This window comes from Pseudophryne corroboree, chromosome 6, assembly GCF_028390025.1.
Source record: "Pseudophryne corroboree isolate aPseCor3 chromosome 6, aPseCor3.hap2, whole genome shotgun sequence".
In the NCBI taxonomy this organism is placed as follows: domain Eukaryota; kingdom Metazoa; phylum Chordata; class Amphibia; order Anura; family Myobatrachidae; genus Pseudophryne; species Pseudophryne corroboree.
The window spans coordinates 149,596,345-150,136,026 of record NC_086449.1 but is presented as its reverse complement, the minus strand read 5'-3'; the positions used below and the strand labels follow the sequence as shown (position 1 = coordinate 150,136,026).

Sequence of the window (539,682 nt, the reverse complement as noted above, 5' to 3'; positions counted from 1 at the left end):
TCAGTAATACTACTTATTTAAAATCCTAAATGAGACACGAGAATAGAGTATAACTATGCTACCTGGCAGTGGTAGCTATATGTCACGATCCTGACTGTAGTTCTCATATTGGGTGACTTACCTCTGCCATCTGTCCTGGATCCTGCGTCTTTTCTGCTCACTGGGATAAACAGCTTGCCAGTACCATGAGTTTCCTGAGTGCTGAGTTCTCTGCCTGGAAGGTAAGAGTTAACGAGCTCTACCTGTGGTGATTAACCTTCTGTGTGAATCTGAATTCAGCAATCTGAAGTTTAGGCCTAAAAGTCAGCATCCTCTGTTTATTTGTAGAAGTTCAGGCTTCAGTGTTCTTTCGGCTTGCTAGGCCTCACTCCACATCAGAGCCTAATCTGGAGTACTGACGTGACAGTGTCTGATCACCTGACCTGGAGCTGTCCAATCCTGTGCCAGCCTGAGACTCTCTGAATCACCTGACTCTGCTCACCAATCACCAAGGACCAGGAAGTATACGTCAGGAGACTTGTGTTACCGAATCTGCCAGTTCCTTGTGTCACACAGCTCTGTGTGAGCGTTGCAGCTGAGCTCCCTAAAAAGTAACACTTTACTTTGGTTTTACTGTAAAACTCTGCCCTTTCGCTACCCAGTCTGGATTACAGTTGTGTTACCAGTTATATCAAGTATTCTTCAGTCTCGTCTTAAAGCCACAGCCGCAGTATTGTTCAGTCTCGTCTTAAAGCCACAGCCGCAGTATTGTTCAGTCTCGTCTTAAAGCCACAGCCGCAGTATTGTTCACTCTCGTCTTAAAGACACAGCCGCAGTATTTTTCTGTCCCATCTTAAAGATACAGTCTTCAGTTCTTCAGCCTCGTCTTAAATACACAGCTACAGTCATTGTTCTACTTACAGTTGCGTTTCCAGTTATATCTGGTACCAGCCCAGATTACAGTTGTGTTCCAGTATCCCGGTACACTGTGCGGTTCTCATTCTCACCGGTAACCAGTCCGGTTCAACGTCTTCAGCTCTCCTCCCAGTTCTGTGCAACTCCAAAGAACCTATTTCATAGTAACCTTGAGTACACTAACACCTACTCCTGTGACAGTATATGCAGTTCATTCTCACCAATACATTCACCATCCTGCTATCAACATCAAGTCCCTGGTGATCCAGTGGTCAGGATACGGTTCCCTCTGCCGAGGCCCGGGTTCGATCCCCGGTCAGGGATTGCTCCTTACTACTTCTTCTCACTAATTCCTGCAGACCAGCCAAATATACACAGTCCTCCAGTCGCCCGCACAGACTAAACTAACACGCCGGGTTCACAAAAACCACAGTCATGACACTATATTATAAACTACCTAGAACACGTGAGTGTTATGGATACTGGATAATTCAGTCTATAACACAAGAACGTGTGTCTGCAGTAGCAGCTATAGAAATTGTAACAGTCAATGGTAGCAGCTCCGTATACGGGATGTAGTTGGGATCCCAGTGGTTGGAATGCCGACGGTCAAAATACCGACGCCGGAATCCCGTCCGCGCTGCCACAGCTATCCCCACTCCTGGGTGTCCACGACACCCATGGAGTGGGAATAGAACCTGTGGCGAGTGAAGGCTCGCCTGCAGCGAGCCCGCAAAGGTTTTTGTTCTGCTTGCCCCCCTGCTGGCATTCTGATGGAATTCCGGCGTCAGTATTTTGACCGCTGGGCTTCCGACTGCTGGGATCCCATACACAGATAACAGGTAGTGCAAGAGGCTGTGTATAGCAGACTATAGTGGATGTAGTTGAAGGCACAGGTATACTGCATGTAGCAGCCAGCATGCTGGTGTAAGACGAGTGCTGTTTAAAACAGGGAGAGCAAATGGTTATTCCTTGCTGCAGAATGGAGAGTGCTGAACACAGGCTGAATCAGGCAGTAGAATAGAAACACTCTAAGGGGGTAATTTCAAGTTGATCGCAGCAGGAATTTTTTTAGCAGTTGGGCAAAACCATGTGCAGTGCAGGGGGGGGCAGATATAACATTTGCAGAGAGAATTAGATGAAGTTGCTGTTAAGAAAGCCCTCCTCAAAGCCAGAGGTTTCTCCGCCACTGCAGTAGATACGATGCTGTTTGCAGGAAACCTATTTTCTCTAGGGTGCGTTGATAGATTTGGCAAGTGTACTTTTCTTGATGTGCCATTAGGAAGTTGGATCCTGTTGTCTTACATCTTTCTAGGATTCTGTCCTTCCTACAGGATGGGGCTGGACATGAACCTTTGTCTATCTTTACTTATGGTATAGGTCTCCACCCTAGATTTCCAGAGAAATGTTGGGGTCATTTATGTGGTGCAGCCCTTCGTCCAAGGAGTACTCCACATCCAGCCCTCCTTGGGGCCCCTTGAACCTGCTTCTGGTCCTACATGCTATTTAGTGACATTACTTGTAATCATTGGACTCAGTGGACGTTAGATAGCTTACATGGCAAACTGTTCCTCTTGGCTATCTCTTCCACCTTCAGTGCTGTCATGTGGACCTAATTGATTTTCCTTCTAATTAGGGTTGGCTGGTTTAAACCACCTTTTTTTTATAAAAACCACTTTAGTTTTTTTTTATTGTGCTGTTAGTACAGGTACGGTGCCATGACTACTATACTATAAAAAAAAAAAAGGGTCTTTATTCAAAATGTTTAATGCCAGTGACATTCCCAGTGATAATGCTTAACTCCTCGTGTGTGTGTGTGGTTTCTCTGAAAAGTGCTTTTGCATTTTCCATTTTGTATTACTAGTCAGATTTATTTAATTATAGTAAGACTAATGCTTAATATTATCTTGGTCTTGTTTTCAATTTCATCTATCTATGCGTGTACTTTATTAATATGTTTAGTCTATAAACATATATTCAGATGTAATAGGAATAATAAGGGGATGCAGTTGTTCTGCCGGCTGTCAGGATCACGGCGGTCAGGATACCAACACCGGCATCCCGACAACCGTAAATACCAACAGCCGTAATCCCGGTGACAGGGGCTAGTCCCACTCGTGGGTGTCCACGACACCCGTAGAGTGAGAATGGAACCTGTGACGAGCACAGCGAGACACCGAGCCCGCAAGGGGACTCTTTGCGCTCGCCCCACTGCCGGCATTCTGGTGGGTGGGATGCCGCTCTCAGGATATTGACAGCTGGCATCTCGTCCGTCAGGAATACGTATGTTTCTCTGACGTCCTAGTGGATGCTGGGACTCCGTAAGGACCATGGGGAATAGCGGCTCCGCAGGAGACAGGGCACAAGAATAAAAGCTTTAGGATCAGGTGGTGTGCACTGGCTCCTCCCCCTATGACCCTCCTCCAAGCCTCAGTTAGATTTTTGTGCCCGAACGAGAAGGGTGCAGGCTAGGTGGCTCTCCTGAGCTGCTTAGAATAAAAGTTTAATTTAGGTTTTTTTATTTTCAGTGAGTCCTGCTGGCAACAGGCTCACTGCATCGTGGGACTAAGGGGAGAAGAAGCGAACTCACCTGCGTGCAGAGTGGATTGGGCTTCTTAGGCTACTGGACATTAGCTCCAGAGGGACGATCACAGGTACAGCCTGGATGGGTCACCGGAGCCGCGCCGCCGTCCCCCTTACAGAGCCAGAAGAGACGAAGAGGTCCGGTGAAATCGGCGGCAGAAGACAATCCTGTCTTCAGACTAAGGTAGCGCACAGCACCGCAGCTGTGCGCCATTGCTCTCAGCACACTTCACACTCCGGTCACTGAGGGTGCAGGGCGCTTGGGGGGGAGCGCCCTGAGACGCAATATAAATGATAATACCTTAGGTGGCAAAAGAATACATCACATATAGCTCCTGGGCTATATGGATGTATTTTAACCCCTGCCATTTCTCTAACGTCCTAAGTGGATGCTGGGGACTCCGTCAGGACCATGGGGAATAGCGGCTCCGCAGGAGACAGGGCACAAAAATAAAGCTTTAGGATTAGGTGGTGTGTACTGGCTCCTCCCCCTATGACCCTCCTCCAAGCCTCAGTTAGGTTTTTGTGCCCGTCCGAGCAGGGTGCAATCTAGGTGGCTCTCCTAAAGAGCTGCTTAGAAAAAGTTTTTTAGGTTTTTTATTTTCAGTGAGTCCTGCTGGCAACAGGCTCACTGCATCGAGGGACTTAGGGGAGAGAATTTCAACTCACCTGCGTGCAGGATGGATTGGATTCTTAGGCTACTGGACACCATTAGCTCCAGAGGGAGTCGGAACACAGGTCTCACCCTGGGGTTCGTCCCGGAGCCGCGCCGCCGACCCCCCTTACAGATGCTGAAGATTGAAGGTCCGGAAACAGGCGGCAGAAGGCTCTTCAGTCTTCATGAAGGTAGCGCACAGCACTGCAGCTGTGCGCCATTGTTGTCACACACTTCACACCAAGCGGTCACGGAGGGTGCAGGGCGCTGCTGGGGGCGCCCTGGGCAGCAATATTTTAATACCTTATGGCAAAAGAATACATCACATATAGCCATTGAGGCTATATGTATGTATTTAACCCATGCCAGTTATCTAAAACTACGGGAGGAAAGCCCGCCGAAATAGGGGGCGGGGCTTATTCTCCTCAGCACACAGCGCCATTTTCCTGCTCAGCTCCGCTGTGAGGAAGGCTCCCAGGACTCTCCCCTGCACTGCACTACAGAAACAGGGTAAAACAGAGAGGGGGGGCATTTTTTGGCGATATATATTGGATATATTTAAGCTGCTATAAGGAACAACACTTATATAAGGTTGTTCCCATATATATTACAGCGCTTGGGTGTGTGCTGGCAAACTCTCCCTCTGTCTCCCCAAAGGGCTAGTGGGGTCCTGTCTTCGATAAGAGCATTCCCTGTGTGTCTGCTGTGTGTCGGTACGTGTGTGTCGACATGTATGAGGACGATGTTGGTGTGGAGGCAGAGCAATTGCCGATAATGGTGATGTCACCCCCCAGGGAGTCGACACCGGAATGGATGGCTTTGTTTATGGAATTACGTGATAATGTCAGCACATTACAAAAATCAGTTGACGACATGAGACGGCCGGCAAACCAGTTAGTACCTGCCCAGGCGTCTCAGACACCGTCAGGGGCTGTAAAGCGCCCTTTACCTCAGTCGGTCGACACAGACACCGACACTGAATCTAGTGTCGACGGTGATGAAACAAACGTATTTTCAAGTAGGGCCACACGTTATATGATCACGGCAATGAAGGAGGCTTTGCATATCTCTGATACTGCAAGTACCACAAAAAGGGGTATTATGTGGGGGGTGAAAAAACTACCTGTAGTTTTTCCTGAATCAGAGGAATTGAATGATGTATGTGATGAAGCGTGGGTTAACCCAGATAGAAAAATGCTAATTTCAAAAAAGTTATTAGCATTATACCCTTTCCCGCCAGAGGTTAGGGCGCGCTGGGAAACACCCCCTAGGGTGGATAAGGCGCTCACACGCTTATCAAAACAAGTGGCGTTACCGTCTCCTGATACGGCCGCCCTCAGGGATCCAGCGGATAGGAGACTGGAAACTACCCTAAAAAGTATATACACACATACTGGTGTTATACTGCGACCAGCCATCGCCTCAGCCTGGATGTGCAGTGCTGGGGTCGTCTGGTTGGATTCCCTGACTGAAAATATTGATACCCTGGATAGGGACAGTATTTTATTGACTATAGAGCAATTAAAGGATGCTTTCCTTTATATGCGAGATGCGCAGAGAGATATTTGCACTCTGGCATCGAGAGTAAATGCGATGTCCATATCTGCCAGAAGGAGTTTATGGACGCGACAGTGGTCAGGTGATGCGGATTCCAAACGACATATGGAAGTATTGCCGTATAAAGGGGAGGAATTATTTGGCGTCGGTCTATCGGATCTGGTGGCCACGGCAACTGCCGGAAAATCCACTTTTTTACCTCAGACCCCCTCCCAACAGAAAAAGACACCGTCTTTTCAGCCGCAGTCCTTTCGGTCCTATAAGAACAAGCGGACAAAAGGACAGTCATATCTGCCTCGGGGCAGAGGAAGGGGTAAGAGAGGGCAGCAAGCAGCCCCTGCCCAGGAATAGAAGCCCTCCCAGGGTTCTGCAAAGCCCTCAGCATGACGCTGGGGCCTTACAAGCGGACTCAGGAGCGGTCGGGGGTCGACTCAAGAATTTCAGCGCACAGTGGGCTTGCTCACAGGTGGACCCCTGGATTCTGCAGGTAGTATCTCAGGGTTACAGGTTGGAATTCGAGAAGTCTCCCCCTCGCCGGTTCCTAAAGTCTGCTTTGCCAACGTCTCCCTCAGACAGGGCGACGGTATTGGAAGCCATTCACAAGCTGTTTTCTCAGCAGGTGATAGTCAAGGTACCCCTCCTACAACAGGGAAAGGGGTATTACTCCACGCTATTTGTGGTACCGAAGCCGGACGGCTCGGTAAGACCTATTCTAAATCTGAAATCTTTGAACCTGTACATACAAAAATTCAAGTTCAAGATGGAATCACTCAGAGCAGTGATAGCGAATCTGGAAGAAGGGGACTTTATGGTGTCCCTGGACATAAAGGATGCTTACCTGCATGTCCCAATTTGCCCTTCACATCAAGGTTACCTCAGGTTCGTGGTGCAAAACTGTCATTATCAGTTTCAGACGCTGCCGTTTGGATTGTCCACGGCACCTCGGGTCTTTACCAAGGTAATGGCCGAAATGATGATTCTTCTGCGAAGAAGAGGCGTATTAATTATCCCTTACTTGGACGATCTCCTGATAAGGGCAAGGTCCAGAGAACAGCTGGAGGACGGAGTAGCACTAACCCAACTAGTGCTGCAACAACACGGGTGGATTCTGAATTTTCCAAAATCTCAGTTGACCCCGACGACACGTCTGCTGTTCCTGGGAATGATTCTGGACACGGTTCAGAAAAAGGTGTTTCTTCCGGAGGAGAAAGCCAGGGAGTTATCCGAACTTGTCAGGAACCTCCTAAAACCAGGGACAGTGTCTGTGCATCAATGCACAAGAGTCCTGGGAAAGATGGTGGCTTCTTACGAAGCGATTCCATTCGGCAGATTCCACGCACGAACTTTTCAGTGGGATCTGCTGGACAAATGGTCCGGATCGCATCTGCAGATGCATCAGCGGATAACCTTATCGCCACGGACAAGGGTGTCTCTTCTGTGGTGGTTGCAGAGTGCTCATCTGTTAGAGGGCCGCAGATTCGGCATACAGGACTGGGTCCTGGTGACCACGGATGCCAGTCTGAGAGGCTGGGGAGCGGTCACACAGGGAAGAAACTTCCAGGGAGTATGGTCAAGCCTGGAGATGTCTCTTCACATAAATATACTGGAGCTAAGAGCGATTTACAATGCTCTAAGCCTGGCAAAACCCCTGCTTCAGGGTCAGCCGGTGTTGATTCAGTCGGACAACATCACGGCAGTCGCCCACGTAAACAGACAGGGCGGCACAAGAAGCAGGACAGCAATGGCAGAAGCTGCAAGGATTCTTCGCTGGGCGGAAGATCATGTGATAGCACTGTCAGCAGTATTCATTCCGGGAGTGGACAACTGGGAAGCAGACTTCCTCAGCAGACACGATCTACACCCGGGAGAGTGGGGACTTCATCCAGAAGTCTTCCACATGATTGTGAACCGTTGGGAAAAACCAATGGTGGATATGATGGCGTCCCGCCTCAACAAAAAACTGGACAGGTATTGCGCCAGGTCAAGAGACCCTCAGGCAATAGCTGTGGACGCTCTGGTAACACCGTGGGTGTTCCAGTCAGTGTATGTGTTCCCTCCTCTGCCTCTCATACCAAAAGTACTGAGAATTATACGGCAAAAGGGAGTAAGAACGATACTAGTGGCTCCGGATTGGCCAAGAAGAACTTGGTACCCGGAACTTCAAGAGATGCTCACGGAGGATCCGTGGCCTCTACCTCTAAGACGGGACCTGCTTCAGCAGGGACCGTGTCTATTCCAAGACTTACCGCGGCTGCGTTTGACGGCATGGCGGTTGAACGCCGAATTCTAAGGGAAAAAGGCATTCCGGAAGAGGTCATTCCTACACTGGTAAAAGCCAGGAAGGAGGTGACTGCACAACATTATCACCGCATTTGGAGAAAATATGTTGCGTGGTGTGAGGCCAGGAAGGCCCCCACGGAGGAATTTCAACTGGGTCGATTCCTACATTTCCTGCAAACAGGATTGTCTATGGGCCTCATCAATTGTCTATGGGGTCCATTAAGGTTCAAATTTCGGCCCTGTCGATTTTCTTCCAGAAAGAATTGGCTTCAGTTCCTGAAGTCCAGACTTTTGTAAAAGGAGTACTACACATACAGCCCCCGGTTGTGCCCCCAGTGGCACCGTGGGATCTTAATGTAGTCTTGGATTTTCTCAAATCCCATTGGTTTGAGCCGCTCAAATCGGTGGAGTTGAAGTATCTTACATGGAAAGTAACCATGCTACTGGCCCTGGCTTCAGCCAGGAGAGTATCAGAATTGGCGGCTTTATCATATAAGAGCCCATATCTGATTTTCCATACGGACAGGGCAGAACTGCGGACGCGTCCTCATTTTCTGCCTAAGGTGGTGTCAGCGTTTCACCTGAACCAGCCTATTGTGGTGCCTGCGGCTACTAACGATTTGGAGGATTCCAAGTTGTTGGACGTGGTCCGGGCATTGAAAATATATATTTCAAGAACGGCGGGAGTCAGAAAGTCTGACTCACTGTTTATATTGTATGCACCCAACAAGATGGGTGCTCCTGCTTCTAAGCAGACGATTGCTCGTTGGATTTGTAGCACAATTCAACTTGCACATTCTGTGGCAGGCTTGCCACAACCTAAATCTGTCAAGGCCCATTCCACAAGGAAAGTGGGCTCATCCTGGGCGGCTGTCCGGGGGGTCTCGGCATTACAACTCTGCCGAGCTGCTACTTGGTCAGGGGCAAACACGTTTGCAAAATTCTACAAATTTGATACCCTGGCTGAGGAGGACCTTGAGTTCTCTCATTCGGTGCTGCAGAGTCATCCGCACTCTCCCGCCCGTTTGGGAGCTTTGGTATAATCCCCATGGTCCTGACGGAGTCCCCAGGATCCACTTAGGACGTTAGAGAAAATAAGAATTTACTTACCGATAATTCTATTTCTCGTAGTCCGTAGTGGATGCTGGGCGCCCATCCCAAGTGCGGATTGTCTGCAATACTTGTACATAGTTATTGTTACAAACAAATTCGGGTTGTTATTGTTGTGAGCCGTCTGTTCAGAGGCTCCTACGTTTGTCATACTGTTAACTGGGTTCAGATCACAAGTTATACGGTGTGATTGGTGTGGCTGGTATGAGTCTTACCCGGGATTCAATATCCTTCCTTATTGTGTACGCTCGTCCGGGCACAGTATCCTAACTGAGGCTTGGAGGAGGGTCATAGGGGGAGGAGCCAGTACACACCACCTAATCCTAAAGCTTTATTTTTGTGCCCTGTCTCCTGCGGAGCCGCTATTCCCCATGGTCCTGACGGAGTCCCCAGCATCCGCTACGGACTACGAGAAATAGAATTATCGGTAAGTAAATTCTTATTTTTTACACAAAAAAGCGGGAGATAAGGACGTCGTGAAGGGGCGGAGCCTATCTCCTCAGCACACAAGCGCCATTTTCCCTCACAGTTCCGCTGGAAGGACGGCTCCCTGACTCTCCCCTGCAATCCTGCTTCAGAATCAGGGTAAAAAAGAGAAGGGGGGCACTATTGGCAGCAAATGACAATATAAACAGCAGCTATAAGGGAATAACACTTATATAAGGTTATCCCTGTATATATATATAGCGCTGGGTGTGTGCTGGCAGACTCTCCCTCTGTCTCTCCAAAGGGCTCGTGGGGTCCTGTCCTCTATCAGAGCATTCCCGGTGTGTGTGCTGTGTGTCGGTACGTGTGTGTCGACATGTATGAGGAGGAAAATGATGTGGAGGCGGAGCAATTGCCTGCTTTAGTGATGTCACCCCCTAGGGAGTCGACACCTGACTGGATGATCGTGTTCAAACAATTAAGTGATAATGTCAACACTTTGCAAAAAACTGTTGACGACATGAGACAGCCGGCAAATCAATTAGTGCCTGTCCAGGCGTCTCAGACACCGTCAGGGGCCCTAAAACGCCCGTTACCTCAGTGGGTCGACACAGACCCAGACACAGATACGGAGTCTAGTGTCGACGGTGATGAGTCGAACGTAATGTCCAGTAGGGCCACACGTTACATGATCACGGCAATGAAGGAAGCATTGCACATTTCTGACACTACAAATACCACTAAGAAGGGTATTATGTGGGGGGTGAAAAAACTACCAATAGTTTTTCCTGAGTCAGATGAATTGAATGAGGTATGTGATAAAGCGTGGGTTTCTCCCGACAAAAAACTGCTAATTTCTAATAAATTATTGGCACTATATCCTTTCCCATCAGAGGTTAGGACACGTTGGGAAACACCCCCTAGGGTAGATAAGGCGCTCACACATTTATCTAAACAAGTAGCGTTACCGTCTCCTGATACGGCCACCCTCAAAGAACCAGCTGATAGAAGGCTGTAAAATATCCTAAAAAGTATATACACACATACTGGTGTTATACTGCGACCAGCAATCGCTTCAGCCTGGATGTGCAGTGCTGGAGTCGCGTGGTCGGATTCCCTGACTGAAAATATTGATACCCTGGATAGGGACAATATATTGTTAACTATAGAGCATTTGAAGGATGCATTACTATATATGCGTGATGCACAGAGGGATATTTGCACCCTGGCATCAAGAGTAAGTGCTATGTCCATCTCTGCCAGAAGAACGTTATGGACGCGTCAGTGGTCAGGGGATGCGGATTCCAAACGACATATGGAAGTATTGCCGTATAAAGGGGAGGAGTTATTTGGGGCTGGTCTTTCGGACCTGGTGGCCACGGCAACGGCTGGAAAGTCCACCTTCTTACCCCAGGTCACTTCACATCAACAGAAAAAGACACCGTCTTTTCAAACTCAGTCCTTTCGTTCCCATAAATACAAGCGAGCAAAAGGCCATTCCTTTCTGCCCCGGGGCAGAGGAAGGGGAAAAAGACTGCACCATGCAGCCGCTTCCCAGGATCAGAAGCCTTCCCCTGCTTCTGCCAAGTCTTCAGCATGACGCTGGGGCTTTACAAGCAGACTCAGGCTTGGTGGGGGCCCGTCTCAAGAATTTCAACGCGCAGTGGGCTCACTCGCAAGTGGATCCCTGGATTCTACAGGTAGTATCGCAGGGGTACAAACTGGAATTCGAGGCGTTTCCCCCTCGCCGGTTCCTGAAGTCTGCTCTGCCAAAGTCTCCCTCCGACAGGGAGGCAGTTCTGGAAGCCATTCACAAGCTGTATTCCCAGCAGGTGATAATCAAGGTACCCCTCCTACAACAAGGAAAGGGGTATTATTCCACGCTGTTTGTGGTACCGAAGCCGGACGGCTCGGTGAGACCAATTTTAAATCTGAAATCCTTGAACACTTACATAAAAAGGTTCAAATTCAAGATGGAATCACTCAGAGCGGTGATAGCGAACCTGGAAGAAGGGGACTATATGGTGTCTCTGGACATCAAAGATGCTTATCTCCACGTCCCAATCTACCCTTCTCACCAAGGGTATCTCAGGTTTGTAGTACAAGACTGTCATTATCAGTTTCAGACGCTGCCGTTTGGGTTGTCCACGGCACCTCGGGTCTTTACCAAGGTAATGGCCGAAATGATGATTCTTCTTCGAAGAAAAGGCGTATTAATTATCCCTTACTTGGACGATCTCCTGATAAGGGCAAGGTCCAGGGAACAGTTAGAAGTCGGAGTAGCACTATCTCAGATAGTGTTACGTCAGCACGGGTGGATCCTAAATATTCCAAAATCGCAGCTGATTCCAACGACACGTCTTCTGTTCCTAGGAATGATTCTGGACACAGTCCAGAAGAAGGTTTTTCTCCCGGAGGAGAAGGCCAAGGAGTTATCCGAGCTAGTCAGGAACCTCCTAAAACCAGCATAGGTGTCAGTGCATCAGTGCACGAGGGTCCTGGGAAAAATGGTGGCTTCTTACGAAGCAATTCCATTCGGAAGATTCCATGCAAGAACGTTTCAGTGGGATCTACTGGACAAATGGTCCGGTTCGCATCTTCAGATGCAGCAGCGGATAACCCTGTCACCAAAGACAAGGGTGTCTCTCCTGTGGTGGTTGCAGAGTGCTCATCTTCTAGAGGGCCACAGATTCGGCATTCAGGATTGGATCCTGGTGACCACGGATGCAAGCCTGAGAGGCTGTGGAGCAGTCACACAGGGAAAAAACTTCCAGGGCTTGTGGTCAAGCATGGAAACATCTCTTCATATAAACATTCTGGAACTACGGGCCATTTACAATGCCCTAAGTCAAGCGAAACCCCTGCTTCAGGGTCAGGCGGTATTGATCCAATCGGACAACATCACGTCAGTCGCCCACGTAAACAGACAGGGCGGCACGAGAAGCAGGAGGGCAATGGCAGAGGCTGCAAGGATTCTTCGCTGGGCGGAAAATCATGTGATAGCTCTGTCAGCAGTGTTCATTCCGGGAGTGGACAACTGGGAAGCAGACTTCCTCAGCAGACACGACCTTCACCCGGGAGAGTGGGGACTTCACCCAGAAGTCTTCCACCTGATTGTAAACCGTTGGGAAAAACCAAAGGTGGACATGATGGCGTCACGTCTAAACAAAAAATTAGACAGATATTGCGCCAGGTCAAGGGACCCTCAGGCAATAGCGGTGGACGCTCTGGTGACACCGTGGGTGTACCAGTCAGTGTAGGTGTTCCCTCCTCTGCCTCTCATACCAAAAGTACTGAGAATCATAAGAAGGAGAGGAGTAAGAACGATACTCGTGGTTCCGGATTGGCCAAGAAGGACTTGGTACCCGGAACTTCAGGAGATGCTCACGGAAGACCCGTGGCCTCTACCTCTAAGAAAGGACCTGCTCCAGCAGGGGCCTTGTCTGTTCCAAGACTTACCGCGGCTGCGTTTGACGGCATGGCGGTTGAACTCCGGATCCTGAAGGAAAAAGGCATTCCGGATGAAGTCATCCCTACCCTGATCAAAGCCAGGAAGGATGTAACCGCAAAACATTATCACCGCATTTGGCGAAAATATGTTGCGTGGTGTGAGGCCAAGAAGGCCCCTACAGAGGAATTTCAACTGGGTCGTTTCCTCCATTTCCTGCAAACAGGACTGTCTATGGGCCTAAAATTAGGGTCCATTAAGGTTCAAATTTCGGCCCTGTCGATTTTCTTCCAGAAAGAACTGGCTTCAGTACCTGAAGTTCAGACATTTGTAAAAGGGGTACTGCATATACAACCTCCTTTTGTGCCTCCAGTGGCACCTTGGGATCTCAATGTTGTTTTGAGGTTCCTTAAGTCACATTGGTTTGAACCACTCACCACTGTGGACTTAAAATATCTCACATGGAAGGTGACGATGCTGTTAGCCCTGGCTTCAGCCAGGCGTGTGTCAGAATTGGCGGCTTTATCATATAAAAGCCCTTACTTAATTTTTCATTCTGACAGGGCAGAATTGAGGACTCGTCCTCAATTTCTCCCTAAGGTGGTTTCTGCTTTTCACATGAACCAACCTATTGTGGTGCCTGCGGCTACTAGGGACTTGGAGGACTCCAAGTTACTTGACGTTGTCAGGGCCCTGAAAATATGTTTCCAGGACGGCTGGAGTCAGAAAGTCTGACTCGCTGTTTATCCTGTATGCACCCAACAAGCTGGGTGCTCCTGCTTCTAAGCAGACTATTGCTCGTTGGATTTGTATTACAATTCAACTTGCACATTCTGTGGCAGGCCTGCCACAGCCTAAATCGGTAAAAGCCCATTCCACAAGGAAAGTGGGCTCATCTTGGGCGGCTGCCCGAGGGGTCTCGGCTTTACAACTTTGCCGAGCAGCTACTTGGTCAGGGGCAAACACGTTTGCTAAATTCTACAAATTTGATACCCTGGCTGAGGAGGACCTGGAGTTCTCTCATTCGGTGCTGCAGAGTCATCCGCACTCTCCCGCCCGTTTGGGAGCTTTGGTATAATCCCCATGGTCCTTACGGAGTCCCAGCATCCACTAGGACGTCAGAGAAAATAAGATTTTACTTACCGATAAATCTATTTCTCATAGTCCGTAGTGGATGCTGGGCGCCCATCCCAAGTGCGGATTGTCTGCAATACTTGTACATAGTTATTGTTAACAAAATCGGGTTATTGTTGTTGTGAGCCATCTTTTCAGAGGCTCCTTCGTTGTTATCATACTGTTAACTGGGTTCAGATCACGAGTTGTACGGTGTGATTGGTGTGGCTGGTATGAGTCTTACCCGGGATTCAATATCCTTCCTTATTATGTACGCTCGTCCGGGCACAGTATCCTAACTGAGGCTTGGAGGAGGGTCATAGGGGGAGGAGCCAGTGCACACCACCTGATCCTAAAGCTTTTATTCTTGTGCCCTGTCTCCTGCGGAGCCGCTATTCCCCATGGTCCTTACGGAGTCCCAGCATCCACTACGGACTATGAGAAATAGATTTATCGGTAAGTAAAATCTTATTATTCCATAATAAGCTGTAAAAAAAATGGTTTTATTCATATAGTCCCAGAAAACACAATTTCTAGCATACGCACACGGCAGTCATTTGAACAATGACATGATATAGTGTGTTCAGGGATTGTATCCAATTATGCATTAAGACATTAATGCAAAAAATATATATGCCACACGCCATAGGCGGCGTTCACCGTGCTTACCCCTGCGTGCTTGCTGGTCTGTGTTGCGGCCTCCGCCTTCGTCTGGCTGGCGCGGTTCCCCGGGGCAGGGGCGCCGCCATGACACCCGGCATCACATGAGCGGGGAGCAGGTGACGTCATCAGACTGTTCCGCCAATCCAGCGGAGGCGCGAGATTCAAAGTCAGACGCTGGGCAGAGCCTCGGCGCCTGAGTATCGTCTTTTCCCCTGACGTGGATGCCAGTGCTCCTGTTCCTGGCGGATCTCTCTGCAGTCGTACCCCAGTGTCTCCGGCACTTCCAGGTGCCAGTTGCTGCACAGTTCAGCGTATACTGCGGCTGGTGTGTTCCTCTGCAATCCAGTCACCAGTGCTTCTTGGAGTCAGCGTGTGCTGCGGGCTAAACGCCGCTCTCAAGTTCTACAAGTCACCAGTGTCTTTAACCACCGCTCCCAAGTTTTGCAAGTTGCCAGTGTCTTTAACCACCGCTCTCAAGTTCTACACATCATCAGTGTCTTTAATCACCGCTCTCAAGTCATACAAATCATCAGTGTCTTTAACCACCGTTCTCAAGTTCTACAAGTCATCAGTGTCTTTAATCACCGCTCTCAAGTCATACAAATCATCAGTGTCTTTAATCACCGCTCTCAAGTTATACAAATCATCAGTGTCTTTAACCACCGTTCTCAAGATATACAAATCATCAGTGTCTTTAACCACCGCTCACAAGTGTTCCAAACCATCAGAGTCTTTAATCACCGTTCACCAGCTCTTCAAATCACCAGTATCTTTAAAAACATCACTTACAAGTTCTTCAGTCATTATTATCTTGTACCAACACTCACAAGTACTTCTTTTCCTGGAATCCTTAGCATTGCTTACAAGTTCTCCTATAGGCCTGGACATTTCCCCATACGTTCCTTCTCTGCTATGTGACATTGTGTTGCCCTCTTCCTGCAATAAAGTTCTTTAATATTTTCACCAAGCTTTACTGTCCCTGTATGAGGAAGACCTATATTAAGCCATCCCTGTTCCGACCCAACTGTGGTTCCTCTCCCCTACCATCGGGAGAACCCCCGAGTTCACAACACCCCCAGCCTACTAGGTCGGTGACAATATATTTCTCTGACGTCCTAAGTGGATGCTGGGACTCCGTAAGGACCATGGGGAATAGCGGCTCCGCAGGAGACTGGGCACAACTATAAAGAAAGCTTTAGGTCTAACTGGTGTGCACTGGCTCCTCCCACTATGACCCTCCTCCAGACTTCAGTTAGAATCTTGTGCCCGGCTGAGCTGGATGCACACTAGGGGCTCTCCTGAGCTCCTAGAAAGAAAGTATATTTAGGTTTTTTATTTTACAGTGAGATCTGCTGGCAACAGACTCACTGCAGCGAGGGACTAAGGTAGGTTCGCTTCTTCTCCCCTAACAGGTGGTAGTTTGGGCTTCTTAGGCTACTGGACACCATTAGCTCCAGAGGGATCGACCGCAGGACCCGACCTTGGTGTTCGTTCCCGGAGCCGCGCCGCCGTCCCCCTTACAGAGCCAGAAGCAACGAAGAGGTCCGGAAAATCGGCGGCAGAAGACTTCGGTCTTCACCAAGGTAGCGCACAGCACTGCAGCTGTGCGCCATTGCTCCTCATGTACACCTCACACTCCGGTCACTGATGGGTGCAGGGCGCTGGGGGGGGCGCCCTGAGGGCAATATATGACACCTTGGCTGGCAAATCTACATCATATATAGTCCTAGAGGCTATATAGATGTAAAATTACCCCTGCCAGTATTCCAGAAAAAGCGGGAGAAAGTCTGCCGAAAAAGGGGCGGGGCTTCTCCCTCAGCACACTGGCGCCATTTTTCCCTCACAGCTCCGCTGGAAGGAAGCTCCCTGGCTCTCCCCTGCAGTCTGAACACTACAGAAGGGTAAAAAAGAGAGGGGGGGCACTATATTTAGGCGCAGTATAGATATATATATATATGATATATAAAAAAGCAGCTATAAGGGAAAACACTAATTTATAGATCCCTGTGTTATATAGCGCTCTGGTGTGTGCTGGCATACTCTCTCTCTGTCTCCCCAAAGGGCTTTGTGGGGTCCTGTCCTCTGTCAGAGCATTCCCTGTGTGTTTGCGGTGTGTCGGTACGGCTGTGTCGACATGTTTGATGAGGAGGCTTATGTGGAGGCGGAGCAAATGCCTGTAAACGTGATGTCACCCCCTGCGGGGTCGACACCTGAGTGGATGGTGCTGTGGAAGGAATTACGCAACAGTGTCGACTCCTTGCATAAAAGGTTTGACGACATACCTAATGTGGGACAGCCGGCTTCTCAGCCTGTGCCTGCCCAGGCGTCTCAAAAGTCATCAGGGGCTCTAAAACGCCCGCTACCTCAGATGACCGACACAGATGTCGACACGGATACTGGCCCTCATTCCGAGTTGATCGCTCGCAATGCGATTTTAGCAGAGTTACACACGCTAAGCCGCCGCCTACTGGGAGTGAATCTTAGCTTCTTAAAATTGCGAACGATGTATTCGCAATATTGCGATTACAAACTACTTAGCAGTTTCAGAGTAGCTTCAGACTTACTCGGCATCTGCGATCAGTTCAGTGCTTGTCGTTCCTGGTTTGACGTCACAAACACACCCAGCGTTCGCCCAGACACTCCCCCGTTTCTCCGGCCACTCCTGCGTTTTTTCCGGAAACGGTAGCGTTTTTATCCACACGCTCATAAAACGCCGTGTTTCCGCCCAGTAACACCCATTTCCTGTCAATCACACTACGATCGCCGGAGCGAAGAAAAAGCCGTGAGTAAAAATACTATCTTCATTGTTAAATTACTTGGCGCAGTCGCAGTGCGAATATTGCGCATGCGTACTAAGCGGAATTTCACTGCGATGCGATGAAAATTACCGAGCGAACGACTCGGAATGAGGGCCACTGACTCCAGTGTCGACGACGATGAGACTAATGTAACTTCCAGTAGGGCCACAGGTTACATGATTGAGGCAATGAAAAATGTGTTGCACATTTCTGATGTTACCCCCGGTACCACAAAAAAGGGTATTATGTTTGGAGAGAAAAAACTACCAGTAGCTTTTCCTCCATCTGAAGAGTTAAATGAAGTGTGTGAAGAAGCGTGGGCTTCCCCTGATAAAAAGCTGGTAATTTCTAAGAGATTACTAATGGCGTACCCTTTCCCGCCAGAGGATAGGTCACGCTGGGAAACATCCCCTAGGGTGGATAAAGCGCTCACACACTTGTCAAAGAAGGTGGCACTACCGTCTCCAGGTACGGCCGCCCTAAAGGAATCTGCTGATAGAAAGCAGAGGCTATCCTGAAATCTATATACACACACACAGGTGTTATACTGAGACCGGCTATTGCTTCAGCCTGGATGTGCAGTGCTGCTGCTGCGTGGTCAGATTCCCTGTCAGAAAATATAGATACCCTAGACAGGGACACTATATTGCTAAACGTAGAGCATATAAAAGACGCACTTTTATACATGAGGGATGCACAGAGGGATATTTGCCGGCTGGCATCCAAAATTAGTGCAATGTCCATTTCTGCCAGGAGAGGGTTATGGACTCGGCAGTGGACAGGAGATGCAGATTCCAAACGACACATGGAAGTTCTGCCTTATAAGGGTGAGGAGTTCTTCGGGGATGGTCTCTCGGACCTCGTTTCCACAGCAACAGCTGGGAAGTCTACATTTTTACCCCATGTTCCCTCACAACCAAAGAAAGCACCGTATTATCAGGTACAGTCCTTTCGGCCCAATAGGGGCAAGTGGGTTAAAGGCGCAACCTTTCTGCCCAGAGGCAGAGGTAGGGGAAAGAAGCTGCAGCATACAGCCAGTTCCCAGGAGCAAAAGTCCTCCCCCGCTTCCTCTAAGTCCACAGCATGACGCTGGGGCTTCACAGGCGGAGCCAGGTACGGTGGGGGCCCGTCTCAAATATTTCAGCAATCAGTGGGCTCGCTCACGGGTGGATCCCTGGATCCTTCAAGTAGTATCTCAGGGGTACAAGCTGGAATTCGAGACGTCTCCCCCCCCCGCCGTTTCCTCAAATCTGCCTTGCCAACAACTCCCTCAGGCAGGGAGGCAGTGTTACAGGCAATTCACAAGCTGTATTCACAACAAGTGATAGTAAAGGTGCCCCTACTTCAACAAGGATGGGGTTACTATTCCACAATGTTTGTGGTACCGAAACCGGACGGTTCGGTGAGACCCATTTTAAATTTGAAATCCTTGAACACATATATAAAAAAATTCAAGTTCAAGATGGAATCGCTCAGGGCGGTTATTGCAAGCCTGGACGAGGGGGATTACATGGTATCACTGGACATCAAGGATGCTTACCTGCATGTCCCCATTTACCATCCTCACCAGGAGTACCTCAGATTTGTGGTACAGGATTGTCATTACCAATTCCAGACGTTGCCGTTCGGTCTATCCACGGCTCCGAGGGTCTTTACCAAGGTAATGGCCGAAATGATGATACACCTTCGAAAGAAGGGAGTTTTAATTATCCCGTACTTGGACGATCTCCTGATAAAGGCGAGGTCCAGAGAGCAGTTGTTGGTCGGGGTAGCACTATCTCGGGAAGTGCTACAACAGCACGGCTGGATTCTAAACATTCCAAAGTCACAGCTGGTCCCTACGACATGTCTACTGTTCCTGGGGATGGTTCTGGACACAGAACAGAGAAAAGTGTTTCTCCCGGAGGAGAAGGCCAAGGAGCTGTCATCTCTAGTCAGAGGCCTCCTAAAACCAAAACAGGTGTCGGTGCATCACTGCACGCGGATCCTGGGGAAAAATGGTAGCTTCCTACGAAGCGATTCCATTCGGCAGGTTTCATGCAAGAACCTTTCAGTGGGACCTGTTGGACAAGTGGTCCGGATCGCATCTTCAGATGCATCGGCTGATAACCCTGTCTCCAAGGACAAGGGTGTCTCTGCTGTGGTGGCTGCAGAGTGCTCATCTTCAAGAGGGCCGCAGATTCGGCATACAGGACTGGGTCCTGGTGACCACGGATGCCAGCCTTCGAGGCTGGGGGGCAGTCACACAGGGAAGAAACTTCCAAGGACTATGGTCATGTCAGGAGACTTCCCTGCACATAAATATTCTGGAACTAAGAGCAATTTACAATGCCCTAAGTCAGGCAAAACCCCTGCTTCAAAACCAGCCGGTACTGATCCAGTCAGACAACATCACGGCGGTCGCCCATGTAAACCGACAGGGCGGCATGAGAAGCAGGACGGCGATGGCAGAAGCCACAAGGATTCTCCGATGGGCGGAAAATCACGTGTTAGCACTGTCAGCAGTGTTCATTCCGGGAGTGTACAACTGGGAAGCAGACTTCCTCAGCAGGCACGACCTCCACCCGGGAGAGTGGGGACTTCATCTAGAAGTCTTCCAAATGATTGTAAACCGTTGGGAAAGGCCACAGGTGGACATGATGGCGTCCCGCCTAAACAAAAAGCTAGAAAAGTATTGCGCCAGGTCAAGAGACCCGCAGGCGATAGCTGTGGACGCTCTAGTGACACCGTTGGTGTACCGGTCGGTTTATGTGTTCCCTCCTCTTCCTCTCATACCAAAGGTACTGAGGATAATACGGAGAAGAGGAGTAAGAACTATACTCATTGTTCCGGATTGGCCAAGAAGAGCTTGGTACCCGGAACTTCAAGAAATGATCACAGAGGACCCATGGCCTCTGCCGCTCAGACAGGACCTGCTGCAGCAGGGGCCCTGTCTGTTCCAAGACTTACCGCGGCTGCGTTTGACGGCATGGCGGTTGAACACCGGATCCTGAAGGAAAAGGGCATTCCGGAGGAAGTCATTCCTACGCTAATTAAAGCTAGGAAAGAAGTAACCGCAAACCATTATCACCGCATATGGCGAAAATATGTTGCATGGTGTGAGGCCAGGAAGGCCCCAATGGAAGAATTTCAGCTGGGCCGTTTCCTGCACTTTCTACAGTCGGGTGACTATGGGCCTAAAATTGGGTTCCATTAAGGTCCAGATCTCGGCTCTATCGATTTTCTTTCAGAGAGAACTGGCTTCACTACCTGAAGTTCAAACTTTTGTTAAGGGAGTGCTGCATATTCAGCCCCCTTTTGTGCCTCCAGTGGCACCTTGGGATCTCAACGTGGTGTTGGATTTCCTAAAGTCACATTGGTTTGAGCCACTTAAAACCGTGGATTTGAAATATCTCCCGTGGAAAGTGGTCATGTTGTTGGCCTTGGCTTCGGCCAGGCGTGTATCAGAATTGGCGGCTTTGTCATGTAAAAGCCCTTATCTGATTTTCCATATGGATAGGGCAGAATTGAGGACTCGTCCCCAGTTTCTCCCTAAAGTGGTATCAGCGTTTCATCTGAACCACCCTATCGTGGTGCCTGTGGCTACAAAAGACTTGGAGGCTTCCAAGTTGTTGGACGTAGTCAGGGCCCTGAAAATATATGTTTCCAGGACAGCTGGAGTCAGAAAGACTGACTCGCTATTTATCCTGTATGCGCCCAACAAGTTGGGTGCACCTGCTTCAAAGCAGACTATTGCTCGCTGGATCTGTAGCACGATTCAGCTTGCACATTCTGCGGCTGGACTGCCGCATCCTAAATCGGTGAAAGCCCATTCCACGAGGAAGGTGGGCTCTTCTTGGGCGGCTGCCCGAGGGGTCTCTGCTCTACAACTTTGCCGAGCAGCTACTTGGTCGGGGTCAAACACATTTGCAAAATTCTACAAGTTTGACACCCTGGCTGAGGAGGACCTAGAGTTTGCCCATTCGGTGCTGCAGAGTCATCCGCACTCTCCCGCCCGTTTGGGAGCTTTGGTATAATCCCCATGGTCCTTACGGAGTCCCAGCATCCACTTAGGACGTCAGAGAAAATAAGAATTTACTCACCGGTAATTCTATTTCTCGTAGTCCGTAGTGGATGCTGGGCGCCCATCCCAAGTGCGGATTGTCTGCAATACTTGTACATAGTTATTGCTTAACTAAAGGGTTATTGTTGAGCCATCTGTTGAGAGGCTCAGTTGTTATCATACTGTTAACTGGGTATTGTATCACGAGTTATACGGTGTGATTGGTGTGGCTGGTATGAGTCTTACCCGGGATTCAAAATCCTTCCTTATTGTGTCAGCTCTTCCGGGCACAGTATCCCAACTGAAGTCTGGAGGAGGGTCATAGTGGGAGGAGCCAGTGCACAACAGTTAGACCTAAAGCTTTCTTTATAGTTGTGCCCAGTCTCCTGCGGAGCCGCTATTCCCCATGGTCCTTATGGAGTCCCAGCATCCACTACGGACTACGAGAAATAGAATTACCGGTGAGTAAATTCTTATTTTTGTTTAAACCCCTCAAAAAACTGTTTAAACAAAAAATAAAGAAAGTATTTTTTGTTTTTTTAAACTGATTTTTCCCCCCCGCCCAACCCTGCTATTAAGGTTATTTTCTGGTTTCAGATCAACCTGGGAATGGTGGTCCCTGCTCTTCATGTGGAGGATCAACTGGATTTTCTGATCTTTGGAGGTCATTCCGAGTTGTTAGCTCGGTAAATTTTTTCGCATCGCAGCGATTTTCCGCTTAGTGCGCATGCGCAATGTCCGCACTGCGACTGCGCCAAGTAAATTTGCTATGCAGTTAGGAATTTTACTCACGGCTTTTTCATCGTTCTGTTGATCGTAATGTGATTGACAGGAAGTGGGTGTTTCTGGGCGGAAACAGGCCGTTTTATGGGTGTGTGGGAAAAAACGCTACCGTTTCTGGGAAAAACTCGGGAGTGGCTGGAGAAACGGAGGAGTGTCTGGGCGAACGCTGGGTGTGTTTGTGACGTCAAACCAGGAACGACAAGCACTGAACTGATCGCAGATGCAGAGTAAGTCTCGAGCTACTCAGAAACTGCACAGAGATGTATTTTCGCAATAATGCGAATCTTTCGTTAGCAATTTTAAGAAGCTAAGATTCACTCCCAGTAGGCGGCGGCTTAGCGTGTGCAATGCTGCTAAAAGCAGCTTGCGAGCGAACAACTCGGAATGACCCCCTTTGTACATAGGGCCTAATTCAGACCTGATCGCTTGCTAGCTATTTTTTGCAGCGCTGCGATCAGATAGACGCCGCCTATAGGGGAGTGTATTTTTGCTTTGCAAGTGTGCGATCACGTGCAGCCGAGCACTACAAAAAAGTTTTGTGCAGTTTCTGAGTTGCTCAGAACTTACTCAGCCGCTGCGATCACTTCAGCCTGTCAGATCCCGGAATTGACGTCGGACACCCGCCCTGCAAACGCTGTCAGTTGACAGCCACAAACGCCTTCTTCCTGTCAATCTCCTTGCGATCGGCTGTGCGAATGGATTCTTCGTAAAATCCATCTCACAGCAACGATCCGCTTTGCACCCGTACAACGCGCCTGCGCATTGCAGTGCATGCGCAGTTCTGACCTGATCGCAGTGCAGCGAAAAAATCTAGCGTGCAATCGGGTCTGAATGACCCCCCTGGTGCGGTTGCTATGCATTTACATTGACAGGAAGTTTTAGTTGACATCGACTTGTTTGTGCTTCATTACATGAACAAATGGGGGTTTCCAGCCCCCAAGTAGACAATTGCTCGTTGGATTAAGGTCCTATTTTGGTGAGCATGCCTGTTCCGCACTCGATGATTGACTAAGCAACCTGGCTTGGGACATTGGTGAAACTGCTTTGCAGGACTGATACATGGTCTTCAGAGCATACTTTTCTAAGATTCTACCTTGCCTGAAGCTAGTTTCTGGCAAAACATCCCAGATTTCCAGTGTCCCCCATGGAAGAAAGAGAAAACAAGAGTTATGTTAGACTTACCTTTGTTAACTCTTCCTACGAGGTTCATAGGGTCCACAGGGAGAACATCGGGATTGTAGGTGGTGTATGAGAGTCCAGGCACCAAACAGTTAAGCTTTCCAGCTTCCCGGAATGCTCGTCTCCTCTCCCCTATAACCCCGCTTCCATGCTCAGGCAGGTCAGTTTTGTTAACAAGCACAAAGCAGGAAGCTTATAGAAGAGAAGATATTCTACACATAAAAACACATTCCCGAAGACAGGAGAAAGGAACAAGTGACTAATGATACAAAAACCCAGAGAGACCAGGTGCGTCAGGGTGGGCGCCCTGTGGACCCTATGAACTTCGGAGAAAGAGCTAACAAAGGTACAGATGGAGCCACGCTAATCATGGCTCAGTCTGTGCTTGGGCGCGACCATCGCCATGTCCAGGGCACTCGCACTTCCGTGATGCACACACGCCCCATTCACTTGAATCGGAGTGTCTCTGTGCTCTCCCGGTATGACTATGCGGACAGATTGCCTGGTCACGCCGTGAACGCTCGTGTGCGATGGAGACGCAGTAGATGAGTGCAGCTTCATCTGTAAGTCTACCATAACTCTCCTTTCTTTTTCATCCACTAGGGGTCACTGGAGTACTCTTGGGATATGGACGGCTTCCGTAGGAAACAGCACTGAATATTTAAATTTAGCACACTCCACCCCTCCATATCCCCGAGTACCTCAGTGTTTTTTCTGTGCTCGACGTAGTAACAGCTCTGTGGCTGAGCCACAATTACTTTGAATTTTTTCTTTTTTTTAGGATATTTTTTATTTTTTATTTTATACACATCCCTTTCCCCCTTCCAAAAGGCAGGGTCAGGGATAGTGCAAGCTGCTGATAGCAGCAGTGGCGTGTCGGTCCTCACTGAATGAGCACCCTCACAGCCACACACAGATCTCCTGCACACTGGCTGGCCGGCGCTTACTGAGAAGCCCCGTCGGAGCCTTACCAAAAGCAGCAGGAGTGCAGGTATGTGAAACGGGGCGGTCAGCTCCCGCTGCCGCCCCGCTGTGTGGGGACATTGTTTTTATGCTGACGCCGGGAACCTCTACAGCCCACCGCCGCTACTCCGGCCATCGCCAGTCCCCACCGCTGCTCCGGCCGTCACCGCTGCTCCGGTCGTCGCCAGCCCCCACAGCTGCTCCGGCCGTTGCCGGCCCTCACCGCTGATCCGGCGCTGCTCAGAGCGCTGCAATACGCGCTCCCTGCTGTCGGTCCCTGCGTCCCAATACCCGGCTCCCGCTGGCGGCCCCACACGCTGCCGCCCGCACTGCACGGAGTACAGGGGGGGGGGGCATTACGGTGATATACTATAAGGGGCATGAGGGGGGATACCCTGCAGCAACAGCAGTATACTAGGCTGCAGGGTTAATTACACAGGATAAATGTCACTTTAAGGTGGTAACCTGTATTGTGGATATAACTTTAAGCATGGCAGCCATTTTAACCATGCTTCCTATGTCTTCCTCTGTGATTCCAGAACGTTCCAGTACTACATCTCTACTCCACCGGAGGCGCAGGGGTGTTAGTGGGAATTTGGGATCACATTTCATAGTACTGGCCACGTGTACTGCACTTGGCCAGATATATATATATATATATATATATATATATATAGAGACACCTTACTACTATTTTACTGAGTCGTGCAAGTGTCTGTTTTTTGTGTATTGTGTTGTCTGTCGCCATAATGAGTAAGGCACCAGCAAAAACTAAAAAGCATAATTGCAAAGTCTGTAGCAGTGTGTTACCGGATGGATCTACCACATGTACAGTATGTTTTGTGGATTCGGTTCAGAATACAATTTCTGCTCCGGTTTTAAAGCCGATTTCCTCACCGAACCCTCCTTGGGAAATGCTAGCCAATGTACTGGCTGGGTTGCAATCAGAATTGACCGCCGCTCGACAGGAGCGGGAAACGGCAAGAGCTGAGTCTAGAATGAGACCGCCAGAACTACCGGAGGCCTCTCAGCCTTGCGAAAGGTCCAAATCCATTTTGGGTAGAGGGGATAAATTTCATATGTCTTATGATTTACCAGTTTCTGCTATGTTGCATTCTGACGATTCCATGCCAGACCTAACGGCACAAGATGAGGGTGAGGAGGGCGAAGTGGAGTCAGATAGTGAGGATTTTAACAGCTCCGGCATTGATAATCTCATCAGAGCGGTGCGTCAGTCTCTGAAGTTTACAGAAACTGAAGAGCCTCTCACAAATGATCAGGTCGTATTTACTAAACGACAAAGAACTCCAATAAGTTTTCCTGTGTCGGAATCTCTTAATCAGATGTTAGTAGAAACACGACAGACTCCAGATAAACGGTTTTCTATACCTCGCAGATTTAAGTCTAGTTACCCGTTTCCAGACTCTGTGACCTGTACATGGGAGAATCCACCAATAGTTGATTCGTCAGTGTCGAAGCTTACAAAGAAATTAACCATACCAGTGCCAGCGGCTACTACGCTTAAAGACCCTTCAGACTGCAAAATAGAAAATATGCTAAAGTCCATGTATGTAGCAGCAGGAGTGCTGCTGAGACCTGGCTTGGTTGGTATCTGGGTCACTAAGGCGCTCATAGTATGGATAACAGAACTTAAGTCTGCCTTACATGACGAACACCTTATACTTCTTGCTGATCAAATGTGTGAGGCTGCAGAGTATCTCTGTACAGCTTCTACTGACGTCTGTCAGCTCACTTCTCGTATTTCATCGTCGCTAGTTACAGCACGACGAGCACTCTGGCTGCGTGCTTGGCAAGCGGAGGCATAGGTCAAACGAGGTATAGAGGCATTACCTTACGATGGCAAGAAGTTGTTTGGTCCTGAATTGGACACATGGATTGCTGAGGCTACGGGAGGTAAGTCTGTTTTCTTACCATTGCCTCCACCGGTATCAAGAAGGAGGTACGCTGGACCTTCGTTCAAATCCTTTAGACCTCAGTCCTTTCGAGGACGTAGCAGAGGAACAGCCACGCCTGCTAGACGTGGTCGTGGACGTGGTTTCCAACAAACCAGCACAAGTCGCCAGGACGCTAAGGTTACCGACAAACCAGTGGCATGACGGGCTACCAGCCCATCTCGGTTCTCCGATTTGTGGGAGCACGCCTTCAGACGTTCCATTTGGCGTGGTTCCACACATCCGCGGATGGGTGGATCCGCAATTTAGTGTTAAAAGGTTACAAAATAGAGTTCGACTGTCTTCCGCCTCTGCGGTTTTTCAAGACAGGATTGCCTCTGTCGGACGACAAGAGGGCGGTTCTGCAAATTGCCATTCAGTCCCTACTGGATTCAGCAGTTTTGATTCCGGTCCCTGTACATCAGCAGGGTCAGGGTTATTAGTCCAGTCTGTTTGTGGTACCGAAGCCGGATGGCTCAGTCAGACCAATATTGAACTTAAAGGGTCTCAATCAGTACGTAACTTACTACAGATTCAAGATGGAGTCTCTGCGTTCGGTGATTGCGGGTTTAGAGCCAAAGGAATTTATGATTGCGCTAGATCTCAAGGATGCGTACTTACACATTCCAATTTGGCAGCCTCATCAGAAATTCTTACGGTTTGCAATACGCCAGAACCATTACCAGTTTCAGGCTCTACCATTTGGCCTGTCGTCAGCGCCTCGGGTATTCACCAAAGTGATGTCTGTGATGATAGCTCATCTCAGATCCCTGGGAGTGACAATAGTTCCGTATTTAGACGATCTGCTCATCAAAGCTCCGTCTCAACAGATGCTTCTCCAACATGCGCTGCTAACGTACGATGTACTGGTTCACCACGGTTGGATTGTCAATTTCAAGAAATCACATCTAATTCCGTCTCAACGCCTTCAATTCCTAGGTATGATTCTCGATACGGTCAATCAAAGAATTTACCTACCACAACAGAAAGTACAAGTTCTACGCCATCTAGTACAGTTAGTGCTCAAGCCACGCACAGTGTCTGTACACTTGTGCATTCGCCTCTTAGGCACAATGGTGGCAGCTTTCGAAGCGCTTCAGTTCGGAAGATTTCACTCGCGTCCATTTCAACTGAATGTGCTCGCCCAGTGGTCGGGCTTGCATCTGCAGATTCACCACAGGGTGAGGTTGTCGCCAAGGGCAAGAGTGTCTCTGCTCTGGTGGCTCAAGGAACACAATTTAACCGCAGGAAGACGGTTCGGAGGCTGGAATTGGATAATTCTAACTACGGACGCCAGTCTCAGAGGTTGGGGAGCGGTAATTCAAAATTGTCAGCTCCAGGGTCTCTGGGCGGATCACGAAAGATTGCTGTCTATAAATGTCCTGGAACTCCGCGCAGTTTACAATGCGCTACGACAAGCAGTGCACATGCTTCGCTCTCAGCCTGTCCAAGTGCAGTCAGACAATGCCACGGCGGTCGCATACATCAACAAACAAGGAGGAACGAGAAGCCGCATGGCAATGCGGGAAGTAGCTCGAATCCTCAATTGGGCGGAATACCACCAGGTGATATTGTCGGCCGTGTTCATTCCGGGAGTGGACAACTGGGAAGCGGATTATCTCAGTCGTCGGGATTTTCATCCAGGCGAATGGGCATTAAATCCAGAAGTGTTTCACATGTTGGTTCAGCGATGGGGTTATCCTCAGGTGGACCTGATGGCGTCTCGACACAATCACCAAACGTTCCAGTATGTGTCCAGAACAAGAGATCCAAAGGCAGTGGCGGTGGGTGCTCTTACTGTCGCGTGGCCGTACAGTCTTGTGTATCTGTTTCCACCGTTTCCGTTGCTCCCTCTGGTGCTAAAACGGATCAAAAGAGAGTCTGTCACAGTCATACTAGTGGCGCCTCATTGGCCTCGGAGAGCTTGGTTCTCGGATCTCCAAGGACTACTCGCAGACGATCCTTGGCCGCTCCCACTACGTCCAGACCTGTTACAACAGGGTCCGTTCCTTTACCCCGATTTAGCACGGCTGCGTTTGACGGGGTGGCTGTTGAGACCGCCCTCTTAAGAAGAGAGGGCATCCCAGAATCGGTTATACCAACCATGTTACGAGCTAGGAAGCCGGTTACGGCAGCTCATTATTACAGAATATGGCGTACCTATATAGGTTGGTGTGAAGCTCGGAAGTTTCCGACATCATCTTTCAAGTTATCCCGCCTTTTGTTATTTCTACAGACTGGTTTAGATGGAGGACTGCGTTTATCTACACTAAAGGTGCAGGTATCTGCTTTGTCAATTTACTTTCAAAGACGATTGGCTCTATTGCCGTCTATACACACTTTTTTCCAAGGTGTCCTCAGAGTTCAGCCTCCATTCATTCCACCTACAGCGCCATGGGACTTGAATCTGGTTTTAGATTTCTTACAGTCTTCATATTTTGAACCCTTACAGCAAGTGGATATAAAGTTTCTCACTTGGAAAAAATTTTTCTTCTAGCCTTAGCTTCGGCAAGGCGTGTTTCAGATTTGGGTGCCTTGTCATGCAAGCCACCGTATTTGGTGTTTCATGATGACAGAGCGGAACTTCGGACGAATCCCGCTTTCTTACCAAAGGTAGTGTCATCTTTTCACATCAATCAACCAATAGTAGTTCCTGTGTTGACAGCACATTCTGGAACTCTGGATGTGGTACGCGCATTACGCGTTTATGTATCCCGAACGTCTTCAGTTCGTAAAACGGATACGTTGTTTGTACTCTATGATGCTGCCAAGATGGGTTGGCCAGCGTCTAAACAAACCTTATCCAGATGGATAAAACTGACCATACGTCAGGCTTACCTTCATGCTAGGTTACAGCCGCCTACATCAGTAACCGCTCATTCCACACGTTCTGTGGGAACTTCATGGGCAGCTGGTCGGGGAGCTTCTACGACTCAGCTTTGCCGTGCGGCTACATGGTCTTCAGTGCACACGTTTGTGCGCTTTTACAAGTTTGATACGTTTGCGGCATCAGCATCTAGCTTTGGCCGCCTAGTGTTACAGGTGCCAAACAGCTCTCCCGCCCACGGGGGAAGCTTTGGTACGTCCCAAGAGTACTCCAGTGACCCCTAGTGGATGAAAAAGAAAATAGGATTTTGGTACTTACCAGGTAAATCCTTTTCTTTGAATCCATAGGGGGCACTGGACGCCCACCCAGAGCAGTTTTACCTGGTTTGTGGTAAGTTCTGAGGATCTTATGGTAACACACTCTCACCGACTGGTTCAAATTATCAAGTGCTGGTTATGGTGTCAACTGTTTAGTTGTCAGTAACGTTATGTGTCAACTCCGTTGTTGTCCGTTATGTTATATGTAATACTCCATTGTCAACCTCTCTATAGTTCCTGTTCGGCTCCGTAAAAAACACTGAGGTACTCGGGGATATGGAGGGGTGGAGTGTGCTAAATTTAAATATTCAGTGCTGTTTCCTACGGAAGCCGTCCATATCCCAAGAGTACTCCAGTGCCCCCTATGGATTCAAAGAAAAGGATTTACCTGGTAAGTACCAAAATCCTATTTTTCATCTTCGGGATTCATAGGGCTCCACAGGGTGAATATCGGGGATGTCCTAAAGCAGTATTTTCAAGGGAGGCGACGCACCTGAGAGGATAACAGAATCCTAAGTCCAAAGAAAGCATCCTGGGATGCAAAGGTATCAAATGAGTTGAATTTTTGAAACGTGTGAATGGGAGATCACGTAGCAGTCTTACATAATTGCTCAGGAGACGCACCATGGCGTGCCACCCATGAGGGAACTGCATACCTAGTAGAATGGGCAGAAATTTAAGTGGGACAGGCAAATTACCTTGATTGTATGCTTGTGCATTAACCATTCTAATCCATCTGGCCAGCGTCTGTTTGTTAGCTGGCCAGCCACACTTGTGAAATCCATAAAGTATGAAAAGAGTCGGATTTTCTGATAGAACTGGTTCGGTCTGTGTAGATACGTAGGGCACTGTGGCCGGAGAGATCCCCAGCCCACGTGGACAATGGTGGCGCGGCACTGAAGGGGTTAACCCTCAGTGACCGGCGCCATATTCAAGGACAATGGGCGCTTGGTGCCACCTTTAAACTGTGCACTGGTGCTAAGCGCAATCTTTAAATGTAGTGTGGGTGCTAGGCACTGGGTATTTAAAAATATATTTAATACTGTGTTTTCACCAATGTTTTATTCAATGCAATAGGCACAGTTGTAGGATTGCACATTTACATTGCATGCAAATGCCAGCACTTAGAAGGAATGTGTAAGCTGTGTTGGTTTTAAAATGCATTTACGTTTGTGGACAAATGGCTTGGAAGCTTCTCACCTAGGAATTGAGATGCTGATGACCCTGGCACCTGGAAAGGGGTGTATGGACAAGCCATTTCTTTGAGATTGAGATGTGTCTCTGTGTAACTTTATAGAAACATGCAGGTGAAAGGATTTGTTTGCTGTCTTCTCTGAATATTGTGTGAACTGGGTTTGCATGGAGATGTTAGAGAAGACAGGAACATGTTAATCAGATTGTGTTTTACAAATGCAAACTAGTGGGTTTCATTCAACAACAGTTTGATGTAACATTTCTTAGGCTGCATTATGTGTGATGCAGATTATGTTTAATTTACAGTATAAGAACGTTGTCTATGTGTGAGAGGGTGAATGCAATTGAAATGCAAGTTACATTTACATTTGTGAAAGAGACAGGAACATGATAATCAGATTGTGTTTGGGAAAGCACACTGGTTTGGTTATATATGAAGAGGAGCAGGAATGTGCTTTATCTAATTCTTAACTTTTGAAATGTAACTTGTATTTATTTATATTTTCTGCGATAACCTGATTGGTTGGAGAAGACAGGGAGGGCTCACCACCCTGTGGTACTGTGTGTAGAACTGAGATAAAAAGAGGATGCCTGTGAGCCTCCAGGTTGTAATTGTACCATCCTTATTCTGCTGGAACATCTTGCTGTATGCTGTTGCCCCTAGCAATAGGGAAGGGTCTTTTTAAAGGCTATTACTGAGCAAATAAACATCATCTGCCTCAAGAAGATTGCTTCATCTTGTAACCTACAGGGTTATGCCAAACATAGCCCCGTCCTCCGGCTGTCCAGGGAAGCACCTAACGTCTCCAAGTTCCGTCTTCCGCCAGCTACCGGTAGAGGCCTAGCAAGTGGCTTGTGGGGATTCGTCAACACCACACAGGTGTGGTAAGGCAGTGCGTCGGCACATACAGAGCAGAACCGTGGTTCCAAACGCCACGGCAGGTTAGGAGTTTGGTGGTGGCAGCATAAACCCGCCCACAGCGCAGTGGGTGGAGTCAGTAACAGGCGGTTACTGACGGTAAGCGGGAATCCCCTATGTGGTCAGGCCTCGTGTGTCCTGACCCTCCAATCTATGCGCAGGAGACGGGACGCGAAAGTGGCGAGTGCTTTCGTACGGGACCATCCTGTCACAGGCACATACTACCATTCTTTTGCTGAAAGATCTGGTGAGACAAATGCCGGGACTTTAATTTTCTGATCAAGGTGAAACCTAGAGACCACTTTAGGAAGGTACCCAGGCCTAGTCCGTAGAACAGTCCGGTCATGATGAAAAATCAGGAAAGGTATATGATAGGAGAGAGCTCCTAAGTCCTCCTGGCAGAAGCAATAGCCAGCAAAAATATTGTCTTAGCCGTCAACCATTTGAGGTCCACTGACTCTAAGGGTTCAAAAGGGAGCTCTTGAAGTGCCTCTAATACTACAGAGCGATACCATGGAGCCACTAGGGGTACATATGGAGGTTGTACACGTATGACCTCTTGAAAAAAAAGTACGTACATCTGGTAGTGTAGCAATTTTTCTCAGAAACCATACTGATAGGGCAGAAATGTGTACTTTCAGAGAAGCAATCCTCTGAAGAAAAGCCAGTATTCTTGATACTTCAAATATAGTTGTATCATAGCCCTTAGAAGCACACCATGTGAAATAAGTATGCCATATTCTATAATATGTGCTGAAGCATGCTTGCGTACCTTAAGCATTGTTTGAATTACAGGGGTTGAAAATCCTTTTGCTCTTAAAAACGGATGATTCAAGAGCTACGCCGTCAAAGACAAATGGTTCAGGTCTGGATGTAGACATGGCCGTTGAAATAGAAGGTCCTATCGCTGACAAAGTTGAAGGGGTTGCCTGAAAGGCTCTGTAGGTTGGAGAACTAGTGCCATCTGGGCCACGCTGGGGCTATCAGAATGAGCTGTCCTTCTTCTTATTTGAATTTCCTTATTACCCTTGGCAGAAGGGATATTGGGGGAAATATATATGGTAGGTCCATTGTACTGCTAGAGCATCCTCAAATGCTTGCGGATCCAGTGACCTGTATCCATGTACTAATACCTTGTGGTTGTGACATGATGCCATTAGATCCACATCTGGCCGGCCACACCTGTCCACTAGTAATTGGAACACTTCTGGGTGGAGAGCTCATTCGCCCTTGTGCACATCCTGACAACTGAGGAAGTCTGCTTCCCAGTTGAGGAGGCCTGGTATGAACACTGCTGATATTGCCAGAAGATGACGTTCGTCCCACATTTAGTATTTTGGCTACCTCTTTCATTGCCCTTTTGCTGCGAGTGCTGCCTTGCTGATTGATATATGCCACTGTTGTGGCGTTGTTGGATTGCACAGGCCTGCCTTGGAGAACGCTGCATGCCAGTTTCAATGCTTTGTATACTGCCCTCAGTTCCAGTACATTGATTGGTAACTGAGACACTGCCAAGCTCCATCTCCCTTGAAATGAGTGTTACTCGGTTACAGCTCCCCAACCGCGAAGGCTGGCGTCTGTAGTGAGAAGCACCCAATTCAGAATCCAGAAGGGGCGACCCCTGTCTAGGTGATTGCTGTGGAGCCACCAAGTTAATAATAGGCGAAACTCCGGAGTCGGAGTTATCTGCCCTTTGAGCTGATGAGGCTGGCCATTCCATTTGGCTATAATCAACCTTGGTAAAGGGTGAGAGTGAAATTGGGCAAATTCTACCATGTCGAATGTAGATACTACCAGGCCGAGGACTTGCATAGCCAAGTGAATTGACACCTGAAGATGGCGAAGGAACCACTGTATTTTGTCCCTTAGTTTTGATATTTTGTTCATTGGTGGAAACAGTCGTTGATTTTGAGAGCCTAGCAGGGCTCCTAGATGTACCATCCTTTGGGACAGTATGAGTGAGGACTTTTTCCAGTTGATAAGCCGTGACTTTGTAGGAAGGCTATCGTTGTTTGTAATTTGCTGTGCAATACTTCCTGTGAACTGGCCAGGAGCAGTATGAGCAGTACAGATGTAGCCATGCTCCTCTTTGCTGCGATGGAGCATGCTGCAACACGGCTTGCCAGGCTCCGAATATCTGCAGCCGGCGATCGCTCCATTAATTTAGTATGGCATTAACCGAGTGATCACCAGCTGCGAATAGTCAGTCTGGCATACCATGCAGCATCGCAGTAAGATAAGCATGGCTACATCTACAATTTTTTCTAATGTCTCATCTTGCCACCTAGTCCTGAGACTTTCTGGAGTTCTATATCAGTCTTGCAACCACTAGAAACTCTCAATTTATTAACGGAGTACCTCTAGTTGCACATCTCTCACATGCCAACTTGCCCATGGGAGACAAGGTATTTCATCATCCGGTTAATTCATATTGTTCTGGATGATGCACTTTACAAACGTTTGTAAGGGTACAGTCTATGCATAACACTTCTTTGCAATCATTAGGTAAATACTTTTCTCTGACGTCCTAGTGGATGCTGGGGACTCCGTCAGGACCATGGGGATTAGCGGCTCCGCAGGAGACAGGGCACAAAAATAAAGCTTTAGGATCAGGTGGTGTGCACTGGCTTCTCCCCCTATGACCCTCCTCCAAGCCTCAGTTAGGTTTTTGTGCCCGTCCGAGCAGGGTGCAATCTAGGTGGCTCTCCTAAAGAGCTGCTTAGAAAAAGTTTTTAGGTTTTTTATTTTAAAGTGAGTCCTGCTGGCAACAGGCTCACTGCAACGAGGGACTTAGGGGAGAAGAAGTGAACTCGCCTGCGTGCAGGATGGATTGGCTTCTTAGGCTACTGGACACCATTAGCTCCAGAGGGATCGAACACAGGCCCAGCCATGGAGTCCGGTCCCGGAGCCGCGCCGCCGACCCCCTTGCAGATGCCGAAAAGTGAAGAGGTCCAGAAACCGGCGGCAGAAGACTTTTCAGTCTTCATGAGGTAGCGCACAGCACTGCAGCTGTGCGCCATTGTTGTCACACACTTCACACCAGCGGTCACGGAGGGTGCAGGGCGCTGCAGGGGGCGCCCTGGGCAGCAATGAGAATACCTTGTTCTGGCTAAAAAATACATCACATATAGCCCCTGGGGCTATATGGATGTATTTAACCCCTGCCAGGTCTCAGAAAAACGGGAGAAGAAGCCCGCCGAAAAGGGGGCGGGGCCTATTCTCCTCAGCACACAGCGCCATTTTCCCTCACAGAAATGCTGGTGGGAAGGCTCCCAGGCTCTCCCCTGCACTGCACTACAGAAACAGGGTTAAAACAGAGAGGGGGGGCACTTATTTGGCGATATGATTATATATATTAAGATGCTATAAGGGAAAAACACTTATATAAAGGTTGTCCCTGTATAATTATAGCGTTTTGGTGTGTGCTGGCAAACTCTCCCTCTGTCTCTCCAAAGGGCTAGTGGGGTCCTGTCCTCTATCAGAGCATTCCCTGTGTGTGTGCTGTGTGTCGGTACGTGTGTGTCGACATGTATGAGGACGATGTTGGTGAGGAGGCGGAGCAATTGCCTGTAATGGTGATGTCACTCTCTAGGGAGTCGACACCGGAATGGATGGCTTATTTAAGGAATTACGTGATAATGTCAACACGCTGCAAGGTCGGTTGACGACATGAGACGGCCGGCAAACCAATTAGTACCTGTCCAGGCGTCTCAAACACCGTCAGGGGCGTTAAAACGTCCTTTTACCTCAGTCGGTCGACACAGACACGGACACTGACTCCAGTGTCGACGGTGAAGAAACAAACATATTTTCCTTTAGGGCCACACGTTACTTGTTAAGGGCAATGAAGGAGGTGTTACATATTTCTGATACTACAAGTACCACAAAAAAGGGTATTATGTGGAGTGTGAAAAAACTAGTTTTTCCTGAATCAGATAAATTAAATGAAGTGTGTGATGATGCGTGGGTTTCCCCCGATAGAAAATTATTGGCGGTATACCCTTTCCCGCCAGAAGTTAGGCGCGTTGGGAAACACCCCTTAGGGTGGATAAGGCGCTCACACGCTTATCAAAACAAGTGGCGGTACCGTCTCCAGATAGGGCCGCCCTCAAGGAGCCAGCTGATAGGAGGCTGGAAAATATCCTAAAAAGTATATACACACATACTGGTACTGCGACCAGCGATCGCCTCAGCCTGGATGTGCAGCGCTGGGGTGGCTTGGTCGGATTCCCTGACTGAAAATATTGATACCCTTGACAGGGACAGTATTTTATTGACTATAGAGCATTTAAAGGATGCATTTCTATATATGCGAGATGCACAGAGGGATATTTGCACTCTGGCATCAAGAGTAAGTGCGATGTCCATATCTGCCAGAAGTTGTTTATGGACACGACAGTGGTCAGGTGATGCAGATTCCAAACGGCACATGGAAGTATTGCCGTATAAAGGAGAAAAAGACAACGTCTTTTCAGCCTCAGTCCTTTCGTCCCCATAAGGGCAAGCGGGCAAAAGGCCAGTCATATCTGCCATGGGATAGAGGAAAGGGAAGAAGACTGCAGCAGGCAGCCCATTCCCAGGAACAGAAGCCCTCCACCGCTTCTGCCAAGTCCTCAGCATGACGCTGGGGCCGTACAAGCGGACTCAGGTGCGGTGGGGGGGTCGTCTCAAGAGTTTCAGCACGCAGTGGGCTCACTCGCAAGTGGACCCCTGGATCCTACAAGTAGTATCCCAGGGGTACAGATTGGAAATTCGAGACGTCTCCCCCTCGCAGGTTCCTGAAGTCTGCTTTACCAACGTCTCCCTCCGACAGGGAGGCAGTAGTGGAAACAATTCACAAGCTGTATTCCCAGCAGGTGATAATCAAAGTACCCCTCCTACAACAAGGAAAGGGGTATTATTCCACACTATATTGTGGTACTGAAGCCAGACGGCTCGGTGAGACCTATTCTAAATCTGAAATATTTGAACACTTACATACAAAGGTTCAAATCAAGATGGAGTCACTCAGAGCAGTGATAGCGAACCAGGAAGAAGGGGACTATATGGTGTCCCGGGACATCAGGGATGCTTACCTCCATGTCCCAATTTGCCCTTATCACCAAGGGTACCTCAGGTTCGTGGTACAGAACTGTCACTATCAGTTTCAGACGCTGCCGGTTGGATTGTCCACGGCACCCCGGGTCCTTACCAAGGTAATGGCCGAAATGATGATTCTTCTTCAAAGAAAATGGACGATCTCCTGATAAGGGCAAGGTCCAGAGAACAGTTGGAGGTCGGAGTAGCACTATCTCAAGTAGTTCTACGACAGCACGGGTGGATTCTAAATATTCCAAAACCGCAGCTGTTTCCGACGACACGTCTGCTGTTCCTAGGGATGATTCTGGACACAGTCCAGAAAAAGGTGTTTCTCCCGGAGAAGAAAGCCAGGGAGTTATCCGAGCTAGTCAGGAACCTCCTAAAACCAGGAAAAGTGTCAGTGCATCATTGCACAAGGGTCCTGGGAAAAATGGTGGCTTCTTACGAAGCGATTCCATTCGGCAGATTTCACGCAAGAACTTTTCAGTGGGATCTGCTGGAAAAATGGTCCGGATCGCATCTTCAGATGCATCAGCGGATAACCCTGTCTCCAAGGACAAGGGTGTTTCTTCTGCGGTGGCTGCAGAGTGCTCATCTACTAAAAGGCCGCAGATTCGGCATTCAGGACTGGGTCCTGGTGACCACGGATGCCAGCCTGAGAGGCTGGGGAGCAGTCACACAGGGAAAAAATTTCCAGGGAGTGTGATCAAGTCTGGAGACTTCTCTCCACATAAATATACTGGAGCTAAGGGCAATTTACAATGTTCTAAGCTTAGCAAGACCTCTGCTTCAAGGTCAGCCGGTATTGATCCAGTGGGACAACATCACGGCAGTCGCCCACGTAAACAGACAGGGCGGCACAAGAAGCAGGAGGGCAATGGCAGAAACTGCAAGGATTCTTCGCTGGGCGAAAAATCATGTGATAGCACTGTCAGCAGTGTTCATTCCGGGAGTGGACAACTGGGAAGCAGACTTCCTCAGCAGGCACGACCTCCACCCGGGAGAGTGGGGACTTCATCGGGAAGTATTCCACATGATTGTGAACCGTTGGGAAAGACCAAAGGTGGACATGATGGCGTCCCGCCTGAACAAAAAACTGGACAGGTATTGCGCCAGGTCAAGAGACCCTCAAGCAATAGCTGTGGACGTTCTGGTAACACCGTGGGTGTACCAGTCGGTGTATGTGTTCCCTCCTCTGCTTCTCATACCCAAGGTACTGAGAATTATAAGACGTAGAGGAGTAAGAACTATACTCGTGGCTCCGGATTGGCCAAGAAGGACGTGGCACCCGGAACTTCAAGAAATGCTCACAGAGGACTCATGGCCTCTGCCGCTAAGAAGGGACTTGCTTCAGCAAGTACCAGGTCTGTTCCAAGACTTACCGCGGCTGCGTTTGACGGCATGGCGGTGGAACGCCAGATCCTAAGGGAAAAAGGCATTCCGGAAGAGGTCATTCCTACCCTGGTCAAAGCCAGGAAGGAGGTGACCGCACAACATTATCACCACATGTGGCGAAAATATGTTGCGTGGTGTGAGGCCAGGAAGGCCCCACGAAGAAATTTCAACTCGGTCGATTCCTGCATTTCCTGCAAACAGGAGTGTCTATGGGCCTCAAATTGGGGTCCATTAAGGTTCAAATTTCGGCCCTGTCAATTTTCTTCCAGAAAGAATTGGCTTCAGTTCCTGAAGTCCAGAAGTTTGTCAAGGGAGTATTGCATATACAACCCCCTTTTTGTGCCTCCAGTGGCACTGTGGGATCTCAACGTAGTTCTGGGATTCCTCAAATCACATTTTAAACCGCTCAAATCTGTGGATTTGAAATATCTCACATGAAAAGTGACCATGCTGTTGGCCCTGGCCTCGGCCAGGCGAGTGTCAGAATTGGCGGCTTTGTCTCACAAAAGCCATATCTGATTGTCCATTCGGACAGGGCAGAGCTGCGGACTCGTCCCCAGTTTCTTCCTAAGGTGGTGTCAGCGTTTCACCTGAACCAGCTTATTGTGGTACCTGCGGCTACTAGGGACTTGGAGGACTCCAAGTTGCTAGATGTTGTCAGGGCCCTGAAAATATAGGTTTCCAGGACGGCTGGAGTCAGGAAAACTGACTTGCTGTTATCCTGTATGCACCCAACAAACTGGGTGCTCTTGCTTCTAAGCAGACGATTGCTCGTTGGATTTGTAGCACTTTTCTAAATCTGTCAAGGCCCATTCCACAAGGAAGGTGGGCTCATCCTGGGCGGCTGCCCGAGGGGTCTCGGCATTACAACTCTGCCGAGCAGCTACGTGGTCGGGGGAGAACACGTTTGTAAAATTCTACAAATTTGATACCCTGGCTAAAGAGGACCTGGAGTTCTCTCATTCGGTGCTGCAGAGTCATCCGCACTCTCCCGCCCGTTTGGGAGCTTTGGTATAATCCCCATGGTCCTGACGGAGTCCCCAGCATCCACTAGGACGTCAGAGAAAATAAGATTTTACTTACCGATAAATCTATTTCTCGTAGTCCGTAGTGGATGCTGGGCGCCCATCCCAAGTGCGGATTGTCTGCAATACTTGTACATAGTTATTGTTACAAAAAAATCGGGTTGTTATTGTTGTGAGCCGTCTGTTCAGAGGCTCCTACGTTTGTCATACTGTTAACTGGGTTCAGATCACAAGTTGTACGGTGTGATTGGTGTGGCTGGTATGAGTCTTACCCGGGATTCAAAATCCTTCCTTATTGTGTACGCTCGTCCGGGCACAGTATCCTAACTGAGGCTTGGAGGAGGGTCATAGGGGGAGGAGCCAGTGCACACCACCTGATCCTAAAGCTTTATTTTTGTGCCCTGTCTCCTGCGGAGCCGCTAATCCCCATGGTCCTGACGGAGTCCCCAGCATCCACTACGGACTACGAGAAATAGATTTATCGGTAAGTAAAATCTTATTTTCTCTGACGTCCTAAGTGGATGTGGAAGTGGTATGCTGGGACTCCGTAAGGACCATGGGGAATAGCGGCTCCGCAGGAGACTGGGCACAACTAAAGAAAGCTTTAGGACTACCTGGTGTGCACTGGCTCCTCCCACTATGACCCTCCTCCAGACCTCAGTTAGAATCTTGTGCCCGGCTGAGCTGGATGCACACTAGGGGCTCTCCTGAGCTCCTAGAAAGAAAGTATATTTTAGGTTTTTTATTTTACAGTGAGATCTGCTGGCAACAGACTCACTGCAGCGAGGGACTAAGGGGAGAAGAAGCGAACCTACCTAACTGGTGGTAGGTTGGGATTCTTAGGCTACTGGACACCATTAGCTCCAGAGGGATCGACCACAGGACCCGACCTCGATGTTCGGTCCCGGAGCCGCGCCGCCGGCCCCCTTACAGAGCCAGAAGCAAGAAGTGTTCCGGAAAATCGGCGGCAGAAGACTTCTGTCTTCAACAAGGTAGCGCACAGCACTGCAGCTGTGCGCCATTGCTCCTCATGCACACCTCACACTCCGGTCACTGATGGGTGCAGGGCGCTGGGGGGGGGCAATATAATACACCTTGGCTGGCAAATCATCACAATATATAGTCCCAGGGCTATATATGTGATAAATTACCCCTGCCAGAATCCATGAAAAAAGCGGGAGAAAAGTCAGCCGAAAAAGGGGCGGGGCTATCTCCCTCAGCACACTGGCGCCATTTTTTCTTCACAGTGCAGCTGGAAGACAGCTCCCCAGGCTCTCCCCTGTAGTTTTCAGGCTCAAAGGGTTAAAAAGAGAGGGGGGGCACTAAATTTAGGCGCAATATGTGTATACAAGCAGCTATTGGGGAAAAATCACTCAGTTATAGTGTTAATCCCTGCATTATATAGCGCTCTGGTGTGTGCTGGCATACTCTCTCTCGGTCTCCCCAAAGGACTTTGTGGGGTCCTGTCCTCAGTCAGAGCATTCCCTGTGTGTGCGGTGTGTCGGTACGGCTGTGTCGACATGTTGGATGAGGAAGGTTACGTGGAGGCGGAGCAGAGGCCGATAAATGGGATGTCGCCCCCTGTGGGGCCGACACCAGAGTGGATGGATAGGTGGAAGGTATTAACCGACAATGTCAACTCCTTACATAAAAGGCTGGATGACGTGACAGCTGTGGGACAGCCGGCTTCTCAGCCCGCGCTTGCCCAGGCGTCTCAAAGGCCATCAGGGGCTCAAAAAACGCCCGTTACCTCAGATGGCAGACACAGATGTCGGCACGGAGTCTGACTCCAGTGTCGACGAGGTTGAGACATATACACAATCAACTAGGAACATCCGTTGCATGATCTCGGCAATGAAAAATGTGTTACACATTTCTGACATGAACCCAAGTACCACATAAAAGGGGTTTTATGTTTGGGGAGAAAAAGCAGCCAGTGTTTTGTTCCCCCATCAGATGAGTGAATGAAGTGTGTAAAGAGCGTGGGTTCCCCCGATAAAAAGTTGCTGCTGGCGTACCCTTTCCCGCCAGAGGATAGGTCACGTTGGGAGATATCCCCTAGGGTGGATAAGACGCTCACACGTTTGTCAAAAAAGGTGGCACTGCCGTCTGGGGATACGGCCACTTTGAAGGAGCCTGCTGATAAAAAGCAGGAGGCTATCCTGAAGTCTGTATATACACACTCCGGTACTATACTGAGACCTGCATTTGCCTCAGCATAAATAGTGCTGCTGCAGCGTGGTCTGATACCCTGTCAGATAATATTAATACCCTAGACAGGGATAATATTTTGCTAACATAGAGCATATTAAAGACGTCGTCTTATATATGAAGGATGCACAGAGGGATATTTGCCGGCTGGCATCCAGAATTAATGCAATGTCCATTCTGCCAGGAGGGTATTAGAGACCCGGCAGTGGACAGGTGATGCTGCCTTTAAAAGGCACATGGAGATTCTGCCTTATAAGGGTGAGGAATTGTTTGGGGATGGTCTCTGGGACCTCGTATCCACAGCAACAGCTGGGAAGAAAAATTTTTACCTCAGGTTTCCTCACAGCCTAAGAAAGCACCGTATTTTCAGGTACAGTCCTTTCGGCTTCAGAAAAGCAAGCGGGTCAAAGGCGCTTCCTTTCTGCACAGAGACAAGGGAAGAAGGAAAAAGCTGCACCAGACAGCCAGTTCCCAGGATCAAAAATCTTCCCCCGCTTCCTCTGAGTCCACCGCATGACGCTGGGGCTCCACAGGTGGAGAAAGGTGCGGTGGGGGCGCATCTCGGGAACTTCAGGGACCAGTGGGCTTGCCCACAGGTGAATCCCTAGGTTCTGCAAGTAGTATCACAGGGATACAGGCTGGAGTTCGAGGCGACTCCCCCTCGCCGTTACCTCACATCAGCCTTGCCTGCTGCCCTCGGCGAAAGGGAGGTAGTACTGGCGGCAATTCACAAGCTGTACTTCCAGCAGGTGAAATCAAGGTACCCCTCCTTCAACAAGGCCGGGGTTACTATTCCAGAATGTTGTGGTACCGAAACCAGACGGTTCGGTGAGACCCATTCTAAAATTGAAATCCTTGAACACTTATATACGAAGGTTCAAGTTCAAAATGGAATCGCTCAGGGCGATTATTGCAAGCCTGGAGATTTTTATGGTATCACTGGACATCAAGGATGCTTACCTGCATGTCCCTATTTACCCTCTTCACCAGGAGTACCTCAAAATTGTGGTACAGGATTGTCATTACCAATTCCAGACGTTGCCGTTGGTCTGTCCCCGGCACCGAGGGTATTTACCAAGGTAATGGCCGAAATAATTATCCCGTACCTGGACGATCTCCTTATAAAGGCGAGGTCCAGGGAGCAGTTGTTCGTCGGAGTAGCACTATCTCGGGAAGTGCTACAACAGCACGGCTGGATTCTGAATATTCCAAAATCGCAGCTGGTTCCTACGACGCGTCTACTGTTCCTGGGTATGGTTCTGGACACAGAACAGGATAAAAACGATTTCTTCCGGAGGAGAAGTCCAAGGAGTTGTCGTCTCTAGACAGAGACCTCCTAATACAAATACAGGTGTCGGTGCATCAATGCACACGAGCCCTGGGAAAGATGGTAGCTTCTTACGAAGAAATTCCATTCGCCAGGTCCCATGCAAGGATCTTCCAGTGGGATCTGTTGGACAAGTGGTCCGGGTCGCATCTTCAGATGCATCGGCGGATAACCCTGTCTCCAAGGGCCAGGGTGTCGCTGTTGTGGTGGCTGCAGAGTGCTCATCTTCTAGGGGGCCGCAGATTCGGCATACAGGACTGGGTCCTGGTGACCACGGATGCCAGCCTTCGAGGCTGGGGGGCAGTCACACAGGGAAGAAACTTCCAAGGACTATGGAAAAGTCTGGAGACTTCCCTACACATAAATATTCTGGAACTAAGGGCCATTTACAATGCCCTAAGTCAAGCTAGACCCCTGCTTCAACACAACATCACAAAGGTCGCTCATGTGAACCGACAGGGCGGCACAAGCAGCAGGATGGCAATGGCAGAAGCCACAAGGATTCTCCGATGGGCGGAAAATCATGTGTTAGCACTGTCAGCAGTGTTCATTCCCGGAGTGGACAACTGGGAAGCAGACTTTCTCAGCAGACACGACCTCCACCCGGGAGAGTGGGGACTTCATCCAGAAGTCTTCCAAATGATTGTACACCATTGGGAAAGGCCACAGATGGACATGATGGCGTCCCGCCTCAACAAAAAGCTACAAAGATATTGCGCCAGGTCAAGGGACCCTCAGGCGATAGCTGTGGACGCTCTGGTAACACCGTGGGTGTACCAGTCGGTGTATGTGTTCCCTTCTCTGCCTCTCTTACCCAGGGTAATGAGAATAATAAGAAGGAGAGGAGTAAGAACTATACTCATTGTTCCGGATTGGCCAAGAAGAGCTTGGTACCCAGAACTCCAAGAAATGATCTCAGAGGACCCATGGCCTCTGCCGCTCAGACAGGACCTGCTGCAGCAGGGGGCCTGTCTGTTCCAAGACGTACCGCGGCTGCGTTTGACGGCATGGCGGCTGTACGCCGGATCCTGAAGGAGGGCATTCCGGAGGAAGTTATCCCTACGCTAATTAAAGCTAGGAAAGAAGTGAACGCAAACCATTATCACCGCATATGGCGGAAATATGTTGCGTGCTGTGAGGCCAGGAAGGCCCCAAAGGAGGAATTTCAGCTAGGTCGATATCTGCACTTCCTACAGTCAGGGGTGACTATGGGCCTAACATTGGGTTCCATTAAGGTCCAGATTTCGGCTCTATCGATTTTCTTCCATAATAGAACTGGCTTCACTGCCTGAAGTTCAGACTTTTGTTAAGGGAGTGCTGCATAGTCAGCCCCCGTTTGTGCCTCCAGTGGCACTGTGGGATCTCAACGTGGTGTTGGATTTCCTGAAGTCGCATTGGGTTGAGCCACTTAAATCCGTGGAGCTACAATACCTCACGTGGAAAGTGGTCATGCTGTTGGCCTTGGCGTCGGCCAGGCGTGTATCAGAATTGGCGGCTTTGTCATGCAAAAGCCCTTATCTGATTTTTTATATGGATAAGGCGGAATTGAGGACTCGTTCCCAATTCCTTCCTAAGTTGGTATCAGTTTTTCATGTGAACCAACCTATTGTGGTGCCTGCGGCTACTTGGGACTTGGAGGATTCCAAGTTACTAGACGTAGTCAGGGCCCTGAACAGTATATGTTTTCAGGACGGCTGGAGTCAGGAAAACTGACTCGCTATTTATCCTGTATGCACCCAACAAGCTGGGTGCTCCTGCTTCTAAGCAGACTATTGCTCGCTGGATCTGTAGCACGATTCAACTTGCACATTCTGCGGCTGGACTGCCGCACCCTAAATCTGTAAAAGCCCATTCCACGAGGAAAGTGGGCTCTTCTTGGGCGGCTGCCCGAGGGGTCTCGGCTTTACAAATTTGCCGAGCTGTTACTTGGTCGGGTTTAAACATTTTTGCAAGAGTCTACAAGTTTGATACCCTGGCTGAGGAGGACCTAGAGTTTGCTCATTCGGTGCTGCAGAGTCATCCGCACTCTCCCGCCCGTTTGGGAGCTTTGGTATAATCCCCATGGTCCTTACGGAGTCCCAGCATCCACTTAGGATGTCAGAGAAAATAAGATTTTACTCACCGGTAAATCTATTTCTCGTAGTCCGTAGTGGATGCTGGGCGCCCATCCCAAGTGCGGATTGTCTGCAATACTTGTTTATAGTTATTGCCTAACTAAAGGGTTATTGTTGAGCCATCTGTTGAGAGGCTCAGTTATATTTCATACTGTTAACTGGGTATAGTATCACGAGTTATACGGTGTGATTGGTGTGGCTGGTATGAGTCTTACCCGGGACTCATAATCCTTCCTTATTGTGTCAGCTCTTCCGGGCACAGTATCCTAACTGAGGTCTGGAGGAGGGTCATAGTGGGAGGAGCCAGTGCACACCAGGTAGTCCTAAAGCTTTCTTTAGTTGTGCCCAGTCTCCTGCGGAGCCGCTATTCCCCATGGTCCTTACGGAGTCCCAGCATCCACTACGGACTACGAGAAATAGATTTACCGGTGAGTAAAATCTTATTTTGACAAGCTCCACAAACATGGGAAATGGGCCTTGCATTTTTTTCTTTAATCTACAGCAGGCTTTTTCAACCAGTGTGCCGTGGCACACTAGTGTGCCGCGACCAGTTGCAAGGTGTGCCGCGGAGCCAGAGCCGTTTCCTGCACCTTCAGAGTGAACTGTTGGCCCGGGCTTTTCTTAGAGGATCAGTTGTGCTCCGGCCATGACCTATGCCTTGAAGATGCGGCTGTGTGATATCATAGGTCACGGCAACAGTGTCTCACCAGCCAGCCCACCCGCCTGCATACACATCTTCCAGTTCCCGCCTGCATCCACAGATTTTCTTGCCCACCCACATACACACCTGCCTGACTGCCCCCTGCTCAGTATTCGCAGCACTCCACTATGAACAACCCCCGCCACTGAGGGAAAGGGAGAAGGACAGCTGACCGGTAGGGGCTAATATTTGTTATTTTATTTCTTCTGTGGGGAGCAATAGGATTTATGTGGGGAGAAATGTGATTGATTGATTTATGTGTGAGCAACATGATTTATGTGGGGAGCAATGGGATTGATTTATGTGGGGATCAATAGGATTTATGTAGGGAGCAACATGATTTATGTGGGGAGCAATGAGATTGGCCTACACAGAAAAAAACAATGTATGTGTGGATTTTTTTTTTTACTGTGAGGGCCAATGTGTGTTTTCTGTTTTTTTCTGTGGGGAACTGATGGTGTGCCTTGGCAATTTTAAAATATTGTTCCGTGTGCCGCGAGTAAAAAAAGGTTGAAAATCACTGATCTACAGCTTCAGTAAAAATACTAAAGAATGGCAGCTGTATTTGATGGCCGTAGCCTTGCAGCTTACTTCATGCTATATTGCTGTTGTAGTGCTCAGTGAAGCAGCAGGTCTAAAGTTTTCAGGTGACTTAACTGTATGATGTTGTCAACTGTATGTTCTGTGCCACCATATGAGCGAACCACAATTACAAAAGTCCTACTAACAATGCCTTTGCTAATTTCTGCAGCTTGCAATACTAACGTGAAACATCTTGAATGCTTACAGGAATTTGAAATAGAAGGAGGTGAATCAGAATATATAAACAGGAACAGAAATATTGTCCATACCATTGACATCTGTTACAATGTTTGGTCAAATGCAGTGCAGTGGATGTAATGCATTTGTTTTGCGGGAGGCGTTCAGCTACTGTCCAATTTGTAAGCAATTTTCTTTGTTGCTAGAGAAGATAGCTAAACTGCGTACTGAGATATGTACCTACCACAGCCCACAGAAGACATTCTGCCTTGACTACTGTGGGCACTGAAAGCCAGACATACCCATCCCACAAGCCGTGCCACTGCAAAACTCATGTGTTGCTCTTGCAGTGCTGAAATGTACAACCAATATAGGGGGTCATTCAGAGTTGATCGCTCGCTAGCTATTTTTAGTAGCCGTGCAAACGCATAGTCGCCGCCCACGGGGGAGTGTATTTTCGCTTTGCAAGTGTGCGAACACCTGTGCAGCCGAGTGGTACAAAAACATTTTGTGCAAAACAGCGACAAAGGTCCCGGAATTTACATCAGATACCCGCCCTGCAAACGCCTGGACACGCCTGCGTTTTCCCAAATACTCCCAGAAAACGGTCAGTTATCACCCATAAACGCCCTCTTCCTGTCAATCTCCTTGCGATCGGCTGTGCGAATGGAATCTTCGCTAGATCCAGTGCACAGCAGCAATGCTCTTTGTGCCCGTACGACACGCGTGCGCATTGTGGTGCATGCGCAGTATTGCCTTTTTTTTACCTGATCGCTGCGAGAATCGGCAGCGAGCAATCAACTCGGAATGACCCCCATAGGTAATACAGAAAAGGTGGGTATGGGGTCTTCTACTAACTATAGGAACATTAAAATTACATTTCCAAACAGGACTGCACTTCTCTTGGGAGATTCCATTATTAGAGGAGTACATCTGGGAAAAGCCACTAAAGTAGAGAAACAAGTAAGGTGCTTACCTGTAGCCGCAGCTCCAAAAGATAAAAAAAAAAAAGCACATGTTAAAAACCGTGAAGAAACAAGAAACTATGGGGAGGTGGATGTCATTGTCCACCTAGGGACAAATGACCTGACTAACTCTGAAGTCATGGCTGTAAAAGATCTATTTAGGAAGTTAGCATCTGCTCTAAAGCAGGTGGCAACCACTGTAACTTTTTAAGAAGTATTGTCAGTACATAGAACTCAATCGCATCAGAAAATAGGATTTTGGTACTTACCAGGTAAATCCTTTTCTTTGAATCCATAGGGGGCACTGGAGTACTCTTGGGTTATGGACTGGGCGTAGCCGGAAATGGCACATATTTAAATATTTAAATTAGTAACTGGCCATCCCCTCCATAATCCCATAGAGCCTTCAGTATTTTTACTGGGCCGAACAGGAGTGATAGAGAGGATGAACCATAGAGAATTACATATAACATTATATGAACCTATAACATTATAATATAATGGTCAACCCTAAAGTTGACACATAACGGAACTGATAAAAATCAGTTGATACCATAACATCGAATGCATTGGTGATAAAGTGTTACCATAAGATCCACAGACCTTACCACAAGACAGGTAAACTGCTCTGGGTGGGCGTCCAGTGCCCCCTATGGATTCAAAGAAAAGGATTTACCTGGTATGTACCAAAATCCTATTTTCTTTTTCATCCACTAGGGGTCACTGGAGTACTCTTGGGACGTACCAAAGTTTCCCCCTTGGGCGGGAGAGCAGTTTGGCATCTGTAACACTAGACGGCCAAAGCTAAATGCTGATGCCGCAAACGTAGCCAACCTGTAAAAGCGCACCAACATGCGCACTGATGGTCATGCACTGATGACCATGTAGCAGCTCGTCTACGCTGTTTCATAGAAACTCCACGACCTGCTGCTCCCGACGTTCCCAAAGAACGTATGGAATGGTCTGACATTGATGTAGGCGGTTGAAGCCCGCTTATGACGTTCACTAGAACGTTTGGAATGGTCTGACCCTGATGTAGGCGTTGTAGCCTATTATGAAGCTAAGCCTGACGTATGACATAAGGACTGCTTGGAAGCCTGTAAAGCCATCTTCACTACATTATAGAGAACAATGTGTCTGTTCTACGTACAATTCTTTGGGTTACATAAACGCGTAGTGCGTGTACCACATTCAAAGTAACTTAAGTTCTCGAACATATTGATAACCGAGGAACTACATTAGTTAAGTGATGCGTGACATTATACGATCTTTGACTGGAACCCGGAATTTGTGCGAAGTTCCGCCCTATGACCATAAAACACCAGATTTGGGGCCTTGTCATGCAAGCCACCCTATGTTAAAACACGCCTTGCTGAGATGCTAAGGCTAAGAGAAAAGCGTTTACCAATTGATAAACGTAACATCCACTTGTTGTAAGAATTCAACAAATGAAGACTGTAAATAAAAAACCTAAAACCAGAGCACGTCCCATGGCGCTGTAGGTGGTAAAACCAGATCACGTCCCATGGCGCTGTAGGTGGTATAAATGGAGGTCGTCTGAGGACACCGTGCCGGAAAGTGTGTACAATCGGCAAAGGAGCCAAACACCTTTGCAGGTAAATTGACATGCAGAGACCTACACCTTGAGTGTAGAATATAATCCTTCACCAAACCCAGTCTGTAAAAATATTAAAAGACGGGATAATTTGAAAATGATGTTGGAAACTTCTGAGCGTCACACCAACCTATAGAGGCACGCTAAACCTTGTGATAATGAGCTGCCGTACTGACTTCCCAGCCCCTAACATGGTTTGTATACCAGACTCTGGAATGCCATCCGTTCTTGAGAGCGCTTTGAACAGCCACCCCGTCAAACGCTGCCGCGCTAAATCGGGGTAAAAGAACTGACCCTAGTGGGACAGGTCCGGACGTGGCGAGAGCAGTGAAGGATCGGCTGCGAGTAGTTCGCGGAGATCCAAGAATCATGGCGTCCGAGGCCAATGTGGCGCCACTAGTATGACTGTCATGGAGTCTTGTATGATCTATTTTAGTACCCGAGGAAGCAGCGTAACCGTTGTAACAGATTCACAACGCTGTACAGCCACGCGATCGTGAGAGCATCAGAGCATCTACAGCTGCTGCCTTCGGAGCCCTTGTACTGGACACCTGGGATGGACACATACTTGGATGTTTTTTTTTTTAATTTGTTTTCTCTGACGTCCTAGTGGATGCTGGGACTCCGTCAGGACCATGGGGAATAGCGGCTCCGCAGGAGACAGGGCACAAAATTTAAAAGTTTGACCACTAGGTGGTGTGTACTGGCTCCTCCCCCTATGACCCTCCTCCAAGCCTCAGTTAGGTTTTTGTGCCCGTCCGAGCAGGGTGCAATCTAGGTGGCTCTCCTAAAGAGCTGCTTAGAAAAAGTTTGTTAGGTTTTTTATTTTCAGTGAGTCCTGCTGGCAACAGGCTCACTGCAACGAGGGACTTAGGGGAGAAGAAGTGAACTCACCTGCGTGCAGGATGGATTTGCTTCTTAGGCTACTGGACACTAGCTCCAGAGGGATGATCACAGGTACAGCCTGGATGGGTCACCGGAGCCGCGCCGCCGACCCCCTTGCAGATGCCGAATAGAGAAGAGGTCCAGAAACCGGCGGCAGAAGACGTCTCAGTCTTCATGAGGTAGCGCACAGCACTGCAGCTGTGCGCCATTGCTCTCCGCACACTTCACACCAGCGGTCACCGAGGGTGCAGGGCGCTGGGGGGGGCGCCCTGGGCAGCAATGTAATATACCTATTCTGGCTAAAATATATCACATATAGCCCCTGGGGCTATATGGATGTATTTAACCCCTGCCAGGTTCCAAAAAAACCGGGAGAAGAAGCCCGCCGAAAAGGGGGCGGGGCCTATTCTCCTCAGCACACAGCGCCATTTTCCTGCCCAGCTCCGTTGCGAGGAAGGCTCCCAGGACTCTCCCCTGCACTGCACTACAGAAACAGGGTAAAAACAGAGAGGGGGGGCACTTATTGGCGATATTTATAATATTTGAGCTGCTATAAAGGGAACACACTTATTAAGGTTGTCCCTATATATATTTATAGCGCTTGGGTGTGTGCTGGCAAACTCTCCCTCTGTCTCCCCAAAGGGCTAGTGGGGTCCTGTCTTCTATCAGAGCATTCCCTGTGTGTCTGCTGTGTGTCGGTACGTGTGTGTCGACATGTATGAGGACGATGTTGGCGTGGAGGCGGAGCAATTGCCTGTAATGGTGATGTCACCCCCTAGGGAGTCGACACCAGAATGGATGGCTTTGTTTATGGAATTACGGGATAGTGTCAGCACGCTACAAAAGTCGGTTAACGACATGAGACAGCCGGCAAACCAGTTAGTACCTGTCCAGGCGTCTCAGACACCGTCAGGGGCTGTAAAACGCCCTTTACCTCAGTCGGTCGACACAGACCCAGACACTGACACTGAATCCAGTGTCGACGGTGAAGAAACAAACGTATTTTCCAGTAGGGCCACACGTTATATGATCACGGCAATGAAGGAGGCTTTGCATATCTCTGATACTGCAAGTACCACAAAAAGGGGTATTATGTGGGGTGTGAAAAAACTACCGATAGTTTTTCCTGAATCAGAGGAACTGAATGAAGTGTGTGATGAAGCGTGGGTTACCCCAGATAGAAAACTGCTAATTTCGGTTACCCCAGATAGAAAACTGCTAATTTCAAAGAAGTTATTGGCATTATACCCTTTCCCGCCAGAGGTTAGGGCGCGCTGGGAAACACCTCCTAGGGTGGATAAGGCGCTCACACGCTTATCAAAGCAAGTGGCGTTACCGTCTCCTGATACGGCCGCCCTCAAGGATCCAGCTGATAGGAGGCTGGAGAATACATTAAAAAGTATATACACACATACGGGTGTTATACTGAGACCAGCAATCGCCTCAGCCTGGATGTGCAGTGCTGGCGTGGCTTGGTCGGAGTCACTGTCTGAAAATATTGATACCCTGGATAGGGACAGTATTTTACTGACTATAGAGCAGTTAAAGGATGCATTTCTTTATATGCGAGATGCACAGAGAGATATTTGCACTCTGGCATCAAGAGTAAGTGCGATGTCCATATCTGCCAGAAGAAGTTTATGGACGCGCCAGTGGTCAGGTGATGCGGATTCCAAACGACATATGGAAGTATTGCCGTATAAGGGGGAGGAATTATTTGGGGTCGGTCTATCGGATCTGGTGGCCACGGCAACGGCCGGAAAATCCACCTTTTTACCCCAGGTCACCTCCCAGCAGAAAAAGCCGCAGGCTTTTCAGCCGCAGTCCTTTCGTTCCTATAAGAAAGGGACAGGGGTATTACTCCACGCTATTTGTGGTACCGAAGCCGGACGGCTCGGTAAGACCGATTCTAAATCTAAAATCTCTGAACCTGTACATACAAAAATTCAAGTTCAAGATGGAGTCACTCAGAGCAGTGATAGCGAATCTGGAAGAAGGGGATTTTATGGTGTCCTTGGACATCAAGGATGCTTACCTTCATGTTCCAATTTGTCCTTCACACCAAGGGTACCTCAGGTTCGTGGTCCAAAACTGTCATTATCAGTTTCAGACGCTGCCGTTTGGATTGTCCACGGCACCCCGGGTCTTTACCAAGGTAATGGCCGAAATGATGATCCTTCTTCGAAGAGAAGGCGTCTTAATTATCCCTTACTTGGATGATCTCCTGATAAGGGCAAGATCCAGAGAACAGCTGGAGGTCGGAGTAGCACTAACCCAAGTAGTGCTCCAACAACACGGGTGGATTCTGAATTTTCCAAAATCCCAACTGATCCCGACGACACGTCTGTTGTTCCTAGGGATGATTCTGGACACTGTCCAGAAAAAGGTATTTCTTCCGGAGGAGAAAGCCAGGGAGTTATCCGATCTAGTCAGGAACCTCCTAAGACCAGGAAAAGTATCTGTGCATCAATGCACAAGAGTCCTGGGAAAAATGGTAGCTTCTTACGAAGCGATTCCATTCGGCAGATTCCATGCACGAACTTTTCAGTGGGATCTGCTGGACAAATGGTCCGGATCGCATCTGCAGATGCATCAGCGGATAAAATTGTCCACAAGGACAAGAGTGTCTCTGCTATGGTGGTTGCAGAGTGCTCATCTGTTAGAGGGCCGCAGATTCGGCATACAGAACTGGGTCCTAGTGACCACGGATGCCAGCCTGAGAGGCTGGGGAGCGGTCACACAGGGAAGAAACTTCCAGGGCGTGTGGTCAAGCCTGGAGACGTCTCTTCACATAAATATACTGGAGCTAAGAGCAATCTACAATGCTCTAAGCCTGGCAAAACCTCTGCTTCAGGGTCAGCCGATGTTGATTCAGTCGGACAACATCACGGCAGTCGCCCACGTAAACAGACAGGGCGGCACAAGAAGCAGGAGGGCAATGGCAGAAGCTGCAAGGATTCTCCGCTGGGCAGAAAATCATGTGTTAGCACTGCCAGCTGTGTTCATCCCGGGAGTGGACAACTGTGGGAAGCAGACTTCCTCAGCAGACACGATCTGCACCCGGGAGAGTGGGGACTTCATCCAGAAGTCTTCCACATGATTGTGGTCCATTGGGAAAGACCAATGGTGGACATGATGGCGTCCCGCCTCAACAAAAAACTGGACAGGTATTGCGCCAGGTCAAGAGACCCTCAGGCAATAGCTGTAGACGCTCTGGTAACACCATGGGTGTACCAGTCAGTGTATGTGTTTCCTCCTCTGCCTCTCATACCAAAAGTACTGAGAATTATACGGCAAAGGGGAGTAAGAACGATACTCGTGGCTCCGGATTGGCCAAGAAGAACTTGGTACCCGGAACTTCAGGAGATGCTCACGGAAGATCCGTGGCCTCTACCTCTAAGACGGGACCTGCTTCAGCAGGGACCGTGTCTATTCCAAGACTTACCGCGGCTGCGTTTGACGGCATGGCGGTTGAACGCCGGATCCTAAGGGAAAAAGGCATTCCCGGAAGAGGTCATCCCTACCCTGGTAAAAGCCAGGAAGGAGGTGACTGCACAACATTATCACCGCATTTGGAGAAAATATGTTGCGTGGTGTGAGGCCAGGAAGGCCCCGACGGAGGAATTTCAACTGGGTCGATTCCTACATTTCCTGCAAACAGGATTGTCTATGGGCCTCAAATTAGGGTCCATTAAGGTTCAAATTTCGGCCCTGTCGATTTTCTTCCAGAAAGAATTGGCTTCAGTTCCTGAAGTCCAGACTTTTGTAAAAGGAGTACTACATATACAGCCCCCGGTTGTGCCCCCAGTGGCACCGTGGGATCTTAATGTAGTTTTGGATTTCCTCAAATCCCATTGGTTTGAGCCACTCAAATCGGTGGATTTGAAATATCTTACATGGAAAGTAACCATGCTACTGGCCCTGGCTTCAGCCAGGAGAGTGTCAGAATTGGCGGCTTTATCGTATAAAAGCCCATATCTGATTTTCCATTCGGACAGGGCAGAACTGCGGACGCGTCCTCACTTTCTGCCTAAGGTGGTTTCAGCGTTTCACCTGAACCAGCCTATTGTGGTGCCTGCGGCTACTAGCGATTTGGAGGATTCCAAGTTGCTGGACGTTGTCAGAGCATTGAAAATATATATTTCAAGGACGGCTGGAGTCAGAAAATCTGACTCGCTGTTTATACTGTATGCACCCAACAAGCTGGGTGCTCCTGCTTCTAAGCAGACGATTGCTCGTTGGATTTGTAGCACAATTCAACTTGCACATTCTGTGGCAGGCCTGCCACAGCCTAAATCTGTCAAGGCCCATTCCACAAGGAAGGTGGGCTCATCTTGGGCGGCTGCCCGGGGGGTCTCGGCATTACAACTCTGCCGAGCAGCTACGTGGTCAGGGGAGAACACGTTTGTAAAATTCTACAAATTTGATACCCTGGCTAAGGAGGACCTGGAGTTCTCTCATTCGGTGCTGCAGAGTCATCCGCACTCTCCCGCCCGTTTGGGAGCTTTGGTATAATCCCCATGGTCCTGACGGAGTCCCAGCATCCACTAGGACGTCAGAGAAAATAAGATTTTACTTACCGATAAATCTATTTCTCGTAGTCCGTAGTGGATGCTGGGCGCCCATCCCAAGTGCGGATTGTCTGCAATACTTGTACATAGTTATTGTTACAAAAAAATCGGGTTGTTATTGTTGTGAGCCGTCTGTTCAGAGGCTCCTACGTTTGTCATACTGTTAACTGGGTTCAGATCACAAGTTGTACGGTGTGATTGGTGTGGCTGGTATGAGTCTTACCCGGGATTCAAAATCCTTCCTTATTGTGTACGCTCGTCCGGGCACAGTATCCTAACTGAGGCTTGGAGGAGGGTCATAGGGGGAGGAGCCAGTACACACCACCTAGTGGTCAAACTTTTAAATTTTGTGCCCTGTCTCCTGCGGAGCCGCTATTCCCCATGGTCCTGACGGAGTCCCAGCATCCACTACGGACTACGAGAAATAGATTTATCGGTAAGTAAAATCTTATTTTTGCGAGATGCCAATAGATACCCCTGTGGGTAACTCCACCGCTGAACCAACATCTGGAACACTTAAGAATTCAATGCTTCAATGAGCTGTTCACTCCCAGAATGAACATGGAGCAACTTGCCGCATGGTCATGCGACTTCGATTCCGTCCTTGATCGGTGATGTATGCGATCGCCGTTGTGTTGTCTGACCGCACTTGGACAGTCTGAGAACGGAGCATGTGGCCCGCTTGCCGCAGCGCGTTTGACCGAAATCTCCGTGATTTGTGAAGTTAATCATTTGGGACCCCAGGTCCCCAACCTCTGAGACTCGCGTTCATATTTAGAATTATCCAATTCCAGACGCCGAACATTGTCCCTGCGGTAAAATTATGTACTTGGAGCCACTAGAGTAGTGAAACTCTGGCCCTTAGAGACAACCGTACTATTTGATGAACTTGTAGGAGCGTGCAAGAACTTCCAGGTGAAAATGACCTGAGTGACTCCTTGCGAAGTAGAGTGCGTCGAAAGACGTCACTCTCCTTACCAATAGGCAAAAGGCTGTCCGTGGCTTGCGTACGAACTGTACGTGATGACTAACAGTTTGTGTGGTATGTTCAGGCAGGTAAATCCGTGCAATCACGGAATTATCCCTATGCATGAGTCCGTTGTTACGGAATGAGGCTTGATATCTCTAGGTTAACAATCTAACCGTGCTGAACGACACCCTTGTACGTTAGTAAGGGCCGTTGCATGACGAAGTTTTGAGACGGAGCTTTAATGAGCAGATCTGCAAAACACTGAACTGTTATCACTTCCAGGGATGAGCTATCACGATAGCCATTACTTGTGACAACCCTAGGCGCCATACGAAGCCAAAACGGTAGCGCTTGAAAGCGAGAATGGTTTTTACTGCCAACTTAAGTAGGCCTGATGCGTCTAAGTACCTATTCTTGTTGAAATCCAGAATCACTGTGATTTTCAACCTGTAGTCACCAACTGCAGGTATTCATGAATGTGTAGTATAAGCGACGCCCTGATTGACCTGAAGGGTCAGTATCGGACTGACAGATTCAGCCAGCTTTGGAACTACCCCAAACTGGAATAATGTTGTTGACTGCAGTCAAAGTGCTCAATCTACTAGAGCTTGTATGGCGGTGTGCAGAACCGCATCTTATGACCCAGGCAGACCCGTCTTGCAAATTGCAATGGTGGAAAACAAGCAACCTTTGTCTGGTAAACTGCGAACCCAAAAATTGCGGATCCCCCAACTGTGGATGCCCACAACTGACGATCGGCGATGGCCTGGAAACTCATTCTAGCCCTGGCTTTTCAGTGGCTTAGCTGTAAACGCCACTGAACCCTGGTTAAAGATGCGTGGAAGTAGGTGGCAGCACTTTAACCGTATATTGACAACAATCAGACAGGTAGAGGTTATAGAAAACCACGTTCACTACCACCTGACCCGCCTGTGGCTGTTTCTGTAGCACGGGCCCGAAAGGACCGAGATGTAACGACTATATCCTGAATCTATTTATTCAGGAATTTGTCCAAGACAGGATGAAACATGTGGGCAGCGTAAGGTAATGTTTCTATTCTCGTTTAGAAACGGACACCGTCCTGTTAAGCACGTAGCGAAAAAGCACGTCGTGCTGCACTAGTGAAACTGAAAAGCGAGAACTAAACTGGCTGACGTCCACAGAAACTGTACCTAGATAATATATTGAGCAGATTCACAAGTGTGATCAGCGAGAAGCGTAAGGTGTGCTTCTTGTAGGGCAAACGTGAACTGTATTGCCATGCAACCACTGCCCTGTTAAGCGAAACCGGGCCCAAACCAGGTTAAACAACACCCCTACTGCTGTATACTGTAGGACACACTGCGACGGGTATTGAAACCGTCAAATTATAAAACAATAATAACAATTGTTCACAGTCAGTATATACGCCAGCCTCCCCCAACGAGGAACGGCAATAGTGCGTATGTGCAGTCTTATTTGTCCGACGGACTCTGCAGCGAAGCTGCTATGTCTTAGACTTACTCCTTATGTACACGGACAAGCAAGTACAGAAGGATAGACTAGTACCGTGACTTAGTACCACGTAAATAAAGTGTGTATAAATCTACATTACAGCACACGTGTTCATCTTGTGCTTGTACAAAACCAAGAAAAAATTCCTAACAACACCCCGGCTCCTCTAGAGGCCGAGTGTTGTAGGGCAGCAACTTCCTGGGAAGAACCAGGAAGTAATGTTAAAATGGTGTCCGGCCATGTGCTTGCTTATTGCAAGATTGCTGATACACCAAGTTCCATATATATATATATATATATAATAAACAGCTGCTCCGGCACTCCATATAGTCCAATACTGGACTAATCTTGCTCTGGTGCCCTCCCCGACCGGGAACCGGTGGCATACAAGGAAAGAATTGAGGCGGCACTCAGAGACTTGTAACAGCATTCATGTATTAGTGCAAATAGTGCAAATCATATCAACGTTTCGGGGACATGTTCCCCTTCTTCAGGATAACAAAAAGTGCCAAACAAAGATGTTTAAATAGACAGTACAAACACTTACCCTCTGTCCCCATCCAACCTGCAGCTGTAGCGTGTCCGTCCGGCCGCCCCATCGTGACTTCCGCCCGGCTGCTCGCGTCCCCGCGGATCCGGAAGTGATGTCACAAGTGAAAGACGCGTAACCTTGGTTACCGCTCGAGGCTTTACTCACTGCCCGAGTGTCATGCCAAGGCTGCGTCATTTGCACTGCCTCTCACGTGTCACATCGATCCCGCGAGACCTCGAGTCCTGGCACAGAAAACAGTGGCGTTACCATGGAACCGCTTGTCAACTGTATAAACCAAACAAACAAAAGTGACATAATAAGATGACTTCTAAAACAGTCAATGCTGTGGAAAAAATTCTATTTAAAAAAAATGTTAGTGTAGATTCTATTAAGCATACATTTAAAAACATCTGAAAGTGTAAAACAATTCTATGTGCACCCGTAGGTCTCCTTGTTGTTCACTACGTTGGGAACCTATTAAAAAATATTTTTCTCCAAAACGGACAACTTCTGTGTGGCAGCTGGGTTTTCGTAATACTGCTTTATCTTTTGGGGATACCCTATGAGTAATCCTGACACAGAGTTCACCGGGGCTGTGATGTCTTGTACATGGGATCATCAGTCAGGGGCTCAGCCATTTTCACAAAAAATTTATTAATCCCAAATTATCATTGAGCCCCCCAGGTTTTAAAGTGTTGAGCCTATGGATCCACATGGATTCCAACTGTAATAGTTTCCGTCCCCGATCACCCCCCCGTATTGATTCGGGGACGTGATCTATGATGCGGTGTTTGAATGTGGCCATGGAATGTCTGAATGTCACGAAATGCTTGGCCACGGGCTGTTCACCGCTGCCAGATGCCAACGCATTCCTAATGGCGAGTCTATGCTGTGCCATTCTGATTTTAAATTGGCATTCAGTTTTGCCGATGTAATATCGCCCACATGGGCAAATAATGGCGTAGATGACAAACTTCGTACTGCATGTCAGGGGCCATTTAATTTTATACGACTTTCCAGAAAAAGGGTGAGCTATAGTGGTTCCTGTTGACATGTGGGAACAGGTAGTGCATCCAGTGCATTTAAAGCAACCGTTGCGTCTCGTAAGGAAATGTGTGGGATGTGCTTTCAATTTCGCCATGTCAGTTTTGACTAATATGTCCCTAATACTTCTTCCTTTTTTGTAACTGGGCATAACGCGTTTGTCATGTAGCATCTTTAATTCTGGGTCTGATGTTACAATGGGCCACAACTGGTTTAATTGGCGTTGCCTTTCACTACTTGTGACATCATATTCACACACCCAAGGGATGATTTTGGACATATCTTTGGCGTGTTTGGATTTCTTTGAGGCATCCCCCTGGGTGGTCTCTGCCCTTGCGCGGGCCGATCGTATTAACGCCCGGGGATATCCTCTGGCCAGGAATCTGTCTTCCATTTCATTCAACTGGTCCATCTTGATTGAATCACTGTTATTGGCCCTACACACCCTTAAAAACTGAGAGTATGGAAGACCTCTGACAGTAGACCGGGGGTGAAAACTGTCAAAACGCAAGATAGTGTTGCGGTCAGTTGGCTTTCTATAAAGGCAAGTCAGGATTTGATTCTCCTGGAGTTTGATTAGAATGTCCAGGAAGCAAATTTCAACTGGGCGATATTACATCGGCAAAACTGAATGCCAATTTAAAATCAGAATGGCACAGCATAGACTCGCCATTAGGAATGCGTTGGCATCTGGCAGCGGTGAACAGCCCGTGGCCAAGCATTTCGTGACATTCAGACATTCCATGGCCACATTCAAACACCGCATCATAGATCACGTCCCCGAATCAATACGGGGGGGTGATCGGGGACGGAAACTATTACAGTTGGAATCCATGTGGATCCATAGGCTCAACACTTTAAAACCTGGGGGGCTCAATGATAATTTGGGATTAATTAATTTTTTGTGAAAATGGCTGAGCCCCTGACTGATGATCCCATGTACAAGACATCACAGCCCCGGTGAACTCTGTGTCAGGATTACTCATAGGGTATCTCCAAAAGATAAAGCAGTATTACGAAAACCCAGCTGCCACACAGAAGTTGTCCGTTTTGGAGAAAAATATTTTTTAATAGGTTCCCAACGTAGTGAACAACAAGGAGACCTACGGGTGCACATAGAATTGTTTTACACTTTCAGATGTTTTTAAATGTATGCTTAATAGAATCTACACTAACATTTTTTTTTAAATAGAATTTTTTCCACAGCATTGACTGTTTTAGAAGTCATCTTATTATGTCACTTTTGTTTGTTTGGTTTATACAGTTGACAAGCGGTTCCATGGTAACGCCACTGTTTTCTGTGCCAGGACTCGAGGTCTCGCGGGATCGATGTGACACGTGAGAGGCAGTGCAAATGACGCAGCCTTGGCATGACACTCGGGCAGTAAGTAAAGCCTCGAGCGGTAACCAAGGTTACGCGTCTTTCACTTGTGACATCACTTCCGGATCCGCGGGGACGCGAGCAGCCGGGCGGAAGTCACGATGGGGCGGCCGGACGGACACGCTACAGCTGCAGGTTGGATGGGGACAGAGGGTAAGTGTTTGTACTGTCTATTTAAACATCTTTGTTTGGCACTTTTTGTTATCCTGAAGAAGGGGAACATGTCCCCGAAACGTTGATATGATTTGCACTATTTGCACTAATACACGAATGCTGTTACAAGTCTCTGAGTGCCGCCTCAATTCTTTCCTTATATATATATATATATATATATATTTAACCATAAACATATATATATTAATACATGTATATGCATATACACCGACACACCTATCTGTATACAATCAGTGTGTAAACACACAAATACATATACATCACACATATATATATATATATATATATATATATATCATATATATACATACACAGATACACACCCACAGGTATATTGTATAAGTAACAGAGACTCTGATATTGGCCACAGGCTTAAAAGCCTGATTATTGGGGCCTCCCTGCGGGTTTCCTCCCCCCCTCTCTCTCCTGCAGAAGAGTATTATTTGCAGGTGCAGCCTTTATTCTGGCTGCCGACTTCCCCCACTTTCTTCTTTTACTGCTCCCCCCCCCCCTTGTTCAGCAGACGGGAGACGGGGAGTGCGAGTCTTACCGAGGCCGTGAAGGACTGCACGCCGGAGATTGGTGAGCGGCCGCCAGAGCGGGCCGCAGCAGCAGCTGAGGTCATCTCGGCCGCTCACCCCACCAGAGCCGTAGGGCGGAGGACGGATTGCGCGGACGCCGGAGAGACGGGGAGCGGCGAGCGTTCCGGCGGTAGTGGCGGGAACTGCTCGCTAGTTTACTGCAAGCGCCCCGCGGCGCCGGGTGCTGTTAATGAAAGGATCCGGGGAAGGTCGAGCGGCCCTGCGGCAGTGCCGGGGTTCGCTCGCTGGCTCCGTCTGCAAATGCATTATAGTGGCAGCAAGGTGTATCTAGTGGCAGGTAGCAGGGGAACATTTACAGTATCTAAACCCATACAGTCCCCCCATAATGGGCGGCAGCGTGAGCTGACCGCCCGCAATAGAAAAGTAAGTAAGTGAGCGGCGGCAGTGAGAGCTGCCTACCGCTCAGTACCTGCACCACCTGCGGAGGCCATGACGGGACTTTTCTGTAAGCGCCGTCCTGCGTCCTTGTGCAGCCCGTGGCTGCAATCAGCTGCGCTGATTTTGATCAATGGCGGGGCCCTTTGTATGAGCGCCGGCAGACCATCTGCTGCTAATGCAGCACCAATGATTCCTAACCAGAACTTCTGTGATAAGTTGGGAAGGGATCAGGTAGAAAAACCAAAAATAATCTTGCTTGAAGAATCGCAGGACATTCAGTCCTCAGTACCTTCCACTAGAGGCACAGAAAAATACTGAAGGCTCTATGGGATTATGGAGGGGATGGCCAGTTACTAATTTAAATATTTAAATATGTGCCATTTCCGGCTACGCCCAGTCCATAACCCAAGAGTACTCCAGTGACCCCTAGTGGATTGAAGGGTTAAACATGCTATATGAATTGTTATGTGTTTGAATAGACACGTACGCACTCTCTACAAGATGCCTTTGTCTGTTCATATAATATAAGGCTTGTGTGTGTCTTATCTTCAAGGACAATTACATACTAGATCAAAACTGTTACTTCTGTGTGTTACTAAAATATCCTGCATGTAATGTCGTATGCTACTTCTATTTATCCAATCATATGCTTGCACATATTGTATACACCCATGTTTCTTTTCTATATAGTACGCTGTAATTTATTAAATAAACAGAGTGATTCTTAACTACATGGTGTCGTGTATTATCTGTAACGTTAAGGATTGCTCTCACTGACGTCAGTGGCCATCACATCGAGGGGTAAAAGAAGAGGCTGGATTCCTTTCAAAGTGGGGGCTCAGTCCTGGATTCAGTTGATCGCCCCCGGACCGGTAAGATAGAGAATTTATTGTCTGTCTTTGCCGTAAGGGATTGCGTTCAAACACTGAATTTGAACTCGCTCCGTGTTCCGGGAACACGTGACAAGGTAATATTTAAGTCCGGGACTTAATATTACGTAGTTTTATGTAAAGGCATAAAACAGGTATCAGGGATACCATAGAATCTTTAATGTCTGGGACTTAAAGATACGTCTGAGAAAGGACCAGGCGTCCAAGCGCAATTCTCCAAAGACGTTAGTATCTGGGATACTTAAAAAAAAAAAAAAAATACGTAACGTAGAGAATACCCCGATTTGATCGCCTATATATTCTTGTATGTTTGTAGTGAGATAAGTTCTTATATTTGGTCCAGACGGCTGGTAAGTTTTCGTCTGCCAGATATCTTTACTCAAACTCTTTTCTTGCTTCCTGTTTAAAACGCTGTATTTTTTCTGACATCTTGTACGACTGGTAAGTATCGTACCCGTCAAAAGATTTCATGTTCTCATTATACAGATAATATTGTGATATTGTCAATGACTAATTAACTGGTGTTAGCTAATGCATGCATAGAAAGTTTTTGTAAATTGCATTTTTTGTTGTGAAATTGCATAGAAAGTATTTTTGTTGTGAAATTGCATAGAAGGTTTTTTTGTAAACTGCATTTTTGTTGTGATATTGCATAGACAGTTGTTGTAAGTTGTTGTAGAAATTGCGTAGAAAGCTGGTGTAGATTGTATTCTTTACTATGGGAGGGGGTCAGAGTAAGACAGTCATTTATCCTCCACCTTTACCAGGAGAGACATGTAAGGAGTATGTTGCCCGTAACTCCACCACAGATTATTATTTAGTTAACCCTTGGGTAGATAACTTAGCGGGGTGGACAGAGAAAGTTGGCAGCCCCAGCCCATTCCCCCGTGATGGTATTAATTATCCATTTTATATGGACATGATCAAAGGGCTTTGTCTGGGAGACAAGGAAGCCTGGCCGTGGTATGATCATGACCCACAATGGGACATGACATATATGCGTGCTGGAGGAGAGCAATGGCTCACGATAGCACCTCATTGGTATGACAAAAATATCAAGCAGAAACAGCGTAGAATAAAATCTGTAACTTCCCGACTACACAAAGCTGAGGAATTTAGAAGCAACAAGTTTCTAAAAAACTCTTCTCCTCCGCCCTACAGTCCCCTATACCCCTCCTTAAAAGACACAGATCTTTTAGCTGCAGTTGCTTTGTCACGAATGCCGATGCAAAGGGGAGGGGGAGGAGGGGAAGGGGAAGGAGAAGGAGGCTCAGGAGGAATAGCCCCCCCTGACAGTACCCTCCACATAGACGTAACCACCCCCGCCCCTAGTGCCCCTACTCCTAACAGACAAACCGCCTCCCGCCGCAACGCTGACTTAACTATTGCTACTGACAACCCTCTCACCCCCTCCACAACGCGATCCGGCACTGGTTTCCTCGGTGTCGCCACCCACCTGCCCTTCATGACAGTAGGGGATCAATTGTTAAAGAAACCCATTGAGATAGAGGATTTAGACAGAATTGTTAAGAACTGTCCCAAACCCACTGTTGCACCCGATGGTTGCATAGCCTACTTGAAAAAGGCTTGCACGGGGCGCAGCTATACTCAAGAGGATATGAGGTTAATTGTAGACGGGGTTATAGACCACTACAACGGGTGGGATTGGAAAAAGATTCCCTCTATCAACACTCCTGCAGTCCTAAACAATGCCACTAATTACCCCCTCAATACCGAGGAAGGTGTAAAGCAAATGTGGAAGGAAATTGGAGAACACATGAAAGAAATCTTTAAGACCCGTGCCTCCCTTCCCATTGCTGTAGCATGCAAGCAAAAACCTACTGAAACTGTCACTGAGTTTTGGAAGAGGTTTAAAAAGTGCTGGTCTGAAGATGCAGGTCTCACCCTTGTAGAAACAGACCATTTACTTATTTCCACCTTTGTAAATAACTTGTTGCAGTCTATCATGGTCCCTGTCAAACAGAGTGTCTCATCTTGGACCTCTGACGACATTAAGGAGTTTGAAAAACATTTATATGAAAAAGAAGCTGCAGGATGCTTTGATGTAAAGAAACCCTCACAAAATGTCCCAACCCATAGTTTCCAAAATCAGAGAGGTCGGGGAGATAGACGCCAGCAGCACTCCACTGGCCCACCCCGTAATCCAGCCCGATATCAAAACCCACAAGCCAAGCCACCCCACCCCCCTGACTCTGCCAGCAGGAAACAAACCTCCTGCTTCAACTGTGGAAGGGACGATCACTGGGCAAGGGATTGCCCTTGTCCCTCACAAAACCACCGACAGCCCCAAGCTCCGGCTCCCTCCCGGGATCATCCCCGACAATCACACAACAACCCCTTTCGGGATCATGTCCGATTCCGGGTTGATTGGCAGGACCCCTCCCACTGACGGGGCCCGGAGGAGGGTATCCCAGCCTTTGCCCAACTCACCAGACACTGGAAGGACCCACCGCTACTAACCTTGATTATAGGAAAGAGAGCAATCCCTTTCCTGGTGGATAGCGGGGCAACTACTAGTGTTTTGTGTGCTGACCTGTACGACGGTCACTTGGAAAAGACTGCTCCTTCAATGGGAATTAATGGGATACCCACAGATGCTTACCTGACAGATGCCCTTAGTGTCAGAACCACGGGAGGCACATATATGGGTAAACACAATTTCACTGTAATACCTGAATGTCCAATTAATCTTCTGGGAAGGGATCTTCTTAGCAGGCTCGAAATCTCCATTCTCCCTTCACCCACTGGCAGTGGCCTGGAGGTTGAGTCCCCACACCTACCGGTGTGGGAAGCAACAGACATTACACCTGATTTTGACAAAGTAAACCCTGCTCTATGGTCAGAGGGTCCCTATGACACTGGCCTCATTCCTTGTACACCATATAGAGCAACCCTGAAACCTGACACACAACCTGTCTATCAAAAGCAATACCCCTTGTCACAAGAGAAGGTTGAAGGTCTTAGACCAATGATACAACAGTTTCTCCAACAAGGCATTCTCAGACACGTAATTTCACCTTACTGCACACCAGTCAACCCAGTTGCTAAGTCAGATGGCAGTGTAAGGTTTGTACAAGACCTTAGGGCAATTAACCAACTCATTGTGCCTATAGCACCCATTGTACCTGACATTAACTCACTCATTTCAGCTATCCCTGCAGATGCTGCATTCTTTTCGGTAATTGATTTAAAAAATGCATTTTTTAGCATACCTGTGGATGCACAGACACAGCTACTTTTTGCCTTTTCTTTTGAGGGCAAGCAACTCACCTGGTGTCGTTTACCCCAGGGCTACATTGACGCACCTGTTGTGTATAGCATTGTACTCCAGGCCACATTGGGGCCCTGGCAACCTCACCATGGTTCAGTCCTGCTACAGTATGCAGATGATTTGCTGCTCTGTAGTCAAACTGAGGAGGCCTGCCGGGAGGATGGTATATCACTGTTAAACTGGCTTTGTGAATGTGGACACAAGGTGTCCAAAACAAAAATGCAATGGTGTAAGAAGCATGTGGATTACTTAGGTTTTGTGCTCACTCAGGGGGAAAGGAAAGTCAGTCCTCAGCGCATTCAGTCTGTATTGGGCCTGGTCACCCCAACTACCCAGAAGGAACTGCTGTCTTTTCTGGGTATGGTAAATTACTGCAGACAGTGGATATCTGATTGTTCCTATTATGATAACATTTTGAGACAAGCCACACTGAAAGACAAACCTAATATTGTACAATGGTCACAAGAAATGTTAACTGCATATGAAAGCTTAAAGTGTATGTTAATGAAAAGTCCGGCACTTGGCCTCCCCAACTATGTACTACCTTTTCATTTGTTTGCAAGGGACAATTGTAAAACCATGGCGGGGGTGCTCACACAGTTTCATGGAGGAAAGTTGCGCCCAGTGGCATTTTTTTCCAAAGTAATGCCTGTCACAGTGCAAGGTATGCCTGCTTGCCTCAGGGCACTTGCAGCCTGTGCAATGGTAACTGAAATGGCCACCACACTCACCCTAGGCCACACAACAATACTTCACACCACTCATGATGTTCTAACCATTTTAAAAGGGTTACACACACAACACATGTCAGCTCAGCGCCTCAGTGGATATGAGGTTCTCCTTTTGAACAACCCCTCACTCACCATTAAGTATGCCACCAACTCTTCAGGTCCTGCACCCATTCTCAACGCTCTACTGGGGCTCAAAGGTCCTGAAGACCACCCTCCTGAACCCCATGACTGCTCAGCTTCCATTGAGTCAGAAACATCCCCCAGACTGGACATGTCCCCTGTCCCTGTCCCCGACGCGGATGTCATTTTTGTAGATGGTTCCTGTAGCAGACCCAATGACACCACGTACCAAGCGGGTTATGCTATTGTCACTCTCCCTGACATTATTCTGGAAGCACAGCCCATTCCTTACCAGTCAGCACAGGCTGCAGAGCTCATTGCTCTCACAAGGGCTTGTCACCTTTACCAGAATAAACCAGTCACCATCTACACTGACTCCAAATACGCGCACGGCGTCGTGCATGACCATGGGGTCATTTGGCGACGCCGTGGTTTCCTTGGAGCTGATGGAAAAGGCATATCACATGCCCAACTCATCTCTGACCTTCTGCATGCCATAACCCTGCCCTCTGACATTGCAATCCTCCATTGCAGGGCACACACGGGGGGGAAGGATGCAATCTCCCTTGGAAATGCTCTTGCTGACTCTGCTGCCAAACATGCGGCCTCACAGCCCATCACTCAGGCCCACATGTCCATCATGACCCCCCCAGCTCTCGACAACCATTACCTGATCACCCAGTTACAGGCCTCAGCCTCCCATGCCGACCTAGCTGACTGGACTTACCCAGTTTTGCAGAAGAATCCTAAAACAGGATTAATCTGCAAAGAGGGGAAACCTTGTATACCCCAGTCCAGTGCACCCTTGTTTATTGCCCACTACCATGGCATAGGACACCACAGTAAGGCAACAACTACCTTACTCTTACGTAATGATTTCTATGTCACGGATGCCAAGTCATTAGTAGATCAGTATGTCAGTAGATGCATCACTTGTCTGCGAAACAACCCCAACAACCCTGACAAGGCAAAACATCAGCATCTTGAATACCCCACCACACCCTTTACACACCTGCAAATTGACTTCACCCATATCCCAGGTACTGGTAAACAGGAGTATGCCCTGGTCATTGTAGACATGTTCTCTCGATGGCCAGAGGTATTCCCCACTAAATCTGAGGATGCAAAGACAGTTGCTAGGATCCTAACTCAGGAAATCATCCCCAGATGGGGGTGCCCATTGCAAATCAATAGTGATAAAGGCTCCGCCTTTACAGCAAAAATTACACAGGCTCTGGTAAAGACCCTACAGGTGGAATGGAAGTTCCACATCCCGTACCATCCGCAGAGTTCAGGGGTCGTAGAACGCATGAATAGGACCCTCAAAGACAAGCTTAGGAAGGCCACAGGGGGTACCTTCCATAAATGGAAGAAGGTCCTTCCTATTATCCTAGCAGAGATCAGAATGACCCCACAAAAGACTCTGGGTTACTCCCCATTTGAAATACTAATGGGTAGGCCTTTTCCTACACCCTGGGCTAAGAAACCACTAGTAATACAGGAAGGAGATCTAGAACTCATCAGAGAAGAGTATGTCAGGTCCCTGATAACAAAACTGAATGAAATTGAACATGAGGTTGTTTGTAAAAACCCTTTGAATCCACAGGAACCTACACACCCCTTTAAAGTCGGAGACAGAGTCGTGGTGAAGGTGCTCCCCAGGAACAAGAGCCCAGGAGACTTCACCTATGGTCCAGAGACAGAGGTCGTAGCAGCTACCCGAACAGCAGTCCTGACAGAGGAAAGTCCTACCTGGATCCATGCATCCCGAGTAAAAAAGGTTCCTAGACCAGACCTAGAGAGGGAAGCAAGTGATTCCAGTGAGGTACGAACCGGGGCAGACAGCCCTGACCTCCCACCTAGCGAAGACAGAAGAACAGAAAACGATGAAGAACCTGCCCCCTATCTCTATCCTGGGGACTATCTCGATAGCCCTACTGGCCCTCATTCACCTCACAATATGTGAAGTCAGCATCACACAAACAGATGGGGTCCCCACCTTGTGGTACAATTCCTCTAACACACACGTAGCCACATATATCCTTGACTATTTTATGTTCCCCAAAATTGCTGATGACAAATATTATATACAACAAAGGAGGAAATCAGGAATGTCTGAGACAATGTACATTTGTGTCACTGATGAATGGTGGATGGAAATATCCTATCATGGATCCAACTGTGATTACTGGGAATCTGTGGGGTGGAATACAGGAGCAGATTGGAAATATGGCCCATCATTTGCAAAAAATAGATGGAGCAAATATGGAGTACCCCTACTTTCTAGACTATCCATTCATAAGATGGATGAAGGCCCAAATTCATACAGGTTTAGACTAAACATAGTGAACCCTAGCAGAAGCGACAATGAGACTTATGTACTTGGTATATGGTGGCAAGCAGGGTACTATAGTGCAAGACAAAGGTTTTATTTATGGGATATGTACAAAAACCCAAAATACCAGCCTAAAATTGCTCCCCAAAACAAACCTTTAAAGCCCCATATTGCCACTTCTAAAGATATGGTGGCTATTACTAACCCTACCTTTGAAGACACCCTAGCTATTGAAACTGGTTTCTCTGACATTAATTTTTGGTTGGAATGGATGAAGTATAGTGCTAACAAACACAATAAAAGCAACTGTTATGTCTGTGGCAAATCTAGGCCCCACCTAGGTACAGTGCCCCTTAATATACCCCTAGAACAGGAAAATTGTTTTTTCAGCCTTTTTAATGACACCAAAACAAATGACAGTCAGTGCGAAATGTGGAAAAGGGAATATCCCATATTGTCAAAAAATCCCAACCCAGGAAGCACCATAACCATATATCCTGGAAACTATACCTGTTATACATCTAACATCACCCCAGGGAGAAATTTAAAAACCTTCCCACCAGGGTATTGTGCAAATAAAAGAACAACTGTTTTAGTTAACCAAACTAGATCACTAGGCGACATTTATTATATATGTGGGGATATGAAGCTTAGAACTAAATTAGACACACCATGGTATGGTGAGTGTGCCCTGGCCAAAGTCATAATGCCACTCCTAATGATCACCGATGACCCCAATCCTCCCTCTAATACTCCTGCTAATCGAAAGAAAAGAGCACTCCCAGGAGGTAGCTTTGACCCCCACGTATACATTGATGCTATAGGGGTCCCAAGAGGTGTTCCAAATGAGTTCAAAGCTAGAGATGAAGTGGCTGCGGGTTTTGAATCATTGTTTCCTATAGTAACTGTAAATAAAAACGTAGCCTGGATTAATTATATATATTATAATCAACAAAGATTTGTTAATGATACCAAAGATGCTCTTAAAGGTATAGCTGAACAGCTAGAAGCCACTTCCCAAATGACATTTCAAAATAGAATGGCCCTTGACATGATTCTAGCAGAAAAAGGCGGTACATGTGTTTACATTAGTAAGGTGGAAGGCTGTTGTACATATATTCCTGACAACACTGGTCCCAATGGTAAGGTTACTTTAGCCATAAACAAGTTAGAAACCTTATCCATAGAACTCAAGAAAAATTCAGGTATTGATAACCCATGGAGCCAATATTTTGGGTGGTTTGAAAATTGGAAACAGGCTCTTGTGCAAATAAGCATATTCATACTTGTAACTTTAATTCTTTTAGGCATTATAGTTTATTGTGTAATTCCCTGTGGAAAGAAACTTACCTCCAAAGGCATTGATAAGGCCCTGATGTACTATGATATAACCACCAGTCCTGTCACCTCCTCTGATAGTAAGGGACCCGACGATTATGTCCAATATCTCAAGAACTGGAGGAACAAGAAAGGAGCCTCACTTAAGAATCATGTCATATAACAATCATGATTCTAAGAGGGGATTGAAGGGTTAAACATGCTATATGAATTGTTATGTGTTTGAATAGACACGTACGCACTCTCTACAAGATGCCTTTGTCTGTTCATATAATATAAGGCTTGTGTGTGTCTTATCTTCAAGGACAATTACATACTAGATCAAAACTGTTACTTCTGTGTGTTACTAAAATATCCTGCATGTAATGTCGTATGCTACTTCTATTTATCCAATCATATGCTTGCACATATTGTATACACCCATGTTTCTTTTCTATATAGTACGCTGTAATTTATTAAATAAACAGAGTGATTCTTAACTACATGGTGTCGTGTATTATCTGTAACGTTAAGGATTGCTCTCACTGACGTCAGTGGCCATCACATCGAGGGGTAAAAGAAGAGGCTGGATTCCTTTCATGGATGAAAAAGAAACTTCAATGTGTGGCTAAAGAAGTGGCGTAATGAGGAGTGGTTTGGATTAATAGACCATAGTAATGCCACCTGGAAAGATAGGGGCTTATACAAAAGTGATGGCCTACACCCATCTTCAAGGGGATCCAGAAAGTGAGCAGTTTGAAAACTTCATCAGGAACTATTTAAACTAGCAGAGGATTGCAGTAAACTAAATAGGAATAAAGCAATCTGCTCCCCAAACCAAGAGGCATAGTTTCTGGAGGCAAGTCCACAGCAACAGAAGTCTTTGCAGATCAAAACCAAATAAACATATGCAGAGAGATGAACATAGCTAGGAATAAGAGGAGCATAACTATTAGAACTATGGGGGTAATTCCAAGTTGATCGCAGCAGGACATTTTTTAGCAGTTGGGCAAAACCATGTGCACTGCAGGGGAGGCAGATATAACATGTGCAGAGAGAGTTAGATTTGGGTGTGGTGTGTTCAATCTGCAATCTAAATTGCAGTGTAAAAATAAAGCAGCTAGTATTTACCCTGCCCAGAAATAAAATAACCCACCCAAATCTAACTCTCTCTGCACATGTTATATCTGCCTCCCCTGCAGTGCACATGGTTTTGCCCAACTGCTAAAAAATTTCCTGCTGCGATCACTCTTGGAATTACCCCCTATGTGTACAGATGCTAGGAGCTTAGAAAAAAATAATTCCAGACGTAATTGTAGTAAATACATGGGATGATTTGGATATTGTGCCAATTATGGAGGCATGGTGCAACATAAATCGTGACCGAGACATAGCTATACTTTATTTAGGAAGGACAGAGTGGGATGAGTGAGATTAGTGGTAGCAATACATGTGAAAAAAAATACGTAGTTATGGTAGACTTACCGTCGATAACTCTATTTCTCCTAAGTCTAAAGTATCCACAGGATAAACATTAGGATATGAGGTAGCATCTGCGGATTGGCACCAACGATCAAAAGCTTTCGGCCTCCCAGAATGCATCGGGCCAGTCCCCTATATCCCTGGCTCAGGCAATTCAGTTGTTTTCCAAAGCTCAAGGCAGGAGCATCATAGAGAGCCCTAATCAGATGAGAAGAACACACATGCACACACTTCCGTACAAGAAGAAAGAGGTTAGTAGGTGTAAGGATCCTCAAATCAGTTGCGTCAGCGTGGGATTCCTTTGGATACTGTGGACTTAGGAGAAATGGGGTTATCGACGGTAAGTCTACCATAACTACGTATTTCTCCTGCAGGGTCCACAGATTATCCATAGGATAAACATTGGGGTGTCCCAAAGCAATTTTAGTGGAGGTGACGCTCCTGATTGGACAGGAGAATCCTTCGCCCAAGTACAATGTCCTGAGAGGCAAAGGTATCAAAGGAATAATGTCTAATGAATGTGTTAATGGAAGACTATGTGGCTGCCTTACATATCTGTTCAGCTGAAGCATCACGTTGTGCTGCCCATGAAGGACCTACCTTACGAGTAGAGTGAGCAGAGACATTAGCTGGAATAGGAAGATCAGCTTGAGAATATGCTTCTGAAATTGTCGTCCGAAGCCACCTCGCCAGTGACTGCTTGTCAGCAGGGCATCCTTACTTGTGAAATCCGTACCTAACACAGAGTGTCTGTCTTTCTGATGGCACTGGTACGATCCACGTAGATCCTTAACGCACGGACTACATCCAATGATGCATCTCCCGCAGAAAGGTCCAGTCCCTGGAAAGCCGGGACTACAATATCTTTGTTAGGTGGAATTTAGACACCACCTTAGGAAGATAACCAGATTTGGTTCTGAGAACCGCTCTATCTGGATGAAATATCAGAAAAGGAGGGTGACATAACAATGCCACTAAGTCTGAAACTCTTCTAGCTGAAGCAATAGCCAGTAGAAAGAGAACTTTGGCTGTTAACCATTTAAGATCCACTTGCTTCAGCGGTTCAAATGGGGCAACTTGAAGAGCCTTTAGGACGAAACTTAGATCCAAAGGAGCTGTAGGAGGAACAAAGGAGGTTGGATGGGAAGCATTCCTTGGAAAAAAAATGGGAACAGCCTGCCCTTTTGAAACCATACAGTCAATGCTGGCACCTTAACTCTCAAGGAAGCCACCCGTAGACCTTTGTCCATTCCTGCCTGAAGGTATGCAAGGACTCTGGAAACTCTGAAAAGACCTAGGGTCAAATTTCCTGTCACTGCAGCAATGAATATAGGCCTGCCATATTCGGTAATTAATGTGAGCTGAGGATGGTTTCCTTGCTCTAAGTATTGTTTGAATTACCTGTTGTAAGAATCCTCTTGCTTTCAGGATGGACATCTCAAGAGTCACGCCGTCAAAGACAGCTGATCCAGGTGCTTGGAATAGCAAGGACCCTGAGACAGTAGCTCAGGACGTTAAGGAAATAGGAACAGAGTATCCACCAACAGACTCTGCAGATCTGTGTACCAATGTCTTCTGGGCCAAGCCGGAGCTATTAGCATCACGGCGCCCTTTCCCTGTTTTACCTTTCGCATCACCCTGGGCAACAGGGCAATCGGTGGAAACACATAGGCCAGACGAAAGTCCCATCGTACTGACAGGGCATCCACAAAGGTCGCTTTGGGATCTTTATCCTTGACCCGTATGCGGGAACTTTGTTGTTCTGACAGGAAACCATGAAATCTATCTCCAGTAACCCCCACTTGTCTACCAGAGTCTGGAAGACCTCAGGGTGTAAAACCCATTCGTTTGCATGAATGGCGTGTCGACTGAGAAAATCCGCTTCTCAGTTTAGGACTCCTGGAATGAACACTGCAGACAAGGCTGGATGATGATGTTCTGCCCACCTTAACGTGCGGCTTACCTCCTTCATTGCTTTTTGGCTGCGAGTTCCTCCCTGATGATTGAGGTACGCTACTGCCGTTGCATTGTCCGTGCGAATTTGAACTGGTTTCTCCAAAGTTCCAATATATGTATTGGCAGGCAAATTTCTTCCTTGGTCCACTGTCCTTGGAAGCAACTTCTTTCTGACACTGTTCCCCAGCCCTGAAGACTGGCATCCATTGTCAGAACCTCCCAATCTGAGATCCAAAAGGGTCTCCTTTTGTCCAGACAGATGGCTGTAGCCACCAGGCTGATGACCTCCCTACTTCCAGAAGAAGGACCATAGTCTGAGTTTTTATTGTCTGATGTAACCCATTCCATTTGGAAAGGATCAGACGTTGTAGAGGCCTCGAGTGGAATTGAGCATACTCCACCATGTCGAATGTCGACAACATAGATCCCATCAAACGCATCGCTGCGTGAATGGATACCCTTTGACTGTGTAGCAGCTCGTGAATCCTCAACTGTATTGTTGATATTTTGTTCAGAGGTAAAATTACTCTCTGAAGACCCGAATCCAATACAGCCCCCAAGTGCATCATCCGTTGTGACGGAACCAGGGACGACTTTGCCCAATTTATGAGCCAAGCGTGTCTCTGCAAACAAGCTATTGTCTTTTGCAGATGACACTGAAGCAAGTCCTGAGATTGTGCCAGGATTAATAAATCGTTGAGGTATGGAAAAATCCGTATCCCCTGTCGATGGAGATAAGCCGCCATTACCACCATAATTTTGGTGAACACTCTTGGAGCTGTGGCCAGATAGCCCTAATCAGGCGCTAAGAACACACATGCACACCCTTCCATACAAGAAGGAAGAGGTTCGTGAGTAAAAAGATCCTCAAATCAGGTGTGTCAGGGTGGGATCCCTGTGGATCCTGTGGACTTAGGAAAAATGCCGTTGTCAGCACAGTAAGTTCTTACCATAACGTATATTTCTCCGGCAGGGTCCACAGATTATCTACAGGATAACAATGGGATTTCCCAAAGCAAATTAGTTGTTGGGACGCTCCTGATTGGACAGGAGAATCCTTCGCCCGAATTCAGCATCATGAGAGGCAAAGGTATCCATGGCATAATGTCTATTTAATGTGTTAATGGAAGACCATGTGGCTGCCTTGCATATCTGTTCTGCTGAAGCACCACGTTGTGCTGCCCATGATGGACCTACCTTACGAGTAGAGTGAGCAGAGACATTAGCCGGAACAGGGAGATCAGCTTGAGAATATGCTTCTGAAATCGTCATCCAAAGCCATCTTGCCAGTGTCTGCTTATCAGCAGGCCATCCTCTCTTGTGAAATCCGTAGAGAATGAAAAGAGAATCTGTCTTTCTGATGGCACTGGTACGATCCACGTAGATCCTTAATGCATGGACCACGTCCAGCGATGCATCTCCCGCAGAAAGGCCCGGTACATGGAAAGCCGGGACTACAATTTCTTCATTAAGGTGGAATTTAGACACCACCTTCGGAAGATACCCAGATCTAGTTCTGAGAACTGCTTTATCTGGAAAAAAAAAAAAAAAATCAGAAATGGGGAACAACATGATAATGCCCCTAAATCTGATACTCTTCTAGCTGATGCCATAGCCAGTAGAAAGAGAACTTTAGCTGTTAACCATTTAAGATCCACTTTATTAAGTGGTTCAAATGGGGCAACTTGAAGGGCTTTCAGGACTAGACTTAAGTCCCAAGGCACTGTAGGAGGATCAAAAGGAGGTTGAATGCGCAGCATTACCTGGAAAAAAGTACGCACATCCGGTAAGTTGGCAATTTTCTTTTGGAGCCATACAGTCAATGCTGACACTTGCACTCTCAAGGAAGCCACCTTCAAAGCTTTATCCATTCCTGCCTGAAGGAATGCAAAGACCCTGGAAACTCTAAAAGACTTCGGGTCCATTTTCCGTTCACTGCACTGGTGAATATAGGTTTGCCATATTCGGTGATAAATGCGAGCTGAGGAAGGTTTCCTTGCTCTGAGCATAGTTTGAAATACCTGTTGTGAGAATCCTCTTGACTTCAGGATAGAGGTTTCAAGAGCCACGCCGTCAAAGACAGTCGATCCAGATGTCTGTGATAACAAGGACCCTGCATCAGTCGATCTGGATGTTGAGGGAGCAGAAGTGGAGCATCTTTCAACATTCTCTGCAGATCTGTGTACCAATGCCTTCTGGGCCAAGCCGGAGCTATTAGTATCACGGCACCTTTCCCTTGCTTTATCTTTCTCACCACCCGGGTGATTGGAGGAAACACATAAGCCAGATGAAAGTCCCATCTCACCGACAGGGCGTCCACAAAGATCGCTCTGGGATCCTTTGTTCTTGACCCGTATGCGAGAACTTTGTTGTTCAGACGGGACGCCATGAGATCTAACTCTGGCAACCCCCACTTGTCTACTAGAGTCTGGAAGACCTCTGGTTGTAGAACCCATTCGCTTGCCTGAATGGCGTGTCGACTAATAAAGTCCACTTCCCAGTTTAGGACTCCCGGAACGAATACTGCGGACTAGGCTGGATGCTGAAGTTGTCCACTTTAGTATGCGACTTACCTCCTTCATTGCTTTTCGGCTGCGAGTTCCTCCCTGATGGTTAAGGTATGCATTGTTCGAGCGGATATGGACTGGTTTTCCCAGAAAAATGTCTTTTGTCTGAACCAGTGCCATGTATATGGCCCGAAGTTCCAATATATTTACTGGCAGGCCACCTTTTTCCTTGATCCATTTCCACTGGAAACACAACCTGGAGACTGGCATCTCCCAATCTGATATCCAAAAGGGTCTCCCCTTGTCCAGATGTTATGTCTGTAGTCACCAGGCTAATGACCTTCTTCTGTCGTAAGAACCATAGTCTGTGTTTTTATTTGGCAAGAATCAGACTCTGCAGAGGCCTCGAGTGGAATTGTGCATACTCCACCATGTCGAATGTTGACACCATCAAACTCCTTGCTGCGTGAATGGATACCTTTTGACTGTGTAGCAAGCCCTGAATCCTTGACTGAACCTTGGATATATTGGTCAGAGGTAACATTGCTCTTTGAAGACTTGAATCCAGTACAGCCCTAAGTGAGTCATCCGCTGTGACAGAACCAGACGATTTTGCCCAATTTATGAGCCACCCGTGGTTCTGCAGACACGTTATTGTCTGTTGCAGATGTCAGAGGAGCAATTCCTGCGACTGTTCCAGGATTAAAAGATAGTCAAGGTATGGAAATATTCGTATCCCCTGCTGGCGGAGATAAGCTGCCATTACCACCATAATCTTGGTAAATACTCTGGGAGCTGTTGCTAACCCAAAAGGTAGGGCCTGGAACTGAAAATGCTGTTGGAGGATAGCGAACCTGAGATAGCACTGATGGGACAGTGCTATAGGAACATGTAGGTAAGAATTCTGTATATCCATGGCCCTAATGATGGAATGTAACGTCTCCATGTGAAACCTAGATACCCAAATGTATCTGTTCAGTACTTTGAGATTGAGAAATGAACATTGCTCACATATGAGTGACCCTGCTGAAGATGGGGTAGAATTACATGCAGCACACATAACCATGTCCACAGACATTATACAGGAAACTATAGCGCAGCCCACTGAACAACACCCCACACAGACTCTAGAGAGCCCCTGGATAGACACAGGAGCGGGAACCAGCACACAGAATACAGCAGCACAATGTGTTGAAATATGTGTATGTGAGAAGTGCAGCGGCGCTACCGATGACGTACTCCCCTTGCGCCTTCCCAACGCTGGTCCTGCTCCGGGAAGCTCCACCCCTTGCAATAGTGCGGTCCCTCACAGGGATTATACTGGCCTCAGTAGTGAAAATTTATTATACAGTCCACACAAAGCCTTAGAGATAGTGAGCACTGCGGGGCAGCAGCCCCAAGCCAGTTTGTCAGCGGCAGGCAACGGAGCTCCATGCCAGTCGCGTGACCTGCTGCCAAACTGCACTGGGGACCCGCTAACACTCAACGCACCTGGGTCTTCAGCATCTGTTAGAGGGTGGCAGCTAGCTGCTGGCGTGGGCACACATACTGACGATGTGTGATCAGCACCTCAGGAGCTCAGTGTCCTGTCAACTGGGATTACGAACCATTAACCCTCAGGAGGTTGACTCGGTCCCCCCTTTAAGTCCCCCGAAGCAGATAGCCTGGTTGCCAACCAGAGCTACCTGAAAATAATAAACTAAAATAACAATGAAGAAAACAATCTCTGGAGCTCCAGGCAAGTGCACCCGGCCCCTTGGGCACATTTTTCTAAACTGAATCTGGTAGGAGGGGCATAGAGGGGAGGAGCCAGCACACACAAAGTTCTAAAGTGCCAGGCTCCAGTGGACCCGATCTATACCCCATGTGAAGTACAAAACCCAAGTATCCACTAGGACGTAAGAGACATCTAAATTGCAGTGTAAAAATTAAGCAGCCAGTATTTACCCTGCACACAAACAAAATAACCCACCCAAATCTAAATTTCTCTGCACATGTTATATCTACCCTACCCCCCCCCCCCCCTGCAGTGCACATGGTTTTGCCCAATAGAGAATAATTTTGCTGCTGCAATCAGGTCTAAATTAGGCCCATTGCTCCTTAACAGGATTCAAACCCCATGTGATGGCTATGTAAAGCATTCACCTTAACCACTAGCCCACACAGGCCAGCCACTGGAATAGCTGGCGCAATGACCTAACCAGCGGCTAAAGGAGCCCACAACAGTCTACGTCTACGCCATCCAGTGAATGGGAGGCTGAAGGACCAGACAGCAGCTTCTCAATAAACTATGTTGTGTCCCCGGAGACAAGCTTTTCAATAAGCTGTAAAGGGTTCCCCTGGAGGCTTTCCCTGTTGCAGACTGCAGCAGCATACAGCCTGCCTGTTGAAGTCTTCAGTGAAGATCAAGAAAAGAAATATAAAATATAAACTGGGCTGGAGACAGCCCTTCTTGCACCTGGCAGCTTGAGGCATTAATCTAAACTGGGCTTGGAGGGATAGAGGGGGAGGAGCTATCTACAGGTCCTGAAAAAAATAAAGAACCAGGCTCCAATTATCCATCCGTCTATACCCCATTGTTTAAACTACATTGTGAAACTACATATCCCAGCATGCCCTGACAGGTTTGCTGTCAGAATGCTAAAGCTGTGTCAGGGCATGCTGGGATGTGTAGTTTCTCAACAGCTGGAGGGCCGCAGTTTGGACATGCCTGTCCTAGAGAATGCTGGGGTCCACTTTAGTACCATGGGGTATAGACGGGTCCACCAGGAGCCATTGGCACTTTAAGAGTTTGAAAGTGTGGGCTGGCTCCTCCCTCTATGCCCCTCCTACCAGACCCAGTTTAGAAAATGTGCCCGGAGGAGCCGGTCACAGCTAGGGGCCGGTCACAGCTAGGGGAGCTCTACAGAGCTTCTTTAGTAAAAGTTTATTTTAGAGTTTATTATTTTACAGGGAGGCTGCTGGCAACAGCCTCCCTGCTTCGAGGGACTAAGGGGGGGAGTAGTATCCGCCCTGCGGGCTCTGAGCCACTATCTCCGCTGGCTCCTCCCTCTATGCCCCTCCTACCAGACTCAGTTTAGAAAATGTGCCCGGAGGAGCTTTTCTAGTTTTTTTTTTTAGGCACAGGGAGGCTGCTGGCAACAGCCTCCCTGCTTCGAGGGACTTAGGGGGGAGTAGTGTCCGCCCTGAGGGGTCCGAGCCACTTTCTCCGCTGACAGGACACTGAGCTCCTAAGGTGCTGATCGTTAGCCGCCCTAGGCGACCGCTCCCACAGCATGCCGCCACCCCCTAACAGAGCCAGAAGGTGGTGAGATATGGCGGCACAAGGGTACTAGCGCAGCTCTGAACGCTTTGCTCCGTGGAAGACTCAGCGGCACACAGCGTCTACCCTAAACTGGTCACAGACGCGAACCGGAGACTGAATCCCCAGGCTAGCAACAGAATCCTAGGTACACAAATGCTAACCGGGGACTGAATCCCCCAGCTAGCGACGCAACCCTCAGGCCAGTATAAAGAATTTGTGCGGGAAGACGTGCCATCTTCAGGGGGCGGAGCTTCTACTCAGAGCAGACCCAGCAGCGTTCAGCGACATTTTCCTGCCTGCAGTTCCTGTACACAGGGGAAACGGTCCCTCAAAACCACTCCAGCTATCCTCTGCAGTACCAGGGGGTTGTAGAAGGGGGAGGGAGACTGTGTAAATACTGTGTAGTCTATTAAGGTACACCGTAAGCGCTAGGTAGTTGTATTATATCTATCTCAGGAAGCGCTGTGTGTGGGTTGGCTCCAATCTCTGTGGCATACTTGGGGGGGAAACTGTCCACAATTCCCTGTGTGTGTGGGGGGGGTGTTTATTATCTCCCATAGCCATGTCTAGGGACTCATATGCTGCAGAGGATGTTTTTTCTCAGGAAGAATCCATTCCATGCACACAGAAATGTACTGTCTTGTCTCAGATCCCTATGACTGAGCCTGAGTGGTTGACCTCCATTAAAGGAATGATCTCTCAGATGTCTACTAGGGTAGCACACTCAGACAAAAACTTAGGGGTTAAAGAATTCTATGGCAGTTTGGTCAGGTTCTGTTCCTATTCCGGCAAGACCCCCTAGCATGTTCCCACAGAAATGTGCAATTGCCCAGATTATGCAAGATGACACGGATACAGACTCTGATACAGCAGACGGTGATGGGGATGTGCTAAGGGGGGCAGCATCCCTTGCAAAGGGGGTGCAGCTCATGACTGAGGCCATTAGAGATGTATTAAACATTACTGGCACGCCACCTGAGCAGGTTGAGGAGGCTTACTTTAAGGACAATAAAACAGCCTTGGTAACCTTCCCTGCGTCTAAAGAATTAAACGCTATATTTGAAAAATCCTGGGAAAATCCGGAGAAAAAAATTCCAGATCCCCAAAAGGGTTCTGGTTGCCTTTCCCTTCCCTGAGGAGGATCGAAAAAATTGGGAAAACCCACCCATAGTTGACGCATCTGTCTCCAGACTGTCTAAAATGAAGGTTCTACCTGTCCCTGGATCTACCGTGTTAAAAGAACCGGCCGATCGTAAGATTGACACTACGCTCAAATCCATATACACTGCTTCAGGGGTGGCGCTGAGGCCTACTATTGCATGTGCATTGATTTGTAAAGCCATAGTAAAGTGGTCAGGCACATTACTAGAGGATTTAGATACAATGGATAGAAGTGACATTGAATTGTTTTTACGTAACATACAGGATTCTGCGGGGTTCATGGTGGAATCCATGAAGGACCTGGGTACGCTGACTGCACGGATATCTGCCATGTCGGTCTCGGCTCGAGGGGACGCTGGCTACGCCAATGGTCTGCAGACGTGGAATCCAGGAGAAGTGTGGAGACCCTACACTACACAGGTCAGGCTCTATTTGGTGAAGCATTGAATGCGTGGATTTCCACGGCAACCGTGGGTAAGTCACCTTTCCTTCCCTCTGCTGCACCTTCTATGAGGAAATATTTTTCCCCAACTGCATCGCAGTCCTTTCAGACCACTAGAACAAAAAGGTCCAAGCCTCATACCACCTTCTTTAGGGGTGGTCGTGCAAAATCCAAGAAGCCTACACCCGCAGGCTCCCAGGACCAGAAACCTGCTTCTGGTTCCTCAAAATCCCCAGCATGACGGTGGACCGCACAGCCTGGAGGACAGGCTGGTGGGTGCGAGACTCAAACGTTTCAGCAACGTCTGGGTGTCATCCGGCCTGGATCCCTAGGTGCAGGATATTGTGTCCCAGGGGTACAGACTGGAGTTTCAAGAACTCCCACCTCACCGATTCTTCAATTCAGGCTTGCCAGCGTTCCTGACAGACAGGGCAATCCTACAGGACGCCATCCGAAAATTGGAAATGTCACAGGTCATTGTCCCAGTTCCACCGCATATGAAAAACAAGGTTTACTATTCGAACCTTATCATGGTACCGAAACCGGATAGTTCGGTCAGACCTATTTTGAACTTGAAGTCACTAAACCCTTACCTGAGGGAATTAAAATTCAAAATGGAGTCTCCGAGAGCGGTGATCTCAGGCCAGGAGGAGGAAGAGTTTCTGGTATCCCTGGATATCAACTTTGCGTATCTCCACATTCCGATCTGGCCGCCACACTAGGCTTATCTCAGATTTGCATCGTTAGACAGTCACTATCAATTTCAGGCACTGCCGTTCGGACTCTCCACAGAGCCAAGGGTGTTCACCAAGGTGATGGCAGAGATGATGGTTCTCCTCCGCAGACAGGGGGTGAACATAATCCCATATATGGACGATCTACTGATAAAGGCGTTGTTGCAGTCCACTGCTCTCACGACTCATCTGCTCAGGAAACAGGGTTGGATCCTGAACCTTCCAAAGTCACATTTGGAGCAGACAAGGGTCTTTTCTGGGAATGATCCTCGACACGGAAGTGCAGAGGGTGTTTCTGCCGGAGGAGAAAGCGTTGGTGATTCAAACAATGGTCTGGGATGTCCTGAAGCCAGCCAGGGTATCGGTTCATCAGTGCATTTATCTTCTGGGGAAGATGGTTGCCTCCTACGAGGCTCTACAGTATGGAAGGTTTCATGCTCGATCCTTCCAGCTGGATCTCCTGGACAAGTGGTCGGAATCTCACCTACGTATGCACCTGAGGAAACGTCTATCGCCGAAAGCCAGAATTTCACTCCTCTGGTGGCTGCAAATGTCTTACCTTCAGCAGGGCCGCAGGTTCGGGATTCAGGACTGGATCCTTTTAACCATGGATGCAAGCCTCTAGGGCTGGGGCGCAGTCACTCAGGAAGAAGCCTCCCAAGAAGATGGTCAAACCTGGAATCCAGTCTTCCGATAAACAGTCTGGAACTGATACAGGCTAGGAAAGGAGTAACGTCTAAACATTACCATCGCATTTGTAAAAAGTATGTATCTTGGTGTGAATCCAAGAAACATACGGTGGAGTTTCAACTGGGACGGTTTCTCCTACTCCTGCAAGCAGGTGTGGATATGGGCCTGCAGTTGGGATCCGTAAAGGTCCAGATTTCAGCCCTATCCATTTTCTTCCAGAAACAGTTGGCTTCCCTCCCTAAGGTTCAGACTTTTTTGAAAGGGGTTCTGCACATCCAGCCTCCCTTTGTGCCGCCTGGGATCTTAATGTGGTGTTGCAGTTCCTCCAATCGGATTGGTTCGAGCCTCTACAGGAGGTTGAGGTTAAGTTTCTCACGTGGAAGGTTGTCACTTTGTTGGCCTTAGCTTCTGCTAGACGTGTGTCGGAGTTAGGGGCTTTGTCTTGTAAAGGCCCCTACTTAATCTTCCATGAAGATAGAGCTGAGCTCCGGTCACGTCAGCAGTTCTCACCGAAGGTTGTGTCGGCATTTCATATCAACCAACCTATTGTGGTGCCAGTTGCTACTGACTCCTCAATTTCATCAAAGTCCTTGGATGTTGTAAGGGTTCTGAAAATCTATGTGAAGAGGACTGCTCATCACAGAAAATCAGACTCTGGGTGTCCTGTTTCTAAGCAAACTATCTCTCGCCGGATCAGGTTCACTGTCCAGCATGCGTATTCTACGGCAGGATTGCCGTGGCCTACATCTGTTAAGGCCCACTCTACTCGTAAGGTGGGTTCTTCCTGGGCGGCTGCTCGGTTTTGCCAAGCGGCTACTTGGTCTGGGTCAAACGTTTGCTAAATTCTACAAGTTCGATACTTTGGCCAATGAGGACCTAAAGTTTGGTCAATCAGTTCTGCAGGAGCCTCCGCGCTCTCCCTCCCATTTTGGGAGCTTTGGTACATCCCCATGGTACTAACGTGTACCCCAGCATCCTCTAGGACGTAAGAGAAATATATGTTATGGTAAGAACTTACCGTTGATAATGGTATTTCTCATAAGTACGCAGGTTAACAATGGGATATGATGGAGCAACAGCGGATTCTCACCAAACGATCACAAGCTTTCAGTCCTCCCAGGATGCAACAGGCCCGTCCATATATCCCTGCCCACTGGCTCAGGCAAATCAGTTGTATTCCAAAGCATTTAGGCAGGAGCATCTTGTGGAGCCCTAATCAGGCGAGAAGAACACACATGCACACCCTTCCGTACAAGAAGGAAGAGGTTTAGTGAGTAGAAAGATCCTCAAATCAGGTGACTCAGGGTGGGATCCCGGTGGATTTAGGAAAAAATAAGATTTTACTTACCGATAAATCTATTTCTCGTAGTCCGTAGTGGATGCTGGGACTCCGTAAGGACCATGGGGATATAGCGGCTCCGCAGGAGACAGGGCACAAAATAAAAGCTTAAGGATCAGGTGGTGTGCACTGGCTCCTCCCCCTATGACCCTCCTCCAAGCCTCAGTTAGGATACTGTGCCCGGACGAGCGTACATAATAAGGAAGGATATTGAATCCCAGATAAGACTCATACCAGCCACACCAATCACACCATACAACTTGTGATCTGAACCCAGTTAACAGTATGATAAACGCAAAGGAGCCTCTGAAAAGATGGCTCACAACAATAATAACCCGAATTTTTGTAACAATAACTATATACAAGTATTGCAGACAATCCGCACTAGGGATGGGCGCCCAGCATCCACTACGGACTACGAGAAATAGATTTATCGGTAAGTAAAATCTTATTTTCTCTGACGTCCTAGTGGATGCTGGGACTCCGTAAGGACCATGGGGATTATACCAAAGCTCCCAAACGGGCGGGAGAGTGCGGATGACTCTGCAGCACCGAATGAGAGAACTCCAGGTCCTCCTCAGCCAGGGTATCAAATTTGTAGAATTTAGCAAACGTGTTTGCCCCTGACCAAGTAGCTGCTCGGCAAAGTTGTAAAGCCGAGACCCCTCGGGCAGCCGCCCAAGATGAGCCCACCTTCCTTGTGGAATGGGCTTTTACTGATTTTGGCTGTGGCAATCCTGCCACAGAATGTGCAAGCTGAATTGTACTACAAATCCAACGAGCAATCGTCTGCTTAGAAGCAGGAGCACCCAGCTTGTTGGGTGCATACAGGATAAACAGCGAGTCAGATTTTCTGACTCCAGCCGTCCTGGAAACATATATTTTCAAGGCCCTGACAACGTCAAGCAACTTAGAGTCCTCTAAGTCCCTGGTAGCCGCAGGTACCACAATAGGTTGGTTCATGTGAAATGCAGAAACCACCTTAGGTAGAAATTGAGGACGAGTCCTCAATTCCGCCCTGTCAGAATGAAATATCAAGTAAGGGCTTTTATATGATAAAGCCGCCAATTCTGACACACGCCTGGCTGAAGCCAAGGCTAACAGCATCGACACCTTCCATGTGAGATATTTTAAGTCCACAGTGGAAAGTGGTTCAAACCAATGTGACTTTAGAAAACTCAACACCACATTGAGATCCCAAGGTGCCACTGGAGGCACAAAAGGAGGCTGTATGTGCAGCACCCCTTTTACAAATGTCTGAACTTCAGGTACTGAAGCCAGTTCTTTCTGGAAGAAAATCGACAGGGCCGAAATTTGAACCTTAATGGACCCTAATTTTAGGCCCATAGACAGTCCTGTTTGCAGGAAATGAAGGAAACGACCCAGTTGAAATTCCTCTGTAGGGGCCTTCTTGGCCTCACACCACGCAACATATTTTCGCCAAATGCGGTGATAATGTTTTGCGGTTACGTCCTTCCTGGCTTTGACCAGAGTAGGGATGACTTCTTCTGGAATGCCTTTTTCCCTCAGGATCCGGCGTTCAACCGCCATGCCGTCAAACGCAGCCGCGGTAAGTCTTGGAACAGACAAGGCCCCTGCAGTAGCAGGTCCTTTCTTAGAGGTAGAGGCCACGGTTCGTCCGTGAGCATCTCTTGAAGTTCCGGGTACCAAGTCCGTCTTGGCCAATCCGGAACCACGAGTATAGTTCTTACTCCTCTCCTTCTTATGATTCTCAGTACTTTTGGTATGAGAGGCAGAGGAGGGAACACATACACTGACTGGTACACCCACGGCGTTACCAGAGCGTCCACTGCTATTGCCTGAGGGTCCCTTGACCTGGCGCAATATCTGTCCAGTTTTTTGTTTAGACGTGACGCCATCATGTCCACCTTTGGTTTTTCCCAACGGTTTACAATCAGGTGGAAGACTTCTGGGTGAAGTCCCCACTCTCCCGGGTGAAGGTCGTGTCTGCTGAGGAAGTCTGCTTCCCAGTTGTCCACTCCCGGAATGAATACTGCTGACAGTGCTATCACATGATTTTCCGCCCAGCGAAGAATCCTTGCAGCTTCTGCCATTGCCCTCCTGCTTCTCGTGCCGCCCTGTCTGTTTACGTGGGCGACTGACGTGATGTTGTCCGATTGGATCAACACCGCCTGACCCTGAAGCAGAGGTTTTGCTTGACTTAGGGCATTGTAAATGGCCCTTAGTTCCAGAATGTTTATATGAAGAGACGTTTCCAAGCTTGACCACAGGCCCTGGAAATTCCTTCCCTGTGTGACTGCTCCCCAGCCTCTCAGGCTGGCATCCGTGGTTACCAGGATCCAATCCTGAATGCCAAATCTGCGGCCCTCTAGTAGATGAGCACTCTGCAGCCACCACAGGAGAGACACCCTTGTCCTTGGCGACAGGGTTATCCGCTGATGCATCTGCAGATGCGATCCGGACCATTTGTCCAGTAGATCCCACTGAAATGTTCTTGCATGGAATCTTCCGAATGGAATCGCTTCGTAAGAAGCCACCATTTTCCCCAGGACCCTCGTGCACTGATGCACTGAGACCTGTCCTGGTTTTAGGAGGTTCCTGACTAGCTCGGATAACTCCCTGGCCTTCTCCTCCGGGAGAAACACCTTCTTCTGGACTGTGTCCAGAATCATTCCTAGGAACAGTAGACGTGTCGTTGGAATCAGCTGCGATTTTGGAATATTTAGAATCCACCCGTGCTGACGTAACACTACCTGAGATAGTGCTACTCCGACTTCTAACTGTTCCCTGGATCTTGCCCTTATCGGGAGATCCTCCAAGTAAGGGATAATTGAAATGCCTTTTCTTCGTAGAAGAATCATCATTTCGGCCATTACCTTGGTAAAGACCCGAGGTGCCGTGGACAATCCAAACGGCAGCGTCTGAAACTGATAATGACAGTTTAGTACTACAAACCTGAGGTACCCTTGGTGAGAAGGGTATATCGGGACGTGGAGATAAGCATCTTTGATGTCCAGAGACACCATATAGTCCCCTTCTTCCAGGTTCGCTATCACTGCTCTGAGTGACTCCATCTTGAATTTGAACCTTTTTATGTAAGTGTTCAAGGATTTCAGATTTAAAATTGGTCTCACCGAGCCGTCCGGCTTCGGTACCACAAACAGCGTGGAATAATACCCCTTTCCTTGTTGCAGGAGGGGTACCTTGATTATCACCTGCTGGGAATACAGCTTGTGAATGGCTTCTAGAACTGCCTCCCTGTCGGAGGGAGACTTTGGTAAAGCAGACTTCAGGAAACGATGAGGGGGAAACGCCTCGAATTCCAGTTTGTACCCCTGCGATACTACCTGTAGAATCCAGGGATCCACTTGCGAGTGAGCCCACTGCGCGTTGAAATTTTTGAGACGGGCCCCCACCATATCTGAGTCTGCTTGTAAAGCCCCAGCGTCATGCTGAAGACTTGGCAGAAGCAGGGGAGGGCTTCTGCTCTTGGGAAGCGGCTGCATGGTGCAGTCTTTTTCCTCTTCCTCTGCCCCGGGGCAGAAAGGAGTGGCCTTTTGCTCGCTTGTACTTATGGGAACGAAAGGACTGAGATTGAAAAGACGGTGTCTTTTTCTGCTGATGTGGAGTGACCTGGGGTAAAAAGGTGGATTTTCCAGCCGTTGCCGTGGCCACCAGGTCCGATAGACCAGCCCCAAATAACTCCTCCCCTTTATACGGCAATACTTCCATGTGCCGTTTGGAATCCGCATCCCCTGACCACTGTCGCGTCCACAACGCTTTTCTGGCAGAGATGGACATAGCACTTACTCTTGATGCCAGGGTGCAAATATCCCTCTGTGCATCACGCATATATAATAATGCATCCTTTAAATGTTCTATAGTTAACAAAATATTGTCCCTATCCAGGGTATCAATATTCTCAGTCAGGGAATCCGACCATGCGACTCCAGCACTGCACATCCAGGCTGAGGCGATTGCTGGTCGCAGTATAACACCAGTATGTGTGTATATACTTTTTAGGATATTTTCCAGCCTTCTATCAGCTGGTTCTTTGAGGGTAGCCGTATCAGGAGACGGTAACGCTACTTGTTTAGATAAACGTGTGAGCGCCTTATCTACCCTAGGGGGTGTTTCCCAACGCGCCCTAACCTCTGGCGGGAAAGGATATAATGCTAATAATTTTTTAGAAATTAGCTGTTTTTTATCGGGAGAAACCCACGCTTTTTCACACACCTCATTTATTTCCTCTGACTCAGGAAAAAATATTGGTAGTTTTTTCTCACCCCACATAATACCCTTCTTTGTGGTACTTGTAGTGTCAGAAAGGTTCAATGCCTCTTTCATTGCCGTGATCATGTAACGTGTGGCCCTACTGGACATTACGTTTGTCTCGTCACCGTCGACACTAGACTCAGTATCTGTGTCAGGGTCTGTGTCGACCCACTGAGGTAACGGGCGTTTTAGCGCCCTTGACGGTGTCTGAGACGCCTGGACAGGCACTAACTGATTTGCCGGCTGTCTCATGTCGTCAACAGTTTTTTGCAAATTGCTGACATTATCACTTAATTGTTTAAATACAATCATCCAGTCAGGTGTCGACTCCCTAGGGGGTGACATCACCAATGCAGGCAACTGCTCCGCCTCCACATAATTTTCCTCCTCATACATGTCGACACACGCGTACCGACACACAGCACACACACACCGGGAATGCTCTGATAGAGGACAGGACCCCACTTAGCCCTTTGGAGAGACAGAGGGAGAGTCTGCCAGCACACACCCAGCGCTATATATATATATATACAGGGATAACCTTATATAAGTGTTATTCCCTTATAGCTGCTGTTAATTATTGTTATTTGCTGCCAACAATGCCCCCCCTTCTCTTTTTTACCCTGATTCTGAAGCAGGACTGCAGGGGAGAGTCAGGGAGCCGTCCTTCCAGCGGAGCTGTGAGGGAAAATGGCGCTTGTGTGCTGAGGAGATAGGCTCCGCCCCTTCACGACGTCCTTATCTCCCGCTTTTTTGTGTAAAATGGCAGGGGATTAAAATACATCCATATAGCCCAGGAGCTATATGTGATGTATTCTGTTTTGCCACCTAAGGTATTCTGTTATATTGCGTCTCAGGGCGCTCCCCCCCCAGCGCCCTGCACCCTCAGTGACCGGAGTGTGAAGTGTGCTGAGAGCAATGGCGCACAGCTGCGGTGCTGTGCGCTACCTTAGTCTGAAGACAGGATGTCTTCTGCCGCCGATTTCACCGGACCTCTTCGTCTCTTCTGGCTCTGTAAGGGGGACGGCGGCGCGGCTCCGGTGACCCATCCAGGCTGAACCTGTGATCGTCCCTCTGGAGCTAGTGTCCAGTAGCCTAAGAAACCCGATCCACTCTGCACTCAGGTGAGTCCGTTTCTTCTCCCCTTAGTCCCACGATGCAGTGAGCCTGTTGCCAGCAGGACTCACTGAAAATAAAAAAACCTAACTAAACTTTTATTCTAAGCAGCTCAGGAGAGCCACCTAGATTGCACCCTTCTCGGCCGGGCACAAAAATCTAACTGAGGCTTGGAGGAGGGTCATAGGGGGAGGCGCCAGTGCACACCACCTGATCCTTAAGCTTTTATTTTGTGCCCTGTCTCCTGCGGAGCCGCTATATCCCCATGGTCCTTACGGAGTCCCAGCATCCACTAGGACGTCAGAGAAATACCGTTATCAACGGTAAGTTCTTACCATAACGTATATTTCTCCGGCAGGATCCGCAGGTTATCCACAGGATAACAATGGGATTTCCCAAAGCAATTTAGTAGTGGGGACGCTCCTGATTGGACAGGAGAATCTTTCACCCGAATCCAGCGTCATGAGAGGCAAAAGTATCCAAAGAATAATGTCTAATGAATGTGATAATGGAAGACCATGTGGCTGCCTTACATATCCCATGAAGGACCTACCTTACGAGTAGAGTGAGCAGAGACATTATCCGGAACAGGGAGATCAGCTCGAGAATATGCTTCTGAAATAGTCATTCGAAGCCATCTTGCCAACGTCTGTTTAGTAGCAGGCCATCCTCTCCTGTGAAATCCGTAGAGAATAAAGAGATAATCTGTCTTTCTGATGGTGCTGGTATGATCCATGTAGATATTTAATGCCCGGACTACGTCCAGCGACGCATCTCCCGCAGAAAGTCCCGATACATGTAAAAGCCGGGACTACAATTTCTTCATTAAGGTGGAATTTAGACACCACCTTCGGAAGATACCCAGACCTAGTTCTGAGAACTGCTTTATCGGGATAAAAAGTCAGAAAAGGAACGACAAGACAGCGCTCCTAAATCTGATACTCTTCTAGCTGATGCCACAGTCAGTAGAAAGAGAACTTTAGCCGTCAACCATTTGAGATCCACTTTGAGTGGTTCAAATGGAGCAACTTGAAGCGCTTTCAGGACTAAATTTAAGTCCCAAGGAACTGTAGGAGGAACAAAGGGAGCTTGAATGCGCAGCATACCCTGGAAGAAAATACGCACATCCTGTAAATTTGCAATTTTCTTTTGGAACCATACAGTCAATTCTGATACTTGTACTCTCAAGGAAGCCACCTTCAAACCTTTATCCAATCCTGCATGAAGGAAATCTAAGACCCTAGAAATTTGGAAAGATTTCGGGTCCATATATCTTTCACTGCACCAATGAATATAGGCTTGCCATATTCGGTGATAAATGCGAGCTGAAGAGGGTTTCCTTGCTCTGAGCATTGTTTGAATTACCTGTTGTGAGAATCCTCTTGACTTCAGGATAGAGGTTTCAAGTGCCACGCCATCGATAGTCGATCCAGATGCCTGTGGTAACAAGGACCCTGCATTAGTAGATCTGGACGCAGAGGGAGCAGAAGTGGAGCATCCATCGACATTCTCTGCAGATGTGTACCAATGCCTTCTGGGCCAAGCCGAAGCTATTAGAATCACAGCACCCTTTGCTTTTATTTTCCTCACCACCCTGGGTAGCCGGATGATCGGAGGATACATATGCCAGATGAAATTCCCATACTGGTACTTTGTTGTTCAGACGGACGCCATGAGATCTCTCTCTGGAAAACCCCACTTGTCTACTACAATCTGAAAGACCTCCGGGTAAAGAGCCCATTCGCTTACTTGAATGGCGTGTCGACTGAGAAAGTCTGCTTCCCAGTTTAGGACTCCCGGAACGAATACTGCGGACAATGCTGGAAGATGGACTACTGCCCATTTTAGTATGTGACTTACCTCCTCCATTGCTGTTTGACTGTGCGTTCCTCCCTGATGGTTGTGGTATGCTACTGCCGTTACATTGTCTGAGCGGATCTGGAATGGTCTTCCTTGAAGAGTGTCCTTTGCCTGAATCAGTGCCATGTATGTATATGGCCCGAAGTTCTAACAAATTTATTGGGCGGCGACTTTCTTCTGTGGTCCATTGTCCCTGGAACCATAATCTTCCGGACACTGCACCCCAGCCCTGAAGACTGGCATATGTTGTCAGGATCTCCCAATCTGATATCCAAAAGGGTCTCCCCTTGTCTAGATGGGATGTTTGTAGCCACCAGGCTAATGACTTTCTTACCTTGTGTGAAAGTACCATAGTCTGTTTCTTTATTGTCCGATGTATTCCATTCCATCTGGCCAGAATCAGACGCTGCATAGGTCTTTAGTGGAATTGTGCATACTCCACCATGTCGAATGTTGACACCATCAAAGCCATCAGTCGCATTGCTGCGTGGATTGATATTGTTGGACTGTGTAACAACTCCTGAGTTCTTGACCGTACCTTGGCTATCTTGTCCTGAGGTAAACATATTTTCTGCAGACTTGAATCAAATAAAGCCCCCAAGTGAGTCATCCGTTGTGACGGAACTAGAGACGATTTTGCCCAATTTATGAGCCATCCGTGCCTCTGCAGACATTTTGTTGTCTGTTGGAGATGGTCCAGGAGCATTTCTCCTGTGATTATGCTAGGATTAACAGATCATCGAGGTATGGAAAAATTCTTATCCCCTGCTTGCGAAGATAAGCTGACATAACCACCATAATCTTGGTAAATACTCTGGGTGCCGTGGCTAACCCAAAAGGTAATGCCTGGAACTGAAAATGCTGCTAGAGGATAGTGAACCTGAAATAGCACTGATGGGACAGTGCTATAGGAACCTGTAGGTAAGCATCCTGAATATCCAGGGATACCATATAATCCCCTGGTTCCATGGCCAAAACTATGGAGCGCAACGTCTCCATGTGAAAGAGGTACCCAAATGTATTTGTTCAGCATTTTGAGATTGAGAATTGGCCGGAATTACCCATTTGGCTTCTGAACCAAAGACAGGTTGGAGTAAAACTCCTGTCCCCGTTGTGCTGGGGGTACTGGAATAATTACTCCTGACTGAAGAAATTTCTGAACTGCTTCTTGCAAAGTCCTGGCCTTCGTTTCTACCAGAGATGGACTGGTTCAAAAGAACCTTCGAGGAGGATGCTTCTAGAAGGGAAAAACATATCCCAGAGACACTACTTCTTGCACCCAGGCATCTGTTGTAGACTGCTGCCAGATCTGTGCAAACTGAAGAAGTCGGCCCCCTAGCATGGGGTCCCCCAGGAGGAGGCCCGCACCATCAAACCGATTGCTTATTCTCTGGTTTTGAGGCTGGCGTTCTGGTAGCCCATTGCTTTTTCGCTTTACCAAATGTATTATATTGTGGCTGCTTCCGATCACTATCTCCTTTTCCTTGTGACCCAAAGGGCCGAAAAGCGGGACCCCTACGTTTGGGGTTACATGTGGAAGGAAATTTTACCTTTTTGGAGTCTGGTTCTGACATAAGAATATCTGTCAATTCTTTGCCTTTTACTGGAAGCATTCTGTTTGGTAAAGATTCCAGAACCTTCTTAGATTCTGAATCAGCTTTCCATGTACGTAACCAAAGTGCTCTGCGAGCAGCTATTGTTGAAGCTGATGCCCTGGAGGCAATAGAGCCCATATCTATTGCTGCCTCTTTCAAGAATATTGCAGCCTGTTTAATGTGAGCTATATAAGATTCTTGCTCCCTTGAAGGTGCTGAAAAACCATCTTCCAGTACCTCTATCCAGGCAGCAACTGCTTTTGCCATCCAAGCTGAAGCCATGGCTGGCCTTATGACTGCCCCAGACAGAGAAAATATGGTTTTCAGAAAACCATCCACTCTCCTATCCGTGACATCATCCAATGACGTTGATGGCAAAGGCAATATAGATTTTCGCACTAATCGAATGACATGCGTATCTAATTTGAGAGCAATTTCCCATTTTAAACAGTCCCCAGCTGGAAAAGGATAATTGGAATCCCATTTTTTGGGAATTCTATTTTTTTTTTTTTTACTGGGTGTAGCCCAAGCCTCTTCCATGATTTCCATTAGCTGGTCTCACCCTGGAAACTCAGTCTTACCTGCTTTGGGCCGTTTAAATACAGGGTGCCTTGTTTTTAACACAGGCTCTGCTGAATCCTGTAAGGATAGAATGGCCTTTATTGCTCTAATTAGCTCAGCTATATCCACTGAGCTGAGACCTTCTACTTGTTCCTCGTATGCCGAAGTAGAGTATATAGAGCTTTCATCATCCGATGAATCATCCTGTGTAGCCTGTGAAGTTGACTGTTTACTCACACTAGGTTTATCAGCTTGTCTCTTTGGAGAAGCTGGTGAGGGAAGATATACTGTAAGTAGGAAGCTGCATGTATGGGTTATTAGTGTACCCCATTCCTGGTAGTGAAGCTGTAGGAATTACCCGTTCAGCTATACTGGACAAGGTCTGTGCAAACATCGCCCAAGGTGGATCTATCTGTACCTGATGTTGAACAGGGTTTTGCCTTGTAATCTGCTGAAACACAAGCAATTTGCACATAAACCATCATGTACCAGATCCTGAGAGGATAATACAGTTTTGCAAGACAAACATGATATGAGTGTTGGTGTTGCTGTGAGTGTACCCTCGTCACTTTTGCCGCTCTTGGACATGATAAATAATCAGCACTTTCACAGTGTACTACACAATTTGTGACTGTAATCACTTTAACTTTCTAAAGTGATATCAATCTGACCCTACGCATGCACCAGCATTGAGGACCATAAGAAACAACTAACAAACATATATTAAAGTCAGCAATCACACTAGCAGTCAGTCACATGTTATATATTAGTCATATGAGCATATAATCAACTACAAAACACATCTGAAAGTATGTAGGAGTACATATTACTGAATTCTGTTTTACACAGATCTTAAAGTATTCAGACGCATTGCGAAGAAAACCACAATAATGTACACAGACTCGTATGCAAAAGGCACTAAAATTTAACTATTCATTCTGACAAAAGTAGATAGTAATTTAGCGCTGTATAACCCATACTCAGAGTGGGATACAGGGAGATTCACCTCACTTCCAAGATCGATCAATACGCTAGCGAACGCAGAGTGGATCCAGACACTACTAGTGTACACTGCCGCTCCGGGAGCTCTTAGGTGGACACAGACGCACTGTGCATACAGACGCCTGTACTGCGACCGGGTCTCCTCGCAGTAGCGCTTAGTGAACACAGACGCAGCGGCCTATGCTGCGACCGAGACCCCTGGTGGTAGCATCTGAGATGGAAGCGAGGCAACAGTTCATGGTGGGAGACTCGGGGAAACTGGTCATGAACTGGGGGGAGGGGCGACCAGGAGAGCATCTAACTCCCCACCACTGACATCAACCCTAGGGATCGCAGCCTCATACTAATCCTGGTGCCTAGCGCTGGAGCACCCATGGTGGCGGTGCGTCAGCTACTGTTTGGTAGTCTCCTCCCAATACAGTGCGGCTGTGTCCGAATTCCCGGTCTACGTGGAACCGATGCCTTACCTTCTCCCCGTGCTCCGGCCACAGCCTGGTAACGTCTGCTGTACCTGCTAGTATATCCGACACAGACGCCCATCGAGACAGCACTGTACACGAGTAAGCGTTGTTGCGACCCGGCGGAGAGTTGTTGGAGAGACTCTTTCTAAACATGCGTATAAGACGCTGTTAGGAAAGATCGCTCAAAAACATAGTAAGACTATAAAAATAAAACAAGAAAGCTTAGGGCTCCGACCATGGTCCGGCTCCTGCCGCACCAAACAAAATACTGATTTGCCGGAGCCAGTGGGCGGGGATATATGGATGGGCCCGTTGCATCCTGGGAAGACTGAAAGCTTGTGATCGTTTGGTGCCAATCCGCTGTCGCTCCATCATATCCCATTGTTATCCTGTGGACACTGCCGGAGAAAATAGGATTTTAATTACCTACCGGTAAATCCTTTTCTCATAGTCCCTAGAGGATGCTGGTCGCCCGCACAGCGCTTTCGTTATCCTGCAGTAGTTACTTGATTCAGTACGACTTTGTTCTTAGTTAAGTACTGCATTGTTACTTGGTTAAGCAATATTGGTTCAGCTATTGCTGAGTTTCTAGCTAGTTAGCTTGGTTTGCCTTGTTTGTGTGAGCTGGTATGAATCTCGCCACTGTGTATTTCCTTCTCTCGAACTATGTCCGTCTCCTCGGGCACAGTTTCTAGACGGAGTCTGGTAGGAGGGGCATAGAGGGAGGAGCCAGCCCACACAAACTCTTAAAGTGCCAATTGCTCCTGGTGGACCAGTCTATACCCCATGGTACTAATGTGGACCCCAGCATCCTCTACAGACTACGAGAAAATGATTTACCGGTAGGTAATTAAAATCCTATTTATTCCTTCCAGTGGTCAGGGGTGCTACCTGGTTTATTTAGCAGCTGCCAAAGGGAATACAGGTGAATTGTTAATTGAGAAGTGACTGATTGCTAGGGCTACTCTATCCCTTGTTGCAGTGATTTTCAACCTTTTTTTACTCGCGGCACACCAAACAATATTTTAAAATTGCCAAGGCACACCATCAGTTCACCCGGGTGTAGTATGGCTGACCAGTGGTCAGGAGACCGCCGGTCAGCATACCGACGCCGGGATCCCGGCGGGGAGGGGCGAGTGCAGCAAGCCCCTTGCGGGCTCGGTGGCGACGGTCGCCACAGGTTCTATTCCCACTCTATGGGTGTCATGGACACCCACGAGTGGAAACCGTCCCTGTTGGTCGGCATGCCAACCATCGGGATAGTGAGGGGTCGGGATGCTGGAGGAGGTCATGTGACCGTCGGTCTTCCGACCGCCGGTCACATGAATACCACCCGTTCACCCACAGAATAAAAACAAAAAACACACATCGGCCTACACAGAAAAAACAATCGCATTGCTCCCCACATAAATCCTATTACTTCCCACATGAATTATTCACATTGTTCCCCCCATAAATCCTATTGTTCCTCACAGGAGAAAAAAATAACAAATATTAGCCCCTACTGGTCAGCTGTCCTCCTCCCTGTCCCTCAGTGGCGGGGGTTGTTCATAGTGGAGTGCTGCGAATACTGAGCAGCGGGCAGTCGGGCAGGTGTGGATGTGAGTGGGCAAGGAAAGCTGTGTATGCAGGCGGGAACTGGAAGATGTGTAGGCTGGCTGAGTGGTGAGACGCGGCGGCCGTGACTTATGATATCACACCGCCGCGTCACCAAGGCATAGGTCATGGCCGGACCATGACTGATCCTCTAAGAAGAGCCCGGGCCAACAGTTCACTCTGAAGGTGCAAGAAGCTGCTCTGGCTCCGCGGCACACCTTGCAACTGGTCGCGGCACACTACACACTGGTTGAAAAAGCCTGCCTTATTGGGTTTCCTTTATTGTTATTCACCTGGTTAACACAGTAAACATCATGAGAATAGTTTAGTAAACACACTTTGGACAACTTATAAAAAAGAAAATGTTTATTTTAGAATCTAGCAAAGACATGGAAAAGACTTTCAAACTTTTCACAAATTATCACAGTTCTTAACAGTTGTAGCTTCCACTCTGATATTCATTACATATCCAAAGGTGTCACACTTCAGTCTAATATATAAGATATTTACAGTATCATTGTGTACTGCGAGCTGTGCTTGGTATTTTAATGGCCTGTATCTCTCCATCGTCTTTATCACACAGCAGATGTCTGCATCCTTGGATTCAGGAAAGGGCTGACCTAATCAGAATCACTGTCGCTTTCGGCCTCCTTTACATCCACACTGAATTTGTACTCCTGATCACAACCCATGTAAGCGTCGCTCATAAAATAAAGGGTGTAATTGTGCGCCCCTGTGGCTGGAGCTACGAAATCCAACTTAACCTGTAGGGAGAAATAAGGCACACTGTAAATAGAGTGGCTACTGGCAGACTGTCCCTGTTATTATACAAAGTAGTTCATAGCTTTTTCCTTTTATTAAACTTTCCAGCTTTAGTATCTTGATATTCTGCGTAGTATCCTTTGAAGACAACCACTCAGAAGATGCGTCCTGTCAATTCACTAGGAAACCGTAATACATGGGGGTCTGGCGTTCTACTTCCTAGTTATCCAACACACTGCACTTCATCTATACTGGGTTATCTTACAAACCTGCCTCCTTTGCAGTGTGTAGGCTAACTAAAGCTGCAGTAGAACCTAGTAAGAAGAAAGAAAAAGAAAAAAAAGGAGGCTGCTACACGACTGTTTCCTCATTATTAGTAGTAGCAGAAGAAAAGGGTTGGAAACGAACCCAAACAGTTGCTCCTCGATTAGCTGGGGCTATAAAAGGAATAGAGGCGCCCCTGGACAAATGGATGTGTGCAGCAGTGTGGGTGTAGGGAACAAAAAGGTCTCCACAATATTCTTGGTGCAAGCAACGAGCTGAGGACAGGTCTAGCTCATGAGTAACACCTCACCAGGGGAAGGTATACCCAGAGTATAAAGCCTGTGCCACCCATGGATGAGAGGATAAAAGGTAAAACGAAAACAAATACAAATTTAAGTATCTAGTTCTTATTAACTGCATCACAGACACCTTGTTTGAAGATACTGACAAACAAATGAAGCGCTCCAGTGCCCCGCCCTTACCTTGGCTTTCTGCTGTAGGGTCAGCCTCTTGATGGAGATCAGACTATTTGATTTAGCATCTCCAATGACAACCCACCAGCCTTCTTCACGTTTCTGTAAAGAGAGAGTGTCAGCAAATGTTACCTAACAGAAGCCAAATGGGAGCGTGAAAGGAATATTGGGCAGTCTACATAAGTAATTGCTACAATATTTCTAGCAACTGTTAACTCTCAAAGCAATCCTAGGTAGTAGTACAGGAAACAATGACAACAGAAAATAAACCAAAAAACATTGCCACTAGCGCAAGCAATTAGAAGGGGAAAACATGAGGATTAGTAAAAATTCTTTAACTCAATGAATCGCAGAAAGCATCAGTAAGTATAAACATACCTGCGGGAAGAGGGGAGCGATGACGGGTCCTGTAACTTCCTCCTCTCGTTCCAGCTGCACAAGCACCACAACAGCTCCGCCACTGGAAAGACAACATCATTACACACAGCAGACCACAAGATGTATACATGACACAAAGCACACTGATAGCCGGAACCATTCACATGGGGACTGTGACATCTGCTGCATTTAGCTCCAGACCACGATACACTTGAGCATCACGTAGCAGCTATTCCCATATGCTGAAGACTAGAAAATAGGATTTTGGTACTTACCAGGTAAATCCTTTTCTTTGAATCCATAGGGGGCACTGGAGTACTCTTGGGATATGGACGGGCGTAGCCGAACAAGGGCACTGAATATTTAAATTTAGGACCCTCCCCCCCCTCCATATCCCCGAGTACCTCAGTGTACGACCTCAGTGTTTTTTACTGAGCGAACAGGAACGATATAGAGAGGTTGACAATGGAGAATACCTATAACATAACGGACAACAACAATGTTGACCCATAACCTTACTGTCAACTAAACAGGTGACACCATAACCGATAGAACTTTATAAATTTGAACCAATCGGTGAAAATGTGTTACCATAAGCTCCTCTGAGCTTAATATCAATGAAGTAAAACTTGTTACCCTAAGCTCCCTTGAGCTTAAAACAACCCAGGTAAAACTGCTCTGGGTGGGCGTCCAGTGCCCCCTATGGATTCAAAGAAAAGGATTTACCTGGTAAGTACCAAAATCCTATTTTCTTTATCATCCACTAGGGGTCACTGGAGTACTCTTGGGACGTACCAAAGCTTCCCTCGTGGGCGGGAGAGCTGTTTGATACTTGTAACAGTAGGCAGCCGAAAGCTAGATGCTGATGGCGCCACCATTTATAACGTGTAAACGTGCACCAACATGGTGCACATGAAGGCTATATAGCCGCGTTTTAGACACTCCACGACCCACTGGGTCTGACATTCCCACAGAACCTGTGGGATGAGCTATTACTGACGTAGGCGATTGTAACTTAGCCTTAAAGTAAACCTGACTTGTAGTCATTATTATTACCCAACTGGATAATGTCTGCTAAGAAACTGGCTAACCCCAGTTGGCAGTATCATAGAGAACAAACAACGTATGCATATCACGTACTGTTGACGTTCGGGACATATATAAACGCGTAATGCGTGTACCACATTCAGAATTCTAGAATGTGCTGTCCACACAGGAACCCCTATTGGTATATTGATGTGAAGAATACGAAAGCGTGATTCGTCCGAAGATCTGCTTTGTCATGAGAAAACTCAAATACGGTGGCTTGGAATACAAGGCACCCAAATATGAAAACAAAACCCTTGCTGAAGCCAAGGCTATAAGAAAATTGTTTTCCAAAGTGAGAAACTTAATTCCCATTTGTTGAAAGGGTTCAAAATATGAAAACTGTAAGAAATCTGAACCCAACTTCAAGTCGCCTGGCGCTGTAGGTGGGATAAATAGAGTGTGAACTTTGATGACACCTTGTATAAAGATGTGTACAGACGCCAATAGAGGCAAACGTCTTTGAAATTAAGTTTACCACACAGATACCTGCACTCTTCGTGCAGATCAACGCAGTTTTCCATCCCACCCTGTTTAACAGAATACGGGTTACTTGAAGGATGATGTTGGAAACTTCCGAGGTTTACACCCTATGTAAGCACACGAAATTTTGTAAAAATTAGCTGCCTTAAACGGCTTACTATTTCGTAACCTGGTTATACTGTAATGCTCAATTTCTTAAGAGGGCGGTCTGCACCCTCCTCCCGTCAACCGCAGCTGCGGTACATAGATAATAGGTACATAGGTAACTATGGGTAAACTAACGTTCCCTGATGTAACAGGTTGGACGTATTATGAGCGGGTCAAGATCGTGTGCAAGTATTCCTTGAACATTCGAGAAGCAACTTCTCCGAAACCCATGAGCTACCACCAGTATGACTGTGACAAACTGTCTTATGAGCCGTTTTGACAACGGAGAGAGCAGCTGAAACTGGTGGAGCCAGATACACGATGCTGAATGACCACATGAATGTGAGAGACTCCACCGCCACTGCCCTTGTGATCTGTTTTGTACACATACTGAGCTTTTGTAATTGTGGCGAGATGCCATCATGTATACTTGAGGGTAACCCCCTTCTGTGGACTCCCATATGAAACACCTCTGGATTTAATGTCCAGTTTTCAGGATCCAAATCCTGACGGGTGAGATCCTCTGTCTAACAGATGTCCACTCACGTAATGATCTCTTGACATTTTCACATAATGGTGTTCTAAGCCATTGAGGATTTGAGTCACATGCTGCATTACCATGCGGCTTCTTGGTTCTTACTGGTTGTTGTGTATGCAACTGCCGTTGCCTTGTTTGACTGCTTAAGCCCAGCGTGAGGCAGGCATCAAAAAATTACATGAAACTCACGGTTATTCCTCTCTACAGAAATATTTAGTAAAAGGCGAAAGATTTATTCGTTCTTAAGAGAAACCAGAGTATATACCTGGTCAGCATTGTAAAATGCACAGAGTTCTAGGACCTTTATCGACAGCAATCTGTCGTGTTTTAGAACCTTTGTTGCTGATTTTAACTACAAATCCTGACCCTCTGCGACTGTCGTCCAGAGTATATGCACCCTTTTCCCTCTGTGGGAAACGCGAGTGAAGGGTGGCGAACTAAATTGAAAACACATCTTTATTCTTAATAGGTGAATACACCAATGTACCGCTAGTGTGCGTGTTTTGCACTAATTACTAGACGTACATTTGTTATTGCTGGTGTAGTAGGTAAAAGTCTTGCCGTATTTATCATCTTACCTAAGCATTGACATCGTTTAGACGGAATTAGATGTGATTGTTTTCGAACTTGATCTGCTACCGCAGTATACCTTAGTAGCGCAAGTTAAAGGAACTTTGTTGAGACAGAGTTCTTATGTGAGATGAGTTATCATCCCAACCTCCCTTTGGTAAATACCCAAAGCGATAAACAACGGTAGACATGAAATGGTTAATGGTTGTGGCGATCTGCAACCGCTAGAACCTGTGAAGAACAAACCGGACTGGGTAAATACGCATTCAAATGCAATTCTGCAATTGTGTGGCTCCAATAAGCCAATACTAACCGCAGAAAATCCATTTTCTAACTGTAGTAAATGACTTGCTGATTGATATTGCAACGGAGCTGTTTGGTTTTGCTCAAACAGAGGGGAATAAGTAACTCTGACTCTGTTGGCGTACTACTGCCTGGTTTATAAACCAGCAAAGACTAAATGACAACCTGCCAACCGTTTGACAGAGGCAGTTTTGTCCTTTAAGCTGTAAATAGCTGAGACCTGTATGAGTTGAAGTCCTGAAACCTCGCAAATGTAACATGTAAAGACGCGCTTCCACAATTGTAAAAGAAGTCATCAAACCACTGGCTTGCTGACTGTAACGTCCTGTCGTTACAAGGCGTGACTGTTCCTTATAAAGGGATAAAACGCCGTTACAAATATACTCAAATTTATGAGCAACCAGGCTCTGGCCTTGTCGCGCTTAACTAGCGACAATGAAAATAACCGGCGTTAGCAGAAGCTTTACAGATATACTCTGCGGCTTCTTTTACCAGTGATCGTCATTGTTTGATACATAGATTCTAGTGACCCAAATGTATCCTGGGTTTTTGACAGAAAATCATCTAGCAATGGCGGGTCGCGTCCTTTTGGAAACGATTATGTATGGTTGTTAACAACCCCCCCGCACTATCTGAGTGCTGGTCTAATGTACCCTTTTCACTCGTAGTTATAATTTGACATAGAATCGAGTTAAATAAACACTCTGGTACCCAAAGGAAAATTGGCCCTTTGGAAGACTGTCTTTTGTTAGGGCTGGCGGAGTCATTCCGAGACTCCGATGTTACCGCTCTTTTAATTTGAATTGCCAATGTTAACATAGGATTTTTAAAATTATTTCTAGTCTGCACTATAGCCTTACTCGCTATGTAGACAGACACCATAAAATAATAGGCAATAGACAGACACTTGCACGACTTAATGAAGTTATTATGTGTCATATATATATATATGTTATCAAGCTTGTTTCTCTCTACGGAAATCTTTAGCAACAAACGAAAGATTTATTAGATATGAAGAGAAATCAAAACATTTTCTTTTATGTGAAAAGCAGTTCACATGGGCATATGAAACCCGAACCAAATTCCTACTAACTTCCCTGCGCCTCTGGTGGCTGAGAGATGTAGGGCAGGAATGTTCTAGAATTAATTAGAAATACAGATTACATGGCTAACTTATGTGAAAACCTGACCCAAAAATTCCTACTAACACCCCTGCGCCTCCTTGTGGAGTATAGGTGTATGGGTCTGGAATTATAACCTGGAAGAACAGCAATGATTAAAATGACCTCATGCCATGCTTCCACTGAAAATCACAGGACAGGTTACCTGCTGCAGCGTTAATATATAGGCTTAATAGCCTATTATACCTTAAATATAGGCTCAATAGCCTATTCTACAGTTACAGGTCTATTATACAGTAAACTCCGTGCAGTTTACAATACATTATGCAGCCTTATACTTTAGTTAGCCTTCCAGTTATTTTCATTAACTGTTTAAACACTAAGCAGTCTTACCCCATGCAGCCTTCTGCTGCTATGGCTTTTCTCAACACTGCCTGCAGTGAATTATCCAACATATCTTATTCCCAAGCAGCCTTTGCTGCTGCTATGGGTAAATAACTTGTTTAAAAACTGTCTTATTTAGAACTGAGCAGTGTCTTATTTAGAACTGAGCAGTGTATTAACCCATGCAGCCTTTGCTGCTGCTATGGCCTTTACTCACCGTCACCCCCCCCGCAGCCGCGCTGCTTGTGATGTAGCTTCTCCCTGTGCAGCGCCGGAAGCGAGTGCAGGGAGCTTGGGGAAACCCGGGGAGCGCTGCTATATTGCGCCGGGGAGCCCTAGGAACGGGCGGCGCCTCATACAGCAGTGGCCGGGTGCAGCGCTGGAAGAGCGGCCGGCGTCTTTAGTGACGTACGGCCGCTCGGAGCTTTAGACCCGGGTACGCAGAGTGGCTGCTTGAGCGGCGCTCGCGTACAGTGGCTGGGAGAGCGGCCGGCGTCTGAGTGACGTGCGGCCGCTCGGTTACCGTGCTGGGAGAGCGGCCGGCGTCTGAGTGACGTGCGGCCGCTCGGTTACCGTGCTGGGAGAGCGGCCGGCGTCTGAGTGACGTGCGGCCGCTCGGTTATCACCCCCCTGCTGGGAGAGCGGCCGGCGTCTGAGTGACGTGCGGCCGCTCGGTTATCACCCCTGCTGGAAGAGCGGCCGGCGTCTGAGTGACGTGCGGCCGCTCGTTACAGTGCAGAGTACTGGTACATTGGCTGGGCGAGCGGCCGGCGTCTGTGAGTGACGTGCGGCCGCTCTCTCGTTCAGCGGGGTCTCTGTAAGCGGCGGGCAAAGCAGCGGTAAAAATAAATGCTTTCCCACACAGCAGGGCGGCAGCGTGAGCTGACCGCCCTGACCCCCCCCCACCATACCTTAGTGTCGCACTTCTGTAAGCTCCGTCCAGATTGTGACGGGGCTTCCATCCTGGCTGTGACGGGGCTTCTTACTGTAAGCACCGTCCAGTTTTCAGCTCTCCTCCTGGCTGTGACGGGGCTTGTAATCTCCGTCCAGTTGCAGTAGGAGACAGTCTGCCTGTGGCTGTGAGGGTGCTCTTTGTGAGGACCGACACGCCATGCGCTGTCTTGTAGCGCCTGTGGCTGTGAGGGTGCTCTTTGTGAGGACCGACACGCCATTCGCTGCCCGTGCAGCGGCACTATCCCGGACCCATGTTTTTCCAGAAACTGGGAAGGGATGTGCTAAGTGTAAAAATAAAAATTAAAAATAAAAATTTAAAAATAAAAATCCAAGTGTGGATATACCACAAGCCTTGTTCGTGCTGTGAGCACCGAAAAAACACTGAGGTCGTACACTGAGGTACTCGGGGATATGGAGGGGGGGGAGGGTCCTAAATTTAAATATTCAGTGCCCTTGTTCGGCTACGCCCGTCCATATCCCAAGAGTACTCCAGTGACCCCTAGTGGATGATAAAGAAATATACTAAGTCTTACTTGCACAACTATGCATACTCTCACCTCCTAATGGAGTCCTTGTCTGCCACCTCATAGGACAGTTCAATGTTGGGATACCGGTTACAGAACCTGGCTACATCTGCCATCTGGCCATCGGAGAGCTGCAGGAGTTCTGTACGATCCTCATCCTCCATCTCCATAATATCGAATACACTTTCCACTCCCTGCGTTACACATGAGAGACAATTTAGAGTGTTCCACATAAGCTGGTGTATGTGCAGTGGACACTACTACTATCAGCAAGCTATATTACATGTCTTACAGCGCTATATGTTGTTACCTTGTCTGTGCATCGCTTGATGTGCTCAATGGTAAAGTGCGGCAACTGTTTGAGATAGGAGTCCTTGGACCACATGGCTTGGGTGACCATTTGTGCCAGTTCCATAGCAGCGAGGGCTGGGCTGAGCCAGCCATTACTGGAGAGCACATCCACACACGCCTGGATGAGGCGGATTGCCTGGTGACGTGGAGAGACAGATGACAGGTAACATTAGTTTTGAGTGCGACTAAATGCAGATTTGCAGCACGTTTGGTTGTGCTCGTTTCTCACCTTGCTAAGGATCTCCTCTGTATCTGACTGAAGCTCAGCACTCAGCTGCATGCGGGAGAGATGAGCCTGAAGCAGCAGGTTGGTCTTGACATGAGGGTCATTGAATCTGGGGTTGGTAAGTTTATGGGGGACTTTCTGCGCCAGCTGAAGAACGAGAGGTTAAATGAGACAATGTAAATCACTGCAGAAAATGCCATATCACTCTAAAACATTTCTGGAGTTTTTCTGCATTACTTTAAGGTTCCCCGCATGTATCTACAGGGTCCACAGTGGATATCGGAAGTATGTGCCGATGCCACACGGTGAGTTACACTGGAGAGGTGACCGGATGCAGATACCTCCATAAAAAGCACCTTTACAACTTATTTATGCAGTTTAAGCAAACTTCCTTCACAATTCAATTAAAACAAATAAATAGTGAGAATAAAAAAACCTGCCCATTACAATTGGTCCATTGTTTTACCACTTCTACATCATTATTACACTCAATGCTGCAGCAAGTCCATGCTACAGCAGCGCCAACTCTCACCTGACGCAAGAGGTTGTCCTCGCGGTGGCGGATAGGTATGCCCTCATACTCCGCAGCATTGGAGATAATTTCAATCAATCCACGTACTTTGGTTTTAGCATTCAGGGACATGCTGAAAAGTTCTGAGAAGGGAGTGGGGGAAAAAAAAAAAAAGTCAGATGGGCGAACATTAAGGTATATAATAGGGAAGGGTGCAGCAAATTAGCTTTGTTCACCTATTGTGGTGTAGTTGATGTAATAATAAGCCGCTATCATGCCCAGATTAAGAGGCGCAACATCCATTTCATCTTCAACGCTGATACACTTAGACTGTTCCAAGTCACTAAGCGTCTGTTCTACCAGTTCCGACAAGTGGTCTGAGAGATGTCTGTGAGACACACCTGAGACAGAATCAAGAGAACAAAACCGCAGAGATGTCATTCACACATTTACATTAAAACACACAAGGAAAACATGAACAAAGTAATTACAGAACAGACAGGCCGGCAGAGCGAAGACAATAGTATACTGGAAGAAAGGAATCTGACAAACGAATTTAAAAGCGAAGAAAATTTAAAGAGTGGGAGAGAAGGAAGCACAAAAGGTCTGACATGAATAAGTTGTCAACCAGAGATGGTGATATTATAAGCAAGCGAGACAGAATGAGGGTAGATGTGATGGTTGCAAAGTCAAAGTATAGCAAGAGATCTCCTGTGCGCACCCTGCAAGTTGTAGTAGTTGGGATTCTGTGTCATACGCCTGTACAGGAACGTCCAGGTCAGGTAGTCCACTGCATCCTGTTTGTTCTCTATGGTTTTGGTGACAATCTCAGCATTGAAATGGTCGTGTAAGCAGTGATCCAGGTGAGATTCCACTGGGAGAGGCTCGTACAGGAACTTTTTAAAGAAATCCTAGGAAGGAGTATAAAAAGAAATGTTGGAGAAATGACAAGCAACAAAGACACACAAAGATGATAATAATAGAAGATATATAAAAATCATAATGGAGCAGACAAGTAGGTAACAGAAACATGTAATGAAAAGAGAAAACTAAAGTGCACAAAACACAAAAAAAGCAATATAAGAAATACAAAACTTCAGGTTAGATGATCTGAATGTCTAGGTTTAATGTGAAATATAACGTTATGCATAGTTAAAGTAGAAAGTGCTCGCTCAACCCCCACCTTCTTTGATCCTTGACACATAATGACGCACCGCCCTTCGTCATCCTGCAAAGGTCGGTTTGCATATCCCACCATCTGGAGAACGTCATAGATGGGATAATCCACATAGCTAGATGGAAGAAAGGACAGCAATAAGAGGAGAACAGAAAAATAAGAACCCCTCACCTTTCACAAAACTCAGCTATACGTACGCGTGAATCTTTCCATTGTAGTACTGAGTGTCCATGATGATGACCAGGTGAGCAGCAATGTTAAGACCCCAACAAAGACTGCGAGAAGCTACAATCACCTGCACTGCACCTGCCGTGGTCAGACAAAACAGTGTCAGCCAAATAAGGAGGAGGAGGTTTCTAAAGTACAGGATAGTGAAATGCATCGGGGAGTTAGGGAAACTTGAGTATGGTGGAGTGCAGAGGGGGAGGAGCGAACTACAATTTAAAAGAACTTTAAGTGTAAGGCTCTACTCATCCACCCATCTATACACCAGTGTATACTCCAGTGTTCCCTAGTAGATGGAGAAAAGAAGGCTACAACGAAAGCAGCTGGGCCTGTTTCTAAAGATGCGAAGGTGGAGTCTAAAAGAAGAAAACAGAGGAGAAGACAGCAAAGACAAGGGAGGGTCAGACATAAAAAAAACATTCACTGTAACACAGATTGTTCATTTCTACCAGAGTCGAAGAGTTGTTCAACGATGCGTCGCTCCAAGGAGGAGAGCCCCTCGTGCAGATAGCCTACGCCATTCAGCAGTGTCTCTTTCAAAGTGCCGTCGCTGAGCTTATCCAGGTATGGCGCCAGATCCTTTTCTGTGCAGTGTAGAAACCTTAGGGAAAAGACCAGCACCATCATTGGGCAGTACGGATGGTGTAATGGTTAGCATTACTGACTCACAGCACTGAGGTCATGGGTTCCATTCCCACCATGGCCCTAACTCTGCAGAGTTTGTATATTCTCCCCGTGCTTGCGTGGGTTTCCTCCGGGTACTCCAGTTTCCTCCCACAATCCAAAAAGAGGATTTTGGTACTTACCGATATATCCATTTCTCTGAATCCTCTAGGGGACACTGGAGTCATATACAATAGGGGTGTGAAGCTTGCAACCGGAGGTGTGGCACAATCTAAAAATTAGCATTGTCTGCACAGCCGGCTCCTCCCCCTTCACATCCCTCAGTTTGGAAAATTTGACCGAGAGAGAGCAGGACATGAAACTAGAGCACATGGCGAGGAACCGAACCGTACCACATATCAAACATCAAACAGCTTCCGAGTAATTCTTAACAGAAAAACCAATGCTGTTTGCACAAAATGTTTGAACAAGAACCTTGAACACAGCAGGTTGACAGCACCGAGGCGGGCGTCCAGTGTCCCCTAGAGGATTCAGAGAAATGGATTTATCGGTAAGTACCAAAATCCTCTTTTCTCTTTCATCCACTAGGGGACACTGGAGTCATATACAATAGGGGACGTCCCAAAGTTATCCCCCAGGGAGGGTGTGCTGTCAGTGGTCTGCAAAACTAAACGTCCGAACTTAGAGTGTCCGGACGCAAAGGCATCAAACTTGTAAAATTTCGCGAACGTGTGGGTTGAGGACCACGTCGCCGCTCTGCAAAGTTGAGTAGTGAAACCACCTCTGACGGCCCTCCACAAGGCACCCATTGATCTGGTAGGAGCACCCGTATGAGCCGGAACCCGTTTGCCAAATGGCAAGTCGAATCCATGGAGACAAAAGCAGCTTAGATGCTGGCCAACCCTCAAAGAACAAACAATGGTCCGACAGTTTGAAGGCCGACGTAACTTGTACGTATACCCGGAAAGCTTGGATAACAGCCAAAGAAACATCCCCATCTGTGAGACTCTGAAAAGATGGAACCACAATTGGCTGGTTTACGTGAAACCCCGAAACCACCTTAGGAAGGAACCTGTTCTTGTACGGAGTTCTGCTCTAACCCCATGCGACATTCAAAGGACTCCTACGATAGGGCTCCCAACATAGAAACCCGCCTGGCCGAAACCAAGGCAAGCAATAACGTGACCCTGTCAAAGGTATAGTTCAGCTCTGTTATTGCTAACGACTCAAATGTTGGAGATCTGAAAAATTCCAGCCCACATTATAGTCCCATGGCGCATTCGTAGGGCGAAAAGGGGGTTGTATCCTCAGAACCCCCCGTAAAAAAAGCCCGAACCTCTGGCAAGAATGCCAAACGCTTGTTGACATAGGATGGAGAGAGCCGAAACCTGAACGTTCAGAGAGCCCAGCCTCAGTCCCACATCCAGACCGTCCGAAGGAACAGCAAAAGTCTGGATAAGTGGAAGTTCGTCGAATTCCACCCACGTTATTGACACCAGTCCATGTACCTCTTCCAAATCCTGTAGTAGTGTATGGCTGTGACCAGCTTCCTAGCGGTAATTATCGTAGGAACGGTCGTTCTTGGTATCCCTCTGTGTGTTAAGATCCGGGTTACATTAGTCCCGCCGTTAAATCTTGGAACAGTCACTGAGATAGCAGGTCCTCCCTTTGAGGTAATCGCCAACGATCTTCCACCAGTAACCCTCGCCGGATTGAGTACCAACTCCTGTGGGGCCAATCTGGTGCCATTAGAATTGCCCGTACTCATTCTCGGTTCCACCGTTACAGAACCCTGGGTATGAGGGGGAAAGGTGGAGAAATAAAAACCCTCTTGTGACACCAAGGAAGTGTTACTGCGGTCACTCCTGCTGCTGCTGGATATCTTGTCCTGGACACAGATCTGGGCAGCTGATGGTCTCGCCGAGACGCCATTAGATCGACTAGAGGTAGACCCCATCTCCTCACCACCCTGTCGAAAATCTGTGGACGTAGGCACCACATTCCCGGATGCATGTCCTGGCAGTTGAGATCATCTGTTTTCCAGTTTCCCACACCTGGAATGAACACTGCTGAGAGGATGATGTTTCGCCTTTCTGCCCACAACAAGATCTTTGTGGCTTTCATTAACGCCATCCTGCTCTTTGTTCCCCCTTGATGGTTTATGCAAGCAGTCGTCGTGACATTGTCCGACTGTATCTTTAAGTGTTGACCCATGACTAGGTCTGCGGCTAAGAGAAGCGCACCGCCAACTGCTCTCAGTTCGAGAATGTATTTGGGCAGGCTGCCCTTCATGATCTAAGCCGGCAATAACTGACTGGATTTATTCCATCTGGAATCTGCAAACCGTTAGGACTTTGTACCACTAGAGCGGCATCCCAACCTCTGAGATTGGCGTTCGTTTTCAGGATCCTCCAATCCCAAATGCCGAATCTCTTGCATGCTGCGAGATTCTTGTGCAACGACCACTAAATCAGTAGGTTCGTATGTGTGGAGGAAGTTGGATTCTTTGATGTAGAAGCCATTGCGAATCTGCTCCCTGAGCAATGAGTTTCATCTGGAATGTTCGGGAATGAAGTCTGCTGTACCGGAGAGCTGTGAATGACGCCACCCTCTTCTCGAGAAGTAGCACACAGAGGTGTAGAGAAACAGTCTGTGTCCTTAGTACCTGAGCCAGTAACCTTTGTGGGTCCTTGATCTAGTGCTCTGGTAGGAATACTCTCAATTTTATAGTGTCCAATATGAGACAGAGGAATTGAGTCCGTTGATTTAGCATGAGGTTGGATTACTTTGATGAGATGCTGAGCATCCTCTATCAGCTGTTTCTGAGATGAGGTCTATATCAGTAGATCATCTTGAGAAGGTATGATCGTGACCCTCAACTGTCTCAATGCTGTCACCACTATTGTTATGATCTTTATAAAGATTCTTGGGGCTGATGATAGACCGAATGGCAGGGCCCTGATTCGGTAGTAATTCCACACTGGCGCAAATCTTAAGTAAGCTTGGTGAGGGGTCCCAATCGGAATATGAAGGTATTTTGCATTACCAAAAGTTTTGAATAAAATCCCGTTCCTCATTGAGGGTCAGGGACTGGCCACTTAAGCCTTTGTATCTAGGAGTCTTTGAATTTGCCTTCTGTAACGCTCGTGCTCGCAATGGGCACCTTAGGCCCTCGCACTGCTAATAAACAGCCTGAGTGTACACTCCTGTAACTCTATCCTGTAACCCTGGGAAATATCTGCTGACCCAGACGTCTGGTGATGTCTTGGCCCAGACGTCCCCAAAGTGGACCCTAGGTGAGCAGGGAGACCCTCATGCTTTTCTGGTGTCGACTGTCTTCTGGCTTGGTACGACAGCGATCGAATGAACTTAAACACTGGTCCCGAGCAACCTCCTCTAACGTGTGAAGTGGTGCTTGAGTAAGAAATAGGTAGAACGGTAGATTTCACTGTAGGTACCTGTAAAATCTACTTGTCGAACTCATCATATAACATCTAAACCCCAAAATGGAATAGCCTCTACTCCGGGAATCGGAGACCACTAGCCATTCTCTGAGCCAGAAAATTCAAAATTCTTCTAGTGGAAATGTCCGAAATCGAGATACGGGACGCTATTCTACTAGCAACCCTTGAAGTCTGACACATATAAATCGCTGATTTTCGAATATGCTCCGATAACTGAGAAATTTCCTCTAGGCGACTTTCTTACGCCCAGCCCATGCGACAAATGTGCTGTTATAAAATGATTTTAATGCAGTGTGCACCCTGCGACATGACGTATCCTTTAAGGCGGTCACTTTAGGTATAGGTGACATTTGTCAACGAGGAGAGGGATACGAATAAATTGAAAACTCTCTGGTTCCTGAACTCCTTACGTCAGGAAGCGTAGCATCTACATAACCGCTTTTATAAGGGAATCTAAGCTCCTGATCCAAGGCAGACTCAATTATCTCGCCCTTTCATCTATAATAAGACCCTCATCCTCCTTTGTGTAAGATGGGGAGGGTTCTCCAAAATGCCCTGCTCACATTGCATAATGCCTGTGCAGGAGGGATTAAGTTAAATCAGAATACCTCCATGGTCTTTGATAATCCCTCAGCCCCTTTGACTGCTGTTTGCGGAATTTTGACATTGCTTTTGAAAGCTTTGTCAGAGCTTGACCGCGGCGGAAACCTTGCTCCCATGTTGAGCGCCTTTAAATAAACAGGAAACGCATACCCAGGAGTCACCCAAACTAGCGCTGATCTTATTACCGTTTGTGCACACAAACTAAGCTCTTGGTAAGTGCTTTTAACATTTGAAGCCGTACTCCAGAGAGCGCTGCTCGGTGCTTTCCACCTTTATAATAGGAACAGAAAGACCGTAACGGGTGTTTTTTTTTTTGATAGGTATCTTGAGATGCCTGTTAGGGCTTGCTCCCATGACCTTGGCGGAGCCTTCCTCCCGTGCCGGGCGCCCTTAACTAGACAGGCCACGCATAGCCGGGAGCTGCTCACCCTGTTACTAAATTTTGTGCAAACATAATCAGTGTTGGTGGTACGTGATTCTTTTAAAGACCGTACCCCATAGAGCGCTCCTCAGTGCTTTCCCCCCCTTTTATTAGGGACAGAAAGACGGGAACGGGTGGCGGGAGTAAAGGTATACTGGATTCATCTGGCTGGATCTTACTAACCAGTACATACAAAACACAAAAATAAAATAAAAATTAAGAATAATATCAATAATAAGATTTTACTTACCGATAAATCTATTTCTCGTAGTCCGTAGTGGATGCTGGGGACTCCGTCAGGACCATGGGGATTAGCGGCTCCGCAGGAGACAGGGCACAAAAATAAAGCTTTAGGATCAGGTGGTGTGCACTGGCTCCTCCCCCTATGACCCTCCTCCAAGCCTCAGTTAGGATACTGTGCCCGGACGAGCGTACACAATAAGGAAGGATTTTGAATCCCGGGTAAGACTCATACCAGCCACACCAATCACACCGTACAACTTGTGATCTGAACCCAGTTAACAGTATGACAAACGTAGGAGCCTCTGAACAGACGGCTCACAACAATAACAACCCGATATTTTTTGTAACAATAACTATGTACAAGTATTAAATATGGTTGAAGGCTGCGCTCACATTGGGGGATGGTGGCTGAGTGTGCAGCTGACCTGGAGGTGTCCCACCTCCTGTTACAATTGCGTATTTCGTGGTGGTCAGCGCGCTCTAAAGGGTGTGCGAGGGATTGGATTGATTGGAGAGGTGGATGGTGGTGTGTGAAGTGATGTGTTCTCTGTGTATCTATTTGTAGGGGATGTGGTAATGATCACTCGATGTAAATGAAATATAGGATTTTATTTGGATGTAATAGGATTAATATTCCATAGTCAATAATGAATGTCCCAGGTTGGTTCACCACTTATCAGGTGTGTCTTGCAGACTACCCTTTCTCTGAGTATACCCTCCTATTGGTATACTGATGGAGCTACAGCTCAGGTAAATGTTAGGTATGCCCTAGGGGCCACCTTTACCATAGGTGTGGATGGTCCTATGTATCCTCTGATGCTGTGTCTATTGTTAGGTTTGTGGTTAAGTTTATGGTGTGACTAGTGCGGCGTCCCGCCTGTCAGACCCTTCCGTGTGTGGCAACGAGTGGCGTGGTCATATACTGTGTAATGAAACTTACCGCCGGGGGCAGGTGCTACCTGCCGCCGGTGACCAGTTCTTAGCCGTCCTCAAGCCTGTGTTCCTCGATGTATCCTCTCTGGGTGTCCTCCGTGTCTCAGAAGCCGCGCACCTTGTCTGTAAATGCCGGTCTCCTAAACTCCCGTCCCGTCCTCTGACTTCCTGGTTCGCGCGTCACGTGCCGGGTCACGTGAGCGCGATGTGTGCGGAAGCGTCTCCTTCTCCAGCCGGAGAGAGGAGAATGTATGTGGCAATGTCGGTAGTAAAGTCTGTGGGTCCCAACGCGTTTCAGCACTGATGCCTTTTTCTAGGGTTACCCATATGGTGTTCAGTGGCTTATTTATGCTGTGATCGCTTTCCTGATTGGTCCTTCCTCGGTGTCCCAATCTCTATTCTGATTGGGAGGCGGACATGTCAATCATCCAGATTAGGTGTCAGTGATTGGATGTGTGACTGTTTTGATTGTGTACATGAATTGGGTGTTAATCGGATATCCTTTACATAGGAAACCTTGTATTTATGTTGATGTGTGTTAACCTGCATGGTGGAAGAAGGTTGTGTACCAAAAAATGTACTGTTGGAGGGGAGATACTGAATGTTTTTTGTTGTGATATAAAGAAATTGTCACCGTTAGTGATACTGTGAATATTTTCTATATTGTGATAGAAGGAATTGTCACAGTTAATGGTACTGTGAACATGAATGGATATTTGTTAATATAATGCATGTGTGTTGTTATTGTGTGGTCGTAATTGTCACAGTTAATGGTACTGTGAACATGGTTGGATATTTGTTAATATATTGCATGTGTGTTGTTATTGTGTGGCCGTATATGTCCTTTACTGATGATTGCGGACCAGGGTGATATGGTGGTATGTGTCGATGACTGGCCCATATTGGGGAGGGAAGTGGTGCAGAAGGTCTCAAATGGGGGGATGTGGGATCAGCTTGTACTAAATGGCTGTTGCTGATTCTAGTAAATTGTTCTGGTGCGTGTATTGTATGCTGCACCAAAAGTGTCAGCAGTACCTAGCTAGATTTTGTTAATATGAACATTGAGGATGAGCGAGTGTGGGGGGGGGGATGAAAGGGCAGGTGGGGATAGGATTGCAGGTACATTATTTTTGCTGTAGCTGTGATTTACATGGCAGTGGTCGTGTTGTACTCTATATTAAGGCCTCGTGGTGCGAGTGTCTTTAGATTGAAGATCCACCTGAGTTCTTCTCTATTGATTTTTTTCACATAATCCCCCCCTCGCCAGTTGTTAGTAACCTGTTGTATTGCTATGAATTGTATTTTGGATGGGTCCTGCATGTGTGTCTCCTTGAAATGTTGTGAGACGCTGTGTTGTTCATAGCCTTTCTTTATGTTGTGGATGTGTTCAGAGATCCTGATCTTAAGTGTTCTAATGGTACGCCCGACATATTGTAGTCCGCACGGGCATGTGATCAGATATATAACCCCTTTTGTGTGGCAGGAGATTTCTTCCCTAATGGTGTATTTCTGACCTGTGGTGTTCGATGTGAACTCAGTGGTTCCTTTAGTTGATCTTGAGTTGGATGTTCTACAACCTAGACATGATCCACAATAATGGAATCCCTGCCTCTTCCCTGTGCCGTGTAATTTTGTCTGTTGTGGTCTGGTTGGTGGAATGTGGTTGTGTACAAGTTTGTCCTTGAGATCTGGGGCTTTCTTGTATACTATTTTGGGTTGTGAGGGTAGTATTCTTGCTAGGGTTTCATCTTGCATAAGGATCGTCCAGTGTTTTAATATACTCTGTTTTATTTGACCTGCTCCAGTGTTGTATTGTGTAACAAAATAGATGTCCTTATTGTTTTGTTTTTCGTCCCTTTCTTTGTATTTAAGAAGATCTTTCCTGTCTGTGTTTTCCAATTTTTTGTAAGCTTTGTGTACAATTTCTTTATCATAATTTTTGTCTATAAATTTTTGTTTGAGGTCTAGTCCCTGTGTACGGTAGTCTTCTATTTGTGTGCAGTTTCTTCTTAGTCGTGTAAATTGTCCTGTCGGGATGCTTTGGAGCCAATTCGGGTGGTGGCCACTTGTGGATAAAATGTAGCTGTTGACGTCCACCTGTTTGTGATGTGTGCGGGTGTGGATCTGATTGTCCTTGATGTAAATGTCTAAGTCAAGGAAAACTGCTTGTGTCTTGCTGTGCTTAGTGGTGAATTGTAAATTTCTATCGTTGTTGCTGATGTATAGTGGGAATGTATTTAGGTCATGTTCTGTCCCTTTCCATACAAGTATGATATCGTCAATGTATCTGCGCCAGAGGACCAGGTTCGCCCCAAAGTCATGCCCCTTCCAGATGTGATCCTCCTCCCACTTGCTCATGAAAAGATTCGCATAACTTGGTGCGAACCTGGTCCCCATGGCGGTCCCTGTCTGTTGTTTGTAATATTCGTCCTCAAACCATGTATAGTTATGCTCCAATATGAATTGTATTGCCCTGATTATGAAGTCAGTCTGTGCCAATGGTATTGTGGCATCTTGTGACAGAAAGTGTTTGGAACTGTCAGTCCCTTGGTCATGTTTTATGATGGTATAGAGGGATGTTACGTCACTGGTCACTAGTATCAAGTATTGCAGACAATCCGCACTTGGGATGGGCGCCCAGCATCCACTATGGACTACGAGAAATAGATTTATCGGTAAGTAAAATCTTATTTTCTCCGACGTCCTAGTGGATGCTGGGGACTCCGTCAGGACCATGGGGATTATACCAAAGCTCCCAAACGGGCGGGAGAGTGCGGATGACTCTGCAGCACCGAATGAGAGAACTCCAGGTCCTCTTTAGCCAGGGTATCAAATTTGTAGAATTTTACAAACGTGTTCTCCCCCGACCACATAGCTGCTCGGCAGAGTTGTAATGCCGAGACCCCTCGGGCAGCCGCCCAGGATGAGCCCACCTTCCTTGTGGAATGGGCCTTGACAGATTTAGGCTGTGGCAGGCCTGCCACAGAATGTGCAAATTGAATTGTGCTACAAATCCAACGAGCAATCGTCTGCTTAGAAGCAGGAACACCCAACTTGTTGGGTGCATACAGTATAAACAGCGAGTCAGATTTTCTGACTCCAGCCGTCCTTGAAATATATATTTTCAATGCCCTGACAACGTCCAGCAACTTGGAATCCTCCAAATCGCTAGTAGCCGCAGGCACCACAATAGGCTGGTTCAGGTGAAACGCTGACACCACCTTAGGCAGAAAATGAGGACGCGTCCGCAGTTCTGCCCTGTCCGAATGGAAAATCAGATATGGGCTTTTATACGATAAAGCCGCCAATTCTGACACTCTCCTGGCTGAAGCCAGGGCCAGTAGCATGGTTACTTTCCATGTAAGATATTTCAAATCCACCGATTTGAGTGGCTCAAACCAATGGGATTTGAGAAAATCCAAAACTACATTAAGGTCCCACGGAGCCACTGGGGGCACAACCGGGGGCTGTATATGTAGTACTCCTTTTACAAAAGTCTGGACTTCAGGAACTGAAGCCAATTCTTTCTGGAAGAAAATCGACAGGGCCGAAATTTGAACCTTAATGGACCCCAATTTGAGGCCCATAGACAATCCTGTTTGCAGGAAATGTAGGAATCGACCCAATTGAAATTCCTCCGTGGGGGCCTTCCTGGCCTCACACCACGCAACATATTTTCTCCAAATGCGGTGATAATGTTGTGCAGTCACCTCCTTCCTGGCTTTTACCAGTGTAGGAATGACCTCTTCCGGAATGCCTTTTTCCCTTAGAATTCGGCGTTCAACCGCCATGCCGTCAAACGCAGCCGCGGTAAGTCTTGGAATAGACACGGTCCCTGCTGAAGCAGGTCCCGTCTTAGAGGCAGAGGCCACGGATCTTCCGTGAGCATCTCCTGAAGTTCCGGGTACCAAGTTCTTCTTGGCCAATCCGGAGCCACGAGTATCGTTCTTACTCCCCTTTGCCGTATAATTCTCAGTACTTTTGGTATGAGAGGCAGAGGAGGAAACACATACACTGACTGGAACACCCACGGTGTTACCAGAGCGTCCACAGCTATTGCCTGAGGGTCTCTTGACCTGGCGCAATACCTGTCCAGTTTTTTGTTGAGGCGAGACGCCATCATATCCACCTTTGGTTTTTCCCAACGGTTCACAATCATGTGGAAGACTTCTGGATGAAGTCCCCACTCTCCCGGGTGTAGATCGTGTCTGCTGATGAAGTCTGCTTCCCAGTTGTCCACTCCCGGAATGAACACTGCTGACAGTGCTATCACATGATCTTCCGCCCAGCGAAGAATCCTTGCAGCTTCTGCCATTGCTCTCCTGCTTCTTGTGCCGCCCTGTCTGTTTACGTGGGCAACTACCGTGATGTTGTCCGACTGGATCAACACCGGCTGACCCTGAAGCAGGGGTTTTGCCAGGCTTAGAGCATTGTAAATCGCTCTTAGCTCCAGTATATTTATGTGAAGAGACATCTCCAGGCTTGACCATACTCCCTGGAAGTTTCTTCCCTGTGTGACCGCTCCCCAGCCTCTCAGACTGGCATCCGTGGTCACCAGGACCCAGTCCTGTATGCCGAATCTGCGGCCCTCTAACAGATGAGCACTCTGCAACCACCACAGAAGAGACACCCTTGTCCGTGGCGATAAGGTTATCCGCTGATGCATCTGCAGATGCGATCCGGACCATTTGTCCAGCAGATCCCACTGAAAAGTTCGTGCGTGGAATCTGCCGAATGGAATCGCTTCGTAAGAAGCCACCATCTTTCCCAGGACTCTTGTGCATTGATGCACAGACACTTTCCCTGGTTTTAGGAGGTTCCTGACAAGTTCGGATAACTCCCTGGCTTTCTCCTCCGGAAGAAACACCTTTTTCTGAACCGTGTCCAGAATCATTCCCAGGAACAGCAGACGTGTCGTCGGGGTCAATTGAGATTTTGGAAAATTCAGAATCCACCCGTGCTGTTGCAGCACTACTTGGGTTAGTGCTACTACGTCCCCCAGCTGTTCCCTGGACCTTGCCCTTATCAGGAGATCGTCCAAGTAAGGGATAATTAATACGCCTTTTCTTCGCAGAAGAAACATCATTTCGGCCATTACCTTGGTAAAGACCCGAGGTGCCGTGGACAATCCAAACGGCAGCGTCTGAAACTGATAATGACAGTTTTGCACCACGAACCTGAGGTACCCTTGATGTGAAGGGCAAATTGGGACATGCAGGTAAGCATCCTTGATGTCCAGGGACACCATAAAGTCCCCTTCTTCCAGATTCGCTATCACTGCTCTGAGTGACTCCATCTTGAACTTGAATTTTTGTATGTACAGGTTCAAAGATTTCAGATTTAGAATAGGTCTTACCGAGCCGTCCGGCTTCGGTACCACAAATAGTGTGGAATAATACCCCTTTCCCTGTTGTAGGAGGGGTACCTTGACTATGGGAGATTTTTTTGCTGCGCCAATGTGTCTCAATTATCTTAATAAAATTTTTTACAAAGCTGATAGCTTAGAAATAAGATCCCAGGTGTCAGAAGTGTGTGCGCCTCTATAAGGAGTAGTGTGTTACTCCTAGACTGATGAACTAGAGAGGAAAAAAAAAATAGAAGCGCTCAACACTAACTGACCCTGTGATCCAAAATTAAATCACAACCAAAGTGTCCAAAGGGATTTTTGATATAGTAAAATATATTTATTACAATACAATAAAATTAGCACAATAAACCAGATATATATCTGACATAAAAACCCTTATCCTCACTGAAATTATGTTATCAACAGATATTCTACATTCATATCAGTTACAAGTGTCAGCTAGATGACTAGTAGCAATATAGTTGTAACAATTGTTGCAATAGAGTAACCAAGCTGTTTATTTGGCACTATTGAATATATACTCAGACACAATTGTTAAATGTAGAATTAATTATAGATATGGAATACACTCATAGGCTCTATATACCAGAGCTGTATTCTGACACGTCTCTAAAGTTCCAGGAGCCGATGGCAGGTGATAATGAATAATTAAATTACCTCTCCGGTAAGGCTGGCTGGTCCCGAGCGTCCTCGGGTGAGTCCAGAAAGCCTAGATTGAACTGCAGAGTTAAAAGCACTAACCGTGCTAGCCGGGGTCCCGCTGTTGAGTCTGCTATCCCTGGGCGTGCACCGCCCGTTGCAGTTTGTAGGGAAAAGACAGGTAGATGACGGCTATATTGGAGAGCCCGCTGCAGGAAAATGCACCTTAGTGGAACTCCTCGATCTCCCTGGACTGGCACCGTCCGTTGGAGATGTAGGGGAGAGAGGCTGCTGGTTAACCACTGGTGCTGTGCGGAGTTGGAAGTACGGCTTTATCCTGTCCTGGCTGACGCACTGTTTGCTCCCGTGAAAGAATTACCGGAGCCGTGCGGAGAGTATCAGATACAACAATCGGTCAGTGAGGCGTAAGGGGGAGGAGTCCTGACGCGTTTCGTCACGTGACCCGTGACTTTTTCAAAGATGACTCCAATAGCTGTGTGCACTCTATTTAAGGTATTCATAACAAATTACCCACAGGTTTATTCAATTCAATCAGCACAATCAGTAATTTACCTGTTACAAAATAATCCCTTCAGGACACCTTTGGTTGTTTTAAAACTAATTAAAAAACTATTTATAACGACGGTTAGGTGGAGGCTCTCTCTCTCCACAACAACTGTTTGTTAGTACCTATTGCAAGGCACCACATAGAACAGTGTAAGACAATGGCGGAGTTAATTTATACATAAAAGCAAATAGATATAAAAAAATATATATAAAGAAATATATATATATATATATAATATTATATTAACACAATAAAAATAATAAAGAATGAAATAAAGAGATATAATTGCTTTAATAATCATTCAAATTATTCAATTTATTATTATTTTATATTACTATTTTTAATTTATTATCTACATTCCATATTTTACTTTTTATCTTATTTTTTATATATATCTTTAATCATTACTCTGGCAGCTGTCAACGGAAATCACAACGTAGATTAAATGTGAAATATATTAGATAAAAATACGTTAGCATAATAAAAATAAAAATAAAGATATAAAGATATTAAAAAATATATTTATATAAAGAATATAAATATAAATAAAAATGAAAATCAAAAATAGAAAATAGAAAAAGGTCACCAATTAAAACTAGAGAAATGAGCGTATAAACTAAGGAGACAGTATGTGCTGGGCCCAATAGTTCTATGGTACTAGTCCTGTTTAAGTACCCATAATTGTGATAAAGTCAATAATCATGGGTAACACAGGCGTAACATTCTAAAGGGCTTTCTTAAACATGGGCTCTCAAGGCATTTTTTTCAATCCCATAATTAGGACCCTAAAGGTCTAGTAATTGTGGGTATTGAAACCATCAGTACTACAATCAGAGGGGGAGACAGGTTTGGCAGATTATGCCGCAGGGAGAATTTCTGGATACACCGGTTGCGGACCCTCAGCCCTGAGGGCCTCAACGAATATATCGAAATTGATCCATAATATAGCGTATAGAACTTCGACCTCCCCGTCCACTCCTCCTCCTTTTCTTTTCTTCTCTTCACTTTTAGTCAACTTCACATCTATTACTTCGCCATTGTCCTCTCTGATTTCCCTTATATTATAGGGAAACCTTGGGTCTCTCCCTATTCTTGAAGCTGCTCCCTATGCAGATCATATCGTATTGGACCGTTAGAGCATTATTAATGATTATTGATCTCTCCACCCATGGAAAAGGTGTGGAAGTTGGAACAACTATCTATAGCCCTCTCTTTTAAAATGGGTTTACCCATGATTATTGACTTTATCACAATTATGGGTACTTAAACAGGACTAGTACCATAGAACTATTGGGCCCAGCACATACTGTCTCCTTAGTTTATACGCTCATTTCTCTAGTTTTAATTGGTGACCTTTTTCTATTTTCTATTTTTGATTTTCATTTTTATTTATATTTATATTCTTTATATAAATATATTTTTTTATATCTTTATATCTTTATTTTTATTTTTATTATGCTAACGTATTTTTATCTAATATATTTCACATTTAATCTACGTTGTGATTTCCGTTGACAGCTGCCAGAGTAATGATTAAAGATATATATAAAAAATAAGAAAAAGTAAAATATGGAATGTAGATAATAAATTAAAAATAGTAATATAAAATAATAATAAATTGAATAATTTGAATGATTATTAAAGCAATTATATCTCTTTTTATTTCATTCTTTATTATTTTTATTGTTAATATAATATTATATATATATATATATATATATATATATTTCTTTATATATATTTTTTTATATCTATTTGCTTTTATGTATAAATTAACTCCGCCATTGTCTTACACTGTTCTATGTGGTGCCTTGCAATAGGTACTAACAAACAGTTGTTGTGGAGAGAGAGAGAGCCTCCACCTAACCGTCGTTATAAATAGTTTTTTAATTAGTTTTAAAACAACCAAAGGTGTCCTGAAGGGATTATTTTGTAACAGGTAAATTACTGATTGTGCTGATTGAATTGAATAAACCTGTGGGTAATTTGTTATGAATACCTTAAATAGAGTAGAGTGCACACAGCTATTGGAGTCATCTTTGAAAAAGTCACGGGTCACGTGACGAAACGCGTCAGGACTCCTCCCCCTTACGCCTCACTGACCGATTGTTGTATCTGATACTCTCCGCACGGCTCCGGTAATTCTTTCACGGGAGCAAACAGTGCGTCAGCCAGGACAGGATAAAGCCGTACTTCCATCTCCGCACAGCACCAGTGGTTAACCAGCAGCCTCTCTCCCCTACATCTCCAACGGACGGTGCCAGTCCAGGGAGATCGAGGAGTTCCACTAAGGTGCATTTTCCTGCAGCAGGCTCTCCAATATAGCCGTCATCTACCTGTCTTTTCCCTACAAACTGCAACGGGCGGTGCACGCCCAGGGATAGCAGACTCAACAGCGGGACCCCGGCTAGCACGGTTAGTGCTTTTAACTCTGCAGTTCAATCTAGGCTTTCTGGACTCACCCGAGGACGCTCGGGACCAGCCAGCCTTACCGGAGAGGTAATTTAATTATTCATTATCACCTGCCATCGGCTCCTGGAACTTTAGAGACGTGTCAGAATACAGCTCTGGTATATAGAGCCTATGAGTGTATTCCATATCTATAATTAATTCTACATTTAACAATTGTGTCTGAGTATATATTCAATAGTGCCAAATAAACAGCTTGGTTACTCTATTGCAACAATTGTTACAACTATATTGCTACTAGTCATCTAGCGGACACTTGTAACTGATATGAATGTAGAATATCTGTTGATAACATAATTTCAGTAAGGATAAGGGTTTTTATGTCAGATATATATCTGGTTTATTGTGCTAATTTTATTGTATTGTAATAAATATATTTTACTATATCAAAAATCCCTTTGGACACTTTGGTTGTGATTTAATTTTGGATCACAGGGTCAGTTAGTGTTGAGCGCTTCTATTTTTTTTCCTCTCTAGTACCTTGACTATCACCTGCTGAGAATACAGCTTGTGAATGGCTTCCAATACCGTCGCCCTGTCTGAGGGAGACGTTGGCAGAGCAGACTTTAGGAACCGGCGAGGGGGAGACTTCTCGAATTCCAACCTGTAACCCTGAGATACTATCTGCAGGATCCAGGGGTCCACCTGTGAGTGAGCCCACTGTGCGCTGAAATTCTTGAGTCGACCCCCCACCGCCCCTGAGTCCGCTTGTAAAGCCCCAACGTCATGCTGAGGGCTTTGCAGAAGCCGGGGGGGGGCTTCTGCTCCTGGGAAGAAGCTGCTTGGTGCACTCTCTTACCCTTTCCTTTGCCTCGGGGCAAATATGACTGTCCTTTCGCCCGCTTGTTCCTATAGGAACGAAAGGACTGCGGCTGAAAAGACGGTGTCTTTTTCTGTTGGGAGGGGACCTGAGGTAAAAAGGTGGATTTCCCGGCTGTTGCCGTGGTCACCAAATCCGATAGACCGACCCCAAATAATTCCTCCCCCTTATACGGCAATACTTCCATATGCCGTTTGGAATCCGCATCACCTGACCATTGTCGCGTCCATAAACTTCTTCTGGCAGATATGGACATCGCACTTACTCTCGATGCCAGAGTGCAAATATCCCTCTGAGCATCTCGCATATAAAGAAAAGCATCCTTTAATTGCTCTAAAGTCAATAAAATACTGTCCCTATCTAGGGTATCAATATTTTCAGTCAGGGAATCCGACCAAACCACCCCAGCACTGCACATCCATGCAGAGGCGATGGCTGGTCGCAGTATAACACCAGTATGAGTGTATATACTTTTCAGGGTAGTTTCCAGCCTCCTATCCGCTGGATCCTTGAGGGCGGCCGTTTCAGGAGACGGTAACGCCACTTGTTTTGATAAGCGTGTGAGCGCCTTATCCACCCTAGGGGGTGTTTCCCAGCGCGCCCTAACCTCTGGCGGGAAAGGATATAATGCCAATAACTTCTTTGAAATTAGCAGTTTTCTATCGGGGTTAACCCACACTTCATTCAATTCGTCTGATTCAGGAAAAACTACAGGTAGTTTTTTCAGACCCCACATAATACCCCTTTTTGTGGTACATGCAGTATCAGAGATATGCAAAGCCTCCTTCATTGCCGTGATCATATAACGTGTGGCCCTACTGGAAAATACGTTTGTTTCTTCACCGTCGATACTAGATTCGGTGTCCGTGTCTGGGTCTGTGTCGACCGACTGAGGTAAAGGGCGTTTTACAGCCCCTGACGGTGTCTGAGACGCCTGTACAGGTACTAACTGGTTTGCCGGCCGTCTCATGTCGTCAACTGATTTTTGTAATGTGCTGACATTATCACGTAATTCCATAAACAAAGCCATCCATTCCGGTGTCGACTCCCTAGGGGGTGACATCACCATTACCGGCAATTGCTCCGCCTCCACACCAACATCGTCCTCATACATGTCGACACATACGTACCGACACACAGCAGACACACAGGGAATGCTCTTATCGAAGACAGGACCCCACTAGCCCTTTGGGGAGACAGAGGGAGAGTTTGCCAGCACACACCCAAGCGCTATAAATATATAGGAACAACCCTATAGAAGTGTTGTCTCCCTTATAGCAGCTTAATATATCAAAAATCGCCAAAAAAGTGCCCCCCCCTCTCTGTTTTACCCTGTTTCTGTAGTGCAGTGCAGGGGAGAGTCCTGGGAGCCTTCCTCGCAGCGGAGCTGAGCAGGAAAATGGCGCTGTGTGCTGAGGAGATAGGCCCCGCCCCCTATTTCGGCGGGCTCTTCTCCGGTGTCTGTGAGGCCTGGCAGGGGTTAAATACATCCATATAGCCCCAGGGGCTATATGTGATGTATTTTTTAGCCAGAACAAGGTATTCTCATTGCTGCCCAGGGCGCCCCCTGCAGCGCCCTGCACCCTCCGTGACCGCTGGTGTGAAGTGTGTGACAACAATGGCGCACAGCTGCAGTGCTGTGCGCTACCTCATGAAGACTGAAAAGTCTTCTGCCGCCGGTCTCTGGACCTCTTCACTTTTCGGCATCTGCAAGGGGGTCGGCGGCGCGGCTCCGGGACCGGACTCCATGGCTGGGCCTGTGTTCGATCCCTCTGGAGCTATGGTGTCCAGTAGCCTAAGAAGCCAATCCATCCTGCACGCAGGTGAGTTCACTTCTTCTCCCCTAAGTCCCTCGTTGCAGTGAGCCTGTTGCCAGCAGGACTCACTGTAAAATAAAAAAACCTAAAAACTTTTTCTAAGCAGCTCTTTAGGAGAGCCACCTAGATTGCACCCTGCTCGGACGGGCACAAAAACCTAACTGAGGCTTGGAGGAGGGTCATAGGGGGAGGAGCCAGTGCACACCACCTGATCCTAAAGCTTTATTTTTGTGCCCTGTCTCCTGCGGAGCCGCTAATCCCCATGGTCCTGACGGAGTCCCCAGCATCCACTAGGACGTCAGAGAAAATAATAATAATAATAATAATAATAATATCACCAGCCACGTTGCAACCCTTACACCCTCAACTGTATTTCAGTTCTGAGGTCGGGGTTGTGATCCAGTCGTTCCCATCATTTCATCGGGATCTTTAGTTTAGAAGTCCCTTGAAAATCTAAAGCATAAAAATGCCTGTCATCATACATGAAAAAATCCTTTGCAGCAGAGTCCTATTGCTCCAGCAGAGGGCGCTGTAACTGGCCAGGAAGTCTACCTATTTTAAAGTTAAAAACGCCTGAGGATCCATTTGGCGCCTCTATTCTTTATTAATGGCCACCATTATTTATTAATTATATATATATATATATATATATATATATATATATATATATATATATATATATATATATATATATATATATATATGAGATTACTGAGTGCTTAATTAACCCGTTGTCATCCCCCTCAGCCCTCCGCTGGCGGCGGGAAGGGACGAGGAACCATCTGAGCGGGCGGCTGGACGTACTTCTTTAAGCGCCCCGTTAACTGACAGGCGCGTCCGTCTTCCTCTGACTGCCGGTGGGAGAGAGAAGAGTGAGATGTGTGCGGCGGGAGGACAACGCGCGCGTCCCCGCTGTATGCGAGGGTGCCTCCGCTGACAGCCGCGATTAGCCTCCCCCAGCCCTCCTATATTAATGTGCGGCAGGAAGTCAGTGCGCTTCCTCGCTGTAGAGGAAGGGGAGGCGCAGGGGAGCTGACTATTGGGAGCCGATGCCAGGGAGGGCTGGCGGCGGTATTTGAGCCCGCGATGTGAGGAGGGGGGAGGGGGGGGGGGGAGGGATGAGGCGGCGGGGGAGCTGTGCTGCTAGTGTGCCAGGACCTAAGTTACAGGGAGCCTGGATGCAGCAGCGTGTACCCTAATAGAAGAAATCCATAAAATCACCAGTACTCACTGCCCTTGTAAATGCTGACTCTGTGCTCTGGATTTTCCATAGAGAGATGCAGATTCCTTTATCTGGGATCCTTGTCTCTCCATTCTGATAGCCTTTATCCCCCTTTTATTAGGTTGACATAGCTTAAAATATTTAGGTAAAGCCTGCACCCTCCTTTGATGTAGGTGGGATTGGGCATTGTTTTACCTCTTGTAAAGCCTGCACCCTCCTTTTAGTTAGGAGGGATTGGGCCAGTCATTAAAAGACAAAAGAAATAAAAATAAAATAAATTAAGATAAAAAAATTATTCACGGAGCTAGGAGCTCCCTTCAGTGCCTGTTACCTCTTAGGCACAATTTTTCAAACTGAGGGATGAGGGATGTGAAGGGGGAGGAGCCGGCTGTGCAGACAATGCTAATTTTTAGATTGTGCCACACCTCCGGTTGCAAGCTTCACACCCCTATTGTATATGACTCCAGTGTCCCCTAGTGGATGAAAGAGAAAATATACTGGTAGGTTAATTGGCTCCCAACAAAAATTAACCCTAGCGTGAATGTGTGTGCGTGTACAAATGGTAGGGAATATAGATTGTAAGCTCGACTGGGGCAGGGACTGATGTGAATGGCCAAATATTCTCTGTAAAACGCAGCGGAATATGTGTGCGCTACATAAATAACCGGTAATAGACAATAAAAAAAAATCAGTAACCGCTGCATCTTCCCAGTAATCCCTTCTCTCCATGCACCATACCTTTGTCGCTGTACGTCAGAGGCGCATGTGGTGAGTATATCAATCGCTGTGAGCCGGGTCTGCTTCCGTGATGGGACAAAGACTATAATGGGCTTCTTGGGCGAATGCTTGACAATGGAGTGGTAAACTGGCTTGGCCATGGAAAGAAGTCTGGTTTGTGTGTGACTGATGTTAAAGCCCTAGAGGATTGAGAGAACAACTTAAAAAAAAAAAAAAAAGAACTCCACCCAAAACAGAGATTAATAAGTGAAATACAAAATATTAAACAGACCATGCAGCTTGTACAAAGCTTTATTAGTGACATACAGTATAGGGGAGCTTTACAAAACAATAAGATGCCATGGTGGTATAAAATTATGCTCCGAACTTTCTTTGATAGGACCCCATTAGTCTCAAGTTACCATCAATTAGAAATGGAAGAAAAACAACAAACCAGAGCGTACCCCATACAAATGTCAGAGCTGAGCAGCTCCTCTAACTCAAAAGCCAAAGGACTGATATAAGACTTTGATATGAAAAAGTTACAAAAAAAAGAGAAATGTCTTCACTTAAAATATTGTCTACCAGTGTTAGTTTCAACCCAACCTATAACTAAGTACTGCTCATCTGACTAGGTTGTAGAGATCCCACAAGAACAGAATAGAACTTCCTTTCCCATCCCATTAGAAATCCTACAGTTCCCCCGCATCCCCTATACAGGATAGCACACACTGACAATGCTGAACTGTACTCCAAATCATCAATATCAATTTATGAATCGAAAAACCAGAAGACAGGAATAAAGCAGAGTAAAAGTACATTAATACTCATTAACATTATTATACGGACCTGTATGTGTAGCTCCAGGGGTACTGGTCTCACATTGGGATGGAAGTTAAACGTTGACGTGGCACTGCACCCTAACCAATGTGCCACATCTTTGGCATTGGAGAGAGAGGAGCTGAGGGCCACAATGCGGATAGGCCTCTCGATCTGGGAGGATATGTAGCGCATACGGGAGCAGATGACTTCCAGCACAGGCTATGGGGATACATAGAGAAGCCACATAAATGAACTAGCATACAACTAAATCTTGACAGAGACCCCTATAGGTAACAATGATCTGTATCAAACAAAGATGTAGGAAGAATGCGGTTCATATAACTAAAAAGCTTCTCTGGCACTGGATCAATGCTGAGATTTACTCACCCCGTTGCCTCCACCAATGAGATGAGTCTCATCCACGACGAACAAGCTAACGTTCTGCACATTTTTACGCTGCTTCCAACGTCGGGACAAGATGTCCCACTTCTCTGGTGTGCTGATGATAATATTCCCTTTTCCCAGCAGTTTCAGGTCAGTGCTGGTTTCACCAGTCAGCAGGACAACCTTCTTATACAACCTGTCCTGGAACTTCTCAAACCAGTCCATAAATACCTACATCAGCAAAACAGGGTAAGAAGAGCCCATTAGAAGGCACTAGTCCCATTGTTAACTCTCCAATATGCACAGCTCTCAGCATCTCACAACTACTATACCAACTACACGCCACTATCATAAAACAAGAGGCAAATACTCCTCCTCCCCAAAAGTAAAAAGCCCAACATGCTTCCACCAGAGCTTTTATAAAAACATTGGCTTTATAAAGTTGAAATCATTAATAGCCAAAATGATCCCATGGTCATTGTTAATTAACATGTTTCCACAGGCACAAATGAACCTAGAACTAAGGCAGCAGAGCAATTAATACCATGCCCAATTCATAGCAACATAAAAGTGTATTCATGACCAAAGAAACCACATTTCATTATGTAAACCCTATTTACAGTGACAATTATTATTTAAGCCAACATAAATACTTTGTGCCCTTTTAGCATCTTTAATATTGGCATCTTAATATGGATATGGGTCATTGGATAGACACAACTTAGGTCGACAATCATTAGGTCGACCATGGAAGGTCGACATGCATTAGGCAGACAAGGACATTAGGTCGACATGTGTTTTGGACTGTTTTTGGTGTAGTTTTCTTCGTAAAGTGACGGAGAACCCGACTTAATGCACTGTGTCCCCTCGCATGGCTCGCTTCACTTGCCATGCTTCGGGCACGGTGCATCGCTCCGTTACCGCTTTGCTCGGCACAGGTTACCATTCCAATCGTAGTCCACGTGGATCATTAAAGATGAAAAAAATCCCCAAAATTAAGAAAAAAGTGAAAAACTCATGTCGACCTTTTGACCTGTCGACCTAATGGCCATGTCGACCTTTTGACCTGTCGACCTAATGGCCATGTCGACCTTTTGACCTGTCGACATAATGGCCATGTCGACCTATTGACCACGTCGACCTAATGCATGTCGACATTCAGTGGTCGACCTAATGACTGTCGACCTAACGACCGTATCCCCTTAATATAATTAATATTGGTCTATTCTGCCCACTAATATATTCATAAAATAATATTGCCCCCATAAGATTGGAACTTCAGAGAATACCCCACAAATCAAATGATTGAGAGGACTGAATTTTTTTTTCTCCAATTCCTTTGGCAGACTCTGCAGATCAATTTTTTGTTAGGAAGACTGTTTTACAGGTACAGCTCGTCTTTCCCGTCCTGTAGGACTCCTAAAAAGTAAACTGAAGCTCCCTGTAAAGGGCATGTAGGAGGGGGAGGTGTTCTTGTTTTATTAAAAAGTGCCAAACTCCTGGTCTCAGTCCTCCATACACCAGGGTCTATGGTGTCCCTCAATGGATCAAGACAAAAGGATTTGACGTAAACACACAAATCAATCCAAGTTTTTGGGGCACAACTTCCTTAAGGACAATAGAGGAAAGCATATTATTCTTTTAAAACTGAAATTAGAAGGATTTTCGCCCATAGTGCACGGATGATTAATAATGACAGAAGTCTGTAAATGCTCAGACATGAAAATGGTGTTTGACATTAGCCAAAAAGTAACCCAAGATTACAGATGTGTTCTTTTACATTGATGCCGCAAAGCGTACGTGCGCATCGTGGTAACACTATGCCGCACCAGGGTAAGAGCAATTGCACCCACAGCTTTATAATGCTGTGCCTAGCTTTCGCTAGTGCGAGCGTTCAAACGCACCTGCTGTACCACAATGCGGCTAAGATGTATAAAGGACACATCTGTATGTAACCAAACCAAAAGATGTACGGCCCTCTATTTGTAAGCATGCTTTTGTATACACGAGCTAACAGCTCTGTGGGAGTGAAGATGTGCTATTAGCATACATTTCCATAAATGAATCAGATTTAACAGCTGACAATTACAGCTAACGAAGGCACAAAAAGGACTAATGGAATAATATAGCAGTTTGCGAGTGGGTGGAGGAAGCACTAAATGTGTACAGCATTTCCAGGACCATCTTTAACACAACTCAGGAAACTAATTTCTGCAAGAAACAAAGTTAGATTTTCGCAGTTGGCAGGGAGATCGCACAAATCCAGAAACTGAAGAGACGACTAGAAAGATTAACATATCGGAGATAAACACGCCCGCTGTAAGGGAGACAAGTGAGAGACAAGTTTCCTACAGAACGTGCCAAGAATTACCAAACGTGTTTACAAAACGCAACAATCAGGCAATCAGACAACCAGAACACGACCTGTCACAGAGAAAAGAGCAGATGAAACATTTCAGATACATTTAAAGAGGGCGCATTTCACAGAGAAGTCTTAATACAAAGGCCATGACATAGTCACGATGAAGACTTGCAGCTTTGAGGGGAGACGAGAATAAAAAAAAAAAAAAAAAGGCGGAATATAAAAAGGAAGGGTGTGTGGGACGCTTACAGGCCAGTGACCGCAATTGTTATGGGATGTAAATATCATACCTGTTCAGCTAGAGCCTCCATGGGAGTTATATAAACACAGCGCCCCTCTGAGTTCTGCAGGAGCATACGAAGAATTGCAAACTCTGCACAAATAGTCTTCCCACTGCCGGTGGGAGCCCCAACAAATACGTTGTCATCACTGTTATACACTGTATTGAAGACTGGATGGGGAAAAAAAAAAAAAAGAAGGACGGGAAGCATTAAAATAGGCTTCATGAACATTTGGTGCTCTACAACTTATACAGGTATAAAAAGGTGCCGAAAAATGAGCCACCAACAGAATGAGGGGTTCGCCAGGCTTTGCAGCTTACAGTTATAGGTACTCCGTCTAGTTAGGCTTCTTCATCAGTTACAGAGATGAAGCCATCCCGAGTGCTACAACGCTGCCAGCAGAATTTAAAATTTGTTGGTCTTAAAACTTAGATGTTCATCAAAACTATTAGTTGTCAGAGAACATTCTAACAAGCTCTCAGCTCCAAAAGTTAAGGTCACACTGCATAAAAACATTCACATTAAAGTCATTAAAATGTTTAAAATTACTCAAGAGCAACATGCTCAAAAACATTCCAAGAACTGCCAGGTGGTTTTTAACAGCTCCAAGAAACTAATTGAGTTGGTATAAAAGCATCAAGAGAATCATCTTAAAAGCTTTAGTCTAAGTAAAGACATTTTACATTTCATTTGTAACTTTAATAAACAGCATCACATAAATCTGCAACTTATTCCATTAAATCAAAAATTGCTTTTTTTTTTAATAAAAACCACCCACGATTACAGCTAAATATCTCCTTAACATAAAAGAACAGGTAATAGTAAACAATAGTGAAAACATTTGAGGTTTAGTCTGGGAACTGAAAATTGAGAATATTAATCAGTTCGCTGACAAAATTCAATTTAACAGGATAGCAGGGTCCACGAAACATCACAATTCTCTTCACCTTGGGTCTGGATAGGGTTGAAGAAAGGAAACTTGTCCTGGTAGAGGCTCTCAAATGCGCTGTTTCTTAGAGCAGAGACAGGCAGTGGCTGCAGATCCAGAAGTTCGGTGGGTGGGGGGTATTTCTCAGGCAGGATTAGGTGGCGGAAGGAGACGGGTAGCTGTGTCTCGCAGGCTGCAAAATACAAGGCAAAGAGTTAATACTGTGGTTCTGTTTAAAGTAAAACTAAGCACATTGCCAGTGTCCACAAGCAGGATTATAGAAAAACATTTTGAAGAAAATGTGGGGTTTAAATAAGTAAACCAACCACTGCCGCAGAATACTCACATAGCCAGCGGTCAGAGACCACCCGAATGAAGTACTGTGGGGGAAGGGGCTCAAACACCGGCACAAAGAACGTGACCAGATGCTCATCCTGAGCATATTTGGCTTTGAGAAGGAAATATTCATGGTGCAAAATCACTTCACTGTCCACATCTTCCACAAGGATCCAGAAAGCCTCAGAAGAGCCATGAACCTAAAGCATAATAGAAACCATTTAAGATCCATAATGAAATGACATCTAAACAGCACAAACATAAAATGTACTACGTTACAGACATACTGTTAAATACAGAACACAAAACACCAACACAACTACTATAAAGTACAAATAACATTTTATTTCAAAGATAAAACCTGGGTACAAATTTTTCCCTATAGTAGTCAACTAGACTCGAGAGGTTACCCGAATGTGTGAACTAAGCAGTGTTTTCATTAGAAACAAACAGAACAATGGACAGCGTCATCTCCTGCCAAGTCTACTGAACAGAACAATATGAAAAGGGGTATTTGTCTTATCTTTTTTCTGAGTCCATGGGAGAAACTGGAAACCATTGGTATAAAGTGGAGCTCAGGACTCTGTAACACACAGACACACACACACACTGCCATGGAACGGGGAGCCAGAAGGAAAAATCCCTTAGCCAGACAGGGGCATTAGGGTTGGACGCCCAGTGTCCCCCATGGAGTCAGAAAAAGGAATTTACAAGCAAGACAAAATTCCCCTTCTTTTGACAATGGGGGACACTCGAAACCATGGGACGATCCAAAGCTGTCCTTTGCTGCATTGAGGACTCTACATCCAAAGACCGCAATTGATGTCAAAACTGTAGAATTTAAAAAGAGTGTGGGGGCAGGGGACCATATGGCCACCTTATGTAGCTGCTCCACAGAGGAACCTCGGCATGCCACCAGCAAAGTCCCCACAGACCATGTGGAGTGAGTCCTGACCGGCATAAGGAATGGCTGATTAGCAAAAAGGTAAGCCTGAAGAATGGTAAAGACGCAACCAGTGGGCCACAGTTCATTTTGAAACTGGCCAGCCATGCATTTGGAAATCATAAAGCACAAACAAAGTGAGCTTCACCATAAGTACGGATAGCCCTGACCACATCAAGGGTAAGTAAAGAAGAACACGAATATCAGGAGAGAGAAGGTACCACAATTTTCTGGTTGATGTGGAAACTGGAGATAACTTTAGGAAGATAATCCAAACATTTATCTTAAGGGCCAGACACCCCATTAAAGCTAGATGAGCTAGGTTGGGGTGAAAACAAGGGCCCTGTGAGTAGATCAGGCCTGAGAGGTAGCCACCATGGGGAGCTGGGGGGTGGGGTGTAGTCTGTGTACCAGGCCCTCCGTGGCCAGTCTCAATTTCATCTTGCAAAGTACCCATGGAAAAAGAGGAATTGGGGGCAAGAGGTATACCAGGTGAAAGGCTCACAGAACTGTGAGAGCATCCACCAAAAAGATACCCAGATCCCTGGTGTGGGAATTGTAGTGGGGAAGCTTGTTGTGTATTGAGGTCACCAAGTAAATTTTTGGACTGCCCCAGTGACGAACCAACATTTGGAACAGCCCTGGATGAAGGGACCACTCTCCTGAGTGTACGTCTTGTCTGCTGGGAAAGTCCGCCTACCGGTTCTGGACACCTGGAATGTAAAAAGCTAACAGGGTGGGATGGAAGCATTCCAGCAATGGCGGATACGGCTGACCTACCACATGGTTCTCTGTCTTTTGGTACCTTCCCTGATGGTTTATGTAGGCTACTGTGGCTGAATTGTCCAATTGTACTCTCACCGGTTTGTGCTGAACCTGACAAAGTTCCAGGAGATGTTGATTGACAGGCATGCTTCCCAATCTGACCACCAATCTTAGAAGATGTGACTTCCAGTTACTGCTCCGGAGCCCCGGAGACCAGGGTCTGTTGTGGAGAAACCAATACTGAATCAGGAAGCGCACCTCTTGACGAGGTGAGAGGACTGGAGCCACCACAGTAGAGAAATCTGTGTCTCCCGTGACAGGACAATCCTGGGAGATTTGAAAGACAGAGAAGAACGGTTCCATTGATGCAAGTGCAGGACTTGGGAATGGAATTGCGCCGCATTCCACCATGTCCAAGGGGGTGATTAGTTTTCCCAGACCCTGCATACAGCAGTGAATCGAGACCCTGCGTTGGTGGAGAAATGATTGGATTAGGGACTGGAGAGAGTCCCATTTGTCCCTGGAGGAAAGACTGGGTTTTGGAGTCCAGAAGAGCTCCTAGGCATTTCATGAGGTGGAGCAAGGGTGGACTTACATCAATTGAGTAGCCAACCAAGGGCCGGATGTAATGACGCCTGAGATCGCCGGAGGTGTGAGATACCTGCCTACCTCTGAAGTTTTTTTTAAAGAGGCAATCACTTACAAGGCATGATTTTTAAAAACCATCCGAGATCGGCCAGCAATCTCGGGCATCATTACAACCGGCCCCAGGCATCAGTGAAAAGCAGGAGATGGCCATCCACCTCGGAAGTTCCCGGGGGAAGACACGTCCTGTCATACTACATGTTGGTTTGTCGGTAGGCTTGACTAAGCCTGGAATCCTAGGGACTGTGTTTGTGAACGAGGAGCTAAAATCTGGAGGAAGGCTGACTTTTTGCTCTACCCTGTGGATGAAAGGAGCATCGCTTGAACTTTGGAGCTGCAGTGGGAAAGGACGCGGTCTTAGATGGCAACGATTTTGTCCAACTCCTGTCCGAAGAGGATCTCGCAAGACAACGGTGGTGCCTCCACATTTTTTTCGGATTCATTATCCGCATGCCAGAGTGCTCATCTGGCTGCTACAGGTGAAGGCGATAACAGGGAGGAGAGGACACCAGAATCAATAGCAGCCTCACCCATGTAAGTGTCCGCTTCCTGAATATGATTAACTATGGAAAGAAGATCGGATATGCAAGTGCCAGAGCGAAGTCCATCATCCAAGGAGTTAGCCCATTGGCATATGGCTTTAGCTACCCAATCCGAAAACCAAGGCTGGATGAAAGGCCACATCTGAATTAATGAAGACTGACAACAGGAAATTTAGCAATTTCCTGTTTGTGGGGTCCCTGAGGGAGGCCACATTAGGAATGGAAAACATGGTGGAATCACTGGAGAGTGTGATTCCCACTGTTTCCAGTCCAATTGTGTGATAGGATAAAAGGATGAGAGTCAGTCATACAGTATTTTTATTTTTTTTATTAATTTGGTGAGTAAAGGCCTGCGCCAGGAGATCCTCCAGCTGAGCCAAGGGAGGGAACACCATTGGCTCGGTTTTCTTCCGTTTGAAGAGGGGCGCCTCTGATATTTGATGAGTAAAGCCAAGCAAACTGCTTGGACTATTGAAGCCACATTGACCTGGCCTAAGCAATCTTCTGGAGCAGAGTCAAAGGCCCTCCAAAGTTTACGATACCTCATCCTCAAGGTCAGAGAAGTTGTCGGACTGAGAATCATAGCGCGAGATGAGGGGAGTGCTCCCTCCAGGAGAACCTCCATCATTAAGAAGGCTCAAGTTTACACTGTAGAGAGATAGAACCTTGAATCAGACCCTGCACAGACTGAAAAAAAACTTGAACCCAGCTCGGTTCCAAAAGAGAAAGTTGAGGGTCTACGATAGAGGGCCGTGCAATGGTAGGCTGGTGTTCACCCCGTGGCTAATTGTGGAGGAGGGCGAGAGAGACTGCCAACTGAGTTGCCAGCTCCAGTGATAGTCCTGTAAAGAAACCTCCTCAGAGAAGGACTCGTCACGTGCCGTTCCAGAAAGTTTAATCGGCAGGCCGGCTTCCAGACCTGACCACCTTCCTTGGAAGGTTTCCCCTTGAGTGACTGCGCCCCAGCCCCGGAGACTTGCATCCGTGGTTAGAAGGACCCAGTACTGAATCCCAAACCTGCGGACCTCCAGAAGGGGAGGTAACTGCAGCCACCAGAGGAGTGAAATCCTGGCCTTTGGCGACAGACGTATTCTCTGGTATATGTGTAGATGGGATCCTGACCACTTGTCCAGGAGATCCAGTTGGAAAGAGAGCGTGACACCTCCCATACTGCAGAGCCTCATAATATATATACTCCCGTTATATAAATCACTAGTGAGGCCACACCTTGAATACTGTGTACAATTGTGGTCACCATATTACAAAAAGGATATCCTGGAGCTTGAAAAGGTTCTGAGGCGGGCGACCAAACTAATTAAGGACATGGAGACGCTGGAATACAAGGAAAGGCTTGCAAGACTAGGCATGTTTACACTGGAAAAGAGGAGACAGAGGGGACATGATCAACATCTACAAGTATATAAGGGGACAATACACAGACACCCGGGCTGGCTTCAGGACATCCCGGACCATTGATTTTATCACCAACGCTTTTCCTCTGGAAGAAACACCCTCTGCACCTCCGTGTCGAGGATCATTCCCAGAAAGGACAACCTCCTGGTTGGTTCCAAATGTGATTTTGGGATATTCAGGATCCAACTATGGTGGTCATTCAGAGTTGTTCGCTCGTTGCCGATTTTCGCTATATTGCGATTAGTCGCTTAATGCGCAAGGTTCGCAGAGCGCATGCGCTTAGTTATTTTACACAAAAGTTAGGTATTTTACTCACGGCATAACAAGGAATTTTCATCGTTCTGGTGATCGTACTGTGATTGACAGGAAGTGGGTGTTTCTGGGCGGAAACTGGCCGTTTTTTGGGAGTGTGTGAAAAAACGCTGGCGTGTCTGGAGAAACGGGGGAGTCCCGTCTGGAGAAACGGGGGAGTCCCGTCTGGAGAAACGGGGGAGTGTCTGGGCGAACGCTGGGTGTGTTTGGGAAGTCAAACCAGGAACGAAACTGACTGAACTGATCGCAATGGCTGAGTAAGTCTGGAGCTACTCAGAAACTGCTAAGAAATTTCTATTCGCAATTGTGCTAATCTTTCGTTCGCAATTCTGCTAAGCTAAGATACACTCCCAGAGGGCGGCGGCTTAGCGTGTGCAATGCTGCTAAAAGCAGCTACCGAGCGAACAACTCGGAATGAGGGCCCATGTTCCTTGAGAAGCTGGGTCGTGAGAGCTATTGACTGAAACAATTTCTCCTTGGACGATGGCTTTATCAGCAGATTGTCCAGATACAGTATTATGTTACCCCCCTGTCTGCAGAGGAGAACCATCATCTCCGCCATCACCTTGGTGAAAACCCTTGGTGCTGTGGAGAGGCCGAATGGTAGGACCTGGAACTGAAAATGACAGTCCAACAGAGCAAATCGGAGATAAGCCTGATGCGGCAGCCAAATCGGAATGTGGAGGTACGCATACTTGATATCCAGGGATACCAGGAATTCCCCCTCTTCCAGACCTGATATCACTGCCCTTAGAGGCACCATTTTGAACTTGAACTCCCTCAGAAAGGGTTTAGTGATTTTAAGTTCAGAATGGGCCTGACCAAACCATCCAGTTTCGGTACCACGAAAAGGTTCGGACCTGTGTTCCGCATTTGAGGAGGGACTGGTACAATGTACCAGTAGGGTAGGGTAGCCCTGTCTGCCAGCAAAGCCGGCAAGCCCGATGTGAAGAACCGATGAGGAGGAAGATCTTGAAATTCCAGCCGGTACGCCTGGGACACAATATCTTGCACCCAGGGCTCCATGCCGGATGACACCCAGACGTGACTGAAATGTCTGAGTCTCGCCCCCACCGGCCCTACCTCCAGGATGCGCTGTCCACCGCCATGCGGAGGACTTTGGCGCACCGGAAGCAGGCTTCTGTTCTTGGGAACCTGCCCCAGCAGGTTTCTTGGATTTTGGTCGGCCCCCTCTAAAGAAGGTGTTGGCCGGCTTGGTCTTTCTTGGTTTAGAAACCCGAAAGGACTGAGATGCCGGTAAAGAAAAAGGTTTCTTCGTAGCCGGAGCTGCTGAGGGAAGAAAAGGGGACTTACCCGCTGTAGCCGTGGAGATCCACGCATATAATGCTTCCCCAAAGAGAGCCTGACCTGTGTAGGGTAGGGTAGGGTCTCCACACCTCTCCTGGATTCTGTGTCGGCAGACCACTGGCGCAGTCACAGTCCTCGACGAGCCGAGACGGACATGGAAGAAATTCCTGCAGCCATTGAACCCAGGTCTTTCATGGATTCCACCATAAAACCTGCAGAATCCTGAATGTTACGGAGAAACAATTCAATGTCACTCTTATCTAACGTATCCAAATCCTCAAGTAACGTGCCTGACCACTTTACTATAGCTTTGGAAATCCATGCACAGGTAGGATGGAGTATCGCCCCTGAAGCCGTGTACATGGATTTGAGCGTAGTATCAATCTTGCGATCAGCCGGCTCCTTTAAGGCGGTTGAACCTGGGACAGGTAAAACCACCCTTTTTTGAGAGTCTTGATACAGACGCGTCAACTATGGGTGGGGTTTCCCATTTTTTTCTATCCTCCTCAGGGAAGGTGAAAGCAAACAGAACCCCCCTAGGGATCTGGAATTTTTTCTCTGGATTTTCCCATGCTTTTTCAAATATAGCATTTAATTCTTTGGACGCAGGGAAGCTTAGCGAGGCTTTCTCATTGTCAGTGAAGTAAGCCTCCTCAACCTGTTCAGGTGTTGTGTCAGTAATATTCAACACATCTCTACTAGCCTCTATCATCAATTGCACCCCTTTTGCCGTGTCAGAGTCATCTTGCATGATCTGGGCAAGAGCACGTTTGTGGGAACTGAGGTAAGGTGTTGTGTCAGTAATATTCAGTTGTTCAGGTGTTGTGTTAGTTCACCTGTTCAGGTGTTGTGTCAGTAATATTCAACACATCTCTACTAGCCTCTATCATAAATTGCACCCCTTTTGCAGTGTCCGAGTCATCTTGTATGATCTGGGCAAGAGCACGTTTGTGGGAACCCACAGAGGGGGGGCCTGAGGTAACAGAACCAGACCACATCACCATAGATTTCTGTAAAACCTGAGTCGCAGATTCAGTCTGAGCAACCCTAGCAGAAATCTGAGAAAACAGAATTTTAATACCTACCGGTAAATCCTTTTCTCCTAGTCCGTAGAGAATGCTGGGGTCCACTTCAGTACCATGGGGTATAGACTGTTCCGCAGGAGCCATGGGCACTTTAAGACTTTTTCAGAGTGTGAACTGGCTCCTCCCTCTATGCCCCTCCTCCAGACCTCAGTATAGGAACTGTGCCCAGGGAGACGGACATTTCGAGGAAAGGATTTACTTTTAATTTAACGGTGAGATTCATACCAGCTCACACATCAACCATGCCGCACAACAATTGCCACAACATGTTGAACTTGTGTAACTACAAAACTAACCACTGCAGGTAAAGTACGCACTGGGTCGGGTGCCCAGCATCCTCCACGGACTAGGAGAAAAGGATTTATCGGTAGGTATTAAAATCCTGTTTTCTCATACGTCCTAGAGGATGCTGGGGTCCACTTCAGTACCATGGGGTTATACCAAAGCTCCAGTACGGGAGGGAGAGTGCGTATGACCCTGCAGCACCGATTGACCAAACTTGAGGTCCTCATCGGCCAAGGTGTCAAACTTGTAAAACTTTGCAAACGTGTTTGCCCCTGACCAAGTAGCTGCTCGGCAAAGTTGTAATGCCGAGACCCCCCGGGCAGCCGCCCAGGATGAGCCCACCTTTCTAGTAGATATACCACAATAGAACTGCGCCCAACCCCTAAGGTGTGTGTGTTTAGCTAACGAATGCACATCAGATGGAATAAAGGATAATGTATGAACAGACCCAAATTTGAGTTTGCACTTGGATATAGAAAATCACAAAAATAACAATATGATGCGAATTAATTGTTGTGAGCCACTGTATTTATTGTATACAGGCCAATCTAAAGGTGTGCGGTTAATGCCCAGGGTGGGCGATATTGTCTCTTATAAAGTTCATGCAGGTTATAATACAGACTGCGGCGTCCCACACATCTGCTGTTGAAAAGTCTTTAGGAAAAAATAATAATAATAACAAATGCTGGTGTAGGTAAAAAATCTTTAAAACCTTCACGATGCCCTGAGCTTACGGTGGTGGCATAAGTGGGGTAAAAAATGGGGTCTCCGGACTGGTTTCCTCTCTCTGCCTGTGCTGCGTCCTTGTTCAGACGCCCCCCGGGTGCAGGTCGGTCAGAGAGGTGGACCTGTCTAGCGGCGGGGAAAGGATTCAGATGCCGCTCTGCAGAGCGGCTAGCTGCGCCTCTCCCACCACTTACAGAGAACTCACCTGTCGCCCGCTCCAGCCGCATGCCGCACTCCGTCACCGGCTTCCTCCGCTGTCTGGTATCCTAGCAGCGCTGCTGGCTTCCGGGTTGGTCCGGTCACGTGACCGGGTCTTTTCGATGTGGGAAAGAGTCTTCCTGATGAAGTCTTTGAATCTGTAGTGGTTCTTTCTTTGTAGTTCTTCCAACGCGTTTCAACCTTTCGGTCTTCCTCTGGGAGTGCTTGAAGTGTCTAGATTGACATGATTTATATGTTTCTGAGGGGGCCATACCAGTTCTGATTGGATGAAGGATTGTATCACTGATTGGGCCTCTGACCGGTCTATCAAACCATACCTGTTCTGATTTGTATGTTTCTGAGGGGGCCATACCAGTTCTGATTGGATGAAGGATTGTATCACTGATTGGGCCTCTGACCTGTCTATCAAACCAGACCTGTTCTGATTAGATGAAGGATTGTGTCACTGATTTGGCCTCTGACCTGTCTATCAAAGTCAGTGTGTTATTTCTCTAAAGTGGTAGGGTCCGATTTCCAAAATTAGAGTATGATGTGACATAGCTGATCTAGTATAATGTTTAGGAGAGATATACAAATAATACAGATATCTTATTTATGTATTTGTTAAATCCATGTTTGTAATGCCTCTGCATCATTATATATTAGAAATAAGTACCCTATATTAATATTTGTAGTTCTCCTGCTGATGGTGTCTAAAATGAGGAAAAGAGGTGTGTACAGTATTCGGATGATGTTGTGCTACTGTCATAGTATCTGACCTTATTGTCTTTAAGATTATTTGCAGATGACCGACCTGATCTCATTGTCAATATTGAGACCCCTAGGGGCTAGGGTCCCCATATTGACAATCATGCTCAATTCTTCTTTGTTGATTTTGTGAATAAAGTCCCCTCCTCTCCAGTTTCTTTTCACCTCTTTTAGCCCCGTGAATTTGAGTAATGCGAGATCTGAATGATGGTAGTCCCTAAAGTGTAAAGATAATGGGTGTTCTTCCGTCCCCTTCCTGATGTTCCGTACATGCTCGGCTATTCTTGCTTTTAACGGTCTTATCGTCCTTCCTATATAGTGTTTTACGCACGGGCACTGTAATATGTATATGATGCCCTGGGTGTGGCATGTTAGCCTGTCCCTAATCCTAAATTCATAGTCATTGCTCACAGATCTCATGTTGCATGTGGGTGCAGTGCTTTTTGCGCCCGTGGTTTTGCATCCTATACAAGTCCCACAGTGGAAGAAACCTCCTTTCTTGTGCGTCCCATCTATTGTGGTTTGTGTTTTGTTGGTTGGTGGTATGCAGCTGTGTACTCATTTTGGTTTTATATCGGGGGCTTTTCTGTATACCAACTTTGGCTTTGGTGGTAAGATTTTGGCTAAGGTGTCGTCTTGTAGTAATATGGGCCAGTGTTTCTCAAGAATCTTCTTCACCTTGTTCGCTTGTTGTGAGAACTGTGTAATGAATAGAGGTTCTTCAGTGCTTGTTGCCTGTTCTGGTTTCTTGTATTCTAGAAGTGGTGCTCTATCATTTTCTCTCACTGTGGTGAAAGCCTTTTGAACTAACTCTGGGTGGTATTTCTTTTCTCTGAATCTATTGCTAAGTGTGGTCCCTTGTGTGTCATAGTCACTGATTCTGGAGCAGTTCCTCTTTAATCTCTTGAACTAGCCCATTGGTATACCTTTGAGCCAGGTGGGATGGTACCCACTGGATGCCAAGATAAAGCTGTTGACATCCACAGTCTTATTGAATGTGTTGGTGTGTATGGCACCTTCATGTATAAATATATTGAGGTCTAAGAATTCTACTGTCTTGTTGCTATAGTTGGTGGTGAATTTCAAATGCCGATCATTCTGGTTGAGGTTGGAAATTAAGTTTCTGAGTGATTCCTCACTTCCCTGCCAAATGAATAATATATCGTCTATGTACCTGGTCCATAGGACGAGACTTGCGCCAAGCTCCGGGTCTGACCAGATGGTATCGTCTTCCCATTTGCTCATAAAGAGATTTGCTTAACTTGGCGCAAATCTCGTCCCCATTGCGGTCCCCGTGGTTTGGAGATAGAATTGGTTGTCAAACCATGCATAGTTGTGTGTCAATATGTATTTGATGCCCTCCAAGATGAAATCTTTGTTCTATAGTCATATCTGGATTGGTTTCTAAAAAATGTTTTGTGCTGCAGATTCCTTGTGAGTGGTCTATTATGGAATATAGAGAGGTGACGTCGCTGGTGACTAGCCAACAGTCGTCACTCCATGTAATGGATTGCAATTTCTGTAGAATGTCTGTAGTGTATTTGAGATGCGATTTCTGTGATTTAACATATGACTGTAAGAAAATGTCAATGTACTGGGATAAGTTTGAACTTATGGAACCTATGCCTGATATAATGGGCCTCCCTGGGGGCTTCGTCGGATGTTTGTGTATTTTGGGTAAGTAGTAAAATACAGGTATTATAGGGTGTAGTGTATTGAGATATGTGTGTTCTTGGATTGATAGGATACCTGTGTCCACACCTGTTTTCAGAAGGGTCTGTAGTTGTTTTTGAAAGGACTTGGTGGGGTCTCCTTTCATTTTCTGATATGTTGTAGTATCGTTCAGGATTCTGTTGGCCTCTGCCATGTAGTCGTGTTTGTTGAGTAACACTATCCCCCCTCCCTTATCAGCTGGCTTGATGATCAGGTCAGTGTTCTTGCATAGAACATTAAGGGCTTTTCTTTCATTGTTAGTGAGATTGAGTGATTTGGATTTGGTGATGGTATTGTTCAATTTCATAATGTCTTTTTCTACCATATTGGTAAAGGTGGCTATGTTATTGCCCATCATGTAACTGGGGTAAAACTGTGATTGAGGTTTCAAGTCGGTGTGTAAAAATGGATCCTTGCTACTGGGTTTGTGTTGTGGTATCGGTGTTTTATGGAAGTATTTCTTGAGGGTTAGTTTTCTGGTGAATTTTTGAATGTCCATGTATGTCTCGAATTTATTCATAGGTGCAGTTGGGGCGAATTTCAATCCTTTGTCTAGGGCACTGATCTGGTGAGTATCTAGTGTAAGGTTGCTCAGGTTAAATATGCCCTGTCCTTTCTTGTCCATGTTGTTCATGGTCCATGTTTTACTTTTTTGTCCTCCCCTGAATCCTCGTCTGGTTCGGATAGTTTCCTCTTTGTGGATTGATGAGGTGTTTTGACAGACTCTACCTGAGGGTGGTGGCCTGTCACTAGCCCTAAAAAATTTTGTTCTCCACATAGTGAATGTTTATCTGTTGTGGTTGGTTCTCTAGTGGATGCAGTTGTGGCAATGTTTGCACTAAGGTCTGTAATTGGTGAAGTTGCTGTATTCAATGCTCTTAATTCGGTATCCAGCCACCCTTGTTCTAAGGATTGTCTTGCTACCTCTAGTGACGGATCTTCTTCTATATCATAGATGGAGAAGGAAGTGTCGTAATCTGTACTGGTTGTAGAGTCGAGTGATGTGTTTTAATGTCCAGCTCTGAAACAGTAGAAGCTATTTTTGGGGGTTGTGTGTGAAGTTTTTTCATATATTGTTGATAGGTTAGTTTTAACCTCTTGTATACGGGTGAATAAGAGCATTGAATACAGCAACTTCACCAATTACAGACCTTAGTGCAAACATTGCCACAACTACATCCACTAGAGAACCAACCACAACAGATAAACATTCACTATGTGGAGAACAACATTATTTAGGGATAGTGACAGGCAACCACCCTCAGGAAGAGTCTGTAAAAACACCTCATCAATCCACAAAGAGGAAACTATCCGAACCAGACGAGGATGCAGGGGAGGACAAAAAAGTAAAACATGGACCATGAACAACATGGACAAGAAAGGACAGGGCATATTTAACCTGAGCAACCTTACACTAGATACTCACCAGATCAGTGCCCTAGACAAAGGATTGAAATTCGCCCCAACTCCACCTATGAATAAATTCGAGACATACATGGACATTCAAAAATTCACCAGAAAACTAACCCTCAAGAAATACTTCCATAAAACACCGATACCACAACACAAACCCAGTAACAAGGATCCATTTTTACACACCGACTTGAAACCTCAATCACAGTTTTACCCCAGTTACATGATGGGCAATAACATAGCCACCTTTACCAATATGGTAGAAAAAGACATTATGAAATTGGACAATACCATCACCAAATCCAAATCACTCAATCTCACTAACAATGAAAGAAAAGCCCTTAATGTTCTATGCAAGAACACTGACCTGATCATCAAGCCAGCTGATAAGGGAGGGGGGATAGTGTTAAGGGGGGTACACACGGAGAGATCCGTGCTTAAAATCTAAGCAATCTTGCTAGATTGCTTAGATTTTAAGCACGGATCTGCCGTGTGTATGCCCTCCAGCGATAGCGATGCGTGGCCCCGCACATCGCTATCGCCGATGCTAGATTGAGCCTGCATGCAGGCTCAATCTAGCGAGTCGCTCACTTCACCGTTGTGTGAAGTGAGCGGCCCCCCGTCGGCTTTCCCCCTCGCTCAGCACATCGCGCTGTGCTGAGCGGGGTGAGAGATGTGTGCTGAGCGGTCTGTGTTAAGATCGTTCAGCACACATCTCTCCCGTGAGTACCCCCCTTTACTCAACAAACACGACTACATGGCAGAGGCCAACAGAATCCTGAACGATACTACAACATATCAGAAAATGAAAGGAGACCACACCAAGTCTTTTCAACAACAACTACAGACCCTTCTGAAAACAGGTCTGGACACAGGTATCCTATCAATCCAAGAACACACATATCTCAATACACTACACCCTATAATACCTGTATTTTACTACTTACCCAAAATACACAAACATCCGACGAAGCCCCCAGAGAGGCCCATTATATCAGGCATAGGTTCCATAAGTTCAAACTTATCCCAGTACATTGACATTTTCTTACAGCCATATGTTAAATCACAGAAATCGCATCTCAAATACACTACAGACATTCTACAGAAATTACAATCCATTATATGGAGTGACGACTGTTGGCTAGTCACCAGCGACGTCACCTCTCTATATTCCATAATAGACCACTCACAAGAAGTCTGCAGCACAAAAAATTTTTTAGAAACCGATTCAGATATGACTATAGAACAAAGATTTCATCTTGGAGGGCATCAAATACATATTGACACACAACTATGCATGGTTTGACAACCAATTCTATCTCCAAACCACGGGGACCGCAATGGGGAAGAGATTTGCGCCAAGTTACGCAAATCTCTTTATGAGCAAATGGGAAGACGATACCATCTGGTCAGACCGGAGCTTGGCGCAAGTCTCGTCCTATGGACCAGGTACATAGACTATATATTCTTCATTTGGCAGGGAAGTGAGGAATCACTCAGAAACTTAATTTCCAACCTCAACCAGAATGATCGGCATTTGAAATTCACCACCAACTATAGCAACAAGACAGTAGAATTCTTAGACCTCAATATATTTATACATGAAGGTGCCATACACACCAACACATTCAATAAGACTGTGGATGTCAACAGCTTTATCTTGGCATCCAGTGGGTACCATCCCACCTGGCTCAAAGGTATACCAATGGGCCAGTTCAAGAGATTAAGGAGGAACTGCTCCAGAATCAGCGACTATGACACACAAGGGACCACACTTAGCAATAGATTCAGAGAAAAGAAATACCACCCAGAGTTAGTTCAAAAGGCTTTCACCACAGTGAGAGAAAATGATAGAGCACCACTTCTAGAATACAAGAAACCAGAACAGGCAACAAGCACTGAAGAACCTCTATTCATTACACAGTTCTCACAACAAGCGAACAAGGTGAAGAAGATTCTTGAGAAACACTGGCCCATATTACTACAAGACGACACCTTAGCCAAAATCTTACCACCAAAGCCAAAGGTGGTATACAGAAAAGCCCCCGATATAAAACAAAAATGAGTACACAGCTGCATACCACCAACAAACAAAACACAAACCACAATAGATGGGACGCACAAGAAAGGAGGTTTCTTCCACTGTGGGACTTGTATAGGATGCAAAACCACGGGCGCAAAAAGCACTGCACCCACATGCAACATGAGATCTGTGAGCAATGACTATTAATTTAGGATTAGGGACAGGCTAACATGCCACACCCAGGGCATCATATACATATTACAGTGCCCGTGCGTAAAACACTATATAGGAAGGACGATAAGACCGTTAAAAGCAAGAATAGCCGAGCATGTACGGAACATCAGGAAGGGGACGGAAGAACACCCATTATCTTTACACTTTAGGGACTACCATCATTCAGATCCCGCATTACTCAAATTCACGGGGCTAAAAGAGGTGAAAAGAAACTGGAGAGGAGGGGACTTTATTCACAAAATCAACAAAGAAGAATTGAGCATGATTGTCAATATGGGGACCCTAGCCCCTAGGGGTCTCAATATTGACAATGAGATCAGGTCGGTCATTTGCAAATAATCTTAAAGACAATAAGGTCAGATACTACAACAGTAGCACAACATCATCCGAATACTGTACACACCTCTTTTCCTCATTTTAGACACCATCAGCAGGAGAACTACAAATATTAATATAGGGTACTTATTTCTAATATATAATGATGCAGAGGCATTACAAACATGGATTTAACAAATACATAAATAAGATAACTATTATTTGTATATCTCTCCTAAACATTATACTAGATCAGCTATGTCACATCATACTCTAATTTTGGAAATAGGACCCTACCACTTTAGAGAAATAACACACTGACTTTGATAGACAGGTCAGAGGCCAAATCAGTGACACAATCCTTCATCCAATCAAAACAGGTCTGGTTTGATAGACAGGTCAGAGGCCCAATCAGTGATACAATCCTTCATCCAATCAGAACTGGTATGGCCCACTCAGAAACATACAAATCAGAACAGGTCTAGTTTGATAGACAGGTCAGAGGCCCAGTCAGTGATACAATCCTTCATCCAATCAGAACTGGTATGGCCCCCTCAGAAACATATAAATCATGTCAATCTAGACACTTCAAGCACTCCCAGAGGAAGACCGAAAGGTTGAAACGCGTTGGAGGAACTACAAAGAAAGAACCACTACAGATTCAAAGACTTCATCAGGAAGACTCTTTCCCACATCGAAAAGACCCGGTCACGTGACCGGACCAACCTGGAAGCCAGCAGCGCTGCTAGGATACCAGACAGCGGAGGAAGCCGGTGACGGAGTGCGGCTGGAGCGGTCGACAGGTGAGTTCTCTGTAAGCGGTGGGAGAGGCGCAGCTAGCCGCTCTGCAGAGCGGCATCTGAATCCTTTCCCCGCCGCTAGACAGGTCCACCTCTCTGACCGACCTGCACCCGGGGGGCGTCTGAACAAGGACGCACCACGGGCAGCAGGGGCAGAGAGAGGAAACCAGTCCGGAGACCCCCTTTTTTACCCCACTTATGCCACCACCGTAAGCTCAGGGCATCGTGAGGGTTTTAAAGATTTTTTTACCAACACCAGCATTTGTTATTATTATTTTTTCCTAAAGACTTTTCAACAGCAGATGTGTGGGACGCCGCAGTCTGTATTATAACCTGCATGAACTTTATAAGAGACAATATCGCCCACCTGCATGAACTTTATAAGAGACAATATCGCCCACCCTGGGCATTAACCGCACACCTTTAGATTGGCCAGTATACAATAAATACAGTGGCTCACAATAATTAATTCGCATCATATTGTTATTTTTGTGATTTCTATATCCAAGTGCAAACTCAAATTTGGGTCTGTTCATACATTATCCTTTATTACATCTGATGTGCATTCATTAGCTAAACACACACACCTTAGGGGTTGAGCGCAGTTCTATTGTGGTATATCCACTAAGCTTCTCCATTTACATATAGGTGGGTTGGAACACCCATCAGAACGAGCAGCACACCCCGGCTAGCTATAGAATAAAGACACTCAGTGCGCAGAACCCTCCAATTTATAGTGTTGCACCTTTCTAGTAGTATGGGCATTTACCGAATTCGGTATCTGCAATCCTGCTGTGGAATGAGCGTGCTGAATCCAGCTCTGATCCAGCGCTCAATGGTCTGCTTAGAAGCAGGACACCCAATCTTGTTGGGAGCATACAGGACGTTCTTAACTCTGCCCTATCTTCATGGAAGATCAGGTAAGGGCTCTTGTGAGACAAGACCCCCAACTCAGACACCTGCCTTGCGGATGCCAAGGCCAACAGCATGATCACTTTCCAAGTGAGAAACTTCAATTCTATCTCCTGTAGAGGTTCAAACCAATCCGATTGAAGGAACTGCAACACCACATTAAGGTCCCATGGTGCCACCGGAGGCACAAATGGAGGTAGGATGTGCAGCACCCCTTTCACGAACTTCTGGAAGGAAGGCCAATTGTTTTTGAAAGAAAACTGATAAGGCCGAAATCTGGACCTTGATTGAACCCAATTTTAGGCTCGCATCCAAACCCACCTGCAGAAAATGGAGAAAACGTTCCAACTGTAACTCTTCCGTAGGAGCCTTCTTGGATTCACACCTAGACACATACTTTCTCCAAATACAATGGTAATGTCTAGACGTTACTCCTTTCCTGGCCTGAATAAGAGTGGGGATGACTTCTTTGGGAATACCCTTTCGGGCTAGGATCCTGCGCTCAACAGCCATGCCGTCAAACGTAGCCGCGGTAAGTCTTGATACATGCACGGCCCCTGCTGCAGCAGGTCCTCGCGAAGAGGAAGAGGCAGAGGACCTTCTATGAGCAACTCCTGAAGATCTGGATACCAAGCCCTCCTTGGCCAGTCTGGGACAATGAGGATAGCTCGAACCCTTGTTCTTCTTATGAGCTTGTGAACTTTTGGTATTAGTGGAAGTGGAGGGAAGACATACACCGACCGAAACACCCACTGTGACACCAGTGCATCCACTGCTATTGCTTGAGGGTCTCTCGACCTGGAACAATATCTCTGAAGCTTCTTGTTGAGACGAGAAGCCATCATGTCTACTTGAGACACTCCCCAAAGACTTGCCACCCCTGCGAAGACTTCTTGGTGGAGGCCCCACTGGATGGAGATCGTGTCTGCTGAGGAAGTCTGCTTCACAGTTGTCCACTCCCGGAATTAAATTTTGCCGACAGAGCTTTTGCATGTCTTTCTGCCCAGAGGATCTTTGTCACCTCTGCCATCGCCGCTCTGCTTTTCGTTCCGTCCTGGCGGTTTATGTACGCAACTGCTGTTACATTCTCCGACTGGATCTGCACGGGTTGATTTTAAAGATGTACCACTTGTAGAAGGCCGCTGTAAATGGCTCTCAATTCCAGGACGTTTATGTGAAGACAGGTTTCCTGACTTGACCATTTTCCTTGGAAGCTTTTTTCCTGTGTGACTGCTCCCCAGCCTCAGAGACTTGCATCCGTGGTTACTAGGACTCAGTCCTGAATCCCGAACCTGCGTCCCTCTAGTAGGTGAGAACTGTGTAGCCACCACAGGAGCGAAATCCTGGCTCTGGAAGACAGGATTATCTTCTGGTGCATGTGTAGGTGGGATCCGGACCACTTGTCCAACAGGTCCCACTGGAATACTCTGGCATGGAATCGGCCAAACTGTATGGCCTCGTAGGCCGCTACCATCTTTCCCAACACCCGAATGCATTGATGGATCGACACTCTTGTTGGTTTGAAAATTTGTTTGACCATTCTCTGGATTTCCAGAGCGTTTTCTACTGGTAGAAATACCCTCTGTACTTCTGTGTCCAGTATCATCGCCAGAAAGGACAATCTTGTCGTCTGTTCCAACTGCAACTTTGGAAAATTCATGATCCAACCGTGTTGTTGGAGTATGGACAGGGAGAGTGCAATGTTCTGCACCAACCGTTCCCTGGATCTCGTTTTTATCAGGAGATCGTCCAGGTAAGGGATTATATTGACTCCTTTCTGTCAAAGGAGGACCATCATCTCTGCCATCACCTTGGTGAATACTCTCGGTGCTTTAGAGAGTCCGAACGGCAACGTCTGGAACTGGTAATGGCAATCCTGTACTGCGAATCTCAGATAAGCTTGAGGAGGAGGATAAATGGGGACATGTAAGTAGGCATCTTTTATGTCCACTGACACCATGAAGTCCCCTTCCTCCAGACTGGAAATCACTGCCCTCAGAGATTCCAACTTGAACCTTTTCAGGTAGAGATTCAGAGATTTCAGGTTTAAAATTGGTCTGGCTGAGCCGTCCGGCTTCGGAACTACGAAGAGGCTTGAATAAAACCCTTCTCCCTGTTGTGACAAGGGCACCAGGACAATGACTTGATCCGGACACAATTTTTGAATTGCAGCTGTTACTACTTCTCTGTCCGTGGGAGAAGCTGGCAAGGTCGATTTGAAAAAATCGGCATGGGGGGACGTCTTGAAACTCCAGTTTGTATCCATGGGACACTATTTGCAAGACCCATGGGTCCAGGCCAGATTGAACCCAAAGCTGACTGAAAAGTTTCAGACGTGCTCCCACCAGAGCGGACTCCCGTAAGGGAGCCCCAGCGTCATGCTGCAGTTTTGGCAGAAGCAGGGGTTGATTTCTGCTCCTGTGATCCTGGGGATGCTGTGGACTTTTTCCTCTTTCCCTCCCTCTACCTGCAAAGAAAGAGGAACCTTTACCCTTTTTGTATCTGTTGGGCCGAAAGGACTGCATCTGAGAGTGATCTGTCTTTTTCGTCGGCGCAGGAGCATAAGGCAAGAATGTCGACTTACCAGCGGTAGCCGCAGACTAAAGCATCCAGCCCATCTCCAAACAAGGCCTCACCTTTATACAGGAGAGCCTCCATATTTCTTTTGGAATCTGCGTCAGCATTCCATTGGCGAATCCACAACGCCCTCCGAGCTGAGACTGCCATGGTAGCGGCTTTTGAACCTAAGAGCCCAATATCTTTCATGGCTTCTAGCATGTATGCAGCAGCGTCTTTGATATGACCTAACGTTAGGAGTATCTTGTCCATTTTTCGATAGCACTACTCACCCACGCACAAGCAATGGTGGGTCTGAGTAGCGTACCACTGGCCACATAAATAGATTTTAACGTAGTCTCCAACTTGCGGTCTGCCGTCTCCTTTAGTGAAGTCGTCCCAGGCGCAGGGAGAATCACCTTTTTAGTTAATCGTGACAGGGCACTGTCTAAAACTGGGGTGACTCCCACCTTGTCCTGTCCTCTGCCGGAAAAGGATAAGCAACCTGAATCCTTTTAGGAATCTGAAATTTCTTTTCAGGGTTTGCCCAAACTCCCTCAAAGAGCGTATTTAGTTCGTGAGGAGGGAAAGTTACGTTAAATTTTCTTTTCCTTCTAAAAATAAGCCTTCTCCTGAGGTAAAGGAGGGGCTTCCGTAACTTCTAAGACCTCCTTTATAGCAACAATCATATATTGAATGCCAATTTAGGATCTATTCCCCTGGAATCACTAGTGTCGACACAGGAATCAGAGTCCGTGTCGGTATCAGTTTGTACTATTTGTGCACGGCGGGGGATTCCGTCCCCTGTTGAGCATCTGTGTACGGAGGATTGTGACGCTAGCCTTGGGATCCAGTCTCCGGTTAGTGTCTGTGACCAGTGTAGTGTATTAAGACGCTGGCTCAGGACGCCCCTCAAAGCGCCAGCACTGTGTGCCGCTGAGCATTCCTGGAGCGCAGCCCTCAGAGCTGCGCTCCTAACCTTGTGCCGCCATATCTCGCCTCTTCTGATCTTCTGGCTCTGTAAGGGGGTGGCGGCATGCTGCCGGGGTGAGCGATACCCTGTGGCGGGGAACGTTCGATCCCCTCAGGAGCTCAGTGTCCTGGCAGCGGAGATAGTGGCTCAGACCCCGCAGGGCGGACACTACTCCCCCCCTTAGTCCCTCGAAGCAGGGAGGCTGTTGCCAGCAGCCTCCCTGTAAAATAATAAATTCTAAAATAAACTTTTACTAAAGAAGCTCTGTAGAGCTCCCCTAGCTGTGACCGGCTCCTCCAGGCACATTTTCTAAACTGAGTCTGGTAGGAGGGGCATAGAGGGAGGAGCCAGCCCACACTCTCAAACTCTTAAAGTGCCAATGGCTCCTAGTGGATCCGTCTATACCCCATGGTACTAATGTGGACCCCAGCATCCTCAAGGACATAACAAAAAAAAGATTTTCAACTATTGCAGACTTCTCAGGAGTATAAAATAAGTGCCAATAACGCATTTTAGGCTTCCATAGTCAGGAGGTACATTGCATCAACTTTGTATGAGAAGAACCGAGTTTCTGGTAAAAAAAAAAAACAACGCTGCTTATTAACAATACTAACCTACTTTCATATATTACATGCAAGTCAAATTTCCTGGCCAGGACGGATTACTAATCAATGAAGTGAACTAACTCACATTGAGCTTGCTTTACAGACAATTGATTGTTGCTATGCTGTTTCACTTCCTAAGAATATAACTACTAACTCCTACACAATCATTTTTAGGGTAAAATTAATGTTTGAATTTTGATATATTTTTAGTAGGTGAATATGTAGTGTTAATGTCTGGTGCAATAATTGTTTTATATAAAGGTATTATCTTTTAATGACAAATTATCTAGAGTATTAAACATGGATCACTAGTGCTTTCTTTATTATTTGGTTTAGGTTTTTTAATGCGAATTGAGTAATCCTTATATTAAAAAGCAAATAATCAAGTTGCACTAATTGCTAATTGACTCCAGATTTTCACTCTGGTTTTTGGAAGAGAAGGTGAGCCTTTGGCGGGCTGCCTACGACAGGGTAAGTTGACAAAGGATGTGGGAAAAGAGAACATGGAAGGCTCCTCCCATCTGGCCGACCCCAGGGACCTGCCGCTCTGTAATGGCTCCACTGTTGCAGTCCATTCCCCTGATAGTGTAGTAGTAGCGCAGAGAAGATCAGGCACCTGGCTCCCCACAGCGCAAGGAGCAGCTTACTTGTTCCTGGCTGCTCCTAGTGCCAGAGGAGGTGTTCAGTAACACTGGCCAAGACACCAGTGCACCGTCCGCCAGAAAAGGGGATGGAGCGGTCAGCAGAAGCACATATAAACGCTTACTGCTGATTACTAAAAGTGAAAAATAAAATAAAGAAAAAGATAAACAGGCTGTTTTAGGCAGGCCCAAAAAAAACAAACCCAGCTCCTGGGGCACCTAAGAAAAAAACTGCCATTCCAGGGCTGGGGGTGGGGTATGGAGGAGGAGAAGCCTGTGCTACATCAAAACAGAAGTTTAACTCTTTGGTGTCTGCTCCTGAGCTCCACTTTACCCATGGTTTCCAGTGTTCCCCACTGAAGAAAGAAAAAAGTTCTACAAAAGTAGCCTATGCATACACCTTAAATCCTTCATTCATATACTGCATCCACACCCATACTGACGATACACCATTAACCGCCAAAACTTCACTATATTTACTTTAGCTGGGCGTAAAGAGAAGAGGTCCTATTTCTGCAGTTATATAATAAAAGGACTTGACACTAGATGGCGGTGTTGCTCACCTTCTCATCCCACTGGAAGTCAGGTGTGATGGTCAGTTCCACTTTTAATGTGGAGCGAGTGATGGGCTGCAAGTGCACAGACAGGTGCAGTTTAGGGAATAAGTGCACATATTTATGGATGGTTTTCCCCATCTTGGGCATGCGGATCAGCTCACCTGAAAAAGAATAATCAATGCAAGTGGTAAACCGTTAAAAAATAAAAAAAAGGAACAGTAGCACTAGGACAAGAAAAGAGTAAAATGGATAGAAAAGCACAGGTCAATAATGGGATTTTGGTACTTACTGATAAATCCCTTTCTCGAAATCCACAGGGGACACTGGAGGCTGAAGACACTGGGGATAGACTGGTTGGCTATCAGGAGCTGGCACATTACAACTTGTTGAAAGATTATGCAGACTCCTCCCCCTATATCCCCCACAAGCTCCAGTTTTAAGACTGAGCTGAGAGGAACAACAACAATTCTTGAACCTGAACCACAACGCAGGCAGGTAACAGTGCTGGGTGGGCGTCCAGTGTCCCCTGTGGATTTCTAGAAAGGGATTTAACGGTAAGTACCAAAATCCCATTTTCTCTAGCATCCACTAGGGGACAGTGGAAATGAAGACAGTGGGGACATCCCAAAGCTGTCCCTGTGGGCGGGAGAGCACTGAGCAATCTGCAGAACAAGCCGACCAAACTGCGAAGATTAGGCGGCAAACGTATCAAATTTATAAAATCTGACAAAAGTATGAGCCATAGACCAGGTAGCAGCATGGCAAAGCTGAGACAAAGAAGCACCTCGGCTGGCAGCCAATGATGGAGCCATGGACAGAGTTGAGTGTGCTGAAATAACCGCCGGAGGTTGGCGGGCAGAGTTTAAGTAGGCCTGGCGAATGGCCAACCTAATCCATCTTGCTAAAGTTTGCTTTGAGGCCAGCCAACTCCGCTTGACCTCATCATACAGCACAAACAAAGCATCTGTTTTCTGTAACAATGCCATTTTAGCTACATAAATACGAACATCCAAGGAAGATGGGCCCCCGAGTCATCAGAGAGTAGGAACCCCGATTGGTTGGTTAATGTGAAATGCAGAAACCACTTTTGGCAGAAAACCGGAGTGCGTCCGAAGTTTCGCCCGATCGTCATGAAAGATAAGGCGGTTTACACGATAATGCACTCAAATCAGACACCCTGGGAGCTGATGCTAAGGCCAAGAGAAGAACAGTCTTCCAAGTAAGGAAATTCAAGTCCACCTCTGTCAAAGGTTCAAAAACCGAGGACTGTAAAAACCTAAGGACCAAATTTAGGTCCCACAGCGCAGTGGGCGGGATAAATGGCAGTTGCATTCGCAACACACCTTGCAAAAAGGTTTGCAGTTACGCCATCATAGCCAATTTTTGCTGGAAAAAAAAAATTGACAAGGCAGACACCTGAACCTTGAGTGATCCGAGACGAAGCCCACCGTCCAAGCCCGATTGCAAAAATAACAAGAGACGGGCCAGTTTAAAACACCACATGTCAAAACCTTTATCCGCGCACCAAGACATATAAGCTTGCCAAATACAGTGGTAATGGGCAGCTGTCACACGTTTACAAGCCCTGAGCATGGTAGGAATGCATTTACCCCTTAAGATAGAGGCTTCAAGAGTTAAACTTAGTCGCGTCAAATCTGGGTGAAGTAACAGGCCTTGTTGTAACAAGTCTGGACGAAGAGGCAACTGCCACGGATCGTCTGCCAGGAGTTGGAGGAGGGCCAAGTACCAGGCACTCCGAGGCCAATTTGGGGCCACTAGAATGACCCACGTTGAGTCCCTCTTGATCCGTTTGAGTACTCAAGGTAAAAAGAGTATTTTGGTACTTACCGATAAATCCATTTCTCTGAATGCACTCGGGGACACTGGAACAGCATTATACAGCAGGGGTGTGAAGCTTGCAATCGGGGGTGTGGCACAACCTAAAAATTAACATTTTCTGCACAGCCGGCTCCTCCCCCTTCACGCCCCTCAACCCTCAGTTTGGAAAATTTGACGGAGAGTAAAGGACGAGACCACAATGCCATGGCGAGGAACCCAACCGCACAACAAATCAAACAGCATCCAAGAACTCTTAACAGAAACCCTACGCTGTTTGCACGAACAGTGTAACAAGAACTTTGAACACAGCAGGTTGACAGCACCGAGGCGGGCGTCCAGTGTCCCCGAGTGGATTCAGAGAAATGGATTTATCATAAGTACCAAAATCCTCTTTTCTCTTTCATCCACTAGGGGACACTGGAACAGCATTATACAGCAGGGGAACGTCCCAAAGTTACTCCCAAGGGTGGGAGTGCTGTCAGTGGCCAGCAAAACTAAACGTCCAAACTTAGAATCACTGGATGCAAATGTATCAAACTTGTAAAATCTTGTGAACGTGTGTGCTGATGACCACGTTGCCACTCTGCAAAGTTGAGTAATAGAGGCACCTCTGGCAGCCGCCCATGAGGCACCCACAGATCTGGTAGTATGAGCACCAATCTGAACCGGAGCTTGTTTACCACAGGATACATAAGCTTGCCTAATGGTAAGCCTGATCCATCTAGCCAACCCTTCTTTGGACCGTCATAGAGAACAAACAAATGATCCGACTTTCGGATGGACGATGTAACCTGTACGTGTATCCATAGAGCTCTGACAACGTCCAAGGACACGTCCCCATCTGCAACTCCCTGAAAAGATGGGACTACAATTGGCTGATTCACATGAAATCCCAAAACAACCTTAGGAAGGAACTCTGCCCTTGTACGGAGTTACGCCCTATCTTCATGGAAAATTAAAAAGGGACTCGTACTTGATAAGGCTCCCAACTCAGACTCTTCTGGCCGAAGCCAAGGCAACTAACAACGTGACCTTCCAAAAAAGATATTTCAGCTCTGCTCTTTCCAACGGCTCAAAAGTTGGTGAACTTAAAAATTCCAACGCTAAGTTTAGGTCCCACGGCGCATTAGGAGGACGAAAAGGAGGTTGTATCCGCAGAACCCCTTGCAAGAAAGTCTGAATTTCCTGTAAGGATGCTAAACGCTGTTGAAATAGGATGGGGAGCGCTGAAACCTGAACCTTCAAAAGAACCTAATCGTAGTCCTCCCTCCAAACCGGCTTGGAGGAAACATAGAAGTCGTGACAAGTGGAATTCCGTGGAATCCCACCCCTGTTCCTGACACCAGTCCATGTATTTCTTACATATTCTGTAGTAGTGCAGAGCCGTGACCGGCTTCCGAGTGGCTATCCTCATAGGAATGGCCGCTTTTGGTATCCCTTTGTTTCTTAAGATCCGGGTCTCAAGAGCCACGCCGTTAAACGCAGCCTGTTCAGGTCTGGGTGGAGGAACGGCCCCTGAGAGAGCAAGTCGTCTGAGGCAACCTCCAAGGATCTTCCGCTAGTAGTCCCTGCAAGTCCGAGTACCAAGTCCTGCGGGGCCAATCTGATGCTATCAGAATTACCCACACTCGTTCCCGTTTCGCCTTCTTTAGGACCCTAGGTATTAGCGGGAATGGCGGAAATACGTAAACCTTTCGGTAAACACCAAGGAAGTGTCAATGCATCCACTCCTTCCGCCGCTGGATCTCTTGTTCTGGTTACACACCTGGGCAGCTGATGGTTGTTTCAAGATGTCATTAGGTCTACCTGAGGTAGGCCCCATATACTCACCACCATGTCGAAGACCTGTGGGTGTAGACACCACTCTCCTGGATGCATGTCCTGGCGACTGAGATAATCCGCAACAAGATCCTTGTGGTCTCCTTTAATGCCATCTTGCTCTTTGTTCCTCCTTGACTGTTTATGAATGCTGTCGTTGTGACATTGTCCGACTGTATCTTCAAGTGTTGACCCACAACTAGGTCTTCGGATAAGAGAAGCTCATTGTAAACTGCTCGTAGTTTGAGAATGTTTATAGGCAGCCTGCTCTCCTGTGACGTCCATCTGCCCTGAAACTGATGGTCCTCTAGGACAGCACCCCAACCTGTGAGACTGGCATCCGTTGGGAGGATCCTCCAATCCCAAATGCCAAATTTCTTTCCTGCTGCGAGATTTCTGTGTAACGACCACCAAATTAAGGAGGTTCTTACTTGTGGTGAAAGACGGATTCTGTGATGTAGAAGCCAGTGCGACCCTGCTCCCTGAGCAATGAGGTTCATCTGGAATGGCCGGGAGTGAAGTCTGCCGTACTGTAGAGCCTCGAAAGACGCCACCATCTTCCCGAGCAGCTGTACACAGAGGTGTAGGAACACAGTCTGTGCCTTTAGTACCTGAGCCACTTGCCTCTGTATGTCCTGGATCTTGTTCTCTGGTAAGAATACCCTCAATTGTATTGTGTCCAGGATGAGACCTAGGAATTGAATCCGTTGAGTTGGAAGGAGGTTGGATTTCTAGAAGTTTACAATCGACCCATGTTAAATGAGAAATTGATGAGATGTCTGAGCATCCTTCATCAGCTGTTCCTAAGAGGTGGCCTTGATCAGGAGATCGTCTAGATAAGGTATGATTGTGACCACTAAGAGTCTGAATCATGCAACCATTATTGCAATGATCTTTGTAAAGATTCGTGGGGCTGATAGGCCGAAGGGCAAGGCCCTGAACTGGTAGTGATCCCTCACCAGTGCGAATCTTAAGTATGCTTGGTGAGGAGTGCAAATCGGGATATACCATGAACTCTGCATGTTCTAAACCCGCAATGACCGACTGGATTGATTCCATCATGAATTTGTAGACTGTTAGAAACTGGTTTAAAGCTTTTAAATTGAGTATCGGTCTGACCATCCAGTCTGCTTTTGGCACGACAAAAAGATTTGAATAGAATCCCGTTCCTCTTTGAGAGTCGGGGACTGGAATAATGACCTCTGTGCGTCTCAATTTCTGAATTGCCGTCAGTAGTGCCCTCGTTTTCTGAGGACACCGAGGTAACCCTGTTGTAAAAAATAGGATTTTGGTACTTACCAGGTAAATCCTTTTCTTTGAATCCATAGGGGGCACTGGAGTACTCTTGGGATATGGACGGCTTTAGCAGAACCAGGGCACAGAATATTTAAATTTAGTAACTCTCCTCCCCTCCATATTCCCAGAGTACCTCAGTGTTTTTTACTGAGCCGAACAGGAGCGATAGAGAGGTTGACAATCGAGAATTACATATAACGTAACGGACAACAATAAAGTTGACACATAACCGATAGAACTTGATCATTTAAACCAGTCGGTGAGAGTGTGTTACCATAAGATCCCCTGAACTTACCACAAACCAGGTAAACTGCTCTGGGTGGGCGTCCAGTGCCCCCTATGGATTCAAAGAAAAGGATTTACCTGGTAAGTACCAAAATCCTATTTTCTTTTTCATCCACTAGGGGTCACTGGAGTACTCTTGGGACGTACCAAAGCTTCCCCCGTGGGCGGGAGAGCTGTTTGGCACCTGTAACACTAGGCGGCCAAAGCTAGAAGCTGATGCCGCAAACTTATCAAACTTGTAAAAGCGCACAAACGTGTGCACTGATGACCATGTAGCCACACGGCAAAGCTGCGTCGTAGAAGCTCCACGACCAGCTGCCCCTGAAGTTCCCACAGAACGTGTGGAATGAGCTGTTACTGATGTAGGCGGCTGTAACCTAGCATGAAGGTAAGCCTGACGTATAGTCAGTTTTATCCATCTGGATAAGGTCTGCTTAGAAGCTAGCCAACCCATCCTGGCAGCATCATAGAGAACAAACAACGTATCTGTCTTACGAACTGTAGATGTTCGGGATACATAAACGCGTAATGCGCGTACCACATCCAGAGTTCCTGACTGTCCTGTTAACACAGGAACTACTATTGGTTGATTGATGTGAAAAGATGACACTACCTTTGGAAAGAAAGCAGGATTCGTCCGAAATTCCGCTCTGTCATCATGAAAAACCAAATACGGTGGCTTGCATGACAAGGCACCCAAATCTGAAACACGCCTTGCCGAAGCAAAGGCTAGGAGAAAAACTGTTATCCAAGTAAGAAACTTAATTTCCACTTGTTGTAAGGGTTCAAAATACGAAGACTGTAAGAAATCTAAAACCAGATTCAAGTCCCATGGCACTGTAGGTGGAATGAATGGAGGCTGTACTCTGAGGACACCTTGCAGAAAGGTGTGTACAGACGGCAATAGAACCAAACGTCTTTGAAAGTAAATTGACAAAGCAGAGACCTGCACCTTTAGTGTAGATAAACGCAGTCCTCCATCTAACCCCGTCTGTAGAAATAACAAAAAAGACGGGATAACTTGAAAGATGATGTCGGAAACTTCCGAGCTTCACATCAACCTATATAGGCACGCCAAATTCTGTAATAATGAGCTGCCGTAACTGGCTTCCTAGCACGTAACATGGTTGGTATAACCGATTCTGGAATGCCCTCTCTTCTTAAGAGGGCGGTCTCCACAGCCACCCCGTCAAACGCAGCCGCGCTAAATCGGGGTAAAGGAACGGACCCTGTTGTAACAATTCCGGACGTAGCGGGAGCGGTCAAGGATAGTCTGCGAGTAGTCCGCGGAGATCCGAGAACCCTGCTCTCCGAGGCCAATGAGGTGCCACTAGTATGACTGTGGCGGACTCTCTTTTGATCCGTTTTAGCAACAGAGGGAGCAGCGGAAACGGTGGAAACAGATACACGAGGCTGTACGGCCACGCGATTGTGAGAGCATCCACCGCCACTGCCTTTGGATCTCTTGTTCCGAACACATACTGGGGCGTTTGGTGATTGTGGCGAGATGCCATCATGTCCACTTGAGGGTAACCCCACCTTTGGACCAACATGTGAAACCCTTCTGGATTTAATGCCCATTTTCCTGGATGAAAATCCCGACGACTGAGATAATCCGCCTCCCAGTTGTCCACTCCCGGAATGAACACTGCCGATAATATCACTTGGTGATGCTCGGGCCAAACGAGGATTCGAGCTACTTCCCGCATTGCCATGTGGCTTCTCGTTCCTCTTTGTTTGTTAATGTACGCGACCGCCGTCGCGTTGTCTGACTGCACCTGGACAGTCTGAGACCGGAGCATGTGCACTACTTGTCGTAGCCCATTGTAAATTACCTGGAGTTCCAGGACATTTAGAAACAGCAATCTTTCGTGATCTGCCCAGAGACCCTGGAGCTGACAATTTTGAACCACAGCTCCCCAACCTCTGAGACTCGCGTCCGTCGTTAGAATTATCCAATTCCAGGCGTCGAACTGTTTCCCTGCGGTTAGATTGTGTACTTTGAGCCACCAGAGTAGAGATACTCTGGTCCGTGGCGACAACCTCACCCTGTGGTGAATCTGCAGATGCGAGCCCGACCACTGTGCGAGCACATCCAGTTGAAAAGGACGCGAGTGAAATCTTCCGACCTGAAGCGCTTCGAAAGCCACCACCATTGTGCCTAAGAGGCGAATGCACAAATGTACAGAGACTGTGCGTGGCTTGAGCACTAATTGTACCAGATGACGAATAATCTGTACTTTCTGTTCTGGTAGGTAAATTCTTTGATTTACTGTATCGAGAATCATACCTAGGAATTGAAGTAGTTGAGACGGAATTAGATGTGATTTCTTGAAGTTGACAATCCAACCGTGCTGACCTAGTACATTGTACGTTAACAACGCATGTTGGAGGAGCATCTGTTGAGACAGAGCTTTGATGAGCAGATCGTCCAAGTACGGAACTATTATCACTCCTAAGGATCTGAGATGAGCTATCATCACAGACATCCCTTTGGTGAATACCCGAGTCACTGACGAGAGGCCAAACGGTAGAGCCTGAAACTGGTAATGGTTCTGCCATATCGCAAAACGCAAGAACCTCTGATGAGGTGGCTAAATCGGAATGTGTAAGTACGCATCCTTGAGATCCAGCGCAATCCTGAATTCCTGTGGCTCTAAACCTGCAATTACTGACCGCAGAGATTCCAACTTGAATCTGTAGTAAGTGACGTACTTAATGAGACCCTGTAAGTTCAATATTGGCCTGACCGAGCCATCCGGCTTTGGTGCCACAAACAGACTGGAATAATAACCCTGATCTTGTTGGTGTACAGGGACCGGAATCAAAACTGCGGAATCCAGCAGAGACTGAATGGCAATTTGCAGAACCGCCCTCTTGTCGTCCGACACAGGCAGTACTGTCTTGAAAAACCGCAGTGGCGGGAGACAGTCGAACTGTATTTTGTAACCTTTTTACATTAAACTGCGGATCCACCCATCTGTGGATGTCTGGAACCACGCCAAATGGAACGTCTGAAGTCATGCCCCCACAACTGGAGATCAGAGATGGGCTGGCAGCCCGTCATGCCACTGGCTTGTTGATGGTCTTAGCGTCCTGACGACGGTTAGTGGTTTGTTGAAACCACGTCCTCTACCACGTCTACCATGTGTGGTTGTTCCTGTATCATGGCCTTGATAGGGCTGAGGTCTAAAGGATTGGAACGCTGGTTCAGAGTATTACTGTCTAGGTACCTCAGAAATCAATATGTCCACTTCAGGACCAAACAATTTCTCGCCAGCGTAAGGTAACGCTTCTATACCTCGTTTAACCTCTGCCTCCGTCTGCCAAGAACGCAGCCAGAGGGCACGTCGTGCCGCATGATCAGTGAGAATTATAATGTGGTCTTTCTGTGGGCTGACCTGAGCTGTGTTCCACGCTACAGCCTTATTCTCCCAAATTCCCCCTAAAGTAGCCTAAGCAACACCCCGGCTGCTGTATACATTGACTTTAGTATAGCATCTAGCTTACACTCTGATGGGTCTTTAAGCGTAGTAGCAGTTGGAATGGGTAACTGTGAAAGTTTTGACACCAGCGAATCCACAGCCGGTGGATTTTCCCATTCATAGACTCTGGTTTATTAAGAGAATCTGAATAAGGAAAACACACTGGAGATCTCTGTTGTTTAGCAAATAACACTTCATTTGAAATAGGTTCTTCAGTCTGTACAATCTAGAACCTGACGTACTGCCCTGATGAGATCATCACTGGCGGGGCTAATAGTACCCTCACTATCTGACTACTGGCACACCTCACCCTCCTGATATTCTTCTTGCGATATGAGGTATGGCATTGAATAGTCATAACTATTTTTCGGAATAGAGCTAGACTTTTGTGCAAAGTGCTGGACGACTCCTGAGCCCCTACTGGTATCTCAGGAGGCATTGTCCTAGCCTCAGATATCACCGACTCACGTTCCTTACCTGCCGTGGCCATTTTTGATTGTAAACCCGACATAACATCCTCCAGCCTTGGTATGGAGGCTGAGGGGAAAGGAACGTATTTGTTGTATTTACAAACATATTGTGTCACACACGCACAGACGTTGCAGTTAAGCTGCCTTTGAGTTAGCATTAGCCTTACACATTATCTTTGTCTATTTGACTGTACATAAACAAGTCCCACGACTCAGTAAATGTTACTAAAGTGTATATAAGCCTGAAGTGCAGTGCACATGGGCTACACTACATGAAACCTGATCTGTGCAAAATTCCTAGTAACACCCATGCTCCATCCGATGGCCGACTGTAGTAGGACAGCAACTTCCTGAAAAAAGAAGCAGGAAGAAGCAGGGCTCGAAAGAAATGTGATCTAAATGAATTCAAAACTGGTCCCGAATAACCTCTCCCGACTTGTGGAGCGGTTCTCGTATAAGGAGTAGGAAGAAATTGGGATTTTTGTTTACTTACCGTAAAATCTCTTTCTCTGAGTCCATCTGGGGGACGCTGCGCCGTTACTTGTGGGTTAGAGGTGTGTGGTAGTGGAGTTTGGCACAGAATCTAAAGCTGACTCCTCCCCCCTCTAACCCCTCCCATCTCCTTCCTGCTCAGCCATATTCAGTTAACGTTTAGCCAAGCCAAAGGAGATAGACCAGAATAAAAAAATTAACCAATTAAACCAGACAAACTATGGGAGGGATCGCAGCGTCCCCCAGATGGACTCAGAGAAAGAGATTTTACGGTAAGTAAACAAAAATCCCAATTTCTCTGTCCTCCATCTGGGGGACGCTGCGCCGTTACTTGTGGGATTTCCCAAAGCAAGCTAATGAGAGGAGGGAGACGGTGACGGCATAGCCGTCTTCAATATACGACGCCCAACAGAGGCAGTCTCCAAACCAAAAGTATGAAAACGATAAAACTTTGTGAAAGTATGAACTGACGACCAGGTCGCTGCTCTGCACAGTTGCTCAACAGATGCACCACCGCGAACAGCCCAAGAGGCTCCAACAGCTCTAGTCGAATGAGCCCTAATTGAGTCAGGAACCGAAACATGAGAAGACAGGTAAGCCTGTCTTATGGCCGAAGTTATCCAACGGGCCACAGTATTTTTGGAGGCCGGCCAACCTCGTTTTGGAACATCAATTAAAACCAGTAAGTTATCCGTGCGACGGAATGACTCTGTGCGAGACAAATAGATACGCAAGGCTCGAACCACATCCAGAAGAGCCAAATGAGAGTCCTCACCAGAAGAAGATGTCGGAGTAAAGGCAGGAAGTACAATGTCCTGATTTAAATGGAATGCTGAAACAACCTTTGGGAGGAAAGAAGGTTTAGTCCGTAGAACCACCCGGTTCTCATGAAACACTAACAAGGGGGGTCTGCAAGAAAGGGCCGCCAACTCAGATACTCGTCTAGCTGAGGCAATAGCCAACAGAAAAACAACTTTCTGTGTCAGATAACGGAGCTCAACTGATTCTAAAGGTTCAAATGGAGAGGTCTGAAGAGCCGTAAGGACCAAGTTTAAATCCCAGGGAGGAACCGGAGGGACAAAAGGTGGTTGAATCCGAAGTACTCCCTGCAGGAATGTTTGAACCTCTGGAATATTTGCTAGTTTCTTCTGAAAAAGAACCGATAAAGCTGAAACCTGACCCTTTAGTGAAGAAAGCTTTAGGCCCTTGTCGAGACCCTCCTGAAGGAAAGAGAGTAGGCGAGGTAGTCTAAACAAATGCGGAGTCAGTCTCCGTTTTTCGCACCATGCAATGTAAATACGCCATATTCTATGGTAAATGCCTGAGGTCACCGGTTTCCTAGCTCGAATCATCGTCTGGACAACCGATCGAGAAAGACCTTTTGCCTTCAAAATCTACATTAAGGATAGAGTGGGACCTAATCCAGGATGACTGAGTGCAAGTCAGAGACTCTCCTTATTAGGTTAATCCCTAGGTGGATTCCAATATGGCCTGTAATCCCCCCTTTGATCAGCCCCCTCTATACTTGCGATTATGTTAAAATTCTCCCCCTGGCAGGCTCCGTGTGTGAAGCGCACAGCGTCCCCCTGTCTCCGTGCAGAAGAAGATGGCGTCAGGCAGATTGGCGCGCGCGCGGGCAGAGCAGGGCGGGAAGCCGTCCCTGCACTGCTGACGTCACCCCGCGCTGAAACCGGAAGTTCGGGCCGCCGCGCGCCGCTACTCACAGCGTCCGCGGCGGCTTCTAGCTGGTCCCCGGGAGTCAGAAGATTCTCCCGGACCAGTCTGCCATCTGTCCCCACAACCCTCCAGGTCTCTCACTGCGGTTGTAGGGGAGAAATCTCCGGCGCCGCTCCCGCTGGTGGCGGGGGGGGGGGGGGGGGGCTCGGCTGGCGTGCATGTTTATGAAATAAATGAGTGAAATAAATAGGGACAGCCCAATACTGTCGGTGACAGATTGTGGCTGTCCGTTACCTTTCTTCTGTCGTCGTTAATGTACAAAGGCCCCAGTGACCCAGGTATGGTGGCCTTTCTAGACAGCATCCTCGAGTGGAATATTAGTCCACTCCATCAATACCTGTCACCCGTAAACAGGGACTAGGCATCCTGTAAACAACAAACAAAAAAAAAACAAAAACAAAAAAATCTAGGAGAAATAAAAACTGTGTCTGTACTCCACAGGCACAAAATAAAAACTGAATATGGCTGAGCAGGAAGGAGATGGGAGGGGTTAGAGGGGGGAGGAGTCAGCTTTAGATTCTGTGCCAAACTCCACTACCACACACCTCTAACCCACAAGTAACGGCGCAGCGTCCCCCAGATGGAGGACAGAGAAAGGTGGATTTTCCGGCCGTAGCTTGTGAAATCCACTTGTCCAACTCTGGGCCGAATAACATCTCTCCGCCAAAGGGGATGGCTTCTACCACCTTCTTGGAGTCAGTCTCCCTGCCATTCTCTGAGCCACAAAATCCTTCTGGCCGATATGGCCGATGCCGAGATGCGTGATGCTATCTTGCCAATATCCTTTGAGGCTTGACACAAATATGAGGCAGATTCTCGAATGTGCTCCGCCAGTTGGGTAATCTCTTCCAAGCTATTTTCCTCCTCAATAGCCTGTACAATACGACCAGACCATGCTCCCATGGCCATGTTAACACGAGCACAGATCGTAAGTCACTGTGCTGCACCTGCTGCTACAAAAATTGACTTTAAAGCTGTGTCAACATTACGATCTGAAGCATCTTTCAAGGTCGTCACATTAGGTATTGGTAAGATCGTCTTCTTTGATAACCTTCCTAAGGAAGCATCCACCACTGGTGGGGTCTCCCATTTCGCCATTACACCTTTCAATAAATGGTAATTTACTTGAAACCTCTTTGGAAATTGAAAGCGTTTATCAGGCTGCTTTCAAGCTTCCTCCATCTGAGTTTGGAGAGATGTAGGAATGGGAAACACTGCTGAGAGTGTTTTTTGGGATTCGAATAATTCAGAATCCTCTGGCTCCTTAACTTATTCCACTTTAAAGTTTAGGCTCTCCTTTACAGCTTCAATAAGGGAATCTAGACCAGTGACTGCCGTGTCCTCTTCCGGAGAATCGGCATCTAGGGCAGTTTCAATCAACTAACCTTCCTCCGTATCCATAAGAAGACCATCCTCCTCCTCTGATCCTTCTGGTAAGATGGGGAGAGATCTCTTAACTGCCTTGCGCACAGTGCAAGCGGCGTTAACCTGATCAGAAATTCTTCCATCGTCTTTGAGAAACCCGCAGCCAATTCTGCTTGCGGGACTCCGCCATCTCCTTAGAGATCTTATCTGTCAGGCTATCTACCCATGACCTAGACGGAGCACTGCTCGCGAGTGGAGCGTCCTTGTCTGCGCAGGAATCGCACACCCCGGAGCTGCCAACCCTGGTGCTCTTCTTGTTACACTTCGTGCAAACATAATAGGTCTTAGAGGTCTTGGTTGGTGCTTTAGACATGTTGACTAAACCCCATCCTAGACCGCTTCGCAGTACTTTCACCCTTTAAACTTGGAAGAGAAAGCCCGTGATGGCTGATGGAAGTAAAGGTATATTGGATTCACCTGGCTGGACCTAATTTATGTAAAAAAATTTTTTTTTTAAAAAGCCGTCTTGCAACCCTCACACACCCAACTGTAACTCAGCTACGATGTTAGGGTTGACATACACTTGGTTCCTTGTATTTTCGTCAGGATCTTTACAATAGAATTCCCTTGAAAATATAAACAGTAAAATGGAGTTAAACAGGAGATCCTCTCAGTATATAAATAAAATATATCAAGTCTAAGCAGGGGGAGCTATCTATGTAAGAAAATCCACCCCCTATGTCACTTGCCGTCTTCCCAGAGGGGGAGGGCACATCCATCCCCTCAGTCTGGCGCCTTAAATAATATTAAAAATGGCCGCCACTGAAATTTCTTGGGCACATCATGACATTGTACCCCTGTCCTATAGCATGACCCCTGTATGTTATTATATAAAGGGAGCTCTGGCATCTGTCGATATGTGCCGCTCGTACTCCCGACGCACGCGGCTGAGAAATCCTCCTCAGCCACGCGGCGCTGTAACACTGACCTCTCCCCCTCCCGCTGTCTGGTGCACGCCGGGACCGTCTATTACAAGGTTCCGTAGCGGCGCCTCCGCGCTGCTGCTCTCAGCTCTGTTGCGTGTAGGCTCTGCTGTCTCTCCCTGCACTGCACACAGGGGAGACATGCTGAGCCTAACTCCTTACCTTGCTCTCGCTGCGTGCGCGCCGGCTCCCTGTGGCAGCCTATGAAAGATATTCAACTAGTACTCACTCTGCTATGTAAGAGAAAGGATCTCCTGAAGAGAGATGCAGGTCCCTTCAAAAGGGATCTTTGTCTCTCAGATGTCAGTTTTGCCTTGTCCCCCTTTTCGTTAGATTGACGCAGCAATATAGATTTTTTTTCTAAACAGGAGCTTAAGCGCCCACGTGCTGCACCTCCAGCACAATTTTTCAAACTGGGGGTTGAGGGGCACGAAGGGGGAGGAGCCGGCTGTGCAGACAATGTTACATTTTTAGATTGTGACACCTCCGGTTGCAAGCTTCACACCCCTACTGTATAATGCTGTTCCAGTGGCCCCGAGTGGATGAAAGCAAAAGTGGAAACGGAGGAAATGGGTAAACCAGGTCGTATGGCCAAGGAGCCGTGAGAGCGTCCACGTCTTCTGCTCCGGGATCCAGAGTTCTGGAGATGTAGCGCGGTAGCTGATGATTCAGGCGGGAAGCCATGAGATCCACCTGTGGATGACCCCATCGACAAACATACTGTTGAAATACCTGAGGGTAGAGTGCCCACTCTCCCGGGTGAAAGTCCTGACGACTGAGATAATCGGCTTCCCAGTTGTCCACTCCCGGAATAAAGACGGCCGAGAGCAGAACCTCGTGAAGTTCGGCCTACCGCAGAATTCGAGCCACTTCCCGCATGGCCTTACGGCTTCGTGTTCTGCCCTGGCGATTGATATAAACTGCGGTCGCATTGTCTGATTGCACTCTCACTGCTCTTGACCAAAGTAGGTGAACCGCTTCCAGAAGCGTATTGAAGATCGCTCGAAGTTCCAATACATTTATGGGCTGTAACCATCGCTGTACTGACCATTTCCCCTGGAAGTGACACTCCTGTATTACCGCTCCCCAGCCCCAGAGACTGGCATCGGTAGTGACCAGGATCCAATCCCATATAGCGAATCTCCTCCCCACCGTGAGGTTGGGTAGATGAAGCCACCAGAGAAGGGATATTAGAGTACGTGGGGCACGTTGCACCGTCCCATGAAGATGTAGATGTGACCATGACCACTGAGTTAAGAGGTCCAGTTGAAAAGCCCGCAAATAAAACCAACCGAACTGTAACGTCTCAAAAGCAGCAACGATCTTTCCTAAGAGACTAATGCAAAGGTGTAACTACACCTTCTTAGGTCTGAGGACCTTCTGTACCATCAGTCGAATACTCTGAGCCTTGTCCTCCGGCAAGAATACCTTCTGTAGCTTGGTATCCATGATCAGACACAGAAACTGGATGCGCTGGGATGGCAAGAGACTGGATTTCATGAAATTGAGTATCCAACTGTTTCGCAGGAGAACCTCGTGAGTGATCAAAGCATGCTCCCAAAGTATCACCTCCGATGGAGCTTTTAGTAGAAGATCGCCCAGGTATGGTACAACAGTCACTCCGAGCGACCAAAGGTGAGCTACCATGATGGTCATGACCTTGGTAAACACCCTCGAAGCCGAAGAAAGTCCGAAAGGAAGGGCTCTGATCTGATAATGGTCTTGCAGAATTGCGAATCTCAAGAACTCTGGATGAGGCTCCCAAAAGGGGATGTGTAGGTACGCATCCTTTATGTCCAGGGAAATCATGAACTCTTCTGGTTCTAGAACCGCTATCATGGAGCCAATGGACTCCATCTTGAATCGGTGGTATGTGAGATATTGATTCAATGATTCCAAATTCGGGATGGGTCGTACTGAGCCGTCCGGCTTCGGAACCCTTCAACCGCTGAGGGCCTGGGACAGGCATTAACACTACTGCATCCAAAAGGGTCTGAATCGCTCCCTGAAGAGCACTCTGTCTTCTGAAGCTGGAAATACGGTGGTAAAGAAGTGTGGCGGAGGTGAAACTTTGAAAAAAAAAATTGTAACCCCTGGACACGTGTGTATCCACGCCTCCTGGAATGTGCGGAGACGTGTACCCACCATGGGAGAACCCAGGTGGGAAGAGAGCCAGTCATGCCACTGTCTTCTCAGCAGGTTTGGGCTCTTGACGACGAGTGGTAGCCGGTTGTTGACTTCGGCCACCCTTGGGTTGACCTACCGAGGTTCTGGATCTAGGCCGAAAGGAAGTTGAGGTCTGAATGGAACGAAAGGAAGGGTCAGAATAAGTTTGTTTAGGTGGAGGTGTTACAGACGGTAGGAAAGTGGACTTTTCACCCGTAGCCTGAGAGATTAGTTTGCCCAGATCTTCTCCAAAGAGAACCTTTCCTGAATATGGTAAGGCTTCTGCCGTTCGTTTGGATTATGCGTCAGCTTGCCAAGAACGCAGCCACAGTGCCCTACGGCCCACTATCACGGAAGCTGAGATCCATACCCCACTTGTCCAATACTCTTAAAATGCAGCAGATTCTTTTATATGTTCCGCCAAAATGATTAACTCATCAGTCAGAACACCAGCGTCCAATCCAGTAATCAGTTGGGCAGCCCAATGTTCTACTGCTTTGTTCACCCAAGATCCTACTAATGCTGGTCTCAGCAAAGCACCAGCGGCCGTATAAATAGACTTCAGGGACGTTTCCATCTTACGATCCGAAGGATCCTTTAAGGCTGTCGCACCCGGGACTGGCACGGCAGTCTTCTTTAATAACCTTGAGAGCGATGCGTCCACAGGAGGAGGTTGTTCCCACTTTTCTGCCATAGTACAGTAGGTGGAAAGGGATACAAGGAAAGGAACCATTTTGGAACCTGGAATCTCTTTATCCAGGTGTTTCCAAGCCTCAGATAAAAGTTCATCCATTTTTGCAGAGAAGGGAAAGGTGACGGAAGGCTTGTGCTTATTACCAATGAAGGAAGAAGCCGGGGATTCCGGGGAGAGCAGTGTCCGTGATGTTTAACACCTGACGGACTGCCCTTATAAGGGCTTCAGCTCCCTGGACGTCATTCCGGGACATTGTATCCTCCGTATCAGACACGTCATCAAGTTCTCCCTCCTCTTCCTCCGTTCCTTCTCTTGCCCTTCTTGGACGCTCCTGTGCTGGTGTTTGTCTGGTGGAGGAAACTATCCGTTTAACCAAGTTTTCCACGGCCAGACCTGTTGCCGACGCAGTTTCTGTAGAAAGAAAAAAGGGGGGAAAGAAGGAATCACCAGCCCTGGCTGATACTATCTTTGCGAGAGGCTGCCAACTCGGATCGGAGATCCAACATCACCCGTGCTAAGGTAAAAGCCCATGGAGGGTTTGAACCCTCCACAGAGGTAGTCGTCTGGACTACGTCCTCCTGTGTGCATGCAGAACAAACGGTTGAACCGTCGGAGGCTTGCGGTAGCTTCTTGTTGCATTTGGTGCAGACAATAACTTCTGAGAAGCCTTTTGTGCTGTATTCCTCACAGACATCGCGGACCAGGCTCAAGCACAAGAATGAGAATAAGAGGGCAGGCAGGATAGAGGAAGAGAATATCTTAATATAGAAAATCTTTCCCCTACTGCAAGTTCCCTCACTGCCAACTGCCTATCCCCGTGAACTTCAACCTCCAGTGAATTGGCAGATCCGGGATCTGCAGGATTCAGTGTGTACAGATCTGTAATATAAACAGAGGGAGAAATAACAGCACACATTGCCTTGTTAAAGCTGCTGTAGCTGTTTCCTGATAAGCTCCACCCTCCTTCCCCGCTGCCTTGTACCCTGCTCAGCGCCATTTTATGCGTGGCAGGGTACAACAGGCAATATTATAGCCGTGACACAGCGTCTCAGCAATGAAATATTTTATCCCCTCTTCTATGCGCCGGCTCTGTAGAACAGCGCACTTTACCTTGTACCAGTGCCGCGGTGTCACGCTGACAGCCGTAGCTTCACATGAGGCTGGCGCCTCCTGTTCTGTGCACAGTCCCGCTGCTTGTAGCGCTTAGCATCGGATACTGTGTGAAGAGGGGAATAGGCAGCAGTTGTCGCGCTCTTACCTCTCCAGGGACCCCAGGCGCGCAAAGCGGATCTGGCAACAGCTTTTTATATTAGCTGTGACAGGTCTCCCCTGACTCGAGCAGGCTGCTGAGAACCCGGACCTCTCCTGGAGTTTTCTTCCGTATTGTGCATGAGCACCAGGAATCTGTGACCGGCTCCCTCGACACAAATTAAAAAATGGGGCTTGTGGGGGGAGGAGTCAGCATAATCTTTCAACAAGTTGTAATGTGCCAGCTCCTGATAGCCAACCAGACTATCCCCAGTGTCTTCAGCCTCCAGTGTCCCCTAATGGATGCTAGAGAAAAAGCGTTAAAGGAGACAAAAATAAGAATTTACTTACCGATAATTCTATTTCTCGGAGTCCGTAGTGGATGCTGGGGACTCCGTCAGGACCATGGGGATTAGCGGCTCCGCAGGAGACAGGACACAAAAGTAAAAGCTTTAGGATCAGGTGGTGTGCACTGGCTCCTCCCCCTATGACCCTCCTCCAAGCCTCAGTTAGGATACTGTGCCCGGACGAGCGTACACAATAAGGAAGGATCTTGAATCCCGGGTAAGACTCATACCAGCCACACCAATCACACTGTACAACCTGTGATCTGAACCCAGTTAACAGCATGATAACAGCGGAGCATCTGAAAAGATGGCTCACAACAATAATAACCCGATTTTTGTAACAATAACTATGTACAAGTATTGCAGACAATCCGCACTTGGGATGGGCGCCCAGCATCCACTACGGACTACGAGAAATAGAATTATCGGTAAGTAAATTCTTATTTTCTCTGACGTCCTAAGTGGATGCTGGGGACTCCGTCAGGACCATGGGGATTATACCAAAGCTCCCAAACGGGCGGGAGAGTGCGGATGACTCTGCAGCACCGAATGAGAGAACTCCAGGTCCTCCTCAGTCAGGGTGTGCCCCTGACCAAGTATCAGCTCGGCAAAGTTGTAAAGCCGAGACCCCTCGGGCAGCCGCCCAAGATGAGCCCACCTTCCTTGTGGAATGGGCATTTACATATTTTGGCTGTGGCAGGCCTGCCACAGAATGTGCAAGCTGAATTGTACTACACATCCAACTAGCAATCGTCTGCTTAGAAGCAAGAGCACCCAGTTTGTTGGGTGCATACAGGATAACAGCAAGTCAGTTTTCCTGACTCCAGCCGTCCTGGAAACTATATTTTCAGGGCCCTGACAACATCTAGCAACTTGGAGTCCTCCAAGTCCCTAGTAGCCGCAGGTACCACAATAAGCTGGTTCGGGTGAAACACTGACATCACCTTAGGGAGAAACTGGGGATGAGTCCGCAGCTCTGCCCTGTCCGAATGGACAATCAGATATGGGCTTTTTTTTTTTTTTGAGACAAACGCCGCCAATTCTGACACTCGCCTGGCCGAGGCCAGGGCCAACAGCATGGTCACTTTCCCTGTGAGATATTTCAAATCCACAGATTTGAGCGGTTTAAACCAATGTGATTTTAGGAATCCCAGAACTACGTTGAGATCCCACAGTGCCACTGGAGGCACAAAAGGGGGTTGTATATGCAGTACTCCCTTGACAAACTTCTGGACTTCAGGAACTGAAGCCAATTCTTTCTGGAAGAAAATCGACAGGGCCGAAATTTGAACCTTAATGGACCCCAATTTGAGGCCCATAGACACTCCTGTTTGCAGGAAATGCAGGAAACGACCGAGTTGAAATTTCTTCATGGGGCCTTCCTGGCCTCACACCACGCAACATATTTTCGCCACATGTGGTGATAATGTTGTGCGGTCACCTCCTTCCTGGCTTTGACCAGGGTAGGAATGACCTCTTCCGGAATGCCTTTTTCCCTTAGGATCCGGCGTTCAACCGCCATGCCGTCAAACGCAGCCGCGGTAAGTCTTGGAACAGACATGGTACTTGCTGAAGCAAGTCCCTTCTTAGCGGCAGAGGCCATGAGTCCTCTGTGAGCATCTCTTGAAGTTCCGGGTACCAAGTCCTTCTTGGCCAATCCGGAGCCACGAGTATAGTTCTTACTCCTCTACGTCTTATAATTCTCAATACCTTGGGTATGAGAAGCAGCGGAGGGAAGACATACACCGACTGGTACACCCACGGTGTTACCAGAACGTCCACAGCTATTGCCTGAGGGTCTTTTGACCTGGCGCAATACTTGTCCAGTTTTTTGTTCAGGCGGGACGCCATCATGTCCACCTTTGGTCTTTTCCAACGGTTCACAATCATGTGGAAGACTTCCCGATGAAGTCCCCACTCTCCCGGGTGGAGGTTGTGCCTGCTGAGGAAGTCTGCTTCCCAGTTGTCCACTCCCGGAATGAACAATGCTGACAGTGCTATCACATGATTTTCCGCCTAGCGAAAAATCCTTGCAGTTTCTGCCATTGCCCTCCTGCTTCTTGTGCCGCCCTGTCTGTTTACGTGGGCGACTGCCGTGATGTTGTCCCACTGGATCAATACCGGCTGACCTTGAAGCAGAGGTCTTGCTAAGCTTAGAGCATTGTAAATTGCCCTTAGCTCCAGTATATTTATGTGGAGAAAAATCTCCAGACTTGATCACACTCCCTGGAAATTTTTTCCCTGTGTGACTGCTCCCCAGCCTCTCAGGCTGGCCTCCGTGGTCACCAGCATCCAATCCTGAATGCCGAATCTGCGGCCCTCTAGAAGATGAGCACTCTGTAACCACCACAGGAGAGACACCCTTGTCCTTGGAGATAGGGTTATCCGCTGATGCATCTGAAAATGCGATCCGGACCATTTGTCCAGCAGATCCCACTGAAAAGTTCTTGCGTGGAATCTGCCGAATGGAATCGCTTCGTAATAAGCCACCATTTTTCCCAGGACTCTTGTGCAATGATGCACTGACACTTTTCCTGGTTTTAGGAGGTTCCTGACTAGCTCGGATAACTCCCTGGCTTTCTCCTCTGGGAGAAACACCTTTTTCTGGACTGTGTCCAGAACCATCCCTAGGAACAGCAGACGTGTCGTCGGAAACGGCTGCGATTTTGGATATTTAGAATCCACCCGTGCTGTCGTAGAACTACTTGAGATAGTGCTACTCCGACTTCCAACTGTTCTCTGGACCTTGCCCTTATCAGGAGATCGTCCAAGTAAGGGATAATTAAGACGCCTTTTCTTTGAAGAAGAATCATCATTTCGGCCATTACTTTGGTAAAGACCCGGGGTGCCGTGGACAATCCAAACGGCAGCGTCTGAAACTGATAGTGACAGTTCCGTACCACGAACCTGAGGTACCCTTGGTGAGAAGGGCAATTTGGGACATGGAGGTAAGCATCCTTGATGTCCAGGGACACCATATAGTCCCCTTCTTCCTGGTTCGCTATCACTGCTCTGAGTGACTCCATCTTGATTTGAACCTTTGTATGTAAGTGTTCAAAGATTTTCCATTTAGAATAGTTCTCACCGAGCCGTCTGGCTTCAGTACCACAATATAGTGTGGAATAATACCCCTTTCCTTGTTGTAGGAGGGGTACTTTGATTATCACCTGCTGGGAATACAGCTTGTGAATTGTTTCCAATACTGCCTCCCTGTCGGAGGAAGACGTTGGTAAAGCAGACATCAGGAGCCTGCGAGGGGGAAGACGTCTCGAATTTCCAGTCTGTACCCCTGGGATACTACTTGTAGGATCCAGGGGTCCACTTGCGAGTGAGCCCACTACGCGCTGAAACTCTTGAGACGACCCCCCACCGCACTTGAGTCCGCTTGTACGGCCCCAGCGTCATGCTGAGGACTTGGCAGAAGCTGTGGAGGGCTTCTGTTCCTGGGAATGGGCTGCCTGCTGCAGTCTTCTTCCCTTTCCTCTATCCCTGGGCAGATATGACTGGCCTTTTGCCCGCTTGCCCTTATGGGGACGAAAGGACTGAGGCTGAAAAGACGGTGTCTTTTTCTGCTGAGATGTGATTTGGGGTAAAAAAGGTGGATTTTCCAGCTGTTGCCGAGGCCACCAGGTCCGATGGACCGACCCCAAATAACTCCTCCCCTTTATACGGCAATACTTCCATGTGCCGTTTGGAATCTGCATCACCTGACCACTGTCGTGTCCATAAACATCTTCTGGCAGATATGGACATCGCACTTACTCTTGATGCCAGAGTGCAAATATCCCTCTGTGCATCTCGCATATATAGAAATGCATCCTTTAGATGCTCTATAGTCAATAAAATACTGTCCCTGTCAAGGGTATCAATATTTTCAGTCAGGGAATCCGACCAAGCCACCCCAGCGCTGCACATCCAGGCTGAGGCGATCGCTGGTCGCAGTATAACACCAGTATGTGTGTATATACCTTTTTAGGATATTTTTCCAGCCTCTCAGCTGGCTCCTTGAGGGCGGCCCTATCTGGAGACGGTACCGCCACTTGTTTTGATAAGCGTGTGAGCGCCTTATCCACCCTAAAGGGTGTTTCCCAACGCGCCCTAACTTCTGGCGGGAAAGGGTATACCGCCAATAATTTTCTATCGGGGGAAACCCACGCATCATCACACACTTCATCTAATTTATCTGATTCAGGAAAAACTACAGGTAGTTTTTTCACACCCCACATAATACCCTTCTTGTGGTACTTGTAGTATCAGAAATATGTAACACCTCCTTCATTGCCCTTAACATGTAACGTGTGGCCCTAAAGGAAAATACGTTTGTTTCTTCACCGTCGACACTGGAGTCAGTGTCCGTGTCTGTGTCTGTGTCGACCGACTGAGGTAAATGAGCGTTTTACAGCCCCTGACGGTGTTTGAGACGCCTGGACAGGTACTAATTTGTTTGCCGGCCGTCTCATGTCGTCAACCGACCTTGCAGCGTGTTGACATTATCACGTAATTCCTTAAATAAGCCATCCATTCCGGTGTCGACTCCCTAGAGAGTGACATCACCATTTCAGGCAATTGCTCCGCCTCCTCACCAACATCGTCCTCATACATGTCGACACACACGTACCGACACACAGCACACACACAGGGAATGCTCTGATAGAGGACAGGACCCCACTAGCCCTTTGGGGAGACAGAGGGAGAGTTTGCCAGCACACACCAAAAACGCTATAATTATACAGGGACAACCTTTATATAAGTGTTTTTCCCTTATAGCATTTTAATATATATACATATCGCCAAATAAGTGCCCCCCCTCTCTGTTTTAACCCTGTTTCTGTAGTGCAGTGCAGGGGAGAGCCTGGGAGCCTTCCCACCAGCATTTCTGTGAGGGAAAATGGCGCTGTGTGCTGAGGAGAATAGGCCCCGCCCCCTTTTCAGTGGGCTTCTTCTCCCGTTTTTCTGAGACCTGGCAGGGGTTAAATACATCCATATAGCCCCCAGGGGCTATATGTGATGTATTTTTAGCCAGAATAAGGTACTATCATTGCTGCCCAGGGCGCCCCCCCCCCAGCGCCCTGCACCCTCAGTGACCGCTGCTATGAAGTGTGCTGACAACAATGGCGCACAGCTGCAGTGCTGTGCGCTACCTTATGAAGACTGAAGAGTCTTCTGCCGCCGTTTCTGGACCTTCACTTTTCGGCATCTGCAAGGGGGGTCGGCGGCGCGGCTCCGGGACGAACCCCAGGGTGAGACCTGTGTTCCGACTCCCTCTGGAGCTAATGGTGTCCAGTAGCCTAAGAAGCCAATCCATCCTGCACGCAGGTGAGTTCACTTCTCTCCCCTAAGTCCCTCGTAGCAGTGAGCCTGTTGCCAGCAGGACTCACTGAAAATAAAAAAAACCTAACAAACTTTTACTCTAAGCAGCTCTTTAGGAGAGCCACCTAGATTGCACCCTTCTCGGCCGGGCACAAAAATCTAACTGAGGCTTGGAGGAGGGTCATAGGGGGAGGAGCCAGTGCACACCACCTGATCCTAAAGCTTTTACTTTTGTGCCCTGTCTCCTGCGGAGCCGCTAATCCCCATGGTCCTGACGGAGTCCCCAGCATCCACTTAGGACGTCAGAGAAATAAAAGGTACATAACACTGCAGATGTGATAGCCCAGTCCCTGATCAGGACCCTGCCAATTGCACTACTGCTGGAATTTATGGGCAGATAAACAAGTCAATGACACAAAGAAGGGACAAAGGAACGCGAGACAAGTATAACCATGCAGGTAGCATTGCGTACATGAAACGAGAAGCTCCCTAATCTGGAAACCGCAAATATGCTCACCTATCTCATTATGATTTAAGTCATAGAGACGCTCAAATGGAAAGTTTTTCTTTTCAATCTTCTTCACCACTTCCTCTGGGAGTTTCTTAAACTGGCGTAGCGGACACATTGACTGCCACCTGTGAACAGAGGACAGAGCTCAGAGGTCTGGATGGAAGACGGCACAGAAATAAAAGAACGTACTCTGCAGGACTTACATCCTCTTATCTATCATCTTGCAGAGGTTCAGAGTCTTGTCTGTGAGCTGTGCCCATCCACGGTTCAGAACAACTTCAAATATCGCCCGCATCAGGCGCCCCGCAGACTAAGAGATAAAAACACGTCACTGGATACAACTACATGTGTAACCTACAATTCATTTTAAACAGTCTCAGTCCATTGGTGAGTGCAGTAAACATGTGATTTTGAGTAAGGGGCATTACTCCCTATGGGTGGGGCATATTAAATCAACATTCCCAATGTTAACAATCGGATTGCATACCAACCCCATGGGTAAAGTGTCTACAGTAAAGATAGCAAACACAGGAGTGTACAACGATACTTGTACTTTATCATTCATTAACCCTTCCAGGAAACACTAGAATGCGTAAACTGTGAACACTATCTCCATATAGCTTATTAACACTAATTCCAAATGACATTTGTGCTAAGATTTCAAGATGCCTTAAGTGCAGCACAGACTGAAAGCACTACTCTGAACACTGTAAACGATATATGCCCGACTTACTGTACCTGCGTGACATACACCATGTCAGCCATCAAGGCAAACCCTTCCAATTTCAGCTGTGAGATGAATGCTTGGAGTAAGACATTGATCTGCGGTGAGGACAGAATGTAGTCATTACATATGGAGAAGGGTGAGCTCAGTGCTTTATACCAACAAATACTAATAAATGGAGGACTCACTTTAGCACTTGGCTCCTCTATACTCTCCTTCACAGGAATCGGTACTCTCTCCAGTAGCTTCTGCAGTTCCAGTTTCTCTTCCTGAGAAATCAATGGCGCTGTCCATTAGTGGTTACGTACAAACACAAAGGTTTTGAAACTCTACCTGCATAACTCCCTCCCACCCACAATACATACACCCTGATTAATATTTAGTGAGCAGCAGTTCTGCACAGAACGCTACTGCAGGAATACATATAATAAGATTTTACTCACCGGTAAATCTATTTCTCGTAGTCCGTAGTGGATGCTGGGACTCCGTAAGGACCATGGGGAATAGCGGCTCCGCAGGAGACTGGGCACAATTAAAGAAAGCTTTAGGACTACCTGGTGTGCACTGGCTCCTCCCACTATGACCCTCCTCCAGACCTCAGTTAGGATACTGTGCCCGGAAGAGCTGACACAATAAGGAAGGATTTTGAATCCCGGGTAAGACTCATACCAGCCACACCGTATAACTCGTGATACTATACCCAGTTAACAGTATGAAATATAACTGAGCCTCTCAACAGATGGCTCAACAATAACCCTTTAGTTAGGCAATAACTATAAACAAGTATTGCAGACAATCCGCACTTGGGATGGGCGCCCAGCATCCACTACGGACTACGAGAAATAGATTTACCGGTGAGTAAAATCTTATTTTCTCTGACGTCCTAAGTGGATGCTGGGACTCCGTAAGGACCATGGGGATTATACCAAAGCTCCCAAACGGGCGGGAGAGTGCGGAATACTCTGCAGCACCGAATGAGCAAACTCTAGGTCCTCCTCAGCCAAGGTATCAAACTTGTAGACTCTTGCAAAAATGTTTGAACCCGACCAAGTAACAGCTCGGCAAATTTGTAAAGCCGAGACCCCTCGGGCAGCCGCCCAAGAAGAGCCCACTTTCCTCCTGGAATGGGCTTGTACAGATTTAGGGTGCGGCAGTCCAGCCGCAGCATGTGCAAGTTGAATCGTGCTACAGATCCAGCGAGCAATAGTCTGCTTAGAAGCAGGAGCACCCAGCTTATTGGGTGCATACAGGATAAATAGCGAGTCAGTTTTCCTGACTCCAGCCGTCCAGGAAACATACTTTTCAGGGCCCTGACTACGTCCAGTAACTTGGGATCCTCCAAGTCCCAAGTAGCCGCAGGCACCACAATAGGTTGGTTCACATGAAAAACGGATACCACCTTAGGAAGGAATTGGGAACGAGTCCTCAATTCCGCCTCATCCATATAAAAAAATCAGATAAGGGCTTTTGCATGACAAAGCCGCCAATTCTGATACACGCCTGGCCGACGCCAAGGCCAACAGCATGACCACTTTCCACGTGAGGTATCGTAGCTCCACGGATTTAAGTGGCTCAACCCAATGCGACTTCAGGAAATCCAACACCACGTTGAGATCCCACGGTGCCTCTGGAGGCACAAACGGGGGCTGACTATGCAGCACTCCCTTAACAAAAGTCTGAACTTCAGGCAGTGAAGCCAGTTCTATTTTGGAAGAAAATCGATAGAGCCGAAATCTGGACCTTAATGGAACCCAATTTTAGGCCCATAGTCACCCTGACTGTAGGAAGTGCAGAAATCGACCTAGCTGAAATTCCTCCTTTGGGGCCTTCCTGGCCTCACAGCACGCAACATATTTCCGCCATATGCGGTGATAATGGTTTGCGTTCACTTCTTTCCTAGCTTTAATTAGCGTAGGGATAACTTCCTCCGGAATGCCCTTTTCCTTCAGGATCCGGCGTTCAACCGCCATGCTGTCAAACGCAGCCGCGGTACGTCTTGGAACAGACAGGCCCCCTGCTGCAGCAGGTCCTGTCTGAGCGGCAGAGGCCATGGGTCCTCTGAGATCATTTCTTGGAGTTCTGGGTACCAAGCTCTTCTTGGCCAATCCGGAACAATGAGTATAGTTCCTACTCCTCTCCTCATTATTCTCATTACCCTGGGCAAGAGAGGCAGAGAAGGGAACACATACACCGACTGGTACACCCACGGTGTTACCAGAGCGTCCACAGCTATAGCATGAGGGTCCCTTGACCTGGCGCAATATCTTTGTAGCTTTTTGTTGAGGCAGGACGCCATCATGTCCACCTGTGGCCTTTCCCAACGGTGTACAATCATTTGGAAGACTTCTGGATGAAGTCCCCACTCTCCCGGGTGGAGGTCGTGTCTGCTGAGAAAGTCTGCTTCCCAGTTGTCCACTCCGGGAATGAACACTGCTGACAGTGCTAACACATGATTTTCCGCCCATCGGAGAATCCTTGTGGCTTCTGCCATCGCCATCCTGCTTCTTGTGCCGCCCTGTCGGTTTACATGAGCGACCACCGTGATGTTGTCTGACTAGATCAGCACCGGCCGGTGTTGAAGCAGGGGTCTAGCCTGACTTAGGGCATTGTAAATGGCCCTTAGTTCCAGAATATTTATGTGTAGGGAAGTCTCCTGACTTTTCCATAGTCCTTGGAAGTTTCTTCCCTGTGTGACTGCCCCCCAGCCTCGAAGGCTGGCATCCGTGATCACCAGGACCCAGTCCTGTATGCCGAATCTGCGGCCCCCTAGAAGATGAGCACTCTGCAGCCACCGCAACAGCGACACCCTGGCCCTTGTAGACAGGGTTATCCGCCGATGCATCTGAAGATGCGACCCGGACCACTTGTCCAACAGATCCCACTGGAAGATCCTTGCATGGGACCTGGCGAATGGAATTTCTTCGTAAGAAGCTACCATCTTTCCCAGGGCTCGCGTGCATTGATGCACCGACACCTGTATTTGTATTAGGAGGTCTCTGTCTAGAGACGACAACTCCTAGGACTTCTCCTCCGGGAGAAACCTTTTTTTTTCTGTGTCCAGAACCATACCCAGGAACAGTAGACACGTCGTAGGAACCAGCTGCGACTTTGGAATATTCAGAATCCAGCCGTGCTGTTGTAGCACTTCCCGAGATAGTGCTACTCCGACGAACAACTGCTCCCTGGACCTCGCCTTTATAAGGAGATCGTCCAAGCACGGGATAATTATTTCGTCCATTACCTTGGTAAATACCCTCGGTGCCGGGGACAGACCAACGGCAGCGTCTGGAATTGGTAATGACCATCCTGTACCACAATTTTGAGGTACGCCTGGTGAAGAGGGTAAATAGGGACATGTAGGTAAGCATCCTTGATGTCCAGTGATACCATGAAATTCTCCAGGCTTGCAATAATCGCCCTGAGCGATTCCATTTTGAACTTGAAGCTTCGTATATAAGTGTTCAAGGATTTCAATTTTAGAATGGGTCTCACCGAACCGTCTGGTTTCGGCACCACAACATTTTGGAACAGTAACCCCGGCCTTGTTGAAGGAGGGGTACCTTGATTTCACCTGCTGGAAGTACAGCTTGTGAATTGCCGCCAGTACTACCTCCCTTTCACCGAGGGCAGCAGGCAAGGCTGATGTGAGGTAACGGCGAGGGGGAGTCGCCTCCAACTCCAGCCTGTATCCCTGTGATACTACTTGCAGAACCTAGGGATCCACCTGTGGGCAAGCCCACTGGTCCCTGAAGTTCCCGAGACGCGCCCCCACCGCACCTGTCTCCACCTGTGGAGCCCCAGCGTCATGCGGTGGACTCAGAGGAAGCGCAGGAAGATTTTTGATCCTGGGAACTGGCTGTCTGGTGCAGCTTTTTCCTTCTTCCCTTGTCTCTGTGCAGAAAGGAAGCGCCTTTGACCCGCTTGCTTTTCTGAAGCCGAAAGGACTGTACCTGAAAATACGGTGCTTTCTTAGGCTGTGAGGAAACCTGAGGTAAAAAATTTTCTTCCCAGCTGTTGCTGTGGATACGAGGTCCCAGAGACCATCCCCAATTTCTCACCCTTATAAGGCAGAATCTCCATGTGCCTTTTAAAGGCAGCATCACCTGTCCACTGCCGGGTCTCTAATACCCTCCTGGCAGAATGGACATTGCATTAATTCTGGATGCCAGCCGGCAAATATCCCTCTGTGCATCCTTCCTATATAAGACGACGTCTTTAATATGCACTATGTTAGCAAAATATTATCCCTGTCTAGGGTATTAATATTATCTGACAGGGTATCAGACCACGCTCCAGCAGCACTATTTATGCTGAGGCAAATGCAGGTCTCAGTATAGTACCAGAGTGTGTATATACAGACTTCAGGATAGTCTCCTGCTTTTTATCAGCAGGCTCCTTCAAAGTGGCCGTATCCCAAGACGGCAGTGCCACCTTTTTTGACAAACGTGTGAGCGCCTTATCCACCCTAGGGGATATCTCCCAACGTGACCTATCCTCTGGCGGGAAAGGGTACGCCAGCAGTAACTCCTTAGAAATTACCATTTTCTTATCGGGGGAACCCACGCTCTTTACACACTTCATTCACTCATCTGATGGGGGAACAAAACACTGGCTGCTTTTTCTCCCCAAACATAAAACCCCTTTCTCTATCGTCCTAGTGGATGCTGGGGTTCCTGAAAGGACCATGGGGAATAGCGGCTCCGCAGGAGACAGGGCACAAAAAGTAAAGCTTTTCCGATCAGGTGGTGTGCACTGGCTCCTCCCCCTATGACCCTCCTCCAGACTCCAGTTAGATTTTTGTGCCCGGCCGAGAAGGGTGCAATCTAGGTGGCTCTCCTAAAGAGCTGCTTAGAGAAAGTTTAGCTAGGTTTTTTATGTTACAGTGATTCCTGCTGGCAACAGGATCACTGCAGCGAGGGACTGAGGGGAGAAGGAGTCAACTCACCTGCGTGCAGGATGGATTGGCTTCTTGGCTACTGGACATCAAGCTCCAGAGGGACGATCACAGGTACAGCCTGGATGGTCACCGGAGCCGCGCCGCCGGCCCCCTTGCAGATGCTGAAGACAGAAGAGGTCCAGAATCGGCGGCTGAAGACTCCTGCAGTCTTCTAAAGGTAGCGCACAGCACTGCAGCTGTGCGCCATTTTCCTCTCAGCACACTTCACACGGCAGTCACTGAGGGTGCAGGGCGCTGGGAGGGGGGCGCCCTGGGAGGCAAAATGAGTACCTATAAAGGCTAAAAATACCTCACATATAGCCCTAGAGGCTATATGGAGATATTTAACCCCTGCCTGATTTCTCAAAATAGCGGGAGACGAGCCCGCCGGAAAAGGGGCGGGGCCTATCTCCTCAGCACACGGCGCCATTTCCTCTCACAGCTCCGCTGGTCAGGACGGCTCCCAGGTCTCTCCCCTGCACTGCACTACAGAAACAGGGTAAAACAGAGAGGGGGGGCAAATTTATGGCGATATTTTTATATAACAAAGCAGCTATAGGGGAGCACTTATTATAAGGCTATCCCTGATATATATATAGCGCTTTTGGTGTGTGCTGGCAAACTCTCCCTCTGTCTCCCCAAAGGGCTAGTGGGTCCTGTCTTCATTAGGAGCATTCCCTGTGTGTCTGCTGTGTGTCGGTACGTGTGTGTCGACATGTATGAGGACGATATTGGTGTGGAGGCGGAGCAATTGCCAAATATGGGGATGTCACCTCCTAGGGGGTCGACACCAGAATGGATGCCTTTATTTATGGAACTACGGGATAGTGTCAACACGCTAAAGCAGTCGTTTGACGACATGAGACGGCCGGACAATCAATTAGTGCCTGTCCAGGCGACTCAAACACCGTCAGGGGCTGTGAAACGCCCTTTGCCTCAGTCGGTCGACACAGACCCAGACACAGGCGATGACTCCAGTGGTGACGGTGACGAATCAACCGTATTTTCCAGTAGGGCCACACGTTATATGATTTTGGCAATGAAGGAGGCGTTACATTTAGCTGATACTACAGGTACCACTAAACAGGGTATTATGTGGGGTATGAAAAAACTACCTATAGTTTTTCCTGAATCAGAAGAACTAAATGACGTGTGTAATGAAGCGTGGGTTGCCCCTGATAAAAAGCTGATAATTTCAAAGAAATTATTGGCATTATACCCTTTCCCGCCAGAGGTTAGGGAGCGCTGGGAAACACCTCCTAGGGTGGACAAGGCGCTAACACGCTTATCTAAACAAGTGGCGTTACCCTCTCCTGAGACGGCCGCACTTAAAGATCCATCAGATAGGAGGATGGAAAATATCCAAAAAAGTATATACACACATGCAGGTGTTATACTACGACCAGCTGTAGCAACTGCCTGGATGGGCAGTGCGGGGGTAGTTTGGTCAGAATCCCTGATTGAAAATATTGATACCCTGGACAGGGACAATATTCTACTGTCGTTAGAACAAATAAAGGATGCATTTCTTTATATGCGTGATGCACAGAGGGATATATGCACACTGGCATCACGGGTAAGTGCTATGTCCATTTCGGCCAGAAGAGCTTTATGGACGCGACAGTGGACAGGCGATGCGGATTCAAAACGGCATATGGAAGTTTTGCCGTATAAGGGGGAGGAGTTATTTGGAGTCGGTCTATCAGATTTGGTGGCCACGGCTACAGCCGGGAAATCCACCTTTCTACCTCAAGTCACTCCCCAACAGAAAAAGGCACCGACTTTTCAACCGCAGCCCTTTCGTTCCTTTAAAAATAAGAGAGCAAAGGGCTATTCATATTTGCCACGAGGCAAAGGTCGAGGGAAGAGACAGCAACACGCAGCTCCTTCCCAGGATCAGAAGCCCTCCCCGGCTTCTACAAAAGCCTCAGCATGACGCTGGGGCTTCTCAAGCGGACTCGGGGACGGTGGGCGGTCGTCTCAAAAATTACAGCGCGCAGTGGGCTCACTCGCAAGTAGATCCCTGGATCCTGCAGATAATATCTCAGGGATACAGGTTGGAATTAGAGACAGATCCACCTCGCCGTTTCCTGAGGTCTGCTTTACCAACGTCCCCCTCCGAAAGGGAGACGGTGTTGGAAGCCATTCACAAGCTGTACTCTCAGCAGGTGATAGTCAAGGTACCTCTTCTGCAACAAGGGAAGGGGTATTATTCCACTCTTTTTGTGGTACCGAAGCCGGATGGCTCGGTAAGGCCTATTCTAAATCTGAAGTCCTTGAACCTGTACATAAAGAAGTTCAAGTTCAAAATGGAGTCACTCAGAGCAGTGATAGCGAACCTGGAAGAGGGGAACTTTATGGTATCCTTGGACATCAAGGATGCGTATCTCCACGTTCCAATTTACCCCTCACACCAGGGGTACCTCAGGTTCGTTGTACAAAACTGTCACTATCAGTTTCAGACGCTGCCGTTCGGATTGTCCACGGCACCTCGGATCTTTACAAAGGTAATGGCCGAGATGATGATTCTTCTTCGAAGAAAAGGCGTATTAATTATCCCATACTTGGACGATCTCCTAATAAGGGCGAGGTCCAGAGAACAGCTAGAGATGGGATTAGCACTGTCTCAATAAGTGCTAAAACAGCACGGGTGGATTCTGAATATTCCAAAATCCCAGTTAATGCCGACAACTCGTCTGCTGTTCCTAGGGATGATTCTGGACACGGTTCAGAAAAAGGTTTTTCTCCCGGAGGAAAAAGCCAAGGAGTTATCCGAGCTTGTCAGGAACCTCCTAAAACCAGGAAAGGTGTCTGTACATCAATGCACAAGAGTCCTGGGAAAAATGGTGGCTTCTTACGAAGCGATTCCATTCGGCAGATTCCACGCAAGAATTTTCCAAAGGGATCTGTTGGACAAATGGTCAGGGTCGCATCTTCAGATGCACCTACGGATAACCCTGTCTCCAAGGACAAGGGTGTCTCTTCTGTGGTGGTTGCAGAGTGCTCATCTATTGGAGGGCCGCAGATTCGGCATACAGGATTGGATCCTGGTGACCACGGACGCCAGCCTGAGAGGCTGGGGAGCAGTCACACAAGGAAGAAACTTCCAGGGAGTATGGACGAGCCTGGAAACGTCTCTTCACATAAACATTCTGGAACTAAGAGCAATATACAATGCTCTAAACCAGGCAGAACCTCTGCTTCAGGGAAAACCGGTATTGATCCAGTCGGACAACATCACGGCAGTCGCCCATGTGAACAGACAGGGCGGCACAAGAAGCAGGAGGGCAATGGCAGAAGCTGCAAGGATTCTTCGCTGGGCAGAGAATCATGTGATAGCACTGTCAGCAGTGTTCATCCCGGGAGTGGACAACTGGGAAGCAGACTTCCTCAGCAGACACGATCTTCACCCGGGAGAGTGGGGACTTCATCCAGAAGTCTTCCACATGCTGGTAACCCGTTGGGAAAGACCAATGGTGGACATGATGGCGTCTCGCCTCAACAAAAAACTGGACAGGTATTGCGCCAGGTCAAGAGATCCGCAGGCAATAGCTGTGGACGCGCTGGTAACGCCTTGGGTGTACCAGTCGGTGTATGTGTTTCCTCCTCTGCCTCTCATACCAAAAGTATTGAGAATTATACGGCAAAGAGGCGTAAGAACGATACTAGTGGTTCCGGATTGGCCAAGGAGGACTTGGTACCCGGAACTTCAAGAGATGATCACGGAAGATCCGTGGCCTCTACCTCTAAGGAGGGACTTGCTTCAGCAGGGTCCCTGTCTGTTTCAAGACTTACCGCGGCTGCGTTTGACGGCATGGCGGTTGAACGCCGGATCCTAAAGGAAAGAGGCATGCCGGAAGAAGTCATTCCTACTTTGATTAAAGCAAGGAAGGAAGTAACCGTGCAACATTATCACCGAATTTGGCGAAAATATGTTGCGTGGTGCGAAGATCGGAGTGCTCCGACGGAGGAATTTCAACTGGGTCGATTCCTACATTTCCTGCAATCAGGATTGTCAATGGGTCTCAAATTGGGATCTATTAAGGTTCAAATTTCGGCCCTGTCGATTTTCTTTCAAAAAGAATTGGCTTCAGTCCCTGAAGTCCAGACCTTTGTTAAGGGAGTGCTGCATATACAGCCTCCTGTGGTGCCTCCAGTGGCACCGTGGGATCTAAATGTGGTTTTGGACTTCCTAAAATCTCATTGGTTTGAACCACTAAAAAAGGTGGATTTGAAATATCTCACATGGAAAGTGACCATGCTTCTAGCCCTGGCTTCTGCCAGGAGAGTGTCAAAATTGGCAGCTTTATCTTACAAAAGCCCATATCTGATTTTCCATTCGGACAGGGCAGAACTGCGAACTCGTCCGCATTTTCTCCCTAAGGTGGTGTCAGCATTTCATCTGAACCAGCCTATTGTAGTGCCTGCGGCTACAAGTGACTTGGAGGACTCCAAGTTACTGGACGTTGTCAGAGCATTAAAAATATATATTGCAAGGACAGCTGGAGTCAGAAAATCTGACTCGTTGTTTATATTGTATGCACCCAACAAGATGGGTGCTCCTGCGTCTAAGCAGACGATTGCTCGTTGGATCTGTAGCACAATCCAACTTGCACATTCTGTGGCAGGCTTGCCACAGCCTAAATCTGTAAAGGCCCACTCCACAAGGAAGGTGGGCTCATCTTGGGCGGCTGCCCGAGGGGTCTCGGCATTACAACTTTGCCGAGCAGCTACGTGGTCAGGGGAGAACACGTTTGTAAAATTTTACAAATTTGATACTCTGGCTAAGGAGGACCTGGAGTTCTCTCATTCGGTGCTGCAGAGTCATCCGCACTCTCCCGCCCGTTTGGGAGCTTTGGTATAATCCCCATGGTCCTTTCAGGAACCCCAGCATCCACTAGGACGATAGAGAAAATAAGATTTTACTTACCGATAAATCTATTTCTCGGAGTCCGTAGTGGATGCTGGGCGCCCATCCCAAGTGCGGATTATCTGCATAAGTTGTACATAGTTATTGTTAACTAATTCGGGTTATTGTTAAAGGAAGCCATCTTTCAGAGGCTCCGCTGTTATCATACTGTTAACTGGGTTTAGATCACAAGTTGTACGGTGTGATTGGTGTGGCTGGTATGAGTCTTACCCGGGATTCAAAATCCTCCCTTATTGTGTACGCTCGTCCGGGCACAGTACCTAACTGGAGTCTGGAGGAGGGTCATAGGGGGAGGAGCCAGTGCACACCACCTGATCGGAAAAGCTTTACTTTTTGTGCCCTGTCTCCTGCGGAGCCGCTATTCCCCATGGTCCTTTCAGGAACCCCAGCATCCACTACGGACTCCGAGAAATAGATTTATCGGTAAGTAAAATCTTATTTTTATGTGGTACTTGGGTTCATGTCAGAAATGTGTAACACATTTTTCATTGCCGAGATCATGCAACGGATGTTCCTAGTGGATTGTGTATATGTCTCAACCTCGTCGACACTGGAGTCAGACTCCGTGTCGACATCTGTGTCTGCCATCTGAGGTAACGGGCGTTTTTTGAGCCCCTGATGGCCTTTGAGACGCCTGGGCAGGCGTGGGCTGAGAAGCCGGCTGTCCCACAGCTGTTACGTCATCCAGCCTTTTATGTAAGGAGTCGACATTGTCGGTTAATACCTTCCACCTATCCATCCACTCTGGTGTCGGCCCCACAGGGGGCGACATCCCATTTATCGGCCTCTGCTCCGCCTCCACGTAACCTTCCTCATCCAACATGTCGACACAGCCGTACCGACACACCGCACACACACAGGGAATGCTCTGACTGAGGACAGGACCCCACAAAGTCCTTTGGGGAGACAGAGAGAGAGTATGCCAGCACACACCAGAGCGCTATATAATGCAGGGATTAAAACTATAACTGAGTGATTTTTCCCCCAATAGCTGCTTGTATACACATATTGCGCCTAAATTTAGTGCCCCCCCTCTCTTTTTAACCCTTTGAGCCTGAAAACTACAGGGGAGAGCCTGGGGAGCTGTCTTCCAGCTGCACTGTGAAGAAAAAATGGCGCCAGTGTGCTGAGGGAGATAGCCCCGCCCCTTTTTCGGCGGACTTTTCTCCCGCTTTTTTCATGGATTCTGGCAGGGGTAATTTATCACATATATAGCCCTGGGACTATATATTGTGATGATTTGCCAGCCAAGGTGTATTATATTGCCCTCAGGGCGCCCCCCCCCCAGCGCCCTGCACCCATCAGTGACCGGAGTGCATGAGGAGCAATGGCGCACAGCTGCAGTGCTGTGCGCTACCTTGTTGAAGACAGAAGTCTTCTGCCGCCGATTTTCTGGAACACTTCTTGCTTCTGGCTCTGTAAGGGGGCCGGCGGCGCGGCTCCGGGACCGAACATCGAGGTCGGGTCCTGTGGTCGATCCCTCTGGAGCTAATGGTGTCCAGTAGCCTAAGAAGCCCAAGCTACCACCAGTTAGGTAGGTTCGCGTCTTCTCCCCTTAGTCCCTCGCTGCAGTGAGTCTGTTGCCAGCAGATCTCACTGTAAAATAAAAAACCTAAAATATACTTTCTTTCTAGGAGCTCAGGAGAGCCCCTAGTGTGCATCCAGTTCAGCCGGGCACAAGATTCTAACGGAGGTCTGGAGGAGGGTCATAGTGGGAGGAGCCAGTGCACACCAGGTAGTCCTAAAGCTTTCTTTAGTTGTGCCCAGTCTCCTGCGGAGCCGCTGTTCCCCATGATCCTTACGGAGTCCCAGCATCCACTTAGGACGTCAGAGAAAATATATATATATATATATATACACACACACACACACACACACACACACAAAGACCATATAATGTAGGACTTGTCATTCATATTCCATCACTGTACATCATCCCTCTCCCAGCACCCACCTCTCGGACTGTGATGTTCTTGAACTCTGAAGACAAGGAGAACACCCGGAACATTTCTATTTCACTGAGCGTTGGCTTTAGAAGTTGGTTGTAGGTCTGTACAGAGTCATTGGTGATATAATAGTGGCTGGCAATACGACCCAATTCAGTCACCTAGAAAGAAATACACATTTAGTGAGAAAGTGTCACATTGTACCACAAGTTCTCTTAGAACTCTTGAGGAGTATAAATGTTACCTGGAAATTACCAGTCTTCTTATCATATTTCACCAAATTGTTCTTGTCCAACATAAGAGCTGCTGTGTGGATCAAATCCAGACGTCTCTGCTCCAGCAAAGGGTCAGATTTGAGGTCATCGTGAGAAATTCCATAGAGGTTGGGTGAGCGCAGCATACGTATATATAGGTATGTGTAGCCCAGCCAGTTCACAGCATCCTACAAAAGAATGATCAAGTTAAGCGTGTCTGAAACATTTCTTATTCAACGTCCACCTCTCATATATGTTAAACATGCCTTTCTTAAGGTCTCGTCTCATTCACTAGTCAAGTATATGCAAAGGGACAAATGCAACAGCTATATGGAATCACCCTCCTCATACCACTCTGTCCCCCATTTTACACATGCCACAAGCCCTTGTGTACAAAGTCAGCATCTAGATACCTTTGCAGTCTGCACATTTCCCAGAACCACCTCTGCATTCAGCATGTCTGGAAGCTTAGCCACCATCTGACTCTCAATGGGCAGCTGCTGGTTGAGCAGGGAGAGATAATACTGAAGTTCACCATGTGATGTGATGAGTATGCCTTCACCTTTTGTGTCATACTGAGGACGCCCGGCTCTACCCAGCATCTAATGAATAGAACAAGAGAAACCAATTAATAGACTGCACACACCATAAACCTAGGACGAAGGATTACTCAATCTCAACAAACTTTAAACAATATTTAGAACAACCCATTCAGCATATCAGAGAAGCCTTTGAGGGATATTACATATGGGACTGGAATCAGGGTCATCTTAAATATTTCAATGTGCAAAAAGTTTTACTGCTTCAGTTTTTCTAAAAAAGGTAATTTAGAGGTGAATTCTCATTCTTTGGTTTCCGGATTTTCAGAACGTAACATTCTGCCTCAATAAGGCTGGCTTGGCCGATAAAAAAAGTTAAGGAGATTTTTTTAGAACGTGCACAGAAGTTATCTTCAGCCACATCTTTGTCACCTATAGTCTAACTATCCTGCTCGACCATAGATAAGTCAACCACCAACTCATCACAGAGGACTACTCCAGGGGGCCATCAGTAAGTCTGTGTCTGACTTAAACAAGTATCTGAACCATGCAGGTTGTGGACAGAGAGTAGATCCAATCTAATATACAAACAGCCTATGTCGACGCTCAACAATTCTACTAACCTGCAGGATATCCAGGGCTCCCAACTCTGTCCATCTGCCCTTTTCTGGGCTGTAAACCTGAGTTCCTTTGATGATAACTGTATGAGCTGGGAGATTCACACCCCAGGCCAATGTAGCTGTGGAGACCAGAACCTGCAGAACACAACACACGTGTTAGTCTCTACAACACAGCCTAAGTGATTATGTTAATACACTACCATGCTTTCCGCAAACCTGTGATTCCAACTCACAAAGAGTTCAGAGCAAACAATAAAGCCACTGAAGGGCAAAAACAAAAACTCATTCCCCTCTTCCACTACTGTGCAGCATTAGAGCTAGGGAGTCATGTTGCCATTTACCTGAATGTGTTTGTCAGCAAAGAGATCCTCCACCAGAGTTCTGTCCACACGACTCATGCCTGCATGATGAATGGCAAATCCATATGGCAGAAGGTCTTTTAGTTCCAGGTTCTAGAGCGCAAATCGGCTGTTAAACAATATCCATTACAGCAGACACACAAAAAAAAAAAAAGGAAAGAGTCCGAAACGGGTAACTTACCTTGCACTGCTCAGCCTCTGTACGCAGCACCTCAGTAGAGGCAGATCCCTCTCGCAGGAATAGACCCAATGTGTCCTTTTCCAGGCACATGTCTCTGATGGCACGGGAAGTTTTGCCAGTTTCTTTCCTGGAATGCACAAAAACCAGCACCTGGGAAGAGAATGAGCACAGATCAGATTATCAGATAGGGGATGAGCCACTTTGTACAAAGGAATTTGAAATAAGAAAGTTAAACCCCCCAGTATTATATATTTGCAGTCATTTTTCAAGTTGTCACGAGTTCTGAGAAGTACTATGGGTGAAATTCTTATTACGCATACAAACCTGGTTTTTCCCAGCATGCTCCATAATCTTCTCATACACAATCTCGTTCATGATCTGGAAACGTTTTATTGCCTTCTTCTCTGTGATCCCAACATATGTCTGCTCCAGTGGGACCGGTCGGAAACTATAAAGAAACCAGATCAAGCATTTTTTAAACCAAGAAAGGTTTTAGCATTGCCTTTTAAGTGTCCACTGCGACCTCAACACAACCCCATGTTAGCAGTGTCATCCAGATTGGATGAAGCAGATAGGAGGAACTGAGGTAGCAGGTAGAAATCTCTGTTAAAGACCAACACGCAATATAGTAAGATAAACAACGTGACTTTGCAAGCAAATACCTGTTATCAAAATAGAAAAGTCCTTTGGCAGGGTCCACGCGAAGGAAGGTGGCTACATCCTCATAATTGGGCAAAGTGGCACTGAGACCCACCAGCCTCACATCTTCTTGAGTCATTTCAATGTTCCGGATAGCTCTAGCAACTAAAGACTCCAATACGGGACCTCGGTCATCATGGAGAAGGTGGACTTCATCCTGAAAGAAACCATATTAAAAGGTCAAATGTACGGTAAGACCTTAATGATCAGGACACTGAAGTCTATCACAATTACAAAGCTCCAAGTGATGTAGGGAAGCTTCTCTGTTTTCAGGAACCCACCAGAATTATTAGACGAACAAGCTGAGTGTAAGTTCTCTCTCCTCCTTTACGAGTGATGATGTCCCACTTCTCTGGTGTACAGACAATAATTTGGGTGGCATTTATCTCCTCCTTGCATAGCTGGTGATCGCCAGTCAGCTCCGCTACATTGATGCCATATGTAGACAAACGCTGGGGGCACAAATTCAGTGTGAGGGACAAAAGTACAGACACGTGGCAATGGGGTTTGAGGTAAACAATGAAACACAATGGGGGTGATTCAGACCTGATCGTAGAGGTGCTAAATTTAGCACCTCTACGATCAGCTTCCCTGACATGAGGGGGGACGCCTAGCACAGGGCTAGTCCATCCCGCATGTCAGGCCCTGCCATCAGCGGTGATGCTTTTGTACTGATAAAGCAGCTCTCCACCAGCGCAGCTCCTGCGCGCTGGCAGCGAGCTACTCGTCGCTGCTCGGGTCGCGCCCCCCCCTACGGTCAGGGCACGCCTGCGTTGCCAGGACCGCACCCCCTAAACACCCAGCGACCGCCTCTGTCTGTCAATCAGGTGGAAGGGATCGCAGGGCTAAAGACAGCCATCGGCTCTCTGGCATGCGCCGGCGCGTGTGTCCAGACCTGATCGCTGCTGTGTGAACACGCACAGCAGCGATCAGGTCTGAATTAGTCCCAATGATCTTTACCTTGCTGAAACTCCCCACCATTTCCTGTACCAGGGATCGCATGGGTGCAATGTAAATGATTTTGAAGTTGTCCACATTGATGGTGCCATCCACGTTGATGTGTTTCCCAATTTCACGCAACATGCACATGAGAGCTACATTGGTCTTGCCAGCACCCTAAACAAAACAAATGGTGATCAGACAAGTTTTCATTACAATTGTGTGTACAGTCAGATCTGTCTGTAAGCAGTGGTCATTACCCTACGCATGTGTGACACACACTGCTTCACATACATGTACAGGTGTGCCACTTTACAGTTAAGGGACACGCATAGTACTATTAGGATTGTGCTCTGCATAGACTACTTACAGTAGGGGCACAGAGAAGCAGATTCTCATCAGAGTCTAGTGCAGCTTTATAGAGTTTACTCTGTATCCTGTTCAAAGTTTTAAACCCATCAAATCCAGCCTGGGCATATTTTGGAAGTTTCTCCACTGGCACGAGTTGCTGGAGAGAGAAGAAAAAACAGAAGGTCGTTTTCTACTCTGGCAACCAAACAATAAGGATAGCAGTCAATATCCGCTTCACTCACCTCGTCTGCACCAAAAGGTTTTGGCTTTAGTGCAGGTACGTGAACCTCCTCATAGCCTTTCCTCTGGCGCCTGAATGATCCATCCGGCAGCTGGCATCGTTTGTTGGCCATGAAGTGACTACCTTGCGCAAAGACCAAGTCTTCCAAATCCAAGACTTGGCGGGGAGTGAAAGACTACAAAAGATGGCAGAATTAGCATAAGCTGCATAACCAAGTCCACCAAGCTGGTTAGTTCCTAACGCTAACAACTGCCTGGTACAAAGACACTCCAAGAACTTACCTCCCCTCCCTGCTCCATCTCCATACTTTCCAAGTCTGTGTCCACACGGGACTGTCTAACCCGCTCTCTACGCGTGCGCTCCTCCTAGGAGAATCATCATACCATGAGAAACAGAGTCATAAACCCCACTTCACATTCCACACCAAAGGACCCTTGTCACTTACCCGAATCAGATCCTCCTTTTCGGTTTCCTGCAGCTGGTACAGATACTTGGACAGCTCAGAGTCTGCCTCCATTTTACCCATAATTCTCTCTTTTTCTGACTCGCTCTGAGAACGGGCCAAGAGGGTACAGTACAGAACTGCGAGTAACAGGAAACATAATAACATTACTCAGGACCAGGACAACAGAAAAGAAGCATAATCGAGGCAGACTCAATTAAGCGCAGAAGCTGTTGAAGCCTGTTCCAAGTGTGGCTTCTGTGTGTTACTACAGAAGACAGATTCTGCTTGCAGCCTTTGGAGACAGGAGCAGAATCTGCCTACCATAATAGCCGGTAAGCTGCACCTCATATTGAAGAATTAAATACCCAAACAATGTACAATAGAGCATAGACAGAGTAACAAAAAATAGGATTTTGGTACTTACCAGGTAAATCCTTTTCTTTGAATCCATAGGGGGCACTGGAGTACTCTTGGGATATGGACGGGCGTAGCCGAACAAAGGCACTGAATATTTAAATTTAGGACTCTCCCCCCCCTCCATATCCCCGAGTACCTCAGTGTACTCTCTCAGTGTTTTTTACTGAGCGAACAGGAACTATATAGAGAGGTTGACAATGGAGAATACCTATAACATAACGGACAACAAGAATGTTGACCCATAACCTTACTGTCAACTAAACAGTTGACACCATAACCGATAGAACTTTATAATTTGAACCAATCGGTGAAAATGTGTTACCATAAGCTCCTCTGAGCTTAATATCAATCAAGTAAAACGTGTTCACTAAGCTCCCTTGAGCTTAAAACAACCCAGGTAAAACTGCTCTGGGTGGGCGTCCAGTGCCCCTATGGATTCAAAGAAAAGGATTTACCTGGTAAGTACCAAAATCCTATTTTCTTTATCATCCACTAGGGGTCACTGGAGTACTCTTGGGACGTACCAAAGCTTCCCTCGTGGGCGGGAGAGCTGTTTGATACTTGTAACAGTAGGCAGCCCAAAGCTAGATGCTGATGGCGCCACCATTCATAACGTGTAAACGTGCACAAACGTGGTGCACATGAAGGCTATATAGCCGCGTTTTAGACGCTCCACGACCCACTGGGTCTGACATTCCCACAGAACCTGTGGGATGAGCTATTACTGACGTAGGCGATTGTAACTTAGCCTTAAAGTAAGCCTGACTTGTAGTCATTATTATTACCCAACTGGATAATGTCTGCTGAGAAACTGGCTAACCCCAGTTGGCAGTATCATAGAGAACAAACAACGTATTCATATCACGTACTGTTGACGTTCGGGACATATATAAACGCGTAATGCGTGTACCACATTCAGAATTCTAGAATGTGCTGTCCACACAGGAACCCCTATTGGTATATTGATGTGAAGAATACGAAAGCGTGATTCGTCCGAAGATCTGCTTTGTCATGAGAAAACTCAAATACGGTGGCTTGGAATACAAGGCACCCAAATATGAAAACAAAACCCTTGCCGAAGCCAAGGCTAGAAGAAAAATGTTTTCCAAAGTGAGAAACTTAATTCCCATTTGTTGAAAGGGTTCAAAATATGAAAACTGTAAGAAATCTGAACCCAACCTCAAGTCGCCTGGCGCTGTAGGTGGGATAAATAGAGTCTGAACTTTGATGACACCTTGTAGAAAGATGTGTACAGACGCAAATAGAGGCAAACGTCTTTGAAAATAAGTTTACCACACAGATACCTGCACTCTTAGTGCAGATCAACGCAGTTTTCCATCCCACCCCGTTTAACAGAATACGGGTAACTTGAAGGATGATGTTGGAAACTTCCGAGGTTTACAACCTATGTAAGCACACGAAATTTTGTAATAATGAGCTGCCTTAAGCGGCTTACTATTTCGTAACATGGTTGGTATAACCGATACTGTAATGCTCTATTTCTTAAGAGGGCGGTCTGAACCCTCACCCCGTCAACCGCAGCTGCGGTACATAGATAATAGGTACATAGGTAACTATGGGTAAAAGAACGCTCCCTGATGTAACAGGTTGGACGTATTATGAGCGGGCAAGATCGTGTGCAAGTATTCCTTGAAAATGCGAGAAGCAAACTTCTCCGAAACCCATGAGATACCACCAGTATGACTGTGACGAACTGTCTTATGATCCGTTTTGGCAACGGAGAGAGCAGCGGAAAATGGGGATTTTTGTTTACTTACCGTAAAATCTCTTTCTCTGAGTCCATCTGGGGGACGCTGCGCCGTTACTTGTGGGTTAGAGGTGTGTGGTAGTGGAGATTGGCACAGAACTATCAAAAGCTGACTCCTCCCCCCTCTAACCCCTCCCATCTCCTTCCTGCTCAGCCCTGATCAGTTAACGTTTAGCCAAGCCAAAGGAGATAGACCAGAATAAAAAATTAACCAATTAAACCAGACAAACTATGGGAGGGATCGCAGCGTCCCCCAGATGGACTCAGAGAAAGAGATTTTACGGTAAGTAAACAAAAATCCCCATTTCTCTGTCCTCCATCTGGGGGACGCTGCGCCGTTACTTGTGGGATTTCCCAAAGCAAGCTAATGAGAGGAGGGAGACGTTGACGGCATAGCCGTCTGTAAAATACGACGCCCAACAGAGGCAGTCTCCAAACTAAAAGTATGAAACCGGTAAAACTTTGTGAACGTATGGACTGACGACCAGGTCGCCGCCCTGCATAGTTGCTCAACAGATGCACCACCGCGAACAGCCCAAGACGCTCCAACTGCTCTAGTCGAATGAGCCTTAATTGAGTCAGGAACCGAAACGCTTGAGGACACGTAAGCCTGTCTGATGGCCGAAGTTATCCAACGGGCCACAGTGTTCTTAGAGGCAGGCCAACCTCGTTTGGGAGCATCAATCAATACCAGCAAGGAATCCGTACGACGGAAAGCCTCCGTGCGAGACAAATAAATACGTAAGGCCCGAACAACATCCAAGAGAGCCAAATGGGAATCCTCCCCCTGAGAAGATGACGGATTAAAAGCTGGAAGAACGATGTCCTGATTTAAATGGAATGCTGAAACAACCTTTGGAAGAAATGAAGGCTTTGTCCGCAGCACCACCCGATTTTCATGAAACACTAACAAGGGTGGCCTGCAAGAAAGAGCCGCCAACTCAGACACTCGTCTAGCTGAGGCAATTGCCAACAGAAAAACAACTTTTTGTGTTAGATAACGTAGTTCCACAGATTCTAGAGGTTCAAATGGAGACTTTTGAAGAGCCTTAAGTACCAAGTTTAAATCCCAGGGAGGAATCGGAGGAACAAAAGGTGGTTGAATTCGAAGTACTCCCTGCAGGAATGTTTGAACCTCTGGAATGATTGCTAATTTCTTTTGAAAAAGGACCGACAAGGCCGAAACCTGACCCTTCAGGGAAGAAAGTTTTAAACCCTTGTCAAGACCCTCCTGGAGAAAGGAGAGCAGGCGAGGAAGTCTAAACAAATGCGGAGTCAAGTTCCTTTTCTCGCACCAAGCAATGTAAATACGCCATACTCTATGGTAAATGCCAGAAGTCACCGGCTTTCTAGCCCGAATCATTGTCTGAACAACCGCACGAGAAAGGCCCTTTGCCTTCAGAATGTTGGATTCAAGAACCAAGCCGTCAAAGCCAGCCGATTTAAATCTGGGTGGCGACAAGGTCCCTGAAGCAGAAGATCTGGTCGCAGAGGGAGGCGAAAGGGGTCTCCGACGACCATGCTGTTTAGAAGAGTGTACCACTGTCGGCGTGGCCAATCCGGAGCCACCAGAATTATTGCAAGGCCTTCTCGCCGAATGCGTTGGAGTAGACGTGGGAGCAGTGGAATTGGTGGGAACACGTAACCCAGCTGAAATTGCCACGGAGCTGTTAGTGCATCGATCAGAAATGCTTGAGGATCCTGAGTTCTTGATCCGTAAACCGGAAGTTTTTTGTTGAGCCGTGACGCCATCAGGTCTAATTCTGGCACTCCCCAGCGATCCACTAGAGAAAGAAACACTTCCTGGTGAAGTTCCCACTCTCCCGGATGAATCGTGTGACGACTCAAAAAGTCTGCTTCCCAGTTTTCGACTCCCGGAATGTGAATGGCTGAAATCACGGGAATCCAACGCTCCGCCCACGTGAGAATCTGAGCAACCTCTCTCATTGCGGACCAGCTGCGAGTTCCTCCCTGTTTGTTGATGTAAGCCACTGCCGTGGCATTGTCGGATTGCACCCGAACTGGATGGCCCTGCACCATGGTCTGAATCCGAATGAGAGCATACCGGATCGCTCTCAATTCCAGAATGTTGATTTGTAGTTTTGACTCTTGATTGCTCCAGCGCCCCTGTAAATGATGAGTCTGGAACACTGCTCCCCAACCGCTGAGGCTTGCGTCCGTGGTTACCATCATCCAAGACCAGACCGTGAACGGCGCACCCTTCCTCAGATTGTGACTGTGAAGCCACCAGTAGAGCGACTGACGAGTTCTTATCGACAAGCGTATCAACTGCAGTTCGAGGCGCGAATCCGTCCGAGTCCAACAGTGGAGAATCTGAGCTTGAAGAGGTCGGGCGTGGAATCTGGCGTATGGAACTGCCTCGAATGAGGCTACCATCTTGCCCAGTACCTGCATGCATCTGAGGACTGATACTGCCGGCAATTTTAACAAGGTTCTGATTCTGGCTTGTAAGTCCTGAATCTTGTCTGTAGGAAGAAACACCTTCTGGCTGTTGGTGTCGAATAGAAGACCCAGAAAAACCATTTTCTGTGACGGGAGTAGAGATGACTTTGGAAAATTGATTATCCACCCGAAAGACTGTAGAGTCTCTATCGTTAGACGCAGGTTCTGAGTGAGAATCTCCGGTGACGGGGCCTTGATCAACAGGTCGTCCAAGTATGGAGTGATGTTGACCCCTTTGCAACGGAGAACTGCGACGACATGACCCAGGACCTTCGTAAACACCCGGGGAGCCGTAGAAAGACCAAAGGGAAGGGCCCGAAACTGAAAATGCCACGGACCTACTGCAAATCTCAGAAGTGATTGATGTCCTGTCCAAATTGGAACATGTAGGTATGCGTCCTTTATATCTATTGAAGCCAAATATTCCCCTGGCTCCATGGCTGCGATAATGGAGCGAATGGATTCCATCCTGAATTTCTGGGATGAAAGGTACGGATTGAGGGCTTTTAGATTTAGAATGGGTCGAAACGAACCGTCCGGCTTGTCTACGAGAAAAAGACCCGAGTAAAAGCCCCGACCTCTCTGAGGAGCTGGGACCGGAAGGATTACTCCATTTTGTAATAGTTTTGCTGTTGCCTGAAGGAGAGCCTGACGTCTGGAGGGGTCGTCTGGGAGAGGCGTCACAATTAGTCGGGCTGGGACTGCTTCTTCGAAATCCAACATATATCCTCTGGAAATGACCCCTATTACCCACCGATCCGGTTTCGATAGGAGCCACACTTCCCTGAAGTGAAGTAAACGAGCCCCAACCTGTATTGATCCCTCCAGAGGGCCCGAAGCGTCATGCCTCAGGCTTGTCGGCAGGCTTACTGGACGGTCTGCGAGTAGCCTGAGCTCCTCTACCTCTGAATGATCCCCTTCGTGGAAATCTGGAGAAGGGTCGAAAGGACTGGAAATTACCTCTGCCCTGCGTACGAAAGGACCGAAATCTTGTAGGCTTTGGTTTGTTTGGAGCAGACGGAAGGAAAGGGCTCTTTCCCCCCGTAGTATCTGAAATAATTTTCTTTAACTCTGATCCAAAAAGAAATTCGCCTTCAAAAGGGACTGCCGTCAAGGTCTGCTTTGAGTCCGAATCAGCATTCCAAACCCTAAGCCAAAGAGATCGTCTTGCGGATACTGTTAAGGCAGAAACACGGGACTGTAGCGCCACCGAATCCAATAATGCTTCACCCACGTAAGTAAGGGCCTCAGAAATCTGTTCTGCTAATTGAATGGCCTCCGACGGATCGTCTGACTGCATCCCAGATACAACCTGTGCAAGCCACTCATCAACGGCTTTAAGCACCCAGGCACTCGCCAGAACTGGACGGAGAGAAACACCTGATAAGGAAAACATAGATTTTAGTAATGCTTCTATCTTCCTATCGGTAGAGTCTTTTAAAGTCGCAGACTGTACTGACGGAATAACCGTAGCTTTTGCTAAATGCGAAATAGGGGCGTCTACCTTTGGGGCGGTTTCCCAAATTGTTGTATCCTCTTCTGTAAAAGGATATAGAAACTTTAACTTTTTAGGCGCCTGGAAACGGGAATCCGGTTTTAGCCAGGGTTCTTTTAAAATATCCGCAAAGTGCGAGTAAGAAGGGAACGCAGTAACCTGTCTCTTCTGTCGTTTAAAGAAAGAGGAAGAAGTCTCGGCTACTGCCTCATCCTGAATATTAAGGGTCTGACGAATGGCTTCTATTAGTAGCCTAACACCTGAATTAGTAGATAAATCCTCATCTTCCCAAGCCGAATTTTCGTCCCCTTCAGGATCTACCTCCCCTTCTTCCAATGGAGATGTCAGAGTATCCAACTCCTCTCCTGGAAATGCAATAGCGGGTAACGGCTGCGTTCGCTTAGAAGCCGCCGAACTACTGGCCGAACTTACAAATTTATTTACAGACTGAGTCAAATCAGTGAGACATTTTCCCATATTCTGGGCCCACAGCGGTTCCACCTGAGTCTGGGCCAAAGCTGCTTCCGACCTTGACTGACGCAAATCTGAAATTGCGTCCACCATGGCCTTGACCCAAGGGGGCATTGACTGATCTGTGGATGTGCCCTGCTGATCTGCCGCTGGTGCACCAGAGCATGATGTACAGAGGGTCCCTGCGTCAGCACTCCCCTTAGCCAGCTTTGTGCCACATTGTGAACATGAGAAATAAACCACTGAGGTTGTTTTTCCCTTAGTAGGTTTCTCTGGCTTGCTGGTCATCTTTACTCTGGTGAACTATGTCCCCCAAGTTGTGTTAAAAAATATCTGAGATTCAACCCACTAGACTTGCTCTTTGTTAATATGCTGCTCTAGCCACCAGACTAGAGGAGACACTGTGATCCCCCTCCCCCCCTTTTATACTTGCGGTTTTTATCCCCCTGTGTATGTAATCCTCCTCCGTAGCACAGCGTCCCCTGTGTGCAGGCAGAGAAGATGGCGCCGTGACCAGCCGTGCGCGGGCAGAGCTGAGCGGGAAGACGGCTCTGCCCGCCTGACGTCATTCTCATCTCGTCAAAAACCGGAAGTTCGGCTCCCGTGCGCCGCTACACAGAGCGGTTGTCACGGCAGCCAAGTAACGGTCCAGGGAGTGAATAACACCCTCCCGGACCTAACACAGTCCTCCACCTCACATTTCACCCCAGATCAGCCTCCGTGCTGTCTGTGGGTGATCGCGCGCTCGGGGGGGGGGGGGGGGGGAGGGAGGGGAGGAGGAGTTTGGTAGTCCCAATAAATTCACCATTAATAATAGGAAATAGGGACATTAATAATAGGAAATAGGGACAGCCCAATACTGTCAATGACAGATTGTGGCTGTCCAGTACCTGATGCTGCTGTCTTCTCTCTTTCTCTCTCTGAAGGCCCCAGTGACCGAAGGTATAGTGGCCTCCCTGCAGCAGTCTGGAATGGGATACTAACCCCTTCCACTGTTATACCTGTCACCTGTAAACAGGGACTAGGTATTTGTGAAAGAAGAAATAATAAAAAAAAAAAATTCCTAAAGAGAAATCAAAACTGTGTCTGTACTCCACAGGCACAAAACTAAAACTGATCAGGGCTGAGCAGGAAGGAGATGGGAGGGGTTAGAGGGGGGAGGAGTCAGCTTTTGATAGTTCTGTGCCAATCTCCACTACCACACACCTCTAACCCACAAGTAACGGCGCAGCGTCCCCCAGATGGAGGACAGAGAAATGGTGGAGCCAGATACACGATGCTGAATGACCACATGAATGTGAGAGACTCCACCGCCACTGCCCTTGTGATCTGTTTTGTACACATACTGAGCTTTTCTAATTGTGGCGAGATGCCATCATGTATACTTGAGGGTAACCCCCTTCTGTGGACTCACATATGAAACACCTCTGGATTTAATGTCCAGTTTTCAGGATCCAAATCCTGACGGGTGAGATCATCTGTCTAACAGATGTCCACTCACGGAATGATCTCTTGACATTTTCACATAATGGTGTTCTGAGCCATTGAGGATTTGAGTTACCTGCCGCATTGCCATGCGGCTTCTTGGTTCTCACTGGTTGTTGTGTATGCAACTGCCGTTGCCTTGTTTGACTGCTTAAGGCCAGCGTGAGCCAGGCATCAAAAAATTACATGAAACTCACGGTTGTTCCTCTCCACGGAAATCTTTAGTAAAAGGCGAAAGATTTATTCGTTCTGAAGAGAAACCAGAGTATATCCCTGGTCAGACTGAAAGCGAAACATGTATTGCATTGTAAAATGCACAGAGTTCTAGGACATTTATCGACAGCAATCTGTCGTGTTTTAGAACCTTTGTCGCTGATTTTAACTACAAATCCTGACCCTCTGCGACTGTCGTCCAGAGTATATGCACCCTTGTCCCTCTGTGGGAAACGCGAGTGAAGGGTGGCGAACTAAATTGAAAACACATCTTTATTCTTAATAGGTGAATACACCAATGTACCGCTAGTGTGCGTGTTTTGCACTAATTACTAGATGTACATTTGTTCTTGCTGGTGTAGTAGGTAAAAGTCTTTGATTTACCGTATTTATAATCTTACCTAGGAATTGACATCGTTTAGACGGAATTAGATGCGTTTGTTTTCGAACTTGATCTGCTACCGCAGTATACCTTAGTAGCGCAAGTTAGAGGAACTTTGTTGAGACAGAGTTCTTATGTGAGATGAGCTATCATCCCAACATCACTTTGGTAAATACCCGAAGCGATAAGCAACGGTAGACATGAAATGGTTAATGGTTGTGGCGATTTGCAAACGCTAGAACCTGTGATGAACAAACCGGACTGGGTAAATACGCATTGTGAAGATCAAATGCAATTATGCAATTTTGTGGCTCCAATAAGCAAATACTAACCGCAGAAAATCCATTTTCTAACTGTAGTAAATGACTTGCTGATTGATATTGCGACGGAGCTGTTTGGTTTTGCTCAAACAGAGGGGAATAAGTAACTCTGACTCTGTTGGCGTACTACTGCCTGGTTTATAAACCAGCAAAGACTAAATGACAACCTGCCAAACCGTTCGACAGAGGCAGTTTTGTACTTTAAGCTGTAAATAGCTGAGACATGTATGAGTTGAAGTCATGAAACCTCGCAAATGTAACATGTAAAGACGCGCTTCCACAATTGTAAAAGAGGTCATCAAACCACTGGCTTGCTGACTGTAACGTCCTGTCGTTACAAGGCGTGACTGTTTCTTATAAAGGGATAAAACGCCGTTACAAGTATACTGTATGCGTTAATGGCTGAATATCATAAAGGGATAAAATGCCGTTACAAGTATATCAAATTTAGGAGCAAACAAGCTCTGGCCTTGTCGCGCTTAACTAGCGACAATGAAAATAACCGGCGTTAGCAGAAGCTTTACAGATATACTCTGCAGCTTCTTTTACCAGTGATCGTCATTGTTTCATACATAGATTCTAGTGACCCAAATGTATCCTGGGTTTTTATAATGTTTGACAGAAACGCATCTACCAATGGCGGATCGCGTCCTTTTGGAAACGATTATGTATGGTTGTCCAAAACCCCGCACTATCTGAGTGCTGGACTAATGTACCCTTCTCACTTGTAGTTATCGGTGTGAGATTTGACATAGAATCGTGCATTAAATGATAAGACCAGTGAAATAAACACTCTGGTACCCAAAAGGAAATTGGCCCTTTGGAAAGACTGTCTTTTGTTAGAGCTGGCGGAGTCATTCCGAGACTCCGATTACCGCTCTTTTAATTTTGAATTGCCAATGTTAACATAGGTTTTTTAAAAGTATTTTAGTCTGCACTAGAGCCTTATTCGCTATGTAGACAGACACCAAAATAGGCAACAGACAGACACTTGCACGACTTAATGAAGTGATTATATGGCATATATATATATATATGTTATTGCTGAACAGCATATTTATATGAAACTCATGGTTGTTTCTCTCTACGGAAATCTTTAGGAAAAACGAAAGATTTTTTTTTTTTTTTTTTTTTCCCATATGAAGAGAAACTAAAGTATTCTTTATGTGAAAAGCAGTTCACATGGGCATATGAAACCCGAACCAAATTCCTACTAACACCCCTGCGCCTCTGGTGGCTTAGAGATGTAGGGCAGGAATGTTCTAGAATTATCCTGAACTAAAAATTCCCACTAACACCCCTGCGCCTCCTTGTGGAGTAAAGGTGTATGGCCGGAATGTTCAGGAATTATAAGCTGGAAAAACAGCAATGATTAAAATGGCCCTCATGCTTTCACTGAAAATCACAGTACAGGCAGTGTTAATATAGGCTTAATAGCCTTTTATACAGTTAATATAGGCTTAATAGCCTATATGTTATTATACAGTAAATACATACACTTAGTTAACCTCCAGTTACTATAAACCCTGCCTGCAGTGAATGTATTATATTGCAGCCTTAACAGAAAACCTTAGGTTATGATAGCCTTATCATTAACTGCTTAACAAACTGAACAGCCTTTTTGTTAACCCATGCAGCCTTTCTATATCTGCTGCTATGGGCATTTACTCCCCCCTCACCCCCCCTGCAGCTGCGCTGCTTGTGAGGTAACTTCTACCCCATGTTACCTGCAGCGGACTGGAGCGGGTGCAGGGAGAGCAGGAGAGCGCCGGGGAGCCGGCCGGAAGATCGTGCGGCGTCTTCAGACCGCAGTGACCGGATATCAGCGGCGTCGCTGGCTCTCTGCAGAGTAGCTGGCTCGGGCGGCGCTTTGTACAGCGGTGGCCGGGTACCAGCGTTGGGAGAGCGGCCGGCGTCTGTGATTGACGTGCGGCCGCTCGGAGCTGTAGAGTGGCTGGCTTGATCAGTGCTGGGAGAGCGGCCGGCGTCTGTGATTGACGTGCGGCCGCTCGGAGCTGTGCTTCCACAATTGTAATCCCCTAGCTGTACAGCGGTGTCCGGGTATTAGCGATGGGAGAGCGGCCGCCGTCTGTGATTGACGTGCGGCCGCTCGGAGCTGTGTCCTCGCTGTGTATCAGTGCTGGGAGAGCGGCCGGCGTCTGTGATTGACGTGCGGCCGCTCTGCTGCTAGATCGCGCGTAATTCAGCGGGGCACGTGTATGAGCGGCGCTGTAATCAGCTGTGGTCAACAGAAAAGAAACACTTTCCCCACACTGCAGGGCGGCAGCGTGAGCTGACCGCCCTGACACCCCACCATACCTTGTGCTGCAAGCTCCGTCCAGCTTGTGACGGGGCTTCTCATGCTGGCTGTGACGGGGCTTCTGTCTGTAAGCTCTGTCCAGCTTGTAAGCTTATTCCTGGCTGTGACGGAGCTTCTTCTGTAAGCTCCGTGCAGCCTGCAGGAGACAGCTGCCTGTGGCTGTGAGGGTGCTCTTTGTGAGGACCGACACGCCATGCGCTGCCTTGCAGCGCCTGTGGCTGTGAGGGTGCTCTTTGTGAGGACCGACACGCCATACGCTGCCTTGCAGCGGCACCATCCCGGACCCCTGTTTTTCAAGAAACTGGGGAAGGGAAGTGTAAATAAAAAGTAAAATGAAAAATAAAATCTCAAATGTGGGCTCTTCCCACAAGCCGATGTTCGTGCTGTGAGCACCGAAAAAACACTGGGAGAGTACACTGAGGTACTCGGGGATATGGAGGGGGGGGAGAGTCCTAAATTTAAATATTCAGTGCCTTTGTTCGGCTACGCCCGTCCATATCCCAAGAGTACTCCAGTGACCCCTAGTGGATGATAAAGAAATAAACATGTAAATAGTAACAACACCTCACACACTAGACAATGCTCTTGATTAGCTAAGATCCAGTTCATCAAGCTTGTTGGGAAAGTGCTCTTAGCTTGGAGAAAAGTAGAAAAGCTTTGTCCATAACTAACCAGCGTCCTACGCCTTTTTATGACCTTGGTTGAAGTTTCTACAGACTAAAGAACAGCAGACACTGGGTCCCATCCACCAGGAGGAAACACTCACTCATCATACGATGCTGTCTTAGTATTTTAATGAAGTCGAACGTGTTGAATCCCAGCAGCAGCACCAACTGGTTTTCACATTCACGGTCATCGCCTGCAGTCTGGGGGAAGAGAGAGAACATGAACACAAGCTTTATACAGTAAACCCCCGGTATATGTAATGCTCACTACTGTGAGCTCTGCAGGGTTTCAGCAAGTGCTTATTAGTTTAAGAAAACACAGCATCATTATCACATCCTACGAATACAAACACTTCTGTCTGCTAAAGAAAAAAGTCTCTTCACAGCATATAGAAAAAGGTAGAAAGAAAAAAAATAAAAAATAAAATAAAAAAAGTTATTGGAAGTGGGCATCTATTATTATACACATTTAGGAGACACCTGCATCTAAAACGGGATGTAGTTACGAGACTGGCGTTCGGGATCCCTGCATTCAGCATACCAAGGATCCCAAACGCCAAAATGCAGACAGGCGGTCTAGTGCTATTCCCATTTGTGGGCGTCCATGACAACCATAGAGTGGGAATAGAACCTGAGGGGAGCATGGCGTTCGCGATCCCGGCGTCGGTATGCTGACCGCCGTGATCTTGAACGCTGGTCTTGCATACCCGATGCTCTAAAACCAGTGGTCGGAAGTAATGAAGCCCGAGTTTGGCAGCCATGCGGGACGCTGGCCAGAATCGGACTTTTTTTAAAGGAGAAATCACTTACAAGGCATCGTTTTGAATGTAGGTGATTGCCCCTTTAAAAAAAAGTCAGTTTGGCTGCATCCCAGACGGCCCCCGAACTTGGGCGTCATTACATCAGGCCCCAGACGTCTAACTCCACCATACACTGAGCAAGAACAAGTGTAAATTTTATGCACATGTACACATTTAACGCACACATGAAATGGTAAGTGACAGCGCTTTCTAGAAATACACTGTAGCGTAGCATTTCGTATGCAGATACAGCCGCACTCACACACGCAGAATATAGGCATGTCGTGTTATCATTTTAATCAGTAAATCCCATTTCGCACAATTTTACAGGAAGAAGTTCCACGAAAAGACGCTCTGCGATACCAAGTCATGCCATGGCATGGTGTGATCAGAAGGGATGTTTAACGTGCATGGAGGATAGATGTAAGAGGACACATCTGTGTAGCACCATGATCAGTGATATGCTCAGAAATAGATGGCTGGAAGAATACACACCTTTAAGATTTCGAGAACCTCATCAGCCTTCTTCTGCGACACAATAGCATCATCATAAAATCTGCTAAGCTGTCTTTGCAGCCAGAAAGCATCGATGTCTCGTGGGTGAAGATCTTTCTTCTTAGAACTCATGAGCTCTCCAGACGTCACCAGCTGAGGGATAAATAGGGGAACATCAGTGATATAACATGTACCGGTAGTCAGTCAGTAACACTCTTGCGGCGTAACTTACATTGGCAGAGAGTGTGCCACGCACAACAGCTTCATCTCCATCCATGTCATCATCAGAGGCCTCGTCTCTCACCTCTCCGTATATGTCTTCATCACCCACCTGAGGTTCAGGAAAGATTCATACATCATCAACAACAAAACACAATGGAAATTTACCGTATAAAGCTTCCTAGGTAACTCACCTCTTCATCAGATTCAAACTGCACGTTGACTCCATAAGTCTCATCTATATTATCATCTGCAGCAAAAATAAACCACATAGAAAATTAATAAAAACATGGCAGGGACATTTTAAATGGTAGTTTTAACAAAACAATGTTACATCCAGTCTCAGGGTTTAACCAGGGTTAAATGATTCCCAATTAGGCTGAAACCACTGCTCGTCCAGCCAGTATCATCGTTTGATCTGGTCAAACTGGACAAGATGTGGACGTTTGTCTCTTGGGTAAAGTGGTTCCTTCCAGCTTTAGTGCAGTCTGTATCCAACTAATAATTTGGTTCCTAGATCTCGGACAGACTGGTAAAAGGTCTCTGATAAATGCACTGAGTGCATGCTCTTAGCTCTCCCTCTCCTGTTGTGGTGGCCGTGGTGGTTGAGAATTGTGAGTACAGGGGGCAGCCAGCTCCAGGTACTGATAGGAATAAGGGAACAGGGCACAGGCTGGGAGAAGAAGAGAGGCTGTGTGTCAGGCAGCCAGTGAGAGCTGGGAGGGAGTGGGTCTCCCTCTCTCTACTACGCCTGTGCCAGACCGGGATAGAAGATTATATAATAGATATAATTGCATTCATTACATTTCAGTGTAAGGAAAGCAAAGAAAACAAAAAGCATACGTAACTTGTCTGTGGCATCAGAGATTTTGGTGAGAATGCAGAAAGATAACCGCAATTCGAGAGGGATACGGTCGTTAGGTCGACACAGCTTGGGTCGACCACTGAAGGTCGACATGGTCATTAGGTCGACATGGTCATTAGGTCGACATGAGTTTAACTTTTTCTTCATTTTTTGGATTTTTTATACTTAAACATCCACGTGGACTACGATTGGGAATAGTAACCTGTGCCGAGCGAAGCGGTAGCAGAGTGAGGCACCTTGCCCGAAGCATGGCGAGCCATGCGAGGGGACACGTTGCACTAATTGGGGTTCCCCGTCACTTAACGAAGAAAACGCCAAAACCAGTCAAAAAACCCATGTCAACCTTTTGACATGTCGACCTAGTACATGTCAACCTAATGACCATGTCGACCCAAGTTGTGTCTATCCAACGACCCATACTCATTCAGGAAGTCACTTTACAAGGTGTTATATTCTAAGGGGACCTACACACGGTGCGATATTTCTACCGATATGGACTATATAGTCCATGCCAGTGGAAAACACAGTGCACATCGCACCGTATGTAAACACCTTGCGATGCCGATGTGCGGTCCCGCAGGCTCAGCATCGCAAGGAAATATAGTGGGTGCAGGCAGGATCGATACGGACTATTTCGGAGGTTCATTCCTCCAGCGTAAATACAGTCAGTATCGGCCGACGCATGTTGCGGCACAGTGTGTATGCAACATAATGGCACAGATGCATTAAGCCTGGAGAAGTGATAAAGCAGTGATAAGTGCAAGGTGACACTTAACTGTAAATTTACATACTGGAGCTGATTGGCTGATGCGTTATCACCTTGCCCGAAGGCTTAATACATCTGCCCCCATGTTTCTAAGCTCCAAAACAGAAACTAGTATATTAGGAATCTCAGGCTGCAATGGGTCAGTTTATAGCCACTGACTGGTTACAGCTTCTGCCCTACTTAATTAGGTGCTGCAATCACTGTATCTGGCTGCCAGCTCTGGGTACAGATGTTACAGTGCTGGGAGCGGGATACGGTAATTAGGTCGACCACTATTTGTCAACATGCATTATGTCGACATGGGAAAAGGTAGACCTGCTTTTTTCACATTTTTTTGTACTTTTTCATACTTTACGATCCACGTGGACTACGACTGGGAATAGTAACCTGTGCCGAGCTCAGCGGTAGCGGAGTGAGGCACCTTGCCCGAAGGCAAGCCATGCGAGGGGACACTGTGCACTAACTGGGGTTCCCCGTCACTTTACGAAGAAAACACCCCCCCAAATAAAATAAAATAAAAAAAAAACTCATGCCAACCTTTTTCATGTCAACCTAATGACCATGTCGACCTAATGACCCATACCACCTGGGAGAAAGCAGAAGCATAATCTGCTAGTTGGGGCAAAGGGAGACGTCTTAAGGCACACACTAGGCGATACGATCCATGAGCAACATCGCCTAGTGTTTTCCCTACTCTTCCGGGCGGCTGATGTAGTGTGTACACTATATCGTTCAGTGACATCACCCACCCAGAGAGAGCTTTGGGTGGGTTGTGTGAAATGTGAAAAATAAAGCAGCCAGTATTTACCCTGCACAGAAACAATAAAACACACCCAAATCTAACTCTCTCTGCACATGTTATATCTGCCTCCCCGCCCCCCCTGCAGTGCACATGGTTTTGACCATTAGCTAACAAATTTGCTGCTGCGATCAGATCTAAATTAGGCCCCATGTCCCTTTAATGGGGATTAATTAAGTGTCAGTAAGTATAAGGGGGGGTGGGGGTGGGGTTCAATTAGAGGATTTGCCCTATTCAGCAGGAGCAAAAGGGGGGAAGACACGCGGGCTGATGAGGGGAGAGCAGCGGCTATATAGCTGCTACTGTAGTGCTGCCCTCCCCCGTCAGCCCGCGGCTCTCCCGTCTCCCCTCCCGCATCTCAATTCAACTTTTTTTAAAGTCGAATTGACAATGCATTGAATAGCCCAGGTCGGATCCATTGGCGACAAATGAATGTTGGACTAGATCCGACTTCAATTGAATATACCCCTTAACATCTTATGTCAGTATTTTGATGCAGGTTCCGTCATATGGTTCTTAATTACAATAATATATATTTAATGATCTCCAATTGTAAAATAATTCTGTATTGTAGTGGTACCATTGAAATACATATATATTTTATTATCAGATTGTATTATCTCTTCACAAACATTAGGAAAATGGATGCGATAGATTTATATATAGTGTGTTACATATATAGGATTAACCACTGTCACATCATCCAATTATACAGTAGTTCCCCAAGCGCATTAAAATTAGTGTGCTTTCTGACATCAGTATACATGAAATGTCCATATTTATAGGGGATGCATTCATGTGACAAGCCGCTCAGGAAGCCGGCGGTCACCATGCCGACCCAGGGATCCAGAGCAATCAAACGCCCGACAGTCAGGGGCTATTCCCACTTGGGGGTGTCCACGACACCCATAGAGTGGGAATAGAACCTGGGCGAGCGCTGCGAGCCTATAAGTCAGCTGTGTAGCGAGCAAAGCGAGCCTGCAAGGGGCTCTGTAGAACTTACCCTACCCGCACCGGCATTCTGCAGTCGGGATCCTTGGGGTGGTATGCTGACCTCCAGTATCCCGACCGCCAGTCTTGCAACCCAAGCCATTTGCAGGTATAATCAGCATAGAAGTAGTCAGCTATATTGTATAATCTGATGCACTATTTTTCAGCTGAACTGCACTACATATGCGGCTGGCTACTCATGAATATATAGAAACATAATTATTTAAGCATGCATTTGATCAGATATGGTAGCGGCCATAACGCCGACACGCGTTTCATATAAACTTTTTCACAGGCAAACCCGACTGTCCCGACCAGAGAGGCTTTAATGATACCCACGAGCCTATCCTAACAACTCTCCAACGTCATATAATCTTAGGAGCCAGTCACGCGTCTCAAGCCTCAAACTAGCAAGAACCGTTTAACCATTTTGGCCAGGCATTACCAACTTTATTAACCAAGTATTACTTATTTGTATAAGATTTACCAGTAATCCCTCTGAACCAACCTTGACCAAGCTCTACTTTAAGATGTAGATTTACTAAAGCTTCTAAAAATGATAAGTGGTGGTATTGCCAATAGCAACCAATTAGGTTCTGTGCATCGTTTTTTTAGGATGCAATAGAGAAATGACAGACACAATCTGATTGATTGGGTGCTACTGAAGGATAGGTTAAATGCAACTATGGTTGTTGCTATGTCTGTGGAAATTTAGCATTGCATCAAATGCTGAATAATTACCTTATTATGCTGCCACAAGCGCTGCCTGTATATTATAACCGGTCACAGTCATCCTGTTATGTTAGCAGAGTCAATCTTATTCCACCAAGGGCTACACAAACACAATATGCAGCTGATACCAGTGACATGAATCACATTTACAGAAAGTTGAAGATAAACCCTTCATAGACATACAAGGCCAGATTCAATAATACATGAGGAGCTTTGCAACGTTTGCACATAACAGCAGTTACAGTAAGGAGTTACATGCCCATGGCACCTCCATATGCCCATGGCACCTCCATATGCCCATGGCACCTCCATGGAATGTGAGCAGAACCACAAAGCTGATCTGACAGTACCTCACGTGTAATTGAATCGGTCCAATGTTATTGTTTTTCTTTAAAGGCAGTCCAGCAACAAACAAACATACATACATATATACGTACGTACGCTGATCTCTCACCCCAATAAATTTAATTGCAGAACTGATTTGCCCATTACGTACCAATCTCTGGAGATGGATTTCTTATCAATGCCATACTCACCCATATTTTGAATTTCCTTGTCCCCTCCGTAATCAGTGATTTTTTTACCCAGGTTCACCAGTACATGGTATCGCGTATCATCGGTCTGTCCCAAGAGCTGATCAACTTCCCTTCTTCTCTCCTTATCTCGCAATTTATCATTCTTTAACACCGCCAGAACCTCATCAGCTGCACCACACAGGATATCTCTTGGCTGGCAGGACACAATAAGGACAAGAAATCTTTAGAGTCTGGAATACAATCTATTCCCAGCTCACACAAGTGTAATGATATAGATTATATACATATATGCATATACACATTCATTTTAATTGCAGAGGGGGGCAGTAGACAGACATTCAAAAGAATGCATTATGGACGTAATGAACAGACTAAATGGCTGGAATCACTGACAGAACTTCACAGTTAACGACAAAGTTTTGTTTACCTTTGATTTATTTTAATTGCGCTGTCCATTTTTTTCTTCATATGTTTTTATTGAATCCCCTACAAAGCATATACAGCACCTATACCTGTATGATAACTAGAACAGGGATGTTCCTAAACTGGAGGAACTACAAGTTTTAGCATGCCTAACATGCTGGAATTAGTAGTTTGAATAATTAGCCACAGTTTGCCCAATTCCCATATTAGATTTTATATAAATATAAAAGCAATAAGTTTTTTTTTTGTTTTTCATTTTAATTTTAACTAGAGGTTTAATTATTAATAGTGGCCTGATTTCACACTCACAGCTCCAGCAGAGCCTTCATCTAAAACAACAGTCCTTAACCTTTGTACACAGCTATGTTCAGGTATATGCAATGAATATGTTCTGTAATGGCAAGGTGGAGGAACATTGAGGTGATAATTAAACATGGCGGAAAAGCAGTGTCCTAGGGACCTGTACCCTATGTATCACAGTAGGAAACTAAGGGCCTAATTCAGATCTGATTGCAGCAGCAAATTTGTTAGCTAATGGGCAAAACCATGTGCACTGCGGGGGTGGGGGGGGAGGGGGGGCGATGTAACAGTATGTGCAGAGAGAGTTAGATTTGGGTGGGTTATTTTGTGTCTGTGCAGGGTAAATCTAGAGATGTGCGGGTTCGGATTTAACGCCAGTTCGGTTTAATCCGGATTTTTTTCTATTGGCTATCCAAAACACGTGACATCCGTGAGCCAATAAGATGCCGTTTTGAGAACCGAGTAAATCCGAGTAAAACCGAACCCGCTCATCTCTAGAAATACTGGCAGATTATTTTTTTTACACTGCAATTCAGATTTCAGTTTGAACACACACCACCCAAATCTCTCCCTGCACGTGTTATATCTGCTCCCCAGCAGTCTACATGGTGTTGTCCATTAGCTAACAAATTTGCTGCTGCGATCAGATCTGAATAAGGACCTAAGTACAGTGATCTGATCAATGGTGTTTCCTGCATTAAAGAAGTTATGTGATTTTATAGAAATTATTTCTGACACAGCGCCCTGGATGTCACAACTTGCAATTATAACCTCAGCTTATGATAAAGTGTTTATTCAAAATGAAAAAGTAAAAAATAAATAATCACTAATGTTAAGTGTTTCCCTGTAACTATTAGAGCATAGCATGTTTTATTGTCAATTTTAAATTTTTCTAAAATTGTGACATATGTACAATTTATTCTATTTGTGTGCAGTTTTTTTTAAACTTGTTTATAGCACATTTAGTGATTTTATACACAACAGTGCTTAAATGTTTTATTGCATCGCAATTCTATTCATTAAAAAGGTTTTACTTTGCTAATGTTGGGTGTGCCGTTAATGCAAATTGACTGCCAGGGGGAGAATGATTGACAACCACTCTAAAACAAAAAAGAGCAACTTTGTTTAAGTGCTGCTGTAAGAATAGAAAGACAGATTAACTTGCATTAGGAACTAGAGAGCGAAAATGCAGATGGAGAGATAATGGTTTGTTAGCAAACCAAAAAAGCTGTTGGGCAAAACCATGTGCACTGCGGGAAGGGGGGGGGGGGGGGGGAAGACGTCAGATGTACCATGTACAGAGGGAGTTAGATTTGGGTGGGGTGTGTTCAAACTGAAATCTAAATTGCAGTGTAAAAATAAAGCAGCCAGTATTTACCCTGCACAGAAACTATATAACCCACCCAAATGGAAATCTCTCTGTACATGTTTCATCTGCCCCCCCCCCCCCCACTCCCTCTGCAGTGCACACGGTTTTGCCCAACAGCTTACTTTTTTGATTTGCTAACAAACCTGAATAACCCCCATAAGGCGGTATCCAAATAGCCGTGGTAATTTACCACATCTCACTGACTCGCCTGGGGATATCCTGTTAGCCTACACCGCAGGTACTTATCATGGGTTTTGTTCTGCCCACCTCAAACAAGCGAAACCAAGTCCCTGATAAGTGCTCTTCAAAGACGCAATAACTGCCGCGGAAAGACATACAATAGGTCCGTGACTTTTTACATAACCTTTATTTCCGTGAGATACAGGGTAATTTACCGCATGGAAAAATGAGCTATAATTGGAAAGCCTAATAATGACCATCAGTTTTTATCACCCTTAAAACCATTTCTTTCTGTGCAGTAAATTACCACCGGTAACAGAATAACCCCATAGCCAGCTGTCACACGTAAATATCTACACAGTGCATACATCTCAAACACATATCTGCCATAAAACGGATATAGTAAAGCAAATACTTTAGATTTTGCTTAATGTTCCTTTACATTTTTATCACAGTTCCAAAAATTCTGAAAGAGTAAAATAGTCCCTGTTTTTTTTTGTTTGTTTTTTACATAAAGCTCATCATTAGCGGGTAGGGATACAAGATAATCAAAACACACCGTACAGGAATGGATATTGCCGCCCAAGGTAGTTTGAGAAAGGGAAAATTGTCTTCCTAACACCCAAATCCAACTGGCTGGGAAGTCTATTGCTTTTTGCTCATCTGACCCTCAACGAGCAGCTTGAGTTCCTTAATATGTATTCAGGAGCTTCATCCTGCATTCAGCAGATCTTTTATGCTATAGCAGCGTTTCCCAACTGCAGTCCTCAAGACACACTAACAGTCCTGCTTTTAAGGACAGCCATACTAGAGCACAGGTGACTTCATTAGTAGCTCAGTCATTTTGATTTAGTGTTGTGTGATCAAGCATGGCTAATACTAAAACCTGGGCTGTTAGTGCGCCTTGAGAACAGAGGTTGGGAAACACCCTGTTAGAGGTCTTTCATATCTAATAATCATCAGAAAGATAAGGAAATGGGGTTACCTGGTCCCCCAGGGCAGCTTGTATGAAGCTAAGCAGAACCTCGTAGGTCTCGCGAGTCTCCTTTGTTTTGGGTTTGTATATGATCCCCACCATTTCATCAATGCCTTCTGACAAGAGGGTGAACCCCTTCATCTTGTTTATGTCATGTCTGTCTTCATCTCTCTTTCGCCTCCTACAAGAGAAAGCAGCATTATAGATGAGACAAGTCCTCAAAATTCATTTGACACAGTCTTGTGTGTCTCATATAAAGAGCATTAATCTAGATAACAGGTAGCACACATATACATTGTGCCTCCTCGCCTCATTATTACCCTTATGCCTCATAATTATGTTAATAAAAGCATATACGCAGCATAAATCCTGTACGGGTTCAGTATGATTTGCCGATGGATGGGATGCCGGCCGACAGTGGCATGCCATCCATCATAATCCCGACGGCCCCCCATTCAGCTCCCTAACCCTCACCTTTTCATTACCCCACCCTTCTGGGTGCCTAACCCTAACCCTCCCTTCCATGCTGCCTAAACCTAACCCTCCCCGCTAAATGCCTAACCCAAACGCTTCCTCCCCGGTCTCTAACCTCCCTTCTCCTGCCTAAACCTAATTCCCCCCCACGTCCCGCTGTGAGGAGGATCGGGATGCCGGCATTGCATCCTCCATTGGGATCCCTGCGTCGGTATATTGGCCACCGCATCCCACCTGTACTTCTCATTACTTCCTCACATATCCTGCTGTATACCATTCCGATAGGAATGCTCTAGACCAAGGGTGGGCAACAATCATCCAGCTGCTGTGGGACTACACATTCCAGCATGCTCTGCCACTAAACAAATATACTTCCCATCTATTATCTCTGCTCAGGCTTCCAATCACATATGCTCTTCAATCTATTTTCACCCCTCCCACCTACATCCATCAATGCCCAAGATCTGGTATCAGGCGTGAAATGGCCGTCCTATCCTGGTTCTCATACACAGAGCCATTAATATTCCCACCAGTCAACAGAAGTTACCTTCCAGATATCTCCATCTCTGTTGAAAACACATCAACCTAAATCCTCTAGCAAGCTGCATAGGTGTTATCCTTGACCTGGAATGGTCTCTTACTCCCCACATTCAACCTGTTTGCAAATTATGTTACACACACTTAAGGAATACTTCCAGAATATGCTCATCTCACACAATAGACACTATAAAAACTATAATTCATGCACTCATCTCCCACATCGACTATTGTAAGAGCCTCCTTATTGGTCTTCCTCTAACTAGACTTTCACCCCTACAATCCATTTTGAGTGTAGTGGATAGGCGGATAGTCCTTGCAACATTTTCTTCTGCTGTTGCTTCGCTGTCAGTCCTCACTGTATCTTCTCACATCCAATATAAAATACTTATACTAACATGCCAGGCCTTAAACAACACTACACCAAATACATCATGTCACGTATCTCAGAATATCTCCCAGCTCCACCCCATGCTCTGCGTAAGATCTACCTCTCACCCACGAGAATAACCTGTTCGCACAGACTCTATTCAGGCTGCCCACACTTTGTGGAATGCCCTCCCACAGACAACAGGACTATGTTCTAGCCTCCAAACCTTTAAGTGCTACCCGAAAACTCACCTCTTCAGACATGCTTATTAAATTTCAAAACCAGACATATAACTTCCATAGACTATTCTATTCTACCCAAGCAACTGCTATTTATACAGTCCACACCCTAACCCCCTGCACAGAAATCTAACCTCCTTACTAGCTATCTGCCCTTCCACAGAGTCACTGACTACAGCATTGTGTCAAATCAAATAAACAAATTGTTTAAAAAACTGAGCGCCTGTTTGATGTCTGTTCTATTAAATCACTGTCTTGATATGTGTCAGTATTATTATATAGTTATTTTGTATTTATATTCTACATTGACACAATTGTGTTCAAATTGTTGCTTCAGTACTTGGAAGAATGTCTCTGGCACAGAGCCCGAACTCTCTAGAGCTCAAATATAAAATTATAAGTAACAATCTCAGACAATGTAGCAAATTGTTCCTGTGTCTCACAATATGCTATAATTCACTTGAATTTCCAAGATCCCTCACACATTCATTTGTATGAATGGATCTCTGTTGACAAAGATAAATAAAAGGTACATCACAACTATATGTCAACAGAGATCCATATACAGAATTGACATACTAATGAGAGGGAAGTTATACAAATTAAACTTAAACTTACTTAGCACGCCTCTCCTCCTGCATCTGAGGCTTGGTTTTCTGAGCCTTGTCCCCCATACGGGTCCCATCCAGTTTCCCCACCAGTGACAGCACCTCGCCTGTGGGCTCATCTCGGCGGGTCCGGTCTATCAGAGAGCGATCGGCTTGAAGTACAAGATTAGAGTTCTGGGGGAAAGAAACAAAGAAAGGTGTAAAGCAATTTCATACAACTAGTTGAAAAGAACTGTAGGATTCCTTTGTACTCCTGTCAGCAGCGGCCCCCAGTATTGCTGGGTACGGACACCGGCTCTCATCACAACTCATTCACCACATTGAGGAGCCGGTTCTGTGCGACAGCAGAAAATGGAGAGAAAAGCACAGAGAGGGTAACGCAGCTGTGGCCGCTGCACCAGGGTGTAATCGCACGCAGTAGCCTTAACCCAGGTGTTATTTACGGACCACTATGGGGATGCACAATTTAAGGGTAAGTCTGGGGTGATGCAGGGTACCCCCGCTCTGTCGCATCGTGGCAACTGCCGACACATCGCCACTACCTGACTTCATCCCAGGGGGAGGTGAGCCTGCTGCAACTTGTAGTTCCCCAGAAGTACAGAAACAGATTCACAGAGGGAGGTAACGCACAGGCTCCTACAGCCACTAGGCACAGGTGCAAGGGAAGCACTACACGCTGGGACTTATAGTTCTCCAACTGATTGTACACCTGAGGCTGTCAGTACTGCAGATCTGTGTAGCCCTGCTGCTCACTCTCCAGCATGCATCACACGGATCCCCCTAGCAGAGTCGCTGATGTCCTGTCCTCTCCCCGCACTCACCGCCTTGTACTCGTACTGCAGACTACGGGCTGTTACGTCCGCCATTCCGCCGTGTGCTGCTGCACGGGATCCACCGCACACACTGGGGGCAACAACGCGCAGCAGACGACGCTACTTCCGGATCAGCACTTCCACTTCCAGGTCATGCAATGACTACTTCCGGGGCAGGGAGAGGCGAGGGAGATGTTAGTCGTTTGAATCTTTGGTAGCTTCTCTTGTACACTATAGTGGCTCTCACTTCCCAGTGCTCTGCGGTGACAGGGGCCGATGTTCTGCGCCACTGAGCCATTTTCACACACTTGCCTACTTTTGAAAAAGCATTTCAGGGAGATTGTGAAAGTAATACCTATCAGCGCACTGGAGAGGCGTGCCATGAAAATTACTTACATCCAAAATTAAAAGTGCAATAAAGTTAGTAAGATCTACTTGTTGAAGAAAATACGCTGATATTTTGCAGGATTTGTTTGTGTATTGTGTTTTACAAGAGGTTCCATATACTGTAAGTGGCCACAAGAATCCTTATTTAAAATTAATGTAGCCATAGGAATCATTGTGTCTTACAACCAATGCAGGGAAATGGCACTGATGGTCCCATTTGAATGTATGTATCTGATTTATTTTTCTTCCCTAAAAATGTAACAGCTGCATAATAGGGATAAGGTGCAATCAGGGAGATTGCTGGTCTATTCAGGGAGTGAGGGAGATGGCTGCTATTTCAGGGAGTCTCCTGCAGATGGAGGGAGGGTAGGTAACAATGCATTTCCGGCAGACTGTGTGTGTGCTGCGATTGCATTGCGCATGCATCAAGGTGCTGCTGCGATCCTGCTGGCAATGAAAATTTTTATCACTTAGTGATTGAGAGAAAGTGACCCTTTAGGGGAGGTAATGGGGAGTGGTTGGATAATCGCAGGTGTGCTGTAGCCGTTTTCGGGTTGTATAACTGCCTTCACGTACAAAAATATGGCACCTGCTCCGCTACTGCCGTGTCCAGTCTGTGTATCCACAGGGCTACCCTTATGGGCGATGTTCTTTTTTCTTGCGTATAGGCTGCAAATGTGTACGCAATTGCGAATGAGTTGCGATAGCTCCTTTCATTCCCGGGCTGCAGCTGCACTTGCTAATATCAGCAGTTGCATTAGCGTCCATTTCTGAATTAGACCGAAGACTGATGTCTAGTATTGTAAGTCTTCTTCCTGACATTTCAGTTGTTTTTGGTTTCTGATGTGTTCCAACAATGTTTTTGTAACTTACGCCAATAGTTTAGCGTACACTTACCATACTATCCCTTTAAACCAGACACTTCCGAATTACACAGCTTCTCTAACTGATTAAAACCAGGTGAAATGCAGGCTTGAAGTCAGTCAGCCACAGAACTTGTGTAATTCATGAGTGTTTCGGTTTAAAAGGATAGTATGGTAAGCCTAGTTCAGCAATATGTGCATTTGAATCCGATATAATAAAAGGCTAATGCTACTCACCTCTGTGGGGGGAATTGAAGTGTTTTGTGCTCCGGAAGCCACTAGATGGCGCCCGACAGAGCAAAGTATACTAGTACTAGTATAATAAGCCCCCAATGCTGATATTACTGTTAGGTACCATTATTGTGACGGCCTGGTAACTAGTTTTGATATATTTTTGTTTTCCATATGTCTATTTAGATCCTGACTATGGAATCCAATCCTGGGATCCCGGACAGTTTTGGGTGCCCAAATTCCTAGGGATTTTCAGCACCTCGTGCCGTGCATTAATGGGATTTTCTCTAACGTCCTAGTGGATGCTGGGAACTCCGTAAGGACCATGGGGAATAGCGGGCTCCGAAGGAGGCTGGGCACTCTAGAAAGATCTTAGACTACCTGGTGTGCACTGGCTCCTCCCACTATGACCCTCCTCCAAGCCTCAGTTAGATTTCGTGCCCGGCCGAGGTTGGATGCACACTAGGGGCTCTCCTGAGCTCTTAGAAAATTATAGTCTTAGAATTTGTTCTTTTCAGTGAGACCTGCTGGCAACAGGCTCACTGCAGCGAGGGACTAAGGGGAGAAGAAGCGAACTCGCCTGCTTGCAGCCGGATTGGGCTTCTTAGGCTACTGGACACCATTAGCTCCAGAGGGATCGACCGCAGGCCCAGCCTTGATGTTCGGTCCCGGAGCCGCGCCGCCGTCCCCCTTACAGAGCCAGAAGCAAGAAGATGGTCCGGAAAATCGGCGGCATGAAGACTCAGTCTTCACCAAGGTAGCGCACAGCACTGCAGCTGTGCGCCATTGCTCCTCTCACACACTTCATACTCCGGTCACTGAGGGTGCAGGGCGCTGGGGGGGGGCGCCCTGAGGCAGCAATAAAAACACCTTGGCTGGCAAAAATACCTCAATATATAGCCCCAGGGGCTATATATGAGGTAAATACCCCTGCCAGAAGTCCATAAAAAACGGGAGAATAGGCCGCGAAAAAGGGGCGGAGCCTATCTCCTCAGCACACTGGCGCCATTTTCCCTCACAGCTCCGTTGGAGGGAAGCTCCCTGGCTCTCCCCTGCAGTCTACAAGGGTTAAAAAAAGAGAGAGGGGGCACTAAATTTAGGCGCAGTATACATTATATATATAGATATAAAGCTATAGGGGACATAACTCAGTTAGTCCCTGCAGTATATAGCGCTCTGGTGTGTGCTGGCATACTCTCACTCTGTCCCCCCAAAGGGCTTTTGTGGGTCCTGTCCTCGTTTAGAGCATTCCCTGTGTGTCTGCGGTGTGTCGGTACGGCTGTGTCGACATGTTGAATGAGGAGGCTTATATGGTGACGGAACAGAGGCCGATATATGTGATGTCGCCCCCTGTGGGGCCGACACCAGAGTGGATAGAGAGGTAAAAGGTATTAACCGACAGTGTCAACTCCTTACATAAAAGGGTGGATGACGTAACAGTTGTGGGACAGCCGGCTTCGCAGCCCGCGCCTGCCCAGGCGTCTCAAAGGCCATCAGGGGCTCAAAAACGCCCGCTCTCTCAGATGGCAGACACAGATGTCGACACGGAGTCTGACTCCAGTGTCGACAAGGTGGAGACATATACACAATCCAATCCGGGACTTGATCCCGGCAATAAAAAATGTGTTATACATTTCTGACTTTAACCTCTATAAATGGGTTTTAGGTTTGGGGAGAAAAAACAGGCAGTGTTTTGTTCCCCCATCAGATGAATAAATTAAGTGTGTGAAAAGCGTGGGTTCCCCCGTTAAGAAACTGGTAATTTATAAAAAAGTTACTGATGGCGTACCCTTTCCCGCCAGGAGGATAAGTTACGCTGGGAGATATCCCCTAGGGTGGATAAGGCGCTCACACGTTTGTCAAAAAAGGTGGCACTGCCGTCTTAGGATACGGCCACTTTAATAGGTACCTGTTGATAAAAAACAGGAGGCTATCCTGAAGTCTGTATTTACACACTCAGGTACTAGACTGAGACCTGCAGATAGTGCTGCTGCAGCGTGGTTGGTGACCCTGTCAAACAGGGATAATAGTTGGCAAACATAAAAACATATTAAAGACGTTGTCTTATATATGGGGGATGCACAGAGGGATATTTTGCCGGCTGGCATCCAAAATAAATGTAATGTCCATTCTGTCAGGAGGGTATTAGAGACCTGTCACTGGACAGGTGATGCTGACTTAAAAAGCGCATAGAGAGCCTTATAAGGGTGAGAAATTATTTGGGGATGGTCTCTGGGACCTCGTATCCACAGCAACTGCTGGGAAGAAATAATTTTACCTCAGGTTTCCTCACAGAAAAAGGTACAGTCCTTTCGGCTTCAGAAAAGCAAACGGGTCAAATGGCGCTTCCTTTCTGTACAGAGACAAGGGTAGAGGGAAAAAGCTGCACCAGTCAGCCTGTTCCCAGAATCAAGATTCTTCCCCCGCCTCCTGTGAGTACACACCATGACGCGGGTGCTCCACAGGTGTAGCCAGGTACGGTGGGGGGCCGCCTCAAAAATTTCAGCAATTAGTGGGCTCGCTCACAGGTGGATCCCTGTTTCTTCCAAGTAGTATTTCAGGGGTACAAGCTGGAATTAGAGATGTCTCCCCCCAGCCATTTCCTAAAATATGCCTTGCTGACAACTCCCTCAGGCAGGGAGGCTGTGCTAGAGGCAATTAATAAGCGGTATTCCCAGCAGGTAATACTCAAGGTGCCCCTACTTCAACAAGGACGGGGTTACTATTCCACACGGGTTGGGGTACCGAAACCGCATGGTTCGGTGTGACCCATTTTATATTTAAAATCCTTGAACATAAAAAAATTCAAGTTCAAGATGGAATCGCTCAGGGCGGTTATTGCAAGCCTGGACGAGGGGGATTACATGGTATCCCGGGACATCAAGGATGCTTACCTGCATGTCCCCATTTACCATCCTCGCCAGGAGTACCTCAGATTTGTGGTACAGGATTACCATTACCAAGTCCAGACACTGCCGTTTGGACTGTACATGGCACCGAGGGTGTTTTATCAAGGTAATGGCCGAAATGATGATACTCCTTCAAAAAAAAAAAAAAAAAAAAAAAAGGGAGTTGTAATTATCCCGTAATTGGACAATCTCGTTATAAGGGCGAGGTCCAAGGAGCAGTTGGTAGTCGGGGTAGCACTATTTTGGAAAGTGCTACAACAGCATAGGTGGATTCTAAACAGTCCAAAGTCACAGCTGGTTCCTATGACACGTCTACTGTTCCTGGGGATGGTTCTGGACATAAACCAGAAATAGTGTTTCTCCCGGAGGAGAAAGCCAAGGAGTTGTCATCTCTAGTCAGAGACCTCCTGAAACCAAAATAGGTAGCGGTGCATCATTGCACGCGAGTCCTGGGAAAAATGGTAGCTTCTTACGAAGCAATCCCATTAGGCAGGTTCCATACAAGAACTTTTCAGAGGGACCTGTTGGACAAGTGGTCCGGATCGCATCTTCCGATGCATAGGCTGATAACCCTGTCTCCAAGGACCAGGGTATCTCTACTGTGGTGGCTGCAGAGTGCCCATCTTCAAGAGGGCCGCAGGTTCGGCATACAGGACTAGGTCCTAGTGACCATGGATTCCAGCCTTTGAGGCTGGGGGGCAGTCGCATAGGGAAGAAACTTCCAGGGACTTTGGTCAAGTCAGGTTATTTCCCTACACATAAATATTCTGGATCTGAGGGCCATTTACAATGCCCTGAGGCCAGCAAGGCCTCTGCTTCAAAACTAGCCGGTACTGATCCAATCAGACAACATCACGGCAGTCGCCCATGTAATCAACAGGGCGGCACAAAAAGCAGGATGGCGATGGCAGAAGCCACAAGGATTCTCCGATAGGCGGAAAATCATGTGTTAGCACTGTCAGCAGTGTTCATTCCCGGAGTGGACAACTGGGAAGCAGATCTTCTCAACAGACACGACCTCCACCCGGGAGAATGGGGACTTCCTCCAGAAGTCTTCCAATAGGATTGTACACCATTGGAAAAGGCCACAGGTGGACATGATGGCGTCCCGCCTTAACAAAAAGCTATAAAAGATATTGCTCCAGGTCAAGGGACCCTCAGGCGATAGCTATGGACGCTCTGGTAACACCGTGGGTGTACCAGTCGGTTTAGGTGTTCTCCCCTCTGCCTCTCATACCAAAGGTACTGAGAATAATAAGAAGGCGAGGAGTAAGAACGATACTCGTGGATGGCCAAGAAGAGCTTGGTGCCCAGAACTTCAAGAATTTATATCAGAGGACCAATGGCCTCTGCCACTCAGTCAGGACCTGCGGCAGCAGGGGCCCTGTCTGTTCCAAGACTTACCGCGGCTGCGTTTGACGGCATGGCGGTTGAACGCCGGATCCTGAAGGAAAAGGGTATTCCGGAGGAAGTAATTCCTACGCTTACTAAAGCCAGGAAAGAGGTTACAGCAACTCATTATCACCGCATATGGCGAAAATATGTTGCATGGTGTGAGGCCGAAAGGGCCCCAACAGAGGAATTTCAACTAGGTCGATTTCTGCATTTCCTGCAAGCAGGAGTGACTATGGGCCTTAAATTGGGTTCCATTAAGATACAGATCTCGGCTCTGTCGATTTTCTTTCAAAAAAGAACTAGCTTCAGTACCTGAAGTTCAGACATTTATAAAAGGAGTGCTGCATAGTCAGCCCCCGTTTGTGCCTCCTGTGGCACCTTGGGATCTCAACGTGGTGTTGAGTTTTCTTAAAATCACTTTGGTTTGAACCACTAAAAACCGTGGATCTGAAATATCTCACATGGAAGGTGGTTATGTTATTGGCCTTGGCTTCTGCCAGGCGAGTATCAGAATTGGCGGCTTTGTCTTGTAAAAGCCCTTATTTGATTTTCCATATGGATAGGGCAGAATTGAGGACTCGTCCCCAGTTTCTCCCTAAGGTGGTGTCAGCGTTTCACCTGAACCAGCCTATTGTGGTGCCTGCGGCTACTAAGGATTTGGAGGACTCCAAGTTGCTAGACGTTGTCAGGGCCCTGAAAATATATGTTTCCAGGACGGCTGGAGTCAGAAAATCTGACTCGCTGTTTATCCTATATGCACCCAACAAGCTGGGTGCTCCTGCTTCTAAGCAGACTATTGCTCGTTGGATTTGTAGTACAATTCAGCTTGCACATACTGTGGCAGGCCTGCCACAGCCAAAATCTGTCAATGCCCATTCCACAAGGAAGGTGGGCTCATCTTGGGCGGCTGCCCGAGGGGTCTCGGCTTTACAACTTTGCCGAGCAGCTACTTGGTCAGGGGCAAACACGTTTGCAAAATTCTACAAATTTGATACCCTGGCTGAGGAGGACCTGGAGTTCTCTCATTCGGTGCTGCAGAGTCATCCGCACTCTCCCGCCCGTTTGGGAGCTTTGGTATAATCCCCATGGTCCTTACGGAGTTCCCAGCATCCACTAGGACGTTAGAGAAAATAAGAATTTACTCACCGGTAATTCTGTTTCTCGTAGTCCGTAGTGGATGCTGGGCGCCCATCCCAAGTGCGGTTTATCTGCATTACTTGTACATAGTTATTGTTAACTAAATCGGGTTATTGTTGAGCCATCTGTTGAGAGGCTCTATTGTTTCATACTGTTAACTGTGTTTCATATCACGAGTTGTACGGTGTGATTGGTGTGGCTGGTATGAGTCTTACCCGGGATTCAAAATCCTTCCTTATTGTGTACGCTCGTCCGGGCACAGTACCTAACTGAGGCTTGGAGGAGGGTCATAGTGGGAGGAGCCAGTGCACACCAGGTAGTCTAAGATCTTTCTAGAGTGCCCAGCCTCCTTCGGAGCCCGCTATTCCCCATGGTCCTTACGGAGTTCCCAGCATCCACTACGGACTACGAGAAACAGAATTACCGGTGAGTAAATTCTTATTTTCTTGCTCACTGACACGGCCACTCACAATGACTGTCTACGGGCATTTCCAAGACTCATTTACAGTCCAGGTTTTAGTGATATCCATGGTTCAGCATAGATAGTTAAGTCAAAATAACAGGTACTAATTTAGTCACCTGTGCTTGAGGCAGATGAATTGGGTTTATCTACAGTCTCATCCCTCTTGTGGCTCCATAAGCTCCAGCGCTCTTAATATGTTGCTTCTCATCTGATATTCTCTGGCAATTTGGGACTATGCTAATTGAAAACTTAGACTAGCTCCTGGCACTTCTCCTCTCATTTCAATTTTCCACAACCCTGATTTCCCTCCGGCCATGAAAATTAATTTGCTCCTCCCTTGGAAGAAGAGGGATACCTGAATGATATTACTTAAGATGATAATTTTCCCCAGTTCTCCGATATTCAGACAAATACTCCAATTCCCTCTAAATTAATTTTTACAATTGAGAATTTATCATTCCAAAGTGGAACACCACCTTTCACATAGACCACTTACAACCTTTGAAGCTTTGTGCTTAAGATGCTTCTCGACCAAATGTTTATTATATTCACTCCTTACATAGAAACATAGAATTTGACGGCAGATAAGAACCACTTGGCCCATCTAGTCTGCCCCTTTTTTTTTATCCTTTAGGCAATCTCAACCTTTTTTGAACCTTAATTCTTTGTAAGGATATTCATATGCCTATCCCAAGCATGTTTAAATTGCTCTACAGTCTTAGCCTCTACCACCTCTGATGGGAGGCTATTCCACTTATCCACTACCCTTTCTGTGGAGTAATTTTTCCTTAAATTTCCCCTGAACCTCCCCCCCCCTCAAGTCTCAGTGTATGTCCTCGAGTTCTAATACTTCTCTTCCTTTGAAGAATGTTTCCCTCCTGAACTTTTTTAAGACCCTTGATATATTTGAAAGTTTCTATCATGTCCCCCCTTTCCCTTCTGTCCTCCAAACTATACATGTTAAGATCTTTTAGCCTTTCCGGGTAAGTTTTGTGATGTAGGCCATGCACCATTTTAGTTGCCCTTCTTGGTACACTCTCTAATGTATTTATATCCTTCTGGAGATATGGTCTCCAGAACTGGACACAGTATTCCAGATGGGGCCGAACCAATGACCTATACAGTGGCATTATTACTTCTTTTTTCCTGCTACTGATTCCACTCCCTATGCAACCAAGCATCTGACTTGCCTTCCATGTTGCTTTGTTGCATTGCTTTCCTGCCTTTAAGTCACTTGAAATAGTGACTCCTAAATCCCTTTCCTCCTCAGTAGTTTCCATTACAGTACCCTTGATACTATATTTAGCCTTTGGGTTTTTGAGATCCAAGTGCATGATTTTGCATTTTTTAGCATTAAACTGTAGTTGCCACGTTCTTGACCATTTCTCAAGCCTACCTAGGTCATCAATCATTTGTTTTACCCCTCCCGATGTGTCTACCCTGTTGCATATCTTTGTATCATCTGCAGAAAGGCATACCTTCCCTTCAATACCATCTGCAATGTCACCAACAAAGATATTACAGAGAACTGGACCAAGTACAGATCCCTGGAGTACTCCACTGGTAACATTTCCCTCCATAGATTGCACTCCATTAACTACAACTGTCTATTTCCTATCCTGCAACCAGGTTCTTATCCATTCAACTGTTTTATAATCCACCCCCACGCTTTCAAGTTTATTTAGCAGTCTGTGATGTGGGACAGTGTCAAATGCTTACTAAAGTCTAGATATGCTACATCTACAGCTCCCCCTTGATCTATTAATTTCGTCACAGAGTCAAAAAAGTCAATAAGATTTGTTTGGCATGAACTTCCACCGGTAAATCCATGCTGTTTTGGATCCTGTAAGTTGTTTGATTTAAGATATTCCACAACTCTTTATTTTAATAGTTTTTCCATTACTTTCCCTACTACTGATGTAAGGCTTACTGGTTTGTAGTTACTTGCTTCCACTTTTGTGCAGTGGAACTACATTTGCTCTTTTCCAGTCCTCTGGAATAGCACCTGTATTTTGCCTGGGAGGCCGACCTAGGTGGTACTTTTGATAATGAAGACTGGTCTAATATCTGGGGCAATGCAGCTTCTAGCTCTACAAGGGGGTATCATAAAGTTTTAATTATCACCATGAAGTTGTTGAGATATCTGGATGTAATTTGATCAACATAATCATTGATTCTTATGTGCATAATGTGGTAAATTACAGCTACTTATGTCAACTTGTTTAATTTCACAAGCTGGTAGATGTCAGTAACTTGCATGATGGATAAAATGAAGCCTATAGTGTCATGAAGTTCATCCATTTGAAGGGCCCACCAAATCCATGATGAAATGGTGCATATTTATGGTCATGAAATTCCATCATATGACACTGTTGTGAGGTGGAAAAGGAACTTTCAAACTGGACACATGTCCCTCTCAGATGAGCCTTAATCCAGGAGACCCTCAATCACTGATGATCTTGACACAGTGAAGAAAGTGGATGTTCTTGTCCTCGAAGACAAATGACTAACCATTGAAGCGATCATGAAATAAGTTGGTCTTAGTTATGGAAGTGTGTGGAGGATTATGCATGAGCAACTGCACGTCTAAAGTGTCATCACAATGGGTTCCCCGCCTGCTGACCCCATTTGACAAGCAAACTCAATGTGAATATTTGCAGCAGATGTTGTCTCTATAGGAGGAAGAGAATTTCTTTGCACATCTCATGACTATGGATGAATGCTGAGTCTACCTGTACAATTCTTAGTCCAAAGAAATGAGGAAGGAGTGTGAAAATTTACCCCATACCCCTTCCTAAAAAGCTAAGGTGCAGAAATCTTCAGGGAAGGTTATGATGTCCATTTTTCGGGACTGTCGTGGTGTAATCCTAACAGATTACTTTTTGAAGGGTCAAAGCAGCACTTACTACTGCATCCTTCTGCAGTAATTGCAAGATGCTGTGAAAGAAAAACGCTGTGGTATGATCAGCAAAGTCATCAGTCTCCTAGCTGACCATGCACCTGTACATTCCACCCAAGCATCTGCTGGGAAGTACAAGGCTCAGCATGGTACTGTAGCACCTCTCATTATGTTTAAAATTAAGGTGTGCAGTCCAAGCCCCCAAATATTGTAAATGTTCATATATGGCACGAAATGGCATTTTCCACTCATCAGGACAAGTGCTAAGCACTTCTCAAATCCAACTTGGTGAATATCTTAGCTCCCTGGCATCTCAAGCTATTTTGGAATGAGAGGAAGTTGATAACGGTTTCTTACAGTTATTGCTTATAGTTATCTGTAACCTATGCATTGACATAACCCACCATATTTTTTTCACTACAATTCACTAAATTGTTGCTCCAGTTGGAGAAGTAGAGGGATGTATAAATCTCCAAAATAAATTATCCTACATGTCAGCGGTTGGGGCTGACCATGGGCTGCAGTGCTGTCCACAGTGTGCAGGGGTGCAGACCAGGACATATGAATATACATGTGAAGTTGTATGTAACATATATCCTGGCTTCCTTCCCCAGGGATCCGCCGCTGCAGCACTGAACTCACTGATCAGCCTGTCAATTGACATTTAGCCGCCCCCAGACTGCTGTGAAGCCAGCCAGTGGGAGTCCGGGGGTGGGCTAAATAATGATTGACAGGCTGATCAGTGATTTCAATGCTTCTGTGGCAGCGGATCCTGAGGGAAGGAATCCAGGACATATATCACATACAACTTCACATGTATGTTCATATGTCCTGGTCAGCTCCCCTGTGGACGGTGCTGCAGCCCAGGGGCATTATAAGCCGCTGCTCCTTGTAATCTTTTACAGTTTGATAGTCATGTACAGATAATGAACAGATGCTGCCAAAATGGAATCTGGGCAGCTGGGAGCAAGTCTACTGAACAGGCATAGATATGTGATAGGAATGTTTCAGCTTGATTCTTATCTAACAGCAGTAGGTATGGTCTCACTTGATGACACAAGTGGCAGACACTGAGGAGACTTGATGCATTGGACAAGACAATAATCAGAATAGAAAGACAATGTTCTGGTCTTCAAATCAATACACAGATTATGTTTACTGCGCAGAGGCATTCCAAGAGCTTGGGAGACTAAACCACACCAAGAATAATAATTTCTGAATGACTTTGAGCAATTCTGACACTGATAAGTATTGATTGCTTTATTAACTGTTTGTGAAACGATAGGAGAGCCATCAATTGTTTCCATTAGTATACAAATGTATTTATAAACAATAAGTTTTTAACATTGTTGTATTAGCCACTTGTTAATGTAGTTGCCCATAGTCCCAGAGCCCACCGATGATACTGTATCAATTGTTTTATGTTTCAATTTAATCTTAGTCCTTAATGAAATGTAGCATCTTGGAAAACACTTTATTTCATTGTGTTAAAAGGCATAAAGATGGCTAATTATTGACTGTATAAATGTTCTTCTCGGGGTGCAATAGGCTCAAAAGTGAGCAGGATTACTACAATGTTGTCACAAAATGGAGTTATTCAGCACTCCCCAGCCATGCTCTCTCTTATCTGTGCTGCACTCAGAGGCGCTGTTCATCATCCACTGGTTTATCTGCGCTGTGTGTCCATTACTGGCGCTCCCAGGCCCGGCGGCCATTGTCAGTCTCCACTGGCCACTCCACGCCCTCCAAAACCAGTCATGGATGGTGCTATACAGCTGTATCAGCCAGCCAAGATGGCTGCCTCCCCTTTTGCATGCTCCTGATCATCTCCATAAAACAGCTTAAACTCATCACAACTGACCTATGAATCATCATAAATATCCAAGGACTTACCTTTAACTTGTACTACACTACGCGGACATCTCATCAAAACCAGCGGATTGCATTCCTGCGCTGTGATACACACTGTATTGAAACCTCTGCAACTCTCCACTGAGAAGTACTTCAGTTTGGAATTACTGTACTCTGCATTGGACATCCCAGACAAGGTACTGTGGACTACAACCTATCTTTGGCTCCATCCAGCCCCTCACTTAGACATCATTCACCTCTGTTCTCTGAGCAACAAATAACTATGACTTTTGCATTAATCAACTAATATACAGTATATTCAGGCTCTGAATTGCTGAAGGGTCACTGTTCATTTCAAATTGCAGGATCCCAGCTATGCCCCAGGACACGTTGCGTTTACCCTCCACAAGAAATCTACTTCAAAGGCCTCTCACACTGAGATTTTTCACACCTACACAATAGGAATTGCATTCTAACACTTTGCTACACGCCTGCTTTGTCCTGGAAAAAATGACTAAATCAGCAACAGAAAAAGCAAAGTTATTTTATTTATCACTTGTTTCAAATATACCCATTAGATAAAGAGCAGCAATAGGTTATAGCAACAATGATTATAGCGATTAAAATCCAAGATGGCGCCACAGATGGCTGCCTCGGAGCTATGCAGCTCAGCCAAAATATCTGTTTCCGCTTGTTTTTCCCTGCCCTTGTCTACCCCACCGGTGACCAAATACAGCAGGGAAACCCTTCCGCTGAGCTTACCCCACGTTCGGGCCCATCGGCGGATGGATCAGTGGCCCTTGCAGCCCCCTCTTCCCTGTGTGGCAGGGATGCAGACATCGTGGATGCCGAAGTGGATTACCGTGCGTCAGCGTCCCCCACAGCCCGGGCAGCGACTGGCGGGCGGATCGGCGGCCCTGGAAAGAGAATGATGGATGCCCTCATGTTGGCCCTAGTAGGACCTGGGCTGAGAGGAGAGGCTGTCACGCAGGCGCCCTAGTGAGGTGGCCGCGGCGAGGGCACTAGTCTGCACTTTCTGTGATCCTACTCTCGAATGTACGCTCACTGGCAAACAAATTAGATGAACTGTCCCTCCTTCTGGGCAGCACAGGGTCAGGCATTACAGGGTCATCCATCCTCTGCTTTACAGAGACGTGGCTGGATGACCATATTGCGGATGACCCAATGTTTCTGCCGGGCTTCGGTCTCTTCAGGGCCGATTGCTCCAAGGTTCTCTCAGGAAAAACGAAGGGTGGTGGCATCTGCTTCTACATCAACGACAGATGGTGCACCAATGTTACAATCCTAGGCAAATCATGTAGCCCTCACCTGGAGATGCTGAGTATCAACTGCAACCCCTTCTATTCCCCCCTGGAATTTGCCTCAATTGTCCTTGTGGAAGTGGACATCCCCCACTTGCCTGTTCGAATGAAGCCCTGTACCACCTGGCCGTATGCATATCCGACATAGAACAAAAACACCCAGAGTCTCTGCTTATAGTGCTGGGCGACTTCAACAAAAATAACCTGAGCAAGGAGCTACCTAAGTACAAACAACAAGTCACGCGTCCCACTAGGGAAGGGTGCAGCCTTGACCACTACTACACTACCCTCAAGTCTGCCTACCGGTCTATCCCGCGTGCTGCACTCAGCCTATCTGACCACTGCTTCGTCCACTTACTCCCTACCTATATACAGAAGCTGAGTATGGTTAAGCTTGTCGTCAAGACTGTTAAGAAATAGACCAACGAGGCTAAGATGAAGCTCCAGGCCTGCTTCGACTGCATAGAATGGGGGGTCTTCGAAGCCTCGGCAACTGACCTGAACAACCTGACAGACAATGTCACATCCTACATCAGCTACTGTGAGGACATGTGTGTACCTACCAAGACTTACCGCATGTACAACAACAAGCCCTGGTTCAACGCCCAGCTCAGGCAACTTTGTCGGGCCAAAGAGGAGGCCTATAGCAGCGGTGACAGAGCACTATACAACCGAACTAGGAACTCTCTCACTAAAGAATTCAGGCTAGCAAAAAACGGTTCTCAGAGAAGCTGACAAACGATCTTTCCAGCAATGACCCAGTATATGTATGGAAAGGAATGCAATCCATAACCAACTACAAGAAAACATCGAAGTCAACCACCATGCACCAAGACCTAGCGGACGAGCTGAACCACTTTTATTGCAGGTTTGCAAAAGAAGTCCCCCAATCACCTCTGCGATGCCCCAAACACCGACGGCCAACTCCAGGCACTGCAAGTCGCCGAATAAGAGGTGGAGTCACTGTTCAAAAGGGCCAAGCCCAGGAAAGTCCTGACGGAGTGTCACCATCTGTCCTGAGAGCATGTGCGGGTCAGCTCGCCCCCATATTAACCAAGATCTTCAACAAATCACTGGAGCTACAGAAAGTCCCTTCCTGCCTCAAAAGGTCCACTATCGTCCCGGTCCACAAGAAACCGTCTATCACGAACCTGAACGACTACAGGCCAATAGCACTGACGTCTGTGGTCATGAAAATGTTCGAGCGTCTGGTTTTGAATCACCTGAAAACTGTGAATGGTCCCCAACTGGACCCCCTACAGTTCTACCGATCGAATCGGTGTGTCGAGGACGCAGTCAACCTGGGCCTGCACTACATTCTACAGCACCTAGACATTCCCGGTACCTACGCGAAGGTCCTTTTTGTCGATTTCAGCTCGGCCTTCAATACAATCGTCCCCAGCATTCTCCACCCCAAACTACTTCGGCTAGGGGTCCCTGAAGCTACCTATTTCTGGATAGTAGACTTCCTGACAGATAGGACACAGATTGTGAAAGTGGGGGAATTCACCTTTCAAGCGCGGTCCATTAGTACAGGGGCCCCCCAGGGCTGTGTCCTGCCACCCCTGCTCTTCTCCCTGCACACAAATGACTGCACCTCAGAGGCGCAATCAGTAAAGATCATCAAATTTGCAGACAACACCACCGTCATCAGCCTCAAGGTCGGGGACGAATTGGCCTATAGACGGGAAGTAGACCGGTTGGCCCAGTGGTGCAGACACAACAACCTTGAGCTCAACCCCCTCAAAACTGTTGACATGATAGTGGACTTCAGAAAGAAGTCAGCTAGTGCACCTCCGCTAACGATTGCTGACAGTGTGGTATCAAAAGTGGACCACAGTCTCCCAGGACCTTAAATGGGGGTCCACTGCTGACGCCACTGTCGGGAAAGCGCAGCAGAGGTTGTTCTTCCTCAGCCAACTAAGGAAGTTCAACATCCCACAGAAGCTTCTGCTCCTCTTCTACTCCGATTGTGGAGTCGGTACTGTGCTCCTCTATACTGGTATGGTACAGCTACGCCAGCGCGAGGGACGGATGCAGGCTCCAAAAGGTGGTCAGAACCGCAGAGAAGATCATTGGGGCCGACTTTCCCTTAGTCCAGGACCTGTACCTTTCCAGAGCTAAAAAGCAGGCAACAAAGAATAGTAAAGGACCAGCTACACCCCGGCCACAGCATGTTTAACTTGCTTCCTTCAGGCAGGCATTACAGGGCCATCTCCGCCGGGTCCACCAGAAGCCTCAAAAGTTTCTTTCTCCAAGCGGTCCGCCTGCTGAACTCCTGAACATTGACTGATTAGACGTACATGTAACTCACTTGTGTCCCTACGGTATACCTATCTGTCTGATTTTACTTTCCCCCACCCCACCTGATTATCTGTTACCTACTTAGCTGTTGTATAGCAAACCGAAGACAAATTCCTAATATAAGCAAGTATACCGGGCCAATAAAGCTGATTCCGATGACAGTTCTGATCAGCTGACAGCACAGAGTCCAATCAGAAACCATTTCACAGTCATTTGATTATCACCACCAATCAGCAGCAAGCCAGTGGTATCAATCCTGAATGTCAGCATAGGCAAATCGCCAGTGCTTTGTTGTCTATCAACCTGCTGTGAGTGCCTGACTCTCCTGCTGGATTCTAGACAAGTGCAGTTTCCATCTCTAGCACTCCCTGGCTTCCTGAGCTAATCTATATAGCTGCTCAGTATCATCGCACCATATCCAGATTCACCGGTACAGCCAAGCCTAGTGATCCTGAAGGGCTGCTCAATTCATCATCACAGCATATCCAGATTAACCAGTACAGCCAATCCCAGTGATCCTGAAGGGCTGCTCAGTTCATCATTGAAGCATTTCCCAATTCACTGGTACATCCAATCCCAGCATCCCTGAAGGGCTGATTCTGCAGCTCATTGCAGCATTTCCCAATTCGCTGGTACAGCCTATCCCAGCGTTCCTGAAAAGATGCTCCTGCAAATCCATTGCAGCATTTCCAGATTCACTGGTTAATCTCGTGACCGTGAACCCTCGGTGTTATGAACTTCCCAGCTATTCTACTACACTGGTAATCCAATACCCCAGTGTTCCAGTTCCCTATATAGCTGGTACCACAGCTCCAACTCTACTCATCTGAAACAGCATCCGGTTAGGTGTTCCTGAATAGCAGAACTGCCACGTCTATGAATGAGTAGATCCTATATTAAGCCTGCTCAATTATGTCCTAATATCTCCAGCCAAAACCCAGCAGCTCAATCTATTCCGGATTCACAAACATCCTTAGCCGTGACAGGTGTACACTTAACTTTATTTCTTTCCCACTGACTTGGCGAGAGTCAGCTACTGTCATTTTACAGGTTATGCTAGATAAATGATCTCCACTTTATCTCCAAGATTTAATACATCTGACTGTCCAGTTGAATAGGCTCCGCTGATGAATTAGATCAGGTATAGGGAAACCTATGGCCCTCAAGCTGTTGTGGAACTACATATACCAGCATGCCCTGCAACAGTTTTTGCATGGCCAAATAGCAAAACTGTAGCAGGGCATGCTGGTATGTTCAGTTCAACAACAGCTGGAGGGCCAAAGGTTCCCCATCCCTGAATTAGATAATACAGGAGCAACCAATGGAATGCCATTTTTATTAAAGACCACAAGGGGGTAGTGTTTCCCAATAAATGCTGTATTTTATTTCTATATTGTACAATTACTTTTAATTAATTGTTGATGGTAAAACTGCCTTTAGTGACAGTCTTTAGTAATTTATGATTATTGCTGGGATTAATTAAATGAGTATGTTTTTTTTTTTTTTGCACAGTAAATATTGTTACTTGTTACTTCATTTTTCTTGAACTATTCTAGCACATTTGTAACCCAAGACACCGTTACTGGTGTTCCCCATCTAATAGAAATGCTTATTTCATTTAATAACGGGTTTGCGATGGACAAATGAAAGTGAAAAATACTCCCTTGTTTGTAGCAAGGAATTACTTTCCATTAAAATATCAATCAACTAAAATCCCCACAAGCTTACTACACTGACTGGAAAACACCTACTTTTCAATGGTTTTGCATATTTATTTTTTGCTCATGAATGGTTTAAACATAATAATACAAAAACAAATTCTGACAGGATCAAGCATTATCATCATCATCAACATGACGTCTACGTGGGCAACTGCCCACAATAACGATGGCGGCGCAAAGCCTAAGTTTCCTCCCAGAACGATATGACGACGTGCCCCGCCCACCGGCTTCCCCATAGCGACGTCTTACAGCGGCGGCCGTTACCCCTTGACGTCATCGCGCTGTAGCCCAGCGCGGAATTTTTGAAAGCGCAGCAGCCGGAAATAAAGCGGCGGAGAGGTATGTACTGTGCGGTGGCGCGGAGGGAGCTGGTTCCCGGGACATCGCCCTCACATAGCATGCTCGGACTTGTAGTTCCACCGCCTCCTGCTCTGTAGACGCATTGTATTTGCTGTCTTACGTATACAAATGTCTGCCTGTGGACCAGGCCATGCGCTGCTCCCATTATACATGAAATATACTGTATGCGCTAGTCTATAACTGGTAATGGGGGAATTGTGCCTGATTATATCGAGTAGCCACAGACACTTGTACTCTGCAGTTGCATTACAGGGTGACTATAATGACATCTTCATAATTGTATACCATATTAGTAGGGCAGCTACACAGCTATGTAGTGATGGCATCATGCTACTTGTAAGTAATAGAAGCTCAGCTACACAGTAACAATACTTATATTTGCTACTAAGTTATTTGCATGGAAAGTGAAACCAATAGATCACCATCTGCCTGTCTCAGTTACACCCTACCAGGGTGTCTGGTACGAATGTGTCACAGTCTAGAAGTAACAGGAGGGTTGCGACTGCGCCTTCTGTTTACTGGGGTTCCCTGGCATTGGGTGCCATTCTTCTGCTGGGTGAGGGTCTATAGATTGTAAGACTTGCGAGCAGGACCCTTGAAAGGATATGTCCCTATATTCTTTAACCCTCGATGTGATGGCCTCTCAGACGTCTGTGAGTGTAAACCTTTAGCCACAAGTTACATGCACAACACAAGCAGTAAAGATTCACACTGTTTATTTAATAAATTACAGCGTACTATATAGAAAAGAAACATGGGTGTATACAATATGTGCAAGCATATGATTGGATAAATAGAAGTAGCATACGACATTACATGCAGGATATTTTAGTAACACACAGAAGTAACAGTTTTGATCTGGTATGTAATTGTCCTTGAAGATAAGACACACACAAGCCTTATATTATATGAACAGACAAAGGCATCTTGTAGAGAGTGCGTACGTGTCTATTCAAACACATAACAATTCATATAGCATGTTTAACCCTTCAATCCCCTCTTAGAATCATTATTGTTATACTATATGATTCTTGCAAAGCTTACGTCTTTCTGCACACCAATGGCGCAATTTTTAGCCTGAGCGGGAGTTGCAGTAATTGTTGGGCATTTTAAGAAGGGTTAATCGTTGGGTTAATGATGTTCCGTGTTTATCCTTTTCATCTAAGGCTTCAGCGGGCTTATAGCCCCATGGGGTACCTGTGTTCCAGGCAGCCGCGGACCATGAGCTGCAATCATTTCCCCAGTTATGGCCTGTAACGCAAATATAGGGTACCTCGGGGCTTAGGTTGTCTGTGGTGTCAGCGCGGATCTGGTAGTCAACAGACTTTTGGACAGCAGCTAGTTGGGGGAATTGGAAATAATCTAGTATGTAGGTTGCGGTGTATGTGGTGGAAGAGTTATACCATAGTGTCAGTTTCCCTTATTCTGAGTTATATCAACCTCAGTCATTGAGAGGGGAAAATGGGCCAGTAGGGCTATCAAGATAGTCCCCAGGGTAAAGATAGGGGGCATTTTCTTCATCCTCCTCTGGTCTTCTGTCTTCGCTAGGTGGGAGGTCAGGGCTGTCTGCCCCGGTTCGTACCTCACTGGAATCACTTGCTTCCCTCTCTAGGTCTGGTCTAGGAACCTTTTTTACTCGGGATGCATGGATCCAGGTAGGACTTTCCTCTGTCAGGACTGCTGTTCGGGTAACTGCTACGACCTCTGTCTCTGGACCATAGGTGAAGTCTCCTGGGCTCTTGTTCCTGGGGAGCACCTTCACCACGACTCTGTCTCCGACTTTAAAGGGGTGTGTAGGTTCCTGTGGATTCAAAGGGTTTTTACAAACAACCTCATGTTCAATTTCATTCAGTTTTGTTATCAGGGACCTGACATACTCTTCTCTGATGAGTTCTAGATCTCCTTCCTGTATTACTAGTGGTTTCTTAGCCCAGGGTGTAGGAAAAGGGTCTACCCATTAGTATTTCAAAGGGTGAGTATCCTAGAGTTTTCTGTGGGGTCATTCTGATTTCTGCTAGGATAATGGGAAGGACCTGCTTCCACTTGTGGAAGGTACCTCCTGTGGCCTTCCTTAGTTTGTCTTTGAGGGTCCTATTCATTCTTCCTACGACCCCTGAACTCTGCAGGTGGTACGGGATGTGAAACTTCCTCTCCACCTGCAGAGCTTTTACTAAGGCCTGTGTGATTTTGGCTGTAAAGGCTGAGCCTTTATCACTATTTATTTGCAGGGGGCACCCCCATCTAGGGATGATTTTCTGTGTTAGGATTCTTGCTACTATCTTGGCATCCTCTGACTTAGTTAGGAATACTTCTGGCCAGCGAGATAACATATCTACAATGACCAGGGCATATTCTTGTTTACCTGTACAAGGGATATGGGTAAAATCAATTTGTAAGTATGTAAAAGGGGTGGTGGGGTATTCAAGATGCTGGTGTTTAGCTTTATTAGGGTTGTTCCTGAGGCAAGTGATGCATCTGCTAACATACTGGTCCACAAGTGATTTGGCATTAGTAACATAAAAATCATTGGTTAGTAGGAGGAGTGTTGTGGCTTCACCACGGTGACCAACACCACGGCACTGGGCAACGAGCAAAGGGGCACTGGACTGGGGTATACAGGGTTTCCCCTCTTTGCAGATTAATCCTGATTTAGGATTTTTTCTGCAGAATTGGGTAAGTCCAATCGGAGAGATCAGTATTAGTCGCAGCAGCTTGAAGTTGAGTGAGCAGATGGACGTTGTCAAGGGAGGGACATGCTCTAGTGAGTGCAATGAGTTCTGCAGCTTGCGCGGACTGATAAGGTGTTGGCAGGGTTTCCAACACAGTGTCAGGGAGGGTGACAATGGCATAGCCAGCCTGGTATGTATTGTCATTGGGCCTACTACAGGAGCCGTCAACAAATACTATGTCTGCGCCTGGTATGGGAACGGGAGACATGTCAAGTGTGGGAGAAGTTTCAGCTTCAATGGAAGCAGCACAGTCATGTAGGTCGGGTGGTTCATCCTCGGGACCTTTCAAGCCTAAAAGGGCATTGAGAATGGGTGCAGGGCCAGAAGAACTAGCAGTGTACTTGATGGTAAGGGTAGGGTTACTCAAAAGGAGTACTTCATATCCACTAAGGCGTTGTGCTGACATGTGCTGTGTGTGCAAGCCTTTAAGTATTGCCAGGACATCATGTGTGGTGTGGAGTACTGTGATGTGGCCTAAAGTGAGGGTAGTGGCCATTTCTGCAACCATTGCACAGGCTGCCAAAGCCCTGAGGCAGGCAGGCATACCTTGCACAGACACTGGCATGACTTTGGAAAAAAAATGCCACGGGGCGCAACTTCCCTCCATGAAACTGTATGAGCACCCCCGCCATGGTTTTACAATTGTCCCTTGCATATAGATGGAAAGGTAGTACATAATTGGGGAGGCCAAGTGCCGGACTTTTCATCAACATACATTTTAAACTTTCATATGCAGTTAACATTTCTTGTGACCATTGTACAGTTTTAGGTTTGTCCTTCAGTGTGGCTTGTCTCAAAATGTTATCATAATAAGAGCAATCAGAAATCCACTGTCTGCAGTAATTTACCATACCCAGGAAGGACAGTAGTTCCTTCTGGGTAGTTGGGGTGACCAGGCCCAATACAGACTGTATGCGTTGTGGACTGATTTTCCTCTCTCCCTGAGTGAGCACAAAACCTAAGTAATCAACATGCTTTTTACATCATTGCATTTTTGTTTTGGACACCTTGTGTCCACATTCACAAAGCCAGTTTAGTAATGAAACACCATCCTCTCGGCAGGCCTCCTCAGTTTTACTACAGAGCAGCAGATCATCTGCATACTGTAGCAGGACTGAACCATGGTGAGGTTGCCAGGGCCCCAATGTGGCCTGGAGACAACAGGTGCGTCAATAATCTGCACCAGGTAAGTTGTTTACCCTCAAAAGAAAAGGCAAAAAGTAATTGTGTCTGTGAATCTACAGGTATGCTGAAAAAAGGCATTCTTCAAATCAATTACAGAGAAGAACGCAGCATCTGCAGGGATTGCAGAAATGAGTGAGTTTACATCTGGAACAATTGGTGCAATTGGGACAATTAGCTGATTGATCGCTCTGAGATCCTGTACAAATCTTATACTGCCATCAGCTTTGGCAACAGGGTTCACAGGAGTACAGTATGGTGATACAATATGTCTGAGAATACCCTGTTGTAAGAATTGCTGTATCATGGGGCGGAGACCTTCTATCTTTTCTGGTGAGAGGGGATACTGCATAGGTCAGAACACAAAACACTGGTTGTTGCACCGCTGTCCACTAAAAAGGGAATTTTACTTCCATTTATAATAAGTGGCAGCAGAGGTGAATCTTTACTATGACGGGTGAGTTGAATAAAGGCTGGGATACCCTCCTCCGGGCCCCGTCAGTGCGCGGGGTCTTTGGAATCTTTCCTGACTGCGGGGTTGGTTCTGTCTGTCAAAGCGTCTGGAGTTCTGATAGTTATGAGTGGGTGCAGGTTTCTGTTTACAAGCTACAGCGACAGGCAAAAAAGCACAGGCAAAGGAGCACGGGTTTTAAAGACTTCCTTCATATGTGTATAGCTGCGTCCTTTGCAAGCTTTGCGCAAATAAGATATACAGCCATCGAGGGTAATAGTGGGCTTGGGACAGTGTTTTACTATTATCTAAACTCTGGGTTATTGGTGCGTTAGGGATAGAGCTAGTGGACGCATTTTCTAGCAGTGGAGCTGGAGGCAATCCCATTTGGTGTGAAAGGGTTACTGCTGCCAAGAGATCTGTGTCTCCGAGCGCAGGATACATTGGAATGCAAGGGGGAGGCAGAGGGTTTTCAAAGATTTACAGTTTTTTACTGCTTCGCTTCTGTGCTGTTGGGAACTGACATTTTTTTTAATCCTCCATATAGAAAGGGTAATTACTGCCTTCCCGTAGGAATGGGTCCTATCCTGCTTTCTCTGTCCATCCCGCTAAATTATCCACCCATGGGTTAACTAAGTAATACTCTGAGGTAGAGTTGCGGGCGACATACATCTTGCATGTCTCACCAGGGAGGGGCGGGGGATATGTAGTTTTTTTTACTCTGACTAGAGCCCATTGTCAGACAGTAATATAAATCAACAGTACAACTTTAAAAGAAAATATCTAAAATGTACAACACTCTACTATACATGCATCAGCTAACCAGTTAATTAGTCATTGACAATATCACAATATTATCTGCACAGTGAGAACATGAAATCTTTTGACGTGTACGATACTTACCATTCGTACAAGATGTCAGAAAAATACAGCGTTTTAAACAGGAAGCAGGAAAAGTGTTTGAGTAAAGATATCTGGCAGACGAAAACTTACCAGCCGTCTGGACCAAATATAAGAACTTATCTCACTACAAACATACAAAAATATATAGACGATCAAATCGAGGTATTCTCTACGTTACGTATAGACCCCAGGTCTATTTTAAGTATCCCAGATACTAACGTCACGTTATGTATAGACTCCCAGGTCTATTTTAAGTATCCCAGATACTAACGTCTTTGGAGAATTGCGCTTGGACCCCTGGTCCCTTCTCAGACGTATCTTTAAGTCCCAGACATTAAAGATGTTTGGTCACGTGTTCCCAGAACACTGACACGGATTCAGCTTCAGTGTATGACCGCAATCCCGTATGGCAAAGACAGACAATAAATTCTCTATCTTTACCATCCAGGGACGATCACTGAATCGCGGACGTAGCCCCCACTTGAAAGGATATGTCCCTATATTCTTTAACCCTCAATGTGATGGCCTCTCAGACGTCTGTGAGTGTAAACCTTTAGCCACAAGTTACATGCACAACACAAGCAGTAAAGATTCACACTGTTTATTTAATAAATTACAGCGTACTATATAGAAAAGAAACATGGGTGTATACAATATGTGCAAGCATATGATTGGATAAATAGAAGTAGCATACGACATTACATGCAGGATATTTTAGTAACACACAGAAGTAACAGTTTTGATCTGGTATGTAATTGTCCTTGAAGATAAGACACACACAAGCCTTATATTATATGAACAGACAAAGGCATCTTGTAGAGAGTGCGTACGTGTCTATTCAAACACATAACAATTCATATAGCATGTTTAACCCTTCAACCCTCTAACCACTTTGTCTGTTATTACCCAGTCCTGTTTTATTACTGTGTTGTTTCCAATTTATAAAGCTCAACGGAATATGCCAGTGCTCAGTGATCGCAAAATACGCGCTATAGCGCGTTTTTACGCGCTACAGGAAGAGACGTACCCGGTTTTAAAAAATGAGCGGGTCCCATAGGACGCGCTGTGTATCACTGCACCAATAGGAGACTCTGTCTTCCCATCCAATCACCGCCGCGCCTCCTCATCCAATCGCCGCCGCATCTCTCTATCCGCATGCACCCAGAAGGCCCCGCCCCCTACACCGCGCACACACATCACACCGGGGGCAAGATGCTCCGCTGAAGCTGGTCTTCTATAAGTCCTCTTGTGGCGGTGCGGCCCGCCTCCCCCCCCCCCCCCCCCGATCACCCGCTGGAGCCTCAAGGGAGCCGGACCGAGTGAGGACGCCCCCCCCGCCGATCACCCGCTGGAGCTTCACGGAGCCGGACAGAGTGAGGACGCCCCCCCCCCCGCCGATCACCCGCTGGAGCTTCACGGAGCCGGACAGAGTGAGGACGCCCCCCCCCCGCCGATCACCCGCTGGAGCTTCACGGAGCCGGACAGAGTGAGGACGCCCCCCCCCCCGCCGATCACCCGCTGGAGCTTCACGGAGCCGGACAGAGTGAGGACGCCCCCGCCGATCACCCGCTGGAGCTTCACGGGAGCCGGACAGACAGTGAGGACGGCTCTGCGGCGCGCTACACACTGTGCTGCGGGGATGTTGAACGCCGGTGACCGGGGACTGTGCTTGCTGTGCGGAGGGGTGAGCTGGACTTACGGTGGCGGCAGGGGGGCTGTTCATATCGGTGGGATGGCGGAGATGGGGGCTGCATGGCGCCTGCAAACAGGTGTTAAACGCAACATTTTTGTGGTATGGAGTGGGGGTGAGGCGAGAGGGTGACAGTGCTGCTGGTCTCTGCAGCATACAGGACCCTTGATACAACCACTGGATTCGAGTCATGCTGCCTGTAATTTATGTGCTGACTGATCAACTTCAGTGACACTCACTGTGCTGTCTGCCTTTGTTGGTTACTGCTGGTTGCTGTTGGTTACTGCTGGTTGCCGCTGGTTACTGTAAAGGCAGCCAGCACAGTGAGTATCACTGAAGTTGATCAGTCAGCACATAAATTACAGGCAGCATGACTCAAATCCAGTGGTTGTACCAAGTGTCCGAAGTCGTCGTCAGGATGTTGGCATTTAGTATACCGACACCAGCATCCCGATCGCAGCAAAGCCGACAAGAGTGACGAGTGCAGAGGGTACCCTAACCTCCCACCCCTAACCCTCCGTTTCCCGCAGCCTAAACCCAACCCACCCCCTTAGTGCCTAACACCTATACCCCCCCCCCCCCCCCCCTCTGCAGCCTAACCCTCCCCAACACCATATCCTAACCCCCCCCCCCCCCCTTCCCACTTGCACGCTAAACCAGTGGCGGCAGTGCATACTTCCCTTCAGGATCCTGACTGTCAGGATATCGTTGCCGGGATCCTGATCACCTCTGGATGCCAGTGTTGGTATTGTGGCTGCTGTCAGGATTCCGGCATTGGTATTACGGCTGCTGGGATCCCGACAGCCAGGATCCTGAATGCATACTTCCGATATGATAACAGCCCAGCAGCATTGTCACCCTCCCTCCCCCACAACACTTTTGTAGTGTCTAAATCCAGTCTGGGGCTCTATTATAGCGGCACCATAAAGCCATTACATATAGAAAATGTATTATTTAATAATGTTGTCCTGTTTTTTAATCATATAATTGTTAAGTGCTCTACCTGGCGCAATGTGAATAACGTGCTCTGCCTGGCGCAATGTGAATAATGTGCTCTGCCTGGCGCAATGTGAATAACGTGCTATACCTGGCGCAATACGTATAACGTGCTCTACCTGGTGCAATGTGTGGCGCAATGTGTATAACGTGCTCTACCTGGTGCAATGTGTGGCGCAATGTGTATAACGTGCTCTACCTGGTGCAATGTGTGGCGCAATGTGTATAACGTGCTCTACCTGGTGCAATGTGTGGCGCAATGTGTATAACGTGCTCTACCTGGTGCAATGTGAATAACGTGCTCTCCTTGGCTCAGTGTGTATAGGAGGTTCTATCTGGTGCAATGTGTATAAGCGGCACTACTGTGTGGAATAATGTGAATTGGTACTATTATGTGACCACGCCCCTTCCCCACGAAGCTACGCCCCTAAAAAATTCCAGCGCGCCTTCGGCGCGCACTGTCACAGTTTTCAGTCTCAGTGCGGGAGAACCAATTCTCTTTCTGCCACAAGGTCACCAAAATGTCTAATTACATCTAAAGTGCGGGGTGTCCTGTATGCTACACAGCCCAGCAGCATCGTCACCCCATCCTCCCCCTTGCACCCCTTTTGTAGTGTCCAAATCAAGTTTGTGTTTTTATGTTTGAATCATTAATAAGACTAATTAAAACCTTCATTCCGATGGGACCCAGAAAAGGACAAGTAGGACCCCAATTTTTAAAAGTGAGGGGTCCCTGGGACCCACTTTTTTTTGGTCTCAGCGCGATCACTGGTGCTATATAAGGAACTGTTAATAATAAATCAAGAATTTTCGGTGAAGCTGACCTATGCACATCTTTCTTTGCTCCTAAAAATAACAAGCAGGTGATAACTTGTTGCATACAGTAAAAATATAAATGTTACATGTAACATTTAGATACACTACGCAAATCATGCAGCTGCCAAACTGGTCTCTCTGCAATATAGTATAGAAAACCAGAAAGATAAAGTTGGCTGTGCAACCTTAAACATAAAAATATCTATCTCTAAATAATTACAATCTAAGGCAAAAGGGGGGTACACACGGAGAGATCAGTGCTTAAATTCTAAGCAATCTGACTAGATTGCTTAGAAGTTAAGCACGGATCTCTCTGTGTGTATCCCTTAGCGATGCGTGGTCTCACGTGTCGCTGTCGCCCATACTAGATTGGCCTGCATGCAGGCACAATCTAGCAGGTCGCTCATTTCACCACTGGATGAAATGAGCGCCCACCCCGCCCGGGTCAGCACACATCGTGCTGTGCTGAGTGGGGGGAGAGAGAGATCGCTGAGCACACATCTCTGGGGAAATCTCCCCGTCAGTACTGGCCTTTACTGCGTAACGTACTGTACATACGATGGAGCACAGTTATTCCAATCTGCATCGCTGATGGGATGTGATAAATTCACTCAAATCCACAATGCGATAATTATGAATACATGCAAGGATGTATTAATTACTGCATGCAGGGAAATAGCTTGTGAGAAAGCTCTGTCCTTGCAAATCCTCTTACTGCACTTCTCAGGGTCTTTTTCGACTTTACCTGCAGCCAGAACTGGTGACCCAGGAGGGCAGCCGGTCATCTTATTACGGTCCTGTCATTTGAGATGCCAGCATCACTTTACTGCACCATGGTTTACAGCAGGACCACAGTGATTAGATGACCATCTGCCCTCACTGGATACTGGTTTCTGAGTGCAAGGTAAGTATTACATTTATTTAATTTTCCAGCTTTTTTCTTCTTTTTGTGTACACAGTGATCAGCCTGTGTGTCTATCAGACACGCATGTCTGATCACAGAAGCTGGGTCCAGCTCAGCTTTCACTACCAGCAGGCAGAGTATACTCTGCAGTAGTTGGGGAACCAGAGGGAAGCCCTATTAACGCTATCTGGAGATAGTGTTATTAGCACAGGGCTCCATCTGGTATTTCTCTGACGTCCTAGTGGATGCTGGGACTCCGTAAGGACCATGGGGATATAGCGGCTCCGCAGGAGACAGGGCACAATAATAAAAGCTTTAGGATCAGGTGGTGTGCACTGGCTCCTCCCCCTATGACCCTCCTCCAAGCCTCAGTTAGATTTTTGTGCCCGACGAGAAGGGTGCAATCTAGGTGGCTCTCCTGAGCTGCTTAGAATAAAAGTTTAAGTTAGGTTTTTTATTTTCAGTGAGTCCTGCTGGCAACAGGCTCACTGCTACGAGGGACTTAGGGGAGAGAAGTAAACTCACCTGCGTGCAGGATGGATTTGCTTCTTAGGCTACTGGACACCATTAGCTCCAGAGGGATCGAACACAGGCCCAGCCATGGAGTCCGGTCCCGGAGCCGTGCCGCCGACCCCCCTTGCAGATGCCGAAGTTGAAGAGGTCCAGAGGTCCAGAAACAGGCGGCAGAAGACTTTCAGTCTTCATAAGGTAGCGCACAGCACTGCAGCTGTGCGCCATTGTTGTCAGCACACTTCACCAACAGTCACCAACTGTCACTGAGGGTGCAGGGCGCTGGGGGGGGCGCCCTGGGCAGCAATGTATAATACCTTTTTATGGCTAAAATACATCACATATAGCCCTTGAGGCTATATGGATGTATTTAACCCCTGCCAGATCTCACAAACTCCGGGAGAAGAGCCCGCCAAAAAGGGGGCGGGGCCTATTCTCCTCAGCACACGGCGCCATTTTCCTGCTCAGCTCTGCTGTGAGGAAGGCTCCCAGGCTCTCCCCTGCACTGCACTACAGAAACAGGGCTAAAACAGAGAGGGGGGGCACTTATTTGGCAATATGATTACATATATAAAAATGCTATAAGGGAAAACACTTGTATAAGGGGTTGTCCCTGTATAATTATAGCGTTTTTGGTGTGTGCTGGCAAACTCTCCCTCTGTCTCCCCAAAGGGCTAGTGGGGTCCTGTCCTCTATCAGAGCATTCCCTGTGTGTGTGCTGTGTGTCGGTACGTGTGTGTCGACATGTAGGAGGACGATGTTGGTGAGGAGGCGGAGCAAATTGCCTGTATTGGTGATGTCACTCTCTAGGGAGTCGACACTGGAATGGATGGCTTATTTAGGAATTACGTGATAATGTCAACACGCTGCAAGGTCGGTTGACGACATGAGACGGCCGGCAAACAAATTAGTACCTGTCCAGGCGTCTCAGACACCGTCAGGGGCTTGTAAAAACGCCCATTTACCTCAGTCGGTCGACACAGACACGGACACTGACTCCAGTGTCGACGGTGAAGAAACAAACGTATTTTCCTTTAGGGCCACACGTTACATGTTAAGGGCAATGAAGGAGGTGTTACATATTTCTGATACTACAAGTACCACAAATAAGGGTATTATGTAGGGTGTGAATAAACTACTTGTAGTTTCTCTATCGTCCTAGTGGATGCTGGGGTTCCTGAAAGGACCATGGGGAATAGCGGCTCCGCAGGAGACAGGGCACAAAAAGTAAAGCTTTTTCCGATCAGGTGGTGTGCACTGGCTCCTCCCCCTATGACCCTCCTCCAGACTCCAGTTAGATTTTTGTGCCCGGCCGAGAAGGGTGCAATCTAGGTGGCTCTCCTAAAGAGCTGCTTAGAGAAAGTTTAGCTAGGTTTTTTATTTTACAGTGATTCCTGCTGGCAACAGGATCACTGCAGCGAGGGACTGAGGGGAGAAGGAGTCAACTCACCTGCGTGCAGGATGGATTGGTTTCTTGGCTACTGGACATCAAGCTCCAGAGGGACGATCACAGGTACAGCCTGGATGGTCACCGGAGCCACGCCGCCGGCCCCCTTGCAGATGCTGAAATCAGAAGAGGTCCAGAATCGGCGGCTGAAGACTCCTGCAGTCTTCTAAAGGTAGCGCACAGCACTGCAGCTGTGCGCCATTTTCCTCTCAGCACACTTCACACGGCAGTCACTGAGGGTGCAGGGCGCTGGGAGGGGGGCGCCCTGGGAGGCAAATGAGTACCTATAAAGGCTAAAAATACCTCACATATAGCCCTAGAGGCTATATGGAGATATTTAACCCCTGCCTAATTTTTCTAAATAGCGGGAGACGAGCCCGCCGGAAAAGGGGCGGGGCCTATCTCCTCAGCACACGGCGCCATTTCCTCTCACAGCTCCGCTGGTCAGGACGGCTCCCAAGTCTCTCCCCTGCACTGCACTACAGAAACAGGGTAAAACAGAGAGGGGGGGGCACATTTATGGCGATATTTTGATATAACAAAGCAGCTATAAGGGAGCACTTATTATAAGGCTATCCCTGATATATATATATAGCGCTTTTGGTGTGTGCTGGCAAACTCTCCCTCTGTCTCCCCAAAGGGCTAGTGGGTCCTGTCTTCGTTAGGAGCATTCCCTGTGTGTCTGCTGTGTGTCGGTACGTGTGTGTCGACATGTATGAGGACGATATTGGTGTGGAGGCGGAGCAATTGCCAAATATGAGGATGTCACCCCCTAGGGAGTCGACACCAGAATGGATGCCTTTATTTATGGAACTACGGGATAGTGTCAACACGCTAAAGCAGTCGTTTGACGACATGAGACGGCCGGACAATCAATTAGTGCCTGTCCAGGCGACTCAAACACCGTCAGGGGCTGTGAAACGCCCTTTGCCTCAGTCGGTCGACACAGACCCAGACACAGGCGATGACTCCAGTGGTGACGGTGACGAATCAACCGTATTTTCCAGTAGGGCCACACGTTATATGATTTTGGCAATGAAGGAGGCGTTACATTTAGCTGATACTACAGGTACCACTAAACAGGGTATTATGTGGGGTATGAAAAAACTACCTATAGTTTTTCCTGAATCAGAAGAACTAAATGACGTGTGTAATGAAGCGTGGGTTGCCCCTGATGAAAAGCTGATAATTTCAAAGAAATTATTGGCATTATACCCTTTCCCGCCAGAGGTTAGGGAGCGCTGGGAAACACCTCCTAGGGTGGACAAGGCGCTAACACGCTTATCTAAACAAGTGGCGTTACCCTCTCCTGAGACGGCCGCACTTAAAGATCCATCAGATAGGAGGATGGAAAATATCCAAAAAAGTATATACACACATGCAGGTGTTATACTACGACCAGCTGTAGCGACTGCCTGGATGGGCAGTGCGGGGGTAGTTTGGTCAGAATCCCTGATTGAAAATATTGATACCCTGGACAGGGACAATATTTTACTGTCGTTAGAACAAATAAAGGATGCATTTCTTTATATGCGTGATGCACAGAGGGATATATGCACACTGGCATCACGGGTAAGTGCTATGTCCATTTCGGCCAGAAGAGCTTTATGGACGCGACAGTGGACAGGCGATGCGGATTCAAAACGGCATATGGAAGTTTTGCCGTATAAAGGGGAGGAGTTATTTGGAGTCGGTCTATCAGATTTGGTGGCCACGGCTACAGCCGGGAAATCCACCTTTCTACCTCAAGTCACTCCCCAACAGAAAAAGGCACCGACTTTTCAACCGCAGCCCTTTCGTTCCTTTAAAAATAAGAGAGCAAAGGGCTATTCATATCTGCCACGAGGCAAAGGTCGAGGGAAGAGACAGCAACACGCAGCTCCTTCCCAGGATCAGAAGCCCTCCCCGGCTTCTACAAAAGCCTCAGCATGACGCTGGGGCTTCTCAAGCGGACTCGGGGACCGTGGGGGGTCGTCTCAAAAATTACAGCGCGCAGTGGGCTCACTCGCAAGTAGATCCCTGGATCCTGCAGATAATATCTCAGGGATACAGGTTGGAATTAGAGACAGATCCACCTCGCCGTTTCCTGAAGTCTGCTTTACCAACGTCCCCCTCCGAAAGGGAGACGGTGTTGGAAGCCATTCACAAGCTGTACTCTCAGCAGGTGATAGTCAAGGTACCTCTTCTGCAACAAGGGAAGGGGTATTATTCCACTCTTTTTGTGGTACCGAAGCCGGATGGCTCGGTAAGGCCTATTCTAAATCTGAAGTCCTTGAACCTGTACATAAAGAAGTTCAAGTTCAAAATGGAGTCACTCAGAGCAGTGATAGCGAACCTGGAAGAGGGGGACTTTATGGTATCCTTGGACATCAAGGATGCGTATCTCCACGTTCCAATTTACCCCTCACACCAGGGGTACCTCAGGTTCGTTGTACAAAACTGTCACTATCAGTTTCAGACGCTGCCGTTTGGATTGTCCACGGCACCTCGGATCTTTACAAAGGTAATGGCCGAGATGATGATTCTTCTTCGAAGAAAAGGCGTATTAATTATCCCATACTTGGACGATCTCCTAATAAGGGCGAGGTCCAGAGAACAGCTAGAGATGGGATTAGCACTGTCTCAGGAAGTGCTAAAACAGCACGGGTGGATTCTGAATATTCCAAAATCCCAGTTAATGCCGACAACTCGTCTGCTGTTCCTAGGGATGATTCTGGACACGGTTCAGAAAAAGGTTTTTCTCCCGGAGGAAAAAGCCAAGGAGTTATCCGAGCTTGTCAGGAACCTCCTAAAACCAGGAAAGGTGTCTGTACATCAATGCACAAGAGTCCTGGGAAAAATGGTGGCTTCTTACGAAGCAATTCCATTCGGCAGATTCCACGCAAGAATTTTCCAAAGGGATCTGTTGAACAAATGGTCAGGGTCGCATCTTCAGATGCACCTGCGGATAACCCTGTCTCCAAGGACAAGGGTGTCTCTTCTGTGGTGGTTGCAGAGTGCTCATCTATTGGAGGGCCGCAGATTCGGCATACAGGATTGGATCCTGGTGACCACGGACGCCAGCCTGAGAGGCTGGGGAGCAGTCACACAAGGAAGAAACTTCCAGGGAGTATGGACGAGCCTGGAAACGTCTCTTCACATAAACATTCTGGAACTAAGAGCAATATACAATGCTCTAAGCCAGGCAGAACCTCTGCTTCAGGGAAAACCGGTGTTGATCCAGTCGGACAACATCACGGCAGTCGCCCATGTGAACAGACAGGGCGGCACAAGAAGCAGGAGTGCAATGGCAGAAGCTGCAAGGATTCTTCGCTGGGCAGAGAATCATGTGATAGCACTGTCAGCAGTGTTCATCCCGGGAGTGGACAACTGGGAAGCAGACTTCCTCAGCAGACACGATCTTCACCCGGGAGAGTGGGGACTTCATCCAGAAGTCTTCCACATGCTGGTAACCCGTTGGGAAAGACCAATGGTGGACATGATGGCGTCTCGCCTCAACAAAAAACTGGACAGGTATTGCGCCAGGTCAAGAGATCCGCAGGCAATAGCTGTGGACGCGCTGGTAACGCCTTGGGTGTACCAGTCGGTGTATGTGTTTCCTCCTCTGCCTCTCATACCAAAAGTATTGAGAATTATACGGCAAAGAGGCGTAAGAACGATACTAGTGGTTCCGGATTGGCCAAGAAGGACTTGGTACCCGGAACTTCAAGAGATGATCACGGAAGATCCGTGGCCTCTACCTCTAAGGAGGGACTTGCTTCAGCAGGGTCCCTGTCTGTTTCAAGACTTACCGCGGCTGCGTTTGACGGCATGGCGGTTGAACGCCGGATCCTAAAGGAAAAAGGCATGCCGGAAGAAGTCATTCCTACTTTGATTAAAGCAAGGAAGGAAGTAACCGTGCAACATTATCACCGAATTTGGCGAAAATATGTTGCGTGGTGCGAAGATCGGAGTGCTCCGACGGAGGAATTTCAACTGGGTCGATTCCTACATTTCCTGCAATCAGGATTGTCAATGGGTCTCAAATTGGGATCTATTAAGGTTCAAATTTCGGCCCTGTCGATTTTCTTTCAAAAAGAATTGGCTTCAGTCCCTGAAGTCCAGACCTTTGTTAAGGGAGTGCTGCATATACAGCCTCCTGTGGTGCCTCCAGTGGCACCGTGGGATCTCAATGTGGTTTTGGATTTCCTCAAATCTCATTGGTTTGAACCACTAAAAAAGGTGGATTTGAAATATCTCACATGGAAAGTGACCATGCTTCTAGCCCTGGCTTCTGCCAGGAGAGTGTCAGAATTGGCAGCTTTATCTTACAAAAGCCCATATCTGATTTTCCATTCGGACAGGGCAGAACTGCGGACTCGTCCGCATTTTCTCCCTAAGGTGGTGTCAGCATTTCATCTGAACCAGCCTATTGTAGTGCCTGCGGCTACAAGTGACTTGGAGGACTCCAAGTTACTGGACGTTGTCAGAGCATTAAAAATATATATTGCAAGGACAGCTGGAGTCAGAAAATCTGACTCGTTGTTTATATTGTATGCACCCAACAAGATGGGTGCTCCGGCGTCTAAGCAGACGATTGCTCGTTGGATCTGTAGCACAATCCAACTTGCACATTCTGTGGCAGGCCTGCCACAGCCTAAATCTGTAAAGGCCCACTCCACAAGGAAGGTGGGCTCATCTTGGGCGGCTGCCCGAGGGGTCTCGGCATTACAACTTTGCCGAGCAGCTACGTGGTCAGGGGAGAACACGTTTGTAAAATTTTACAAATTTGATACTCTGGCTAAGGAGGACCTGGAGTTCTCTCATTCGGTGCTGCAGAGTCATCCGCACTCTCCCGCCCGTTTGGGAGCTTTGGTATAATCCCCATGGTCCTTTCAGGAACCCCAGCATCCACTAGGACGATAGAGAAAATAAGATTTTACTTACCGATAAATCTATTTCTCGGAGTCCGTAGTGGATGCTGGGCGCCCATCCCAAGTGCGGATTATCTGCATAAATTGTACATAGTTATTGTTAACTAATTCGGGTTATTGTTGAAGGAAGCCATCTTTCAGAGGCTCCGCTGTTATCATACTGTTAACTGGGTTTAGATCACAAGTTGTACGGTGTGATTGGTGTGGCTGGTATGAGTCTTACCCGGGATTCAAAATCCTCCCTTATTGTGTACGCTCGTCCGGGCACAGTACCTAACTGGAGTCTGGAGGAGGGTCATAGGGGGAGGAGCCAGTGCACACCACCTGATCGGAAAAAGCTTTACTTTTTGTGCCCTGTCTCCTGCGGAGCCGCTATTCCCCATGGTCCTTTCAGGAACCCCAGCATCCACTACGGACTCCGAGAAATAGATTTATCGGTAAGTAAAATCTTATTTTTTCCTGAATCAAATAAATTAAATGAAGTGTGTGATGATACGTGGGTTTCCTCCGATAGAAAATTATTGGCGGTATACCTTTTCCCGCCAGAAGTTAGGGCGAGTTGGGAAACACACCTTAGGGTGGATAAGGCGCTCACACGCTTATAAAAACAAGTGGCGTTACCGTCTCCAGATACGGCAGCCCTCAAGGAGCCAGCTGATGGGAAGCTGAAAAATATCCTAAAAGTATATACACACATACTGGTGTTATACTACGACAAGCAATCGCCTCAGTCTGGATGTGCAGCGCTGAGGGGGCTTGGTCGGATTTCCTCACTGAAAATATTGATACCCTTGACAGGGACAAGATTTTATTTACTATAGAGCATTTTAAGGATGCATTTCTATATATGCGAGATGCGCAGAGGGATATTTGCATTCTGGCATCAAGAGTAAATGTGATGTCCATATCTGCCAGACGAAGACACGACAGTGGTCAGGTGATGCAGATTCCAGACGGCACATGGAAGTATTGCCGTATAAAGGGGCGGTCCATCGGACCTGGTGGCCATGGCAACAGCTGAAAAATCCACCTTTTGTTACCCCAAGTCACATCTCAGCAGAAAAGGACACAGTCTTTTCAGTCTCAGTCCTTTCGTTCCCATAAGGGCAGGCGGGCAAAAGGGCCAGTCATATCTGCCCAGGGTAGAGGAAAGGGAAGAAGACTGCAGCAGGCAGCCCATTCCCAGGAACAGAAGCCCTCCACAGCTTCTGCCAAGTCCGCAGCATGACGCTGGGGCCGTACAAGCGGACTCAGGTGCGGTAGGGGGTCATCTCAAGAGTTTCAGCACGCAGTGGGCTCACTCACAAGTGGACTCCTGGATCCTACACGTAGTATCCCAGGTGTACATTGGAAATTCGAGACGTCTCCCCCTCACAAGTTCCTGAAGTCTGCTTTACCAACGTCTCCCTCCGACAGGGAGGCAGTATTGGGAACAATTCACAGGCTGTATTCCCAGCAGGTGATAATCAAAGTACCCCTTCTACAACAAGGGAAGGGGTATTATTCCACACTATATTGTGGTACTGAAGCCAGACGGCTCGGTGAGATCTGAAATATTTGAACACTTACATACAAGCGTTCAAATCAAGATGGAGTCACTCGGAGCAGTGATAGCGAACCAGGAAGAAGGGGACGATATGGTGTCACTGGATATCAGGGACGCTTACCTACATGTCCAAATTTGCCCTTTTCACCAAGGGTACCTCAGGTTCGTGGTACAGAACTGTCACTATCAGTTCAGACGCTGCCGTTTGGATTGTCCACGGCACCCCGGGTCTTTACCAAGGTAATGGCCGAAATGATGATTCTTCTTAAAAGAAATATGGACGCTTTCCTGATAAGGGCAAGGTCCAGAGAACAGTTGGAGGTCGGAGTAGCACTATCTTAAGTAGTTCTACGACAGCACGAGTGGATTCTAAATATTCCAAAATCGCAGTTTTTTCCGACGACACGTCTACTGTTCCTAGGGATGATTCTGGACACAGTCCAGAAAAGGATGTTTTCTCCCGGAGAAGAAAGCCAGGGAGTTATCCGAGCTAGTCAGGAACCTCCTAAAACCAGGAAAAGTATCAGTGCATCATTGCACAAGGATCCTGTGAAAAGTGGTGGTTTCTTACAAAGCGATCCCATTTGGTAGATTTCACGCAAGAACCTTTCCGTGGGATCTGCTGGAAAAATGGTCCGGATCGCATCTTCAGATGCATCAGCGGATAACCCTGTCTCCAAGGACAAGGGTGTTTCTTCTGCGGTGGCTGCAGAGTGCTCATCTATGAAAGGGCCGCAGATTCGGCATTCAGGACTGGGTCCTGGTGACCACGGATGCCAGCCTGAGTGGCTGGGGAGCAGTCACACAAGGAAAAAAATTCCAGAGAGTGTGATCAAGTCTGGAGACTTCTCTCCACATAAATATACTGGAGCTAAGGGCAATTTACAATGCTCTAAGCTTAGCAAGACCTCTGCTTCAAGGTCAGCCGGTATTGATCCAGTGGGACAACATCACGGCAGTCGCCCACGTAAACAGACAGGGCGGCACAAGAAGCAGGAGGGAAATGGCAGAAATTGCAAGGATTCTTCGCTGGGCGAAAAATCATGTGATAACACTCTCAGCAGTGTTCATTCCGGGAGTGGAAAACTGGGAAGCAGACTTCCTCAGCAGGCATGACCTCCACCCGGGAGAGTGGGGACTTCATCGGGAAGTCTTCCACATGATTGTAAACCGTTGGGAAAAACCAAAGGTGGACATGATGGCGTCCCGCCTGAACAAAAAACTAGACAGATATTGCGCCAGGTCAAGGGACCCTCAGGCAATAGCGGTGGACGCTCTGGTAACACTGTGGGTGTACCAGTCAGAGTATGTGTTCCCTCCTATGCCTCTCATACCAAAAGTACTGAGAATCATAAGAGGGAGATGAGTAAGAACGATACTCGTGGTTCCGGATTGGCCAAGAAGGACTTGGTACCCGAAACTTCAAGAGATGTTCACGGAAGACCCGTGGCCTCTACCTTTAAGAAAGGACCTGCTCCAGCAGGGGCCTTGTCTGTTCCAAGACTTACCGCGGCCGCGTTTGACGGCATGGCGGTTGAACGCCGGATCCTGAAAGGGCATTCCAGATGAAGTCATCCCTACCCTGGTCGAAGACAGGAAGGATGTAACCGCAAAACATTTTCACCGCATTTGGCGAAGATATGTTGCGTGGTGTGAGGCCAAGAAGGCCCCTACAGAGGAATTCCAACTGGGTCGTTTCCTACATTTCCTGAAAACAGGACTGTCTATGGGCCTAAAATTAGGGTCCATTAAGGTTCAAATTTCGGCCCTGTCGAATTTCTTCCAGAAAGAACTGGCTTTAGTGCCTGACGTTCAGATGTTTGTAAAAGGGGTACTGCATATACAGCCTCCTTTTGTGCCCCAGTGGCACCTTGGGATCTCAATGTTGTTTTGAGTTTCCTAAAGTCACATTGGTTTGAACCACTCACCACTGTGGACTTAAAATATCTCACATGGAAGGTGACGATGCTATTAGCCCTGGCTTCAGCCAGGCGTGTGTCAGAATTGGCGGCTTTATCATATATAAAGCCCTTACTTAATTTTTCATTCTGACAGGGCAGAATTGAGGACTCGTCCTCAATTTCTCCTTAAGGTGTTTTCTGTTTTTCACATGAACCAACCTATTGTGGTACCTGCGGGTACTAGGGACTTGGAGGACTCCAAGTTACTTGACGTTGTAAGGGCCCTGAAAAATATGTTTCCAGGACGGCTGGAGTCAGAAAATCTGACTCGCTGTTTAGCCTGTATGCACCCAACAAGATGGGTGCTCCTGCTTCTAAGCAGACGATTGCTCGCTGGATTTGTAATACAATTCAGTTTACACATTCTGTGGCAGGCCTGCCACAGCCAAAATCTGTAAAAGCCCATTCCAAAAGGAAGGGGGCTCATCTTGGGCGACTGCCCGAGGGGTCTCGGCTTTACAACTTTGCCGAGCAGTTACTTGGTCAGGGGCAAACACGTTTGCTAAATTCTACAAATTTGATACCCTGGCTGAGGAGGACATGGAGTTCTCTCATTCGGTGCTGCAGGGTCATCCGCACTCTCCCGCCCGTTTGGGAGCTTTGGTATAATCCCCATGGTCCTTACGGAGTCCCAGCATCCACTAGGACGTCAGAGAAAATAAGATTTTACTTACCGATAAATCTATTTCTCGTAGTCCGTAGTGGATGCTGGGCGCCCATCCCAAGTGCGGATTGTCTGCAATACTTGTACATAGTTATTGTTACAAAAATCGGGTTATTCTTGTTGTGAGCCGTCTTTTCAGAGGCTCCTTCGTTGTTATCATACTGTTAACTGGGTTCAGATCACAGGTTGTACGGTGTGATTGGTGTGGCTGGTATGAGTCTTACCCGGGTTTCAATATCCTTCCTTATTATGCACGCTCGTCCGGGCACAGTATCCTAACTGAGGCTTGGAGGAGGGTCATAGGGGGAGGAGCCAGTGCACACCACCTGATCCTAAAGCTTTTATTATTGTGCCCTGTCTCCTGCGGAGCCGCTATATCCCCATGGTCCTTACGGAGTCCCAGCATCCACTACGGACTACGAGAAATAGATTTATCGGTAAGTAAAATCTTATTTTTTTTACATTTTGATTTTAGTAAATTTGGAGGAGAATTTTGCGAATTCTGCTCCAATTGCCCTTTAGTACATTCAGATGATACTAAATATGCCTGAATGTATCGATACTGCTGGAGTGTAGCTATCGTTACATTAATATCAGCCCTTGCCATCGGGGAGACGTTATAGGTGTATAAGATGTCGTACCACTAGGTTAAGGAATAGTTTCTTCCCTTCTGCGATTGTTGGTTTGAATTCTCAACTTTGCTAAACTTATGTGATGTATTTTATTTTGTGTATATGACATGAGAACTGTATATAATTTTGCTGTACATGTTCATGAACAGTGACAATAAATTATTCTTATCTTATCTATTACAATGTAGGCTAGATTTTGCAATATAAAGCTATGTATGTTACAAAATGTAAACTCTGAAATTATTTGAAAACTAGTAAAGATACAGTGTTAAATATGTATGTCCTGGGATTATAAGAAATTAAGGCAGTCTAGTAGTAGAGGCGTGATTATTATTCCAAAACATTGCACATTGAGGAGTTGGGAAATGGTTCCACAGATAAAGCTTTATAAAAAGTACATTTTTAATTGTTTATAGATGGTCCACACACAACCCTGTTTAACTTTATAATCTACTTTTTTTAATTACCAGGCAGCATGCACACTTCTACTCCTCAGTCAGGGGAGCGCCAAAAGCCATTATCCCCAGTGGGTGCGTATCTGTCTCCAGCCACTAGATCACAGCCTGTCAGTGCTGCAGGGACCCCAACTCTGCAGAACTTCACCAGCAACGATGATGAGTGGGAAAGGAAACAGCGTCGACGATCCAGGGTGATTGACTTGCAGCTCAGTAATGCGGATTCCCCAGCATCCACCATATCCCCTTCCCAGAGGTAAGTACCTACGTGTCCCCACCACTTCTACCTGATGCACAGCATAAACAAATGCGGCACACCAATTGGGAGGCCATGGTGGTCTAAAGTTCTCTTGGCAGAGGGATTTTCTGTATGTTTGTAGATTATAACTTTAACTAACTCCCAATAATTTAAGTTGATTTGCCTGCATGGCCACTATTATAAAGGTGTACTGCTGACTCAGAGTAATTCCATGTCATCATGTTTTAAAATCTGGACATGGATTATTGGAAGTCCAAATTTAAGTAATTTATATTATTTTAGAAACTGATTCATATATAGTGGGGAACAAAAAGAGATTGAGTTTGTATTTTCTGAGCTCCTGTTCTAATGTTTCTGTCTCATTCAATTGTAGAATGTGTTTTATATGATCATGATGAACTGATTGCATGTCTTGTTTCTCACAGGTCTGAGGCAATATCACTTCTGCTGCCCAAACTCAGCAACGCGCAGATCTCGGATCACTACTCTACCTGCATCAAGCTGTCCCAGGAGAATGTAAGTACTTTGCTCCTGACAGCCATTACGTTCTGCAATAAGCATTTATGGGAATGCACAGATTCTAGGGGTCAACCTACATTTACCTTAAAAGTTTATGAAATGTCATCAGTATCATATTGACGTGAATAACTGCGAAGCCTTGTTTATATGCTGCATGTGTTTTAGAACTGTACTGTTCCAATGATTGATATCTCTTGCAGAGAATAACAACAAAAAATGCCTTCGGGCTGCACCTGATTGATTACATGGGGGATATTCTCAAGGAGAAAGACAGTGAGCTCACCAACTTCAAGGTGAATAACCGTTTCTTGTTTCTCTGCTCTCACAGGGCCTGATTCAGGGTTGCAGTCAGTTGCATGCGCAGCTAATGAAGCAGCCACTGCAGGTGTCTTACAGTAGCCACTCACGTACATCGGGAACATCAGACGCCTTTTCGGACCTATGCTGTCTCAGACGCCAAGGCCTCCCTAGCTGTAAACAAATTTGCAGTGGATGACTATGGCACGTCTGTAAAATGATCCCAATACGCATGCATTTTGCTAGCCACCCTCCCCCCAACACCATCACCCCCCATTACCTCCCCCAGATGCTGACTACTTGACACTCACTTTGCGAGTAATTCCGCTGTGCGTGCCCTATTGCTTATCAATCGCATCTTTGGTGCATGTGCAGTAGCAAGAAATTGCTGTACTGTGCTCAGCATGGACATTGTGTGCACCTCTGAATCCGGCCCATTGTTCAGCCTCACCTCTGATTTACTGATATCACTGGTCACACTCTTGTGTATAGGTTGCAGCTGGGACACTGGATGCCAGCGCCAAGATCTATGCAGTGCGGGTGGATGCAGTACATGCTGATGTGTACAAAGTATTGGGTGGGCTTGGCAAAGAATCACAAGGACCAGAGCGGGGAGAGAACCAGGACGTTGGTATGTAATGGTGGCTGGAGGCCGCCCTCATTGATAAATGGTTTACATGTGGAGAAAGACTCAACAGATAAGATTGTTGATCATCTTTCCTGAAGGTGATGAGCTGAGGATAAATACAAGAAATGGTGGGATTCCCACAAAAGTCCTATTATTGGGAAGATGTGGGGTATACTATATAGAGTGGAAAAGCCCTTTATTTTTTAGACTATTATGTGTCCACCTGTTTCTCTTCTGTAGTAATCACTGGATAATATTGGATAATACGTTTTGCTTTCATGCGTTTGTGTGTCATTTTGTGTCTTTGTTGATGCTCTTTCCACAGAAGATGCAGGCAAAGAGCCTGACAGCAGGAGGAGGAAAAGACAGCATTCTGTGGAAACAATTGAACAGAATCTTAACAACATCACTCGCTCGGCGACAGAACGCAGCAATCAGGTGAGGTGGACAGTCGGGAATGAGCAGTTGATACGCGCACACACACACACACAAGTGAAGAGAAAAAGATGAGGGAGTTGATGGTGCACCGAGAGACTGGAAATGTATATGATTTGGTCATTCTTTGACAGTCACCATAAACAGATCATCATCACTGTCACAGTATATCTGTTTCTTGTGCAATTTCTACAACTCCGCATCTATATCATTTTTTGGTCTCAAATTCAGTATTACAGAATAATTGTAGCTTGTAGGTCAGTTTGTGGTGAGGCGTGTGTACAGATATCCTCTATGCACAGTATAATAGTATGATGAGTGCTTCCTGTTGCCTGATTACCTGCTGCAGTTTGTCTGCCCGGGGCCTGCACTTTCACTACTTGTATGGAGAGATATATTTGGTCAGAGTTTATTTACTTATAAACAACCATGATGTTGATGTATGAAGCCATGAGAAGAATGGAAAAGTGGAGAACTTGGCCATAGCAATCAATCAACTTCGAGGTAGCATTTATCAAATACAGTCTATAAAATGATAGGTAGCAGCTGATTGGTTGATGTGGGCAACTTCTCCACTGGTCCACTCTTTTGACTGCTTCATACATCATCCCCCATCTCCCAGAGAGGTATGACTTACTGTATAATCCCTCACTGAGACCCAATTACAGAGACTGTCACTGCTTACGTAGAGATTACGGAGAGAGATACTCTGTAAGTAATTTTCTCTGACGTCCTAAGTGGATGCTGGGGACTCCGTCAGGACCATGGGGAATAGCGGCTCCGCAGGAGACAGGGCACAAAATTTAAAAGTTTGACCACTAGGTGGTGTGCACTGGCTCCTCCCCCTATGACCCTCCTCCAAGCCTCAGTTAGGTTTTTGTGCCCGTCCGCGCAGGGTGCAATCTAGGTGGCTCTCCTAAAGAGCTGCTTAGAAAAAGTTTTGTTAGGTTTTTTATTTTCAGTGAGTCCTGCTGGCAACAGGCTCACTGCATCGAGGGACTTAGGGGAGAAGAAGTGAACTCACCTGCGTGCAGGATGGATTGGCTTCTTAGGCTACTGGACACTAGCTCCAGAGGGACGATCACAGGTACAGCCTGGATGGGTCACCGGAGCCGCGCCGCCGACCCCCTTGCAGATGCCGAAAAGAGAAGAGGTCCAGAAACCGGCGGCTGAAGACTTCTCAGTCTTCATGAGGTAGCGCACAGCACTGCAGCTGTGCGCCATTGCTCTCGGCACACTTCACACCAACGGTCACTGAGGGTGCAGGGCGCTGGGGGGGGCGCCCTGGGCAGCAATGAAAAGTACCTATTCTGGCTAAAATACATCACATATAGCCCCTGGGGCTATATGGATATATTTAACCCCTGCCAGGTTTTCAGAAAAACCGGGAGAAGAAGCCCGCCGAAAAGGGGGCGGGGCCTATTCTCCTCAGCACACAGCGCCATTTTCCTACACAGCTCCGCTGCTAGGAAGGCTCCCAGGCTCTCCCCTGCACTGCACTACAGAAACAGGGTAAAAACAGAGAGGGGGGGCACTTATTTGGCGATATTAATAATATTTAAGCTGCTATAAGGGGAACACACTTATTTAAGGTTGTCCCTATATATTTATAGCGCTTGGGTGTGTGCTGGCAAACTCTCCCTCTGTCTCCCCAAAGGGCTAGTGGGGTCCTGTCTTCTATCAGAGCATTCCCTGTGTGTCTGCTGTGTGTCGGTACGCGTGTGTCGACATGTATGAGGACGATGTTGGCGTGGAGGCGGAGCAATTGCCTGTAATGGTGATGTCACCCCCTAGGGAGTCGACACCGGAATGGATGGCTTGGTTTATGGAATTACGTGATAGTGTCAGCACGCTGCAAAAGTCGGTTGACGACATGAGACGGCCGGCAAACCAGTTAGTACCTGTCCAGGCGTCTCAAACACCGTCAGGGGCTGTAAAACGCCCTTTACCTCAGTCGGTCGACAGACACGGACACCGAATCCAGTGTCGACGGTGAAGAAACAAACGTATTTTCCAGTAGGGCCACACGTTATATGATCACGGCAATGAAGGAGGCTTTGCATATCTCTGATACTGCAAGTACCACAAAAAGGGGTATTATGTGGGGTGTGAAAAAACTACCTGTAGTTTTTCCTGAATCAGAGGAGTTGAATGAAGTGTGTGATGAAGCGTGGGTTACCCCCGATAGAAAACTGCTAATTTCAAAGAAGTTATTGGCATTATACCCTTTCCCGCCAGAGGTTAGGGCGCGCTGGGAAACACCCCCTAGGGTAGATAAGGCGCTCACACGCTTATCAAAACAAGTGGCGTTACCGTCTCCAGAGACGGCCGCCCTCAAGGATCCAGCTGATAGGAGGCTGGAGAATACACAAAAAAGTATAAACACCCGTGTTATACTGCGACCAGCAATCGCCTCAGCCTGGATGTGCAGTGCTGGGGTGGCTTGGTCGGAGTCACTGACTGAAAATATTGATACCCTGGATAGGGACAGTATTTTATTGACTATAGAGCATTTAAAGGATGCATTTCTTTATATGCGAGATGCACAGAGAGATATTTGCACTCTGGCATCAAGAGTAAGTGCGATGTCCATATCTGCCAGAAGAAGTTTATGGACGCGACAGTGGTCAGGTGATGCGGATTCCAAACGGCATATGGAAGTATTGCCGTATAAGGGGGAGGAATTATTTGGGGTCGGTCTATCGGATTTGGTGGCCACGGCAACAGCCGGAAAATCCACCTTTTTACCTCAGGTCACCTCCCAGCAGAAAAAGACACAGTCTTTTCAGCCGCAGTCCTTTCGTTCCTATAAGAACAAGCGGGCAAAAGCACATTCGTATTTGCCCCGAGGCAAAGGAAAGGGTAAGAGACTGCAGCAAGCAGCTCCTTCCCAGGAGCAGAAGCCCTCCCCGGCTTCTGCAAAGGCCTCAGCATGACGCTGGGACCTTACAAGCGGACTCAGGGGCGGTGGGGGGTCGCCTCAAGAATTTCAGCGCACAGTGGGCTCACTCGAAGGTGGACCCCTGGATCCTGCAGGTAGTATCTCAGGGTTACAGGTTGGAATTCGAGAAGTCTCCCCCTCGCCGGTTCCTAAAGTCTGCTTTGCCAACGTCTCCCTCCGACAGGGCGACGGTATTGGAAGCCATTCACAAGCTGTATTCTCAGCAGGTGATAGTCAAGGTACCCCTTTTACAACAGGGAAAGGGGTATTACTCCACGCTATTTGTGGTACCGAAGCCGGACGGCTCGGTAAGACCTATTCTAAATCTGAAATCTCTGAACCTGTACATACAAAAATTCAAGTTCAAGATGGAGTCACTCAGAGCAGTGATAGCGAATCTGGAAGAAGGGGATTTTATGGTGTCCTTGGACATCAAGGATGCTTACCTTCATGTCCCAATTTGCCCTTCACACCAAGGGTACCTCAGGTTCGTGGTACAAAACTGTCATTATCAGTTTCAGACGCTGCCGTTTGGATTGTCCACGGCACCCCGGGTCTTTACCAGGGTAATGGCCGAAATGATGATCCTTCTTCGAAGAAAAGGCGTATTAATTATCCCTTACTTGGACGATCTCCTGATAAGGGCAAGGTCCAGAGAACAGCTGGAGGTCGGAGTAGCACTAACCCAAGTAATGCTCCAACAGCACGGGTGGATTCTGAATTTTCCAAAATCCCAACTGATCCCGACGACACGTCTGCTGTTCCTAGGGATGATTCTGGACACTGTTCAGAAAAAGGTATTTCTTCCGGAGGAGAAAGCCAGGGAGTTATCCGAACTCGTCAGGAACCTCCTAAAACCAGGGAAAGTGTCTGTGCATCAATGCACAAGAGTCCTGGGAAAAATGGTGGCTTCTTACGAAGCGATTCCATTCGGCGGATTCCATGCACGAATTTTTCAGTGGGATCTACTGGACAAATGGTCCGGATCGCATCTGCAGATGCATCAGCGGATAAATTTGTCGACAAGGCCAAGGGTGTCTCTGCTATGGTGGTTGCAGAGTGCTCATCTGTTAGAGGGCCGCAGATTCGGCATACAGAACTGGGTCCTAGTGACCACGGATGCCAGCCTGAGAGGCTGGGGAGCGGTCACACAGGGAAGAAACTTCCAGGGCTTGTGGTTAAGCCTGGAAACGTCTCTTCACATAAATATACTGGAACTAAGAGCAATTTACAATGCTCTAAGCCTGGCAAAACCTCTGCTTCAGGGTCAGCCGGTGTTGATCCAGTCGGACAACATCACGGCAGTCGCCCACGTAAACAGACAGGGCGGCACAAGAAGCAGGAGGGCAATGGCAGAAGCTGCAAGGATTCTTCGCTGGGCAGAAAATCATGTGATAGCACTGTCAGCAGTGTTCATCCCGGGAGTGGACAACTGGGAAGCAGACTTCCTCAGCAGACACGATCTTCACCCGGGAGAGTGGGGACTTCATCCAGAAGTCTTCCACATGATTGTGGTCCATTGGGAAAGACCAATGGTGGACATGATGGCGTCCCGCCTCAACAAAAAACTGGACAGGTATTGCGCCAGGTCAAGAGACCCTCAGGCAATAGCTGTGGACGCTCTGGTAACACCATGGGTGTACCAGTCAGTGTATGTGTTCCCTCCTCTGCCTCTCATACCCAAGGTACTGAGAATTATACGGCAAAGGGGAGTAAGAACGATACTCGTGGCTCCGGACTGGCCAAGAAGGACTTGGTACCCGGAACTTCAGGAGATGCTCACGGAAGATCCGTGGCCTCTACCTCTAAGAAGGGACCTGCTTCAGCAGGGACCGTGTCTATTCCAAGACTTACCGCGGCTGCGTTTGACGGCATGGCGGTTGAACGCCGAATTCTAAGGGAAAAAGGCATTCCGGAAGAGGTCATTCCTACACTGGTAAAAGCCAGGAAGGAGGTGACTGCACAACATTATCACCGCATTTGGAGAAAATATGTTGCGTGGTGTGAGGCCAGGAGGGCCCCGACGGAGGAATTTCAACTGGGTCGATTCCTACATTTCCTGCAAACAGGATTGTCTATGGGCCTCAAATTGGGGTCCATTAAGGTTCAAATTTCGGCCCTGTCGATTTTCTTCCAGAAAGAATTGGCTTCAGTTCCTGAAGTCCAGACTTTTGTAAAAGGAATACTACATATACAGCCCCCGATTGTGCCTCCAGTGGCACCGTGGGATCTCAATGTAGTTTTGAATTTTCTCAAATCCCATTGGTTTGAGCCACTCAAATCGGTGGATTTGAAATATCTTACATGGAAAGTAACCATGCTACTGGCCCTGGCTTCGGCCAGGAGAGTGTCAGAATTGGCGGCTTTATCGTACAAAAGCCCATATCTGATTTTCCATTCGGACAGGGCAGAACTGCGGACGCGTCCTCAGTTTCTCCCTAAGGTGGTATCAGCGTTTCACCTGAACCAGCCTATTGTGGTGCCTGCGGCTACTAGCGATTTGGAGGACTCCAAGTTGCTGGACGTTGTCAGAGCATTAAAAATATATATTTCAAGGACGGCTGGAGTCAGGAAGTCTGACTCGCTGTTTATACTGTATGCACCCAACAAGCTGGGTGCTCCTGCGTCTAAGCAGACGATTGCTCGTTGGATTTGTAGCACAATTCAACTTGCACATTCTGTGGCAGGCCTGCCACAGCCTAAATCTGTCAATGCCCACTCCACAAGGAAGGTGGGCTCATCTTGGGCGGCTGCCCGAGGGGTCTCGGCATTACAACTCTGCCGAGCAGCTACGTGGTCAGGGGAGAACACGTTTGTAAAATTCTACAAATTTGATACCCTGGCTAAGGAGGACCTGGAGTTCTCTCATTCGGTGCTGCAGAGTCATCCGCACTCTCCCGCCCGTTTGGGAGCTTTGGTATAATCCCCATGGTCCTGACGGAGTCCCCAGCATCCACTTAGGACGTCAGAGAAAATAAGAATTTACTCACCGGTAATTCTATTTCTCGTAGTCCGTAGTGGATGCTGGGCGCCCATCCCAAGTGCGGATTGTCTGCAATACTTGTACATAGTTATTGTTACAAAAATCGGGTTATTATTGTTGGGAGCCTTCGTTTAAGAGGCTCTTTTCGGTTATCATACTGTTAACTGGGTTCAGATCACAAGTTGTACAGTGTGATTGGTGTGGCTGGTATGAGTCTTACCCGGGATTCAATATCCTTCCTTATTGTGTACGCTCGTCCGGGCACAGTATCCTAACTGAGGCTTGGAGGAGGGTCATAGGGAGAGGAGCCAGTGCACACCACCTAGTGGTCAAACTTTTAAATTTTGTGCCCTGTCTCCTGCGGAGCCGCTATTCCCCATGGTCCTGACGGAGTCCCCAGCATCCACTACGGACTACGAGAAATAGAATTACCGGTGAGTAAATTCTTATTTTTGTATTTGTAGTTGGTCATTTTAAAGCTAATGATCCCATGTTATGGATATTTAGTGTGTCTGAGGTATTAATCTTGTTCATCTTGATACTATCACATAGTGCCTTGCTAATTGATAAATGTCTGAATGATCCAGTGTTTGATACAAGTATTACTATTAATCTGTCTACATGCACATTCAGGGGGCAATTCAATTAACCCTGAAAAAGTTTCTGGAGAAAAAAAATGGGCAAAAGCCCAATATTTTTTTTCAGGCAATTCAATTGTAGCCCTTTTTTTTTTTTTTTTTTCTATCCCAAAAAATATTTGGTCGAAAACACATAGGGGTATGTTCAATTAAAGTCTGATCCATTCAAGCATGCATTTGTCGGAATGGATCTGACAATGGCTCTTCAATGAATGGCCAAATCCGACTGTCAGGTTTGGCCATTCCCGGTGTCTCCTCCGTGCTGCTGCTGTCCCGTCCTCCTCCCAGCTCGTCCTCATCATCGCTGCCGACAGAGAGGAGCCTGGCCGGGGGGACGCCCATCGGAGGTAGTGCCCTGCAGACCATCGCAAGTCGGATTGAGATTGTCGGAAAGGAGGCCAAAACCTGTCGGATTTGGACCTGTTTCCGACAGAAACACGCGGATCTGCGGCTATTCCGCCGAACCACGTGCTTTCCGACAATTTGAATTTCCCGACATGTCGAAAAACTGATATAAATAGGTCGGAAACCCCTTCCGACCTGAAAAAGTCAAAACTTGCCGTCTTCCCGACAAGATGGCAGGTTTCGACTCTAATTGAATATATCCCATAGGATCTGGTATAAATTCATGGACCTGTGTGTTTTCACAGCCACCATTGTGCACATGGGACAATTATCAGGGATTTTTTTTCCGGGATCCATTAAGATAAGTGCCGGCGTCTGGCTTCAGGACTAACTGGATACCCACTGGGGATCAATTAGCCTGTGGTTAATCACCGCAGGTAATTGAATTCCCCCCCTTTTAATCAGATATAGTACAGGTGCAGTATAGACAATTATGGAGATTGCTTGTTAATGAATAGTAGTCAGTTTCTGCTAATCTCCCCTATGTTCACGCTTATCCTTTTTAATCTGGAGAGAGATATTTAGTTGTGGCTCATTTGTTTATGTACAACAATCTCCATATGAAACATAATTGCTGTTGTGATAGTTATTACATAGTTTCATTATGTTCTGTTTACAGTGTTTCCAAATCAAAGAGAAATGCTCCTAGCAGGAATAGACCTAGTACCCAACAGCATACTGACAGGGAAACATAGCAACCAAGCAAGCATTATATTGTAAAATAAATTGTGGGCATATTACTGAATTATTTTACAGGACCTTATTGTTCAAACTTACATTTTATATGGTTATTTGGGAAAAATATTTTTCCTTAATTGTATTGATGCACTTGAGTGTGGCACACAGTAAATTACTATATCAAATGATCATGTTACGTTACTAGTATCTATGATGTTATGTTACCTGTAGCACTCCAGCTGCTGTGGAACCATACATCCCAGCATGTTGTGCCTCACTTTTAGCATTCTCTAACAAAGGGTTCGACAAAGGCCCCTAGATTTTGCTGCCTTTTTGGAAGGAGGAAGCAGATCATCTTCAGCCCAACAGGCCCAGCTGAGATTTTTACAGGCTTGTCTGTATTGCGACGGCCATTTCTTGAACAAGAGTGCGTGTGCTGAGTGTCTGTCCCGGGATGCGCTGACTGCTGGGTCTGTTTGTCCCATCCTGTTCTGTCTGCTGTCTCCAAACTCCGCCTCCACAGAGAACTCCAATAAGAGGATCTATGCATGGCCAGGGATTGCGGTTTCGGAGGTGTAGTGATGTGGCCACAGGGTAGGAGGTATTGTTTGCCCGAGGGGAGGCTGTGGAGTGGTTGGTAGCCCGTGGGTGTTAGCTGCTCATTAATGTGGCCGCTTTGGGGTGGGGTCAGTTGTTTGCCTGGGGGAAAGCTGCACTGCAGTGCCGATGCGGAGGGCTTGTATGACAGAGGGGCGTGGGAGGGAGCTTTGTAACTTTTTTTGGGGGGGTGGGGATTTGGCTACTAGATTTTAGAAAAAATTGTCGAGCCCTGCCATAACGGTAAAACTGTGGCACGGCGTGTTGAGATGTGTAGTTCCATAGCAGCTAGATTGACACAGGTTGCTTACCCTTTGTGTGTTAGGTGAAGTAACTAGCGAGAACAGTGTTAAGTTTAATTAATATGAGAGTAGATGGGCGTATTGGGTATTAGATGTTTCTCTAACGTCCTAGGTGGATGCTGGGGACTCCGTCAGGACCATGGGGAATAGCGGCTCCGCAGGAGACAGGGCACAAAAATAAAGCTTTAGGATTAGGTGGTGTGTACTGGCTCCTCCCCCTATGACCCTCCTCCAAGCCTCAGTTAGGTTTTTGTGCCCGTCCGAGCAGGGTGCAATCTAGGTGGCTCTCCTAAAGAGCTGCTTAGAAAAAGTTTTTAGGTTTTTTATTTTCAGTGAGTCCTGCTGGCAACAGGCTCACTGCATCGAGGGACTTAGGGGAGAGAATTTCAACTCACCTGCGTGCAGGATGGATTGGATTCTTAGGCTACTGGACACCATTAGCTCCAGAGGGAGTCGGAACACAGGTCTCACCCTGGGGTTCGTCCCGGAGCCGCGCCGCCGACCCCCCTTACAGATGCTGAAGATTGAAGGTCCGGAAACAGGCGGCAGAAGGCTCTTCAGTCTTCATGAAGGTAGCGCACAGCACTGCAGCTGTGCGCCATTGTTGTCACACACTTCACACCAAGCGGTCACGGAGGGTGCAGGGCGCTGCTGGGGGCGCCCTGGGCAGCAATATTTAATACCTTTATGGCAAAAGAATACATCACATATAGCCATTGAGGCTATATGTATGTATTTAACCCATGCCAGTTATCTAAAACTACGGGAGAAAAGCCCGCCGAAATAGGGGTCGGAGCTTATTCTCAGCACACAGCGCCATTTTCCTGCTCAGCTCCGCTGTGAGGAAGGCTCCCAGGACTCTCCCCTGCACTGCACTACAGAAACAGGGTAAAACAGAGAGGGGGGGCATTTTTTTGGCGATATTTTGATATATTTAAGCTGCTATAAAGAACAACACTTATATAAGGTTGTTCCCATATATATTATAGCGCTTGGGTGTGTGCTGGCAAACTCTCCCTCTGTCTCCCCAAAGGGCTAGTGGGGTCCTGTCTTCGATAAGAGCATTCCCTGTGTGTCTGCTGTGTGTCGGTACGTGTGTGTCGACATGTATGAGGACGATGTTGGTGTGGAGGCAGAGCAATTGCTGATAATGGTGATGTCACCCCCCAGGGAGTCGACACCGGAATGGATGGCTTTGTTTATGGAATTACGTGATAATGTCAGCACATTACAAAAATCAGTTGACGACATGAGACGGCCGGCAAACCAGTTAGTACCTGCCCAGGCGTCTCAGACACCGTCAGGGGCTGTAAAGCGCCCTTTACCTCAGTCAGTCGACACAGACCCAGACACAGACACTGAATCTAGTGTCGACGGTGATGAAACAAACGTATTTTCAAGTAGGGCCACACGTTATATGATCACGGCAATGAAGGAGGCTTTGCATATCTCTGATACTGCAAGTACCACAAAAAGGGGTATTATGTGGGGGGTGAAAAAACTACCTGTAGTTTTTCCTGAATCAGAGGAATTAAATGATGTATGTGATGAAGCGTGGGTTAACCCAGATAGAAAAATGCTAATTTCAAAAAAGTTATTAGCATTATACCCTTTCCCGCCAGAGGTTAGGGCGCGCTGGGAAACACCCCCTAGGGTGGATAAGGCGCTCACACGCTTATCAAAACAAGTGGCGTTACCGTCTCCTGATACGGCCGCCCTCAGGGATCCAGCTGATAGGAGAATGGAAACTACCCTAAAAAGTATATACACACATACTGGTGTTATACTGCGACCAGCCATCACCTCAGCCTGGATGTGCAGTGCTGGGGTCGTCTGGTTGGATTCCCTGACTGAAAATATTGATACCCTGGATAGGGACAGTATTTTATTGACTATAGAGCAATTAAAGGATGCTTTCCTTTATATGCGAGATGCTCAGAGAGATATTTGCACTCTGGCATCGAGAGTAAATGCGATGTCCATATCTGCCAGAAGGAGTTTATGGACGCGACAGTGGTCAGGTGATGCGGATTCCAAACGACATATGGAAGTATTGCCGTATAAAGGGGAGGAATTATTTGGCGTCGGTCTATCGGATCTGGTGGCCACGGCAACTGCCGGAAAATCCACCTTTTTACCTCAGACCCCCTCCCAACAGAAAAAGACACCGTCTTTTCAGCCGCAGTCCTTTCGGTCCTATAAGAACAAGCGGACAAAAGGACAGTCATATCTGCCTCGGGGCAGAGGAAGGGGTAAGAGAGGGCAGCAAGCAGCCCCTGCCCAGGAACAGAAGCCCTCCCAGGGTTCTGCAAAGCCCTCAGCATGACGCTGGGGCCTTTACAAGCGGACTCAGGAGCGGTGGGGAGTCGACTCAAGAATTTCAGCGCACAGTGGGCTTGCTCACAGGTGGACCCCTGGATTCTGCAGGTAGTATCTCAGGGTTACAGGTTGGAATTCGAGAAGTCTCCCCCTCGCCGGTTCCTAAAGTCTGCTTTGCCAACGTCTCCCTCAGACAGGGCGACGGTATTGGAAGCCATTCACAAGCTGTTTTCTCAGCAGGTGATAGTCAAGGTACCCCTCCTACAACAGGGAAAGGGGTATTACTCCACGCTATTTGTGGTACCGAAGCCGGACGGCTCGGTAAGACCTATTCTAAATCTGAAATCTTTGAACCTGTACATACAAAAATTCAAGTTCAAGATGGAGTCACTCAGAGCAGTGATAGCGAATCTGGAAGAAGGGGACTTTATGGTGTCCCTGGACATAAAGGATGCTTACCTACATGTCCCAATTTGCCCTTCACATCAAGGGTACCTCAGGTTCGTGGTGCAAAACTGTCATTATCAGTTTCAGACGCTGCCGTTTGGATTGTCCACGGCACCTCGGGTCTTTACCAAGGTAATGGCCGAAATGATGATTCTTCTGCGAAGAAGAGGCGTATTAATTATCCCTTACTTGGACGATCTCCTGATAAGGGCAAGGTCCAGAGAACAGCTGGAGGACGGAGTAGCACTAACCCAACTAGTGCTGCAACAACACGGGTGGATTCTGAATTTTCCAAAATCTCAGTTGACCCCGACGACACGTCTGCTGTTCCTGGGAATGATTCTGGACACGGTTCAGAAAAAGGTGTTTCTTCCGGAGGAGAAAGCCAGGGAGTTATCCGAACTTGTCAGGAACCTCCTAAAACCAGGGAAAGTGTCTGTGCATCAATGCACAAGAGTCCTGGGAAAGATGGTTGCTTCTTACGAAGCGATTCCATTCGGCAGATTCCACGCACGAACTTTTCAGTGGGATCTGCTGGACAAATGGTCCGGATCGCATCTGCAGATGCATCAGCGGATAACCTTATCGCCACGGACAAGGGTGTCTCTTCTGTGGTGGTTGCAGAGTGCTCATCTGTTAGAGGGCCGCAGATTCGGCATACAGGACTGGGTCCTGGTGACCACGGATGCCAGTCTGAGAGGCTGGGGAGCGGTCACACAGGGAAGAAACTTCCAGGGAGTATGGTCAAGCCTGGAGATGTCTCTTCACATAAATATACTGGAGCTAAGAGCGATTTACAATGCTCTAAGTCTGGCAAAACCCCTGCTTCAGGGTCAGCCGGTGTTGATCCAGTCGGACAACATCACGGCAGTCGCCCACGTAAACAGACAGGGCGGCACAAGAAGCAGGACAGCAATGGCAGAAGCTGCAAGGATTCTTCGCTGGGCGGAAGATCATGTGATAGCACTGTCAGCAGTATTCATTCCGGGAGTGGACAACTGGGAAGCAGACTTCCTCAGCAGACACGATCTACACCCGGGAGAGTGGGGACTTCATCCAGAAGTCTTCCACATGATTGTGAACCGTTGGGAAAAACCAATGGTGGATATGATGGCGTTCCGCCTCAACAAAAAACTGGACAGGTATTGCGCCAGGTCAAGAGACCCTCAGGCAATAGCTGTGGACGCTCTGGTAACACCGTGGGTGTTCCAGTCAGTGTATGTGTTCCCTCCTCTGCCTCTCATACCAAAGGTACTGAGAATTATACGGCAAAAGGGAGTAAGAACGATACTAGTGGCTCCGGATTGGCCAAGAAGAACTTGGTACCCGGAACTTCAAGAGATGCTCACGGAGGATCCGTGGCCTCTACCTCTAAGACCGGACCTGCTTCAGCAGGGACCGTGTCTATTCCAAGACTTACCGCGGCTGCGTTTGACGGCATGGCAGTTGAACGCCGAATTCTAAGGGAAAAAGGCATTCCGGAAGAGGTAATTCCTACACTGGTAAAAGCCAGGAAGGAGGTGACTGCACAACATTATCACCGCATTTGGAGAAAATATGTTGCGTGGTGTGAGGCCAGGAAGGCCCCCACGGAGGAATTTCAACTGGGTCGATTCCTACATTTCCTGCAAACAGGATTGTCTATGGGCCTCAAATTGGGGTCCATTAAGGTTCAAATTTCGGCCCTGTCGATTTTCTTCCAGAAAGAATTGGCTTCAGTTCCTGAAGTCCAGACTTTTGTAAAAGGAGTACTACATATACAGCCCCCGGTTGTGCCCCCAGTGGCACCGTGGGATCTTAATGTAGTCTTGGATTTTCTCAAATCCCATTGGTTTGAGCCGCTCAAATCGGTGGAGTTGAAGTATCTTACATGGAAAGTAACCATGCTACTGGCCCTGGCTTCAGCCAGGAGAGTATCAGAATTGGCGGCTTTATCATATAAGAACCCATATCTGATTTTCCATACGGACAGGGCAGAACTGCGGACACGTCCTCATTTTCTGCCTAAGGTGGTGTCAGCGTTTCACCTGAACCAGCCTATTGTGGTGCCTGCGGCTACTAACGATTTGGAGGATTCCAAGTTGTTGGACGTGGTCCGGGCATTGAAAATATATATTTCAAGAACGGCGGGAGTCAGAAAGTCTGACTCACTGTTTATATTGTATGCACCCAACAAGATGGGTGCTCCTGCTTCTAAGCAGACGATTGCTCGTTGGATTTGTAGCACAATTCAACTTGCACATTCTGTGGCAGGCTTGCCACAACCTAAATCTGTCAAGGCCCATTCCACAAGGAAAGTGGGCTCATCCTGGGCGGCTGCCCGGGGGGTCTCGGCATTACAACTCTGCCGAGCTGCTACTTGGTCAGGGGCAAACACATTTGCAAAATTCTACAAATTTGATACCCTGGCTGAGGAGGACCTTGAGTTCTCTCATTCGGTGCTGCAGAGTCATCCGCACTCTCCCGCCCGTTTGGGAGCTTTGGTATAATCCCCATGGTCCTGACGGAGTCCCCAGCATCCACTTAGGACGTTAGAGAAAATAAGAATTTACTTACCGATAATTCTATTTCTCGTAGTCCGTAGTGGATGCTGGGCGCCCATCCCAAGTGCGGATTGTCTGCAATACTTGTACATAGTTATTGTTACAAACAAATTCGGGTTGTTATTGTTGTGAGCCGTCTGTTCAGAGGCTCCTACGTTGTCATACTGTTAACTGGGTTCAGATCACAAGTTATACGGTGTGATTGGTGTGGCTGGTATGAGTCTTACCCGGGATTCAATATCCTTCCTTATTGTGTACGCTCGTCCGGGCACAGTATCCTAACTGAGGCTTGGAGGAGGGTCATAGGGGGAGGAGCCAGTACACACCACCTAATCCTAAAGCTTTATTTTTGTGCCCTGTCTCCTGCGGAGCCGCTATTCCCCATGGTCCTGACGGAGTCCCCAGCATCCACTACGGACTACGAGAAATAGAATTATCGGTAAGTAAATTCTTATTTTTGACAGTACATAAATTGTATTCAATTTTCTGTTGTCAAATATATAAGCTGTCTGTGCTGTATCAACTGTGTTTGATACAGCTGAAAAGTATCGCTTTTTGGAAGAAAAAAAACAACTACCGTCGTTGATATTTTACAGTTTGAAATTATTGTCAACTGATATTTAAAGCATTAACACATTGTGAAAAATAAATGAAAACTATGTGAAAAGTGCAAATATCCAAAACATATCATCAGTTGGCAGAACTTTGCATTTTGTTGCCGTTCCCTCTTTTTAGTATTTCATGACAACAGTGCGGATCTTTGTATAAAGCAACAGTTTGCGGTTTTGAGCTTTACCCTAGGGTTTGGTCCTCTGAAAATTTGGATTCTCTTCAATCTTTAAATGTTGTTTGCTGTATTTAAATTTACGTCCAGCATACTTCGGACTTGCATAGGATGGGTGATTTTCTTGTCTTCTATGACTCTCACGACTGGGGTGGACAGCTTCGAAAGCAGACTGTGGCTCTTTGGCTTTGAGCTATCATTCAACAGGCTGACTTGGTTCAGGGTCAGCGGGTTCCTCCTGGACTAATGGCTCATTCCAGTAAGTTGTTAGGTGCCTTTTGGATTGGGCATCATGGGGCCTCTGCTGAACTGCTGTGCAGGGCAGCCAGCTGGTGTTCTGTGTGCACTTTTACCTAATTTTATCATGTTGACTCCTTTGTGTCCAAGGATGCGAGTTTGGGTTGCATGGTGGTATGCACTGCTTCTCACTGATGTTCTCACTGTTCATCTGATATTAACAGAAGAATAAATGAATGACTGTATGTGCATGGTTGGCAGAAGTACAGTATGCATGTATAGAATGTAGTGTATGAATAGAACACAATGTCTCATTGAAACTATGTGACTGGCAGAAACAGCAATTGTGTGTCATGGGGAGATGGTTGTTGATAAACAAATGAACTGGATATAAGTTTCTGGATTAGAATAACACGGTGGCCTTGGAGGAATTGAGTAAAAGCAGGCAACGATGGGTTGGTATCGGGTGACCGGCGGTCTGGAGACCACTGGTCACCATACCGATGGCGGGATCGCAGCATTTAGATGGCTGGGGGGGGGGGGAGTCGAGCGCAATAAAGCCCCTTGTGAGCTCTCTGCGCTCGCCACGCTGCAGGCTCGGTGGCGAGCTGTGCTCGCCACAGGTTCTATTCCCACTCTGTGGGTGTTGTGGACACCCACGAGTGGGAATAGTCCCTGTTAGTCGCATGCCTACTGTCGGGATTGAGAGGTGTAGGTTGTAGCCGTCGGTATTGTCACCGGCGGTCTCCTGACCGCAGGTCACATAACTACTTCCCATCCGATTGAATGTGCATGCAGATGGATTAATATTAATAACTTGTATTAAACACTGGATCATGCAGACCTTTATGAATTAAATACAGCACAACAATATGATATCAACCAGGCCAAGTTTAACACCCCAAAAACACGACCTATCCATAATATGGGATCATAAATTGACCAACCTAAGACCACTGTAATAATATTGGGGTGATAATTTACTTACAGTATATAGCATTTCTGTCTGCATTAAAAGCACCGTGTATGAACACGAGACAGTGACAGAGATGCTCTAAGTCAGTGTTTCCCAACCTCAGTCCTCAAGGCACACTAACAGTCCTGGTTTTAGTGATATCCAGGCTTGAACACAGGTGACTTAATTAGTACCTCAGTTATTTTGATTTAACCATCTGTGCTGAAGCCTGGATATCACTAAAACCTGCACTGTTGATGTGCCTTGAGGACCGCGGTTGGGAATGCCTGCTCTAAGTAATCGAGTCTAACTGAGATAACATAATTGTATTAACTACAGTAAATCATTCATTCTTCTTGGGAGATAGTTAGAAATCAGTAAATCAACCATAACTAAATAATTCTCTGTGTGTAAGTGGTGAAAGAACAAACTCTGGGGACACAACTGCTCCCAGTACTATTTATACTTTGCATAAAGGATACTTGTACACACACCTCACCCGTGAACTGACCGGCAAGTTACAATAATTCTACTGTAATGCTGAACACTCTTGAAATTCCCAACCAGTATTATATAGATGCTGACTAGATAAACTGCAGAAATTCCAATATAATAAACCAGTATTATGTCACAGCGATGATGATCTTTTCAACACTTACCATTTCTCGCTATACACATTGTGAAATGTGTCACTAGAGATCACCCAATTCCTGTTTCTTCAACCATTTTAACTGATAAAAGTTAAGTATTAATATCCCACCTGGCCTTTCACCCACGATGGCTCTCCCTTGGGTTTCGTCTGGGATCACAAGGCTCCATCATATCGTAGGGGACTTTGCCCCTAAGTCTTTCGACATTCAGGAAAAACACGGGATCTCTAACTCGCTTCATTATCAATATTTACAAATTCACCATTTCCCCATTACGTCTCGTCCTTACACATCAAACTCCTTCCCCGCTAGAAAGACTGTATTTATAGACTTATTGATAAGGGTTCTAGCTCATAACTATATAACTCTATTTTGGCATTGAAGTCTCCCCCACTCGAGACCTACGAGCAGTCTTGGGAGTTGGACCAGGGTCTACATCTTGGGGCTGACTTATGGGACACCATCCGCACAGCTGTTTCAAAATGCTGTATCAGTGTAGTCATCCGAGAAAACTCATATAAGGTATAGACCCGATGGTATCTGGTTTCAGAGCGTCTCCATCGAATGTATCCTTACACCTCTAACTTATGTTTGAGAAATTGTGGCTAACTTGGAAAAAAAATTTCATGTCTGGTGGGCATGCCCATTAATTACTTCATTTTGGAATATGGTCCGCATTCTGCTATCTCAAATCAAATGCCCCCCACAGTCTTCACCCTAACTTCTACTTTACATGTTTGATTCTTTCAGCTACCTATTCTTATTATTATTCTTATTATTATTATTATTATTATTATTATTATTATTACATTTTATTTATAAGGCTCCACAAGTGTTTCGCAGCGCCGTCTAAAGGACAGTACAGGGAAATAAAGCATTACAGTACATAAATAACAAAAATAGAGTTCAGGTAACAAAGAGCACCACAATTCTCAATACATAATACAGCTAAGATGTAAGTAGCGAGGGAGTAATCATCGTACTACTTGTGGCTGGCGGCCCTAGATGGAGATGAGTCTTTATCAACAGGAGAAAATGCGGGTAAAGATGGTCGCTGTGTAGGAGAGAGCTGTGAGTGAAATGTGTCGAGAAGAGGGCTTTGACAACAAGAGGAAAGGGAGCCCTGCTCTGAAGAGCTAACAATCTAGTGGGAAGGGGCGACAGACAGATGACATGAGGTGCAAGCAAGCGGGAGGTAGCCTGATGGCAGGATGTAAGCAAAGCAGAGATGGTCAAGGCATGGGGCAGGGGGATGGAGGAGCGGCCTCAGGACTAGGTTATGCACCTACAGATATACTAGCTCAGATTATTGGGACTTTCAACCCATGTGATAAATCTGCACTCTTTATTACTTCGCAAGTGTTATGGTGCCTTTATTTGTCTATGTAGTTGTTCTGAGCATTGTTATATTTTGCAAAACTCTTGTTCATTAGTTGCATGTATTCAAATACCTAATAAATTATAAAAAAAAAAAAAAAAAACGGGCTACAAAAAGCTAAGTATTGAAATTAGAGGATCTCTGTTGTGTGGTGAATATGAATGGTTGAATATAACACTATAGAAATCTCTGGGCTCTTGGGGCACCATGAAGAAACGCCTCTTTTTGGGTTTATTTTTGTGTGTTGTAATGTAGACAGAAGTTTGACCCTGCTCCCCACATATTTGTGACTTGCTAGTATCCCATCCGACTGATATGCAAACTAGGGACCAAAGACTGTATACAGTATAAATATACTATGGAAACAAATAGCACAATGGTTCAAGATTCCGTACAGGACATCCCCTGTCACATGTTGATGTAAGTCAGGGCTACCACAAGTACATGACAATGAGACTCCACTAGACACTATGGTGTTTTAGCAGCATAAACACATTTTTCAAAAGAATGTTGCAGCTGTCGCCAGTAGCAGCCGTCCCGCCTATTACTTTATACATTTTCATTAAAGATCAGTGCTCTACAACCCCATTAGTATTCTCATGTTGTCAGCAAGGAGGAGAATCTAATAAAGGACAATTGTGTTCAGTTTCAAATAAATCAAAACTGCCTTAATAAAATGGCAAATTCATTACTCAAGTAAATAGCAAATTTATTGCGAAGTCCAATGAATTGTGGACATTTTTATTTTTACTCCTTTTTGAATAAAAAAAAAAGTTAAATTCCCTAGTTATGCTTTAAAAATTTCATCAGGTTTCCCATTCATTTCTGGGGCGGTTTCCATTGTGTGCTATATGTGCTGAAGCACCAATAGGAAAGCACTGTTAATTATATTTTTAAAATCACCAGTATGTACTCAAATTCCTCAACCAGCGTTAGACTGCCTGCATTGGTTCTCACTAAAACCAGTCAGTGAGTATAGGGTACCCATGCTAGAGTGGAAACCAACATTAGTCTAGACTGGATGAGCCTTCTACATCATAGTAGGAAACCTGCAGTGTTCATCCTGTCATAATGGGAAGCAGGATTACTGCAACCATGCCGCGCTGGAGACTCTGTGTTGGGGATGGTCACACAGAAAAAATCTAGCATCCTCTTACACATCGCTCTGTTAGAGTCTGGTAACTTATAGCAGTGCCAGTTTGCTGCCATGGAGACCTGGGTGCTGGACTGCAAGCTTCCCCTACTGCCAGTTCATTCAGTCAGCAATATGGGTAGTGTTCCTGCTGCATCCTTGCCATCTTGACCTAGTCACATGATACCTTCTTTACCAACCAGACCCACTGTTTTGGCCACTTGATCACTGCAGCCTATAGGGTTGAAGGGTGCCCTATTTAAGTTAGCTCCGGTGTTCTGATCTTTGCCAGAACATCTTCACTCCTGTGTCTGTTACTTGTCTCCATGCTGTATTTCTACAGTTCTGTTCTGTGTTACCTATTTGGCCCACTCTCAGCACAGCAGCTCAGATGTTCTAGTTAACTGCGGTCATAGCTCTCAGCTCAGCTCTGATACAGCTGCTACAACCAGCGCTGTCTTCAACTCCCAGTGCAGTGTCTAGTACTCGCTGCTACTACCAGCGTTGTCTCCAACTTCCAATGCAGTTTCCGGTACTCACCGCCTCTGCTACTACCAGCGCTGTCTCCAACTCCCAGTACAGTTTCCAGTACTCGCCGCCGCTGCTGCTATTAGCACTGCCTTTATTTCCCAGAACCTCACCAGTACTCACTGTTGCTGCAGCTATCAGCCCAGTCTCCACACACCAGCGTGTAGTCTCCTGGACTCACCTCTAGAACAGCCTCCAGTGCTGCTCTGTATTCAACCTTTGCGTACAGTAGTCCCAGTGTGTTAGCTTACTCCTTTATATACAGTTACCTGTTCTGACTCTATAATCTTTCGCTTCCATCTACTCCAGTGTTTCTCTGCATCGGTATCTTCTCATAAGGGAAGAGCTTCATAAGCTTCCTACATTCTACTCTCACTACAGCCATCCCAATGGTCCCTGAACAGTGTACATCCATTCTAGTGCACTGACACATCCCTTCTCTCCCAGAAGACTATCAACCGCTACGGGCGGTATGTAATGAAGTCTGAGTTTGCTTGACGTGCAGGATGTTGGCTGAACTTAGACTTTTTTTTAAAGGGACAATCATTTACAAGGCATGGTTATGCCTTGTAAATGACTGCCTCCTTAAAAAAGCATACACGTTCGTCCAGCATCCCGCACGTCGGGCGAACTCGTACTCCATTACATCCCACCCTATGTGCCAAAATGGTCTGGTGTTCTTCCAGGCATTGAAGTAATGTAGTAGGAACTGAAGTAATAATGAATCAGGATCCTTTACCACTGCACTGGTCCCAGTATCATATAACCAGGGTCCATAAGACCTCTGCCTATTAGCAAAATTATTGTATGACTGTGTCTTTATAGAGGCTCCAGTCAGAAGCATCTAGAGGATTTTCTATACAGTAATATCACTAATATGGCAGCATTCTTCTCTGTAGTCCGGGCTTGATAAGTGTCTGAAATCCAGTTCACTGAAGGTTTAGGTAGGGGCTCTGGGCACCTGCTACACAAGGTCCACAATCGCTGAAACTACTACAAGAATATCCCCATTCTGTGCAGTTTTTGCCTCCATAACATCTATACTAGGTATTGTCAGGTTTATATTGGCAGCTATCTTGAGGGCACTACACACATGGCGATGTGCCACCGAGGTGGCCGACCCAGCGGCGGGGGGGGGAGTGAAGTTTCTTCACTTCACCTGGCTCTTTAGCAGTGCAAGCTAATATCGACGAGATTGTCCAAATTGACTTGCATGTTTAAATGAGCCAGCACCAATGATGAACGAGCGCGGGGTTGTGCATTGTTCATCGTTGGTGCCTACACACTGAAAGATATGAACGATATCTCGTTCATTAATGAATGAGATCGTTCATATCTTTCAGTGGTATCGGCACGTGTGTAGGGCCCATTAGTCAGTACAAATGACTTTTATGACAAATTCTTCTCTATTAAGGTAGAGTTGGCAGTAATATCTGCTCATAGACAATGCCTGAATCCGTGACTTTGCCGGGGCTGCTTATTAAGGAGGATTGACTTGTTCTCAGCATCAAACCATACTTCCTCCATAAAGTATTGAGTAGTGCGGATTCCCTTACTTTGTGGTAACTCTAATCCTATGAAGAATAAAACTTTCACTGTTTAGATATCTAGTCTGAAGTTTTCTTCACTATATATTTCAAGGGGAGTTCAAGGTTCATTGGAGAAACAGAGGCTCTGTAGCTTGAATGGTGATGCAGGCTACTTCACTGGTCTTAAAACAATAAAACTTCATTTAAGATTTATTCCGCCAGTATCCATTATCCTGGGCTGGATGGTGCCTGCCTCCACGTACCCATGACAAGTTATCTTGGTGACTTATCATTTGTGTTTCATTGGGTCAAAGAAGGGACGTAGTGACATTCACAACTTTCTTATTCCTCTCTGAAAGGTCGGTGTGCACTGTTTTGTTTGGTGGATTAATTACTAGTAACTCAATGCCAAAATCCAACATGAGCACACTATTTGCTGTGTGTTTATTGACTATGGGGGCGTTTCTCTAGTAAAAGAGAAGCTGTTAACAGGTTATAGATTGACCTTATGCAGTGTCCTGCGCGCTCAGACCATACTATTTGCAGAGGACTTCTCTATACAGCTTGTACTGTCACTGTGCTTCTGGGAAATGTTCGTCCATACCCCACATCCCTGGAAGAGAGCATATTGCACATTTAGTACATGTACTCTCCTGGGAATGGTGGCGGTAATACAGCAAGTTTTTTAGACTCCTGCAGACAGGTACACAAATTACCATACTGTAAGTGCCTAATTAGGTGATTGCATCACACACATTACATATTGGAAGCTTTCTAATACAGTGGTTCTCAACCTTAACCATCAAGTTATCCTAACAGGTCATCTTTTGACGCTGTCTGTCTGTCTGTCTGTCTGTCTGTCTGTCTGTCTGTCTGTCTGTCTGTGGAAGCAGGTGGGATCATTACTGACCCAGCAAAATAGATTAGCTCACCTGTGCATTATTATAGACATCCAGAAAACATGACCTGTTGGTAGTATTTGGAGCCTAGGGTTGAGAAGCCATCTTCTAAAGGGAATAGGGTCTGATTGTTAAATGATAATTGCATTACACAGCTAGTTATTAAGGTTATCTGGATAATTGCTATCTTACGCTTTAAGGCACCGGTGTATTATGCGTGATAACAGTCCTGCTTTTCAAGTAGAACCCATAACTGAGACCAGGTGCTTTATGGGAAATGCTGGCTGTCCTGTCAAAGCTGACTGATGTTTGTGTTGAAATATATCTGCAGGTTGACCCCCTCTTCCAGAAAGCGGCTGCCTCATTTGATGAATGCAGTACTGTGGGCGTTTTCCTCAGCACACTCCGCTGTTCAGATTACCACAGTGAGCTGCACTTTGATAATTACGTTATACCGTTATCCACCATCGAAGAGGAAAAGCCCCCAGCTCCTGGGTGTGTGGACATTACTGAACTGAAACGTATGTCATTTCATATTTACCATACAATTTTTTTGTGTATCTATTAAAATATTTTCTTAATAAATAATAATTATTAGAAAGGAGAATTAAAAACATTTGTTACGCTTACCCCATATGTCCTCTGTTTTTGCAGCTCTTGTGGAGAACTGCGTAGAGAAGCATCCGCTATGCCCGTCACTCGCTAAATTCCGCTTGATGCAGCTGGGCGGCGATGTCAGAGATGAGGTACACCTGCCATATACATTTGTAATAGTCCACTTCTCCCTACTGCCTGTATGCCATTTACTGTTGTGTAGGAGAAAAAGTATCATTTCGGTACATGTTATTTGTCTCATTGTGTAGGACAAAAGTATTGCTCCTTCTAGCAATGCAGACTTCTCTGCACCCATAGTGCACCAAGGGCTCAAAATGGTTTGTTCGCTCTATTAAACATTCAAATGGGAATTTCTAACTGGATGGCTTCTAATCACCCTCCTGGGTCGCTCTGGTCAATGTAACCATCTTTTATGAAAGATTCATGGATTTATTTATTTATTTTTTAAATTAAATTATTGTTACTGCTTTAAAACAATAAACATGTTAACAGAGAGAGAAAACAAAAAATTCAAACATAAAGGTGGGAACACACTTAAGGTGCATACACACGGAGAGATTTTGACTATGAGAGATTTTGACTAACTTTTCCCTTGAACTGGCAGTAGGAGATTTTGACTAACTTTACCAGAGATTTTGTCTAACTATGCAAGAGATTTTGGCTATGGGAGATTTTGGCTATGGGAGATGTTGACTTTCTCATTTAAATAAGGGGATGAGTGTCATATATAGGACGATTTTACAGGGTGGCTGGTATTTAAATAGCTAAAAGTTAAAAAAATAATTTGCGTGGGGTCCCCCCTCCTATGTAAAACCAGCCTCGGGCTCTTTGAGCCAGTCCTGGTTGTTAAAATACAGAGGAAAAAATGAGTAGGGTTCCCCTATATTTAGACAACCAGCACCGGGCTCTGCGTCCGGTCCTGGTTTAAAAAATACGGGGGACAAAAGACATAGGGGTCCCCCGTATTTGTAAAACCAGCACCGGGCTCCACTAGCCAGGGAGATAATGCCACAGCCGGGGGACACATTTATATTGGTCCCTGCGGCCGTGCCATTACCCCCCCAACTAGTCACCCCTGGCCGGGGTACACTGGAGGAGTGAGGACCCCTTAAATCAAGGGGTCCCCCCCTCCAGCCACCCAAGGGCCAGGGGTGAAGCCCGAGGCTGTCCCCCCCATCCGTGGGCGGTGGATGGGAGGCTGATAGCCTTTCAATAGTAATATTGTTCTTTACAGGTGGCCTACAGGTCCCAGCAAGCCTGCCCCAGCATGCTGGCACTTGGAGAACCACAAGTGCCAGCATGCCCGGACATAAAGGGCCCGCTGGCACCTGTAGTCCACCTGTAAAGAAAATATTGGGGGAAAAAACAGACACATTCTTTAAAAAATCCTTTATTAAACTGGGTCTTCACCTGGGGGCGGCGGCCTTTAAGCTCTTTTGCATGGCCGCCGCCTTCCCAGGGCTTCCGGCGTCTTCACCTGGGGGGGCGCCACCTCCCCAGGGCTTCTGGGGTCTTGCTCCGGCGTCTTCACCTGGTGGGCGGCGGCTGCTAAGCTCTTTTGCATAGCCGCCGCCCATCCAGGACTTTCACGGCGTCTTCAGTCTTCAGGAGCTCTTCTCCGCTCCTCCTCCGCCGTCGGACTGAAAGCCGCTGCCTCGCGCTGACTTATATAAGTCAGCGGGAGGGGGCGGGGCGATGACGCGGCGAGCCGTGATTGGCTCGCGGCGGCCATCTTGAATTTAAAAAATGACGCTGAGGCGCCATTTTTGAAACTGGTACCGCTCCGCTGCCAAACTCTGCAAGATAAAGGTAAATTTCCCCCGCCCGCACCGCCGCCGCCCGCACCACCGCCTCAACCCGCCGCCGCCCACACCGCCACCGCAACCCGCCACCGCAGCCGCCCACACTGCCACCCGCCGCCGCCCGCACCGCCGCCACCACCCGCCGCCGCCCGCACCACCGCCAACATCGCTATCGCTGGGAAAAATCGCTGGCCTCTAGCGATTTTAACTAACTTTCCCAGCGACATAGCCAAAATTGACTTGCCTGCACTGACTATTTTTCCCAGCGATAGCGACCTGGCGGGGACGCGCATCGCTATCGCTGCCTGTGTACACACGGAGCGATCTGCACTAACTTTCTGAGCGATTTTGACTATATAGTCAAAATCGCTCAGTTATATCGCTCCGTGTGTATGCACCTTTAGTGATATAGTGAACTATCTCTCTTGTTTCCCCCTTCCTGAGCGAAATAGTTTATTAAATCGCCCAGTGTGTATTCCGCTGAGCGATGCGTGGCCCCATGGGTCGTTAAGGATTCTCCGTCTCAACCGTGCATGCAGCTCAATTTGGATTCATCGTCCAAAGCTGCATGCTCCGGCCGGCTGTGGCATGATGTTACTGTGCGATATCATTAGTGATATTGCACAGTGTATATGCCCGCCTTCGGTCGGCCCGGGAAGGGAAACACTAGGCGATGTTGCTCACCAAGCACTTCGCCTAGTCTGTACCCACCTTTAGTTAGTTGCATAATGGTAAAGAAAAGAGAATTATACCATCACGATCCACATAATAAACAAAGAGTTTGACAAACATATGAAGGAGGCAAGCACTCCAATACATAGTCACATATATGAACAGTCGGATATCACAAATAGTAGAGACTATAATAGAAGAAAAACAAAACCCAGCAGCAAATTACATAGGCCATAGGAAAGTCGCACATATCAAAAACAAATTGAAAGGAAAACCATCAGGGGCAAATAGCATACCAAATGATAGAGGTGTCCATGTCAGGCATTAATATATGCAAACGCATAAGATATTACGAGCATGGGGATATATGAAATATCATATAGGGGGACCTATTATATTAGGTAACTGTACATCAATAAAAGTTTTGGGGGAATGCATACTCCGAGGAGTGCCACCTGGACCTTATGGTATCATATTTAGATCCAGCTTTACGTGCAATATACAGATATCTCCCGTGTTGTATGGGTAACATTGACCAAAGAAATCCAGGCCTTAAAGTCAGGATCCTTAGGGGTGGCCAGGCAATCCTTGGCTAAAATACATACATTTACAGCACGTCCTCTTCATTAGCCAAAAGGCAACGAACCTTAAGCTGGGTATTATTATTATTATTACTACCAGTTATTTATATAGCGCACACATATTCCGCAGCACTTTTCAGAGAATATTTGCCCATTCACATCAGTCCCTGCCCCAGTGGAGCTTACAATCTATATTCCCTACCACATGTACACACACATTCACGCTAGGGTTAATTTTGTTGGGAGCCAATTAACCTGCCAGTATATTTTTGGATTGTGGGAGGAAATCGGAGTACCCGGAGGAAACCCATGGGGAGAATATACAAACTCCACACAGTTAGGGCCATGGTAGGAATGGAACCCATGACCTCAGTGCTGTGAGGCAGTAATGCTAACCGTTACACCATCCGTACATGGATGGTGGATATGGACTTGGATATGTGTACATGGCCCGACATCGCTGCTAATTGGACCCGGCATGCAGGAAGTGCATACACACTTGCCACTGAGTTTGTGTATTTCCCTCATTTTGCTAATTATTAATTCTGCAATGTATTATGGACCTTATGCAGAGATGGATGCAAATCGATGCATCCATCTCCTCACATCTTGGAGCTGCCCAGCATGTGTGACAGTCCGCTTCCCGATTGCGGATACATCGAATTAAGATTGACCCCTTTTTAATCGGAGCAGCTGCATGTGACGTCACACAGCCGCCCCGAAAACGCCCCCGCTATGCTCCCATTCAACCAGCCATGCTCCCACCCCCACCCCCCCCACGCTGTGTCAGCGCCCGCCGCTGTCAATCATCTTGCGTCAGCATCCTTCCTTGTAAGATGGACGCGGCCCCTGCTTACAGACGCGCTGCTGCGTCCATCTCTGAATCAGCCCCTATGTGTCTTTTTCTTTTTTGTGTTTTTCTTTATTTTATTGAAAATCCTTCAATAAAAATACAAAATTGTAGAAGAACAAGTGTATTAGCCGCATAATTACTGTCATCTATAAATGATCGTCTGTGATTGTTCTCTGGATAAAGCTGACGGCTCCTTCACAGTGATGTCTGTTGAACTGCTGTCCTTGGTTGCTAAGTAAAACTATAAACCTGCCCCAAAGTCTTTTTTGGATTATTTATGTATGACAGCACAGTGCTTTACTGAGGAACATCATCGCATCATTCCACAAGCGCTGAAACCATTTTAGTTTGCAGACCAGTAATCCGTTTGTCTATGGAAATATACCATACTTACTGGGCAGAATAAACCCAAAGCACCAGTGACGTGTGGCAAAGTACGGTGCTTTTTCCCTTGTATTGTCGCATTCAGACCTTCCGCTGTGTCATTACCAGTGTTTAGTGTATGTATGTGTACATTGCCTGCCTTGAGTCTACATTTGTTCGCTTCCAGGTGAAGAGCACAAGCAGCCACTCTTATCTAGAATCGCTGTCACAAGATGTTTTACTTTATCTGCTACTACTCAGGCAGGGGTAATGGCGGAGGTGCTGTGGAGAAGCTGACCACGACAAGCAGTCATCTGCTACCTATCATTTTATAGAATGTATTAGATAAATGCAAGCTAGACACTGGTTGCTATGGGCAACTTCTCCACTCTTTAGGTGGCTTGAGATAACCCTTGAGATGTACTTTATTGACGCTTTGTCCCCAAACCTGTTTCCTCAGACTGTCTTCTCGTTAACTGAGAAGTACAAGGAAAGTGACCATGCCTTTGATGTTAACGCAGAGGTGGAAGACGATGGCCCAGAGCCAGCAGGCCAGGAGATGGATGACTTTGATGCGGACGTATGCGATGAGAATGAAGATCTGGGGGAGTTTTCAGAACAGCGTGAAGCTTGCAGGGCAGAAAGAAAAGGGTATGTTTATTTGTCCATTATAATCCCATGCTATTACAGACAGCAGATTATTTCAAATGGCACTATAGTTCTGATTTTCCAAAATAAGTTAGAATTTTGGATGGTTTCTTTCTAAAGCTAATGCATGTGGAATGGGTGTGAGTGCAGTAGGACATACTCTAGACTAGAGCATTAGCTGTAAAGGCAACAGTAATAGAATTTCAACACACAAGGGCATATGTGCTAAGCCTTGGAGTGTGATAAAGTGGACAGAGCTAATGTACCAACCAATCAGCTCCTTACTGCCATGTTACTGGGTTTGAAAAATGACAGGAGCTGATTGGCTGGTACTTTATCCCCATTTTATCAATGTCAAAAGCTTAGTACATCCTATCTTTTTAGTAATTGTTGCAAAAGCAAAAAGAATGCAGTCATTCACGGGTGTACTGTATTCTCTAGCAATTGTTTTACAACAGTACATGTAGTAGGAGAAACCTGGATAATTAAAAACTATTCGATGTCTACATTGTGTGGTTTTTTTGTTTTGTTTTGTTTTTTCTTTATGGGTCATTTTTCATGTAGTCAGTTTGAACCCCCACTGAAACAGAAATGTGTGAAATAAGGTATTGTGTGTGGGTTCCTTAGTAGGATCCTGTCACCAGGTGACTGATACCTGTTTGGATGTGATTCATCTCCAGATCACAGATAACACAGATTGGGGAGGCTGACATAGGTACCATGTGTCTCCAGTTGTCCTCTTGTCCTGGAGAATACTCTTACTTCAGTCCTCGTACCATGTCCATGTGGGCAGGTCCAGAACACTGGCGCTTCCGGCCTCGGCAGAAAGGTAAGTGCTGATCTGTGCCCTAGGTCTTGCACATGGCAGTCAGCTCTGGGTCAGTAATTACCATCTCTCATTTAATCTTCAGTTGAATCTGTTGGCGACAAGCAGAAATCCAAGAAGGTGAAAAAAGTCTTTGAACTGAACTTTGAAGAGGATATCCATTTTGAGGCTCATTTTTGTAAGACTAGGGTAAGTCACCTTGTTATACACCTTTCAGACCTCGTAAGTCGGATCGCACCCGGGAGCCATACACAGGTGCGACCCCGCCTGAACCCCTATTTGCCGCTGTCCCCAACCTGGCATATTGCCAGGCTGGTGGCAGGGGTGGCGCTTGGAGATCACATGATCTCCAAATGCTGCCTGTCCCTATAGTGTGAATGGGAAACGGGTCACATCGAACCCTGCTTTTTCACGTTCAGACAGCGAGCCGGGTTCAACATGCGTTCAACCCTGCTCGCTACCCGAGTTAAAATACCAGGTCGCTCGACCCAGATTATTTCGACTGGCCCCTTTCAGACCTCACAGCAACACTGGTTATACTTGATCATGTGCAGTAACCCGTGTTAAAAGCTGGCGGTCTAAAAGGGGTATAATTTACTAGCAGGTAATTCCAAGGTTGGCCGCAAGGTGGCCATATAGAACCACTTTGTAGCATGTGACGTCTACCTGTGCATTTTATTTGTTTGTCACACTTACATATTCTGTGTATTTGAATACAAACGATTCTTAGTTTCATGTCTGCTTAACCATGTACTACTATAGCAGATCATCGCATCAAATGAGGTAAATTGGATACAAACATGTCATCAGAAGTGGAATTTCTGTAACCTGTCTGCACTGTCCCCTTTCTTCTTATTCTCCAGATGAGAATATAGTAGGTCTTATTAACTGGCATGCGAAGTCCTGAATTTTATCTAAACTCTTTACATTGCAGATATCCCTGCTCTAGTCCCTATAATCACAGCTGATAATGTATTTAGTTGTTTCTTGGTTCTGCTGTTACTCTGATTTTTACTGATCTCATTCAGAGTTCTACATGTCATCATCTTTATAAACATGAAGGTGAAACCAGTGTAGGATGACATTCTGGTGCTTATGAATGTGTTTGCAGCAATGTGATCGCTTCCATGTGACAGGGATGTCCTGCTTCAGTTCAACTTTGCACCACTGGTGTGATTGCACTGTATGATTGCTAGCGCTTTTGTAGCTGGAAACGCGCACGTGACACCCTCGTTAAACGTATTTTCTCTGACGTCCTAGTGGATGCTGGGAACTCCGTAAGGACCATGGGGAATAGATGGGCTCCGCAGGAGACTGGGCACTCTAAGAAAGAATTAGGACTACTGGTGTGCACTGGCTCCTCCCTCTATGCCCCTCCTCCAGACCTCAGTTAGAATCTGTGCCCGGCTCGAGCTGGTTGCACACTAGGGGCTCTCCTGAGCTTCTAGTAAAAGAAAGTATTTATTAGGTTTTTTATTTTCAGTGAGATCTGCTGGCAACAGACTCCCTGCTACGAGGGACTTAGGGGAGAGAAGCGAACCTACCTGCTTGCAGCTAGCTTGGGCTTCTAGGCTACTGGACACCATTAGCTCCAGAGGGATCGAACACAGGCCCAGCCTCGGTCGTCCGGTCCCGGAGCCGCGCCGCCGTCCCCCTTGCAGAGCCAGAAGCAAGAAGAACGTCCTGGAAATCGGCGGCTGAAGACTCCGGTCTTCATTAAGGTAGCGCACAGCACTGCAGCTGTGCGCCATTGCTCCCTATGCACACCACATACTCCGGTCACTGATGGGTGCAGGGCGCTGGGGGGGGGGGGGGGCGCCCTGGGCTGCAATTAGAGTACCTTAAATTGGCAAAAAGCACATAATATAGTCTAATAAACTATATATGTGCAAAAATCCCCTGCCATAATATTAATAACAGAGCGGGAGAAGCCCGCCGTGAAGGGGGCGGGGCTATCTCCCTCAGCACACTGGCGCCATTTCCTCTTCACAGCTCCGCTGGAAGACAGCTCCCCAGGCTCTCCCCTGCAGTTTCCAGGCTCAAAGGGTAAAAAAGAGAGGGGGGGCACTAAATTTAGGCGCAAAACTGTATTTATATAGCTGCTATAGGGAAAATCACTTTGTGTAGTGTAAATCCCTGTTTATATAGCGCTGTGGTGTGTGCTGGCATACTCTCTCTCTGTCTCCCCAAAGGACTTTGTGGGGTCATGTCCTCAGTCAGAGCATTCCCTGTGTGTGTGCGGTGTGTCGGTACGGCTGTGTCGACATGTTTGATGAGGAGGCTTATGTGGAGGCGGAGCAGGTGCCGATAAATGTGATGTCACCCCCTGCGGGGTCGACACCAGAGTGGATGGATATGTGGAAGGTTTTACACGACAGTGTCAACTCCTTACATAAAAGGTTCGATGACATAACAGCTGTGGGACAGCCGGCTTCTCAGCCAGTGCCTGCCCAGGCGTCTCAAAGGCCATCAGGGGCTCAAAAACGCCCGCTACCTCAGATGGCAGACACAGATGTCGACACGGAGTATGACTCCAGTGTCGACGATGACGAGGCTAATGTACATTCCACGAGGGCCATCCGTTGCATGATTACGGCAATGAAAAATGTGTTGCACATTTCTGACATTAACCTAGGTACCACTAAAAAGGGTATTATGTTTGGGGAGAAAAAGCAACCAGTGGTTTTTCCCCCATCAGATGAGTTGAATGAAGTGTGTGAAGAAGCGTGGGCTTCCCCCGATAAGAAGCTAGTGATTTCTAAAAAGTTACTGATGGCGTACCCTTTCCCGCCAGAGGACAGGTTACGTTGGGAGACATCCCCGAGGGTGGATAAAGCGCTCACACGCTTGTCAAAAAAGGTGGCACTGCCGTCTCAGGATACGGCCGCCTTAAAGGAGCCTGCAGATAGAAAGCAGGAGGCTATCCTGAAGTCTGTATATACACACTCAGGTACTATACTGAGACCTGCTATTGCTTCAGCATTGATGTGCAGTGCTGCAGCAGCATGGTCTGATTCCCTGTCTGATAACATTGATTCCCTTGACAGGGACACTATATTGCTAACCATAGAGCATATTAAAGACGTAGTCTTATATATGAGAGATGCACAGAGGGATATCTGCCGGCTGGCATCTAGAATTAATGCAATGTCCATTTCTGCCAGGAGAGTATTATGGACTCGGCAGTGGACAGGTGATGCGGATTCTAAAAGGCACATGGAGGTTTTGCCTTACAAGGGTGAGGAATTGTTTGGGGATGGTCTCTCGGACCTCGTTTCCACAGCAACAGCTGGGAAGTTGACATTTTTACCTCAGGTTCCCTCACAGCCTAAGAAAGCACCGTACTATCAGGTACAGTCCTTTCGGCCCCAGAAAGGCAAGCGGGTTAAAGGCGCGTCCTTTCTGCCCAGAGGCAGGGGTAGAGGGAAAAAGCTGCACCATACAGCCAGTTCCCAAGAACAAAAATCCTCCCCTGCTTCCACTAAATCCACCGCATGACGCTGGGGCTCCACTGGTGGAGCCAGGTGCGGTGGGGGCCCGTCTCCGGAACTTCAGCGACCGGTGGGTTCGCTCACAGGTGGATCCCTGGGTTCTACAAGTGGTATCTCAGGGATACAAGCTGGAATTCGAGACGTCTCCCCCTCGCCGTTACCTCAAATCAGCCTTGCCAGCTACTCCCCAGGACAGGGAGGTAGTGCTGGCGGCAATTCACAAGCTGTACCTCCAGCAGGTGATAATAAAAGTTCCCCTCCTTCAACAGGGACGGGGTTACTATTCCACAATGTTTGTGGTACCGAAACCAGACGGTTCGGTGAGACCCATTCTAAATTTGAAATCCTTGAACACTTATATAAGGAATTTCAAGTTCAAAATGGAATCGCTCAGGGCGGTTATTGCAAGCCTGGAAGAGGGGGATTACATGGTATCACTGGACATCAAGGATGCTTACCTGCATGTCCCCATTTACCCACCTCACCAGGTGTACCTCCGTTTTGTGGTACAGGACTGCCATTACCAATTCCAGACGTTGCCGTTTGGTCTGTCCACGGCACCGAGGGTATTTACCAAAGTAATGGCCAAAATGATGATACTCCTTCGAAAGAAGGGAGTTATAATTATCCCGTACTTGGACGATCTCCTTATAAAGGCGAGGTCCAGGGAGCAGTTGTTGGTCGGAGTAGCACTATCTCAGGAAGTGCTACAACAGCACGGCTGGATTCTGAATATCCCAAAGTCGCAGCTGGTTCCTACGACGCATCTGCTGTTCCTGGGTATGATTCTGGACACAGAACAGAAGAAGGTGTTTCTCCCGGAGGAGAATGCCAAGGAGTTGTCATCTCTAGTCAGAGACCTCCTGAAACCAAAACAGGTGTCGGTGCATCACTGCACGCGAGTCCTGGGAAAGATGGTAGCTTCTTACGAGGCAATTCCATTCGGCAGGTTCCATGCAAGGATCTTTCAGTGGGATCTGTTAGACAAGTGGTCCGGATCGCATCTTCAGATGCATCGGCTGATCACCCTGTCCCCGAGGGCCAGGGTGTCTCTGCTGTGGTGGCTGCAGAGTGCTCATCTTCTCGAGGGCCGCAGATTCGGCATACAGGACTGGGTCCTGGTGACCACGGATGCAAGCCTCCGAGGTTGGGGGGCAGTCACTCAGGGAAGAAACTTCCAAGGACAATGGTCGAGTCAGGAGGCTTCCCTACACATAAATATTCTGGAACTAAGGGCCATTTATAATGCCCTAAGTCAGGCAAGACCCCTGCTTCAAAACCAGCCGGTGCTGATTCAGTCAGACAACATCACGGCGGTCGCCCATGTGAACCGACAGGGCGGCACAAGAAGCAGGATGGTGATGGCAGAAGCCACAAGGATTCTCCGATGGGCGGAAAATCACGTGATAGCACTGTCAGCAGTGTTCATTCCGGGAGTGGACAACTGGGAAGCAGACTTCCTCAGCAGGCACGACCTCCACCCGGAAGAGTGGGGACTTCATCCAGAAGTCTTCCAGCTGATTGTAAATCGTTGGGAAAGGCCACAGGTGGACATGATGGCGTCCCGCCTCAACAAAAAGCTAAAAAGATTTTGCGCCAGGTCAAGAGACCCTCAGGCGATAGCTGTGGACGCTCTAGTGACACCGTGGGTGTACCAGTCGGTTTATGTGTTCCCTCCTCTTCCTCTCATACCAAAGGTGCTGAGGATAATAAAAAAGAGAGGAGTAAGAACTATACTCATCGTTCCGGATTGGCCAAGAAGGACTTGGTACCCGGAACTACAAGAAATGACCTCAGAGGACCCTTGGCCTCTGCCTCTCAGACAGGACCTGCTACAGCAGGGGCCCTGTCTGTTCCAAGACTTACCGCGGCTGCGTTTGACGGCATGGCGGTTGAACGCCGGATCCTGATGGAAAAGGGCATTCCGGTTGAAGTCATTCCTACGCTGATAAAAGCTAGGAAGGATGTGACAGCAAAACATTATCACCGCATATGGCGAAAATATGTTGCGTGGTGTGAGGCTATGAAGGCCCCCACTGAAGAATTTCAGCTGGGTCGATTTCTGCACATCCTACAGTGACTATGGGCCTAAAATTGGGATCCATTAAAGTCCAGATTTCGGCCCTGTCTATTTTCTTTCGAAAAGAACTGGCTTCACTGCCTGAAGTTCAGACGTTTGTTAAGGGAGTGCTGCATATTCAGCCCCCTTTTGTGCCCCCAGTGGCACCTTGGGATCTCAACGTTGTGTTGGATTTCCTAAAATCACATTGGTTTGAGCCACTTCAGACCGTGGAATTAAAATATCTCAAGTGGTCATGCTTTTGGCCTTGGCTTCGGCTAGGCGGGTGTCAGAATTGGCGGCTTTGTCCTGTAAAAAAGCCCCTATCTGATCTTCCATATGGACAGAGCAGAATTGAGGACTTGTCCCCAATTCCTCCCTAGCGTTTCATTTGAACCAACCTATTGTGGTGCCTGCGGCTACCCGGGACTTGGAGGCTTCCAAGTTGCTGGACGTAGTCCGGGCCCTCAAAATCTATGTTTCCAGGACGGCTAGAGTCAGAAAGACTGACTCGCTGTTTATCCTGCATGCACCCAAAAAGCTGGGTGCTCCTGCTTCTAAGCAGACTATTGCTCGCTGGATCTGCTCCACGATTCAACTTCCACATTCTGCGGCTGGACTGCCGCATCCTAAATCGGTAAAAGCCCATTCCACGAGGAAGGTGGGCTCTTCTTGGGCGGCTGCCCGAGGGGTCTCGGCTTTACAACTTTGCCGAGCTGCTACCTGGTCGGGATCAAACACGTTTGCAAAATTCTCCAAGTTTGATACCCTGGCCGAGGAGGACCTTGAGTTTGCTCATTCGGTGCTGCAGAGTCATCCGCACTCTCCCGTCCGTTTGGGAGCTTTGGTATAATCCCCATGGTCCTTACGGAGTTCCCAGCATCCACTAGGACGTCAGAGAAAATAAGAATTTACTCACCGGTAATTCTATTTCTCGTAGTCCGTAGTGGATGCTGGGCGCCCATCCCAAGTGCGGATTGTCTGCAATACTTGTATATAGTTATTGCCTAACTAAAGGGTTATTGTTATGAGCCATCTGTTCAGTGAGGCTCAGTTGTTAGTCATACTGTTAACTGGGTATAGTTATCACGAGTTGTACGGTGTGGCTGGTATGAGTCTTACCCGGGATTCCAAATCCTTTCCTTGTTGTGTCAGCTCTTCCGGGCACAGTTTCCCTAACTGAGGTCTGGAGGAGGGGCATAGAGGGAGGAGCCAGTGCACACCAGTAGTCCTAATTCTTTCTTAGAGTGCCCAGTCTCCTGCGGAGCCCGTCTATTCCCCATGGTCCTTACGGAGTTCCCAGCATCCACTACGGACTACGAGAAATAGAATTACCGGTGAGTAAATTCTTATTATCACCAATATTGGTGACACCACCAAATAAACAGTAGTTTTCTCTGCTTGTCAGGGGCAATCTTTATAATAAAATCAAAAACTTCCCATTTAGATAGATTTGAAATATCCACAGAATTATTTTTTCCAATTTTTATATAATTTTTGCTCCCTCTGCCAATGTCCAGTGTTAAAAACAGTCTAGTTTCAGACTCTTCCTTTTGCTAAATTTGGATTATCCTTAATTACCACAAAGAACTGCCAGCTGAACCCCACGGGAGATATTCCTTCCTTACCCATTAATGGCTATTAAGATTAGTTTAGTGCAGACACGGCAATTATATTGTTTCCAGGTAGCGTTACAGATAGCAGCTCTTACAAGCTTGTTATCCAAGCCATCCACCACTACCACCTCCCTGTCTAGGGAATTACACACTCGGCTGCTCATATAGTGACACTGCCTTACTTTTATTGGATTGTATTCGTTATGTAAAAGGAGGGGGTACGGAAGGGAAGAATGGCTGGTAAAGAGCATTATGCAAATATGCAACTGGAGCGATGACAAATTATGAACACTCTGAAGGAAGGGGATATAGTGGAGATTAGAATCCACAAAAGGGGAGGAAGGGCATGAGGTGACTCCAGAGGAACCAGTCTTATAGTTTAGTCTTGGAGAAGGTGTGAAGTTCTATAATAACCAGTCCATGGAGCGCATATGGTAGCAAATTCATTTTCGGTATTGTGGAGAATGGTGATATTCTCCACATGATGACCTTGCCGGACTACTATTATGGGTAGGGGGGTCCGGGTTTTTTTTAAATGCAAGACCGTTTGGCATATAGTGACACTTAAAATGCGTGTGATGTCTGGGTATGTCTGAGTGTATCATGGATGTCACGCGGCAATTATGAGTAGGAGAGACATTTTCTGAGATGTGCAGGTGATGTACTTCTGTCCAAGAGGAAACTATATTAGAGAGAGACCACCATACATAGGACAGAGTGTCAGCAGAGAGAAGAGGCATTTGGGAAAATGGGTACAAGATGCCATCATTAGTACAGATTGTGAGAGGTCTCACTGATTTTAACAGGAATCAATGAAGCTCCCTTTTTATGTTTATACCAACTAGACTTTATGTATGGGTTTATGTATTTTATTTTGTACATATTTCTCTTACGTCCTAGAGGATGCTGGGGTCCACATTAGTACCATGGGGTATAGACGGGTCCACTAGGAGCCATTGGCGCTTTAAGAGTTTAACAGTGTGGACTGGCTCCTCCCTCTAGCCCCTCCAACCAGAGCCGGTCACAGCTAGGGGAGCTCCATAGGAGTTTTTCTAGTTTTCTTATTTTTCTTAGAGTTAGGCACAGGGAGGCTGCTGGCAACAGCCTCCCTGCTTTGTGGGACTTAGGGGGGGGAGTAGTGTCCATCCCTGAGAGGTTAATGGCCACTATCTCCACTGACAGGACACTGAGCTCCTTAGGGTGGTGATCGTTAGCCGCCCGAGGCGACCACTCACTCCCGCAGCATGCCGCCACCCCCTAACAGAACCAGAAGATTCCGGAGGCGAGTGCGTCACCGGCGACCCGACAAGCCGGGAGCCGGTGTGTATGGCGGCAACAGGGTAGGAGCGCAGTACTAACTGCGCTCCGGAGAGCTCACCGGTACACAGTGCGGCGCTATGAGTGGCACGATGAGCCAGCGCAAATACCCTACACTGGTCACTCAAGGCTATCAGGGACCTTGGTAACGCTGCTAGCAAAATCCTCAGGCCCGTATAAAAATTTGAAAGTGCAGGAAGACACGCCATGTCCAGGGGGCAGAGCTTCTCCTCAGAGTGGACCCAGCAGCATTCAGCGCCATTTTCTCCCTGCAGATACAGCTACAGAGACGCTGACAGGGATTGCTGTCCCTCCACACGACTCCAGCTATCCTGTGCGGTACTAGGGGGTTGTAGAAGGGTGGGAGTTTGTGTATTACTGTGTAGTCTATTAAAGGTACAGTCAGGCCAGGTTGGTTTTACCTACCTAATTGAGCGCTGTGTGTGTGTTGGCTCCAAGCTCTGTGTTTTCTCTGAAGGTACTTGGGGGTGGGAGGAGGGGGGGGGGGGGGACGACGACGACTGTGTCTGACATTCTCCTTTGTGTGTGGGTGTATGTTTTCTCACATAGCCATTTCCAGGGACTCTGTGTCTTATGCTGCAGAGGATGTTTCTTCTCCAGAGGAATCCATTCCTTGTACCCAGGAATGTAACGTCTTGTCTCAGATTCCTATTACTGAGCCAGAATGGCTGACTTCTATTAAGGGAATGATCTCTTAGATCTCTACTAGGGTAGCTCATACTGAGACTGAAACTCCGGTTTGAAAGAATTCTATGGCAGTTTGGTCAGGTTCTGTTCCTATTCCTTCTAAATCCGCTAGCATATACCCAAAGAAACGTGCACGGTAGCTTTGGTACATCCCCATGGTACTAATGTGGACCCCAGCATCCTCTAGGACGTAAGAGAAAATAAGATTTTAATTACCTACCGGTAAATCCTTTTCTCGTATTCCGTAGAGGATGCTGGGCGCCCGCCCAGCTCGCCGTTTTCCTGTAATGGTTACTTGGTTCAGTACTGCTTTGCTCTTGGTTAAGTACTGTGTTGTTACTTGGTTAAAGTAATGTTGTTCAGCTGTTGCTGTGTTCAAGCTAGTTAGCTTGGTTTGCCTTGTTTGTTTGAGCTGGTGTGAATCTCGCCACTATCTGTGTAATATCCTTCTCTCGAAGTTGTCCATCTCCTCGGGCACAGTTTTTAGACTGAGTCTGGCCCACACTGTTAAACTCTTAAAGTGCCAATGGCTCCTAGTGGACCTGTCTATACCCCATGGTACTAATTTGGACCCCAGCATCCTCTACGGACTACGAGAAAAAGATTTACCGGTAGGTAAATAAAATCCTATTTCTCTAACGTCCTAAGTGGATGCTGGGGACTCCGTCAGGACCATGGGGTTTAGCGGCTCCGCAGGAGACAGGGCACAATAATAAAAGCTTTAGGATCAGGTGGTGTGCACTGGCTCCTCCCCCTATGACCCTCCTCCAAGCCTCAGTTAGATTTTTGTGCCCGGCCGAGAAGGGTGCAATCTAGGTGGCTCTCCTGAGCTGCTTAGAATAAAAGTTTAAGTTAGGTTTTTTATTTTCAGTGAGTCCTGCTGGCAACAGGCTCACTGCTACGAGGGACTTAGGGGAGAGAAGTAAACTCACCTGCGTGCAGGATGGATTTGCTTCTTAGGCTACTGGACACCATTAGCTCCAGAGGGAGTCGGAACACAGGTCTCACCCTGGGGTTCGTCCCGGAGCCGTGCCGCCGACCCCCCTTGCAGATGCCGAAGTTGAAGAGGTCCAGAGGTCCGGAAACAGGCGGCAGAAGACTTTCAGTCTTCATAAGGTAGCGCACAGCACTGCAGCTGTGCGCCATTGTTGTCAGCACACTTCATACCAGCGGTCACTGAGGGTGCAGGGCGCGGGGGGGGGGCGCCCTGGGCAGCAATGTATTATACCTTTTTTATGGCTAAAATACATCACATATAGCCCTTGAGGCTATATGGATGTATTTAACCCCTGCCAGATCTCACAAACTCCGGGAGAAGAGCCCGCCGTTTTAGGGGGCAAGGCCTATTCTCCTCAGCACACGGCGCCATTTTCCTGCTCAGCTCTGCTGTGAGGAAGGCTCCCAGGCTCTCCCCTGCACTGCACTACAGAAACAGGGTTAAAAACAGAGAGGGGGGGCACTTATTTGGCGATATGATTACATATGTGAAAATGCTATAAGGGAAAACACTTGTATAAGGGGTTGTCCCTGTATAATTATAGCGTTTTTGGTGTGTGCTGGCAAACTCTCCCTCTGTCTCCCCAAAGGGCTAGTGGGGTCCTGTCCTCTATCAGAGCATTCCCTGTGTGTGTGCTGTGTGTCGGTACGTGTGTGTCGACATGTAGGAGGACGATGTTGGTGAGGAGGCGGAGCAAATTGCCTGTATTGGTGATGTCACTCTCTAGGGAGTCGACACCGGAATGGATGGCTTATTTAGGAATTACGTGATAATGTCAACACGATGCAAGGTCGGTTGACGACATGAGACGGCCGGCAAACAAATTAGTACCTGTCCAGGCGTCTCAGACACCGTCAGGGGCTTGTAAAAACGCCCATTTACCTCAGTTGGTCGACACAGACACGGACACTGACTTCAGTGTCGACGGTGAAGAAACAAACGTATTTTCCTTTAGGGCCACACGTTACATGTTAAGGGCAATGAAGGAGGTGTTACATATTTCTGATACTACAAGTACCACAAATAAGGGTATTATGTAGGGTGGGAATAATCTACTTGTAGTTTTTCCTGAATCAGATAAATTAAAGTGTGTGATGATACGTGGGTTTCCTCCGATAGAAAATTATTGGAGGTATACCCTTTCCCGCCAGAAGTGAGGGCGAGTTGGGAAACACACCTTAGGGTGGATAAGGCGCTCACACGCTTATAAAAACAAGTGGCGTTACCGTCTCCAGATACGGCCGCCCTCAAGGAGCCAGCTGATAGGAAGCTGAAAAATATCCAAAAAAGTATATACACACATACTGGTGTTATACTACGACCAGCAATCGCCTCAGCCTGGATGTGCAGCGCTGGGGGGGCTTGGTCGGATTTCCTGACTGAAAATATTGATACCCTTGACAGGAACAATATTTTATTTACTATAGAGCATTTTAAGGATGCATTTCTATATATGCGAGATGCGCAGAGGGATATTTGCATTCTGGCATCAAGAGTAGATGTGATGTCCATATCTGCCAGACGATGTTTATAGACACGACAGTGGTCTGGTGATGCAGATTCCAGACGGCACATGGAAGTATTGCCGTATAAAGGGGCGGTCCATCGGACCTGGTGGCCATGGCAGCAGCTGGAAAATCCACTTTTGTTACCCCAAGTCACATCTCAGCAGAAAAGGACACAGTCTTTTCAGTCTCAGTCCTTTCGTACCCATAAAGGCAGGCGGGCAAAAGGCCAGTCATATCTGCCCAGGGTTAGAGGAAAGGGAAGAAGACTGCAGCAGGCAGCCCATTCCCAGGAACAGAAGTCCTCCACAGCTTCTGCCAAGTCCGCAGCATGACGCTGGGGCCATACAAGCGGACTCAGGTGCGGTGGGGGGTCATCTCAAGAGTTTCAGCACGCAGTGGGCTCACTCGCAAGTGGACTCCTGGATCCTACACGTAGTATCCCAGGTGTACATTGGAAATTCGAGACGTCTTCCCCTCACAAGTTCCTGAAGTCTGCTTTACCAACGTCTCCCTCCGACAGGGAGGCAGTATTGGGAAAAAAATTCACAGGCTGTATTCCCAGCAGGTGATAATCAAAGTACCCCTCCTACAACAAGGGAAGGGGTATTATTCCACACTATATTGTGGTACTGAAGCCAAACGGCTCGGTGAGATCTAAAAGATTTGAACAATTACATACAAGGGTTCAAATCAAGATGGAGTCACTCAGAGCAGTGATAGCGAACCAGGACGATATGGTGTCACTGGATATCAGGGACGCTTACCTACATGTCCAAATTTTGCCCTTCTCACCAAGGGTATCTCAGGTTCGTGGTACAGAACTGTCACTATCAGTTCAGACGCTGCCGTTTGGATTGTCCACGGCACCCCGGGTTTTTACCATGGTAATGGCCGAAATGATGATTCTTCCTAAAAGAAATATGGACGCTTTCCTGATAAGGGCAAGGTCCAGAGAACAGTTGGCGGTCGGAGTAGCACTATCTCAAGTAGTTCTACGACAGCACGAGTGGATTCTAAATATTCCAAAATCGCAGCTTTTTCCGACGACACGTCTAATGTTCCTAGGAATGATTCTGGACACAGTCCAGAAAAGGATGTTTTCTCCCGGAGAAGAAGGCCAGGGAGTTATCCGAGCTAGTCAGGAACCTCCTAAAACCTGGAAAAGTATCAGTGCATCATTGCACAAGGGTCCTGTGAAAAATGGTGGTTTCTTACAAAGCGATCCCATTCGGTAGATTTCACGCAAGAACCTTTCAGTGGAATCTGCTGGGAAAATGGTCCGGATCGCATCTTCAGATGCATCAGCGGATAACCCTGTCTCCAAGGACAAGGGTGTTTTCTTCTGCGGTGGCTGCAGAGTGCTCATCTATGAAAGGGCCGCAGATTCGACATTCAGGACTGGGTCCTGGTGACCACGGATGCCAGCCTGAGTGGCTGGGGAGCAGTCACACAAGGAAAAAATTTCCAGGGAGTGTGATCAAGTCTGGAGACTTCTCTCCACATAAATATACTGGAGCTAAGGGCAATTTACAAGGCTCTAAGCTTAGCAAGACCTCTGCTTCAAGGTCAGCCGGTATTGATCCAGTGGGACAACATCACGGCAGTCGCCCACGTAAACAGACAGGGCGGCACATGAAGCAGGAGGGAAATGGCAGAAACTGCAAGGATTCTTCGCTGGGCGAAAAATCATGTGATAACACTCTCAGCAGTGTTAATTCCGGGAGTGGAAAACTGGGAAGCAGACTTCCTCAGCAGGCATAACCTCCACCCGGGAGAGTGGGGACTTCAGCGGGAAGTCTTCCACATGATTGTAAACCGTTGGGAAAAACCAAAGGTGGACATGATGGCGTCCCGCCTGAACAAAAAACTAGACAGATATTGCGCCAGGTCAAGGGACCCTCAGGCAATAGCGGTGGACGCTCTGGTAACACTGTGGGTGTACCAGTCAGGGTATGTGTTCCCTCCTATGCATCTCATACCAAAAAGTACTGAGAATCATAAGAAGGAGATGAGTAAGAACGATACTTGTGGTTCCGGATGGGTCAAGAAGGACTTGGTACCCGGAACTTCAAGAGATGCTCACGGAAGAACCGTGGCCTCTACCTTTAAGAGAGGACCTGCTCCAGCAGGGGCCTTGTCTGTTCCAAGACTTACCGCGGCTGCGTTTGACGGCATGACAGTTGAACGCCGGATCCTGAAAGGGCATTCCAGATGAAGTCATCCTTACCCTGGTCGAAGCCAGGAAGGATGTAACCGCAAAACATTTTCACCGCATTTGGCGAAGGTCCCTACAGAGGAATTCCAACTGGGTCGTTTCCTACATTTCCTGAAAACAGGACTGTCTATGGGCCTAAAATCAGGGTCCATTAAGGTTCAAATTTCGACCCTGTCGAATTTCTTCCAGAAAGAACTGGCTTCAGTGCCTGAAGTTCAGACGTTTGTAAAAGGGGTACTGCATATACAGCCTCCTTTTGTGCCCCCAGTGGCACCTTGGGATCTCAATGTTGTTTTGAGTTTCCTAAAGTCACATTGGTTTGATCCACTCACCACTGTGGAATTAAAATATTTCACATGGAAGGTGAAGATTCTATTAGCCCTGGCTTCAGCCAGGCGTGTGTCAGAATGGGCGGCTTTATCATATAAAAGCCCTTACTTAATTTTTCATTCTGACAGGGCAGAATTGAGGACTCGTCCTCAATTTCTCCTTAAGGTGTTTTCTGTTTTTCACATGAACCAACCTATTGTGGTACCTGCGGCTACTAGGGACTTGGAGGACTCCAAGTTACTTGACGTTGTCAGGGCCCTGAAAATATATGTTTCCAGGACGACTGGAGTCAGAAAATCTGACTCGCTGTTTAGCCTGTATGCACCCAACAAGATGGGTGTTCCTGCTTCTAAGCAGACGATTGCTCGCTGGATTTGTAGTACAATTCAGCTTGCACATTCTGTGGCAGGCTTGCCACAGCCAAAATCAGTAAAAGCCCATTCCACAAGGAAGTGGGCTCATCTTGGGCGGCTGCCCGAGGGGTCTCGGCTTTACAACTTTGCCGAGCTGCTACTTGGTCAGGGGCACACCCTGACTGAGGAGGACCTGGAGTTCGTTCGGTGCTGCAGAGTCATCCGCACTCTCCCGCCCGTTTGGGAGCTTTGGTATAATCCCCATGGTCCTGACGGAGTCCCCAGCATCCACTTAGGACGTTAGAGAAAATAAGAATTTACTTACCGATAATTCTATTTCTCGTAGTCCGTAGTGGATGCTGGGCGCCCATCCCAAGTGCGGATTGTCTGCAATACTTGTACATAGTTATTGTTACAAAAATCGGGTTATTCTTGTTGTGAGCCATCTTTTCAGAGGCTCCTTCGTTGTTATCATACTGTTAACTGGGTTCAGATCACAGGTTGTACGGTGTGATTGGTGTGGCTGGTATGAGTCTTACCCGGGATTCAATATCCTTCCTTATTATGCACGCTCGTCCGGGCACAGTATCCTAACTGAGGCTTGGAGGAGGGTCATAGGGGGAGGAGCCAGTGCACACCACCTGATCCTAAAGCTTTTATTATTGTGCCCTGTCTCCTGCGGAGCCGCTAAACCCCATGGTCCTGACGGAGTCCCCAGCATCCACTACGGACTACGAGAAATAGAATTATCGGTAAGTAAATTCTTATTTTTTTGTACCCTAAGTAACAATCATCACATTTGTAGAAGATGCACCATTTAGAATTCATTGAAGTCGACTGTTTTACTAGACTGTACCCGGTACTTATTTGGGGAAGTGTAGCAAAGGTGTCATTATCTGATCACGTCATACTAGGAAATGGCTGCACGGTGCAGTATTCTCCGAGCAAGAGCTCTTCTACTGTTTAGTATGTATAGACCATTTATAAATAGTACCACCCAACTGTGACCTGACAGGTCACATGTGACTCTTCAAGACATTTTGGTAACCCTGATCTTGACAACTTCAGTAGTTGTATATTAAACCCTATTTTTATAACATAAGTACCCTTATCATGTGTGTGCTAGGACATGTATGTACATGAATTTAGAAGCTCCTTACTAAGAAGATAACCTCTCGTTCTATTGTTCTCTGTGCAGGCAGCTACAACACTTGCAAAAGCCACCCTTGAGAACCAGAATAAGAAGTCTACCACGCTGCCAGCTGACTTCCACTACGACCCAGACAACATTGTAAAGATGAGCTTAAGGCCAGCAGATAGGGTAAGAACTCTCCCACTCGCCCTGTACCTGATGCATGGAAACTGTAAATGTGTTAACTCTTGTATTCTTCCCTAGATCAAGAAGATGGCTCCTAAAGACCCCGTATCTGAAGATGGTATTGGAGAGTATGACTATAACAATCCCAATGATACCTCAAACTTCTGCCCAGCCCTTCAGGTGAGGACTATGGCTATGCAATGCGCCCAGCAGTATGTACTTCCCAGCAAGGTCTTGTATATGAAACAATAACCAACGCATTTTGCAGCTTGCAGACAGTGACGATGATGATGGTGGATTCATGGGAGCTGCTGATGACTATACACAGTTTCCCATACACAATGGGTTACCTGAGAACAGCTTGAGCCTTGATGGGGAACACAATCTGATTGCAGAACCGCAAAAGGTGAGGAGAACAAATCAGAAGAGAGGGCATAAATGGGGAAAACATGACGATACTTAATGGGGTAATTGCATATTCTCATGCAGGTAAACAGGATAGAGATAAATTATGCTAAAATAGCTAAAAAGATGGATATGAAGCACCTGAAGACAAGCATGTGGGGACTGCTGACTGACAACACAGAGGTAAGTGGAATTGTTATAGAGAAGGAAGTCAAGTAGCCATTCCCCACTGTTAGGATGCCCTCATGGGACACTCCTTCGGTACATCTGTATGGCCGATGTGTAGCTTTTGATGAATTAAACATTTATTTGGTGTATAAGTGAATATTCTATTTAAAGATCATTAAACACCAAGTGGAAACTATACATATGCATTTATATTTGGACCGCAGTATTGATGTTTGTAGATGGACCTATATGGCAATGTGATTAATAACATCCTGTACATATATTTATTTTCTCTTACGTCCTAGAGGATACTGGGGTCCACATTAGTACCATGGGGTATAGACGGGTCCACTAGGAGCCATGGGTACTTTAAGAAATTGATAGTGTGGGCTGGCTCCTCCCTCTATGCCCCTCCTACCAGACTCAGTCTAGAAAACTGTGTCCGAGGAGACGGACATACTTTGAGAGAAGGATATAAAAGGATATAGTGGCGAGATTTCGAACCAGCACAAACAAACTAGAGGAAAGCCGAGCTAACCAAACCTTAAACCAGGAACAGCAACCGCTGAACCAACAATACTTAACCAAGTAACAGTGCAGGAAGAAGCGAAGCACTGGGCGCCCGCCCAGTATCCTCTATGAACTACGAGAAAAGGATTTACCAGTAGGTAATTAAAATCCTATTTTCTCTTACATCCTAGAGGATACTGGGGTTCACATTAACACCATGGGGATGTACCAAAGCTCCCAAACCATGTGGGAGAGAGCCGAGGTTCCTGCAGAACTGATTGACCAAACTGAAGGTCCTCAGAGGCCAAAGTATCGAACTTGTAAAACTTAGCAAACGTGTTTGAACCTGACCAAGTAGCTGCTCAGCAGAGTTGTAAAGCCGAAACACCCCGAGCAGCCGCCCAGGAAGATCCCACCGATCTAGTAGAGTGGGCTTATACAGATTTTGGACACAGCAAACCTGCCGTGGAATAAGCATGCTGGACAGTAAGGCTGGTCCAGTGTGCAATTGTCTGCTTGGAAGCAGGACACCCAATTTTATTGGGATCATAGAGAACAAACAGCGACTCAGATTTTCTGTGAGGAGATGTCTGCTTCACATAGATCTTCAAAGCCCTCACAACATCCAAGGACTTTGAAGTAGCAGAGGTGTCGGTAACCACCGGAACCACAGTAGGTTGGTTGATATGAAACGCAGACACCACCTTTGGAAGAAATTGCTGACGAGTTCCAAGTTCAGCCCTATCTTCATGAAAAATCAAACAGGGGCTTTTGTGAGACAACGCCCCCATCTCCGACACACGCCTCGCAGAAGCCAAGGCCAACACTGTGACGGCCTACCACGTAAGAAACTTGATGTCAACGTCCTGTAAAGGCTCCAACCATTCCGATTGCAGGAACTGCAACACCACGTTGAGATCTCAAGGTGCCGTAGGAGGCACAAAGGGCGGTTGGATGAGAAGCCAATTGTTTCTGGAAGAAAATGGATAAGGCCGAAATCTGGACTTTGATGGAGCCCAAACGTAGGCCCACATCCACACCTGACCTGACCATTTTCATTGGAACTGTTCCCCTTGGGTGACTGCTCCCCAACCTCTGAGGTTTGCGTCTGTGGTTAGCAGAATCCAATTTTGAATCCCGAACCTTCGGCCCTTGGTCAGGTGAGAAGTCTGAAGCCACCACAGAAGATAAATCCTGGCTTTTGGCGACAGACGGATCCTCTCCTGCATGTGAAGATGCGATCCGGACCATTTGTCCAACAGATTCAGCTGGAAGGGCCTTGCGTGAAATCTTCCGTACTGCAGCGCCTCGTAAGCGGCTACCATCTTTCCCAGAAGGCGAATGCATAAATGCACCGATGTCCGGGTTTGTCTTAGAACATCACGCACCATCGACTAGATCACCAATGCTTTTTCCAACGGAAGGAATACCTTCTGCGCCTCCGTATCCAGTATCATCCCCAGGAACGGAAGCCTCGGTGTTGGTTCCAGATGTGATTTTGGTAAGTTCAAAATCCACCCCTGATCCTGGAGTAGTCAGGTTGACTAACAACCTCTCCATGGATGGTGCTTTTAGCAGCAGATCTTCCAGGTACGGTATTATGTTCACTCCATGTTTGCGGAGGAGAAACATCATCTCTGCCAACTTTAAGAAATTGATAGTGTGTGCTGGCTCCTCCCTCTATGCCCCTCCTACCAGACTCAATTTAGAAAATGTGCCCGGAGGAGCCGGTCACGCTTGGGAAACTCCTGAAGAGTTTTCTGCATTTATTTTCCTTTTTATTGTTTTCAGGCAGGTCTGGCTGGCACCAGACTGCCTGCTTTGTGGGACTTAGGGGGGTAAATGGCCCAACCTCCCTAGGGTTAATGGTCCCGTTCCCCGCTGACAGGACACTGAGCTACTGAGGGTCCTATTCGCAAGCCCCATCACGACGAGCGTACAGACCCGCAGTACGCCGCCACCCCTAACATAGCCAGAAGTAAGAAGAGTGGTGAGTAGGTGGCCAGCGTCCCGGTTAACGGGTCGCCGGCTGTAATGGCGACACAAGTGGTAGGAGCGCAGCGCTGATAAGCAGGCTGTGGCTACAGGCTTCAGAGGCATACAGGGTGCTGTGTGTTCCGCTGTGAGGGCGAGCTGAAGCCGCAACACACACATACCCACACTGGCAGTAATTCTACAGGGGTTTTAACCCACTGTAGAACAGAAATTACCTCAGCCAGTATTAAAAAAAAAACCGTGAAGACCGCACGCCATTAGGGGGGCGGGGCTTCACTATGAGCGGATCCAACAGCTCATCAGCGCCATTTTGCCTCTGCAGCTATACACAGGCAGACTGACAGGGAAGTACAGTTCCTCCACAAGGACTCCAGAGCACCTCAGCGGTACCAGGGGGTCATATCAAGGGGGGGGGGGGGGAATATTTGGTATACTAAACCCTATTACTTAGTTTGCAACCCAGCTAAACTTGTACTTTAGCTATGAGGGCGCTGTGTGGCTGGCTCCATTATACTCTGTGTCTCCCTAGAGGGCTCTGTGTAGATTAACTATGTTTTACCCTATTTTCCTGTGTGTGTGTGTGTGTGTGTGTGTGTGTGTGTGTGTGTGTGTGTGTGTGTGTGTGTGTGTGTGTGTGTATTCTTTCACATTTCCCATGTCAAAGGAGTGTGTACCATGCACAGCAGAGTGTATTTCTCAATCTGAGGGATCACTGCCGTGTACTCGGGATAGTATACATTATCAGGCTAGTGGATCGGTATCAGTATGGTTAGATTTATTAAAAGGGATGATTTCAAATAAATTATCCCAAAATGAGAAGGAGACGCAATACTTAAGACCATCTGTTGATGACCTCATGAATAGAGATTCAGTGGTCATTCCAGCGTCTCAGACCCCTGCCATTTGACCACAGAAGCGTACTCTGGCCCAAATCATGCAGGCTAATACCGATGATGATGTATCAGACCCAGAGGAGGGGGAGGTGGACTCGGGAGGGGGGGATGCAGCTTTATCACAGGGTATACAGGCCCTGATAGAAGCTATTAGAGATGTCCTGCACATCCCTGATAAGGTATCAGAGGACGAGGAGGAATCTTCTTTTAATGTGAAAAGGAAATCCTCATCTACTTTCCCTGCATCTAAGGAATTAAATTCCCTATTTGAAGCAACTTGGGTAAATCCTGACAAGAAGTTGAAGGTCCCAAAACGGTTACTCACAACCTTCCTGTTTCCTCAGGATGACAGAAAAAAATGGGAAATCCCACCGATAGATGACGCATCGGTTTCTAGGCTGTCACGTAAGATAGTTTTACCTGTCCCTGGGGCAGCGTCCTTGAAGGATGCTGCAGACCGCAAGATTGAGACCACTCTCAAATCTCTGTACACAGCTGCGGGGGTGGCCCAGAGACCCACTATAGCTTGTGCATGGATCTCTAGGGCCATTGCTAAATGGTCAGGTAATCTAATTGATGGGTTAGATTCCTTATCCAGGGGGGAGATAATTTTACTCCTACAGCATATACAGGATTCTGCTAACTTTTATGGTGGAGGCCATAAAGGAAATTGGTTTACTCAGTGCACGCACCACTGCCATGGCAGTGTCAGCACGCAGGGGCTTGTGGCTACGCCAGTGGACTGCGGACGTGGATTCCAGGAAAGGCGTGGAAAGCCTACCTTTCACAGGTGAAGCCCTTTTTGGAGATGAACTGGATACATGGCTATCCAAGGCTACGGCGGCTAAGTCTACATACTTTCCTTCCGCAGCTCCCCCGGCTAGAAAATCCTACACTGCTCCAACTCTGCAGTCCTTTCAGACAGCGAAGTTTAAAAACAAAGCCAAAGGTTCTTCTACGGCTTTCAAAGGCAATAGTGGTAAACCCAGAAAACCTGCAGCCTCAGGTTCACAGGGAAAGAACCACGTTTCTGCTTCCTCTAAGCCTTCAGGATGACGGTGGACCGTACTGCCTGGAAGACAGGCAGGTGCCCATTTAAGATTCTTCCGTCACATATGGGCAACGTCATGCCAGGATCCTTGGGTCAAAGATCTTATAGCCCAGGGCTACAGACTGGAGTTTCAGGAACTCCCACCTCATAGATTCTTCAAATCAGGCTTACCAGCTTCTCAAGAAGCAAGTATGACTTTACAGGAAGCAATTCAGAAACTGGTACGGACTCAGGTCATTGTTCCAGTTCCACTTCAGCTGCAAAACCAGCGTTATTATTCCAACCTGTTTGTGGTTCCGAAACCGGACGGTTCGGTAAGGCCCATTTTAAATCTCAAGTCATTGAACTTGTACTTACGGGTGTTCAAGTTCAAGATGGAGTCTCTGAGAGCGGTGAACTCAGGTCTCGAGGAGGGGGAATTCTTGATGTCTCTGGATATCAAGGATGCGTACCTTCATATTCCGATTAAGCCGCCTCATCAGGCTTATCTAAGGTTTGCATTGCAGGACTGTCACTACCAGTTCCTGGCCCTGCCATTTGGCCTCTCTACGGCACCGAGGGTGTTCACCAAGGTAATGGCAGAGATGATGTTTCTCCTCCGCAAACATGGAGTGAACATAATACCGTACCTGGAAGATCTGCTGCTAAAAGCACCATCCATGGAGAGGTTGTTAGTCAACCTGACTACTCCAGGATCAGGGGTGGATTTTGAACTTACCAAAATCACATCTGGAACCAACACCGAGGCTTCCGTTCCTGGGGATGATACTGGATACGGAGGCGCAGAAGGTATTCCTTCCGTTGGAAAAAGCATTGGTGATCTAGTCGATGGTGCGTGATGTTCTAAGACAAACCCGGACATCGGTGCATTTATGCATTCGCCTTCTGGGAAAGATGGTAGCCGCTTACGAGGCGCAAAAGGTATTCCTTCCGTTGGAAAAAGCATTGGTGATCCAGTCGATGGTGCGTGATGTTCTAAGACAAACCCGGACAATGGTGCATTTATGCATTCGCCTTCTGGGAAAGATGGTAGCCGCTTACGAGGCGCTGCAGTACGGAAGATTTCACGCAAGGCCCTTCCAGCTTGATCTGTTGGACAAATGGTCCGGATCGCATCTTCACATGCACCAGAGGATCCGTCTCTTCTGTGGTGGCTTCAGACTTCTCACCTGACCAAGGGCCAAAGGTTCGGGATTCAAAATTGGATTCTGCTAACCACAGACGCAAGCCTCAGAGGTTGGGGAGCAGTCACCCAAGGGGAACAGTTCCAATGAAAATGGTCAAGTCAGGAAGCCATTCTTCCAATCAATATTCTGGAACTAATGCCATATACAACGCCCTTCTACAGGCATCACATCTTCATCAAGATCAAGCCATTCAGGTTCAGTCGGACAATGTGACGGCAGTAACGTACGTAAACCGACAAAGCGGAACGCAGGGCAGCAATGTCAGAGGTAACAAGGATTCTCCTCTGGACAGAGAGACACGCTGTGGTGTTGTCCGCGATCTTAATTCCGGGAGTAGACAACTGGGAAGCAGACTTCCTCAGCAGACACGACCTTCACCCAGGAGAGTGGGGCATTCACCCGGAGGTGTTCGGGTGCTTGACACGTCGGTGGGGAATGCCACAAATCGACATGATGGCCCCTCGTCTCAACAAGAAGCTCAAGCGGTATTGTTCCAGGTCGAGAGACCCGCAAGCAGTGGCGGTGGACGCTGTGGTGACTCTATGGGTCTACCAGATGGTGTACTTGTTTCCACCACTCCCATTGATCCCAAAGATTGTCAAAAGAATAAAAAGGGAAAAGGTTCAAGCAATTCTCATTGCCCTGGACTGGCCAGGAAGGGCCTGGTATGCGGATATACTGGAGATGCTCCTAGAGGACCCGTGGCCTCTTCCTCTTCGCGAGGACCTTCTCCAACTGGGGCCGTTCGTCTGTCAAGACTTACCATGGCTACGTTTGATGGCATGGGGGTTGAGCGTCAAATTCTAGCCCGGAAAGGGATCCCGGATAGGGCTATTCCAACCCTGATCCAAGCCAGAAAGGGGGTAACGTCTAAAGATTACCACCGTATTTGGAAAATATATGTCTCTTGGTGTGGGTACAGGAAATTTGCTGCGGTGGAATTTCAACTGGGACGTTTTCTCCTTTTTCTGCAGTCAGGTGTGGATGTGGGCCTAAGTTTGGGCTCCATAAAAGTCCAGATTTCGGCCTTATCCATTTTCTTCCAGAAACAATTGGCTTCTCATCCAACCGCCCTTTGTGCCTCTTACGGCACCTTGAGATCTCAACAAGGTGTTGCAGTTCTTGTAATTGGAATGGTTGGAGCCTTTACAGGACGTTGACGTCAAGTTTCTTACGTGGTAGGCCGTCACGGTGTTGGCCTTGGCTTCTGCGAGGCGTGTGTCGGAGATGGGGGCGTTGTCTCACAAAAGCCCCTGTTTGATTTTTCATGAAGATAGGGCTGAACTTGGAACTCGTCAGCAATTTCTTCCAAAGGTGGTGTCTGCGTTTCATATCAACCAACCTATTGTGGTTCCGGTGGTTACCGACACCTCTGCTACTTCAAAGTCCTTGGATGTTGTGAGGGCTTTGAAGATCTATGTGAAGCAGACATCTCGTCACAGAAAATCTGAGCCGCTGTTTGTTCTCTATGATCCCAATAAAATTGGGTGTCCTGCTTCCAAGCAGGCAATTGCACGCTGGATCAGCCTTACTGTCCAGCATGCTTATTCCACGGCAGGTTTGCTGTGTCCAAAATCTGATAAGCCCACTCTACTAGATCGGTGGGTTCTTCCTGGGCGGCTGCCCGGGGTGTTTCGGCTTTACAGCTCTGCCGAGCAGCTACTTGGTCAGGTTCGAACACGTTTGCTAAGTTTACAAGTTCGATACTTTGACCAAACTGAAGGTCCTCAGAGGCCAATCAGTTCTGCAGGAACCTCGGCTCTCTCCCACACGGTTTGGGAGCTTTGGTTTATCCCCATGGTGCTAATGTGAACCCCAGTATCCTCTAGGATGTAAGAGAAAATAGGATTTTAATTACCTACTGGTAAATCCTTTTCTCGTAGTCCATAGAGGATACTGGACGGGCGCCCAGTACTTCGCTTCTTCCTGCACTGTTACTTGGTTAAGTATTGTTGGTTCAGCGGTTGCTGTTCCTGGTTTAAGGTTTGGTTAGCTCGGCTTTCCTCTAGTTTGTTTGTGCTGGTTCGGAATCTCGCCACTATATCCTTTTATATCCTTCTCTCATCTCAAAGTATGTCCGTCTCCTCGGGCACAGTTTTCTAGACTGAGTCTGGTAGGAGGGGCATAGAGGGAGGAGCCAGCTCACACTATCAATTTCTTAAAGTACCCATTGCTCCTAGTGGACCCGTCTATACCCCATGGTACTAATGTGGACCCCAGTATCCTCTACGGACTATGAGAAAAGGATTTACCGGTAGGTAATTAAAATCCTATATTTTCTTAAATCATGTGCAGGCGCCGTTTTCAGAAATAAATGTAGTTTGCCTATGTTTAAAGCAGTGTCTGGATAGTAGATTGGAGTGTTCTTTTCAAAACTCAAATGGTGGCTATGCAAACAAGGACCAGCTATGCCAGGAGAGCATAGGGGTAAATTTACTAATGTGGGAGGTTTTTTTGTTGTTGTTTTTTTTTTTAGAACTGGTGATGTTGCCTATAGCAACCAATCAGATTCTGCTTAACATTCATCTAGCTGTTTCTAGAATATAATAGAATCTGATTGGTTGCTATGGGCAACATCGCCAGTTCTAAAAATAACTCCTGCCTTAGTAAATTTACCCCATTGTGTCAAATATCTGAGCAGGGGAGCATTGTGAACTTCTAGGGGGAAACTCTTACACATTAATTAGATGCACAAGTAGGACCCTACTGAAAATTAATAACTGAGAATTCTGTATGCTTTGTTTGGTAACAAGGTTCCTCAGTCTTATTTCTTCAAATGGGTAATTCTCCAGATAGTGAACATAAAGTCCCGTGCATCACACGCTTCTAAACTGGCCTGTTAAGAAATTGTTATATGAAAACTTAAGTGCTTAGTAGCAATGCCTTACCCTATAACTTAAGACCCACTAAAATCTTGGTATTTTGGAGAAGTATGTCGTTTGAATTTGAGTAGCTGTCCCCGTGCATCATGGAGAATCGCCCAAATCAGAATTTTACATGATAAAGTTTCAGTGCTTTCACGGAAGACAAAAAGCTGATGCATTCTCTGTAACTGTGTATATCACTAGCAAACGCCCAGAAATGAAGCAGAGACCGCAGTTGTTAAGGATGAGCGGGTTTTCAGCAGTATCACACGCGAGCTACAGAAAAGGTATGAGATGAGAGTCATTTATAACATGAATTTGGGTGCTCTTAGCATGTGGTAACCTATTACTTCTGATCAACAGATTACCCACCACAATGGCACAGAACCTCTCTGTACCACTGGCCTTTGCTTGTCTTTTGCATCTGGCTAATGAAAAGGTTAGTAAACACATCAGTGACAGATCTTATTCCATTACCATGGCTTCTTTAATAACACGGTGCAACAATGCAATTTTGTGCCGTTACCAATAGTGGCCGTCATCAGACTGGTTACTGTATTGATGTTGTACTTTTCTGCAGCGGGGTACACTGTGTTCCACAGGGAAACATTGGGGTGTAGAGTTGGATCTTGATCCAGAGGCACCAACAGGCTAAAGCTTTGACACTTCCCAAGATGCATTGCACGGCCTCCTCTATAACCCCGCCTCCGGGCACTGGAGATTTGTAAGTTGGTGCCTGCAGAGCAGGTCACTTAACAGGGGGACTACGCTAGGCAGCCCTAAAAAGAGCTTTGTTAGAAGAATCTTCAAGGGCTGCAGCACTTTTATGTCCTAATGACATGCTGTGCTGCGGCTCCAACACCTCCCCAGCAGCGCCGCATAATCCCGATGGCTGAGTTCCCGGGTACTTGCGGCGGAGGTGCTCCGCTTTCCAGGATCGCGTGGCTGCTTATTTGGGAGGAGGTAAGAGGGTCTCCCAGGTTGGACCCGCCGAAATCGCTTTCCGGACGCGGTCTTAGGAGACGGACCGCGACGCTGCCGTGGACACTGTGTCAGAGCAGGAACCCCACTATATCCACCAGGGCAGGGAACACAGGCCGGATTACACAAAAATCCACTTTCTCTATCGTCCTAGTGGATGCTGGGGTTCCTGAAAGGACCATGGGGAATAGCGGCTCCGCAGGAGACAGGGCACAAAAAGTAAAGCTTTAGGATCAGGTGGTGTGCACTGGCTCCTCCCCCTATGACCCTCCTCCAAGCCTCAGTTAGGTTTTTGTGCCCGGCCGAGAAGGGTGCAATCTAGGTGGCTCTCCTAAAGAGCTGCTTAGAAAAGTTTAGCTTAGGTTTTTTATTTTACAGTGAGTCCTGCTGGCAACAGGATCACTGCATCGAGGGACTTAGGGGAGAAGAAGTGAACTCACCTGCGTGCAGGATGGATTGGCTTCTTTGGCTACTGGACATTAGCTCCAGAGGGACGATCACAGGTACAGCCTGGATGGTCACCGGAGCCTCGCCGCCGGCCCCCTTGCAGATGCTGAAAAGGAAGAAGGTCCAGAATCGGCGGCAGAAGACTCCTCAGTCTTCTTAAGGTAGCGCACAGCACTGCAGCTGTGCGCCATTGCTCTCAGCACACTTCACACGGCAGTCACTGAGGGTGCAGGGCGCTGGGGGGGGCGCCCTGGGCAGCAATGAAAATCCTTTTTTTGGCAAAAAATACCTCACATATAGCCTCCGGGGCTATATGGAGATATTTAACCCCTGCCAGAATCCATTTTTAAGCGGGAGACGAGCCCGCCGAAAAGGGGGCGGGGCCTATCTCCTCCGCACACAGCGCCATTTCCTCACACAGTTCCGCTGGTCAGGAAGGCTCCCAGGCTCTCCCCTGCACTGCACTACAGAAACAGGGTTAAATCAAGAGAGGGGGGGCGAAATGGTGATTTTATAAAAGCAGCTATAAGGGAGCACTTATTATAAGGCTATCCCTGTAAAATATAGCGCTTTGGTGTGTGCTGGCAAACTCTCCCTCTGTCTCCCCAAGGGGCTAGTGGGGTCCTGTCCTCTATCAGAGCATTCCCTGTGTGTGTGTGCTATATGTCGGTACGTGTGTGTCGACATGTATGAGGACGATGTTGGTGAGGAGGCGGAGCAAATTGCCTGTAATGGTGATGTCACTCTCTAGGGAGTCGACACCGGAATGGATGGCTTATTTATGGAAATTACGTGACAATGTCAACACGCTGCAAGCCGGTTGACGACATGAGAGGGCCGGCGAACAAATTAGTATCTGTCCAGGCGTCTCAAACACCGTCAGGGGCTGTAAAATGCCCATTTACCTCAGTCGGTCGACACAGACCCAGACACGGACACTGATTTCAGTGTCGACGGTGAAGAAACAAACGTATTTTCTTTTAGGGCCACACGTTAAGGGCAATGAAGGAGGTGTTACATATTTCTGATACTCCAAGTACCACAAAAAAGGGTATTATGTGTGAGGTGAAAAAACTACCTGTAGTTTCTCTATCGTCCTAGTGGATGCTGGGGTTCCTGAAAGGACCATGGGGAATAGCGGCTCCGCAGGAGACAGGGCACAAAAAGTAAAGCTTTTCCGATCAGGTGGTGTGCACTGGCTCCTCCCCCTATGACCCTCCTCCAGACTCCAGTTAGATTTTTGTGCCCGGCCGAGAAGGGTGCAATCTAGGTGGCTCTCCTAAAGAGCTGCTTAGAGAAAGTTTAGCTAGGTTTTTTATGTTACAGTGATTCCTGCTGGCAACAGGATCACTGCAGCGAGGGACTGAGGGGAGAAGGAGTCAACTCACCTGCGTGCAGGATGGATTGGCTTCTTGGCTACTGGACATCAAGCTCCAGAGGGACGATCACAGGTACAGCCTGGATGGTCACCGGAGCCGCGCCGCCGGCCCCCTTGCAGATGCTGAAGACAGAAGAGGTCCAGAATCGGCGGCTGAAGACTCCTGCAGTCTTCTAAAGGTAGCGCACAGCACTGCAGCTGTGCGCCATTTTCCTCTCAGCACACTTCACACGGCAGTCACTGAGGGTGCAGGGCGCTGGGAGGGGGGCGCCCTGGGAGGCAAAATGAGTACCTATAAAGGCTAAAAATACCTCACATATAGCCCTAGAGGCTATATGGAGATATTTAACCCCTGCCTGATTTCTCAAAATAGCGGGAGACGAGCCCGCCGGAAAAGGGGCGGGGCCTATCTCCTCAGCACACGGCGCCATTTCCTCTCACAGCTCCGCTGGTCAGGACGGCTCCCAGGTCTCTCCCCTGCACTGCACTACAGAAACAGGGTAAAACAGAGAGGGGGGGCAAATTTATGGCGATATTTTTATATAACAAAGCAGCTATAGGGGAGCACTTATTATAAGGCTATCCCTGATATATATATAGCGCTTTTGGTGTGTGCTGGCAAACTCTCCCTCTGTCTCCCCAAAGGGCTAGTGGGTCCTGTCTTCATTAGGAGCATTCCCTGTGTGTCTGCTGTGTGTCGGTACGTGTGTGTCGACATGTATGAGGACGATATTGGTGTGGAGGCGGAGCAATTGCCAAATATGGGGATGTCACCTCCTAGGGGGTCGACACCAGAATGGATGCCTTTATTTATGGAACTACGGGATAGTGTCAACACGCTAAAGCAGTCGTTTGACGACATGAGACGGCCGGACAATCAATTAGTGCCTGTCCAGGCGACTCAAACACCGTCAGGGGCTGTGAAACGCCCTTTGCCTCAGTCGGTCGACACAGACCCAGACACAGGCGATGACTCCAGTGGTGACGGTGACGAATCAACCGTATTTTCCAGTAGGGCCACACGTTATATGATTTTGGCAATGAAGGAGGCGTTACATTTAGCTGATACTACAGGTACCACTAAACAGGGTATTATGTGGGGTATGAAAAAACTACCTATAGTTTTTCCTGAATCAGAAGAACTAAATGACGTGTGTAATGAAGCGTGGGTTGCCCCTGATAAAAAGCTGATAATTTCAAAGAAATTATTGGCATTATACCCTTTCCCGCCAGAGGTTAGGGAGCGCTGGGAAACACCTCCTAGGGTGGACAAGGCGCTAACACGCTTATCTAAACAAGTGGCGTTACCCTCTCCTGAGACGGCCGCACTTAAAGATCCATCAGATAGGAGGATGGAAAATATCCAAAAAAGTATATACACACATGCAGGTGTTATACTACGACCAGCTGTAGCAACTGCCTGGATGGGCAGTGCGGGGGTAGTTTGGTCAGAATCCCTGATTGAAAATATTGATACCCTGGACAGGGACAATATTTTACTGTCGTTAGAACAAATAAAGGATGCATTTCTTTATATGCGTGATGCACAGAGGGATATATGCACACTGGCATCACGGGTAAGTGCTATGTCCATTTCGGCCAGAAGAGCTTTATGGACGCGACAGTGGACAGGCGATGCGGATTCAAAACGGCATATGGAAGTTTTGCCGTATAAGGGGGAGGAGTTATTTGGAGTCGGTCTATCAGATTTGGTGGCCACGGCTACAGCCGGGAAATCCACCTTTCTACCTCAAGTCACTCCCCAACAGAAAAAGGCACCGACTTTTCAACCGCAGCCCTTTCGTTCCTTTAAAAATAAGAGAGCAAAGGGCTATTCATATTTGCCACGAGGCAAAGGTCGAGGGAAGAGACAGCAACACGCAGCTCCTTCCCAGGATCAGAAGCCCTCCCCGGCTTCTACAAAAGCCTCAGCATGACGCTGGGGCTTCTCAAGCGGACTCGGGGACGGTGGGCGGTCGTCTCAAAAATTACAGCGCGCAGTGGGCTCACTCGCAAGTAGATCCCTGGATCCTGCAGATAATATCTCAGGGATACAGGTTGGAATTAGAGACAGATCCACCTCGCCGTTTCCTGAGGTCTGCTTTACCAACGTCCCCCTCCGAAAGGGAGACGGTGTTGGAAGCCATTCACAAGCTGTACTCTCAGCAGGTGATAGTCAAGGTACCTCTTCTGCAACAAGGGAAGGGGTATTATTCCACTCTTTTTGTGGTACCGAAGCCGGATGGCTCGGTAAGGCCTATTCTAAATCTGAAGTCCTTGAACCTGTACATAAAGAAGTTCAAGTTCAAAATGGAGTCACTCAGAGCAGTGATAGCGAACCTGGAAGAGGGGGACTTTATGGTATCCTTGGACATCAAGGATGCGTATCTCCACGTTCCAATTTACCCCTCACACCAGGGGTACCTCAGGTTCGTTGTACAAAACTGTCACTATCAGTTTCAGACGCTGCCGTTCGGATTGTCCACGGCACCTCGGATCTTTACAAAGGTAATGGCCGAGATGATGATTCTTCTTCGAAGAAAAGGCGTATTAATTATCCCATACTTGGACGATCTCCTAATAAGGGCGAGGTCCAGAGAACAGCTAGAGATGGGATTAGCACTGTCTCAAGAAGTGCTAAAACAGCACGGGTGGATTCTGAATATTCCAAAATCCCAGTTAATGCCGACAACTCGTCTGCTGTTCCTAGGGATGATTCTGGACACGGTTCAGAAAAAGGTTTTTCTCCCGGAGGAAAAAGCCAAGGAGTTATCCGAGCTTGTCAGGAACCTCCTAAAACCAGGAAAGGTGTCTGTACATCAATGCACAAGAGTCCTGGGAAAAATGGTGGCTTCTTACGAAGCGATTCCATTCGGCAGATTCCACGCAAGAATTTTCCAAAGGGATCTGTTGGACAAATGGTCAGGGTCGCATCTTCAGATGCACCTACGGATAACCCTGTCTCCAAGGACAAGGGTGTCTCTTCTGTGGTGGTTGCAGAGTGCTCATCTATTGGAGGGCCGCAGATTCGGCATACAGGATTGGATCCTGGTGACCACGGACGCCAGCCTGAGAGGCTGGGGAGCAGTCACACAAGGAAGAAACTTCCAGGGAGTATGGACGAGCCTGGAAACGTCTCTTCACATAAACATTCTGGAACTAAGAGCAATATACAATGCTCTAAACCAGGCAGAACCTCTGCTTCAGGGAAAACCGGTATTGATCCAGTCGGACAACATCACGGCAGTCGCCCATGTGAACAGACAGGGCGGCACAAGAAGCAGGAGGGCAATGGCAGAAGCTGCAAGGATTCTTCGCTGGGCAGAGAATCATGTGATAGCACTGTCAGCAGTGTTCATCCCGGGAGTGGACAACTGGGAAGCAGACTTCCTCAGCAGACACGATCTTCACCCGGGAGAGTGGGGACTTCATCCAGAAGTCTTCCACATGCTGGTAACCCGTTGGGAAAGACCAATGGTGGACATGATGGCGTCTCGCCTCAACAAAAAACTGGACAGGTATTGCGCCAGGTCAAGAGATCCGCAGGCAATAGCTGTGGACGCGCTGGTAACGCCTTGGGTGTACCAGTCGGTGTATGTGTTTCCTCCTCTGCCTCTCATACCAAAAGTATTGAGAATTATACGGCAAAGAGGCGTAAGAACGATACTAGTGGTTCCGGATTGGCCAAGGAGGACTTGGTACCCGGAACTTCAAGAGATGATCACGGAAGATCCGTGGCCTCTACCTCTAAGGAGGGACTTGCTTCAGCAGGGTCCCTGTCTGTTTCAAGACTTACCGCGGCTGCGTTTGACGGCATGGCGGTTGAACGCCGGATCCTAAAGGAAAGAGGCATGCCGGAAGAAGTCATTCCTACTTTGATTAAAGCAAGGAAGGAAGTAACCGTGCAACATTATCACCGAATTTGGCGAAAATATGTTGCGTGGTGCGAAGATCGGAGTGCTCCGACGGAGGAATTTCAACTGGGTCGATTCCTACATTTCCTGCAATCAGGATTGTCAATGGGTCTCAAATTGGGATCTATTAAGGTTCAAATTTCGGCCCTGTCGATTTTCTTTCAAAAAGAATTGGCTTCAGTCCCTGAAGTCCAGACCTTTGTTAAGGGAGTGCTGCATATACAGCCTCCTGTGGTGCCTCCAGTGGCACCGTGGGATCTAAATGTGGTTTTGGACTTCCTAAAATCTCATTGGTTTGAACCACTAAAAAAGGTGGATTTGAAATATCTCACATGGAAAGTGACCATGCTTCTAGCCCTGGCTTCTGCCAGGAGAGTGTCAGAATTGGCAGCTTTATCTTACAAAAGCCCATATCTGATTTTCCATTCGGACAGGGCAGAACTGCGGACTCGTCCGCATTTTCTCCCTAAGGTGGTGTCAGCATTTCATCTGAACCAGCCTATTGTAGTGCCTGCGGCTACAAGTGACTTGGAGGACTCCAAGTTACTGGACGTTGTCAGAGCATTAAAAATATATATTGCAAGGACAGCTGGAGTCAGAAAATCTGACTCGTTGTTTATATTGTATGCACCCAACAAGATGGGTGCTCCTGCGTCTAAACAGACGATTGCTCGTTGGATCTGTAGCACAATCCAACTTGCACATTCTGTGGCAGGCTTGCCACAGCCTAAATCTGTAAAGGCCCACTCCACAAGGAAGGTGGGCTCATCTTGGGCGGCTGCCCGAGGGGTCTCGGCATTACAACTTTGCCGAGCAGCTACGTGGTCAGGGGAGAACACGTTTGTAAAATTTTACAAATTTGATACTCTGGCTAAGGAGGACCTGGAGTTCTCTCATTCGGTGCTGCAGAGTCATCCGCACTCTCCCGCCCGTTTGGGAGCTTTGGTATAATCCCCATGGTCCTTTCAGGAACCCCAGCATCCACTAGGACGATAGAGAAAATAAGATTTTACTTACCGATAAATCTATTTCTCGGAGTCCGTAGTGGATGCTGGGCGCCCATCCCAAGTGCGGATTATCTGCATAAGTTGTACATAGTTATTGTTAACTAATTCGGGTTATTGTTGAAGGAAGCCATCTTTCAGAGGCTCCGCTGTTATCATACTGTTAACTGGGTTTAGATCACAAGTTGTACGGTGTGATTGGTGTGGCTGGTATGAGTCTTACCCGGGATTCAAAATCCTCCCTTATTGTGTACGCTCGTCCGGGCACAGTACCTAACTGGAGTCTGGAGGAGGGTCATAGGGGGAGGAGCCAGTGCACACCACCTGATCGGAAAAGCTTTACTTTTTGTGCCCTGTCTCCTGCGGAGCCGCTATTCCCCATGGTCCTTTCAGGAACCCCAGCATCCACTACGGACTCCGAGAAATAGATTTATCGGTAAGTAAAATCTTATTTTTTCCTGAATCAGATAAATTAAATGAAGTGTGTGATGATGCGTGGGTTTCCCCCGATAGAAAATTATTGGCGGTATACCCTTTCCCGCCAGAAGTTAAGGCGCGGTGGGAAACACCCCTCAGGGTGGATAAGGCGCTCACACGCTTATCAGAACAAGTGGCGGTACCATCTACGGATAGGGCCGTACTTAAGGAGCCAGCTGATAGGAGGCTGAAAAATATCCTAAAAAGTATACACACACATGCTGGTGTTATACTACGACCAGCGATCGCCTCAGCCTGGATGTGCAGAGCTGAGGTGGCTTGGTCGGATTCCCTGACTAAAAATATTGATACCTTTGACAGGGACAGTATTTTATTGACTATAGAGCATTTAAAGGATGCATTTCTATATATGCGAGATGCGCAGAGGGATATTTGCACTCTGGCATCAAGAGTAAATGCGATGTCCATATCTGCAAGAAGATGTTTATGGACACGACAGTGGTCAGGTGATGCAGATTCCAAACGGCACAAAGATGTATTGCCGTATAAAGGGGAGGAGTTATTTGGGGTCGGTCCATGGGACCTGGTGGCCAGGGCAACTGCTGGAAAATCCACCGTTTTTTACCCTAAGTCACATCTCTGCAGAAAAAGACACCGTCTTTTCAGCCTCAGTCCTTTCGTCCCTATAAGAGTCATATCTGCCCAGGGATAGAGGAAAGGGAAGAAGACTGCAGCAGGCAGCCCATTCCCAGGAACAGAAGCCCTCCACCGCTTCTACCAAGTTCTCAGCATGACGCTGGGACCGTACAGGACCCCTGGATCCTACAAGTAGTATCCAAGGGGTACAGATTGGAATGTCGAGAGGTTTCCCCCCTCGCAGGTTCCTGTAGTCTGCTGTACCAATGTCTCCCTCCGACAGGGAGGCAGTATTGAAAACAATTCACAAGCTGTATTCCCAGCAGGTGATAATAAATTTACCCCTCCGACAACAAGGAAAGGGGTATTACTCCACACTATATGGTGGTACTGAAGGCTAGGTGAGACCTATTCTAAATCTGAAAAATTTGAACACTTACAAGGGTTCAAATCCAGATGGAGTCACTCAGAGCAGTGATAGCAAAGAACAAGGGGACTATATGGTGTCCCGGGACATCAGGGATGCTTACCTCCATGTCCCAAAATTTGCCTTTTCTCACCAAGGGTACCTCAGGTTCGTGGTACAGAACTGTCACTATCAGTTTCAAGACGATGCCGTTGGATTGTCCAAGGCACCCCGGGTCCTTACCAAGGTAATGACCGAAAGGAGGATTCATCTTCAAAGAAAATGGACGACCTCCTGATAAGAACAAGGTCCAGAGAACAGTTGGAGGTCGGAGTAGCACTATCTCAAGTAGTTCTACGACAGCACGGGTGGATTCTAAATATTCCAAAACCGCAGTTGTTCCGACGACACGTCTGCTGGTCCTAGGGATGATTCTGGACACAGTCCAGGAAAAGGTGTTTCTCCCAGAGGAGAAAGCCAGGGAGTTATCCGAGCTAATCGGGATCCTCCTAAAACCAGGAAAAGTGTCAGTGCATCATTGCACAAGAGTCCTGGTAAAAATGGTGGCTTATTACGAAGCGCTTCCATTCGGCAGATTTCACGCAAGAACTCTTCAGTGGGATCTGCTGGACAAATGGTCCGGATCGCATCTTCAGATGCATCAGCGGATAACCCTATATCCAAGGACAAGGGTGTCTCTCCTGTGGTGATTACAGAGTGCTCATCTTCTAGAGGGCCGCAGATTCGGCATTCAGGATTGGATGCTCGTGACCACGGAGGCCAGCCTGAGAGGCTGGGGAGCAGTCACACAAGGAGTGTGATCAAGTCTGGAGAATTCTCTCCACATAAATATACTGGAGCTAAGAACAAATTTATAATGCTCTAAGCTTAGCAAGACCTCTGCTTCAAGGTCAGCCGGTATTGATCCAGTGGGATAACATCACGGCAGTCGCCCACGTAAACAGAAAGGGCGGCACAAGAAGCAGGAGGGCAGTGACAAAACTGCAAGGATTTTTCGCTAGGCGGAAAATCATGTGATAGCACTGTCAGCAGTGTTCATTCCGGGAGTGGATGACTGGGAAGCAGACTTCCTCAGCAGGCACGACCTCCACCCGGGAGAGTGGGAACTTCATCGGGAAGTTTTCCGCATGATTGTGAACCGTTGGGAAAGACCAAAGGTGGACATGATGGCGTCCCGCCCAAACAAAAAAATGGGACAGGTATTGCGCCAGGTCACGAGACCTTCAAGCGATAGCTGTGGACGTCCTGGTAACACCGTGGGTGTAACAGTCGGTGTATGTGTTCCCTTCTCTGCTTCTCATAACCAAGGTATTGAGAATTATAAGACATAGAGGAGTAAGAACTATACTCGTGGCTCCGGATTGGCCAAGAGGGACTTGGTAACCGGAACTTCAAGAGATGCTCACAGAGGACTAATGGCCTCGGGAGCTAAGAAGGGATTTGCTTTCAGCAAGTACCATGTCTGTTCCAAGAGGAACCGTGGCATCGGCCTTTAAGAAAGGACCTGCTCCAGCAGGGACCTTGTCTGTTCCAAGACTTACCGCGACTGCGTTTGACGGCATGGCGGTTTGAACGCCGGATCCTAAGGGAAAAGGCATTCCGGAAGAGGTCATACCTACCCTGGTCAAAGCCAGGAAGGAGGTGACCGCACAACGTTATCACCACATGTGGTAAAAATATGTTGCGTGGGTGAGGCCAGGAGGGCCCCATGAAAAAATTTCAACTAGGTCGATTTCTGCACTTCCTGCAAACAGGAGTGTCTATGAGCCTCAAATTGGGGTCCATTAAGGTTCAAGTTTCGGCCCTATAGATTTTCTTCCAGAAAGAATTGGCTTCAGTTCCTTAAGTCCAGACGTTGTCAAGGGAGTATTGCATATACAGCCCTTGTGTGCCTCCAGTGGCACCGTGGGATCTCAACGTAGTGTTGGGATTCCTCAAATCATATTGGTTTGAACCACTCAAATCTGTGGATTTGAAATATCTCACATGGAAAGTGACCATGCTGTTGGCCCTGGCCTCGGCCAGGCGATTCTCAAAATTGGCGGTTTTGTCTTACAAAAGCCCATATTTGATTTTCCATTCGGACAGGGCAGAACTGCGGACTCGTCCCCAGTTTCTTCCTAAGGTGGTGTCAGCGTTTCACCTGAAACAACCTATTGTGGTGCCTGCGGCTACTAGGGACTTGGAGGACTCCAAGTTGCTAGACGTTGTCAGGGCCCTGAAAATATATATATATATATATAATTCCAGGACGGCTGGAGTCAGAAAGTCTGACTTGCTGTTTATATTGTAGGCACCCAAAAAGCTGGGTGCTCCTGCTTCTAAGCAGACTATTGCTCGTTGGATTTGTAGTACAATTCAGCTTGCACATTCTGTGGCAGGCCTGCCACAGCCAAAATCTGTAAATGCCCATTCCAAAAGGAAGGTGGGCTCATCTTGGGCGGCTGCCCGAGGGGTCTCGGCTTTACAACTTTGCCGAGCAGCTACTTGGTCAGGGGCAAACACGTTTGCTAAATTCTACAAATTTGATACCCTGGCTAAGGAGGACCTGGAGTTCTCTCATTCGGTGCTGCAGAGTCATCCGCACTCTCCCGCCCGTTTGGGAGCTTTGGTATAATCCCCATGGTCCTTTCAGGAACCCCAGCATCCACTAGGACGATAGAGAAAATAAGAATTTACTTACCGATAATTCTATTTCTCGGAGTCCGTAGTGGATGCTGGGCGCCCATCCCAAGTGCGGATTATCTGCAATACTTGTACATAGTTACAAAAATCGGGTTATTATTGTTGTGAGCCATCTTTTCAGAGGCTCCGCTGTTATCATACTGTTAACTGGGTTCAGATCACAGGTTGTACAGTGTGATTGGTGTGGCTGGTATGAGTCTTACCCGGGATTCAAAATCCTTCCTTATTGTGTACGCTCGTCCGGGCACAGTATCCTAACTGAGGCTTGGAGGAGGGTCATAGGGGGAGGAGCCAGTGCACACCACCTGATCCTAAAGCTTTACTTTTTGTGCCCTGTCTCCTGCGGAGCCGCTATTCCCCATGGTCCTTTCAGGAACCCCAGCATCCACTACGGACTCCGAGAAATAGAATTATCGGTAAGTAAATTCTTATTTTAATAAGGCTCCATAGTACCGGTGGTGAGGACCAGCATAGGGGATAAGGCGCTTGACCTGTAGCCCCTCCCCCAGCTCCGGGCGCCATCTACTGCTGGTGTTCCCGCCCTGGAGCTGCTTCTCACTCTCCCTCACTCCCTGACAGAGATTTGAGCGCCATCTTTTCACAAGTAGCTGCGGCTGGTCTCTGGGACTGCAGGGCAATGTCTCCTCGGTAAATCCGCCTGCTTGCTCAGTGTTGTGCATTTACAGTCACTTAAGTATTCTACATGTAATTTTAGACAGTGTTAGTTAAGTACAAGTGTCCTTCTACCTGAATAATTAGTACAAGTATTCTGATATATACATCCAGTATCTGACTGTGCACTGTTATATATATGTCTATGTATTTTTACTAGTCCAGTGCAGTTTTATTGTTTGTCTGAAATAATTTCTGCATGGTCACTGTGACTGAGTGTGCCTGCATCTGCTGTGTGGATTTCACTTTCAGTGTATCCCACCTATTGCTATCACTGTATTCTGTACCTTTGGGAGGGCTAGGTGCGTCAGGGTCTCATATAGTTAGTACTATGCAGTATATGATGTTTAGTGTGTTTTACTGTGTATTTTAGTCACCTCATACCGCTTTAATTCTCTGTTTGTGTCCTGTATTTACTGAACACATAAATCAGGGGGTTATTTGCAGGTATTGTATTTGCCTGGCGAGATTGTACTGTTATGCTCTGCGGCTGCATTTTTTAAATCATTTCTGCAACAAAGGGCAGGAAATCCGCGGACGCTCCTGCATCATGCAGTGCTTGCACCAAGGATTTGCCTGAAGGGGAAGTTTTGACTGATGGTCTCTGTACTGGATGTAGTACATCTCCTAGTCAGCCCGCTGTTTCGGTGGCCAATGAGGAACCCCTCTTGGGCAGCTTTTTCGACTATGTTTAATACACTAGTCACACGCCTTACGCCCCCTATGGGACCTCCTGTGCCATTGCAGCCACATGATGTTCCTGTGGTTAATCCGCCCTGGGCGGATACGCTATCTCTCCATATTCAACAATTGAATCAATCTTTGCTTAGTCCCTCTGGGACCAAGGGGTTGTCTAAGTGGGCTGCTTCCTCCTCGCAATCCACTAATATTTCAGATGTTACTTTTTATGAGGATGGGGAGTATACTGATCCGTCAGACACTGATACAGTTGCTTCTGATGAGAAATCTACAGCTCAGGTTGATGTCCCTGACCTAGTGGAGGCTATTAAGCTGATTCTGCAAATTGATGAGGTAGATCCCACTACTGCGTCTAAGGAACCTGATCAATTTAAACGTCAGAAGGTGACTATGGTAGTTTTACCACATTATGACCACTTAGTTGATATACGTCGGGAACCCTGGTCTTCTCCAGGAAAGAAATTCTCCCTGTCTAAAAAGTTGCTAGCTCGTTATCCTCTCCTTGCTGAGTTGTGTAACAAGTGTGAAAATTCACCTCTGGTGGATGCCCATGTCACCCGGCTTGTGGTGTCATCTACTCTGCCTGTCACCACTGTCTCTTCATTGAAGGAAACGACAGAGAAGCATGTGGAGGGATGCCTGAAGTCTATTTACTCCCTTACAGGTGGGTTACATCGACCCACCTTAGCAGCCTCTTGGGCCGCAAAAGGTATAGAAACATGGGTTCAGGCTATTGAGGAAGAGCTACCTCAGGATATCACTGATACTGCCAGACAATATCTATCTCATATTGCCACAGCCTCCCATTATATTCATGAGGCATCCTCCGAGTAGGGGTAATGGCGGCTAAGGCGTTATACATCCATCTTGGCTCACCATATTCTGTGGTTGAGGTCATGGAAGGTGGATCTGGACTCCAAGAAGACTTTGGAGGTACTCCCTTTTAAGGGAGACATACTGTTTGCGGAAGATCTTAATAAGATTGTGACTGATTTAGCAGCCGCTAAGACTGCATTTCTCCCGAATACTAATCCTTCTGCACCGAAGGCAAAGAGCACCACTTTTCGTTCCTTTCGGCCTCCAGGGAAAGCAAAGGGTCAGGCGTACCCGAGACAGGCTCATGCTTCCAAAACCACCAAGCCCAAACCTAAACAATCCTGGGTTGCCCGTCAGCCTGCTTCCAAACAAGACAAGCCAGCTGCATGGCGGGCCGGGCCTCCTCCTGGAGGATCCCAGGGTGGGAGGCCAACTTCTACAATTCGCCCAGGTCTGGTTAAGGACCACTTCAGGCGCCTGGGTGCGAGAAGTTGTCTCTCACGGGTACAAAGTCTCTTTCAGGAGACGTCCCCCTCGCCAGTTCTGCACAACGGTTATCCCTTCGGATCTGTTGAAAGCGCAAGCTCTACACCTGGTTGTGCGATCCCTCCTGGATACAGGTGTGGTGGTGCCGGTACCTCTGTCCCAGAGAGGCAGGGGATACTATTCGACCCTGTTTCTAGTCCCAAAACCCATTGGGTCTTTCCGGCCTATACTCAACCTCAAATCACTGAACAAATTTGTGAGTGTACAAATTCTATATGGTATTCCTGGACATACAGGATGCTTACCTGCATATAACTATATTGCCATATCGCATCAGCAGTATCTTTGGTTTGCTATTGGCAACCTACACTATCAATTCCAGGTTCTGCCGTTTGGACTGGCCCCGGCCCCTCGGATCTTCACCAAGGTCATGGCCGTCATGACGGCCCTTCACCACCATCAGGAAATCTGGATCCTGCCGTATCTGGACGACTTGCTAATCCTGGCGAACTCCAAAGATGTTCTCAGTCATCCGTACATCACGGTCAAATTTCTACAAGCCCACGGGTGGCTCATCAACTAGAAGGAGTCCTCGCTGGTTCCTGCTCGGAACATGGTGCACATGGGGGCACGGCTGGAGACACACAGTCAAATACTGTTTCTGTCTCAAGAGAAAGTCCTAAAACTTCAGGACAGAATCAGATACTTCCTCTCTCGCCCAAGGGTGTCGATACACTCGGTGATACAAGTACTGGGCCTCATGGTTTCGGCTTTCGACATGGTGGAGTATGCTCAATTTCATTCCCGCCCTCTGCAGCGGTTGATTCTTTCCAAGTGGGATGGTCTGCCTCATCGGATCAGGTCTCAGATGATATCCTTGACTTCGGAGGTTCGTATGTCCCTGGGCTGGTGGCTACAGGACCAACAGTTGAGCAGGGGACGTCCCTTCTGGATTCCCAACTGGGTCTGACTGACTACAGACGCCAGTCTGCGGGGTTGGGGCGTGGTGCTAGAGCAACACACTCTCCAGGGTCGGTGGACCAAGGAGGAGTCTATCCTCCCGATAAACATTCTGGAATTGCGGACAGTGTTCAATGCTTTGACTCTTGCCCTGCCTCTGATACAGAACAGGCCTGTTCAAGTACGGACATACAACGCCACCATGGTAGCATACATAAACTATCAAGGCAGCACTCAAAGCCGCATGGCAATGTTGGAAGTGTCGAAAATCCTTCGTTGGGCGGAACGCCATCTGCCAGCAATATCGGCAGTGTTCATTCTGGGAGTCCTCAACTGGGAAGCGGATTTCCTCAGTCAGGACGTGCACGCCGGAGAGTGGAGTCTTCATCAAGAAGTCTTTCAACTCCTAGTGGACAAGTGGGGCCTACCAGATGTAGACCTGATGGCGTCTCGACACAATCACAAAGTTCAGGTCTACGGATCAAGAACAAGGGATCCTCAAGCAGCGTTCGTGGATGCACTGGCAATTCCATGGAAGTTTCAGCTGCCCTACGTGTTCCCTCCAGTGTCTCTCCTGCCCAGAGTACTACGGAAGTTCAAGCAAGAAGGAGGAATACTAGTTCTAGTCGCTCCAGCGTGGCCCAGACGGCATTGGTTCTCAGACCTGCAGGGTCTATCGATAGAGCGTCCTCTTCTACTTCCTGTGCGCCCAGACCTCCTCATTCAGGGCCCTTGTGTCTACCCAGACCTGGCCAGACTGGCTTTGATGGCGTGGCTCTTGAGGCATCACTCCTAAGGGCCAGAGGATTCTCCGAGGCGGTTATCCAAACCGGCTTCTGCACGGATTTATTATAGGGTCTGGAATTCTTACTTCACCTGGTGTGCTGCTAAGAATTATGACGCATTCAAATTCAGAACTCCCAGACTTTTGGCTTTTCTGCAACAAGGTCTGGACTTGGGCCTTCGTCTGGCCACCCCCAAGGTTCATATATCTGCCTTGTCGGTGTGGTTTCAGAGGAAAATTGCGTCTATTCCTGATGTTCATATTTTCACTCAGGGAGGCTGAATCCGTAAAACACCCTATGTCCCTCTTGTGGCTCCATGGGATCTGTCTGTTGTACTCGCTGCCCTGCAAGAGTCTCCATTTGAACCTCTTGAGTCAGTAGACCTTAAATGGCTTGCGCTTAAGGTCGTCTTTCTTCTGGCTATTGCCTCTGCTAAGAGGGTGTCGGATTTAGGCGCCTTGTCCTGTCATCCACCCTTTCTGATTTTTCACCGTGACTGGGCAGTTCTTAGAACTCTTCCTGGTTATCTACCGAAGGTGGTGTCATCTTTCCATCTTAACCAAGAGATTGTGGTTCCGGCTTTTATCTTTTCTGGTTTGTCCTCCAAAGAGTGGTCTTTGGATGTGGTATGGGTATTAATGTGGAGATGACTGCCTCTCTCAGGAGGTCAGATACCCTTTTCGTACTTTTTGGTTTTCACAAACGTGGCTGGCCTGCGAATAAGCAAACCTTGGCCAGATGGATTAGAATGGTGATTGTACAGGCTGGTCTTCCGGCTCTTGCTGCTATTAAAGCCCATTCTACTTGTTCTGTTGGACCTTCTTGGGCGGCCCGCCGTCGCGAGTCTGCTGAACAATTGTGCAAGGCTGCTACGTGGTCCTCAGTAAATACGTTAATTAGGTCCTATGCCTTTGATACTTCCACCTCCCAGGATTCTTCCTTTGGACGCCGGGTTTTTGTACCCGCTACGGTGCGTTCCCTCCCATGAGGAACTGCTTTAGGACATCCCCGATGTTTCCCTATGGAACACTGTACCCCGCTGCAGAAAAGGAGATTTATGGTAGACTTACCATGGTTAAATCCCTTTCTGCGAGGTACACTGGGTTCCACAGGGCGCCCACCCTGACGCACTTAGCTTCTTTGGGTTTGTATGGCATTAGCCGTTGGTGCCTTCTCCTGTCGTGAGAATGTGGTTCTATGTGACTAACATATGCCTTCTCTTTTATCTGCTACTGCATTGGACTGGTTAACGAAACTAAGCTCCAGTGCCCGGAGGCGGGGTTATAGAGGAGGCCATGCAATGCATCCTGGGAACAGTCAAAGCTTTAGCCTGTTGGTGCCTCTGGATCAAGATCCAACTCTACACCCCGAAGTTTCCCTGTGGAACCCATTGTACCTCGCAGTCTACCATAAATCTCCTTATTTCCCCTCACCTCTTTTCTAGAATTTAAAGCTACAAGAAGTGGAAGATCTGTCTGATGTGTTGATAATGCAAGAAGACTGACCTGGAAACCAGAGTGAAGCTGTGCTGCCTGACACCCTGGGGAATAAATCTGGCATAAAATAAATATGGAAATCTGGATACTTTAAGAACTTTCTCCTGTCAGGATCTGTTACTGTGGGTTTACAGCAAGATGAATTTGTAAATAATGTATTTATGTGAAATTTTACTTTTTCATTTTGATTTTCTTTTTCATTATTATTCTCACACATCTCTACCTATTAAAAACAAAATAAAATGTCAGCCAAAATCCAAAGTGTGGGTTTAATATTTCATTACAACAAATACATTTGCGTTGAGGGGATTGTACGAGTGTTTTGGCCGTATTCTGGCTTCATCGCTGGCTGTCAGGAAGGAAAAGCCAGGAGGTTCTCCTGTCTGATTCCTTGTATGGCTGCTTTCCAGGCTCTGAGATCTGCTGCTGTCTGAAGGCAAACTCTGTGTCCAGGTTCTGAAAGGAACGCGAGTAGCATCAGTAGAGGGAAGCATAGTGGGACTGGTTGTTTGAGAAGTGTGAAAGGGATGTACGTGGGCCAGATACCTCTTTACTAAGTCGTAGACGTTCCCGCCACTGCTCTGACTCCATACTGTGCTCTGCATCCAGTCTTTGTAACTTTTTTGTTTCCTGCTCTTGCAAAATCCGCATTTTTTCTTCCTATTTATGGAAGAAAACAATTCATGAATGAGAATAGGCAAAAAGAAGGTCTAATTCAATGAATTATATATTAAATTAGTCTAAGTGCCAAAACAACATAACAGTAATGCCGGCAGCTGTGTGTGCCTGAACGGAGAACTTGAATTGCTCCATCAGGCGCCATCTAGTGGCCACTGGCGCGTAAAACATAGAAGTGAGAAGTAGTGTTAACCTTTTATTTTATAGGATATTACATGTGTTCCAAGAAGTCCCTAGCAGTTTGGGGAGGTTATGCTCGATCCTGTTTGTATGATAAAGGCTGCCTCTGAGTAACATGAGCAGACTGCAGGGGTCCCTCTACTAAGTAAGACTGATTTGCAGACTACAGATTATCCTAGAATGCACTATTGGTAGCCGCATAGTCAGATCACACGACTGCTGGATACATTGGAGGAACTGCAATATTGTATTTTCTCTTGCGTCCTAGAGGATGCTGGGGTCCACATTAGTACCATGGGGGTATAGACTGGTCCACCAGGAGCCATTGGCACTTTAAGAGTTTGAGCGTGTGGGCTGGCTCCTCCTTAAGTTTCCTTAGTTAAGTTTAGTTTTAGAGTTTATTATTTTACAGGGAGGCTGCTGGCAACAGCCTCCCTGCATCGAGGGACTGAGGGGGGGAGCAGTGTCCGCCCTGCGGGGTCTGAGCCACTGTCTCCGCTGACTGGACACTGAGCTCCAGAGGAAATAGATCGTTCCCTGCCGCAGGGGATCGCTCACCCCAGCAGCATGCCGCCACTCACTTACAGAGCTGAAGATTGTGGCGAGTGAGTCACCGACCCCCCTAGCAAGCGGGGGGCCGGTGTGAAGATGGCGGCATCAGGGTAGGAGTGCAGTATTAACTGCACTCCGGAGGCTCACTGGTACATAGAGGGGCGCCCTGAGCCAGCGCCTATACCCTACACTGGTCACACAGCCTGTCGGGGTCCCCGGATTTCAGCCAGCATCAATCTGAAGGCCAGTATAATCCTGTGAAGAGCGGTAACACAGCGCCATTTTGGGGGCGGAGCTTCTCAGAGCGGACCCAGCAGCGTTTCAGCGCCATTTTCCTGCCTGCACAGCGCTGTCAGTGAAGAGCAAGTCCCTCCACAGCAACTCCAGCTATCTATCACGGTACCAGGGGGTTGTAGAAGGGTGGGAGGCTGCAAAACGACTGTAACCTATTAAGGTGCACAGTCAGCGCTGATAGGGGGTGTCCCTTTTATATTAAAAGCGCGGTGTGTGGGTTGGCTCCAATCTCTGCGTCTCTCTTGCCACTCTTGGGGGTGAAACTCTGTCTGCCCTCCCCTGTGTGTGTGTGTGTGGAGCGTCTGTGGTCTCCATTAAGCAATGTCCAGGGACTCTGTGTCATATGCTGCAGAGGATATGTCCTCTCAGGATGATCCCATTCCATGTAATCAGGATTGCACTGGTTAAGCACAGATTCCAGGGAGCCTGAGTGGTTACCCTCTATCAAATCTCAGATTTCAAATAGGGTTGCACAAAATGAATCTGCAACTCAGGCTTTACAGAACTCTATGGCAGTCTGGCCCAGTTCTGGTACATCAGGACTCCCCACTGTATATTCACATAAACGTGCTCTTGCTCAGATCACGCAGGATGATACTGATACTGCAGACGGTGACGGGGATGTGTTGCGGGGGGCTGCACCTCTTGCAAAAGGGGTGCAGTTGATGATAGAGGCTATTAGGGATGTGTTGAATATTGCTGATACAACACCCGAGCAGGTTGAGGAGGCTTACTTCACTGAAAATAATAAAGCCTTGCAAACCTTCCCTGAGTCAAAGGAATTAAATGCGATTTCTTTTTCATCCACTAGGGGTCACTGGAGTACTCTTGGGATATGGACGGTGTTAGCAAGGACAGGCACTGAATATTTAAATTTAGTAACTCTCCTCCCCTCCATACTCCCAGAATACCCCAGTGTTTTTTCGGTGCTCACATGGATAGAAGCACAAAGTGTGGAGCTCCTCCACAATTTTTTCTTTTAGATTATTTTATTTTAATTTTTACTTTTTTCTACTTACAATCCCTTCCCAGTTTACACAAAAGCTTTGGGTCCGGGATTACACAAGCTGCTGCGTGCAGCTCTTGGCGTGTCGGTCCTCACAAAAGGAGCACCCTCACAGCCACAAGCAGCTCAGCTAACTTCAGCTGAGGCTGCAGAAAGGACTGGACGGAGCTTGCTGGAGAAGCCCCGTCAGAGCACAGGTCAGCTACCTTCAGCTGAGGCTACAGAACGGAGCTTGCTGGAGAAGCCCCGTCAGAGCACAGGAACACAGGTATTTATGACCGGGGCGGTCAGCTCACTCTGCCGCCCCGCCGTGTGGGGGGACTGCTATGTGCGTCGCCCGAGGTCATCCCGCTGCTCCGCTCCCCGCCACCGCTGATAACAGTTCCCCGCCGCCGCTCAGAGGGACACGCTGCACGGCCGCTACAAGCGCTGTTCTCAGCGCTCCCTGCCTGTTGTGCACAATCAGACCGCGGACAGTGTTCAGTACTGCCGCGGTCTGTCCCTGTAACGGCCGGAGGCTCCATCACTTAGGTGAAGGAAGCTGCCGGCGTCTCTGCTCACTCAGACTGCGGACAGCGTTCATTGCTGCCGCGGTCTGTCTCGGTAATGGCCGGCAGCTCAGCGTAACAGTCGCTGCCAGCGCTCCCTGCACATGCTAAGTGGAAAGCAGGGGGGGAAAGATGCCGGCGCCTCTGATCACTCAGACCGCGGACAGTGCTCACTGCTGCCGCGGTCTGTCCCTATAAAACAGCCCTCTAGTAGCTAGTGGGCTCATGCTGGGCAGTCAGGAGTTTTCCCTGTCCCTATTACATGCAGCGCAGCTGCAGGGGGGGGGAGAGATTATGCCACAGCAGCAGCAATAGACAGCCTCTGCTAAAAAAGGGCTGCATTGTGTTATATATGCATACGTATTATACAAGCACTTATTATACCATTGAAAATGTATATAAAATGCTATAGGTATATATGGTCACGTAAGGAAATATGCTATATGTTCTTTGATTATAAGCACATGGCTGGAGGCCATTTTAATCATACTTTCTGTTTCATTTCCAGAACGTTCCTGTCCTACAACACTGCTCCACCGGATGGCGCAGGGGTGTTAGTAGGATATTTTGGATCAGGTTTCTTATAGTCTGCCCATGTGCACTGCACTTTGGCCATATACACATTTTAGTAATTTTACTGAGGTGGAATTTGTCTGTCTTTGTCTATTTATTTGTCTGGTTACATAATGAGTAAGTAACCAGCAAAAACGAAAAAGTAGTTTCACTGCAATGTCTGTACGAGTGGGTTCCCGGAGGGTTCTACCACATGCACAGTATTTCTCTATCGTCCTAGTGGATGCTGGGGTTCCTGAAAGGACCATGGGGAATAGCGGCTCCGCAGGAGACAGGGCACAAAAAGTAAAGCTTTTCCAGATCAGGTGGTGTGCACTGGCTCCTCCCCCTATGACCCTCCTCCAGACTCCAGTTAGATTTTTGTGCCCGGCCGAGAAGGGTGCAATCTAGGTGGCTCTCCTAAAGAGCTGCTTAGAGAAAGTTTAGCTTAGGTTTTTTATTTTACAGTGAGTCCTGCTGGCAACAGGATCACTGCAACGAGGGACTGAGGGGAGAAGAAGTGAACTCACCTGCGTGCAGGATGGATTGGCTTCTTGGCTACTGGACATTAGCTCCAGAGGGACGATCACAGGTACAGCCTGGATGGTCACCGGAGCCGCGCCGCCGGCCCCCTTGCAGATGCTGAAGTTAGAAGAGGTCCTGAATCGGCGGCTGAAGACTCTGACAGTCTTCTAAAGGTAGCGCACAGCACTGCAGCTGTGCGCCATTTTCCTCTCAGCACACTTCACACGCTGTCACTGAGGGTGCAGGGCGCTGGGGGGGGGGCGCCCTGGGAGGCAAATGTAAACCTATATACTGGCTAAAAATACCTCACATATAGCCCCCAGAGGCTATATGGAGATATTTAACCCCTGCCAAACTTCACTAAAGAGCGGGAGACGAGCCCGCCGTAAAAGGGGCGGGGCCTATCTCCTCAGCACACAGCGCCATTTTTTCTCTCACAGAAAGGCTGGAGAGAAGGCTCCCAGGCTCTCCCCTGCACTGCACTACAGAAACAGGGTTTAAACAGAGAGGGGGGGCACAAATTGGCGATATAAATATATATATAAAGATGCTATTAGGGAGAAACACTTATATAAGGTTGTCCCTATGTAATTATAGCGTTTTTTGGTGTGTGCTGGCAAACTCTCCCTCTGTCTCTCCAAAGGGCTAGTGGGGTCCTGTCCTCTGTCAGAGCATTCCAGGTGTGTGTGCTGTGTGTCGGTACGTGTGTGTCGACATGTATGAGGACTATGCTGGAGGAGGCGGAGAAATTGCCTGTAATGGTGATGTCACTCTCTAGGGAGTCGACACCGGAATGGATGGCTTATTTAGGGAATTACGTGAGAATGTCAACACGCTGCAAGGTCGGTTGACGACATGAGACGGCCGACAAACAATTAGTAACGGTCCAGGCGTCTCAGAAACACCGTCAGGGTTTTTTTATAAAAAACGCCCATTTACCTCAGTCGGTCGACACAGACACGGACACTGAATCCAGTGTCGACGGTGAATAAACAAACGTATTCCTCATTAGGGCCACACGTTAAGGGCAATGAAGGAGCTGTTACATATTTCTGATACTACAAGTACCACAAAAAAGGGTATTATGTGGAAGTGAAAAAACTACCTGTAGTTTTTCCTGAATCAGATAAAATAAAATGAAGTGTGTGATGATGCGTGGGTTTACCCCGATAGCAAATATTGGCGTTATACCTTTTCCCGCCAGAAGTTAGGGCGCGTTGGGAAACACCCATTAGGGTGGATAAGGCGCTCACACGCTTATCAAGTGGCGTTACCGTCTCCAAATACGGCCGCCCTCAAGGAGCCAGCTGATAGGCAGCTGGAAAAATATCCTAAAAAGTATATACACACAGACGGTGGTTATACTGCGACCAGCGATCGCCATCAGCCTGGAGATGCAGTGCTGGGTTGGCTTGGTCGAATTCCCTGACTAAAAATATTTTATTGATATAGAGCATTTAATAGGATGCATTCTATATATATGTATGCGAGATGCACAGAGGGATATTTGCACTCTGGCATCAAGATAAGTGCGTTGTCCATATCTCCCAGAAGATGTCATGGACACGACAGTGGTCAGGTGATACAGATCCCATACGGCACATGGAAGTATTGCCGTATAAAGGGAAGGAGTTATTTGGGGTCGGTCCGTCGGACCTGGGGGCCACGGCCACAGCTGGGAAATCCAACCTTTTTACCCCAAGTTACATCTCAGCAGAAAAAGACACTGTCTTTTCAGCCTCAATCCTTCCGTTCCCATGTGGGCAAGCGGGCAAAAGGCCAGTCATATCTGCCCAGACATAGAGGAAAGGGAAGTAGACTGCAGCAGGCAGCCCCTTCCCAGGAAAAGAAGCCCTCCACCAGTGGGGGGGTAGTCTCAAGAGTCTCAGCGCGCAGTGGGATCACTCGCAAGTTGACCCCTAGATCATACAAGTATTATCCCAGGGGTACAGATTGGAGAGTCGAGACATTTTTTCCTCGCAGGTTCCTGAAGCCTGCTTTACCAACGGCTCCCTCCGACAAGGAGGCAGTATTGGGAAAAAATTCACAAGCTGTATTTCCAGCAGGTGATAATCAAAGTACCCCTCCTACAACAAGGAAAAGGGTATTAGTCCTCCACACTATATTGTGGTACTGAAGCCAGACGGCTTGGTGAGACATAGTCTAAATCTGAAATCTTTGAACACTTACATAAAAAGGTTCAAATCAAGATGGAGTCACTCAGAGCAGTGATAGAGAACCGGAAAAAAGGGGACTATATGGTGTCCCTGGACATCAAGGATTACCTCCATGTCCAAATTTGCCCTTCTCAACAAGGGTACCTCTGGTTCGTGATACAGAACTGTCAATATCAGTTTCAGACGCTGCCGTTGAATTATCCATGGCACCCCGGGCCTTTACCAAGGTAATGGCCGAAAAGATGATTCTTAAAAGAAGAAAGGCATCTAAATTATCCCTTACTTGGACGATATCCTGAAAGGGACAAGTTTCCAGAGAACAGTTGGAGGTCGGAAAAGAACTATCTAAAGTAGTTCTACGACAGCACGAGTGGATTCTAAATATTCCAAAAATCGCAGCTGTTTTCCGATGATACGTCTGCTGTTCCTAGGAATGATTCTGGGCATAGTCCAGAAAGAGGTATTTCTCCTGGAGGGGAAAGCCAGGGAGTTATCCGACCTAGTCAGAAACCTCCTAAATCCAGGCCAAGTATCAGTGCATCAATGCACAGGAGTCCTGGGAAAAATGGTGGCTTCTTACGAAGCGATTCCATTCGGCAGATCTCACGCAAAAACTTTTCAGGGGGATTTGCTGGACGAATGGTCCGGATCGCATCTTCAGATGCATCAGCGGATAACCCTGTCTCCAAGGACAAGGGTGTCTCTTCTGTGGGGGCTGCAGAGTGCTCATCTTCTAGAGGGCAGCACATTCAGCATTCAGGACTGTGTTCTGGTGACCACGGATGCCAGCCTGAGAGGCTGGGGAACAGTCACACAAGGAAGAAATTTCCAAGGAAGTGTGGTCAAGTCTGGAGATTTCTCTCCACATGAATATACTGGAGCTAAGGGCAATTTACGATGCTCTGAGCCTAGGAAGACCTCTGCTTCAAAGTCAACCGGTGCTGATCCAGTAGGACATCATCATGGCAGTCGCCCACGTAAACAGACGGGGCGGCACAAGAAGCAGGAGGGCAATGACAGCAAGGATTCTTCGCTGGGCGAAAGATCATGTGATAACACTGTCAGCAGTGTTCATTCCGGGAGTGGACAACTAGGAAGATTTCCTCAGCATAAATGAATTCCACCCGGAAAAGTGGGAACTTCATCTGGAAGTTTCCACATGTTTGTAAACCGTTGGGAAAGACCAAAGGTGGTTATGATGGCGTCCCACATGAAGCGCCAGGTCTAGAGACCCTCAGGCAATAGCTGGGACGCTCTGGTAACACCGTGGGTGTACCAGTCGGTGTATGTGTTCCCTCCTCTGCCTTTCATACCCAGTGTATGGAGAATGATAGGAAGGAGAGGAGTAAGAACTATACTCGTGGTTCCGGTTTGGGCCAAGAAGAACTTGGTACCCGGAACTTCAAGAGATACTAGAAAGGATCTTGATTCAGCAAGAATCATGTCTGTTCCATGACTTACCGCAGCTGCGTTGACGCCAGGGCGGGTGAACGCCGGATCCTAAGGGAAAAAGGCATTCCGGAAGAGGTCATCCCTACCCTGGTCAGAGCCAGGAAGGAGGTGACCGCACAACATTATCACCGCTTAGGTGAAAATATGTTCCATGGTGTGAGGCCAGGAAGGCTCCACGGAAGAATTTCAACTAGGTTAATTCCTACATTTCCTGCAAGCAGGAGTGTATATGGGTCTCAAATTGGGGTCCATTAAGGTTCAAATTTCGACCGGTCGATTTTCTTCCAGAAAGAAATTGGCTTCAGTTCCTGAAGTCCAGAAGTTGTTAAGGGAGTACTGCATATACAACCCCTTTTTGATGTCTCCAGTGGCACTGGGCGATCTCAACGTAGTTTGGGATTCCTAAAATCACATTGTTTTAAACAACTCAAATCTGTGGATTTGATATATCTCACATGGAAAGTGACCATGCTGTTGGTCCTGGCCTCGGCCAGGCGAGTGTCAGAATTGGCGGCTTTATCTCACAAAGCCATATCTGATTGTCCATTCGGACAGAGCAAAGCTGTGGACTCGTCCCCAGTTTCTCCCTAAGGTGGTGTCAGCGTTTCACCTGAACCAGCTTATTGTGGTGCCTGCGGCTACTAGGGACTTGGAGGACTCCAAGTTGCTGGATGTTGTCAGGGCCCTGAAAATATAGTTTCCAGGTCGGCTGGAGTCAGGAAATCTGACTTGCTGTTTATCCTGTATGCACCCAACAAGCTGGGTGCTCCTGCTTCTAAGCAGACTATTGCTCGTTGGATTTGTAGTACAATTCAGCTTGCACATTCTGTGGCAGGCTTGCCACAGCAAAAAATATGTAAATGCCCATTCCACAAGGAAGGTGGGCTCATCTTGGGCGGCTGCCCGAGGGGTCTCGGCATTACAACTCTGCCGAGCAGCTACGTGGTCGGGGGAGAACACGTTTGTAAAATTTTACAAATTTGATACCCTGGCAAAAGAGGACCTGGAGTTCTCTCATTCGGTGCTGCAGAGTCATCCGCACTCTCCCGCCCGTTTGGGAGCTTTGGTATAATCCCCATGGTCCTTTCAGGAACCCCAGCATCCACTAGGACGATAGAGAAAATAAGAATTTACTTACCGATAATTCTATTTCTCGGAGTCCGTAGTGGATGCTGGGCGCCCATCCCAAGTGCGGATTATTCTGCAATACTTGTACATAGTTATTGTTACAAAAATCGGGTTATTGTTGTAGGAAGCCGTCTTTCAGAGGCTCCTTTTGTTATCATACTGTTAACTGGGTTTAGATCACAAGTTGTACGGTGTGATTGGTGTGGCTGGTATGAGTCTTACCCGGGATTCAAAATCCTCCCTTATTGTGTACGCTCGTCCGGGCACAGTACCTAACTGGAGTCTGGAGGAGGGTCATAGGGGGAGGAGCCAGTGCACACCACCTGATCTGGAAAAGCTTTACTTTTTGTGCCCTGTCTCCTGCGGAGCCGCTATTCCCCATGGTCCTTTCAGGAACCCCAGCATCCACTACGGACTCCGAGAAATAGAATTATCGGTAAGTAAATTCTTATTATTTTATACTCCCATTTCATCTCTGATTTTGCAAAGATAGTTATCATTTGCCTTATAAATTCCCAGTTTCTGCTATGTTGCAATCCTGACGATTCTATGCCACGCCTAACTGCGCAAGATGAATATGAGAAGGGTGAATTAGACCAGCAGTCAGATAGTGTGGGTGCGTCAGTCTCTGAAGTTTACAGAGACTGAAGAACCTCTGACAACTTTTAAGGTGGTCTTTACTAGACGACAGATCTCCAGCGTGTTTCTTATTTTTTTCGGAATCTCTAAATAAGATGTTAATATAGGATCCTGATACACAGGTTTCTAAACCTCGCCGATTTAAGTCTAGTTACCCGTTTCCAGAGTCAGTGACATCTACATGGGAGCTATGCTAAAGTCGATGTATACAGCAGCAGGGGTGTTGCTTCAACCGCGTTTGGTTGACATTTGGGTAACTACGGCGCTGCTTGTATGGATAACAGGACTCAGGTCCGCCCTACAAGACGACCACCTTATACTTCTCGCTGATCAAATCTGCGAAGCTGCTGATTATCTACGTACAGTTTCTACGGACGTCTGACTAGTCAGTTCTCGCCTTTCAGCGTCACTAGTTATGGCACGACAAGCGCTCTGGCTGCGTCCTTGGCAGGCGGAGGCAAAGGTCGAGAGAAGGGTATCCGGACTCCAGGTCGACAACAAAAAGGTCGACACACCTTAGGTCGACGCCAATTGGTCGACACACCTTAGGTCGACATGGACAAAATGTAGACAGGAACAAGGTCGACATGTAAAAAGGTCGACATGAGTTTTTTATGTTTTTATTTTTTGGAACTTTTTCATACTTAATGATCCATGTGGACTACGATTGGAACGGTAATCTGTGCCAAGCGGAGCGGAGCGAATGCACCATGCCCGAAGCATGGCGAGCCATGCGAGGGGATGCGGTGCACTAATTGGGGTTCCCGGTCACTCTACGAAGAAAACGACACCAAAAAAACCACAAAAAACTCATGTCGACCTTTTTCCATGTCGACCTTGTTCCTGTCGACCTTTTGTCCATGTCGACCTAAGGTGTGTCGACCAATTGGCGTCGACCTTTTTGTAGTCGACCTGGAGTCCCAGACCCGAGAGAAGAATAGAAGCTTTACCTTACGCGAAAGTTGTTTGGTCCTGAATTGGACAAATGTATTTTTCAGACCATGGGGGGGCAAGTCTGCTTTCCTACCATTGCTTCCAACGGTACCTAGACGGAAATACTCTGGACCAGCGTTCAAATCCTTTAGACCTCAGTCCTTTCGAGGCCGTGGTAGAGGAACAACCACACCTGGTGGACGAGGCAGAGGACGTGGTTTTCAACAAACCACCACCCGTCGTCAAAACGCTAAGGTCACCGACAAGCCAGTGGCATGATGGGCTTCCAGTCCATCTCGGATCTCCAGTTGTGGGGGCACGCCTTCATACGTTCCATTTGGCGTGGTTCCAGATACTCTGCTGGATTCAGCAGTTTTGATTCCGGTCCCTGTTAACCAACAAGGTCAGGGTTATTATTCCAGTCTTTTTGTAGGACCAAAGCCGGATGGCTCGGTCAGACCAATACTGAACTTAAAGGGTCTCAATCAGTACGTCACTTACTACAGATTCAAGATGGAATCCCTGCGGTCAGTAATTGCAGGTTTAGAACTACAGGAATTCATGCTTGCGCTGGATCTCAAGGATGCGTACTTACACATTCCAATTTGGCCACCTCATCAGAGGTTCTTGCGTTTTGCGGTACGGCAAAACCATTACCAGTTTCAGGCTCTACCGTTTGGACTCTCGTCAGCGCCTCGGGTATTCGCCAAAGTGATGTCTGTGATGATAGCTCATCTCAGATCCCTGGGAGTGATAATAGGGGGTAATTCCAAGTTGATCGCAGCAGGATTTTTGTTAGCAATTGGGCAAAACCATGTGCACTGCAGGGGAGGCAGATATAACATGTGCAGAGAGAGTTAGATTTGGGTGGGGTGTGTTCAATCTGCAATCTAATTTGCAGTGTATAAATAAAGCAGCCAGTATTTACCCTGCACAGAAATAAAATAACCCACCCAAATCTAACTCTTTCTGCACATGTTATATCTGCCTCCCCTGCAGTGCACATGGTTTTGCCCAATTGTATCAAAAATCCTGCTGCGATCAACTTGGAATTACCCCCAGTTCCGTACTTGGACGATCTACTCATCAAAGTTCCGTCTCAACAGATGATCCTCCAACATGCGTTGCTAACGTACAATGTGCTAGTTCAGCACGGTTGGATTGTCAACTTCAAGAAATCACATCTGATTCCGTCTCAACGACTTCAATTCCTAGGAATGATTCTCGATACGATAGATCAAAGAATGTACCTACCAGAACAGAACGTACAGAGTATTCGTCATCTGGTACAATTAGTGCTCAAGCCACGCACAGTCTCGGTACATTTGTGTTAGGAAAAATGCTGGCGGCTTTCGAAGCGCTTCAGTTCGGAAGATTTCATTCACGTCCTTTTCAACTGGATGTGCTCGCACAATGGTCGGGCTCGCATCTGCAGATTCACCAGATGGTGAGGTTGTCTCCACGGGCCAGAGTATCTCTACTCTGGTGGCTCAAAGTACACAATCTAACCGCAGGAAAACGGTTCGGCGTCTGGAATTGGATAATTCTAACGACGGACGCGAGTCTCAGAGATTGGGGAGCTGTGGTTCAAAATTGTCAGCTCCAGGGTCTCTGGGCGGATCACGAAAGATTGCTGTCTCTAAATGTCCTGGAACTCCAGGTACTTTACAATGCACTACGACAAGCAGTGCACATGCTCCGGTCTCAGACTGTCCAGGTGCAGTCAGACAACGTGACGGCGGTCGCGTACATCAACAAACAAGGAGGAACGAGAAGCCGCATGGCCATGCGCGAAGTAGCTCGAATCCTCAATTGGGCCGAGCATCACCAAGTGATATTGTCGGCAGTGTTCATTCCGGGAGTGGACAACTGGGAGGCGGATTATCTCAGCCGTCGGGATTTTCATCCAGGAGAATGGGCATTAAATCCAGAAGTGTTTCACATGTTGGTCCAGAGGTGGGGTTACCCACAAGTGGATCTGATGACATCTCGCCACAATCGCCACACGCCCCAGTATGTGTCCAGAACGCGAGATCCAAAGGCAGTGGCGGTGGATGCTCTCACAATCGCGTGGCTGTACAGCCTCGTGTATCTGTTTCCACCGTTTCCGCTGCTCCCCCTGTTGCTAAAACAGATCAAACGAGAGTCCGCCACAGTCATACTAGTGGCGCCTCATTAGCCTCGGAGAGCAGGGTTCTCGGATCTCCGCTGACTACTCACAGACGATCCTTGGCCGCTCCCGCTACGTCCGGACTTGTTACAACAGGGACCGTTCCTTTACCCCGATTTAGCGCGGCTGCGTTTGACGGGGTGGCTGTTGAGACCGCCCTCTTAAGAAGAGAGGGCATTCCAGAATCGGTTATACCAACCATGTTACGCGCTAGGAAGCCAGTTACGGCAGCTCCTTATTACAGAATTTGGCGTGCCTATATAGGTTGGTGTGAAGCTCGGAAGTTTCCGACATCATATTTCAAGTTATCCCGTCTTTTGTTGTTTCTACAGACGGGGTTGGATGGAGGACTGCGTTTATCTACACTAAAGGTGCAGGTCTCTGCCTTGTCAATTTACTTTCAAAGACGTTTGGCTCTATTGCCGTCTGTATACACCTTTCTGCAAGGTGTCCTCAGAGTACAACCTCCATTCATTCCTCCTACAGCGCCATGGGACTTGAATCTGGTTTTAGATTTTTTTAAAGTCTTCATATTTTGAACCCTTACAACAAGTGGATATTAAGTTTCTCACTTGGAAAAAAAATTTTTCTTCTAGCCTTAGCTTCGGCAAGGCGTGTTTCAGATTTGGGTGCCTTGTCATGCAAGCCACCGTATTTGGTGTTTCATGATGACAGAGCGGAACTTCGGACGAATCCCGCTTTCTTGCCAAAGGTAGTGTCATCTTTTCACATCAATCAACCAATAGTAGTTCCTGTGTTAACAGTAGATTCTGGAACTTTGGATGTGGTACGCGCATTACGTGTTTATGTATCCCGTACGTCTACAGTTCGTAAGACGGATACGTTGTTTGTTCTCTATGATGCTGCCAAAATGGGTTGGCCAGCTTCTAAGACGACCTTATCCAGATGGAATAAACTGACCATACGTCAGGCTTACCTTCATGCTAGGTTACAGCCGCCTACATCAGTAACAGCTCATTCCACACGTTCTGTGGGAACTTCATGGGCAGCTGGTCGTGGGGCTTCTACGACGCAGCTTTGCCGCGCGGCTACATAGTCCTCAGTGCACACGTTTGTGCGCTTTTACAAGTTTAATACGTTTGCGGCGTCAGCATCTAGCTTTGGCCGCCTAGTGTTACAGGTGCCAAACAGCTCTCCTGCCCACGGGGGAAGCTTTGGTACGTCCCAAGAGTACTCCAGTGACCTCTAGTGGATGAAAAAGAAAAAAAGGATTTTGGTACTTACCAGGTAAATCCTTTTCTTTGAATCCATAGGGGGCACTGGACGCCCACCCAGAGCAGTTTTACCTGTTTTGTGGTAAGTTCAGTGGATCTTATGGTAACACATTCTCACCGACTGGTTCAAATTTTCAAGTTATATCGGTTATGGTGTCAACTGTTTAGTTGTCAGTAACGTTATGTTATAATGTTTTATGTAATTCTCCATTGTTCATCCTCTCTATCGCTCCTGTTCGCCTCAGGAAAAAACACTGAGGTATTCTGGGAGTATGGAGGGGAGGATAGTTACTAAATTTAAATATTCAGTGCCTGTCCTTGCTAACACCATCCATATCCCAAGAGTACTCCAGTGCCCCCTATGGATTCAAAGAAAAGGATTTACCTGGTAAGTACCAAAATCCTATTATTTGAAAAGGCTTGGGAAAATCCACATAAAAAATTCCAGATACCTAAAAGGGTTCTAGTAGCGTTTCCTTTCCCGGTTGAGTATAGAAACAATGGGAAAACCCGCCTATCAGTATCCAGACTCTACCGCCTTGAAAGAATCGGCTGATCGTAAAATTGATAATACGCTCAAATCCATGTACACTGCTTCTGGGGAGATCCTACGTCCCTCTATTGCCAGTGCTTGGATTGCCAAAGCTATAGCAAAGTGGTCAGGCACGTTACTTGAGGACTTGGATACTATGGAGAAATGTGATGTTGAATTGTTTTTGTAACATTCAGGATTTGGCAGGATTTCTGGTAGAATCCATGAAAGACCTGGTTCCATGGCTGCGGGGATTTCCTCCATGTCGGTATCAGCTCGTCGAGGACTGTGGTTGCGCCAGGGGTCTGCCGACGCGGAATTCAGGAGAAGTGTGGAGACCCTACCCTACACAGGTCATGCTCTCTTTGGGGAAGCGTTAGATGTGTGGATCTCCACGGCTACGGCTGGGTAAGTCACCCTTTCTTCCCTCAGCTACACCTGCTCCGAAGAAACCCTTTTCTTCAGTTACATCACATCCCTTTTAGTCTAACAAGCCCAGAAAGACCAAGCCGTCCAACACCTTCTTTCGGGGAGGTCGGCCCAAGTTCAAGAAACCTGCGGCTTCAGGTTCCCAGGAACAGAAACCTGCTTCAGGTACACCAAAGTCCTCCGCATTTCGGTGGACTGCACGCCCCAGAGGTGGGGCCGGTGGGAGCGAGGCTCAGACATTTCAGTCATGTCTGGGTGTCCTGGCCTGGACCCCTGTGCAAGAGATTGTGTCCCAGGGGTACAGGCTGGAATTTTAAAATCTCCCTTCTCACCGATTTTTCAGATCAGGGTTGCCAGGTCTGCTGGCAGACAGGACTGTCCTGCAAGAAGCTGTCCTGAAGTTGGTGGAGGCACAGGTTATTGTACCAGTACCACCTTATATGCAAAACAAAGGTTACTATTCAAACCTTTTCGTGGTACCAGAACCGGATGGTTCGGTCAGGCCCATTCTGAACTTAAAATCACTAAACCCCTTTCTGAGGAAGTTCAGGTTCAAAATGGAGTCTCTAAGGGCAGTGATATCAGGTCTGGAGGAGGGGGAATTCCTAGTATCCCTGGATATCAAGGATGTCCAATCTGGCTGCCGCATCAAGCTTATCTTCGATTCGCATTGTTGGACTGTCACTTTCAGTTCCAGGCCCTCCCATTTGGGCCCTCCACAGCACCGAGGGTATTCACCAAGGTGATGGCGGAAATTATGATTCTCCTCCGCAGACGGGGTGAACATAATTCCGTATCTGGACGATCTGCAGATGAAGGCATCGTCCAAGGAGAAGCTGTTACGGCCCATAACACTCACGACCCAGCTTCTCAGTGAACATGGTTGGATCCTGAATCTTCCGAAATCACAACAATTGGAACCAACCAGGAGGTTGTCCTTTCTGGGAATGATCCTCGACACGGAGGTGCAAAGGGTGTTTCTCCCAGAGGAAAAGGCGTTGGTGATTCAAACGATGGTCCGGGATGTCCTGAAGCCAGCCCGGGTGTCAGTTCATCAGTGCATTCGCCTTCTGGGAAAGGTGGTGGCCTCTTACGAGGCTCTGCAGTACGGGAGGTTTCACGCTCTGTCCTTTCAACTGGATCTCCTGGACAAGTGGTCGAGATCCCATCTACAGATGCACCAGAGAATACGTCTGTCGCCAAAGGCCAGGATTTCACTCCTCTGGTGGCTGCAATTACCTCATCTTCTGGAGGGCCGCAGGTTCGGGATTCAGGACTGGATCCTTCTAACCATGGATACAAGTCTCCGGGGCTGGGGCGCAGTCACTCAAGGGGAAACCTTCCAAGGAAGGTGGTCAAGTCTGGAAGCCAGCCTGCTGATAAACATTCTGGAACTAAGAGCCGTCTACAACGGTCTACTCCAAGCGGCATATCTTCTGAGAAATCGGGCCATTCAAGTGCAGTCGGACAATGTGACAACAGTGGCTTACATAAACCGACAGGGCGGAATGAAGAGCAGAGCTGCAATGGCAGAGGTAAGAAGAATCATCATCTGGGCAGGAAAGCACGCGTTGGCACTGTCAGCAATCTTCATTCCGGGAGTAGACAACTGGGAAGCGGACTTCCTCAGCAGACACGATTTCCATCCGGAGGTGTTCAAGGAAGTAACAGATCTTTGGGGCGTACCCCAGATCGACATGATGGTCTCTCATCTCAACAAGAAGCTTCGGCGGTATTGTTCCAGGTCGAGGGACCCGCAAGCAGTGGCGGTGGACGCCCTATTGACTCCGTGGGTGTTCCAGTCGGTGTACGTGTTTCCTTCACTTCCACTCATCCCAAGAGTTCTAAAGCTCATAAGAACAAGGGTTCAAGGGATCCTCATTGCTCCAGCCTGGCCCAGAAGGGCGTGGTACGCGGATCTACTGCTGGAGGACCTGCTGCAGCTGGGGCCGTTCGCCTATCAAGACTTACCGCGGCGATGTTTGACGGCATGGAGTTTGAACGCCTGATACTAGCTCGGAAGGGCATTCCGAACAAGGTTATTCCTACCCTGATACAGGCTAGGAAAGGTGTAACGTCTAAACATTACCATCAAATTTGAAAAAAATATGTATCTTGGTGAGTCCAAGAAATTTCCTGCGGTGGAGTTTCAACTGGGACAGTTTCTCCTCTTCCTACAAGCTGGTGTGGATATGGGCCTCAGGTTGGGATCTGTGAAGGTCCAGCCAGATTTCGGCCCTATCCATTTTCTTCCAAAGACAACTGGCTGCCCTCCCTGAGGTTCAGACCTTTTTGAAGGGAGTTCTGCACATCCAACCTCCCTTTGTGCCGCCTACGGTGCCTTGGGACCTTAACGTGGTGTTGCAGTTCCTCCAATCAGACTGGTTCGAGCCTCTACAGGAGGTTGAGGTCAAGTTTCTTACGTGGAAGGCTGTCACGTTGTTGGCTTTAGCTTCTGCTAGACGTGTGTTGGCGTTGGGGGCTTTGTCCTGTAAAAGCCCATACTTGATCTTCCACGAAGATAGAGCTGAGCTCCGGACACATCAGCAGTTTCTTCCGAAGGTTGTGTCGGCATTTCATATCAACCAACCTATTGTGGTGCCAGTGGCTACTGACTCCTCAATTTCATCAAAGTCTTTGGATGTTGTAAGGGCTCTGAAAATCTATGTGAATAGTACCACTCGTCACAGGAAATTGGACTCTCTCTTTGTCCTGTATGATCCCAAGAAAATTGGGTGTCCTGTTTCTAAGCAGACGATCTCTCTCTGGATCAGGTTTACTATCCAGCATGCGTATTCTACGGCAGGTTTGCCGTGTCCTACATCTGTCAAGGCCCACTCTACTCGTAAGGTGGGGTCTTCCTGGGTGGCTGCCCGGGGTGTCTCGGCTTTACAACTTTGCCGAGCTGCAACTTGGTCTGGGAAGAAGACGTTTGCAAAGTTCTACAAGTTCGATACTTTGGCCTCTGATGATCTGAAGTTCACGCAATCAGTTTTGCAGGAGCCTCCGCGCTCTCCCTCCCGTTCTGGGAGCTTTGGTACATCCCCGTGGTACTAATGTGGACCCCAGTATCCTCTAGGACGTAAGAGAAAATAGGATTTTGGTTACCTACCGGTAAATCCTTTTCTAGTAGTCCGTAGAGGATGCTGGGCGCCCGCCCAGCGCTTCGTTTTCCTGCAATTGTTATCTGGTTCAGTACAACTTTGTTTTTAGTTAAGAACTGCATTGTTACTTGGTAAGTAATGTTTTCAGCGGTTGCTGAATTTTCAGGATAAGTTAGCCTGATGTGCCTTGTATGTGTGAGCTGGTATGAATCTCGCCACTATCTGTGTTGAATCCTTCTCTCGAAGATGTCCGTCTCCTCGAGCACAGTTTCTAGACTGGTAGGAGGGGCATAGAGGGAGGAGCCAGCCCACACTCTCAAACTCTTAAAGTGCCAATGGCTCCTGGGGGACCCATCTATACCCCATGGTACTAATGTTGGCCCCAGCATCCGCTACGGACTACGAGAAAAGGATTTACCGGTAGGTAACCAAAATCCTATTTATTTTTTTATTGAACTTGGCTAGGGATCTAGCTACAAGTAAAGATTACCACGTCCCCTAATATTTGCTAGGCCTACAGAGGACAATCGTTTGAGAATCTGTCAGGCTTTTGTTATCTCCTATAAGAAACCAACATCAAAACAACTTTTCCATAATCCATGTTATTGTAGATATCTGTAATCTGTAAAACTAGCATAAATAGCAATCTGATAGGGAACATAAAGAATTGATATCTTCCTAAGGAATGTGTTCCCAACCACAGTCCACAAGGCACACTAACAGTCCAGGTTTTAAAGATAGCCATACTTGAGCACAGATGACTTGATTAGCACCTCCGTTATTTTGATTTAACCATCTGTGCTCAAAAATGGTTATTATCACTAATACCTGGACTGTTAGTGTGCCTTGAGGACAGAGACAGACACTGCCCTAAGGTATGAAAAATAAATATATTCCCCCAACACACTGGAAAGGATCAGTAATGAGATTTGAATACTACATAATAGAAATACAGCGATCTCAGCTTGCATATATTTGCAAAGCTATGATTAGCTTCCTCGCCGTGTCAAGGTGTCTCTGTTTTGGCAGTCCCTAATACTACATAATAATAACACCCACTCTGGGTCATATAACTGCATATTGTTATGTTACATGATAATGGCACATACATTAATATATGTAAATTAAGAACCAGCTCAAATGGAGTCAAGTCAGGATCCTCCTATGAGGACCAGCATACTCTACAAATGCTGGTCCCGTCCATGCTTCTCAGGAGCTGGCAGCATAATCATATTTTTGCAAATATATGCAAACTGAGATCTGTATTTCTATTATGTAGTATGGGTCCGGTATGCGTGACCGCCGGTCACCATACTGCCGCCGGAACCCCTGTAGTATTCAAATCTCATTGCTGATCCTTTTTAGTGTGCTGGGGTAATATTTAATATTTTACTTGTTTAGAATGGGTGTAGTATGGCTGACCGCCGGTCAGGAGACCGCTGGTCAGCTTACCGACGCCGGGATCCCGGCAGGGAGGGGCGAGTGCAGCAAGCCCCTTGCGGGCTCGCCACGCTGCGGGCTCGGTGGCGACCTACGGTTGCCACAGGTTCTATTCCCACTCTATGGGTGTCGTGGACACCCACGAGTGGAAATAGTCCCTGTTGGTCGGTATGCCGACCGTTGGGATAGTGAGGGGAGGGATGCTGGAGGAGGTCATGTGACTGTCGGTCACATGAATACCACCCGTTTAGAATAACCCCTCCCTTTCATGTGTGAAGGACCATTATACTGTTTGAGCAGCCACCATTTTATTACTGTTCTGAGAGGCATGGTTGGGACAAGCATTTGGAGGATGTTCTGGTCCTTGTAGTGCCATTTATAGGATATTGGGGTGACTCCAGATGAGCTGGTTCTTAGCTTAGATATATTCATGTATGTGCAATGATGTAGCATAACAATATGCAATGATATGAATCAAAGTGGGTGCTGTTATTACGTAGCGTTAGTGTGTGTAGGGTAATCAGATTTCTGCATCTAGAGAGCACATCAGCAGCTGAAATGAATCATCAGCTTGTCGAGGTGGACAGTGATGTCACAGAATCAGGTTTGGGTTCGTGTGCACCGCCTGCGGTGGAACTGCTTGGCTGGCTGCATCGCTGCTCATCTTGAATGTCTGTGCTGCCATTATCAAAGGCAGTGTATCAAACTCAAACCTGTTTCCATGACATGACGTTACCGCCATGCACTTCAACAAGTCGGCAATGAATTTCAGCTGCTGTGTCCTTTAGACGCAGAAATCTGATAACACTACGCACCTTTATGTATGACCAGGTTTCCGACATCTTAAGGGGGGTACACATGGAGAGATCCATGTTTAAAATCTAAGCAATCTGACTAGATTGCTTAGATTTTAAGCACGGATCTGTTGTGTGTATGCCCCCCAGCGATAGCGATGCGAGGCCCAGTGCATCGCTATCGCTGGTGCTAGATAGAGCCTGCATGCAGGCTCAATCTAGCACGTCGCTCACTTCAGCGCTGTGTGAAGTGAGCGGCCCCCCGTTGGCGTCCCCACCTCGCTCAGCACATCACGCTGTGCTGAGTGGGGGGAGAGATGCACACATCTCTCCCGTCAGTACTGGCCTTTACAACTGATGCTGAAGCGCAGTATAATGGCTGTGAGGGGAAGCAGTGGTATACCTGCTCTGGCCTGGCGGGAACTTAGAATGATATAGAGAACATTACACACGTGAGAGGTCTTGTTGCCTTAGGGTGTGTACACACGGTGAGGTTTTTTCTTAAGATTTTGACTATATAGTCAAAATCGTAAGAAAAGTTAGTGCAGATCGCAAGGTGAAAGTCACCTTGCGATCCCGATGCGCGGTCCCGCCAGGTCGGCATCGCAAGAAAAGATAGGCTGTGCAGGCAAGTCAATCCTTGCTAGATCGGTGTCCTATCTAGTTCATCTCACATGTCAATGACATCTCACATAAGCCAAAATCTCACATAAGCCAAAATCGTAAGCACACATAGTCCAGATCTCAAGAAAAGTTAGTCAAAATCTGTCCTATCTGGGCTCCGGGGAGTTCAAGGGAAATCGCAAGTAAAAATAGGACATAGCAAAGATCTCACCGTGTGTACACACCCTTACTTAATGGACCCCACTCTTATAATAGCATTGTGACTTTCTTTGTCACCATTGATCTCCATTTAATAAAAATTGCCCTTGTGTACTGAAATAATTAATGTGCCAGATAAGCTTGTATTTTAGGCAGATAATTGTTGGATTTACCATAATTCTGATTACATTAGGGAGAGATTGTAATTATAATATAATTCAGGCAGTGATTGAAGAGTTCCTCAGTGTGTCCTCTTTGGAACCAAATTGTGCAGATTACATAAATGGGAATTTGTGAGATAATTATTGGGGGTTTTAGGGGAGTATGCAATTAGGCCAGTTTTAGTTTTTCGCCTAGGCGAAAAAAACCTGACTTTTCGCTATTTTTAGGACAAATGGGGATTTGCCTTATTCAATAGCAGTGCCATTTTTTCGCCTAGGTAAAATATTCAGCAGGAGTGGAAAAACATGTGGATTGGCGCTGGCGAAAACACTTGCCGTTTTCACTGATTTTGAGGCATTTTTTGCCACTGCCTTACCACAAAAAAAAGTAGGATTTTGGTACTTACTGATAAATTCCTTTTTTGAAAGCCATAGGGGACACTGGCACAAGTTCAAGACTGTGGGGGTGATGATGGTGGCTTACAGGGAGCTGGCACTTTAAATAAACGAAGAGGTGAAACAGGCTCCTCCCCCTCTATCCCCCATCATCCCTCAGTTATGAATTAGCCGAGAGGAGATGGGAACAAGAGAACAGAACTAAACGAGGGAAGAGAGCACATAACAATTAAACACAACAGAACAACAATGAAGGCAAGAGAACAGCGACGGGCTGGCGGCCAGTGACCCTATGGCTTCCGAAAAAGTGATTTATCGGTAAGTACCATAATCCTCCTTTTTCTGTCAGCCACTAGGGGACACTGGCACAAGTTCAAGACTATGGGGACGTCCCAAAGTTTCCCCCCTGGGTGGGAGATCGCTGAGGAACTTGCAAAACAAGGCGGTCAAACCGTAAAGATGAAACCGCATAAGTATCAAACTTGTAGAATTTGACAAACGTATGAATACTGGACCAAGTGGCTGCTCTACAGAGTTGACACATGGTAGCCCCCCTAGTAGCGGCCCAGGAAGACCCAACTGAGTGTGTAGAGTGTGCAGCAATGGATAATGGAGGCCGCCTAGATTGGTGTAGATAGGCTTGACGAATAGTCAACCGAATCCAGCGGGCCAAGATCTGCTTAGTAGCAGGCCACCCTCGACGTGGGAGATCATAAAGCACGAATAAAGCATCAGTTTTTCGTAACGGTGCTGTTCGTTTCACGTCGATCTTCAACATTCTCACTACATCCAGAGAAGAAGGTGTCCTAGAGTCCTCCTTCAAGGACGGTACCACAATCGGCTGATTGATATGAAAAGCTGACATGACCATGGGAAGAAAAGAAGCCTGTGTTCTCATCACCCCTATCAGGATGAAAAATAAAGTATGGAGGCTTACAAGACAAGGCACTTAATTCAGGCACCCTCTGGGCTGAAGCTCCAAATAAAATAGTTAAGATCTGCTTCTTCCAAGGGTTCAAAACAGGGTGACTGTAGATAATCCAGCACCAGATTCAAGTCCCAAGGAGCTGTAGTGGGAACAAACGGAGGCTGTACCCGAAGGACCCCTTGTAGGAAAGTTTGCACATCTGGTAGGAGCGCCAGGCATCTCTGAAAGAAATTCGATAAGGCAGATACCTGAACTTTTCAAGGATCCTAGACGAAGTCCAGAATCTAAACCTGCTTGGAGAAAAAGCAAGAACCGTGAGAGATGAAAAGAATCTGATTGAAACCCTTTTCGGTCACACCAAGAGATATAAGATCGCCAGATGGGCTGCCGTAACAGGTTTTCCTGCACGTGACATAGTGGGAATCACACATTCTGGACTCCCTTTGCGTTTTAGGATGTTTGCTTCAAGAGCCATCCCATTAAACGTAGTCGTGGTAAATCTGGATGCACAAAGTGCCCTTGTTGGAGTAGATCTGTACGCAGAGGTAGAGGCCAAGGATCGTCCGCTAGCAGAAGGTGCAGGTCTAAAAACCAAGCTCTCTGAGGCCAATCTGGTGCCAAGATCACCGTGATTGATTCCCATTTGAGTCTCTTGAGAATTCGAGACAATAAAGGGAACGGAGGAAACACGTATATTAGGTCGTACGGCCAAGGCACAGCCAGAGCACCTACAGCTTCCGCCTGAGGATCCCGTGTTCTGGAGATGTATCGAGGAAGCTGATGATTGAGACGGGACACCATGAGATCCACCTCTGGACACCAGCGCTCTGGGTGAAGTGCCCATTCTCCCGGATGTAGATCCTGATGGCTGAGGTAGTCTGCTTCCCAATTGTCTACTCCTGGAATGAATACTGCTGAGAGGACTACAGCGTTGCATTCTGCCCACTGGAGAATGTGTGTCACCTCTCACAGCGCTTGGCGACTGCGAGTTCCTCCCAGCTTGTTTACGTACGCTACAGCAGTCGCGCTTTCTGATTGAACTTCTACCACTTTAGATCAAAGGACTTGGGCAGCTCGTACCAGCTCATTGTAGATCGCTCTCAGTTCCAACAAATTTATTGGCAACAGTGATTCCTGTGGAGACCAATGCCCTTGAAGTTGGAAGTCCTACAAAACTGCACCCCATCCCCTGAGGCTGGCATCCGTTGTTAGGAGCATCCAGTCCCATACACCGAACCGCCTGCCTGCAGTGAGATTGTGCAGTTGGAGCCACCAAAGAAGCGAAAATTGCATCTCCGGAGTCAGCCTAACTAACTGTTGAAGGTGTAGATGCGACCCTGACCACTGATGTAACAGATCCAGCTGGAAAGGATGTGAATGAAACTGGCCAAACTCCAGAGTTTTGAAAGCCGCTACCATTTTCCCAAGCAAACAAATGCATAAATGGACTGATACCAGTCTTAGCTTGAGAACAGTTTGGACCAGTTTCTGTATACCTAGAGCTTTGTCTTGAGGCAGAAAAACTTTCTGGACGTTGGTGCACAGGATCACACAGAGAAACTGGATACACTGTGACGGCTGAAGGTTGGACTTCCGAAAATTGATTATCCATCCGTGTTCCTTGGGTTCCAGGCTCGAAATCACTGAGTTGAGCGACTCCATCTTGAAACCGGTAATAAGACAGAAACTGATTTAATGATTTCAGAGTCAGAATTGGTCGTACAGTACCGTCTGGTTTTGGTACTACGAAAAGATTGAAATAGTAACCCTTCTTTCGTTGAAGCAGTTGTACCGGCATTAACACAGCCGATTCTACCAAGGACTGTATTGCACCTTGAAGGGCCAAACGTTTGTCCAGAAGAAGTGGAAGACTTGTCGTAAAATATTTCTTTGGCGGCAAAACTTCTAAATCTAACTTGTACCCTTGGGAGATATTGCAAATCCACACATTGTCTAATATCTTGAACCAGGCATCCTGAAAGTTTCAAAGCAGCGCTCCCACAGTACTTGGGCACTGGTGGGAGGGGAGACCATCATGCCACGGTCTTTTCTGCAAGCTTTGGGTCCTGAGGTCGAGCAACGACTGGTTGCTTGCCGCAACCTCTACCTCGCAAGGGTGTAGTTCTACCGCGTCCCCTAAAAGTTTGAAAGGACCGAAAGGAAGTTCCAGTATAAGAGCGCTTAGGTGGAGGCGGAAGGGTTGGGAAGAAGGTAGATTTACCACCCGTAGCCTGAGAAATTAACGAGTCTAGTTCTTTTCCAAAGAGAATGTCGCCTGTAAACGGAAATGCTTCCGCCACTCTTTTTGACTCAGTTTCTTGCCATAATCGAAGCCAAAGAACTTTTCTGGCTGTAATAGTTGCTGCTGAGATCCTCAAATTAACTTGTCCGATATCTCTAGCCAGAGCCGTAACTAGACTTTTTGGTGTGCCAGAAAGAAAATTGGCGCCCCCCCCCCCCTATTTTTCCAATTGGGACATATGGTGCATGCCTCGCAGGAAAGGGGCATGACAAAATGTATCCACTGAGCCACTTATTCCTTCATAAAAACTATGAGATTTCTAACTATATGAAGCTACCTGTAGCCCTTAAAAATACAAAACAGCACCACAATCGAGCAGATCCATGCAGTGTGCAGCCACACATCCAATCCCTTATAGCCACACACTACATAGACCTGCCCAGCCACAATGCTGATCAACCCTTCACAAAGTACAAGGTAAGCTTCAAATAGTTTAAACTCTCCAGCTTGGAACTCTCTAGCTTTCTATGGAAGGGCAGATAGCTCAATAAATGTGTCTGACTGCAATGTCATAGGCATTCAAATCCCGGGCACATCATCATCCCAAAATGTAATAAAGGACAGTGCAACTGAGTAACAAAAAGCTATCAAATCAAGTCCATGAATGCTGTATAGCTATTAGCGACAAAAGGGTAGGGGTAGGAGACAGGGGCGGTGGGTGAGGAGTTGCACGTAAAAATAGGATTTTGATAACCTACCGGTAAATCCTTATCTCCTAGTCCGTAGAGGATGCTGGAGACGACATCAAGACCATGGGGTATAGACTGGATCCGCAGGAGACATGGGCACTCAAGACTTTTCATTGGGTGTGAACTGGCTCCTCCCTCTAAGCCCCTCCTCCAGACCTCAGTTGTAGGAACTGTGCCCAGGGAGACTGACATTTCGAGGAAAGGAATTACTTAACTAGTGGTGAGATATCTACCAACTCACACCCTCAACCATGCCGCACACATGGCATTCAACATAACACACGCCAACAGGCATGAACTAATTGCAGCAACATGCTGAAACAAAGATAACACAACTTGTGTAACTGTAATAACTAAACTGCAGGTAAAGTACGCACTGGGACGGGCGCCCAGCATCCTCTACGGACTAGGAGAAAAGGATTTACCGGTAGGTTATTAAAATCCTATTTTCTCATATGTCCTAGAGCAGTGGTTCTCAAACTCGGTCCTCAGGACCCCACACAGTGCATGTTTTGCAGGTAACCCAGCAGGTGCACAAGTGTATTAATTACTCACTGAGACATTTTAAAAGGTCCACAGGTGGAGCTAATTATGTCACTTGTAATTCTGTCAGGAGACCTGCAAATCATGCACTGTGTGGGGTCCTGAGGACCGAGTTTGAGAACCTGTGTCCTAGAGGATGCTGGGGACGACATCAAGACCATGGGGGTCTATACCAAAGCTCCAGTACGGGCGCGAGAGTGCGGATGACCCTGCAGCACCGATTGACCAAACTTTAGGTCCTCATCAGCCAAGGTGTCAAACTTGTAGAATTTTGCAAATGTGTATGACCCTGACCAAGTAGCTGCTCGGCAAAGTTGTAATACCGAGACCCCCTGGCAGCCGCCCAGGAGGAGCCCAACTTCCTAGTAGAATGGGCCTTCACCGACATCGGTAACTGCAATCCAGCCGTAGAATGAGGTTGCTGAATCGTACCTCTGATCCAGCGCGCAATAGTCTGCTTGGAAGCAGGACACCCAATCTTGTTGGGAGCATACAGGACAAACAAAACCTCTGTTTTCCGTATTCGAGCTGTTCTAGCGACATAAATCTTCAAAGCTCTAACCACATCTAGAGACTTTGACTCAGCGAACGTGTCAGTAGCAGCTGGCACCACAAGAGGTTGGTTTATGTGGAAAGAGGAAACCACCTTTGGAAGAAAATGTTGACGAGTTCTCAACTCTGCCCTATCTTCATGGAAGATCAGGTAAGGGCTCTTGAGGTACAAGGCCCCCAATTCAGACACCCGCTTTGCGGATGCCAACGCCAAAAGCATCACCACTTTCCAAGTGAGAAACTTCAACTCTTTTTCTTGTAGAGGCTAAAACCAACCCGATTAAAGGAACTGCAACACCACATTAAGGTCCCATGGTGCCACTGGAGGCACAAATGGAGGCTGGATGTGCAGAACCCCTTTCACAAACGCCTGAACTTCTGGAAAGGAGGCCAATTGTTTTTGAAAGAAAACTTTTATAAGGCCGAAATCTGGACCTTGATTGACCCCAATCTAAGGCCCGCATCCACACCAGCCTGCAGAAAATGGAGAAAACGTCCCAACTCAAACTCTTCCGTAGGAGCCTTCTTGGATTCACACCAAGACACACATTTTCTCCAAATACGGTGGTAATGTTTAGACGTTACTCCTTTCCTGGCCTGAATAAGAGTGGGGATGACTTCCTTGGGAATACCCTTTCGGGCTAGGATCCGACGCTCAACAGCCATGCCGTCAAATGCAGCCACGGTAAGTCTTGATACACACACGGCCCCTGCTGTAGTAGGTCCTCTCGAGGAGGAAGAGGCCGAGGATCTTCTATGAGCAACTCCTGAAGATCTGGATACCAAGCCCTCCTTGGCCAGTCTGGGGCAAGAAAAACAAAAGGGATTTTTCCCACGCACTCTGCTGGCTGTTAGTAAGAAGAACTATATACTATGTAATAATAGAAAATGTAGAGCTCTTCGTTACATATGTTTTGCAAAAGATATGATACGCCTCCAGGCCACTTCACGGCTGCTCTATTACTGGAGGTCCCTAACTAAGCATAAGTCCAGGGCTTGGACCCCACAAAGTCGGCTCAGGCCCGACCACCCTAGGGCAGCACCCCATTGAAATACTAAAGTGTTAATATGTGTTAAGAAAGATGCAGAAGCTATGGGTTAGAAAGTGCTACAGAAATAAGGGTGTTAATAAAATACTCAAAAGAGTAATATTAGTGAAAAAATAGGAGTGTTACATAAGTGCTAAATAAATAATATGGCGTGCTACCCCAAGGTAGTTGAGTATTTTATTAACACCCTTATTTCTGTAGCACTTTTCTAACCCATAGCTTCTGCTTCTTTCTTAACACATATTAACACTTTAGTATTTCAATGGGGTGCTGCCCTAGGGTGGTCGGGCCTGAGCCGACTTTGTGGGGTCCAAGCCCTGGACTTATGCTTAGTTAGGGACCTCCAGTAATAGAGCAGCCGTGAAGTGGCCTGGAGGCGTATCATATCTTTTGCAAAACATATGTAACGAAGAGCTCTACATTTTCTATTATTACATAGTATATAGTTCTTCTTACTAACAGCCAGCAGAGTGCGTGGGAAAAATCCCTTTTGTTTTTCTTGTCTAGAGTAACCCCCTCCCGCAGCACCTGAGGATTGTTACCAGCTTGATTAGAGCAGTTTGCCACCATTTATTCCAGTCTGGGGCAATGAAGATTGCTCAAACTCTTGTTCTTATTATTATTTTGAGAACTTTTGGAATCAGTGGAAGTGGAGGGAAAACATATACCGACCGAAACACCCACTGGGTCACCAGTGTATCCACTGCCATTGCTTGAGGGTCTCTCGACCTGGAACAATATCTCTAAAGCTTCTTGTTTAGACGAGATGCCATCATGTCTACTTGAGGAACTCCCCAAAGACTCGTCACCTCTGCGAAGACTTCTTGGTGGAGGCCCCACTCTCCTGGATGGAGATCGTGTCTGCTGAGGAAGTCTTCTTCCCAGTTGTCCACTCCCGGAATGAAAATTGCTGACAGAGCTCTAACATGTCTTTCTGCCCAGAGGAGAATCCTTGTCACCTCTGCCATTGCCGCTCTGCTTTTCGTTCCGCCTTGCCTGTTTATGTACGAGACTGCTGTTACATTGTCTGACTGGATCTGCACGGGATCTTGAAGAAGATGTACCGCTTGTAGAAGGCCGTTGTAAATGGCTCTCAATTCCAGAACGTTTATGTGAAGGCAGGCTTCCTGACTTGACCATTTTCCTTGGAAGCTTTCCCCCTGTGTGACAGCTCTCCAGCCTCGGAGACTTGCATCTGTGGTTATTAGGACCCAGTCGTGAATCCCAAATCTGCGTCCCTCTAGTAGGTGAGAACTGTGTAACCACCACAGGAGCGAAATCCTGGCTTTGGGGGACAGGATTATTTTCCGGTGTATGTGTAGGTGACATCCGGACCACTTGTCCAACAGGTCCCACTGGAATACTCTGGCATGAAATCGGCCAAACTGTATGGCGTCGTAGGCCGCTAACATTTTCCCCAACAACCGAATGCATTGATGGATCAACACGCTTGTTGGTTTCAATATTTGTTTGACCATTTTCTGGATTTCCAGAGCCTTTTCCACTGGAAGAAATACTCTCTGTACTTCTGTGTCCAGAATCATCCCTAAAAATGACAATCTTGTCGTCGGTTCCAACTGCGACTTTGGAAAATTCATGATCCAACCGTGTTGTTGGAGTATTGACAGGGAGAGTGCGATGTTCTGCACAAACTGTTCCCTGGATCTCACTTTTATCAGGAGATCGTCCAGATAAGGAATTATATTGACTCCTTTTTAACGAAGGAGGACCATCATCTCCGCGATCACCTTGGTGAATACCCTCGGTGCCGTTGAGAGTCCGAACGGCAACGTCTGAAACTGGTAATGGCAATCCTGTACTGCGAATCTCTGATAAGCTTGGTGAGGAGGATAATTGGGAACATGCAAGTAAGCATCTTTTATGTCTACTGACACCATGAAGTCCCCCTCTTCCAGACTGGAAATCACTACCCTCAGGGATTCCATCTTGAACTTGAACCTTTTCAGGTAGAGATTCAGATTTTCAGGTTTAAAAGTCTGTCTGACCGAGCTGTCCGGCTTCGGAACTACGAAAGAGGCTTGAATAAAAAAACCTTCTCCTTACTGTGACAAGGGTACCAGGACAATGACCTGATCCTGACATAATTTTTTAATTGCCGTTGTTACTGCCTCTCTTCCCGGAAGAGAAGCTGGCAAGGTCATTTGAAAAATCGGCACGGGGGGGACGTCTTGAAACTAGTTTGTACCCATGGGACACTATTTGTAAGACCCATTGGTTCAGGCCAGATTGAATCCAGATTTGGCTGAAAAGTTTCAGACATGCTCCCACCCGAGCAGACTCCCGCAAGGGAGCCCCAGCGTTATGCTGCAGATTTGGCAGAAGCAGGGGTGGACTTCTGCTCCTGCGATCCGGGAGACGCTGCGGATTTCTTTCCTTTTCCCCTTCCCCTACCTGCAAAAAAAGGGGAGGCCTTTGGCCTTTTTGTATTTGTTGGGCCGAAAGGACTGTATGCGAGAGTGATGTGTCTTTTTCGCCGGTGTAGGAGCATAAGGCAAGAATGTCGAGTTACCTGCGGTAGCCGCCGAGACTAACGCATCCAGCCCATCACCAAACAAGGCCTCACCTTTATACGGGAGAGCCTCCATATTTTATTTTGGAATCTACATCAGCATTCCACTGGCGAATCCACAACGCCCTACGAGCCGATACTGCCATGGTAGCGGTTCTTGATCCCAAGAAACCAATATATTTAATGGATTCTAGTACATACGCAGCAGCGTCTTTGATATGACCTAACATTAGGAATATCTCGTCTCCATCTATTGTGTCAATGTCTAATGACAAGTTTTCTGACCACTTTTCAATAGCACTACTCACCCACTCACAGACAATGGTAGGCCTGAGTAGTGTCCCATTGGCCACATCAATAAATCACCTCACTCACTTGCGGTCTGTTGGCTCCTTAAGTGAAGCCATTCCAGCCGTTGGGAGAAACACCTTTTCTCTAACGTCCTAGTGGATGCTGGGGACTCCGTAAGGACCATGGGGATAGACGGGCTCCGCAGGAGACATGGGCACTTTAAGAAAGAATTTAGGTTTTGGTGTGCACTGTGCACTGGCTCCTCCCTCTATGCCCCTCCTCCAGACCTCAGTTTGATACTGTGCCCAGACGAGCTGGGTGCTTTTCAGTGAGCTCTCCTGAGTTCGCTGAGAGAAAGTATTTTGTTAGGTTTTTTATTTTCAGGGAGCTCTGCTGGCAACAGACTCCCTGCATCGTGGGACAGAGGGGAGAGAAGCAGCCCTACTCTCTGAAGCTAGGTCCTGCTTCTTAGGCTACTGGACACCATTAGCTCCAGAGGGATCGTACGTAGGATCTCACCCTCGCCGTCAGATCCCAGAGCCGCGCCGCCGTCCCCCTCGCAGAGCCGGAAGACAGAAGCCGGGTGAGTATGAGAAGCAAGAAGACTTCAAATCAGCGGCAGAAGGCTCCGTTCTTCACTGAGGTAACGCACAGCACTGCAGCTGTGCGCCATTGCTCCCACACACCTCACATACTCCGGTCACTGTAAGGGTGCAGGGCGCAGGGGGGGGGCGCCCTGGGCAGCATTTGGATCCTCTTTTTGGCAAAAGTAAACATATATACAGTTGGGCACTGTATATATGTGTGAGCCCCCGCCAAGAAAATGCATATTTAAGCGGGACAGAAGCCCACCGTCGAGGGGGCAGGGCTTCTTCCTCAGCACTCACCAGCGCCATTTTTTCTCCACAGCTCCGCTGAGAGGAAGCTCCCCAGGCTCTCCCCTGCAGATTCACGGTAGAAGAGGGTAAAAAGAGGGGGGGCACATAAATTATGCGCAAAAACACAATAAACAGCAGCTACTGGATTAACATTAAGTTACTGTGTTATTCCTGGGTTTATAGCGCTGGGGTGTGTGCTGGCATACTCTCTCTCTGTCTCTCCAAAGGGTCTTGTGGGGGAACTGTCTTCAAAAAGGGCATTCCCTGTGTGTGTGGTGTGTCGGTACGCTTGTGTCGACATGTCTGATGAGGAAGGCTATGTGGAAGCAGAGCGGGAGCAAGTGAATGTGGTGTCTGCGCCGACACCTGATTGGATGGATATGTGGAAGGTTTTAAATTATAATGTTAATTCCTTGCATAAGAGGTTAGATAAAGCTGAAGCCTCAGGACAGTCAGGGTCCCAACCCGTGCCTGATCCTATGTCGCAGAGGCCGTCAGGGTCTCAGAAGCGCCCACTATCCCAAATTGTTGACACAGATAACGACATGGATTCTGACTCCAGTGTCGATGACGATGATGCAAAGTTACAGCCAAAGTTGGCTAAATCACTCCGATATATGATTATAGCAATAAAGGATGTTTTGCACATCACAGAGGAAACCCATGTCCCTGACACAAGGGTTTGTATGTACAAGGAAAAGAAACCTGAAGTAACTTTTCTCCCCTCACACGAACTGAATGAGTTATGTGAAAAAGCTTGGGAATCTCCAGATAAAAAAATGCAGATTTCCAAACGGATTCTTATGGCGCATCCTTTCCCGCCAACGGACAGGTTACGATGGGAATCCTCCCCTAGGGTGGACAAAGCTTTAACACGCTTATCCAAAAAGGTAGCCCTGCCGTCCCAGGATTCGGCTACCCTCAAGGATGCTACTGATCGCAAACAGGAGGGTACCCTGAAGTCCATTTATACACATTCAGGTACCTTGCTCAGACCGGCAATCGCGTCGGCCTAGGTCTGTAGTGCAGTAGCGGCATGGACTGATACCTTATCAGAGGAGTTGGATACCCTAGATAGGGATACTGTTTTATTGACCCTGGGGCATATTAAAGACGCTGTCCTTTATATGAGAGATGCTCAAAGAGACATTAGTCTACTGGGTTCTAGAATAAATGCTATGTCAAATTCTGCCAGAAGGGTCCTGTGGACTCGGCAATGGACAGGTGATGCCGACTCAAAAAGGCATATGGAGGTTTTACCTTATAAGGGTGAGGAATTGTTTGGGGAGGGTCTCTCGGACCTGGTCTCCACAGCTACTGCTGGAAAGTCAAATTTTTTGCCATATGTTTCCTCACAGCCTAAGAGAGCACCGTATTATCAAATGCAGTCCTTTCGATCACAGAAAAACAAGAAAGTCCGAGGTGCGTCCTTTCTTGCCAGAGGCAGGGGCAGAGGAAAGAAGCTGCACAACGCAGCTAGCTCCCAGGAACAGAAGTCTTCCCCGGCCTCTACAAAATCCACCGCATGACGCTGGGGCTCCACAAGCGGGGCTAGGCCCGGTGGGGGCGCGTCTTCGAAATTTCAGCCACAAGTGGGTTCACTCCCAGTTGGATCCCTGGGCAATAGAGATTGTGTCACAGGGATACAAGCTGGAATTCGAGGAAATGCCACCTCACCGATACCTCAAATCGGCCCTGCCATCCCCCCACGAGAGGGAAATAGTGTTAACTGCAATTGACAAATTGTATCTTCAACAGGTGGTGGTCAAGGTTCCTCTCCTTCAACAAGGAAGGGGTTATTATTCGACAATGTTTGTAGTCCCGAAACCGGACGGTTCGGTCAGACCCATATTGAATTTAAAATCCCTGAACATATACCTGAAAAGGTTCAAGTTCAAGATGGAATCGCTGAGAGCGGTCATCGCAAGCCTGGAAGGGGGGGATTTTATGGTGTCTCTGGACATAAAGGATGCATACCTTCATGTCCCCATTTATCCACCTCATCAGGCGTACCTCAGATTTGTGGTACAGGATTGTCATTACCAATTTCAGACGTTGCCGTTTGGTCTCTCCACGGCACCGAGAATATTTACCAAGGTAATGGCGGAAATGATGGTACTCCTGCGGAAGCAAGGAGTCACAATTATCCCATACTTGGACGATCTCCTCATAAAAGCGAGATCAAGAGAGCAGTTGCTGACCAGCGTAGCACTTTCTCTGGAAGTGTTACGGCAACACGGCTGGATTCTAAATATTCCAAAGTCGCAGTTGGTTCCTACGACTCGTCTGCCTTTCCTGGGCATGATTCTAGACACAGACCAGAAAAGGGTTTATCTCCCGATGGAGAAAGCTCAGGAACTCATGACACTGGTCAGGAACCTATTAAAACCAAAACAGGTGTCAGTGCATCACTGCACTCGGGTCCTGGGAAAGATGGTGGCATCATACGAGGCCATTCTCTTCGGCAGGTTCCATGCGAGGACCTTTCAATGGGACTTACTGGACAAGTGGTCCGGATCACATCTTCAGATGCATCGGTTAATCACCCTATCCCCCAGGGCCAGGGTGTCACTCCTGTGGTGGCTACAGAGCGCTCACCTTCTCGAGGGCCGCAGATTCGGCATTCAGTACTGGTTCCTGGTGACCACGGACGCAAGCCTCCGAGGTTGGGGTGCAGTCACACAGGGAAGAAATTTCCAAGGTCTGTGGTCAAGTCAAGAGATTTGCCTTCACATCAACATCCTGGAACTAAGGGCCATATACAATACCCTACGTCAAGCGGAGACCCTGCTTCGCGACCAACCGGTTCTGATTCAGTCAGACAACATCACCGCAGTAGCTCATGTAAACCGTCAAGGCGGCACAAGGAGCAGAGTGGCGATGGCGGAAGCCACCAAGATTCTTCGCTGGGCGGAGAATCACGTAAGCGCACTGTCAGCAGTGTTCATCCTGGGAGTGGACAACTGGGAAGCAGACTTCCTCAGCAGACACGACCTACACCCGGGAGAGTGGGGACTTCATCAAGAAGTCTTCGCACAGATTACAAGTCGGTGGGAACTGCCACAGGTGGACATGATGGCATCCCGCCTCAACAAAAAGCTACAGAGGTATTGCGCCAGGTCAAGAGACCCTCAGGCTATAGCTGTATACGCCCTGGTGACACCGTGGGTGTTCCAGTCGGTCTATGTATTTCCTCCTCTTCCTCTCATACCCAAGGTGCTGAGGATAATAAGAAAAAGAGGAGTGAGAACAATACTCATTGTTCCAGATTGGCCACGAAGGACTTGGTATCCAGATCTGCAAGAAATGCTCACAGAGGACCCGTGGCCTCTTCCTCTAAGACAGGACTTGTTGCAACAGGGGCCCTGTCTGTTCCAAGACTTACCGCGGCTGCGTTCGACGGCATGGCGGTTGAACGCCGGATCCTAGCAGAGAAAGGCATTCCGGATGAGGTCATTCCTACACTGATAAAGGCTAGGAAGGACGTGACAGCTCAACATTATCACCGTATATGGCGAAAATATGTTGCTTGGTGTGAGGCCAGGAATGCTCCTACGGAGGAATTCCAGCTGGGCCGTTTCCTTCACTTCCTACAGTCCGGAGTGAATTTGGGACTAAAATTGGGTTCCATTAAGGTCCAGATTTCGGCCCTATCCATTTTCTTTCAAAAAGAGTTGGCTTCTCTGCCTGAAGTTCAGACGTTTGTAAAGGGAGTGCTGCATATTCAGCCCCCTTTTGTGCCTCCAGTGGCACCTTGAGATCTTAACGTGGTGTTGAGTTTCCTGAAATCCCACTGGTTTGAACCACTCAAAACGGTGGAATTGAAATATCTCGCGTGGAAGGTGGTCATGCTATTAGCCTTGGCTTCGGCTAGGCGTGTGTCAGAGTTGGCGGCTTTGTCACATTAAAGCCCCTATCTGGATTTCCATGCGGCTAGAGCAGAATTGCGGACCCGTCCACAATTCCTACCGAATGTGGTTTCATCCTTTCATATAAACCAACCTATTGTGGTGCCTGTGGCTACTACTGACTTGGAGGATTCCGAGTTACTTGATGTGGTCAGGGCTTTGAAGGTTTATGTAGCCAGAACGGCTAGGGTCAGGAAAACAGAGTCTTTGTTTATCCTCTATGCTTCCAACAAGCTTGGTGCTCCTGCTTCAAAGCAAACTATTGCTCGCTGGATCTGTAACATGATTCAGCAGGCTCATTCTGCGGCTGGATTGCCGCTGCCAAAATCTGTTAAGGCCCATTCCACTAGGAAGGTGGGCTCTTCTTGGGCGGCTGCCCGAGGGGTCTCGGCATTACAGCTTTCCCGAGCGGCTACTTGGTCAGGTTCAAACACTTTTGCAAAGTTCTACAAGTTTGATACCCTGGCTGAGGAGGACCTTGTGTTTGCTCAATCGGTGCTGCAGAGTCATCCGCACTCTCCCGCCCGTTTGGGAGCTTTGGTATAATCCCCATGGTCCTTACGGAGTCCCCAGCATCCACTAGGACGTTAGAGAAAATAAGATTTTACTTACCGGTAAATCTATTTCTCGTAGTCCGTAGTGGATGCTGGGCGCCCGTCCCAAGTGCGGACTTCTTCTGCAATACTTGTATATAGTCATTGCTTCAATAAGGGTTAAGTTATGGTTGCATCAGGGTTGGACCTGATGCTCTGTTTTTTGTCATACTGTAAACTGGTTGTTATCACATGTTATACGGTGTGATTGGTGTGGCTGGTATGAATCTTGCCCTGGATTACCAAAATCCTTTCCTTGTACTGTCAGCTCTAACGGGCACAGTTTCTCTAACTGAGGTCTGGAGGAGGGGCATAGAGGGAGGAGCCAGTGCACACCAGAACCTAAATTCTTTCTTAAAGTGCCCATGTCTCCTGCGGAGCCTGTCTATCCTCATGGTCCTTAAGGAGTCCCCAGCATCCACTACGGACTACGAGAAATAGATTTACCGGTAAGTAAAATCTTATTTTCTCTTTTATGACAGGGCCCTGTCTAAAATGCGGGGTGACTCCCACCTTTTTTGGAAAAAGGTAAGCTGCCTGAATTCCTTTTGGGAATCTGAAATTTCTTTTCAGGTTAAATCAGACCTGAGGTGGAGGGAAAATTACATTACTTCTTTACTAAAGTAAACCCTCTCCTTGTGGTAAAAGAGGGGGCTTCGTAACTTCTAACACCTCCTTTATAGCTAAAACATGTTTTGAATGCTTTTTTGCTAACTTAGGACCTATTCCCCTGGAATCACTAGTGTCGACACAGGAATCAGAGTCCATGTCGGTATCAGTTTGTACTACTTGTGCAAATTTGTATGAGACCCAGAAAGGTCCCTGTGGATGAAAGGCAGAACTATTAAAAATCACATCTTCAACAGATTATTTTCATTTTCTGTATGAGATTCAGTCCAACCTCTTACTGATATGATTCACACTATCATGTAACCTTTCACCCAGTCAGGCTCTTGGTGTCATATTACACCTCTGTGTCCCTAACAGGTCTCCACAGAGTTCCCTGCCACAGACATGTCACACACGTGCAGAACCACACCAGACACTCCGGGACTTATAGGGGAACAGACCCACAGTAAAATCTGTCAGAGGGACACAGATGGGATTTGCCAGCTCACAACCCAGCGCCAGTAACACAATGTCTGTGAACACAAAATGCCCACTGACATTCAGCGCTTTTATAATGTTAATCACACAATTATATAGTACCAAATTCACTGTGGCCCCCCGTTTTGCACCCTGATACTTGTTCAGTAGTGGAGGAGGACCAGCCTTGTCTCTGCAGCCTGAGGAGAGAGAAAAAATGGCGCTGAGCAGTGTGCTGGCTGACTGAGGAGGAAGCTCCACTCTTCAATGGTGTGTTTCTCCTCAGCTTTTATGAGGTAATTTTTTATACTAGTAGGGGTAGGACTGTGCCTCGGCAACTTATGCGCCTTATTTATGCCAGTTTCCATAGGTTTCATGCTGCCCAGGGCGCCCCGTCCCCCCGTCCCCCCCGCACCCTGCAGTGCCTGTGTATGTGTGGGCAACATGGCGCGCTGCGCTCCCGTCAGCCGCACGGTACCTTTAGGCGTCACTTTCTTGATTGAAGATCTGTCTTCTAACACTCATCTGTCTTCTGACTTCTGGCTCTGTGAGGGGGTGACGGCGTACTGTGGGAGTGAGCATCTAGGCACGGCTAGCGTTCAGTTCCCTTCAGGATTTAATGGTGTCCTGTCAGCCAGAAGCAGAGCCATGAAACTCTTTAGGAAGTTGGTTCCTACTTCTGCCCCCTCAGTCCCACGAAGCAGGGAGTCTGATGCCAGCAGATCGCCCTGAAAATAAAAAACCTAACATAAGTCTTTTCAGAGAAACTCCGTAGAGCTCCTCAGAGTGCATCCAGTCAACCTGGGCACATTTCTAAAACTGAGGTCTGGAGGAGGGGCATAGAGGGAGGAGCCAGTTCACACCCAATGAAAAGTCTTTAGAGTGCCCATGTCTCCTGCGGATCCCGTCTATACCCCATGGTCTTGATGTCGTCCCCAGCATCCTCTAGGACGTATGAGAAAGTAATTTGATAATTCACAATTGACAAGTGCTGCCAACAGTGCCCCCTACCCTGCAGCGCTATGTGCGGAGCACACTCCACACACACCTAGTTATGGCTCTGTCTCTAGCTGCTTCTCCTAGGTATATAGCTGATTCCTTAATATATTCCGCTGAGATCACTACTTCTTCTAACGGAACTCCTTCTTGTAAGTCCTTTATCAATTTAGTGAACCAAAGCTCCAATGCCTTGTTCACCCAGGAACTTACCAAGGTTGGTCTAAGTGAGACACCTGCGGCCAATTAGATGGACTTCAACAATGGTGTCCAGCTTCCGGTCAGACCGGTCTTTCAACGAAGTTGATCCCGGAACAGGTAATGCTGTCTTCTTGGACAACCTGGATAGCAAGGAGTCCACTCAAGGTGACATCTCCCATTTATCTGTCTTATTCGATGGAAACGGATAAATACTTAGGAATCTTTTGGGCATCTGAAGCCGCTTGTCCAGGTTCTTCCAAGCCTCTGTCAGCTGATCATCCAGTTTCTTTGAAAATGGATAAGTGACCATTGAACGCTGTTTTCTTCCAAATAATGCCGTATCTGGCAAATCCAGTGTTGTTGGTTCGGAAATGTTCAAAACTTGTCTAATAGCCAAAACAAGAGGTTCAACCCCTTGAGAAGGTTCTAGTGTAACTTCGTTGTCCGCGTCAGTGATTTGCCCCAGCTCACGATCGTCCTTTTCGGCTTCATCCTGAGAGAGAAGCTCTTCCCTGGATTCATCGGACTGAAGAATTAATGGTACTGAACGTTTCTTAGCCTTGGACACTGTCTGCGGCTGTGTACTGGACGAGTCCAAACGTTTCGTGAGACTCTCTAATGACTTGGCTAAACCTGTCACCCAAAGTGGTTCTGTAGCAATAGAAGGTACATCACTTTGAGGAATCTCACTAACCGTCTCATGAGTCATCCGTAAAGCAGCCACTTCAGTATGCAATTGTGAGATGGTTCCAGTTAGCGCTACCGCCCAGAGGGGAAAATTTGCGTCTTGGGACGGGTTAACTAAACTAACGTAACCTCTGAAGCACATGCCTCACACGGAGGAATCGTCTGTGTGAGCTTTTTTGTTGCACTTCGCCCAGACAAATAATTTTTGCGATGCCTTATTCACTGGTCCCTTGTCTGCCATTGTGATGGACAGAGTGGAGACACATGCAATTTAGACCAGCACTCTATAGACAGAGAGAGTGAGAGAGAGGACTATCAGAAGGATAGGGGGAGGTATAATAATCAAATGGTTCCCCTATTCTAAATCCCCTTCAGCCACCAGCCTGTATTTGTGCAGGCTCTTAGGTTTCTGGCAGTCTGTAGCAATGTGTACCTGTCTCTGCTGAACAGTGCAGATTCCTGAGGAGAGAAGAAACAATGTTGCCATTTAATTAGCTGCCTTGCTGAGGAAGGCGCCTTTTGTTTGATTGACAGGTTAATCTTAAAACCCCACCTATGTAAGTACTGAGAGAGTCAGGAGGATAGAGGGAATACAATCTAAAAAATTGAAGTAAGTTCTATATAAACTCCCTTAGCAACCAGCCCGTGCCCAGAGCCGGCCCTAACCAATATGATGCCCTAGGCAAGATTTTGGCTGGTGCCCCCTAGCACCACCGCTAGTTCCACCTCTGACCATGCACCCCTTTTCTAACACCATCACCCCTCACCCATAGCAGTACTCATTTTGGTGCTCCTACCCCCTATATTTTAAATAGGAACAGTGCGCACATTCGGCGTACAGCCCAAAAAGGGGTGTGTTTTTGCTGGCAAGGGGCATGGCCACACAATAGAACCCCCAATTCAAATTACACCACACAGTACTGCAACTTTTTTCACATTTTATCATGTGATAGTGTTCCTTATTCACGTTACATCACACAGTATTACCACTTTACCTTATAAACGTTACTCCTCACAGTAGTGCCCCTAATTCACATTACATCACACTGAATTGCTCCTTATTCACATTACACCACACCATATTGCTCTTTATTCACATTAGACCACACAGTAGTGCCCTTTCTATATGTAACACCACACACTAGAGCACCTTATACACATAATGCCACACATTAGTAATGCATTTATACACATAATACCACACAGTAATGCCCCTTACACATAAGACACACATTATTAATGTCCTTATAAACATAATGCACCTTACACATTATGCCAACCTTTATTAATGCCATTATTCGCATAATGTCCCTTACACATATGCCACAAATTATGAATTCCCTTATAGACATAATGAAACATATAATGTCCCTTATACATATGCTGCACATTATTAGTGCCCTTATACACATAATGACACACACATAGTGCCCCTTACACATTTGTGCACATTAATAATGCATTTATACACATGACACACAATGCACCTTACATATATGCCGACCCTCCCACACACAGCACTCACATGGCCGCTAACACTGTGACCTCTGACTCTGCTTGGATACAGATGTGTCCTCATAAATCTTGCCTCAATGCGACATGCAGCAGGAGAAGCCTGGTGTGAGTCAGTTGGCAATTCTGCTAATGCTGGGCGCCTTTTTTTATGAAAATACATCTTATTTGCATTGCTATGTGGCTGGGATGCACAAGCAGCTTCTGCTGATTAAAATGATATGCAGCATGCCTATATACGTGTGCGACTGTGGCTGTATCTGCATACGAAATGCCACACACAGAATATAGGCATGCCACATATCATTTTATTCAGCAGAAGCTGCTGGTGCCCCTAGGCATACCAAATGCCCTAGGCAGTTGCCTAGTTTGCCTATGACTAGGGCCGGCTCTGCCTGTGCCCCTGTATTAGCAAGGCAGAATCTGAAGTTCAGCAGTCTCTGTGGAGGGAGAGAGAGATATAGCAGTAGTTATGTATAATACTGTGTAACACAGGGATCAGCACTGCACTGGAGTGAATGAAAGGGAAGAAATCCCAGTAACTCTGCCCCCCTCTCTGTCTCTCGCTCTCTCTCTGCAGTTATGTGCAACAGGCACCCAAATTCCCATCTTGTTTGGGTGCCTGCAATGGCAGCATAGCTTCTGGCAGCGTTAACTCTGCAAGGCACACTCTACTTCTACACCCTATATGCAGTGGAGCTAATGTCCCATCCTCTACTTGTGAGGCCGCGCTGCTGCGGCTCAGCTCTACGCTCCACCTCCTTCTACCGTTCCCCGCTGTGGGCATTCAGCGCTGTACTGAAGGGAAAGGAGAGGCGCTGCGGCCCCCCTGCTGATAGCCGCTCAGCCCCGTGCTGCTGCTCGCTTCTGCAGAGCGGGAAGGGGATTTGTGCAGCGGTTGCGGTGCTAAGTATGGCACTTGATCATAGATGAGCGCTCCCCGCTACTTCTACTCACTCAGATCCGGAGCCTCAGTAGTAATCGGCTGCTCATTGGGGATACAGTGCTTCTCAGTTAAGCGCTGGATCCTGTGCAGTGAGTTAGTGTAAACCCGGACCCCACTTCTCAGTATAAGTGGCGAAGGGTTACTGAGACGGTTTAAAACAGGTATGAAAATAAAATAAGGAAATAAAACTGAAGAAGCTGGAACTGAGTGATGATGGGGGATAGAGGGGGAGGAGCCTGTTTCACGTCTTAGTTTATTTAACGTGCCAGCTCCCTGTAAGCCACTATCATCACCCCCACAGTCTTGAACTTGTGCCAGTGTCCCCTAATGACTGACAGAAAAAGAAAAAAAAGGTGAAAAGGCATTGGTGAAAATTTCCCTAAAAACGGGTGAAAATGGCTTCAATTGAATAGGCAGGGGGTCGAAATCAATAGCTTTTGAGATTACCGGAGCTAATTGGATATCCAATTAGCTCCGGTTTGTTACCGGGGCTAATTGTCCCGCCGGGGGTTATCTAATTAGCCCAGATAAGCCGGCGCGTGCCGCGGCTTATCGGGGATTTTGTTTCACCTGCCTCCGGACTCCGGCAGGCGAAGCAGAATCCCCGGAAACAGCCCCGTTTTCGTCCGAAAACGGGGCTGTTTCACCCGAAAACACAGGTTTCACTGAACCTGTGTGTTTTTGGGAGAAAGGTTTTTTTTTTACATGCGATCGGTGAAACATCAGAAAAAAGTCCGATAAACGGCCGTTTTTCGGACCCGATGTTTTAACAGGGATAATTGGATATCCCCCTTAGTTGTAGCATCTCCTGCCTCTGCGGTTCTTCCAGCCCATTGAGCTTTTCTGGAAAGCTGAAGGCCAGAGTACAGCTTTGCAGCACTCCCAGGTGTATGAGAGAAACGAGCAGGTATCTCTGACCTGTATTTGCACCAGCTCCCTGCACGTCTCTTCTAGATGTTCCTTGAACTTCTGCAGTTCCTGCTCCTGTTTCTGCTGCATCTTTTGAGTCTGCTCCTTTTGGCTGATGATTTCTTGCTGCAAGAACTGGAAGAGAGGAAAGATCCTTTGGGTAATAAATTATATTTGTATGTGTAGAAGACTATGCTTTATCTTTATGCATAATACATCACTTACCCTCATATTTCCAAAACACGGCATGTTTTATTCATAAACTGTCTGAAGTCTATTAGAACTGGAAGGGCTGTAGCTTTTTCAAAAATAGTTCTCTTACTGTCTTCTTTAATCAACACCTACCCTTAATATCATGCTGTAGGTATTTAACCTGTACCAGATTCCCCTGAATTTCATGGCTCTGTCTCCTATATCTATGTGTAGGGTGCAGTATATCATGTTGACATGTTCAAAATGTCGACATTCTGCATTTCAACCCTAACCCTCATGTTCACAATGTTGACATTTTGAACATGCTGAATTACTATGGGGGTCATTCTGAGTTGATAACTGGCTAGCTACTTTTAGCAGCCGTGCAAACGCATAGTCGCCGCCCACGGGGGAGTGTATTTTCGCTTTGCAATTGTGTGAACGCGTGTGCAGCTGTGTGGGACGAAAACGTTTTTAGCAGTTTAGCTCTGGACTTACTCAGCCCTTGCGATCACTTCAGTCTTTTTGGCCCCAGAATTGACGTCAGACACCCGCCCTGCAAAGGCCTGGACATGCCTGCGTTTTTCCAAACACTCCCTGAAAACGGTCAGTTGACACCCATAAACGCCCTCTTCCTGTCAATCTCCTTGCAATCGGCTGTGCAAATGGATTCTTCGTTAAATCCATCGCCCAGCAACGATGCACTTTGTACCCGTACAACGCGCCTGTGCATTGCAATGCATATGCATGCGCAGTAGTAACCTGTTCGCTGCGCTGCGAAAAACGGCAGCGAGCGATCAAATCGGAATGACCCCCTATATACCCTATCTATAGTGTATGAGATGGGAAGTGACAATGAATTGCTAACTTCTTAGCAAGGACCCAAGCTATTTATCACCTCTTTAGGCTGTTTTGTCTTTTTTTGGAATTGTAAGCCAGTGCCACTGCCGTATAGGGACTAGAAGATCTCACTACTACACGTAAGCCTTCATAGGCATAAAGCAGTTTACACCATCTGAGGAAGGTGTAAACGAACATATTCAAACTCCGAAAAGCTTTACTTTCCAGAGTCTGGTATATATGGGTCAGATTGTAGTCCCCACTGATAGTAATAGGGACTGATCTGCAGTGCTAACTAGCATTCTGCAAGATATATCTGTGAAATATCCTGCGTTATGCTATTAGTCAGTGCCGTAACTAGACATTTTAGCGCTGTGTGCAAGAAACAGCATCGGTGCCCCCCCATATACAAATCAGGGCCACTGTGCGCCATACTGCGCGTAAAAAATATAGGGGCGTGGCTTCATGGGGAGGGGGCATGGCCACAGACCTCCCTTTTACACATTACAGCAGGCAGAGTCCCCCTTTTTACACATAACGGAAGCAGAGTCCCCCTTTTTACACATAACGGCAGCAGAGTCTACCTTTTTACACATTACGGCAGGCAGAGTCCCCCTTTTTACACATTACGGCAGGCAGAGTCCCCCTTTTTACACATCAGGCAGAGTCCCCCTTTTTCACACATTATGGCAGCAGAGCCCCCTTTTTCACACATTATGGCAGCAGAGCCCCCTTTTTTACACAGGCAGGCAGAGTCCCCCTTTTTCACACATTATGGCAGCAGAGCCCCATTTTTCACACATTATGGCAGCAGAGCCCCATTTTTACACATTACAGCAACAGAACCCCCTTTTTTTTTACACATTATGGCAGGCAGTCCCCCTTTTTTACACATTATGGCAGGCAGTCCCCCTTTTTAACACATTATGGCAGGCAGTCCCTTTTTTCTTTTTTACACATTATAGCTGGCAGTCCCTATTTTTATAGATTACGACAGGCAGTCCCCCTTTTTAAACATTATGGGAGGGAGGGGAGAGAGAGAGAGAGCGTTATACTCACCCGCAATGAGCCGGCATGCGTATCCTCTGTCCTCTTCCTGTTCCTGCGCTGCCGGCTTCTGTTCCCCTACTTTAGGTGCCTTGGGTGGGGGGAGGGGGGGCACGGGAAGTACACTCTCCGGCGTGGATGCGGGGCATGATGAGGGAGTGAGTGGATTTGGCTTCAGCTGCCCTCGTCTAACACTAACAAGAGCTACGGTCGGAGAGGGGGACCAGGGAGGGGGCCGAGCCTGCAGACACTGTCCGTGCTGCAGGACATGGATGCTGGGGGGAGACTTTTAGCAGCCTGCTTCTGTTCCTCTACTGGAGGCCCCGAAGGAGGGGAGCGGCACGGGAAGCACACACTCCGTGCAGGGGGGTGGCAGATGGGCAGCACTTGTGTCATGTAGGTAACTAGCGCTGGGCGCACTTCGCTGCGGGAAGCGCTCCGCTAGCGGCAGAGGTCCATCATAGACAGTAGTGGCCCTGCAGGTTGTGCCAGCGGTCCTGCGGCCAGAATGCACATGCGCTGTGTGCCAGGCACCGCTGGCCCACACCTAGATACGGCACTGCTATTAGTACATAGCAACAAACCATAAATTATGCAGAAACTTCAGTTTCTACATAATGTTATGAAGAAAAAAAAAAGCTTGATCTATAGGCTCCTTAGAAACCGTGCTACAAGTAAGCAGTTATGTTATGCTAATCAAGTGGTCTCTGATAAATATCTCTATAAATATAAACTGCATTGTGCCAGTGACGTGCGGTGGGGTGAGGCAGGTGAGCAGAGCCTTTCCTGTCATACTTACGTTTAAACCAGAGTTTTGACTGAATAAAATATATGAAAAATACTAATAATTTTGGCTCATATACTGCATGGAATTCTGACTCTGGGTTTAGCCAGTGCCTCCTGAGCTATTTAGCTCACCGCACGTCCCTGCATTGTGCGGATTCAGCAGAGAAGCCTTTTGGACATGAAGTGCTGCAGGGAGCAGTTCTGTAATGTTTCAAGTTGAGTTTGTATCATTACTTTGCCTTATGTCAACTGTTATGGTCTTTAACCACTTAACTGACGATTTTTTTCCCCCCAAAAGAACGCTCAGAAGTTGTCAGGGTTTTTGTATGAGTGAATTAGGTGAAGAACATGAATTTAACCTTATCCAAAATGATTCTAGTCTATATATATATATATTTATAACTTTTCTCAAACATCGGAACATTGGTCGGGAAGATCGGTAACATTACGACCATCGCGACATTACTTTTTACACCCCAGACAGCTGTCAGGTACACAGGGGGTGCTGGGGGTTGCTTGGGGGGGGGTTACACTTTCCCAGCGGCTGCTATTGTCTGCAGCCGCTGGGTGGGGAGTCCTGCCGTGCTGACTGATCAGCAGTAATTGGCAGCACGGTAAACACTGGGGGAGGGTGCAGGGAGGCAGCAGGACCTTCCGGTCCCTCTGAGAGCAGCAGTGGAGCGAATTTTCCCTTCCCTGCCGCTGCTAACACTGTTTATCTTGATGGTCGCATCCTGTGCGACCAGGTCAGATAAAACACTTGCTGGTATGGTCGCATCTGATGCGACCATACTAGGCAAGTGATTAAATGATGCCATAATAGTATATTTCCTTATGGTGACTCAGTCATGCTTACAACACAATGGACCTCTGTCTCCCAATTGACTACATAAGAACACAGTTGCAATAGACATGCAGAAAACCCTTCCATCTATCGGGTAAAGAGAATTGTGTATTGCTTGTTTGCTTACTTGCTTGCTCCTTTCCTTCTGCTCTGACGGGCTCAGCCCTTGGCTCTTCAGCCTCTCTTTGAACATGGCTTGGCGCTTTCTAGCTTCCCCACGCTGGGCTTTCTGGCTTCGGACTCTCTCTTGCAGCTGCTGACTTTTTAGCTCTTCCAGTAAGATGCCCTGATAATGCTTGAGCCGCTCCATCTCCTAGTGGTGGGGTGAGGTTGTCAGACATTCTACAGCACCCTCCAAAAAGTGACACCCAATATATTGCCATAATAAATAGCCACTATAGATAGACACTGACTTGATAAACTTTATAATGGAGTATTTTAATATTCCCATTATTACTTCCAAAAGTGAAATATACTGTAAGAATGGAAAGCTGGTATTAATGTGTCCTAAGACAAACTGTAGTAATAGCACCATCTTGTTCTTACCTTCTCATGCCTCTTGCGCAGCTGGTGTTTTTGCAGAGAGTGTTGTTCAATCAGCTGGTGTCGAAAAAGCTGATATTTCTCCTGTAGATGGCGTTCTTCTAGTCTCAGAATCACAGATTCGCGAGCTGCCAGAAGTTCATGGGAATTAAGTTCCACTTTTTGCCTCAAATGATGAAATCGCATATGCAGTATAGTAAAACATGATAGAAGCCACTAACTAGGCTATTGAGTTACGGTATTGCTTGTGTAGGCCATGTATTTTCAGGTTTTAATAGTGTGTCAATGGAGATTGGTCACGAAGATAAAGGACCATTATACACGCTAACTATCTTGCACTGAATTTGTCAACACCGGTTTCCAGATTATGTATTTGGAATTTATAGAACAATTGGGCAGATGTATTAACCTGGAGAAGGGATAAAGAAGTGTTAAACCAGTGATAAGGGCATGGTGATAACGCACCAGCCAATCATTACGGATTTGAGAAATGACAGTTAGGAGCTGACTGGCTGGTGCTCTATAACCTTGCACTTATCACTGCGTTATTACTTCTCCAGGCTTAATACATCTGTCCCAATGTGCTCTCAAACCTGTACCAACTCCCTATCCCTGACTGCCTAATGAAATGCTTAAAATGTTGTACAGTGCTTTTAAGTATTGTAGAATTTAAAGTTGCCTTATCTGTTGTATTACATTCTAGGGCCATGTGGCTAGCGCAGGGCCAGTTAAGATTTGCAGTGAGGTCCAGCTCCTCCCTCCATAAGGGAGAAATAAGGAATGGGTAGAGCCAAATAAGGGATAGGACTACGGGAAGGAGTGACAGACATGAAACGGGGGACACAGGGTACAGATAAAAGGGGAAACCCTGGCTACAAGAAAAATGATATACACAAGTCTGTGCATATATCCTCATATACGAGGGGGAGAGAGACAATGAGGGGAAGACAGGACGGTGGGGGGGGGGGGGGGGAGAGCAGAGAGTGTAAGAGAACAGGAGGGGAGATGGGTGGGCAGTGCTAACACAGCGACCCAGCAAGGGACAGGTATAAAATATACTGGTAGATGTTATAGGTAGGCATATGATGTATATTTGCTATGCAGCTCCATATAATCATGTTCTCTATTGTTAATACTCAAAAAGAGTCAGTTTCTGGTGTCATTCAAGATAATTTAATACATGAAGTCTACAGCCAGTGCTGAAAGTAGGGTGGTACGGAGTACAATTAAGAAATATGGTCAGCCCACCGCTGGGGCATAATTTATAAGGGGCATTTTTCTGTGTGGGACATATAATGATGTCAGTGGTATAACTGTGTGTGGCATAATATGTAATAGGCATTACAGTGTGTGGTATAATAAGTAAGGCATTACGGTGTGTTATATAATGTGTAATAGGTGTTACGGTGTCTGGCATAATGTATAATGGGTGTTACAGTGTGTGGCATAATGTGTAATAAGCATTACGGTGTGTGGCATAATGTGTAATAAGCATTACGGTGTTTGGCATAATGTGTCCATGCCCCTATTGTCATGTAGCCACTCCCCAAGTTTTGTGACCATGCCCGCTCATGACACGTGACCAAGACTATTTTTACTATCAGTACCACTAAGAAAAGATTTCTACTTGCACCACTGTCTACAGCACATAGGAAAATAAATCTGCTACTCCCATGATCACATTTTTCTCTGAAGTCACTGGTAATTATTGCTGCTAAAAATTTTATATTGACCTCTAGCTATTAATTCACTAGCTGTTTCATATAAGACTTGTAGTAATGGTCTTGAGGAGATTGATCAAAGCTTGGAGAGAGATAAAGTTGAAAGATAAAAGGTTTTATTCATAGGGCAGTCAAAAGCCCTGTTTTCTCTGCTTCATTCTATTCATAGAGCAGATTACCATGGAGAAGTTCATTACGTCTCCGACGGCACCCTCGCTCCGTGTCTGCATTGCATCACCACACTTTTGTATGGTGAGTGCAATGGAAGAATGAAAAACTCATCTTTTTATTCCGCTGCTGTGTACAGATTCACCATCTGAGGATGGCATAAAATCTGTACTATAATACAAACAGAACAGGCAAGTTGAATACTTCACTGATTTCTGCCCGTTGTCTTTGTATCCCAGCAGCCACTGCAGCCTCTCAAGTTCAGATGTTGGCGCAGAAAGAATCTGCCTTCCGACTCCAAACTTCTCAGAGAGGACCACAGCTGATGACAAGATCACTGGAGCCCTGGTTATCGGATTACATTGCAGGAAAATAAGAGTTATGGTAAAACTTACCTCTTTTTCTTTGAGGTCCATAGGATCCACAGGGAACATCGGGTGTAGGTTGTGGTGAGGACCTGGCACCAGAGAGTTAAAGCTTTTCAGATCTCCCAAGATGCTCCAGTCCTTCCCACTATACCCCCAGCTCAGGGACTTCAGTTTTGTGAGCCAAGCCCAAGGCAGGAGCAGGATAAGAGAGAGAAGGAAGGCTGGTACACACAAGAAACACATTCTCACATGAGAAGGAAACCGGCGACCAAGAAAAGAACCTATAAAAGCCAGGTGCATCAAGGTGGGCATCATGTGGATCTTATGGACCTCGAATAAAAAAAAATTAACAAAGCGAAGTTTTACCATAGCTCTTATTTTCTTTTTCAGGGTCCATAGTCTCAACAGGGAACATCTGGGATGTCCCACAGCAGTTGTTTAAGGGAGGGGACGCTCCTGAGTAGAGAGGGGTATCCAACGTCCAAATGAAGCACCCTGAGAGGCAAATGTGTCAGAGGCATAAAACCTAAGGAAAGTGTGGACAGAGGACCATGTGGCCGCCTTGCATAGTTATTCAGCAGACGCCCACGGTGCGCTGTCCTCGAATGACCCACAGACCGAGAGAAGTGAGCGGAGACTGTATCTGGAACAGATAGGTCCACCTGTAAGTAGGCCTGTGATATGGTTGTGCAAATCCATTTGGCCAGGGTCTGTTTGTTGGCTGGCCAGCCCCTCTTGTGGAATCCATATAGGACAAAGAGGGAATCCGTTTTTCTAATAGAATTAGTTCTGTCCACATAAATACGGAGAGCACAGACCACATCCAGGGAGGCCTCGCCTGTTGAAAGATGGAGAATGGAAGGACGGAACTACTATTTCTTCGTTTAGGTGGAAACTAGAAACCACCTTGGGGAGGTATCCATGTCTAGTCCTAAGAACAGTTCTATCCTGATGAAAATCAGAAAAGGGGGTTGACAGGGGAGAGCCCCTAAATCCAACAACCTTCTGGTAGATGCCATAGCCAGAAGAAAAAGTGTCTTAGCCATAAGCTATTTAAGGTCTACAGAGTCTAAAGGTTCAAACAGGGACTCCTGTAATGCCTGGAGAAATATTTTTATAAATCCCATGGAGCTACTGGAGGGTTAAACGGAGGTTGAATCCTAAGTGCTCCTTGTAGAAAGGTTTGAACATCAGGTAGTATGGCTATCCGTTGCTGGAACCATATTGAGACAAAACTGAGACATGCACTTTCAGCGGTACAAGTCGTAGTCTGAGATCCAATCCCGCTTACAGAATGCAAGGATCCTAGAAACCCGGAAAAGGCGAGGGTCATAGTTCTTCACCACTGGAAATAAGTGTGCCACTGAGGACAGCAAATCTGAGAAACTGCTGATGGGCAGGTGTAATAGGAACATGGAGGTATGCATCCTAAATGTCCAATGACGCCATTAAATCCCCCGGCTCCAAGGCCAGGACTATAGAACTAAAGGTTTCCATATGGAACCTGGGCACCTGGATAAACTTGTTCATTGACTTGAGATTTAGAATAGGTTGATGAGACCCATTGGCCTTCTGAACCAAGAAGAGGGTAGAGTAAAACCCCCTCCCTCGGTGTGCCAAGGGAACTGGAATTATTACTCCTGCGTCCAACAGAAACTGTTTGGCCTTTTGAAGAGACAGAGCCCTTGTACAGTTCTTTGGAGGAAATTGTTGAGGGGGTTGTCTCAGGAGTGTGAGAGCGTACCCATGCGAGATTACTTCTTGCACCCAGGTATCTGTGGTGGTGCGATGCCAGGTGTTCACGAATTGAAGAAGTCAGACTCTCACACTGGGGTCCCCAGGAGGAGGCCCGTCACTTCAGGTTTATCAGTAGACTTGAAAGCTAGGTGTCTGGTAGCCCAGGCTTGTTTCGCACAGAGCTTGGCAGTCCTGTTGGAGGTTGACTGATGTGGAAATGGTTGTCCTTTAGCTTTTTCCTGGGGACGAAAGGACAGGGTGGAGCTTGTTCTTGGCTTCGGCTGAGGGCAGAAAGGCAGTCTTAGAGGCTGCTAGAGTAGCCACTGTTGTATAATTCTTTACCAGTAAATAGCAAGGCTTTAAGAGCCTTTTTAGAGTCATTATCTGCTTTTCATGATTGTAGCCAGATCATTTGATGAGTGGCCACAGAGATGTATACATGTATTGCTACTAAACAATGCTATATATTGCTTCGAACTGAGGTGATATATAGTGAAAAGTAACAATTCATAACCTCATATCTACGTGAATAGACCCCAAAATACTAATCAATCATCTCCTAACTGTCATTTTTCAAACAAAGCCTGTAACATGGTAGTTAGGAGCTGACTGGTTAGTACTGTATCTCTTCCATGTTATCTCTCTCCAGGCTTTGATAACTCTTTCCCTAAGTGACATACCATAGGGTGGAATTCAATTAAGCATGATGGGCACAATGTGCCATTCTGGAACGACACATTACACCCACCAGCATCGCATGTATTCTCTCGCACCCCTTAAAAGTGCAAGGAAATAATTGCAATGTTGGTCCTATTGTATATGGTCTATATGTGCACAGCCAGGCATTGTGGTGATGCCCGGTGGCACAATGCATTGAATTGAATTCCCCCCATCATATTAATTTCAGAGAAATCACATGAACATTGAACATATTTGTGAAGGTCTACAGCAGAGGTTCCCAAACTCGGACCTCAAGGACCCCTAACAGCCCAGGTTTTAAGTATATCCATGCTTGGCCACAAGTGACTTAATTAGTACCTCAGTCACTTTGATTTAACCATCTGTGCTGAGCTATGGATATCTTACAAACCTGGACTGTTAGGGGTTCATGAGGACCGCTTTTGGGAACCTCTGGTCTACAGTAACTGCTCCGAAAGTTTGAGAGGGAGATTCAATTAGCAGCTACTTGAATGTGGTTTATCCGGGCAGGAAAATTTTGCTTGGTTTTGCTTTCAACCCAAAGAGGAGAGAGCACGGTTATCCTTGTAATTACCCGCAGTACACGCAGCCACACATCATTGGAATCTTCCCTTTAATCTAGCTATGCTAAAGTACTCTTCATACACTGTACTAAATGAACAACTTTTAATGTCTACATTGTTTTGTTAATTTGCATTAAAAGTTGTTCAAAAATATAATAGCTACCTAGAATTAATGTCCTGCACAAAATCATAATAAATCACTGGATTTGGACTTCTGTCTCCTGCTTACCTCTCTTCAAGCTGTGGATTTTGCAGAGATTCTCCCTTTCGATACTAATGACCTTTTTCTTATGTTCATTTACTAATTTCTGCAAGGCCGAGTTCAGCTCCTGCTGTTGCTTTACAAGAAACTTCTCCTGTGGAGAGAGGAAACGATCAGTAAACTAATCTCACAAATTAACCAAGAAATTAAGCCTGAGGCCATCAATAGAGGCTATTTAAGGTATTCACCTCCTTTAAACCTTTTCACATTTTGCTATGCTACAGAATTGAACCAGGATGGATTTAATTTACATTTATTCCACTAATCAACACACAGTGATCAATATTGTGCCAGAAACATTAATTAGGAACAAAAAATTGCAAATAGGTGATTAGTAACAATTATAGTGATAAGTAACAATTAATTTTTTGTTTTCTTTATGAATAGACCCCCTAATCACTACAACACACAGCCTCCTATCACTTGTTACACTCTACTAATAAGTAATTTAGAAAGCTATTCATTTAACTCTTGCTCACATTATAATTACCGTCTAATAGTGAAGGGACGCTAATGCTATTTTTCAACTGACAACACGTTTATTTTTTTTATTCTATCTCTAAATCTATTGGTGTATATATATATATACATACATACATACGTACTGAATCTGCCAGCACTCTTATTATTAGTACAGGATATAGCTGGGTGCCAAAATCTTTTATAATAAAAGGCTAACACTGCTCCTCACCTCTATGGGGGGAATTCAAGTGTTTTGCGCACCGGCGGCCACTAACTGGTGCATGACTGAGCAGTTCATGTGTTGCTTCATTAGGACACGCACAGCCGCCAGCGCTGATATTACTGTTCTGTTCTGTTCCGTCATTTTGATGGGCTGGTAACTAATACAGAAAAAACCCAACCAGACATAAACGGCACTCAGGCATGATATAGCAAGAAAGACTTGTGTATTATTGACTTTTCAGCGCTATATATATATATATATATATATATATATATATATATATATATATATATATACACTGCTCAAAAAAATAAAGGGAATACTAAAATAACACATCCTAGATCTGAATGGATGAAAAATTCTTATTAAATACTTTGTTCTTTACATAGTTGAATGTGCTGACAACAAAATCACACAAAAATTATCAATGGAAATCAAATTTATTAACCCATGGAGGTCTGGATTTGGAGTCACCCTCAAAAGTAAAGTGGAAAAACACACTACAGGCTGATCCAACTTTGATGTAATGTCCTTAAAACAAGTCAAAATGAGGCTCAGTAGTGTGTGTGGCCTACACGTGCCTGTATGACCTCCCTACAACCCACACAAGTGGCTCAGGTAGTGCAGCTCATCTAGGATGGCACATCAATGCGTACTGTGGCAAGAAGGTTTGCTGTGTCTGTCAGCGTAGTGTCCAGAGCATGGAGGTGCTACCAGGAGACAGGCCAGTACATCAGGAGACGTGGAGGAGGCCGTAGGAGGGCAACAACCCAGCAGCAGGACCACTACCTCTGCCTTTGTGCAAGGAGGAACAGGAGGAGCACTGCCAGAGCCCTGCAAAACGACCTCCAGCAAGCCACAAATGTGCATGTGTCTACTCAAACGATCAGAAACAGACTCCATGAGGGTGGTATGAGGGCCCGACGCCCACAGGTGGGGGTTGTGCTTACAGCCCAACACCGTGCAGGACGTTTGGCATTTGCCAGAGAACACCAAGATTGGCAAATTCGCCACTGGCGCCCTGTGCTCTTCACAGATGAAAGCAGGTTCTCACTGAGCATGTGACAGACGTGACAGAGTCTGGAGACGCCAAGGAGAACGTTCTGCTGCCTGCAACATCCTCAAGCATGACCGGTTTGGCAGTGGGTCAGTAATGGTGTGGGGTGGCATTTCTTTGGGGGGCCGCACAGCCCACCATGTGCTCGCCTGAGGTGGCCTGACTGCCATTAGGTACCGAGATGAGATCCTCAGACCCCTTGTGAGACCATATGCTGGTGCAGTTGGCCCTGGGTTCCTCCTAATGCAAGACAATACTAGACCTCATGTGGCTGGAATGTGTCAGCAGTTCCTGCAAGACGAAGGCATTGATGCTATGGACTGGCCCGCCCGTTCCCCAGACCTGAATCCAATTGAGCACATCTGGGACATCATGTCTCGCTCCATCCACCAATGCCACGCTGCACCACAGACTGTCCAGGAGTTGGCGGATGCTTTAGTCCAGGTCTGGGAGGAGATCCCTCAGGAGACCATCCACCACCTCATCAGGAGCATGCCCAGGCGTTGTAGGGAGGTCATACAGGCACGAGGAGGCCACAGACACTATTGAGCCTCATTTTGACTTGTTTTAAGGACATTACATCAAAGTTGGATCAGCCTGTAGTGTGTTTTTCCACTTTAATTTTGAGGATGACTCCAAATCCAGACCTCCATGGGTTAATAAATTTGATTTCCATTGATAATTTTTGTGTGATTTTGTTGTCAGCACATTCAACTATGTAAAGAACAAAGTATTTAATAAGAATATTTCATTCATTCAGATCTAGGATGTGTTATTTTAGTGTTCCCTTTATTTTTTTGAGCAGTGTATATATATATATATATATATATATATATATATATACACAGAAAAAGAGAGAGGTAGATGGATGTACTTGTGGCTGCATAGAGCAAGTGGCTTGGTTACTTTTCAAGTATACTATATTAGTACTAAAGACTATCTATCTACAGAGTTGCACATTTCAATTATTTTTCCACAGCCAAAATGTATCCCCATCCCTTTCCATTCTTTCAATCTTTGTATCTCTGAAAATGAAATCTAATTTTTGCACATCCACAAGGTGAGATACAGTACACTCCCATGTAAGGTCCTAGATTCCTAGGGGCAAACATCCATTCACTAAACCTGGAAATGCCTATTCACCAACGACCTCCTATATACGGGATGTAGTCAGGTGACCGGCGGTCAGCATACCGACGGCGGCATCCCGGCCGCCAGGATGCCAGCAGGGGACCCAGGGCTATTCCCACTTGTAAGCACAACGAGCCACCGAGCCTACAGCGTGGCGAGCGCAGTGAGAACGCAGCGAGCCCGCAAGAGGCTTTGTTGTGCTCGGCCCCCGGCTGACAGCCGGGATCCTGGCGTTTGTATGCTGACCCCTGGGATCCCGACCGCCGGCCACCCAAGCCTAATCCCTATATACATATACTGAAACACCAGCTTGTTCTGATGGGAAAACTGCTTGTTCTAGTAAAACAAATAATTAGTAATCACAAAGCAGAACAGAGGTTGGCAATCTGTGGAACTACACATCCCAGACTGCTGTTTTGCTGTTATGGAATCTTAAAACTGGGCCAGGGCATTCTGGTATGTGTAGTACCACAGGTTAACTACACCACATCTCACACAAGTCTAACTGAAAGTCATACTTAGAGTGCAGCTCTCATGGGCAGAGAACAGTCTCTTACCCTGGCTGGCTGTATTTCTATACTGGTGTATTTCCTGTGCTGTACAACTTACCTACTGTATGTGAGCTCCTACTGACAGCAGCCATTTTCCCTTTCTGACATATTGGGTGAGTAGTAAATATTCCTCATGAGGTATCTTACAAAGCAACCTCTCTTCACAGTATCCTGCTCATCCCAATCACAGCTTCATTGCTGTCCCCTTAGTAATGGCGAGACAAAACTTAACATACTGAATTGGTGCTGTGATCACCCTCCTACAGTCTTTCCATTCACCAGAAAAAATGAACTTCTTACATATTTTTGACGTTCTAAAACAGCCACATTGCCCCTGCCACCCTCCACATTCTGCCTTGTCGCAAATATACCCCGACTTAACCACGTGCAAATTTCAAAGCTTTACAAGTTCTGTAAAACCCACACAACAGCCCCCACCAACATTTATTATTATTTATTTATTAGCAGTTTCTTATATAGCGCAGCATATTCCGTTGCGCTTTACATACAGAGTGTAGTATACATTAGGCATCAGGCAGATAGGGAGCAGCACAGGTGTGCAGCGGAATTGTATTTTACAATGGCAGCTGTGTGTTAAACTGCATACTTGAATTCTAACAGATGTGTGTGTGTGTATATATATATATATATACATACACACGCACTATATACACGTGTGTATATGTGTGTGTGTGTGTATATATATATATATATATATATATATATATATAATTTATTTATTTTAGGTTTTTTGCAAAATATAGAACAGACAAGCCAGAGCAGTCGGACAGAACAACATTTGCTTTAGCTGTGCGTGACAGGTGCACCAAACAAAAAGAAGAATGCATTAATAGCAAGCTCACCTCCTGCCATTTGTCCTTTAACTCTGCTTTCTTCTTGTTCCTCTCCTTCTGATGCTGAGCCTTGAGCCGTAGTGCATCTTGCCGCAGGCGGTTAGTGTGCTCCTGCTCTCGCCGGGCTCGTGCCTGCTCAATCTGTCTCTCCAGGGCCTCGATCTCTCGCTCATAGTACTGCTTCTTTCCCTGGGAGAACACAGACATCACCGTTTCTGAATGCTTGCAGGCCAAAGCATTAAAACTCTGTGTACCGTTACAATAGATCCAGCAAATCACAACTGGCATTGACTGTGCCAATACAAACACCTATCAGATTGCAAACCTGTATTTTTTTCTCATCCTTATAGATCTTCAATAAACATAAAGCATTTAATCCCTGTAGACAATAGCCGTCTGCCCTTGATTGTTCCCCAGAGCACCCCATGGAGGAATTGCTAAAAGGATGCATATACACCATCAACAGCTTGCAGTACAGTTATGCTTCGTGACCCCCTCTTACTATGATCTCCTGTTCAATGTGTCGGAACATGATCTCCCTTTCTCTTTGCATTCGCTGCTCCAGCTGGCTCTGCGCTTTCATCTCTTCCTTCTGCAACAGTCTCAGCTGCTGTAGCTCCTGGCGCCTGCAGAATACATTAAACAGAGCACTTCATGCGCTGGCTTAATATTCTCTTGCCAAGTAATCTATAGATGCCACAGACAGGCAATGCATACTGGGAGTTGCTATTATACAATAGCTGCGGAGCTACAGATTGCTAGATCAATACGTAATTAAAGTGTATTCATTGCCTCCACATAGTGGAGGCAGCCATTTTCTGGAGTGATCCCAATATTCATGAGCTTGCAGCCTCAGCAGCATCAGTTCACTCGGAACCAGTGACATTACTTGTTGCCTCATGCCTTAGTGATGTCAACTGTTGCTAGAGATTTTACAGACTGCATTCTCATTAATATTGATTTAATCTCTGACTTCACTTTTTGTAGGTATAACATTGGAAGTCATTTACGAAGCGCGCCAGATGGGTATCACAAATTGCCTTGGTTTCAGCGGGGGCACCTGGATGACCTGCCAAGTGCACATTTTCATGTGCGCTTCCCTTCTGCCCTGTGCCTATAGAGGGGGCTGTACACACTTAGGGGCTAATATTTGCGGGATAGCCGCTATCTCCATTTTTATCCACAAATCCGCCCCATTAGATTTCTGGGGGTGCTGCTGTGCTGGCGGATTTGCAAAGCATTCCGGAACTTGTCCCTGATAGCTCATACTGTCTGCAGATGGCATTATTATATTGTAGCCTATAGCCTACTATTTTGTAAATTCTTCCTCTCCATTGGCCCCGGTAGCACATGCACTGAGGACACGACCCAGGAAGCAGTGCTATAGCATTAAGCAATCACACCACTTCCAGCTCTTCGCCAGAATATCTTATCGGATCCTGTCTCCCGGCAAGAGACAAATGGTAAATTCATGTGAAAATATAAATTTTCACGTTTCGGATTTATGCAAAAAATATGTATCACATGCGCATTAAAAATGTGGATTGTGATAAATATGCCCCTTATAAACAGTACATCACAGCTCAATCTCCTACTGATTTAATAACAACCCTTGTTAATAAAATACATTTCTTATTTGTATTACTATAAGGTCCTCCTCTCTGGCCCTGCAAACCCCTGTTCTTCTATACTGCTCAGTATACCCATGCATCTTGGTAGCAAATCAAGGCACACGGGACCCGATTACGATGCGGACGCAAAGCTGCTGTTGCACGCAAGTGGCTTAATGTTTTTTTCACTGGGCATACGCCTAAACTGTACTATGCACACGTAACGATTGATATGTGATCAAGCTCACATAGAGGATCCCATCGCAAAGTGTCTGACAGGAAGTCAGCATTTGGAGGTGGTAACAGGGGGCGGCTAACTGAAAGCAGGCGTGTCAAATCCGTTCAACGCCGTTCCAGGGGCGTGCATAAACTACCCATTGCGTTCTTGCTGCTGGAGAGTCCTCTGCGGCTCAGGAGACTTGCGCAGTATGTGATTACTCAAACAGCGGGTGGAGGGCTGCCTGATCTACGACGATGGTACTGATGATTTACGTCGCCGGATGGATACGAGGAGGCAGCAGTGGGCGTCCCTATGCTCAGATAAGCTTCCTGCTATATTAGCATACACCCGCAATTGCGAACGGCAAAAGATAGCAGCAGTGATCGCATTAACATAACAACCACATCTGAACCAGCCCCATGATGCGCCCAAAGCTGCTTCTGTACTACACAAAGGGACTTGTGCTGTAAATTAAACAGTTCACATGAAGGTTTCTCTGTCAGGCTCTTATGGTGCCCATACACTTGTGCGATGCCCCGCGGCGCAACATCGCGGGGCATCGCACCGGCAGTTCAGGTGCGATGAAATCACACCTGAACTGCCAAAGTGATTACCATGCGATCATGCGTTAGATCGCATGGTAATCATGTGATGGGCATGTCACCGCCAAGTGGGAGCGGTTTCTGGCCGCTCCCGGTGGGTGCCCATTGCGCATCGCAGTGCGATATATAGCATGTGTTTTTAAGAACCCATGCGATCGCACTGCGATGCGATAAATATTAAGTGCAGCACATACTATCTTGAGACGCGAGATTCGACCGGCGTGCCCGCACATTGCATCGCAAGGTACCTAAAATGTGCATACAATCCTTAGATTTCTCTCACAGATGCAGTTGAAATCGAAGGATAGCACCAATGATCTCACAAGTGTATGGGCTACAACTCTCCCATATACGATATATTGTCTTTCACTACTTTATAAGGAGATAAAGGCCAAGTGCAGCAATAATGTGGTGACAGCCAAGAAAAAGATTTTATGATATTTTGCTGTGGTTTTTGGTCAGTCTGCATCACTAACCACGAAATCATAATACAGAAATCTCCACCTTTCTAACAACGTGCTTACCTAACAGTACGTTCAGTCATATCTGTTGTACTCTCATCAGTTTTACGTTTGCAAGAAGATACTTTCACCTCCTTTCCATCCACTACAAACCTCCGGGTAATACGTATGGTCTTTCTGGTGTCTTCAGATGCACTGTCATTTAGATCTGAATGGGCATCTTCACGCTGCATTGTGAATAGAGGAAGGTATAGGTGTATAAACCGTTTGCCGTAAACATGGTTTTTAATTCACTGTGCCAGATTCCCATTGCTAAAAAATGTCCTTCAGTGTTCTTCAGTACTATGCCTGTTCATGTCCACGTGTAGTAAAGAAAGGACATATAAATGTTCAGGTAAAGGAAATGTCTTTGAACATTTTAAATCTCCCCCCTTCCGGACTGGCTCACCTTAACCCAATTGTCTCTGATTTTTGCCATAGGGGCTGAATCCCTAAGAGGGTATGGCCTATATAGTGACTATACACCGTAATTAAATATTTTTGGTTAAAGCTTTTTTAAATTATTATATGGACTTATAACTATCTCATACTTAGGGGAGCGCTTCTGTGCTTGCATGGTACCGGGGCAAGGAATTTCCTAGATCATGGATTCATAGGTTATGTTTTCTCAGCAGCCAGATGGGCGACTACAAAGAACTGGCTTGCCCCCTCTTTGCTCTGCTTTATAGTCTGGACTAAAACAGACTTGTGTGTGGCCTATATATATATGAATTTATTAGTGATTTAAGCTATGTATTGCAGGGTGCGGACAGGGATGGTCTGATTGACTCTGATACAGTTGCAGCTTTAATGAATAAAACACCAGCCATACCTGTTTTTTATTTGATCCCAAAACTGCATAAAAGTGCGACCCATCCACCTGGTCGCCCGATCATTGCTGCCCGCAACTCGTTATTTTATCAAGTATCTAGATATCTAGATTATTATTTACAACCTGTCATTCAAAATCAGAGTACATATTTAAAAGATACTTTTTCATTTCTAGAGAAATTGAATAGTGTGAATGTACCATCTGGGGAATGTTGGTTATGTACAGCTGACATCGTCAGTCTGTACACCAACATACCACATGATAGGGGTGTTCCTGCGGTCAGAAAATTGATCGAGGATAATCCGCAATTATATCATGGACCAGACGTTAATGTTTTCATTGACCTTCTTAACTTGGTTCTCACACGCAATTATTTTTTATTCAATAAGAGTTATTACCTGCAAGTGCTTGGCTGCGCGATGGGGTCCCCTGTGGCCCCCGCGTATGCGAACGCATTTATGTTTGACCTTGAGAAACAACTTTTTTTTGCTAAAGAGGAATACAAGAGGTATATTCCGTTTTTTCTTAGGTACATAGACGACGTGTTTTTATTATGGACTGGCACTCGGGAGTCCTTTGTTCTAATGATGACAGAGATTAATATGAGAGATCCTAACATTAAATTTACATTTAACATTCAGAAAGACAATATCCATTTCCTTGACGTCAGTATTAACAGATCTACTACTGGCTTTATCACCTCTATTTTCAGAAAACCAACAGATTGTAACAATTATTTACTAGCTTCCAGTTTTCACCCAGAACCCCTAAAAAGGGGACTTCCTTATTCTCAATTGCTCAGAGTGCATCGCATCTGTAGCAATGAACAAGATAAGTTGAATCAAATGGATTTGATGATCCAGAGATTCTTACAACGGGGCTATCCAAATAAGTTGTTACAACAAGCTAAAATGAAGGTACTAGCTACCCCCAAGTGTAAATCAACAAGTAAGAGTAAGGGTGACCAAGAAGCATTGGTATATGTAAGTAAATTTACTACTGCAAGCAAAAAGCTGACCACTAAGGCAAAAAGGATCTGGCCGATATTGCAAGCTGACCCCGATTTAAAATCTTTATCCAATACCAAGCTGTTACCTTGTTATCGGAGGGGTAGGAATCTGCGTGACATGCTTGTTCATTCGGATATCTCAGATTTTTCATCTCCACAATCCAGTAATTTTTTGAGCAAAAAGCCTGGCAATTATAGATGCCTAGGCTGCACAACATGTATTTACTTGGAAACAGGTGATACGTGTTATCACCCGCATTCGGGTAAAGCAATTAAAATAACACACTGTCTAACTTGTACCACTCGTTTTGTAGTATACTACATAAAGTGTCCATGTGGACTTCTTTATGTAGGTAAAACCTCTTGTACCTTTAAAGAGAGGATGGCACAACACAGGAGTGCCATTAAATTAGCCCTAGAAGGCAGGGTTTCGGAACAACCTGTTGCCAAGCACTTCAAAGCTAAGGGTCATAATGTATCCAGCTTAAGGTACAAAATGATCGATCACATCCCTGAAGGACGCAGGGGGGGTGATCGTAATAAAGCGTTGTTGCGTTGTGAAACCAGGTGGATCTATTTTTTAAATACCATAGCCCCACATGGATTAAACGAAACATTGTCTTTCTCTAGTTTTTTGTTTTAAAAGTTGGTTGTAATGATTTATGTTCTAGTTTTCAACTATAAACAACAATTACAGTTGCATAAACATTTTTATATGTCTGACTTTGTATATAGTCATAATGAATTAGTTAATCTGCACTGATGTGTTTATTGACTTTTGAGATATATGTGTCCATGTCTTTGTCCCTTGAAATTGATTTTTTGGTGAAGGGTTAATACACAGTGTTAGTTTTGCGTTCCAGGTGATGTCAGCGGAAATTGACGCTTTGGCGGAAATGGACGCTGTGCACACCTGGCACGATTTAGACATGGTGATATGCTGCTATATAGGTAAGAACTTTGTTTGTGTATTGTTATGTAAGCCTGAAGACGGTTTTTTGGAATAAAACCGAAACGTTGCTTGACGGGGTGATGTCCTGTTTTTCTTGAATGAAGACCTGAGAGTGCCGCTATATTCGTAACTATATATATATATACATATATATATATATATATATTAGTGAAAAAAGCGCTCAGCCTTAGAATTCAATAAACCAATAATAAAACCAAGCATCACTTAAATAAGTGTACAATATATAACAATAGCACTCCAATATAAAGTGGCAGCAGAGATTCTCGATTGACCTATATTTCAATAGGTCCTTTAAGAATGTTCATAAATAGTAAAATTCCTTGTTCCTGGAGAGGACCCAGGAACAAGAAACAGAACAGAGGAACCAGCAGGTGAAAAAAAAATCATCTCTGAAATGAATGAGTATACCAGACCGGGAAAGAGGACAGAGGAAGGACCATCCCTTTTGAAAGAACCTGATAAGAGCTTGCTATTCACATGTATCTGGTACGCATATGCTAATCACTATGAGGATTTATAATGCACAGATCACTTTATAAGCACTGAAGGCGCAGGAATTTTACTATTCATGAATATATATATATATATATATATATATATATATATATATATATATATAGAATCAACATTTACTTATATAGCACCAACACATTACATTATGCTTTACTATTGGGAATAAAGCACTAATAAAACTACACTGGGCAATAACCGACAGACATAGAGGTACAAGGGCTCTTCTTTCAAGCTCACTTGTGTGTGTGTGTGTGTGTGTGTATATATATATATATATATATACATAGAGAGAGAAAGAGCTCTGTAATGCCTCCTACCTCCTCAGAATGTTCTGGATTTGTGTCCATGTCCTCTGTTTCCCTTCTCTCATCTTGACCATAATTTTTCTGTAGAATGGCCCTACCATTGCGTTCAGTAGGATGTACAGTCCATGAACATCTGGCAAAGTTTAACCTTTTCTGGGCTCCAATCACATCATTACAGCCCTGGATGATATCCTTTTCTCCATTGCTCTCACCAGTCCTCACACCTTTCTCACCTGCACACCCCATACTTTCATCAGATCTGTCTAGTTTAGTAACTAAAGAAGTGATCCCAAGTCCATTATTCTCCTTTTTTCTGTACTTTGTCTCTATTTCTGTTGAATTGAATGGTGGCGCCATGCTTCTTTCAGTCCCTGAAAATGGCATCGTCCATCTCCTTAATAATCTCCTGGAAGAGTATGGCAGGCTTACACTGCCTCTTCTCGTTTGGCTATGATGTACTGGTGGGTTAGCTCTGAACACTTCTCGATCCCTTCGCCCACAAGTATATACATCTGTAATGCCTACTGTTGTGCAATTGTCTGTTATGCCAGCCTGGCTTGTTACATTCTTCTTAGGTGTTTCTACACAAATGTATTTTCCTTCATTAGTTGTCTGTCTGACCACATTACTGTGTTTATTTCCCTTACCAGAAGCACTAACAACCTCCTGCTGGCTGAATTCTGTGGTTTCTCCAGGGGCAGGACCACTGGATGTAAGCAGTTCAGAAAGTTCTGGTTTCTCTTGCCTAGTTTTCATGTTCACCTCTGATCCAACTTTCTCTGTTACCCATCTAACCGATGCTCTCTTTTCATTTGAAAATGAATGTCCATGTTCTCGTATAACAGAATTTGTATCATTATGAAATGCAGACCGAGGGCATTTGGTCTGGGTTCCATCATTCCTATGATCAGAGTAAGGCTCCTTTGGTACTGTGTCATGGATACGCCCATCTCCAACCTCATTTGCTTTATCATCAGCAAAACCTGCTTCCAAATTAGTTAACCTCTCTGACTGTTTATAATCTATGCTAGATAGAAATGTGGTTTCAGCAGATTCCGTCTTGGTTTCTTCTTGTCCATGTGTTAATTCTGCTTTGAACTTCCCCCAAGTACCAGTGTAATGCTGCCTCCTAGTGTAAGGAACTGTCCATGTTCTAGTTAACGTCCTGGTTCCAATGCTCAGACTCTCACTGCTTCTCCACCTTGAATGCTGCCTAATAGGCGTGAGAGGGCTAAACAAGTCCAGGGCTTGGCTTGCAGTATTGGAGGCCGGGGATAGGTTTACAGATGCATTTTCCTTGGGTGGTAACTGAGTGTGATGAAGGCATTTGTCAACTTGCTCTTTATAGTCTTCACTAGAAACACAAGACGTACTCATCCCAACATCAAGATCCTTTCTTTCAGAATCTTCAATGACCTCAGTACTGTCCACCATTACTACTTCTGGCCCAGAAGGCAAATTTACTGTTAATCCATGGTTTGGAGGATTAACAGCAATGTCCTGGAGAGGTTTGTCCTGCGTTTTGGCCCATTCTCTTCCCTTGTTTTTATGATTTTTGCCGTCAACCATCCACTTTACCGACGCCCTGGCTTCCTCTGAAAATGAAGGAGCAGAGCGTCTCTGCATCTGTTTTAAGAAACTTTCCCCTTTCTGCACCTTCAATGGTGTTTTCTGACGTATTTTTTCCATAGGACCTCCATGGCTGGGTGTTTGCAGGGAATGTTCAGCATCTGTGTCCTCTGTTCTTATAGATGACTTGCCTCCAGGAGCCTGGGCATCTATGATATGAACCTCCTGACTGTGACCATTGATTGGGAAATTATTCTGCAGATAAAAGTGAAAAGCTGTCAGTAAATCAATAGTACATATTTAATCACTATTACTCTTATTATTTGTATAGCTCCACCACATTGCGCAGCATTGTTATTTATATATTCTCTGTACAACACATGTGGTGGCACTATGTAAATTACATATGACAAACAGTAAATTCAATAAACCTTTATGCAGTTCTCACTGTGATAACAAATTATGTTTAAGTGTATTAAGCTGAGGCACAGATGACTTAATTAGTACCTCAGTCAGTTTGATTATACCATCTGTGCACAAGCAGGGACATACCTAAAACCTGGACTGTTGGGGTGCCTTGAGGACTGCTTTTGGGAACCACTGGACTAAGGGGTACATTTACTAAGGTGCAGGTTTGCAAAAGTGAAGGTGTTGCCTATAGCAACCAATCAGATTTTGGCCATCGTTTATATTGTACAGTCTAGAAAATGATAGCTAGAATTTGTTCGATTGCTATGGGAGACGCCCACACTTTAGTAAATGTACCCCTAACTCTCACAGGATACGTAGTGTACCTGTATATATAAAGGAAATTAATAGTTTGGGGGGATTTTCATCACCGTTGAGACACAATCTCTCAGACTCTCATTGTCCTCTTCCTCAGTGATTTCTGCCAGGACCTCAGCCACCAGTTCTCGCAGAGGGGTGTTGTCACTGCTCTTGGGCACAAATGGATGCTAGGAGAAAAAGACACATATACAGACCAATTAAGAAATTTGTCTGAACATCTAAGAGGACAACATTTATTAGGCTTTAGTTTAGTATTAGGACGGGACTGTCCTGTACTGCTCTGCTTTCTCTAACGCAGACTCCACTATAACTAACCTCAAGAAGCTCGGTGGATGATAATCGTTCCTGCGGATTTCTATGTAAACACTTGTCTAGGAAATGATTAAAGTCTGCAGACCTAATTGGGATCAAAAGGTGAAAACAACAAATTATGTTTTGTTAAAAAATATCAATCACAATAAACTAATCTAAGAGGTGACCAACTCTTCAACCTTGAAGAGTCATTGACTGCAATGGAACTGAACATAAGTAATCATATAGACTTTTTATTTTTGAGGTAACATTTGAAAAGATGGGGGAGATGTATTAACCAGTGTGGAAAGTAGAGAAGTTGCCATAGGTAGCAATCCATTTCTGACTATCATCATATAGAATGTTCTTGATAAATGCTACCTTGAATTTATGCCATTGCCTTTGAGATTGCTCAATAATCAGAGGTTTTTGGTTGAGAGTCAAACGTGATGCAGAAACTACATTAATTAACTATGGTGGTCATTCCGAGTTGTTCGCTCGTGGCCCATTCTCGCTATGCTGCGATTTGTTGCTAAATGCGCATGGTATGCAGAGCGCATGCGCTAAGTTATTTAACACAAATTTAGTAGATTTGCTGGTGTTCGTGCAACGCTTTTCAGTCGCACTGCTGATCGGTGAATAATTGACAGGAAAGGGGCGTTTCTAGGTGGTAACTGAGCGTTTTCCGGGAGTGTGCTAAAAAACGCAGGCGTGTCAGGGAAAAACGCGGGAGTGTCTGGAGAAACGGGGGAGGGCGTGTTTGTGACGTCAAACCAGGAACTAAACGGACTGAGCTGATCGCAATCTAGGAGTAGGTCTGGAGCTACTCAGAAACTGCAAATAATTATTTAGTAGCAGTTCTGCTAATCTTTCATTCGCTATTCTGCTAAGCTAAGATACACTCCCAGAGGGCGGTGGCCTAGCGTTTGCAATGCTGCTAAAAGCAGCTAGCGAGCGAACAACTCGGAATGACCACCTATGTCCTCTTTTCCCATGAATGGGCCATTTTTGGTTTCCCCCCAAAATCTCAACGCATTACTAAAGGAGGGAAGAAGTTGTTATTGGCCATAAGCTCAGCAGCTAAAAAACAATATTACAAAACTGGATACAACCTAGTCCCCTGTCTTTTCCCCTTTATAAAGAAAAATTGCATAACATCTTTAGAATGGATTGGGTGGAAACTAGGGGGGTCATTCCGAGTTGTTCGCTCGTAAGCTGCTTTTAGCAGCTTTGAACACGCTAAGCCGCCGCCTACTGGGAGTGAATCTTAGCTTATCAAAATTGCGAACGAAAGATTAGCAGAATTGCGAATAGACACTTCTTAGCAGTTTCTGAGTAGCTCCAGACTTACTCGGCATCTGCGATCAGTTCAGTCAGTTTCGTTCCTGGTTTGACGTCACAAACACACCCAGCGTTCGCCCAGACACTCCTCCGTTTCTCCAGCCACTCCCGCGTTTTTCCCAGAAACGGTAGCGTTTTTTCACACACTCCCATAAAACGGCCAGTTTCCGCCCAGAAACACCCACTTCCTGTCAATCACATTACGATCACCAGAACGAAGAAAAAACCTCGTAATGCCGTGAGTAAAATACCTAACTGCATAGCAAATTTACTTGGCGCAGTCGCACTGCGGACATTGCGCATGCGCATTAGCGACTAATCGCTCCGTTGCGAGAAAAAAATAACGAGCGACCAACTCGGAATGACCCCCTATGTTCGAAAAAGAAAAACAGGCTGGCCCATTCTTCGATGTTTGGGAAAGTTACATTGCATCACAAACCATCTCAGTACGTAAGGGTATTCATAGAAGCCTACGTCTGACTTCATGGTATGGGCTACGAATGTTAGAGGGAGACCCCCCATTGTTCTTGAATAATCGGTTTTCTCTGACTTTATTTGGATGTGGGGAGTGAAGGTCGCACATCCTACTGGATTTAAATAGAATTTGTATAACCTATAATTTAAGATTGTCACACAACAATTCATTATCTTCTTTGCTACCGATTAATAATTAATGAATGACGTCTCGCTGTTGGATTTGCAATGTTGATATTTTATTGTATACACTATGTACATTTATGTTCAGCGAATTATGCTTTTTTATTCATGCTTCAATAAAATAAAATATATATTAAAAAAAATGCTACCTTGAAGCTGAGTAATTGCTATGGGCAACATCTCAACTTTTTCACTTTTTACACTACATGGTACACCTCCAGCTACATCGTATATAGAAGAAGTTAAGCATAACCTAAAGAAAACATAACATATGGTATTTTCTTTCACAAATGTCAAATGTGTACAGTTGCCTTCAGCACTCCATTGTGACTGTCAAGCCTTAGTACATAGACCCCTATGTTCTGAATGGGAGGTGTAGACTCACCATAAGTGACAATATTTCAGACTTGGTGGTTTGGCCTTGAGAATCTTGAGCAAGACACGGGTGGGATTCAGTTCATGGTTTGGAGGTTGAGTCTCCGCCAGCTCAATAAGAGTAATGCCTAAAGACCATACATCTGCCTTGTAATCATATGGGGCATCTTTACACGTCTCACACATCACAACTTCTGGTGCCATCCTGCAACCATGTATGAGTCATTTCTGTAACTCTGAGTATAGGGATTCCATACAATAGTTTATGTACACCAAATATCGGAAAATACAGGGTGAAAACACATAAAGAACAATAATATAAATAGTAAGTGGGTAACTCTGGTATCTAAAAATGAACTCAACTAAAATGAAAACAGATGAAGATAAGGTCCTGTAATTCTGATTTGAAAGATATTTTTATGGGTACATTATTTACGCCTGATTATATCTTAGCTGGGCTCCCAATCACTTGTTAAAATAGACTTCTAGCATTAATAACACTTCCAGGCCTTCTTTTAGAAGTACTGTACCTGATCCATGGTCTGCATCCGACTTCCACTGCTAGTAGATTTGTTACAGTGCCAGTACATACACTAGACACAACTGCAAGCTATTAGTGAATGAAGGAGCCCTTTGTGGCTATGAAAGATATATGTTGCTTTGGGTATGTGTACAAATGTGGGCTGGCATGGTATGTATCCAGAGCGGTTTTTAAGTACCAATTCATTAATAATAATTAAGTGGTTTTACTATTTAAGTGATTTCTTGTGTTTATTCAACATTTCTGAGTTACAAGCTATTTATATCATGCGCCTGCTTTTGAGTTTTCATTATTTTTCCTCAAAAACATAAAAATAACATTTTTATAGTTTGTTAAGTATGTTTTGCAGTGATTCCTAGGACATAGTCACATACTGTGGACATGTATGCTGTGTGCAAGTGGTGTGGACTAATTGTCTTAGACCTCACCAATAAGGAGTTCCGATGAAAGAGCTCCGCCGCTGCAGGGTCTGGCTGTTAACCGCTGAGACACCGAAGTCCGCTAACACACAAAAAGACATTAGTAGATGTATACTGTATGCATTATTTAACAGACGGTGACATCCACAATATATTGGAGTACATCCGACATCTATTGTACTATAATATCATTTACAGAAGATTATAAAATATAATGGGATTTGTGAATTTTTTTTAAAGGCATTTCTTACTAAAAATGATTAGTGGAGGTGTTGGCCATAGCAACCAGTCAGACTGTAGCTATAATTTCTCTGTTGCATTCTAGAAAATGATGATTGGTTGAAAGTTGGCAGTCCCATATTGGCTTAAAAGTTTGAGAAAATAGACCTCCTAAAAATGGCGGGCACTGCAGCACTGGCACCCTCTGAGACAAGCCATTCTTCCTGCGGTGTAGGGAATCGCCAACTAGTCCCACTGTCAATTTAAGACTCTAGACTCCAAGTTGCTGCTCACCATCATTTCTACCTGTCGAGCCACACTGTTTGATGAGCTGATGGAAGACTTGGGCCTGCTGTTGCTGGGTGCTTAGGCCCCATCAAGGTGCAGAGGAGCGTCTCAGATTTGGAGGACTACTTTACCCCCACTGCAGTTGAATGTACCAAGCTCCAGTGGACGCATGGCAGAAAAAGGCATATAAAATAAATAAAAAATAGCTACTGGTGAATTATTAATGTCCATGTTTCAGGAAGATTAGAACAGTTTGTTTAAGGTAGAATTTGACACCAGTAAGTTACCCTTGGGCATTATATGAAATGGGCACAGAGTGCAAGCCTACTCCAATTGGAAACCTGCCGTGTCCTTTCAAAATCAGCCCCAATAAATCCCTGCCTCAAGATATTATGGATGTCCAGTGAATTTGCACTGGGAATATATCCATTTCATACTAGACAGACTTTTGTATGGAGTTCCTTAAACAAAGAACAACCTTTTCATCAGTCAAATGCCATCCTAGGGAATAGGGGTTTCTACAAGTCAATGGCATACCTTGTCCGCCTCTCTTACTACCTGCCATAGAGAGTGACACTTACCCCACTCCTACATTTACTAAAGAGACCTTAATCTCTGCAACCAATTACAAATATACTACAGGGACCCTGCTCTTGATCCACCCCCTGTCTGTTGCACTTTACTCACAATAAGCAGCCATATAGATAGACAAGCCAATTCCTAGTAATTGATAATGTTAGGGTATCAAGGCCGGAGGCATGCAGGCATTAAGCTACTATGAAAATGATGTGTGTGTTGTACAAGATTATATAGTGCCAATGCCATTCAGTTAGCAGCCACATTCACAGCACATCTAAAATCAGCATTCTCTATGATCCTTCATCCTGTGAAATAGTCACATTCTGCTGAAATTACAATGGTGGTCCTAAGGGAAGGAACCCAGCAAGTGGTGGTATGCTGGTAGTGGTGGGGAAATGGCCAATGTCTGTTGACTAAGGTATTGAGCTTGCAAGGTTTTCAGAACTGCTGCAGAATTCGATTTGCTTTCCAAAGTGATCAATGGGGGTAATTCAGACCTGATCGTAGCAGCAAATTTGTTAGCAGTTGGGCAAAACCATGTGCACTGCAGGTGGGGCAGATATAACGTGCAGAGAGAGTCAGATTTGGGTGGGTTATATTGTTTCTGTGCAGGGTAAATACTGCCTGCTTTATTTTTACACTGCAATTTAGAATTCGGTTTGAACACACCTCACCCAAATGTAACTCTCTCTGCACATGTTATATCTAAACCCCCCCCCATTGGATAGTTGTCGGTTCAGACAAACCACAGTAACATACATTATAGTAGCAGTATGCCTGACAGTAGAATGACTGTACCACAGATATTGACTCAAAATGCAATAAAGAAATTAGATTATGAGAGAAAAGAAAAAATTGTTGACCCTAATTACACTCACCCAGACGGATGTCTCCATGTTGTGTGAGCAAGATGTTCCCGGCCTTCAGGTCTCTGTGGATGATTTTGTGCAAGTGCAAATACTGGAGACCAAGGAGGGTCTGCAAACAGACCACACGGATCTGGCATTCTGCTAGGCCATGTCCCAGCTCTGCGTGTTTGTACGGATATTACATATAGGAGATTACAGAGAAACATCGTCAGAGACTTGTAGCCCACAAACAATAAATTGCTCCATATTTGGTACTGACCCATCATAGCGCCATCAAGTGCTCCTCCAGCACAGAACTCTACCACAATCTGAGAAAGAGAAAAATCACAGATGCCAGTCATATATGTACCAGCTTCCTCTATACCAACTTCTTACCGGCAAGATTTACCATCTCCCTCATCATGGGCGAGATGTACACCCCGTTTACTGCATTTTCTTAATGTACTAGCACCCGGCCGGCAGGACAGCGCTGCGAAGGGGTTCGCCAGCTTTTGCTGCAATACCCCATAGACGCCTATGGGTTTCTCTCTGCAGCGCTGTGTGAGGGATCCGATCTGGTCCCTCCCAGCATGCCCCACGGCCGCCCCCATCATTCTGCACATGCTAGAATGACATGGGGGCAAAACCTGGAAGTCAAGGAGACGCCGGTGATCGCGGAGGACAGCTCTTATCGGAAGAGCTGTCCTTCGTAATGCTAAGCGCATATGTAAGTACATATGCTCTTAGCATCGTGAAGAATGGCGGCAATGTCATTTAGTACATCCCGCCCCATATACTCTTCTGCCAGTCATATATGTACCATATCTCTATCTTGTTCTCTACCCACTTCTTATCAGCTCTCTCATATAGGGGTCTATTTACTAAGCCTTGGATGAAGATAAAGTGGATGGAGATAAAGTCCCAGCCAATCAGCTCCTAACTGCCATGCCACAGGCTGTGTTTGAAAAATAACAGTTAGGAGCTGATTGGCTGGTACTTTATCTCCATCCACTTTATCTCCAACGAAGGCTTAGTAAATAGACCCCATATTCTTCTGTCAGTCATGGATGTGTCAGTAGTTCCCTCTCTACCCACTGCTAACCGACATCCCTTATTACCAGCTACTTGTTATACGCTACTGCCATTCCTGAATTTATCTTTTTCCAATGTACCCTCTTTGTATGCACTTGCTTCCACTACCTCTTATGTCATCAGCCCTAAAAGCATCTTGTACCATCTTTTGCAAGTCCTGTATGCATCTGCTCCCACTGTATCCTCTCCTCCAGTTGGGTATGTACTTGCTCCCACTGTACCCACTGCTGAGAGTCATGTATACATCTGTACCCTCTGCTGCCAGTCCAGTATCTAACTGCCCCACTGTACTCTCTGCTGCCAGTTGGGTATACACATGCTCCCACTGTTTCCAGTATATTATGAACTTGCATCTCTTCTGCCAGTCCTAGATATACACCTGCTCCCTCTGAACCAGCTGCTACCAGTCCTGTATGCCCCTGCTCCCATTGCACCATCTGCTACCAGTCCTGTATGTTCCCATCTGCTGGCAGTCCATTATGTTCCTGTACTCTGTGCTGCCAGTCCTGTAGGGCCAAGCTCTATCAGCACTGTTTATTGACATTTGTTCTGTACCAGCTCATTCTGCTCCTTATTCTGCTCATTTGCAGCAGTTATGTAGGTATTGGTTGAACATGAGTAAATTGTATTGGTTGAACATGAGTAAATTGTTTGGTTGAACATGAATAAATTGTTCTTCCCTCTTACCCAGAGTTGGTGGCCCCAGTATGCTGCTTCAAGGAGTTTGAGGATGTTGGGGTGCTGACATTGCCCCAGAATATTAATTTCAGCTACATGATCCTCCAAAGCATCCTCAGATGGAATTTCAAGAACTTTAACTGCAGCCAGTTTCTGTCTCTCCTTGTCATATGCCTGGAAAAGTATAACACATTTAGAATTCATTTTACCCTACCATCCTGTATCCAGCAAACACTGAAGGGGTCGCCATCTATCAGGCTTCATCCACAGAGTTGGTTATGAATAAAGTCACATTAAGGCAGTAATATTATCATAACCTATACTATCCTCAGTCACTCTTAACAATAGCTCAGTCCTCCCTAAAATTCTAAAAATACAGGGAAAAAACAACTTCAAAATCAAAACATAAAAGAAACAATATAAAACATTTTCCTGCCTTCTTGGGAGAATTGTATGCAGTGTGCCTTTGGCATATGGTTCCAACTTCTCCCTAGTTTTTGCAAATAGGTACAGGACAGCTAATTACAGAAAACCAGGGTGGGTTATGCTGGTTAATCTCCCAACTGGTTGCCTGAGATTGTTTCTGTGAAAACAACCATTGTAATGTTAGTTTTATGTTTCTGTTTAATTGACCAATCACTTGCATTGTGATATGTGTATGTAAAACTGAACGGGTATACTCTGTGTTTGTTCTATGTTTTTCCGGATACTATATGACAAGTAAGGATACAAACTGTGTGTGTCATTACCCTTAGTTAGCCACTGACCAACTTCAATTTACTGTAAAGGACACTATAGGGCAGAGATATTTAACCTTTTACAACTCGCGGCACACTGAGCAAGATTTAAATATTGCCAAGGCACATTCAAATATAATGGTGATGCATGGTGCAGTTGCGTGTCCTAGGATGTCATGTCGCAGCTTCTCTATAGGTAACTCCTGAGCCACATCTGAGAAAGCCAGAAGAGCCCAACACTGCCCGGGCCCAAAATTAGAACTGGCTCTGCAACCACTAAACCCACCAGTATTGATCGTTCCAGGGCCTCAGTAGCGGCAAAACGCTGACGGGCCTGGCTGTGCTTCTATGGAGGCACACCTGGAGACTGCTCAGGGCACACTAGTGTGCCACGGCACAGTGCTTAAAAAACACTGCTATAGGGGGATGTATCAAACCTTCAAGAAAGATAAAGTATAGCAGTTGCCCATAGCAACCAATAACCTGAATCATTGTGTGTGGGTGGGGGTGGGGTGGTGGTGGTGGTGGGGGCGGGTGTAATAGAGTCCCCAGAAGAAGAACTAATTGATCTTCCTTCACTTGTGGGGAACGCAAATTAACAGAGCATGTAGCACTCAAAAACAGCGCTGGGGTGCAAATTATGCAAACTAGTAGTCGCATGTATTTTGACATTTGTACTTTTGTAGATAAGGACCTGTCTGTTTTGTTCACAAGAGAGAATTGTCCAATTCATGGTAGGCCCTCATTTGCCTCTTAACCACTTGTTTATCATTATTTTTCCAAAGTTACTCACAGAAATAACCTAACATGATAGGTAGGAAAGAGGTCACAGAGTGACATTGGTTGGTTAGTCTATTTACTGTTTTTATCACCAAAATCCTCTTTCCAGTTAATGGGCCCTAACGTAATGCATCGGTCTATGAGCAGAGAGAGAGAGAGAGGAGAAAATACTTGCAGTTTTCCATCATTAAATGTACTTGTTCTTGAAGGAGAGCTGTGACCCCTGTGCTTCTCTATTCCTGTACCAGTCATGTTCCTAGACATCATTACTTCCCCTTATTTCTCTCCAAATAACTTACAGCTTAGGGTCCTTTAAATCAGGGATAAGAAACCTGTGGCTCATCAAGGGTTTTGGAACCTCAAGTTCTAGAATGCCCAGTAAGCTTCCAGGTGGTGCACCAGCTACCTGCACTTTCTTCTGTAGTGATCTCTATATCAGTGCCAAGACTGGCAGCATGAGTAGGAGGAGAGAATACTTCAAGCTTATTGCCTAGCCCCACGCCATTAATAATATGACTGCAAATTAAAGTTCCAGTGGTTGATGTCACTCTGCTCTTTTCCTGCATAGAGAGATCACACTGTAGCTGTGGAGGGACAGGCAGCGTGGCATTTGTAATGCCCCTTTAGGCTAGGCACTAATATGAGAAATGAATATTTGGGGATAAGAAGAAGTACCACCCCTGAGGAGCGGGTATTCAGGGGAAGTGTAGATACTAATGTGAGGGGGTGAACGTCTACTAGCGGGAACCAAAGTGGGTCAAGTTGATAGTCTAAAACCTTTGCCATTCTGTAACTTTCCTCTGGCACCTGACAAAGACAAAACTCCCCATCATTACAGCAACAATTTTCGTAAAGAAAACTAACACATCTGTGGCATTGAGAATCTTAATTTCAGACGATAATATGATTTTACTAATTGTCAGTTACTTATAATTCACATTATTGATTTATTTCTTGTTGTTGAACATGTAATGGCCACAAATTTTCCTATATACTGAAATATGAAGAATCCTTTGATAGCTATACTGTACGTATAAAACAACTGAGTGACATATGTGTTAATGTTATCAGTGTGTATGTACTAGGGGGAAACTGACTTGGGATTCTCAGGCATGTGACTGTATGGCTAAATGACACTAGTATGCCAATCCAATTGCCTAGCTATTTCTTTCCCTAGGGACAAGTGAGCAATAAGGTTTGTTGACTTTGTTGATAATGGCTACATAGCCAATTTGAAATTAATTAGCATTCCATTAATTCCAGTTTTCCTGGATGAAATTAAAAATAATTATCTATAGGGTAATAATTAATTAACAGACCTACAGTATTGGCTGCACACCACCCATATTTTAAGATTCATTTTTTGACTGGACTACTTTTTGAGCTAGAATGTGTAGCTGGACTTATGGAAAGAAGCTGGGTGGAGGGCGGAGGAATTCAAAATACCATCAGGACTCTGGGCATATATGGTAAGATAGCAGAGATCTTAGTGGTTGATTGAGGTCTAGACTCAATAACTTAATTACCCCTCCTAACCCGAGATACAGTAGATTTATAGGAGATCACTTTTGGGAAAATTGTCTGCTCCTCCAAGAGTTAGGGAGGTGTCAGCCTAACCATGGATTTCATGGACATTGCCAAAGAGTAAGTAACTGATTGCATTGCTGTTGAAAGAATGGAACTCATGGGCTTTACATTGATGTTGTAGAGCCGAATATTTTAAACTTGTTTCTGGAGGAACAAAAGTGATGGACGGGGGTTGTGACAAATGATTACGCCACTTTGCAAGGCCATTCGATTATTTTCTGTCCTTACATGGTACGCACATGTAAGTGGGTACTACACTCTCCAAATGTAAATCCCAATCTGGCGATAGTAGATTTGGAAATGGGGGCTTACTGCGTTTGGAAAAGGCAGTAAATAATTGGACTGAACCTTTAGCTATCTACTCATGTATAGCATTCACTCCAAAATGTCATGGCCTATTCAAAGTATTCCCCTTTACACTGGAAGAGGGAAGAGCTGCTTCAATGGGGTTAACAAGTATTTTCACAGTAGCCACTAACATTCAATGTACTGTATACCTCCTTTTGTGCATCAAATGTGATTAAACAGTAAAAAGAAATGTATCAATTTATCCCAAGTCACATAGGAGTGCTAGGTATAGGCACAGGAAAATTGGACTACGATGGCACAAGATGTAAATATAAGCCTGAACAGGGTGGCTCTCCGTCATTTGGTTTCGGCCATAACTTTTTGCACTGGATTCAATTCTAGGATAATTCCCCAACCCTGTGTCACAATTGCATCAGTCATTTGCCCTGGGCCCCATCAGGACTGTCCATTGTTCCCTACGTTGTCTGCACTTGCTGTAATAGAACCTCTTACATGTTTTTATTTGAGCGCATCCTGGAATATGTGGAGGTACACTTGACACCATTGGGCTCTACAGAGATGACATTTTGCTATGACTGGCAGCTGGCTCTTAGTGATTTTCTGCTCACGGTGGATTAATATGGACCTTATTCAGGCCTTATAGTTAATTGGAAATAATGTCATTTATTGTCCCTGGTGGTGGCTACAGCAGCTCACCCTTTTCAATGAATTGATTGGATGTTTGGGTGTCTCGCATACCTAAGGATTATGTAAGACTGAATGTTGACCCTAATACTATTTATTTGATTTTTATTTGGAGGAATCCTTTAATGCCATGGCAACGTTTTCAAGCTGCTGACACTAACTAAGGTTATTGTAGCTAGAACTTGGCTTGGAACTTCTCTCCCCCTGATTTTTATACATGGGTTGCATTAGATAATGACACTATGGACCAGAAGGGGTATTTACATGGGCGTAGCTATACTGGGTGCATGGGGTGCCATTGTGATGGGGCCCAGAGGCTTATCAATAGCCTCAGTGTATTAGATTTGTTTCACTATCACAGTGGTGGATCTCATTACATTCTGCTTATTTTTACTTTTTTCAGAAACCAAGAATCAGTTGAGTCAAGAGAGGTAACAGGGTTAAATAACGTAGCCCCTTCAGACAATATGGCTTTTATCTATATATAGCTCAAGTTTTGATCTCTTCTTACTCAGTAAGTTATATAAGCTTGAGTTTTCAGTTCCCTTTGTGCAGCCTGCAGTGAGGTGATATTGTGAGTGAAGGAACATCTACTGGAGGAAGTCAGTGTGGTTTCTCTGCTAACTGATGATGTGTGAGGAAAGGAAATAGTCTTGTAGGCTAATCAGTCTGTGTGTAAATCTGCATGCAACAATATACACAGTCTTCTAATAAATCAGTGATCTAACCTCTTTGTTTTATACCCTGTTTATGCAACAGTCCCAATTATAAATTTTAGAGATGAGCGGGTTCGGTTCCTCGGAAACCGAACCCCCCCGAACTTCACCCATTTTACACGGGTCCGAGGCATACTCGGATTCTCCCGTATGGCTCGGTTAACCCGAGCGCGCCCGAACGTCATCATCCCGCTGTCGGATTCTCGCGAGATTCAGATTCTATATAAGGAGCCGCGCGTCGCCGACATTTTTCACTTGTGCATTGGAAATGATAGTGAGAGGACGTGGCTGGTGTCCTCTCACTTTGTTTCAGGGGGTTGCATATCTTTATTCTGGGGACCAGCAGTATTATAGGAGGAGTACAGTACAGAGTTTTGCTGACCAGTGACCACCAGTATTATACGTTGTCTGCCTGAAAAACGCTCCATATCTGTGCTCAGTGTGCTGCATATATCTGTGCTCACACTGCTTTATTGTGGGGACTGGGGACCAGCAGTATTATATAGGAGGAGTACAGTGCAGAGTTTTGCTAACCAGTGACCACCAGTATACGTTGTCTGCCTGAAAAACGCTGCATATCTGTGCTCAGTGTGCTGCATATATCTGTGCTCACACTGCTTTATTGTGGGTACTGGGGTCCGCCAGTATATTATATAGGAGGAGTACAGTGCAGAGTTTTGCTGACCAGTGACCACCAGTATACGTTGTCTGCCTGAAAAACGCTCCATATCTGTGCTCAGTGTGCTGCATATATCTGTGCTCACACTGCTTTATTGTGGGTACTGGGGACCACCAGTATATTATATAGGAGGAGTGCAGTGCAGAGTTTTGCTGACCAGTGACCACCAGTATTATACGTTGTCTGCCTGAAAAACACTCCATATCTGTGCTCAGTGTGCTGCATATATCTGTGCTCACACTGCTTTATTGTGGGTACTGGGGACCACCAGTATATTATATAGGAGGAGTACAGTGCAGAGTTTTGCTGACCAGTGACCACCAATATTATACGTTGTCTGCCTGAAAAACGCTCCATATCTGTGCTCAGTGTGCTGCATATATCTGTGCTCACACTGCTTTATTGTGGGGACTGGGGACCGCCAGTATATTATATAGGAGGAGTACAGTGCAGAGTTTTGCTGACCAGTGACCACCAGTATACGTTGCCTGCCTGAAAAACGCTCCATATCTGTGCTCAGTGTGCTGCATATATCTGTGCTCACACTGCTTTATTGTGGGTACTGGGGACCACCAGTATATTATATAGGAGGAGTACAGTGCAGAGTTTTGCTGATCAGTGACCACCAGCATTATACGTTGTCTGCCTGAAAAACGCTCCATATCTGTGCTCAGTGTGCTGCCTATATCTGTGCTCACACTGCTTTATTGTGGGTACTGGGGACCACCAGTATATTATATAGGAGGAGTACAGTGCAGAGTTTTGCTGACCAGTGACCACCAGTATTATACGTTGTCTGCCTGAAAAACGCTCCATATCTGTGCTCAGTGTGCTGCATATATCTGTGCTCACACTGCTTTATTGTGGGTACTGGGGACCACCAGTATATTATATAGGAGGAGTACAGTGCAGAGTTTTGCTGACCAGTGACCACCAGTATTATACGTTGTCTGCCTGAAAAACGCTCCATATCTGTGCTCAGTGTGCTGCATATATCTGTGCTCACACTGCTTTATTGTGGGGACTGGGGACCGCCAGTATATTATATAGGAGGAGTACAGTGCAGAGTTTTGCTGACCAGTGACCACCAGTATACGTTGTCTGCCTTAAAAACGCTCCATATCTGTGCTCAGTGTGCTGCATATATCTGTGCTCACACTGCTTTATTGTGGGTACTGGGGACCGCCAGTATATTATATAGGAGGAGTACAGTGCAGAGTTTTGCTGACCAGTGACCACCAGTATACGTTGTCTGCCTGAAAAACGCTCCATATCTGTGCTCAGTGTGCTGCATATATCTGTGCTCACACTGCTTTATTGTGGGTACTGGGGACCACCAGTATATTATATAGGAGGAGTACAGTGCAGAGTTTTGCTGACCAGTGACCACCAGTATTATACGTTGTCTGCCTGAAAAACACTCCATATCTGTGCTCAGTGTGCTGCATATATCTGTGCTCACACTGCTTTATTGTGGGTACTGGGGACCACCAGTATATTATATAGGAGTAGTACAGTGCAGAGTTTTGCTGACCAGTGACCACAAGTATTATACGTTGTCTGCCTGAAAAACGCTCCATATCTGTGCTCAGTGTGCTGCATATATCTGTGCTCACACTGCTTTATTGTGGGGACTGGGGACCAGCAGTATAATATAGGAGGAGTACAGTGCAGAGTTTTGCTGACCAGTGACCACCAGTATTATACGTTCTCTGCCTGAAAAACGCTCCATATCTGTGCTGCATTGTAGTATATAGTAGTAGTACAGTGCATAATTTTGCTGACCACCAGTATATAATATATAGGAGTACGGTACAGAAGGCCACTGCTCTACCTACCTCTGTGTCGTCAAGTATACTATCCATCCATACCTGTGGTGCATTTCAGTTTTGCACAGTTTGCTGACCACTAGTATATAATATATAGCAGTACGGTACAGTAGGCCACTGCTCTACCTACCTCTGTGTCGTCAAGTATACTATCCATCCATACCTGTGGTGCATTTAAGTTTTGCACAGTTTGCTGACCACCAGTATATAATATATAGCAGTACGGTACAGTAGGCCACTGCTCTACCTACCTCTGTGTCGTCAAGTATACTATCCTTCCATACCTTCCTTTGCACAGTTTGCTGACCACCAGTATATAATATATAGCAGTACGGTACAGTAGGCCACTGCTCTACCTACCTCTGTGTCGTCAAGTATACTATCCATCCATACCTGTGGTGCATTTAAGTTTTGCACAGTTTGCTGACCACCAGTATATAATATATAGCATTACGGTACAGTAGGCCACTGCTCTACCTACCTCTGTGTCGTCAAGTATACTATCCATCCATGCCTGTGGTGCATTTCAGTTTTGCACAGTTTGCTGACCACCAGTATATAATATATAGCAGTACGGTACAGTAGGCCACTGCTCTACCTACCTCTGTGTCGTCAAGTATACTATCCATCCATACCTGTGGTGCATTTCAGTTGTGCGCATATATATAGTAGTAGGCCATTGCTATTGATACTGGCATATAATTCCACACATTAAAAAATGGAGAACAAAAATGTGGAGGGTAAAATAGGGAAAGATCAAGATCCACTTCCACCTCGTGCTGAAGCTGCTGCCACTAGTCATGGCCATCAACGTGGTCTGCCAAGGCCGATGCCCAATGTCATAGTAGAGAGCATGTAAAATCCAAAACACAAAAGTTCAGTAAAATGACCCAAAAATCAAAATTAAAAGCGTCTGAGGAGAAGCGTAAACTTGCAATATGCCATTTACGACACGGAGTGGCAAGGAACGGCTGAGGCCCTGGCCTATGTTCATGGCTAGTGGTTCAGCTTCACATGAGGATGGAAGCACTCATCCTCTCGCTAGAAAACTGCAGTGCCACTCCTAGATGGGCCAGGTGTTTGTGTCGGCCACTTGGGTCGCTTAGCTTAGTCACACAGCTACTTCATTGCGCCTCTTTTTTTCTTTGCATCATGTGCTGTTTGGGGACTATTTTTTTGAAGTGCCATCCTTTCTGACACTGCAGTGCCACTCCTAGATGGGCCAGGTGTTTGTGTCGGCCACTTGGGTCGCTTAGCTTAGTCACACAGCTACCTCATTGCGCCTCTTTTTTCTTTGCATCATGTGCTGTTTGGGGACTATTTTTTTGAAGTGCCATCCTGTCTGACACTGCAGTGCCACTCCTAGATGGGCCAGGTGTTTGTGTCGACCACTTGGGTCGCTTAGCTTAGTCACACAGCTACTTCATTGCGCCTCTTTTTTTCTTTGCATCATGTGCTGTTTGGGGACTATTTTTTTGAAGTGCCATCTTGTCTGACACTGCAGTGCCACTCCTAGATGGGCCAGGTGTTTGTGTCGGCCACTTGGGTCGCTTAGCTTAGTCACACAGCTACCTCATTGCGCCTTTTTTTTTCTCTGCATCATGTGCTGTTTGGGGACTATTTTTTTGAAGTGCCATCCTGTCTGACACTGCAGTGCCACTCCTAGATGGGCCAGGTGTTTGTGTCGGCCACTTGGGTCGCTTAGCTTAGTCACAGAGCTACTTCATTGCGCCTCTTTTTTTCTCTGCATCGTGTGCTGTTTGGGGACTATTTTTTTGAAGTGCCATCCTGTCTGACACTGCAGTGCCACTCCTAGATGGGCCAGGTGTTTGTGTCGGCCACTTGGGTCGCTTAGCTTAGTCATCCAGCGACCTCGGTGCAAATTGTAGGACTAAAAATAATATTGTGTGTGAGGTGTTCAGAATAGACTGGAAATGAGTGGAAATCATGGTTATTGAGGTTAATAATACTATGGGATCAAAATGACCCCCAAATTCTATGATTTAAGCTGTTTTTGAGGGGTTTTTGTAAAAAAAACACCCAAATCCAAAACACACCCGAATCCGACAAAAAAATTTCAGGGAGGTTTTGCCAAAACGCGTCCGAATCCAAAACACGGCCGCGGAACCGAATCCAAAACCAGAACACAAAACCCGAAAAATGTCCGGTGCACATCACTATTTACAGGCAACGTGCAGACGTGGGTAGACTCTGAGCCATCTACCCTGACGTGATTATAAATAGGAAACTTAAATCTATTTGCAGCCCCTGGTCCTCTATCCACCACCCCTTTACTGCATTAGTTTTTACTGAGAAAAACAGACCAAGTAAAAAATAAAAAGATATTAAAAGAAGAAAGTAATGCATTTAACATAAACAATGCATGTGCTGCCACCAGAAGGTTGCTGTACTGTATATACGTAGTTCTCCTATATAGTTGAATACAATTCTGATCCAGTCACTACAGCCACAAACAATTCTCTATGGTTTCTTCTCCCCTGTCTTATTCTACCTCCCTCCCATAATGCTATTCTGATCTTGACTGGAAGCAAGAGCTACATAATCACTGTAGTAGCCTAATAGGAGATAGTGTAAGAATAGGACTCATTAAAGGCTACTTGAGGGACAAATTGTGAACCGAAAAAAGTGTGAATTTCTTTATGAGCTTGAGTGCACATACTTGCAAACTACCCAACCATTCCAGTTCCAATTAATTGATCACAAAATGGGTAGTGTTTGCCGGGAAGTGGGCTGGAACTTTCCCTTAGAGTGGGTGTGGTCAGGCAGAATTGGTTATGGGTGAAATGGAAGACAGAGGTGGGGCTTATTTTGACCCGGTGTTGCCTGAGGAAATGTTGGATTGCATTTATTTTCTTTAGAACTACTGGAAAATCAGTCTGCATCTGGCTTTGTGGGCTTGCACACATACCTCAAAATGTGCTATGAAGGGAAAGGGTAAAATGCACTTTAAATACTTATCTATTGACATTTGTTAATTTAAATTTTCTCCTAAAATACCACATGGTTTCATCTCAATTTAAATTTAATCTTGAGAGTGAGGGGACATTGGGATTGTCTTTATCATAACTGTCACTGCTGTGTGTTTGAAAGTTATTATCATATTATTATTATTATTATTATCATCATCATCATCATCATCATCATCATCATCATCATCACATTGACATAAGAGTGCATCCCAGTAAAAGTATTGGATTATAGTCAATCTCCAGGACCTCTAATGTGCCTGAAAATGAAATGCTTTTGAGTGGAGAAGGTACCTGCACCTGCACAAGGGGAGACCTTGGTTTTTGCACATTGGTGCAAGAGTAGCGGCACTATACTTTCCTACACTCCCGTCATTTCCCAGAGACTCACAAATTCTGACGAGGCTGAAGATCTGAATAAGAACCTAACTTCAGCCTGGACAAATTTTCTGGAGCTTTTCTGGACTTCTAGTGAAGTGGACTGGCCGGGAGCATGATGTTACGGTAATGTACAGTGCTAGAGGGACCACAATTCACAATGCCATGCACCCATACTCCCCACATTGATGTCACCCTCCAGCATCTACCAGAAGCCACACTAAATTAGTTTGCAAGTATGAGCCAAAACCATTTGTATACACTCAGCATTGAAACCTCTGCCTGATTTCTTCCTTCGGCTGGTACAAACCAGTAGGTGCTTGCATTTTAGCCAGCCAATCCATGCATTTTCCCATAATACCAAATGCATATGCACAGAAGCAAGCGCATGACATCACAATTACGTTTGTAAATGTATGTGTGTAAAGTGCCATATCCAAGGAACAAGAAAATTATTTTATTTAAAATAAATCAGATTGGCAACGTTTGTAAGATGCAGCTTACAAAATCCCTATGAATTTAAATGTAACATGTATTTGCTCTTAGCCATCACGATAAATGCCACCTAAATTGCATTAATACCAGAAAAGTAGCCTTCAAAGTTACTGTATAAAAATGCAGCTTTATACTTAGTTTGAACTATTTTTTAAAAATAAATTACTGCTATATTTGCCCTGAGCCATGTTTTATAAATATGTCCCATTGAGACTTGTTACATAATCCGGGACTTCTGGAGACATCAGTAACTTTTTATTATTACAAGCAAGCAGGCCCAGACGCGCTGTCACAGCTGCCAGTAGGGATTGTCAGTCCCAATAGAAAATTATGAAAAGAAAATATGAACTGGCGCTATGTGTTTCTCCAATAATAAAAACTGTGGATAGATTTCAATAACATAACATGGAATTTATTAATTAGCTAAACATCACATACTAAAAACAAGAATGAATTCCAATGTAAACATATAGTTTAGGGCATTGATGGAGCTTGAAAATAATTGGTAATGGCTGCTAATAAGTGTCCACAAAGGATCCCGGACTGAGAGAATATGCAGAGTTCCCTGGGGAGAAGGACACTGGTGAAGTAGCAGCATCAATGCTGCTACTTCACCAGTGTCCTGTTCTTTAAACGGATCCAGATATGGACTTTTAAAAAGCTACCTTGGAATTTTCTCTGTGGGACTTCACCTGTACAGCACCGATTGGAGAGACCCAGTGTTCTACAAATAGCACAGCCTGCTTGCTGGCAATTCCAAACCTCTGGAAGTCTCCATCGTCACGGGTAACACCAGCTGTTTGTATTCCTTCTCCCCAGGGAGACACTTATTAGCAGCCATTACCAATTATTTTCAAGCTCCATCAATATCCTAAACTATATGTTTACATTGGAATTCATTCTTGTTTTTAGTATGTGATGTTTAGCTAATTAATAAATTCCATTTTATTTTATTGAAATCTATCAACTTTTTATTATTGTTTGTCTCTACAAATTGAAAATGGTAATTTTAAGTACCTTTTCCACCATATTTATCAAGAACCTGTGCCGGTAGCAGCTGAATGTTAATCCCTTGACTGGTAGGTAGCAGTATAAGTTATGCATCATCTCACAAAGCCAATGGACCTAATTCTTAGTTGATCGCAGCAGCAAATTTGTTAGCAGTTGGGCAAAACCATGTGCACTAGAGGAGGGGCAGATGTAACATGTGCAGAGAGAGTTAGATTTGGGTGGGGTGTATTCAAACTGAAATCTAAATTGCAGTGTAAAAATAAAGCAGCCAGTATTTACCCTGCACAGAAAGAATAGAACCCACCCAAATCTAACTCTCTCTGCAAATGTTATATCTGCCCCCCCTGCAGTGCACATGGTTTTTCCCAATTGCTAACAAACTTGCTGCTGCGATCAACTCAGAATTACCCCCAATATCCATATTTGTGCTCATACAAAAGATGGCTTGCTTGCTCATGTACAGTATATGCAATGGAACCGGTTCTAAAATATGCTAATGCCATAGCCACCTGGAAATGGATTGAAATGCCCACCGGCGACCTCACAAATCTCAGTATCGGTGGTCACAGATCCTATGGTCACGCAGAATGACCAAGGGAACTGAGATGCTTGCACAATCTTTTCTGCGTATGAGATCAGATCACAGATGTAGGTTAAACACCCCCCAAACTGGTTGCAACGTGCCTGCGTTTTTTTCCATCATACTCCAAAACCGTCCCTGAATAGTCCCTGTTTGTCAATCACTTTGTGATTAAATCCTCACTGCGAGTGACTTCACAAATTTAACTTGGCTAGTGTGCAGTGCAACTGGGATGCACGAGCAGTCGGCCAATAATCGCTCAGCAGAGTAAGTATTTACATTGCGTACATCTATAAAATAGGTCCCAAGCCACAATAAACAGTTTTGATACATTGACCCCTCCTTGCCCACCAGACATTGGCGTTGCCTTGAAGCATAAAGGCCCATGGCATTACTGTACATTTAGGCATCTAACATTTTAGTATTTACCTTGTAAACTTTCCCGAATGCCCCATCACCAAGCTCAGAGAGGATCTCCCAGTTCTGTTCCGGATCAATGTCACAACGGAGCCACTGACTTTCCACCAGATGCTTCTTCTCCCTTCCATAACCCAGGAGCTTCAAGAAAAAGGCCATAATTGAAAGCACAGAGCATTTGGAAATAAATTATAATCCCCTACTGCTCACATGCTGGATAAACAATATGACATTATGAGCAGATCCAGGTAAAATAAAGTGCCTGAAAGACAATAGGTTAGTGGGCTGGTAAAGTGTTAAGTAAGCTGAGAAAACTTCATAAGAGAAGAAAGGAGAAAAGTGGGCTACAATTGTGCTGATAGTACTGCGCACGGTATTGAGAAGATAGAACAGAGAAGGCAGATAGGAGACTATTTAGCAATCCAAATATTCCAGGGTCTCAGGTAGGTTCTGGCTGCACATCAGGGTGCGCTGTCATTGATGAGCAGTCTGACTGATAGACGTACACTTCCTTTCTTTCACTGAGACATGATTTGCAGGAAGCAAGGTGGTGGGTGAAGGAAACAAACTATACCCCCTCCTCCTTCTACTGCATCACAATTAGTAATAAACACAGCTGCATTACACCCTCCACAGGGGAAAAGTAATGTGTCTTGCAGGTGTTATGTTTGTAGGCGGATTTCTTCCTGTCCTTTCTGCCTTAAACACTTACCCCTGATATAAAAGGTATGTAGATCAATGGCTATCCTTTACAAAGCAAAACTTGCATAACCCAGTGCATCTGTACATGTATAACAACATTTACATGTCAGTAATCATCACACATGTGTGCTTCAACATGCCACATTATTCATATGTGCATCCACTGTGCAGGTCCACTGCCCACACCCGAGTAATATCCACTGGCAGGTGGCCAGCCATTAGAGATACCTAGCCTTAACAGTTCTCAACTAAGCTATCTGTATGCAAGACATCCAACACAATTTAATTGAAACAAATGAACTTGTCTGTGTAGTCTTATCTTGCTAATAGTTATTAGAGATGTGCGCTGGACCATTTTTGCTGGTTTTGGTTCTAATTTGTTGTCTAGTTTTAGACTTCGTCCGTGACTTGTTTTGGTTTTGGATTTTTTCCAAAAATAGGACAAAATAGAAAGAAAGCTAAAATCACATAATTTAGGCCTTTTTTGTTCCTAGAGTATTATTAACCGCTATAACATTAATTTAAAATCATTTTCAGTCAATTTTGACCACCTCACAATATTGTTTTCATGCACTTTAGGCCAAAAGCTGCAGTGAGCTGTCTGGTTACTAAACGACAGAGCAGTGGCACAAACACAAGGCAGTTTATAGCACATCTTTGAAACATTGCCACACAGCAGTGGCCGAAATGAAAAGTGGTGCAAGATGGAATTGTCCTTGGGTAGAGTAACCATATTATCCCTTTTACCTGAGACGCTCATGGCTTACACAGGTTCTGTGGCTGGCTGACTTCAAGCCTATATTTCATCTGGTTTTAATCAGCCACAGAACCTGTGTAATCCATGAGCGTCCCAGGTAAAAGGGATAATATGGTCACTCTACCTTGGGCCCTCCAACTCACCCTTATGTTGGATATTAAAAAGGACGTGAACAGTGTAATAAACCAAGCGTTTCAGCGACAGGGACGGACACTTTTTTTTCTTCACCCTCATCAGTGTGTACATCATCCACACACAATATTAGTTTTACCCTGCTGGAATCCACCATTCCAGAAGTCTCTGTACTTTGACGTAATTGCCAGTAAAGGTCTACCTCATGGACTTTGAGTTTATTTTGATGAACATTATCTTTTATACATTTTGAGGAAGTAGCCTCCTACACCGAGTACTGGTAAGGTTCCCAACTATGCTAAAAACTCTGAGTACACACTGGAGGGTGGGCAGCTTAAACAACGCAAAGCCAGTTTGTACAAGGGCCTCTAAATTGCCTTTTTTCTTTCCAGTAGTCAAAGAGACTCTGTAACATGTCTGTCTGTTCGGTGTCATGAAAATGATCCTCCATCATCCTTTGAATGGTGATTGAATCAGATGGATTTAAGGCAGAGGTGTAACTAATTGTAGGCACTTCTTTTAAACCTGACTGGATGTCAAAATGTTGTGTCATCTCTGCATAACCACTGGGTCTTTTGGGAAAGCTGTTTTTTTTTCCTGGCAGCTGCTAGGAGGAGATGTCATCGTATTGTGTACCACTTGAGCTGCCAACTTGCTCACCAGGAGCTCTTTGCATTTTATTTTAGATGCCCTGACTCAAATCCTCTATGCCTTTGAGCATCAGCTTTAGATGACATTAAAGGACTGGTATCGTCATCATGACTGGTTGCAGCAGCTGCAGCACTAGTATTTGCTTGCTGCTCCTGCTCTTCTCTCGACTGATCATCATGATCCATATTGATAAACACACTCAAGTTGTACAAAAACAACTACAGTTTATTTACTTGAACTTTTTTCAAAAATCACCACTCACTGCAAAGTCACAGTGCTTACGTGTAATGGGGGTATGGCCTGCGAAGTCACAGTACTTGTAAGTTATGGGTCCGGCTTGCAAAGTCACAGTAATTGTAAGTTATGGATATGCAGTAGTCATAGTACTTGTATGTTATGGATACACAGTGGGGTTCAGCACAAATAAAAACTTTTCATTATTTTATTCCATTTTTAAAAAAATCTGTTTTAACTTTTTTTTTTTTTACTGTGTTTGCAAATTACACTGACAAGTCACACCACTTATGTGAATGCAGTGGGGTATTGCCTGCAAACTAACAGTATTTGTATGTTATGGATACTCAGTAGTCACAGTACTTGTATGCTATGGATACACAATAGTCACAGTACTTGTTTGTTATAGATACACAGTGGGGTATGGGCTGCAAAGTCACAGTACTTGTGTGTTGTGGATACACAGTGGGGTACAGCACAAAAGAAAACCATTTTTCACCTGTTTTTTTTACCTTTGTTTCAGCTTATTTTAACCCCTTTTTTACTTTTCTTGACTTTTTTTAAAGTGTTTTATAAACATTTTTTATTTTTTTAAAATTTTTGCTTACTTTTTTTAACACTGGTACAGATGGACACTGGACAGGTGCGTCGGCAGCACTGCAGTGGATGGATACTGGACAGCTGCTTAATGGATTCAGCACAGCCACTTTTGGATGGACACAGCACAGGCACTTTAAATGGACATAGTAAGCACAGCCACTTCTATATGGAGTCTGGACACAGCACAGCCACTTGTGTGAATGGACATAGCACAGCCACTTGTATGGAGTTTGGACATAGTCTGGGCACCGCACAGCCACTTACATACAGCAGCATGCCTGTACTGGAGTAAGTTCTGGCCGCAGCCCCCTTATATCGAATCCAAAACCCGTGAGAATCTGATGCCAGGATCATGTTGTTTTGCCTCGATTTGGAAGTCATGTCTGGCAGGAAAATTTGAGCTGCGGCTCAGATTGACTCGGATACCGGAAGTTGTGGCAGGCTCGGATTCCATGGAATCTGGACCGATCATCTCTAGTGACAATGTTCCCTCTTATCTTAGGTTTGAGATGGAGTAAATGTACACACTGAAACAATGAATGGCACAGTTGTTTATCCAGTGTAGCAGTGGTGGAACCATACCCTCCAACTGTACCTTTTTGGCAGGTACAGTACCTCTTTTTATGGTCTGTACCGATTTTTGACACTCCTAATTTCCATTGAAAGTATAGGAAAAGGGACGTGGCAACTCCCCCTTTACCCGTGGCCCCTTTCCCTATTTTGTCCCGATTTTTATGTGTAAAATGTTGGAGGGTATGTGGAACTTGCGCCAGTGCATGGCACTGGGGCCCGGTGCTATTAAGCGGCCCAAAGCCAGCGGCATTGTATTGAGTCACACAAGTCATTACAAGCCGCCTGCCGCTGTGTGCTGCGGTACAATAACTGTCCGGAGCAAGGAGAGGAGCAGAGGCGCAGCTACAGGGGAAGCAGAGGAGGGGGAAGGGGAACTCGGGAGCCGCAGCAGCGTACCTGAATTTGGGCATGATGTCTAACATCGGTAGTGGCGCCACTGCAGCTGTCCCTGTCCCTCTCTGTTGGCTGGCAGCTGTGAATGCTGGGAGAATGCTGCACATTTGACTCATAATAATTTTATATTAATAGTAGTGCAGTGTGGGGAGCTCTGCTGCAGTGCGGTGCGAGGAGCTGTTCTGAAGTGCAGTGTGGAGCTGCAGTGCAGTGCAGAGCTGTGGGGCAGTAATCAGCAGAAGCTGCTGATGCCCCTAGGCATATCAAATGCCCTAGGCAATTGCATAGTTTGCCTATGCCTATGGCCGGCTCTGGTGTTGACTCATAATAATTTTATATTAATAGTAGTGCAGTGTGGGGAGCTGTGCTGCAGTGCGGTGCGAGGAGCTGTTCTGCAGTGCAGTGTGGAGCTGCAGTGCAGTGCAGAGCTGTGGGGCAGTGTGGTAAAGGGAGCTGTGGTGCGGTATGGAGAGCTGTGCTGCAGTGTGGTGCAAGGAGCTGTGCTGCAGTGCAGGGAGCTGTGGTGCAGTGCAGTGCAGGGAGCTGTGGTGCAGTGTGGGGAGCTGTTCTGTGGCGCAGGGAGCTGTGCTGCAGTGCAGGGATTTGTGTTGTGGGGAGCTGTGCTGCAATGCAGTGTGGTGAGCTGTGCTGCAGTGCAGGGAGCTGTGCTGCAGTGTGGTGTGAAGAGCTGTGGTGTGGGCAGCTGTGGTGCAGTACGGTGTGGGGAGCTATAGTGTAGTCTGGTGAGCGGAGCAGAAAATGCGGGCGCATGTGCAGGATGGGCCCTGCGCATGCGCCTGCATCAGTTTTTGCGGTTGGATGATGTATTGCGTTCCAACCTGAATTAGCCTCAAATTGCAGCATTTCTTGGTGGGCTGTATGATATAGTCACACAGCAATGTTGGCAGGAGGTCAGGAGGATGTCAAATTGAAGAAATAGAAAATAGTGTATGTAAGGATGTGTAGACTGTACAGAGGGGATGTAATTAATTGGATATTAATATTTATGAAGGTTATGTGGACAGTTCTGGAATTTTATACCTTGCCTGAAGAGGTGAGTTTAAAACTTTCTTCTCTAAAAAAATATTAACAATAAAATGATAAAAGCCTGCCTACCAGAAGACTGGTTAGATGAACGTGCAATGAATAAACCCTAAGATCTATTCATATGCCTGGGATTTTATCACTGGCGCTTCTTTCTTGCTATTTAACCGGAAGGTTGCTTTGCATAGCGGAGGATCACTCTCACCCATGTTTCTGGAGACCTGCGCATGCGCAATAGACTCTGGCACAATACCAGGCACCGGGGAGAGGTGGGGGCCCATCCGGAGTCAACACATGGGCCCTCTTCCTTTGTTTAAACGCCTCTGAAAACAACCTTCCAGTAATATAGCAAGAAAGAAGCATCAGTTTTAAACTTGGGTACAGTATATATAAAAAAAAAAGATCTGCGTATTTATACATTAGATGGTTATTCCTTTTATTTTATGGGCATAAAAGTTTTATTCAATAAAAAGATAATGCACTAGATGCAGTTTTCTGTTCTTCTCAAATTCATTCTTCTGAGGATTATTGAAAAGGAAACAATTAAAAATAACAGACATGGGGGTAAATTTACTAAGATGTGAGTTCTATTTAAGATGGGATGTTGCCCATAGCAATCAATCAGATTCCAGGTATTATCTTCTAAAAGGTGCTAGATAAATGAAAAGTAGAATCTGATTGGTTGCTATGGGCAACATCTCATCTTCAATAGAACTCCCATCTTAGTAAATTTACCCCATGTCTGTTTGCAACACTTTCTGCATCTTTTACATAAAGTAAGTGTATTAACATTAGCATTATAGTGTGAAATTAACTACAAGCAATTCTTTGCAATCAATTTTCTCAGACTTTTATATATGGAAAATAAGGTGACGTACAAACCAATTAGCCACTGTATCCTGCTCATCATTCTACTCATCTCACAATGTCTCTTATTATTATTACTAGGTGATTCATCGCGCCCTACGGGTGCTCTTCACACCGTCGTAAGGGCCCATGCCCCCTTAACCCTTGCATACCCTTGTGGCATGCAATAGTTGTATTATATGGAGTATTACCTCCAATCATAATTGTGTGAGTGGGTAAATATGCACGGACAAAGAGCGTGTGATGGTTAAGAGGTCGTAGCCTTTTGCAACGGCATGAACAGCGCACGCAGGGCCTGATGACTCACCTAGTAGATGCTGTGGCGGGTGCGGGGGAGACTCGGATGGGGGAGGGCGTGCTGCTGGTGGGGGAGGGGCGGTTGCGGGGGTTCCACGGGAGGAGCTGGTGCGGTGGTGCCGCGGGTGGGGGTCTGGAGCCACCACGGGTGGGGGAGGAGCGGTTGCGGGGTGCTGCGGGTGGGGGAGAGGTGTGTGGGGGAGGGGGGTATGGGAGTGCAGCGGGTGGGGGAGGGTGCGATGGTGCCACGGGTGGGGGAGGGGCGGGTGGTGTAGGAGGGTGTGTGTGTGGGGTGCCGTGGATGGGCCCGGAGGCACTGTGAGTGGGGGAGGGGCGGGTAATGCTTCTCCTCCTGTCGGCAGCTTGGCTGCTATCCTCCCTTTGGCAGTGGCTCTCCAGGAGACTCGCACAGCAGCCAGTCACTATTGTTAGCGCCAGTGTCCCAACGTGCCGCACTACAGGGAGGAAGATGCACTCAATAAACTACAGCTCCCAGCAGCCCTTAGCACTGGAATGCTCCGGAATGCTTTGGCGCTAAGGGCTGCTGGGAGCTGTAGTGTATTTAGTGCGTCTACTTCCCTGTAATGCGGTGCGTTAGGACACCGGCGCTTACAATAGTGACTGGCTGGCAGAACTGACTGACTCGCTGAATAAATGTAAAAGGTGAGAGTGCAGTGCAGTGTCAGTGACACTGCACACCCACTGCACTGCACTGCATTGTCACCTTTTACATTGATTCAGCGTCCAGACATTACCCTCTGCGATATCACCCACCGTATCCGTTACATTAGCCATCTCGGGGCTTCCAGGCCGGCAGCCCAGGTGCTGTGTTGCGGAGTCAGGGCCTCTGGGGATCTGGGCGCGCTGTGGCGGGGAGGCACTTCTGTGACATCACACGCAGAGGAGGCTCCGGGGCTCAGAGAGTATGCGTCTTTATGCACCTTTGGTAAAAACGAGTTTTATGGTAAGAACTTACCTTTGTTAAAACTCTTTCTGCGAGGTATACTGGGCTCCACAAGGAAAGACATAGGGGTGTAGAGTAGGATCTTGATCCGAGGCACCAACAGGCTGAAAAGCTTTGACTGTTCCCAGAATGCCTAGCGCCGCCTCCTCTATAACCCCGCCTCCCTGCACAGGAGCTCAGTTTTTAGTTAACCAGCCCAATGCAGTAGCAGGAAAAGAGACGACAATGGTTAGTAGCCACATACACCACACTCTCACGACAGGAGAAGTGTCAGTGGCTAATGCCATACCAACCCAAAGAAGCTAAGTGCGTCAGGGTGGGCGCCTTGTGGAGCCCAGTGTACCGCGCAGAGTTTTAACAAAGGTAAGTTCTTACCATAAAACTTGTTTTCTGCTGCGGGGTACACTGGGCTCCACATGGAAAGACATAGGGGATGTCCTAAAGCAGTTCCTTTTGGGAGGGGACGCACTGTAGCGGGCACAAGAACCCGGCATCCAAAGGAAGCATCCTGGGAAGCGGCAGTATCGAAGGCATAGAACCTTATGAACGTGTTCACTGAAGACCACGTAGCCGGCTTGCACAATTGTTCAAGGGTCGCACCATGGCGGGCCGCCCAAGAAGGTCCAACAGACCGAGTAGAATGGGCCGTAATGTGAGCAGGAGCTGATAGACCAGCCCTCACATAAGCATGTGCAATCACCATTCTAATCCATCTGGCCAAAGTTTGCTTGTGAGCAGGCCAGCCCCGTTTGTGAAATCGAAGCAGCACAAAGAGAGAATCAGATTTCCTAATAGAAGCAGTTCTCTTCACATAGATACGGAGAGCCCATACCACATCCAAAGACCGCTCTTTGGGAGACAGATCAGGAGAAACAAGTGCCGGAACCACGATCTCCTGGTTAAGGTGGAACGAAGAAACCACCTTAGGTAAATATCCGGGACGAGTCCTAAGAACCGCCCGGTCACGGTGAAATATCAGATATGGGGAACTACAAGACAAGGCACCCAAATCCGACACTCTTCTAGCTGAAGCAATAGCCAGCAGAAACACCACCTTAAGGGAAAGCCACTTAAGGTCAGCTGAACCAAGAGGTTCAAACGGAGACTCTTGTAACGCCTCCAAAACTACCGACAAGTCCCAAGGAGCCACAGGCGGGACATAGGGAGGTTGGATACGCAACACACCCTGAGTGAAGGTATGCACATCAGGTAAGGTCACAATCTTTCTCTGAAACCACACCGACAAGGCAGATATTTGAACCTTGAGGGAGGCCAGACGCAGGCCTAAGTCCAGGCCCTGCTGAAGAAAGGCCAACAACTTGGCTGTACTATACTTGGAAGCGTCATAATTGTTAGATGCGCACCAAACAAAGTAGGAATGCCAGACCCTATAGTAAATCCGGTTTCCGGGCCCGCAACATAGTTTGAATGACCGCCTCGGAAAACCCTTTAGCCCTTAAGACGGAAGCTTCAAGAGCCACGCCGTCAAAGACAGCCGGGCTAGGTCCTGGTAGACACAGGGGCCCTGAACGAGGAAGTCTGGGCGTTGCGGAAGTAGAATTGGACGCTCTGACGATAGGCCCTGCAGGTCTGAGAACCAGTGCCGTCTGGGCCACGTTGGAGCTATGAGAAGCAGAATTCCTCTTTCTTGCTTGAACTTCCGAATTACCCTGTGCAGGAGTGACACCGGAGGGAACACGTACAGCAGCCGAAACCTCCACAGCACCGCCAGCGCATCCATGAATGCTGCTTGAGGATCCCTTGTCCTTGCTCCGAAGACCGGAACCTTGTGATTGTGTCGAGATGCCATCAGATCTACGTCTGGAAGGCCCCACTTTTCCACTAGGAGTTGACACACTTCTGGATGGAGGCCCCACTCGCCGGCATGTACGTCCTGACGACTGAGAAAGTCCGCTTACCAATTCAGGACTCCCGGAATGAATATTGCCGATATGGCCGGCAGATGGCGTTCCGCCCAATGTAGAATCCGTGAGACTTCCTTCATTGCCAAACGGCTTCGAGTGCCGCCTTGATGAATTATGTAAGCCACTGTGGTGGCGTTGTCCGACTGTACTTGAACAGGACGGTTCTGAATTAAATGCTGGGCCAGGTTCAACGCATTGAAGACCGCCCGCAATTCCAGAATGTTGATCGGGAGGAGGGATTCCTCCTTGGTCCAGCGACCCTGAAGGGAGTGTTGCTCCGCCTCCAACACCGCGCCCCAACCTCTTAGACTGGCATCTGTCGTCAACAGGACCCAGTCGGATATCCAGAAGGGACGGCCCCTGCACAATTGTCGGTCCTTGAGCCACCAGAGCAGCGACAGACGGACCTCCGGAGTCAATGAGATCATGTGAGACCTGATCCGGTGAGGTAGGCCATCCCACTTGGGTAGAATCAGCCTCTGGAGGGGGCGAGAATGGAATTGAGCATACTCCACCATGTCGAATGCTGACACCATGAGGCCCAGCACTTGCATGGCCGAATGTATCGACACTTGCGGACGAGAAAGGAAGCAACGAATCCTGTCCTGAAGCTTCAGGACTTTCTCCTGGGACAAGAACAACCTCTGGTTGTGAGTGTCCAATAGCGCTCCCAGGTGCACCATGCTCTGAGCAGGGACCAGGGAGGATTTCTTCCAGTTGATGAGCCACCCGTGGGCTTGTAGAAACCGGACAGTCATATCCAGATGACGCAGGAGAAGTTCTGGGGAATTTGCCAGGATTAAAAAGTCGTCCAGATATGGCAGTATCCTGACCCCTTGACGGCGGAGTACCACCGTCATCACCGCCATGACTTTGGTGAAGACTCGCGGAGCCGTAGTTAAACCAAAAGGTAACGCCCGAAACTGGTAATGGAGGTTGCCAATCGCAAACCTCAGGTATTGCTGATGTGACGCTGCTATAGGAATATGCAGGTAAGCATCCTGTATGTCCAGGGAGACCATGTAGTCCCCAGGTTCCAAGGCCAGAACTATAGAGCGAATGGTTTCCATACGGAACTTGGAAACCTTCACAAACCTGTTCAAAGCCTTGAGGTTGAGAATGGGCCGGGAGGATCCATTCTGTTTCGGGACTAGAAACAGCGGAGAATAGTACCCCCGGCTCCTCTGCGCAAGAGTCACCTGTACTACAACTCCTGTATCCAGGAAGGTCTGTACCACCGAATGTAGAGTGTTTGCCTTTGTCTGGTCCAACGGGACGTCTGTCCGGCAAAATCGATGAGGGGGTCGGTTCTTGAAGGCTAGGGCGTAACCTCGAGTGACGACTTCCCGTACCCAGGCATCTGAAGTGGTCTTCAATCATTCCTGGGTATACCCTAGAAGCCGGCCCCCCACCCAGGGGAGGCCCGCCCCGTCATGTGGCAGGCTTATCGGTCTTGGAAGCTGGCTGACGGGCAGCCCAGGCTCTTTTGGGCTTCGGCTTACCAGGTTTGGAAGTGCGGGCCTGCTTGTTGTATGCCTGACCTTTTGCTTTACTTGAAGGACGAAAGGGGCGAAAGGAAGTAAGGAAGTACCTTTAGCCTTCGACACAGAAGGAGCAGTACTTGGCAGACAGGCAGTTTTGGCAGTAGCCAAGTCAGCCACTATCTTATTTAAGTCCTCCCCAAACAGAATATCTCCCTTGAAAGGGAGTACCTCCAGGGTTTTTCTAGAGTCCAGATCCACAGACCAGGATCTCAGCCACAATATCCGGCAAGCCAGGACTGATGTAGTAGAGGCCTTGGCTGCTAAGATACCGGCATCAGAAGCCGCCTCTTTAATATATCGAGAAGCTGTGACAATATATGACAAGCATTGTCTAGCATGGTCAGAAGAGATTTCAGCTTCCAACTCCAAGGCCCATGCTTCAATAGCCCCTGCAGCCCATGTTGCTGCAATAGTGGGCCTTTGTGCAGCACCCGTGAGGGTGTAAATCGCTTGCAGACAACCCTCCACACATTTATCCGTAGATTCTTTTAGAGACGTGACGGTAGTGACAGGTAGAGCTGAGGAAACCACCATCCTAGCCACATGTGAGTCTACTGGAGGAGGTGTTTCCCAATTTTTAGACAGCTCTGGCGCGAGGGGATTGCGAGCCAGCATCTTCTTTTGAGGCACGGACTTCTTACCCGGGTTTCCCCAGGGTTCCTGACGTATATCCACTAGGTGGTCAGAGTGAGGTAAAACTTGTTTAACCACCTTCTGACGCTTGAACCTATCTGGTTTCTTAGGAGGGACGCATGGCTCGGGATCATCCGTAATCTGTAAAATTAATTTAATAGCCTCCAAAAGATCAGGAACATCCACATGCGAACTACCCTCCCCATCAGCAGTATCTGAGTCAGAATCTCTGGGGTCAGTGTAAGTGCCATCTTCATCAGACGAGCTGTCAGTGACAGCAGTGGATTGTGAGGAGATAAGAGCTCGCTTAGAGGACCCCTTGGACTTAGGCGAGTGAGTAGTCAGGGACTGGTTCAACTTCTTTAATTGAGCAGATAAATCGTCCGCCCACGGCGGGTTAGCTGCAGGGACCACTTACGGTTGCACCGGCATAGGGGGTCCCATAGGGGGTGTTAGTTTATGAACTAGCGTATATAGAAGCGTAGAAAAAGCAGCCCACGGTGGGTCATTATGTACATCCGTTGCCACAATCCCACTGGGGAGCAAGGAGCCGCCAGAACCAGAGCCCACAGCTGCTATATTCTCCTCACATGGATCTGTGGCTTCAGCAACACCGGCAGTGTGTTCAGCCCCAGAACCGTTACCTTCAGAAGCAGACATAATAAAACTGGCAGTATCAGGTAACACAGTACAATTGGCAGCAGCCCAATACCTCTTACCAAAACCCCTGCGCAGTGTAGTCAGCACAAGTAGAGATATAGGAGCGATATGGTGACTAAACACAGAGAAAAATACGTATCAGAGTATATCTTGTGAATATCCTATATTATTATAAAACCTGACGCACCAAGCCCCCTCAGGTTATAGAATATAGGGATAGCAAGTTGAGTGAGAGACACGAATGGAAACCACCCAGCAAGCTAATGCACACACATATAGTCACAGTTAGACAATGCAGAGGTTATTACTAACAATAATACTGCACTGGACCAGCTTATGTAGCTTTGTAATCAATAGATATAACACTGCACAGTAAGAACTGGATGTATATCACAGGGTAATTGTACAAGGGAACCCTGACTAAATGCACTCTTTCTTAACTAACACTGTCTAAGTGACAGGTAGAATACTTAAGTGTCATGTAAAGTCACAGCGCTGTCAACCAGGCGGCTTTACATAGGAGGATTTGCCCAAGCAGTCCCAGGAACAGTGTAGCTGAGAGAAATGGCGCCCAGACACTGACAGGGAGTGATGGAGAGACAGATATGCAGCTCCAGGGCGGGAACATTTGCTGGAAATGGCGCCCTGGGGCTGGGGGAGGGGCTCCAGGTCTAAGCCTTATCCCCCTGCTGGCAAAACCACCGGGTACTGCGGGCTACTAGTAAACTGGTTTAAAGGGAAAACCTGACCTGCACCCATGCCCTGGTGATCTAGTGGGATCGCCTGTACTGCCACAGTGTCCACCGCCAGCGCGCGCGGCCCGCCTCCCACTGACCGCGCCGGATCGCGATAAAGTACGGGTCCCGCAAGCGGGACCCACTCACCACCTCCCGAAGCGCGGCCACGCGATCCCGGAGAGCCCCCATCGTGTGTGCCTGACCATAGAAGAAAACCGGAGCCTCCTGCTGTAGTTACCTGGCAACCAGGGCTCGGGAGTATACAGCGCCGCTGGGGAGAGATGGAGCTGCAGCAGTGAATGTCTCCTGACATCTACACACTGCTGCAGCCTTTGAAGTCTTCACTTTTCTTCATAAAAAGCTCTTCTTAGGGCTGCCTGGAGCAGCCCCTCTGTTATGTGCCTGCTCTCTGTGGCACCAACTACAAAACTGAGCTCCTGTGCAGGGAGGCGGGGTTATAGAGGAGGCGGTGCTAGGCATTCTGGGAACAGTCAAAGCTTTTCAGCCTGTTGGTGCCTCGGATCAAGATCCTACTCTACACCCCTATGTCTTCCCTTGTGGAGCCCAGTGTACCCCACAGCAGAAATATACATGCTAGGAGTTTTGGGGCGCATACCCTCCAACTGTACCTTTTTTTTATGGTCTGTACCGATTTTTGGCTCTCCAAACTTCCATTGAAAGTATAGGAAAAGGGCCGTGACCACGCCCCTTTACCTGTGGCCACGCCCCTTTTCGCATTTGTACCGATTTTTATGTGTAAAATGTTGGAGGGTATGTGAGTGTTCTATCATGAGAGAATCAAACACTTGTTTTGGGATTGCCCCATTCTCCAGATATCTGTTAAGATAGTTACGGAAATCTGTAAAGTCAGAAGTGATGTGGATTCATAAATTAGGGACCATTTTTCCCGGTGGACTTAATAAGGAATTTAAAGTAAAACTGTTCCTCTGAAAGGGTACTGCTGTCTATAAAAATGTATTCAATATTCATATTATGCCTTCGGAAATTAGATTACATTTACATTGTATTTATATGTGGGACGCCTAGCTCCACCCCCCCTTGTAGTAACAGAATACTTATTATGCCTCCTAAAAGTAAACTGTATTTATAGTGTGTTTATGTGTGGAACGCATAGCTCTGCCCCTTTTTTTGTAGCAATGGAATGCTTATTCTATATCCTTGAATAGTAGATTCATATGTGGAATGCAAAGTCCCACCCCCTCTATAGTAATGAAGCACTTAACTCACTTCCTGAAACTACAATGGGGTATATTTACTAAGGTCCCGATTTTGACCGAGATGCCGTTTTTTCTTCAAAGTGTCATCTCGGTAATTTACTAAGCAAAAATCTCGGCAGTGATGAGGGCATTCGTAATATTTTGGAAGTCCTAGGAAAAAATCACGAATCAATACACCATCGGTCAAATACGCCTGCAATTTGCTAGAACTCGGTCATTTACTAAAAAGTGCAAAACACAAACACTGCCGACAATAGCCAAACACTGCCGTGCTGAAATACAAATCGTGAAAAAGTGCTAAAAAAAAACAGACCTGCTTTTTTATCCCGTGTTTGTATAGGCATGCACGGATCCATGAGATCCGTGCATGTTTATCAGTGGGAAGGGGTGGGAAATGTTATAATTTAAAAAAAAAAAATTGCGTGGGGTCCCCCCTCCTTAACCAAACCAGCCTCGGGCTCTTTGAGCCGGCCCTGGTTGCAAAAATATGGGAAAAAAATTGACAGGGGTTCCCCCATATTTAAGCAACCAGCACCGGGCTCTGCGCCTGGTCCTGGTTCCAAAAATACGGGGGACAAAAAGCGTAGGGGTCCCCCGTATTTTTGAAACCAGCACCGGGCTCCACTAGCTGGACAGATAATGCCACAGCCGGGGGTCACTTTTATACAGCGCCCTGCGGCCGTGGCATCAAATATCCAACTAGTCACCCCTGGCCGGGGTACCCTGGGGGAGTGGGGACCCCTTCAATCAAGGGGTCCCCCCCCCAGCCACCCAAGGGCCAGGGGTGAAGCCCGAGGCTGTCCCCCCCATCCAATGGGCTGCGGATGGGGGGCTGATAGCCTTTGTTCAAAGTAATGAATATTGTTTTTAGTAACAGTACTACAAGTCCCAGCAAGCCTCCCCCGCAAGCTGGTACTTGGAGAACCACAAGTACCAGCATGCGGCGGAAAACCAGGACCGCTGGTACCTGTAGTACTACTACTAAAAAAATACCCCAATAAAGACAATACACACACACCTTGAAAGTATAACTTTAATACATACATACACACCACTATATACACATACTTACCTTATGTTCACACGAGGGTCGGTCCTCTTCTCCAGTAGAATCCATGGTGTACCTGTTGAAAAAATCCTACTCACCAAATCCAGTGTAGAGGGCTCCTCGGGTAATCCATTTGTAATCCACGTACTTGTAAAAATAAAAAAACGGGACACCCGACCACAAACTGAAAGGGGACCCATGTTTTCACATGGGACCCCTTTCCCCGAATGCCAGAAACCCCCTCTGACTGATGTCTAAGTGGGTTTCTTCAGCCAATCAGGGAGCGCCACGTTGTGGCACCCTCCTGATCGGCTGTGTGCTCCTGTACTGTATGACAGGCGGCACACGGCAGTGTTACAATGTAGCGCCTATGCGCTCCATTGTAACCAATGGTGGGAACTTTCAGGTCAGCGGTTGACCGAAAGTGACCTCACCGCTGACCTGAAAGTTCCCACCATTGGTTACAATGGAGCGCATAGGCGCTACATTGTAACACTGCCGTGTGCCGCCTGTCAGAAAGTACAGGAGCACACAGCCGATCAGGAGGGTGCCAAACGTGGCGCTCCCTGATTGGCTGATGGAACCTTCTTGGACTTAAGTCAGAGGGGGTTCCAGGCATTCGGGGAAAGGGGACCCATGTGAAAACTAGAGATGTGCACTTGAAATTTTTCGGGTTTTGTGTTTTGGTTTTGGGTTCGGTTCCGCGGCCGTGTTTTGGGTTCGACCGCGTTTTGGCAAAACCTCACCGAATTTTTTTTTGTCGGATTCGGGTGTGTTTTGGATTCGGGTGTTTTTTTCAAAAAACACTAAAAAACAGCTTAAATCATAGAATTTGGGGGTCATTTTGATCCCAAAGTATTATTAACCTCAAAAACCATAATTTCCACTCATTTTCAGTCTATTCTGAATACCTCACACCTCACAATATTATTTTTAGTCCTAAAATTTGCACCGAGGTCGCTGGATGACTAAGCTAAGCGACCCTAGTGGCCGACACAAACACCGGGCCCATCTAGGAGTGGCACTGCAGTGTCACGCAGGATGGCCCTTCCAAAAAACACTCCCCAAACAGCACATGACGCAAAGAAAAAAAGAGGCGCAATGAGGTAGCTGTGTGAGTAAGATAAGCGACCCTAGTGGCCGACACAAACACCGGGCCCATCTAGGAGTGGCACTGCAGTGTCACGCAGGATGGCCCTTCCAAAAAACACTCCCCAAACAGCACATGACGCAAAGAAAAAAAGAGGCGCAATGAGGTAGCTGTGTGAGTAAGCTAAGCGACCCTAGTGGCCGACACAAACACCTGGCCCATCTAGGAGTGGCACTGCAGTGTCACGCAGGATGGCCCTTCCAAAAAACACTCCCCAAACAGCACATGACGCAAAGAAAAAAAAGAGGCGCAATGAGGTAGCTGTGTGAGTAAGATAAGCGACCCTAGTGGCCGACACAAACACCGACACAAAGAAAAAAAAAACCACGGGTAGGTGGTATACAATTATGGATGGACGAGCAACTGCCGACACAGAGGTAGCTACAGCCGTGGACTACCGTACTGTGTCTGCTGCTAATATAGACTGGATGATAATGAGATGAAATCAATATATATATATATATAATATCACACTAGTACTGCAGCCGGACAGGTAGATATATTTATTATGTAATGACTGATGACGGACCTGCTGGACACTGTCAGCTCAGCAGCACCGCAGACTGCTACAGTAAGCTACTATAGTAGTATGTATAAAGAAGAAAGAAAAAAAAAAACCACGGGTAGGTGGTATACAATTATGGATGGACGAGCGACTGCCGACACAGAGGTAGCTACAGCCGTGGACTACCGTACTGTGTCTGCTGCTAATATAGACTGGATGATAATGAGATGAAATCAATATATATATATAATATCACACTAGTACTGCAGCCGGACAGGTAGATATATTTATTATGTAATGACTGATGACGGACCTGCTGGACACTGTCAGCTCAGCAGCACCGCAGACTGCTACAGTAAGCTACTATAGTAGTATGTATAAAGAAGAAAGAAAAAAAAAAACACGGGTAGGTGGTATACAATTATGGATGGACGAGCGACTGCCGACACAGAGGTAGCTACAGCCGTGGACTACCGTACTGTGTCTGCTGCTAATATAGACTGGATGATAATGAGATGAAATCAATATATATATATATAATATCACACTAGTACTGCAGCCGGACAGGTAGATATATTTATTATGTAATGACTGATGACGGACCTGCTGGACACTGTCAGCTCAGCAGCACCGCAGACTGCTACAGTAAGCTACTATAGTAGTATGTATAAAGAAGAAAAAAAAAAAAAAAAACACGGTAGGTGGTATACAATTATGGATGGACGAGCGACTGCCGACACAGAGGTAGCTACAGCCGTGGACTACCGTACTGTGTCTGCTGCTAATATAGACTGGATGATAATGAGATGAAATCAATATATATATATATAATATCACTAGTACTGCAGCCGGACAGGTATATATATTTATTATGTAATGACTGATGACGGACCTGCTGGACACTGTCAGCTCAGCAGCACCGCAGACTGCTACAGTAAGCTACTATAGTAGTATGTATAAAGAAGAAGAAAGAAAAAAAAAACGGGTAGGTGGTATACAATATTATATATATATTATATACAATTATATATATATATATATATATTAAACTGGTGGTGATTATTAAACTGGTGGTCAGGTCACTGGTCACACTATCAGCAACTTGCAAGTAGTACTCCTAAGCAGACAATCACAATATATATTATACTGGTGGTCAGTGTGGTCACAATTGCAGTGTGGCACTCTGGCAGCAAAAGTGTGCACTGTACGTTATATGTACTCCTGAGTCCTGCTCTCAGACTCTAACTGCTCCCCACTGTCAGTGTCTCCCCCACAAGTCAGATATACATTATACAGTCACACTATCTATCTATCTATCACTTCAGCAAGTAGTAGTACTCCTCCTAATGCTCCCCAAAATTACTACTGTGTCTCTCTCTACTCTAGTCTCACTCTCTTCTCTATAAACGGAGAGGACGCCAGCCACGTCCTCTCCCTATGAATCTCAATGCACGTGTGAAAATGGCGGCGACGCGCGGCTCCTTATATAGAATCCGAGTCTCGCGATAGAATCCGAGCCTCGCGAGAATCCGACAGCGGGATGATGACGTTCGGGCGCGCTCGGGTTAACCGAGCAAGGCAGGAAGATCCGAGTCGCTCGGCCCCGTGTAAAAAAAAATGACGTTCGGGCGGGTTCGGATTTCGAGGAACCGAACCCGCTCATCTCTAGTGAAAACATGGGTCCCCTTTCAGTGCGAGGTCGAGTATCCGTTTTTTTATTTTTACAAGTACGTGGATTACAAAAGGATTTACCGAGGAGCCTAAAACACTGGATTATGTGAGTATAATTTTTTCAACAGGTACACCATGGATTCTACTGGAGAAGAGGACCGACCTGCGTGGGAACATAAGGTAAGTATGTGTATATGGAGGTGTGTATGTATGTATTAAAGTTATACTTTCAAGGTATGTGTGTGTTGTCTTTATTGGGGTATTTTTTTAGTAGTAGTACTACAGGTACCAGCGGGCCCATTTTTCCGCCGCATGCTGGTACTTGTGGTTCTCCAAGTACCAGCTTGCGGGGAGGCTTGCTGGGCCTTGTAGTACTGCTACTAAAAACAATATCATTCACTTTGAACAAAGGCTATCAGCCCCCCATCCGCAGCCCATTGGATGGGGGGGACAGCCTCGGGCTTCACCCCTGGCCCTTGGGTGGCTGGGGGGGGGACCCCCTTGATTGAAGGGGTCCCCACTCCCCCAGGGTACCCCGGCCAGGGGTGACTAGTTGGATATTTGATGCCACGGCCGCAAGGCACTGTATAAAAGTGACCCCCGGCTGTGGCATTATCTGTCCAGCTAGTGGAGCCCGGTGCTGGTTTCAAAAATACGGGGGACCCCTACGCTTTTTGTCCCCCGTATTTTTGGAACCAGGACCAGGCGCAGAGCCCGATGCTGGTTGTTTAAATATGGGGGAACCCCTGTCCATTTTTTCCCCATATTTCTGCAACCAGGATCGGCTCAAAGAGCCCGAGGCTGGTTTGCCTTAGGAGGGGGGACCCCACGCAATTTTTTTTTTTACATTTAAACATTTTTATTTTTTTTACAAGGTGCACAATGAAGCCCAGCACGGATCTCTCAGATCCGGCCGAGATTCATTGTATTAAAGTCGGCAGTGTTTTACAAGTCACTCACGTAAAACACTGCCAAAAAAAACGAATGACATCGACATCGGAAAACCCGAAAATGCTGAATACGGCAGCTTAGTAAATTAGTCGTAATCAATTCAAAAAGTTGCATATTTACACTTTCGATGTCATTCGTGATTGAACTTTGACCTCAAACGGGAAAATACGAATCTTAGTAAATTTACCCCAATGAGTCTAGTAGTACAGGAAGGGATGATGCGCTTCCTGGAGGAACATTTTAACAAAACCTCCGGCTGGGGAATCTGTATAGCAAAACACTCCGCGAATACCAGAAGTGCGTCATGTTAGAAGCGGGTGGAACGCAAATGTAACTTCCAGTTGGACACCAATGGAACGCATGGTGTCTCAGCCGAAATATAAGAACTTAAAATAAAAGAAAAGGTTTCAAAAAATGCTAAATGAAAGTGTACTATAGGGATACGAGGAGTTAGTGTATACACAACTTGCTGGGAGGAATACAAATGAGCATTGGGAGGCTATATGAGAACTGACACACAGGAAGTAAATATTTTTTTTAGATGTATAATGTTTTTTTTGTTAGATTTATTGTGATGATGTATTGTATTTGCATGCGTTTTTTTTAATTCAAGTATTCTAATTTGAATAATGGAGTTAATTGGAATATTTGAAAGAATGGAAGGTTGGGAGTTACTTCCGGGTCACTTTGAGTATAAATAAGTATGCATGCAGGTGAGGACCATACTGCCCTGAGGAAGAGTTGATAACTCGAAATGCGTTGGTGACGTTCTGGTCTATTCACCTGCATCAACGAATTGAGACTATAATTGATTTTATACTCTCTTTTTTATTGTGTTTGTTCATTTTTTTAATCTTTTTGCTTGGAGTGGTAGCGCCCGTGTGGTCGTGGAAAGGAGGGGATGGTTCCTGAGGCTCTGATGGGATTTGATGCTCTCACATATGGAGTCAATTTTGGATGTGAAGTAGGTGGCAAGAGAGTAAGGAGTGGGTGGGCAAAGAGGGAGTTGAAGGTGGCGTAGAGATGCTGGGGAGAGGAGACTAGTTTCTTGAAATACAACTGGTTAGAGAGGGTTAGGATATGACCATAAATTTGAAATGGAGAAAGTCTGCCTTAGAATGTGATTTCCTCCACTGTTGCGTGGCAGTTTGTGAACACTTTTGTAGATAGCTGGTGAATTTGGAATGCCAGGGTTGAGGTGTTGATCTGTGAGAGTGATTAACAGAGTCAAGAGCAGAAGTAAGGGAGGCATTCTATAGTGAAGTGGCTTGTTAAGGGCAGGAGAGAGAGAGAGAAGGGAGATGTCCTAAGCAGTGAAAAGGGAGAAGTGAGCCTGTGGAGAAGTAGCCCAAGGCAACCAATCAGCTGCTCTGTATAATTTAATAGCATGAGAATTATAAATGTTACTTCAATGCTGATTGGTTTGTACTTTATTATGTGCAATTTATCCCTCTCCAAGACTTTATAAATCTGGGCCACTGTGTGTTATGTGCTTTTCTCTATCCTGATCACCATTCTGTTCTGGTCACAATTTCTCCCATATACTGCCCACCTGTGCCGCTGCCTTTTGATTGGCACGTTTTCTTCCCAGAGTGCTGTGCATCCACAAAATAAGTTTACTGACAGTGTGACAGCAGGCAGTGTGCATTGCAGGGGCCGCCAGCACCTCCAAGCAGGGGCGTCGGAATAGGGGGGGCAAGGGGGCAGCTTGCCCCCCCCCAAATATGACAGAGGCGCAGGGGAGTCAGCGCTGCTCGCTCAGCAAGGGCATACAAAACAGGGAGGCGCTCTCCCTGCTTTGCTACCCTGCTGCTGCGCCTGTCAAACTGCATGACAACTAGTGGCAGCGCTGGCCCCGTGTAGCGCCGCTCACTAGCCCAGTGTGCGGCCTCTGCCCACACACTGTTACGCTGCTGCCGCCGACTTCCCCTGCTGCCGCGCCGTTTTGGGGGCGTGGCCTAATAGCGGGAGGCGTGGCCACGCCCCTTTATGGAAAAAGTGATGGTGGGGGAATCTGTGCAGTGCCTGACCGCTGACTGAGTCCCCAGCCCTGGCTGAGCCAGGGTCAATTCGAGGGGGGGAATGTGATCAGTGTGATCACCCCCCCCCCCCCCCCCCCTACCTAAAGGCAGGGGCTGAGAGAGAACAGCAGCCTATCTGCCTGACTGCAGCACAGCACACTGCAGCATGTGCTGTGCTGCCAACATGAGAGCTTATGCTGCTGCCCAGTAAGGTGGGAGAGGGGTGGGAGTGCAGTGCACCAGGGCCCCCGGCAGACCTCTCTATCAGTCCCAGGTCTGGGTAATTAGTACCTGCTTCACCCCCCCCCCCCCCTCCTCCTCTCGCCGTCACTGACGACATAGGATGGAGCCGCTGCTGCTGGAGTAACGAAGCCTGCGAGACACCGGAGGCGGAGAAGAGAGCGGAGAGTCAGCGCCTGAGCCGGGACCTCCTGCAGGTACTGGGGCCGCACTGTGGAGGGAACGAGGGCTCTACTTGGCATAGGGGGTTATTCAGAGATGAAAGCAGATTGCTGCATACGCATCCGGATCTGCACTCATCCCTGCACATGCTGAGGGCCGCCCAGCACAGGGCAAGGCCGCCTCCCGATGCATCCGCAATTAGATTGCGGACACATCTGATCTAAGGTTGTGTTGGCTGGCTGCGCTGTCAGGCGGTCAGCAGACTTTTTTATTGGGGGAACGTCTGTCTGTGATGTCATGCAGCCGCCCCAAAAATGGTCCCGGCCTGCCCCCGTTTTTCCGTCACCACCCTGCCTTAATCCCGCTACGCTGTCACCTGTCAATCACATTGTGGTTGCATCCATCGGAGAAGCGACCACAATGTGTACGGCCTCACGCCCACTGCGCATGCGCAGTTTGCTGCCACCAACAAACTGCGCTGCGGGCCTCTTTTGCAGCGGGGTCTGAATGACCCCTATAATGTGTATAATGGGCTGTACCTGGCAAATGTGTATAATGGGCTCTAGCTGGATAACGTGTATAAGGGACTCTACCTGGCATAAGTGTATAAGCAGCTCTACCTGGCATAACATGTATAAGGTGCTCTATTGTGGCGTAACGTGTATAAGAGGCTTTTAATCTGGCATAACTTGTATAAGTGGCTCTCCTGTGTGGTGTAACGTGTATAAGGGTACTACTGTGCAGTGTAATGTGAATAACGAAAACTTCTGTGCGGTGTAATGTGACTAACGGACACTACTGTACAGGGTAATGTGAATTGGTACTATTCTTTGGCTCTATTTCTCTTACGTCCTAGAGGATGCTGGGGACTCCGTAAGGACCATGGGGATAGACGGGCTCCGCAGGAGACATGGGCACTTTAAGAAAGACTTTAGGTATGGGTGTGCACTGGCTCCTCCCTCTATGCCCCTCCTTCAGACCTCAGTTTACTACTGTGCCCAGAGGAGACTGGGTGCATTACAGGGAATTTCCTGAGTTTCCTGAAAGAAAGTATTTTTGTTAGGTTTTTTATTTTCAGGGAGCCTGCTGGCAACAGACTCCCTGCATCGAGGGACTGAGGGGAGAGAAACATACCTACTTTAATGTTAGGCTCAGTTTCTTAGGCTACTGGTCACCATTAGCTCCAGAGGGATCGGTACGCAGGTCTCACCCTCGCCGTCCGTCCCAGAGCCGCGCCGCCGTCCTCCTCGCAGAGCCGGAAGATAGAAGCCGGGTGAGTATGAGAGGAAAGAAGACTTCAGAGGCGGCAGAAGACTTCAGATCTTCACTGAGGTAACGCACAGCAGTAACGCTGTGCGCCATTTCTCCCACACAACACACTCAAACGGCAGTCACTGTAAGGGTGCAGAGCACAGGGGGGGGCGCCCTGGGCAGCAATAAACCTCGTTTTATGGCAAAAGTATATATATACAGCTGGGCACTGTATATATAAAGAGCCCCAGCCAGGTTTTTTAGATATTTGAGCGGGACAGAAGCCCGCCGCCGAGGGGGCGGGGCTTCTTCCTCAGCACTCACCAGCGCCATTTTCTCCACAGCACAGCGCTGAGAGGAAGCTCCCCGGACTCTCCCCTGCTTATCCACGGTGAAAGAGGGTTTTAAAGAAGTGGGGGGAGGCACATATTTGGCGCAAAATACATACAGCGCTATCTAGGTAAACATATTGTGTGTGTTTTTTCCTGGGTCATATAGCGCTGGGTGTGTGCTGGCATACTCTCTCTCGGTCTCTCCAAAGGGCCTTGTGGGGGAACTGTCTTCAGATAAGAGGATTCCCTGAGTGTGTGGTGTGTCGGTACGCGTGTGTCGACATGTCTGAGGTAGAAGGCTTTCCTAGGGAGGACGAGGAGCAAATGAATGTGGTGTCTCCGTCGACCACGCCGACACCTGGCTGGATGGATATGTGGAATGTTTTAAGTGCTAATGTGAATTTATTGCACAAAAGATTAGACAAAGCGGAAGCTAGGGAACAGCCAGGGAGTCAACCCATGTCTGTCCCTATGTCGCAGGGACCTTCGGGGTCTCAAAAGCGCCCACTATCCCAAATAGTAGACACAAATACCGACACGGATTCTGACTCCAGTGTCGACTACGATGATGCAAAGTTACAGCCAAAAGTGGCTAAATGTATTCGATATATGATTATTGCAATAAAAGATGTTTTGCATATCACAGAGGAACAGGGGGTCCCTAACACGGTACACATGTATAAGGGAAAGAAACCTGAGGTAACCTTTCCTCCCTCACATTAGCTGAACGAGTTATGTGAAAAAGCTTGGGACTCTCCAGACAAAAAACTGCAAATTCCCAAAAGGATTTTTATGGCGAATCCTTTCCCGCCAACGGACAGGATACGGTGGGAATCCTCCCCTAGGGTGGACAAAGCGTTGACACGCTTATCCAAAAAGGTAGCACTGCCATCCCAAGATACGGCTACCCTCAGGGATCCTGCTGATCGCAAGCAGGAGGTTACCTTGAAGTCCATTTACACACATTCGGGTACCTTACTCAGACCGACGATTGCGTCGGCCTGGGTGTGTAGCGCTGTAGCAGCGTGGACAGTTACCTTATTAGCGGAGATTGAAACCCTGGATAAGGATACCATCTTATTGACCCTAGGACATATAAAAGATGCTGTCTTATATATGAGAGATGCTCAAAGAGACATTGGTCTACTGGGTTCTAGAATCAACGCTATGTCGATTTCTGCTAGACGAGTCCTATGGACCCGGCAGTGGACAGGTGATGCCGACTCAAAGAGGCATATGGAGGTTTTACCTTACAAGGGTGAGGAATTGTTTGGGGAAGGTCTCTCGGACCTGGTCTCCACAGCTACAGCTGGTAAATCAAATTTTTTGCCTTATATTCCCTCACAGCCTAAGAAAGCACCACATTATCAAATGCAGTCCTTTCGGTCACTAAGAAACAAAGTACGAGGTGCGTCCTTTCTTGCCAGAGGTAAGGGCAGAGGGAAAAAGCTGCACAACACAGCTAGTTCCCAGGAACAGAAGTCCTCCCCGGCCTCTACAAAATCCACCGCATGACGCTGGGGCTCCGCTAAGGGAGTCCGCCCCAGTGGGGGCACGTCTTCGAATTTTCAGCCACATCTGGGTTCACTCACAGGTGGATCCCTGGGCAATAGAAATTGTCACCGCCGGCTGTCTTTCCTTCACAGTTGCATTACTGGGAGGAGGCGTGGCTATGGTCCCGGGATGTCCCAGCCTGGCCACGCCTCCTCCTAGTAATGCATCTGTGAAGGAGAGACAGCCGGCGGCGGCTAGGACACGACGAAGATAGGAGGACACAGCACCCTGCGGTAGCAGGCTGTTTTTAAAGGAGATGCCGCCTGCGTGGATCTGCAGGTAAGCGCTCATCCGCACATCGGTGGGGGGCTAAAAAGGTAGAGGAGGCCAGCACCAGGGGGCGCCAAAATAATTTTTTTTCTACGCCCCCCCCAACCTAAAAACATTCCAGCGCCCCTGCCTCCAAGTAAGTGCTGGCATTCGGGAAGAGGAGCTAACCTGTGATGGAGGGTGTCACCAGCCTCTGCTCTGCGTCAGGCTATTGCGGCGTGGCCTGACTGTGGCTGGCTGGTCGAAGGTGCAGCTCATCCTCCTGCCCAGAGCTGCATTAGATCCAGTAATAACTTTGACATCGTGGCAACTGGAGACAGATTATTTTCTGTCATCAGAGCCCAGGTTATTATATCACTCTGAAGCAATAGGAGGTGTGATCCTGACATTAAGCATACACACACATACATAGATGCAGACACATATACATACAGTACATATACACTAGAGATGAGCGGGTTCGGTTCCTCGGGATCCGAACCCCCCCGAACTTCACCTATTTTACACGGTTCCGAGGCAGCCTCGGATCTTCCTGCCTTGCTCGGTTAACCAGAACGCGCCCGAACGTCATCATCCCGCTGTCGGATTCTCGCGAGATTCGTATTCTATATAAGGAGCCGCGCATCGCCGCCATTTTCACTCGTGCTTTGGAGATTGAACGGAGAGGACGTGGCTGCGTTCTCTCCCTGAAAAGCTCCGTAATCTGTGCTCAGTGTGCTGAAAATATCTGTGCTCAGTGTGCTGCAAATAATCTGTGCTCAGTGTGCTGAAAATATCTACGTTCTCTACCTGAAAACGCTCCATATCTGTGCTCAGTGTGCTGCAAATATCTAATCAGTGTGCTGCATTGTGGGGACTGGGGACCACCAGTATATAATATATACTTTTCTATAGCTTCTATACTGCTTGTCAGGACACACATGGGTCACAGTTACACCGCTCTGTACTGATATATACAATAATATATATACTTTTCTATAGCTTCTAGTATTACAGTGCAGCATTTTGGTGACTAACAGTATATAGTTGTACAGTAGGCCATTGCTGTATCTTGCAGCTCTGTGTCACTGCAAGTATCCATCCATTCCATTTTCTTCCCGTGATTTGGACCAATAATACCATTGCTTAGAACAAATAATTCCAGTGATTTTGTCATTTTCTTCCAGTGATTTGGACCAATAATACCATTGATTAGAACTAATAATTCCAGTGATTTTGTCATTTTCTTCCAGTGATTTGGACCAATAATACCATTGATTAGAACGAATAATTCCAGTGATTTTGTCATTTTCTTTCAGTGATTTGGACCAATAATACCATTGATTAGAACAAATAATTCCAGTGATTTTGTCATTTTCTTCCAGTGATTTGGACCAATAATACCATTGATTAGAACAAATAATTCCAGTGATTTTGTCATTTTCTTCCAGTGATTTGGACCAATAATACCATTGATTAGAACGAATAATTCCAGTGATTTTGTCATTTTCTTCCAGTGATTTGGACCAATAATACCATTGATTAGAACAAATAATTCCTGTGATATTGAGGTGTTTGTGTCGCTTAGCTTAGTCGTCCAGCGACCACAGTGCACCTCTTTTTCTCTTTTCTTTGCATCATGTGCTGTTTGGGGCCAATTTTTTGAAGTGCCATCCTGTCTGACACTGCACTGCCACTCCTAGATGGGCCAAGTGTTTGTGCCGCCCTCTTGGGTCGCTCTGCTTAGTCATCCAGCAACCTCGGTGCAAATTTTAGGACTTAGGGGGTATATTTACTAAGCAATGATAAGAGTGGAGAAGTGAGCCAATGGAGAAATTTCCCCATCAACCAATCAGCAGCTCTGTATCATTTTATAGTATGCAAATTATAGATGTTACTTCAGTGCTGATTGGTTGCCATGGGCAACTTCTCCACTGGCTCACTTCTCCGCTCTTATCACTGCTTAGTAAATGTCCCCCTAAAAATAGTATTGTGAGGTGTGAGGTGTTCAGAATAGACTGGAAATGAGTGGAAATTGTGGTTATTGAGGTTAATAATACTATAGGATCAAAATTACCCCCAAATTCTATGATTTAAGCTGTTTTTGAGGGGTTTTTGAAAAAAAACACCCGAATCCAAAACACACCTGAATCCGACAAAAAAATTTCAGGGAGGTTTTGCCAAAACGCGTCCGAATCCAAAACCAAAACACAAAACTCGAAAAATTTCCGGTGCACATCTACAGGGGTAGCAACCTGTGTTGTCATAATAGACAGGAGGAGCGGCCTTTGTTGTCATAATAGACAGGAGGAGCGGCCTGTGGCATCCTAAAGCACGGCCGCGGAACCGAATCCAAAACCAAAACACAAAACCCGAAAAATTTCCGGTGCACATCTCTAATATACACAAACACTAGCTATGAGTGGTTATGCATGCATACATTTGCACATGTGTATAAGGGTGTGTAAATGTGTATGGGCACAACATGCACACAAGTGGTGGCACATCTCTGCATGTAGCAGCTACATGCATGTGTGCAATGCACAGTGTACCCACCCACCAGCAGAATTCGGCTGCACTGAACTTACCTGTTTCCCAGACTTCCGAGACCCAGGTGGCAGCTGAGAGCACCGGCACCCTGAGCGGGATCTGCACTGTGGGGTTTTACATGTTAATCTGTTAGCTCATTAATTTGCCATCAAACTAACCTGTGAGCTGGCTTCCACCAGCAGTGGCTCCTCCCACCTGCCAGTGCTCTGACATGCCCACCTGTGGTTCCAAACTAGATATACCGCCACCCTGTGGATCCACCACCTTATGTGTGCCCCCCTGTCTGTTCAGCCCGGGACTCTATTACCGGCAATTTCCCTGATGTCAGCCCTGCACATCCCAAGGCTATTAGACCCAGTATCTGATGAACCATTTTTTTTTTTTATCTGGCACTGGATAGATTATTAATAAATAGCAATGGTAAAATGCATTGGTTTAAAATACTATCCATTTAAACTGGGACACTAATGAATTACACAGGTTCTGTGGCTAGCTAACTTCAATCCTGCATTTCACCTGGTTTTAATCAGACACAGAACCTGTGTAATCCATGAGCATCCCGGATAGCATGGTAAGACTAAAAATGCAGACCGGATGTGATCTTTCACCTCAGTATGCTGATCCTATGACTTGCCCATATCATAAACAGCCATTATAATGTCATTCACAACAACATCATTGTTACAGTATGTAGTGAACTCTCACTTATCAACAGTATCTGTTTATATGACATCTCACAATGTAAGGTATGCTTATTTGAACCTAAATATTACATAAAAACAAAGATAGACAGACAGATATGGTGAAATGATGGTAGGAAGCAGAGGAGTCACTAATACAGTGGGGACACCCGGTGCGGGAGGATAAATAGTGCATTAGGCTAAGCTGGGTGCCATCAAAAGGGACGTGACCTAGCTGGCAAGAGGTGTGACCTCATGGGTAGGGGGCATGGCTTTGCGGCCCAAATCCCCATTTCATCACTCCAGGGGTCCCGAAGCCTGCACATGGGCCTCCTCCTCTCTAGATGTGCCCCAGTTGACAGGCTTCTTACATCATATGCAGGGCCGGATTAAGTTTGGTGGGGTCCCTGGGCAACGGAGGTTGTGGGGGCCCCACCAGTAAAGTTGCTGCCAAAGCCCCCCCCCCCCCACACACACACACACACACACACACACACACACACACACACACACTTACTTGCCTGGCTGCAAAGACACTTCCACACCCAGTGTCCAGCGGCACCGCCCTACAGGGGAGGAGCTCTAACTAAAACTACAGCTCCCAGCATCCCTTGCTTCCGACAGCAAAGGCTGCTGGGAGTTGTAGTTTTATTTAGAGATGCTCCACCGTGTTGTGCTGTGCCGCCGGACACTGCCGCTACCCCAGGACACCGGCGCTAACCCCCTGTGCTCGGCGCTGTCCCCGAACCAGAGCACATACTGTCTTGTGGGATTGTGAAGCAATCCCGCAAGACTGTGCATGGAGGAGCTTCTCGCGCCCGCTGTTAATTATCAGCTGAGCCGCCGGAAAGAGACTCCTCTGAAGCAGTGTGTGGGGGCCCAGGGATGGCCGCCCCTGTCGCCCCTAGCTTAATCCGGCTCTGATCGTATGGTGTATTGAGGCTAGGTGTATGAGGACAGATTTTTATGTATGCTGACCATAAAAACAACACAGAATTTCCCCTGCACACTATAATGGACCAGTAAATGAGATTTAAATCCTATATTATAGTAGAAATGCAGAGATCTCAGTTACATATATTTGCAGAGATATGATTAAGCCACCAGCCACTTCATGGCGTCTCTGGTATGGTGGTCATAGACCACATGATAATAAATTATAATGCCCACTTTGGGTCATACATGTGTGTATTGCTATGTAATATAACTGATGCCACAGAGTATGACCACACAGTTAAAAGATACAGTTGATAACTGACAGTTCTATAGCAAGTCATATGATCAGCCTTACACTGGGCAGGATGTATTACGCATCGCAGTATGAATATGATACATCCTTCTTTCCTGAAAAAAGTTATCCTTTACGACAGAAGAACTTCTGGGTTTATGACCTGGGAGTCCTCCTGCGCATTCCATGGGGGACACTGGGGAGGATACCACTGGGGCACCAGTGAAAGGGTTTCCATGTAGAATGTACCTGTAGATTTTGTTAATGTACGTACCACACTCCCGACTTACATAAAAATGAATAGGGAGTGCATAATCTGTGGGAGGTTGCGCTGTGCTATAATCTCGGCAGCGCTGCGGTATACTGCTGCAAAACAAAGAGACATATCTGTAAGACGCACCAGGAGACTGTGCTGATTATTTTGATATGCGACACTTGTATGGTGTGTGTGACTGAGGGGTCTGTGGGCCTAATTCAGAGCTGGTCGCAGCAGCAATTTTTTTCTCTAATGGCCAAAACCATTTGCACTGCAGGTGGGGCAGTGAGAGTTAGATTTGGGTGGGTTATTTTATTTCTGGTTGTGGGTAAATACTGCCTGCTTTATTTTTACATTGCAATTTAGATTTCAGTTTGAACACACTTCACCCAAATCTAACTCTCTCTGCACATGTTATATCTGCCCCCCCCCCCCCCCCCCCGAAGTGCACATGGTTTTGCCCATTAGAGAACAATTTTGCTGCTGCAATCAGGCCTGTATTAGGCCCTATGTACTAAGGCCTTGGAGAGAGATAAAGTGAACAGAGATAAAGTACCAACAAATCAGCTCCTAGCTGCCATGCTACAGGCTGGCTTTGAAACATGACTGTTAGGACTTTAGTGCCTAGACCTTTGAGTCTTTATATGGAGCACAATGAAACTTGAATTTGAAAATGCTGTGGCTACTACATTGTAGCATGTCTTATACAGATTCAGAGACTCAATTGCACAAAGATACTGTATACAAGTGTCACATATTAAAATAATCAGCACAATCTTCTGGAGCAGCTTAAGTACCAGCACTAGCAGAGTCTGAAAGGACCTGGCGCACCAAGAGGGGCTACTTGGCAAGACAATATCTGTGCAATTAAATCCTTGTTTCATGGCCCGGTGGAGCTTGTGGCAGCAATATAAGAGGGTGTGCACAGCTCAGTAGGAGAGGCATGTCAGAAAAATGTCTTTCATGTTACATCCATATATATTGACAACTATAATGTTTTTTTATTTTCCAAGTTAAAGAACAGCTAGATAATAGGAGTAAGGTGTGAACGTTATAGGAGGCTGTGCTTTGAAGAAATTAAAGTTTGCTTAAACCATGCACAGTTGTAACAGTAAAAAAAAAAAGCAATGCAGTGGCATCATAAGGGGTGTGCGGGCCGCACCCGGGTGTCACCCGCCGAGGGGTGACACCAAAATGCCATCTCTTGCTCAGTGACAGGAGCCAGGTGCTACACTTTAACATTATGTATAGCACTTGGTTCCTCTCACTGTGTATGAGCCGACACTGCAGTCATAGCACTCCTCGGGGGCAGTCCGTATCTCCCGAACCGCCTGGAATGCCAAAAACGGGGTGGAGATGCAAGGTGTCGAAGTCAAAAATATTATGGTCACACGCATCACATACAAACTCCCCACAAGTGGCCTCTATGCGCGTGCTTGTTCCGCCATGCATGCGCATACTTGCACATTGCGTATATTGGCCCACGAGGTCCTGCATATCAGCGCGTGGTATGAGTAATTACGGTAGCATATGCATTTGCATGGAAAAGCCACAAAGACATATTTCATATTTAATCCACATAGCATGTACACATAGCCCACATGCACCACACCAGCGAGTTACATTTACTTCCAAGGTATAACAACAGAGGGATTCGACTTTACAGGATATGAGGGGACAGAATTAGGTTAGTAGGTGGTGTTTGGTATCCAGCTGTACAGTATTTTAAGAGCAATATTCCAGTAGCAGTTTGCAGAAGATAGCACGCTCCTGCGCATAGATATGCATAGGAACAGAATATTAATATTACACTGTATTTACTGTACTCTTGATATTCGGCGGGAACCCAGTGGAGAACATCTGCCAGTGCACCTGGACCAGGCATCGCCCACCTATTCAAACCGACCTATGACCCCTACTGTACTGTAAATGACCAGCCCTTTGACCTATGGGTGAAGAGAATACAGTTTCTATTGTTTCATGATTTGGACTAATGTATAAAAGCCAAGCCTCCTGGCCGGTCAGAGACATTCTCTGAAGGTCATCTATCCAGATTGACTGAGGACCGGGACCGTGTGGCGCTGGCAAACAAACGTATGTATCTATTGATTGTAGCCTATTCTCTTATGTGATTGTATTACTGTTGTAACCCCCTTTTGAGTAAATATTTGTTGCTGGGTTGGACCTTAACATTGCATATACAATTGGTGTCGCATTCCTTTCCTGTTAGGGGTTTTAAAGTGTATTCCGCCGCACGTGTAGCTACTTTGGGCTTACAGTGTGCCGGCGTGCTTACGCAATGTGTACGTATTTGATAGGGGTTTTACACACACACGCTTAGCGGTCGCAGCGGCCTGAACAGTTGTACATTTAAAGTAATGCTTTTCTTCCTGAAAGTTAATCAGACTTAACAATTGGGAGCTCATCCGGTTCATCACACACTCACAGACTTGCAGGCCATAACAGACTTTGATCTATCAACAAAGGGTGGAGATGCATGTTAAGTAACTTGCATTGTGTTGAAACCAGTTTATGTTGTTAGATCACGTCTGTTTCTGTAGTCTTAGAGGTGCTGCTGTAACCCAGGGACAAACAGGAAAAAAGCTGTTTAAAATCTGTGTGTAAATATTTTGGCGCGAAAAGCGTACACAAAGCGTACCGATACTTTGCATGCTTTCTCAGCATATTGTTGCCCTAGGTTAACAGTCATTATAGATCTGTGTAAAATCGGATACATTTGTTTGCTATATATATATTTGAAATAGTGTGTTAAGGGAGTAACTGTAAAACACAATTGTGTGTTGTGTTAGTGAGCGATAGTAGTTATATATTGCTCACATTTATCCAGATAGTGTGGTTTATTGAATTGCGAATGCACGTTTGTACGGTACGTGAGGACAGCGTACAGAAGCGCGCACGTGGCGTAGACACGCACGGTCGCGTGTTTACGCAAGGTTGCATATAGTTGAGTGCGCAAGGTATAACCACACGATAGCTGTTCAATGTAAGGCGGGAGCGTATACATTTAATACTATAGCATATAACTATCCGATTTCAAAAGCAGATTAGTGTAAGACTTTGTTTAAACTGTACTGCCTCTGGGGTAAAACCATCAATCAAAGGGAGTGATATTTTTCTGTACAGAAAAACACTGTGTATCTGAGTGAGTGGATGTACTGAACCCCGGGGAAATCGGGTTCCTGTGGAAACACTGAGCTAGTAGAGGCTTGGTGGTGTAAGGTTCGCTACCTTACGTGAATACAATAATAGAGAAGTACGCAAGTCATGAGGAGTCTTGAACAGGAGCGTGATATGGAATTATGAATTGTGAATATAGAATTGTGAATTGAAGTTAAGGTTTTGTGTCACGCTCCGGCTGAGGAGCGCAGCTTGTGGATTCGACTCCCGCGATCGTAGGGCATATAGATAACAAGTATCTCTAGGCCGTGCGATTGAACCGCACGTCCGTGTGTTCTACACAGCACAACGTGATACTATTGTGTCATATGCGCTGTGGAAAGCATATGCAGACGTGATTGTGTAAACAAGGGGTTTTTCGCTGATTACGTCAGGAAATCTCCCTGGTGGAAGTCCATTGGAAAGGGTGATCAATATTGCGGTGCTGTAAGGTCTGATAGGAGTCCGAAGTTGGGTACATCGCGATCCACTATTAAGTGTATCGTAGTACTGGCCAGCGTGGGTGAGAGCGGGTGAAGGTGCTCGGAGAACTTTCACCGCCTGCTTGCATTGTGTATTTGGTGTTTGTGGTAAAAGGCCCACAATAGGAGCCAAGTGCTCAAGTAAGAGACATTCGGCAGCCAGGGTTCAGGCTGGAGAGCTACGGCCCAGGGGGTCAGCTCGGTTTATAATGTGTGGGAAATATGGTCCACACTCGGAGGCTTTTTTCGATGAATGGGTACGTATGACTGCTGAAGATAGGGCATAATTCCCTAGGGTGGGTAGTTTTGAACCAGAGGTACTGCAGAATGTAAAGATTAGAATATGTCTTATCAAATCTAGGAAACAAAGGACATAATGAATGTTTAAATATATGGCAACAAGAGGGGGAGGTGCAAAGGGAACTGGCTCGCACAGCCAGTTCCAAACCTGACAGGAATGTGAGTGTAAGCACACCATTACCGACACATGTCGAAGGGGAGAAATTGGCTGCAATCAATGGTACATCGGAAAATGATAGGAACATTCATGTAAATGGTATTAACCCTAACCCATGTATATTGTACCCTGTCTTAAGTTCTATGCAAGGTCATAGGTCGGAGGAAAATTATGGATCCATCCTACTCTTATCCCTCATCCAGGCAGTCGCCTTACAGGAAACTCAGGTGGGCCCGGCCCAACCAACAAGAGCAGTGATGGTGTCTCCCACTGAAAGGACTGGTGAGATCACAGCCATCGGTAAGTGTGAGACTGATCATTACGCAGAGACAATAACACCTCACAGTGAGCAAATTAGGAATGGAATGGTTGGGTTACATCCTGTCTTGGAAATAGCAACTCCCAATGGGAGAACCGATAGTCAGGGAGTAACCCTCACCAGGAATAATGCAATGTATTGCCCGTGGACCAGATCAGAACTGCGCTCAATCATTTCAGAATTTCCCGATCCCCGGAGACGTTTAGCCAGGTGTCAGAAGTATATCAAGGATCTGGGTAATGTCCATGAACCTGCAAACAGAGATTGGCGGACACTTTTGAAAGCGTGCCTACCCCCTAATATTGACACCCAAAAATTTATCACGGATTGTAAAACAGAATCAGACAATCCTCTGACTGACAAACACAATCAGGAGAACATGGAACAAATTAACATACAACTAAGATTGTATTTCCCTACTGTTGTTAAGTGGAGCAAAATTTTCTCCATAAAACAGAGAGAAAATTAAATGACATCTGAATATTTCCATAGAGCTTTACAAACTATGGCTAAGTACACTGGGGTATCGGATATAAGGGACGATGCGAATTACAGGGAGGTGGCTGTCTCTGTGCTAATGGACGGGCTCAATAAGGCATTGAGGGTCAGGGTGCAGACTTCTTTGCCTAATTGGAGAGGGGTCACAGTAGATAATCTCAGAGAGTGCGCTATCGAACATCACAAGACTATCTCCAGACGCAGAGAACAACAGGAGGAGAGGTTGAGGACTGTAAGAGTACAGGCTCTTACAGGGAAGTCCCATCTGCCTAAACCACAGACCCCTGAGGGTAAGAAACGGTCAATAACATGTTTCCATTGCAGGAAGGAAGGGCATTTTGCCAGGGATTGTAGAAATAACGGGACACATAACGTATATAGACCCCCTAGACAAAGAACACGAGCCACATTATTAAACACATAGACGGGACCAAGGGACATATAGTAAGTATCCAAAAGCTGTATAGAAAACACAAATTAGGCTAATGGGAAGAACGAAATAAATGCAACATTACCTTTTGACAAAACTTGCTGAGGTTAAGATGGGGTCTCTATGATGCTAAACCTTTACTTCTTTTCCTAGCAGCAGTGGCCCCTGACTAACTTAACAGGAACTTTGATAAATATGATATACATATAGTGTGCTCCCGCCCAGGAAGTACAAGTTATGTTAGACACCCACAAAGACTTATGTTGCATTTCACTGTTCTAGATTCATGTCCATCACAGGAAGAGGAACTTGTCTCGCAAAAAAAACGGGTTCCCTATGAACTTAGGATGGACAGGACACTGGATTGATGGCTGGGATAGTCCCAGTAGTGATACAACAAACACAGATTTTTAAGGGGAGTAGACCAAGTAGAGTCATTTCCCCGTAGTGCCCAATCCAGTTGTCAATTTTTATAAAATCCTCTTTACCTCTGAAAACTTATCTGTTACCAACCTCTATGTGGTTGGTCTTCAAAGTTTCCTTTTCATCTCTTACGTTCACCTACAAGAGGGTACAATACAGGTACCCGATTACAGTTCAGGCACCACATGCCTTATCGGTATTTCAGAGTGCTGCCCGAATCCAGTATATCTCACCAGCACAACCCCACCAGTATTACTGCAGTGAGCCTTGTCATGCACAAAGGGTGGAGAATGGGAAAACTGTTAAAGGGAGATTGTGTACGGACACTGATATGCATGATGGTGTGACAGCCTGTTGGTGAACGCGAACCTGACATTTTTCTTTTTTTATTATTATTCCTTTTTCTCTTCTCTCTTTTAGATATATTTTTACTCCACACAACAAATACACAACAGTTAATTGAAATGCAAAATTTGTGTTCCCTACAGGAGAGGGCGGTCTGGAAGGCGAAGGGATATGGTCAGGAGTCCTCAGGACTTTGGACAGATGGACACGGTAAGCCAGTGGCCCCCAGGGCATATCTTCCAAGCCTAGCTGAGGCGGCACACGGTCTGACTCATCTGGGCAAGGAAGGTATGTGCAAATTGGTGAGAGCCTACTGGAGTGCACCAGGGTTCTCTTCTCATGCAGGTAAGAAAGCAATGACATGTCTTACTTGCTTGAGGAAGAATATTGGTAAGACAATACCAACGGAGCCATCCCATATCCCTCCTACAGACGGACCTTTCCAGGTAATACAAATCGACTTCATATAGTTACCACCCTGTAGGAATTTGAAATATGTGTTAGTATGTTCTGATGTCTTTTCAAACTGGGTAGAAGCATTCACTGCTGCCACAAATACTGCCGTGTTCACTGCAAAGAAAATCATGCAGGAATTTGTGTGCAGATATGATATCCCTAGAATGATTGAAAGTGATAGGGGTACCCATTTTACAGGTGAAGTCTTTCAGGTCATGTGCAAACTGATGGGTATTAATAGTAAGCTGCATACTCCATACTGGCCACAGGCAAGTGCGAAGGTGGAGAGAATGAACAGCACTATTAAGAACAAGCTGAGCAAAGTGATGGCTGAAACTGGAATGTTGTGGCCAGAGGCTTTGCCACTAGTGTTGTACAGCATCAGAACTACTCCCAGGTCACCGCTTAACTTATCACCCTTCAAAGTTCTTTTTGGGCGACAACCCCATGTAATGATAGACCCCCAGGATGATTTGAAGTGCAATAACGAAATAACTGTGCAATATTTGGTTAGGATGAGCCAGCAACTGAGAAACCAGCAAAGGAATCTAAAACTGGCGATTCCTGACCTACCGAACAGTAATTGTCATGACATTGAACCTGGGGATTATGTGATGATTCGAAATTTTCTACGCTCAGTTTGCCTCATAGACAGGTGGGAAGAACCGTATCAAGTTTTGTTGACCAGCACGACAGCACTGAAGGTCGCCAAGAGAGAGACTTGGGTCCACTCGTCCCACTGCAAGAAGGTCGCTGACCCGGAGAAAACTCGTGACAAAGAGAAAGGTGAAGAGAACCTCGTATCACTAGATAATTTGTTCAGGGAAAGCTGAGAGGCAGGACTGTTGAACGGCATCTGAGTGTCACAACTGAGGGCTGATGTTAGTAGCGGGAAGCCTCAGTTGTAGGGGCTGACGGGTACTGAAACTTAGGAGGTATGATGGGACTCCTAGACATGTGTAGGAACTGCAGCACCAATGCCCGAAGGCGTGACCACGACAACCGGAGTGACTTTAAGGTTTTTATTAAATAATAAAAGTCATGAATAGGTGCAACAAAAGAAGAACTATTAGGAGAGTCTCTGGTATCCTACTGGTTTGAGACCAGTAACTTGGGCATTAATTAAGGTATTAAATGATGCTTGAGATCGTTGGTGAAATAGTAGAATGATGCTAGAGATCGTTGGTGAAATAGTAGAATGATGCTGGAGATCGCAGGAACAGCTCTCAGCTGTACTGTCGAATACTGGTGTATATGTGAACAGAGTTCCGCTGGAGAAGCTACTGTTAGCCAAAGCATATACTCTGCTAACCCAGGGTGCAAATAGCAGGAAAGTCAGGCTGCACCACTGAGGGTTATCACAGGAGAGGCAGACTGCACCGCAGAGAGTTATCACAGGAGAAGCAGGCTGCACCGCAGAGAGTTAACACAGGAGAAGCAGGCTGCACTGCAGAGAGTTAACACAGGAGAAGCAGGCTGCACCGCAGAGAGTTAACACAGGGGAGTCAGGCTGTACTGCAGAGTGTAGACACAGGGAAGTCTCTAGTGAAGCTGAAGGCTGGAATCACTGGAAAGACAGTTGAAGCACTGACAACTTCCTGGGTGTTGAGACAGGATATTTATACCCACTGGTGAACAGGCATTGGCTGACAGTTTGACACAGGCACCAGCAGCGCTGCGGATTGGTAGGAAGAATGACGTGACTTTGCAACATGGCTGCACCCATGACCGAGTTTTGAAGGGGAAAGAACCATGTGCCAAACAACAATGGCAGCGGAGGCCGCGGCAGCAGAGGACTCCACGCTCTCCTACACACGCCCAGCGGCCACAGAGATGACAGTGGCGGCCGCGGTTCACACAGAGGATGCCACACTAAGACTCCATGCGGCAAGATTGCGGGTGCGGCGGTGAAGGCCGCGACGGGCTGAGAGCGCCATACCCAGCTAAGTGGAAACACTAAGAAGGCCGCTGAGCTGGCACTGTAGGTAACAGAAAATTGAAATGTTAAACCAAACATAGTTACGACCCGGGCCTGGCACGCTGAGCCAATCTCAGGAGACACCTAACTGGTAGAAAATGGCGACCAGACACCTGGATCGTGACAGCACCCCCCCCCCCCCCCCCCTTTAGGAGTGGCCTCAGGACACTTCTTAGGTTTCTGAGGAAATCTGGCATGGAAATCCCGGACCAAGTTAGGAGCATGGACATCTGATGCATTTGTCCAGGAATGTTCCTCAGGACAGTAGCCCTTCCAATCATAAGATATTGAGGATGACCATATCTGAGGCGTGAATCTAGGAATGCCTGTGTGTCCGGCGAAGCGGGAGGAATGTGCCCAATGCAAGAGCTTCCTTCTGAGAGCCGGCTTTACGAAACCTTTCCCTGATGGGGGCATAGTCCATCCTCACTGCGGAGAAGGCCACTGGATCAATAATGTAATGCTTGTCAGTAGACTCAGACTCATTTTCTTGCTCCCAAGAGCGGGAGAGGGCATCAGCCTTACGATTCTGTGACCCAGGACAAAACTGAATTTTGAAGTCAAATCTGGAGAAAAAGAGTGCCCACCTGGCTTGACGAGGGTTAAGACACTGAGCGTTTTTTAAATACAAAAGATTCTTGTGATCCATCAGAAGGGTGATGGTATGAGAAGCGCCTTCTAACAAATATCTCCACTCCTCCAGTGCAAGTTTGATAGCCAAAAGCTCTTGGTCACCAATGGCATAGTTACGCTCGGCCGGGGAAAACTTCAGAGAGAAAAACCCACAGGGATGTAGATGACCATCATTGGCTCTTTGAGACAGGACTGCGCCCACTCCAACAGATGAAGCATCCACCTCTAGGGTAAAGGGTGAGCTAGTATCTGGCTGTTTTAATACTGGAGCAGAGATGAACCTCTGTTTCAAATGATGGAAGGCTTGAACGACTTTTTCTGACCACTTGGAAGAGTTAGCACCTTTCTTTGTAAGCGCAGTAATAGGTGCTGCGATGGTGGAGATGTCTCTAATAAATTTCCGGTAATAGTTGGCGACACCTAGAAATCTCTGGATGCCTTTGAGGGTTACAGGAATCGGCCAATCTTGCATAGCTTGAAGCTTCTCGGGATCCATCTCCAGGCCAGAACCGGACACAATATACCCCAGGAATGGGATGGATTTAACTTCAAAGACGCATTTTTCCAGTTTGCAATACAGATGATTGGTACGAAGACGGGACAAAACTTCTTTTACCCAGAATCAATGTTCCTCCAAATCATTCGCAAAGATAAGGATATCATCGAGATAAACCACAACGTGTCAATAGAGAATGTCCCTAAAGATTTCATTCATGAAGTGTTGAAATACCGCTGGAGCATTGCTGAGTCCAAAGGGCATGACGAGATACTCATAATGTCCGTCACGGTTGTTAAAAGCGGTCTTCCACTCGTCTCCCTTTCGGATTCGGATGATATTATAAGCTCCCCTTAAGTATAACTTTGTAAAAATGGTGGCTCCACTAACGTGGTCAAAGAACTCGGTGATAAGCAGCAAAGGGTACAGATTTTTCACTGTGATGTCATTCAGCCCCCGGTAGTCAATACAAGGCTGCAAGCCACCATCTTTCTTCTTTATGAAGAAGAAGCCTGCGCCAGCTGGAGAAGATGAAGGTCGGATAAACCCTTTAGCCAGATTTTCCTTAATATACTCTTCCATAGAGTGGGTCTCAGGCAACGACAATGGATAAGTGCGTCCACGAGGAGGAGTCTTCCCTGGGATGAGATCGATAGGACAGTCCCACTCTCTATGAGGAGGAAGAATATCGGCTGAAGACTTACTGAATACATCGGTGAAATCCTGATATGGAGTAGATGGAACATCAGGAGACTTGGAAGAAGATTTGCAAACTGGAAGCACTTTACGTAGACATGACTCAGAACAGGAAGGACCCCATGCCAGGATATGGGTAGTCCTCCAATCAACTTGAGGATTATGCAAGCAAAGCCATGGGAGGCCTAGAACCACAGGATGCGTGGCCCTTGGGATTACCAGGAAAGAAATCAGTTCGGTGTACAGAACTCCTACCTTCAGACGGATAGGTAGGGTCTTGGAGGTAATCACTGCATCAGAAATCTTACTGCCATCCACGGCTGTTAAAGATATAGGAGATGAAAGTCTCTCAGTGGGTAGAGACCACTGCTTAACGAACTTCTCAGTTATAAAGTTTCCGGTTGCTCCAGAATCCAATAAGGCAACAAGATTCTTGGTACGTTGAACCACCTGAAAAGAAACTAAGAGGTTGCAGTCACTTGAAGAAGGAGAGGAATTCATTGCTCCTAGCCGACCCTCTCCTTGGCGGGCTAGGACTTGGAGTTTCCCAGACACTTAGGACAGGCGTTAATGAGGTGGGATGGTGCAGCACAATACAGGCACAGACGATGAGATAGATGTCTTCTACGCTCAGCTGGAGACAATCCTGAGTGACCTATCTGCATAGGGTCGTCTTTGGGCAGAGATGGTTGGCGAGGAGGAGGAGCAGAAGGAGTCTTATGAACTGTTGACCTGGCTCGCTCTATAGCCCTTTCGCTGAACCTTAGGTCAACCTTGGTGCAGAGCGATACGAGCTCATTCAATTTCGTGGGCAAGTCTCTAGTAGCGAGCTCGTCTTTAATACGTTCAAACAGGCCTTGCCAGAAAGCTGCATAGAGGGCTTCCTCATTCCAGGAAACTTCTGACGCCAAAGTTTGAAATTGAACTAAATACTGGCCGACAGTTCGTGTCCCCTGACGTAGCCGAAGGATCTCAGAAGAGGCTGATGATACTCGACCTGGCTCATCAAAGATGCGTTTAAATGTTGCCACGAAGTCAGAATAGGATGACAACAGCGTATCTGATCTTTCCCAAAAAGGTGATGCCCAGTCGAGGGGGGAGCCAGTGAGAAGAGAGATTATATAAGCAACTTAAGTGCAGTCTGTAGGAAAACTGCCTGGTTGCAACTCAAAGTGGATCTCACACTGGTTTAAGAAACCCCTGCAGGCTTTTGGGGATCCGTCATATTTAGCAGGTGTCGGCAAGTAGAGACGTGGAGCAGTAATGGGTATGGCGGGTGGGGACACCACCGTAGGTGCTGCAGTCGGTACACTAGATGCCCCTGACCCACGGAGGGTTGCTTGAATTTCATCCAGCCGGGAGGAGAGGTCCTGAAGACATCGGATGACATGGCCTTGTGCAGCCTCCTGATGTTCAAGGCGGGCTGCCAGTTCTTGCGTTGGCCTAGTCCCTTGGACTTGATCTCCGACCGGCTCCATTAGGTCAGTGCTTACTGTCACAACTGAGGGCTAGTGTTAGTAGCGGGAAGCTTCAGTTGTAGGGGCTGACGGGTACCGAAACTTAGGAGGTATGATGGTACTCCTAGACATGTGTAGGAACTGTAGCACCAATGCCCGAAGGCGTGACCACGACAACCGGAGTGACTTTAAGGTTTTTATTAAATAATAAAAGTCATGAAAAGGTGCAACAAAACAAGACCTATTAGGAGAGTCTCTGGAATCCTACTGGTTTGAGACCAGTAACTTGGGCATTAATTAAGGTATTAAAAGATGTTTGAGATCGTTGGTGAAATAGTAGAATGATGCTAGAGATAGCAGGAACAGCTCTCAGCTGTACTGTCGAAGTTCCGCTGGAGAAGCTACTGTTAGCAAAAGCATATACTCTGCTAACCCAGGGTGCAAATAGCAGGAAAGTCAGGCTGCAATACTGAGGGTTATCACAGGAGAAGCAGGCTGCACCGCAGAGAGTTAACACAGGAGAAGCAGGCTGCACCGCAGAGAGTTAACACAGGGCAGTCAGGCTGTACTGCGAGTGTAGACACAGGGAAGTCTCTAGTGAAGCTGAAGACTGGAATCACTGGAAAGACAGTTGAAGCACTGACAACTTCCTGGGTGTTGAGACAGGATATTTATACCCACTGGTGAACAGACATTGGCTGACAGTTTGACACAGGCACCAGCAGCGCTGCGGATTGGTAGGAAGAATGACATGTGACTTTCCAACATGGCTGCGCCCATGACTGAGTTTTGAAGGGGAAAGAACCATGTGCCAAACAACAATGGCGGCGGAGGCCGCAGCAGCAGAAGACTCCATGCTCTCCTACACACGCACAGCGGCCACAGAGATGACAGCGGCGGTGGCGGTTCACAAAGAGAACGCCACACTTAAACTCCATGCAGCAAGATCGCAGGTGCGGCGGTTACGGCCGCGATGAGCTGAGAGCGCCATACCCAGCTAAATGGAAACACTAAGAAGGCCACTGAGCTGGCACTGCAGGTAACATAAAAATGAAATGTTAAACCAAACATAGTTATGACCCGGGCCTGGCAAATAAGCCCCTTAGTATCCACTTAAGCCCATGAACCCATCAATGGGGTATATTTACTAAGGTCCCGATTTTGACCGAGATGCCGTTTTTTCTTCAAAGTGTCATCTCGGTCATTTACTAAACTCAAATCTCGGCAGTGATGAGGGCATTCGTATTTTTTTTGAAGTCCAACAAAAAAAATACGAATGAATACACCATCGGTCAAAACGCGGCTGTTTAAGTATGAATCTCGGTCATTTACTAAGTGCAAAGCAAAAAAAAAAAAAAAACACTGCCGTGAAAAAATACAACTCGTAAAAAAGTGCTAAAAAAAAACAGACCTGCTTTTTTGAGCCGTGATTGGATAGGCATGCACGGATCCATGAGATCCGTGCATGTATATCAGTGGGAAGGGGTGGGAAAGTGTTAATTTTTAAAAAAAAAATTGCGTGGGGTCCCCCCTCCTAAGCATAACCAGCCTCGGGCTCTTTGAGCCGATCCTGGTTGCAGAAATATGGGAATGAAAATTACAAGGGTTCCCCAATATTTAAGCAACCAGCATCGGGCTCTGCGCCTGGTCCTGGTTCCAAAAATACGGGGGACAAAAAACGTAGGGGTCCCCCGTATTTTTCAAACCAGCACCGGGCTCCACTAGCTGGACAGATAATGTCACAGCCGGGGGTCACTTTTATACAGTGCCCTGCGGCCGTGGCATCAAATATCCAACTAGTCACCCCTGGCCGGGGTACCCTGGGGGAGTGGGGACCCCTTCAATCAAGGGGTCCTCCCCCCCCCCAGCCACCCAAGGGCCAGGGGTGAAGCCCGAGGCTGTCCCCCCCATCCAATGGGCTGCGGATGGGGGGCTGATAGCCTTTTTGTAAAAGTGTAAGATATTGTTTTTAGTAGCAGTACTACAAGGCCCAGCAAGCCTCCCCCGCATGCTGGTACTTGGAGAACCACAAGTACCAGCATGCGGCGGAAAAACGGGCCCGCTGGTACCTGTAGTACTACTACTAAAAAAATACCCAAAAAAAGACAACACACACACACCTTGAAAGTAAAGTTTTATTACATCCATCCACACAAACATACATACATACTTACCTTATGTTCACACGCAGGTCGGTCCTCTTGTCCAGTAGAATCCATGGGGTACCTGTTGAATAAATTATACTCACCAGATCCAGGGTACCAGGCTCCTCGGATAATCCTTTTGTAATCCACGTACTTGATTAAAAAAATAAAACGGAGACCCGAGCCACGCACTGAAAGGGGACCCATGTTTTCACATGGGTCCCCTTTCCCCGAATGCCAAAAACCCACTCTGACTGATGTCTAAGTGGGTTTCTTCAGCCAATCAGGGAGCGCCACGTTGTGGCACCCTCCTGATCGGCTGTGTGCTCCTGTACTGTCTGACAGGCGGCACACGGCAGTGTTACAATGTAGCGCCTATGCGCTCCATTGTAACCAATGGTGGGAACTTTCAGGTCAGCGGTGAGGTCACTTTCGGTCAACCGCTGAGCAGAAAGTTCCCACCATTGGTTACAATGGAGCGCATAGGCGCTACATTGTAACACTGCCGTGTGCCGCCTGTCAGACAGTACAGGAGCACACAGCCGATCAGGAGGGTGCTACAACGTGGCGCTCCCTGATTGGCTGAGGAAACCCACTTAGACATCAGTCAGAGTGGGTTTCTGGCATTCGGGGAAAGGGGGCCCATGTGAAAACATGGGTCCCCTTTCAGTTCGTGGTCGGGTATCCGTTTTTTTATTTTTTCAAGTACGTGGATTACAAAAGGAGTTCCCGAGAAGCCGAAAACACTGGATTATGTGAGTATAATTTTTTCTACAGGTACACCATGGATTCTACTGGAGAAGAGGACCGACCCTCGTGTGAACATAAGGTAAGTATGTGTATATGGAGGTGTGTATGTATGTATGTATTAAAGTTATACTTTCAAGGTGTGTGTGTGTGTTGTCTTTATTGGGGTATTTTTTTAGTAGTAGTACTACAGGTACCAGCGGGCCCGTTTTTCCGCCGCATGCTGGTACTTGTGGTTCTCCAAGTACCAGCTTGCGGGGGAGGCTTGCTGGGCCTTGTAGTACTGCTACTAAAAACAATATCAATGACTTTTCACAAAGGCTATCAGCCCCCCATCCGCAGCCTATTGGATGGGGGGGACAGCCTCGGGCTTCACCCCTGGCCCTTGGGTGGCTTGGGGGGACCCCTTGATTGAATGGGTCCCCACTCCCCCAGGGTACCCCGGCCAGGGGTGACTAGTTGGATATTTGATGCCACGGCCGCAGGGCACTGTATAAAAGTGACCCCCGGCTGTGGCATTATCTGTCCAGCTAGTGGAGCCCGGTGCTGGTTTTAAAAATACGGGGGACCCCTACGCTTTTTGTCCCCCGTATTTTTGGAACCAGGACCAGGCGCAGAGCCCGATGCTGGTTGCTTAAATATGGGGGAACCCCTGTCCATTTTTTCCCCATATTTCTGCAACCAGGATCGGCTCAAAGAGCCCGAGGCTGGTTTGCCTTAGGAGGGGGGACCCCACGCAATTTTTTTTTTACATTTAAACTTTATTTATTTTTTAAACAAAGTGCACAATGAAGCCCAGCACGGATCTCTCAGATCCGGCCGAGATTCATTGTATTAAAGTCGGCAGTGTTTTACAAGTCACTCACGTAAAACACTGCCTAAAAAAACGAATGACATCGACATCGGAAAACCCGAAAATGCAGAATACGGCAGCTTAGTAAATTAGTCGTAATAAATTCAAAAAGTTGCAGTTTTACACTTTCGATGTCATTCGTGATTATTCTCCCACCAAATCGGGAGAATTACGAATCTTAGTAAATATACCCCAATGTGAGATGTTAAACCATAGGCAGGACTGTGCATTAAAAATTTGCTGCAATTTACTATTGTAACACTGTAAGGGAACAAGGTGCCGTTTCGTGGGGTAAATGACAGCTATGCAGCAGCTGAGGAATCACACAAGTCCAGTGTGTGGTGCAACTGGCCACGACCAGTTTTATTAAACAGAAAACAAAACAAACATCAAAAGAAAATACCTTGCCTGTCCGGCACTAACTAAACATAAGACGTTCCTAACTGTCTCTAAACAAAAACACAGAGTTTTACAACCAACACTGTATGGCTCACTTGTGTAAGGAAGCGTATTTCTCTCACAGAGATCCTGCAGTCTTCCCAGGCAGTCTGCACACACTAATCAGGCTAGGAGCCCTATAACCCACTTACACAGCTGAAACCCTGATTAGCCCTCTGTGAGGACAAAGACCCAAACTGGGCCCAATGTCTGGAACTTACCCTATCTCTCTTTCAGGGCCCTTATCCAGCTTTTCCAATAAACTGAAAAGGTTCTGTCAAAACAAAACATTTTCCTAATACATGTAAGACAAGAACCTGGGACAAACATACCTGCCCTCAAACACTATTCCAGTGTTCTTGTCACATATCCCCCTCCCCTGTTTCGACCTAGGGGCCGGAACACTTGTAGCCCCCAAACAGAAGATGCGGGACAATGCATCTGCGTTGGCCAATTGTGTACCCGGTCTATGTTCGACAGTAAACTTAAAATCCTGCAATGCTAGAAACCATCTAGTTACACGAGCATTCTTGCCCCTATTTACATCCATCCATTTTAAAGGGGCATGATCTGTCACTAGCCTGAATTGTCTACCCAAGAGGTAATATCTCAAGGTATCTAGTGCCCACTTAATGGACAATGCCTCCTTTTCCACAATTGCATACCTTTTTTCATGCTCATTGAGTTTGCAACTCAAATAAATGATAGGGTGTTCGTCCCCATCTCTGGTTTGGGACAGCACAGCCCCTATCCCTACCTCTGAGGCATCTGTCTGTACCACAAATTCTTTTGAAAAATCTGGTGTTATCAATACAGGTTGTGAACACAAAGCCACTTATAACGCTTGGAACGCTTTTTCTGCATCAGGGTTCCATTTCACCATATTTGACTGCTTACCTTTGGTAAGGTCTGACAACGGCACCGCTGTGGTCGCAAAATTGGGAATAAACCGTCTATAGTACCCAGTTATTCCCAAAAAAGCCCTTACCTGTTTTTTAGTCACTGGACGAGGCCAGGTTTGAATAGCATCAATTTTATTCAATTGGGGCCTAATCAGACCTCTGCCTATGGTGAAGCCCAAGTATTTGACCTCCTCCATTGCGAGGCAGCACTTCTTTGGGTTAGCAGTTAACCCTGCCTCTCTGATTGAGTCCAGTACTGCTTGTACTTTAACCAAATGGGACCCCCAGTCTGTACTGTGAATTACCACATCATCCAAATAGGCAGCTGCATATTTTCAATGGGGCCTCAAAATTTTATCCATCGCCCGTTGAAAGGTTGCTGGAGCCCCATGCAACCCAAAGGGTAACATCTTATACTGGTACAGCCCCTCCGGAACCGAAAAGGCTGTTTTTTCTTTTGCGCTATCAGATAAAGGTATTTGCCAGTAACCTTTGGTCAGGTCCAATGTGGTGAGAAACCTGGCTGTTCCCAGCCTTTCTATAAGCTCATCCACACGGGGGATGGGGTATGCGTCAAAGTTGGACACCTCATTTAACTTACGAAAGTAATTACAGAAGCGTTTGCTACCGTCTGGCTTCAGGATGAGAACTATGGGACTGGACCACTCACTGTTAGATTCCTCTATGACTCAAAGTTCTAACATGGTTTTAACTTCTTTAGAAACAGCTTCTCGCTGAGCTTCAGGAATCCTATATGGCTTTAAATGGACCCTGACCCCTGGTTCTGTGACAATGTCATGTTTTATTATGGTCGTTCGGCCAGGCAGCTCTGAAAATATCTCCCTATTTTGGATGAGAAATTCTTTAACCTGATTGTTCTGATCAGCTGATAATGTCTCTGACACCTTTACTTCGGGAAGCAACCGAGGTGAAGACACCGAAGGGCAAGGCTCCGCTGACAGAGACAACCTATCTTTCCAGGGTTTGATCAAGTTAACATGGTAGATTTGTTCGGGTTTTCTCTTTCCCGGTTGGTATACTTTGTAATTAACCTCATTCACTTTTTCCCTAATCTCAAATGGACCCTGCCATTTAGCTAAGAACTTGCTTTCCACAGTGGGTACCAAAACAAGAACTCTATCTCCAAGAGCAAAGTCCCGTATCTTGGCACTCCGGTTATATACCCTCTGTTGAGCACTTTGGGCCTGTTCCATGTGCTCTCTGACAATAGGTACCACGGCTGCAATCCTATCCTGCATTTGTGTTACATGTTCAACAACGCTTCTATAAGGAGTGGGCTATCCTTCCCACGTCTCTTTGGCAATGTCCAACAGCCCTCTGGGGTGTCCACCATACAACAAATCAAATGGAGAAAACCCCGTAGAGGACTGAGGAACTTCTCTGATGGCCATTAACAAGTAGGGCAACAAACAATCCCAATTTTTCCCATCTTTATCAACAACCTTTTTTAACATACTTTTTAATGTTTTATTAAACCTTTCCACCAACCCATCAGTTTGGGGATGGTAAATGGACGTCCTGAGGTGAGTGACCTTAAATAATTTGCACAATTCTTTCATGATCCTTGACATAAATGGAGTACCTTGGTCAGTCAAAATTTCTTTTGGTATTCCCACTCTACTATAAACCTGCACCAGCTCCCTAGCTATCGCCTTGGTTCTGATAGTGCACAAAGGGACAGCCTCAGGATATCGAGTGGTATAGTCCATTATTACCAGGATATACTGATGGCCCCGAGCGGACTTTAACAAGGGCCCCATGAGATCCATGGCTATTCTGTCAAATGGGACCTCTATAATAGGCATGGGAACTAGTGGGCTCCTGAAATGGGGTCTAGGGGCATGATACTGGCATTCAGGACAGGAAGAACAATATTCAGACACGTCTTTATAAACCCCTGGCCAAAAGAACCTTTGTAAACTCTTTCAGTGTTTTTTTCTGCCCCTAAATGTCCTGCTGTAATGTGACTATGAGCTAAATCTAGTACCGTTCTCCGATAAGGCTGGGGAACTACCAGCTGTTCCACCACATCCTCACCCTTTTTGACAATGTGGTACAAGAGCTCATTACAGATGGCCATGTGGGGATACGTAACCCTGTCACCTGGTACCACAGGTTCCCCATTAACAATCTTAACATTCTCTCTAGCCTTTATCAAGGTAGGATCCTTTAACTGTTCAGATGCAAACAGATCCTTCTTTACCTCCAGGTCAGGCACGCTTTCAGTTCTAACTACTATGTCTCTGTTCCCAGCAAGAGGGTCCTCACTGGACTCCCCATCTGTCACTTTCCCAGCCAAACTAGCAAAAGGCAAAGGGTCAGAAAGTTCCGAAGACACACGTACATCCATAAAATTACCGGTATTATCAACTGGCTCTTTACTTCTCACATCTGTTGATAAACGTGATTCCCACAGTTTCCAAAAATGAGGAAAATCCCTCCCTATTATGGCCTCATGCACCAAGGTGGGGACCAGTCCTACTTTAACCATTGCTGACCCACAACAAGTTTCTATATTCACTTCAGCAGTGACATAATGTTGGGTATCCCCATGTATGCAAGTTACCCCAATAGGTATTTCCTGGACCTTTAAGGGGTTCACTAACACAGCTTTCACGAGGGTAACTAAACTTCCTGAATCTAGCAAGGCCTCTACCCGGTTACCCTCTAAGAACACGTCACACATTTGTTTTTCCAACTCAGGTAAAGGTACCACAGTACAGGCTAACCTAGCAAAGAAAGACATTCTGCGACATTCAAAGGCAGCATCACATTGCATGGGTTCTTGCGTGACTGGGCAATTGGCAATAACATGACCTGGCATACCACACCTAAAACATTTAACCACACGATTATCAACCCGTTTGGGCAGCCTAGACCATTCTAGCCCCATTGGCGTGTCTCCAGGGCCAGTGTTTACAGACTCTCCAGCCTTGCGTTCTCTTAACCACCCAGCAACGTTTTCCCACGGAACAGTCTTACCAGTCTTTACTGAAGGGCGCTGTCGAGGATCTATGGGTTGCTGGGTGGTCATCAGTAATTCCTCTGCTGCCAAATACCTCTCTACCATGTCCACTAATTGGTCAGCAGTACCCGGGTTTCCATGGCTCACCCACTTGCGCAGGACCATGGGCAAAGATCTCAAATAGCGGTCCATGACGACTCTTTCAACCATCTGGGGACCAGTTAATGTCTCTGGCTGTAACCATTTTTTTGTTAGCTGAATAAGGGCGTGCATCTGGGAGCGAGGAGGCTTCTCCATGGTGTACACCCAACGGTACACCCGTTGTGCTCGTACTGACAGCGTGACTCCCAGGCGGGTCAGGATCTCAGTCTTTAGTTTATCATAGTCCCGAGCCTCAGCAGGGCTTAAATCAAAGTACGCTTTTTGGGGCTCACCTGACAGAAAAGGTGCCAGCAGACTGGCCCACTGTGCTTTCGGCCAGTTCTCACGCTCGGCAGTCCTTTCAAACTTGGTCAGGTAGGCCTCCACATCATCAGCCTCTGTCATTTTCTGCAGGAAGTGACTGGCCCGTATAGAACTAGAGCTGGTCGGAGCACTGACGGCCACAACTCCAATCCGGGCTGCAAGGCTCTGCACCACTTCTGTTAAGGCCTCTCTATCCTGACGCTGTTGCCTGTAAAGTTCGTAAATAGCCACCTGCTGCTGTCTCTTATTTTCCTCCATTGCCACCTGCTGCTGTCTGTTGGTCTCCTGCTGTAGTCTCCAATTTTCCTCCATTGCCACCTGCTGCTGTCTCCTATTTTCCATCATTGCCACCTGCTGCTGTCTGTTGCTTGCAGCAAGGCTTTAAGCAGTTCCTCCATGTCGACAGATTTTTCAGGCGGCTTTGTAGCTGCTTTCACCAAGGACATATATCAAATCCTCAGGGGTGAGTCTCAGCAACTTCACACTAGGCTGTATCTGCATAAACCACCGTTTTTTGCAGGCCTCATAAAGCTGCTGCTTTCACTTATGCGCAGAACGGAATGCTCGCATTCTCCGCCAAGTTGTAACACTGTAAGGGAACAAGGTGCCGTTTCGTGGGGTAAATGGTAGCTATGCAGCAGCTGAGGAATCACACAAGTCCAGTGTGTGGTGCAACTGGCCACGACCAGTTTTATTAAACAGAAAACAAAACAAACATCAAAAGAAAATACCTTGCCTGTCCGGCACTAACTAAACATAAGACGTTCCTAACTGTCTCTAAACAAAAACACAGAGTTTTACAACCAACACTGTATGGCTCACTTGTGTAAGGAAGCGTATTTCTCTCACAGAGAACCTGCAGTCTTCCCAGGCAGTCTGCACACACTAATCAGGCTAGCAGCCCTATAACCCACTTACACAGCTGAAACCCTGATTAGCCCTCTGTGAGAACAAAGACCCAAACTGGGCCCAATGTCTGGAACTTGCCCTATCTCTCTTTCAGGGCCCTTATCCAGCTTTTCCAATAAACTGAAAAGGTTCTGACAAAACAAAACATTTTCCTAATACATGTAAGACAAGAACCTGGGACAAACATACCTGCCCTCAAACACTATTCCAGTGTTCTTGTCACACTATCTAGCATCATAACTGACCCCATCTAACTCTCTCCCTTCCACTACTGAAGTTTCATGCAATTCATCTCACATCCACTGTAATGCAGCACACATCACGGAAACAGGTCCCCTGTATGGCAGCACATACACCCTGTAATAATGCAAACACACTCTGTAATCAGAGAGCCGCTACTCCTGACCCCCTCTCCCCGGCTGCAGCAGGCGCCATGGGCTGTGTGGGCGCCTGCTGCAGCCGGTGTCGCTGACTGACGCTAGAGGTCATAATTGACCCCTAGTGTCAGTGCGGCGCTGCTATGGAAGAGACGTCATGACGTCTCTCCCATAGAGAGGAGCCGGCGGCTGGAGACAGCAGCAGTGGCAGCAACAGTCCGGAAGCAGGAGCGGGGCTGGTAAGTATTGTTTTTTCGTTTGTTTTCTTGATTGTAAGGGGGCACAACTACAGGGGACACATACTTGGGCACTACTACAGAGGGCACTGCTACTGGGGGCACTTCTACAGGGGGCACATACTGGGGGCACTACTACAGGGGGCACTGCTACAGGGGGAACAGCTACTGGGGGCACTACTACAGGGGGAACAGCTACTGGGGGCACTACTACAGGGGGCACAGCTACTGGGGGCAAATCTACTAGGGGCACAGCTACAAGGGGCACGGCTGCTGGGGGTACAGCTACTGGGGGCACAACCACTGGGGGCAAAGCTACAGGAGGGCACAAGTACAGGGGAATAACTGTGGCCATGCCCCTTCCCTATGAAGAAGCCACGTCTCTATTTTTGATCATGCGCCTACGGCGCGCACCAACTCAATTTTACCATGTGTGTGGGGGGGAGGGCACAGGAAATTTTCGCCTTGGGCACCACAAGGTCTAGAACTGGCCCTGTCTGTAATGTAAGACATACCTCCAGCAAATCAGCACACTTTCTTTGGCAAAAATCACGTGTAATTCACAGCCATCAGTGTGGACAGCCATTAGTGTGGCGGAGAGTGGCTTCCATTTTCTTGTAGCACACATCCTTCACATTCTTCTCTCAAGTGTTTCCTCTATGGTGGGTGGAGAGTAATGACATCATCACTGTGTTTGACCCACCCAGCCCAGTCTCAGGGAGAGTGCTAGACTATCAATGGCTATCGGATTGTTCACTATCGTCAGTGACCAATGATGGTTCCATTGATTATTGACATTGGCAAGAAACTATCAATGGTTTACCTATTCAATAACCACCATTCTGTGGGTGGTCAGTTATTCAGGAAAGAAGGAGCAACAGCTAAGTGGCACATCAGCTGGTTGAGATTTGTGCCGTGCACGGCAGGCCAATCAGGGAAGAGGAGAAGGTGGCTAAGAGGGTGTCAGTAGTATACAGCTATGTCCTGTTTTTGCCCATTCAGTAGCGGAGGACCATTTGATCTCGACCATCAATGGCAAAACCATTGGCAATCTGTGGCAAAACATCAGTGTTTGCTAACCATCGATTGTCAATGGCCATGCCAAAGCTAGACTCTTGAGGGAGAAAGAGGTGATCACCATTATTTCATGGAGCTTCTCTGAAATCTCTGGTAAACCAAATAAAAGCACCAACATATCTGCTAAGGATAGCAAGTTACCTGCTGTACCTAACATCAATAATATTCTATTTATTAACAGGTATCGATCAATTTGATAACAATATTTTCTTCACTAACAGTCAATTATAAATGTACTAATTGACTAACAATATTATTTATACCAAGGAGACATATTATCAGAGCCGGTCTTAGGCATAGGCAAACTAGGCAATTGCCTAGGGCATCTGGTATGCCTAGGGGCACAAGCAGCTTCTGCTGATTAAAATGATATGCGGCATGCCTATATTCTGTGTGCAGCATTTTGTATGCCGATACAGCCACAGTCACACACAATATATAGGCATGCTGCATATCATTTTAATCAGCAGAAGCTTCTTGTGCATCCTAGCCACATAGCACATGCAAATAAGATGCATTTTCCTAAAAAATAGGCACCCAACGTTAGCAGAGCTGCCAGTTGACTCACGCCAGGGACTATATGTGTCATTATTTGTATAAGGGCATTAATAATGTGTAACATATGTGTAAGGGGCACTATGTGTGTCATTATGTGTATAAGGGCATTAACAATGTGCGGCATATGTGTAAGGGAAATTATGTGTATAAGGACATTAATAAGGGTTGGCATAATGTGTAAGGGGCACTATGTTTATAAGGACATTATTAATGTGTGTCATATGTGTAAGGGGCATTACGGTGTGGTATTATGTGTATAAATGCATTACCAATGTGTGGCATTATGTGTATAAGGTGCTCTACTGTGTGGCGTAACGTATAGAAAGGGCACTACTGTGTGGTCTAATGTGAATAAAGAGCAATATGGTGTGGTGTAATGTGAATAAAGAGCAATATGGTGTGGCGTAATGTGAATAAGGAGCAATATGGTGTGGTGTAATGAGAATAAAGAGCAATATGGTGGGATGTAATGTGAATAAGGAGCAATTCAGTATGATGTTATGTGAATGAGGGGCACTACTGTGAGAAGTAACGTATATAAGGTAAATTGGTACTACTGTGTGATGTAATGTGAATAAGGGACACTATCGTATGATAAATTGTGAATAAAGTTGCACTACTGTGAGGCATAATTTGAATTGGGGGTACTATTGTGTGGCCATGCCCCTTGCCAGCAAAAACACATACCTTTTGGGGCTGTGCTGCCGAATGTGCACACTGTTCTTATTTAAATTACATGGGGTAGGAAAATAAAAAAAGGACTGCTATGGGGGGGGGGGGGGGGATGGTGCTGGGAAAGGGGTGCAGGGTCAGAGGCGGAACTAGCGGCGGTGCTAGGGGGCACCAGCCAAAATCTTGCCTAGGGCATCATATTGGTTAGGGCCGGGTCTGCATATTATTGTGCCGTGTGCGCATGAAAAGGGGGCGTGCAGGTGCCTGGCCCGGGCGGGAGGCGGAGCTGCTCAGCCAGCCCCGGTTTATGTGAGCCAGCTCTCTGCATGGCCGGTCCGGCCCATCAGTCCATCGCCCTTTCTGGCATTTGTCGAGCCCTAATTTATTTTATAACTACAATTATTTATAAATGTGTTGATTAAATGGTTAGTAATATTTAAACATTTTTCTATCACTTTACTGATGAATTACTAACAGCAGTGTGCCTGCTGAATAACCAACAGTTAAAGAAAAATGTACTTGCTAAGATGACGTATTTTATTACAGACAGAAGGCACATGCCAAGGACACAGAGGTGACTTATAATTTCTTTATTCTGCTCAGTAGTGCGTTCTAATACATATAGTATCACGGTCTATTTACCTCCCCTGCAGTGTGCATCTCATATGCAGGAAGGTCATGTGACTCATTAGTAGGGTTATTTTAATAAACTGATAGAAAGGGGACTTACATTTAAAGGCACACAGCCCCCAATTTTCCCCATATAGTTTATTAGATTAATAAGTATCTTCTAATCTATAAATTATATATAAATACTGAATAATGTATGTACTTTCTCTAATATTTAAAGTAATATGTTTATATAACAATATCTTCATATTACTTTCCCTGCACAGTATACAGATAAAGGGTTTATTTATGAAAGGGGAAGAATCTTTATCTTTGGGACATATCGTGTGTTCTCAATACATCAAGTGGTTGCCACTAGCAATAGTCTCTCCGTGCAAAGCATGTGGAAGTGTATATTTATCAAGGTTTGCTGCAGGACACGTTTCACCACAAATCCTTTCTCTGGGGTCTATTTACTAAGCCTTGGACAAATATAAAGAGGATGGAGATAAAGTAGCAGCCAATCAGCTCCTAACTGTCATTTTTCATACCCAGCCTGTAACATGGCATTTAGGAGCTGATTGGTTGGTACCTTGAGGGTAATTCAGAGTTGATCGTAGATGTGCTAGCACATCTACGATCATTTACTCTGATATGAGAGGGGGACGCCAGCACAAGGCTAGTCCGCCTCGCATGTCAGGCCCAACCCCCCCGCACAAGTACAAAAGTATTGCACGGTGGTTATGCTTTTGCACCTGGTGAGTAGTTCCCTACTCCTGCGCTCTGGCAGGGAGCTACCCGCCGCGTCCCAGGTCGCAGCGAATGCGTGTGATGTCACGCAGCCGCTGCGGCCCACTTCCCCCAATGGTCCAGACACGCCTCCGTTGTTCAGACCGTGCTCTGCCAACGGCGCTCTAACCAGGGCCGGCGCTACCATTAGGCAGCTTTAGGCAGCTGCCTATGGGCGCCGGCACTTCAAGGGCGGAACTGAGTGGGAAAAAATAATAATCTGTAACAATGTGGGTGCTGCGTCCCCCTCCTGCATCGCACGCTGCCTCCCCGCCCCTCTTCCCCCGACCTGTTGAGCGGCATCACTGGTGCTGGAGACCGAGGAGGAGGCCACAATCGGGGGCGGCACTTTCACGTGGGGAGAAAGTGCCGCCAACCACCAGTTGATCATCTGCCCTCCCTGCCAGCGGCCTGACCAGTGGGGCGGCGGAGAGTCCAAGTCCAGCAGGAGTCCGAGGAGGAGGCCACGATCGGGGGCCCGGGCGGCACTTTCACCTGGGGAGTGTCATGACTGAGGTTTTGTGAACCCGGTGTTAGTGAAGTCTGTGCGGGCGACTGGAGGATTATATGAATACTACCACTGACCTGGTTTGGGAGTGTTGTGGACTCGGGGTTTCTTCCGGTGACTGGGAAGAGGAACCGCAGCAGAGATGGCCGAATCTAGGTTCTCCTCATGCAGGATTAGGTCGGCAGACAGGAGGCACGTGTGGACGCTGAAGGTCTCCTGAAAGACAGAACTGGAAAGGCGCTGATGAATCAGTGAAGATACCAGGTACAACTGCGCTAAAGTGCACTGGGTGCTTGGAGACACTGAGATGCTTGGAGACACTAAGGTGCTAGGAGGCGCGGAGGCGCTTGGAGACACTGAGGTACTAGGAGGCACGGAAGTGCTTGGACGCACTGAGGTGCTTGGAGGTACTGGGGTGCGAATAGACACTGGGGTGCGTAGAGACACGGGTGCATAGAGACACTGGGGTGCGTAGAGACACTGGGGTGCTGGAAGTACGGAGGTGCTGAGGCACGGAGGTGCTGAGGCACAAGGTGCTGGAGGCACAGGGGTGCTGGAGGCACAGGGGTGCTGGAGGCACGGAGGTGCTGGAGGCACGGAGGTGCTGAGGCACGGGGTGCTGAAAGCACGGAGGTACTGGAGGCACGAGGTGCTGAGTCATGGAGATGCTGGAAGCACGGAGGTGCTGAGGCACGGAGGTACTGGAGGCACGAAGGTGCTGAGGCATGGGGTGCTGAAAGCACGGAGGTACTGGAGGCACGAGGTGCTGAGTCACGGAGGTGCTGGAAGCACGAGGTGCTGAGGCACGGGGGTGCTGAGGCACGAGGTGCTGGAAGCACGGAGGTGCTGAGGCACGGAGGTACTGAGACACGGAGGTGCTGAGGCACAGGGGTGCTGGAGGCACGAGGTGTTGGAGGTACGAGGTGCTGAAGGCACAGAGGTGCAGAGGCACGGAGATTCTGAGTCACGGAAGTACTGAGGCACGGAGGTACAGAGGCACGGAGGTACTGAGGCACGGAGGTGCAGAGGCACGGAGGCCACAGGGATACGGGAGCTCTGGAGATCACAACTTTAGGGAGCTCAGCATTAAGGCTCACACATAGCTGTGTGTGACACGAGGAACTGGCCCAGTTTCTAACTCAGCCTCCTGATTTATACTTCCTGGTCCTTGGTGATTGGTGAGCAGGATTAGGTGATGCAGAGAGTCTCAGGCTGGCAGAGGATTGAACAACTCTGGGTCAGGTGAACAGTCACTGTCATGTGACTACTCTAGCCAAGGCTGTGATGTAGAATGAGCCCTAGCAGGCCGAGAGAACACTGAAGCCTGAACTTCTGCAAAACATAGGATGCTGGCTTTTAGGCCTAAACTTCAGATTACTGAATTCAGCCTCACACAGGAGATCACCACAGATGGAGCTAATTAACTATTACCTTTCAGGCAGAGAACTCAGGAAAACTCAGAGCTGACAACCTGTTTAAAAAAGACACAGGATCCGGGACAGATTGCAGGTGTAAGTCACCAAATATGAAACCTACAGTCAGGATTGTGACAGTATCCCCCTCTTCAAGGGTGGACTCCGGACACCCATCTTGAATCTTAGAGGAACTTGAGAAATTCATACAGAAGAATTTAGGACCTTCGTTGATGCCTCTTCTTCTTACGGGAATATTTGGTTTTAACCAAGGACAGCGGAATGTCCGAAGGAGATTCTTAGATTATCCCTGGGAGGACAGCACAAACTTCCTTCTGCATTCCCTTTAGAGCAGATTCCAAAGGTTTAGGACCAAATTCTTTAACCACAGCATTACTAAAAGTCTGTAAGTCATGGAACACAGGATCATTACTCTCAAAAAGCATGTTGGCCCACTCCAAAGCTCTTCCTCTGAATGCCAGGAACAGATATCGAGTAACGTTGGAAGCAGTTACTGCACCTAAAGGATCAGACTCCATCCGAGAGAGAAATTGTTCAACCAGAGCGGCATATTGCAATAAATCTCCATCAAAGTAAATAGGTGGAAAACCATCAGACGAAAGCTTAGAGGCTGAAGCTGAAGAAAGCTTTGGCTGGACGAGTAGGACTGGATTGGATCCGAGGATACTTGAATTGGCTGGAGCCAACGAAGACTGACCAGACTGGTCCTGGAGTATCGCTGGACCAGATGGAACTGGGACGGACTGACCAGGCAGGGCCTGGAGTATTGCTGGACTGGCTGGAACCGGGACGGACTGACCAGGCTGGGCCTGGAGTATAGCTGGACCGGCTGGAACCGGGACGGACTGACCAGGCTGGGCCTGGAGTATAGCTGGACCGGCTGGAACCGGGACGGACTGACCAGGCTGGGCCTGGAGTATTGCTGGACCGGCTGGAACCGGGACAGACTGACCAGGTGGAGCCTGGAATATTGCTGGACCGGCTGGAACCGGGACGGACTGACCAGGCTGGACCTGGAATATTGCTGGACCGGCTGGAACCGGGACGGACTGACCAGGCGGAGCCTGGAGTATTGCTGGACCGGCTGGAACCGGGACGGACTGACCAGGCGGAGCCTGGAGTATTGCTGGACCGGCTGGAACCGGGACGGACTGACCAGGCAGGGCCTGGAGTATTGCTGGACCGGCTGGAACCGGGAGGGACTGACCAGGCAGGGCCTGGAGTATTGCTGGACCGGCTGGAACCGGGAGGGACTGACCCCTTTCTTCACGGGCCTGTACTAAGGCAGGAGCCCCCTCTTCACGGGGCTGGGCTGAGGCAAGAGCCCCCTCTTCACGGGGCTGGGCTGAGGCAAGAGCCCCCTCTTCACGGGGCTGGGCTGAGGCAAGAGCCCCCTCTTCACGGGGCTGGGCTGAGGCAAGAGCCCCCTCTTCACGGGGCTGGGCTGAGGCAAGAGCCCCCTCTTCACGGGGCTGGGCTGCACTCTGTAGACTCTCTGGCTGGGCAGCACTCTGTAGACTCTCTGGCTGGGCAGCACTCTGTAGACTCTCTGGCTGGGCAGCACTCTGTAGACTCTCTGGCTGAGCAGCGCTCTGAAGACTCTCTGGCTGGGCAGCGCTCTGAAGACTCCCTGGGGCTGGACCCTCTGAACCCCTCACTGGGGCTGGATGCTCTGAACCCCTCACTGGGGCTGAAGACACGGATGCCCCTCCTTGGGCTGAAGACACGGACGCCACTCCTTGGGCTGAAGACACGGACGCCCCTCCTTGGGCTGAAGACACGGAAGCCCCTCCTTGGGCTGAAGACACGGAAGCCCCTCCTTGGGCTGAAGACACGGAAGCCCCTCCTTGGGCTGAAGACACGGATGCCCCTCCTTGGGCTGAAGACACGGATGCCCCTCCTTGGGCTGAAGACACGGACTCCTCTGTGACTCTAAATGGCTTGAATATTCTTCTCTGGACACCCAACTTGGGATAAGGTCTTTTAATCACCGGACCCCAGTCATAAATTTGAGTCTCTTTCAGAGTAGCCATCATGATACCCCTGTCAGCAGTAGCAGGATCGGCTACTGTGGATGACTTGTAGACATGAGCACTGTGAAACTGAGATTTGTCACCATTCCCTGGCTTACGAAGAATGCAATCTTTAACAAAATGACCGGAATTTCCACAGTAAAGACAGAGGTGTAGCTCCCTACGCCGCTGGCGTTCAGCTTCAGAGAGTTTGGGCCGTGGATAGCTCTGATGAACAACTTTTCCTTGCACAGAGGAAGAGACTATTAACTGGATGGGACAAAACAGGATCAACAACGTTGGTAGTATTCCTGAAGAGATCAGGCATCACAGAAAGAATACTAGACAAAAGTTCTTGTAACTGTAATAACATCTGGAAGAAAATCTGCAGTTGGTCAGGAGTCTTAGTGCAGAGGGTCAGAGAATCTCTGGAGAAAGAATTTCGCTGCAGACACTGTGCTAATTGATGCTGAGTCGACTCCAGACCTTCCAAGCGTCCTGCAATATTGCTTAGGAGGTCCTGCGTCAGACAAACACTTTCAGCCGGGTCCATGTGGCCAGTTCCTACTGTCATGACTGAGGTTTTGTGAACCCGGTGTTAGTGAAGTCTGTGCGGGCGACTGGAGGATTATATGAATACTACCACTGACCTGGTTTGGGAGTGTTGTGGACTCGGGGTTTCTTCCGGTGACTGGGAAGAGGAACCGCAGCAGAGATGGCCGAATCTAGGTTCTCCTCATGCAGGATTAGGTCGGCAGACAGGAGGCACGTGTGGACGCTGAAGGTCTCCTGAAAGACAGAACTGGAAAGGCGCTGATGAATCAGTGAAGATACCAGGTACAACTGCGCTAAAGTGCACTGGGTGCTTGGAGACACTGAGATGCTTGGAGACACTAAGGTGCTAGGAGGCGCGGAGGCGCTTGGAGACACTGAGGTGCTTGGAGGTACTGGGGTGCGAATAGACACTGGGGTGCGTAGAGACACTGGGGTGCATAGAGACACTGGGGTGCATAGAGACACTGGGGTGCATAGAGACACAGGGGTGCTGGAGGCACGGAGGTGCTGAGGCACGGAGGTGCTGAGGCATGGGGTGCTGAAAGCACGGAGGTACTGGAGGCACGAGGTGCTGAGTAACGGAGGTGCTGGAAGCACGAGGTGCTGAGGCACGGGGGTGCTGAGGCACGGGGGTGCTGAGGCACGAGGTGCTGGAAGCACGGAGGTGCTGAGGCACGGAGGTGCTGAGGCACGAGGTGTTGGAGGTACGAGTGCTGAAGGCACAGAGGTGCAGAGGCACGGAGATTCTGAGTCACGGAAGTACTGAGGCACGGAGGTACTGAGGCACGGAGGTACTGAGGCACGGAGGCCACAGGGATACGGGAGCTCTGGAGATCACAACTTTAGGGAGCTCAGCATTAAGGCTCACACATAGCTGTGTGTGACACGAGGAACTGGCCCAGTTTCTAACTCAGCCTCCTGATTTATACTTCCTGGTCCTTGGTGATTGGTGAGCAGGATTAGGTGATGCAGAGAGTCTCAGGCTGGCAGAGGATTGAACAACTCTGGGTCAGGTGAACAGTCACTGTCATGTGACTACTCTAGCCAAGGCTGTGCTGTAGAATGAGGCCTAGCAGGCCGAGAGAACACTGAAGCCTGAACTTCTGCAAAACATAGGATGCTGGCTTTTAGGCCTAAACTTCAGATTACTGAATTCAGCCTCACACAGGAGATCACCACAGATGGAGCTAATTAACTATTACCTTTCAGGCAGAGAACTCAGGAAAACTCAGAGCTGACAACCTGTTTAAAAAAGACACAGGATCCGGGACAGATGGCAGGGGTAAGTCACCAAATATGAAACCTACAGTCAGGATTGTGACAGGGAGAAAGTGCCGTAAACCACCTGATCTGCCCTCCCTGCCAGCGGCCTGACCGGTGCAGCGGCGGCGGAGAGTCCAAGCACAGCAGCCACTACCCCATACAGGAGTTCATCTTCAAGGGCTAAATCTGCCGGCTGTCCACCCTCATTGAGTGCCACAGGATCAGCCAGAAGGACAGACAACCACGGTCAGTGTCTTGCACCTCAGCTGGCTGTCATTTGACCAGCAGGGGGTTCTGCAGCAGCTGCACCTCTCTAGTGACTGAGAGGTGTCAGCTGCCTCAATAACATGCCAAAATGTGTGACTATATAGTGTGTGTGTGTATATATATATATATATATCTATCAGTGACATGCGGTGAGGTAAATGGCTGGGGAGGCACTGGCCAGTATCAGAGCCAGATGTACACACACATATATGAACCTGATAGAGGAGCATGTCAGGGAGGGCTGCACTAGGGGGGTCATTCTGAGTTGGATTGCTCGCTAGCTACTTTTAGCAGCCGTACAAACACATAGTCGCCGCCCATGGGGGAGTGTATTTTCGCTTTGCAAGAGTGCGAAGGCCTGTGCAGCCGAGTGGTTCCAAACACATTTTGTGCAGAACAAGACCAGCGGCGCCCCCACCCCCCTCATGTAAAATAGTGGCAGTGCGCGCCGTAGGCGCGTGATGAAAATATAGGGGCATGGCTTCATGGGGAAGGGGTGTGGCCACAAAATAAAACCAATTCATATAATGGTGCACAGTAGTCTCCATTTTTCAAATGACGCCGCAAAGTAGCGCCACTACACCAGGCAAAGCCCCCTTTTTACACATTACGGCAGACAGAGTCCACCTTTTTACACATTATGGCGGACAGATTCCCCTTTGTACACATTACAGCAGACAGCGTTCCCATTTTTACACATTACAGCAGACAGCGTCCCTATTTCTACACATTGTGGCAGCCATCGTCCCCTTTTTTACACATTGTGGCAGATAGAGTCCCCTTTTTTACACATCATGGCAGACAGCTCCCCTTTTTTTACACATTGCGGCAGACAGCGTCCCCATTTTTACACATTGCGGCAGACAGCGTCCCCATTTTTACACATTGTTGCAGATAGAGTCCCCTTTTTTACACATAACGGCAGACAGCGTCCCCTTATTGCACATTACGGCAGACAGCGTCCCCTTATTACACATTACGGCAGACAGTGTCCCCTTATTACACATTACAGCAGACAGCGTCCCCTTTTTACACATTACGGCAGACAGCGTCCCCTTATTACACATTACGGCAGACAGTGTCCCCTTATTACACATTACGGAAGACAGAGTCCCCTTATTACACATTGCGGCAGACAGCGTCCCCTTCTTACACATTACGGAAGACAGAGTCCCCTTATTACACATTACGGCAGACAGCGTCCCCTTATTACACATTACGGCAGACAGCATCCCCTTATTACACATTACGGCAGACAGCGTCCCCATTTTTACACATTACGGCAGACAGCATCCCTTTTTTACACATTGCGGCAGACAGCGTCCCCTTATTACACATTACGGCAGACAGCATCCCCTTTTTACACATTATGACAGACAGCGTCCCCATTATTACACATTGCGGCAGACAGCGTCCCTTTTTTACACATTGCGGCAGACAGCATCCCCTTATTACACGTTACGGCAGACAGCGTCCCCATTTTTACACATTGCGACAGACAGCGTCCCCTTATTACACATTACGGCAGACAGCGTCCCCTTATTACACATAACGGCAGACAGCGTCCCCTTATTACACATAACGGCAGACAGCGTCCCCTTATTACACATTACGGCAGACAGTGTCCCTTTTTTACACCTTATGGCAGACAGCGTCCCCATTTTTACACATTGCGGCAGACAGCGTCCCTTTTTTACACATTGCGGCAGACAGCGTCCCCTTATTACACATTACGGCAGACAGCGTCCCCTTATTACACATTGCGGCAGACAGCGTCTCATTTTTACACATTGCGGCAGAGACCCCTTTTTACACATTAAAAAAAATCCTGAGATCATGTGCTGTTAGCAGAGATAACAACTTGATCTTAGGCACTGAAGCCTCGGCTGCTGGGGGAGATAAGAGAGAGATGCTTTGAGTAACCCCCCCTCCCCCCCCCCCCACCCCTCCGCCCTTCCCAGTTCACTCGATCAGTGTGGAGATCAGGCAGCAGGGAGAGGAAGATCTTACTCTGGCCACGTTCCTGCAGTACAGTTGTACACCTCTCCAGCCCAAGCCAGTGGGAGTGCTGGTGAATAGTACCAGTCAGGGAAGGAAGCTGTTACAATGCATCATGGGGGGAAGGGGCGTTCCTTGAGCCCCTCTCACACCACGCATGTCAGAGCTGCCTCTTCTGGCATTGTTTTCAATGCAGAGTTAAAGCCTGATGTGCGGCTCCGCCCCCATCTCCACCCCCTAGCTCTATGAGTTTCTGGTTACCAAAGGGAGGCAGAGCTATTGATGCCTCTCCTCTGTCCCTGTGAACCAGCAGTGAGTGCAGCAACTTCATACTGTAATGGAAACAGCTGATGTTTACACTGATCTGTATTATAACACAGATCAGTGGAAAAATCAGCTGTTTTCATTGCAGTTTGACAGGTGAGGCTCTGCCTCCCCTGACTGCACGTCCCTGATATATATGTATAATCAGCATATCAGCTCCTAGTATTACTTATAAAAAATTCAGGGACTTACTGTAGATAGTTTCCAGTGTCCCAACGGCCATTTTTTTTTAAGTTCAAGACCTCAGACCTATTAGCAATAAGTTTTCAATTATTAATTAGACTTATACCATCCATCTAGTGCATAGGTCTGATTAGACAGATTCTTATATTTAACTCCTTTATATCACTAATGCCATGGGCACTGGCGGTATCCCTATTCACGACACCATAAATAGCAATACTTTATTACCTACAATATTTTTTAAAAATATACATATATTTCATTAAAACTTCAATTCATATATCTATAAAACACATATTTCAAATTAATGAAATATATGTATATATTTTTTTAAATATTATAGGTAATAAAGTAATGCTATTTATCTATGCATTAGGTGGCTGGTATAAGTCTAATTATTAATTGAAACTTAATGCTAATACAGTAGGTCTGAAGTCTTGAACTACAAAAAAATGTCCGTTGGGACACTGGAAGTTGTCTATGTTCTTAAATCATTAATAAGATATATATATATATATATATATATATAATGTTTGATATCTTATCTGCTATTGTATTAGACGTGATGTGATTTACATTATATTTATATTCAGGTTTATATTGGAGCCAGATGTAGTAAGCACACACCCCTGCGAAGTCCGACTAGTGATGAAACGCATTGGGTGTGGCCAACAGAATACATATATATATGCCCTCTTGTCTGTGCTCACTGTCTACCCCTTCTGTGTCACCCCGGTCTGTCAGCCCTTCACCTTTTAGATTGTAAGCTCGCAAGAGCAGGGCCCTCTTTCCTCATGTGCCTTTCCTTTTCTTACTTACACTATCTTATACTCCATACTCCCTTTGATGACGGGTTTTCTATACCTGTCCTATATTGTCCTGTACTGTAAGTGCTGTTTTCTTGTTTGCTCATCTGATTATGTACTGTGTAATGGGCGCTGTGGATCCTTTGTGGCGTTATATAAATAAAGGATAATAATAATATATAATCTCCCTCCAAACCTCTCCCTAATCATAACCCCTAACCCTAATATCTGAAATCAAACCAGTAAAGTAACCCTCATATCCTATCCCTTATACCCTAACCCAGTGGTTCCCAAACTTTTTTGAATCACGGCGCCCTAGAGTATCAGAATTTTTTTCACAGCACCCCTAGGCCAAAAGTTTTTTATTGAGAGATTTAGAATAAATATTAAATTAAATAAATTGTGTTTATGTCATCCTTAGGTGCAATTGTGTGGTGTGGGACAGGATTTGCTTCTGTTTGTCCACATATGTTATGATTGGCAGCCACCAGCACTGGTTTTGCCTGTTACATTGATCATAAATAATTTAAATTGGCCCTGGATCACCAATCCAAGGCACCCCTGCAAGTGTCCTGAGCCACCCCAGGCTGCCTAGGCACACAGTTTGGGAACCACAGTCCTAACCCCATCCCCCAAACTAACCCTAATATCCTTTCCCTATATAACTCATAAGATGCCACCACTGCATTTTATCATCTGAGAGGCCGAGTATTGGGAGAAGGGGTGGGGGAAGGGGGATGGGGGGCGCAATGAAGATTTGCCTAGGGTGCTGAGAAACCTTGCACCGGCCCTGGCTCTAACACTGTTGGCACGCCACCTCCCGCCCCACGACCTTCTCTGCCTGTCAATCAGACAGAGGCGATTGCAGCCCAGAGATGCTGATAGCATCTCACTGGGCTCCCAGGGTGCGCACGCGCAGTGCGGCCACTGCGCATGCGCACTCCACAAAGTAACTCAGACTGCGATCGCTGCCGATGCAGTGATACAGTCTGAATTACTCCCTTTATCTCTGTCCACTTTATCTCCATCCAAAGCTTAGTAAATAGACCCCTCTGTTATCAGTTCCACTGTGCATGCATAAACCTGCTGGCTATGTGACCCATGCCATGCATGCACACAAGGTCAGATGAAGGCTAGGGAGGGCCCCGGGACAACAAAGGCGAGTGGTCCACAACAATAAAATTAACCCCGTTCCTTAGGGGAGCAGGAGATAGTGAGGGGCAGAGGCGTAACTAGGGTTTTTGGAGCCCAGGGCAAGATCAATAATGCCCCCCCCCCAAAAAAAAAAAAACCTACAAAGGAAAGTATGCGCGCATGCCACCGGGCACACTGAAAAAAATGGCCATGGCCACGCACCAGAAGGGGGCATGGACACTGAATATGGGATGTGCCAACATTACACGCTAGCTGTTTCATGTCTTACTGAGAACATTCTTTTCAATTCCACATGCACCTTCCCATCATCATCTCCTGCACAAATAGGTGTCACTGTATATAAAGATGTCAGGGTGTGTATGTATAGATGTAGGTGCAGTGCTCGAAGTGGAATTTTTGAAGGGGGGTATGGAGAAGTGACAGGTGCAATTATGTGCACACCAAAGGTGCACATGCTCCGGAAAAGGGGCATGGCCACTCAAAAGGGGGCATGTCCTCCAGTGTAGTAGGACCCCTTATACTATCTAGTACTGGTGCTACTTTCACATTATAGCACACGGTATGAGCCGAAATTCACATTATAACACAGTATGTGCCGAAATTCACATTATAGCACATGGTATGAGCTGAAATTCACATTATAGCACACAGTATGAGCCAAAATTCACATTATAGAACACAGAATGAGCACACGGTATGAGCCAAAATTCACATTATAGCACACGATATGAGCTGAAATTCACATTATATCACTCGGTATGAGCCGAAATTCACATTATAGCACACGGTATGTGCCAAAATTCACATTATAGCACATGGTATGAGCCGAAATTCACATTATAACACACAGTATGAGCCAAAATTTCACATTATAGCACACGGTATGAGCCGAAATTCACATTATAGAGTGAGGGGATCCTACCCCCTTATTTAACAAGGCCTGTGGGGCACTGTGGTGAGGGAAGCCTACCCCCTTAATTAACTAATCCTGCAGGGCACTGTGGTGAGGAAAGCCTACTCCCTTAATTAACTAATCCTGCGGGGCACTGTGGTGAAGGGAGCCTACCCCCTTAATTGACTAATTGCAGAGTTTAGCAGCTGAAGGGTTGCAGCTATTTCTCACCCCAAGCTGCGCGCTTCTGCCACCTCCGACACTCCAAGTGTTCAGCACCACCCAGGATGCAGAGCACCGCACCGGGAATGCACCCTTTCCAGTCTGGTCTGCTGCGCTCCGAAGGGGGATCTTTTCTCCTCCTGCAGGATCCCGATCTGCGCCGTCCTCCCCGCTGTTCCGCGCCATCTTCTTTAAGCCAGCTGGGGTCTTCTGCGGATCCTTGCTCCGGTAAGCGGGTGTCCTCCGCGATGCCGGTGCTCCCGTCGCTGCTCAGTCTCCTTCCTTGCTGCAGGGTCCCGGTCCACTGAAGGTTGGATGTCCTTTCCCAGTCCTGTGGCTGGCTGGACTCCTCTTCTGTGGCATCTTCTCCACTCAGCGCGGACGGCTCTGGTCGTTCCGGTGACAGACGCAGGCAGCTCCTCCCTGGCGTTGGTCCTCTCCTGGTCCTGCGGTTCGCTCCCTTGCATCTCTTCAGCTGGTGCGCAGGTCTCCGCTCCTCCTCTCGTCTTCGGTGTGACCCAGCACTGTTGGGGTGCGCAGCCAACTCCTTCTTCCAGGGTGAGTCCTCCAGGACATCAGACCTCCTTCCTACGTGCTGCTGCTGTCTGCACACTGCTAATTAAAAAATATATATATATAACTCCGGGTCTGTGGAGAAGTGCCGGTATGCCATCCCGCCGCATATCGGCCCACTTTGACGAGTATATATATATATATATATATATATATATATATATATATATAGGTGGGGGAAAGCTTATCGGCGCTTAACTGCGATACCAATTTATACTAGAATGTTGTCCAGGTTGTTTAAACACAAATAAGTCTCCTTTTTCTAGACACTCCCTTAGTATTATTTGGGCGTCAGCTACACCTTAAAGAAAGAAGCATTGGTAAGGTGCTTCATGTACAATGTAAACGAAAAAAAGGGATAAGGTGATTTTAAGCGACCTGTGGTGTCTAATATTAATAGGAGACTCAAAATTAAAAAAATGTATTTTAATAAATCTGGTAGGCACCAATAAAAACAAATAGAAAATAGCTCTATTACAAAGAGCCAGAAATATTACTAAGACTGTGTATAAGACATAAGTTATTATAAGATTAGTAATATAAATTAAAAATTAGACAAGAGAAAAACACGTCCTAAAAGTAGAAAATTGGACATAAAATCAGCATAAAAAGTATAAAAATAGAATTCTTAGCTTTTTGAGAGGGTATGTATCATAGCATCCAACGCGTTTCGTCCTATCTGGACTTCATCAAGGGGTTGATGTCCAATTTTCTACTTTTAGGACGTGTTTTTCTCTTGTCTAATTTTTAATTTATATTACTAATCTTATAATAACTTATGTCTTATACACAGTCTTAGTAATATTTCTGGCTCTTTGTAATAGAGCTATTTTCTATTTGTTTTTATTGGTGCCTACCAGATTTATTAAAATACATTTTTTTAATTTTGAGTCTCCTATTAATATTAGACACCACAGGTCGCTTAAAATCACCTTATCCCTTTTTTTCATATATATATATATATATATATATATATATATATTTCTCATACGTCCTAGAGGATGCTGGGGATGCTTCAAGAACCATGGGATATAGATGGGATCCGCAGGAGACATGGGCACTTTAAGACTTTAAAAGGGGTGTGAACTGGCTCCTCCCTCTATGCCCCTCCTCCAGACTCCAGTTAGTTTCTGTGCCCAGTGAGACTGGATGCACACTGAGGAGGTCTCCAGAGTTTCTCAGAAAAAGACTTTATGTTAGGTTTATTATTTTCAGGGAGACCTTCTGGCAAAAGGCTCCCTGCATCGTGGGACTGAGGGGAGAGAAGCAGACCAACTTCTGTGAGTTTCAAGGCTCTGCTTCTTAGGCTACTGGACACCATTAGCTCCAGAGGGTCAGATCGCTAGGTACGCCTAGATGCTCGTTCCCGGAGCCGCGCCGTCACCCCCCTTGCAGAGCCAGAAGTCAGAAGACGGGTTAGTAGAAGAAGATCAGAAGACTTCAGTGACGGCTTTGAGGCACCGCACAGCGGCCACGCTGCGCGCCATTCCCACACACACAGCGGCACTACAGGATGCAGGGCGCAGGGGGGGCGCCCTGGGCAGCATAAATCCACAATAAACAGACTGGCAAAAGAGGCTTACAGTGCCTGGGCACTAAAACCAGACCCCCGCCAGTATAAAAATTTGAAAAATAGCGGGGCTGAAGTGTGCCATTAAGGGGGCGTGGCTTAGCCCCCACAGCTCTAATCAGCGCCATTTTCTCTTCACAGAGCTGCAGAGACGCTGGTCCTGACCTCCTACACTGCTGTACAAGTAACATGGTGCAAAAGGGGGGGGACGGGACAGTAATTTGGTGCTGTTTTTATTAGTATAAAAGCGCTAACAGGTCTGAGGCATTATTTTAATCGTTTAAGTACCGGGATAGGCGCTGGGTTGTGAGCTGGCAAAACTCCCTCTGTGTTTCTCTAACAGGCTTTGTGGTGGGTCTGTCCCCTATAGCCCCAGTGTGGTTGTGGGTGTCGGTACGTGTGTGTCGACGTGTCTGAGGCTGAGTGCTCTTCCCAGGAGGAGGCTGGAGTGGGGACAGAAAAGACTGTAGGAGTGACCGTGTCGCCACCGCCGACAGCTGATTGGGTAAATGTTTTGAGTGTTTTGAATGCAAATGTGGCTCGATTGAATAACAGATTAGATAAATCTGAGTCTCAGAACCAGACATGGAGAAAATCCATGGAGGATGCATTATCACAAGTCAGACCCCCTCGGGGTCACAGAAGCGTTCATTTACCCAGATAGCGGATACAGATACCGACACGGACTGTGATTCCAGTGTCGACTATAGTGATGCCAGACTGAATCCTAAACTGGCTAAGAGCATTCAGTACATGATTGTGGCGATAAAAGACGTATTACATATCACGGAACACCCTGCTGTTCCTGATACTAGGGTCTGTATGTTTAAGGGAAAGAAACCTGAGGTGACGTTTCCTCCCTCTCATGAACTTAACGCTCTTTTTGAAAAAGCTTGGGAAAATCCTGACAAGAAGTTACAGGTTCCCAAGAGAATTCCGGTGGCATATCCGTTCCCCTCTGGGGACAGGGAAAAGTGGGAGTCAACCCCCACGGTGGACAAAGCTCTATCGCGTCTGTCCAAAAAGGTGGCGCTTCCGTCTCCTGACACGGCAGCCCTAAAAGATCCTGCGGATCGTAAGCAGGAAAATACACTAAAATCCATTTATGTCACTACAGGTACGCTGCTCAGGCCTGCCGTTGCATCAGCATGGGTGAGTAGTGCTATCGAAAAGTGGGCAGATAACTTGTCCTCTGATATAGATTCCCTGGACAGGGATAGCGTGCTTTTGACACTGGGTCATATCAGGGACGCTGCAGCCTATCTAAAGGAAGCTGCGAGGGATATTGGCCTTTTGGGATCAAGGGCCAATGCCATGGCAGTCTCGGCTAGGAGGGCATTTTGGATTCATCAATGGAATGCTGATGCTGACTCTAAGAAGACTATTGAGTCTCTGCCGTTTAACGGTAGTGTCTTATTTGGTGAGGGCCTCGCTGACCTGGTATCTACGGCTACCGCGGGTAAGTCATCGTTTCTACCTCATGTTCCTGCACAACAAAAGAAAACGCCCCACTATCAGATGCAGTCCTTTCGGCCCAATAAATTAAAAAAAGGATGAGGGTCTTTCTTCCTTGCTACGAGAGGAAGAGGAAGGGGAAAAAGGTCACAGGCTGTGGCAAGTTCCCAAGAGCAGAAGTCCTCCCCGGCTTCTACCAAATCCACCGCATGACGCTGGGGCTCCTCTGCGGGAGTCCGCACCAGTGGGGGCACGTCTCCAACTCTTCAGTCAGGTCTGTGTTCGCTAGGCCCTGGATCCTTGGGTATTAGAAATAGTAGCCCAAGGGTACAAATTGGAGTTTCAAGACGTGCCCCCTCACCGATTTTTCAAATCGGCCTTGCCAGTTTCTCTTCCAGAAAGGGAGGTAGTATGTGCTGCAATACTAAAGCTGTGTCAAAATCAAGTCATTGTCATGGTACCCCCGTCACAACAGGGGGAAGGTTTTTATTCGAGCCTGTTCGTGGTCCTGAAGCCGGATGGCTCAGTCAGACCGATTCTGAACCTAAAATCCCTCAATTTCTATCTAAAAAAATTCACATTCAAGATGAAATCTCTCCGAGCAGTGATCTCCAGTCTGGAGGAGGGGGATTTTATGGTGTCGGTCGACATAAAGGATGCCTACTTACACGTCCCCATATATCCTCCACATCAGGCTTATCTCAGGTTTGCTGTTCAGGATTGTCATTACCAATTTCAGACGTTGCCGTTTGGTCTGTCCACGGCTCCGAGGATTTTCACCAAGGTTATGGCGGAAATGATGGTTCTCCTGCGCAAGCAGCGAATCACAATTATCCCATACTTGGACGATCTCCTGATAAAGGCGAGATCCAAGGAGCAATTACTGAAAAACGCTACGCTCTCCCTGACAATTCTGCAACAACATGGTTGGCTCCTAAACTTGCCAAAATCACAGTTGGTTCCGACGACACGGCTGTCATTCCTGGGTATGATTCTAGCTACAGAATTACAGAGAGTTTTTCTTCCAGTGGAAAAGGCTCTGGAAATACAGAACATGGTAAAACAGATTCTGAAACCGGCAAGAGTGTTGATTCTTCAATGCACTTGGTTGCTGGGGAAGATGGTGGCGGCCTACGAGGCCATTCAGTTTGGCAGGTTCCATACCAGAGTGTTTCAGTGGGACCTGTTGGACAAGTGGACTGGGTCTCATCTGTACATACACCGGAAAATAATCCTATCTTCCAGGACCAGAATCTCTCTCCTGTGGTGACTGCACAGTTCTCACCTCCTAGAGGGACGCAGGTTCAGGATTCAGGATTGGATCCTGGTGACCACAGATGCAAGTCTCCGAGGCTGGGGAACAGTCACACAGGGTAAAAATTTCCAGGGAAAATGGTCAAGCCAGGAAGCTTGTCTGCACATAAACATTCTGGAATTAAGGGCCATTTACAACGGCCTTCTGCAAGCGGAACATCTTCTTCGAGGTCTGCCCGTCTTGATTCAGTCAGACAACGTAACAGCAGTGGCGTACATAAACCGCCAGGGTGGAACAAAGAGCAGAGCGGCGATGGCGGAGGCCACAAAAGTTCTTCGTTGGGCGGAGAAACATGCAAGCGCTCTGTCAGCAGTCTTCATTCCAGGAGAGGACAACTGGGAAGCAGACTTCCTCAGCAGACACGATCTCCATCCAGGAGAGTGGGGTCTTCATCAAGAGGTCATTGCAGAAGTGACAAGTCGTTGGGGAATTCCTCAAATAGACATGATGGCGTCTCGCCTCAACAAGAAACTTCAGAGATATTGTTCCAGGTTGAGGGACCCTCAAGCAATAGCGGTGGACGCCCTGGTGACACCGTGGGTGTTTCAGTCGGTCTATATGTTCCCTCCACTTCCACTTATTCCAAAGGTGATAAAGATCATAAGAAGAACAAGGGTTCAGGCGATACTCATTGTTCCAGACTGGCCAAGGAGGTTCTGATATCCAGATCTTCAAGAATTACTCAGAGAAGATCCCAGGCCTCTTCCTCTACGAGAGGACCTGTTACAGCAAGGACCGTGCGTGTATCAAGACACCGCGGCTGCGTTTGACGGCATGGCGGTTGAACACCAAATCCTAGCCCGAAAGGGTATTCCCAGTGAAGTCATTCCCACACTACTTCAGGCTAGAAAAGCAGTAATGGCGAAGCATTACCACTGTATTTGGAGAAAATATGTGTCTTGGTGTGAATCCAAGAAGGCTCCTACGGAAGAATTTCAGCTGGGGCGTTTGCTCCATTTTTTGCAAGCAGGTGTGGATGCGGGCCTAAAGTTAGGCTCCATTAAAGTACAAATTTCGGCCTTATCAATATTCTTTCAGAAAGAATTGGCCTCCCTTTCAGAAGTTCAGACCTTCGTGAAAGGCGTGCTGCACATCCAACCTCCCTTTGTGCCCCCAGTGGCACCATGGGATCTTAATGTGGTGTTGCAGTTCCTGCACTCTCATTGGTTTGAACCTTTACATAAAGTTGAGTTGAAATTCCTTACTTGGAAAGTAGTCATGTTGTTGGCCTTCGCATCCGCAAGGCGGGTGTCTGAATTGGCGGCTTTGTCTCACAAAAGCCCCTATTTAATCTTCCATGCTGATTGAGCGGAGTTGAAAACTCGTCAGCAATTTCTGCCAAAAGTGGTTTCATCATTTCACGTAAACCAGCCTATTGTGGTGCCAGTGGCTACTGACGCCTTGGCGGAATCAAAGTCTCTTGGTGTGGTCAGAGCTTTGAAAATCTATGTCGCCAGAACGGATCAGATTAGGAAAACAGAGGCTCTGTTTGTCCTGTGGGCTCCCAACAAGATTGGGGCTCCTGCTTCCAAGCAGACTATTGCACGCTGGATCTGTAATACGATTCAGCACGCTCATTCTACGGCGGGATTGCCAGAAAGGTGGGCTCATCCTGGGCGGCTGCCCGTGGGGTCTCAGCATTACAGCTTTGCCGAGCTGCTACTTGGTTGGGATAAAACACCTTTGCGAAGTTTTACAAGTTTGATACCCTGGCTGAGGAGGACCTCTTGTTTCGTCAATCGGTGCTGCAGAGTCATTCGCACTCTCCCGCCCATTCTAGAGCTTTGGTATAAACCCCATGGTTCTTGAAGCATCCCCAGCATCCTCTAGGACGTTTGAGAAAATAGGATTTTAATACCTACCGGTAAATCCTTTCTCTTAGTCCGTAGAGGATGCTGGGAGCCCGTCCCAGTGCGGGCCGTATCTGCAGTTATTAGTTATGGTTACACACATGTTGTGTTGAGTTCAGTCAGTCTGTGGCTGATGTTAGTCATGCCGTTGCATGCGTTGTTGTTGAATGCCATGTTTTATGGCGTGTTTGAGGTGTGAGCTGGTATGTATCTCACCTTAGTTTCAAAATTAAATAAATCCTTTTCCTCGAAATGTCCGCCTCCCTGGGCACAGTTCCTTTGTCTGGAGGAGGGGCATAGTGGGAGGAGCCAGTTCACACCCCTTTTAAAGTCTTAAAGTGCCCATGTCTCCTGCGGATCCCGTCTATACCCCATGGTTCTTGAAGCATCCCCAGCATCCTCTACGGACTAAGAGAAAAGGATTTACCGGTAGGTATTAAAATCCTATTATATATATATATATATATGCAGAGAAGGACAGCACACCTGTGGTAGAGCAAAGACAACCGTCCCGGTGCCCGCGGTAGGTGAGACAGCAACACACCAATATAACAGGGAATGTATTTGCGGTACTCAGTCAATAATAACGAGTTGGAGGCAGAAGTGAAGCAACATTTCGAAGGTTTATGCTTTCATCGTCAGGCATAAAACAGGGTACACAAATCTCTCACCTTATACCCCCAGGTAACCTCTGTGACGGCAACGGCATCCGGAAGCTAGAGGGACGATGTCCACATGAGACGTCATCAACCTCAGTCCGTTACCATAACCACCAAACAAACATACATCAAGGAAACATACATCAAAGAAGATACAACAAGAGCTAAATGATGCATGAATACAATGTGTCACTGACCTAGATTGAGTGTGTTGTGAACTCGGGGATTCTTCCGATGGTTGGAAAGAGGAACCACAACTGGGCCGGAACAGGGGTGATCTGATATAGGATTTCCTCATACAGGACTCTGACAGTAAGGTTTGGTGAAATATTGAAGAGCTTTATTGCAGGGAAAAAACAACTCAAAGTCATATAGCATAAAGGGAACTTATGACGGAATGTCCAGAACCATTGAAGGGTTTGTGAGCAATGTCAGAGATACTGGTGACTGAAGGAATTGTGAAAAGGAACTGATGAGTTGGGAAACTTGTGAACGGTGGTTAAAGGCACAGATGACTTAAAGAACTTGAGAACGGAGATTAAGACGCTGGTGATTTGAAGAACTTAAGTGCAGTGGTTTAAGACGCTGATGATTTGTGGAACTTGAGAATGGTGACTGAGACGCTGATGATTTGAAGAACTGAAGTGCAGTGGTTTAAGACGCTGATGATGTGTAGAACTTGAGAACGGAGACTGAGACGCTGATGACTTGAAGAACTTAAGTGCAGTGGTTTAAGACGCTGATGATTCGTAGAGCTTGTGAACGGTGACTGTGATGCTGATGATTTGTAGAACTTGTGAACGGTGACTGTGACGCTGATGATTTGTAGAACTTGTGAACGGTGTCTGTGACGCTGATGCTTTGTAGAACTGGTGAACGGTGACTGTGACGCTGATGCTTTGTAGAACTTGTGAACGGTGACTGTGACGCTGATGCTTTGTAGAACTTGTGAACGGTGACTGTGACGCTGATTCCTAGGAGCACTGGTGACAGGACCGCAGAGAGACATACCAGCCGCTGGGAACGCTGGAACCAATGCAGCGAACTGGCACCTGGAAATGCCGGAGACACTGGAGTACAACTTCAGAGATTCTTGCTGGGAACAAGAGCGCTGGCATCCACCTCAAGGGAAAGACGATACTCAGGCGCCGAGGCTCTGTCCGGCGTCTGACTTTGAATCTCCCGCCACCGCTGGATTGGCGGAACAGTCTGATGACGTCACCTGCTCCCCGCCCACGTGATGCCGGGTGTCATGGCGGCGCCCCTGCCCTGGAGAACCGCCAGGAGCCGCGCCAGCCAGATGCCGGAGCCCGTGGCCCACCGAAGACGGAGGCCACAACACAGACCAGCCGGCACGCAGGGGTAAGCGCGGCGAACGCCGCCCCTGGCGTGTGACACAATGTATCATCAGTATAAAGTGCACTGCAATACAAATGAAAAATACATAATATAATATGCAGCATATTAACTAGAATCAGAAATGGAAACTGTAACAGGATGAAAGAGCAGTGAATTAAATACAAGCATAGATGCCGGATTGTTCATTTAGACCCCTAGGGGCCAATGTCTGTAAACGGTCCCGGTTTATGGCCTGGTGCTGTAGTAGTACTGCTTGTCAAAGTCGAAAAATATTACAGTACACACATCACGTACAAACACCACATAGATGGCCTCCGTGCGCATACTTATTCGGCAATGCGTGCACATATTCGCAATTTGCGTATCGTCGCTTCCGCGGTCCTGTGTATTAGCACGTGGTATGAGTAATTACTGTGGAATTTGTACTCGCATGGAAAAGCCACAAAGATATATCATATATCTAATCCATATACTGCATAAATCACCCACTGTCTGCTTTCTCTTCTAATAGCATGAAGATGGGTCGCACATAAATTATACTCCCAGAGACTCAAATACAATGGCCTTATTTACACAAAGCTTTGAAATCCTATGAAGAAGGCAAATACCTTAGTTTACCCCTATTATTCTAGAGTAGCCCAGTATCTGTCGAAGACAATAAATACTGGATTGTCATTGTCTTATCTGAAGACAGGACAAACAAGATAGACAATATCCAGGAACCTAGGTTGACTGAAGAGAAACTCAATTAGCAATAGCTAACAAAATTACAAACCAGACATTTAGAAATCTGAGGTAATAACATTCATAGTCTAAACTCTTGGAGATATATATATATATATATATATATATATATATTTCTTTTTTTATATGATTCCTAACAACTTGTAATAGGAGGAGTGTGTGTGTATGTGTGTATATATAACACTAGTAGAGGTCCGGCACTCACATAACCATAGGGTAACTTGATCCGGTGCCAGCATAAACCTTGTAGCTATGTAGATTCCAGAAAATGCGGCACTCGTAATACAGGCAACAGTACAACAACGGCAAATCAACGTTTCAGTTTATTCAACTGTTTTTAAAATATAGCGGAATCATATACATCACTCACCTAAATACCCATCACCATGTGTCCAAACAGCTGGAGCTGTTTCTCGATCCGTCCGCTAGGGATGACGTCATGACGCATCCAGCGCCTCCTCTCGACGTCATTCATCGCACACCACGTGACCCCCACCGCATCTGTTACCAAGCAACCAGTATCACAAAGACGAATATCATTGCTACTTCCTGTATCATATAAGCACACTATTACAGCGCTAATCATCATATGTAGAGGCTCCATATTAATTACTTCAAAAATGCCCAATTACTACCCCACAGAGATGGGAGTAAATACTCAATAAACAATACTCAATTTCTATAACTATAGTCCAGCACTAGAAAATAAAATGAATACCTCGATGTATGCTTACATTAATAGCCCAGACTAAAGAAAGCAAGTGAATGAAACAGATTCATTTAACCCTTTTGGGGCTATTACATCAAGTTTAGAGATCCAATAGGCTTCCCTTTGTAATAGCTTTTTATTACGGTCTCCACCACGACTATTAGGGGGGACAAAATCGATCATTCTGTATCTTAAGGTAGTTAGCGGATGGTTTTTCTCAGCAAAATGTCTCGCTACCGGCTGTTCGCTAGTCCCTTTGATCAATGCAGCTCTAATAGCATGGCAGTGATTCGCCATCCTTTCTTTAAATTTTGTTTGTGTTTTTCCAACATAGGATAATGCACAGGGGCATATTAATTGATAAATTACAAAGCAGCTATTACAGGTCAAATTATGTTTTATTTTAATGGGCTTACCCGTCTGTGGATGATTAAAGGTATCACCAAAGATCATAAAGCCACATGTTACACACCCACAGCGAAAGCATCCAGGCTTTTTAACAGTCAAAAACTGACTCTTCTCACTGGGTGTGCCAAAATTGGTTTTCACCAAAATGTCACGTAGGTTCCTCCCCCTTGAGTAACATGGCATCAATTGGGAGTTAGTTAGACCAATCTCAGGATCCGTATTAATTAAAGGCCAAAGTTTTTTGGAACTCTTCTGTATATTAGATGACATAGTAGTAAATTGGGATACCCAAGGCATCCGATGTTTACTACCTTCATCTTTTACTTTACGTTTCAATAAATCGGCTCTATTAATAGCTAATACCCGCCTTTTAGTATCCAACAAAAGTTGTCTATGATATCCTCTTGGTGCAAACTTCTCAATCATGATATCAAGTTGGATAATCGTCCTCTCAAGATCACTATTGAGTCTATGCACACGGAGCATTTGTGAGTAAGGTAACCCCATCTTCAAGCTCCGCGGATGGCAACTGTTGTATTCAAGTAATGAATTTCTATCTGTTGGTTTGGTGAATAATGTAGTTGTTAACACATTATTCTCCTTCAAAATCCGTACATCTAGAAAGTCAATAGTGTCTTGGCTCATTGTCCACGTAAATTTAACTGGACTAGTGGATAAGTTATGCCCTTCAATCAGTTTTATAAACATATCTTGTGGCCCATTCCAAAAAATCAGTAAATCATCAATGAAACGAGTATAAAAATATATATAAGAGATAATTTCAGGATCACTGAAAAACAACAAATCTTCAACCATAAACATGAATGTATTGGCATACGCTGGGGCCACAGAAGACCCCAGCCAGTCAGCTGTAAATAATACTTCTTATCAAACATAAAATAATTACTTTTAAGTATCAAATCCAATGCTAACAATATAATTTCAATGTGGTCCTGTCTCATGGTACCATCACCCTTTAAAAGCTCACCCACTGTACAGATACCTTCATTATGGGGAATGACCGTGTATAAACTTGATATGTCGGCAGTAATTAACCATAATTCATCAGGTAAATCAGGTAGGGCAGTAAGTTTATTAAGCAGCATAGTGCTATCCAAAAGAAAATGTTTATGTCTCTGGACCAGAGGTTGTAAAATAAAATAGAATCAAGCCACACAGATGTTGGCTGGAACAGAGAACCCCCGCGCAGAGATAATTGGTCTCCCAGGAGGGGGGAGGTTATCCCTTTATGTATTTTAGGGAGCGTGTATAGAATTGGAGTGATAGGGTGTGATGGTACCAATATTGACAGCATCCTTTCATCAATCAGAGATATATCCATAGCATGAGTAAGAATCTCAATCAATTGTTTCCTAAAGGGAATCGTCGGATCTCCCTTTAATACCTTGTAGACAGTTGTATCAGATAATTGACGATAAAGTTCGTTAGCATAATCAAAAGAATCTTGTAAAACAATTGCTCCGCCCTTATCGGCGGGGCGAATAACCAAAGAAGCATTGTTTGATAAAGTGCTAAGTGCATGTCTCTCAAGTGAGGTCAAATTCGGGTGTGGACATAGTTCTTTAGAGAAAATTACCAGTTTTGAGAAGATCTCATTACCTACTCTACAGGCTGATACTGAAACTAATTGGACTGAGAATTATCTGTGCAATTAAGTGCTTATAAAAAAGACCTTATCAAATTTAAGAAGGAGAAATTACGTAAAGTTGAATTAGACTATGAGAAACATCAGGTGTACCGCTGGATCTCAGGGGGTCAGACTGAGTATGGGCGACGTAAGCCTTTTTTCAGACGTAATTATCCCAGAACACAAATAGACACTGATTCCTCATTGGAAAACTCTAGTGAAGGGGAACGTCCTAGATATACAAACACACGAAAACCATCCGGCCCTTTAGCCGTGACAACCCGGAACAGGGGACATACTATACACGACGGCACACTAGAAGAGGGAGGCAGAACCAGAGGGGCAAGAAGTGGAAGGCCCCCCCCCCCCCCCCCCCTCCCACGGAGGAAATAATCTACAATTTGTCATCTTACAAACTGTCTGCTAGTGAAATCAGTGTTTTGCAGAAAGGTCTATCATTTATTCCTTCTAATCCTCATGATGAATTCCGATGGCAAATCGAGAAATATAAGCTTAATCGCTTATTGAAATTGAAGGAATATTTTCATAAAAACCAGCACTCTCCTAGTGAGAATACCATATCTATACCACCTCAGTTGACCCTATTTCTAATAACGCCTCGATTAAAACTTTTATTCGGACACTAGACTATCAGGTCAAAAGAGATGTACAAAGTGATAAAGAACTATGTCCACACCCGAATTTGACCTCACTTGAGAGACATGCACTTAGCACTTTATCAAACAATGCTTCTTTGGTTATTCGCCCCGCCGATAAGGGCGGAGCAATTGTTTTACAAGATTCTTTTGATTATGCTAACGAAATTTATCGTCAATTATCTGATACAACTGTCTACAAGGTATTAAAGGGAGATCCGACGATTGCCTTTAGGAAACAATTGATTGAGATTCTTACTCATGCTATGGATATATCTCTGATTGATGAAAGGATGCTGTCAATATTGGTACCATCACACCCTATCACTCCAATTCTATACACGCTCCCTAAAATACATAAAGGGATAACCCCCCCTCCTGGGAGACCAATTATCTCTGCGCGGGGTTCTCTGTTCCAGCCAACATCTGTGTGGCTTGATTCTATTTTACAACCTCTGGTCCAGAGACATAAACATTTTCTGTTGGATAGCACTATGCTGCTTAATAAACTTACTGCCCTACCTGATTTACCTGATGAATTATGGTTAATTACTGCCGACATATCAAGTTTATACACGGTCATTCCCCATAATGAAGGTATCTGTGCAGTGGGTGAGCTTTTAAAGGGTGATGGTACCATGAGACAGGACCACATTGAAATTATATTGTTAGCATTGGATTTGATACTTAAAAGTAATTATTTTATGTTTGATAACAAGTATTATTTACAGCTGACTGGCTGCGCTATGGGGTCTTCTGTGGCCCCGGCGTATGCCAATACATTCATGTTTATGGTTGAAGATTTGTTGTTTTTCAGTGATCCTGAAATTATCTCTTATATATATTTTTATACTCATTTCATTGATGATTTACTGATTTTTTGGAATGGGCCACAAGATATGTTTATAAAACTGATTGAAGGGCATAACTTATCCACTAGTCCAGTTAAATTTACGTGGACAATGAGCCAAGACACTATTGACTTTCTAGATGTACGGATTTTGAAGGAGAATAATGTGTTAACAACTACATTACTCACCAAACCAACAGATAGAAATTCATTACTTGAATACAACAGTTGCCATCCGCGGAGCTTGAAGATGGGGTTACCTTACTCACAAATGCTCCGTGTGCATAGACTCAATAGTGATCTTGAGAGAACGATTATCCAACTTGATATCATGATTGAGAAGTTTGCATCAAGAGGATATCATAGACAACTTTTGTTGTATACTTAAAGGCGGGTATTAGCTATTAATAGAGCCGATTTATTGAAACGTAAAGTAAAAGATGAAGGTAGTAAACATCGGATGCCTTGGGTATCCCAATTTACTACTATGTCATCTAATATACAGAAGAGTTCCAAAAAACTTTGGCCTTTAATTAATATGGATCCTGAGATTGGTCTAACTAACTCCCAATTGATGCCATGTTACTCAAGGGGGAGGAACCTATGTGACATTTTGGTGAAAACCAATTTTGTCACACCCAGTGAGAAGAGTCAGTTTTTGACTGTTAAAAAGCCTGGATGCTTTTGCTGTGGGTGTGTAACATGTGGCTTTATGATCTTTGGTGATACCTTTAATCATCCACAGACGGGTAAGCCCATTAAAATAAAACATAATTTGACCTGTAATAGCTGCTTTGTAATTTATCAATTAATATGCCCCTGTGCATTATCCTATGTTGGAAAAACACAAACAAAATTTAAAGAAAGGATGGCGAATCACCGCCATGCTATTAGAGCTGCATTGATCAAAGGGACTAGCGAACAGCCGGTAGCGAGACATTTTGCTGAGAAAAACCATCCGCTAACTACCTTAAGATACAGAATGATCGATTTTGTCCCCCCTAATAGTCGTGGTGGAGACCGTAATAAAAAGCTATTACAAAGGGAAGCCTATTGGATCTCTAAACTTGATGTAATAGCCCCAAAAGGGTTAAATGAATCTGCTTCATTCACTTGCTTTCTTTAGTCTGGGCTATTAATGTAAGCATACATCGAGGTATTCATTTTATTTTCTAGTGCTGGACTATAGTTATAGAAATTGAGTATTGTTTATTGAGTATTTACTCCCATCTCTGTGGGGTAGTAATTGGGCATTTTTGAAGTAATTAATATGGAGCCTCTACATATGATGATTAGCGCTGTAATAGTGTGCTTATATGATACAGGAAGTAGCAATGATATTCGTCTTTGTGATACTGGTTGCTTGGTAACAGATGCGGTGGGGGTCACGTGGTGTGCGACGGATGACGTCGAGAGGAGGCGCTGGATGCGTCATGACGTCATCCCTAGCGGACGGAACGAGAAACAGCTCCAGCTGTTTGGACACATGGTGATGGTGATGGGTATTTAGGTGAGTGATGTATATGATTCTGCTATATCTTGAAAACAGTTGAATAAACTGAAACGTTGATTTGCCGTTGTTGTACTGTTGCCTGTATCACGAGTGCCGCATCTTCTGGAATCTATATATATATATATATATATATATATATGTGTGTATATAGATATATATGGATATATGTATATCTTGAGGATGGAAATAGATAATCATATCATGTGTGGGATCATATTGTTCAGAGTCACGTAAACATTAATCTGGTGGGAATAAGAATATTATCATATATTACAACATTAAGTTATTAATAATACCAGATTTATGTATGATTAATGTGATGGGTTTAACTGGTCATGGGGCGGGAACTCAGATGCAAACAACAGAAATCACATCTCAAGTGTTAGCCATCGCCCACCTCTTGAGCTGACCAATGATCCCCGGTGCACAGGATATGTCCCACCCCCGAACCAATGGATGACTGAGGACCAGACTGGGAAGCACAGGCGAAACTAAAACGTATGTACCATTGACTGTAGCCAATTTTCTATTGTATTGTATTGTTTATATTGTAACCCCCTACAAGTAAAGAACCGTTGGTGGGTTAGACCCCAACATAGTTTTGAATTACAATTGGTGTCGTGTCCCATTTCCTTGCTAAGGTTTAAAGTGTATTTACAGCCACTCGGGCTGCTGCATTGTGCTAACAGCGTATAGGCCTGTGTACGCAAACTGTGTAGTCACTACGCCCTTTCTGCGTACGCACGCAGAGTGCGTACACTGTACGATCTTGGGTACATAAGGTTTGTGAACAAAATAAGGGTGAAAGGTTAATTACAGCGGCAGCAGTGGCTCAATATTAAAGTGTATTTAGTGTGTTTAAAGTATAGCTTTTAGTCCTGTATGTAAATCAACGTTTACAATTGGGGACTCCTCCGTTTTTTTTCACATGCTCACAGCCTAGCAGGTCATAGCAGACTTAATCTATCAGCAAAGGGTGGAAAGTTATCTTACGTAACCTTTTCCTGGTTGGTGGATGTTCTAAAAACCCTATTTGTGTGCTGTTAGATTGCGTCTGCTCTGTCTGGGCTGCAGAGGTGCTGATAGAACCCGTAAACAGGAAAAAAGCTATTTAAAAATCTGTGAATTTTCTTTTGGGCGCCAAAAGCGTACACAAAGGGCTCCGATACTTTGCATACCCTCTCACATTGTTGCCGCAAGGTTTAGATTGCTAGATTTGTTTAGATCTGTGTGAAATCGGATACATTTGTTGCTATATAGGTAAATTTGAAATAACAGTATTTAAGGAAGTAAGTGTAAAGACACAAACGCAGGTCTGGCCCAGTCATAAAGGGTTACACAGAACAAGTTGTGTCTAGTAGGCAATTGTAGTTAGTATTGCTAACATTTATAGAGTTGTGTGATTTGTTTTATTGCGTACACTTATTGGTACACGTGCTACGGAATGTGAGGACACCGTACAAAAACGTGCGCAAGGCCGCACACGTGGCATAGGGGTACGCATGGTTGTGTAATTACACAAGCTTGCGTAGGGTAGTGTGCGCATAATAAAACCACACGATAGTTGTTCAATTAATGTGGGATAGTAGCCATGCTACAATAGCACATAACTATCCGGTTTCAAAAGCAGATTAGTAGAAAACTTTTGTTTAAACTGTATTGCCTCTGGGGGTAAAGCTGCTGACCAGAATGAGTGGAAATTTTCTGTACAGAAAAACAAAGCCTATTTGAGTGAGTGAAAGCAGGAGTGTGTGGAGCTGAACCCGGGAATTCGGGATCCGTCGTGATTAGTTAGTAGAGGCTCAGTGGCATAGGGTTTGCTACCTTACGTGATAAGAACTAGGTGTTCAAATTGAACTAAGTGTTCAAAGTGAACTATGTGTTCACAGTCCCAAGTGAACTAGGTGTTCAAAGTGAACTAGGTGTTCAAAGTGAACTAGGTGTTCAGGTGGTCTACAGCAATCGTAGGGCATATAGATAAGTAGTATCTATAGGCTGTGCGATTGAATCGCACGTCCGTGTGTTCTACACAGCACAACGTGATACCATTGTGTCATATGCACTGTGGAAAGGCATACACAGACGTGATTGTATAGACAAAGGGGTTTTTCTTTGATAACGTTGGGAAATCTCCCTGGTGGGCTTCCACTGGAAAGGGTGAATAATAGTTATCTAATTTCTCTGTTTTTCACCCTACAAAAATTCCAGTAGAAAGATACCGAAAAGGAAATATTCCAACAGAACCTCCACCAAGAGAAATCACGGTGCTGTAAGGTCTGATAGGAGCCCTAAGTTGGGTACATCGTGATCCACTATCAACAGTGTATCGTAGTACTGGCCAGCGTGGGTGAGAGTGGGTGAAAGTGCTCTAAGAACTTTCACCGTCTACTTGCATTGAGTATTTTGGTGTTTGTGGGAATTTTTTTTTTAGTTATTAAAAAGACCCACAAATATGGGAACCAGTTGCTCAATTGAGAGACGTATGGTAGCCAGGGTTCAGGCAGAAGAGTCGCGGCCCAAGGGGTCCGCAAGGTTTATAATGTGTGAGGAATATGGTCCACACGCTGAAGTTTATTGTGACGAATGGGTACGTATGACTGACAACGATAGGGTATCATTCCCTAGGGTGGGCACCTTTGAACCAGAGGTACTGCAGAATGTAGGCAGTAAAATATGTCTGATTAAATCCAGAAAACAAAGGATTAGACATAACGAGTGTTTAAACCTGTGGCAACAAGAGGGGGAGGTGCAAAGGGAACAAACTCGCAAAGCAAGTTCCAAACTTAGCAGGAATGAGGGCACGGACACACCATTATCGACACAGGTCGAAAGGGAAGAGATGGCTACAGTCAATGGTATATCTGTAAATGATAGTAGAATGCAAGAGAAATGTATTAACCCTAATTATTCCAAGTTGTATCCTGTTTTGAAGTCTCTCCAAGGTTATAGGTCACAGGAAGATGAAGGACCCAGCCAAATCGCAGCTCTCATTCAAGCAGTCACCTTGCAGGAAACTCAGGTGGGGCCTGTCCAACCAGTAAGAGCAGTAACAGTATTCCCCACTGAAAGAACTGGGGAGGTCACAGCTACCGGTAAGTGTGAGACGGGCACAGAGACAACAACAGCAAACAGATTAGGAACGGAATGGTAGGATTACATCCTGTCTTGGAAATAGTAACTCCCAATGGGGGAACCGATAGTCAGGGAGAAATCCTCACCAGGAATAATGCAATGTATTGCCCGTGGTCCAGACTTGAGCTGCGGTCAATCATTTCAGAATTCCCCGATCACCGGAAGCATTTAGCCAGATGTCAGAAGTTTATCAGAGATCTGGGTAATGCTCATGAACCAGCTAACAAAGATTGGCGGATACCTTTGAAAACGTGCATACCCCCTAATATTGACACCACAAAATTCATAACAGATTGTAAATAAGACACAGAGGTACCTCTCACTGATGAATACAATCAGTAGAATGTACGGCAAATCAATCTGCAATTAGGAGTATATTTCCCTACTGTTGTCAAATGGAATAAAATCTTCTCCATAACACAAAAGGAAGGTGAAACGGCATCCAAATATTTCCATCGGGCTCTGCAAATAATGGAGAGATACATTGGGGTATCGGATAGAGGGAACGATGCGAATTACAGGGAAGTGGCTGTCTCTGTGCTAATGGACGGGCTCAATAAGACAGTAAGGGACAGAGTACAAACATCTTTGCCTAATTGGAGAGGGGTCACAGTAGCTTGTCTTAGAGAGTGCGCAATTAAACAGCACAAGAATATTGCTAGGCGCAGGGAACAACAGGAGGATAAACTGATGACAATAAGTCTACAGGCTCTGACAGGAAAGCCCCATCAGCCCAAACTCCAGACCCCTGCTGCTTGGAAAAGACCCAGAATATGTTACATTTGTAAAAAGGAAGGGCATTTTGCCAGAGATTGTAGGTATAGTAGAACACATAGTCAATATAGACCCCTAGACAGAGAAAACAAGCCACATTATTAAACACATAGACGGGATCAAGGGACATATAGTAAGGAATCACGAGCCATATAGAAAACACAGATTCGGTTAATGGGAAGAACGGAATAAATGCAACTTTACCCTTGTTGACAAAACTTGCTGGGGTTAAGATGAGGCCTCTAAACTTTTGCTTCTTTCTCTAGCAGAAATGGCCCCTGATTAATTTAACAGGAATTTTGTTAGATATGGTATACATATAGCGTGCTCCCGCCCAGGAAGTACAAAGTATGTTGGATACCCATGAAGACTAATGTTACATTTTACTGTTCTAGATTCATGTCCATCACAGGTAGAGGAAATTATCTCACAGATACCGGGTTCCCTATGAACTTAGGATGGACAGGACACTGGATTGATGGCTGGGATAGTCCCAGTAGAGATGCAACACACATAGAATTTTTTTTTAAGGGTATAGGCCTAGTAGAGAATCACTTCCCCATAGTGCCCAATCCAGTTGTCAAATTTTATAAAATCCTCTTTGCCTCTACAAACTTATCTGTTACTAACCTCTATGTAATTTTTCTTCAAAGTTTTCTCCTCATCTCTTACGTTCACTGACAGGAGGGTACAATACATGGACCCGATTACAGTTCAAACGCCACATGCCTACTCGATCCTTCAGAGTTCTGCCCAAATACAGTATATCTCACCAGCATAAGCACACCAGTATTAATGCAGTGTGCCTGGTCATGCACAAAGGGTGGAGAATGAGAATACTGGTGAAGGGAGACTGTGTGCAGACACCGATATGCATGATGGTGTGACAGCCTATTGGTGAATGCCAAACCTGATATTTTCTTTTTTATTTACTATTTTTCCCCTCTCTTCTCTCATCCAGAGACGGTTTACTTCACACAACTGATAACACACGATAGTAAATGAAAATGCTAAATTTGTGTTCCCTACAGGAAAAGGTAGTCTGGAGGTCACAGGGGTATGGCCAGGAGTCCTCAGGACTTTGGACAGGTGGGCATGGTAAGCCGGTGGCCCCAAGAGCATATCTTCCAAGTCTAGCTGAGGCGGCACACGGTCTGACTCATCTGGGCAAAGAGGGTATGTGCAAGTTGGTAAGAGCCTACTGGTGTGCGCCAGGATTCTCTTCTCATGCAGGTAAGAGAGCAATGACATGTTTTACTTGCTTGAGGAAGAATATTGGTAAGACAATACCAACAGAGCCATCCCATATCCCTCCGACAGACGGACCTTTTCAGGTAATACAAATCAACTTCATACAGTTACCACCCTGTAGGAATTTGAAATATGTGTTAGTATGTATTGATGTATTTTCCAACTGGGTAGAAGCGTTCCCTGCTGCCACAAATACTGCTATGTTCACTGCAAAGAAAATTGTGCAGAAATTTGTGTGTAGATATGGTATCCCTAGAATGATTGAAAGTGATAGGGGTACCCATTTTACAGGTGAAGTCTTTCAGGTCATGTGCAAACTGATGGGAAAATTAAAGACGTTCACCGCAGTGCTCAGACTCCTTATACTCATACTCACTATGAACACATCATCAAGAGACACCTCATAGATAGGGCAGAGCATGCAGCCTCTTATTTGATCCACGAATCCACCGGGATTCAGTTCCTTCTCACATTAGACATCACCCGTACTGCCAGAGGAACTATAAATTATAGGTATATCCATGCGCTAGCGAACTTGATAGATAATATCACTGAGATGTATGATGACACCTTCAGGTATATGGGAAGGGAGTTACAAGCCTACAAGAAGGAACTGATCCAGCACAGGATGGTCCTTAATTACGTCACAGCTGTGACAGGTGGGTACTGTGTTACTCTGGCAACTCAATATGGTGTGAAGTGCTGTACATATATTACGAACAGCACTGACGACCCCACGGAGATTATCGATCAGAAGATGGACGAGATCTTGCAGTTGAAGTGGGAGTTCAGGAGGAAGCACAACCTTACCTTAGCGACTGTGGGTAATGAACTGACCGGCTGGGTCTCATGGTTGAACCCACGCAAATGGTTCTCAGGTTTAGGAGAGTGGGCTCAAAATGTCATTATGAGTGTGGGGAAGTTTCTCCTTTGTATCCTGGGAGTCATCATAATTATTGGTTTGATATTTAGGTGTGTTCAAATTCTAACGCGGCGCAAGCGCAGCACAAATTTGATGAGTCTAAGGAGTGAGAGCGCTGTTATAGCAGCAGATTTAATTTATGTTCCATCCATAGAGACAGCATTATGATAAGGATTGCAAATAAATTTCATGGCCTGTTTCTTTCACCCGTTTCTCTCTGTTTCCCCCTCTGCCCAGATACATCCAACCGGAAAAGACGTCAGCACTACCCAAAATGTTTATGTGAATGTATTTTTATATATGTGTCTTATCTTCATCTCTACAACCTCCAGTTAATGGCACACATAGTCGACAGGTGATATCTACATATACTAGCACTCACGTATGTTCCCCCTCCATGTATCATCAACTAAATGTGCACCCCATTTGTTGAAACAAGAAGCCGAAAAGAGCTCGGTAGTGTTTGTTGGCCCATTTACAGACCCTTAATACGGGATGAGAAGGATTTAATGTATACTTCGCAAAACATCGAAGCTTATTTAGAACATATATGGCACGATGATACATGCCCCTCAGACATTGATTCATACATACATGCTTTTTACTATCCCACCAGGCCATACATTTCCCACCTACAACTCTCCCCGATCATCCAAGCTTTTGTATATATTGTATAGGTAATATTTTTTTTTTAGTTTATTGATTAGTTAGTGGCAGTTATTGATGACTGCCAAAGGGTGGACTGTCGAAGTCGGAAAATATTACAGTACACACATCACGTACAAACACCACATAGATGGCCTCCGTGCGCGTACTTATTCAGCCGTGCATGCACATATTCGCAATTTGCGTATGGTTGCTCCCGCGGTCCTGCGTATTGGTATGAGTAATTACTGTGGAATTTGTACTCACATGGAAAAGCCACAAAGACATATCATATATCTAATCCATATATTGCATAAATCACCCACTGTCTGCTTTCTCTTTTAATAGCATGAAGATGGGTCACACATAAATTATACTCCCAGAGACTCAAATACAATGGCCTTATTTACACAAAGCTTTGAAATCCTATGAAGAAGGCAAATACCTTTGTTTACCCCTAATATTCTAGAGTAGCCCAGTATCTGTCGAAGACAATAAATTTCTGGATTGTCATTGTCTTATCTGAAGACAGGACAAACAAGAAAGACAATATCCAGGAACCTAGGTTGACTGAAGAGAAACTCAATTAGCAATAGCTAACAAAATTACAAACCAGACATTTAGAAAGCTGAGGTAATAACATTCATAGTCTAAACTCTTGGAGATATATATATATATATATATATATGATTCCTAACAAATTGTAATAGCAGGAGTGTGTGTGTATGTGTGTATATATATGTATATATATATATGTGTATATAGATATATATGTATATATGTATATATATATATATATATATATATGTATACACGTATATCTTGAGGATGGAAATAGATAATCATATCATGTGTGGGATCATATTGTTCAGAGTCACATAAACATTAATCTGGTGGGAATAAGAATATTATCATATATTACAACATTAGTTATTAATACCAGATTTATGTATGATTAATGTGATGGGTTTAACTGGTCATGGGGTGGGAACTCAGATGCAAACAACAGAAATCACATCTCAAGTCTTAGCCATCGCCCACCTCTTGAGCTGACCAATGATCCCCGGTGCACAGGATATGTCCCACCCCCGAACCAATGGAAGAAGAGCACACAGTGTCTATTGTATTATGTTTTGATCCACTATATAAAAAGCCAGCTGCATGCCAGGTCACTATCACAGACTCTGAAGGTCATCTACCTTGATGACTGAGGACCAGACTGGGAAGCGCAGGTGAAACTAAAACGTATGTACCATTGACTGTAGCCATTTTTCTATTGTATTGTATTGTATTGTTTATATTGTAACCCCCCGCAAGTAAAGAACCGTTGGTGGGTTAGACCCCAACATAGTTTTGAATTACAATTGGTGTCGTGTTCCATTTCCTTGCTAAGGTTTAAAGTGTATTTACAGCCACTCGGGCTGCTGCATTGTGCTAACAGCGTATAGGCCTGTGTACGCAAACTGTGTAGTCACTAGGCCCTTTCGGCGTACGTACGCAGAGTGTGTACACTGTATGATCTTGTGTATGTAAGGTTTGTGAACAAAATAAGGGTGAAAGGTTAATTACAGCGGCCGCATCGGCTCAATATTAAAGTGTATTAAGTGTATTTAAAGTACAGCTTTTAGTCCTGTTTATAAATCAATGTTTACATGCTACAACAGCAGCACACAGATAGCGATGATCAGATCACAGGGGTGATGTGCGGGGGAAGATGCCGTCCATTTGGGGGGTGCCTGTGCGCACCAGGCACACCCCATTGATGCCCTGGTCACCAGCGGCTCCTCCCCTCTGTTGGGCCTGCGAAGGCGCGCACGTGCCCTGCTTGACCCCCCCTTGGTTACGCCTCTGGTGAGGGGAGTGAGAGGGAGACAAAGGGCCTAATTCAGAGTTGTTCGCAGCAGCAAATTTGTTAGCAGTTGGGCAAAACCATGTGCAGAGCAGGGGGGCAGATATAACATGCAGAGAGAGTTAGGTTTGGGTGGTGTGTGTTCAAGCTGAAATCTAAATAAAGCAGTCAGTATTTTTCCTGCACAGAAACAAAATAACCCACCCAAATCTACCTCAACCCTCTGCAAATGTTAGAAAGAGCAGCGAAAGAGAGAGGAGGGGAGAGAAAGTGCCAGGGAGAGGCAGAGAGGGAGAAAGAAGTATAGGGAGAAAGAAGGAGAGGAGAGGAGACTACCTGTTAGGCTACAGCACAGGTCTCTGATGGGGACAGGCACTTCATGGTGTTAAGCTCCACCCCTTTCCCCATACACCCACGAATCATGGCAGTGCACTGCTGCCAGGAGCCAGCTAGGTAGGATGCAGAGTGGGCCGGAGCGATGTTTGCCACAGTGTGGGGAACACAAATGTGTGTGGGCCCCTGGGAGAACGCCCTGTCCATTATCCAGCCCAGCGTAAGCAAACCCGTATTGACCTGGGTTTAGCTTTCTGGATTGCCTAGTTGCAAACTTCAAATTCAGGAAAGTTCCCGGGAAAAATAGCCACTGATTGACAGTCTGCTGCCATTTTTGGGGGGCAGCGAGGCAGTGGCGCTTCACTGAACTGAGGCATGTCGCCACCATTTAGGGGAGGGAAGAGGCATTTCCTGTCCTCTGCGACGGGCGGCTTGCGTATCCCCATGGGTGCCTCAGGCTGCTGATGGTGTGTGAGTGATCCGATGTCTGTGTTCTAGAATGCAGGTCAGATCACTACTGCATCACTATACAGCGATATCATTGCTGCTTTTAATCAAGCAGCAGTGATAGCCACTCCAGCCACATCTAAATTAGCCCCCACTGCACCTGATTCAGATGTGATTGTTCGATTGCTATCTTTTTCCGTTCACAATTGCGATTATATGCTAACATGGGCAAAAGCTAACCTGAGCATAGGGATGTCCACTGCTGTCGCATCATTTCTGTCCAACGGCATACAACTGCGGATACATCGTTACCATTGTTGCAAATTGTGTCATGTCACAGATTCTGAGTACATCTGTAGATATGCAGGTTGAGTTGCGGGACGCAGAGGGGTTTTCAGTAACAAGTAAGACTGCAACTATTAATTTATGCATGGCCGGAAAGCGCCATCTGAACAGCCATGAAACGCCTGTATTTATCCAACCACTCCCCGTTACCACCCCCAAATGCTGTCTTACTGTCAATCACTTTGCGACTAATTCCTTGGTGCAACTGCCGTCACAATTCAATCGAATGGCTCAGATGCATGAGCAGTAAGAAAACATTGACTATTGGGACTGATTCAGGTTGGATGGTAGTGTGCGATCCAAACGCAAAAACTGAGAAAAAGATGCGGATGCATGCGCAGCACCCGTCCTGCATATGTGCCCGCATTTTCTGCGGGGAGGGTGCAGAAAATGCGATCGCGGGGCAGGGGTGGGCGGCAATGCTACGTTTCCAGTGAGGAGACAGAGCATTGCGAGGGCGGAGGTCGGCAAACAGGTGGGCGGTGCAGCGCGAACTGGGCATGGCGGGGTGTGATCGTGGCCACTGGGTGATTTCAGACGCAGCTGCCACGATCAGAAATATGGCAGTGGGCCTCCTGCGGGCGCAGTTAAGCTGTGCCGGCAGGAGGTTTTATCCTTAATTTCTGCTAACAAGCAGAAATTGTGATCGCATCGCAATTTCTGCTTGTTGAAGGGGGGAGGCGGCGGTCAGCATGCTGGGCGGCCTTGCCCTGTGATGGGCGGCCCCCAGCATGCGATCCAAAGGATTGCAACTTCAGCTAATTAGCAGAATTTGCAATCCTTACTGAATTAGGCCCAATGTGCAGGGCCGGCTCCAGGCATGTTCGAATAGAGCGGCCGCGCAGGGCGCCACCCTTACTGGGCGCCGCGCGCTGGCGCCGCCATATTCGTACCTGGAGCCGACCCTGCTGTGCAGCTCTCCCCGGCCTTTAACTGTGGTGCGCGATATGTGCACTGCGCGGCGCTGGCGTCTGACGTCAGACGCCGGCGCCGCGCAGTGCGCATAGAGCACACCACCATTAGAGTCGTCCAGTCCCAAGCCTGCAGACAGCCACACTCCCCCTCCCGCGCAGCGCGCATCGATCACACAACCGTTGGAAGAGTCCTCCGGTCCCGGCCCGCGCCCTCTGACAGCAGCACTCCCTCCCGCGCCGCAGGTATTGTGGGGGGCATTTATGGATCTGTCACTGTGGGGTCATATCTGCACTGTGGGGCCATCTGCACTGTGGGGGCATTTATGGATCTGTCACTGGGGGCATATCTGGCACTGTGGGGCCATCTGCACTGTGGGGGCATTTATGGATCTGTCACTGGGGGCATATCTGGCACTGTGGGGTCATCTGCACTGTGGGGGCATTTATGGATCTGTCACTGTGGGGGCATATCTGGCACTGTGAGGTCATCTGCACTGTGGGGCATTTATGGATCTGTCACTGGGGGCATATCTGGCACTGTGGGGCCATCTGCACTGTGGGGGCATTTATGGATCTGTCACTGGGGGCATATCTGGCACTGTGGGGTCATCTGCACTGAGGGGGCATTTATGGATCTGTCACTGTGGGGGCATATCTGGCACTGTGGGGTCAGCTGCACTGTGGGGGGCATTTATGTATCTTGCACTGTGGGGGCATTTATGTATCTGGCACTGTGGGGGCATATCTGCACTGTGGGGGCATATCTGGCACTGTGGGGTCATCTGCACTGTGGGGACATTTATGGATCTGTCACTGTGGGGGCATATCTGGCACTGTGGGATCATCTGCACTGTGGGGGCATTTATGGATCTGTCACTGTGGGGGCATATCTGGCACTGTGGGGGCATATCTGGCACTGTGGGGTCATCTGCACTGTGGGGGCATTTATGGATCTGTCACTGTGGGGGCATATCTGGCACTGTGTGGTCAGCTGCACTGTGGGGGCATTTATGTATCTGGCACTGTGGGGGCATATCTGCACTGTGGGGGCATATCTGGCACTGTGGGGTCATCTGCACTGTGGGGGCATTTATGGATCTGTCACTGTGGGGGCATATCTGGCACTGTGGGGTCATCTGCACTGTGGGGGCATAAACGGATCTGTCACTGTGGGGGCATATCTGGCACTGTCGGGTCAGCTGCACTGTGTGGGGCATTTATGTATCTTGCACTGTGGGGGCATATCTGCACTGTGGGGGCATTTATGTATCTGGCACTGTGGGGGCATATCTGGCACTGTGGGGCATATCTGCGCTGTGGGGGCATTTATGTATCTGCACTGTGGGGGCATTTATGTATCTGCACTGTGGGGGCATTTATGTATCTGGCACTGTGGGGGCATTTATATATCTGGCACTGTGGGGGCATATCGGCACTGTGGAGGCATTTATGTATCTGGCACTGTGGGGGTATATCTGCACTGTGGGGGCACTTATTTATCTGGCACTGTGGGGGCATTTATCTGGCACTGTGGGGGCATTTATTTATCTGGCACTGTGGGGCATTTATTTATCTGGCACTGTGGGGGCATTTATTTATCTGGCACTGTGGGGGCATTTATTTATCTGGCACCGTGGGGGCATTTTTGTATCTGACACTGTGGGGGCATTTTTGTATCTGGCACTGTGGGGGCATTTATGTATCTGGCACTGTGGGGGCATATCTGCACTGTGGGGGCATTTATTTATCTGGCACTGTGGGGGTATATCTGGCACTGTGGGGGCATTTTTGTATCTGGCACTGTGGGGTCATATCTGCACTGTGGGGGCATTTATGTATCTGGCACTGTGGGGGCATTTATGTATCTGGCACTGCTGGGGGGCATTTATGTATCTGGCACTGTGGGGACATATCTGGCACTGTGTGGCCATTTATGTATCTGGCATTGCTGGGGGGCATGTCATGTGTATCTGGCACTGCTGGGGGGCATGTCACGTGTTGCTGGCACTGCTGGGGGGCATGTCACGTGTTGCTGGCACTGCTGGAGGGCATGTCACGTGTTGCTGGCACTGCTGGGGAGCATGTCACGTGTAGCTGGCACGGCTGGGGAGCATATCATGTAGTGTTCCCGCTAGGCAATGTGTCTCAGTGCTCTGCCTGGCGCAAAGTGTCTCAGTGCTCTGTTTGGCGCAATGTGTATTAGCTGCACTACTGTGTGGTGTAATGCGAATTGCCACTATTATGTGGCCACGCACCTTCCCCACGAAGCAATGCCCCTAAATTTTTGCTGCGCGCCTTCGGCGCGCACTGTCCATTCTTTGGCATGTAGGCAGGGGAGCACCAAGCATTACAGTATGTACATCATTTTGCCCTCCTAACTTCAAAATGTGCCCTCCCTGTGATCAGCACCCTGCCCTAAAAAGTGAACACTATCATGTGTAGCTGGCACTGCTGGGGGGTATATTGTGTGTAGCTGGCACTGCTGGGGGGTATATTGTGTGTAGCTGGCACTGCTTGGGGGCATGTCATGTGTAGCTGGCACGGCTGCGGGGCATGTCATGTGTAGCTGGCACGGCTGCGAGGCATGTCATGTGTAGCTGGCACTGCTGCGGGGCATGTCATGTGTAGCTGGCACTGCTGGGGGGCATATCATATCTAGCTGGCACTGCACATTATGTTTATCTGACACTATACTGGAGACATTGTGTGTAAGGAACACTACTGTGGCTTTTATGTGTAAGGCTGCTAATTGTGTGCGTAGAGGGGGTGTGAAAATATATTTATAGTCTGATAATATGAAGTGACAAGGCAACGCCCACTTTTCCGGAGGCCACGCCCATTTTTTATGGAGCGTGCGTGCCGAAGGCGCGCGCATAGGGGTTGGGAGGGGGGCGCTTTTACATTTTCTCACTCAGGGTGCTGGTAGGCCTGGAGCCGGCTCTGCCAATGTGCATACAAATGCTGCTTTGTACCCACATCTGAATTAGGACCACTGTCTATGTATGTGTATATGTATGGTGTCATTATCAGAAAATGACTGATAAATACACCATCTTGTTTTTACCCTAAACCTTTGAACTATGGCCTCTCTTTTTCACAATTTATCCGAGCATGACGGATATGTAGTGACCTTGGGCCTAATTCAGACCTGATCGCAGCAGCCAATTTGTTAGCTAATGAGCAAAACCATGTGTACTGCATGACCACAACACCACTGGTACATTAGTCTGGCCCTTACAGCTCTCCCAATCAGGGGCGCTTCGGGCCCTCTCCTCTCTGATGGCAGCGCTGGTGAGTCTGAGCACTAGAGGGCTCAGACTCTACTGCGCATGTGCAGATCACCGGGAAAATGACATGGTGGACATTTTCCCAATGATTTTTCTACACCATGAAAATGCCTGCTGCACAATTTTCATGGTGATTCCACAGCACTGCTGACGTCGGCACGGGACTCCGGAGGGGTAAGTATTCAAATAATGGGTGCAGTGTGTGCTGTGGGGCCTCCCTCTGGAATCAGGGGCCCGTGTGCACCGCACATACTGCAACCATTATAGATATGTACACCAGTGCTCCTAATACTCATTGTTGTGCATAACTCCCCATAGTTGCTGCCTTTGTACAGACACAAAAATCCTCTTGTTGTGGGTTTCCCTCCTCCCATTTACAGGATCTGGTGATCAGTCTCCAGGGCAGAGGCGTAACTAAGGGGGGCCGAGCAGGGCACGTGCCCTGGGCGCCTTGGCAGGCTCAGCAGAGGGGGGTGCCGGCGGCGGCAAGAGCATCATGTCCACTCGCCCCCACTATGTCTCTGACTGCCCCCGACCCGGCCCCCATCCCACAGCTAGTGCTATGTCAGGGGAGGAGAGCGCAGCGCCTCTCCTGCCCCTCAATGTGCTGAGACCTGCTCTCTGTTTGTTAGCCAATAAGAGCTCGCGGACCGGCTCCTGATTGGCTGCTGGTTCACAAGCTCTGATTGGCTAATGTGTATCTTTGGGCACTGTGTATCTGGCACTGTGGGGCAATATGTATCTGGCGCTGTGGGGCAATAGTGTATCTGGCACTGTGGGCAATAGTGTATCTGGCACTGCGGGGCAATATGTATCTGGCACTGTGGGCTAATATGTATCTGGCATTGTGGTGTAATATGTATCTGGCACTGTGGGGCAATTGTGTATCTGGCACTGTGGGGCTATTGTGTATCTGGCACTGTGGGGCTATTGTGTATCTGGCACTGTGGGGCAATTGTGTATCTGGCACTGTGGGGTAATATGTATCTGGCACTGTGGGGCAATTGTGTATCTGGCACTGTGGGTCAATTGTGTATCTGGCACTGTGTACTGTGTAAAAAGGGGACTCTGCATGCGTACTGTACAAAAATTCAATGAAGGTGTGCTGAGAGACGACACAAGGGGTAGGTGATAGTGTGCTGAGAGGTGACACAGGGGGATAGTCATGTTGGCACGCCCCTTCTGGTATGTGGCCACACCCCTTCGGGTGCGTGCTCACGGCCATTCTTTCGGGCGTGCACACATACTATATTTTGTGGGGTGTTTTTTTTTTTTTTTTTTTGGGGGGGGGGGGGGGGGGAGTTGCGCACTCTTCATCTTGCCCTGGGCTCCGAAAACCCTAGTTACGCCTCTGCTCCAGGGAGTATATTTACTAAAGGGCGATTTTAATCTATTTTCATTTATTTTAGAATTATTTATTTTAGAATTATTAAAATAAATCCTTATCAATGTTGGGCTTCCAGGGCTAAAACACACATTTACTGACATTTAAAAATGAATATAAAAAAATCATCTGTTAGTAAATGTAAATGTATTTATTTTTAACCCTAGAAGTCGAACATCAATAAAGATCGATTTTAACCAATCTAAAAATTGATGGAAATCGATTAAAATCGACCTTTTATAAATATACCCCCTAGTGCAGAGGTTCCCAAACTGTGTGCCGTGGCTCCCTGGGGTGCCTTGGGACACTTGTAGGGGTGCCCTGGGTTGGTGGTCCAGGACCAATTCAAATTATTCATGGTCAATATAATAGGCAAAACCAGTGCTGTGGGCTGCCAGTCATAAAATATGTGGCCAAATAGAAGCAAATCTTGTCCCTCACCACACAACTGACCCTAAGGATGACATATAAACGCAATCTACTTAATGTAATATTTCTTTCTAAATTTCTCAATAAGAAATTTTTGGCCTAGGGGTGCCGTGAAAAAAAATCTGATATTCTAGGGTGCCGTGATTCAAAAAAGTTTGGAAACCACTGGGCTAATGTCTTCAGTTTGCACTTTGCAGCATGGATGGATACAATAGAAATGTGTACACTCCAAAGAGGGACAGGGTACAATATAAACCCACAGTAGCCCTAACACAGCTCAGTGACAGTCAATGAGCTTTAATACAGATGCTGGTGGGAACACACATCTAGCTGTATATCTCTGGGTAATACATAAACCAATGTAAGCACTAGGGGGAGAGCAGAGCCTGATGAGGACACACAATCGTTGCAGCCCTGCTCATCTCTACTGCTAACTCCTCTAGTAGTAGTCCTGAATTACACCAGTGTTAAATGGTAAATATTCATTATAATAAATAAAACAACTAATAAATACAAATGTGTTATAAATAGGCAGATGTCTGATTAGTTTATATCAGGTGGAGGAAGCTTGCTGCCTGGTGGTGCCAGTGACGAAGCGTTCATAGCTATGAGTAATCCCAGAGCAATGAGCACAGACAGCAAAGCTGACAAAAAATGTTCTGGGATTTTCTGAAAACTGTTTTAGTTTCACTTTCAGTTTTGACACAATAACATTAAAAATGTCTTAAAATAAAATGAATACTTGCAATAGTCTATATGTAATCTACACTTTATTGTAAATAAAGCAAATTATCGACTATGTAAATATATTTATATTGACAGTTTCATAATCATTCATTGTTATTGTTTCATTTGTTACAGTTGTTTAAATTGTCATGAATTAATGGATCACGTGGCATTTGATTGGATCCCTCTCACAGCACAATGGCTTCTATGTGGTAACACCAGAAGAAGCTCCTGTCTGTGCCTGGCTGCCTCTCACACTCTGTGCCAGCTGAGGAATATGATCAGCCACAACCTTGCGTGCCTATGCTCTATCAGCACAGCCACACAGCAGCAGAGGTGATACAGCCGCATATGTGTGGTCACATCACATCCTTCACTTGCATTACTAAATTTGGTCCTACAGGGCTCCTGTAGCCCTGTAGGACATAAACACAAGTGCTAATACAGATGACGCAGCCACATATGCTGGTCAGCGCCACCGATCGCTTCTGTGTCAATCACTGGACCTCCAGGCAGGGGCAGATTGGAATGGAAAACCAGCCAAGGAGGTATTACGGAGTAGTCCTAAATGGAGGAGGGATCTTTGGAGGGGGGGGTGTCTTTCTCCTGGGAAGAGTAATACTTTAGGCCTTCCTTCCCCTACCAGCCATAAAGGTGGCCACACACAGTACGATGTGTACCGAAGATGCGACCAAGGGTCCGAGGACCGACATATTGGGCGGTGCCTACACACGGGGCGATCCGGTGCCTGACCGCCTGCTATGCCGCTGACCCCCCTTCCCGAGCGTAGCGCCGCAAGGGATTGTCAGCTGTATCGCTGATCAATTGAACATGCTGACAGATCAGATGAAGCAACGGACAACCCCACAGAAACGTGCAGTGAACGATATCATGCACACACACGGAACAATATCGCTGTTTTATCATTCCAATGCGTCGGATCGTCAGCTATATCGTACCGTGTGTGGGCACCTTTACACTGAATCTAACTTCTTTCCCTCAACTACCCATTATTAATTATTCCCATCAACTAGCCTACTCATTACATTAATATTCCCACTATTGGGTAAATGTATTATAGCGGCTCGCATCCTTTACCGAGGCAAAGCAAGAAGGGACATCAACATGATGTATAAACATCTTGTCTGCCGAAGCACTCCGGCAGTGTCCCCCTGAGATCACAGCGCGTCAGCTCAGAGCTGACACGCTGTGTCTCCCTGCCTGGCCGGCTCCTCTGCGCATGCGCAGGATCTCACTACTCACGCGAGATCCCCTGTGCACTCTGGAGCCGGCACCCGCCACAGCCAGGGACAACTCTGTCACTGCTGTGGTCTATGGGCATCGCCACCCGCAGCTGTGAAAACTGCTGACCATCCATACATGGGATGGGGGGTCATTTCGAGTTGTTCGCTCGTTGCCGATTTTCGCTATGCTGCGATTTGTTGCTAACTGCGCATGCGCTAAGTTATTTAACACAAAACTTAGTAGATTTGCTGATGTTCGAACAACGCTTTTCAGTCGCACTGCTGATCGGTGAATGATTGACAGGAAAGGGGCGTTTCTGGGTGGTAACTGAGCGTTTTCCGGGAGTGTGCTAAAAAACGCAGGCGTGTCAGGGAAAAACGCGGGAGTGTCTGGAGAAACGAGGGAGTGTCTGGCCAAACGCAGGGCGTGTTTGTTACGTCAAACCGGGAACTAAACGGACTGAGCTGATCTCAATCTGTGAGTAGGTCTGGAGCTACTCAGAAACTGCAAATAATTATTTAGTAGCAGTTTTGCTAATCTTTCGTTCGCTATTCTGCTAAGATAAGATACACTCCCAGAGGCCTAGCGTGTGCAATGCTGCTAAAAGCAGCTAGCGAGCGAACAACTCGGAATGCGGGCCATTGTCCGCACATGGTATCTGGTCTGAAAATCGACAGTGCCTAGGTCGACAATGTTTAGGTCGGCCACTATAGGTCCACAGTCACTGGGTCGACAGGCTTTCTAGGTCGACATGTTCTAGGTCGACAGGTCAAAAGGTCGACATGAGTTTTTCACATTTTTCTTTTTTTTACTTTTTCATACTTATCGATCCACGCGGACTACGATTGGGAACGGTAACCTGTGCTGAGCGCAGCGAGGCACCTTGCCCGAAGCATGGCGAGCGAAGTGAGATATGCGAGGGGACACGGCTGATCTAATTGGGCTTCCCGGTCACTGTACAGAGAAAATGACACAAAAAAAACATGAAAAACTAATGTCGACTTTTTGACCTGTCGACCTAGAACATGTCGACCTAGAAACCCTATCGACCTTCAAATCCTGTCGACCTAGTGACTGTCAACCTATAGTGGTCAACCTACACATTGTCGACCTAGACACTGTCGATCTAATGATCCACACCCCCGCACATATCGGCTTGATATCTGTTAGATATGGACAGGGGGGCATAGCGCCATTGTCAGGGTGCAGACACCGCCAGTGTCTTACATGGGGGAGAAACGGTATCAGCACACATAATGTCACTGATGCTGCTTCTCGCCCATATCGGAGGGTAATATATTTACCCCTATATAACCTTAATAGCCCCCACTTCTTCACATTAATATCACCCACACATTACATTAATAGTAAAGGCTGTATGCTTGGAGAAAATCACAAAGGACAGCACTTGCGGTAAGAGCTGTCCTTTGCAATAGAAGGACTTCTGTGTGTATGACCCAGGAGTCTTTTTGCGCATGTGTCGAGTGTTGCACCCTTGTCACTCCCATTGAATCCCTCTCAGGGGGAAAACACAAAAAAAGTAATATAGGCTTCCATTGGAAAGTGTCATCTAAAGATGTTGTTGCCCACCACATCCAAGTCCCGGACTGTGGGGGTCATTCCGAGTTGATCGCTAGCTGCCATTGTTCGCTGCGTAGCGATCAGTGAAAAAAAAGCTAATCTGCGCATGCGTATGCCCCGCAATGCGCACGCACGTCGTATGGGTACGAAGTCCTTTGTGGTTTTGCACTGGTTCTAGCGACGATTCCAATTGCACAGCCGAACGCAAGGAGATTGACAGGAAGAGGGCATTTCTGAGTGGCAACTGACCGTTTTCTGGGAGTGTTTGGAAAAACGCAGGCGTGGCCAGGCGTTTGCTGGGCGGGTATCTGACGTCATTACCGTGTCACTCGTCGCAGCAATCATCGCACAGGATAAGTAACTACAGGGCTGGTCTTGTTTTGCACAAAATGTATTTGCAGCCGCTCTGCTGCACAGGTGTTCGCACTCCTGCAAAGCGAAAATATACACTCCCCCGTGGGCAGCGACTACGCGTTTGCACGGCTGCTAAAAACTGCTAGCGAGCGAACAACTCGGAATGACCCCCTGTATCCGGAGTTTGGTGAATATACAGTAAGCGGCCAAACCTCAATAAATTGCATATTTGGACATTTGATCACAAAATATGCAATTCTGCATCCTGCACATTATATTAATACCATCATACACATTATAATAACACCATTACACATGCAGTATAACAATCCAATTACAAAACACTTACTATATATTACAATCACCCAAACCCCCCCCCCCCCCCCCCCCACCCCCCCCCCACACACACACACATTACCAAAGCTTCCAAAATTGGAAATGGGGCATTGGGGATTTTATTCACATGTACAAGAACGGGACGTACAGTAGCTACTGTACATGTCACGGTCCAGTCCCGCATCACATTGGGACACATTATATTAATGCCAGCACACGCGCACACACACTGCACTTCTACACATTAGAAATATAGAAATAAAAATGTGCATGTCCACGTATATATATATATATATATATATATATACATACAGGAATGAATCGGCACTCTCTCCTATCACAGTTCACTGCCCTGGTGCCATCCGGAAAAATCCTATATACAACAAGCCCAGCAGCGGCGGCACTCACGGGTCTACTCACAGTCAGTAAAGTGCATAAAGTGCATTTATTTCATCACTCAGTGTCCGACGTTTCGGGGCCACAACGCCCCTTTTTCGAGGTGATACAACAAAATAAGTGAACACAACATACCTTTTATAAATAAGAAGAAGACCCGCGAGCGGGACGAGCTCCCAGCCCCAGGCGTGGGACACACCCCCGGCCTGGCTCTACAGTGCTGTGCAATGACGTACTTCCACCCTGGAGTCGTGGTGACGTCGGCTTCCTGGAGACCAGGGTTGGCGACCAGCGCGTCCTGGCAACCAGGTGCATGACGGAACCCTCGCCCAGGGCTGGAATGATACGAAATGTGCAATAATTAAAACATAATAAATGTGTACAATAAAAACATTTGACATTGCTGTGCAGACTAAAACGCTTGAGACTATATCAATCATACATGTATATTGGTTAAACTACCAGCAATACTAACTTTATATCATAAATAGAAGAACAATTGGAAACTTGTACTAAGTCAAGACACTGCATGCACGACCTAACTGAATGATAGCTATATATTTTATTGGAATGTATTCCATAGAATTTTGTCATTAAGCCCAGCCGGTTTAATGGTGCCGAGGGTATAAATCCACCTGGCCTCCATCCTTAAGAGGAGGCTCCCCTGATCGCCCCCCCTCACCGATTTGGGAACATGGTCGATGATTTGAAATCTTAAATCACTCAGATCATGTTTCTTCTCCGCATAGTGTCTGGCCACAGGTTGGTCAGACACCTTGCCTGATAGCGCACTTTTAACAGCAGATCTATGTAGAGCTTGTCGCTCTCTGGCAGTTCGCACTGTTTTGCCTATATACTGCAAATGACAGGGACACGTGATAACGTATATAATGTGAGATGTAGTACAGGTAAGGACATGTCTAATTTTAAAAGATCTACCTGTCACACTTGAAGTAAAAATCGTCCCTGTCTGTAAACTATTGCACGTCTTACACCCTAGGCAACGGTAGCAGCCTGGTGGTTTGGATAGAAAGTTGGTAACTGGAGAGACTTCAAACCCTGTGATATCAGTGTGTACCACATGATCTTTAATACTCTTTCCTTTAGTAAAACAGGTGAGTGGTCGCTTAAGTTTAAATGCCGGTAAGCTTTTATCAGTGGCCACTATTGGCCATAAGGCCTTAAGTGCCCTGGGAACTACCGGACTGGTAGTGTTATACTTAGTGACAAGAGGTAGGACTTGTTGTCCTTTTTTCTTTCTGGGTACCAGCAAGTCAGACCTGGGTATGGCCATGACTTCTGATTTGGTTCGCATTAAATCCTTGCGGTCATACCCTCGTGCGGCAAAACGCTCCACCACTGTGGTGAGTGCATCCTCAAGTTTACTGCCGTCGCTTGTAATTCTGGCTGCCCTAATGAGCTGTGATCGTGGAAGACCCTTCTTAAGAGCCCTGGGATGATGGCTATTATATTGTAAAAGGGTATTTTTGTCGGTGGGTTTGTAATAAACCTCCGTATGAATCCTGCCATCCTTCACACATACCTTAACGTCCAGGTAGTTAATGGACTCAGGGTCACATTGAGCTGTAATTCTAATGGGCGAGGGCCTACTGTTAATTCGGGTTACCAGTGCATTGAACCTATCACGACCTCCCGTCCATAAAATAAAGATATCATCAATATATCTTGAATAATGCAAGATATATTGGCTGACCTCTGGTACGCTAAAAAAACATATCCTGTTCCTCCTGCAACATGAAAATATTTGCAATGGATGGGGAGACGTTGCTCCCCATCGCACACCCACTTGTTTAGCAGTAGAATCTGCCATCAAAAAGGAAATAATTTCTACTCAATGTGAGCTTCAACAACTGTAAGAATAAATCAACATCAATTGCAGTCACATTTTCACTGGTTAAAAAAGATCTCATAGCTGCCAGTCCCTGTGCGTGTGGTATACTCGTATAAAGACTGCAAATGTCTATTGTGCAAATCATTGTGCCACTAGGAATATCGCTCAAGTTCTTGAGGTGGGTCAGAAAAGAAGTAGTATCCTTGATGAAATTAGGTTGCTTCTGGATCAGAGGTTGCAAAATACTGTCCAGGAAAATAGAAATTGGCTGATAAAGTGACTGACGTGCAGAGATTATAGGCCTACCCGGTGGCCTAGTAAGGCTCTTGTGGACCTTGGGTACGGTGAAAAACACTGGTACCTTGGGGTACTCCTGTTTCAATGCTAGACATAATTTTTCAGAAATCCTACTGGATCTCAATGCTTGATCCAGGATGCCATCAATCTCTAATTTGAAACTTGTTGTAGGGTCTATCGTCAGAGGTTGGTACACTGCGGTATCCGATAGTTGAGCATAAATCTCCGCCTTATAATCATTCAGGTTCTGAACAACAATCCCGCCCCCCTTATCGGCGGGGCGGATCACTATATCCTGATATGACCCCAGCTGTTTCAACGCTCTAAATTCAGATTTGGGGAGGTTAGAATTAGGATTGGTATTTGCCATAGTATATTTACCAACCGATTCGTCCAGTAAACGTGTCACAGTCTTAATCGAAGAATTACTGGACTGAGGGTCAAAAGTGTACTTGTGCCTTTGGTTAATAAAGTGCTGGTGCGGATCATTTGTGACTTCCTCATCACGGTTTTGGAAAAATTCTTGAAGTCGCATTTTGCGTGCAAATTTGTGCAATTCCATCTGCCACTCAAAACCATCGAATCTATTGGTGAATGTGAAGGATAGACCATTGTTAAGTACCTTCGTCTCTAGGCTACTTAACTGTCTATTGGAAAGATTATAGATTAAGTTTTCCTTCTGGTGGAGGCATTTCTGGATCCGGTAGTTCTGGTGGCCCCTGCGGGTGGGCGTCCTCTTGCTTTTGCCGGTTCTATGGGAACCGGAGAGGTCCCTAAAGGGATCCTATTACTGCTGTCGGAGGGGACTTCCGATTCTGCCACTACAAACTCATTGTCACTATTATACATTCCAATAAAATATATAGCTATCATTCAGTTAGGTCGTGCATACAGTGTCTTGACTTAGTACAAGTTTCCAATTGTTCTTCTATTTATGATATAAAGTTTGTATTGCTGGTAGTTTAACAAATATACATGTATGATTGATATAGTCTCAAGCGTTTTAGTCTGCACGCAATGTCAAATGTTTTTATTGTACACATTTATTATGTTTTAATTATTGCACATTTCGTATCATTCCAGCCCTGGGCGAGGGTTCCGTCATGCACCTGGTTGCCAGGACGCGCTGGTCGCCTAGGCGACACTACCAACCCTGGTCTCCAGGAAGCCGACGTCTCCACGACTCCAGGGCGGAAGTACGTCATTGCACAGCACTGTAGAGCCAGGCCGGGGGTGTGTCCCACGCCTGGGGCCGGGAGCTCGTCCCGCTCGCGGGTCTTCTTCTTCTTTATAAAAGGTATGTTGTGTTCACTTATTTTGTTGTATCACCTCGAAAAAGGGGCGTTGTGGCCCCGAAACGTCGGACACTGAGTGATGAAATAAATGCACTTTATGCACTTTACTGACTGTGAGTAGACCCGTGAGTGCCGCCGCTGCTGGGCTTGTTGTATATAGGATTTTTCCGGATGGCACCAGTGCAGTGAACTGTGATAGGAGAGAGTGCCGATTCATTCCTGTATGTATGCATTGAAGGACTTGGTCTGCGGACTGTGTACTTCACTTGGAATAAGGCACCGCCTGAGTTGGATGTTTATGCAAAGAATATGTTCATAGGATTCGGTCTGACACTACCTACGTTTTATGAGAGGGTGAAGTACCTAGAATTGAGCACGAGCACTTTTTCACATATCACTGCACTTTAAAGCACTAAGGACACTTTGTTGCTTTGGGCCTGCGAGACGATACAGGCATTATGACTACCAGTACAGCTGATTTATATAGCTTCACTGAAGCAGATGCATCAAGAGTACTTTTTGCGGAAAAACTGGCAGAGACTGAGAGAGGCCTTAGCATGGATGATATTTACCATCAATTGCATAAATTGAAGAGGCGAGAAACGGACTATCTGAAGCATGGCATCTCATTATCGGATTATTTCCGGGATAGAATGATACCGCGCGGGTTTAGAATCCGCAATGTGCCAACGATTGGTCGTTTCAATCCTGAGTTTTGTACCAAGTGGATGGGCATTTTGAACAAGTGCAGCTTCGACTTGGTACTACTAGTAATAGAGGAAGCTGGACGGGAGTTAAAGGTGACCAGGGACAAGATACAGGAACTGGAGACGGAGCACAAGGACACTTTATTATCAGAGACCAGCCAACAACTATTGCACAAACTGCAGACCCAGTGTGAGAATTATAGAAAGGAACTCATTAAATTTAAACGCAGCAAACATCTGACTGTTAAGGAAGATTATGAAAACAATAGAGTTTACTGCTGGGTCTCAGGGGGAGAGCCGGGCAACCATAGGCCGTATAATTATAGGGCCAGGCATAGTTGGCGGAACCGTCGTGAAATGCACCATAAGGATTCTGCCACGTCTAATAGTGACAATGAGTTTGTAGTGGCAGAATCGGAAGTCCCCTCCGACAGCAGTAATAGGATCCCTTTAGGGACCTCTCCGGTTCCCATAGAACCGGCAAAAGCAAGAGGACGCCCACCCGCAGGGGCCACCAGAACTACCGGATCCAGAAATGCCTCCACCAGAAGGAAAACTTAATCTATAATCTTTCCAATAGACAGTTAAGTAGCCTAGAGACGAAGGTACTTAACAATGGTCTATCCTTCACATTCACCAATAGATTCGATGGTTTTGAGTGGCAGATGAAATTGCACAAATTTGCACGCAAAATGCGACTTCAAGAATTTTTCCAAAACCGTGATGAGGAAGTCACAAATGATCCGCACCAGCACTTTATTAACCAAAGGCACAAGTACACTTTTGACCCTCAGTCCAGTAATTCTTCGATTAAGACTGTGACACGTTTACTGGACGAATCGGTTGGTAAATATACTATGGCAAATACCAATCCTAATTCTAACCTCCCCAAATCTGAATTTAGAGCGTTGAAACAGCTGGGGTCATATCAGGATATAGTGATCTGCCCCGCCGATAAGGGGGGCGGGATTGTTGTTCAGAACCTGAATGATTATAAGGCGGAGATTTATGCTCAACTATCGGATACCGCAGTGTACCAACCTCTGACGATAGACCCTACAACAAGTTTCAAATTAGAGATTGATGGCATCCTGGATCAAGCATTGAGATCCAGTAGGATTTCTGAAAAATTATGTCTAGCATTGAAACAGGAGTACCCCAAGGTACCAGTGTTTTTCACTGTACCCAAGGTCCACAAGAGCCTTACTAGGCCACCGGGTCGTCAGTCACTTTGTCAGCCAATTTCTATTTTCCGGGACAATATTTTGCAACCTCTGATCCAGAAGCAACCTAATTGTTAGGTTCCTGGTGCTCAGAACAAGGGAGATGTTATGAAGTGAGTCCAGAGCACCAGGACGTAACGCTGGGAAAGGGGAATGGAAAGGGAATAGCCCCTGGCGCCCTATCTCCGTTGTCTCGCCCGTGCTGTCAGTACACTCTTGCGAGACTATGGTTGCTTGAGCCCATGGCAGCTGCGTTTGAAGGGCGGATTACGTCTGCCCAACTTCGATGCCCCCTCAGGTCTTAATGAGAGACAAAGAGTGTACCGAGACAGGGTGATAACAAGGGGCCCTCTTACTGAAACAACCAAAGCCAGGGGCTACTAACTAGCCTAAAACTAAATGTATGTGCGGCTTGCCGCCAAAGGAAAAGAACAACAAAGGAAATGCTGACCACACGCCGACACAATACTTTTGTGAACCGGCGGTGACAGCATAAGCAGAACCCTCTGCAAAACACCAGTGACAGAAATAATAACAGAATACAGCGACCTAGGCCGACGGACGCGGCAGAGCCGCTACTCACGGAACCGGTACGAATACTGGCAAACGGACAGGAACCCTCAATGCTGCCGACACAGACTCTCAGAACTGGAGGACAGGCAGAATCCCAAACGACAGACCGGTGGACACCAAGAAGCCAGAAACTCGACCAGGCATAGGCAAAGCCACTGGACTTCTATACCGGAACACTTCACGGCAGGACACGGGATCAGACACAGGAATCGACACAGGGACTGACACAGGAATCGACACAGGAAGCAGTTCGACAGACACTGCTACACAGGAGCTCAGGAATTGGCAGGAACAAGCTCAGAACTCAAGCAGACTGGAAACCAAGAAATATCATCAGCGTCTGTGAATAGCACTGAGCCAGCATATAACAGAGAGGCCTAATTAATAATCTCATGCAGCTGCCCTGTTGCATGACTCCAAACTGACAAGATGCAATTAGCAGCCAGGTGAGGCTGAACAGATGGGAACAAGCTGCAATTACACAGACTCACCAGCGGCAGCAACCAAGAGTACTCTTAAACAGAGCAACGGGAAATCCTGGCCTGCGAAACAACTTACAAACATAAAATACCTAACTGACATGCAAAACAGGAATGAGCCACAGCCGTGGCTCATAACAGTACCCCCCCTCTTGAGGAGGGGTCAAAGGACCCCAAAATACAGACTATCCAAAACAAGGGATACATAAAAAAAACCTGACACACTGGTCTAACAGACACGAAAACAGAAACAAGCTGCAACCACAGCTTGTAACAGTGCCCTCCCCCTGACGGTGGCCACTGGACACAAGATAAGGAAAAAAAAAATCTTTTTTTTTTTATATCAAGACAAGAGTCAAAAATTATTTCTTTTTCTTCTTCTTCTTTTTACAAAGCTCTTTAGGTCTGACCAAGGTAATTCCCCAAACATTGTCTGAACTGATGGTACCACCCAGCAAGGCTGCGTTCAAATCAGAGACAGGTTTCTTACCCTTGGGAGCTGAACTTTCTGGCAAAGTACTATTATTAGAAGAAGAAGAAGTCAGAAAAGCACATCCTGTAGTCAAAACAACGGGCTGGGACTCTTGTGCCGAGTTTACAGTATTTGGTGGACTCTCAGCAGACAAGACGGGTGACTTAGAGGAACCTAAACCAATTTCTTTGGAACCATATCTTTTAATAATTGCATCACTGAATGCTGGCGGATCCTGAAGAATGGGATCTTCAGCTTTCATTAGGCTGATCGCCCACTCAAAAGGCTCTCCTCTAAAAGAATAAATCAGATAAGGCACAAGGTTCTCTGAAGTGATGCCCAGAAATGGTCTAGACAACATAATAATGTAATAGTGTTTGTAAAGCGCCAGAAATTGGGCTAAGTCCCCATCAAAGATTATGGATGTTGAGATATCAGAGTCAGGATCTGTTTCCTTCCCATCTGACTGACTGGAGTGCTTTGCTAGGACCTGGTCACTATTGACCTTACTCGAGGCTGAGACTCTCTGAACCCCACCCGGGGCAGTGACTTTCTGAACCCCACCCGGAGCAGTGACTTTCTGAACCCCACCCGGGGCAGTGGCCTCCGGGAACCCCGCTGGGGCAGTGGCCTCCGGGAACCCCGCTGGGGCAGTGGCCTCCGGGAACCCCGCTGGGGCAGTGGCCTCCAGGAACCCCGCTGGGGCAGTGGCCTCCGGGAACTCCGCTGGGGTCAGCACCTCGGATTCTTTTACTGGGACCGAGCCGTCGGCCTCCCCCACTGGGACCGAGCCATCGGCCTCCCTCTCTGAGTCGATAATTATCGAAATTTCTCCCGGGACTATGACTTCCGGGACTTTTGCTGAAGCTATAACCTTCAGCACCTCCACTAATGCTACGCCTCTTAAGTTCTTTCCTGGGGAAGCGACCTCTAGACCCTTCTTAGAGGCTGCATCTCTCGAGACCCCACTTGGGGATATTACTTCAAATATCCCTTCTGGGGTTTTGCTTCTCGAGTTCCCTTCTAGAACTATGGTTTCAGATACCCTTTCTGGGGTTGCGCTCTTCAAGTCCCTACCTGGGGTAACAGCTTCTGAGACCCCTTCTGGTATGGAAACCTGAGCTATAATATTTGATGTCCCTCTATAAGCTAGAGCATCGGGTACCGCTCCAGCACTCAGGGCATCGGGTACCGCTCCAGCACTCTGGGCATCGGGTACCGGTCCAGCACTCTGGGCATCGGGTACCGCTCCAGCACTCTGGGCATCGGGTACCGCACCAAGATCCTGAGCATCGGGCACCTCTCCAGGACCCTGGGCAACGGGCACCACTCCAGGACCCTGGGTAACGGGCACCACTCCAGGACCCTGGGCAACGGACACCACTCCAGGGGCTTGCAACTCTGCTTCAACAGGAACCTCAAGAGAGGAGAGAAACATTCTCTTTTGATTCCTGAATCTATAATGGGGCTCTCTTGCCCAAGGACCCCAATTATAGGATAGAGAGTTTTTTAGTGTGGGTTGTGTGACAAGTACCTCTGCCACAGTAGAGACAGGAGTAGGTCTTGTATCCTGACTCAACTTGGCCAGAGGGCAAGACTCGTCACCACACTTTGGCTTGCGCAACTCACAGGTCTGCAGATAGTGGCCTAAACCCCCACAATATAGGCATAAGTTTAAGTTTCTGCGACGCAGACGCTCCTCTTATGAGAGCCTGGGCCGCAGAAAACTTTTAAACCTTTTCTCTTCAATTAAACCAGAGGATTCTCTTGTCACCATACTGTGAACAAAAGTCTCTTTAGAGATAGATGTACTCTCAACGACTTCTGGCAAGATGAGCAAGATTTTAGTCAGAAGGTTTTGCAGTTGCTTTAGGGATTGCTGCAAAACTTCTAGTCGCTCTGGTCTCAAAGCACTGAAAGCAGAGTTCAGGGCTGCGAGAGATGCCTGCAGGGCTTGCATAGTAGACATAGGAGGATTTAAAACTAGACAAGACAAGATAAGACAAGGCAAGACTAGACAAGGCAAGACTGAATTTTTAAGCTAAACAAAACAAGACTGTTTTTTTTTTTTTTTTTTTTTTAAACACCGGACTGGATTCTAAACACCGGACTGGATTCTAAACACCGGATTGGATTCTGCACACTGAATTCTAGACAGGACTGGATTCTAGACTAGACACTGGACTCGGCCAAAAAAGAAAAAAAAAGTTTTATTTCTTTTTTGTGGTTAGGCTGGTGATAATGTTAGGTTCCTGGTGCTCAGAACAAGGGAGATGTTATGAAGTGAGTCCAGAGCACCAGGACGTAACGCTGGGAAAGGGGAATGGAAAGGGAATAGCCCCTGGTGCCCTATCTCCGTTGTCTCGCCCGTGCTGTCAGTACACTCTTGCGAGACTATGGTTGCTTGAGCCCATGGCAGCCGCGTTTGAAGGGCGGATTACGTCTGCCCAACTTCGATGCCCCCTCAGGTCTTAATGAGAGACAAAGAGTGTACCGAGACAGGGTGATAACAAGGGGCCCTCTTACTGAAACAACCAAAGCCAGGGGCTACTAACTAGCCTAAAACTAAACGTATGTGCGGCTTGCCGCCAAAGGAAAAGAACAACAAAGGAAATGCTGACCACACGCCGACACAATACTTTTGTGTACCGGCGGTTAGAGATGAGCGGGTTCGGTTTCTCTGAAACTTCATGTTTTTTTCACGGTCCGAGCAGACTCGGATCCTCCCGCCTTGCTCGGTTAACCCGAGCGCGCCCGAACGTCATAATGACGCTGTCGGATTCTCGCGAGACTCGGATTCTATATAAGGAGCCGCGCGTCGCCGCCATTTTCACACGTGCATTGAGATTGATAGGGAGAGGACGTGGCTGGCGTCCTCTCCATTAGAAATTAGATTAGAAGAGAGAGAGAGATTGTGCAGAGTCAGACAGAGTTTACCACAGTGACCAGTGCAGTTGTTGTTAGTTAACTTTTATTTATTTTAATATAATATATCCGTTCTCTGCTATATCCGTTCTCTGCCTGAAAAAAAACGATACACAGCAGCAGCCAGTCACACAGTGTGACTCAGTCTGTGTGCACTCAGCTCAGCCCAGTGTGCTGCACATCAATGTATAAAAGGCAAAGCTTATAATAATTGTGGGGGAGACTGGGGAGCACTGCAGGTTGTTATAGCAGGAGCCCCCAGGAGTACATAATATTATATTAATTTAAAATTAAACAGTGCACACTTTTGCTGCAGGAGTGCCACTGCCAGTGTGACTAGTGGTGACCAGTGCCTGACCACCAGTATAGTAGTATATTGTTGTATGTATTGTATACTATCTCTTTATCAACCAGTCTATATTAGCAGCAGACACAGTACAGTGCGGTAGTTCACGGCTGTGGCTACCTCTGTGTCGGCAGTCGGAACTCGGCAGGCAGTCCGTCCATCCATAATTGTATTACAATATATACCACCTAACCGTGGTATTTTTTTTTCTTTCTTTATACCGTCGTCATAGTGTCATACTAGTTGTTACGAGTATACTACTATCTCTTTATCAACCAGTGTACAGTGCGGTAGTTCACGGCTGTGGCTACCTCTGTGTCGGCAGTCGGCAGGCAGTCCGTCCATCCATAATTGTATTATTATTATAATATATACCACCTAACCGTGGTTTTTTTTTTCATTCTTTATACCGTCATAGTGTCATACTAGTTGTTACGAGTATACTACTATCTCTTTATCAACCAGTGTACAGTGCGGTAGTTCACGGCTGTGGCTACCTCTGTGTCGGCAGTCGGCAGGCAGTCCGTCCATCCATAATTGTATTATTATAATATATACCACCTAACCGTGGTTTTTTTTTCATTCTTTATACCGTCGTCATAGTGTCATACTAGTTGTTACGAGTATACTACTATCTCTTTATCAACCAGTGTACAGTGCGGTAGTTCACGGCTGTGGCTACCTCTGTGTCGGCAGTCGGCAGGCAGTCCGTCCATCCATAATTGTATTATTATTATAATATATACCACCTAACCGTGGTTTTTTTTTCATTCTTTATACCGTCGTCATAGTGTCATACTAGTTGTTACGAGTATACTACTATCTCTTTATCAACCAGTGTACAGTGCGGTAGTTCACGGCTGTGGCTACCTCTGTGTCGGCAGTCGGCAGGCAGTCCGTCCATCCATAATTGTATTATTATTATAATATATACCACCTAACTGTGGTATTTTTTTTTCTTTCTTTATACCGTCGTCATAGTGTCATACTAGTTGTTACGAGTATACTACTATCTCTTTATCAACCAGTGTACAGTGCGGTAGTTCACGGCTGTGGCTACCTCTGTGTCGGCAGTCGGCAGGCAGTCCGTCCATCCATAATTGTATTATATACCACCTAACCGTGGTTTTTTTATACCACCTAACCGTGGCAGTCCGTCCATAATTGTATACTAGTATCCAATCCATCCATCTCCATTGTTTACCTGAGGTGCCTTTTAGTTCTGCCTATAAAATATGGAGAACAAAAAAGTTGAGGTTCCAAAATTAGGGAAAGATCAAGATCCACTTCCACCTCGTGCTGAAGCTGCTGCCACTAGTCATGGCCGAGACGATGAAATGCCAGCAACGTCGTCTGCCAAGGCCGATGCCCAATGTCATAGTACAGAGCATGTCAAATCCAAAACACCAAATATCAGAAAAAAAAGGACTCCAAAACCTAAAATAAAATTGTCGGAGGAGAAGCGTAAACTTGCCAATATGCCATTTACCACACGGAGTGGCAAGGAACGGCTGAGGCCCTGGCCTATGTTCATGGCTAGTGGTTCAGCTTCACATGAGGATGGAAGCACTCAGCCTCTCGCTAGAAAACTGAAAAGACTCAAGCTGGCAAAAGCACCGCAAAGAACTGTGCGTTCTTTGAAATCCCAAATCCACAAGGAGAGTCCAATTGTGTCGTTTGCGATGCCTGACCTTCCCAACACTGGACGTGAAGAGCATGCGCCTTCCACTATTTGCATGCCCCCTGCAAGTGCTGGAAGGAGCACCCGCAGTCCAGTTCCTGATAGTCAGATTGAAGATGTCAGTGTTGAAGTACACCAGGATGAGGAGGATATGGGTGTTGCTGGCGCTGGGGAGGAAATTGACCAGAAGGATTCTGATGGTGAGGTGGTTTGTTTAAGTCAGGCACCCGGGGAGACACCTGTTGTCCGTGGGAGGAATATGGCCGTTGACATGCCAGGTGAAAATACCAAAAAAATCAGCTCTTCGGTGTGGAGGTATTTCACCAGAAATGCGGACAACAGGTGTCAAGCCGTGTGTTCCCTTTGTCAAGCTGTAATAAGTAGGGGTAAGGACGTTAACCACCTCGGAACATCCTCCCTTATACGTCACCTGCAGCGCATTCATAATAAGTCAGTGACAAGTTCAAAAACTTTGGGTGACAGCGGAAGCAGTCCACTGACCAGTAAATCCCTTCCTCTTGTAACCAAGCTCACGCAAACCACCCCACCAACTCCCTCAGTGTCAATTTCCTCCTTCCCCAGGAATGCCAATAGTCCTGCAGGCCATGTCACTGGCAAGTCTGACGAGTCCTCTCCTGCCTGGGATTCCTCCGATGCATCCTTGCGTGTAACGCCTACTGCTGCTGGCGCTGCTGTTGTTGCCGCTGGGAGTCGATGGTCATCCCAGAGGGGAAGTCGTAAGCCCACTTGTACTACTTCCAGTAAGCAATTGACTGTTCAACAGTCCTTTGCGAGGAAGATGAAATATCACAGCAGTCATCCTACTGCAAAGCGGATAACTGAGTCCTTGACAACTATGTTGGTGTTAGACGTGCGTCCGGTATCCGCCGTTAGTTCACAGGGAACTAGACAATTTATTGAGGCAGTGTGCCCCCGTTACCAAATACCATCTAGGTTCCACTTCTCTAGGCAGGCGATACCGAGAATGTACACGGACGTCAGAAAAAGACTCACCAGTCTCCTAAAAAATGCAGTTGTACCCAATGTCCACTTAACCACGGACATGTGGACAAGTGGAGCAGGGCAGGGTCAGGACTATATGACTGTGACAGCCCACTGGGTAGATGTATGGACTCCCGCCGCAAGAACAGCAGCGGCGGCACCAGTAGCAGCATCTCGCAAACGCCAACTCTTTCCTAGGCAGGCTACGCTTTGTATCACCGCTTTCCAGAATACGCACACAGCTGAAAACCTCTTACGGCAACTGAGGAAGATCATCGCGGAATGGCTTACCCCAATTGGACTCTCCTGTGGATTTGTGGCATCGGACAACGCCAGCAATATTGTGTGTGCATTAAATATGGGCAAATTCCAGCACGTCCCATGTTTTGCACATACCTTGAATTTGGTGGTGCAGAATTTTTTAAAAAACGACAGGGGCGTGCAAGAGATGCTGTCGGTGGCCAGAAAAATTGCGGGACACTTTCGGCGTACAGGCACCACGTACAGAAGACTGGAGCACCACCAAAAACTACTGAACCTGCCCTGCCATCATCTGAAGCAAGAAGTGGTAACGAGGTGGAATTCAACCCTCTATATGCTTCAGAGGTTGGAGGAGCAGCAAAAGGCCATTCAAGCCTATACAATTGAGCACGATATAGGAGATGGAATGCACCTGTCTCAAGTGCAGTGGAGAATGATTTCAACGTTGTGCAAGGTTCTGATGCCCTTTGAACTTGCCACACGTGAAGTCAGTTCAGACACTGCCAGCCTGAGTCAGGTCATTCCCCTCATCAGGCTTTTGCAGAAGAAGCTGGAGGCATTGAAGAAGGAGCTAACACGGAGCGATTCCGCTAGGCATGTGGGACTTGTGGATGCAGCCCTTAATTCGCTTAACAAGGATTCACGGGTGGTCAATCTGTTGAAATCAGAGCACTACATTTTGGCCACCGTGCTCGATCCTAGATTTAAAGCCTACCTTGGATCTCTCTTTCCGGCAGACACAGGTCTGCTGGGGTTGAAAGACCTGCTGGTGACAAAATTGTCAAGTCAAGCGGAACGCGACCTGTCAACATCTCCTCCTTCACATTCTCCCGCAACTGGGGGTGCGAGGAAAAGGCTCAGAATTCCGAGCCCACCCGCTGGCGGTGATGCAGGGCAGTCTGGAGCGACTGCTGATGCTGACATCTGGTCCGGACTGAAGGACCTGACAACGATTACGGACATGTCGTCTACTGTCACTGCATATGATTCTCTCAACATTGATAGAATGGTGGAGGATTATATGAGTGACCGCATCCAAGTAGGCACGTCACACAGTCCGTACTTATACTGGCAGGAAAAAGAGGCAATTTGGAGGCCCTTGCACAAACTGGCTTTATTCTACCTAAGTTGCCCTCCCACAAGTGTGTACTCCGAAAGAGTGTTTAGTGCCGCCGCTCACCTTGTCAGCAATCGGCGTACGAGGTTACATCCAGAAAATGTGGAGAAGATGATGTTCATTAAAATGAATTATAATCAATTCCTCCGCGGAGACATTGACCAGCAGCAATTGCCTCCACAAAGTACACAGGGAGCTGAGATGGTGGATTCCAGTGGGGACGAATTGATAATCTGTGAGGAGGGGGATGTACACGGTGATATATCGGAGGGTGAAGATGAGGTGGACATCTTGCCTCTGTAGAGCCAGTTTGTGCAAGGAGAGATTAATTGCTTCTTTTTTGGGGGGGGTCCAAACCAACCCGTCATATCAGTCACAGTCGTGTGGCAGACCCTGTCACTGAAATGATGGGTTGGTTAAAGTGTGCATGTCCTGTTTTGTTTATACAACATAAGGGTGGGTGGGAGGGCCCAAGGATAATTCCATCTTGCACCTCTTTTTTCTTTTCTTTTTCTTTGCATCATGTGCTGATTGGGGAGGGTTTTTTGGAAGGGACATCCTGCGTGACACTGCAGTGCCACTCCTAGATGGGCCCGGTGTTTGTGTCGGCCACTAGGGTCGCTAATCTTACTCACACAGCTACCTCATTGCGCCTCTTTTTTTCTTTGCGTCATGTGCTGTTTGGGGAGGGTTTTTTGGAAGGGACATCCTGCGTGACACTGCAGTGACACTCCTAGATGTGCCCGGTGTTTGTGTCGGCCACTAGGGTCGCTAATCTTACTCACACAGTCAGCTACCTCATTGCGCCTCTTTTTTTCTTTGCGTCATGTGCTGTTTGGGGAGGGTTTTTTGGAAGGGCCATCCTGCGTGACACTGCAGTGCCACTCCTAGATGGGCCCGGTGTTTGTGTCGGCCACTAGGGTCGCTAATCTTACTCACACAGCTACCTCATTGCGCCTCTTTTTTTCTTTGCGTCATGTGCTGTTTGGGGAGGGTTTTTTGGAAGGGACATCCTGCGTGACACTGCAGTGCCACTCCTAGATGTGCCCGGTGTTTGTGTCGGCCACTAGGGTCGCTAATCTTACTCACACAGTCAGCTACCTCATTGCGCCTCTTTTTTTCTTTGCGTCATGTGCTGTTTGGGGAGGGTTTTTTGGAAGGGCCATCCTGCGTGACACTGCAGTGCCACTCCTAGATGGGCCCGGTGTTTGTGTCGGCCACTAGGGTCGCTAATCTTACTCACACAGCTACCTCATTGCGCCTCTTTTTTTCTTTGCATCATGTGCTGTTTGGGGAGGGTTTTTTGGAAGGGACATCCTGCGTGACACTGCAGTGCCACTCCTAGATGGGCCCGGTGTTTGTGTCGGCAACTAGGGTCGCTTATCTTACTCACACAGCGACCTCGGTGCAAATTTTAGGACTAAAAATAATATTGTGAGGTGTGAGGTATTCAGAATAGACTGAAAATGAGTGTAAATTATGGTTTTTGAGGTTAATAATACTTTGGGATCAAAATGACCCCCAAATTCTATGATTTAAGCTGTTTTTTAGTGTTTTTGGAAAAAAACACCCGAATCCAAAACACACCCGAATCCGACAAAAATAATTCGGTGAGGTTTTGCCAAAACGCGTTCGAACCCAAAACACGGCCGCGGAACCGAACCCAAAACCAAAACACAAAACCCGAAAAATTTCAGGCGCTCATCTCTACCGGCGGTGACAGCATAAGCAGAACCCTCTGCAAAACACCAGTGACAGAAATAATAACAGAATACAGCGACCTAGGCCGACGGACGCGGCAGAGCCGCTACTCACGGAACCGGTACGAATACTGGCAAACGGACAGGAACCCTCAATGCTGCCGACACAGACTCTCAGAACTGGAGGACAGGCAGAATCCCAAACGACAGACCGGTGGACACCAAGAAGCCAGAAACTCGACCAGGCATAGGCAAAGCCACTGGACTTCTGTACAGGAACACTTCACGGCAGGACACGGGATCAGACACAGGAATCGACACAGGGACTGACACAGGAATCGACACAGGAAGCAGTTCGACAGACACTGCTACACAGGAGCTCAGGAATTGGCAGGAACAAGCTCAGAACTCAAGCAGACTGGAAACCAAGAAATATCACCAGCGTCTGTGAATAGCACTGAGCCAGCATATAACAGAGAGGCCTAATTAATAATCTCATGCAGCTTCCCTGTTGCATGACTCCAAACTGACAAGATGCAATTAGCAGCCAGGTGAGGCTGAACAGATGGGAACAAGCTGCAATTACACAGACTCACCAGCGGCAGCAACCAAGAGTACTCTTAAACAGAGCAACGGGAAATCCTGGCCTGCGAAACAACTTATAAACATAAAATACCTAACTGACATGCAAAACAGGAATGAGCCACAGCCGTGGCTCATAACACTAATTTCATCAAGGATACTACTTCTTTTCTGACCCACCTCAAGAACTTGAGCGATATTCCTAGTGGCACAATGATTTGCACAATAGACATTTGCAGTCTTTATACGAGTATACCACACGCACAGGGACTTGCAGCTATGAGATCTTTTTTAACCAATGAAAATGTGACTGCAATTGATGTTGATTTATTCTTACAGTTGTTGAAGCTCACATTGAGTAGAAATTATTTCCTTTTTGATGGCAGATTCTACTGCCAAACAAGTGGGTGTGCGATGGGGAGCAACGTCTCCCCATCCATTGCAAATATTTTCATGTTGTAGGAGGAACAGGATATGTTTTTTAGCGTACCAGAGGTCAGCCAATATATCTTGCATTATTCAAGATATATTGATGATATCTTTATTTTATGGACGGGAGGTCGTGATAGGTTCAATGCACTGGTAACCCGAATCAACAGTAGGCCCTCGCTCATTAGAATTACAGCTCAATGTGACCCTGAGTCCATTAACTACCTGGACGTTAAGGTATGTGTGAAGGATGGCAGGATTCATACAGAGGTTTATTACAAACCCACCGACAAAAATACCGTTTTACGATATAATAGCCATCATCCCAGGGCTCTTAAGAAGGGTCTTCCACGATCACAGCTCATTAGGGCAGCCAGAATTACAAGCGACGGCAGTAAACTTGAGGAAGCACTCACCACAGTGGTGGTGCGTTTTGCCGCACGAGGGTATGACCGCAAGGATTTAATGCGTACCAAATCAGAAGTCATGGCCATACCCAGGTCTGACTTGCTGGTACCCAGAAAGAAAAAAGGACAACAAGTCCTACCTCTTGTCACTAAGTATAACACTACCAGTCCGGTAGTTTCCAGGGCACTTAAGGCCTTATGGCCAATAGTGGCCACTGATAAAAGCTTACCGGCATTTAAACTTAAGCGACCACTCACCTGTTTTACTAAAGGAAAGAGTATTAAAGATCATGTGGTACACACTGATATCACAGGGTTTGAAGTCTCTCCAGTTACCAACTTTCTATCCAAACCACCAGACTGCTACCGTTGCCTAGGGTGTAAGACGTGCAATAGTTTACAGACAGGGCCGATTTTTACTTTAAGTGTGACAGGTAGATCTTTTGAAATTAGACATGTCCTTACCTGTACTACATCTCACATTATATACGTTATCACGTGTCCCTGTCATTTGCAGTATGTAGGCAAAACAGTGCGAACTGCCAGAGAGAGACAAGCTCTACATAGATCTGCTGTTAAAAGTGCGCTATCAGGCAAGGTGTCTGACCAACCTGTGGCCAGACACTATGCGGAGAAGAAACATGATCTGAGTGATTTAAGATTTCAAATCATCGACCATGTTCCCAAATCGGTGAGGGGGGGCGATCGGGGGAGCCTCCTCTTAAGGATGGAGGCCAGGTGGATCTATACCCTCAGCACCATTAAACCGGCTGGGCGTAATGACAAAATTCTATGGAATACATTCCAATAAACTATATAGTTATCATTCAGTTAGGTCGTGCATGCAGTGTCTTGACTTTGGGGGTAATTCCAAGTTGATCGCAGCAGGATTTTTTATAGCAATTGGGCAAAACCATGTGCACTGCAGGGGTGGCAGATATAACATGTGCAGAGAGAGTTAGATTTGGGTGGGGTGTGTTCAATCTGCAATCTAATTTGCAGTGTAAAAATAAAGCAGCCAGTATTTACCCTGCACAGAAACAAAATAACCCACCCAAATCTAACTCTCTCTGCACATGTTATATCTGCCCCCCCCCTGCAGTGCACATGGTTTTGCCCAATTGCTATCAAAAATCCTGCTGCGATCAACTTGGAATTACCCCCTTAGTACAAGTTTCCAATTGTTCTTCTATTTATGATATAAAGTTAGTATTGCTGGTAGTTTAACCAATATACATGTATGATTGATATAGTCTCAAGCGTTTTAGTCTGCACAGCAATGTCAAATGTTTTTATTGTACACATTTATTATGTTTTAATTATTGCACATTTCGTATCATTCCAGCCCTGGGCGAGGGTTCCGTCATGCACCTGGTTGCCAGGACGCGCTGGTCGCCAACCCTGGTCTCCAGGAAGCCGACGTCTCCACGACTCCAGGGCGGAAGTACGTCATTGCACAGCACTGTAGAGCCAGGTCAAGGGGGTGTCCCACGCCTGGGGCCGGGAGCTCGTCCCGCTCGCGGGTCTTCTTCTTCTTTATAAAAGGTATGTTGTGTTCACTTATTTTGTTGTATCACCTCGAAAAAGGGACGTTGTGGCCCCGAAACGTCGGACACTAAGTGATGAAATAAATGCACTTTATGCACTTTACTGACTGTGAGTAGACCCGTGAGTGCCGCCGCTGCTGGGCTTGTTGTATGTGTATATATATATATATATATATATATGCCATCAACACTGCCTGACTACATTACGGAAGATGAGCTTTGAGTCACATCATACCTCCCAAAATAATCCTCTTCAGGGGGGACAGAATTCTCTGCTCCTGGACTTCCTTGTTGTATGATTTCCTGCAGTAAAAAAACTTTCTTACCAATTAACCTGTTCAAAATGGGTGATGCCAATTATGGAAGTCCTGGAGCAGAGCATTTTGGTCCCCCTGTAGAGGGTCATGTTGGGAGGTACAGTATGCTCACATACCCATTTAACATAGCCACATTGCTGATTTCTTCTTTACATTGCTGGATACCATGTATCTAACCGTCTTGCCTATATCTCATGACTTGTATGAGTTTGTCAAATCTCCAGGTCCTTAGTTAGAAAAAAAGGGAGAGATGGATGCCCCCGGTAAGGCCTGTGACACCAACACTATGAGCTAGTGGACTGCTACTCACAGCCAGCAAAAATCAGCAACCAAATATATAATTGACAGCACATGTTCAATGTTTAACAAGCAATCACTCTCACCATGTACTTAGATTTGTATATCCACCCAAGAGGTGAAATCAGCAGCAGTTATATATATATATATCACAATGATA

The 539,682-nt window shown here is 46.8% G+C and overlaps 3 protein-coding genes and 3 non-coding genes across 10 annotated transcripts; 1 reads left to right on the top strand and 5 right to left on the bottom strand.

Annotated features, from left to right (window-relative positions):
* Window positions 1-96,020: 96,020 nt before the first annotated feature.
* Window positions 96,021-218,694, bottom strand: SNRNP200 (small nuclear ribonucleoprotein U5 subunit 200). The gene is made up of 45 exons (XM_063932018.1): window positions 218,611-218,694; window positions 217,800-217,963; window positions 215,571-215,742; window positions 212,314-212,506; window positions 207,820-207,875; window positions 207,639-207,737; window positions 207,407-207,559; window positions 206,213-206,312; window positions 194,113-194,249; window positions 193,949-194,032; window positions 193,669-193,842; window positions 193,446-193,583; window positions 193,097-193,252; window positions 192,418-192,588; window positions 192,100-192,293; window positions 191,762-191,885; window positions 191,438-191,587; window positions 191,239-191,349; window positions 190,901-191,032; window positions 190,152-190,340; window positions 189,729-189,926; window positions 189,493-189,645; window positions 177,861-177,941; window positions 177,687-177,770; window positions 177,152-177,258; window positions 176,955-177,073; window positions 152,909-153,063; window positions 131,181-131,370; window positions 130,854-131,027; window positions 129,916-130,076; window positions 127,267-127,494; window positions 126,907-127,098; window positions 126,079-126,257; window positions 106,599-106,750; window positions 106,122-106,230; window positions 105,931-106,039; window positions 105,469-105,658; window positions 104,984-105,148; window positions 104,769-104,890; window positions 104,240-104,383; window positions 103,970-104,146; window positions 103,693-103,853; window positions 97,550-97,631; window positions 97,181-97,273; window positions 96,021-96,436 (listed from the first exon to the last, which is right to left on the bottom strand). Exons 1-45 carry the CDS (start codon window positions 218,653-218,655, stop codon window positions 96,293-96,295), a joined length of 6,411 nt encoding a protein of 2,136 aa, XP_063788088.1. The 5' UTR covers window positions 218,656-218,694; the 3' UTR covers window positions 96,021-96,292.
* LOC134938699 (U5 spliceosomal RNA) lies at window positions 99,950-100,064 on the bottom strand. The gene has a single exon (XR_010181205.1). It is a non-coding gene; the product is annotated as a U5 spliceosomal RNA (small nuclear RNA).
* Window positions 101,591-101,707, bottom strand: LOC134938790 (U5 spliceosomal RNA). The gene has a single exon (XR_010181258.1). It is a non-coding gene; the product is annotated as a U5 spliceosomal RNA (small nuclear RNA).
* LOC134938660 (U5 spliceosomal RNA) lies at window positions 202,366-202,480 on the bottom strand. Its single transcript, XR_010181174.1, has one exon. It is a non-coding gene; the product is annotated as a U5 spliceosomal RNA (small nuclear RNA).
* On the top strand, window positions 218,662-331,749 carry NCAPH (non-SMC condensin I complex subunit H). 5 transcript variants are annotated; one of them, XM_063932021.1, is made up of 19 exons: window positions 236,406-236,422; window positions 240,417-240,489; window positions 258,258-258,498; window positions 258,927-259,017; window positions 259,221-259,313; window positions 259,810-259,948; window positions 260,271-260,383; window positions 282,657-282,846; window positions 282,980-283,071; window positions 287,672-287,862; window positions 288,540-288,688; window positions 288,771-288,874; window positions 304,478-304,600; window positions 304,676-304,777; window positions 304,866-305,003; window positions 305,087-305,185; window positions 313,875-313,957; window positions 314,034-314,109; window positions 331,443-331,749. In XM_063932021.1, exons 2-19 carry the CDS (start codon window positions 240,486-240,488, stop codon window positions 331,500-331,502), a joined length of 2,088 nt encoding a protein of 695 aa, XP_063788091.1. In that variant the 5' UTR covers window positions 236,406-236,422; window positions 240,417-240,485; the 3' UTR covers window positions 331,503-331,749. The 5 variants fall into 5 exon arrangements, with proteins under 5 accessions (XP_063788093.1, XP_063788092.1, XP_063788091.1 ...); XM_063932023.1 differs by lacking the exons at window positions 236,406-236,422; window positions 240,417-240,489 and adding an exon at window positions 218,662-218,751; XM_063932022.1 differs by lacking the exon at window positions 240,417-240,489 and having other exon boundaries at window positions 236,321-236,422.
* On the bottom strand, window positions 331,745-417,803 carry LOC134936775 (STE20-like serine/threonine-protein kinase). The gene is made up of 18 exons (XM_063932019.1): window positions 417,341-417,803; window positions 404,149-404,313; window positions 402,650-402,698; window positions 402,400-402,549; window positions 400,445-400,517; window positions 399,486-399,680; window positions 397,127-397,208; window positions 396,862-396,978; window positions 394,466-396,277; window positions 390,846-391,009; window positions 388,392-388,515; window positions 387,899-388,078; window positions 383,579-383,705; window positions 378,097-378,221; window positions 377,678-377,863; window positions 373,851-373,976; window positions 332,041-332,154; window positions 331,745-331,950 (listed from the first exon to the last, which is right to left on the bottom strand). Exons 1-18 carry the CDS (start codon window positions 417,485-417,487, stop codon window positions 331,834-331,836), a joined length of 4,053 nt encoding a protein of 1,350 aa, XP_063788089.1. The 5' UTR covers window positions 417,488-417,803; the 3' UTR covers window positions 331,745-331,833.
* Window positions 417,804-539,682: the final 121,879 nt, after the last annotated feature.

What these genes read in the sequence shown, in the direction of transcription:
- SNRNP200 (XM_063932018.1), bottom strand. Translation starts at nt 218,655, where the DNA reads ATGGCGGACGTAACAGCCCGTAGTCTGCAGTACGAGTACAAGGCG. An exon ending in TGCTTCTCTGTGCCCCTACT is followed by an intron (nt 193,253 to 193,445) that starts GTAAGTAGTCTA and finishes TGTTTTGTTTAG; the next exon opens with GGTGCTGGCAAGACCAATGT. An exon ending in CAACTACTACAACTTGCAGG is followed by an intron (nt 105,149 to 105,468) that starts GTGCGCACAGGA and finishes ATTCTGTCTCAG; the next exon opens with GTGTGTCTCACAGACATCTC.
- NCAPH (XM_063932020.1), top strand. Translation starts at nt 236,630, where the DNA reads ATGGGGGAATTGTGCCTGATTATATCGAGTAGCCACAGACACTTGTAC. An exon ending in TGCAGGGCAGAAAGAAAAGG is followed by an intron (nt 287,863 to 288,539) that starts GTATGTTTATTT and finishes ATTCATCTCCAG; the next exon opens with ATCACAGATAACACAGATTG. An exon ending in TGCATCTGGCTAATGAAAAG is followed by an intron (nt 314,110 to 331,442) that starts GTTAGTAAACAC and finishes CCTCTTTTCTAG; the next exon opens with AATTTAAAGCTACAAGAAGT.
- LOC134936775 (XM_063932019.1), bottom strand. Translation starts at nt 417,487, where the DNA reads ATGGCCTTTTTCTTGAAGCTCCTGGGTTATGGAAGGGAGAAGAAGCAT. An exon ending in TTCATCGGAACTCCTTATTG is followed by an intron (nt 399,681 to 400,444) that starts GTGAGGTCTAAG and finishes ACATGGTTGCAG; the next exon opens with GATGGCACCAGAAGTTGTGA. An exon ending in GGGAGCTGGTGCAAATACAG is followed by an intron (nt 332,155 to 373,850) that starts GTCAGAGATACC and finishes TTCCATAAATAG; the next exon opens with GAAGAAAAAATGCGGATTTT.